The 576,716-nt window shown below is 41.1% G+C and overlaps 2 protein-coding genes across 8 annotated transcripts; one reads left to right on the top strand and one right to left on the bottom strand.

Moving 5' to 3' along the window:
• The first annotated feature begins 256,309 nt into the window (after nt 1–256,309).
• Nucleotides 256,310–505,488, top strand: ahi1 (Abelson helper integration site 1). 3 transcript variants are annotated; one of them, XM_048531564.2, is made up of 27 exons: nt 256,310–256,412; nt 291,478–291,561; nt 295,540–295,661; nt 298,458–298,996; nt 304,490–304,662; nt 311,305–311,527; nt 319,987–320,179; nt 322,163–322,258; nt 327,447–327,632; nt 329,266–329,421; nt 329,876–330,008; nt 332,461–332,584; nt 337,057–337,286; nt 346,894–347,000; nt 348,942–349,060; nt 355,186–355,316; nt 363,259–363,399; nt 397,925–398,130; nt 409,072–409,117; nt 409,977–410,053; nt 432,314–432,431; nt 461,959–462,017; nt 481,496–481,561; nt 487,827–487,989; nt 488,121–488,218; nt 498,440–498,519; nt 503,869–505,488. In XM_048531564.2, the coding sequence occupies exons 2-27, from the start codon at nt 291,552–291,554 to the stop codon at nt 504,068–504,070; spliced, it is 3,798 nt and encodes a 1,265-aa protein (XP_048387521.1). In that variant the 5' UTR covers nt 256,310–256,412; nt 291,478–291,551; the 3' UTR covers nt 504,071–505,488. The 3 variants fall into 3 exon arrangements, with proteins under 3 accessions (XP_048387521.1, XP_048387520.1, XP_048387522.1); XM_048531563.2 differs by having other exon boundaries at nt 256,399–256,510; XM_048531565.2 differs by lacking the exon at nt 363,259–363,399 and having other exon boundaries at nt 256,399–256,510.
• A 33,862-nt stretch (nt 505,489–539,350) lies between these two features.
• Nucleotides 539,351–575,101, bottom strand: myb (v-myb avian myeloblastosis viral oncogene homolog). Of its 5 annotated transcripts, none has more exons than XM_048531926.2 (16): nt 571,947–572,061; nt 568,003–568,120; nt 567,609–567,680; nt 566,559–566,651; nt 563,692–563,912; nt 559,066–559,297; nt 558,567–558,647; nt 558,119–558,223; nt 556,533–556,787; nt 555,364–555,726; nt 554,000–554,139; nt 551,961–552,075; nt 551,741–551,860; nt 548,775–548,882; nt 543,507–543,623; nt 539,351–540,676 (listed from the first exon to the last, which is right to left on the bottom strand). In XM_048531926.2, the coding sequence occupies exons 1-16, from the start codon at nt 571,967–571,969 to the stop codon at nt 540,563–540,565; spliced, it is 2,277 nt and encodes a 758-aa protein (XP_048387883.1). In that variant the 5' UTR covers nt 571,970–572,061; the 3' UTR covers nt 539,351–540,562. The 5 variants fall into 5 exon arrangements, with proteins under 5 accessions (XP_048387883.1, XP_048387880.1, XP_048387879.1 ...); XM_048531924.1 differs by lacking the exon at nt 555,364–555,726 and adding an exon at nt 540,987–541,066 and having other exon boundaries at nt 540,563–540,676; XM_048531923.2 differs by lacking the exons at nt 555,364–555,726; nt 571,947–572,061 and adding an exon at nt 575,010–575,101.
• Nucleotides 575,102–576,716: the final 1,615 nt, after the last annotated feature.

Here is a 576,716-nt window from a genome sequence, read left to right as displayed (position 1 = left end):
CAGTTCCCATTATCAACTGAACAATGAACTTTGTAATGGAGACAAGGTGCTTTTCACTGAGGTTTAAGTGTCTGTAAGGTTGTTGTTGAGGGTAAAAAGGTTAAATTGTTTTCTGATACTTGTAATAAGACAATTTTCAATTGTGCTTGATAGTGTAAAATAGTTCATGTTTATTTTCTTTGGTGTGTAATAAACTTTGAAGTTATTTTGTAAAAAGTGCATTGTCAGCTTCTTGTGAATATGCTCAGGGACTGAACACCACAGTTGCCAAACAGCAAAAATAAAACTTTTGGTCTATCAAGCCAGGTTCCGTTCTGGGCATTTAAACAAAAGGGAATGAAATGTTGTTAATAAAGATAAGATCAAATTTATTTATATTTTCAAATTCTTCTTTATAGATGGTCAAAACACCGCTGTAACGTAACAGCTATTTACATAGTACACTGTATAAATCAAAAAAAATTGTGACAATGTCAGACACTTTCTTTAATCATGCATCAACTTATAACTAATCTGATGTGGAAAACGGTTCTGTAAATTTGGACTTTAGTTTGGTATTTTAGATGTGAATTTTAAGCATGAGTAATACTGAGGTGTCCAAGGTACATCAAACTACAGGTTGCTCATTAAATCTTTGCATTATTAGCAAATCTCGGATATCTCTGGCGACCAGCTAACTGTGTGATTTATCCTCCTCAGCATCAGACTCATCATCAAACTCCTCATTAGAGTATTAGGCGCACTGCATTTTCTCCCTCATCGCAGGGTGTGCCCTCTCTGGAGTAGCAGCTTGTGCAAGGTACAGCATACCATGACCAAGAGTGAGGCTTGAGCAGGAGAGTGGCATTTGTTTTACCAACTCCTTGACTACATGGGTAGGTTTTGGACTGCAGCCTTTAATTTCATGTGTGAGCAACCTATTATCACTTGTACTTTTGAAAGTCCTACAATGTTAGCTAAACTTGTAGCTCTGTCTAACTGACTGGTGTCATCATTGCTAAATGATATGTACTCATGGGCATGTGTGAACCTGGGATCTGTAAAAAAAACCTTGACACAATGACCAGTATCAGGTTGTAATATGCACAAAGGTCCTTAGAGTATTTGTCAATATATTCAATTGGCAGGATAGTACCTTCACCTATCTTTAACTATCTGCTACTGCTGTCTCTTCTGAAGCTTTAGTGTTTATAGGCTTGTGAAAATATTTCTAATGGGCCTCAAAATCATGATTGAGATTGATCATAAACCCTTGTTCTCTTTACTGAAGAAAGATAGTCAGTGAATGGTCGTTGTCTCTTCCCCAGGATTTGAATAGTAGGGGGTGTGTTTTTAAGCTGAGAGGAGAAAGATTTAAAAAAGACAAGGGAAGAATTTTTTTTACACAGAAGGTGGTTTACATGTGGAATTAATTTCCTGAGGAAGTCGTGGAAGTGGGTACAACTACAATGTTTAAAAGGCACTTTGATAGATATACATATAAGAAAGGTTTGAAGGGAGCAGGCAGGTGTGTCTTGTTTAGTTTGGGAGTACATTTGGAATGGGCTGGTTGGACTGAGGTAGGGTTAGGGTTAGCGTTAGTGTCTGTTTCTGCACTGTATGACTCTATGAGATGGTGTATGTCCAAGACAACTATCAGATGGCTGCAGAGAACTTTCCTCAGCATGGCTGATGTGTAATGGTAAGGTTGCCTTAGCCCCACCGTCTCATTAGAGAGAGTTGCTGGATGGTGGTTTAACCTGAAGGTCGTCATTCCTCGGGTTAAAAGGCAGAACCTTAGCTGATGTGGGAATTGAACCCACACTTGTGTTATAACACTGCATTGCAAACCAGCTGGTCAGCCAACAGAGCTGAATGACCCCCACTCTGATGTGCTCACATCTGATTATCTTTTTGGGGCTGTGTATCCTCTTACACACAGGATACAGCATTAACTTGGTCAGTCTGGAGGAACTTCATCAAGGATGAATTAAAGAAGGTTCCTGAGTGTTGTATTGATGGTCTGGATCTCAGCTCACAGACCATGTTACCAATGATGTATTTCAAATAAAGGCAGTACCTCTCCATTATTGAGCCCCTACTGGTTTTGATGAGTGACTGGTAACTCTCTGCTTATTACAGAATGCACTTGTGAAACTGGTTAGCGGTCTCAGATCTCTACAATACATGTGCCACACACAGGAATGAATTGCTGGAATCTCTGGTTTTAACACAGGCCCTGCTGAACTGTGGAGTAGTTTCCACATGGCCGTGTTCATGTATGAGATTAAAAAATCGACATCAACGGCTACTGAAGTAGTAGCGAGAGCCTTCTGAGGGATGACTGCCACCAGTGGTATTCTTAGTGTCGTCATTTCCAACAACAGCCTACTGTTTGTTAATAAGATGTTCGAAGAATTTGCAAAGACACAGGATTTTCAACATTTTGCACGTTCTTCGAGATATCATCAGTTAAGGATGGGCGACAAAACCTCCTCCACAATAATACTCAACATTGGAGCCCCACAAAGCTGCCCATTTGGCCCCCTTGCTATACTCCTTATATATTCATGATTGTGTGGTCAAATTCTGCTCTAACTCCATTTACAACTTAGCTGAAGACACCACCATAGTAGGTGAGATCTTAAGCAATTATAATACAGGTACAGGAAAGTGATAGAGAGGTTAGTGCCTTGGTATAAAGACCGCAATCTCTCCCTCAGGGGTCAGAAAAATGAAGGAGCTGAGCATTGACTTTAGGAAGTGGAATGGAGAGCAGGCGCCCATCAGTATTAATGGTGCTGAGGTGGAGATGGTGAAGAACTTTATGTTTCTGGGTGTAAATATCACCAACAACCGATCCTGGTCCAACTACATTGATGCTATGGTCAATAATGCACACCAATGATTCTACTTCCTCAGGAGTCTAAGGAAATTCAGCATGTCCATAATACAAGTGTGAGGTGATGCACAAGTGTGAGGTGATGCACTTTGGTAGGAGTAATCGGAAGGCAAAGTACTGGGCTAATGGTAAGATTCTTAGTAGTGTAGATGAGCAGAGAGATCTCGGTGCCCATGTACACAGATCCTTGAAAGTTGCCACCCAGGTTGACAGGGCTGTTAAGAAGGCATACAGTGTTTTAGCTTTTATTAATAGAGGGATCGGGTTCCAGAACCAAGAGGTTATGGTGAAGCTGTACAAAACTCTGGTGCGGCCACAGTTGGAGTATTGTGTATAGTTCTGGTCACCGCATTATAAGAAGGATGTGGAAGCTTTGGAAAGGGTGCAGAGGAGATTTACTAGGATGTTGCCTGGTATGGAGGGAAGGTCTTACGAGGAAAGGCTGAGGGACTTGAGGCTGTTTTCATTAGAGAGAAGAAGGTTGAGAGGTGACTTAATTGAAACATATAAAATAATCAGAGGGTTAGATAGGGTGGATAGGGAGAGCCTTTTTCCTAGGATGGTGACGGTGAGCACGAGGGGGCATAGCTTTAAATTGAGGGGTGAAAGATATAGGACAGATGTCAGAGGTAGTTTCTTTACTCAGAGAGTAGTAAGGGAATGGAACGCTTTGCCTGCAACGGTAGTAGATTTGCCAACTTTAAGTACATTTAAGTCGTCATTGGATAAGCATATGGATGTACATGGAATAGTGCAGGTTAGATGGGCTTGAGATCGGTATGACAGGTCGGCACAACATCGAGGGCCGAAGGCCTGTACTGTGCTGTAATGTTCTATGTTCTACGTTCTATGTTCTATGACTCAGACCAATTTTTACAGATACACCATGGAAAGGATCCTATCCGGATGCATCACAGTTTGGTGTAGCAACTGCTCTGCCCAAGGCCACAAGAAATTATAGAGAGTTGTGAACACAGTCCAGTCTATTACACAAACCAGCCATCTTTCCATTGAATCCATCTGTACTTTGTGCTGCCTTAGGAAAGCAGCCAACATAATCAAAGACCTGTCACACCCTGGTTATACTGTTTTCCATCCTCTTCCCCGACAGAAGACACAAAGTTTGAGAAGACATACCAACAGATTCAAGAACTGCTTCTTCCCCACTGTTTTCAGACTTTTCCATGGACCTCTCACATGTTAAAGTTGATCTTTTTCTCTGCCTTCTCTGTAGCTGTAAGACTATATTCTGCATCTGTTCTATTACCCAGACATACTTATGTCTGCTATGCTTTGCTGAAATAGCACACAAAACAATACCTTTGACTATCTAGGCATATCAGAACTGCTGGTGGAACATAGAGTAGAAACTCAACTTCCTACATTACTGAACAACTTAAATCCAAGGGACAATAATAAGGCAATTCAGATTGCTCCCTTGTTGAAGGAACATCAACTCAGGAGTAGGCAAGCACAGAACTGTAACTGTTACTGCACTGAAACATTCCATACATGGACATCTGAACTTGATAAGGAACCTTCATAGAAAAAATACTATCAGAGGGAACTGTCTGAGCAGCAATAATCATATACTTGAGAAACAATTGAATGTTATATCCTTCACATCCATCTCCGTTCCTTAACACAGGAACCATCTGTACAACCGCAACAAAATCTGGATCACAGGGAATGTGCCGCAAAGTAACCCCTTGGTTTGTATTATATGTTTAGGCCATGTGGCCAGGCCTCCTATTGATTAAATCTCTGATCGAAAGGAATCATGCAGAGAAAAAGAAAGCTGACTAACTTTATCTCAAGTTTCTATATCTTATTATAGACTTTACTCACCCACCTGCTGATATATATGCATCGCATCAAGGATTTGACTTGACTACCTCTGAATGTTATATTTCTGTTCCCATCTAGGTGGGCAACATCACATCTAAGTCTAATGGCCTCCAAAAGCTTAGTGGCTTGTTAATTTTTTTTTCAAATGGCAACACCCACCAACTTCCGAATTATTAGAGACTGTTGTGATGATGCCAAGTTAGCAACTCAAACCTAAAATCAGATTTTGCTTAATTACTGAGGTATGGAAGGGGTGGTCTAGGGTGCAATCCCGATTCTTAAATGCAAACTCCCTTTGAGTAAACAAAGCTCTTTCAAATTGTGACCCTCTGTTCTCACCTCCCCAGCTAGGGGAAGCTTCTTCCTGACAGGTGCCAATCTCTTTAGGAGTTTTATATGCTTCAATGTGATGATGGATCTTTCTTCTAACCACTAGAGAATGTAGGGAGGATGATGTCTAATTAAGGTCTTCCAATTTGAAAATTATCTCAATTCAATGATCAATATTGTGAACCATTGTTGCATTCCCTATAGAGCAAGTATGTCCTTCTTTAAGCAAGGAAACCAAAAATACACAGCGTACTCCAGATATGATCTCACCAAAGTCCTTGCTAATTGCAGTAAGTTTTCTTCACTCTAATTCTCCAATCCTTTGTGTAGCAAAAATTACTAAACAGAATTAAAATAGAAATGAAGATCATGATATTCAATTTGTTTAACAGATACGCTAATTATGATGTTTACCTCGGCCTGTGCTTGGCAGAGCCAGCAACTGCACTAGTGCATCACTACAAACTGTTTTTAACTTGTACTTCACAAGGTCAAGCTAATACACTGAGCAAATCTGAGCAAACCAGCTGTGTATCAGAGTCTGGCCACCAGCATGGAGTGAATTTAACACACTTGGTGTGGGCGTTTCTAGGGCGTTTTTTCCCCCAAGAAAACATCCTAATTGGATGGTGTTAAACATATTGTAAAATACCCCACAATGAATGAAATATGACCCTTGTGATTTAATGGATTTTGCTGAGAACACTAAGTTTCTGGCTGGAAATAGGCAAACTCCACTCTGCTGAACATGTTGGATAAAACTAAGGGCCCAATTTTTCCTAGTCAAATTGGATTTGTTAAGATTTTTGGCTGCACTTAAGTTGTTCGTAAACAATGCAACATTAAAGAAATTTTGCTTGTAGGAAACTACAGGCTCGCGAATAACATTCACTCTTTTATGTTTATCTCTTTGATACTATCTCATGAGTTCATTGCACAGCTATAGTGCTTTGTTAATAGCACTTTTTATTTTGCACGCAAAGCATTTAAAATCCAATAGAAACAGAAATAAAAAATGGATGCACTCCAGGACAGCTGCTTTGAATCATGTGCAATCAGTGTGTGAAAAGTAAGAGGTGCAAAAATGACATGATACCATTGAATATGGCTATGAACTTTAAAAAGTAAATTTGGTGTGTGCGAATTAGATTTGTACTTCACAACATTACATAGTGGCACAGTTTCAAAAGAAACTTATTGACTGTAAAAATACAGAAAAAGAGCAACCATGGGCCATTCAGCCCTTCAGGCCTGTTCAGCCATTCAATGAGATCATAGCTACTCTGTTTTTAAACCACAGCGCTGCATTCCTGCATAGCCCCGATCATCTCTTATCCCTTTAATAATTAAGAATCTATCAAACTCTACCTTGAGAATAATAAAAGATTCTACACCCCTTGCCTTTTGGGAAAAGGAATTCCAAAGACTTTAAAACCATGGGAAAGAAAAATGTTTCTTCTGATTTAAATGCATGCCCCCTTATTTTAACACTATTAACCCATTTTCTAGATTCCCCCTCAAGAGGAAACATCTTTTCAACATTCACCCAGTCAAGTCCCCTAAGGATCTTATATATTTCAATTAGGCCACCTCTGACTCTTCTAAACTACATATGATATAAGCCTAGCCTATCCAGTCTTTTCTCATAAGGCAATCTGCTCATTCGAGGTTACAATTAGTTAACCTTCTCTGAACTGCATCCAGTGCAATAACATCCTTCTGTAATTACAATGATCAGTACTGTACACAGTACTCCAGATGCAGTTTCATGAATGCCCTATATAACTGAAACGTAACCTCTTTCCTCTTGCATTTAATTCCCCTCACCATAAACCATAACATTCTATTAGCTTCCCCAAGTACCTGTATACTACCCTTCTGTGATTCATTCACTGGGAATCTCTAGATCTCTCTGCATCTGAACACTACCACCATTCAATATTTAGAAAATATGCTTCTTTTTAAAGCTGCTAAAATGGGCAATTTTGTAAAGCCCTGTAGGATGTCTTGAATTTGTAAAGGCACAATATAAATGCAAGTTTTTTTCTCTCCTTAAAACGTATCAAACAATTGGTGTTTACATATGAGAAGTGAAAAATTTCATTTAATATTACATAGGAATTCTATATTATAAACCTGAATAAGTCTTTTTACAATGCTGATTCAGTTCAAAGGAGTTTTATTACCAATATGAAGAAATTCTTTGTTGTTGCATAACTCTGAAATAATGCTTAAAGTAACAGTAAGAATTCTAATAAAAGCAAAATACCGTAGATGCTGGAAATCTATTTAAGAAAGTGAAAATGTTGGCGAAACTCAGCAGGTCTGGGAGCATCTGAAGAGACAGAAAAGTAGAGTTAATGTTTTGACATCGATATAAATTTTCTCTAGAACTATGAGAATCCTTTCTCAGATACAATTTTATGACAGAGACAGAGAACTTTGTCAAATGCTTTAATAATTATAAAGTAGGATTCCAAAGTGAAATTTCAGTGATTATGGAATGTGCATCAGAGAGCATTTCTTCAATGCTCCCTGGCTTGCACTGTTCAGATGTGTATAAGAATTGCAGCTGATTTTAAATATTAATGAATTTAGGGCCCTTGCTCTGAGAGGAAGTAGTTCTCCTCCAAGCTCTAGTTCCCTTGCTGAACTGACAACAATTTAAATGAGGAATTAATCTAAAATTACTGCTTGAGAAAAAAAAAGGAGTGATATCAACTTCATGCTCAGAAGTATTGGTTATTGAGGAAGTAGCTCAATTTATCTCAGCATTTGTTGCTTTAGAATTCAGGTTTTGGAGCCATCTCCTCCTGCTCTGCAAAGAGAAAAGCCACAGATTTCAAAAACTGCTGCTTATTGTGGTTTAGCCTCAATCCTCTTTGCTTGTGATGTCTAATTGAATACTCCCCTCTCTAACCATTGCTTTTGTTATTCTTAATAATTAGTTTATCCCATGAGATTGCCACGATGTGAAAACTATATATCAGTGCAGGAGTGTCTCTCCAACAGAATGAAAACCCATTTTGCTGTTGATGTCAGTTAAAAAGATTTTCTGAAGAAGGACCTAGGCCTGAAACATCAGCCTTCCTGCTCCTCTGATGCTGCTTGGCCTCCTGTGTTCATCCAGCTCTACACCTTGTTATCTCAGATTCTCCAGCATCTGCAGTTCCTACTATCTCTGCTTGATTTGGCATTTGATTGAAAATATTTGTCTATTATTCAACCTCTGTCCAGTAGATTTCTTACAGTACTGTCACCATTCTAACTGCCCTCTGGGCAATTAGGGATGGGTAATCAATGCTGCCTAGCCAGTGAGGCCCTCATTCTGTTAATGAATAAAGAAAAAAAAATTCTAATCCAGCATTGAGTTCAGAATTGGATGGATTCTCTTGGAATTGAAGATTAATCTACAGGCTTGATTGTGATTAAACTTTGAGTATTCAAAATACTAAGGATTAAATTTGATAGCTCCCCAAAAATGGCATAAAGATTATGAGGCATGATTAATTATACCTGATCAGTACAATACAGACATCATGCCAACCCTAGTGGTATGTGTTCATGTGAATAATTTCAAGGTGCAGATAGATTTAACCTTACTGTTCGTTGGGTGCATGCACCAGCAAAATTGTAACTTGCGGCAATCCCTAAGGTCAATGTGAGTTGTTTAAATACTAGCCTGTCCCTCATAAATGGGAGATCACTGTGGCTGGAGCAAGTGCTAAGAATTGTACAGGTAGTAGATTTGATGTGGTAAATGGCAAAGACCTAGGGCAGGGTGGGAATAACCGGGCTCGAAGGATTTCATACACTCTACAGGAGATCTTGTTGGAGAAGTTGGAAAGGATGGGTAATGTCACATATCCATAAATAGCCAGAAGACCGTCCAGACACAGGATCACAAAAGAGTGGGACCAGATAGCTGTGCAGTTCGATGTCAGGAGGCAAAGTCACAGGATCCGATACAGTGTTGCAAAATTCAACAACTTCATACAAGATTAGTGAATGCATCTTCAAATACCATATCCCATCAATGAAACCACTTGTTTCAGACATTGTTCAGTTCACTACATCCTCATCATTCACCTAACGTCAACTGAAAGTCAGGCCTCAAATCTAACAGTCATATGCTCCCAATGTCCCTTTAACACTGTTTCAAGCCTCAAATGCGTGCACTATTAACCATCACCAAACATGTGTGATACTCACTGACATGCTTCTTCCTCTCTCTCTTGCAGCATACACAATCTCGGAACTGACGTCTGCAGGTGCTAACCTGAGAAGGATAGGTGAACCTTCAGCTTCAAATCCTTTTTGGCCACTTTTGAGGTGACTAACTCAAACCATTGAAACCAGCCAATGAGTGCTTGATGGTTATCACCATATCTAATCGTCCTTCTCACATCCCACATCCCCTGCACTCTCTTCTTAATTACAAACTGCAGTCGGTGTGAGCGTGCAAATGTTATCTTGCAACTTCTTGCACCAGAATATTACCCTTGCACCTGTTTTCCTTCAGACATGCAAGTGATTCAATGGTGCCAGACGGTGAAGGAACATCATGAATTGAGTGATTTAGAAGGATTGTTGTATAATCTCACATTCACAACTATCAGCTCAGATATTGACACCACATGCATCTTAGAAGATGGATTCATGGCAGGGTTTGCCTGTGGCACCAGAATTAGTACTTGGTAGTCAGATCAGATGGAGGGATAGTGCAGCTGTGAGTTCACTTGAGGTCAGGAAATACAGGGAGAAGGGAAGGGAGAGGCACAAGGGGAGTTGCTCATTTGAAGAGCTGGCACAGGCACTCTGGACTAAATGCACTCTTTCTGCCCCACTGAAATTCTGTGATTCTGTAAGGAAAGCCTATGGAACCAGGCTGACGGAAATGCACAACAGTATGTTTGATGCTAGGTAAACCTGTCAAAAGGTCTGCAATCAATGCTAAGCAGCATAAAGGAGTTCAGCACCAACTTAGCACAGGGCTTTATGTAGGGTTTGGGACCTGCCCTTCACAGTGTGGGATGGTGACCAACTTCATTAGTCCTGTGTGTATCTGACTAGGATGTGATCTGGTGTTGCAGCTTCCACTGTGGCAAAAACAGCAGCCACCCACATTCAGAGCGCCAGAGTGGAATTTCAGGCTGAAAATCCTTGCTTGTTGTCATGCAAGTTCAGAGTGCCTTCATCATGCAAGTAGGTTAAATATTTTACCAGTCTGCTTGAGATGGGTGTGAGAAGGTTGAGGTGGGCTGGTCCTGAATGCAAGGTAGATTGTTCCTTGCCGTCCACTGTCATTGTATTTTACCAACAGTGGGTGGGCCAACTGTATGTGGGAAGTCCACCACATGAATCCTGGTGGGCTTCCTGTTGGCCCAGGAAAGGGTCCTTCCTGATCAAGCCAACAGAGAGATACCCCACCTGCCTTTTGTGAGTATTGTGAGGTCAGCCAAGTGGACCACCTAGAAAATGAGTGCTCCGGTTAGGGCTGTTAAGCTGGTCCAATTAGGGAGCCCTGGCTGACAGATAAGGACTGGAGTTTCAGAGATTCTGTTCACTCTGAAAGCTGTCCTAAGGGAGCTGGATCAGTGTCAAGGACTCCCCCCTGTGTAAATAAAGGGTGACTTGATGACCACAGGACATTGCTGCCAGGCAATAACATTGTAAGGTTGGTGTTTTGCTGATGCCAATTTGTGTGGATGAAGAGCCAAGGTGGATGGTGCCCGTGGAGCATGCACGGATATTGTTCTGAAGAAGCTGTTGCACAAAAGCCAGGACAGGCATTTGGTGAGTTGCACCTTCAGCCATCCACTCAGATTTATCCACTGACACTTTGTATTATCGAGTTTGTTGGTCAGTTGAGGCCAGGACAGTTGGAATTGACTTTTGAAGAAGGTGAGTTGGGGCTTAAGTGAGATATAAATACATGGAAACATGATCGTCACTACTTAGTGGCAAGATTCTGAAGTCACCATTTAAGGGTTGAGGGGAAAGTTATGGTTTTATTTCTCCACGTAGAGAACCTGATTTATTCATCTTCACCATATTTTCCCACCTTTCTTGTACCACATGCCCTCTACCCACTCCACCTCCATAATCCTGAAAACCACTGGAGATCAGAAATCTATCAATTTCTACCTTAAAATATTCTCAAAGATTGAGCTTCTACTGCCTCTCCACGTTAGAAAATTCTAAATGTTCACATTTCTCTAGGACTTAAATGGCATTCCTCTATTTGCAAATTTTATCCTTGGTTCTAGACTCCCTAATGAGAGGAAACATCTCATCTACCTCTAACCCATCCATACCTTTAAGTTTTTTTAAAAGTTTCAATGAGATCACTTCTCATTCCTTAAATTTCTAATGAATTTAGGCTCAGTTTGTCTAAACTGTCTTCAGTTGACAGTCTTGCCATTTTGGAACAAGTCTGCTATGCCTTCAAAAGACAATAATATTTTTCTTGAATTAAGGAGACCACATAAGGAGATTTTGTTTCTCTTAGAAACTTGAGAGTACTTAGAATTCTCTTCTCCAGAATGCAATGAAGGCAGAATCATTACACGGTTTAAGACAGATGTAGATAGAATTGTTACTGACATAGGAATCAAAAGATATCTGTTGGCAGACAGAAAAGAGATTTGAGGCCACTTAGATCAACCATAAGCTCACTGAATTGTGAAGTAGACTCAAGGAGCCAAACGGAGTCATCCAGCTTCTAATTTGGATGTTGATTTGTATGTTGGAAAAATGAAACTTCTTTACTGAAAAATTGAATAAAAATGTCTCAAAACCAAATCCATAATAGCTTACAGTGCTGGGCAAATTGGCTGTGTTCTGAAGAAGGGTCACTGGACTTGAAACGTTAACTCTGTTTTTTCTACACAGATACTCCACACCTGCTGAGTTTCTCCAGCAGTATCTGTTTTTGTTTGCAAAGTGATAAGTTAAGCTGGGGGACACTGTTGTGGCTTAACATTCTGTGCCATAATATTCCTATAGTATATTATGTCAGATTTGTTTAAATATTAAGCTGAGTGGGTGGTATGAAGTTCTTTGGAACTCATCATCCAAAATAATACAATATTCTGTGAAATACTAAATCACCAGCCAATATTTTGTGAGCTATATCCAAAACTAATATTCTGCATTAGTTAGAACTACTTTGAGACGTATTCAAAGTGGTTACTAATAACTCTTATAACAATGGAATTGACCATCACTATATATATGCCAAATATATTTTAAAAAAGGAGTTAGAAAGGAATTGGATTTGTGACTGAAGCTCCAGCTCCAAATTTAATTGCAGGACAGGATTCAGTTTGAAAGAGCAGAATTTTCAGGTCATATGATGGACAGCCATGATGTTTTATGCTCGTAGTCAGCAAGTAGCCAGTTTGTTAACACCATTTGCCCAAAGCGTTTTTCTGGAGGCTGGATCTATACCAATCAACACCAAGGCACAGAAGCCAACTATAATTTTACGCAGCAGCTGCACGAGGCAGGTCGCCAATGGCAGACTCAGAAGGCAGGTCCAGCCAGACTTTTGGGCCCTACCTACCAGACTGGTCACAGGAGCAGGTTAAGCATCACCCCCTCCAAAAGCAGTGGCTTTCAAGATGTGGCCATTCTTTAGTGCAACAGCATTAAAAATGGAGTTACCATCTCTCCTCCTTATCTACAATAGCACGTTTCAGCTCCATTACTTCCAGATGGCCTCTGAACTTCATATTCTGTTATGTCAGCTCTAACTGGAGGTGACTGCACACTCTATCCATCAATTGTCCAATCAAAGTAAAGATAATTGTCAGCTGACTGTTCTCGACAGTGCGAGGCTAGAAGTACTATTTGACCTGCTTTCAGGGTTGCGATACAAAGTGCAATACACTGTCCATAATTTAGATTCTATTTCTGAGCCACTTGTTTATGTTTGCCACATATCCAGTATTCCCACTTATCACAGAACTGTTACAGTGGGATTAAGGGCATACAAATCATCCTAGCTATTCAATTAAGCAAACAATTTAAAATATATCTAAAAACTAAATCCACTGATCAAGATTGACCCCATTACAGGGATGAATAGATATCAAAATGACCTGTGGGCATATCTGACTGAGTAATGTTTCGTCTTCAATAAATATGAGCCAGGTCCTACTTTTGAATAAATATTGCATCCTGTGAAACTAGTGTCAATACTTTTCATGGGTAGAATTAGTCGCACATTAAGCTGGTTGAGTATGTTCACTGTATTTTTAGGTAGTGCAGTAAAATGTCCCTAAGAAGATAATATTTACTTACAAGAACAATAAGGTTGTTGATTTGAACCTTGTTGTAATGGCTGTGACCATGGACAGTGCTCTCGTTAGTGAGCAGTGAGATTACTTCGGAAACAGTTTCTCACTTTAACAGTATTTTCATCCAAGCCTAAATAAAGAGCAGACAATTGGTAAGAATTTATACAGTGGAGATTTGGATTCATGGAAAGAGAACATAGAATTTGTAAAATTTATAACCAAAGGATGTCATGATATTGGTTAAGCAATGTTGCTCATGTCACAAACTACATTCTACTGTTTTAAGCAATTCTCTCAAATTCCATCTGTACAAATTTGCACAATCTGTGCAATCTGACACAGAACAAATTTACTCAAAGAATAAATCTAGAGAGGCAAACCTAACAGATGTATCTGGAGACGAGTTGGCTGTCAAAAGCATCAACCCCATACTATTCTATCAACAAATAAGCTAGCACCACATTCACAGGGCTAAGTCACAGCTTAAAATATTTTAAGGGAAGCTGAATTATCAGCTTCGGATTGTTTCCTTGTTGAAATGTGTGGGTTTGATTCTCAGCAAGTTTTAGAGCAATTATGTCACTGATTTCAGTACTTACCAGTTGGTATCTCTTGTGGATATAAAAATAGGTGGTCTTGTGCTATAAATGACATGGGGTTTATAGTTCAGAATCAATAAGACAACAAGTTTCCAAAGGAAGATTAACTTGCACAAGGTGGGGGGCCAGGTTTCATCTGAGCGCAAACAGTTTTGAACTCAGATAAATGATTACACTGTGAAAGCAGTAGACCATTGAGAAGCCTCAACAAGACATATTAATAACAATTACAAAAAAATTATGGGAAATTAATGCGCAGGGCACTTGTCATTTTGACAATGCACAGTTAAGGTCCATTTGATGTGTGGGTAGAAACACAGAGGGTTTCACAATCTCAGCAGAGTATTTTCCTCCTACGTTTATAACTCTCAAAGCTTATTGTGCACTATATTATGGACCAGCAAAATATTTTTCTTCCAAGTAAAATACCATTGTTTTATATTGTATATTAGAGTAAAACAGAAAAAAACCAGTTTGTTCTGAATAGATCTGCCCGTCATGTGTTGAACACTTGATCAGAAATTAAAGGGTGAATTTTCAATGGCCTGTGGAAGTGACAGGTTTGAAAATTTCTACATCCATAGAAAGTTGCAGGAGCTGGGGTAAGCTTGGGAACTGGCTGCAGTGCATAACCAAGAACACCAAGAGAGGAGACAGCAAGTTTAAAAAGAGCACAGAGAGCAGGGAATGGCTTTATTATGAACATAGTTCTGGAAGAGGCTGAGTATGAAAAATAAACACAGCTTTCTGAACAAGACAGATGTAGATTTAAGATGCGAGGGAAGATTTAAAAGGGGCCAGAAGGGTAACTTTCACACAGATGGTGATGTGTATATCGAACGAGCAGCCAGTGGAAGTGATAGAAGCGGTTAAAAAAACAACATTTAAAAGACAATTGAACAGGTACTAGGATAGAAAAGGTTTATAAGGATACGGACCAAACAGACAAATGGGACTAGTTCAGTTTAAGAGATCTCATTGGCATGGATGTGCTGGACTGAAGGGCTTGTTTTCATGCTGACTGTATGGTCAAAAAGATACAATTAGAGCTCAGAGATAGTAAGAACTGCTGATGCTGGAGTCTGAGATGACAAGGTGTGGAGCTGGGGGAACACTGCAGGCCAGGCATCATCAGAGGAGCAGGAAAGCTGACGTTTCGGATCTGGGTCCTTCTTCAGAATTTCTGACCAAATCCCGACCCGAAACTTCAGCTTTCCTGCTCCTCTGATGCTGCCTGGCCTGCTGTGCTCCTCCAGCTCTACACCTTGTTGTACAATTAGAGTTAACTGGTTGACGTACTTGCCCCAACACAAACATGGCTGTATGGTGATCAGGGCCGATAATAGAATATTCAAGGGTTTTCAATGTTCAGGAAAGACAGACAAGAAGGGAAATGAGGTGGAGTTTCGCTGACAAAAAGGATGTAGTCAGTATGTTAGTAAAGGAGGTTCTCAAACAGGAACAACAATGCATGGAATTTGAGCAGAAGTTAGAAACGGTAAGGGGCAGCAAATATTGGTTGGCGATATTTATGGTCTACCAATTAGCAACAGCTGTTTGAGGCATCGTATTCATCAGATGAGAGATGTTTGTACAAGAACAACACAATAATCAGGAGAGATTTCAACCCACACATAGATTGGGTAAACAAATTGAACACTAAAACTGTGAACAATGGATTTCTGAAGTATCTTCAAGATGATTTCATGGAGTATCATGTTGAAAAACTGATTAGATAGCAGGCTTTTTTGGATCTATTATTAAGACATGAAAAAGGATTAATTGTTAAGCTTGTTGTTAAAAAACCTTAAGCAAAGAGTGGCTACAATATGAAAGAGTTTTACATTAAGTTTGAACGTAACATAGTTCAATCTGAAGCAAGGTGTTACATTTTAAGAAGTGAAATATGAAAGCAAGAGGCACAATTTGGCTGAGATCAATTGGAAAAATACATGATAAGGCATGACTGACATATTCCTGGCTGACAAAAGAGGTGAATGATTATATAAGATTAAAAGAAAAGGCTTATAAGGTATCCTGGAATAATAATAAATCTGAGGACAGGGAAGTTTTTAGACTACAGCAAAGGAGGACAAAGACACTGATAAGGAAAGGAAGGATAGAATAATAGAAGTGATAGAGAAATGCAATCTAGCAAAATTGTAGAAATGGACTGTAAATGTTTCTACAGGTACATAAAAAGGAAATGTTTGGCTAAGACAGATGAGGATCCACTGAAAGCAGAGCCAAAAGAGATTATAATGGGGAAATAGAGACATGGCAGATACGTTAAATGATTACTTTGTGTCTGGTCTCACAGCGGAAGATAAGAACTCTTCCACATTTAGAGATCCAAATGATCAGAGCGAATGAGGAGTTGAAGAAAATTAGTATTCGTAAGAAGATTATACTGAAGGCATCATTGGGGATGAAAATTGATAATTCCCCAGATCTCATAACCCATATTGCAGAGTGTTCAGGAAGTGGCTGTAGAAATAGTTGATGCATTCATAATCATTTTCCAAAATGATTATGTTTGAATGATTCCTGTAGATCAGAAGTATGCAAATGGTGTCTCTTCACTATTTCAGAAAGGAACAAGAGAAAAGAATGATCTTTACACCAGTAGAAGGGGAAGTGCAGAATCTATCATAAAGTACATGATAAATGACACTTAGATATAAAAGATCTGATTTGGGCATAGTCAACATGGATTTGTGAATGTAAAATTGTGTATAACAAAATTATTTGAGATTTTTTGAAGATACTATTTACAAAATTGAGGAAGTAAATTTGATGGATGTAGCACGTTTGAACTATCAAAACACTTGTGATGAATTCCCCTACAAGAGGCAGGTTAGAAAATTGAAGCACATGGTATAGGATGTAATGTACAAGCATGGATTAAGAATTAACTAACAGATAATGGGAATAAATTGGTTATTCTTGTGTTAGTAGGCTGTGGCTAGTAGGATATGACAAGGATCAGTACTTGGGGCCCCAGCAATCCATAGCAGGTATGAATGATTTGGACATGTGGACCAAATGTACGATTTACAAATTTATAGACAATACAAAGCTATTTAGGAATATGTGCTGTGAAGAAAATATAAAATATTTTTAAGAGAATTTGAACAGGCTTAATGAGTAGGCAAAAACACTGCAGATATAATATGGAAGAATGTAAGGTTATCCACTTTGAGAGGGAGAATAGATGTGCAGAGTATTTATTAAACAGCGAGGGAGGGGAGAGCATAGATGAGCAAAGGGACTTGGGTGTGCTTGTCAATAAATCACTGAAGGTTAGCGTGAAAGATTAGCAAGCTATTAGGAAGGCTAAGGAATGCTAACCTTTAATTGCAAGGGAATTTGACGATAAAATTAGTGAAATCTTGATTCAGTTATATAGGATAACAAAGTGTGGAGCTGGATGAACACAGCAGGCCAAGCAGCATCTTAGGAACACAAAAGCTGACGTTTCGGGCCGAGACCCTTCATCAGAAAAGGGGGATGGAGAGAAGGTTCTGAAATAAATAGGGAGAGAGGTGGAGGCAGATTGAAGATGGATAGAGAAGAAGATAGGTGGAGAGGAGAGTATAGGTGAGGAGGTAGGGAGGGGATAGGTCAGTCCGTGGAGGGCGGACAGGTAAAGGGAGTGGGATGAGGTTGGTAGGTGGGAAGTGGAGGTGCGGCTTGAGGTGGGAGGAGGAGATAGTTGAGAAGAAGAACAGGGTAGGGAGGCGAGCATGAGCTGGGCTGGTTTTGGGATGCAGTGGGGGAAGGGGAGATTTTGAAGCTTGTGAAGTCCACATTGATACCATTGGGCTGCAGGGTTCCCAAGCGGAATATGAGTTGCGGTTCCTGCAACCTTTGGGTGGCATTATTATGGCACTGCAGGAGGCCCAGGATGGACATGTTGTCTGAAGTGACATCTGAAGTGACCAGCAATCTTCAAAAAGTTGTGATAATCTTTGAAAGACTCATGTGAGATATCACACATGATGCCTATTATTAACTATCTGTATGATTTCATTACTGGAAGATTGCACGATATAAACTTGTGCTGTCTATGGAAGTATAGCAAGTTGGAAAATTAGTAGAATTGATAAGTACAGATTTTGAAATGTTATATCCTTGCACAGTCAGGAGTAATCATTACACTGCAAGGACACAAATTGTGAAATATCTCAAGAATCAATTAAGTTCCAAGTTAAGTGCAATTCTGTATAAAGATCTCTGATACTACTTAGATTGAATGAAGTAATGATGTGCTTTCAATGCCCATTATATGTCTGTACAGTTTACATGATATTGTTACCTGAGACAGCAATTTGAGAACTATTCTTGTAAGTTGCTGCAATTTCTTTATAATATAGTGGAAACAGTCCAAATAATTCAGTGAACTACAATGTGATGTATTGAGGCACAATATAATGAAGTTAAACATGTAAATTACTGTTACAAATGAGCTTTTGATCATTTGATTACTTTCATTGACCCTAGCAGACTGCTCCGGTGATTGTCTTTTAATGCAACTGACAACTAGAGCATGCAATAAGCCTACTCTAGAAAGCCAAAATACTCTAGAAAGCCAAACGTAAGGGAGAAGTTCATGATCTCTAACATAACATTGCTATCCCATGTCATGTAACATAGCCCAACTTTGTTCCAGGCTTGAAAAAGGAAGTTATTTTTTAAATGAACATGTTTAAACATTTACAGTTTGAAAAACAAAATTTGCTGCATTTTGTTGAATAAGTTAATTGTTCAGAAAGTTTAACATTGAAGGCTGTGTCAAGCTTCCCCAGTCTATTGATGTCATGTTGATTTTATGTGGGAATAAAACGAAACAACTTAAGACCTTGTGACATGATAACCTGTAGCCTATATATTCTCATAATCTTTGTATTTTTAATGCAACTATTTCCTGAGTTTCGAAGCAGGAAGAATTTAATACTTAGCCCCAAGTGTTTTTGAGTAAGTGGTAGTCCAGGATGTTGACCCAGTGATGTGGAAGAAATAGTGAAATACTTCAAAGTCAGGATGTTGTATAGCTTGGAATGTGCAAGTGATGCATCTCCCGTCCATGACTTTTAAGTTGGTAGAATCACAGCGTTGGAAAGTATTACCCCAGGAGCTTTGGGAAATTGGTGAAGATGGTACACAGGGCTGCTATTGTTTACCTCTGACAGCAGAAGTGACTATTCAAGATAGTGGAGTGCTGACTAAACTGGTTGGTTGTCCTATTGTTGAACATCTTCAGCTTTCTCGATTCCACACTCATCCAGGCAAATGCAAATAACTCTAACTAACACACAGCTGACTTGTAACAGATGATGGATGGGTTTTGGAGAGTCTGGAGATGAGTTACTCACTGCAAGATTCCCAACCTTGGATCTATTTTTACAGTTACAGGATTTACATGGCCATTTCAGCTTTGTTTCTGGCCCAGAATGTTTATGGTTGAAGAATTCCGTGTTTACAGAGGCGTAGAACATCAATCGGAACTGATTAGGTTTCTCTCTTGTTGAAGATGGTCATTGCCTGGCACATGTATGGTGCAAATGTCACTTGGCATTTCAACCAAAGTCTTGTGGAATGAAGTCATAAGCTCTGTAACTGAGGAGTTGTGAATGGAATCATATTGTGTTGTTTAAAAGAGATGAATTAGGTTGGGGTGGAGCTCGTCAGGCGTGCAATCACAGATCTGTTGGGCTGAATGGGCTGTTTTTTTTGCGCTGTGAACTTAATGCGAGCAGAAACAAAAGTGAATGTAAATTACCTGATTAGAGAAGAGCAGAATGTTGTGTTATAGGGCAAAAGAAGATGGATTTAGCAATATAACTTGGATGGGAAGAAGCAGATTAAGCAAAAGGCTTTATTTCAAGGCTATAAAAAGAATGGTATTATGAAGAGTATTTCAAACCTTATTCTCTTAGTACGTTGAAAGAATGTTTTGTAGATTGAGAATAGAATTGTTCAATATGGAAATTAGAGTAGAACATCAGGCAAGAAACAAGCTTCCATCAAGTAATTGGGCATCCAGAAACGAAGGAATACTAGGATGTGCTGAGGTTAAAAGCTGAAGAAGACCAAATATTTTTAGAGTATGAAGAGGAAACTGAAAAGGGAGCTGCTTGGGGTGTTAAGAGAAGTTGTTAGAGATACAGTAAATTTTTTTTGGAGTTAAGGGGATGATAGTGGATTTAAAACTGTTTAGACTACTAAAAGGTAATCAGAGAGCAGTGGAACAAGTCTAAGAGAAAGATGGAGTGTGCTGTTTCCTTTCATTCTCACACAAATAAATTATAGAAGCATCTGAAATCCCCCAATAGACAAGTAACAAATCTATTTTTGAGAAAGTCGGAATTGAATTATAAATATAAGAAATACTTCAAATTAGGAGTTGCACCTGAAGATTGAAGGGATGTAAATGTCATAAGGACAAAAACTCATGGGACTCTTAATAAATTAGCTAGCAACGTTGAGAATTGCAATGGAGCAGAACATGACGATAAATTAAAAATGCTGTCATTACATGCCTATGTCCCAGGTCCCCTGATGTCTGCACTACTTAGAAATTATATGGAGGAGGGGATTTCTTATATTTAGCTATTTAACTGTAATAAATCATTGGACCTGAGATTTCATTGGTGTCTAAGGAGTGAGGGTAGATTGTTTGAGAGGAACAAAAATTTGGGGTGAAACCTAGACAGGCCTAGTTCTGCTCCATGTAACAACTGTCCAAAATTCTAGATAAGTGGGAGCAGGCAAGTTTCTTGGCTATGCTCCAACATTACAACACAGCTTTGAGAGAATAGTTGGCAATTTGAGCTAGAATTTCCTCTTTAGACCGAGCAGAAGCTGGAATTATTTCTATAATAGGCCATCCAAATTTTCACCAGTTGAGGTAATTGATCCCGAAGAGATTTATTAATCTTGAATGAAGGCTGTCATTTTCCTCCAGGGAATAAAGTAGAGATTGTTGGCCTATATCTTGGCACATAAGGCCTTCTGACCCCACAAATGGAGAAGTAGGATGATGGTATAATTTTTCAACTAACAATTGGTTGTGGGAGGATCCCTTGTCACATCTCTATCATCCATTCATTGCCCTCCACCAATCCATTCATCGTCATTGATTGCTTAATATACACAAACCTTATACTTATTTGGCATGATGACTATGTTGGATTCTGCTAGGTGGCTGGAAGTGAAGCTGGTGGTGGAACAGGGACATCAGAATATCAGGGTCAATATGTCTAGCATGTGTTTCCAGTATGACAGACTTGAAAAAAGTCATTGGAAATATCTTAATTCACACAGGAGTCAGAATGGCCATAATCCTTGGCTGACCTTAACAATCATGTTTCGAAATGGGAAAGCCGAGACTTTGGCTTATAACCTCAAGAATAATTATTCCTTGGCTTCACCTAATGTTTAGTTGTTGCAGTTCAAGAAAGATGCCTTAAAGTAATTGTGCTTAACATTAACAGCAGATTAATATATTATTTAAATACTAAATGTAATAAAGTTGTTACTTTTGTGAAACAGCACTTTGTGGAGGAAAGCCACACAAGATTTTCAAATGTGGGAAATGTTACTTACCCATTTTAACGTGCATCTACCATCCTGTACCTATGTGTGTTGCAAGCTGCAAAAATAAAACACTCACTAACCTGGAGCATACTAGATGTTTAACTTCCCAATAATTTGACAGAATTTAAAATATAAGGCAGGTGGCAACAGTTGCTTTAATTTTAATAATTACCATGCCAGCTCATGGAACTTCAATACAATTGAATAGAAAAGCATGGAATTGATAGCTAGTCTCAGTAATAGTGACCATGGAACAGTCATCAATTGTCACAAAAATCCATGTGCTTCAGTAGTGTCTTTATCATGTTTGGTTTGCTTGTGAATCCAGATTCATAAAATACAGTTGACTCTTAATTGTCTTCTGAAATTGCCATCAAACCACTTGGTTTAAGGTCAACTAAGAATGGGTAATAAATGTTTGCCTTGTCAGTCACACCACTTCCCATGAAAGGATACGAAGACATTGCCTGTTTAGATCTGTAAGCTTGAAGACAGAAGCTACATTAGTTAAATAGGAGAACCACGCTCCAGACCAAAGATCTTCTCCTAATAAACACATTGGAGATTCAAGGTTATACATTTTCTGATTGTAGCTACCCATATGATTACGTGATTAGCATGAAAAAAAGAAACAACATTCAAAAGCACATACACAAGTAACGATGGATTTCTTCAGAAACTGCCTGAATAACACCCGTTATTTTAAGAATTAGACATTCCATTTTAAAGTGATATAGCTCTATACTATCATAGGAATAATACATTGATATAATACTTTTGTCCTATTAATATCAATATCATACAACTCACTAGCAAACTTCAGTATTTTAATGTGGATAAACACAAGGTAGTATGTATTAATTATTGATATTTAAAATATGTGTGCATGATCTATCCAACATCTAAATTAAAAACACAAATGATCTGGATGTGGAACTGTACGGTCTGTGTGAAGCAGTTATTCAGAAAGCATGTCAAAATGTGGAGTGCATTTGATTAACAGTTAAAATATGTTAGTTTTGCCTCTTTTAGTTTGACAGCAAGGCCACTCAGCATGTTATGTGAAATTCTAGTAAGTGATGCACTGAGGACAATTCAAAAGAGAGTCAAAGATGGCATTGGAATTAATTGAATATAAATTATGGTGATAGAATAACCAAAGTGCATTAATCTCCACTGTAGGCAATAGATTAGAAGGTGATATGGTCCAGATCTATATGCTACTATAAGGCATAGATCATTTCATGTAAGATATTCTTCAATTTAAATTATAATCGTTGATCATAAGATATAGAATAGGCAATTAACATGCTGATTCTTCCGATCTCACGCCATAATTTTGGTGATAAATTATAAAACTCATAGAGAAACTTCATAAACTCCTTTTGGAGTTCAATCCGGGCAAATGCGAGGTTTATGGAGTTCAATCCGGGCAAATGCAAGGTGTATGGAGTTCAATCTGGGCAAATGCGAAGTTTATGGAGTTCAATCCAGGCAAATGCGACGTGTATGGAGTTCAATCCGGGCAAATGCGAGGTGATGCATTTTGGACGATCAAATTCAAGGGCGAACTATACAGTAAATGGAAAAGTTCTAGGGAAAATTGATGAACAGAGAGATCTGGGTGTTCAGGTCCATTGTTCCCTGAAGGTGACAACGCAGGTCAATAGGGTGGTCAAGAAGGCATATGGCATGCTTTCCTTCATTGGACAGGGTATTGAGTACAAGAGTTGGCAGGTCATGTTGCAGTTGTATAGGACTTTGGTTCAGCCACATTTGGAGTACTGTGTACAGTTCTGGTCACCACATTACGAAAAGGATGTGGATGCTTTGGAGAGGGTGCAGAGGAGGTTCACCAGGATGTTGCCTGGTATGGAGGGTGCTAGCTATGAAGAAAGGTTGAGTAGATTAGGATTATTTTCATTAGCAAGACGGAGATTGAGGGGGGACCTGATTGAGGTCTACAAAATCATGAGCGGCATAGACAGGGTGGATAGCAAAAAGTTTTTTCCCAGAGTGGGGGGCTCAATTACTAGGGGTCATGTGTTCAAAGTGAGAGGAGGAAAGTTTAGGGGAGATATGCATGGAAACTTCTTTACACAGAGGGTGATGGGTGCCTGGAACGCATTGCCAGTGGAGGTGGTAGACGCAGACACATTAGCGTCTTTTAAGATATATTTGGACAGGTACATGGATGGGCAGGGAGCAAATGGACACAGACCGTTAGAAAATAGATGACAGGCTAGACAGAGGATCTTGATCAGCGCAGGCTTGGAGGGCCGAAGGGCCTGTTCCTGTGCTGTAATTTTCTTTGTTCTTTGTTCTATTTCTGATCGTTCCCTGAAGTGCAGGTATTAGGAAAATCTCAGAAATTCTATCCTGAGCATCAAAACATCACTGCTAAGTGAGTTGACAAGTTAATATATGAACTTAGAATAACTATGTTCCTTAAGCATTGATGAACTCCCAAAATTTTGCTTGTTATTCTTTGACGAGTTTTTGGATGTCTAACACTGTGACAAGTAGCTGCATATCTGAAAGAAGAGAAACAGGTGTTAAGAGAAAGGGTTCTGATGTTTGTGAAAATGTAGAAGTTGATGTGAATGGAAAAGAAATGTAAATGTAAATCCTATTTTAGAATCATAGTGTTAAGGAGTCTGTGTTTTTACAGCATGGGAAGAGACCCTTTGGTCCATCATGTCTGCACTGGTCATCAAGAATCTATTGATTCTAACCTCATTTTCCAGCACTCAGTTTATAACCTTGTATGCTATGGTGATTCATCTAGATACTTCTTAAATGTCTTCGGGATTATTTTCTCTACCACCCTTTTAGGCAGTGAGTTCCAGATATGAAAAAACTTCAGAATGAGATTTTTTTCATCAAAGCCCCTCAAAATCCCCTGCTCTTTACCTTAAAACTGCATCCTCTGATTATTGACCTTTCTACTAAGATGAAGGTTTATCTCTATCTGTCCTGTTTATGCCCCTCAAAGTCCTCAAGCAGATGCGCCCCTCGACCTATTCTGCACCAGTGAGACTGTCTAGTCTCATTGCTGAATCGTTCCCATCCAGGCAACATCCTGGTGTGTCCTAACTAATGCTATGAACAGCTCCATGATAACCTCCATCAATGCCTTGACCAATAACAGCAAGAATCCCATTTGTCTTCTGAGTCATCTTATCTACCTGTCTTCCTGCCTTGAAAGGATCTATGGGCATGTACACCAAGGTCCCTGTGATCCTTTAAATTTCCTAAGGGTCTACCATACAACATGTTGTCTCTTATTTTATCTGTCCTCCCAAAAACCAACACTTCAAATTTTTCAGGGTTAAATTACATTTGCCACTGTTCAGCCCATCTGAGCCCATCTATATCATCCTGTAGTCTAAGGCTTTCCACTTCAGGTTTCTCCCACATATTTTCATGACTGTTAAAGATTAACTTTACAACACAATATTTGGAAGGGATAACATAGAATGGCTAGGAAAGAAGTATGTTTGGAGCGATTTCATGATAAAAACAGAGGTTTTATGGTGTTAGTGAGCCCTAAACAGTAGGTTCAAAGATCAATTGAAACATGCAAAGGAAATGTGCAAAGTCATTTCAGCAGAAGAACCAAGCGATATAAAATAAATTGCTAACAGCACAGCCAGGTATAAGTGAGAAGAACTCAAAACAGGAGGCAGGTATGCCCACAGAATTAAAAAACAATGAATCACAGTTGTGTATGGCAGAATGAGCTAGAAGAGTACATTACCTCCCTCATCTGTACTTATCTTGGCATCTTTCTTAGCTGTATACTACAGGTAAAAGATAAGGTCTTAGGAATACATGGAGTGCTGAGTTTGAAACAAACAAAAACAGACAAGCTGCTGCTGAATTTGCTGTGCAAAATCAATAGCAAGTTAGCAATAGTTGTGACCAGCTAGATCCTAGCTGTGAAACGTAAGTTTCTGCAGATGCAAAGGACAGGCATTGCCCAACAAATATCATATTCCAAGACTATTTCTACGATTATCAACATTGCAATGCTACAATGTCATTGAGATAACTAAATCAAAATGGATTAATAAAGAAGCAGAAAAGAAGCTTTTTTGTTCATTTTGCAAGAATTTTAGAGTTATTTTAGTTACTCCATATTTTTATGGCTACAGATCGGACACGCTTGGTAAATAAAGTAAATATCTCTGCAATATCCCTGACAAAGGGAATGGTAAAATTGGAGGGTGGATTATATTTAGATGTCAATTGTACATCAGAGCTTTTATTAAATCAATTTCTCTTCAATGTACTGTGTTCTTTAATATTAGTGCATCCAGTGAAGATTAACAGCAATTTAATTCACAGAACACTGTAAACACTTATTCAATTAGATACATGCTGAATATGTACTGGCTAAATGAATGGAAAATACAGTGAGAAGTTAAAAATATTTACAGAAGGAACCTTTTGGAATTTTGAAGATGGAGTGTGCATTGATCAATTGTGTACATTTTCACGAACAGGCAATGTGATATCTTCATTGCACTGCAAATCATGTAAGCATGTCACATGTTTACAAACATTTTCCTGATTACTTTGCTTGGGTGATATCACCCTCTAATATGTAGGTAGCTCACTGTCAAGATGCTATTTTACAGTATAGTAATTGTGTATGACAATCCAGTCTCTTCTGCAAATCTCCTCTGCATATCCTGATTCCTGGTACAGAATGCAAGTAAGCCTTCAGGCTGCTTTACTTTGCTAAAGTATCAGAGGCTGCAAAGTTCTTGAAATTGGAGGTTAGGGTTGACACAGGCAGTCCCTGATCCTCCTTATAGGTTTAAAAAATATTGGTCCATATTGTGTATATATCAGGAAGATGTGATTACTAGAATCAAAACAAGAACGTGTGGCCACAAGCATTGGAAAGGCTTACCTTTCCCCCTTTAGAAATATTCCCCATTCAATGCTATTGATATTGTTAGATAGTCAACTTCCTCTAGTCAATTTTGAATACATTGGGTACCCCTAAACCAACGTCAATGAGATGAATGACTGATGTTTTTGAAACAGAAACAATGATATATTCATCTAAAAACATTTAGAATGAGAGCTGCTTGAACTGTCAAACATGGATCCTTCTTTACTATCTTCTTCAGACTCACTCAGTTGGTAGATGGTAGACTGAATTCGAAAAATGTACAACGAAATTTCCATACACCATAATGACCAAAAAATCTGCTTTATTGTGTTTACGGAGTTAGCAGATGTCAGACTCTGTACAGGCAATGCATGCATTAGTCATCCACACAGATTGTTTTACTGGACAAAATATTTACTTAGTAGTATGACAACTAAAATTACAAGCAGTTTACAGACAACAGATTTTATAGTAAAATATCCTCAGCATCAGTGGTGTTTAGCTAGTTTGTGTCTAACACTTTAAGAAACTAAAAGCATCTATCTGAAAATAAATATTATCCTTAAATCATGATTTATTGATAAATACAGTTGCACAGGCATGATCCAAATTGCAGTCCAGATGATTTTCCTCCAAAGTCCTATTTGCCCACTTAAATTTTGTTTGAATAATTACCTTTTTCACAGCTGTGCAGCATTTTGTCCATGACATGAAAGTAATTGCGTAAGAATTGAACTAAAATAAAAAGATCATTCTTAGCCATTAATAAGTAAAGGCAATCATACTAAATGTTGTATAATTTTGAGAGGATTTACATGGTTAGAGTTCTTGTGCAAAGGGAATAGGTGATTATAAGAGCATTTGATCCCAATTCCAAGTAACTAAGTTTAAGAGGCTGAGTGATTTTAGGTAAATCTTGTGCATTCCCACCCATGACATTTAACAATCAGAGGGAAAAGCACTCAATACAAGAAATGAATGTTCATAACATCCTTCAATATTTCTACGTAAATCGTGTCAGTACAGACTTACCGTCAGTCATTACAATAATATCGACATTCTTTGAACTGTTTTGCTGGTAGTGTAATATCTCACAGGCATAATCTACATGATCATGCCATGTTTCAGATACTGAAATGCTAGTAAAAATGTTTTAAAGTTGAGTCATAAGCCACAGCTGCAATATCCTGGCCATTTCTGTGCCAAGCAGCATTTCTAAACTGGGCACCTGTTCTCGGTTATTGCCCCAGATCAGCAATCTATTTGGAATCTTACACTAGGGGGTCCAAAAAATAATGAAATTTACAATGTAAACAAGCAAATGAGTGGCCAAATTGTACATCTGTAAAACATTGCGAGTGAATGTCATGTATATTACCATGTTGTATTCCACTTCCAACATTGCACACTATTCATTGCTTTCAGCAATGAAACAGAAAACATAGTCAGGGATTATATTTAATTGAGACCTGATTCCTTTATAAATTACAAACCAACCAAGTGTAGATTTACAATACTTTGTCACTTGCTGATTCTGGAGGTTTTTCAAAGTAGCCCACAAACAGAGAGGTTCAATGGCCAGTGTGGTTGCTGTTGTGCACACGGACTTTTCAAAGATGTTTCACAAAGTACCACAAAGTAGATTTGTCGGGACAAATAAAACCAAGGAATTAAAGTAGGCATTGCAGCAGGATATAAAATCAGCTCAAGAACAGAAAGCAGAGATTGGTGGCTGAGGGTTCCATTTCAGATGCGATACAGAGAAGTGATATTCTCCAATGATTAATATTAAGACCACTGCTCTTTTTGTTATATATTAATGACCTGGGCTTGAGTATACAGAATGTAATTTTAAAGTCAGTGTATATATAAAGTCAGACAGTGGGCAGTGAACAGTACCATGTAATATAATTTCAAAGATAGAATTTGCATTTCCTTTTACTATCTACGACCAATATTATTGTTTATAAGCCACATGCTTTATTAGCCTCAGCATGGCATTTTCCTCAAACCCAGTTAACCCAAGATGTTAACTCTAATTCTCTCCAAAGATGCTGGAGAACTGCTGAGCTTTTACAGCAATTTCTATCTTAGTCTCTGTATTTACACATTACCCTTACCATAAATAAAGTGTCTGAAAGCTTCAAATGGAAATGTATTCAAACATAAATACACCTGAACCAAATAATGATCTAAGAGACAATGTGACAAAAAAAAAGCCTTGATGAGGTCTTAAAAATGAAAAGAAGGTGATAAGGTCAGTGTGTTTAGACAGAAATTGTTTGAGTGTTGGCCCAACTGCTTAAAAGGCAGTGGTGAAGTGAAAAAAGTGAGCACACACAAAGTCATGACCAAATAAATAGATGGCTCCTGGAAGGGACAACGCAATAGACTTGCTGAACTCTCTCCATATCCGTTGATGATAATAGTGTCCAGAAATCTATCAGTTTCTCTCTTGAACAATATTGTGTTTCCACAACCATTTGGGGTAGACAATTTCAAAGATTCACAACCTTCTTCTGAATGAAGAAATTCCTCTTCCAAGGTTACATGCCCCTGTCTATTGTCATGAACCAGGAGATATAACTTACCTCCATCCACCCTTTCACACCCTGTAAGAATGTTGTCAGTTTCAATGAGATCACAGTTTATTCTTCAAAACTCTAGAGTCCTCTGCCTAGGCACTGCGGACCCACCCACGACCTGAGTGCAATGTACCCACTGATATTTTGCCCTTTATTAAAGGACAACACCACCTCCCGTTCTTTTGTCCTTCTCCAAAATAAATTATAAGAATCCTCAGATAAGCATCACCCAATCCTGGTTATCCTTTAGCCATGACTCTGAAATAGCAAGAATAATTTACTTCATTTAATCCTCAAGCCATGAACCTTATTGTGAAATTCAATGTGATCGAAGAGCTTCAAGAAGGCTTGAAGGGGATTAGAAAAGCCAATAGAGACAAAGATTAATGTTTGAGTAGGGAGCAGGCTTGTGGGAATGGTGAATGCATGGAGCAAAAGGAAGTTTGTGTGTGGGTTTGGTTTACTGAAGCATAGCTGCAGCTGTATTGGTCACTAATCTTTCAGTGAAGGTCCGAAAGAAATATTAGGCCATTTTCCACTGCAGGTAGGGCCCCAACAGCTGTTCATGACATTGGCAACTCAAGGGATTAAATGATCTACTCCTGTTCCTAAGACTTTATCCATTGCCTCCGACACTAACGCTTCATTGCAGGACTGTCTGTCATTCTCAAGATGCACTGCAGAAATTCGCTGAAGATCCATCAACAGAATCTTCCAAGCCCAGCACCATTTCCATCTAGAAGGACAAGGGCAGCAGATACAATGGGAACATCTCCATTTGTAATATCCCCTCCAAGCCTTTCACCATCCTGACTTGGAAATATATCACCATTCCTTGACTTCCACTGGGTCAAAGTCCTGGAATTCCTTCCCCAATAGTATTTTGGGACTATCTATAGCATGCGGATTGCAGCTCATCATCATATGGATTGTAGCTCATCACCAATTTCTCAAGGGTAACCAGGGATGCGCAATAGGAGCTTTCCTTGCCAACAATGCCCACATCTCATGAGTGAATTAAAACAAAATGTATGAGGATGCCTTTCCCTAGTTGCCCTTGAAAAGGTGGTGGACAGCTGTCTTCTCGAAGCATTCTTTAACCCATGTGTATGTAAACCTACCATGTTAGGAAGCTCCAGGATATCAACCTGGCAATGAAGAAGCAGCAGTGTAGTTCTATTTTAAGATATTTTGGAGAGGAACTTGCAAGTGGTGGTGCTTCCTTGATTTTATATCCTTGACTTTTCAGGTGGTATAGGCCAAAGATTTAGAGGCACTGTTACAGGGGCCTTGCTGAGTTGCAGCTATGCATTTTGTGGATGATGCACATTGGGAATCAAACCAAATTTTTTTTGACAGCCACATTTTCATTATTGGCGGCAACATTTCTGTTTGTAGAAACTCTTTTTTTTTAATCCTTACTAATTCCTTTATTAGGAGATGCAGTCACATAGTAAAAACAACTTCTGCACGTGTATTGATATGGGGTGATTTGGACTGGTACAAAAAGAGAATTAGAAGAATTGATCAGTATCCTCAATAATTATCTCTGCTGCATTAAACTTAAGCAGCAACACAAAAGAAAAGCATTAAGTTCTGAGACAGTATTTAAAATGGCACAAGACAACTACATAAGTTAGAAATTTTTAAAAAATTGACACGTATTTCTGTTACACAAAAAGTTATTAATTTTAACAGGCTTTCCATGGGGACCAGTAAGGCCACAGCTGAATGATTGTAATTTTTTCTCTTGCACAGTCATTGCGCCTCCTCCATTTCACAGCACAAGTTGCCCTGAGATGTAATAACACATAAATGCAAATCTTTACAAGACTGGTTCGAATTTAAATTACCCATTGATACTATTCATTACAAAAACATCCACCAATTTTCCTGCATATGGTGGCTGCTGAACTTCTAAATCTTTAAACCATGGTGTCTACATTCACTTGCAGAGAATTAATTACCTCAGTTTTCCTGGTGCTCTCTTAGTTGATGAAGGTAGAGTTACCATAGTTTTACCAGAACTCAGGACTGTTCTCTTCTTAGATGGAGATGACTGGTGGTGGTTTAAGGGGAGAGGTTGAGAAGGCAGGGCCTTCGTGGTAACCCCAGTTGAACCTGTACTGTTGGTATCACTCTGCATCATGAACTAGCTATCCATCCAACAGAGTTAAACTATTCTCCCTCCCTTCTTCTTTTTTCAGGTTCTCATTTTCCTTTGCAGTCCCTCTTCTCTTTTTCAGATGCTCACTGTCCTTTGCAGCGCTTTCTCCCCATTTTGCATCACTTCCTTACTTTTCAGCCTCACTTCCTGCATGGCTCCCAGCCTCACTCCCTGGGGTCCAGTCTCACCAACCTCACTTCTTGCTCCCCCATGACCCACAGCCCCTGGCTTTGCTCTACCCTCGCCAATCTGCCAGCCTCATTCCCCAGGACCTTTCCCATAAGGCTTGCTTGCTAATTCATGCCATCCCAACAGCCCCACATTCTTCAGCTACCTTGTTATTGCAATTATTAATCTTCTGTATACTGCTCCAATCACAGGTTGGTTCTCTGCTGCATTTGCTGCTCAGACACTCAAAGTAACCCTGTTAGGAGTGAGTATGAGGGAGAGCTAGGCTGTGATTAGAGTATCAGCTTCTCACTTATTCCGTTCATTCTACTTACAGCAGTGATTTTCTCTAAATGGTTATGCCACAATGAAATTTTGAGGCATTTTGAGGATTTTGGGGTGGATTACACTCTACACCCCTTCGTCTTTTCATTGTTGGCACAAACAATGATGAGAATTAATTTTTGACGGGGTGGTTGGAGTGCCAGTCAAGCTGGCTATTTTGTAATTGGAGAGTATGCCATCATAAGACTAGTAGATGATGGACAGATTTTGGGATCATAAGTGGTAAGTTAGTTACCACAGAGTTCTAACCTCTGATCTAGTTTTGTAGCCACAATATTTACATGGCTATTCTAGACCCATTGTAACTCCCTGGATATTGATGCTGGGGGAATCAGTGACGGAAGTGCCATCAAAAATCAAGGGGGAATGGTTATATTGTCTCTTGTTGGAGAAGGTCACAGCCTAGCATTTGTGTGGTGCAAATGTTACTTGGTACTTGTCAGCTGAAATCCTTTATCAATATGGTGAGTAATATGTCTCTGGTTCATAATGGAAGTACTTGCATGGCCTCACCACTGCCTATTTCCGGAAGCCTGCACCACTTCTCTTTGGCTCAAATCTTCCAAGAACAGCAATCGTCATTGCATTGTAGAGATTGTGCAAGGTGGATAGAGTGGCAAAGTGGCCATGTGAGTAGGATGGATGAGTAGGTTGGGGGATAACCTCATCAGTTTGTTAGGGGTTTGGAGATGAGGACTGTCAGGAGCTTACAGTTAGCTAGCAGTTTGAGCTGGTTTTGATTTTTCTAATTATTCCTAGCTAACTATTCAGGTAAATGAGTCAGTGAGTCAAATTCACAGCTTAGACACTGTTTGGAGGGCCCCTGATACAAGGTACTTGCCCATTGGAAGTTTCAACTTCCCAGGCAGCTCTGCATAGTCAGTGCATCAGGATTTTCGACAGGCTGCTTTGAGGGCAAGTCCAGTCTTCAACTATCCAGAAGCTAGAAGATCTAAACTGAACTCTCTTTTCTCATTTGAGATGCTATTAACCATCTTTTCTCCTAATATCTTGTTACTCAGCTCAGTGTCAAATGCTGCTAATACATCCCTCCATTGAACTACTTTGGGATGGTTTACTTTATTAAGGACCTTTTATGACATCTCAAAAAAAATCATTCATGGGATGATAGCATCACTGTCCAGGCTGGCATTTATTACCCAGAGGGCAGTTAAGAGTCAACTACATTGTTGGGGGCCTGGAGTCATGTGTAGGCCAGGCCAGGATGGAAAGGATGGCAGAGATAGCAGGAACTGCCGATGCTGGAGAATCTGACATAACACGGTGTGGAGCTGGATGAACACAGCAGGCCAAGCAGCATCAGAGGAGCAAAAAAGCTTGACGTTTCGGGTCAGGACCGCGTTATCTTGGAAAGGATGGCAGTTTCCTTCCCTAAAGAGCATTAGTAAACAAAAGAATTTTTTTTTTGTTTTCCCCAGCAATCCCCAGCAGGTTCGTGGTCATTACTCTCTTAATACCAGATTTTTAAAAATTATTGAATTCAAATCCCATCATCTTCTGAAGTGGGAATCAAACCCCAGTCCCAATACATTATCTGGATCTCTGGATTAATAGTCCAGTGAAATTACCACTAGGTGATGGTCTCCCCTCCAAGCTGCTGTTCTGCCTGTCCTGCTGACAATATTGAAGGCTTCAAAGGCCATTTAGTTCCTGAAAGATTGACACATACGGTTTCATTTGCAAGTGCATTTATCTTCTGAATGCTGTATTTTGGGATGGCAATTTTACTTTTAAGTAATTTTACAACAAGAATTAAAATAAATGGAAGCTCTGCCTTTGAACAATGCCCCATACTCCTAGCAGAGTTCTACAATTGGTGCAGAATCTGACCATAGCATTTAGAAAAGAAATATCAGAGCATGTGAAAATGGTCCCATTTCTCACACTGAGGATAATGAGAGAATATAATATGTGTTTCTTCCCACTCATTTGCATTCACCTGAAGTATTATTTTATTATTCTGAATTTGAATATCGTGATATGGCCATGCATTAATTTAGATTCAAACTGCCTAAGCACACAAGAAGGATACTCCAATGCAAACCACACAACCATTTTTTGTAATAAATATCACTTTCTGTGTTTCTTTTTGGAGAACGGGTTTACTTTCTCATACTGTTATGATCTGCCCTTTGCATGCTGCAGCTCCATTGTGGCCAATTAATTTTGTTGTGCAGATTCTATCACGACGTAAGAAGAGGCGTCATGTCAAAAAGAACAGGGGCAGGATTTTTTGGGGAGTGACAATCATTTGCAGGTTGATATTATGCACCTTTTATTAATGAAAGAGCTGCACATTTATGATAGCAGATTCCAACCAGGGCTCCATCAGAAATGTGGAGCTGTGCTTCCATTCTGACAGGTCACTTGTCAAATAGTTCAATCAGGGGAAAGCAAACTGTGTCGCCTCTTTCACAACAGTCACTTGCTGTATTCTGTATTATAATGGTCTAGTATCACAGGGAGCCACTTTGGCTGCTCCTGTGAAAGGTTACATATGTAAGGTAAATGTGAGATCAGGGTTCTGGGACGGTCTGGTGCCAGGTGAGTAAGGGGGCTTTGGTGCCAGATAAGCAGTGTGCCAGGCAGTTAGGGATTGGATGCCAGATACATAGCTTGCCAAGTACAGAGGGTGCCAAGTGAGTAGAGTTACTAGTGGGTAGGATGTTGAGGGCAGAGGTGGGCAGGCAGCAGTTGAGTAATGTGCCAGGTAGGTAGAATACCAGACAACGAGGTGACAGATGGGACAGGTAAGTAATGGAGCAGGAGCACGTAAGAGATACTGTGTGCTTGAGGAGTAGGGCTGACAGTTCAGCAGTGGAGGCAGAGGTCTGGCCGTGGGGTGGCGAGGGATGATGGGAACAGCAGCCGGGCTGGAGGATTGGTTAGGTCCCAGCAGTGGGTTGGGATGGATTTCAGGTGTAGCAGTGTGGGAGGGGAATGTACTCAGTCTGGGGTAGGCTGTGGAGGGTTTGTTGGGTCCACTGACAGGGCCATGTCGGGTCCCTGGGCCTGCAGGGAAGGGGACGTTTCAGCTTTCAAGTTTGGGGTGTTTGGGATATGTTGGAAATCAGTTGAGTACTTAGTCAGGAGTTAGATAACAAATTTTAAATCTAAGTAAATGAGTAACTATTTGCTTAACTCTGGTGGAACCTTCTGAACCTTCCAATTCAAATGGAGATTTTCAGCAGGTTCTGGGGAAGGCAATAGCCTAACAGTATTATTGTTGGACTATTATTCCATGAGACCCAGGTATTGTTCTGAGGACCTGGGTTTGAGTTTCATCATAGCAGGTAGTGGAATTTATATTCAATAAAAATGACAATCTGGAATTGAGAGTGTAATGATAACCATAAAGCTATTGTCAACTGTTCGGAAAAGCCTATTTGGTTCATTACTGTCATTTAGGAAAGAAAACTCACATCCTTAACTGGGTTTGTCTATACGTGATTCCAGATCAACAGCATGTGGTTCCACACCTACAAAAATGTGGTAGACTCTTAGCTGCCCTCTGGGTACCTTGGAATGAGCGATAAAGTCGATACAGTTTGGAGCTGGAGGAACACAGCAGGGCAGGCAGCATCAGAGGAGCAGGAGAGTCAACATTTCAGGTGTAGACCCTTCATTAAGACTGGAGATAAATGCTGGTCCAGGCAGTGATGCTCTCATTCCATGAGTGAATGGAAAAAAAGGGAAATTGCCCAAAGGAATCTTCAATTTCCCAGCCTGTTCCTTTTGGGGTGTAAATTTGGCGATTTCCGCAGGTTCCCCACGTGCATCTCCCATGTACATCTCAGTAACTGTTATAGAACATGAACATAGAACATAGAACAGTACAGCACAGAACAGGCCCTTCAGCCCACAATGTTGTGCCGACCATTGATCTTCATGTGTACCCTCAAATTTCTGTGACCATATACATGTCCAGCAGTCTCTTAAATGACCCCAATGACCTTGCTTCCACAACTGCTGCTGGCAACGCATTCCATGCTCTCACAACTCTCTGTGTAAAGAACCTGCCTCTGACATCCCCTCTATACTTTCCACAAACCAGCTTAAAACTATGACCCCTCTGGCCATTGGAAAATTCAGGCCATTCCTTTTAGAAAAACAGCCTCCATTCATCACACGATTGACGCTGCACAAGAAAATTTAAAAAGCTGCAGCGTGAAAGGGACAGATAGCAGCAGCATGAGATAGTCAAACAGCTTTTGAAGAAGTAACAGAAGATGCCATTTATTGCTAAAATTAATGGTTGTGTGGTTTACACGGGAGCTCTGTGAATTTAATCTTTTGGCCTCTGAAGTTATTTGATCTTCTCAGTTGTGGTGTTGGCCTTATTACATTTTGCCACTCTTCTCTGTGCTACAAACATCAATTGACAATTGTTTTGATTATAATGTTGTTGTAATTTAAGCAGAAAATTTGAACTAACTTAATTAGCTTTTGCTGACGTAATTCCAAATGCTCTGAGGCTCATCATCAGCAAGCACATTTGCCCTTATCATTATGTTTTAATTAGAGAATTTCCTGTACTAATGTAAACAGACAGTTTCCAGCCAAAATGATTCATCCGGTTCTGCACAAGATATGAAAATGACATTTGTCTGGCACAGCATTAACAGTAAAGAGCAAGTAAGTGCAACTTGACACGTGAATATGATTCTTGGTCGACATGTTTTCTCCAGTACTTCTAATGCAATTCAGTACAGTCAAAGTGATCCAATTTCACTTGTATGATTTCTATAAATTGACATGCAGCTTCTCTGATAATGGGTTTTCTGATGAGCTGGCATACTGTTAAACCTCTTACTGCTAACTACCTGTTAAAATGAATCTTTCACCACACAGATTCAACTTATACTTTACTTTTGGGCAGCTAAATGAAGCAGGATTCTGGTGTATCAAGCTGCAACTTATATTTATTTAATGCTTTTACTGAGATGCCAAGACTCTAATGTTCCAAATTGCTTGCCATTACAATCTGTGCAACAAAAAGGTGTTTTCCTGAGTTGAAACACCAAAAGTGATTAATCTACATGATCTTCAAATTCAGTTTGGAAGAGGGCAAGGGATTTGGAGATTTTTGACTTTTACCTAAAATGGACTTATAGAGTGGCCTCACCACTTGTTTGGCACAAAGGTATGGACCATTTTAATGATCAGAAATGAACAAGAGGTTGAACTGTTGAGCAGATCCTCAGCCCATCTGTACTCTAGAAGGGAAGAAGAGTTAATACCAGAAATAGGCCATTCAGCCCTTTGAATCTGATCTGTTATTCAATAACACCATGCCTGATCTGATAATCCTCAACTCCATTTTCTTTCCTTTTCTTTCCCTTTATTTTCTTAGTAATTAAACATCTGTCTAACTCAGTCTTGGATATACTGAATATCCCAGCTTCAACAGTCCTCTGTGGTAAAAACTCAATACATTCACTACCCATCGAGTGAAGAAATTACTCTTTGCCTCTGTATTAAATGGATGAACCATTATTCTGAGATTATGCCCTCTGATCCTGGACTCTCCTACAGGGGAAGCATCTACTTATGTTTCAATAAGGTTACCTCTTGTTCTTTTAAACTCTAGTAATAGCAGGCCCAACCTGCTCAACCTTTCCTTAGAAAACAGTCACTCTATACCTTAAATTAACATCGTGAATGTTCTCTAGGCTGCCTCCAATGCCAATATATCTTTCCTTAGATATGGACACTAACTGCTTGTTGCCTATTTTTCAGTTAAGAAATGAGTAGGTTAACCCTGCAGCCCAATGATATCAATGTGGACTTCACCAGCTTCAAAATCTCCCCTTCCCCCACTGCATCCCAAAACCAGCCCAGTTCTTCCCCTCCCCCCACTGCATCCCAAAACCAGCCCAGCCTGTCTCCGCTTCCCTAACCTGTTCTTCCTCTCACCCATCCCTTCCTCCCACCTCAAGCTGCACCTCCATTTCCTACCTACTACCTCATCCCACCTCCTTGACCTGTCCGTCTTCCCTGGACTGACCTATCCCCTCCCTACCTCCCCACCTATATTCTCCTCTCCACCTATCTTCTTTTCTCTCCATCTTCGGTCCGCCTCCCCCCCTCTCTCTATTTATTCCAGAACCCTCTCCCCATCCCCCTTTTCTGATGAAGGGTCTAGGCCCGAAATGTCAGCTTTTGTGCTCCTGAGATGCTGCTGGGCCTGCTGTGTTCATCCAGCTTCACACTTTGTTATCTTGGATTCTCCAGCACCTGCAGTTCCCATTATCAAGAGAAATCAGATTTAATGTTTTGGGTAGAGTGACCCTTAGAACGGAAAGGAGCTAGGAAAATGCTGGCTTATATGCAGAACACAGTGTGGGTGGAGGGGTAAGGAGTAAACAACAGGTAGAGTTAGAGCCCAAAGTGAGAGAAAAAAGTTGGACACATAAAAGACTGGATAATGATGTGGCTAAGGGGGTGAATAGCTGTTAATGGGGACAGTTAGAGGAAGAACAGGTTAGGGAAGCGGAGACAGGCTGGGCTGGTTTTGGGATGCAGTGTGTATTGGCCAAGTATGTGTTAACAAGGCCTGATGTATGAGGGTTGGGATAAGGACATGGGAAAGCTCAAGCCCTAAAGACCCCAGAGTCCCCAAGAGCAAAATGACGTGCTGCTCTTCCACCTTATGCTGAGCTTCGCTGCAAGCCTGAAACAGAGATGTTGGCCAGGGAACCGGGTGGTGTGTTCAAGTGGCAAGCAACTGGAAACTCAGGGTCTTTTTTGTGGACAGAACATGGGTCTTCTGTAAAGCAGTCACCCAGTCAGTGCTTCATTTCCTAATGTGGAGGGACACCACATTGTGAGCAGCAAATGCAGTAGACTAGACTATGGGAAGTGCTGCTTCACCTGGAAGGTATGTTGTGCCCTTGGGTAGTGGGAAGGTAAATGGCCAGGTGTTATTCCTTCTATGGTTACCAGGGTGGGTGCTATGGGACTGTGGGGAGTGAAGGAAGTATGGACCAGGGTGCCCAGGACGGAATGGTCTGTGGAAGGCAGACAAGGCAGGGGAGGGGAATATGTGTCTCTTGGTGGCATCTCACTGGAGATGGCAAAAATGGCTTCTGATGATCTTCTGGATGTGCATGCTGATAGAATGGTAGGTAAGGACAAGGGGAGCCCTATCGCTGTTGCAGGAGGGAAGAGAGGGGGTGAGGGCTGAAGTGGCAGAGATGGGTCTGGCCTGGCTGAGATTCCTGTCACCAATGGTGCTGGGGAATCCTTGGTTGAAGAAGAAGGTGGATATTTCAAAGGATCCCTTGTCGAAATTGACATCATCTGAACAGATGTGATGGAGACAGTGGAACTGAAAGAATGGAATAGAGTCTTTCCAGGAGCCAAGGTATGAGGATGTATAGTCCAGGTAATGGTGGGAGTCACTTGGGTCTATAGTGAATATTGGAGGCCAGCTTATCTCCAGAAACAGAAACAGAGATGTCAAGGAGGGGAAGGGAGGAGTCAGAGATGAACAAGATGAAAATAAGGACAGGAAATTGGAAGCAAAATCCGTAAACTTTACCAATTCTGGACGATCAAGGAAAGCAGCACCAATGATATCATCGATATGTCAGAGCAAGAGTTGTGGGTGGAATAGAACTGGAACAAATAATGTTCCATGTACCCACAAAGAGACAGGTATAACTGGGGCCCACGGCTAGCAAAGAAAAATGAAACTCTATCATAGTTCTGGGAAGGAGGGGATGAATGAGAGCAGAAGTTTGTGAAATAGAGTGGACGAGTCTTCCCTTGGGGGACAATCCTCAGTTGAAAATATTCATAGTATGGAAGGTAGTTTCAGATGAACAGATGTGTTGGAGATGGAGAAACTGGGAGAATGGTGTAGATTCCTTACAGGAAAAAGTGAGTGGAGATGTAGTTGAGGAAGCAGTAGAAAGTAGTAGGGTTACATTGGATATTAGTTGATAGCTTATCCCCATAAAAGGAGACAGAGATGTCAAGATGGAAAGGGAAGTGTTGGAGATTGACCATGTGAAGACAAAAAAAGGAAGAAATTGGAAACAAAATCAATGAAATTTTCCAGTTCAGGGAAGAGCAGGAAAAGACATGTTAAAAACAGCTAATCCTCAATATCCAGAAAGAAAAAAGAGAAGGGGATGGAGTCTGAGGAAGATTGGAAGAAAAATTATTCCACATACTTCGCAAAAAGGCAGGTACATCCAGGCCTCATACATCAGAGCATTAGGAACCAAAGGTGATCTCTACTTGCAGATATTTTTCCCCAAGGCAATTGAACCCTCCAACTACTTTCCACAAGGTCACTGCTACCTTTCCACCAATCCTCATTAGCCATAAGATATTTCTAATTCACTTGTTCAGAGATGCTGTTGCTCAGTCATTACCTGCTTTTAAGAGGCTCTTGCAACACAGTGGTAGCATTCGTATCTCAGACCCAGAAGATCAGGGCTTGAACCCCATCTACCTTTGATGTATGTCATTACATGTTCAAACAGATGCTTTTTAAAAAATAGGCTTTTCTTACGTGCGACTATCTTGATTAAGCCCCAGATATTTACTGCTACCCACTATTTCCTCATTAATTCCCTTATGGAGCCATGAGTGTACAATATAGCTTTTCACAAAGCAATCATGGCATTAGCAGCACTGAATGCCAGTGGCCTTATGAAGAACCCTGCAAAGCAATGGTGACTACGTAAATGAACCCAGGAGTTAGTGAGAGGTGAGTTGCCACAAACATTCAATAGCAGCATGCAACACTATCATCAGAGGCCTCTTGTGGTGCAGTGATAAAGCCCCTGCCCCTGGAATAGGAGGCCTGGGTTCAAGTCCTGGAAATGCTGAACTTAAGTTACTAATTATATTACTGGGAAATTCCTAAAACAGAAGAACAAACATACAATCTGGAGATGCTGCAGAGCCACGCACGGTGCATCAAAACTAGCTGATACTGTAAAAAAGAAATGAACGTATATCATGACAAGACTGTCAGAGGTGTTGTGATGTGCAGCAGCTCCAGAAATGAGTCCAACAAGCATTTGGACAAATATTTGCAGCATATCTAACAGCTGGAACATAGGGTGGAGCCCCAGTAGAAATTATAGAATTATTCTGAGATTTGTCCTCACTGCAAATATTTACAGGTGAAAGGTTTACAAACAGGCTCTGAAAGGAACAGGTCTTTGAAATTCATGGCAATGTTATTTTCTCTAACTATGATGCTGCTTTGTACCTGCAGCAAATATCAATAAGTGCCTATGCAGCCAGTCCCCATGTCATTATTGATATATGAACCAGGCTATTTTATCTCTTGGGCCTTATTAACAAAGTAAATGTTTGGCCTTTACTGATAGACTACCAATAGAATTGACAGTCCATCCATGTGACCTGAGTAATTTCAGACGCCTATTCCAAACCTACTTAAATGAATGCTCTATTCTCTGCCTGAACAGCCCTGCAAGACTTGATGGTTTGTGGTATGAGTCAAATGACTGCCACCAACACTCCCACTCCCCTCTGCTCCCCAGCTTTCTTGATGCATCTATCGAAGTCATTGTGGAGGAAATGAGACTCATAAAGGAAGTACTGTTTCTCCAGCACTCACAGCAGCAGTCCTAGAGTCATTGCCAAGTTAACCTGGACAGTGGCCAAGCATTGGTGCCAGCAGAGGCACCCAGGACCTCATGCGAATTGACAAAGAGGTTCAATCATCTCATGCCTCTTCACTTCTTTGAACACCACCTCACAACATACATCTCTGACTCTCAACTATCACAATACCACTATCTAGCTCACCCTTTAATGCTCATTTGGAGCACCACATGAAACTTGTATTTTGTTCATTTTAAACACATGCACTTTCTTTTGCACCACATGCTGGCATGATGCTCTGCTTGCATTTTATTACTCCGATCACTCCCTGATCTTTTCGTGTGAAACACATTTCCCACTCCTTTCACAGAGTAGGGTAACGAATAATCTTACTGATAATAAGGTCCTAATTTTAAGCAGCCAACAGGGCAGGAATGGAATGGCTGAGGGTATAAAATTAGATTTAGAGAATTCCTTGTTTGACAGGGATGGAGTCCTATTTATAGAGGAAAAGGACCAGAGAAAAGGAATAAAGAAGTTCATTTTGTGCAGCAGGAACTATTCCATCAATAGCTTGGGTTTATCTCAGTGTGCAGCAGTGCTGAATGTTTTTCAGTTGTCCTTGTGCACAGAGCTAGGAGTAAATATCTAAACAGCAGCCTGTCTTTGGATTAAAAAAAATGAATGAACCAAACTTACAGTACAAAACTGAGTAGATATTAGGCAGAGATAATGGGAACTTTAGTTTAACACATGTGTAAGGGTAGAAAAACACTAAGTTTTAAGATACCCAATGGCCAGACAAAAATAAGAAGTTATGGGGTGAGAAATTGGACTTGTTAGCATATACTCTTGTGTGGTGAATTGTTCCAGATACAGTTTTGGTACAGATATTAATGCAAACTGTGTGAAAGTTTGAAGGAAATAAGCAGAAAAGACAGAACATGAGGTGAATCAGAGGCTCAGCACTCCACTCAAGGCCCTCTCTCTTAACCTTCCACAATGAAAATGCATTCAGCAGAAGAGAGGAATACACTCTCCCGGACCACCATGTCCTCCCTGCTCCCCATCTCAAACAGAGCTATTTGAAGATGTTATCAACTAATTATTGAGAAGGGAAGACATTTTCATGGTTCAGGAGGTATTCGCCTTCCTGAGCCACAGCAAAAGTTTGAGATGTCTGCTCTGTTCTTCGGTAAAGATAACCTTGCTGAAATCTGCCATCAGCTGCTGCCATAATTCCAACCTCGGGGAATGGTGAGGAGTGGATTGCCACTGGCTATAAAGGTTACTGGCATTAAACTGCCATGCATTAGGCCCCTTCCAGGTAAGAGTTGGTGATAATTGCAACATTTCATGGCTTTGTAGGGGTGGTTACAAAAGGCTGTCGATTCAAAGGGAGTTAATCACATTTCACTCTCTATTAACAGAGAGAAGCACGTAGCTTTAGCAGGAATGCTGGTTTCTCATGGTGCAAAGTCCACACACCACTTTGCAGGTGTCACATGGGAACTCAGCCTTAAACTGTGATGACGGGAATCTTATTCTGTCAATGTCCAGCTGGTGTGTAACCACAAGCAAAAGTCATTTCTTGAAAGTCATGTTGTTCAAGAAAATATGACACAGCAGACCTCTGCTGTGACGACAAAGCATTTCTGGTGCCTGGGCCACTGTGGGGACCCCAGCACACAGTAGGCCAGCCTCAAGATTCAGGATGCTCTGCTAAATGCTGTACAACCTTACCATCATATGGGATAGCCTTTGCCACCAACATTCCAGGTGCACGAGGAGGGAGCGGTAGAATAGGAAGTAACTGAGCCAGACCTTTGATCTGGCTGTTTGTGAAACACTCATCTGAGTGACTAACAGGAACCATAATCTCAACTGTCTGCTCACCAACAATGCTTTTCTCGTTTATTGATCACCACACCATTCTCTTGGTCACAATGCAAAAGCAAAATCCACCATAAAATAAACATTCCAAATCAGATTTGTAAATCAAACCAAGCCAAATTATGTACAAAAGGCAACTACTTATCCTTGTACATATTGTGACTGTCAACTATGTGTCTTCCATTGCCCTACTGCTCCTACCCTAGGGAAGTAGCTGACTTTCAGCTGGGTAGGACTGGAGACGGCCATGGATAATGAACAGGCCTGAGCCTAGAAACCTTGGTTGCATCTCTGCCTTTGACAGCCGCAGTTTGGCCTGACTGGCAAACAAAAAGCAGCATCTCGAATAAAGACAGTAGCTTCTTCCTCCATGGATCCTCCATCTCTCTCCTGAGACAGCATCTCCGTCATCCTGAACAATCTGTTGGATGACAGTTTGTTGGAAGACTTTGAGAATCTGCATGCTCCTTTGCTTCAGAAATCCAGAGCGAAGGTCAAAGTGAGAGGGAATCTCATGTGGGAACTGATGGCTACCAGCAGAGACAATATATCATGCAGTATTTCACTAGTTCTGCTTTGTCCAAAAGCAAACTATTGTGCTCAATGTAGCTCAGGAACTTCCACAAACATTATAGATGTCCGTCTCTGGCAAACTACAAAGCATTATTTCTGGGATGTTGAGAGCAACACTTCTTGAATGGCTTCCTGAGCTGGCAGACAGTGAATCTACTTTTGTTCTAAGAGAAAATATCTTACTCAAACAACTGATAGCTAATGAATCACTCCCATTGATGCAGGGCATCAAAATAAAACACCCATGTACTCATCTGAAATCCCATAGTCCCTACTGGAGCAAACGCTGCACCTGACACACCGGCAACAGCCCACATTTTAATGGTGGATGTCTTGGTTAATTGCAAATAGCACTCACTCACCATGGGGATACATATTGCTCCCTGCAACTGCAAGTGTTCATCCTGAAAACGTGGTGCCTGGTAATCATTTCCTCAGGCTAAAGGGCAATCTAGAGAATTAGGGGAAGGTTCTACTTGCTGAGGTAGACATGGCAACCAACAGCATAGGTAAGATGAGAGAGGAACTTCTGCTGATGAAGTATGTGTAACTAAGAATTAAATTGAAAAGCAGAACCAGGAAGTTAGTAATTTCTAGATTTCTACTTGAATTGTTGGTAAATTGGCATGGACAAATATGTATTGAATATGTGAGAGAAATGATGTGGGAGAAAAGGTACATAGAACATAGAACAGTACAGCACAGAACAGGCCCTTCAGCCCACAATGTTGTGCCGACCATTGATCCTCATGTATGCACCCTCAAATTTCTGTGAACATATACATGTCCAGCAGTCTCTTAAATGACCCCAATGACCTTGCTTCCACAACTGCTGCTGGCAACGCATTCCATGCTCTCACAACTCTCTGCATAAAGAACCTGCCTCTGACATCCCCAGCTTAAAACTATGACCCCTCGTGCTAGCCATTTCTGCCCTGGGAAATAGTCCCTGGCTATCAACTCTATCTATGCCTCTCATTATCTATGCACTGTGGAAAGAGTGTGCTGTACTTTTGGAACAACTTTCATCTGATCTGCAATGGGACCAGGGTAGTGGCAAACAGCACTTCCACGTCCAGAGAGAGAACTTTACAGGGTCATGAAAAGGAAGATTTCAAAAACCGAAAAGAAAGGAAAATTCAATACTATGGGGAAATGGTGTAGATAATTATAACCAGTGGGACAGAGGGCACACAAACATAAGATTGCAGCAGAAAGCAAGATCAGATTTGGAAAAATAATAAAACGGCAAATTAAACCTCTTTATGTGAATGCATATAGCATTTGCAACAAGATTTGTAACAAATGATAGTACAAATGCAATAGAAATGAATAAATATTAGCCAATACAGAGATGCGGTTGCATTGTGACTACTGGTAAGACTTTCATATTCAAACAAATTGGCTGAAGATGGAAACCTGGAAGATGAGTTCACTCAGTATATTCAGGAAAGTTTCTCAGTTTCTGGAGCCAACTAGGGAACCCATTTTTTTAGTTCTGGTTAAAAGGCAAGGTAGTTGAGAAATAGTGGCTTACAAAAACATAGATATTTCATAACTCTCATAAAGATATATTCCAATGAGAAAGACAGAATCATAGAGATATACAGTGCAGAAACAGACCCTTTGGTCCACATTGTCCATGCCAACCAGTTATCCTATACAAATCTAGTCCCATTTGTCAGTATTTGGCCCACGTTCCTCGAAACCCTTGAAATACCCACCCAGATGCCTTTTAAATGTTGTAGTTGTACCAGCCTCCACCACTTCCTCTGGGAGATCATTCTATATACGTACCACCCTCTGCCTGAAAACATTGCCCCTTAGGTCCCTTCTTTATCTTGCCCCACTCATGTTAAATCTATGCCCTCTAGTTTTGGACTCCCCCACCCCAGGTAAAAGACCTTGTTTATTTACCCTACCCTTGCCCCTTATGATTTTATAATCCTCTATAAATTACCCCTCAGCCTCCAATGCTCCTGGGAAAATAGCATCAGCTTATTCAGCCTCTCCCTGTACCTCAAACCCTCCAACCCTGGCAACATCCTTGTAAATCTTTTCTGAAGCCTTTCTAGTTTCACAACATCCTTCCTATAACAGGGAGACCAGAATTGCACACAGTATTCCAAAAGTGGCCCCAACTAATGTCCTGTACAGCGGCAATGTGATCTCCCGACCAATAAAGTCAAGCATACCAAACACCTTCTTCACTATCCCATCTAAATTCGATGAAATGCATGGGGACCATCCATGACAAAATAAGGAATTTAAAGGTTGTATTGGATTGAAATAAAAGACAGATATTTCAGGGGTAGTGGTACTTCTGAAAATTGAGAAAACCTTAGAAACCAATAAAGGTATGGCTAAAAGAACAGGAGAAATTGGAGCATATCAGGAAATGAGCAAGAAGCATTAAAACAGACAGTAAAACATTTACGAGTATAATGGGCCGTTTTCAACTTGGCAAAGGATAATTAGTGAAGTATTACACGATTCTGCGGCCTCAACTATTTACGATCTACATTAATGACTTGGATGAAGGGTTGACTGTATTCTGGCTAAACTTCCTGATAACACAAAGTTACAGAAGAAAGTAAGTCACGAGGTGGATAAAGAGGGTCTACAAAAATATGTAGATCAGTTAAATGCGTGGGTAAAATTTGGCAGATGCAGTATAAGTGCGAAAGTGCCAGGTTATCTTCTTTGACAGGAAGAGTAGAAAAGTTGCATTTTATTGGGACGATGAGACTGCTTAATGCTGCAGTACAGAGCATTCTGAATATCCTTGAAACTGTATCGCAATATATATTGAGTTTAAGAACTAATTAGGAAGGCAAATGGAATGCTGACTTTTATTGCAAAGGATGAAGTATAACAGTAGAGATGTCTTGTTACATCTATACAGGGCAATGGTGAGATCACACCTGTTTACACCTTCTGACTCCTTACTTCATTGGGGATAGATTTACATTGGAAGCAGTTCAGAGAGCGTACAGCAACTTGATTCCTGGAATGAAGGTTTATCTTCTGTGGAATGTTTGAACAATTTAGACCTATCCTCAATGGAGTTTAGAAAATTATCTTTTGAACCACGTAAGGTTTTGAGATGCTTGACAGGGCAGATTCTGGTTGGATGTTGCCTCTCAAAGAAAAACCTAGAAATAGCAGGCACACTTTCAAATACAAGGAACTATTATTTAAACTGGAGATGAAAAGGAATTTCCTTTTCTCAGAGGATTTCTAGTATTTGGAATTTTCTTCCACAAAGAGAAGTAGAGACCTGAGGATGGAACAGGGAAGATGTGGCCATTTTCTCTATCCCATGAAACATGATGGACAGCTCTGATTGTGACTGTGGCCATCCAAGTCAGACCATTGTCGCTTTACTGAGCTACGCCCTTGAGAGGTTGCAACCATTCACATTGCATCAGCTAAAGTCATTGAATGGATCTTTAATCTTGACATTGAACCACAACTGTTTCTTGGCCATACAAATAAATAATCCACAGCTATGATGCAACAAAGCTGATCTTCCATGACAACAGCCACAGCATTCAGATGTTGGATGGCCATTAATTATGGACATGATAATATTACCCATCAGATATTCCACTGGTGTTGGGATTACAAGAGTATGAACATCAATAAATGCTGCCCTAGACAAAGACGCCCATATCCCATGAGCAAATTATTCTTTTTAAAAGGCTGGCACTGTATGCAAGCTGTGTGATGTGAGTATCCCTCTTATAGCAATGTTCTGTATGTGACAGCAAGGATCTGAATATTAGATATGAGGACTGATTGATAGAGATTGTTGATTGGTGAGTGATGGGACTATATAGTTTGAGCTATGGTTCAAAGTGACGTAGTTGAAGATGCATTTACTGACCTTGATCCCTTACATAAGGTCATTGAACTTATCGTAGCACTGCATCCAGTCCGCAGAACTTGACACTTCACACTGACCACATGGTTCCAAAACTTTTATCCCTAGGAGGGATGGCTGGCCCACAACAAACATGTTATCTCTTCCTCCCTCCCACATCCACCATGAAGGTCTCCAGTATAGTATCCAAAAGCCTGAGAGCTCACTCTTTCTCATGTCATGTCATTATTTCTCACTCCTTCCCAGGGCCAAAACTCTCATCAAATGCTCCATCCTCAAACCACCTCACCTTTCAGAGTTGTTGGCTAGCTTTAACTGGTATTAGCCATGATATCGGTCCCCTGCTGATGCAATCAGATGATGAACAATGAACAGTTAGCCCTAGTTGGATGTTGAAATAATTCAAATGAGCAGGCAGCATGAAGTTGGCACGCTGCCTGCAATGTAGTCAACAAACACGGGTTAAGCATGCATTGTGATCCTAGTACCCATTTTCAGGGTCAGTGCAATTTAACCCCATAGTGTTTTCAGCGTTATAACATTTCAGCTTTACATTAGGAACATATTGAACATGGGGAGAGTACACATGCAGCCTTGCTTTCCTCTTTGAACACAGTGATCACCTGGCCTCATTAATTTGGCAGCAAATGTATAAAAAGACCTTTATAACTCAAGGCAGGGTAGCTGTTAGCACAGTTCAGATGCATGCTCATGCAAAGACATGTAAGGCAGTGTAAATTGCCAGCACCACAATAGAGTTCCGCTCTTGGCCGCTATCCCAAATGATTTACGTCACTCCACATTAGACAGCATATTTTGCTCTGTCTCTCTCTCTCTCTCCTTTTCTTAATGCCTGCTTTGACAGGGATCCAAAAACAGGCGTCAGAGACAGCTCACTGAAGTACATAGCTCAAAGATATTTGATCTGATGTTTGTTTTTACTGCAACAGAAGCAAATGCAAGACAATATGATGTAGAGTGCTGGGGGTAGCAGGGTGGTGTTGGTGAGGGTTTTGCGTGTGTGTGTGTGTGTGTGTGTGTGTGTGTGTGTGTGTGTGTGTGTGTGTGTGTGTGTGTGTGTGTGTGTGTGTGTGTAGGGGGGGAGCGGTGTGGTGGGGGTTGGTTGCTGGTTGCTATGGTGGTGGATATATCTTATATAGCATTCGATAAGTCACAGAGCCTGGCCAAATACAAAATGCAGTAACAGAGAATGCGCGAGAAAGAAAGGAATTGTGGTTTGTGGCTGTATGTGCTTGTTCGCATCAAGTAGGATGGGCAAGAGGAAAGAAGTGTTGTGACCAGTACTCTTGGAGTGTCAGACATCGAAGGAAAATTAGACAATATTTAATTGAAGGAAAATGCCCAGATTAATCTTTCTTTGTGTGTTTGGATTGTACAGTCAGTTGATACATGTTTTCAGAAAGAAGCAACATCAGTGATCTTGTGATTAATTGTACTCCTGTTCCAGAAGGGGCTCTGTGGCTGACCATGGATTGTAACTAACAATGGAGAGCAGTCAGCGCTGGTCCTGATAAATAGTTGAAAATAGCTCTTTGTCACTGACGTTGAACATTGAACAAATATCTCATCACTGGAATAAGCGTAACTATTATAAACACAAGATAGACTGAACCTTTCACTGTAATGAACATGTCAGCACACAATTTGCAAAGTTAGATCAATGTCCCCTGCTGTCACAAAGTATAATTGATGATAATATATGCAAAGCTTGTTTTGCTTTTAGTTCATCCAACTAAAGTAATCTTTCTTCCCCTTCTCAAATATGCAGACATATTCCAATAAGAGAAAGAAAACCCCTACCCCCTACTCTGCATTCTCCAAAAAGAAAATACCTGACACTTGTTTTTATTTAAAATCTTGCTGTTCCAGCTGGACTGCTTTTAAACAAATGAATCAAATTGTGTTTTTTTTTCAGAAGTCTGGTTAATATTGAATACAACCTGGCAGGTTGAATGATTTCATGATCAGATTGTATATTTGAACAGTATTTCATAGCATCCTCACAGTGTGGGAACAATCCATTTGGCCCATCGAGTCTACACTGACCCTCCAAAGAGCAACCCAAGCAGACCCATCCTCTGTGAGCCTGCATTTCTACATCCCTGCACACTATGGGCAGTTTAGCATGGTCAATCCGCCTAACCTACATATTTTTGGACTGCGGGAGGAAACCCATGCAGACACAGGACAATGTCTAAACTCCATACACACTGTTGCCTGAGGGTGGAATCAAACCCAGTTTCCCGGGGCTGTGAGGCAGCAGTGCTAACCACTGAGCCACTGAAATGGCACAAACACTAGTTAAGTAGATTATATAGCAACAAAGGTACGTTAGCCCAACATCTGTTTCCTTTTTTGTGCACAGTGTGGAGGTGCCTGTGTTGGACTGGGGTGGACAAGGTTGGAAATCCCACAATGCCAGGTTTATAGTCCAACAGGTTTATTTGAAACTGTAAGTTTTTGGAGCATAGCCCCATCAACTGTCAAAGGGATTATGCTCTGAAAGCTTGGGTTTTCAAATAAACCTGTTGGACTATAACCTGGTGTCCTGTGATTTCTGATCTTTCTTTTGCAAACTTTAATTGTGCATACACATTAAATCTAGTTTATGTGCAGTCTTAACACTGAAGCCCTGTTATGTCAAGGAAGATTGGGTGGAAGGAGGTACTGGTGCGTCATACAGAGTGGGAATAATTGTAAAGTACAGCAAGGCAGACACTTGGATATTGTACAAATAAGATAAATGGACATGTGTGTATTGTGTTGGTGAACTAGTGTGTGGCTCCCCAGTTTAACTATTTAAACCTGCCTGTTTCACGTTGTGAGGCCTTTGACTTCCAATTCATTTCAAGAAATTCCACTCTCTTTACATTTGCAGGCAGACCCAGTTTTACAATAACAAAGCTGTTCAGATTTTAGAGGCGGCATTTTACTGATTTTTATTCAACACAAACGTTATTCCAAAAAAATGTATAAATAATTCCACTCTCTATTTTGGAAATGAAAGCTACATTAAAAAAGAATCAAAGGCTTCAGGCTAAAAGTCAGACAACATCACATATGGTACCAAAACGTATTGTTTCAGGTTGAGTTAAATGTCTGTTATGCTAAATGACCAACTGTGTTGAGATGTCCGAACCCTTTCAGATTGCTAATACTCAGAATGCTCATGTTTTTATCTTGTAAAATTTAACAGTGTAAAATCATTATCAAATAACCCAATATTTACGTCAATTTATTTTAGCCTTATATATGTGGCCATTTGGGAAAAATACTACAAGTAAAGATTTACAAGAGAAAGCATCATGTGCCACCTTCTGCTGGGATATATTGAGTAAAGCAGGAACTTGAGGTTTAAAGGATACGATAAGTTATGGGGCTGATTGAAGAAACTGCATGAATTTACAAGCACTATCCAGAGGCAGACAATCTAGTGACAGCCTTTTCTATTCCGGAGATGGCAGGATGATTGAAGGTGAAAGCAAAGGCCGCCCAACAAAGGATTGTTCCAAAAAAATGTTTTGCCAGGTAAGTTAAAGTAGCATTTCAAAATGAATGAAATGCACACTTAATTATATTTAATGCATGACCTTTGTTCACTGTTGAAAGTCCATGCCATTTCAGTCTGCAGTAACATTCTGGATTCAAGGTTTCCTGATGATCCTTACGCCAAAATGTTTCAGGAGATCTTCAAACAGTACAAGTAGATTGTCAAATAATATGGGCAGAATTCTACAGGGGTCTAAGAGCTGTGGGTTATGGTGAGATGCATGGCGGAGTTGGGTGAAAAGTTCAGTGAGGTCCATGCTTTATGGTTTTCACAAACGTCATTGTGAGATTCTCGCCAGATAACAGTGAGATGTTAATTGACAGGATTAATGCTTGTTCAATGCCTTGTTAATGACACAACTTGCTTTACCAATTTTCAGACTCCCATCTTGCCAAATCCACTAAACAAGCTCACACTGGGAAAACTGAGCAAGGAAACTATAACAGCTACCTGGGAGATTCAACTCACTGCTGCCTTTGAATGGCCTCCATGCTGGAAACTAGGCGCCTACACCTCAAGACATGCTGTGTAGGTACTGGCCACACAAGCCCCATGTCCACAGACACTGGCATCCTACATCTGCCAGTGTCTAAGAACCCACATGGTGCATCTCAAAGTCACTCTAATGGCAGTTGTTCGCCAGGAGCTGCAGCAGAAAATATTGTTGTAATGCTTCATCAAAGACACTCTGCTCAGGGATACACACCCATGGACTAGACTAGGCTGCATCTCTCGTCCCTTTGCTCACTCTCTTAATGATCGCTTGCTCTGATCTTACCTGGATGTTGGCAGCATCCCTGCCTTGTCCACTAATTGCAGACATAGCATCATCGTATTACTGCTGTCTTGCCATACCATTTAGAATAGGCACAAAGTCAGGAAGCTTGTCCTAGTTATCAGCAAGCTTTGGCTAAATCACAGAGGGTTAGCATTCTATCAAAAAGCACACGATAAGTAAAGTCAAGTACAGCCTGCAAAAGCATGGCAGTCAGGATGTTCTCCTCATAATGGATGAGGAACCATTTCATCTGCCCTGACTCTTTCTTCCTAATTGTGGGCTGTTTTGCTTCTGGAATGAGAGACGCAGGTATTATGAAATTTGCATATTTGCTACTTTTTTTAGGGGTGGGGATGTATCCTGAAAAAGAGAATAAGATGTGCAGAGGGCCTGCAGGATGGAGGTGTGTGACGATGAATGAGGAAGATATTGCAGGTGATAGGAGAGTTGTACAGCATATGTCATGTTGGGAGATGTGTACAGGAGCAGCAATAGAGTGAGGGTGAGTTATTGGAGAGAAAACAGTGGCACTTAAGCAGGACATTGACCTTCTCCCTACAGAGCCGGGTATTCCCTCCAGACACTGAGATTGCTTTAACCCAGAAGGCATTCTCTGACTAGGCTGGCACTATCTGGTATCATGGCCTCCACTACTAGTCCTGGAGGCAGAGGAAGTCCTTCAGGAACAGCAAGCTTGGGGGTAGTTTGCTCACATGTTAATGGGCCAGAAAGTGAAATCATGGGTTTGATGCAGAACAGCATTGATTGGGCTCATCTTTAATATTGGACATTATTTCGACCACAAATTGTTGAGCATCAAACAGCAAAAGTCCACGCAAGTTATTGGGAACGCATGAATGATGTGGCTGATGGTCTATCTCCTTCAACAATGAAAGGAAACAGTAAAGAAAGAGAATGAGAAATGGGATATGAAATGGGATGAATGAAATTCGAGTAAAATACATAATGAGGGAACAGAAGAGAGCAAATTAAGAGCAATAGTGATTAAAATGGATTATTGTTTTTTAAATTCAATTATCTAATTTAATACATGCGATTTTTGGACTAAAATGGTGTTAGAAAGGAAAAAAAAACTTAGAATGACTCCAGTAATCAGTTGAACAAACAGGTTAGTCAAGCTTCATGAAACCAATGTGAAAGAAACAACATTGTATGAACTGAAATTGATTTTTTTTATCAAAAGACAAAGTTAGATGTGAAGACAGCCTAAGTCAGAAAAAAAGTGCTGGAGAAACTCAGTAGGACTGACAACATCCAGAGAAAGAGAGAGAGAGAGAGAGAAAGAGAAACGGAGTTGACTCCTGAGATGCTCCTTTGGCCTGCTGTGTTCATCCAGCTTCACGCTTTGTTATCTTGGATTCTCCAGCATCTGCAGTTCCCATTATCAGCTAACATTTCAAGTGCAGTGACCCTTCATTGTTCTGACTGGTCAGGTCACTCGAGGGGCATTGGTAAGTCATGTGACTTGAAGAGTTGAGTCATGGTTGTCCGTGGCCTCTGTTTATAGGAATTTGTGGGACTGGGGAAGGGAAGCTGGAGAAAGGAGGCTGCAGGAAGGGTAAGAGGGTCAGGTATGCAGTTGGAGTCATTTGTACATGATTTGGGTGTTAACTTCTGAAAGTGTGAAGCCTGTGGTACTGACAGAATAGGCACGTAGAAAGGAGAAGGTGACGATGGGGATCTCAATGGTATGTTAACACTGTGAAGCCACACACAGAGAACAACTTGCTGTTGTCCCAATTGTGAAACACATGGATCGGCTCCAAAGTTGAATAGAATAGCTGGGAAAAGGCTTGCAATGGTTGGGTAAGTGATGTAACTTCCAAGGGAGGGGTCTGCATCTGTAGCTACACACCAGGCCTTCACAGGGAAACAACACAGTCCTGAAACAGTCGTAATCTTAGCAACACAGGTATGCAGAGTCCCTGCCCCTTGTCTATCCTGCAGCACTAACCTTCTCTTTATGTTATACCGCCCCGTCATTGTCGCTGCTGGGGTTATATACGGTTATATACACTTGTGTGCGCACACAGCCAGTGAACGGTAAGCAATGATGGGTGTCTGAGGTATTAGAGTGTGCTGTCACATTGCACTCACATTGCTGCCCCTGTTCCCACATGATGTATTCGGAACTTGTTGCATACTCCCAACCACTGTGCGCCATTAATGGTCAAGGGATGATGCCACTAGGCACTACAAACCTACAGGCAAAAGAGATACAGGAACAACCATCTAAACAGTGAAATGCAAAAGTTTATGAAATGTAATAACTATTGAACGATTGAAAATTAAACTTGTAAAATGACAATGTTAGAAAAGTGTATGTATGTGATACTATATGCTAAGTAAAAACTATTTACGCTGTACACCACACAAAGTATATCCGTGTATTTCCCAGCCGCCACCTACATGTGCCATTAGAGGAGCTTTTGCCTCCTGTCCTTCCTGTACCTATGAGCTCCGACACTGCACACATAGAGTAGGGGGAGCTGATTGCAGTTCTGGAGGGACAGAAATTTCCAGCAGCTTGTAATAGATTGGAACTGATGCTGTATTATATTTACCTTGCAAATTACTGGGTATTTTCTAAATTAATGATAGTGTTTGGTGTGGTCATTGATACGTGTAGTGGAGCCTGTTGTTCCTGAAGGTTTTTGTCGGGTAATCCCAAGGGCATTTGTGACTGGATGGGCCAGATATGCCAGGGTTGTCTTGAACTTCCAAAAGTCAGAGTGGAGCAGGACAGGTGGAGGTGGAGGGGCAGGACAGGTGGAGGTGGAGGGGCAGGCTGGATGAAGGTGGAGGTGGAGGCAGGATGGAGGTGGAGGGGCTGGTAGGGTGGAGGCGGAGGGGCAGGCAGGGTGGAGGCGGAGGAGCTGGTAGGGTGGAGATGGAGGAGCATGCAGAATTGAGGAGGAGGTCAGACAGAGTGGAGGTGGAAGGACAGGCAGAGTTGAGGTGGAGGGGCAGGCAGGGTGGAGGCGGAGGAGCTGGTAGGGTGGAGGAGGAGGGGCAGACAAAGTGGAGGAGGAGGGACAGACAGAGTCTGGGGGTGAATTGATGGAGTGCCTGCGCTACTGCAATAACATGCAGCATGTCACTGGATTGGCCCCATAGCTCCATCTTCCCCTGTGCAGGTACCTGCCACTGTTGCTCCTCCCTGTACATCTCACATCACCAATCGCACAACATCATCTCCTGCTGGGTGCTCAGCAGGTGCCTGGTCTCTGTCAGTCCTCCAAGTGCCAATGGCCTGGGGCATTCCTGCCCCACCTGTGAATGGAGCTGAAGCTGAGTGCAATCTTACAGGGCCCAGAGATAATGTGAACTGCAGATGCTGGAGAATCCAAGATAACAAAGTGTGGAGCTAGATGAACACAGCAGGCCAAGCAGCATCTTAGGAGCACAAAAGCTTTTTCTGATGAAGGGTCTAGGCCCGAAACGTCAGCTTTTGTGTTCCTAAGATGCTGCTTGGCCTGCTGTGTTCATCCAGCCCCATAATTTGTTATCTCGCAGGGCCCAGACATGTCCTCACCCACGCTGCTGTGGAGTTGGGTTGGAGTGGGCAGAATGGGGAGTGGTATCCAGGGGCAGTGTAAATATTGGTCCCTTCTATGCTGTCCCACGATGATCTGTGGAGATCCAGGAGCCCTGTGCAGGAGGCAGGCTGGCCCTTGGTGGGGTTAGGTATGGGTGGGTGCACTTGGAAGCCATGAGGCAGTAGGTGTTGCAGTTAGTCATGGTGTTTGACGCCTGGTTAATGTGACCATGGCAGTGGAATGACAAGTGGTACTTACTCTGGAGTCAGGACACAGATGTCTCTGCTTCCCCACAGGAGCAGTCACTGTCTTCACCTGACAGGGCAAGAATCCTCTCATCACAGCTGCTGACGGCATAGATATCTGGCACCTCATTACCTGCATGGCATTGCTGTACCCTCTTCCCCGGTAACGACATAAAGAGGGCAAATGAGTGAGATGTAAGTGGAAGACCTGTGATTAGGTCTGGTGCACGTAGGGGGAAGGTGTTCCAAGGGAGTGAGGAGGTTGCGGGGAGGGGTTTGCAGGGTTGGTGCTGTAGGAGGATTTGGGGTAACCAGCATGAGTGAAGGAAGGTGTCGCATGCAACAGAGAGGGTGGCTGAGGTAAGCTTTGGTGGGAGGTGGGCATAGTACCTCAGATAAGTGTGGGATAGCAGACAACAGAGCATTGCACTTACCCTGGTAAAGCGGAGAATGTCATTGATCTTCTTCCTATAGAGCTACCCAGTCTCCCTCACCCTGGAGAAAACATTGATCTGGGTGGTGATCTCTGACGAGATTGGCATGATATGATGGCATGGTTTCCTCTGCCAGTCCTCTCCTCTCCACCACCCCTTCCACAGGAACTCCAAGTCACATTTTGCCAAAAGAACCACAAGTTCACCCAAAGAATCCGTCTTAAATCCCAAATCCTTACAACTGAACTATTAGCGTCCACACTGCTCCATTCACCATCTTCATTCTCCTCCCAACAAGTTCTACCAAACATGACTCATATCTATCATTCATCACCTTACATCACCTCTCACTTAACATTGCTTCAAGCATTAGAATTAAATAACTCAGTTATTATGCACTGCACCCTAATTAAGTACGACAAGTGCATCAGTCAAGTACAGTGCATAACACTCACTCAAACACTCCCTTCTGTCTTTCAAGACAAACTGGTACATGATGTCAGACAGCAGTGTGCATTAGTGATGGCAAACATTGCTTCTTACATGGGGATGAAGTAACCATGCTGGCTGATATCATGATCTGCCCAACCTGCATACTTCTGACCCACAGTCCTTGTGAACTGGAGCTTCCTAACATGACGTCTGATATAGCCCATACTGCAAATGTGCCTGGGAGGTACAGATGACATGTTGGACTTTGAGCAGTACCAATGCACCAAAACTACCAACACATTAGAAATAAAGTTTACATATTTAAGTGATTAGCAAGGTAGATAGGCGGTGTGTACTTATGCCTTTGACAATGCAGTATGATCACAAATGGCTTAGATTTGGCATGGAGGTAATGTAAATTCTGGAATTTTTCATCCAGATGGTTTGTAATACTGACATGGCAGTGCAGTTGATCTTTGATGAAGTGAATAGTAAATAGCATGGGTTATCACACAGCCTTGCTTGACCCCAGACTGAATTTTGAAGGTTCAGCTCTCCCACTCAAAACAGTTGCAGTCATTTCATCACCAGGATTGTGACAAAGTTTCTTGGATATCCAAGTCTTTGGAGACCCATCCGTAGGGCCTCTGTAGGTGGCCACCATAAAAGTGCTCATTCAGCAGATTGTGGATGAATGCCGTGTTGTTTCCTATTTTTTACCGCTTTGTAAGCCCTTCTCAGTCTCTTCAATTTTGCCTAAAAAGAAACTCAGCTTTTCCTTGAATGTTGCAAAAAAACAAGACTCATTTCAGCATTACCCAGTCAGACAAACCTTCCACCTCCCAAATATGTTGAAGGAGAGATCTGGAGCAGCTTTCTAAACCATGGCAGCTACTTCCTTCAAAAAACCATGGAAAAGGAGATCCAATACTGGATCAGCTGCATTTCGCAACTTCCTATATCTATACCAATGAATATTTGGCACAAAGATCTCACAAATCAGCTGAAGGCTTGGTGTACAGAACAGTTTCCATTTTAACATTCTTATGTTGCAGAAAGACCTGGGTAATGGATTAGAAATGTAGAACAGCGCTTGAAAAATTTCACTAGTACTGACACTGACACATTTTCCAAATTCAATGGAACAAAATGCTCAGCAAAGGTTGGTGCCCTTTTTGAAGCTGGGTCCACAAACATTCAAGCAAGACTGATGCAATTTGATAGATTGGACATTGTGTCCAGAGAAAACTTTCTCCCTGATCAACTCTAAAATGACCAGCATGCCAGGGAGCACAGAGAAAATGCTCTAAAGACAATCCGAAGAAACGTGGAAGCATTGACGATAACAACTCGGAAGCACCTGCTACAAACCATTCAGATAGGTGACATCAAACTGCTTCATTCTTTGAGTCACAATTTCAAAATGATGAAGCAGAAGAGCTGCAAAGGTTTTGGTCAAATGAATGGAACTGTGGAACAAAAATAAAGCAAGAAAGTAAATCCTGTTTTCTGTATCATACTATTTTGTGGCACATTCTGTCTCATATGCTCAAAGGTCTGAGAGTTAAAAACAGGCCTGTTCAGATACATGAAAACTAATGGCAGAAACTCACAACTATGAGCAGACACTGTCTTCAGAGCAAGGGATGGCTGGCAATGACAATGATCAGGAAAAGTGGAATTGTTAATGCGTTTATTTCCACTTTCCTCCAAATTTTGAAAAGGTTTAGTGTTCTGAAATTGATTTTCTTCTGAAACTATTCAAAATGTAGATGGCGAGATTTGACACAAAGGTATTGCTAGGATAGATAAGTGGTATTAGAGGCCTTTATGAGAAGTTTACCTGCAGGAATGGGGTGACACTAGTCCCTTTATGGGTTGCCAAAATTATGTCTCATGAAGACCATAATCATCTGATTACTGAGGTCATCTATCATATTAATTTTCAGCACTAAATGACTATGATGGGAATCATTTACAAGATTGCTGTAAGCCCAGCAATTTCATGATCGCTGTTAAAATCAGTGGGGTGTCGTTTAGCAAGCATAAATGTTTATTAGCTTTGGGGCAGCTAATTTTGGAGTGAACTAAATTTTCGGCAGTTTACAGTAGATTGGAAGTCATGCTACATTGCTGGATTTTATGAATTTATGATGGCTTGCGGTCTGGTCACTGTCATGACATGATTTCTCAGCAACTCATTATTAATTAGAGGCGTGACTGGACAATTAATGCACATATAGATAAGATACAATGGGAAGAACGAGCTTTTCCCATCTCAGGCCTTCCTTAACCTGAAGTAGCATACCTAGCAGCACAATTTCAGTGGGAGACATCTGAGAAAAGATCAGCTTTTGTTCAAGGATTAATAGCTGGAACCTGGAGGAGAAAATTGCTACATTTACTGCTGTACATAAAACCAAATTGTACAGATCCGCTGTACCCGTTGTGGCTTCCTCTACATTGGGGAATCCAAGCGGAGGCTTGGGGACCGCTTTACAGAACACCTAGGCGTGGTTTGCAATAAACAGCTGCACCTCCCAGTCACGAACGACTTTAACTCCCCCTCCCATTCCTTAGACAACATGTCCATCCTGGGCCTCCTGCAGTGCCATAATGATGCCACCTGTAGATTGCAGGAACAGCAACTCATATTCCGCTTGGGAACCCTGCAGCCCAATGGTATCAATGTGGATTTCACCAGCTTCAAAATCTCCCCTCCCCCCACTGCATCCCAAAACCAGCCCAGCTCGTCCCCGCCTCCCTAACCTGTTCTTCCTCTCACCTATCCCCTCCTCCCATCTCAAGCCGCACCTCCATTTCCTACCTACTAACCTCATCCCACCCCCTTGACCTGTCCGTCCTCCCCGGACTGACCTATCCCCTCCCTACCTCCTCACCTATACTCTCCTCTCCACCTATCTTCTCCTCTATCCATCTTCGGTCCGCTTCCCCCTCTCTCCTTATTTATTTCAGAATCCTCTCCCCATCCCCCTAGGGTCTAGGCCAGAAACATCAGCTTTTGTTCTCCTAAGATGCTGCTTGGCCTGCTGTGTTCATCCAACTCCACACTTTGTACGGAGGTCCCTGCTTTAACCCTGGAACTGAGCTGATGTTGGCTGAGATAACTACAAACTTCCCAAAATCAGGTCTGAGGTAGCCTGGGATGAAGAAAGTTAAAAATAGTAATGTCCCCTACTCTTGATTTTGTTCCAGCACCTGTACTGCTTAAAAAAGTCAGATAAAGGAAAGTCTATTTGGTGTTCACCCCACCATCATCATCCATTCAAAAACCATGACAAGGCGTGCTGTCTGGGTCCTATCAAGGCAGAACACACATTAACAAGGTCATGAAGTGCTGCTGACATAGTTAGCTCATCGTGACTCAGTACCTACAAGAACATGGGTGGATAATGTGCAAGAGTTTTAAAGGGTGAACCAAACCACATTGGTCTCTGATTCACTGATGGCCTACATTCATATTTTCCCCTTTTTAAAAGCTTGACTCAGGTTGGACACTGGAGGTGTTGATGTACTGTAGACATTTCTACGCTGCGACCTCTAAAGACTTGCAAAGCTGACTGGAAGGATGACATTGTCAAAATAAGTTTCAGCCAGGTAAGCAGATTAAGGATGTGTGTGTGTTTATGATGCAGATGAGCAGGCTGAGTCACACGTTAATTCTCTGCATTAGTGTTGAATCTCTCATATGGAAGGTCAGGGTGGGGAGTTTTTGGTACTGGAAAAATCATAGTTGCACAAGTAGCTGGACATTTGTCATCATTTTAGGTATGTAACTATCCCACATAGAATGAGACTAATATTACCACTCGCTGTGAGCAAAATACTGTGCAGCGTTTGTTCGTTATGAGAAATCACGCTGAATTATGTATCGGTTCACGAAATCTGTTAGTTTGGTTTGGTTCAAAATGTAAATAAATGTACCCATGTCTTACATTAAATGTCATTTATTAGAATCGTTAGCGGTTTAGCAAAACATTTTTATAATTAATAATTAATAACGTACCAAAAACAAATATTGCTGGTGAAACTCAGCAGATCTGGCAGTATCTTTGGGAAGAAAGCAGGGTTAATGGTGACCCTTCAACAGAACCAAATTTGAAACATTAACTCTGCTTTTTCTCCACAGATGCTGCCAGGCCTGCTGAGTTTTGCCAGCAATTTCTGCTTGAGTTTGAGATCTCCAGCATCACAGTTTTTTGTTTTATTTTAATTAATAATGTATCCGATTTCAGCTCAAACTCACATTACACATGTGAGCTCTAAGTCATGCAGTCATAGAGTTGTACAGCATGGAAACAGATCCTTTGATCCAACTCATCCACACTGACCGTATTCCCAAACGAAACTCATTCAATCTGCCTGGGTTTGGCCACCTGTATATTGCTATTGTTTCTTTGGCACAGATTCTGTTTTCCTTGAACCTTTCACTAAATCCTAAAAACATCTTTGTGAGATAGCCTCAAGTTTGCCCAATTCATATCTATTCAGTGTCAGGAACTATTTTAAAACTCATTATTGGCTTCTATTAAAGAGGTCAACTACTGCAGGCAAATATATTGTTTGTAAGTTAAACTAACAATAATTTCTGACCTCTGTTTCAAAGTTTAGAGCTGTGCTGTGGGGTTTTGGAATAGGCTCCTTTAGTTTCCCATATGTCAAACACACCATCTTGGCTGCAATGTCAAGGGAAAGGCCAAGAACTTCATAAACATGGATTAACAGAAAAGAAGGGAAAATGGCCAGGAGAATCATTCCTGACCTCTCTCATAAACTTGTTGGTTGACTGATTTTCCTGGCTTTCGTGTGAAGCTCATATCAGAGATCACAGGCTGAACTTTCCCAACCTGGGAATGGAATGGATAATGGTAAGATAATTGGGAAAATGCAGTGAGAATGGAAAAAATAGATTCTCGACATTGAGAAAAACAATGCCCAATTCTCTGCATCAGATTTCACAGCAGAGTGAGAATCTTGCTGGTGAGCAGCAAAGGTAGCATTTGTATGCATTAAAATCTAATTTTTCTGCATTTCACCTCAATTGAATGCAAATTGCTGTTTTCCCAGGCAGCGGAGAGATTCTAGACGTCGATATTCCCGACTTGAAAGTCAGTGTGGTCACTTGTCAGCTACAGCTTGGTGGAATCTCCTCCAGGCTTCCACCTTGGCCAACATTCCCCAATAACTCAAGGCATGCTCCACGGACAGCATCTGTCGGCACTCTCTATCCAGTGAGTCTGGCACCAGCACAGCACCAGTCTGATCATCATCGTGAAATATACAGCTCACTGGTACCTTAGATTGCAATGCTGCTGTAGGTCAACTTTTCACACAAGGACAGACACCTATCTCATTCATTGGAACAGTGTGTTCCTCACAGCTATCAGCTTGCTTTCTTAAAACTCAGTGAGTTTACGCCAACATGAATGCTCACAGAATGTTGGCTTGCCTCACCTTGCATTTTAGTGCAGATACATACAAGGCCGGGCAGCTTGCCATGTTTTCCAGAAAACTGTGTCTTTGATTTCCCTAACGTAAAGAAGACCACAACATGAGCAGCAGATGGAGTATCATTTGAAAGATGGGCGATTGTTGTTTCACCTGGAGGAAGTGTATGGAGATAAACATAAAGTGCTGGAACCACTCAACAGATCTGGCAGCAGCTGCACACAGAGAAACAGGGTAAATACTTTAAGTCAATTGTGACCATTCTTCAGAACTTAAAAAGGGCAGAAAAGCGTGACAATGTTTATGGAGTTATGGTGTCATCAGTAACAAAGGGTTCCAGGTATGCAAAAAGATTAAGGACTTTCAATCATTATTTGAGTGTGACGTTTGAAAGTTGACCTAATGGAAGTCTTCAAAATTAATGTGGTTCGTAATGTAATAAATATTTATATATTTTCAGGTGTATTTTCAATTCAATTTAAATTGGAGTAGGGCTGATTCTATAGCGGGCAGCTGATCGATAAAACCAGTAACTGGGCCATAAGTTGAAAATCTAAATGCAATGTATAGTGCATGATGAAGGACTAAAATAAAAGTAGGATGTGCTGTTTAAATGCTGCGGAGGTATTTTGTTGGGGACATAGTGGGAGAAATTGAGAGGGATATTTTAGAAAACACAAACTGGCATTTATTTTTCCACTGAAAAAAATCGAAGGGAAGGACCCACTGTCTGCAATGAACTAAAATAGATAAAGATAGCATCGAGCTTAAGGAAAAGATCATAATTGTAAAGATGGGTGTCAATCAGAGATTGGATAGAAATAAAAAATAGCAGCAAATGATTTACAGATAAATAATAAGAGAAATTATGAGAAAGGAATGAGGGAAAGTGAATTAGATTTTATGGTTAGTTAAAAATGAAACAATTTACAAAATGAGCATTGGACCTATAGAAAGTCTGGGGAATTATTAGTGGAAAATAAGGAGATGAACTGGTAAGGTATTTTGTATCAGTCTTCATTCTAGAGGTTGCAAGTAATATCCCAGAAATAACCGTATATTACAGAAGGGAGGAGCTCAAAAAAATTACAGCACCTAGGAAATGGTACCTAGTAAGTTGTTGGAGGTCTGGAATTTTAATCCTCTTGGCCTTCATCCTATGATGTTAAAAGAAGTGCCTAGTGATGCAATTGATGTATTGGTTTTAATTTTCCATGTTACCCTAGACTTGGTGACAGTTCATTAGGTTCTTTCAAAAGGGAGAGAAACAGAAAGTACAAGACAATAGTTAGTTAACATTTATAATTGGGAAGGTATTAGAAGTTATTGTTAGAACTCAATGTTAAAGATATTGTAGCTGGGCACTTAGAAAAGTGCAAACTAATCACGTTTTTCAAGGTAATTCTGGTTTTATGAAAAGAAATTCATGTTTATCTAATGTGTTGGAGTTCTTTGAGAACATATTGTGCTGTGGATAAAGAGGAAACAGATAGATGCATTATACTTGGAATTTCAGAGGACACTTGATAAGAAAAAATCCTGTGGTGTATTGGCAGTTGTAGAATACTGGATAGGAGGAAGTGGATACAGGTATAAGTGGATAGTTTTCTGATTGGCAGATATAATATGATGAGCCACTGGGATCAGAGATGAGGCTTCAATGTTTTCCAATTTATATAAATGACTTGGACGAATGAATCACAGGTAGGCATGCTTGACTGCTAAATTATCTGGACACAAAGGTGAATCAGAATATAAGTTGTGAAGAGGGCATAAGGAGGCTACAAAAAGATAGGGATAGCTTTAGTGTGTATGCAAAGATCTGGAAAATGAAATAAACTGTGGGAAAATGTGAAATGATCAAGTTTTCCATCAGGCCTGATTTCTCCAGTTGTGGCTCAATTCAGAATGTTCAAAGCTGGGTCTGTATTCATGTGACCATATTGGGTATCTATTCAGCTTAAATTAGTCAGAACGGTATGAATGATCTGACTTTTAAGGGGCTTTTTTTCTGAAGGTTCCAGATTCAGGGGAAATGCCCATTAGAAGTTTGAATTCCCAGGGTCAGCTGTGTCGGGATTCCCGCATGCTGTCAAAACTTAACTCCAGTCTGCGCTATTCCAATGACTTTGGCCGTCTGCCCAATATGCCAAGGAAGCAAAAATCTCATAACTAGGCGCTACCATAGTTGATGGTTTATGACTAGCATTGGCACAGGCCTGGTGAGAATATATCTACCACTTCAAACACTGTGGTAGACAGAGAGAGGGACAGAGAACTAAAAATTTAAAAAAATCACTGGTTTGTTAGAGGTTAATTATTTTTAATTTTTTATTAGTTTATTTACTTTTCAGTTGACATAGTGATATTATTGTTGTGTAGCTTTTTGTCCAAAAGTAAATTTGAAATAGTGGGCTAAGAACAAATAGTCCATATCAGGTGGAAATCATCTTAAAAAATCTTATTTTTGCAGTATACTGTAAAAGCTGTGAATGAAAGGACTATACTCAAGCCATTTTCCTAACAACTGGATCCAACCAAGAATGTTCACATTCTAGTGCTGAAAGCCTGTTTAAACTGAACCTGTAAAAAGAAATCTTTGCTTTGGTCAAAGTCCCATTGTTTGAAAATGACAGCAATTCCTTCTTTCTGATTTCACAGCACAGTGCAAAGTAAATGAAAACTAGTTTTAAGTTTATGAATATTAGAAGGCCTTGCAATCTATTTGTACAGCGATTTTACAAATTTTAGTTTTTTTTCTGTGATTAATTGGAAAGAGCGACTAAACATTGAAGCTGAATGCGTGGCACATCTTGGCAAGAGTGACAAGGAAATGGCAATTAACAGCAATGAGTGTCTCACGTTACCTAAGAGCAAAATGCTACCACATTTACACAGTTTAATCAGATTGAATCAATTCTGATCTCTACTGCAAAGGCACGGAATAAGAAACCGAAATTGATTCTTTGGGAAATTACTTATACATACGATTAGTCACAGAATAGAAAAAGGCTCTTTGGCCCATCATCTTAGTGCCAGTCAAAAAAAAACCTGACTATTTTAATCCTATTTTCCAGCACTTAGAGTCATTGAGTCATACAGCACATAAACAGGCCTTTTGGCCCAACTCGTCCACGCCAACCAGGTTTCCTAAATTGCTTGCATTTGGCCCATATCTCTCAAAACCTTTCCCATTCATGTACCTGTCCAAATGTCTTTTAAATGTTGAATTGTACCTGCCTCTACTACTTGCTCTGACAGCTCATTCCATGTAGACCACCCTCTGTGAGATAAAGATGCCGCTCAGGTCCCTTTTAAATCTTTCCCCTCTCCCCTTAGAACTCTGCCCTCTAGTTTTGTACCCCCCTACCCTGGGGAAAAGACCTTGACAATTTACATCTATAAGTTCACCCCTCTGCTTTCTATGTTCCAGGGGAAGGGAACTATGTATCTGCACCCCTAGGTTTCACTGTACAACAACACTGCCCAGTGCCCTACCATTAACTGTGTAAGACCTGCACTAGCTTGTCTTACCAAAATGTCTTACCTCGCATTTATTGTAATTAAACTCCACCTGCCACTCCTCAGCCTATTGGCCCAGTTGATCAAGAACCCATTGCACTCTTAGATAATCTTCTTTACAATCCACCACACCACTAATTCTGGTATCACCCACAAAATTACTAAGGATGCCTCCCATATTCTTATCCAATTGTTTATATAAATGACAAATAACAGTGGACCCAATACCAATCCTTACAGAACACCACTGGTCACAGGCCTTCTACCGTCACCCTCTGTTTCCTACCACCAAGCCAATTTAGTAATCAATTGGCTAGATCTTCCTGGATCCCATGTGATCTAACCTGGTGATACCTTGGCAAACACCTTGCTAAAGTCCATCTAGACAGTGCTACTGCTCTGCCTTCATCTATCATCTCTTAGCTACCTCTTCAAAAGTGCAGTAAAATTTGTGAGACATAATTTCCCATACACAAAACCATGCTGACAATCCCTAACTAGTTGTTGCCTTTCCAAATACATGTAGATTCTGTATCTCAGAATCCCGTCCGACAACTTACCCACTAAGGTTAGGCTCACCAGTCTGCAGTTCCCTGGCTTTACATGCAAACTTTCCTAAATAAAGGCATCACATTAGCCATGCTCCAGCCTTCTGGCACCTCACCCATGGCTCTCAATGGCACTGGCCCTCTGACAGTGCAGGATTCCTTCAGTACTGACCTTCTGACTGTGTAGCACTCCCTCCGTACTGACCGTCCGAAAGTGCAGTACTCGCTCCGTACTGACCGTCCGACAGTGCATTAGTCCCTCCGTACTGACTGTCCGACAGTGCAGTACTCCCTCCGTACTGACCGTCCGACAGTGCAGTACTCCCTCAGCAGTGAACATGTGACAGTGCAGCATTCCCACAGCCCAGACCCTATGACCTCAGTATTGAAGCTTTGACAGTGCAGCATTGCCTCTGGGCTGGCACTCAGTACTCACGCTCTGAGACTGCAGTTCTTTCTCAGTACTGACCCTCTGACAGTGCAGCACTCTCTCAGTAGTGATGGTGTGGTAGTACAGTACTACCTCAGTACTGACCATGTGATGGTGCAGCACTCTGTCAGTAACAACCCACTGATAGCAGAGCGAACTGTCAATGCTCTGGCAGTGCAGGACTCCTTCAGAATTGACATTCTGGCAGTGGAGCTCTCCCTCAGTATTGACCCTCTGACAGTGCATTGTTTCTTCAGTACAGACCCTCTGACAGAGCAATACTCCGTCAGTACTGAACCTCTGACAGTGAAGCACTTCTTCAGGAGTGAACCTCTGACAGTTATGCATTCCCTCATTATTCATTCTCCGACAGTGCAGCACGCCCTCAGCACTATCTTCCTAACAGTGCAGCACTCCCTCAGTACTAGAGATAACAAGGTGTAGAGCTGGGTGAACACAGCAGGCCTAGCAGCATCAGAGGAGCAGGAAGGCTGACATTTCAGGCCTAGACCCTTCTTCAGAAATCCCTCATTACTCCCTCAGCATTCCCTCATTACTGACCCTCTGACAGTGCAGTACTGCCTCATTACTGACAGCACAACAGTCCCTCAGTACTGACCTGTGGACTGTGCATCAATCTCTCAGTGCTGACTCTGTCACAGAGCAGTAATCCCTCAGTACTGACCCTCTGACAGTGCAGCATCCCCTCAGTACTGACCCTCTGACAGTGTAGCACTCCCTCAGCACTGATGGTCCGACAACGCAACGGTCCCTCAGCACTAACCTGTGGACAGGACATCAATCTCTCAGTGCTGACCTGGTCAGAGAGCAGTAATCCCTCAGTACTGACCCTCTAGCAATGCAGCACTGCCTCAGTACTGACCCTCTGGCAGTGCAGCACTGCCTCAGTACTGACCCTCTGGCAGTGCAGCACCCCCTCAGTACTGACCCTCTGACAGTGCAGCATCCCCTCAGTCCTGACCGTCTGACAGTGCAGCACTCCATCAGTAGTGTCTCTCCGACAGTGCAGCATTCCCTCAGTTGTGGCACTCTGACAGTGCAGCAGTCACTTAAGGCAAACTAGAATTTTGTGCCTTCGGCCCTGGAGTCAGAGTGGAGTACAAAATACTCTAATTCAGATGTGATACCGCCACTAACTGAAACGGCTGTCATGTACACTCACTGCCATGGTACCGATCCATTATGTATGGGAGGTGGCCCAGGTACAATGAAGGATCAATGATATATTTCCACAGCATGTGACTAGGACAGAAACATACCAATGGTGTTTTTATTGGGTCCACGTGTCTTGTTCATTTAGACTGTAAGACATTGCTGTTTCAGAACCTGTGATGGAATAATCTTTAGGAGTGGCTTTAGTGCATCACACTGCAGCGATGGTGAACATGTTGGATGAGCTATGATTGAAGCTGAAGTTTACTGACTTTGCTGCCCCTTTTGAAATACTTTGATACTTTTAAGACCAAATAAATCTATGATGCAAACATTCATTGTTAGGTAGAGAACAGCAGTCACTGGATTGCAACTTGAAAGAAGGGAAATATCACTGTAGAATCAGAATTCAGTGGAAGTATTTTTGTCCCTGAGCCAGAACGTTGTGGGTTCGACTTACACTTCAGAACCTTAAACACGAAGTCAAAGTTGACACTGTAATGCAGTATTGATAGAGTGTTGGTGTGCTAGACCCACACATCTTTCAAATGAAATGTCAAACCGCAGCCCTGTCATCTCAAGTAGATGTAAAACATCTCTTGGCTCTGTTTCCCAGAAGAATAAGTGTATTTTCCCTAGTATCCAATCCAACATTTATCCCACAATAAGTATCACTAAAAACAGGTCAGCTGGTTTCTATTGTATTGTTGTTTGTGGGACCTTGCTGTGTGCAAATTGGCTGACATGCTTTTTACACTGCAAAAGTGACTACACTTCTGTACATCACTCTTCGAAAGCATTTCATTGATGACACTTTGGGACATCTTGTCTTTGCAAAAGAAGGTATATAAAATATATAGAAGTGATAGAGGTGTACAAAATGATCGGAGGTATAGATAGAGTGTACAGCCAGAGACATTTTCCTAGGGTGGAGATAGCCATTATGAGGGGGCATAGTTTTAAAGTGAGTGGAGTTAGATATAGGAAAGACATCAGAGGTAGGTTCTTTACTCAGAGAGTGGTAGGGGCGTGGAATACATTGCCGGAGAGGGTAGTGGAGTCAGCCTCATTAGGGCCATTTAAGTGGCTATTAGATTGGCATATGGATGATATTATAAGGTAGAGGTGGAGGTTAGATAGACCTTAGGTTTAGGTTAAAAGCTCGGCACAACATCGAGGGCCAAAGAACTTGTACTGTGCTGTACTTTTCTATGTTCTTTGTTGTAAAAGCGAGACTTATTCCTTTTCAAGTAGAAATAGCCAAATAGCAAAAAGCAGAAGTTTCTGTTTGAACAGTCCCAAAAGTTAGATCATTAAGCGTACTTATTTGAAATAAAACAGGAAATCTGAAAATATTCAGCACATCTGGCAGAATCAATGGAGACCAAACATAGTTAATATTTCAGATTGATGAGGTATTATAAAAACAGTTTTGGCATCAGTTATTATAAAGAAATCTTCACAATTCTAAGGTTTAGAAACTGTGGATTCTGTTATGATCATCTGGAACATAGAAAATAAAGAGCAAGGAGAAAGTTGTTTTGGTTCATGAAATGTTCTATACCATACTGGAGGGAGGAGTAGAATGTGTGTAGTGAAGGATAAAAGGAGGTGATTATAACAATAGGAACTGAGAGGTCACACAACATGACAAGGAACTTGTGAATAGGATATTCGATTGGATGACAAAGTTAAACGAGAGCAGTTGGCCAGCTAGTAACTAGGAGAGAGGACAATGTTAGCTCAGATGGCCAGATTGAGTGACAAGTGTAACAGCGATTGTTTTGTACCTTTTCCTAGAATGTGAGCTAATCGAGAAATATTTTTATTCAATTCAATTATTTACTGAATGTAAAATAATGGACATAGAAAACAAAATCAAGCTCAAGACAGAGCTGCAGATGAAATAATGATCCAGAGGATAAATTTATAACTGACGTCTGAACACCGAGATGTGACTATATCTTTGAGATCAGTCCAAGAATCCAGAATATTCATGGAGTTTGTGTTATTCTGTTGTAGGTCAATTTGTTGCCAAGAATGTCTGCTGCAGCAGATACTCTAACCAGTGCATATTGAATCACTGAAAAAAATTTCTATTTACAGGACACCGAGATGTGCCGATGCTGGCAGGGACAGATTTTTTTGCCCTTGATAATTCATAATTATCCTCAAGGAGATGATGGTACTGAGTTAACTATTTCAGGGACATTAAGAGTTAACAACATTGATTTGGGTATAAAGTCATATACAGGCCAGATTGGATGAGAACAACAGATTTGTCTTTCCTAAACAACATCAGAACATGGTAGCATTTTCTAACAATTCAATAGCTTTACAATCAGCATTGCCAATACTAACTTCTTATTTTCAGATTTATTTATTAGGCTGAATTTATGATGGTATTTCGAATTTAGAGAAGTGCTTCAGATCTCTAGATTAGTCATCCAATAACACATTATCTAATCTACCCAGTATGACAGTTATGGCTGCAATTCTATCATTGTATTTTTACCAAGTGATAATTAAAGAACTGATGCCAAAAAAAATCTTTTTCTCGTATGTATATATCTTAATCAACAGCTTATTGTTGACTTGAAGCATTTTCCAGCCATTTCAATTCCTGGAATAGTTCATCTCATTGTTTTCAGTGACTGAATGCTAAGAATTGCAAGAGTTGTCAAAGCAATATATTTAGTTTTGTTATAAGCTCTGTAAAGACCAATACATTTTAAGAAGATATTTAAACCTTCAGTATGTAGCTGAAAAAATTGTTAAGATTGTATGCTTTAAAACTTTTATGGTAACAAATAACCAAAAGCTGTTGACAGGACTGTATCTTCGTTTGTAGGCAACTTATAGTTTAAACTAAAGAAATAAATATTTGACTTAGCGTTATTGTATTCTCTAAGGAATTACAGTTCTTATTTTAAAGAGCTCCCAGTTACTCCCAGTTCCCAATGGTTTGCATTCTTCTGCTTTTCAAGCTGATCACCTCTAATTCCAGAAATATGACTCGCTGTGTTATGGACCGGACCAAGCCCCTCAAAACATGTCAAAGAGGTTGCCTAGACGCTCACTTTTTCTTACTTAAAGGCAAGGGACAGGTATTGTATTCTGGATGCCAATTGACTGGCCAAACTAACCAGGCTTGAAGCAAAACATGCTTTATTCATATACTTCAGTTAAAATACAGAGGAAAGAAAGAAAAGAATTAGCTTAATTATAACTCTATCGAAATACTTGACAAAATAACAATATACTCATTAACTGTTCCAATATAATAACATCCCATAAACACACCATTGGCATCGGCAAGTTTACTAAGATAGATTGTCTCTCATGCAAGTCTAGCAGCAGGAAGGGAACCCAAGCTTTTAACTGGAATGAAGAGAGAGAGAGAGATAACAACTTTCACAACCCCAACAGCGACTAAAAGCTAAACTAAAAATCCTGTGGGAGCTTGATCCCACCCATTCAGGCTGCTTCTATATTCTAACTGAAAAAAATACAGCAAGGCCTCACAAACTGATCATGTTACTAGGTCGAAGCAATACACTTGGCATCTGTGACCCAAATTCTCTTCATAAAATAAACAGGATAAAATACACCTCTTAAAGCCATAGCATTGTCACAACTGAAAGGATTATTATGTACATTCCTTCATGAAGCTCCACGCTGGGAAAATCTTTCGGTTTTCTTCTCTCAATCTTTAATCTGAACAGAAGCTCCCACTGGTGAATGAGAGTTAGCATTTCCTCTATTTGAGTTACAAACATGGCTGTTTCTATCTTTTGCTCTCTATTTCTCAGTCGGCAGCAAAAGAAATTCGCTGTTTGGCTGTGATATTCTGCGATTTAAGGGAAAGACTGCAACCTGATCCAAAAATGGATTTCTCTACTCCTTCCCCATAGCAAATGACGTGTATCCGAGGAGTTTGCTATCTGAGGAGAAATGCTCACTACTTTCCTTGATTTCAAATTCCTTTCAGCATAGAAGTAAATAGCACTAAGGAGACACAGATTCTGGAAACTCATGTCGTTGTCACAAAGAATAAATACTTTGTACCAGCTGCTCAATAATAAATCTGAGACTGGGATATTCTCTGTTTTTTTGTACTATCTCCAAAAGCAGGAGAGTTTCCAGGAAGGAAACCATGGCCTATTAAAGTAAGAAAGCCTGCAGGGCTTTCAGTGACCATGTGATGGGCTGTCGGCAGGTTGTCCCCCGATTTGCAATCCAGTGTAAGAACCCCTGCCCATTTGGAGCTGCTGACCAATCAGAAGTTGATAGCTCCACTGTCTTGGCAGTTTCAGGAGAGAGGGTGAGGCTCATGCTTGGGTATCAATTCTAGAACTCTCAGTTGCTGTTTTGGGAGGGTTTTTTGGAATTGAGTCATAGAGAGGAGGAGAAGGCAGGGATTTCAGAAGCAAAGGAAGGGTTCTGGCGTTCAGTCGCCAAGCTCTGCCCTATGTGTAACTCTTTGGTCTTGCACCAACCAGTGCTGATCGAGGGCCCATGCCACCACCAAACCACACTGTTACCTGCCTGGTTTGGTTTAGCAGTCAGCTAGGCCATCTCTTTCTTGTCCTGTCCAGAGCTGAAGTACTTGCAACCCAGGTGGATTGAAGGCCTTAAGTGGTCATTAAACATGTGAAGGCCTCAAATGGTACTGCATCAGGAAATTCAAATTTGGGTTTTCCCACCCTGAACTTAATCCGTGTGGTGGCAGGAAGGCAGTGGGTATCTCCCACCTGGTAACTACCCTTCCCAGAAGCCCTCACATTACTTTTAAGGAGGGGAAACCTGCACTCAGAGTCTGACTCAAACTTCTAGAAATTAAGCACTTTTCTGTCAGACAGACTCCAGCAGTAGTCAAATGGCTACTTTCATTTACCTCCATTTAAAGCTACAGCACACTGAAACATAATAATCTTAAGAAAACTAAAAGGACAACTCCAAAAATCATAATCCTATATATTTCACACTTTTAATAGCTTTTTTCCTGAATTGCTGCAAAACAACATATAGAAATATGATTTATAAGTATATTATCTTGCCTTTCACATCCTCTGCATTCTGATTTTTGCTAAGATACTGTCCTTTGATGGTTTTTAACATATTTGTATGCAATCTGAGCATAATCTCTGAGGTATGAAATCAAATCAACAAAATGCAATAAGCTGTTTCACCAGAGGTGTCACATTTATTTTTGTGAAATCCTTCCCCTTTCAAATTAAGAGCTCAGACATTGCTCCACAAAGGGACCATTTTTCAGGACTTTTCTGACTACTACAGTCCAAAATCGCAAGGAAGAAGTGGGTGCACACTTTCAAACAGAAATCTACTACCTGCAATTGGAGAAGGGTAAAGTGCTTCCCTTTACATATGCACAAAGCAGATTATTGCTGCTTTGCATGTTCAAGGATCGAAACTTTTTATTTTCATTCATTCCTGGGTATCGCTGAGTATTGCTGATTGGTCCAGCATTTATTGCTCATCCTTAATTGCCCTTGAGGAAGTGGTAGTGGGCTACCTTCTTGAACTGCCGTGGGTTGTTTGGTGTAGGTAACCCCAAAATGCTGTTAAAGAGGGATTTCCAGGATTTTGACTCCGCGATACAGAAGGAATGACGTTGTATTTCCAAGTGAAGGTGTTGAGTGGCTTGCAAGTAGTGGTTCTCCCGTGTATCTGCTGCTTTTGCCCTGCAACATGATAGGAGTGTAAGGTTTGGAACAGGCTGCCTAAGCAGACTTGATGAGTTACTGCAGTTTATCTTGCAGCCAGTGACTGCTGCTGCAGTTCCTAAATATCAATGATGAAGGGAGTGGATGTTTGTGGCTGGTGGTGCCAGTCAAATAGGCTGCTTTTTCCTAGATGGTGTCAAGCTTTTTGAGGTTTGTTGGAGCTGCACTTATCAAGGCAAGTGGTTAGTATTCCATTACACTCCTGACTTGTGCCTTGTAGATGATAGAAAGGCTCTGGGAAGTCAGGAAGTGAGTTACTCCGAGCATCTGACCTACTGTCATAGCAGCTGTGTTTATATGGCTTGTCCAATTCAGTTTCTGGACTAGGATAACCCATACAATATTGATAGCGGAGGATGCAACAATGGTAAAGTCACTGAATGTCAAGGGGCGATAGCTAGATTCTCTCTTGTTGGAAATGGTCATTGCCTAGCACTGTGTAGTATGAATGTTAATTGTCATTCATCAGATCAATCCTGGATATTGTCCAGGTCTCGCTGCATTTGGTTGTGGATTACTTTAGTTTCTAAGGGATTGTGAATGGTGGTGGACATTAGATAATTAGCAATGAACATCCCTACTTCTGGCTTTATGCTGGGGGAAAGGTCGTTATGAAACAATCGAAGATGGTTGGGCATGGGGCACTACGCTAAGGAGCTTATGCAGAGAGGTCCTGAAGCTGGACTGACAGACTTCTAACAATCACAACCAACCTCCTTTGTGCCAGACATGACCCCAACCAGCCGAAAATTTCCACCCCTGATTCCTACTGATTCCTGTTTGGCTATGGCTCCTTGATGCAACAGTTGGTTAAATGTGGCCGTGATGACAAGGACTGTCACTATCACCTCGCCCTGGTGTTCTACTCTTTTGTCCATGTGTGAACCAAGGCTGTAACGAGGTCAGGAGCAGTGTAGCCTTGGCGTAACCCAAACTGGGCGTCACTGAGCAGGTTATTACTGAGCTGCTTGATAGCATTGTTGATAAAACCTTCCTTTAGTTTCTTGAGTAGATCAAGATTGAGATCAAGAGTAGACTGACAGGGTGGTAAATGGCTGCGTTGGATTTTCCACATTGTTGGATAAATGTCAGTGTGTAGCTGTACTGGAGCAGCTTACTGAGAGACATCACAAGTTCTAGAGCACAATTTGTCAGTAATATTACCAGAATGTTGTCAGGGCTCATTGCCTTTGTAGTATTCCAGTGCCTTCAGATGTTTCTTGATGTCATATGGAATGAATGGAATTGGCTGAAATCTGCGTCTGTGATGTTGGGGTCCATTGGCAGAGGCCAAGATAGATTTGAAGATGGTGTTCCTGGATTAGTTTTCCCTGGGGCAGCAAATACCATACACTACTTGAGGAAGCAGGTTTGTCGGAATTGGCTGCAATTAAAAAAGTAAGTACTATCTTATTACCTACCTGAAAATGGAAATAAATGGAGCATCCAATCATCTGCTGACCTTCAATTAAAGGATCCAAAATGCTTCTACCAATGACTAAGTTATGCCCCTCCTCCCTCAAAATTGTCACTGTTCCCAATCCCCTCCTATTGCCTTAAGTGGTAGGCGTAGTAAAGAATTCTATTATATATGTGTTGTATGAAGTACTGGTTCTGAAACAGTTAACTTTTGAGTTGTTTTCAGCTCTACCCAGCCTGATAAGTTCACACAGGATACTCAGAGGTGAGTGCAGAATCAGGTAGGATCTGGAATGGTGCCTTGATGTAGTTGCAAGTGTCTTCTTTGCCTCTTGTTGGTAATTGCTAATGTGCCTAAGAGCTAATGTAACCTGCATAATCTGATGCAGCAAACTACTTTTGGTTCCTTAAGACAACAGCCCTTTCTGCTCAGACTTCTTCATGGCCCATCCTCCCCCACATGCAACTGAACTGTCCTTTGAACAAGCAGAGTAATGAAGATTGGTGGAAGTATTATCCCCAACCACAAGTTACCAGTGTTTGGTGCCCAGGCACCTCAACAGAATACCTCATGGTTTCAGCAGTAAACACCATAATATCACAGACCGGAGAGGCAGATGAAGGAGGAATTGCTTGTATATGACATAGATTGCAGGTACTGCTAACAGACAGAGTCTGAATGGACTGAGTGAGGAGGAGGTAAAAAAGTTTTTGTAAGTCAATAGTACTGTTGAATAAATATGCAAAAAGACAGTGTGAGCTCTTTCTTGCACTGAAATACTGTTTCTGTATGGACTTTGTAGACTGAAACATGCTTCAGCATGTAGGCTGAAAGATGGTAAGCTACTGAAACTGTCAATTTTTCTACTGTTCAAATTATGCTAGCAGGGTACCACAAATGGTTTATGGTTTTGCAGTACAGATCCTGAATAACACATGGGTTACAAGATTCTCTTTTATTCATTCATGGTGCATGATTGGTAAGGCTAGCATTTATTGTTCATCCCCAGTTGCTGTTTGGAGACAACTTACATTACTGTGGATCTGGAGCTGTAGATAATGTGGGTAGGTACAGCAGCTTTCCTTCCCTAAAGGACATTGATGAATCTGCTGGATGTTTATAATAATCCAGCAGTTTCATGGCCACCATCACAAATACTAATTTAATTTTAATTTCAGAAACATCTAACAAATCTAAATTCACCAATTACCATGGTGAGACCTGAGGCCATGTTTCCAAAACCTTAGCATAGACCTCAAGATTTCTAGACTAATAACATAACCATTATGCCATTCTATATCAGGTCATATGAGTCAGTCTAATATTGTAAGGGATTTTTAGGAAAGCTGGTGAGCAAGTGTGTACTTTAAAAGGCAAGTTAAGAACAGTAGGATCAGGTCAGATTATGTAATTTTCAAATGTGCAACAACCTATGAAGTGTGGTATATAGATGAGGATGAAGATTACAATGGACAAAGTCACATGTAAAAGAGGGAAGAGGGTATTTAGCACACAACTGAATAAAGAATTGAAGTTAAGGATTTACAGAGAGTTTCATGTGAATTGTGATGCTGTATAAAGTTGAAACATGAACAATAACAAAAGAGATGAAGCTTCTTAGATATGCTTTTGGAGTCATAGGGAGAAATTGACGTAAGAAAAGTTATACAAAATATAATGTGAGTTATATAGAATTGTGACAATATGAGAATGTAGTTTGTTTGGTACCATGAAATACAGGCAAATTAATTATTTGGGCTTGTGCTGAGAGAGGAGGAGATTTTAGAAGTAATTATTTGAAGGGTGGATGGAAAGAAATTGAAGAGAATGTTATACAAACATGGTGCTGACCACTCAAAGAATGGAGGTCATATAAAAACTCAGAGTAGCTGCAGTTGTTTGATCAGAGGAAAATTAGGTATTATGCACAAATTTATGTACAATCATTTGGACGGGTTAGTGGTGCAGAATCATAGAATCCCTATTGCATGGAAAGAGGCCATTCAGCCCATCGGATCCATATTGGCCCACTGATGAGCATCCCATACCACCCATAACCTTGTATTTCCCATGGCTAGTCCACCTGGCCTGCACATCTTTGAACTGTGGGAGGAACTCAATGAAATTTCCATAGGCCCACTATGTGCAATAAAATGAGCTAAATTGAAACAAGCTTAGGAACTAACATTTATGAAGAAAATTGATTTTGTTATTTCGCTAAATTAATATTAATACTTGGACTTTTTCAGTTTTACAAACTGGGATTTCAATGGCAAAATTGATATTTTGGAGAACATTTTCAGAGCTTTAATCATAGAGACAGGCATTTTGAAATATGCTGTTGAAACATTTTTGAAGACATCAGTATAGATTTGTGTAGTTAATGTTGGTTTTGCTGAAAAGGAGCACACAGATCATAAATGTATGGTATTTCTGACAACAGTATCCTTTAAGAATGAACAATATTCTACTTTATATTGAAAAGCACATGGAAAAGAGGAAATGTCTTCTTTGTTACACTTAAGAAGCCAAATAGTGACTGTGGATTTGTTATTTTTCAACTCTCAGAGAGTGATCTTGTAACTTATTTAGCTTTGTTTTAATTGGAGTTAAATGTGAGGTAAAGCCTGCCATAGATGATATGTATGACATAATTGTTTAGTTAGACATCGAGAGCTGTCTGCTGCTTTCACTTTAGAATTGATGGGTGGCCTGAAATGGTTTGAATTTCTGGAGACATTCATTTCATTATTTCACTCCATGTTTTTATTGATCAGCACAGATGAGCACCTGATCTATGGGCTAATGGGGAATTGAGGGTGGGGAGGACCAAGAGGTTTAATGTGGGGTGGGGGAGGGGGGATGTTGTGTAATAGTCACTGAAGTGACAATTTTAAACAAAGCTGTCACTCTAGGTGGTTTCAAAAAAGTAGGTTTGGACTTCTGTTCTTTCAAGGGAAGATGTTACAACCGCAAAAGCTATTTGCCTCATAGGTTGCCTGGCAACTCTAGGAGATCTGGTAATGTCAGACTTCAAGCATGGAGGCTGCTGGGACTGCAAGTAGGCCCAGGATGAAGATAACATGGATCCACCCTAGAGGGGAGCAATGCAGGGGCATTGGAAAGGGAGGAATGAAAGACCCTGGGAGGTGGAGGTGGAGGGGCCAGGGTTGGGGGAAGTGGAAATGTGGGGTGAGGGGATGGGATCCTAGGTTTTCGTAGAATTAATTAAAATGTGCAAGATTTAGAATAGTAAAAGATCAAGTGACATGAGGATAATAAGAATACGATCGGGGACTCATAAGGAAATGATGGAGTAGGCATGATCATGTCTGTGGTGACTTTCAAACAGAAAGAAGGTAGAAAATGTGTTACATTTTAAATGCAGGAGAAACAAGAGGTGGATATTTTAAGGAACACAGGTACAAAGGACAAAATCAAGAAGAATGAGAAAATTTGTGGTGGGAACATTGGAGTCTACAGGTGAGGGCATGATTAAAATGAGTTGGCAAGGTTTAGTCTGAATGCTGTGAACAGGGCTGTGTGAAAGAAGTTGGTAAAGCACCACTAATGCAAGAGAAGTGTTAATAAAGCAAAAATGGGTAATAATAGGATTAAAGTTGGGTGAAAATTAACACAATTTTGGACAAGCATGAATCACAAGAAGTTATTATCTATGTTCAGCAGGTAATAAGGAACGCAAATGGAATTTTGGCCTTTATTTCAAAGGGAATGGAGTATAAAAGTAAGGAGATTTTTCTAAAGCTATAGCAGGCACTAGTCAGACCACAGCTGGAAGACTTCGAACAATTTTGGGCCCCATGTCTAAAGAGAGGTATAATGGAGTTGTATGCAATCCTGAAAAGGCTGATCCCACTTTGGACAGACTGTCTTGTGATGAGACGATATGTAGGTTGGGCCTTTACTCGTCGGAGTTGAGTAGAAACTTTATTCAAACATATAAGATTCTTTGGGAACTTGGCTGAGAAAATATGAAAATGTTGTTTCTCCTTGTGGGAGAGTCTAGATCCAGAGGGCATACCCCATAATAAGAGATCACATATTTAAGACAGAGGTGATGAAGAATTTCTTCTCTCAGAGGGTGGTGAATCTGCCAAATTCTTTACCACAGAGGAATATTGATTCTGGGTCATTAAGTATTTTTAATGCTGAGACATGATGAATCAGTAAGGAAATCAAGGTTTATGGGAAAAGTCAGGAAAGTGAAGCTAACAATGATTAGATTGGACATGATCTCATTGAACAGCAGAGTAGATTCATGGGGCTGAATGTCTACTTCTGCTCCAATGCCAGATGGTCTTATTGATTTAAGCTTTGGGGATATACTTTCAAAAGTTGTAGATCTTGCAAAACTTAGGCATGTTGTGAAGATTGAAGAAAATGGTAAAATATTTCAAGACGAGGTAGGTTTGTTGATGTAACGAAATTTATAGATAAACTTTAATGCTGTAAGGTTTAGGTGATGTATTGGGTAAGAAGAATTAGGAAGGACAAAAAGACCAAATCCCAACAAGCTAGCTGGATAGCGATAATGGGAACTGCAGATGCTGGAGAATCCAAGATAATAAAGTGTGAAGCTGGATGAACACAGCAGGCCAAGTAGCATCTCAGGAGCACAAAAGCTGACGTTTCGGGCCTAGACCCTTCATCAGACAGGGGGATGGGGTGAGGGTTCTGGAATAAATAGGGAGAGAGGGTGAGGCGGACTGAAGATGGAGAGAAAAGAAGATAGGTGGGGAGGAGAGTATAGGTGGGGAGGTAGGGAGGGGATAAGTCAGTCCAGGGAAGACGGACAGGTCAAGGAGGTGGGATGAGGTAGTAGGTAGGAAATGGAGGTGCAGCTTGAGGTGGGACGAAGGGATGGGTGAGAGGAAGAACAGGTTAGGGAGGCAGAGACAGGCTGGGCTGGTTGTGTGATGCAGTGGGGGGAGGGGAAGAGCTGGGCTGGTTGTGTGGTGCAGTGGGGGGAGGGGACGAACTGGACTGGTTTTGGGATGCGGTGGGGGAAGAGGAGATTTTGAAGCTGGTGAAGCCCACATTGATACCATTGGGCTGCAGGGTTCCCAAGCGGAATATGAGTTGCTGTTCCTGCAACCTTCAGCTAGCTGGATATTCATCTTACCTTAAATCACAAGTAGCAAATCATGATATTTGATGGATCATTCAATTCTTGATTCTGATATATGGCATATCTATTAGATAATGAACGAAGGCTTCTGGAACTAATTCTTGAAACAAATCAAAATACAATTAGGGCAAGTCATTTCAATTCATATAAGCACCACTGAATCAGAAGAAACCAAGATATTTGCAGAAATTTCAGTCAGTACAGGTTAAGTCAACACGTTCAAACTTGAGTTAAAAATGGCACTTTGAACGTATAATACAAGCAGCTACCTCCATGAGAAAACATTTTCAAAACTTAATCATTTCTTTTAGTCAGAACAATTTAAACATTTTATATTTTATATGCTGCAAATTTCATTAGGTGTGTTCTCCCAATTGACCTTCACAAATTTGACAGAAGAGAAGCAAAAAGCTTATGGTAATTAATTGATAGACCTCTCTTTTAGTGATCTTCAGCTGTTGTTGTGAACTCAAAATAATTTCAAAGGATGTTGTCTCTTCATTATTGGTATTGAGTGACAGTGAGACATCTGCCTTGGCTTGTTTACATTCAGACATTTATTTCTTTCAACTAATCAGTTATTACTTACTCAGGGAAAATTTTGATCACCTGTTTATGTGTGTTTTGACACAGCTCTGAGACTGAATGAGACTTGAACACAGGCCTCCTGTCTTGGAAGTTGCACCACAAGAGCCCTCTAAATATTACACAGTTATGTTTTAATTAACTTGTTCAGAAGGGTTCAAGCTATTACAACATACCACTGGAGCAGGTGAAACTTGCACTCAGGTCTCCTGGCTCAGAGAAATGGACGTTAGCACTGTGCCGCTAGAGATCTTGGAGCATTTGCCTTTGGATCATTGGACCTGTGATATAATCACTTCAGCACCATCTTTCCAAACAAATATAATTATCTTAATCAGTCATATTATAGTACACCTCCAGGGTAGCTGGGAGTTAAACCTGGGGCATCTGACCCAGAGGGAGCAACACAACTACTGAGCCAGGAGACCATTAAGAAAGGATTTGATTCTGCCAACAGCAAAAGAGAACAATACATCCATTCCCTCTCATTAAGATTTCTTTAAAATGTATGATGCCATAAGTTGGGATACTTTTCAATGGGATGCCTTTGTCAGACTTGCAAGATAGTAAAATATACAGGTGTATATCTGGGTCATTAGCAGTACTATTAGCAATAATGCACAACACATACAAACAAACTGCTCAGCTAAAATCATCTTAAATTGTAACATGAAAAAGAAACAACAGGGTTTAACGAGTGAGAAATTCCAGCAGTCTATAACTTGCATACCTGTATTGTTTACTTGTATTTTCCAAAATATGAACAAAATAGCCTGAATTATCTATTGAAGGATCAGTTCTTTGTCCTGTTGATGATGTGTGCTTCCTGGAATCGAACCGTCTTTTTCACAAGGAGTTTTCATTTAAATGACATGAAGGAAGCAGTTGCATTATGTTATTTGTCAAATATTTGTCAAAATATTTCACATTTCTTTCATAATTTTCTAAACCAATGGGCGTTATTTCACTCTGTTGGGTCAATACCATAATTCATTGTGGGAGACATTCAGCTTCACCTGGTAGGTTTCTTTCACTTTTCAGTTCTATCATTGCTGATCTGTACTTCTGATCTATTTATCTGTGTTTGACCCCTACCCCTTGATGCCATCACCTGATAAAAATCTGTCAATCCCAATTTTGAAATTTTAATTGACCAAGGTACCACTGGACAAGAGAGATTGAGATTTCGATTCCCTTTTCCTTGAAAAACCACTGTTGGATTTTATTCCTAACGAGTAATCAAATTTTAAGAATATTTCCCCTTGCCCCCACCACAAGAAACAGGTTTCTCTGTATCTATGTATCATGGCTGATTTGTATCTCAACCCCAATCTCTTGCCTTCTTCCCATGAAGTTTAAGCACCTTATTAATCAAGAACATATCTATCTTTATCTTAAATACACTCAATGTTTTGGCCTCTTGCAGCAATGAGTTCCAATGATTAAGCATCCTCTGTCTGAAAAAATCCCTCCTGAATTTCAGTTCCAAACGGTTACCATTTCACTCTGAAGCTATTCATTAACATCCTGGTTTCTCTTACTAGGAATAACATTTTCACCACATTCACTCTATTCAGGCTTCTCTGTATTCTGTAAGTTTAAACGAGATCCTTCTCATCCTTCTAAACTCCATCGAGTACAGACCCAGAATCTTCAACAGCTCCTCATATGACAAGCCCTTCATCCCTGGGATCATTTTTATGAACCATCTCTGAACTCTATCAAATGCCAATGCATCTTTCCTTAGATGCAGGGCTCACAATACCCCAAATATGGTTTGACCAGAGCCTTATAAGCCTCAGCAGTACATCTCTGCTCTTGCATCCTAGTCTTCTTGAAATGAATGCTAACATTACTTTTGTCTTCCTAACTACCAACATGCATGTTAATCTGAAGAGAATCCTGAACTAGTACTCCCAAGTGCCTTTGTGCTTCAAATTTCTGAAGACTTACTTTCATTTGGAAAATAATCTACACCTCTATTCTTCCTTCCAAAGCGCATAACCTCACTATTTCCCCTTTGTAGTCCATCTGAAAATTAGTTACCCAATCTCCTGGCCTATCCAAGTCCTTCTGTAGCCTCCCTGCTTCCTCAACACCCTCCACGTCCCTCCACCTATCTTTGTGCCATCTGCAAACTTAGCAACAATGCCCTCATTTTTTGGGTCAGATTGTTAATGTATGACTTGAATAGTTGTGGCCCCAACACTGATCACCGTGGGGTTCACTAGTCAGTGGCTGCCATTCTGAAAGAGACCGGTTTATCTGCACGCTCTGCCTTCTTAGATACTTATCTCAGATCCTGATCAGCTTACAGCCACATCTCTGTGATACCCACAATATTGTGTCTGCCAATTTCAATCTGCACTACTCATTTACCTTGTTTCATGTGCTGCATGCATTTAAAAACAACAGCCTCGATCCTATATTGACTGCCTCCTTCTCACAGTTGTCCCTAATCTGTTGTACCTGAATATAGATTCTTGCCCCTTTCTATACCCCCTCTCCTAATACTTAGTTTGGAATCTTTAATAACCTCTTTAACATTTTCCATAACTTTCCAAACAACTGAAGCCACATATTTTCCTCCTCCCAGTATATATTGATGGACTCTTGTTATAAGTATTGACCATTTGCACTCTGACTGACTCTCTGATGTTCATCTTGATTTTGTAATTCACAGCTCTCATACTTTTACCTTTAATGGGTTTCTCATTAATGGAGGAGTGATTTAGGTGCAGCATGACATTAGTTTTTACACTGGATGACATTCCTACAATGGAGTTTGAGGATTGCCTGGTGTACATCAGTACTGGAATGGCTCGACTCTTTCATAATTCCTTTGGTGATTTTCACTGTTGCCTCAGCCTTTCGATTTGTTTGAGAATATTGTGGAAATCATGTGTTGTGTTGATTGTCCCAGACCTTTATGGAGCTGAATTCTTCACTCAAAAACTGAGTGCCATTGTCACTCATTACAATGTTTGGAACGCTGTAAAGATTGAAATGTGCTTTCAGGTATCCTGCAATCTCACTGGTAATCATTGAGATCAACTGATCCAATTCCCAGTCATAATAGTAGTGTCTAAAACAATCCCATCTCTGATAAAATTATTTTTCAGTTGTCCAAACTCAGCATTCAGCTCAATGTATGAGTGTGTTCACATACTGAGTAACAATCTCCCTCTTCCTTTGGGCTTTGATGTTAAACAAATGCTGTTGACAAGTAACATTAATATTGAATTCAAAGCCATAGAGCCATACAGGTCTACAGCACAGACAAAGGATCTTTGGCCAATCACATCTATGCCAATGAAAAACAACCACCTAACAATTCTAATCCCACTTTCCAGTACTTGGCCCATAGTCTTATATGCCTTGGCATCACAATTGCACACCTAAATACTTCTTAAATGTTACAGGCAGGGAGTTCCAGATTCCCACCACCCTTTGAGTGAAAAAGGTTTCTTCGCATCTCCTCTAAACCTTCTGCCCCTTACCTTAAATCTATGCCCCTGCTCATTGACCCCCTGACAAGGGGTACCATTTCTTCTTGTCTCAGTTATTTATGCCCCTAGTAATTTTATACATCTCAGTCATATCCCTTCTCAATCTCCTCTGCTCCAAGGAAAACAACTGCAGTCTGACCTATCTCTCTTCAGCACTGAAAGCCTCTAGACCAGGCAATATCCTGGTAAATCTCTTCTGCACCCTTTCCACTGCTATTGCATCCCTCCTGTATTATGGATTCCAGAAATGCACATAACACTCTAGCTGACACCTACCTAACATCTTATAAAGTTCCAGAATAACCTACCTATTTTTAAATTCCATGCTTCAACTAATAAAGGTAAGTATATCTCACGACTTCTTAACAACATTTTCCATCTACCTGTCCTGATGGGCTGATTTGTGACTGATGGGCACGTTCACCAAGGTCCCTCTAATCCTCAGTCTTATTGTGCATTGTGTACTCCCCTGCCTTGTTTGCCCTGTCCAAGTGAATCATCTTACACATATCCAAATTGAATTCCATTTGCCACTGACCAGTCTGTCTTTATTCTCTTGTAGTCTATGGCTATCTTGGCTATTTACCTCCCCACCACTTTTAGCATCATCTATGGTCTTACTGACCCTCCCATATTCAAATCTAAATCATTCAGTAAACCACATACAGCAAGGGCTCCAACACTGACCCCTATGGGACTCCACTGGACACAGGGTCCCAGTCAGAAAAACACCTTCTGCTTCTTGCCTCTCAGCCAATTCTGGATTCAATTTGCCCAATTTGGATTCCATGGGCTTTTATCTTTGTTATTAGTCTCCATGTGGGACCTTATCAAAAGACTTGCTAGCACCCAAGTCAACTCCCTCAGAAGCATTGTCTTTTCCTACTCACCTGGTCAGGTCTTCGAAAAATTCAATCAAGCCGGTTAGACATCACCTCCCCTTGACAAACCCATGGTGACTGTTCTTGATTAATCACTGCCTCCCCAAATGCAGATTAATCCTGTCCCTCAGAATTGTTTCCAGTAGTTTCCCAACCACAGATGCTAGATTGACTGGTCTGTAACTTCCTGTTTATCCCTAGCCCCCTGGTTGAATAATGGTAATACACTGGCAGTCCTCCAGTCCTCTGGCACTTCTCCAGTGACCAGAGAGAAATTGAACATTTTTGCAAGTGCCCCTACTACTTCCTTCCTTGCTTCATTCAAAGGCTGGGATGCATTTCATCCAGCCCTGGAGGTTTATCTTCTTTTAAGCCTGTCAGACCACACAGAACCTCCTGTCTGTCTCTGCTAATTTCATTAATTGTAACACTGGCTTTCTCCCAGATTTCTTAAAGGCTATTTTTCCCCTAAACTACCTATTCAGAGATGACATTACACACCTCAGGAACAGGTGGGACTTAAACGAGAGCCTCTTGGCTCAAGGGCACATACACTACCACTGCACCAAGGGCTCTCTATCCATAATCAGCCCTCTCACTACTGAATACCAATCCAAACTACTCATTTAGGAATCCAACTACACCCTCTGGCTCCATACACAAATTACCACTGAGGTCCTATTCATTCTCTCGCTATCCTTTTATCCTATTGTATCTGGAGAGCAATTTCGTAATTTTCTATACATGCCAGCATCCTTTCATATCCCTTTTAGCTCTCATAATCTCCCTTTAAATTTCCCTCTTGCATATTCTATATTCTTGTCAGGTTTCAGCAGTTTTGAGCCCCTGGTATCTGCTATAAGTCTTCCTTTTTCTCTTAATCCAATGCTGAATATCCCTTGATATCCAGGGTTCTCACAATTTCATGGTCCCACCCTTTTTCTTTGTTGATATCTTCAAAGCCTCCAAAATCTCTGTAGATGCACTTTTCTGCAGAGGTTAAGCAGACTCAGACTTTTTAACATAACAAAGTGTGGAGCTGGATGAACACAGCAGGCCAAGCAGCATCTCAGGAGCACAAAAGCTGACGTTTCGGGCCTAGACCCTTCATCAGAGAGGGGGATGGGGAGGGGGTTCTGCAATAAATAGGGAGAGAGGGGGAGGCGGACCGAAGATGGAGAGAAAAGAAGATGGGTGGAGAGGAGAGTATAGGTGGGGAGGTAGGGAGGGGATAGGTCATTCCAGGGAAGACAAACAGGTCAAGGAGGTGGGATGAGGTTAGTAGGTAGGAAATGGAGGTGCGGCTTGAGGTGGGAGGAAGGGATGGGTGAGAGGAAGAACAGGTTAGGGAGGCAGAGACAGGCGGGGCTGGTTTTGGGATGCAGTGGGGGGAGGGGACGAACTGGGTTAGTTTCGGGATGCGGTGGGGGAAGGGGAGATTTTGAAGCTGGTGAAGTCCACATTGATACCATTGGGCTGCAGGGTTCCCAAGCGGAATATGAGTTGCTGTTCCTGCAAACTTTGGGTGGCATTCTTGTGGCACTGCAGGAGGCCCATGATGGACATGTCATCTGAAGAATGGGAGGGGGAGTGGAAATGGTTTGCGACTGGGAGGTGCAGTTGTTCATTGCGAACTGAGTGGAGGTGTTCTGCAAAGCGGTCCCCAAGCCTCCGCTTGCTTTCCCCAATGTAGAGGAAGCCACGCCGGGTACGATGAATACAGTATACCACATTGGCATCCCCTCCCTACCTCCCCACCTATACTCTCTTCTCCACCTATCTTCTTTTCTCTCCATCTTCGGTCCACCTCCCCCTCTCTCCCTATTTATTCCAGTTCCCTCTCCCCATCCCCCTCTCTGATGAAGGATCTAGGCCTAAAACATCAGCTTTTGTGCTCCTGAGATGCTGCTTGGCCTGCTGTGTTCATCCAGCTCCACACTTTGTTATCTTGGATTCTCCAGCATCTGCAGTTCCCATTCTCTCAGACTTTTTAACAGTTGGATGGGAGTCTGTCTGGGAATACCAGGTACAGTAAGGACCTCTTGTGACACTGTGTCTCTACCAGGAGGCCTGGGTTCAAGTTCAAGCCTACTTCAGAGGTGTGTAATAAATGGCTGATTAGAAAAATAAATTCATAATTTTTTTTTGGTTTCCTGTTCCTCAATTTGATTTAGATTGTCATTCAGCTTGTATATTCTTTACCCAGCACAGGTAACAAGGTTGCTACTCTTGTTTGTTTAGGTTCAACTCTGCAGCTATTTTATAGCTTTGTGACTGAGAACAGAAAGTATTGCAATTCTATCTTACAACTATTTTCATTTTCACAGCAGCAGTGAGTGGAAAATGCACAGCCATTTTAATTCTTCGAATAATTCAAAGTTCTCGACTGCTTTTCAAAACAAAAAAATTCGTTAATGTTTCTATAAGCGACTGCCTCCTCATCGTCTGAAATTCCAGACATTTTCATCTGCGCCATCCCTGACACCATGTTCTCATTGATGTGTGTTGACTGCCACAGACTTCATTCTAAGGCACTTGCAACAGAGATAGAGGCCACATGACTACAGTAAACCAGACAAACACAAAAGGTGGAGCTGTATTTCTAAAAATATTCAATCCACAAGGCTGGTCATCTCAATTTTGAAAAAGATTTTGTCAGATCACCTGTCTATTTTAAAGTTTGATTACTCATCCTTCCAAAATGTATAATACAATTGCACAGTTAAAACATAAGCAACAACCTTTTGAAACCTCTTTCTGGCACATTGGTTATTCGTGGAGAAATTCATATTTTAAACGAATCCCTGTGTGTGTAATAACTATTTTTTAACCCTTGCATTTATTTTCATATTTACTACATATTGTTATTTACTGTGAAAAAATCCATTTTCTATTTATATTTTTCATTACCCTTTGTAACCTAAAGACTTTAACCTTCACAGTCCTAGCGTAAATGTTTGAACTCTGTGCTGAAATGGCATGCTGACCTTCACTGCCTAGGGACACAGCCACTGAGATGAGATACCAGTGGCATATGGAATTGTCACCCAGTATCCACCATTTGGGAAGGGGAGGGGGCGGGGAAGAGTGTGAGATGGATGGGTATTTTGGGATTGGGGGAGAAAAATTGTGGGGGAAAAGAAAGAGAAATTAAAGCTAATGTTTCTTCAAAGAAGAAGCTCAAAGAGTTAATTTCTCAAGGATTGAAGTGAGCTGTGGATTCAAAGGCTCTTTCATGTTCTCTGTTTCTTTTTTTGAACTTCATCCAACAACGTCAGACAGATGGGCAGTTCAAGTTCATGTGAATCAAGTTACGTGCAGCACTGCAGTTCCCCCAACAGTTCCAAGAGCTGTTTCAATCCAATAATGGGAGTAGGAGAACGCACATTTGTGTAGTTTCAGTGCTGAGCTCTGCTTGCAGTGGTGCACTGCATTTCAAATCAGGTTGTCATTTTGATGGCATTAGGCCTCCAACTATCAAATATCTCCTCGGAGTGTGTTAAAAAAGATTCCGTTCATAGAGGTATTGAAAGAATTGAAGTTTTGAGTGAACGTATGTTAAAAAAAGTGTTCGGAGAGAGTGAAAGTGCAATGTTTATTTCAGTTGCTGTGGTGGAGTATCCTGTGGAAGCCTTAGCTTAACAGAATTCTTAAAAAAAGGTTTTATCAATCTAGTGCAATAACACCAGCAGAACTTCCACAACTGATAACAACAGTGGTTGAATAGCACTAATTACATTCCAAGGCTAGGATTGCCCCCTCCTTGGGAGTGATAGTAAATATGACAGAAGCGTTGTTTTTGTGCCTACCTCCTTTCCACCAGCTAGAAAATTAAACTCTGGGCTGGAAGGCCTATTGTCAGCTTCCCTGACCTGCCACTAATTATGCTCCCTAACTGGTGGATTCATGGCCATTTGAAGGGCCTGGGTTGCAAGTACTTCAGCTCTGGTAGACTGTCTGTTTTCTTTTGGGCAGGGGCAGGCCTTTCATGTGCCCTAATTTATGCAAAACCAAGGAACTGGGCCTAAGGCGATGAGATGGTCTCAGAGAGTCACCACCCTGTGCTCAATTCTGACCTGCCTCTGACCCATCATGTGCACCTGCCCAAAATCCAGATCCTCTCAAATACTAGTTACTTCTGATGCTGTGGGGGATATGGCTGGCGGTGCCCAGGCAACAGCTACAACCAATCCTAGTGGTACTGCCAGGCTGTGGAGATCCTGGCCTCTCACTGGCCAACAGGCAGGATTTCCTTGTCCATATCTGGGGGAACGCTTACTAACAGCCAATCAGCTGCTTAATTGATGTTTGATCCAGTAGCCTTCCTGAGCAAGGCAATTTATTTCCACTATACTGTCACTCTTTCAATTTGTTAGTTTTTAAGCTATTTTTCTAATCAGTCTTTTCAGGGATGTTATTACACACCTCTGGAACAGGTGGGACTTGAAGCCAGGCTTCATGGTCCAAGGGTGGGGACACTCTACTGCACCAGAAAATGGGGACTTCAAATTCCACCATCTGGCATGGCAGGATTTGAACCCAAATTCACAGAATATGGGTCTCTGGTCTAATAACCTAGTGATAATACCACAAGGCCGTTACTTTCTCAGCACTGTCCCACTTTCAAACTTAGGCTGAAAATGGGAAGCCCCGGCCTTGAATTTTACTGACCCAATAGCCGGTGACTGTCCAAATCAGCCTTAATTACAAGCTCCCACAGTAGTTAAGGCTGAAAGGGAAAGTTCATTGACAGAGATGGGTCGGTAGATTACATCACGTATGGGGGACTTCCAAATAGTTGCTATGTTGCATGCCGAGGTGGCTTTGTTCCAGAAAGATATTCCAAAAAAGAGAATAAAATTAATTTGCGTTACATTGTAAAATCTGTTTGCTAATTCAAACAGGGGTTCTTTAGACACTGGAGAAGGCTGAAGCTAATTATCTGCATTGGAAAGGTGAGAGGCTCCAATTATTTCACTAATCACATTCTTTTTATGCAGAACACACAGCATTTTTGTGATTTCAGTAACTGGGAGCTTCTTTTATCTGCTAGAGAATCACATTCAGCAAAAAATTTCTGCACAAACTCTCGATGCCCAAGTTTATTTCTTCAAACCAGCAGAACATATCTCGCAAATAACTTGCCCGTTGACTTTTACAATTGAGGTAGATTGTCGTTTACACACTGTGGCCTGGAGTTTAACACCCTGTCCCATTGGTACTTCTGAGACTGGACAGCTGCCAGGCCTCTGATCATTTGGATGTTCTTAGAGGTGGGACATCCTGCCTTCAAAGAGGGAAGCCAATTCATTGCCTCACAGCACAAAACTGAGCTACACCTCCCAGGACTGGCAGAGGCTGTTTTGTCCCAATGTTCTGGCTGGTAGGTGCAGCCATTGCCTCTAAGGAAGCTCCTGGCCAGTTTTTTTGACAAGTCAAAGAATCTGGGGAGATGGTGCTGTAGTGGGAATGTCATCGCACTTGGACCCCAGAACACCAGGCCACTATTCTGGAATAATGAGTTCAAGTCTCTACCATGGCATATTTGAATTCAATAGAAAATCTCATGACCTTGTAAATTATCATTACAGTCCATCTGGCTCATTATTATCCTTCTGGGAAGGAAATCTACCATTTTCACTTGGGCCGGCCTGCATGTAACTGTAGACCCACTGCAAGGTAGTTGACTCTTAACTGCCCTTGGGCAACTACAGATGGACAGCAAATACTGACTTAGCCAGCAAATCCTGCACCTCATGAATGAATAAAAGAAAATGCATTTATTCATCCTTTTACTCAAATATTCGCTAAGTTTGAGGTGAATCATTTCTGGTTGTAGGAAATCCTGGAGGCTTGACGACATGACATGCTGACCATACAGCGCCTGTGTCACCTGGTGGCTTGATATTTATTCACATGATTGCTGTGAGAAGTGTTGCATTCACCTCTAGAGTTAGGTCTCTTGCAAATGAGTACTTTTGCTCAGTTTGTTTCAGTAGATATTTTGTGCAAAAAGAGCCAGGATGCCACTAGTGAGGAAGAGAACAGGAGAAAACTGAAGAAAACTTCAACCCCATTCTAGAGTTGCAAACCCCATCCAAATCTCAGTGAACATCAACACCCATGAATTCCTGAGTTGTCCCAATGCCTGATTGTTAGAGATTGTCTGTGGGCCATGACACTGAAGTGGAGATTTTTCAAAGCTGCTTGAGGGGTGGGGCACATTCAGCAGGAATTTTAAAATTGCAGAGTATCCCAACTTCCTGGACAATAGAAATCTCAGTTCTGGAAAAGTTCCAGTCATCCATGAGGATTGGAAACAATATCTGCATTGGAAGCCGTATTACATATTTTCTCTCCTGCTCTATGCTCTCTGAAAGGCCAGAACGAGATTCCGTCCTCTAAATGTACCTCTTACACTCCTCCACCTTCTTATATGATATTATTCACAAATATTGATGGGCTATCCAAGAATACTGCTGTGTAACTGGGGCATCTTTGTGCAATATCTTCTCAAAGTGTCATGTGCACCAGCTGAAGATTTGTAGAAGGAGTTGGTTCATAGCGCAGAACTGGTGTATTGCTCTATAAAGATACAGTGCCCTGTTCAGCCAGACAATTTGTGAGAAATACCATAGTGAAGGGAAAACAGCACTTCTACTGTACCAGAGGAGATTGCTGATGGATCCTGATTCATGGAGAATGTACCAAATTATGATGAATGAAATTAAATTGTGATGCTCTGTTTACGTTTCAAACCAAGATAGTTAGCTCTGATTGGACAAGATGTTGTCCCTGAGAAATGAACCACAGAATGGTTGTCGCTTTAGTTTTTTGAGGTGAAATAGATGCAGTGCCTGGACACGTTGTTTTGAGCGAAAACAGCTGGGTCCTGTGTATGAACTTGTGCAACTTCCTGTGCAAACAATTGTACCATAGTTACAGGCTTGACTGACAACACTACATTGCGGTGCAGGCTGATTGGGTAAAGTTAGTATCTTACTTGTCGAAAACATGCAAAGGATTATGCTGTTTGATATAATCCACTAGTCTTTGGGATGTACAGCCAACATACCGAACAAGACACCAACACTGAAATTGAAAATACCACATTGCTCATTTGTGTGAAAGACAGACATCTTTTTGACTTGATAGCAGTATCCTGTTAGTGGTGAATGCTACTGAAGTAGCAAAATGAAGCAGCTATCTTTTTTGTTGCTCAAACTTTTAAGGGTAACCTAAGGGCACGTTGGCGATTTTTCAGGATTAGAGTGATTGTTTGCCAACCAGATGACACTTGCAAAACTCTCAACATGGTGTTCAACTTTTGATGTGATTCTACAACTTGACAATGTTTATTAAATAATCCTGAGTGTACATAGAAAGCTGACAGAAATTGTCCATGACAACTCCTCTACAAATCAGTGTCCACTTGCTAATTAATCAGCATTCTCCTCTTCTACAATATGAATATTATTTTCTCTTTACAGCTCGTCCCCAAGTTGCAAACAGGGTTTAGTCTGGGTCGATTTGTTTACAAGTCAGAAAACAATGCAGGGCAATATAAAACAGCCATTTGTAAGTATGTGGAAGCATTTATATGTTGGCTCTTTAAAATTATATTTAATACACCCCTTTATGGGATTGCCTTCTTATGTACAAGTGTTCATAAGAACACAAGATAATAAGAACTAGGAGCAGGAGTGGACCATCTGGCCCCTCAAACCTGACCCACCATTTAATAAGGTCATGGCTGATCTATTTGAGACTCAGCTCTACTTACCCGCCCACTCACCATAACCCTTAATTCCTTTACTGTTCAAACATTTATCTAGCCTTGCCTTAAAAACATTCAGCAAGGTAGCTTCAACAGCTTCACTGGGCAGGGAATTCCACAGGTTCACAACACTTTGGGTGAAGAAGTCCCTCCTGACCTCAGTCCTGCATCTGCTTCCCTTTATTTTGAGGCAATGCCCTCTGGTCCTAGTTTCACTTGCGAGCAGAAACAAACTCTCTGCCTCCACCTTATCTATTCCCTTCATAATCTTACATGTTTCTATAAGATCTCCCCTCATTCTTCTGAATTCCAATGAGTTTAATCCCAGTCTACTTAGTCTGTCCTCATAATTCAACCCTCTCAACTCTGGAATCAACTGAGTGAATCTCCCCTGCACTCCCTCCAGTGCTAGTATATCTCTTCTCAAGCAAGGAGACCAAAACTGCACACAGTACTCCAGGTGTGGCCCCACTAAGGACCCTATACAGCTACAACATAGCCTCCCTGTTTTTAAACTCCATCCCTCTAGCAATGGCAGACAAAATTCCATTTGCCTTTTTAATTACCTGCTGCACCCGCAATCCTACTTTCAGCGATTCATGCACAAGGACATCCAAGTTCCTCTGCACAGCAGTGTGCTGCAATTTTTTACCATTTAAAACATTTTGCTGTTATTCCTACCAAAATGGATGACGTCACACTTATCAACCTTGTACTCCATCTGTCAGACCTTTGCCCACTCACTTAGACTATCTATATCCCTCTGCAGGCGTTCGATGTACTCTGCACACTTTGCTCTGCCACTTACCTTAGTGTCATCTGCAAATTTTGACACACCACACTTAGTCCCCAACTCCAAATCATCTATGTAAATTGTAAACAATTGTTGTCCCAACACTGATCCCTGAGGCACACCACTAGCCACTGACTGCCAACCAGGAATACACCCATTTACCACTATTCCTTGCTTCCTACTGGTCAACCTATCCTCTATCCATGCCAATACATTACCTGTAATACTGTGCAACTTTATCTTATGTAGCAGCCTTTGGTGTGGCACCTTGTCAAATGCCTTCTGGAAATCCAGATACACCACATCCACAGGTTCCCCATTGTCCACCATGCAAGTAATGTCCTCAAAGAATTCCACCAAATTAGTTAAACATGACCTACCGTTCATGAACCCATGCTGGGTGTTTCCAATGGGACAATTTATCCCCAGATATCTTGCTATTTCTTCCTTAATGATAGATTCAAACATTTACCCCACTACATTTTGAACTAACTGGCCTATAATTACCGTATCTTGTCTACTTCCTTTTTTAAACAGTGGTGTCACGTTGGCTGTTTTCCAATCAGTGGGAAACACCCCAGAGTCCAGTGAATTTTGGTAAATAATTACTAGGGCATTTGCTGTTTCCCCCATCACCTCTTTTAGTACCTGGGATGCATTTCATCAGGGCCAGGAGACTTGTCTACCTTTAGCCCCATAAGCCTGGCCAGCACTGCCTCCTTAGTGATAATGATAGTTTCTAGGTCCTCGCCTGCTATAACCTTCTTACCATTAGTTTCCGACATGTTATTTGTGTCTTTCACTGTGAAGACTGACACAAAATAACTGTTTAATGTCTTGGCTATTTCCTCATTCCCCGTTATTAAATTGGCCTTCTCATCCTCTAAAGGACCAATGTTTACCTTCACCACCCTTTTATGATTTACATATTTATAGAAACTTTTGTTGCCTTTTTTATATTCTGAGCTAGTTTACTTTCAGAATCTATCTTACTTTTCTTTATAACTTGTTTTGTGGCTTTCTGTTGTCCTTTAAAGATTTCCCAGTCTACTAGTTTCCCACTACTCTTTGCTTTTCTGTATGCGTTTTTTTTCAATCTGATACTTTCCTTTATTTCCTTGGACATCCATGGCTGGCTCTCTCTTTTCCAACAATTCTTCGTTATCACTGGAATATACCTCTGCTGAGCACTGTGAAAAATCGTTTTGAAAGTCCTCCACTGTTCCTCAATTGACCCACCATAAAGTTTTTGCCCCCATTCTACCTTAGCTAACTCCCCCCTCATTCCTTCATAGTCTGCTTTGATTAAGCACAGGACATAGGTACTGGATTTAACCTTCTCACGCTCCATCTGTATTTTAAATTCAATCATACTGTGATTGCTCCTTCCAAGAGGATCCCTAACTGTGAGATCATTAATTATTCCTGACTCATTACACAGCACTCTAGGATCTGGGATAGATCGAGGATAGCTTGCTCCCTCATAGGTTCCATTACATATTGTTCAAGGAAATTATCACAGATGCATTCTATGAATCCCTCCTCAAGGCTGCCATGGCCAACCTGGTTTGACCAATTGATACGAAGATTAAAATTCCCCATGATAACTGGTGTACCATTTTTACATGCATTAGCTATTTCTATGTTTATTGCCAGCCCCACTACTATGTCATTATTTGGTGGCTTGTAAACCACACCTATTAGTGGCTTCTTCTCCCTGCTATTCTTAATTTCCACCCAAATGGATTCAACCTTTTGTTCAGTAGAGCCTATATCATCTCTCACTACCTCCCTGATATCATCCTTAAAAATCAGAGCAACACCATCTCCCTTACCTTCCTGTCTGCCCTTCCGAACAGTTTGATACCGCTGCACATTTAACTCCCAGTCATGACCATCCTGTAACCATGTCTCTGTAATGGCCACTAAAACATACACATTTGCTATGATTTGTACCGTCAACTCATCCACCTTGTTTCGAATGCTCTGAGCATTCAGATAAAGTGCCCTTATGCCAGTTTTTGCACCTCCTATTTGGATCCTATTACCTCCATTACTAACAACTCTTGAGTTCTCCTTCCCTTTCACTTTTTTCCTAATTTTCAATGGAGTTAAAGCTTCCTTGTTGCCTGCTAACCTGATGCTTTGCCTTACAGTTATTGTTATTCTCCCTTCCCCCCCACTTACTAGTTTAAAGTCCTATTAGCCACCCTATTTACCCTTTTCACCAGAACACTGGACCCGGCCCTGTTCAGGTGGAGTCCATCCCAGAGGTATAGATCCCTCCCATCCCAGAACTGATGCCAGTGCCCCATGAAAAGGAAACCCTCTTTCCCACACCACTTTTTTAGCCACATGTTTGCTTCCCTGATCCTTGCCTCCCTATGCCAATTTGCATGTGGCTCAGGCAGCAATCCAGAGATTATGACCCTTGAGGACCTGTTTTTTTTAAAATTTTGTTCCTAGCTTTTCAGAATCCTGAAACAGGTCTTTATCCCTAGTCCTGCCTATGTTGTTGATACGTATGTGGACCACAATAACTGGATCCTCCCCCTCCCTCTCTAGTATCCTCTCAAGCCTGTCAGAGGTGTCTCGCACTGTGGTACCGGGCAGGCAATACACCGTGCGGGATTCTCTATCCTGCTCACAAAGGATACTGTCTATCCCCCTGATGATGGAACCCCCTACAACCACAAGCTGTCCTTTAGCTCCCCCCCTTGAATGGCCTCCTGGACGAAGGTGCCATGGTCAGTTGACTCATCCTTCCTGAAGCCCTGTTCCTCATCCACGCATGGAGTGAGTGCCTCATACCTGTGGGACAATGTCAAGGGCTGTGACTCCTGTGTTTCTGTCTGCAGGGTCCCTCCACCTGCCTCACTCGCAGGCACACACTGCTGTCCCTGCCCACCGATCGAATTAGCATTAGTTAATCTACCAGGTGTGACTATCTCCTGGTACACAGCATCCAGGTATCTCTCCCGGATGTGCCGCAGTGTTTGGAGTTCAGATTCCAGCTCATCAATTTTGAGCCGGAGCTCCTCAAGCAGCCAACGCTTCCTGCAGATGTGATCACTGCTGTTCTCAATGGGATCAGCTAGCTCCCACGTCATACAGCTGCAACACATCACCTGGCCTGCCATCTCTACTAAGTTGATCATTTAAAATTCATTAATTCTTAGTAGTTTTGCAGTATTTGCTGCACCAAGTTTACTCCATTATATACTCAAACAGACTCCAGCTTTGCCTTCTGACCCACTCCCAGAGGATTTGGCATCTAGGTGACCACCCTGAAAGACAATAAACAGATGAGGGAAAAAAAATGCAAAGAGCTTACCTGCTCACCGCACTGAGTCGTTATTATGAGGTTAGGGAAGGTGGAAGGGTGGGAGATACTATGCGTGTAGTGTCTCGGGTATTAGTTAACTCCCAAATTTATTAGGTGGAAGCTTACCTTCCCAGGCTGCCCTCGTGCTTCCTCCCAGACTCCCGCTGCTGAAACAACTGGAAGGACTGTTGTAATTTAGGGACCCTAGTACTCCCTTATTTCTTGTGAATTGTTCTGACTAGTACACGATGAAAAGATTCAATACAATGTTTATTTTCAGCAATAAAACCTATTATTTTAATTTGTATCTTTCAATGGAATGAGATTCCCTTTTACAATCAGTTCTCCTGACATCAGATGCTAGAACAAAACTTGGGCTTTTAAAATTGAACAGCCCATGTCATTTGCAATGCCTGGCTCGCCTTCTTTCAGCCATCACTAATGCAATAGGAATTGTGCTGTGAGATACAGTTTACACCTTTGCATGTGGTCATTCATACATAGATTAGCAATTAATTGCTAGAATTTACAATGTGTGGCAAGTAATGATCTGAAGGTTCTGTGCTGAGGCCTTAACTATTTATCATATTTATAAATGACTTAGATGATGGGGTAGAAAGCCACATGTATAAATTTGCCAATGGCACAATGATAGACAGTAGTGTAAACAATGTAGATGTGGAAGCATAAAATCCCAAAGGGACAAAAATAAATTAATTGAATTGGCAAAACATATGCCAAATGGGTTCATTTTGGGCAAATGTGAGGTCATTCACTCTGGAGTTAGAAGTGATTTTCTAAAGTATAAGCTCGAAAAAGTGATGCTGCAAAGAAACTCTGAGCATTGGGTACATAGATCAATAAAATGAACACATACAGAAGATACATCAAAGGCTCATGGAATTTATTTTTTAAATGGCCAGAAGGCAAGGAAGCAGAAATCATGCCACATAGCTCCTGGTTAGACTACAACTCGAAAACTCTGAGTAGTTCTAGACACCACACTCATCATAACAACAGTTCGTAATCACCTAAAGATGTATTGCACTGATATATTCCAACTTTTCCTTTGTAAGTGAGGGTTAATACAATCAAAATGATTGTGGTTGTAAATCCAGTGGCTACCTGGTGATGAACAAGGTACATCTGTTGGTAACAAAGAAGCTGCAAATGCACTACACTTACTGTTCAAAGTTCAGAGAACAGATGCTGGGTTTAAGTGTGATTCCAACTAAGAGTAATCAGAATAACTGTATGTTTCAGCTGTTATGGTCCTGTCATGGTCTATTAACATTTAAAGAAACATCTGAACACCTTCTTTACAAATAGAACAAAACCCCAATATTACACTTTTTAAAATATTAACATCAACATTACAGCATATAATTCATTGAAACACAACAACTGCCACTAAATTAACTGTCTGGTTTTAAACTATACATGCAGTAAACTCAGATTTACTGCTTACTTCTCCCTAGAATCCTCTTAAAAGACACATCAATCTTAGTCATTTATTTCCGTAGGGATCAGACGTGAGTGTACCACAGCCCTCTGGAAACTACCATCCTCAGTTCCAACTTTTGCAGGAGTTAAAATATTCATTTACCAAGTCTTTTTTCGGTCCGATTTTCTGGTTACTTCTCCAATTCTTCCAAACTAATCTGATTGTTGCTTTCTTTGCCACAATCTTCTGCAGCCATCGGATTCTTAAACTAGTTTAAAATGAAGTAGTTTCCAAGCTTCTGTTCCCTCACAATAATCACACAGAGATCAAGGCCACCCGCATTCCACCTAGTAAATAAGGACATTAGATTTTCACTCTGCTTAAAGTGCAGATGTATTTAACTGTTATGGGCTTTGGCTAACTTTTCTTACTGGTCTGTAACCCACACACACTAATTCCAAGCTGCAGCCACTGCTTTGAAGGTTGTGTGTCTGTCACCTCAAACAGCATCGGTGTGCCCAGATGATTTCATTTTGAAACATTAGGTTCAGTTTGTATTTCCTTATAAATTAGGACGGTCACTTTCTGTGTTTACCTCTTCTGTTTTGATTTCAGTTTCTTTCATTACTTAAGATATGCATAACGTAGGTGTTTAACTGCTGTTTTACACCTTTATCTCATAAGTAAATTTTATTTCATTCCTCTGTCCCCATCTTTTCTGGTTTCTTATATGTAATAAACTCAATTTGTTTAAATTGCACGTATCTGTTTTCCACATTACTTCTCAAAACTACCTGGTATATCCTAAGATATATGAACCGTGAACTGGTTGGCTACAAATCCAGAAGAGTTGGTAGACCAGTATTAATGCCTACTTATGTGAAACATCTAAAGAAGAGATTGTTAGCCTGGGTATCAGGATGACCTGGCAGATTGACAGTCAAAACTGCTCATTACATTCCGCCATTAAAATCTCACTCTTTTTCCACAGTTTATAATTTTAACCTGTTCCTACCGAGCAGTTAAGTAATGTTTTCACCAAAAGTGGGACAGATTTTGTTTTAAATCAGTAAGTCAATTGATATAATTGAGGTCTAATTCTTATCATCAGAGCCCTCTCTCTGATGAAGGGTCTAGGCCCGAAAGGTCAGCTTTTGTGCTCCTGAGATGCTGCTTGGCCTGCTGTGTTCATCCGGCTCCACACTTTGTTATCTTGGATTCTCCTGCATCTGCAGTTCCCATTATCCCCATCAAGGGGAACCTGTTATAGCTTCTAAGTCAGGCAACAGAAGAGTCAGAATCAGAAATAGCATAAAAATTTAAACCATTCCAATATTGTTGACTCTTCTTATGGAATCAGGAGTCTCAGTGGTGCTTTTATGGCGTTTACAAGCAAAGCTCCTCCCTCCTGAGTGCCAACACTACCACCTTTCTGAGTGCCAGGGACCATTAATGTATGGTTTTCCCTGAAAATCAAGGCTTAAGACATGACTGCATCTATATTTTATGGTAGCTTTTAGGAAATTACTGTACTTTGTATTTTACTTTGCTAAGAAAAATGCATTTTATAAACAATTTAAGACCACATCACTTCCGTGAAGAATTCTAATTTACACCAGAAGAGAAATTCAATTCTTTACTCAATTTCTTTGAAAATTGTGTTTGCCCTTATCAAAAATGAACTATAATTGGATTTCATCCGAACAATATTATGCTAGGATTATAAGCAATTTAATATAAATGTCATGACTCATGGTTTATGATTAATGTTCAACTGATAAGGTGAATGCCCATGCTCCAAAAGTCAACTTGCCCCTTCTTGTAGATGCTGACTGGCCTGCTGTGGTTTTCCACATTTTCTTCATACTTAATCTTCATATTTAACATTAGGAGCCTAATTAGCTCAATTTAGCAGTGGCCTAGTGGTGTTATCACTACACTGTTAATTCAGAGACCAGATAACGTACTGGAGACCCGGGTCCAAATCCCACCATGGCAGCCTGTAGAATTTGAATTCAATAAAAATCTGCAAGAGTCTAATAATGACCATGAAACCATTGAAGATTGCCAGGAAAACCATTTGTCTCACTAATCTCCTTTAGCAAAGGAAACTGATGTTGTTATCTGGTTTGATCTGTATGTAACTTCAGACCCATGGCAATGTAGATGACTCTTAAATACCCTTTAGGCAATTAAGGATAAATTCTGGACTAGCCAGTGATGTCCACATCTTGTCAATGAATTAAAAACAAAATTGACTAGTACGTAGGTCAGATTAACACCAGGAGTACAGGTTATGATTTGACATAGCAGAAATGGCTAGCACGAGGGGTCATAGTTTTAAGCTGGTTGGTGGAAAGTATAGAGGGGATGTCAGAGGCATGTTCTTTACGCAGAGAGTTGTGAGAGCATGGAATGCGTTGCCAGCAGCAGTTGTGGAAGCAAGGTCATTGGGGTCATTTAAGAGACTGCTGGACATGTATATGGTCACAGAAATTTGAGGGTGCATACATGAGGATCAATGGTCGGCACAACATTGTGGGCTGAAGGGCCTGTTCTGTGCTGTACTGTTCTATGTTCTATGTTCTATGTGTGCCTGTATGTGTTGTCCATTTCAAACGCTTTGATGTATTTTGGTGGACAATTGACAAAAATGTGCTTCCCATTTAGGCCAAAAACTGAGAGAGGAGAATTAGCATAAGGTACAATTCTTCATCACAAACCTTAAAGCAAAATGTCAGTGCCATTGATAATGCACAAGTGAGACTTTTTGATATGGTAACTGAAAGGGTCCAACATCGATGACCAATGCATCAGTCAGACTGTGGCTCACTTATTTTGTTTTCAGATCTGTTCATGTTTTTAAGGTCAGCTGTGATGGGTTGTAGGTAGGGACATAACAGAATATGAGAATAGGTCCGCTGTAGGTTGATCTTTGTTAGTCCTCTAAAATTCTAAAATAACACAAAAGGACTGAGATCTCTTCTGGGGACTCCTATGACCCCTTCAAGAGTGTACAGAGAATCATAATATAACAGCGGCTGAAATTGGCATAAGCACATTCCATGGAAGTTCCTCTAATGTCTCCTTCAAAGTAATGGCCCAACAATCAATATAGCACAGTGCCAGTTGCAGTATTTTTGCTAAAGACAGACATTGCTCAGAACCTGAGGTGAGTTCAAGAGATCTGAGTTGTATAAAGTTAGAAGCTGCAAAATTCTAGGATTAAGGCCCATGGATGGGAAGTAAAAGCACAGACTTATCTATTATCACAGATAATATATCTTTCCATTTACATTGGGTTGGGAGGAAGCCAGATAACAAATGAGGCTGGTGGCCATGTGGAGAATGGTTGGATGCAGAAGAAAGGTCATTGACCCCAAATATTGGCCCTGACTTTCATGCCTCTGCCTACATTGAACCCGTAGGAAGAATCAATTCACCATAGTCTAAATAGGCCATAGGGCTGCTCCCTCATTAGAGGTAGATGACTGGTGATGATTTAGCCTGAGTGCCACCATGCCTCAGGTTAGGTGAGTGGTTGAGAAGGGGAGTCCTTCATCGTAACCTCAGTTGGTGTGTGGCTTAAAACCACATTGTTGGCAACACACTGCTTTGCAAGCCAACCTTCTAACCAACTGAGCTAACATGACCCCTGCAGGAGGAATATAAAAAGAGCAAGCAAAGTCCAGATTCTGAGATTCCTGCTGTCAGAATGCCCTCAGTCAGCAATCTCACCCTTGCCTACTCCATTGCAGGGATAGCTAGTTTGGACATTGATAGACAGGTCAATTTTAGTAGTGGACCCCAGAGGGAATCAAATCAAAATTGTCAGAAACCCTGGCTTGAACCCTCTCCCTTTTTTCCACAACCTGTAAAAATAGAAATGAAGGTGCATCAAAGTCCTTAAGTGGCAGCTAAGCGGCCACATAAAGACCCCAGCAGGCCTAAGAATGAGTGGATTATCTGATACCTCACGTTACCTTTCTGTAAAATGGAGGACACGTCAGGGGTTGGCAGGAAAGTGGCAGGCTGACCAGCCACTTTATTGAAAAGTCCCCTTCCAGCTTCAAGTACAGCAGCAGTGGTGGGCTGGTAGTAAAATTTAGACCCTTGTCTTTGACATGATGATCAAAATAAAAACCTAGCAATCTAAAAGAATTCTCACTCAAATAAACTGCTGAAAAGAACTAAAAAAAATTAATAAGACCAATTCAAAAAACTGGTAACCCCTTCAAATGGCTAACACATTTTAAAAGCAAACAAACATCCATTTCACTAACCACATGAAAAGTAGATAATCCTTTAATGTCCTCTTAAAACTGCCAATCAGAATGTAAACACACCCCCTCCTGAAACAATTGCTTTTTGAAGCTTCTGAAACTCAGCCAAGCTTTTTAAATAAGCTCAGCTGAAGTAACAATTTAAACAATGTATCCTACTGAAACTGAAAGGAATCTTACGATGCAAGCGATTGGATTATTCCCACTGTGCCCATTATTCTCTTTAGCTGAGTAGTCAGCAACTCTCTGATGGTGTTCCATGCCGACTCAGACCTATGAAGTTTTCTCACAACCTAATCATGCTGTGGGGTAACTGATTTCTGGTTGGTAGGGGCAAACTGCCTTTTGTGTTGAGAGAATGGGTCATCCTTCCCCTCATAAAATCGCCATGGTTCCTGAGGGCTGTTTATGGTGAATATTGCATCAGTGGGTCAGTGACTGTGAGGATAAATGGAGACGTGGGGAATATATTGAAAACAAGAGGAGGCCTATGGGCTGGGCAGCAGGAGACAGAGGAAGGCTTGGGGCTTTGACATTCATCACTAAAAATGGGCTGATGATGTCCTAGTAAACGGAGATAGGTGGTCCAGAAAGTTGGCCTCACTGGCTGCCTGCCTCTATTAGAACCTCAGAATAGCCTCAGAAAGAACTGCGGATGCTGTAAAAACAGAAGTTGCTGGAATCGCTCAGCAGGTCTGGCAGCATCTGTGGAGAGAAGGGATCAATTTTGAGGAAAGGTCACTTGATGCTAAATATTAACTCTGATTTCTCTCCACAGATGTGTCAGACCTGCTGAGCTTCTGTTTTTGCTTCTGGAGAAAGTAAGTTTGACTCCATGATGGCTCTGTAGGAAAATATAGTGGTCAAGTGCTTGTTTAAAGGTGGTAGGTGAGGAAGACAACTGATTGGGTCTTCCTGCCTCCTCCGTAAAACTCTGGCCTATAAATTCCGTTAGTATCCTCAGACACTGCTAGACCTGCCAAGCATTTTCAGCATTTTCTGTTTTCCTTTCGGATTTCCACATCTGCAGTACTTCTTTTTTGGCTCATACCATGTACAGGCTGATTAGCTTTTCCTCATTACTACAGTCTTAATACCATTTTTCAAGGTAAACTTATTGGAATTTTTAGCTGTTTGCAGTTTGTTTTGAGATAATAGCAATTTTGTTTGTAAAAAATTATTGCCTTTATAACTGCAATGCCCAAAGAAATTGATCAAGAAGTAAAGGAATATATTCAGTTTATTGCAGGCAAAATCCTTGATATCGACCACTGCAAGGGAAACATAGTTTTAAAAGGATTTAGCTCCATGATTAGTGTGAAAGATATCGGTTTGTTAAAACTGTTATCATGCCATGAATAAAGATGCCAAAATACCATAACTCAGAAAGAGTGTTGATAAACAAGTATACCTCCACACGTAATGTCATCTTCTTGCTGCAGTGAGCTATAATAGCAATAGCAAGGAATTGACCAGATTATTGCTTTCTGTACAATGGATGTAATATTAGCCAAACCATTACAGTTTTAAACTTTATGCTGTTTTAAAATGTATTCATGAAAATATCAGGAATATGTAGCATTTCACAGCTCAAGAAGTAAATTGAGATGTTTGGAAGATGCTAGTTTAAATGTTCTGAATTAGAATTTGTTATTCAGGAATGTTGTTCAAATGTTTATGTTTCTGTTTTCATGGTTTAGTCAATGGTGTATCTAAATAATAGGTGTATTTATATATGACAGTTAACTCCAACTAAGATCAATCGCCACTTCACAGTATTGGTTGGTTTTATGTTAAACCACTTTGACATTTTACACTGACTGATTTCATGCTAATTTTTTTCTTCCACAGGATGACTCTGATGTCACTCACCAGGGTCAGTAGATCCTGTCATATCTTGAAAAGGTTGCTTTTGCTGGCTGCCCCAGACAGCTGTACCATCTCACAGGGAAGGAAGCACATGGAGCTTCCTGTCCATTCACGAAAAAGGAAATGTTATGTTCTTATTCAGCACTAAAATTATTATCTGAAAACTTCCATGAAGAGGTTCCTTCAATAACAAAGAAGGGTTATACTCAGCTTGCAAACCTGAGCTAAACTTCCAGTCGCTCCCCATTTTAAATCATCACCCTTGCGCCCAAGCTCAGATTTTTGTTGTGAGTCTGCTGCATTGTCGCAGTGAACCTCCTCTCAAGCTTGAAGAGCAAAACCTAACCTCCTGATTATGAACTACACATCCTCTGGATGCTAAAGTAAATGCTCTAATTGACATGCAGATTGCCTGAAAAATATTGCCTCAAAAAGTTGAAGCATCATCAATGTCAAGGAGGACAGGCCAGTGCAGAAGTGACAGGCAGTAAGGACAGAAATGTATGGAAGGGGTAGTGCGGATGAAGTGGAAGTACTAGATAATTCTCACATTGAGCCATTTACTATTCCATTTGCTAACACTGATCTATTAGGGAGTTTGACACCATGCCTGTATCTTAGAAGCAGGGGAAGAAAAATAACAGAGTAATTTACTGACTATGAGGAGCCGACAGGGACAAATTAGAGGGTATAACTTATGCCACACATAATGTGTAAGTTTTAGAATCCTCTCCTATAAAACCGCATTGTATTCATGAAGCCATGGTGTGATAACAGATGAAGGCAGAAATGCAATATTAGAAACCTACCAAAGTGAATCTAGTCAAGAGAACTAGACTTCTGCAGTAGTGTTAAGAGTTAAGTTTAATGATTTAACTCAATTCTACATCTACTCCAGAAAAGTCCACACAATAATAATGGCAGATTTCTACCTATCTCCTCACTGGGGAGAGAGGATTGATAAGGTTGACAGTGTCAGATTCCTTACCAAAGTAGACTAATTAAAAGGGTACTGTCAAGTTTCTTTAACACCAGAGCTAAAGATATATTTATCAAGCATGTTGAGCAATGCTGTTTAGATTAATAAAATATTCCAGGAACTTTCCAAAAGCTGACAAATCAACTGATAGCGGTTGATAGCGGTGACTGTGCGGTTTATCCCAATGATGTACTAGTACACAATAACACTTGGGGAGACCATTTGGGACGATTGGAAGCTGTGTTTAGGAAATATGGTCAGCTGATTTGGTGGTAACCCTTCTCAAAATTAAAGTTGCACTCATGCAAGGAAGCTGCCAAGGCCGTGTAGTATGGTACGGGCAAGTCTGCCATGAACAGCAGAAGTATGACTAAGGGTTCCCTGCCCTTGAATCTTAATAGAAAATAATGAAACCTTTTGGAGATTTGTAGGCCTTAGTGCAAGTTTATACCAAATTTTTGAACTACAGCTTCTCCCCTAATCTGTTTGCTCCAGAAGAATGCTGAAGTGTGTTTAGGGAAGTATTAATTTCATTAATGAATCAGTGATTACTGAATAAAATTTCATTGAACCCTTCAAGGTAGCAATCAATGCTAATGATTTGGAAATGGGTGCATTTCTATTACAGGAAGATGTATTGAGCATAAAGAAGCCTATAGGATACATTTCGAGATAAGTTGACACCAAGCTATGCATAAATATGGTGGAAAAAGAAAGCTTGGGATTGCTACTGACCCTTAAGCATTGGAAATATGTAACTATCATGGCTAGAGTGAGACATTGGTGTATATTTCATACCATTCTTTGTAGAAAATTTTAAACATGAAAAAAAGACAAATGTCAATGGAGTTTACTAATTCAACCTTACTTTTAAGGATTATTCACATTTCAGGAAATAACAATGTAATTTCTAATTCTTCACCAATAAGGTAGCATTATTTGAGTTGCATAAGTACTAAGAAGGTATCAGAGATAATTGCATAGGTTACATGTAAAGAAAATATGGGTGTGTGTCTTATTTCTTTAAATGTTCTTTGTTTTGCCCACACTTTACTTTCAAATACATTGAGAAAGCATTTTGTTACTCTATGGTGAAAGTGTTCTGAAGGTGTTCTATATTTAATATTGTTGAAAGCATCTAAATTTTGAAGGACTATGGAAAACTAATTTATTTCAAGTTCTGCATATATAACTACCTGTGATTTCTTTCAACAAAAGTTATTGAAACATCACTGTGATGATTGCATTTTTTTGACCAGCCTTCCTAGAAATCACATTTCTAGTGTAACTGCTTGCTGCCATCTCTGCTGAGGAAAGATCAAAGGCTTTTTATGGAACCTAGAGAGAGAGCTCCTATTCCCCCAACCCACAGGAAATGCTAAAAATGCCAGTTACCTTCAATACTGAGAAAATCTGTACAGCACCAGATAATTCAAACTGGTATCCTATTTACACTGCACTTGCATCTACATGCATTGTTTTTAAAGCCCAGCAGCACCACTAAGGAAATATTCAGTTTGGCAATTGAAAATACACAATATTTAATGAATCACGCAGGTACACACCCATTGCACAATTTAAACCACTTTCAGCCTGTGCCTTCATTAACATTCGTTCAGTAAATGGATTCCCCAAGCAGTTTGTAATTTTCCCACAGTGCAAGATAGGCTAACTGAAGAAGGCAATCAGTCAGCTGGTGAAGCTGGTGGAAGCAGGAGCTGGGAGGGTAGGTAAGTAGAGCCAATAGGTTGGAGAAAGGAGTGTACAGGATCAAGTTGGCCAGTTATATTGTTCCTGTTAATTGGTATAACATTGGTTAAATGCTGTATCCTTAGGAGTTGATCTATTGTAAACGGATAACAAAGTGTGAAGCTGGATGAACACAGCAGGCCAAGCAGCATCTCTGGAGCACAAAAGCTGACATTTCAGGACTAGGCCCTTCATCAGAGAGCTCGAATTGTCAGCTTTTGTGCTCCTAAGATGCTGCTTGGCCTGCTGTGTCCATCCAGCTTCACACTTTGTTATCTTGGAATCTCCAGCATCTGCAGTTCACATTATCTTTGTGTAAACGGAGCTTAGTTTCCCTTGAATATTGTGAACTAAAATGAAAAGAAAGCCACTAATATTTATGAGGAGACAGCAAGGAGTGGGGAGAAGCCAGAATCAACTGAAGAGCCTGGCAAGGCAATAAACACAGAGGCCCTGCCAATATTAATAGGAGGGCTGAGAGGACCAGATATGGGTAAAGGCCTGGGGTGAGGTGGGGTTCTCGGGAATAAGATGCACAACCTGAAAACCACATGAGTCCAAAGTCTTCTAACATAACTCTACAAAGGCTGGTATCCCATCACCAAGTCACCCTTTATTTACACATGCATAATACATGACATGGGCACAATGAGCTCAGGGCCATCTCCTGGAATAAGCAGAACCTCTGACATTCCTAATTATGCTTGTCAGCCAGGGTCCCCTGATTGGACCATGTTAACAGCCCCAATCAGGGGACTCATATTCTATGAGATCCACATGGCTGACCTCATTACAATCACTACAGCTTCCTTGAGGATCTGTCATTATCATTCCTACGCTTCCTGGCCCATGATTTTGTTAAGTGTTGTCTTTACCATCTATACAATCGGACTATAGTTGCCTCATTCAAATATGTTAATAAACAGCTCATTTTTCCACGCTGGGACACTTGGGCACCCTGATATCTGCTGTCACTTTGCGAGGCGTCTTGGTACTTATGAGGAAAGGATGTAAGAACTTAGTTAGTTTGTCTTATAGACAAAGAAAGCAAAAAAAAAATACAAAGTCTTGATTTTCACAGTCAGTAGGCCTTCAGAACCATTTAGAAATAGCTGGTGACACCCAATTCTGGAAATTCTGCCACCACTCCTGGGAGGCCCCAAATTTCCTCACTGCAGAAAAAGGTTACACTTAATAAAATCAGACCTGAATTCGATGGAATTCCCTTTTTTTTAGTATCTCCTGTTTGTATGCTAGAATGCTGCTGTGTGACAATCTGGCCAAAAAAGTTAAAGTTCAAAATTAGAGTAAGGCCAATTTTGATGGTTTCAGATTCAAACTTTCAAAGGTTGCTTGGGTGAGGCTATTGGCAGATAAAGGGATGGTCAGGAGGCCTTTAAAAATGAGATGATATGTGTTCAGAGACAATATGTTCCTGTTCGTGAAGGGCAACACTGGTGGGTGGAGGGAATGCTGGATGACTGGTGAAATTGAGGCTCTGGTCAAGAAATAGAAGAGGGCTTACATCAGGTATAGACAGCTGGGATTGAGTGAATCCCTCAAGGAGTATAAGGGCAGTAGAAATGAGGATGGCAAAAAGAGGACGTGAGGTAGCTTTAATAGAATTAAAGAGAATCCAAAGACATTCTATATGTATATTAAGGGCAAAAGAATAACTAGGGAGAGAATAGGGCCTTTTAAAGATCAGTGTGGCTGCCCATGTGTGAAGATGAGTGAGAGACTAAACAATATTTTGCGACAGTATTCATTATGGCAAAGGACATGAAAACTAGGGAACTTGGAGAAATAAAAAGTGATGTCTTGAAAAGAGTTCATGTTATGGAAGAGGGGTGCTGGAGGTCTTGAAACGTATCAAGGTAGATAAATCTCCAGGGCCTAATCAGGTTTATTCTAGAATTTGGTGGGAATTTAGAGAAGAGATTTGGACCCCTTGCTGACATACTTGTATCATCAACAGCCATGGGTGAAGTGCTGGAAAACGTGTGGCTGTTTAACATGGAGCCATTATTTAAGAAAGGCTATAAGGAAAAGCCAGGGAACTTAGACATTAGCTTTACATTAGCTTTACGTTGTTTGGAGGGGATTTGAGGAACAGGATTTGCATGCATTTGGAAAGGCAAGGACTGATTAGGGATAGTCAGCATGGTGTTGTGAGTGGGAAATCATGTCTCACTAACTTGATTGAGTTGTTTGAAGAGGTGGCAATAAAAATTGATGAAGACAGAGCAGTAGACATTGTTATATAGACTTCATCAAAGCATTTGACAAGATTCTGAATGGTAGACTGGTTAGTAGCGGTAGATCACATGGGATCCGGGGGAGATAGCCAATTGGATGCAAAATTGGCTTGAAGGTAGGAGACAGAGGGTGATGGTAGAAGGTTGTTTTTCAAGACTGGAGTCCCGGGATCAGCAGGGTACCAGAAGGGTCAGTGCTGGATCCACTGCTTTTAGTCATTTATATAAAAAATTTGGATGTGAATACAGGAAACATGGTTAGTAAGTTTGCAGATGACACCAAAGCAGTCGGCAGTAAAGCAGACTATCTCAGAGTACAACAGGACCTTGACCATATGGGGCAATGGGCCAAAAAGTGGCAGATGGAGTTTAAGTTAGATAAATGTGAGGTATTGCTTTTTAGTATGACAAGCCAGGGCAGGATGTACCCGGTTAATGCTAGGGCCCAGGGAGCATTGCTGAACAAATAGACGTTGGGGCACAGGTGCATAGTATACTTGAAACAGGAGTTGCAGGTAGAGAGGGTGGTGAAGAAGGCATTTGGCACATTTGCCTTCGTTGGCCAGAACATTGAGTGTATGAGTTGGGACATCATCTTGCGGGTGCACGGGACATTGGGTGCCACTTTTAGAGTACTGCAAACAATTCTGGTCACCATTCTATAGAAACAATGTTACTAAACTTGACAGGGTACAGAGAAGATTTGCAAGGATGTTCCAAGGAATGGAAGCTTTGAGTTATAGGGAAAGGCTGAATAAGCTGGGATTGTTTCCCTGTAGCGTTAGAGGGCGAGGGGGTCACCTTATGGAGTTTTATAAAATCGTGAGAGACAAGGGTAAAGTGAATAGCCAAGGTCTTTTTCCTAGGGTGGGAGAGGCCAAAACTAGATGGCATTGTTTAAGATGAGAGGGGAAAGATTTTAAAAGGGATCTGAGGGAAGTAACTTTCCTAAGTAGAGGGTGGTGTGCATGTGGAACGAGCTGCCAGTAGAAGTGGTAGACATTGGTGCAATTGCAACATTTAAAAGGCATCTGGGTGGGTATATGAATAGGAAGGGTTTAGAGGGATGTGGGCCAAATGCTGGCAAATGGGACTAGTTCAGGATGGGATATCTGGTTAGCGTGGGTGATTTGGATTGAAGGGTCTGTTTCTGTGACCGTATGACTCTATAAAAGTAGGGGACCACTTGTGAGCAAGTGAAGAAGTGTACCTGAGGGTGGGACTAAGGAGGAAAGCTGGAACTGTGATCAAGATTCTCAGCAGAAGAACAAAAGTGGCAGCAATTTTGATTCCACCACACTAATGGTGTATCATTGAAACTGCACTGATGACTTACAGGAATGCAGTCCCCAGGATTTAAACCATCGCTGTTTACCTTATATTGGATAAATGGTACAGACCATTATTGTTGATCATTAATGTAGATTTTTAAAAAAATGTTTATTCCATATTCTGAAGCCCAGCACTTTCACTCTTACCTACATCTTTCTTGAAAATCTTCAATGTTTTGGTTTGAACCATTTCCCATGGCTGTGAATTCTACAGGCTCACCACACTCTTGGTAAAGAAATTCCTCCATCTCACCTAAAAGCCTATCCCAATCCTTGGACTGTGACCCTCGGCTCTGGGCTCCAAAAATATTTTTAAATGGTGAGACACTGGGAATTGATGTGAGGAAACTGGCAGTTTTGTACATTTGTGAGAGGTGATGGCCTATTAATCCAGAGACTCCATTAATATTCTGACTTTCAAATCCTGCAATAGCGAATGGTGGAATTTAAATTCAACAAATATCTGGAATTAGACATCTCATGATGTCTATGAAATGTTTGTCAACTGTCTGGAAAAATTCATCAGGTTCATTAATGTCCATTAGCTAAGGAAACTCTTATCCTTACCTGGTCTGACCCATCTGTGACTCCAGACCCATAAGAATGTAGTTGACTCCTAACTATCCTCTGAGCAATTAGGATGGATATTAAATGCTGACCTGGCTAGTGATGTCCACATCTTATAAATGAATTTTTAAAAAATCACAGAAAGTTCAAGTGCAGGCACAGTTAGTAATTAGGATGGCAAATGTTTTGGTAACCTTTCCTATAAAGAGATTGGGGGAATAAGCGATTTCCAAAAGTTGTGTGGGAGTTTGGTGATACCATCTGGAATACTGTTCATAGTTTTGCTGTCTTTTCGTACAAGAGCCCATACTCTTAAATGTATTAACTCTCTGAGAGGCCTGTTTACGCTTCTGAAGAGAATTTTCTTAGCTAACATTGTTATGAAATAACATCGCTATTTTGAGACCTCATTTGTCAATACCTCAATATTTATTTGTGCAAAATTAATAGGTGGAATATTTTGCAAGCTTCTGTTGTCGATATTTTAATGTTCTGCTTGATTAACACTTTTGAAGTGTTGTAGAAATTGCAGTTTTTATTTTGCCAAGAATTATGAACGACTATTTTAAGTAAACAATTTCCAACATGCCATTTTTATTATTGACTTCATTAGTTCCGTACACAGTCCATATTGGGTGAATGGACAGAGAAAATCCATGAGATAGCATGAATTGCCATTGAGGTGCCATGGGAAGAATTTTATTAGCATGGAGGAACATGAAGGCATGGATAAGAGCTTTTAAATTTATTTTTTCTAAAGATTCCTGAATCCAGTTAATATTCCATGATCCTTCTGAATGGCCACACATTATGAATTAGAGAGGCATTAGTCAGATTACACAAAACTTTGAAGCATCTAAGAGATACTTAGCCCTGTATTGGATCTCTTTGTTGGGTAACTGCAATGCCATTTGCAAATGCCACATGATTGGACATTATAATGCATCAAGATCTCATCTCCACAAATGCTTGCTCTTCCAGCATTGCTGTAAGTGCCTCATGACACTTTTCTCGCTGCTGATAGCTATTTAAAATAGTGTGGTCACTCAATTAGATCACCAGGTTATTTATGATATAACCTTTGGCACGTACAGAGTTAAATCGTTGTTATTTTGAAACTGCGTCTTGTGAATTGATTGTAGCTATTTAAAGTGGTTGCAAATTCCTTCAGTTTTACTTCTTGTGGTGCTCGTAATGAGCTCTGTAGGACTGTAAAATCAAGTCATGCTTCCACAAATGGTTGCAATGAAAGAACCAATGACATATGGAATCAATTAGCACCACAAAAATTTCATGCTTGAAATATTTCATATTTAAGATGTCCTGAATTAAGGCACGCTAGATATAAATTACTTAATTACAGCATTTGTTACAATGTAATTACTTAGCTAATTCACTAAATGGCTTTATTTACTAAACTGTCAATTAAGACATGCGTGCATCTCCAACAGAGCTGTGAAGTCTGGAAAATGTTAGGAGAGGCATTTATGATTAGCGATAAATGTCCACACAGAAATACATTTAAATGTACCCAGCTGCCTTTATTTTTAAAAGCAGTATGCATCAAAACAGTCAGTTTCAAATCAAGCAAGTAATTGTCACTGTGACTCATGCCTTACAAACATATATTAATGCTTTTCTGTAGTTCTGGGTCCTGACATTCATACAATGAATAAAGTGTGGAGAAAGTTACATCACACAGAATATAAGAAAGCATGGAATAGGAAAAGGTTATTGAACAATGAAACACATTATTTCCTACATGTCTTAATGCTATATGGCCATGTCTGCGCTAATCAGCTGAGACCAGATAACCTCCACAGGAAAAGTTTTGTGAATCTGTGAAAGTTGTGAATTTTGATTTGTGAATTTGTGGAAGGTTATGTGTTCCCACTTAAGGTTCTATAAGCTTTGTAACTTGACATATCTCCTGATCTCCTAATTCTAGAAAACATTTGATGTGGCGTCACACCAGAAGTTATTTCAGAAAATAAAAGCTCACGGAGTAATGGGTAATTTATTAGTATAGATATAAGATTGGCTGGCTGGTAGAAAGCAAAGTATAATAAACAAGCCTTTGTCTGATTGGCAGAATGTGATGGGTAGAGTCCTGCAGAGGTCTGTGCTGGAGCCTCAATGTTTACAATTTACGTCAATGACTCAGATGAGGGGAGCAAACACATGGCACCGAAGTTTGCAGATGACACCAGGAGAGTTAGGAGAGTATATTGTGAAGGTGACATAATTGCCTATAAAGGTTCATATAGAAATACATGTAACTGTACACAAATGTCTTTATTTTTAAAAGCAGTATGTTTCAAAGGTAATGGGAACTGCAGATGCTGGAGAATCCAAGATAATAAAATGTGAGGCTGGATGAACACAGCAGGCCAAGCAGCATCTCAGGAGCACAAAAGCTGACGTTTCGGGCCTAGACCCTTCATCAGAGAGGGCGATGGGGTGAGGGTTCTGGAATAAATAGGGAGAGAGGGGGAGGCGGACCGAAGATGGAGAGAAAAGAAGATAGGTGGAACACGGAGAGAGTGGTCTCTCTGGAAAGCAGACAGGGGTGGGGATGGAAACATGTCTTGGGTGGTGGGGTCGGATTGTAGATGGCGGAAGTGTCGGAGGATGATGCGTTGTATCCGGAGGTTGGTGGGGTGGTGTGTGAGAACGAGGGGGATCCTCTTTGGGGGTTGTGGCGGGGGCAGGGTGTGAGGGATGTGTTGCGGGAAATACGGGAGACGCGGTCAAGGGCATTCTCGATCACTGTGGGGGGAAAGTTGCGGTCCTGAAAGAACTTGGACATCTGGGATGTGTGGGAGTGGAATGTCTTATCGTGGGAGCAGATGCGGCGGAGGCGGAGGAATTGGGAATAGGGGATGGAATTTTTGCAGGAGGGTGGGTGGGAGGAGGTGTATTCTAGCTTTCAACGGAATGTTTCAAAGGAATCAGTTTCAAATCAAGCAAGTAATTGTCACTGTGACTCATGCCTTATAAACATATATTACTGCTTTTCTGTAGTTCTGGGTCCTGATATTCATACTATGAGTAAAGTGTGGAGACATTTACATCACACATAATATAAGAAAGCATGGAACAAATACAGATAAACTGAGTGAATGGGTAAAAATCTGGCAGATGAAATAAAATGTGAATATGAAGTTGTTCACTTGTGACTGAAGCTGATTGCGAACACTTCAATATCGTTGTTAATGCTCTCTTTCTGGGTTTCATCAACATAGGGATGGCTCATGGATCCTCCCTTTCTCCTATTACTTGCTTAATCATTCAGAAATGACTCATGATATTATAAGCTCTCATGATTGGATATGTAGGTTGTGAGATGTCTTAGCTCTCATGATCGCATCCTGCTTAAATACATGAAGTCCAGTTTTATAACTGCACAAGTTTAGCATCTCAATTTGGCATGCTTTCCCACAATCCTCATTGAACCAATGTTGGTCCATTGATTTTATGACGATAGGAATTGTGAGGATTAAAGTAGGCTGTGAGGTAACAGTACATGCTCAAGTACAATATTGTTCCTGCTGGTGGCTGACAGCACTTCATAGATAATAAAATGTGAGGCTGGATGAACACAGCAGGCCAAGCAGCATCTCAGGAGCACAAAAGCTGACGTTTCGGGCCTAGACCCTTCATCAGAGATGAAGGGTCTAGGCCCGAAACGTCAGCTTTTGTGCTCCTGAGATGCTGCTTGGCCTGCTGTGTTCATCCAGCCTCACATTTTATTATCTTGGAATTCTCCAGCATCTGCAGTTCCCATTATCTCTCAGCACTTCATAGATGCTCAGTTTGGAGCTACAAGGTCTGTTCCATATCTATCCAATATAGCAAAGGTGATCGCGAAATAACACAATGGGAGGTGTCACCTGTGTAGAGATAGGAATTCTATCTAAATTCTCATAGATAGATGAATCTGTAACAGCTAAGTTGATGAGGTTGAGTTTCAGATAGACTTTTCCTTGGTTTTGATTCCTCCATCATCTGAAGCTGAGCTAAACTGCTAGATATGACTTTCAGGACTCAGTCAGCTCAATCAGTTGTGTTACTACCTGTGCAATTTTGGTGATGGATATTAATGTCCCCAAAGACATGACTGTGCCTTGAATGGTATTTAATATTGAGAAGCACCTATGACCATCAACAAAGAAGGTCGGTCAACAGCAAAAATGTTCCTAGTCCGTGTTTATTTAACAGCATGAGATTTCAGTAGGTCCAGCCTCAATGTTAGTGACTCCCAGATCTAATCCCTTCCAATTCTGTACCCTGTGCCAACGCCTCTGGTGCATGTGATCTATTGGTGGGTCAAGATATAATCAGGGATGTGATGGAAGAATCAAGAACATTTGCTGGTAGACTGTGTGCGTGCTATTGCTTGACTAGTCTGTATACAGCTTTTTCAATTCCGGCACAAGTTAAAGTTGTCAGTAAAGTAATTCTGCAGTTAGGACCAAGGCCATAAGCTGTCGGAGCAGAGTTGATTCATTCAGCCCATCAATCTGTTCTACCATTCAATGAGATCATAGCTGATCAGATAATCCTTAAATCCTTTTTCCTGTATTTTCCAGAGAACTCTTGTTACTCTCACTGATTATAAATTTGTCTATCTCAACACTGAATATACTAAATTACTGAGCCGCTACAGCCTTCTGCAGCAAAGCATTCCACAGATTCAGTCCTCTGAGAGACAAACTTCCTCCTTACCTCCATCATAAATGAGAGATCCCTTATTCTGAGAATATGCCCTCTGGACTCTCCCATGAGGAGAAATATCTTTTCTGCAACTGCCCTATCACATTCCCTAAAAATCTTGAATGTTCCAACGAAGGTCTCCTTTAATTCTTCTAAACTCCAATGAATACAGGTCCAATGTACTCAACCTGTCTTCATGAAACAGTCCCTCCATATCTGGCATCAAGCAAGTGAACCTTCTCTGGACTGTTTCCTTTCCTTATATAAAGGGACTAAAGGTGTTTTCAGTATCCCCACTGTGGCCCAACTTTTAGCATATCTTTCCTACCCAACTCCCCTTGCAATAAAGGCCAACATACCACTTGCTTCCTCTATTATCCACTGAACATGAAAGCTAGTTTTTGTGAAATGTGTTCAAGGACCTCCAAATCCCTCTAAGCTGTAACATTCTGCAATCTTTTTTATTTCAATAATATTCAGCTCCTGTATTAATCCTGCCAATGTGCATAACCGCACATTTTCCCACATTATATTCCATTTAGCAAGCTTTTGCCCAATTGCTTAAGCTGCCCATATGCCTTCGCAGACTCTGCCATTCTTATCACTTGCTCTCTCATCCATTGCTATGTCAACCACAAACTTGGCTATAGTAATGATTTTCATCCAAGTCATTAATATGTACTCAAAATATTGTGGGCCCAGCATTGATCCTTGTGGCATTCCACTAGTTACAGGTTGCCAACCCAAAAATGCCTCCCTTATCTCAATTCTGTTTTCTATCAGTTAGCCAGTCCTCTAACTATGCTGACATACTATCTCCAACATTATGGGGTCTCATCTTATAAAGTAGCCTACTAAGTAGTATCCAATGCCGTCTGAATATCCAATAAATTACATTCTCTGCATTCTATTTATCTGTGCTGCTTGTTAGCTCCTCAAAGAATTTTAATACATTTGTCAGACATGATTTCACCTTCTTAAAGACATTATGATTCTGCTTGACCAAATGATGTAATTTTAAACATTCTGGCATTGCATCCTTTATAATAGTCCTTGGATAAGCATATGGATGATGATGGGATAGTGTAGGGGGAGGGGCTTAGATTAGTTCATAGGTCAGCGCAATATTGAGGGCCAAAGGGCCCGTTCCATGCTGTATTGTTCTATGTAATAGCTTCCAACATCTTCCTCATAAAAGACATTAACCTACCTGTTTTTGTCACTTTTCCTTCTTAAATAAAAGGCGTTGTATTGGATGTTCCCAAGACCCCTAGGACTTTTCCAGAACTGAGAGTTCTTGGAAAATTACTGACAGCATCCACTATCCATGTAACTACTTCTTTTAATATCCTAGAATGCATCCCATCAGTTCCAGGGGAGCTATCAGTCTTTAGTCCTATTAGTTTCCCTAACATTATTTCTTAGTGGATAATATTTATTTTTTCTCCTCCTTTTACCACTTAATTATTTAGTAATTTTGGAATGCTCTTAATGTAATCTACTGTGAAGATTACTAGAAAGTATTTATTGAACTCCTCCACCATTTCCTCATTATTATTTCCCAGCCTTGTTTTCTAATGGGCCTAATGTCACTTTTGCCTCTCTCTTCCTTTTTACATATTCAAAGAAAGCTCTTCATATATGGTTTAATACTACTTGCAAATTTATCTTTAATGTTTGTTTTCTCTCCTGTATTATTTTGTTGGCTTTGAAAACATTTGCAATCCTCTGATTTACCAGGAACCTTGGCAACATTATGTGCTTTTTCTTTCAATTTGATGTGATCTTTAATTTTCTTGGTGAACTATGGTTGGCCTATTCTCTTCTTGGATTAACAAGGTGTAGGGCTGGATGAACACAGCAGGCCAAGCAGCATCAAAGGAACAGGAAGGCTGATGTTTCAGGCCTAGACCTTTCTTTGGAAATGGGGGAGGGGAAGGGGGTTCTGAAATAAATGGGAGAGAGGGGGAGGCAGATAGAAGATGGGTAGAGGAGAAGGTAGGTGGAGAGGAGACAGACAGGTCAAAGAGGTGGAGATGGAGCCAGTAAGGGTGAGTGTAGGTGGGGAGGTAGGGAGGAGATAAGTCAGTCTAAGGAGGATGGACAGGTCAAGGGGATGAGGTTAGTAAGTAGGAGATGGGAATGAGACTTGGGGTGGGAGGAGGCGATACGTGAGAGGAAGGACAGGTTAGGGAGGTGGAGACGAGCTAGGCTGGTTTTGGGATGTGGTTGGGGGAGGAGAGATTTTGAAGCTTGTGAAGTCCACATTGATACCATTGGGCTGCAGGGTTCCCAAGTAGGATATCTGAAACAGCATCTGCAGTTCCTACTATCTCTCTTAATGGATTCTTTCTTTATTGTTGGAATGTATCATTGCAAGGAGCCGCAAACTATTTTCTTATCCATCTGCCAATGTTCCATGAATCTTTTCTGCTGCTGAACTCCTTTTCTAATCCACTTCAGCTTGCTCTGTCCTTATTTCCTTTGTATTTCCCCTTTCCTCAGTTTAGCACACTTGTTTCTGCCCTAAGTTTCTCCCTCCGAAGCTAAATCCTAGTTCTACCATTTTATGGTCAAGCTTCCAAGAGCTTTTACCTCATCTGAGATCATTTATTAATTATGCCTCAAGACACATGATCCAGATCCAAAATCCCTGGTTGGATCTATAGTATAGTCTTCTATAAACTTATGTGATTTGATTCCTTTTTATCATGCCTTTGTTATCTGCTGACTTGTTCTCTGCCCCACTGTATAACTATTGTTAGGGGACCAACAGATTATTCATCCCAGTGTCATCCTCCTTTGATTTGTGACTTCCACCCATATGGATTTTACATCTTTCAATTCAAGATTATTTCTTGCTTTCAAACTTACTCCATCCTGCCTGACGTTTTAAAAAGCCACATAACCCAGAATATTTAGCTCCCAGTTTTAATGCATTTAGTTTGTTCAGAATGCCACACGCATTCAGTAAGGAGCTAACAATTTTACCTTTTTGTTCATTTTCTCCCTGTTTGCTTTATTTGCGGCTGCTTTCCTAGGTTTGTCCATTTCTGATCCTTCCAGTTCCACACTCGGTGTTGTTGTCAAACTATAAATTTGTCCAACTATGAAGTGAAGCCCATTGCACTCACACCAACATTTGAGACATACATTTAGCTCCTTGACTTTATAAAACTAAACTGATGATGAGGTTGTCATTTGTATCGGTCAATGCCGGGTGGTGATTTTTTTCTTACTGCCCTTTACAATAGCTTTATTCAGCTAAATGACTTACTCAGAATTGCAGAGAACAGGTAAAGATCAAACACACAGCTTTGAGCCTGGAGTCAGACACAAGCAGATCAGGTAGAGAATTTCTTCCCTAAAATATATCTCTAATCTATTTAATTTTACAAGAACGCAATGGTTTCTTTGTCAGTTTTAGGGATAGCCGTATCCTATATTTAGTTAATTAACTGAATTTGAATTACTCACCTCCCTTGGAATGATTTAAATTCAATTCTGTGGATCAATAATCTAGATTACATGGACTACCAATTCAATATCATAACCACAATTTTCTCACACCAATTTATCAATGATATGCTTGGATCTGAATTCCATTAAATTACAGGATAAAATAAAGAACTTGCAATTTTATAGAACCTTTGAAGATCTCAGGCAATCCCTTAGAACTTTCCAGCAAATTGAATATTTTGAACTGAAGTTACATGTAATCGAATGTAAGGAACACAGCAGACAAAATTCACATAGTTAGTTTTGATAAATAGCAATGAAATACATGACTAATTAACTTCTTTCTGTGGTTCTACTTAAGGTTAAATATTTGCCAGAACATCAGGGACAACTCCAATGTGTCACTTCAAACTGATGCCTTGGTATTGTTTATATTAGTCAAAGAAGGCAGGCAGGGGCTTTGCTTAACATTTTTAAGACTGCAACTTCATAACTGCAGCTTTATCGACAGTACTGCTTCAAGACATCAAGCTTGTTTATTTGCTTAAGTCTCAAGTGCAATTTGGATCCAGAATCTTCTGACTTAGAGGCATGTGTGTGTCACGTAAAATCTGATTGTTAAATTAATTTGTTGAACTATTTTTAATTTTAAAATAGATGGAAGTTTTTTTGCTGCAGAAGTTTGAAATTGAATATAGTTAAAATTCATGCTTATCATTTAATTATGTTGCTTCAAATTGTGACTGAGAAATTTCCTCCTTCATGACTCATACTTCCAGGCTGAGTATTGCAATGTTGATTCGATCAATTAGTTTTATGTCAATGTGATGTTGATGGTGTTGAAATATGTAAATGCAATTGTGTATCCTTTGACTTCAAAGCACTATGGAGATCAATGAAACTAGAATGTGAACATAGATTTTGAAAGAGTGTATGTGGATCAAGATTAACATGAAAATCCTGACGAAAATCAAAATTCTTAACTTTCGAAAATAGGCAGCTCATAACTAAAACTGCATTTATATGATGTCTATATTATGGAAATGATTTCCATAGCTCTTCACAGAAGTATCATCCGATAATGTTTGGCACTGAACCCGAGAGGAAGTTATTAGTACAGTGAGTCAAAGCTTGGTGATAGATGAAGGCTTTGAGGAAGTGAAGAGGTAAAAATGTTTAGGGAGGGAATTCCAGAGCAGTGGGTCTAAATGACTGAAGGTATTGTTGTTAATGGAGGGACAAGGAAATCACGGATGTAGATGTCGCCAAAACTGGAGGAATGCAGTGTCCTTTGGGAGTTCTGGGGTTAAATGATGTTGCAAAGGTAGGAAAGGTTAAGATCATGGATGGTGATAAATGGAAAGTTGAGAATTTTAAGTTTTAAACAATGGTTGACTGGAATACAATGTAGGCCAGTAAGGACAGGGGTTATGAGTGAATGAGACTTGCACAAGCTAGACATTACCAAATATGTTCTGTTTCTTAATTTAAATGCATAAAGCTACATACAGAAATATCAGGAATACATGACATTGTAGGTGATGGATCTTGTCATTAAGCCAGACAATGTACAGTTATGAAATAGCTTCCATGGATAAAATGTCATTGGGTTTCTGTCATTCACAAAACTCACTTATAGATCATCATACGAAGAAATACACTGTGGCCACAACTTGTGCAATTTTTCCATAAAGTTACTAATGCTACCACTTAAAATTCCTTCCTAATTTAAATGCATCATTTAGATCGTATTTGCTGAGCACATTTGGGTTCACTGTGAAAGAGCAGTATGGAAGCACAGAGACAAATAGATTGTTAAAAAAAAAATTTAAGACCAAGAGAGAAAATGAAATTGGGAGAATATCTGTAAGAGATAAAGAAAGCATAAGAGAGAGACGAACTCAGCTGCAGGGTCACCAGAAATCCACTATTAGAATTTAAGTAAATGTTCAAATTGTTACAGGTTGAAATTTATTTATTCAGCACTTAACATCGTAAATTTGAACCCAGTGTGCACAAAAATGCAGAAATGGCCAGGCAAGCCATTGAATCTGCAAGGGGAGAAAATAAAGGGAGGGGGCTTCATCAGAAAACCACATTTTTCTTTTTTTTTCCTTTTTGAAGTAAAAGCAAATATCTTAATGTTTACAAAAAGTCATAAATTCCCCCATAAATCTTTGGCAATGAGCATAGTTCAAACAAACCATGTGTGTGGTTAATATCATTTAAATTTCATTCACTATTAGAATTGTATAACTCTGGTGTATATTAACAGAAAAGACCATATTACATTAGAAATATCATTACTGAAAATCAATAGGAATTGCTTTTAATTGAGATGTTGTCAACTGTGACAAAATGGTGTTTATTGCCCAGACCTCAATTGACCAGAGACGGTGATGGTAGGCTTTCTTGAATTCCTGTGTTGATCTGTTGATTCTGATTTTGTGATGCCATGAGATAAATAATTCTTGCATTTTGTGTTTGGAATTTGAAGGCAGTGCATATTTCCAAGGAAGGATAGTTTAGCTAGGAAGGAATCTTGATGACGATGGCAGTCCTATGATTTTACTGGACTAACCTTCTTGGTGGTGGAACCCATACGGCCTGGAACTGTTGTCAAAGTAAGCTTGATGAGTTGTTTCTGAGCATTTGACTGATAGTACATATTGTAACCACATGTGATCCAGAGGCAGAAAACAACAACAACAAGCTATATTTATACACAGATTTCAATGTATTGAAATGGTTCAAGTCATTTCCAGGAACATTATAAAACAAAGCATGACATTGAGCCACATAAGAAGAATCAGGTCAAACCACCAAAGCTAGGTCAGAGAGGGACTTTTAAAGAGTATCTTAAAAGAGCAAAGTGAGATAGAGAGGAGGACAGGGGTACGGAGGGTATTTCATAGCTTGGGGGGCAGAAGCAACAAAAGACACAGCCAACAAGAGTGGAGAAATAAAAATCAGAAATGGGCAAAAGAACAGAATTAGAAGAGCACAGATAACTCAGAGCATGTGGGGCTGGAGCAGATTAAAGCGATAGGGTGGGGTGAGGCCTTGGAGAGATTTGCAAATAAAGACTGAGAAATTTAAAATTAAGATGTTGCTTGACTGGGATCGCAGGTCGGTGAGCACAGGGATGAAGAGGGAATTCCACTTGCTGTGAGTTAAGGCACAGGCAGCAGAGTTTTTGATGACCTCAGGTTTGCAGAGGATAGAATGTAGAAGTATGTAAACGTTTGGTTCAGAGGCAGGGTTTCTAATCAATTTGACTGTCCTAAATGGTTTTGTGAAAGTTGTTGCAGCTGTAGTGATTCATGTAACCAGTGAGTATTCCATCAAACGTCTGACCTAAACGTTATAGAGATTGTGGTTAGGCACCTATGTCTTGCAAATATAGCCTGCCACATGTGAGCCAGATTCAATAATAGGTTGCTTAATTTCCTGAGGAATTGATAGTAGAACTGAATGCTATAGACATATTAGTGAATAATAGCTATAACATCCAGCTCTTGTGACCTCGTCTACACCAACAATATGATTGGTCTGGAGGTGAGATGTTGAAAGACAGCTGGGAAACTTAGTAAGCTCAGCACTAAACATATCCTAACAGTGTACAATGGTACATGGTAAAGTCAATAAAATTTTGTACTGTATAGCAAAGAAGTTAAATATAAGTCAGGAGAGATCACAATCAACTTCCAGAGTGCAAATAGTTTCATACTCAATTTGAAAAGTTAACTCTATTTCTCTCCGCAGATGCTGCCAAGTATTTCTAGAACTTTCTGCTTTTATTTCAGACTTCCATTATTTGCAGTAATTGATTTCATGTCCATAGTATTGTGCTGTGGTTCAGAGTGTGTTTATTTTATTCTTTTATGGTACAAGATAGTTTACAACAAAACTAACGTTCATCACCCAATTCAAAATGCCCTTAAAATGCCAGTGAACCTCTGTCTTGAACTGCTTGGGTCTATGTAGAGGAGACACATACGTATAGATGTATAGGGAGGCATTTCCAAATTTTTAGTCCAGTGATAGTGCAGACACATTTGAAAATGAAAAGGACCGGTAGTGAATGTAGGTCTGTGAGTACAGGGATGATGGGGAATGTGACTTGCTCCAGTTTAAGGCACAAGCTGCAGAATTCTGGATAATTTTAGGTGTCCTTCTAGGTGGAGGAGGTTATGGATTTGGACGGTGCTGTCAAAGATGCTCTTGAAAATGGCTTATTGAATTGTTATAGTTTATAGATGGTATGCAATGTTGCGACTCTGCATTAGAACTGCAGGGAATAACTGTTGAAGCTGAGGGAGGGACTGCTGATCAGCCGGAATGCTTTCTCCTGGATGGTATGTAATTTTGAATGTTGAGATATCTCAAGGATACTTAAAGGCTAAAGGCAACCCTGAAAAAAAGCATGAGGTTCACCATCAGTGTTTACGATCTGAGTTATGAGGAAAGGCTGGAGAAACCTGGCCCTGAAGTGAGATGTTTGAGATGTGGTTTGATCGTGACATAGAAGATGACTAAACATATGGAAGCTATCCACAATTTCAGGATTGATATATGATGGCTTTTCCTCGTGAAAAGAATAGTTAACATATTTCAGAATTTTATGTAAATATACCTACTAAAGAAGGAGCAAAACGTGACCTTCTCTTGGGGAATAAGGCAGGGCAATTGACTGAAGTGTTAGTAGGGGAACTATTTGGGCTGGTGATCATAATTCTACTAGTTTTCATATAGTTGTAGAAAAATGCAATCTTTCCATAAAAGTTAAAGTTCTTAATTGGTAAGGCAGATTTTAATGGTATGAGCCAGGCAGTTTCCAAACTTGATTGGAGTAGACTGATTGCAGCTAAAGGGACAAATGAAAAGTGGAAGGCTTTCACAAGTGTGGTTATGAGAGTTCAGATGCATAATATATCTGTTAGAGTAATGGGTAAGGCTGATAAGGCTAGGGATTAATAAATGAACAAAGATATTGAGTTTCTAGTCAGGAATAAGAAAGTCATATATGAGATATAGTTAACTGGGATCAAATGAATCTTTTGAAAGGTTTAAGGGGTGTAGGGGCATTTTTAAGAGGGAAATCAAGATGGCAAAAAGGGAATATGTGCTAGCCTTTGCAGATAAAGCTAGGGATAATCCAAAAAGATTCTACAATTAGGTTAAGAGTAAAACATCAACTATGGAGAGAATGGGGCCCCTTAAAGATCAATTAGGTCATTAGGAGATGGAAGAGATACAGAGGGATTGCAGAAGAGGTAGTGCTAGAGGTTTTAGAAAACATAAATGTGGATAAATCTCTGGAATGATCAATTGTGTACAACAAACAGGGGTAAGACTTATACAATGAATTGTGGGGCCCTATGTCATGTTGTCGAATAGATAGACCTAGGGGTTCAGGAACATAGTTTTTTAAAATTTGCATCACATGTAGACAAGGTGTTAAGAAAGTGTTTAGTACACTTGCCTTCATTGCTCAGATCATTGAGTATAGGAGTCAGTATGTCATATAGAGATTGTACAGGACATTGCTGAGGCCTCTTTTGGAGTACTGTGTACAGTTCTGATTGTCCTGCTATAGGAAGGATGTAAGTAAATTGGAGGCGATTCAGAAAAGATTTACTGAGATGTTACCTTGAATGGAAGGTTTCAGTTATAAAGATAGGCTGGGACATTTTTCACTGAAGCAAAGGAAGAAAATCTCTATAAGGTTTATAGAGATTTATAAGATGTTGAGGGTGTGGATAAGGTGAATAGCAAGGGGTTTTTTTCTCTAGGGTGGGGGAGTTCAAAGCAAGGGAGAATTTTTTTAAAAATGAGAGGAGAAAGATTTAAAGAGGAGGAGGGGCAACTTTTTTACACAGAGTGTGTTTCATATGTGAAATGAACTGCCAGAAGCAGTGTTGGATGCAGGTACAGTTACAACATTTGAAAAACATTTTGATAAGTACATGATTGGAAAGGTTTGGAGGGATATGGGCCAAATGCAGGCATGTGGGACTAGTTTAGTTTGGGAACATGGTTGGTGAGGACCGAAGGGTCTGTTTCAGTGCTGTTTGACTCTGTGACTCTGTGATTGTAGAGTGCCTTTGAATAAATAGATAAACTTGGGAAAAACCCAAAATAAACATTGGCAAGCAGGCTATCAGTGGTAGGCATCACTAGATGGCACCATGTAAGTCTACTTTCACCACTTGGCAAATGATAGTTGGGACTGGTAGGGTGTTAGGGGAGAAAAGAAAGAGAGGAACAGCAATGGTGTTAGGGGATTCTTTCTTAAACAGAACAGATAGATATTTCTGCAGCTGCAGGATGGCCTGTGCTTCACTAGTGCCAGGATCCATGCAGCATTCCCTGTAACTTCCTTACCAGCCGTGTGGGCCTCTGAAGTCTGTGTACTTCTGAAACCAGAAGTCAATGCCAACCCTGTGGGTGGAGCATTGGTCTTTCTGAAGGTAGAAGATGAACAGCCAGAGGTCCAGGTCCATGTAAGTACCAATGACAAAGGTGAAAATAGGGTTGTGGTCATGCAAGCAGAATATAGGGAGATAGGAAATAAATTGAAAGGCAGGATCACAAAGGCAGTCATCTCAACATTACTTCCAGTGCCATAAGCTAGTGAGATCAGGAATAGGAGAATAATCCAATTGAATGAGTGGCTGTAGGAATGGTACAGAGGGAAGGATTTAGAATCTTGCAGCATTAGAAATAATCCTGGGGATGTTGGGACCTGTAAAAGCAGTCATGCTTGCACTCAATCAGAACTGAAGCCAATATCCTTGCAAGGACATTCACTGATATTGTAGGTGAGGATTTAAATGAGAGTGGCAGGGGGCCAGAAACTGAACTGGGAGACAAGAGTGAGGGAAACAAGATCATGTACTTAACAAAGTAGAAAGCAAAAGTGAAAGCCAGAAGAAAATTGTCATAAATATGGCAGGAGTACAAAACAAATATGTGAAAATAACAAGAAATCAAGTCTAAAGGTATTATATCTGAATGCATGGAGCATTTGTAATAAGGTAGATGGATTAACAGCACAAATAGTCATAAACTGGCACAATATAATTGCAATTATGGAGATGGTATTGCAGGGAGATAAAGGCTGGCAACTAAACATTCACAATAATTTCATCTTCAGGTAGCACAGACAAAAAGAAAACAAGAAGGGGTGGTGGGGTTAGTGAAAGATTAATTCAGTGAGATACTGAAAAAGGATACTGTCACAGGAAATCTAGATGCGAAATCAGTCTGGGTGAATCTAAGAAGCAACAAGGTTAAAAAAATATTAGTGGGAGTCATCTGTAAGCCTTTAAAGAGTAGTGGTAAAGTAGAAGTTGGCATGCATTTAGAAATGCTTGCAATAAGAGTGCTAGAGTAATCATGTGTGATTTTAATTTATGTATAAATAGGGCAAACCGCATTAGCAACACTGTAGCAAATAAATTCTCGAAGTGTGTACAAGACTTTTTTAGACTAGTATATTGAAGAACCAACTCAGGAACTGGTTTCCCTAGATTCAATTGATTGTAATTAGAAGAGTTAACTAAGAATATTTCTGTGAGAGGTCTTTTAGAAAAAAATGATCAGAACATCATAGAATTCTTCATTGTAATAGACAGTGAAATAGCCCAATCCAAAACTCAGGTCCAAAGTCTAAACAAAAGCTGGAAAGTATAATGGGTGAGTTCACTGATTCACTGAGTAACCATATTACAGGGCATGACAGTGGATACACAATGGTTAACATTTAAAGAAAGTATGCGTGCATTGCAGCACTTATGTATTCCTTTTGAGTGAAAGAACACAAGAAGATCCAAAGTGGAGTCATATATAGTTGCTGGAAAAAGTAGCAAACCTGAGGACTAGGAACAGTTTAGAATATAGCAGTGGAAAAACAAGAGGTTTATTAAGAGAGGAAATATGAAGTATGAGTGAAAGCTTGCAAGGATCATGATAGCAGACTACAAAATCATGTAAAAAGAAAAAGATCAGTGAAGAGAAATTAGGAGAATTCATAAAGGAGAATAAGATACTGGCAGATTAATTAAAGAATTGCTTTAGTTCTGTCTTCACAGAAAAAGACGCAGATACCTTCCCAAAAATGATGGGGAAACAAGAGATTTTTTTAGAAGGAGGGATTGAAGGTATAATAAATAATACTAGAAATGATTTTGGGGCTGGAGACTGATAAATCCCTAGCATGTGATAATTTATATCCCAGAGTGCTAAAGGAGGCAATCATGAAAATAAATGCTTTGGTTGTTATCTTCCAAAATTCTGGAGAATCTGGAACAGTCTCAGAAGATTAGAGGATGGTAAATATAACCCGCTTGTTTAAAACAGGAGGGAGGGAGAAAACCGTGAATTATAAACCAATTAGCTTAACATGTATAGTAGAAAATGTTGGAGTCTGTTATAAAGGATGTGAAAACAGGATAGGAAATTCAAATAAGATTTAAAAAGTCAACATAGATCTACGAAAGGGAAATCATGTTGATAAGCCTACAGGTTTTTTGAGGATGTAACTAATAGAATAGATAGTAGAGAACTACTGAACGTGGTGCATTTGGATTTTGGGGAAGCTTTTGATAAAGTCCACACGACTGGTTATTGTGCAAAACTGAAGCACATGAAATTCATGGATTAAGAATTGTTCAACAGACAGAAGACAGACAGGAAGATACTGCTGGGATCAATGTCTGGGCCACAGTTACTCACAACATCTATCAATGATTTGGGCGACAAATCAAGGACAATATTTCCAAATTTGCTGATGGCGCAAAACCTGAATTGTTATGAAACAGGGATGGCAAGCCAGACTAATCAGATTTGCTGACACTGAATTTGCAAAATAGTGAAATTAAAACAGTTGATGACCCTCAAAGTTGCCCAATTGTTCCTAACCAGACTTTACAAATAACTGAACTTGGACACCAAAGTTTTATTAAAATTAAAATGAACAATTTATTATTAAGAAGATAACTTTGGTAAAACACAAATGAGAAATAAGTCAATCTTATTAATATCTACGATCTAAGCCCAACCTTCTTTGAATATAAATCCCCACTCACACACCAACAGACAGACATTGTTAGGGGATAGATTAGAAAAGATAAAATAATCATATGTTGCCTGCTCGATAGCTATTTCAATGATGAATACCAAGACTTATGGAATCTAATGGGTTATATTACAGGCACATAGGATTGTTTTTTGCTTGAATTTCAAAGTCACTGGTCAGCGCAAACAATATCCACAGACGTCTGGAGACTTGACCTTATTTCTATTAGATTGGGGTTCTTTTTCTGAGGAATTTCAATGTGTTGATAACTGGAGATTAACTAGAGGGAGCAAAACTGTAAACCCAGTCCAGCAGCTTCAAAAGAAACACTGCCTCCTGCCCAAAACCCCAGTCAAAACTAATTCACCCTTTGGTTTCTTATTCTTTTTCACCATTCTCTGTGATTGGCTGGCCAGTACTAATCCTCCCCTGATGACCAATTCAACACCCAACAGCTGCCAGTCCCTGGGCATAACAATAACATAGAGCAGTGAGTAATCTGCATTATCTTTCCAGGCCAATTCCTCCCCTTCCCCCACCACATCCCTAAACCAGCCCAGTTCGTCCCCTCCCGCAACTGTACCACACATTCAGCCCAGCTCTTCCCCTCCCCCCACTGCATCCCAAAACCAGTCCAACCTGTCTCTGTCTCCCTAACCTGTTCTTCCTCTCACCCATCCCTTCTTCCCACCCCAAGCCGCACCCCCATCTACCTACTAACCTCATCCCACCTCCTTGATCTGTCCGTCTTCCCTGGACTGACCTATCCCCTCCCTACCTCCCCACCTATACTCTCTCCACCTATCTTCTTTTCTCTCCATCTTCGGTCCGCCTCCCCCTTTCTCCTTATTTATTCCAGAACCCTCACCCCATCCCCCTCTCTGATGAAGGGTCTAGGCCCGAAACGTCAGCTTTTGTGCTCCTGAGATGCTGCTTGGCCTGCTGGTTCATCCAGCCTCACATTTTATTAGCAAAGATTAGTCTTTTGTTTCCACTTCTTTTACCAAAGAACAAGCTGCAAAGAACAACATCAAAGTTCAATTCTCAACTACAATTCCCAGTGCAAACTAGAAATGAAAAAAAGTAAAAGAAAAGTGATAATGGTTTCAATAGTATGCTGAGGATGATTTAAAAGAGTTCAAGTCAAATTAGACAAGTTGAGTGAGTGGGAAATTACAGTGCAAATGCATATACCATAGCTAAGTGTGAAGTTGTCAACTATATAAGGAAAAAATGACAGAGTATCATTTAAATGACTGTAGATTAGGAAATGCTGATGTATAAAGGGATCTGGGCACCCTTGTATACTATATACTGAAAATAAGCATGCAGATGCATGAAGCAGTTAGGAAGACAATTGGTATGCTGACCTTCATTGCCAAAGGGCTTGAATATAAGGAGCAAGGAAGTCTTATTGCAAAATTGCACAGGAGCTTGGTGAGACCACACCAGGGTACTGTGTGCAGCTTTGGATTTCTTATCTGAGGAAGGATTTTCTAGCGTTGGAGGGAATGCAACAAATGTTTGCCAGACTGATTATTGGGAAGGCAAGCTTGTTGTATGGAGACAGTTTGGTCAACTCTGCATTTTTACCCTGGGGTTGAGAAGAATGAGAGAGAATTTCATTGAAATATGTAATATTCTGACATGGCTAGGCATGTAGGATACAGAAAGATATTTCTCTTGGCTAGAGTGTCTAAACAAGGAGTGCTGATCCCAAACTTTGGGGTTGGCCATTTCAAGGCGAGATGATGAGAAATGGCTTCACTCGCAGAGGTGAACCTGTGGAATTCTCCACCTCAAAAGACCAAGTTACTGAATATATTTAAGAAAGAACCAGAGTGCTACAGGCTAAACATGTTCAGGAATATGGGAGAGAATGGGAATAGGGCATTCAGATAGAGGATCAGCCATAATCATACAGAATGGCAAAGTGGACTTGTTAGGCTGAATGACCCGCTCCTGTTCCTGTTTTCGAAGTTTCTATTAAAATGTGCTCATCATTTCCTGCATTTTGTCCACAACATTTACATGAGCAATTTATCAGATCATTTGTATGCATCAGTCAAAATAGCATTTTAATAGCATGATTAAAACAAGTCGGTTTTTCTAATAGATAATGTCCTCTCTAATTTTATTTTTGTAATGCATGTGTGAATGGATTATGTGCAAAGCTCTTTTAATTTATTCATATAAGGTTGCCCAAATAGGGTAACTTAAAGGGGTTGATTTCTGCACGGCTTGTGCAGGATGTTTCCAAATTCCCACACAGCTGTGGAGCAAACATCGATGGCAGACCTATAGTACTACAGCCAAAATGTTACCAGAAGCCATAAACTTTGCTCAATCACTTCTGAAAATCATTTGGTGCAAATCAAATTGTTTGGGCACTGATATCTTGGATGATGGAGACCACTGGACAAATGCAAGTGACATTTTTAACTCAAGGCACTTTTAAACGCTTTAACCTTGTTTCTTGGACTACTTTATGTACTAGACCATGGCTGAAGATGTAAATGTGTTTCATTGTGTTAGCTGCCTGATTGTTACCCTTTCTGACTGGATCTAATACAAATAGAGCGCTCAGCTTTGGCTCAATATTGGTGGAACATAGCCTATTGTCCGTGGTGTTCAGCATGTAGATGGAGCACTGTTGTAGACTCTCTGCCTTATTCTCAGGTTATCATGATTCTAAATTTCCCTCAGGCTCGCCCTTCAACTCAGGTTGATATCCAAGAGTCAAGTGAATGAGCTGTGAAAGATGTGTCAGGTTATGAGATTACAGATTGTGGTGATATCCAAGTGTCTCCACTGAGGGCACAGAGCATCTCACAGGTACCACAGTTTTGGGGTACTAGATCTAACCCTCATCTTCCCTGCTAAGTATGACAATTGAGATTAAAGATATCACAGCTCAATTTGAACATTCCCATTACATCAAGTATTTTGCTGATATGATGAGCTACTGTGTTTTACGTCAATGCAAGCCTTTTTTAAGTATTGCACAACCCTACTGACTTCAACATATGTAACATTTATTAAGGTAACAGATTGTGCAGTTAGGAACATAGGAACAGGAGTAGGCCATTCAGCTCCTCCAGTCTGTTCTGTCATTCAATTAGATCACGGCTGATCTGTGGCCTAACTCTGTATAGCTAGTGTTGGTCCATATGCCTTAATACATTTGCTTCACAGAAAATATTTATCTCAGGTTTAAAATTAACAGCTGATTCAGCATCAACTGCCATTTGTAGAAGAGAGTTCCCAACCACTTTGGATGGTGTCATATCTGCTAATACTTGGGGTTGTTATCACATGCAATCACACTGAATGATCTGTCCCTAATTCTCAGACTATGCCCTCTAGCTCTACAATTTCTAATCAGTGAAATAGTTTATCTTTATCTAACTTGTCTTTTCCTGTTAATATCTAGAAGATTTCAATCAGATCACCTCTTAACCTTCTTAATTCTAGAGAAATTGGTATCATCTCCGCTCGAAACTTAACCCCGGAAGTCCAGCTATCATTCTTTGCATCCCCTCCAAGGCCAATATATCCATCAATAGGGGGCTGGTTAGCTTGGTTGGCTTGACCACTGGTTTATGATGCAGAGTGATGATAACAGTGTCGGTTCACTTCCTCCACAGGCAGAGGTGACTATGAGGGACTCCACTTCTCAGCCTCTCCTAAAGTGTGGAGACACCACCAGTCATCTCTCTCTGATGAGAATGCAGCCCTATAACTGGTATGCCTATGCAGACATTACCTATTTTGTTGGATAAATTGGCTGTATTCCAGTTCTCTCTTTGCAGCTTTTTCCAATGCTGTTCTTGTTCCTTTTCATTCGAGGCTATAGTCAGTGCCGTTCATTTTCTATTTCAGTATTACTGGAGAAGTTGTTTGGCATTGATCAGTGATAATGCTCTGTAAGCTGTTTTAGAGAAAGAGAAAATAAACAAAACTCTTTGTTTCTGTATGGAAGGTTTATGCTGTTTCCATTTATGGAGCTTTTTATTTTATTTTGAAGTACAGCATTAAAAATAAAGAACAAATTAGGCTTGCAGTTTAAACGTCTTCATATGTTTCAAATTGCCATGTGGAGTGGCAGATGGTAACGCTCAATGAGCCTGTCTATGATTAGATAGCATGCTCAATTTAAAACAATCTTCAATGATGCCTGGTTGCACAAAAGCCAACAATAGACTTTAGAAGTGTCAGTCAGTTTTTCAACACATGAAGTTAAATCCAAGCAGTACTTTTTCACTGACAATGAAGACTGTCAATAGAAAGAAATTGGAACATTTTAAAGATGGGACAGGAGCCTTGATAAATGGGAAAGGTCGGGGGGGGGGGAGGATCAACCAATCAGATAGTATATTTGTATTATTCTGCATAAGGTCAAAAAAGATTATAATCTTCCATTGATTTCCAAGGTTCCTAGTCACGGGTGATTTAATTAAGGCTGAGATTTTCCATTTTAAAATTCCATTTCAGAGTAAGACAGTAATCACTTTGGATGGTGTCATATCTGCCAATACTTGGGGTTGTTATCACATGCAATCACACAACTCTCAACTCATTATCAAGGTAAATAAGATGTTACAAGAGTTACTCAGTGAACCACGTGCCCAGTAAGCTGAAACATTTTACCATTGGTACCTTCTCAGATTAAAGGGTCTTGTATCAAATTGTCAGGCCAACTGGGCAGCGCTTCATTGGCAGCAAATCAGGAATTACCCTTCAGCCTGGTGGTGGCTTTCCTTTGAACCCCAGTGACGCCTCCCAGAGAAGTCAAATCTGGCCACCAGCTTCACTGATGCTACTCTCCTGATGCTGATGGACAGGTTCACGAGGAGAAAGAACATCAACCTGCCAGCGGATCACACCAAAGTGCCATTTCATTAAACATATCCAGCCATATCTGAGATTACGGTGCTACTGGCCTACACCAAAAGACTGGGCAGCACTGCAGGAAACAAAAATCTAAGAATTCCTGTGCTCTGCAAGAGTAGGAAAGACTTTGTTCTCTTTGATACTTCCCACTCACGGGGCAAGACTCAGATTAACTCCACCACTGCAAACACATCTCACAATGCCTCACTAAGCAGGAAGTAGTATCACGTGCATGACGTCCTCTCAAGGACTCACACCAACTTCTTCCTCCCAAACCACTAATACTTTCTTTCCCTCCGTATTTCCAAACTGGTAACTGGGGATGTGTTATCGTCTCATGTGGTTACACACACTCACAAAACTGCTTCTGTGCCATTCCTATCACACCCAACCCTTCCATTTACCACATTGCAGAAAAAAAGGCCACGGCCTGGCTGAGGATCAGCAAAGTGGGTGACCTGGAAATCAGCTGATCTGGCAGTGAACCATGTGCCAACAACTGGGGATTGCAGTCAAGGCACTGAAAGTGAACCTGGGGTCACTGAGGATAAGAATGAGGTCAGAGGAGAAGAGCCAGGTCCAACACAGAGACACACACACACACACACACACACACACACACACACACACACACACACACACACACACACACACACACACACACACAATTCATCAGGGCCATTGAAGAACAGATTGCAGGCCTCCTGAGGTTTCACTACCTGAGCAGTTAGGTGACGTTGGGCAGTATGCCCAGGGTATCCTGCATCATAGTGTTGTCCTGCACTCTCCACAGTTTCAGCCTCCAAAGGGATTGGTTGAGGAGGAGATGCAGCAGCACGAGAAAACTTCTGAGGAACAAAATAAGGATGAAAATCCTGCACTCCTGAGGGCCTGCGCTCTGTTCTTCAATGGCCCTGGTGAAGCCTGGAGCAGAGTTATGCGTCTTCACGGAGTCAGTCTGAAGATTTCTTAGTGCCCTCATAAGCCAGGGATGGAGAAATGTTCCTCATTGCCTAGTGATAGTGGTCCTATCTCTGGGCTGGGAGACAGAATTCAAATCTAACCTGACACAATGGTGTACCATTATGTAGCCCAACAAACTGACTTTCATCAAAAACTTTCAAAAACCTTGATTGAGGAATGGTGACATTCTGTTTAACTAAATTCACTATTACTGGAGGCTTTAAATTCCAACTATGAACTCTGCTTCTTGCTAAGAAACAACTATACATTCCTCTCACTTTCGGACTTGCTTGGTTGATATCAAAGTATTAGCACATGGTTGATTTTTAGATCAACACGGGGAGGTTTTTACTCTATATTCTCCGCAGTGACATTACCGGATAACCTGGACTAACTGCAGGCAATATTCAGGCCGAATTTGCAAGAAAACCCCAAATTAGCAACCGCCAAGGCCCACAGTTACTTTGCTGGTGTGCCAAGGCCAAAGGTAACCCAATCCCTGGACTGCAATAGCAGGCATCTCCAGACTTGCACCTGCATGGCTGACTGTGGCCAATCACCCAAACTAAAAATACCCAGGCTCCTGGACTCACTGTGGCATACCCGCGACTGACTGAAGCCCACCGTCAGCCCATTGACGTTGCCTTCCCTTTCAAATATTGCCATGCCATTGCCAATACACATGTCACATGAGCTGCCTGTGCATGAACCACCACTGTTATTGACATCACACTGTGCCATATAGTGACAGGCACCTCCCCTTTTATATTGATTCTAAAATACAGCTTCTAAAAACTCTGTAAATTGTATTACACAACACGAGAGTGGCAGGTTCCTCTGGACTAGATAAAAATAATACATATTTCAACAGAATGTCATTGTTTAGTCATTTTATTTGATTTTGTCTGATTCCATGCCTGTACTCTGAGCCCCAGTGACATTAGGATCTATTAATTTTGTTGTTGGGAATAAGTACATTCTCAATCAATTGTTTGACAGGTCTGGATGAACTAAAACTTCAAAACTGTTTTAATTTAAATACACTCCTGAGACAACTTGGGCTGCAGTTCACATTCCAGGTTGAGTATTTCCTACATGGGTCAAATACCAGCTCATCTGCAAATTAATCAACATATCCTGGAAGCAACGTCAGCAACTTGAGAAAAGCAGCTTTATTTTGGAGACTGAGTAAGTTGGAAACATTGTTTGAAGTCAATAATGTTCACTTTCATACTCATCAACAAATGGCACAGATATAAAGATACCCGTTAAGTGCCTTAGTTCTTAATCTATTTCATCTTTTAGGATGATGAATTGCTAGAGTTACTGAGAATGGCAAACCTCATGTTGCAATTAAAGCTGAATTGACTCTAGAGATGGTTGTGGGTGAAAAGTGGTTTTGCTCTGCACAATACTGAAATTGTTAATGAAGGCTGCATCCAGAGACAGAGCCCAGTGAAAGAAGAAGAGTCAGAATTCTTCAATGAAGAGATACCACTTCTCTCAACTCCCAGGAATTTGAGACTGACTATCTCAAATGGGAACTCTTGTAGCTGAGCATTAGTTTGAATTTCCACTGGGTTCCACAGAATAATGAGTAGTCTATTTCCAAGACGAGTTTGTGAATCACAGTAAGAATATGCCACACTCACTGAATTCCAAATGTCCTTAAAATATTCTGATTTGTTGGAGTTACAATAGCAAGAAGATTAATAGAGCCCAGTGCTTCCTGGTGGTTCTATTAAATAGGCTCAATTCAAACAGATGTCGCAAATTGATGTTGTTTAACATGTTGTAAGCCTTTAACCTAATCAAGGAGTAGTAAATCATGTAATAGAGTCATAAGGCAATTTAGTAATGACAGTAAGATACTGACATTTCAGCCCTTAGCTGCAGCATTTGTGTCTTTATTTGTAATGGAGCAAAGGGGTGCTTTTCTTCTTTATTTTATTGAATTTTTTTGTTCTCAGCAGTCATTTATAAAAAAAAACTATTAAGATTATAATGCATTCAAAATATCAAATCAAATTGTAGCCTCTAGTGTTATGTTATGCATCTCAGCCTGTGCATCAGCATTCCTTGAACAACCTGCCCATGATATCATTACTTTATCATAATCCTAACATCAAAACTGCAAGCAAGGAAAATGTTAAAAAGGTGCAAATATGAGATTCACAGCCAACCAAGTGAAAGCAAACTTCAAAAGATGACTCAGGTTTGTTTAATCTTAAATACTAAAGCACTGGGATAAGATAATCAGAAGCTTTTACATTGACGAATATTATATGACCAGAAAAGGCAGAATAAAATATGCTAAAAGCTAAAACTTGAATGGGAGCAAGTGATCACAATGGCTATGACTGTGATCACTACATATCCCGAAAGATACACCTCAGTATGTGCTATTCCATTATACAATCTATGAGATACGATCTCATAGTATATAGCAAATTTGCCAGGCCTGTGTATTGGCAGAATTACACTGTAATGCCAGTATACAAGATCATTTTGGCTTCCAGAAATCTTATACATGGTGGATATCACAAGGCCAGAAGTGGCAGATCTAACAAAATGCAAAGATCTTGGTATAATCACTTTTCCAGGTGTTCTTTAAGGCAGCCGTACGGGCAGATAGAGTGGTTCGAAGTAATGTGGGATACTTGCTTTTATTATCCAGGCATTGAATACAAGAGCAGAAGTTATGGTATTGTGTATGATGTTAGTTTGGCCACAACTGGAATGCTGTGTGCAGTTCTGGTCACTGAGGCTATGAGCCAAGTGCTGGGAATATAGATTAAAATAGTTAGATGTTTAATGCTTGTGTGGACGTCTTGGGGCAAAGGGCCTCCTACTGTGTCATAAAAACTCTATGATTTTCTGTAACCATTCCTGAAATTTAGACCATACCAGTTGTGGCAGGCTAAATCAGATGCGCAATTGAATCAGTCACCAATCTCAAACCCATAGACAGTTTTGACAGGTTTGGAAATTTTGCATCTCAACCATTTCTGGATCCTCTAATGAAGTGCAGTGTGCACATGCAGGAGATGTTTGAGTGAGTCTAAAGAATCTGGAAGAAAATGGCTCAATTCTGAACATTAAGACCCACATGGGGAATTTCTTCTCTCAGACGGTAGTGAATGTGTAGAATTCTTTACCACAAGGAACTGTTGAGGGTGGAGTATACGGTATATGCAAGGTTGAGATTGATGGATTTAGATTTAGATATAGAACATTACAGGACAGTACAGGCCCTTCGGCCCTCGATGTTGTGCCGACCTGTCATACCAATCTGAAGCCCATCTAACCTACACTATTCCATGTACGTCCATATGCTTATCCAATGATGATTTGAATGTACCTAAAGTTGGCGAATCTACTACTGTTGCAGGCAAAGCGTTCCATTCCCTTACTACTCTCTGAGTAAAGAAACTACCTCTGATATCTGTCCTATATCTTTCACCCCTCAATTTAAAGCTATGCCCCCTTGTACTCACCATCACCATCCTAGGAAAAAGGCTCTCCCTATCCACCCTATCTAACCCTCTGATTATTTTATATGTTTCAGTTAAGTCACCTCTCAACCTTCTTCTCTCTAACAAAAACAGCCTCAAGTCCCTCAGCCTTTCCTCGTAAGACCTTCCCTCCATACCAGGCAACATCCTAGTAAATCTCCTCTGCACCCTTTCCAAAGCTTCCACATCCAATTTCTAATGTGTGAGGAAATTGTTAATTATTGGGAAAAGGAATGAAAGTGGAGCTGAGGATGAACAGATCAACCATTATCTCTTTGAATGGTGGAACAGACTCGATGGGCTGAATGGCCTAATTCTGCACCCTAATTCTGTCACACAAATTGGTATCTTGCTCTCATGGATGAGGCTGGAAGGATTAAATCCTAAAATGTTTATTTAAAAACCCAGATGTGGTGCCTAGATACTGGAAAGTCCATTCAACAAAATCATCTTAAGAGTTTACGACATTTGGAATGACTTTGGATGGTTACCATTTGGGTTCGCAAATATATTGCAGCCGTACATGGGTAGGACTATTGACAAAGTATCTGATTGTATTTGTAATGTTGATGGCATCACAGTCATGGGTAGACAAAGCCAGAGCATGATCAATCTTCACCTACTGATGCCAGCAGTGTGATGACATAGATTAATATTTAACAGTGCCAAGTGCCAAGTCAGCATCAGACAGATAAACATCTTTGGGTCTCTTTACCCCACTCCTAGTGAAGGCAAATCATACATGATAACCAAATGATGATAGCACACAATAAAGAGGACCTGCACAGTTACCTCAGACTTTTTAAATGTCCTCATTGTATAATCCTAACATTGTATGCAGCAACCCCTTCCCGTGACCACTTTCTACCTCAAGTTGAACAGAGCCTGCGGACACCACACCAGTCTGTATGGCCACCCATCGACTCACCCTGAAAGTGCAAGAGAGTCATTCTCATCTGCGAGGGATCACCATTGATGATGATGATTCCAAATATAGGCACCTCCTCTGTGAGTTTTGCTCAAGAGGCACATTACCTGTGTGTAGCAAGATGGCCGCCAATATGATTTTAATTTGGTAGAGCAGATTCAGGCAACAAAATCTTTTCTACTGTAACGCTAGGACCGCTAGAAAATCAACATTGCAAAAAGGCCTTGACGATAATCTCACCATTCCAAGAGATGGGTTATTTACCTTGAATGGTATAGGAGAATAAAAGTGATACTCAACAATGGAATCAATAGAGAACTCTTCAAATTGTGCTCTGAGAATACAAGTTAGGAATACAAATACAAACTCTTGGTTACCAGCAAAGATTTCTAGAATAGTAACCAGCCATTTAATATAAAATCATAACTGTTCATGGTGCTACATTATGTAGGAACCGAAGCCAACTCGGTCCAATACTGCACCAATAGAATAAGGACGATCTCTCCAACACTATTGATTACACATTGATGTTAAGTAACAGTGACAAACAACAAGAAAACCAAGTTGTCAAATGTCAACAGAGAAAAATATGTACATCTCAAGAGAGGAAATTAACAGATCAGATGAATGTCTTTTCTAAGATGTAAAACCTATTGCCTTTGGCTCAAAAACCTTATCACATGTGTAAGTCAGCTATTTGAATATGCACTGGGTTTGATATTTGACATTGTGCGGTTTCACATTTACTGACTGGGCAAAAAGATCATCCATTAAAAGGTCATAAGCCATTGGAAATGATTTGCCACAAAACCACTAACATGCAGCATCTACCTGTCAAAGTGCAAGGATATGACTTTGAAATGAGATATAAACTGGGATGATTAGGACTAAAACACTTAGCAGGCTACCCAAACCAAACAAGGACTGAGATATTCCTTTTGATCTACTTGTTATTTTGAGCATGGAGTTGAAAACATTCTCAAGGTTGATCAGTTTCGCTTTGGCCAGATCCAGTGTGAACTTGACAACTGCCTGTTACAAGAGTTGTAACAGAACATTATCCACGGATGTCCTGACAGCATTAAAGAAGTACTGAAAAGATTTGTAAATTTTGGCCATATAGTGATGAACTTGATGAATCATGACAAGTGATTTTAAAGTGCAAACAATTTCTAATACCAAAAACATTATGCCCAAATATCAAGACCATGTCACACCAGTGACACATGGATATTGAACACACAACACAGCTAGCTCACAAATCCATGCACTAGTCAGGGATGAATCAGGGTATTCAATGACTCAGTAATGCATGTGAGGCATGCCAAATACAAAAAAAAGCAACAGATGAGGTTCCTACATTGACATAATTTTTCATTCACCCCTGAGTGAAAGTAGCAACAGGCCTGTTCACATTGCACAGGGATGATTACATCCCAATGATGGATTCCTTCTCCAAATTTCCCTGTGTTCAATGATTAAGCAAAAGATTGAGCTCTACTGTCTTTGACACAAAAAGCGTTATTTTTAGTTTTTTGGTATCTTGTGTCAAATTGTGTCTGATCAGGGATCATGGTACACTGGCAAAACATTTCAAGTGGAATAAGTAAGGAATGTGCAAAATTGTGACCCCGTTATTCACACTCAAATGCTTGGTATGCACAACCAAATCAAAGATCATTAATGGCCAAGAGACAAAGGAAAATTTTCACCTTGTACTCATGCATTTTCATGCAACACCCATGGAAAATGGATTTACCGATTCCAGAACAACTTATGATTGGAGGACAAATGCCAACAACCTTGCTTTCAAATAATTATCTAATCATTCCAAGACACAGGATATTTATCTTCAATGACAGAGGAGAATTAAAAATAATACTCAACAATTGAACCAATAGAGAACAACTCAGACTATGCACTGGGCTGGAAACATAAGTTCGCAACACATTATAGCACTTGGATATCAGCAAAGGTTTCTAGAATGTGTAGCCAGCCTTTTCATATAAAACCCATGACTGTTCATAGTGTTATGCTGTGAAGGAACAGAGTAAGGAAGAACTCTCTGACAATAATGATTAGATGGTGATGTTGTGTAATATTGACCAACAACAAGAAAGCCAAGTTGTCAATTCTGCAACAGAGAACAACACGTACATTTCTCAACAAAGAACAATCACCAGATGAGATGAATTCTCAAACTTCCACAGCATTACATTGAAATTTTAAATGTTAATTTCATAAGCCCTGGTTTATCTGTATAATTATCTAATTGATAACACTTGCACATGTACAACCACACATCTCTGTTTTGGATAAGTTTTTATCTTTTGAAAAACAGGTATGTTGTGCTCTGTTTCACAGTCAGTATATCAGCAACCATTTAGCAGACATGGTCATGACATCATCACTGTATCATTGCATTTAACCAGAGGCTATGAAACAGCATAAATTCCCTCTTATCCTGAGATCACTTGAAGCATGATAGGCTACCAAAATCACATTGCTTTGCTGTAGTATAAAGTTTATGTATAACAGTCTTTTATAAGGTAATGAGGGATAACATAAGGATTATTACGTCAGTTAAATTACCTTGCTATAGGCAAAATCGCACCATTAGTGTGTATATATTACTTCTAGTACTGTAGAGTTGTCTTTGACTTGAGTTAAGCAGGACAAATCATGATGCAACCAAGCAGAATACAGTTTTTGTCTCTTGTATAAGTGGCCATCACTCATAACCTCGAAATGTTATGGTTGCTTGAATCTCACAGAATTACTGAATTACACCAACTCAAGCAAAGAACAGCATCAGAGATGATCATATGTTTCCTCAGGTAATAAAAGACATAACAAAATGTGAGCTATGTGCATTGTGTCTGTCAAGCAAACTCCCAAACTCTGGTTTTAGTCTTTCATAATGCAGTGATCAATCTCTATAAAGATGCTGAAATGCTGTAGTTCTCAGAGCGGTGTAAAAACGGGTCAGAATAAAATAGCTTCAATCATTACTTGATTTCGTCTCATGCATCTGTTGGGCACCTGAGCCCACAGTGAAATGAGCACTTGCAATCCCAGTACTCAAACCCTTAGCCATCAGACAGCAGGACAAGGAACATTGGAAGGTATTGTTTTATTAATGGTACATTTTTCACACCAGAGTCTGTAGACAATGACTTCAAGCTAATTGAGTTATATTGCCAATTCTGTGTCACTCATCAGTTAAGAAAGGTAGGTGCTTGCATTTACATAGTGCATATTAATAGATTAGACTCAGCTATCAGGTGCATGAAAAATAAGGTTTCAAATGTTACAAAATTTGGCTGTGTGGAGGAAAGTTTTATACTGCAGAAGGTATGGATTATCCAGTCAGTTGGTTGGGCAGAAAATTGGGGTATGAAATTCAATCTGGAATTGTGTGAGACTAGAATTTTGAAGATGGGTAAAAAGCAAAGGAATATGCAATTAATGGGAGGGTATTAAGTAGTGTGGTGAAACAGAGAAAGTTAGTATGCACAGATCCTTAAAAGTAAAAGAACAGGTTAATAATATGGTTTAGTAGGCATATGACATGCATCCCTTTATTAGCCGATGGATAAAATGTAAAAAGCAGGGGGAATTGTGCAAGATATGTTACACTTTATGCAACATTAGTTAGACTACAGCGAGGGTACTGCAGACTGTTCTGGTCATCACATCACAGGAAAGATGGAGAGATTGTTGTGGAGAGGATAAAGAGAAGATTTACAAGGATGTTGCCAGAACAAGGAGAACATTAACTATGATAAAAGAATGGCTAGGCTGAGGTTGTTTTCTTTGGAACAAATGAAGTTGAGGGGTGACTTAATTGTGGTATTGTATATTATATTACGAAGTGCCTAGATAGAATAGATAGGGATGACCTGTTTATTTTAGTTGGAGATTGAAAAACCAGCAGACATAGTTTACAAGTAATGGTGAAGAATTAGAGAAGAGATGAGGAAGAATTTTTACATTTAAAGGCTAGTAAAGGCCTGGAACACAACTTTTGAAAATATAGAGGCAGGAACTTTTATCACCTTTAAAATATATTTGGATGTCTACTTGAAGAGATGTGTTATGCAGGGTTAAAGGAGGAAGATCAGATGTGGCTTGGTGACTGACGATCAGCACAGGCACAATGGACTGAATGGCTTCCTTCAGTTTGTAAATCTTCAATGATACCTATATCCCAGATGCAGGTGAATAGTATTTAGTGAATGGGTAAAATATGAATGCCAAATTTCTCAAGACTATGTTAATGAATACTGCCTTTTTAAGCGAGAAAGTCAGACTTTTGTGTCTGTGATAATTATGTGAATATTTTGAAACCCTTCCCCTGTTACAGAAGTGAAAGGATTAGAATGACACAGGGGAAGAGCAACCTTGCTCTTTCTAACATAGCTGCAGCCTCTACGTGTTACTTTGAACAAAGAATTCAGCAGAATTAAGCCAAAATAAATGAATTTAGATGTCTAAGCCTCAAAAGAAGTTAGATCATTGGGAGGGAACAGGGTGTGGTGCTGGGAGAGAAAGGTGAATAAGGATTACTAGGGGGTCAGGAATGTGATGACTGTGGGTCAGAGATTAAGGGGGAATAGAGTTAGGGGATTGAAATATGGTGACAGGAATTCAAGGAAGAGTAAGAGATTAAGAGTCAGATGGGGACAAATTCGTTCTGGAGAGGAAGGCAATGGGGTCTAGTGGGCAGAAGCTCAGGTAGAGGTAAGAGGGAGGCTAGAAACAGGGTAAACCTAAGGATCTGAATAGCAAGTTATGACAGTAGATCAACTATGACTGAAGTTTAAAGTTCAGAATTGGCACCTTTAAGTCCAAACTGGAATTCAAGGAGATAAAGAGAGAAACTGGGCCTGTCAAAATTGACATTGACTGGCAAGCCAAACCACACCTGTGCCTTGTGGGGAAATTCTGGATACACTTACAGGGTGAATATTAGTGGTAGTTATTGGGCAATTGTTAAAGGCCAGGATATCATCGTATTCTACCTATTTTTGGCAGTTGCACTTTGGCTTAGTTTTTGCAATAAGATTGGTTATTCCAGGAGTCTATGTGTATCTTTTTTTTTTCAAAATTCATTTTTGAGTTCCAATTATTATAGGTAAGATCAGCATTTATGGTTCACCACTAGCAGCCCTTAACAGTGGCTGTTATTTTGCTTCTTGACCAACTGTAATTTTTCTGTAAAATGGGGAGTTTCAGAATTAGAACGACACAATAGTTACTAGGGAAGATGATATTTTACAGTTACACCATACAAAATGTACTCTGTAAAGAGAAACAGTTCCTTAAAAAGAACTGGCAGGCCTTTACAATTCAACCAATCTACTTTGTATATCATCTGGAGAAATGAGTAGATGATATGAGACTTTGTTGTAGATAATGAGATAGGACAGGTGGAAATGATCTTATTGCTGATTGGTCAAACTGTTGTGTTTGTTTTGGTCTTTACTTGTTAATATTCCTGCTGCTGATTTCTTGATTGTGAAAAACAGATGAAGATGTGTCCTTGGGGGAAGGATAGTTGCTGTTATTGTTGAGAGGATCACTCTGTGGGAGAATGTAGTATTTTATGTTCTTTATCCAGTGTACAATAGATGAGATTGGTCTCATATTGGATGTAATTATTAGTGAATGTACTTAATGACAGCTGATTTGTCCTATTCACCATGTTTGAAGCCTGGTTTGATTTTTAAAAATTCATTGTGTATGCTCCAGCCTCTTCCCTAGTGCAGAAGATTCTTCAACCACATAGCATGTTTTTAATGTATGATTTATTGTCCTAGTGGATATGAAGGATGAATTGGGGCCAATTAGAAGAATTATTTTGAACCCATACATCTACTGACTTGAGTTAAATTCATAGACAGTGCAAGGTTCCTGATATAAAGAAGGTTTATTCATGTCCTAATGAAAGTCACTGTCACAATGGAGGGGGTGTGTTAATCTTGAGGGAAGGCAATCCATTGGCTATACCTTGTCACTGATGACATAGTCACTTCTAGTGAGATTGTTCATCTCAAACCACATGTTGTCCAATACACATCAACTCACATATTCATGTTCACACTCTCATTCTGTGGGAGAATGTAGTATTTTATGTCCTTACCCAGTGTACAATAGATGAGATTGGTCTCATATTGTACTCATATCATCTACTCATTTCTCCAGATGATATACAAAGTAGATTGGTTGAATTGTAAGGCCTGCCAATTCTTTTTAAGGAACTGTTTCTCTTTACAGGAGTCTATGTGTATTCACAAATTATCCTTCACACACGCAGAAACTGATGTACGCACACTCAAATAAACATACACCATCATAAATTCCCTGTTACAAATCTGACAGGAAGAGTGCACTAGAAGTCCAGCCTCACTCTTTAATGAGCTATACTAAAAGTAGCTAAGAGAAACTTGGATTTTTTCAAAATAATGATACTCCCAGCTGAGAAAATGTGGACAACAATTGTCCATCCATGTGAGCCTCACTACATTGAGAACCATACAGGCTGTCTTGAAATGGCTAAGAGATGGGAGAGAAAGAGAGCAAAGAAGGCATCAGGTTTTAAGTGTTAAAATTGTACACACTTCACTATCTGACACTGACTCAAACCTGCACTATCTAAGCTTCTCAGCTCATCATTTACAAGATCAGCTATCAGACAACACCAGGTTATAGTCCAGTAAGCCTTATTTGAAGGCACAATCTTTCAGAATGTAGCCCCTTCAACAGGTGAAGTGAACAAGAAGCATACACACACAGAATTTAAATGCAGAGATCAAACAATCATCGAAATGGTGTGGGTGGAGTGTCAAATAATAAGTATCTGCAGGGGATCAAAACTATCAGTGGTGTGAGTAAAGTATCAACTGCTGAATAACAAGTGATGACCTACAATCCAATTAACTAAGACAGAGAGACAATTACAAAAAGTTAAAAACAAGCTGGTTTTGGAGGCAAACCAAATGACTAGAATAACATCCACTTTGGAGGCACAGTTTTCCACTTTGAGACCATTGGTTTTCAGTTGTTTTTCATATCAATATGGAGATGTTCCAACTTTATGTTCTGGGAAGTGACTTGCAGGGTCTTGGATTACCCCCATTCTTCATGTGTTGCAATCTCTGTTGTCCCCTACAACATCTCACCCTTGTCCCAGTTTGGTTGGGCTCATTTACATTGCCATTAATGTGTCTGCATTAACCACAGAGACTATTGCTTTTGAGATTCCAACATTATTGCTGGCCCTGCATCCTGCCTGTATCAAGGCAAGAACGCTTATTAGTTGCCATGATCAACCCCCTCCCACCTTTTCCATTTTGAGACAATGCAATCTCTTCTGCGATACTGCCAGGTCCCATTTTACTGTTTACAATTGCCCCTTATCGCTGTGACCATTCCATCAGTGACCGAACATCATGAGGTCAATCATATAAAGAGACTGCAGCCTTGCTGATGCAATGACCCTTGAACCCCTCCCCTGGGTTATGTTCATCTCCCCGTCGGTGTGAGCACTACTGCAGATTTGGCTGTAAGGCCTGGATTAGATTTGCTTGACTGCAAAGGCCTGGCTGTAGCCCACCCTCAGGCTGTAACTGCTTGATCGACCCTGACTAAACAATTCATCCCTTTGTCTTTCACACATCACCATACTCTTTAAGCACATGCAGTGTATTTACACAGAAAGTGTATGCACATCCTAAAGCTCTGATACTGATGCAACTATTACATGTGTTCTGCACTGTTTTCTACTGCCACTAGCTGCCTGCTTTTCCCTCTGAATTAATTTTCTACCCCAGAGCCAGACATTGATGTCTGAATCTGCCCGTAGTAGTTGCTTATGATGGAGTAAGTGTCATGCAGTCATAGAATTAATTCAGCATGGAAAGAGACCTTTCAGTTCAAGTGCTACCTAAGCCTGCCAAAGGACAAACACCCTGATGTGCTATGGTTGATGTATAGATGTTGTTCTGTCATGTGGATGCAGCATTCTGAAAGATCTTACGCCCAGTGACTGCATAGGCACCTGCCTCAGTTCCATGTGAAGTGAAACAGAAGGAAGCTGATCAGCACAGCTGTGAATTCGCACAGGCTCAATGCAGAGGATCCGAATCAAAAGTGCATGCTCAGCTTTTACTGCCAAGATATTGAAGCATCAAGTCTGTCGATTGGGAGAAGCTAATCAAGGAGCGGAAGTCAATTCTGTATCAATGAAATACAATTGCATGCAAGTAGGCTTCTCATCAGCTGATTTGTTTTTGAGTTTATTCAAGATTTTGAGAACCTGTTAGAAACCCTGAAGAAGGGTCCTGACCTGAAACATCAACATTCCTGCTCCTCTGACGCTGCCTGGCCTAACTATGTTCCTCCAGACCCTCAAGATAGACGGCTTCCGCATAGACATATCCTTCAGGCCCATACTGAGCTTCTCAATGTCGTCCAAAGGTATGCTGGAAATTTAACTTAATTCAGGAATAGGTGGAAATCAAACAGAACTTATTTTCATTCAGTTTTCCTGTCCATTAAATGCTTATCTGCATGCACAAATGAGGTATAACAGCCATCTAAAATTGACCAAAATGCGTTGAATTTCTTCACATGTGTTAGGAAACGCAGACTAACATATTAGTTTACTTAGCTTCTGGATTGATTCAGCCTGCCCTTTTCAAAAGTGAAGGACGACAACAAGAAAAGGAGTGAAATTGATCCTTAACAGTGATCCAATTTGAATGTTAGTAAATCAACAATCCATTTTATATTGTACAGATATTTACTTGAAATTTGTAATGGAATAGAAATTTGTTTAAAATTTGATAAACTATATGTCTCTTGGTGTTCCTTGTGAGGTGATTACTGTGGTATGAGCCAGTTAGTATCTGAAAGGGTTAATTGACACCCTGAGACAAACTCCACCCATCACACAACTGTTTCTGTGAGTAGATAATCCAAAAAAGTTTCAAAAGTATTTCTAGGGTGTAAGCTCAGTCCTAAGACCTCTGCAAGCAAACAGTAATGTGTACTTAATCTTAAGTCTAGCCTTAGGAATCAGGAGGGAATATCATGGAACTCAGGTGTAGTGTTAAATACTATATAATAAACCTATATTTTTCATTAAGACAGAGCATCTCTTCCACCAAAGACTTGAGGGGACACCCTTCCCCACTTGGTATTAGTAATTTATTTCAATACCAAAAAGAACCAGTGGCAATGAGTCTATCCCAGTCATCCCAGTGGTTCCGGTAGACATGGACCTTACATTGACCAATCACCAGTTCCATTGTTACAGCTTAAAATGTTGCCTTCATCTAAAATACGTCAGTAGACCCTGTGATAGAAATTGCTTCCGTCTGAAGTGCAGCAACAGCAAAATCAATGATCAAGATGATGAATTGTTCACATAAGTTTGCATTCTTTCATTCATGAAAATCTGCTCTTTCTCATTTAGTACTCAACAGTAGGGTTGGCAGTAAAGCCAGAACCATAAGAAATGTTTGCACTGATTAATCAAAGAATTTATTGGGGTTGTGGTTCCAATATAAGCTATAGCTCACAATGGATTATAGCCAGACTGACCGTTTATTCTCATCTGAGGATAGGCTGTAAAACATTCATTGATATTGTACTTTTCACATAATAAAACAGTCTGTGAGAGCAGTAAGAACACAAAGACATTAGATACAGGAGGAGGAGTAGATCATTCAGCTCCTGAAGCCTGCTTCATTATTCAGCGTGATCATCACTGATCTTCTGCCTCAAGTCAATTTTCCGACATGATTCCCATATCCCTTTATTGACTAGAAATCCATCTGTCTCAAAATTCAATATCTTCAATGATGGAGATACAATAACCCTCTGGGGTACTTAAGGCCAACATTTCACAACATTTTAAAGTGAAGAAATCTATCCTGACTTTGGTCCTCAATGATTGTCTCCTTGTTCTAAGCCTATTGCCACATTCTAGATTCCCCAGCTAGGGGAAACAATTTCTCAGTCGCAACTTTACCAAAATCTCTCAGAATATTATATAGGCATAAGAAAAAAAATTCATGACAAATATGTCTCATTCTTTTAAACTTGAGCGAGTATAGGCCAAGTTTACAGGATGATATAGACGGGCTGGCTAGATGGGCTAAACAGTGGCAAATTAATTGGGAAAGTATGAGGGGATGCATTTTGGGATGATTAACAAGATAAGAGAGTACATGTGGAATGATAGGAGCCTAGGAAGTACAGAGGATCAGATGTATGTTACTATGTACATAGATCCATAGATTCTGAAAGGTAGTGGGACAGCCAGTCAGGTGGAATGCCTGCCTTTATTAGACAGGCATTGAATATAAGAGTGAGGAGCTTATGATGGAGCTGTATGTAATGTTAGTTAGACTACAGCTGGATTCCTGTGCACAGTTCTGGTCACCACTTTATAGGAAGGAGGTGATTGCATTAGAGAGGGTGCAGAGGAGATTCATGAGGATTTTGCCTGAGCTGAAGCTGCTTTTCAGACTGGGGTTTTTTTCCTTAGAGCAGACAATGTGATGGGTTGGGACAGGAGTGGTAGGGAGATCTGATTAAGGTGTTTAAAGTTATAAGGGCATAGATAGGGTCAAAATTTACATATAGCTCCATCATAAGATTAAAATGTTTGGTGACCAGTGCAGACACAATGGGCCTGATGACCTTTTCCTAACCTGTAAATCTCCGTGACTCTCTCTACGGTTGTGCACAGCTTCTCGTTATTGGGAAAACCCTTTCACCCAATCACATGAACCTTAACTGGATCTTCTCCAATGCAAGTATCGTATATCCTACTCTTTGCTTCTTATGAGATAATCAATCTTTGATCCATGTTAAATACATTACCTCAAGTTCCAAGAGCCTTTTTTCTTGAGTATTAATCATTGCATGACATCTTGTCAATTGTCTTTTGGAAATCTAAATACGTTTCATCTATGGATTACCCCTTATCTACATTACTAGTTACATCCTCAAAAAAAAATTATTCAATTTATTGAACAAAACTTCCCTTTTGTAAAATCATTCTGACTTGGATCATATTATGAATATCAGAGCATTTTTGCAATATTCTCAAATAGATTTTCACATTCTCTTGATGAATGATATCAGGCCAAATGGCCTGCAGTTCTTCAGTTTCCTTCTCTCTTGAACAACGCTGTTATGTTTCCAAATATTTTGAAAAGACAAAAGTAACATTAAGCTACATTAAGAGATATTTGTATGTGTGTTTGGTCAAAGGCTACTTTTTAAATAACATCTTAAAGGAAGAGAGACAAAAAAGGAACCTAAGGGGCATGGGCCAAAGGCAGGTAAATGAAGATAATAAAATGTGAGGCTGGATGAACACAGCAGGCCAAGCAGCATCTCAGGAGCACAAAAGCTGACGTTTCGGGCCTAGACCCTTCATCAGAGAGGGGGATGGGGGGAGGGAACTGGAATAAATAGGGAGAGAGGGGGAGGCGGACCGAAGATGGAGAGTAAAGAAGATAGGTGGAGAGGGTGTAGGTGGGGAGGTGGGGAGGGGATAGGTCAGTCCAGGGAAGACGGACAGGTCAAGGAGGTGGGATGAGGTTAGTAGGTAGCTGGGGGTGCGGCTTGGGGTGGGAGGAAGGGATGGGTGAGAGGAAGAACCGGTTAGGGAGGCAGAGACAGGTTGGACTGGTTTTGGGATGCAGTGGGTGGGGGGGAAGAGCTGGGCTGGTTGTGTGGTGCAGTGGGGGGAGGGGATTAACTGGGCTGGTTTAGGGATGCAGTGGGGGAAGGGGAGATTTTGAAACTGGTGAAGTCCACATTGATACCATATGGCTGCAGGGTTCCCAGGCGGAATATGAGTTGCTGTTCCTGCAACCTTCGGGTTGCAGGAACAGCAACTCATATTCCGCCTGGGGCCACCCGAAGGTTGCAGGAACAGCAACTCATATTCCGCCTGGGAACCCTGCAGCCATATGGTATCAATGTGGACTTCTCCAGTTTCAAAATCTCCCCTTCCCCCACTGCATCCCTAAACCAGCCCAGTTAATCCCCTCCCCCCACTGCACCACACAACCAGCCCAGCTCTTCCCCCCCACCCACTGCATCCCAAAACCAGTCCAACCTGTCTCTGCCTCCCTAACCGGTTCTTCCTCTCACCCATCCCTTCCTCCCACCCCAAGCCGCACCCCCAGCTACCTACTAACCTCATCCCACCTCCTTGACCTGTCCGTCTTCCCTGGACTGACCTATCCCCTCCCCACCTCCCCACCTACACCCTCTCCACCTATCTTCTTTACTCTCCATCTTCGGTCCGCCTCCCCCTCTCTCCCTATTTATTCCAGTTCCCTCCCCCCATCCCCCTCTCTGATGAAGGGTCTGGGCCCGAAACGTCAGCTTTTGTGCTCCTGAGATGCTGCTTGGCCTGCTGTGTTCATCCAGCCTCACATTTTATTATCTTGGAATCTCCAGCATCTGCAGTTCCCATTATCTCTCGCAGGTATATGAAGTTAGGTTATAGATCAGACATGATGTCATTGAATGGTAGAACAGGCTCAAGGAGCTGAATGACCTAAACCTGCTCCTATATACTGAGAGGTTTAGTGAGGAAATGCATATCTTTGGGCCTGAATAACTGAAGGCACAGCCATCATTGGTGGAGGAAATATCAGCCACAGTACATTCGCAAGTTCACAACTGCTGGAATATATGAACATTCCAGTAACATTGATCTCCAGGGTAACGGTTTGTTTATCAAAGTTACAATGTAGTGCATGAGCATTTGTTGCAAGATGAATGTCGAGGTTTTAGTAATGCATTCAGTGGGGACATCTCACTTACTACTCCAATTGCATATGTTGACAAAAAACTCTAATTAAATGTGATTCAAGCATGACCCAAGATTAAAGCACAATTTTGTTACTTTTTCACTCAGTCACGTGCTTCCTGTTGGACAATAGAGCTGTCAAATTAGGGGTGAACACATTTCATTCAGTTGCTGTTCCATACTCACATTATTCAACTTCCATGAGGACTTTGGCACTCGAGTGCAGTGATCTCACACAAAAAGTGCATTTATGTCTAATCTCAAGAAAATAAATTCCCATGTTCTCTGACAACAGTATTGCCTCATTGTTGCTACAGTGTGTGCTCTGTGGTCCATTAGTATCAGCTTGTTGTATAAGACCAGTCAAATTCTGCCTTTCACAAAGTACCTACAAAGATCTGTTTATTTGGTAACGATGATTCTAGGAAACAGCAAAAGCAGAAGTGCAAGCTGAAGTAGTGAAGGGGGTAGTAGTGGAGCAGAAAAGAATGAAGAAGTCAAGAAAGAAGATCAGGAGATCAAGATAGAGGAGCAGGGGAAGGTTGAGCCAGCACAGGCGCAGAAAATTGAGGCAGTGAGTGGGTGAAAAGTCAAGGCCATTGAAGAACAGGAGATTTAAAGAGCAGTGACATAGAACAATGAGGTGGCAGGAGGAACAGAGGAGGTCAAAGTAGGGACGAAGCAAGAGGACAGACAAGTATATGAATAAGAAGTAAGAGTAGGCCACTTGGCCCTTCAAGCCTACTCAGCCATTCAATAAGGCCATGGCTGATTTGATTTTAACCTGAATTTTACATTTCTGCATTTTCATCCCTTTGGTATTCAAAAATCTATCTACCTGTGCCTTAAACATATTTAAACATTTTGTACCCATTACCTTCTGAGGAAGGGAATTCCAAAGACTCATAACCCTCTGGGAGAAAAATGAAATCTCCATCACTATTTTAAATGGGCAATTCCTTAATTTTAATCTATGACCCCTGGCTCTAGATTCTCCCAGAAGAGGAAACACCCTTACAACATCCAATGGGTCAAGTCCACTCAGGAACTTATGTATTTTAATTAAGTCCCGTTTTACTCTTCTAAATTCAGAGGATACAGTTCTAGCCTGTCTAGACTTTACTCATTAGGGAACAACTGAACTAGAAGCACTACAAGCTCAACTGAACTAGGGGCGACACGGTGGCTCAGTGGTTAGCACTGCTGCCTCACAGCGCCAGGGACCCAGATTTGATTCCAGCCTCAGGCAACTGTCTGTGTGGAGTTTGCACATTCTCCCCGTGTCTGTATGGGTTTCCTCTGGGTGCTCCAATTTTCTCCCACAGTCCAAAGATGTGCAGGCTATGTGGATTGGCCATGCTAAATTGCCTGTAGTGTTCAGACGGATGTAGATTAGGTGGGTTATGGGGGATAGGTCTGGGTGGGATGCTCTGAGTTTCAGTGTGGACTTTTTGGGTCAAAGGGCCTGTTTCCACACTGTAGGAATTCTATGAATAGAATAAATTTGAAAAAGCAGCTTGGAAAAAGTGATGTCTTTGCTGAAAACTGGGGTTGGAGGCAAAGGACAGAACAAATAACTAGAGATAGAGCCCAGAGAGAGATAAAAAAAAGATGATAGGCAGTTAAGAGGATTGTTGAAAGTAGGCCAGGAAAGAAAAGAGGCTAAATGAGTGATAACGGAGACTATGAGCAGTTGAAAATGGGTTGGCTGCTCTCTGATTGGCACCATGACATGTTCATCTAAGAAATCGCCCTGAAAACATTCAATGAATTCCTCGTTTAGACTACTTTTTCCCCATCTGATTGTTCTATCTGATATGTAGGTTTAAATCCACCATGATAATTGCTTTGACAAGCTCCCATTATTCCTTCTTTAATATTTTGTCCTCCCATGTGTTTACTGATGGGGTGCCTGCACACTATTGCCCAAGTGACCTCTTGCCTTTATCATTCTTCCTTTCTATCCAGACTGCTTCCATATCCTGGTGTCCTGAATCAAAGTCACTTCTCTCAATTGTGGTTATATTAATAGACCCATTCGTCCATTCTTTCTTGTCTTTCCTCAATGTCACGCACCCTCCAAAATCTAGATTCCAATCCAGGTCACCCTGCAGCCACGGCTCAGTAACGCCAATACAGCAAACTTTTATCTCCATTTGGGCTATTAGTTCATCAATTTTCTTTGAATGCTACACATATTCAAATACAATATCTCACAGTTAGTCCTCTGATTAATTTTGTAGTCTCTCGTCTTATCTGCTGGCTTGCTCTTAGCTCTGCATTCTCTGTCCCTTCCTGTCATTGTCTGTTTAGCATTTCCCACATTAATTGCTTCTCTTGCATTTTCTGCACTCTTTGATTCACCATAACTTCCCAAATGTGGGCCCTTACTCCCACTATTTTATTTCAAATCTGCTCTTCTTCCCTAGTTATGTGGATTGCAAGTACACCAATCCCAGTACAATTCAGGTGTAGACCATCTCAATGTTAATGATCCCACTTTCCCCAGTATTGGTGCCAGTGCCTACAAACTAGAACCCACTTGTCCCACACCAGTCTGTCAGCAACACTTCCATTTCTCTAACCTTGCTTACCCTGTGGAAGTTTGTATATGGATCAGTACAAATAAATGGTAAAAATCCAGAGATTGATTGATTTTCTGTTTGTTAATTTGACGCCAACTCCTCATACAGGCTGTACAGAACCGCTTTCCTAGTTCTGCCTCTTCCAACGGTCCCAACATGGGCCATAACTGTTGGATCCTTCCCCCTCCCACTGTAAGTTGTTCTCCAGCCCAGAGCAAATATTTAGAACCCTGGTGATGGACAGATAGCCTTCGGGATTTGTGCTCTTTGCTGCAGTGAATCGTGTCAATCTGCCTGACAGCACTATCCCTACTATCATTGTATTCCTTCTGGCTCCCTCCCACTTGGATGGCTTTCTGTACCATGTTGCCATTATCATTTAGCTCATCCATTCCACATGACCAACTCTCATCCTAACAAGAAAATCTGTTGAACAATTGACAGTCCTTCTGTTTTCCTGTGCTGTGTGTCCTCTTATTTGCCTCACTTGCAGGCACATCTTCCTGTCCCCAACCATTGACCCTATTAGAACACATAAGTGGTATGACTGCCTCCTGGTACAAGGAATTCAGGTAACTTTCCACTTCCCTTGTGCATCCCAGTGTTTATGGTTCAGCATCTTACTCACAAACTCTGAGTCAAAGCTGCTCAAACCTCAAACACTTACCGCAGATATGTTCACCCTGGATCACAATGATATCCTTGAGCTCCCACATATTGCAGCTTTAATGTACCATGTGTTGTGCCATTCTTAGTGAGTTGTTAATTATATAGTTATATTATTCATTTATTTATGTTGCTCTTTATATAGTAAATTAACTTTACTAACAATATGTGTACAGTGATATATTAAAACTTGAGAATACAATATGCTTCAAGCAATTCACAGATACTCCAGATAAACAAGCATCTGTGTCAGGTCTAACATTTGATTTGATCTTCCTGTCTTCAAATCCTACCTCTCCAGTACAGACTTTCTGTGATACCATTCTTATGGACCAAGGTGTGACTGCAGACTAGTCTTCCCAGTCTACCTCACTGTGATGCTGACTGCAGGCCATGTTTCCCACTCTGCGCCACTGCAATGCTGACTGCAAGTCACAGGAGGTCAAGGTGATGGTGGAGCAGAAGTTTAAAGCAACAGAGGAGCAGCAGAAAGTCACAACTATGCAGGAACACGAGGAGATCAAGATAGTGAGGTGCAGGAAGAGGCCAAGCAGTTATATTGGCCAGCAGTTACATCGTTCCAGCATTCATTATGCAGCACCAAAAAATGGAGTGGCGGAAATCAGTGAGTCAGAGAAAATGCACCATCAACAGCTGCTGTATGAAAATGAAATAGCTGCTAAGGATCTTGACCAATTAAGGTCAAGTCATAGGGGGCATGCAGCTAATTAAAAAGTGAGCGGCATCTGGGTTGAAATGTGTTTTATAACAATCATCATTTTAAAGTTTAACACTTTTTTATATGGCTTTATAACTTGTTTGCAATAAATGAAAGATTAATACATTCAACTCTTTCTTATTCCATTAAGTATTTTGTTATTCTTGTAAATGTATTTGTTGATTATCAAATGGATATCAGTTTGGTGCCCTTGAAAGCTTCATTTTGATGCCTTTAAGAGTTACATTTTGATCCTTACAGAGCTTTGATTTGATGCCATAATAGGAGATGATGCCTTCTGTCGCTTTCTCAACTTTGAGCACTTCATTTGTTCCACATGAGAAAATTTGATGACAAATGAAAACTATTATTTTGAAGAACAAAAAATGAGGTCAAAGTTTTCTGTAGGGAAGAGTAGGTGTGCTTGACACAATGCTGGGAAGAAGGTACATGTTCTAATATATACCTCAAGTTGATATGCAGTGCAACTGTTAATGGTTCCCTTCTTCGGCAAAAAAATTGTCCTCTGTATTTTTAAAGTTTGACTTATTCTGATAGATAAACTTGGGCAATCAAATTGTCTATCATCAGATGTTTAATGTCAGATTGCTGGCTGAGGAGCTGCAGGCACAAGTTCCAAACTGCTGCTTGAATTCATGAGCTTCAATGAAGGTTTCTCTCCTTTATTCACAGCATGATAGACGCAAAAATGAATAAAAGAACTTTACATGTGCCCATGCACATAAGAAGGAAAAAGTGTATATAGAATATAGAACATAGAACAGTACAGCACAGTACAGGCCCTTTGGCCCACGATGTTGTGCCAACCTATTATCCTACTAAGATCAAACTACCCTGCACATCCTGCATCTTACTATCCTCCACATGCCTATCCAAGAGTCGCTTAAAAGTCTCTGTGGTTGTGTAGTTGGCACAGTGGTTCACTGGTTAGCAGTGTCGGAGTCCTGGCTTTGATTCCAGCCTCAGGTGGCTGTGTGGAGTTTGCACATTTTCCCCGTGTCTGTGTGCGCTTCCCCCCACAGTCCAAAGATGTGCAAGTTAGATGGATTAGCCATGGGAAATGTAAACTTACAAAGATAGGGTAGAGTGTTGGGTCTGGGTGGATAAATCTTGGGACCCGATCAAGTGTATCCACGACACTGTGGGAAGTTAGGGAGGAAATATTTGTACTGTCAATAACTACAGGGGAGGTTCTGGAGGTCAGGACAGTGGCTAATGTTGTGATTTTATTTGAGAATGGCTCGAAGGAGAAGATTGAGAACTACAGACCTGTGAGTCTGGAATTTGTGTTGGATAAGTTATTGGAGGTGATTCTGAAAGATAGGAATTGCAGGCATTTGGAGAGGCAAGGCATCATTCAGGACTGTCAGCATGGTTTTGTGCTAAGGAAATAGTATCCCACAAATGTAATTGCATTTTTTTGATGAAGTAATCAAAAAGATCAATGAGGGCAGATGTTTACATGGACTTGAGTAAAAGCCTTTGAGAAGGTTCTGAAAAGTAGACTAATTACTAAAGTTAAATTATTTGGGATTTACGGCGAGCTTGCCAATTGGATATAAAATTGCCTTTACAGAAGGAGACAGAGGGTGATGGTGGAGGGTTATTTTTCAGACTAGAGGTCTGTGACCAACAGTATTCCATAATGATCAATACTGGGCCCACTTCTGTTTCTCATTTATGTAAATGTGGAATATAGGAGGCCTGATCAGTAAGTTTGCGGAGGACACCAAAATTGGTGATATAGTGGATAGTGGAGAAGATTATCTCTTTGTAATCTTAGATCTTGATCCATTTGGTCAAAGTGCTGAGGAGTAGCAGATAGAGTTTACTTTGGATAAATGTGAGATCTTGCATTTTGCTAAATCAAACAAGAGCAGGATTTTACAAAATCTAAAGCTGCTGGAAAAGCCCAGCAGGTCGGCCAGCAGCTGTGGAGATAAATCAGTTAATGTTTCAGGTCCAGTGACCCTTTCTCAGAAGAGCAAGTCTTATACAATTGATAATAGTGTCCTGGGCACATAAGAACATAAGAGCGTAAGAACTAGGAGTAGGAGTAGGCCATCTGCCCCCTCGAGCCCACCCGCCATTCAATAAGATCATGGCTAATCTTTTTGAGACTCAGCTCCACTTACCCGCCCACTCACCATAACCCTTAATTCCTTTATTGTTCAAACATTTATCTAGTCTTGTCTTAAAAATATTCAGCGAGGTAGCTTCATCGCTTCACTGGGCAGGGAATGCCACGGATTCACAACCCTTTGGGTGAAGAAGTTCCTCCTGACCTCAGCCCTACATCGGCTTCCCTTTATTTTGAGGCGATACCCTGTAGTCCTAGTTTCACCTGCTAGCGGAAACAACCTCCCTGCTGCTACCTTGTCTATTCCCTTCATAATCTTGTGTGTTTCTATAAGATCTCCCTTTATTTTTCTGAATTCCAATGAGTATATTCCCAGCCTACTCAGTCTCTCCTCATAATCCAACTGTCTCAACTCTGGAATCAACCGAGTGAATCTCCTCTGCACCCCCTCCAGTGCTAGTATATCTCTTCTCAGGCAAGGAGACCAAAACTGCACACAGTACTCCAGGTGTGGCCTCTGGAGAACAGAGAGACCTAAAGGCTCAGGCACATAGTCCTATGAAGTTTGCATCAGAAGTAGGCACAGTGGTTAAAAAAGCATTCGGCACACTCACCTTCATTGCTCAGACCTTTGGGTCTAAGAGTTGGGACGTCATATTGAGGTTATACAGGACGTTGGTGAGGCCTATTCTGGAGCCTGTGTGCAGTTCTGGTCGTCCTCTGGTAGGAAGAATTTCATTAAACTAGAGAAGGTTCAGAAAAGACAGACCAATGGATAGGCTGGGACTTTTATTTACGGGACCATAGGAAGTTGTGGGGTGACCCAATTGAGGTTTATAAAACCGTGAGGAACATAGATAAGGTGAATAGCAGAGGTTTTTTTTCCCTAAGGTGGGGGAGTTCAAAACTAGGTGGCATATTTTTAAGATGTGTGGAGTGAACTACCAGAGAAAGTGATGGATACAGGTAGAGTTACTGTGTTTAAAAGATGTTTAGTAAGTAACTGAATAGGAAGGTTTTGGAGGGATATGGGCCAAATGCAGGCAGGTGGAACTAGTTTAGTTTGGAAACTAGTCAGTGTGGATTAGTTGGACCAAAAAGTCTGTTTCCATGCTGCATGACTCCATGACTCTATAACTGTGACTTATTGCGATCTACATTGCACTCCATCATTCTCCTTTTGTAGGAGTCTCTGTGCAACATATGTTTCTCTAAAATGAGGTGAGAATAGTCCAGGCTTCTTTAATTGCTATAGCTTGTGTAGCCATCAAAATATTAGGAGGAGGTAAGACTGCAGGAAAGCCGGACCCTGTCAATCCATTGCTTCTCAGCGGATACCCCTCAACTCTATGTAACACTCCATCTAGTGGCCATGTCAAGATGGAATAAAACTTCGACAGATTCTCAGAATTAGAAGCTGGGGCCTTCCGACTGGAAGTCAAATGCTCAGCCTCTTGAAGGACTGCAGTAATAATTAGAGATTGAATTACCCACAACAGTTACAGGAACAGCTCAAACAAAATAATTGTGAAAGTCCTTGATACAGACGTTAAAGAGCGCTTTACTCGGCTGTATCTGCTGATATTGGTCATTACTACTAGCTGATTTATTTTAAAAAGTGTCATATATTATGGTTGACAAAAGACCAAGAGGATATGGGGGGTCTTTTTTTTTGTATGCAGCAAGTTATTACAATCAGGAATGTATTACTTGAAACAGTCATTACATTAATGAAGAATTCGTAGTAATTTTCAAAAGTTATTTGGATATATGCCAGAAAAGAAGAGATTATGACACTATGGCAAAGTGGCAAGGGAGTGATAGTTGAGCTTCCAAAGGGATTGCATGGACATAATGGGCTGAAATGTCTCCTTATGTAAGGTATCATTTGTTACTTCTTTGTTAATTCATTCATTAACAAGAAACTATCGGAAGCTGAAGATTGATAGGTTTAAACAAGACAGTTTTTGATCCAGTAAACCACAAATGACAGTTGAGAGATTGCATGGCATAGGTTCTTCTCCAGCTCTGCCTGATTTGTGACAATGCTGTAGCCAGTGCAACTTGCGTCATAAAGCTGAAATGCTGTAATGTCCAGGTTCTAATTGTAATAGATAGAAATTTAATAATAAGAATGCACAAAACTAACAAATCAAAGCCTACTAAAAAGACATTCTTATCACAGAATCTCTACAGTATAAAAACAGGCCCTTTGGCCCAACAAGTCAACAGAAACCCTTGGAGCACCCCACCCAGAGCCATAACCCACCTCATCAACACATCCCTGAACACAAGTCAATTTAGCATGACCAATCCACCTAGCCTGCACATCATGGGACTGTGGGAGGAAACCCATGCAGACTCGGGCAGAATGTGCAGACTCCACACAGACAGTCACGAGGGTGGAATCAAACCTGGGTCTCTGGTGCTGTGAGACAGCAATGCCAACCATTCAGCTCCGTGCTCATCTGATGCAATTCTCTCTTTCTATTGTACTTATTGTGTGCAATGAAGCAAGATGCCTAGAATAACACAACATTTTTGGGAACCTTTCTCTGAAAATGTTATAGAACAGGTCAAAGGGTTGCGTTGGATGAGGGGAGGTGTGGGGCGAGGGCAACAGAGGAGATAGGGAAGAAGCACTATATTGGAAATGTTGATTTCTGTAGCATGTTGCATTGACTCAGGGTCACCGGACTCCTGCAAGTTCACGTAATTAAACTTTCCAAGAAATAAGACATTGATAGCATTTTCCAGAAAGCCAGCTGATTCTCCCTGCACTGGTTGACCTTAAAAAGAAAGCTCCCCAGCTGGCTGAGAAATTAATAATAGCACTTGAGAAATATCATAGTGTGCAATGTTCCCTTGATGCTAGGCATCCAGCAGACATGAGGATAGGTGTGATTATGCTTATTCCAATTTGTTTAGCAATGTGTGTTGATCACTGTGGGATGTTGGACCAGACAGGATCTGGCTGCAGCAGCAGGCAATGATCAGAATTTACACAGTGGCATTGGTAGAAATCTCTACTCATACAAGAGGTTGCTTAATAATTAATTTTGCAAAGGATAATCCAATGGTTCTGATGAAAAAGGTTGAGTGTCAATTGAAATATCTCCTCAGGTTCCATAGTGCAACTGGATTTCAGTTGGGAATTACACAAATTATTTTCCAACAACTTGATAGTGCTGACTTAATGTGGTTTATTTTATAAATGGATTATTTACACTGGACATTAATTGTGAAATATACAATACAATAGAGACAGATCTAACGTTCAAAATTTTATAAGTAATCAACATTTATTTAACCTGCTATTGATTGCATTAAGGCTAAATGTTGTTGGATTTAGCTGAAGACTGCAATCCCAATAGTGCTGTGAAAGTTTTCAAACATGATAAAATAACATGAATGTTGTAATTTAGTAATATTTATCATTCTTTAATCTGGTAATAAATGTAAATGTCTCACTGTCTTAAGGTAGAAATGTTAGCACTGATTATCTAATTTTGAACAGTGTCTGTAATTGCTTTTTCCATCCTACATAACCAGATCTGTTTCCTTTAAGGTTTTTTTTCCATCTGAGTTGCCAAGTGAACCTTGGTCAACCTCTCTTCCTGTTATTAGGCTCCACACTGAAACTTCTTTCACTGTCTACACATTTGCATGCGGCCAAACCACAAATATCCTGCTTTTATTCCACCTCCTCACTGTTCCTATCTCAACACCAAAGGATGAATAGGCAGGTGCACCAATCTACCTCTTTGAGGTCATGAACCTTTCTTAGTAAACTAGGAATCAAGATCTTTGTTTCCTAACTGAAGGTGTTAAAACCCAACCACAAATGAACTGAAAACATTCACTGGCTCTCCAATATACTTTCTGGTACTCCCATGCTGGCAAAACAGTTGGCAAGGTGACCACTCTCAACATAACAGAAGCAACATTTGCTTTAGCCTCTTGCACTGCAGTGTTTTGTAGGTATTGAGGCTGTCAGACTGATGTGCTGCACTCGCTTGTCTGTTAGTATAATGGCTGGCATGCTTATTAGTATATATATATGATTTGAAATGGTAGTATCAAAATCAAAGTTAAAGCAATGCTAAAACTCTGATGCTTCTGTAGAAGTGAGAGGGAGCGGTGAACATGATCATGATCCAAAAATGTTCAAGAGAAAAGCTCCTGCCAAAAGGGCACATTCATCTTTTTCCAATGCCTGCCCAGCAGATTTTGGGTCTGTCCTTACGTTGGTAAAGATTGCACTCAGAGGCTGCAACTAGTGGCTACTCGGTACAGAGCAGTGTTGAGAAGAGTAAGAGGGAATGGTGAGTGGGAGACCAATGGGGTTTCACCTTGAACCCTTTCTCCTCAAGTGAGCCTCCCTTGCTGTAATCTTCAGGACATCCTACCCTAATAATTCTTGAGGGAGTGAGGGAGAGAATTATTGGAGGTGGGATGTTATGAAGATTGCTGGGAGGGAGGCTCACAAGAGAGCTGCTCCCCCTAGACAATAGGCAACATAGAAAGGCACTTGAATTTCCCTTTGGATCGGGTAACCACAAACTCCCATCAGTTGCCAGATTTCCTGAGGCCTGTGAAACTTCACTCCACAGTTGCTCAACACATGTAAATATTCTGTTTGTGTTTAAAAATACTTACTACTTTAAAAATTTTAAAAATGCCTCACTTCCATCATCTCCTGAGCCAGAGTTCCAGAATGGCACAACTCTCTGAGAAAAAAGAAATCCTCCTCATCCCTGTCCTAAAAGTATTGTCCCTAATTTTGAAACAGTCATCCCATCTCCCCTGGTCTGTGTTCACCCACAACCTTTCCACTTACAAGAAAATTTCAGGTGTCATGTACTTCAATAAAATCACCCCAAACTCTTCGAAACTGCAATGGATACAAGCTCAGTCTATTTAATATTTCTGCATAAGACAACCCGCTCAGTCCAGGTGCCCATTTGGTAGACCTACTTTAAACCATCGCCCCCCCCCCCAACACATTTACACCCTTCTTTAAATACTGAGACAAAAATAGGATATGGTATTTGAGATGTGATCTCACCAATGCCCTGAAGAACTGGAACTTAGCTTACATATATGTTCAACTCCTCTTGAACTAATAAAAGACATTCCATGACCTTTATTGAGTACTTGATGTCTCTGCATACAAAGATTTGTCACTCATACTAAACAAGCTGAAAAACACCTCAAGCTTGTTGGACCATTGCAAAGGTTGAGGCTCATACCCTCAGTGATAACCTGCTGACTTTAAACAATGGGCAGCAGAGGGTTGAGCAGCAAGTTAAACTGGCAAACATGTGAAATCTGAATGAAACCTACTCAAAATGCGGCAACTTCTAGCTTAATCATGGGAAAAAAGAAACAAAAAATACAGATGTTGGAAGAAACAAAATCAGAAACTGCTGGAAAAGCTCAGCAGGTCTGGCAGCATCTGTGGAGACAAAGCAGAGTCCAGTGGCCTGAAGAACGATTCTAAAGAAGGGCCACCTAACCCAAAATGTTAACACTCCACACATGCTGCCTGGCCTGTTCAGTTTTCCCAGCAATTTACGTTTTTGTTAATCACAGGGGGTCTCAATTACTAGGGGTCACGATTTTAAGGTGAGAGGGGATAAGTTTAAGGGAGATGTGCATGGAAAGTTCTTTACACAGAGGGTAGCGGGTGCCTGGAATGCGTTGCCAGTGGAGGTGGTAGAGGCGGGCACGATAGTGTCATTTAAGATGTATCTAGACAGATACATGAATGGGCAGGGAGCAGAGGGACACAGACCCTTGGAAAATAGGCGACAGGTTTAGATAGAGGATCTGGATCGGCGCAGGCTTGGAGGGCCGAAGGCCCTGTTCCAGTACAGTAATTTTCTTTGTTCTTTGTTTGTTATAGGGCATGTGGGTGAAATTACACTTACAGGGAGGTGGGACAGGCATTAGAATATTTACACAGAAAAAGGCCCTTCAGCCCATTGTGTCCACAATGTTCCAAAACAACCAATCAAATTTCTAGGCTTTTCCTAAAACTGTATCTCCCTGTGAATTCATTAACATGAATGTTATTACTAACAAACCACACTATTCACCTATTTTTGATTAGAAAGGGAATTACCCCCGTACATAGTGCAAACATTTGTTGATTCTTTTCTAGAAGTGAAAAATACAGAAATATAAATAGAAAGAAAGAATGAATTAAAAATGGAAGAAAGACCTCATTTATAGGAGTAATTGCCCTTTAAATCAAAAGTGGTTTGTCATAAGTTTTCAATCTGTTAATGAATTCACAGGAAGATACAGTTTTCAAGCAAAAGATTGGGAATGACTTCTGTTATGTGAAGAAACTAGAGAAGTCAGTTTTGTTCTCAGTGGAGTAAAGAATGTTAAGGGGGTCCTAAAAGAGGTGCTCAAATTTGTGATGAGTTTTAATGGAGCAAGTACGTAGGACTTATTTCTTCTGCCAAGTGGGACAGTAATCAAAGGTTCCATGTGAAGAATAACTGGCAAAAGGACTGGTGAAAAAAATGCAAATTCTTTTCACAAAGAGGATATTTAAGATCTAGAATTCAACTTGAATGAATGGAAGATGAAGATTTTAAAGGACCTTTGAAAAGATAGTTTCATGTACTCGAAAAGGATTAGTTTTCAACGTTGTAGGGAGAAATTTAGGGCGAAATACTCTTTCAAATACCAGGCACAAGACCAATGGGCCAACTGTCTTCCATCTATGACTCTACTGATGATGTGAGTGCAGTTCACCTTACAACAATCCATGACATTTCTTCTCTTGTAAACGTCTACAATTCTCAATACACTTTGTTTATTCCAACTGTATATGCATGCCGTACACTCTTTAGAATGCAATCCTTTAAAAAATTAATATGATTTAAATCCATATATTGTAACTTTACTTTCTATAATGAGTGCAGTAAAGGATTGCATGTCAATACAATGTTTAAAACTGTTTCAGTTTTTGAATATAAAACAAACTGTATTTCTTTAAGATAGTAGGAACTGCCGATGCTGGAGAATCTGAGATAACACGGTGTGAAGCTGGATGAACACAGCAGGCCAAGCGTCAGAGGAACAGGAAAGATTGACGTTTCGGGTCAGGACCCTTCTTCAGAGAAAGGGTCCCAACCCGAAACGTCAAACTCTCTGTATTTCTCTAAAACTGAATTTCATGAGTTGAATTCAATTGATTTGTTGAAAGTATGTCCTTACTGAATATTATTTAAAAGATTTTGAGTTTCAGCCTTCCTGCAGTGTTGAGACTGAAACTACAGGGTGACTGGATCTGGAGTTTTCTGAATAGCCATGGGAGGTGGGGGATGGCCCAGAAAGTCTCCTTGCTGAGAGATATCTCCCCAACAGTCACTACAGCGATGACTCAGATTATCTCTCGATTTGCATATCAGAATCCAGTTGCAAAGCAAATCTTAAAACCCCCAAGCAATCATATTCACATCTGCGTGATTGAGGGTATGGGAGCATTTATGTTTTTAATAACTCTGTTAAATTCAAATATGTAAACTTACTATTTCCCGCTCTAACACGCTATTGTATGTTTTTAAACTGAATATAAAGGGCTAAAAATTGATGTTAAAATAATTATGTGCCTGGCATTACTTATTCATAAACAGTACATCAATTTCAGACTGAGGGATATAAATTAATAGTGAACATCAAAAGCTTGCAAGATAATGAAATGTGAGGCTGGATGAACACAGCAGGCCCAGCAGCATCTCAGGAGCACAAAAGCTGACGTTTCGGGCCTAGACCCTTCATCAGAGAGGGGGATGGGGTGAGGGTTCTGGAATAAATAGGGAGAGAGGGGGAGGCGGACTGAAGATGGAGAGAAAAGAAGATAGGTGGAGAGGAGAGTATAGGTGGGGAGGTAGGGAGGGGATAGGTCAGTCCAGGGAAGACGGACAGGTCAAGGAGGTGGGATGAGGTTAGTAGGCAGGAGATGGAGGTGCGGCTTGGGGTGGGAGGAAGGGATGGGTGAGAGGAAGAACAGGTTAGGGAGGCAGAGACAGGTTGGGCTGGTTTTGGGAAGCAGTGGGTGGAGGGGACGAGCTGGACTGGTTGTGTGGTGCAGTGGGGGGAGGGACGAACTGGGCTGGTTTTGGGATGCGGTGGGGGAAGGGGAGATTTTGAAGCTGGTGAAGTCACCTCCTCCCACCCACCCTCCTGCAAAAATTCCATCCCCTATTCCCAATTCCTCCGCCTCCGCCGCATCTGCTCCCATGATGAGACATTCCACTCCCGCACACCCCAGATGTCCAAGTTCTTCAAGGACCGCAACTTTCCCCCCACAGTGGTCGAGAACGCCCTTGACCGCGTCTCCCGCATTTCCCGCAACACATCCCTCACACCCTGCCCCCACCACAACCGCCCAAAGAGGATCCCCCTCGTTCTCACACACCACCCCACCAACCTCCGGATACAACGCATCATCCTCCGACACTTCCGCCATCTACAATCCGACCCCACCACCATCCCCAACCCTGTCTGCTTTCCGGAGAGACGACTCTCTCCGTGACTCCCTTGTTCGCTCCACACTGCCCTCCAACCCCACCACACCCCATCCACTGTACCCGGTGTGGCCTCCTCTACATTGGGGAAACCAAGCGGAGGCTAGGGGACTGCTTTGCAGAACACCTCCGCTCGGTTCGCAATAAACAACTGCACCTCCCAGTCGCAAACCATTTCCACTCCCCCTCCCATTCTTTAGATGACATGTCTATCATGGACCTCCTGCAGTGCCACAATGATGCCACCCGAAGGTTGCAGGAACAGCAACTCATATTCCGCTTGGGAACCCTGCAGCCCAATGGTATCAATGTGGACTTCACCAGCTTCAAAATCTCCCCTTCCCCCACCGCATCCCAAAACCAGCCCAGTTCGTCCCCTCCCCCCACTGCACCACACAACCAGCCCAGCTCTTCCCCTCCACCCACTGCATCCCAAAACCTGTCTCTGCCTCCCTAACCTGTTCTTCCTCTCACCCATCCCTTCCTCCCACCCCAAGCCGCACCTCCATCTCCTACCTACTAACCTCATCCCACCTCCTTGACCTGTCCGTCTTCCCTGGACTGACCTATCCCCTCCCTACCTCCCCACCTATACTCTCCTCTCCACCTATCTTCTTTTCACTCCATCTTCAGTCCGCCTCCCCCTCTCTCCCTATTTATTCCAGAACCCTCACCCCATCCACCTCTCTGATGAAGGGTCTAGGCCCAAAACATCAGCTTTTGTGCTCCTGAGATGCTGCTGGGCCTGCTGTGTTCATCCAGCCTCACATTTCATTATCTTGGATTCTCCAGCATCTGCAGTTCCCATTATCACATCAAAAGCTTGCTAGCTCAATTGTGTCACTCCACCGTAATCTTCATGAAAATGGGATCTCATTGTCTACCTCATGTTTGACATACATTTAAAGGGCACAACTAAATGTCTAAATGAATCAGAAGATATTGTGAGAGATGGGAGGAGATTAGTCAGAAGCTAGAGATCATGTTGAAACTGATGAGAAAAATGGATAAAGGTTGAAGTCCTACAAACAGCATTTCAGGAGTTAGGAAAGGAGTTAAATTTAGCTCCTCTGGGAGCCAATCCCCTCCCACTACCCTCCTGGGATACAATGTTTCCTCTCCCCTCTCCAGTGCTCAATACTTCCTCCTGAGTCCCACACCCAAAAGAAATTGATTCCTCACCAAATTCAATATGACTCTCCTCCTTCTCCTCTTTTCCAATGCCCCAATCCACCTAGATCTAGCCACTGACCCACCGTGACTACCTCTCACCCTTCATCCACCTACTTGACTTATATCATTCACTCAGACAATCAAATGCTATTTAAATGACCTACAGCTGTACAGTGTGTTAGAAAGGGGAGGCACTGGCCGAGTGGTATTACCGCTGGGCTGTTAATCCAATGACCTGGATAATGTTCTGAGGACCTGGCCTTGGCAGATGGTGGAATTTGCATTCAATAAAATATCTGGAATTAAGAATCTAATGGTGACCGTGAATTAATTGTCGATTGTTAGGGAAAACCCATCTGGTTCACTAATGTCCTTCAGGGAAGGAAACTGCCATCCTTACCTGGTCTGGTCTACATGTGACTCCAGAGCCACAGCAATGTGATTGACTCTGAACTGCTCTCTGGGAAATTAGGGATGGGTAATAACTGCTGCCTGGCCAGTGACACCGTCATCCCGTTAATGAATAAAGGGAATGAAGAAATATACAGGAATTTTGATGTAGAAGCAGGCAGAGCTGTAAGAAGAGCCGTGACTTGGTTTCCCCTGACTGTCTGACACTATGAGGATTCAGCTGGATTAAAGGTACGCCATGCAGCTCTGAGGCCACTCATTTCAGAAGCTGTGCCCAAAAATGCAGGGGATAGATGTAGGATAAAAAATGTAGGCGCAACTGCAACAACCTAACATTCGAACATTGACCATTCACACTTAGTTGTGGTGTGAGTGATAATGGGAACTGCAGATGCTGGAGAATCCAAGATAACAAAGTGTGGAGCTCGATGAACGCAGCAGGCCAAGCAGCATCTCAGGAGCACAAAAGCTGACGTTTCAGGCCTAGACCCTTCATCAGAGAGGGGGATGGGGAGAACCCTCACCCCATCCCCCTCTCTGATGAAGGGTCTAGGCCCGAAACGTCAGCTTTTGTGCTCCTGAGATGCTGCTGGGCCTGCTGTGTTCATCCAGCCTCACATTTCATACACTTGGTTGTAGTGTTTTTTTTCTGGAATTGCACATTCTCGTTGTTGGTCTCTTACCCATTGTCTCTCCCAAGACTTTCATTCTGGTCGTGCTGAAATTCAGTGCCTATTATTGCAGTCTTGAACTTGACCGTCTCTTTGTATTTGCTGTTTTACTCAGTCCTGATAATTCTTTGTAATGTTAGACTTTAATGTGTGTGACATAGGTGGAAGCTGTGTTTTCAGTCTCCTACCCATTAGTAAGTCTGGCTGTGAAACCCCATTCTGTAGTGCTGAAGATCAATAACTCAATACCATTAGATTGAAGTCTTCGCTTTTCTTCCACAAAGCTCTTTAATTGTTTGTGCCCCTTTCTTTGCCTTTCCATTTGCTTGAGGTGAATTGAAAACATGAATGAAGTCACATTCGCATGTGAAATTTTGATATTTCTTGTTTGAAAATTGTAATCTATTGTCTGACTACAGTGTGAAATTCCATCTGTGAAATAAATTATTTTGAGGGATTGGATGGCTGTGTCTGCTGTGATATTATGCAAAACATTAACTTTAATCCCTCTTGAATAAAAATCAATAAGCTTTTCTTCTCCCCTGAACTTGAATAAATCTATTCCCAGGTAGTCCCATGGCCTTGGTGGAAATAAAAGGAGAGTGATAATGGTTTCTGTTGTACTTGACTGCTCTACAGCTCAAGCAACATAGTTGACAGATTTTTTTGCTGAGTGAGTGACACCTAGGCTGAATGTCACAACACTACATTACACCACGTAATCCCAAAATGTCCTTGCAATTTTTGAAAAATACCAAGCTAAAGCGCTCTCGGTATAATCTCTCATTGAAACCTAATAACATATCAGTGACAGTAAGATGTTTGTGCTGTTGAAAACAGTGGTTTTGCATCAGGTTGGATACATAGTCTGACCATCCTCGCAGACTTGAAGACATGTAGGCTTTGATGCAGGAGAATGGCTAACCCTGATCAGATCACTTCTTGCTATATATCACACCAACTTAAGGCAGTCATTCTTGATCCTGGAAAATGTTCAAGCTCAGATTTCCCTGGAACGGTGAAATATCCCAAAGCAACAGGTGAAGTGAGCTATACAATAGCAGCACAAGTGATGTTTGACACTAACAGGAACTGACATCAAGCCAAGTAGTTATTCTGTTTATTGCACAAATGAATAATGTGGCATATGAACTTCAGTATTGGTGTGATGCACAATGAAGTGTCCAAATTAGATGTGACATTATAACAGATAACATTTGCTGGGCAATTCAGATTGTGCAAAAATTGCTCTGAAAACCAATTTAGGATTATCACTTGAGCTCACATGTGGTGCGTTTGTATGTGCTAGAAGCTGTATGTAAGACCCTGTTCTCTGTAGATGGAAAGAACAAGTACATGTACCATTAAAAAGATATAGAGCTGGAAAAGCACAGCAGGCCAGACAGCATCCAAAGAGCAGGAAAGTCAATGTTTCAGGTCAGGGCCTTCTTCAGGACTTCCTGCGCCTTCCTGCTCCTCGGATGTTGTCTGACTTGCTGTGCTTTTCCAGCTCCACATTTTTTGACTCTAGCTTCCAGCATCTCCAGTTCCTTCTGTTTCTTCTGTTGTATGTTTCATCTCAACAAATGAGGTGACAACCAGTTCTGTTTTAGTTCTCACAGCAATGCCTTGACCAATCATAGTCAACCTGACAGTTTTAAAGTTAAATAAAGCTCAGCTGTTAACTCACAGTCATCACTAACTAGTGCATTCTCCATGGAAAAGCTTCTACCAACCAGAATCTACTTCTCAACCAATCAACACTCCCTTCTCAAGCAGTGAAAATCTTCATTTCCCTTTATTTTGTTATGCTTGTGAATTATACTGACGAATATAAATATTTGTCTTTTGTCAGCCATACTCATGTTAGGATTATGTTCTGTGAGACTTTGAGGGCTTTTTTGACCCTTTGGTCATGTTCCTGTTTTGTAAATTTACACGAGTATTTTGTTGATGTGGCATAATGCACTGTCTACAAAGTCTTTTGGCTTACATCTTACTACCATTTTAACATTGAGGATTTCTCCAACTGCTTGTTTCAGTTATTCCTTTGTCCTTTTCTGTTGCAACCTTTTTTTTTAAATTGGGTCATCAAATCTGAGACTTTTTGTCTGTAAAAGGTATGGTGCTTAAGATTATAGTCTCTTTATCCAAGATGTCTTTGATTATAGCTAGATACTTTTGTACATTTCGTTCAAATGGGGTTAGAATGTCTGTCCCCTTCCAGATCTTTCTACCCTCACATGTGGCATCATCGGTAAATCATATATGCTCCATAGATTATCCCATTTCTCCATAAGAAGTTGTTCTTATTTTGTTCATATTTGACTTTTTCTATTGCAGCTTGATATAATCGAGTGGTCTACTAGACCATTTCAGCAGACAGTTACGAGTCAACCACATTGCTGTGTGTCTGGATTTGCATGTAGACCAAGACCAGGAGAGGACAGCAGATAGCTTCTCTGAAACACAGTTGAGAATCAAAGGATTTTTATGACAATCCAATTGTTCCATGGTCATGATTAGAAGAAATCAGTATTTATTCCAGCTTATTCACCCATTAAATTTAAATTAGTATTTGAACTCACGGCCCAGAATGAGCCAAGGCCTTTTGATCCTTAGTCAGCAACAGAACAATTGCCCCCATCATTGATCTCTGACAATAAGGACCAATATCTAACATTCATATGTTTCACCTAACCCTAACACATTTTACACTTTTGCAAGTTTTGTGTGCATATCTCAAATCTTGCACACACTGGTAATTATTCAGCTATGACAACCACATCATCTAAATATATGGTGTGACACTCATTGACATACTTCCCTCTTTCTTGCAGGATAGTTTCCAACATTTACAAGGGGTAATCTGCAATTAATGTCATAAATCACAAAACTGGCAACCTGCAAGTGGGACCAGAGATTGAAAGGATATGTTCTCCAGAGTAGAGTAAGTCAAAAATAATGTTTCAACTCTGCTGCCTATAAGATCTTTTACTTTCACTTGAAAGGGCTTTGGTTTGATGTTTCATCCAAAAGGCAGCACCTTTGATAATGCAGCATTCTTTTAGGAATGTACAGGAGTGTCAGCCTGGATTTTGCACTCAAGTCGTTAGAATGGGACCTAAATTCAGAAGCTTTGGACTCGGTTAAAAGGTGCCACTAACTGAACAATGGCCAATACTTCATAATTTTTGCTGCAAAAATTCATCTTGGAATAGAAGGTTGATTTGGAACTTTGCTGAATTAATTTATCAAAAGGAAGTCCGGGAGAAACCTTGGATGTTTTGTCAATGATTAGTTACTTTCTTTATAAATAAACAGCATATTTTACTTTCTCTGCTAAAGAAATAGAGCTTATAGGCTGAGTGGGTCATTTTTATTGCTTCTCAAATTGTGTGGTTTTCACCTTTATGTAATCTGTCTACAATTTTAAAAGAAGTGTTTATTCATGTAAGGTAAATGCATTATTGCTAAAATTGGAGGCAAATTTTATGAGATTATGTCAAACATTAATATTGCAGTGATTTCATCTCATATGTTTTTGATGTTTACCTTCTGTGTGTGTCACATTTTGTACAGTGATGAGATATATGCAGAATGTACACATCAATAAAACCTTATTTTTGAACAGATGGGAGATGTTTTGTTCCAGAGATTTATCCCAATACCAAATGCTGAAGTGCCATAGCTAAGTCGTGGATTAGTGATACAAATTTCAGTTTAGGTTGGCACATGGAAGCGGTCTTCTTCAGAGAACAGACGATAATCATCAAGATACCTGACATTCAAATCTTGAAAGACTTGCTGCTCCCACTATATTTATTCAAGGGATCCAATCTGTTTTAAACCACCTCTTGTAGCAATATTGGCATAGCTCATGTGAGATGATTTTCTGACGCACATTCCCTCTGTGGAGAATAAAACAGAACAGAACCTCCATGACAACTTTCGATAGACTCTCATAAAATCAGCCAATTTTCATCTCTCGTCAAATTTAAGGTCAAATATTCAATGTCAGATTAGAGGCCTTAACTATTACATGCAATGGATACTTAATTATAAGAAAATAAAAATTTCAGCAGATCTGCTAGGATACACATCAGTACACATTAAAACTGCTGTACATTGGTAAGGAAGTGTACTGCACACAATTGCTTTCTCATGTTATTCAGTTATGTGCTTTCATTCTCATAGAATGAACAGGTGGGAATCAAAAAATAATTTCATATTGACGAAGAATTTGGTCTCATAAAGATCAAAAGACAGCAATTATAAATTTGCACATCTTTGTTCTTTTCATTAAGTTTTCTGTTATTTTTATGAATGCAATTTTTTTTGCTATTTCCATGTTTTGAATGAACAGAAAACAAATGCAATTCGATAAAGTAAAATGTACATTTGAGAGATAACGAAGTGAGCATTAAAATTGAATTAGATATGCTGTTAAAAATAAATCAGGGTTGCAAACTAAAGAAAGTATATTCTGTAAGGACCCAGGGTTCTAATATTACTTGTAAGTTAAATACAGGTTATATACAGAAAATAATTAGAGTACAACACAAATGATTGATGATGGTCTAGTATAGAATTGGACTGGAAAAAGCAAAATTAAAAGCAAACATTTCTTTTTGTGCTTGAACACATAGGACCAGAGTTTTGCTCTTTGGGCAGATAGCTCAAGGAGTGAAATTTCCTGATTTCCCACCGGAAACGGTACCTTGTCAGACTGAATTTGCATTCCTGGGAAGTATGCGTGTGGGATGGAGCAGAGCCCACTGCCCCAGAAGCAGATTGGAAGGAACCAAAGTGCTATTGAGTGTTGAAGCAGCCTGTTTAGAAGGCTCACCTCAGTTCTCTAAGATTGTCCCAGTTCTGTTAAATAGTCGCCTTTCCAGTCCTCAACCTTCACAAATAATATATCCTTTGTCAATGTACTGCACATGCATGCGCATTCTCTCACCCACCCCCACAGTCCTTGCTAATCCCATGTTAAGTTAATGTTGTCATTCCAATTTAGGACCCTTTCCGATACACTTTTCCCTTAATGTTTCATTTTAATTCACCACAGGTGACCTCAGGAGACATAATGAATTGAAATAAAACATGGAGCTAAATATCTATTTAACATAGTTTTAAGGAAGTCCCATTCATGACAACCTATTCAAAACCTTAAAGACCCTTAAATACATAATTGCATTTAAATCAAACAGAATTAAATTCATAACCCCATAGCAAAGACAGTTTAATGATTACCTAACCTCTTTGGGCTGTTAGTCAGACTCTGAAATTACAAACCCCCCATCAGGATAATTGTGGGTTGGGAGGAGCAGCCTGGCATAATGATAACAACAGTCATTTCAACAAACTGCTATAATGGCAAGAATAGATTTATTTCACTTCCTACAGACTGAGTTAGAGAAAGGTAATATTACAGAGGTAAATGTCAATAGTTGTTTTGGTGGACAGGATTTGGAATTCAATTTTGTCGAAAAGACCTGGCCCTGAATTTCTGCTCCTTGATCAGCGTGGCAGAGCATTTGTCACTCACAATTTAAGTATAGGGTGGAAACACTCTGTTGCAGAACTCCTCAGCTTTGTCGAAAATTTTTCCCAACTTACTGTTGGTGCATATTCGAAAATGACTAACATCATCTCTGTATGGTTACATTTATGAGCGAAACAGATAGGCTGAAAAGAGAAAAATAAACAATGTTTGTATGAGTCTGCAAGAGCAAGGTAGTTTGTTAAACTGTCATAAGGAATTATGTTTCAGAATTGGTATCATTTTTCTGTTTTGAAGGTGTGATATAAATGCTAATTGTGTGAGTGGCACTGTCCCATTGTGAGGGAGAGTTTCAGAAACATGCATTTGCTGAGAATAAAACTTTCTATATTGAACTAAGATGCATGCTTGTGAAATCAGCTACTGAAGTGTATATCCTCTGTACCTGGCTTCAACAGAAGTGATGGTTGGCAGCTGAGAAACCCAAGTTTGCCAAACTAACGATAAAATGTGAAGTTATCAATCTGCAACCTTAAAGAACAAGATATAACATGGTGGTAAGCATTTAGTGGGTCATATAAGAATGAGTGCTACTTTTTAGATTATTGCTAACACATGGTATATCAGTTTTATGTTCTTACTGCGTTAGGCATCCCCTGACAGTGAAACATGTTTAATTATCCTTCTTTTACATTGTCTAACAACAATCTGAGAAACCTTCATGTTTGTGTCGATGTGTGAGGAGACTCATTTCAAAGTGTGAGAACCCTTTCTTAGAAGAACAAAATGTCAGGTTATAAATAGCTTCTTAGATTTTGAATTCTGATTTAAACTCCCAAAATAAACAATAACAGCAGACATCTAGAGTTTTCCTGTCGATTTGCTCAGATTATCCACATGAAGGATCCTATTAGTTTTAAGGCCCTCTGACAATTGGGGTTGACCAATTTAATATGCAAGTATAGGAATCCTGCCCCAGTCTCGGGAACTTTGTATCCAACTTGTGAAAAATTGTGCTTTTCCCTCTAATATCCTCTGAAAGGGGCGGCATGGTGGCTCAGTGGTTAGCACTGCAGCCTCAAAATGCCAGGGACCCAGGTTCGATTCCAACCTCGGGCGACTGTCTGTGTGGAGTTTGCACATTCTCCCCGTGTCTGTGTGGGTTTCCTCTGGGTGCTCTGGTTTCCTCCCACAGTCCAAAGATGTGCAGGCTAGGTGGATTGGCCATGCTAAATTGCCTGTAGTGTTCAGGGGTGTGTGGGTTATAGGGGGATGGGTCTGGGTGGGATGCTTCAAGGAGCAGTGTGGACTTGTTGGGCCAAAGGGCCTATTTCCACACTGTAGGGAATCTAATCTAATCTAATCATAACCCAGTAGGCCAGTTAGTTGTTAGTGCCTGAAATTTCACCATAAAAAATACAGGAGTTCAAGGAGAAGACCCACCACCTTTTCTAAGTCAATGAAGACAAAAAATGAAATCATATTAGTGATGTCTGTATCACAATGATAAATTTTTAAAAGGAGGTTGAGATTTTAGTTGTCTCTGAGGACAGACCAGATTTAATGATTTGGGAGTTGGAGGAGCTTTTTGCTAGGTTCCAAATAGAATTAGGTATATTCAGGGTGTCACATACATGCCTAGAAATTAGTTTGTAAAGCATCTAATAATTTTATGTTACTAAGCAATTTTTCTTCTAAACTGCATGATTGTATGGAAACCCAAGCATTCCCATGAGCCTCAAACAAGTCAGGCAATTTAATTTATGTGCAGCCATGCAAATAAAAGTTAAAGGTCCCTTGCCCTTAAAAGTTATTGTGTAAGGGTCTGAAATTGTTATTAACTGAGGTGTGTCTGAAGCACCAATGATGATGTTGTCATGGGAATGTTTTGAGAGAAGAATTTAGGTAATATCAAAGAAGAAAACATCCAGGTCCTTTTCATAATCTCAGTAACAATCTCTGGCACGCAAGTGTAATTTCTACTTCATTGCTAACACGCAGTAAGTTACATCTTGTTTAAGAGAAGAGCATCATCTTGTTAATCTAGAAAGTGGTTTTCCTTTACCATATGAGACTAAAAGAGCCTTGCAGATCCCTACCCTTAAAAGGACATGTGGCAAGAAACCTACCTTATGGTGAACAATGTTGCAGGCAGTCTCATACAACATGATTGTTATGTTAACAATTCTCACAGCAATTGTCAGCATGATCTAGAACAGTTTGGAAGACGTATGTTGCTACTGAGTATTTGACATTTCCACCCTGGAAAAAAGACACTGACTATCCAGCCTCTCATAATTATATACACTTCTATCAGGTTGCCAGTCAGCCTCTGAAGCCCTAGTGAAAATAATGCAAGCTTGTCCAACTTTTCATTATAGTTAATACACTCCAATCCAGGCAACATCTTGGTAAGCTTCTTTAGCACCCTCTCCAATGCCTCCACATCTTTCCTTTAGTGATGTGACCAGAACTGCACACAACCCTCCACATGTGGCCTAACTGAAGTTTTGGAAAGCTGAAACGTGACTTGACAAGTTTTATACTCAAAGCCCAATCGATGAAGGCAAACATGCTATATTCCTTCTTTACCACATTATCTAATTTTGTTGCCATTTTCAGGGAACTACAGACTTGGATCCTCAGATCGCTTGATATATTAATACTCCTAAGAATTTACTGTATACAAATCCCAAAATGCAACACCTCACACTTGTCAGGATTAAACTCTATCTGCCATTTCTCCATGCAACATTCCAACTAGTCTATATCCTGCTGTATCCTTTAATAGTTTTCCTCACTATCTACATCTCCACCAAATTTCATATAGTCTGCAAACTTACTAATCAGGTCACCAATATTTGGATGCCAGTAAATTCATGGATGTTCACCAATCGGTGAGCTGTTCTGAGAATGCAGCATGTTAAGCAGGGCAGAAAACAGATGCAAAAGACACCAAAAGGTTGTAGCTGATCATTAGTGAGGGGCGTTTGATAAGATACAGTGAGAGAATTTGTTAGGTGCCATAGCAACAAGTCACTCAAAACTCTCAATGTAACACAAATTTACACAAAAAAAGTTCCAGCTGAATAACTATCACTAGGCAAAAACTGGGTAGAGATTGGCTAACTAATACAAGACACACAGTTGAGATAAAGGGTCATTTTTGAATTATATTCTTCAACTAGTGGAGAGCCCCGTCAAGTCCTCTAAGAATATTGTATGCCTCACCTAATAATATGCTTCAATATCTCATTGTTCTAAACTCCAAATAGAACAGACCCAACCTACTCTGTCCTTCCTCAAAAGAAAATCCCCCTGCACAGCCCCCAGTGCCAGTATATCTTTCCTTACATAAGGGGACCATAACTGTTCACAGTATTCCAACTGTAGTCTGACCAATACCTCGGATTTGTGCTGTGGTCACAATTATTCACATTGTATATAATGCCTTGGGTGAAGGAAATGAAAGTACAATTGCCAAGTCGCAGATAAATATTGACAAAAAAAATACAGACAAAAATAGGCGAGATATAGACAGGTTGCGAGAGTAGACAAAAACTTGCAAGCAACATATAATGTCGGAAAATGTGATGTCATGAACTTTGACAGGAAAAATAAAGAAGCTAAATATTATTTAAATGGGGAGAGTCTGCAGAACGCTACAGCACAGAGGGATTTGGAGGTCGTCATGCATAAATCACAAAAAGCTACTACCCAAGCTGACAATAGGGCAGGCAAATGCAATGTTGGCCTTTATTGCAAAGAGAATGGGGTATTAAAATAGGGAGGTCGTGCTAAAACTGTACAAGGTATTAGTTAGACTACAGTTGGAATACTGTGAACAGTTCTGGTTCCCTTATCTAAGGAAAGATATGCTGTTACTTAGGGCTGTCCAGAGACATTTTCTTGTGGTTGGATTTGTCCTGGTTTTTGTATACAGGACATACTTGGGCAATTTCTCGTATTGTTAGATAGATGCCAAAAGCATATAAGGCAAATGGCCGAGTGCTGGGAAATGGGAGAGTTTAGTGGTTATTTTTGATTGGTGAGTCCATGATGTGCCTTTTTTATGTTCTGTAGATCACTATGACTATGATCATATGCCAGTGTTGTAACTGAAGAGCTTAGCTAGGGGAGCACCAAGTTTGGAGCACAAGCCTTCAGCTGTTGCCAGATGTTTTCAGGACCCATAGCCTTTGCAGTATCCTGTGCCTCCAACTGTTTCTTGATATCACATCGAGAGAATCGAATTGGCTCAAGACTGGCATCTATGATGCAGGGAACCACTGGAAGAGGCTGAGATGGATCGCCCACTCTACACTTCTGCTGAAGATTGCTGCGAATGCTTCAGCCTATCTTAGCATTGCTGTGCTGGGCTCTTCCATCATTGAGGATGGGGATATCTGTGGAGACTCCTCTTCCAGTGATTTGTTTGATTGTTTCCCACCATTCACACCTGGATTTAAAATGTCTGCAGAGCTTAGATCTGATTTGTTGATTGTGGAGTTGCTTAGCTCTGTCTATCATTTGCTGCTTATGCTGTTTGGCACACAAGTAGCCCTGCTTGGTACCTTCACCAGGTTGACACTTCATTTTTAGCTCTGTCTAGTGCTGCTTCTGGCATGTTGTCCTGCACTCTTTATCGAATCTTAGGCTATTTTGAAACTTCAGTTTGAAAATCTGTTGATTAACAGGACAGCTGACTTTATATTAAAAAAACTGATTAGGAGGCTCATACCAACTTACAATGGCACTTATATCAGAGACCTCAGAAGTGTCTGATTTTCATTTATTCATGAATGTCTTGAACTAGGGTCAATTCAAATTGCAGAGGGCCACCATTATATCAATATATTCCTGTCTTATTACCCAGACATGTCTTTATTTAATGCATTAGAAATCTTTGATAATTTTCAATGTTACTTTCAACATCTAGATTGGCATAGGTTCATTGAGTTCTGTATACCACGGTACTCCTATGGTCGATACTGTTCTAAAAACTGTTTGAAGATAAAATAAAAATAGATAACTTTGCAAGTCTCAAAGCCTAAAGAGATCATGAGGAATAGCAGGTATAACTACAATGAGAACAGTGAGGGAAGAAATACAACAAGAAAAAATGTATAGAGGGAAGAATCAGTAAGTCTTTACCACATGTATCCTTGCCCTGTTGCAATGATTAATGGAAAAGATTAGAAAAAAAGACATTAGATTTATGTCTGTATACACTAGGTCCTAATTACCACTCATTATGAAACAGGACCATAGAGGTTTTAATATGCTTTATGTTAACACCGGATAATTTAGGTTAATTGCAATGTAAGAATAGTTTGACATTGTCATTTTTTTCCCTTGGTGTATTATTCCATAGAATTAATGTTGATTTTCAAACAGCCCATTTTTATATTACGAGCATTTTTATAAATTAGATTTGTTTCTGAGTTGAAAGAAAATCAAAAGAATGCAAAGCTTTAAGAACGATTTTCCTGTTATTTTTGTAATCACTTATCTTATTTTAGCTGCTAAGACTTTGCAATATGTAAACAGGCGTATTATAGTTAGCACAGAGTTTGATTCATACAGATTGCACTACCACGTGATTAAATTATGCATATTGATTTCATCCTTTTTTTAAACTGCCACATGTTTGTAATATTTCTATCACCTGTTTTTTTTTGTAAACCTTGTTGTGTTTAACTTTCCAATAGTGCACTCTAGCTACAAGCCTCCTTAAAAGTTCTACCAGAATCCTCCTGTTACTCTGTGGGAGTCTGACAGATTGTATTGGAGAACGACAAGGATCACCAGATTCCCACAGACCTGGGGTCAGAACCACTTCCCAACCATTCCCTGAGCTGGAGGCAGTGACAGAGACTCCTTGCACTGGAAGTTTCTGATTGCCTGTCTCAAGGTTAGGGCTGAGCATCGTGAGGTTTACCCAAATCCAGAAAAACACAATAGATGGGGAGGAGGGTTGGGTCTGCCTTTGTAAATAGGAGTATGTGGATAGGAGATGCATGTGATCATGGTGGGATGGGGTGTAGACATTTCACTGTTAGCATCCCAGCTTTTTTTGATATATATTTAATAACTATATTTGGGTGTACAGAGTACAATTTCAACATCTGTGCATGATATAAAACATGGAAGTTTTGTAGAGGATCGTGATAAACTTCAAAAGGGCATAGCTATGTGACAGACTGGTGGCGTAGGCAGACAAAGGGCATAATGCAGAGAAGTGTGAAATGATTAATTTTTTTTTCTCAGGCTACTCAAAAGGTTGAACAAGCCTGGTTAGTTCACTCGGAATCACTGCAATATCATTGTAACAGCAACATCACCAACAGGGTGTGGTCTGAAAATGTCCCTGTTAAGATTACTTTTGTCTTTATGTAAGCCTGTCAGTTCCATCTCCAAACTTTCCTCAAATAGGTCTTCAAGCCAAATCCATCCTTCCTCATGAATGAGGAGTCTATTTATTGGAAATTGTTGTGAAAAGTTTTCTTCAACTATCACCATTGAGTTAAGTTTTATCCTATCTGGACATGCAGAACGACACAAAGTGATGAAAATCTTTCCATAGCTAGTCATCTTGGCTAATCTGTTTTACCTCCAAATTTGTTCACTGTTTGAGGAGTGACATGCCAAAACTCATTGGACTCTCATCTACACTCAACAACTTCTCTTTTGACTCCTCCCACTTCCTACAGACTAAGGGGGTGGCCATGGGCACCCGCATGGGCCCCAGCAATGCCTGCCTCTTTGTAGGTTACATGGAACAGTCCCTCTTCCGCACCTACACAGGCCCCAAACCCCACCTCTTCCTCCGGTACATTGATGACTGTATCGGCGCCGCCTCTTGCTCCCCAGAGGAGCTCGAACAGTTCATCCACTTCACCAACACCTTCCACCCCAACCTTCAGTTCACCTGGGCCATCTCCAGCACATCCCTCACCTTCCTGGACCCCTCAGACTCCATCTCAGGCAACCAGCTTGTAACTGATGTCCATTTCAAGCCCACCGACTCCCACAGCTACCTAGAATACACCTCCTCCCACCCACCCTCCTGCAAAAATTCCATCCCCTATTCCCAATTCCTCCGCCTCCGCCGCATCTGCTCCCACGACAAGACATTCCACTCCCGCACATCCCAGATGTCCAAGTTCTTTAAGGACCGCAACTTTCCCCCCACGGTGATCGAGAACGCCCTTGACCGCGTCTCCCGCATTTCCCGCGACACATCCCTCACACCCCGCCCCCGCCACAACCGCCCCAAGAGGATCCCCCTCGTTCTCACACACCACCCTACCAACCTCCGGATACAACGCATTATCCTCCGACACTTCCGCCATTTACAATCCGACTCCACCACCCAAGACATTTTTCCATTCCCTCCCCTGTCTGCTTTCCGGAGAGACCACTCTCTCCATGACTCCCTTGTTCGCTCCACACTGACCTCCAACCCCACCACACCCGGCACCTTCCCCTGCAACCGCAGGAAATGCTACACTTGTCCCCACACCTCCTCCCTCACCCCCATCCCAGGCCCCAAGATGACATTCCACATCAAGCAGAGGTTCACCTGCACATCTGCCAATGTGGTATACTGCATCCACTGTACCCGGTGCGGCTTCCTCTACATTGGGGAAACCAAGCGGAGGCTTGGGGACCGCTTTGCAGAACACCTCCGCTCAGTTCGCAACAAACAACTGCACCTCCCAGTCGCAAACCATTTCCACTCCCCCTCCCATTCTCTTGATGACATATCCATCATGGGCCTCCTGCACTGCCACAATGATGCCACCCGAAGGTTGCAGGAACAGCAACTCATATTCCGCCTGGGAACCCTGCAGCCATATGGTATCAATGTGGACTTCACCAGTTTCAAAATCTCCCCTTCCCCTACTGCATCCCTAAACCAGCCCAGTTCGTCCCCTCCCCCCACTGCACCACACAACCAGCCCAGCTCTTCCCCCCCACCCACTGCATCCCAAAACCAGTCCAACCTGTCTCTGCCTCCCTAACCGGTTCTTCCTCTCACCCATCCCTTCCTCCCATCCCAAGCCGCACCCCCCGCTACCTACTAACCTCATCCCATCTCCTTGACCTGTCCGTCTTCCCTGGACTGACCTATCCCCTCCCTACCTCCCCACCTACACTCTCTCCACCTATCTTCTTTACTCTCCATCTTCGGTCCGCCTCCCCCTCTCTCCCTATTTATTCCAGTTCCCTCCCCCCATCCCCCTCTCTGATGAAGGGTCTAGGCCCGAAACGTCAGCTTTTGTGCTCCTGAGATGCTGCTTGGCCTGCTGTGTTCATCCAGCCTCACATTTTATTATCTTGGACTCTCATCTATGTTCTTAAGATCTGTTCTTTTGTCCATGTTTGATTATAAACTCTGTAATGTGATAAGCTTTCTGCTGGATAACATTGTGAAACCCAAGTTTTGCCACAGTTTAAAATTGTTCTTGTTTCTAACCTCATACAGGACTGGCTTTGAAATCTGTGGTGCCTAATTCTCTTTCTTGTTTCAGTGCAAAGATTTAGAAAATTCCTGGTGTGCGGAGAACCATGTCTCATAAACTTGATTGAGTTTTTTGACGATGTGACCAAGAGGATAGATGAGGTCAGAGTGGAAGACAGTGTCTCCATAAAATTTAGCAATGCCATTGACAAGTTCCACATAGTAGATTGATTAGTAAAAATTAGGTCACATGGGATCCAGGGAGAGCTAGCAAAGTTGGCTTGATGGGAGGAGATAGAGGCAGTAGTAGGGGGTTGTTTTTCAGACTGGAGGCCAGTGACCAGTGGTGTACTGCGAGGGTTAGTACAGGGTCCACCTTTGTTCGTCATTTATATAAATGATTTGGATGAGAACATGAGAGCCATGGTTAGTAAGTTTGTGGATAACACCAAAATTAGTGGCATAGTGGACAGTAAAGAAGGTTATCTGAGACAATCTTGATCAGCTGTGCCAACAGGCTAGGGAGTGGCAAATGGAGTTTAATTAGATAAATGAGAGATGTCGCACTTTGTAAGAAAAAACTAGGACGGACTTACACAGTTAATAGTAGGGGACTGTTGTTGTACAGAGAGATCTAAGGGCTCATCTGCACACTTCCTTGAGGATAGAGTCGCAGGTAGAGAGTGTGGTGAAGAAAACCTTTGCTTCATCAGTCAGATATTAAGTAAACCAGTCCTTATGAAGGGTCTCAGCCTGAAACATTGACTTTCCTGTTCCTCCGATACTGACTTATCTGTTGAGCTTTTCCAGCCTCACTCATATAGACATTGAGTACATGAGTTGGGACGTCTTGTTGCAGCATTACAGGACGTTGGTGAGGCTGCTTTTGGAGTACTGTGTACAGTCCTGGTCACCCTGCTATAGAAAGGATGCTACTAAACTGGAAAGGATGCTTGAAACATTTCTAAGGATGTTACCAGAACTGGAATATTCAAGTTATAACTAGAGGCTGGAAAGGCTTGGACTTTTTTCCTGGAGCGTGGGAGGTTGTAACATGACCTTACAGAGGTTTATAAAGTCACGAGGGACATAGATAAGGTGAATAGCCAAGGTCTTTTCCCCAGGATAGGGGAGTCCAAAACTAGAGAGTGTTGGTTTAAGGTGGGAGGGGAAAGATTTAAAAGGGACCTGAGGGACAATTTTTTCGAACAGAGGGTGGTACGCATATGGAATGAGCGCCAGAGGAGGTGGTAGAGGTGAGTTTAGTTACAACATTTAAAAGGTATTTGGATGTGTACATGAGTAGGAAAGATATGGGCCAAGTGCTGGTAAATGGGGCTAGATCAGTTTAGGATATCTGGTTAATGTGGATGAGTTGGACCAATAGGTCTGTTTCCATGCTGTATAATGCTATGACTCTATGATTCTAACAGTGTTCTTCAATATACGAAATGGGAGCAGGAATAGGCTATTTTGCCCCTTGAATCATCATTGCCATTCAATAAGAGCTCAGCTGACCATTTTGTCATATCAAATCCATATTCCGGCCTAGCCATGACAACCTTTCTCCCTGTTGTTTAGCAAGAACCTAGCCAACTCTGCTTTTAAAATATTCAAGGACTTTGCTTCCACCACCTTTTTCTGGAAGAACCTTCTGAAAATTTGTGACGCTCTGTTTTAAATGTGCGTCCCCAGAATTTTAATCATTTTCTCAATTCTCATAGAAGCAGAAACATCCTACCCTGACAAGACCCTTCGAGTTGTTAACATCTTGAATTCTCTGCTACACAATTGCTTATCTCAATTCTGCAATCTCAATTACTTTAAGATTGAACTTGGCTGGATTGACAGGAATGCAGCACAAATCATTGGGGGGTTGCTCTGACATCACATATTGATGTGCTCAGAGACAAGATGATTTATATAGTGTGTTATTTCATAATTCTATCAAATAGGTTTGCACCAGGTGAATTCGACTTCAGCCGTGTGTAGGTGGTAAGTATGAAGAGTTTAGATTTTTTTTTTAGTTAAGATACAAAAGCTGACTTAAGCATGAAGTATATGAAAAATGAATGATTTTTGGCTAAACATCAAAAGACAACTTGTACACGAGATTGTATACCCACATATACTTAAATAATAGACAATGAGAAAAGGTGACCTTTCAAACCACTGGCTTTAACTAACATCTAATCCCATGCCTTTTCCTTGTATCCCTTGATAGTGATAGCTCATAAGGGAGCCTGACAGTTCGGAACTAGAATTTTAAAATATTTTTCCAAAAAGAGGCTTGTCAACATTAGTCGGGCTGTTTGAACATGTTTGTGAAGATCTGGTGCCTGCTATGCGATGATGTGGTGAAGTGTAGGTGCCTGTGGTGAGAGATACCCTGCCATTTCAGTAGTCTGTAACATCTTGACTTCGCAAACTTGAAACTTCCCTTTTGCTGTACTACTTTCAGAAGAGACCAGTGACACGGCTGAAGGTATTAATATTAGGTTCTGTCCTTCCATCACTCCAGACTGGGTTCCTCTACTAGTCACAGATGCAATAGCCAGAGAGGTTCTGTTTGGCTGGCTGCCCATAACAACATCTCAGCTATGTTGAACCAATTTGAGGGCTACCAAAATCTTTGGTCTCCAAGACCGAAGCATATACTCAGGCAACACTGTTAATGCCACCTCTAGAAACATTCTCACTCCTTGGTGGTATCCTATCATCCTAGGGATGAAATCATTGATGCAGAGATCTGTGTACACAACCAGAAAGAAAGTTCTCCTGACCATTGAATTCCTTCATGATCATGTCCGGAAGCAGAAGACTTAGATCAGACTCTGCAAGATCATTGTCCTGACTACCCTGTTGTATGGCACTTAATCCTGTGTCTGTTAAATTTGCCTCAAAGCTCTGGAAGGTAGCCAAAGACACCTGAACTCTACCTTGAGAATTTGATGGCCAGACTAAATTACAAGCAACAAGGTCTTTCAGCGTGCCTGGCTCAACAAACTCCAGAAAATTCATTCTCCATGTGGAAGCCATGTCCACCGTTAAATGATTACAGAGATACCCCAAGCAGAACTTCCATGGGGAGCTGCTTCATTTCAAACAATATCAAGATAGTCAATACAAATGACATATGGACCCTTTTAAAAAAGGAACTTTTGCATTCCAGACCACCTCTCTTCGGAAAACAGCAAACTGTCCCACATGCAAGCGGACATTGAAATTTGGTTCAGCACATTTTGACAACTCTCTACGTTAAATACATAACATCTCACATGGCCAAAGTGAGACCAGAGATGATACAGCTGTGGAAGGCTTAAAGAATTAAATTACAAAAGGAGGTTTTCCTCTGATGGGAAATTCCAGAACATAGGAACAGTTGATATAGTTTATGTGGATTTCACCGAAGCTGATACGGACACTGATAAAGAAGATAGAAGCCAGCATTGATCCAGGGTAACTTGACAAGTTGGAGCCAAATTTGGCTTAGCAGTAGGAGACAGAGGGTGATGGTAGAAAGCTGTTTATAAGATGGAGACCAGTGACCAGTGTTATACCATAGTGCTGGGTCCTCAATCATTCATGATATGTGAATGATATAAAGATGAGAACGTGGAGGGTTAAGTAAATTTGCAGATGCCATGAAGATAGACCAGGAAGTTAATAATGAGGAATAATGTCTTAGGTTACAGGAAGATTGGCAGAGCGGTGGCTAGTGGAATTTAACCCTAAAAAGTGTAAGGTAATGAATGCACTTTGGACAAAATAACAAGAAGAAGAAGTGAATAGCAGGACACAAAGAAACTCACAGAGGCAGTGGGATCTTGGGGTGCTTATCCACAGATCTCTGAAGGTGGGAGGATAGGTTAATAGAGTAGTTAAGTAGACATACAGGATACGTGCCTTTATCAGTTATGGCATAGATTATAAGAGCAGAGAGGTTATTTTGGGGCTTTGATTAGTCTACAACTGGAGAACTGTGAGGTGCATGGACAGGGTGGATAGAAAACAGCTGTGCCCAGGCTTTAGGGAACCCAATAATGAGAAAATAGGTTGATTTTCTGCAGGTCTTACACAGATGATTTATCAGGAGAGTGGGGTCAGAGACTTCATAGGCGAAAGTAAGGGATGGGGTGACCTTCAGCAGCCATCCCATCATCTCCCAAATTATGTGTCCCTAATCTCCCAAGATTTCAGTAAACGGAAGCTCCCACCCCAAACCCGCCAGGTGGATTCCCTGCTCAGCCTCTTTTCTTGCCTGTTGGGAAGGCCAGAAATCAGTTTGGTGGCAAATTTAGGCCCTAAAGTAGCTGCCAACTGACCACTTAAGGGCATGAATTGGTATTGAGTTGAGATGGTCCGCATGAACCTTCCTACCCAGCACTTAACTGCTGAGATGGCAGAAAGGAGCAAGTATCTTGTCCAATTCTTCACCCTACAAGCCATTTCCTCATCACCTCTAGGGAAGTGACAAGAGCTTCTTTTGATTCTACATGTTTGACAGATTTTTGTTGATGAAAATGAGCGAGCGATATGAATCAAGGATGAGCAAATGGAAATGAAGTTCAGACTGATGATGATCTGATTGAAAGGTGCAATAGTATTGAGGGACTGTGTGACCTACTGCCTGCTTCTTTGTCCCTTGTGTGTTCCATGATGTTGGTCAGTGCTATCCTCAACAATGAATGCTACAGCAGTATATAATACATGACAGCACTTCACACGCACAGAGGCTATGACTGAAACAGAGGTAGTGATACATTCCAAACATAATAGAATGTTCCAACAGTTCTCTACTGAAGGTGCCGAGGCGTAACAACCAGAAAATGTTTGCCAAAATCCATTGATTGCATCTGATTTAGAAGGTACTTCAGCTGCAGCAAACTGTGACAATTTCTTCTTTTGTAACTGATTGGAACCATTACTTCTCAACAGTCTTGTTCAGATCACATGTCTGTCCATTGGAACACTTGGATTAATTCAATCAGTGACCTCAAACAAAACTTTACAATCACACCAAGTGATTTCATATGGTTCATTGATTTTGTCCTTATTTTTCAGCCCAGACAGAACCTTTTCAACAATACTCATCTATTAACTGCAAATTTTCTATCAATCTGACACTGTTATTTGACAAGCAAATGGCAAGATATTTAAGCAAGTATTTGCTATTTTTAGTTAAGTTTTTTCCTGATTCTGTTAGTTATAAACTGTTCAGCTGGTAATCATTTTCCACATTTCTTAAATGCTCATGTTGATCAGTCTCTATTCTAATAATCATAAAAATAGATGATGGATTGATACTTCAGTATAATCTTAGCCTGACTCATCATTAATGTGTGAACAAACCCACAGTGCAGAAAGGTTTATGGGAATGAACAGTCAATTCAACATAATCAGGTCTGTTCACCATTCAATTCGATTGTGGCTGTTCTTTATTTTAACTCTATCTAGCTGGAATATCAGCGTATTTTATATCCTTTCTAAAAAAATCCTATAATATCAGACATAACATTGTTAATTTATTGCAGTTTGTGGGAGAAAGCTTTACACTTTTAACACCCTTTGCATGAAAAAAAAGTATCCTAACTTCTCTGCTGAATGACCTGGCTGTGTTTTGAAGGTTATATTCCCCTGCCTCATTTTCTCTACCCCATCAGTTATTTTTATACTCCCACAAATCCTAAATCAGAACACCCCTTAACTGATACATTTCAGGGGTTCAGGCCTGGTTTTTGTGAGCCCCCCACCTCCGACTAATAATCTATGAGGCCTGTTTGCACTCTGGTGAATCTGCAGTCCTTCCATGGCCAATATAAACCTTTCTAAGATGCAATGCCTTGAATAGGGCTTTGCACATCTGTAGCAAACCAAAAAAAATCACATATTCCAGCACTTGAGCTTTAAGATTATTTTTTGCTTCTGATTGTTATGTTTTATTGATCTTCGCATGTCGACCACAAAATCCCTGGGTCTTCAATTTTTCTACCTTTTCATTATTTAAATAATCCATGAATCGATCATATTTTACCCAAAATAGATGATATCATATTTATTTGCATTGAAATTTATCTATCGTAGTTGCAACCAGTCAATGTTAAGCTCTCATCTGCACTATTTAACACATTATTAATCGCTGCACGATCCATTGGATATGTGCCTCTCTGTTGTGTGATTTAAGTCATTATTAGATGTAGCTGAGGCCTCAGAACAGATCCTTGAGGGACTCCACTAATGATTTTTTTCTCAGTCAGGCACATGAATTAACCTCACACTCTAGCTTTCTGCGACCCAACAAATTTCCTAACCAATTGCTTAAATTGCCTTCAATTACTTTATGAGAACAATGCCTTATGTGGATCCTTAACTGTTGACTTCTGGCAGTCCTTATATAAATCACACCCACAAACACTCTCATGTCTAATAATTTAGTCACTACTTCAAATGAGCAAGCCATCGGTGAACATCCATCAGAGACTGACTTTTAAGATTATGTTTGCCCCAACCAATCATAAGCTGGGGCTACCTGAGGAAGGGGATTACCTCAAGTTGGGGGTTGTTCCACCCTCAGAGCAGCTGACCATTCCAATAGGCTGGCAGCTGGGTGGTCCCAGTAGGGGGTAATGCTGAGCTTCTGGCCAGAATTCCAAAATAAAGGCAATGGGTGACCAGCTTCAGGTGCCAAGGGCTGTTAATGGGATCAGTTACCCCCTAGAGGGAGGGGAAAGAAGAGTGTGGGCACCATTAATGGGGGTCAGTGGGGTTATGATCTTGGACTACACAAATGTAGACATGAGAGATGCCACATTCCTTCTTGTCTTTCCACCTCAGATGGTGAAAATATGGTTTGGCTACTCTCCTCTGAATTCCACTGCCCACCATATTATAACCTGTTTTCTAACCCAGCTGTTCAGAGATGTTATTACATACTGTTGGAGTATGGGGGAATTGAACCTGGATTTCTTAGCTCAAAGGCAGGGATATTGCCACGGCACTGCAAAAGACCCTCTGCTTTATTATGAGGGTCAGAAACAGATTTGTGACTAGTCATTAATTGGCAAATGAGGAACCTCAATAGGCTTGAGGGGCGGTAGCATTGCTCTCCTGCTTTATTATAGGGAACAGCTTACAGATGGTTCACACTGCTGCGGCTGTGTGCCAGTGGTGGTAGGAATATATTTCATCTTGTACTTTCAAAGCAACCACTAAGGTCGCAGTGACTTGCCAAAAGGCAGTTAAATGTGTAACTTATAACAGTGGTGCTACACCTTGAGAGAGAGTCAACGTACTTACTGTAGAAGCCGATTTATGCTGTTGTTTTTCTTTCAAGCTTTTCATCCTCTGAACAATCAGAAAGGTTCATTTGCCATTACTCTGTGACAAAAGCAAAATACTGCAGGTGCTGGAAATCTGTTTTGAATTTTAACTCTGAACATGCCTGGCAGTGTCTCCCAAGGTGGAAACAAGCGTTCAGGATGATGAGAACTAAATAGCCCCTTGCTGGGACTCAAAATAGGCAACAGTGTGGAGCTTGGGAGGCATTTTCCCAATTGTGGCCAATTCAGAGTCTATGCCTGGACTGTTACCCATTGGAAGACAGCAGTCTACTTTCCAGAGCTGTTGGCCAATTGAGATAGAGGTAGCTGCTGCTCGAACTGTCTCCATGTGTTGCCAGCGGTCTTTCTAATATCATGAAATTGGCCATTAATAGCGGGTCAAGTGTCCACCTGGTGGGCTGCCAATGCCAATGGGTTTTCTGCAGCATTAAGTCATTGCGTTCCCCTCCTGATATCCTCTGCCAGTATTATTCCAAGCCTGCCACCTCCTAGCCCTGTCTCCAGAGGACAGAATGTGGAGAGTGGCACAGTGTCTTTGCAGGAGGTAGGGTATGTGAAGGCGTTGTCACTGGTGGGTGAATTGTTATTCTAGAATGGGCCCTTTACCTCCGTAGAGGGTGATGGGTACATCACCTCCTGTGAAGGTCTGCCTCCAACCCCTCCAGCAGATGGTTAAGAAAAACATTTGTGGCTGTTGCTCTTGCTCACTTGGCTGGGGAGCTGGTGTGAGATGCAGAGTAGTGTTGACAGTGCAATTTCACTTCCTTTGCTAGCTGAAGTCACCATGAAGGCTGTAAGGATGAGATATTCCTTGTTTAAATATGGGACAGATTTCTCTAGGCCCTAATGAATGCTGTTTGGGGAAATTTATCAACAGAAAACACAGTTCAGAATGAGCATGCAAAGCAGATATGTATAACATAGACTTTCACCTAACTTATTCATAAGTTCATAAGACTTAGGGACAGAATTAGGCCATTCAGCCCATCGAGTCTGCTCTGCCATTCAATCATAGCTGATACGCTCCTCACCCCATTTTCTTGCCTTCTCTCCATTACTGTTCAACCCATTGCCAATTAAAAATCTAACTTTCCCTTAAATTTACTCACTATTCCAGCATCCACTGCACTTTGGGGTAGCAAATTCCACAGATTTACAACTCTTTGAGAGAAGTAGTTTCTCTTCAATTCTGTTTTAAATTTGCTACCCGTTATCCTAAGACTATACCCTTTGTCCTAAAATGCCTCACAAGAGGAAGCATCTGCTCCACGTCTATTTTATCTATACTTTTACCATTTTGAGTGCGCCAGTTTGATCTCCCCTCATTCTTCCAAATGCCACAGAGTATAGGCCAAAACAATTCAATCTGTCTTCATACAACTAACTCCTCATCTCTGGGATCAATATCATGAGCCTCCTTTGAACTGCCTCCACTGCCACTACACCTTTCCCCAAATAGGGGGATCAAAACTGTGCACAATTCTTGATGACATATTCACTTCTTCTTGTTATAATCCCCAATAAGACTACTATAGACAAAGTTTGAGGTCCCAAGTGCTTATTAGGAGAAAAAAGAAACAAGAGGCCAGGGTTTGAACAAACAAATTAAACATTACTGTAATACATATGTCTAACTTACTCCCCTTCATTCAGGGTGAACGTGTGGTAAATAAGAGTTAACAGACAATCTGTGGTTGACCACCCCCAAACTACACTTGAGCTCTGATGCAGTCAAGACACATCATATTCAGTCATTCATGACAGTGTGGATCACCAAATTTTTTTTAAAACTCTAATAAAAGCAAAATACCATGGAGGCTGCAGATTGGAAATAAAAACAGAAAGTGCAAGAGAAACTCAACAGGTCTGGCAGCATCTGTGGAGAGAGAGAGACACTGTTAATGTACCAAGTTCAAATCAAGTCAGTGACAATGGCGTGCTAAGTTTCTCCAGCACTTTCTGTTTTACCTCATTAACCTTTGCAAGGAATTTCAGTTCCTTGATGTTTGAAAAATCTGCATTTGGAAGTCTCTCAAAAGCCCCTCTGGCTCAGTCTGCATCAAGTCTTGATAATTCCACCTCTTCTCCTGTGACTGCATGGCACTGGAATTGCAAGACCGCACCATATCATCCATTTTATGGCCTACTCCAGCTCTTGCACAGTCAGCTAGCTTTGTTAAACTGAAATAATCCCAGGGTTTTCTATGTGCTGGAATTTTACGTAACTGCCCCAAGATAATATTGCTTATGGGGTTTTTTTGCCACCTCCCGGCTGCACAGAACGATCAACAGCTTCCAAGGTTTTATCCTGCCCTAACTGCTTGAAGTCTGCCAACAGCAGTCTCCCAGCTTCAAACTGCAGCTGTGACTAACTTCACCCTGTGAAGACAATTTGAAATGAATGAATCTATCTCTAGAATGAAGCAAGCTGCTTTCAGTTTTACATAGTTTCAGAGTCTACTGAAAGTTTTAAAGTTGATTTTGCCTTAACACCAAAGGTAAACAATCTTTTCTGTTCCAACTCTCTGAGGTAACCTCCTAAAGAAACATGCCAGCCAACATTTGTTGTTGACTTCAAAGTGCTTTAATACATTCATCCCATTTTCTACTGTTGAATTATAATTCCAAACTGGAAGTTACATACTAAACACATTAACCATTAAATAGATATTTGCAAAATTATGAACACTTATCCACCATTTTTTTCTCTAGAATGTAATTGAAGGACTGTAAAGGGCTGTATTTATCTGTTTTACCTTTATACTGTAAAGTGTAATCAATCCCAAACAAAATGACAAACACATTTTGGTTTGATCCATATGATTCTGTATAACTGCATTCACCAGGTAATGTGGAAGATAGCTTGCCAAGCACATCACACCGCCGTAAGAATGTAATAACAAAATATTGAGGTCGGTTGACTTCTGCCTGTCACAGATCTGGATTTATATCTCAGCCTAATGCTGAGGAAAATACTAAACTTGAAAACTGTATTATCAAACATAACAAAGTCAAGCTCACTGCCAGTGATCTGGAAAGCCCAATAAAGATCATCTTAGATAAAGCTTGCTGAACCTCTGGCTGAGGGGAACAGTCTTGACAAACTGGAATAATGCTTTACTGATTACACATACTGTTATTCTTATTAGGCTCAACTCAGATGAATTGTGCAATACTTGAATTATGATTGTATGATTTAATCCATTTAATGAGTCTCCAGGAAAAGTGGACATTTTGAATTAAGCTTCGAAAATGTTCAGCAGCCAATAATTTCTTGAGAATGTTCTGGGATGATATTTGTGAAAAAGTAAGAAGAACTATTGAATGTATTCCTGGTGGCAAGCCTTTTTAAAAGATGTGTTTATATAAATTGACAAAAAAATTCACGTATTTATATATAGCTAGAGATAATAGAGCATATTTAATGAACTTTCTCTCTCTGTACAGAAGTGGGTGTGAGGGGAATTTTAACCAGCCTGGGTGGGCAAGTGTGGCTGCACGCAAGAGGTTAAAACATCAACAATTACCGGCATGTTTGGAAACTGGCAGGAATGTGTTGACTTCTGCATTTGACGGAGGTGAACTAGCAAATGTGTAGGAAGACCTGTGAGATAGGCAAGTCTGGTGCTATCATACGTCAAAAGCTGGACTACTGCAACTTGGGCATTTGTTTCTCAAGTCTTTTGAACTTGCTAGGTTGAACATAAGAGAAATGAGAGAACCTCGGAGACTGATGAGACTGAGCAATTAATGATTTGGAAAGTCTTCATACATACCTGTCACTTCTGGGCCTCAGGGTAAGGTTTTTGCTCCGCAGACTTGTGCTTTCATTACTTTGGAGGAGATAGCCATGACTTTGGGAGCCATTCTGCTACCCAGTTTTTTTTATTTTTTTGTCTGAACCCTCCAGATGCCAGTCTTCTCAACAGCAAAGAGCCGTCCAACCTGCACCACTGATAACTGAAATTAAACATTGCCATGGTCCCAGAAGACCATAGGCTGCTGCCTTACTAGATAGAGATGACTGGTGGTGACTTTAACTTGACAGCCACGACACGTCAAGAGATGCGCGAAGAGTGAGGGCGAAGTCTTTGTGATCTTCTAACTTCTCTGATAACATATAAGCTTACCCTCTGAAACACTTCAAATATTGATTCTGTAAAGAAGTCTGGAAAGCATGCATGGAATATAATTAAAATCTGGTCCTCTTTTCTCCCCTTATTGATCCAAAATACTTTGTTAAATTTGAAACAGAATTTGTAAAGAAACACTGGATACGACTGGAATATTTGCTAAGGTAGGATCAGTGGATTTGATTTTTATGCTTCTGTACAAAAGCCTTAAGAGAACAATCTTAAAAAAAGAGTAAAATCTCTTTAATTCCTTGAATACATTGGTGAGTCAAATAAAAGTAATACTTCTGGAAGCACGTAGCATTTCCATAGAGTTTACAGTTTGCTAGCTATATTTGCCAAAAAGCAATGAAGGATAAAAAGCTGAACTGCAAACAGAACTCCTTAGAGAATTGCAATTCCTGTCCTTTGCTGAGGTATTTGAATTGAACATCATTAATTTTTAGTATTACAGAATTCTTCTTTATCAGTTGTAGGAATAAAAAGATGAGCATTTCAAGTGATGATTTGTGCACTAACCCAGGAAAGGACAAAGAAATAAATTAAGAACAAATCAAAATACGGTCACCATTCAATATTTCTAATTTATTACTCCGTTATTGTTCCCACGTAAAATGCTCCACAGATCTTTCAAAATTTGATACAATGCGTGAGCTGAATAATATTAACTTCAATGCACCAGCAAATTTTGTCATAGCTCTCAGTATATTTTAATACAAGATTTAAAATCCATGGCAACCAGACATTGATACTCATTCAGGTTTTAGTACAGCTGCCAATTGACCATTGAAATAATTAACAATGACCCATGGAAAAGGATAAAGCTTCCATAACTTTGAGAAGCAAAATTATAATTAACTCCTCAAATGTTGAATTGAGAAATTCTTAGGACCCTTAGATTAAGAATTATCTAGGATGCCCTGCTCAAAAAAGAACATGTCAAGTGAAAAAGAAGCCTCAGTTATAGCCTTGCAATTACCATCCAGTCTTTTCAGAAAGCAGTTTTCTTGTGAAAATGGCCTTCTAACAGCCATGCAGGTGACCAAATTTCTTTGGGTCTTAAATGTATCTTTTATTCTCTGCCTGGATCTAAAAATGGCTTTTGATCGCAGTAAATTGCTTACTTGTATTTATATAGGTCCCACTGTGTCTTCCTATGTCTCCAAATAACAAACTTGAATTTCTGGGTCATTTAATATATTGTTGTCAGACTTCAGGAACACACTATGTCTTTAAGACAGCTGCATAATATTACAACATGCATATATATAGTTAGCGTTATTAATAAATTGCAGGACATCTGTCTCAACTAGAGTCTAATCTTCTTGGAGTGCAATACACGAGCTAGCATGCAGGAAAATGCTCAGACCGTATCATACTGGCATGATATTTTACCATAAGGAAACCACATCATGGTGTCAACAAGTGGATACTAGATGCAGGTGTCAATAAGTTGGCACGAAAGGCTGAAAGGGCGAAAGCAGCAGCAGTAGTAGTCAAAAGTTATTTTCTTTCCCCACCCATCATCTACGTGAGTTCAAAGCTGGAAATCACATCTGACAACCAAAACGCTAGGCAATAATTTGTATTGAAGCACAGCCACTATATGGAAGTATAGTTATGAGTATACTCCCTCTCTTTAAGAAAACAACAGAGGCCACAATGTATAAAATTTAAAAAATGGCAGGTTACATGAGACCCAGTTTAGCTCTAATTTGGCAAAGTAATCCTGGAATGAAGTACGGTCCAAAATCTTAGGCAAGAAACATTTTATAAACAATTAATGGCCTTTTCTGCCCACAGTTATTAGTCTGACATTTTATTTTCTTCATAACTTGGCATGAAAACTGATAAAAGATGGACTTGATGTCAATCCAGCAGATTTTCTTTGGCACAAATATTCCATACAAGAACTGCTCGGCTATTTAAAAAAAAACAAAAAAATTAGTAACTTTTGAAGCATCATCAAGGAGAGAAACAAAAAGAGAAATGCCAATAAAACACAAATAAGAGCAGTATTACATTGCAATACTGATCCTTCATACACAGGCATTTTAGAAGAATACCATAACCACACATTAAGGAAGGAAAGCAAACATCTAAACATAGATTAGCACTCCATTGATGTTCTGTCAGAATTTCAGTTATCTAAAGAAAAAATGATCTGTACATCATAGATCAACAAATAGCTATTAAACTAACACAGGCAGTCAGACTTACTTTTGCTTTAGAAAACAGAAGATTAAGAGTAAAGAGAGAGGGGGAGGCAGATAGAAGATGGATAAAGGAGAAAATAGGTGGAGAGAAGACAGACTGGTCAAAGGGGCGGGGGTGGAGACAGTAAAGGTCAGTGTAGGTGTGGAGTTAGGGAGGGGATAGGTCAGTCAAGGGAGGACGGACAGGTCAAGGGGGCGGGATGAGGGTGGTAGGTAGGAGATGGGGGTAGGGCTTGATGTGGAGGGAGGGTATATGTGGGAGGAAGCCCAGGTTAGGGAGGCAGGGACAAGCTGGGCTGGTTTTGGAATGTGGTGAGGGGAGGGAGATTTTAAAGCTTGTGACGTCCACATTGATACCATTGGGCTGCAGGGCTCCCAAGCGGAATATGAGTTGCTGTTTCTGCAACCTTTGGGTAGCATCATTGTGGCACTGCAAGAGGCCCAGGATGCATATATCGTCTAAGAAGTGGGAGGGAGAGTTGAAATGGTTCGTGACTGGGAGATGCAGTTGTTTGTTGCGAACTGAGCATAGGTATTCCACAAAGCAGTCCCCAAGCCTCTGCTTGGTTTCCCCGATGTAGAGGAGGCCATATTGGGAACAGCGGATACAGTATACCACATTAGCAGTTGTGCAGGTGAAAATCTGTTTGATGTGGAAGGTCTTCTTGGGATATCTCTGGATTGGCATATCCTGCCCTAACTCCCCATCTACACTCACCTTTACTGGCTCCACCCTCGTCTTTTTGACCTGTCTGTCTCCTCACAACTTATCTTCTCCTTTATCCATCTTCTATCTGCCTCCCTCCTCTCCATATTTATTTCAAAATGCCCTTCCCCTCCCCCATTTCTGAAGAAGGGTCCAGACCCGAAACGTCAGCTTTCCTGCTCCTCTAATACTGCTTGGCCTGCTGTGTTCATCCAGCTCTACACCTTGTTGTCTCAGATTCTCCAGCATCTGCAGTTCCTACTATCTCTGGATTAAGAATAAAATACTTTGGTATTTCTAGTAATGACTGCAAAGATTGAGGCAATTTTTTTTGATGTTCTGTTTAAAGTCTGAGTCAGCTTCCAAATACACAAGCTTGTGTTCATGTCATACCACCAACCGCCAGGTGAAATAATCCACCAATTCACAGGGAGATGTCAATGCAAAAGTACAGAATGTGATTTCACCGCAGCTAACAACTGATAAGCTAAATGGACTGGTCATCAGTTCAATGCCTTCTTAAAGGCACATCTAGATAAATCCATACGCCATCTGCACAGTGTTAGAAGACAGACACAAGTTTGAAGCCATTGCAGAGGACTCGCAACATGTAGAGGTTCTTGATTCTACAACAATTATTTCAGCCAAAAACACACTCAGTAAAATATCCAAATCTTGTACAAGATCTGGATTGCTTCAACCACCATATGCAAACTATGTTCTACAAGAGCACATTGGGTTAAAATGTGCAAAAATTCCAAGTGCTCAGAGAAAATCTAAGTGCAACACCATTCTACACAGCAACATGTAAAAAATAGCCAACCAAGGAACAATGTCAAAGACATTTCCAAACTTCCATCTACGGCACACAAGCATGTTAACAAAGTCCTAGAGATACTTACAGTGTTAAAATTTGCAGAGCCCAGTCAGACATTACAAATAGTCAATTTGACATGCTACACAGATGCCATCAGAAGAGCTATAGTTTCTATCTACATCCAAGTGAATACCTCAAAAGGATTGAAGAATATGTGTTATATGCCAAGACTGACACTGGAGTAAGTTCAAATATCAGTCCCATTATAAACCTTAGATAAGATTTGACTCTCAAATATGGCACATTCTGCATCATTTAGGTATGAGGGAGGAATTTTGGAGTCACAGTGGATAATTAGAATGTAGAATACAATACCATTGTGTCTATTGAGGCAGAGATTATAAAGGGACTGAATTTTCAGGTATTATGTGGACACAACGCACCTGCATGGTTAGGTTGACAGTATTTAACAGGTTCCTTAAAGTCTGATCAAAATGATTACAAGAAGGCACTTCAATATATAGCTAGTTGATTAGCATAATCTACTTATTTATGCAAACTAATGAGTGAATCTATTAGCTTAAACTGCTTTATACACATGTAAACCAATGAGTCTTGTCTTCATGCTGGGGATTTTGGTCATATCTAACTTGAAGCTTGATCTCATATTCCATAGCACTGGTCTCATTAACCCCACTCCAATGGTAAATGTCCATTGTCCTGGTCTCACAAACACTGTCCAATGGGGAATGTCCAATGATTGAGACAAAGTCCCTTATATTAATACTGTTCAGTTTACATGCTGTATCACTACTTCATGGTACTTTTTGGTACTTTTCCATACATTCCATTGTGGCTCCATGTTAACTATATAGCAAATGGTTCACATAAACACACAAGGCAGTTACCTTCTAGCCAAAACAGGCTGTTCTTTTGTACGGCAGGCCTATTTTCCTGTATTTTTCAACTTTATTTCAATTGCTCATGTCATGTCCAATTAGCCCTTAACCATTTTCCTTAATGTTCTGGTTTGGAGGCATCAATTTTCAGCACAACACTACAACACATAAAAACTCAGATGTGGAACAATGAATTTGTGGAGGTGAGAGTGTCCCAGTTTGAATCGGCGCCTGAAAAACTGATGGTGAACATTTGCATGGGCATTCAAATGCACTAAGAAACTATTTGCCTTCGTACCCTCATTGAAAGTGGAAGGTAAGTTTACAAATGAAGAAAATAAAAATTTACAAGGAAGGAGCAGACAACAGGATTAACTCCAGTTAAAGAGTTAGCACTGCCCTGAATAGCCCTTTCATTGCTGCATTTCGGTGATTCTTTGTCTCATCCACAATGCCAGTAGGTGTTTATCCAGAGAAGACCTATTGCATAGTCTGCAGGAGGAATGAATAAATTCTATTAACAGTTCCGTATTCCATTAAACAAACATGAGCGTCTGGCATGGTCAAACAAACGTGAAGTCTTTCAGATCATCACTTGTCATGATTAGATAGCTACAGTATTTTGTGCTTTGGATGTATTAGCTTTGTGTGGGTAATAGATGCAGTTTAAGCTAAGAAATAAATGTTAAAAATATGAAATTTACAATGGGAAATGTGTGAGGGTTTTGCATGCAATTGATTTGCTGGAAGATGCTGGCTAGCCCTGTGGAAAAATAAAGCTGACATATCCACTCAGGTGGACAGATAAGCTGTTTCATTTCCAATCCCATAGTAACATAAATTGTGTTAAAACAATGCATTGTTTCCATTATTCATCTCTTCTCCCAGGAGAGGAACACTGTTGGTGTCAGTAAATCAAGAAGTTAGGAAACCATTCTCCTGTATTCACGATCAGTTTGACATTAAAGCTGCAACATTCTCATCCAGTTTCATTTTCTAGATATCAAATAATTAGTTGTGTGAAATGTTAATGATGTTAAACTGGTGCAGTTTTTCAGGCTGTCCAAAGCTTTATGCTTTTGGTCTATGTTGCACTGAATTGTGATTACTCTGCAGAAATTTCAGTCTGGTCTGGTCATGATTTGGGTCAAGGCAAAAGTACCTTGTGCTGACTCATTATGTTCCGCTTATCATGTTTGTGGTAGCAGCCCAAAAAACATTGCTCATCAGCGCTTGATTAAATCAGAGTAAAACACATTATAAGTTATGAAAGAAGCAACAGAGCCCACCAACTGATTTCTGTATGTGTGCAGCTTCCTGCCTCATGGTAGTTAAATTGGCAGGCATGGTTGTAACATTGTGTATACACAAGACATGAGTCCTTAAAGGTGAATTTCCTTAAAGGCAAGATACACATATACCACTGCCTACGTTTTTGTTTTAAGAGAAACAAAGGAAATAGTTTCAACAAATACTTTGGTACAAGTACGGACTGTTAAGCCCTTGAGTAGGCACAAACCCATGTTTCACTTTCTACCAGTCTAGTTCAGTTAGCTGGACTGCTAGTTTGCCACTCAAGATGATGCCAACATTGTGGGTTAATTCTTGTGCCAGCTGAAGTCACCATGGAGGTCCTGTCTTTTCCTTGCGCTTGCCTGAGGCATAATGCCCCTTGGATTAAACTCAGGACCATCATCACTCTCTAATCAGGAAGCAGCACGAAGTTCCTCTGGGACAATGGCAACTATGCTCATGGCACAGCACACGAGAGTTTAAACATGCAACAGACCTTGGATTTCTGTAACAGTAGAAATGTTTATTTTTATAGCAAATGTCTCTATTGGACCCAATTCGAGGCTGCTGTTGAAATCAACAGAATTGCAGGGCCAAGCTGAAGAAAGTTTGCATTAAAATTTAAGCTTGATGATATTTATCAATATTTCTTTCTTCGTACATTTTACTAGTCCCTCTGAGTATTTCCAGCACTATTTGTTCTATTAAAGAAAGAGGCCAATGAGAAATTACAATGCGCCAGTGGCTTGATGCTTTCTGTCCAATCCACAAACACCATCATTCACTGTGAGTCAAGGGTGGGTAATATTTTGCATTAACCATTTTACATGCTGACATCAGGAATAGAAGTAAAAATGGTACCTTGTCATTTTAGACAATGGATTCAAATTCAGAGTCAAATTTGAATCCGTAATCTACTCACTTCAGGACAACTTGCTACCAACTGAGTTAAACTGAGTTATTTTCAGTCTTTCATAAGATGTGGGCCTCAAAGGTAAGTAAGCACTTAGTACTCATCCTTGACATCCCTTGAAAAGCCCCTTGAATACAACTGAGTGGTTTATAATGCAATTCACTATGCAGGTAAGAGTCAAATATTTTGCGATTGGAATGTCATATAAGGAGTCACATGATACCTTAAAATAAATAGAAGAACAGGACCAAATATCCTAGGTGGGGGCTTCATTCATGCTGATGGAAAGGGTTTAAACTAGATTTGCAGGAGATGGCAAGCTGAGAGGGAGCTCAGATTCGAGGCAAGTCAAACCCATGAAAGGAAGGAGAGAAGTAAAAAGTAAAAGTGGAAAACAGAAAAGGCATAGTCAAGCATAAAGTATCATAAATCCACACTTTTCATGGATTCTTTTAGCATTTAACTACAACATTTTTTTTTATTTTGAAGAAAGACATACAGGCTAAAATTTGAGTGACAATCTAAATGCAGTGGCCGTCTAAAATTCCTGTGTGGAATTCACTGCTCCAAGAATGTAAGATGTAATGTCATACCTAATCAGTATCAAGGATAATTTGGACAGCAACACTGAAAATAGAGAAATGTCATTCAAAAATCTGAGCTCACTTAGGACATGCCCCAGTCTGCAGACAGGATGAGTTGAAAGAAAGATAATAAAGTGTGAGGCTGGATGAACACAGCAGGCCAAGCAGCATCTCAGGAGCACAAAAGCTGACGTTTCGGGCCTAGACCCTTCATCAGACAGGGGGATGGGGCGAGGGTTCTAGAATAAATAGGGAGAGAGGGGGAGGCGGACCGAAGATGGAGAGTAAAGAAGACAGGTGGAGAGGAGAGTATAGGTGGGGAGGTGGGGAGGTGATAGATCAGTCCGGGGAGGACAGACAGGTCAAGTCAAGAGAGGCGTAGAAATGGTATTCAAAATTTGGGGCCTAGACAACTGAAGTCACAGCCACCAACAGTGAGACAATTAGATTGCAAGCAACGTTTTACGTGGTGAGGGAGTAATATACACTCCCCACCTCAAAAAAATCCAACCAATGAGAACAACACACATGTAAATTCTCTTCTCAGCTACACACCATCCTAACTTGGCATTGTATCACTAGCTCTTCATTGCCATTTAGTCAAAATCCTGGAATTCACTTCCAAATAGGGTGTACCATCATGGACTGCAGCAGTTCAAGAAGGATGTTCATCACCACTTTGTCAATGGCATTTCAGGATGGGCAACAACCATTGGTGATGTCTGCTTCCGATGAGCAAATGACATAAAAGGTTAAAGTAGATCACAAGGGCAGATTTCCTTCCCGGGAGAGTATTAATGGATCAGATGTTTCTTTTTACAGTAATCAAATCACTCCAAAGATCAATGTCACTGATCTCAGTTTTAAATCCGTTCATCATTGTATTTAATTGCATATGTCTAGATTATTAGTTTAGTAACAATCAGTATCCTACAATTCTAGAATCCTATACAATATCGACTAAAAAGATACAATTCTAAAGGGGTTGCAAGATCAGAGGGACCTGTGCCTAAGACATGACGGCGACAACGCAGATTAAAAAATCTGTTAATAAACCATATAACATCCTAGGCTTTATTAATGAGACCACAGAGTAGACAAGCAAGGAGCTTATTTTGAACTCACATGAGATATTAATTCAAACTTAGCTGAGTATTTTTGTTCAGTTCTGGACACCAGACTTTGGGAAAGATGTAATGCATTGGAGAAACAGCAGAAAAAATTCACAACAGTGGTTTCAGAAATGAGGAACTTCTGATATGAAAACAGACTGGTGACATTAGGACTATTATCCTTGGAGAATTATGAGAAGAGATCTGATATAGATATTCAAGATCACGGGGGCGTCAGAACAGTGTAGAGAGAGAAAACCTGTTACCATTCATGAAAGAATTGACAAAGAGAGAGCAAAAACTTAAAGTAATTGGTGAAGAAAGCAAAATCAACAAGAAAAATATCTTTTACACAGTTATTGACTGAGGTCTGGAATGCATTGCCAAATAGTAGGCAGGGTCAAAAAAGGCATTGAAAGGCAATTAAATTGCTAAAAATGTGAACTTTAAAGGGAGAAGGCAGGAGAATGGCAATAAATTAACTGCTAAGTGGGAGATTCGTGCAGATATAATGGGCCAAGAGGCATCCTTCTGCGCTGTAACATTTCTACAATTCGTGAGTTATCCTAGCAATTCAGTGTACATTTCACTCCCAACATCATCAGACTCTTTTACTGATTATTTAATCTCAGAGGAGCACATATAACAGATCAGAGAACGCAAACTATAGCCACAAGTTAGTAGAAGCTACACTTCTGTAATTTGCATAGTAACATGCTTGCTCAGTTTTAACACATTGCCAAATAAAAAATTCCCAAACATTGCTTTGAAAAAGAAAGAAAGCTTTGTGTACATTTTGAATAGTTCTGTTTTCAATACCTTTTGCCTAATACCTATTGCTCCAGACCTGCAGTGAAACCACAAGCCAAACCTCTCTTACGTACATTCAAACCACAGCAAGACCATATGTGGAACAATGAAAATAAGCAGTATGCAATTATTAACTGTTGTAAATTGACAAAGGTGGGAGGAACAGAGGAAATATGCAAAGACAATGATGACTTACTATGTAATTGAAGTGTGAATTAAGAAATGGTATTTTTTCTCTTGCAACTATGCAAACCCAGAAGATTTACATCCAATTTTGTCAAGAGCTCCCACAAGATTAAAGAGGAATTTTTAACAATGTTAGAGCCATCAGTTTATCCAATCTAATTTAACTTGTTAATAATAATAAAGTTACATTTATACATATTTATATAGGAATGTTTAGTCAAGATACAGTTTAAACTGCAAAATAAATGTTCTCGCCATTGCCTTAAAGCAATGTTATGATTTCAGTACTGATAAAACACAGTGGAGAAATGTATGTGCTAAAGCAATGAATGTAAACTTGAAGAAGAATTGTTGGTCTGAAACTACAATGCATTCCCAGAAGACCATTATTTACATTTATGAATGGTTGACTCCCTAAAAATGAATGTGCCAGCAAAGTAATTCTGAATTTCACAACAACTTACATTTGTCAATTGTATCCAACCTAAATAGTATTCAAGTCAAAGTAATAGTATTAAATAATCACCACCAAATTATTAGGTCATTAGTGAGGATGTTGTGCATATATAAATGTGTTTGATAGTGTGACGTTTGATCAGTGGTGCTATAGAACCTGTATATTGCTGACAAACATCACATTTTGTCAAAAATGGTTTTGTCTTAAAGCCATCAGAACAATTCACAAGTATGCCAACTGAAGGGGAAGATAACGTTTATGCTGCTTGAGAAGAGAAAGCTGGTTGGTTAACATTGAACTCTGACAGGAAGAGACATTGCCATGGAGATGGAACAATTTAATCACAATTGATATTGTGAGAGTAAGTGACTTGAGCTGTAAGGAAGGGGTCTAAAGGACTCAGTAATATGGAACCCTTTAAAGAGAAATAACATTACACACAGAGCTATACACTGTACAGGACAAAGACCTCTGGGGTCCCTCAAACCTATTCCTCCTAACACATCGGCTTTCCATTTGCTGCACACCTCACTGCCTCACACATTGCTGACCAACTTATTCACTGTAGCATCTTTGGACACAGAAACCAGGGAAAGAATAAGAGTTTTGTAGAACAATGGCCAAAGATCTCGGCAGGACCCATTGCCCAGTAATACACCTTGTTCCTCTTGTTTCCAGATACTGCATCAAGCTGTCTCCATAGTCATAGATCCATCATGCATCATGAGTGGCAATGAAGTTATGCCTTGTGCTGGAACAACTGAATCTTGGGCTAAACAGAGAGATAAGCAACAAGAAGTCAGGTGAGAAAAAGTATCAAATCATGAACAATGCATTATCACCCGTACACCAATGACCGTCAATAAGTTTTCTTCTTTCTCTCCCTTCCACTACGTCCTAGTGCACTCCCTGGCTCCCCAGATGGGGTGGAGACAGCCGGCTCGGCACTGTAATCCATTGGCACAGGAGCTTTGGTTGAGCAGCCCCAGGGTGCTTTTGTCTGCATGGCCCAGACGTACTGATGGTCTTCTTGCCAGTTGCAGACATACCCTCCTTGCCTGGAACTTCAACCGGTTGGCATGATGCAGGCAGGTTAAGGGTGGAGGGACCAGTCACCTGTGGACTGTACTGAGAGGAGCTTACTGAGCAAAAAATGTGCGTGGTTCCTCCTCTGTATGGATGTCTCCTACACTGCTAGCTCTTCTTGTTAGACAGGGGGCACTGGGTAACTGCCAGGGTGCCCTCCCACTGTCACCATGACTTTGGTCCTGAGGGCCAATGGCCGGAGCGATGGGATGTTGGTGTGTGTAGACCCTGACGGTGCTGCACCTGGCTCTCGATTGCAGCTGCAATCCTGTCCATGGAGGCAGTCAGATGGGGTACACTCACTGCCCTGTTGAGTATCTGGATAGTGATGGCCACTGTGCCGCTCATCCCTGCCTGTCGCTTCTGTTCCTCCCTGTATCAGAGGACAAAGACTCTGATTACTGATCCCTTAGGATCCTCTCCTGCCTGGGCCTGAGCAAGTGCCTGGGCCATTTTTCCCTCACCGTGGTGTGGAGCTTTCGTAATGAGGTGCTCTTCAAATTGAGCTCCTACACTTTCTAAGGCTCATGTCCTTAACAAGATGCCAGTGTCTGAGCTGGTGGTGAGTGGCCAAAGAGATAGCTTCTGGGAGAGGCAGCCATTTCACTGTGAAGGCAGCTGAGATGCTGGTGACACATGCAAGACACAAGAGAGAGAAGTTGTCATGGCTAATGGATAGAGATGGTGCGTAATAAATGACACTAACTGCGGGGTTACTGTGCGAGTTGCACTGGAATGAAGGGAGTATTTACTGAGTTGGCATGACAGATCTCTCAATATCCTTGCAGGAGCAGTCCCAGTCTTGTCCTGCAAGGGACAGAATTCTCTCCCCATATGAGTTGAGGAGCCTGGTGTCAGGCACCCTAAACCCTCCCCCTCTCTCTGCCTTGTTATTTGTTTTTATTCACTCATGGAATGTGCGTATCGCTGGCAGGCCAGCATTTATGGCCTGTCCCTATTTCCTTTGAGAAGGTGGTAGTGAGCTTCCTTCCTGAACTGCTGCAGTTCATGAAATGGGCCATTTGGTCCTGTAATGAAAGAATCAGAGGAATTGAGTGAGAAGGCAGTGGGCAGCATGGCTGTTAATACTGGTGATGGTGATGGAAAGGTAGTGAGGTGTTCCAGGGCAGTGAGCAGGCAGCGCAGAGGCCATGCAGGACTAGTGGTGTGGGAGGTTGTGGGGAGGGTAGTAGAATAGGTCAGGGAAGATGTCAAAAATTGCTAACAACAGTGAGAGTGGCAGAGCGTGAGCCTTGTTGGGAGGTGAGTGCAACAGCAAAGATAGATTGTGAGTGAGGTAGCAGGTCCCTGTCAGAGAATGATGTTGCCATCGTCCCCTTGGCCAATACTTATGCAAACATCCTCAACTAAGTAGGGCAGCTTTGGGAATTGTGTGTGGCAGATGACAAAGTAGTGGGGTGTAGGTAGTTAATGATCTGATTTTGCTAAGATATGTTGAGAAAGCACCTTAGTCCCTGCAGCAAAATACCCTCCAAAAGCCCAATGCAGTTTGCACTTAGTGGAAAAAAAGATTTAGCCCAATTTTTTTCCCATGGGATACAACCATCGCTGGCAACGCCAACTTCTTTTGCTCATCCCTAAATGCCTCTTGGATATCTGGTATGAGCTGCCTTCTTAAATCACTGGAGTCCATTTCGTAGACTTATAATCCTGTTAGGAAGCGGATTCCAGCATATTAACTGAGTGACATTGAAGGAATGGTAATATAATTCCAAGTTAGGCCTAGATGGGAACTTGCATGTAATGATGTTCCCAAGCATTTTGGAATTACCCTTCAGATGATAGTGTTTGAAAGTTCCACCATTAAATGTCTGCTGTCAAGGAGTGAAGGCTTACAATGTCGAGTGACCTGCCAATCAAGTCTCTCCTGAGCAATATTGAGTTTCTTGGATATGCCCATCTAGGCAAATTGAAAATATTCCATCACACTCCTGACTTGTGACTTATCGATGGTGGGCAGGCTTTAAGGAATCAGGAAGTGAGTCATTAACTTCAGAATTCCAACAGTACAATCCAATCTTGTAGCACCAGTGTTTTTACGGCTGGCCTGTTTAAGGATCTGCTCAACAGTAATCCCAGGATGTTGCTAGTGGGACATTCAGTGATGGTAATGTTGTTGAATGTCAAAAAGGAGATGGTTAGATTCTCTTTTTCTTGAATATGTCATTGCCTGCACTTGTGTGGCATGAATATTAGTTGCCACTAATCAGCCCATGTCTTAATGTTATCCAAAGTTTTCTGGAAATGGACATAAACTGAGACAGTATCTGAAAAGGATTGAATAATTTGCAACCAGGAACAAACATCTTCACTTCTGATCCTATGATGACAGAATATCGTTGATGGAGCGGCTGAAGATGGGTTGGCTTAGGACACTACCCTGAGGGACTCCTTCAGTGTTCTTCTGGAATTGAGTTGACTGGCTTCCAAACATCATAATCAACGTCCTATGTACCAGACATCACATCAACCAACAGACAGCTTTCCCATTGACTCCAGTTTTGCTTGGGGTCCATGATGCTACTTTTGGTCAAATGTTCCCTTCATGTCAAGAGCAGTCACTATCACATCACTTCCTGGAATCAACCTCTTTTGTCCATGATTGTACTAAGGCTGCAATGAGTTGAAGAGCTCAGTGTCTCTGGTAGAACTCAAGCTGAGTGACAGTGAGCAGATTATGACTGACCAGGTGCCATTTGATAGCGCTGTTGAAGATCCCGTCCTTCATTGTCTGGTGATCAAGAGTAGATTAAAGCTAACTGGCTAAGTTCAATTTATCCTGGATTTGTGTACCTGGGCATACCTGGGCAATTTTCCAAATTGTTGAGCAAGTGCTGGTGTTGTAGCTGTACTGGAACAGTTTGGATTGGTGTCTGGCTAATTCTTGAGCACAAATCTTCAGTGCTATTGTCAGAACGTTATCTTGCAGTATCTAGTGCTTTTAGCCATTTCTTGACATCATAAGGAGTGAATTGAATTGGCTGAAGATTGGCACCAGTGATGCTGGGGATCTCAGGACGAACTTACAATGCATCAACCATTCATTACCACTGGCTGAAAGTGGCTGCATCTTTCAGCCTTGTCTTTTAGATTGATTATGTCACTGCTCTTGGCAACTGGCATTTCCATGTCTGATCCAGAATCTTTGCAAAGGCCACACAGGTACCTAATTTTGGCAGCGTCCACCAGCCCACATCCCCCCAAACCCCCAACACCCCACCCCTCAGAGGCCTGTGGGACTGCCATCAGTTCTTGACCTGGACTCGCATCAAACATTAAAATTTGTGCGTGGGTTTTTAGACTAATATTTGCAACGCCGAACTGACTGAACACACTAGTAAATTAATATGAAACAAAACATAAAACATAATATGAGAGAGGAGAAAATGTGAGAAGAGAAAGATTAAAAAAGACATGAGAGGCAATGTTTTTACACAGAGTGTGGTTTGTGTACGGAATGGACTTCCACAGGAAGTAATGGATGCGGGTACAATTACAACCTATAAAAAACATTTAGTAAATGAATAAGAAATGTTTGCAGGGATATGGGCCAAGCGCAGGCAGGTGGGACTAGTTTATTTTGAGATCATGGTCGGCACGGACTGCATGGAACAAAGGGTCTGTTTCCATGCTGTATGACTCTATAGCTCTACAATACATCTTTAAATTATTTTTGCTGCCACTCTATCTGCAATGGAAGACAACAAAATCATTTATTTAACAGTAAATTTAAACCTTATTTAATACTATTAACGTATTTACCATAGATAAATGAAACAGCACAATGTATGTTGACTCATCCAGGCCTAATCCTATCATGTGTACTTGCAATGTTCGTTTCTTAACATTTCTGTGACTGTGAAGTCTTAATATTACAGTGTGTTTTCTAGCTGGTTGGCCCAATCCCTCTAGAGTGGAACAAGCAAGTAGGAGCCAGGATCCTGATTCATGCAGTGAATTATTCTTCTGCCAGTTTAATTTCAGGCTAGAAGTCCTTTGAAACATATGCTAATATAACAGAGCATAGCTTTTTCAGTTTAGGATACAACTGGTGTCTACTCTGATCACCCATCTGGAATAAATAAAATGGCAAGTTCAATGTGTAATGGAGAGTTTGGAGGGGCTGATGCTTTAAGTTCCTCAATGTTGTCTGTACTTTTTAGTGTTCATTTTATTCCAATGTATTTTTAACTTTTTTGCATAAACACTTTTACTGATTTTTATTTCGTTTAATTTGTAAATGTTTACATTATTTTACTAATGTAGTAATCAGACTTCCAATATCTACATATGTGCACCTGAAAAAATGTAAAGTTGTCTGAAAATACAACAAACCACTAGGAATAATGAAAGCCCCTCTGTCAAGTATTTCAGGGTTCCTCCAGAGCAGTCTTGATGGTAGATTCATTGTTTAATGCCAATGGCATATTCTATCATATACTCTTACGCATAGGATGCCATTATGTGTGTGTGTGTGTGTGTGCTAAACACTGGAATCACAAGGCATTTGCTCAATGGATAATCACAAGAGCCATTCTCTGCTCTGGTATGGTGGCTCCAAGGTAGATGGCACAATGAAGGCCTTATGACTGCTGCCAAGTCAATGAGCACTGAGCATATGATGTGCTGTGTATGATCACACATCAGGTATCTTCTCCACTCGTGCTTCTTAGAGTTGGCCCCCAGAAATTAACAAGCCTGCAAATGACTGCATGCAACACCATGGGGATTCTTGGAATAGTCATGCACTCCCTCTGCTTGCTTTTGACTAGCAAGGATTAAATGTATCCAGCCGTCTTGCAATGCAGACCCTCAGTGGTGCTCCTGATACAGCACTAGATAGCAAACTGATTTACTTCAAAGGGATTACACAGCTGCACCCATATCCGGGAGCGAATGATTTGTGCAGAGTTGAAAACAGGACCAAGACTCATGCCAAGGTAACAAAATGTGAAGCTGGATAAACACAGCTGGCCAAGCAGCGTCTCAGGAGCATAAAAGCTGATGTTTCGGGCCTAGACCCTTCAACAGGGATCATCTGATGAAGGGTCTAGGCCCGAAACATCAGCTTTTGTGCTCCTGAGATGCTGCTTGGCCTGCTGTGTTCATCCAGCTTCACACTTTGTTATCTTGGATTCTCCAGCATCTGCAGTTCCCGTTATCTTTGGTATTTTAGAGGTTCTTCTTACAGCTCTAGCAGTATTCAGTTTGAATTGGTGAGCATTCATTTAAGGAGTACTTGAAGTCAACACCACTACTCTTAGGAGGGAGGGGTAGTTGACCACCTGGCCACAAGTATGCCTTGTTTCCTCTTTAATGAGGTGTTAGCAGGCATTTTAAGTGACCATCAAGTGCTTACCAATCCTCTGAGCAGCCAAGGTACTGGGTCCAACTACCTTACAAAAGTAGCATCTTGCACAAAACTTGGGCTAAACTAAAATTCCATCTTAAGGCTGTATCTTGGCCACAACTGTTAATGTGTAAGCGCACTGTTAAATTGCCTGATGCCTTTAAAAATTGCCTTTAAAGGCTACACCCTCTGGCAGTGAAATCCATGTGACGACAGAAACTGGAAATTTCTTTTTGCCAAGAAGAGTTATTGGAGCATGGAATACTTTGCCACAGGGAGTGATTGAGCAAAAACCATTGCACTTTTACAAGAAAAGTGGATAAAAGTGCATACAAGGAAAAACACAAGGCTGTGAGGAGATAGCAAATAGCTGACACCAGCTCATTGAGCCAAACTTCTATGGAAACTTATTCATAATCTGTAAGCTCCAGAAAAGTTTTACATACTTATACATAACATATAAAGCACACATTCATGAGAATAAAGCAGATACTGAAGTTTTACTATTTCTGCCTTGCTCATCCTCTTTATGTGTTAAAGATTTACGCAACAACTAAAAAATGCTATAATGTGAAACTTTTAGTTTGATGCAGGAAACAGTTGCCACTTTCAGATAACTATTTGCGTCATTCGGGTTATTTTGTGGCCACAATTGTGGTTACAAAGGACAGTGTTCTGAATCTGTGTGATAGAAACCTTGCAGCTGGTTTGCAGTTGTGCTCTTTCAGCAAACACATTTTCTACAGTAGGGACCATCTAGAAAATCCTGATGCTCGGCCAAAATGAATAACACCTAATTTGAATATAGCTGGTTCAAATCCCCTTTTATTTGAAGGTTGAATGATATAGTCAGAATAAAAACATTTAATACTGAAGACATCACAAAAATAAATTAATGACCTCAACAAAAAAGTAATAAACTGTCATGAATGTATGCAAATGAATGAAATGTCTGCTTTCTATTTCATTTTGATATACTTTATTAGTTAACTTCCTTTCCCTAATCACTCTCAGATTAGATCTGCCAAATGAGATTTCTCACAGTGACAGCATTACATCAAATTGCTTTTTTTAATTAATCAGATGTGGATATCACTGGCTGAGCCAACATTTATTGCCCATCCCAAATTTCCCTTGAGAAGGTTGTCGTTAACTGCTGCTTTGAGCCATTGTACTCCCTTTGTTGTTGGTGCACCCACACATTAGGGAGGGAATTCCAGGATTTTGATCCAGTGGTACTGAAGGAATGGCGATGTATTTCCAAGTCAGGACGGTGAGTGGCTTGGAGCGGAAATGGAGAGTGGTGGCGTTTCCATGTATTTGCTGTCCTTGTCCTTATAGACAGTCGTAGATGTGGGTTTGGTAGTAGAGGTGTTGTCTAAGGAGCCTTGGTGAATTTTTGCATTGCATCTTATAGGTGGTGCACACTACTGGTATTGAGTGTTGGTCATGAATGAAGAAAATGTTTTTGCGTGTGGTGCCAATCAAACAGGCTGCTTTGTCCTGAACAGTAGCAAGCTTCTTGAGTGTTGTAATATTCCATCATACTCCTGATTTGTGGTTCTACACCTTGTTATCTCAGATTCTCCAGCATCAGCAGTTCCTATTATCTAAAATTAAAATAATTTCTCTTTAAATTTCTGTAAAACTATACCATTTGCAAATGAACTGAAAATGTCAGGTGCCTAAAGCATGCATTTTTAGCTACTTTTGGCCTTTGTCTCTTATGGTACATTGTTTATTGACTTCCATCCACTCTTTGCAGGACAACTGACAGACACATAGCAGTGCAGTGGGTGCAGCCAGCAGGGAGAGCCAGGGACGCTCAGTCTAGACTTAAAATTTGTGTTGTGGGCTATATGCCAAGTTCTGGACTCCATAAGAGTTCATTTGAACCTTGCCAGTGAAGACCAAGCCAGGAAATTGTCTGGACAACTAAATTTCCCATGGATTTTCTTCTCTGAGCTGTAAAATCATCTTCTCTGTTAGGCAAGCACAGGCATAATGTAGGTGGTAGGTCTGGGTCAAGGCTTATGCCCTGCCTCCCCTTCTCCCTCAGCATGAATTAGAGGTGCCAAATTTGGATCCCACTTAGCCCTGCTTTGATCATACAAAAACATATCACCTATATGCATCCACAAATTCTGGAGGCACACCATCCAACACATCAGATTTGGAATTTCAATTCAAAGAATCTTACAATCAGTGTTTTTTGGGTTAAAAGAATTGCTTAAAAATCTATACATGTCTATGTGATCTGCCACTGAATTGTAATTTCTTTGTTAACATTTATTGATCCCAGCTTTTAAAAAACAGAAACAAATAGTGATGCATTAATACTTGATTTGAAGTCCATTTAAACATACTTGAAACATTCTTCATTGAAAGATAAGACTTTAAACTGTCCCTCATTGGCGCAATCCAATATTACTGAGTAACCAAATGTAAAATGTACTTTACACTCTAGTTTACATTGATGTAGGAAAGGTTATCTAACTTAGACTGTATGTTCAAAGCTTTTTTTCTAACATATTTTAGAAGCTTTCTCGACAAGCCCCCCGTGATTTGAACTTACTTAGCAAGAATTAATTAATCTATTGCTGGTTTTGACTTGCTTGTAGCATTCACAGTTTTGTTAGATTGTCACTTGAAATTATCAAGAAGATTTAAATATCAGTTGTGTTGTAAATACTAAAGATGTGTACAAAACAATGTATTATTATAGTTTAAATTTGTCTTTTGAATGCAGCTTTTAAATTGCACTCACATCCCCATTGCAGGAATAAAAGTGTTTCAGCATTAATCCTGTGCTGGATGTCTTGCTAAACTAATTGCCCTGTATAATGCTCCATCCTACAGAAAGTCTACAGTTTTGATTCCTAGTGTGCGCAGAGTTAAGTGATCTCAACTTGTGCAGTGGTATGAATACTACAGCAGACTGAACATTTCGGAGCTAAGAAGAGTTAAGCTCTAACACTTGCAGAATGATTAGTTAGACAACAAACAGGTTTTCATGGAACAATGGTCTAAAATGGCCTTAAAAACAGTGGCCTAGTCCATCTTCATGAGGCAAAGAAAGAGAGAAAATTGCCTTTTGAAGTGTTTTATCACCAGAATCACTCAATTTTTCCAACCAAGAGAGGCAACAATCTTTGCTTAACGTAATTATAATTGGGAGATGATAACGCTTTGCAAATGTGACAGTCATTGTATTGACAATTTATTAATTTCCTAATATATCTTGGGCATTGTTAAAAGTACTTGATCTCTTCCAAATGCAGAGCTCATGCTAGGCAAGGGAAATTTATGTTAAATTTGACAGCAAATGGTGCTAGGAGTCAATGTAGCTCAGAGGTGATCAACAAGCCAGAATGGTGAGGCCTAGATTGTGATTCAGTTAAATCTTTGCCAGGGTGGGGTCTTGCAGGTTCAATAAGTTAGCCAGGCTGAGGCTGACACAGACATGGATAAGTTGAACAAAGGACAGTAACGGATAATTTTACAGAGGAAGAAATAGATAGCTTTTAATGGTACAGAAGATATAGTTTTTTGAACACAGAACAAGGAGGAAGATAGAATTGGTGGTGAAAGTACAGAGTCTGTGCCAGTGAAAAATCAATGGTCTTGGATTTTCTCAATGTTTAGTTGCTGATGGTCAACGCCCACCGAAAGTGGATGTCAGACATTTTTAATAGTCAGGAGGGAGTGAAAGTCAAGAAAGCTAGAGGAGAGTTGGGGCTGTATGTCAAATGCATATGCATGATAGCTGACTTTCCAGAAATAATTATACCTTATGTCTACACAGCGCAATATCAAAGATTACAAATGACAGAAAGCTCAGAAATGTAATAAACAGTCAGAAGGATAGTAACAGGAGGACTTAAGAGTAGTTCTTTATAAGAAGTCCTCAAAAAAAATTTGCTAAGTGTCAATTTGGCAAGTTTCATGGAGACTTCCTCACACTATTTTCTTAAACTCACCACATTAACTAAGCATCATGCCTCTATGGTGGCCTGTTCATTGTGTTTCCCCAAGCACTGCAGATGGAAATGTACAGGACCTCCCAGGATTCCTGGCATGGGTACAAGCCCAGTTATTTGTCCGTCAAAGTGTTGGCGGGTACCATCATGGTTCCTGTCAATTTTCGCAGATACCATGGCAGAGGAAAATTGACATCCCCTTTGCCAACAAGGGCCTAATGTTCTGGTAGCCTGGGGAGTGCATTTGGTCACTTCCCATAGAGTGCGCCTTCAGATGTTGGAGGGCCACAGGAGTGAGCAGTAACCTGGAGTCGTAAAACAACCACTTTGGCTTTCATGTTGGGAATTACTGCCATCTAGTTTCTATCCAGTGGGTTGGAGAATGGGAGGCATCATGTCAATTAAGGGCAATGACATAATAATGAGGTTGTAAATGCATCCTTATCCATGCAAATAGCCTCTTGGTCCTCACTTGTGAGAATCTCACCTCATTATTCAGTAGGTGGCTGGAAATTGGGCATTTTGTTCTTAACATTGAGAAATTCCTTACTGATGATTTCAAACTATTCTCCAACTTTCTCCCTCTTGTTTGCATTGGCCTGGGACTAGGAAGATTCCACCTCTGATGTGGGCAAATGCAGGAAAAGTTAAGTTTAATGCATAGAGGTTTGAAGCGATTCACTTCGGCAATAGCAAAGAAGAGGCAGGATATAAACAAAATGATCATTTGAAAGGGGAATCAGGAACATAGAGATCAGGGATTGTATAATTATGTGTCTTTCAAGGTGGCAGGGTAAGTTCAGAAGGCTGTAAAATGGCAACTAGAATCCTTAGTTTCATAAACACACACCGAGAACAGAAAAGCAAAACAAGTTAGACTAAACCTTGATAAAGCTCTGCAGCTCCAGTTACAGAATTATGACCAATCTGGGCTTTACACCTTAGGAAGGCATGTAAAATATACCACGGCTACTAACTAGCTCGGTACCAGGAATGAAAAATGTCAGCTATGGGGTGAATCCAGAGAGATTAGGAATATTCTCAGATTAAAGGGAGATTTGATAAAGATGTTCAAAATCATGAAGCGTTTGATAGAGTAAGAAAGGAGAAACTATTCCCAGAAACAACTGTAACCTGAACACAAATTTAAAGTAATTGGCAAATGAGGAAAAATAATTATGCAGTGTTTTGTCATAATCTGGACAGCACTGCCTGAAAGCATGATGGAAGCAACTTTAGTCATAATTTTCAAAAGGGAATTGGATAAGTTACATGAAAGGAGCTAACTTTAGGATTTGGGGAAAGAATAGCAGTAGGACTAATGGGTAGGTCTTTCAAAATACCAGCACACAGGCACAATGGCTTGTATGGCCTTCTTCTTTGCTGGATTGTTTGCTGATTCTGTACTTAAATAGTACTAAGAAGCAGTTGGTGGAGGTTCCTTTCAAATTATACCTGCATTAAAGTTGTTCAAGGACAAAAATCCTCAGTTTTACGGTTTAACGTTTCGGGAAGCGGGTGAGGGTGGCTGCTGAGTTTTCAGTACCAAGGTGAACTCAATGTGAGTATCTTCTGCAGACATTTTCTCCTTCCAAGTCAAACACCATGATGTGGGTCCAGACTCAAAACGTCAGCCTTCCTGCTCCTCTAATGCTGCCTAACCTGCTGCATTCATCCAGCTCTACACCTTGTTATCGCATGATACTGAACAATAATGGCATGCTTTCACTGTCAGAGTCAACATCCTGGAACCCCTTCTATTACAGCACTGCACACCATGTGGATTACAGCAGTTCTAGAAAGTGCCTCACCACTACCAGGGCGGAAATGACTACTACGAGGGGACATAATTTTAAGGCGATTGGAGGAATGTATAGGGGAGATAGCAGAGATAGGTTCTTTACACAAACAGTGGTGGGTGTGTGGAATGCACTGTTGGCAGTGTTAGTGGAGTCAGATACTTCGGAGGCTTTTAAGCGTCTCTTGGATAGGCACATGGAGGATAGTAAAATTTAGTGTATGCAGGGTAGTTTGATCTTAGTCGGATAATAGGTTGGCACAACATCGTGGGCTGAAGGGCCTGTACTGTGTTGTACTGTTCTATGTTCGAAGTTCTATGTACCTTTTCGGGGACAATTAAGATGGGCAACAAATTTTAGCCTTGCATGAAGCACCTTCATCTCTTGATTGAGTAGGAAAATCATAAATAACTTGTTACTTTTAAGAAGAGGAAGGGAAATGTAAAGTGACATTGGCAAGGTGTTTGAAGGCAGATGTCACCCAATCCCAAAATTTTTAAAATGCACTGAAACTGAACCATTTCATCGCCATGAATTATACCGTAAGGGTTCTTATTAAGACCCCAGATTGAATTTCCTGCTATATCCCATTTCCAGGACACACACAGTTTTTACTTTGGGTTGCCAGGAAACTGGACTGCAGAGAAAGCAAGACCTTAACTTTTAAACCTTCCCCTTCTCCACAGTTTAATGCTGAATACCAGAAACATTAAGGTGCTAATGACACGAAACAGGTCCAATCACAATTTCTTTACATGAATGCATTTGGTTTTTACAGCTGCCCAGAAATAAACAAAAGTATTCGTCATCTTCCATCATTTCTGACAGAAAATTCAGGATGTGCTGGAGGATCCTCACTTTTCATTTTGACCAGTTCACTGCTACCTGTCATAGAGGAAGAAAGCAGGTAAATCCATTCCTGTGCATTTAAATGTCAAGTGAAGACTGGGTCACATTCTTTTGTTAACCACACTCCTTCTGTGGAATAATCTTGTAGCACTCTGTAATTCCTCAATTATCCGACGTTGAAAAGTTGTAGTTCCAGTAAAGGATGCTGTAGTGTGTAAGTATTTTACACTTGAGTTACATCTGTTCTGAAGTACATGCTCCATTTCAGTAGAACAGGGCAGATTGAGAGGTGCAAAAATATCTCTTCCAGAAATTTGGTCACCTATGCTATAATTTCATTTGACTTAGACTTGCAGAATACAATATTAGATATACTTGCCCAATTTGTCAATCCCGAAAATGCTGAAGTTCATAAAATTTGTGGTGGATGGAGGTGAGGAAGCATTGGGAGCTGAGGTGCATTTTACTTGGGTAATAAAAATCAGCTTCACGTTTCTGCTCAATTTTAGGAAACCAGGTAAGGTTTAAAATAGGCTACCAGTTTGTTTTCATCCGTTTCTTACCGAAAGCAAATTTCTCCCTAACTGTCCATATTTTTTTCCTAGACTGAAGGAATTAGGAAAATATCATCTTAGTTATCCGGAGATAGCAGGAACTGCAGATACTGGAGTCAAAGTCAACACAGTATGGAGCCGGAGGAACACAGCGGGTCAGGCAGCATCAGAGGAGCAGGAAAGTTGACGTTTCAAGTCAGGACCCTTCTTCCAAAACATCAACTTTCCTGCTCCTCTGATGCTGAATGACCTGCTGTGTTCCTCTAGCTCCATACTGTGTTGACAACATTTCTGTTACGCTACTCAAAACTGATTCTATAATCAGTCCTTCAGCTGTTTCAGGTGGGAAGTCTTTCTCTTTGAAGATATTGTGTTGAAGGTTCACTTTAGCAATTAGCATCAAGAAGAGGACATGAGTGAAGCACATGGGATAACGCTATTTCAAAGCAGTTGGCTAACTAAATGGGGCACTTCCACCAGACTAACTATCATGACTTAGAAATAGTAAGAACTGCTGATGCTGGAGTCAGAGATAACACAGTATGAAGCTAGAGGAGCACAGCAGGCAGGCACCATTGGAGGAGTAGCACAGCTGACATTTCGAGTCAGGACCCTTATTCAGAAATGACCCTTCTGAAGGGTGAAGAAGGGTCCCAACACAAGACGCCAACTTACCTACTCTTCTGATGCTGCCTGGCCCGCTGTGTTCCTTCAGCTCTATACTGTGTTATCTCTATTTATAACTGTCATAACTTAACTTGGAAGAATGCCCACCCTTCAAGAGCCATCACAAAATGTATAAATGCATAAAATCCCAAACCAACTACCAGTAGAGACAATTTATCTGACTGACTGTTAAGACAAAAACATTTCATGCTAGTTTTTCATCAGTAACATAAAATAACTATTTATTATAATACAAACCTTTAAACAAAAGAGAAAGGATTTCTAATCTACTTCAATTTAACTTCAACTTTCACCCTTCGAAACCCCCAAACTCACACATACCCATCATAGAATCAAACAATTCAACACATTTATTATAGTTAGAAAAAAGAAAAACGTAAATAAAATTCTGTAGATCAAAGGGCCAGACTGCAAGGTAAAAAACTATTTTCTCATAGTTCTATTGACTTTTGCACTGATAACAGTGTTGTCTACAGGGTGATATTATTCTTTGATTCAATGGTTGCTCAGGTGGGCCGAGGTCTTTTCTTGTTTTTGATATGTATAACAAATTTTTGTGGTTTTTCTGTCTTTTTCCCACACAGAGGAAGAGTGAGAAAAGTAGAAGTTTTCTATTGCAGGCTCTAGATTTTTTTTTGTCTGTTCTGCTGTTATGCACGTCAAAAAAGGCATATTTTTAAAAACTGTACAGCTCAGAAAACCAGGGTGCGGTTATCAGGTAGAAATTCTTTAACACCGAAGTTTCTCAGTGCCGCTTAAATTCTCCCTCTTACTGCTTTAAAATAAACATTGAATTGCACAGCTCAACAATATACGCAGCACTTGATTTTCAAGTTGCAAAACATTCTTGGTATGGTCCGGAAAAGGGAAAATATATGGTCCCTTACAACTGCCTCAAGGTGATATCAGAAGACATCAGAAAGAAATCATTTCTTACGGAGCCATACAAGGAGCTCCAGCCAAAACAAAACTGCATTTGTAAAGGATCTACTTGCTGTGTGTTTGAAGAAAACCTCTGTTTTTTCTTTCTGTTCCCAGTATAGTAGAAATTGCACTTTTGGCTGAAATGAGCATGTGACTACTCCCATAGTGGGGCTTAGTAGGTTAGTTAATGTCTGTGTCCTCATGTCAACTGATATTCAAACATAATAACAGATAAAATGAATGGAAAATTTCAAGTTATCTACTGCAATGCCCAATCACGGTGGGAGTGCTTTTGGCCACTGTTTTATGTACTCATGGAAAGAACTGTTAAGAGATTTGGGTAGAATGTTTTTAAGGTAAGGCTAGATAAATTTTTGAACAGTAAAGGAATTAAGGGTTATGCCGAGTGGACGGGTAAGTGGAGCTGAGTCTCAAAAAGATCAGCAGTGATCTTAATAAATGCTGGGGCAGGTTTGAGGGGCCAGATGGCCTACTCCTGCTCCTAGTTCTTATGTTCTTATAAAGTACTCAGATAAAGACAATATCAAAGAAGTACAACATAGCACTTGCTGCTGGCAAGGGCTTCGGCAGGAATCTCTCCTAGCTTTTCCACCTCTACCTTGTTTTTCTTTTGGCTAATCCATGGTCATGCCTCTTTAGAAACAAAATTTTGTTGTCTGAAAAACTATGATAATCTTGGAAGCTTTGGCAGTACTGTATTATTTGATGCTCCCCAGCTGGTTCAGGGATCTAATGTGTTCCTTTGTATGTCTTACTACATTGTGTTCAATAATAAAAGTTATTTTAACTTTGTTGTACCAGTTCTGGGCGTTGCTCTCTTTTGGCTGTCTTAGTGAAAGGAAGAGCCTATGTTGAAGAGCGCAGCGTGAGCCTCCTACTAACTGTTCACCCACTCTGATTTCTCTGACAAAATATTTTGACATGGTGAATTATGTCAAACAAGGTTCAGTAATTGCTTAGGATTGAGCACTAACTGGTACAATTTTCATTTGATGGTTACAAACAGCTTAGAATCAAAACATTTGCATTTTATGCAATCTGCTGTGTGCAGCTCCTGGGGCCCTATAGACACCAACCTTACATCCCTCTCTAATTTTGTTGGAGGAAGTCTAATCTTGAAAATAGCATTTGTTTATTGTATTGCTGAAACATGAATTGATTAGTAAGGCCAATGTCCCCAGTGGCAGCTTGGAATGAATCATGTGTATAAAGATTCAGAAAAATTATGATTTTCGACGGTGATTGACAATGCTTTGCTGCAGGGTTGGGTGACTGTAAACAGATTCCAAGTTGTGGACTAACTGCCAGTGCCATTCCTGATGAAGCAAAGCATAGGAGAGCTTTTTCTTTCAAACACCTTCGTTTCATTAGTAGAGATTTATATTGTCCTCCTCAATTCTTTTACAGTGTTCCTCCAAAAATACTTGAACTTTTAAATAACAGAAGGTGGGCTCAATGGCCTCTTTCTGTTCCATAAGGCCCAAACATAGGGAGAGCAAATCTCCAGCCAGATGTACTGTCACCCAGTTTTGAAACTAACAAGTGCTGGTTCTGCTCCATTGCCACCACACAATGATGGCCAGAGAACTCCCCCTTTAATTCCCAGTCAGAATTACTGTCATGAACAGGTACAGGAAGCTAAAATAATGTTTCCTTTCCCAGTCAGTGGGATGTCGAGGGCAGCCGTAGCATCCCAACAAATGAACATGCAGTGGAGTGGCAGTGACTTTATCATTGATAATGCAGGATGGAATAAGCATAATAACAAGAAACGATCTTGGATCGGAAGATTTAGTATCCATGTGCATGAAGTTAAGAAATATCAAGGAGAAGACACTGGTATGAGCAGTTTACAGACAATTTAATAGAAGGACTGAAAATAAATTAGCAGATAGTGTAAAAAAAAGGCAATACATTAATCATGGGTGACTTTAATCGTCACACAAATTGGATTGTCAAATTGACGGAGGTAGCTACAAGGAAACATTTTTAGAGGGCACTTGGTATAGTTATCTAGAACAACATGGGGGGAGGCAATGGCTGAGTGGTATTATCGCTGGACTGTTAATCCAGAGACCCAGATAATGTTTCTGGGGACAAGGGTTCGAATCCCACCACGGCAGATGGTGGAATTTGAATTCAATAAATATCTGGAATTAAGAATCTAATGATGACCCTGAATCCATTGTCGATTGTCGGAAAAGCCCATGTGGTTCACTAATGTTCTTTAGGGAAGGAAATTGCATCCTTACTTGGTCTGGCCTATATGTGACTCTAGACACACAGCAATGTGGTTGACTCTTAACTGTCTGCTGGGCAATTAGGGATGGGCAATAAATACTGCTGAGCCAGCGATGCCACCATCCATGAATGAACATTAAAGAAAAATGCTGTGGTTCCAATCGGGGATCAGGCTATTTTGGATATGGTAATGTGTAACAAGGCAGGCTTAATAAATGACGTCAGAGTAGAAGATCCCATAGGAAACAGTGACCATAATGTGGTAGAATTGAGGAGTCAGTTGAGACGGAGAACTTGAATCAGGAACAACTATGCTAAGCTAAAATCAGTAATTACAAAGGAGGGCAGAGCTAGCTAGAGAAGATGGGTAAAGGGATTTAACAGCAAACATGGTTGAGGAGCAACAGCAGACATTTAAGAAAATAGTTTATGACTCACAACAAAGATACATCCTAGTGAGGAATAAGGATTTTAGGATGGGGATAAGCTGACCATGGTTAACAAGCAACAAATTGAAAGAAAAAACCCTACAACGTGGCAAAGATTAGAGGTAAACTAGAGGTTAGGGAAAATTTTAAAAATCAACAAAGGATGGCCAAAAAAATAAAGAGGGAGAAGATAAATATTGAGGGTAAACTTGCCTATAATTTCAATATAAAGAGCAAGAGCTTCTTTAAATAAATAAAGAGAGAGGCCAAAGTGAATGCAGGTCCTTTAGGGAATGGGGCTGGTGAAATTATGGGGAAATGAGGAAATGGCAGAGGATTTGAATAAATACTTTACATCAGTCTTCATAGTAGAAAACACGAAGAGCATTCCAAAGTTGCTAACCAATCAAAGGAAAAAAAGGAGAGGGATTAAATACAGTAGCTATAACTAGAGAAAAAGTACAAGGGACACTAATGAGACTAAAGACTGAAAGGTTCCCTGGGGTGATGAGATGCATTCTAGGATATTAAACGAAGTAACTACAAAATAGTGGATACACAGATAGGTAGCTTCCAAGAGCTCTTTGATTCAGAAAAAGTACCAGAGGATTGGAAAACTATGAATGTAACACTTTTATATAAAAGGGGAAGGTGGCAAAAAAATGTAACCACCGGCCAGTTAGCTTAATGTCTGATATTGGGAAAACGTTAAAATCTATTATAAAGACTGAAATGGCAAAGCATTAAGAAATACATAATTCAATCAAGCAAGTCCCATTCTCCAGCCCCATCTCTGTAGCCTTTTAAATTTATCACTTGTAAATATTTATCCAGCTCTCTTTTGAAACCTCCTATGGATCAGGCAATGCATTCCAAATCCTAGTAACTCTCTGAGTAAAGAAGTTTCTCCTCATTTCACTCCTAGCTCTTTTGCCGACAATCATGAAATTGTGACCCCCTAGCTACTGACGTAACAGTTAATAGAACTCTACGGCTTTACCATAATTTCTTTAAAAAGGGAACAATACTGACCACTATACACCAAAGGTAATCTGACCAAAGATTTGTTGAGGTGCGCTATCGCTTCCTTGTTTTTGTATTTTATGCCTCTGTTTATAAAACCAAGGATTCTTAATAACTGTTTCAACTTGTTTGGCCATCTTCAGAGAATTATGTACTTTAGCCCCAAAAGCTCTCTACTCACCTAAAAGCTGTGCCACTGAGCCTGTATTTTCTTTCCCTGTTTCTTCTTTCAAAATGCATTACCTCACATTTGTCTGTATTGACATTCATCTGCCAACTGTCTGTCTATTTACCAACTTGTCAATGTCCCTCTGAAGTCATTCAGCATCAGCCTCACCATTCACTAGTTCTCCCAGCTTAGTCTGCAAATTTAGATATTTTGCCCTCAATGCCCATGTCCAAATCATTTATATAAATCAGAAAAAGCAGGGGTCTCAACCCTGATCCCTGGGGAACACTACCTCCAACTTATCTCCAGTTTGAGAAAAAAACATCCCCACTATCTCTGCATCTTTTAGTGAACTACTAATCCACGGTACTGAGGACCCATCAATCCCAAACATTTCTAATTTGCTAACTAAACTGTAATTTGGTACCATATCAATTGTTTTCTGAAAGTCCAAATGTATAACATCCATAGCATTACCTTCCACTGCCTGCATCACCTCATCAAAGAACTCAAATAAATTTGTCAGACATGACCTGCTTTGACAAAACCATGATGACTGTCAAAACTAGGGTGAGGAGGAATTTCTTCTCTCATAGGGTAGTGAATCTATGGACTTCTTTACCTTAGATGACTGAGTCATTGAGCACATTCCAAGCTGAGATGGGTAGACTTTTAATCAGAAAGGGAATTGAGGGTTATGGGGAAAAGGCAGGAAAGTGGAGTTGAGGGTTTAGATCAGTCAGTCTGCCCTCTGTCTAACTGAGGGAACTGGCTACTGAAAGCCCAACATCATCCCCATTCCCTCCCCTTGCTCCCTGTGACCCTCACTTCATATATTCCATCCCATTTTCACTCGTCTGTGGCCTGAATTCCCTCCAAAATCATGGTCCTTTGTGTGTAGCAGCACTGATCTCTCTGGTGCAGAGGAGCATGAAGCATCAGCAGCTTCCAGCCTCTGGTTAGCCACTGGTTTTCAGCAGCTGGGCCATCCATGACCAGAGACCTCAATTATGGGGAAACCCTGACAGTGGCAGAAGGCCATGTGATTCCATCAAGGCTCATGTCACAGCGCTGACTGGAGATCACTGATCCATCCCCAACTGGCGTGACACCCTTATCAGTCCAGTAAAATCACAGCCCATGAAGCTCAACATAAGTTGGAGAAACAACACCTCAACTTTTGTCGCTCTCTGGTCTTATTATTAAATTCACAACATCAGGCTTTAGTCACCATTGTCATTATTTTTGACAGTAGCACCTGATGATATGGAATTGGGAGAGGGAGCAGATCAGTACATGGTTAGTTTGTTCTTCTCTTTCACTGAACTCCTGGAGTATACCAGCTTTTTGCGCTTGGCACTAAGCTGCTTTAACTAATCTTACATAATAACAAAGTGTGAAGCTGGATGAACACAGCAGGCCAAGCAGCAGCTTAGGAGCACAAAAACTGATGTTTGGGAAGGGTCTAGGCCCGAAACACCAGCTTTTGTTCTCCTAAGATGCTGCTTGGCCTGCTGTGTTCATCCAGCTTCACACTTTGTCATCTTGGATTCTCCAGCATCTGCAGTTCCCATCATCACTGATCACAATTTAAACCTCACTGCGAAGCCTCTTCCAGGATGCTTAACTAATCTTACATTCCCTAGGTCTTGTGAATAGCTTGTATTTTTCTGATATCTGTCATCATGCCTCTATTTTCCTTATTCTATGCTCACTCTTGTCGTTTAACAATGATACGCTGTCCGCTCAGTGACCTGACAGTTTCTTATATTTCTTTTCTTGTGCAAGTTTCACTTTTACCCTCGAGTTCTCACTCTCTCCTTTAACTGTAACATTAAGTTCTGATGAAAGTGTTAATTTTTAGGTGAAACTCACTTCACCTGATGAAGGGGCTATGCTCCAAACGTTTGTGATTTCAAATAAACCTGTTGGACTCTAACCTGGTGTCGTGTGATCTCTGACCTCATCCAAGCCACTCCAACGCCGGCACATCCACATCAAGAGGGCATATGGAATACTTGTCTTTACTTGCTGAAGCATAGAGTTTAAGAGCAGGGAGGTGATACTGGAACTGAATGAAACTTTGGGCCACAGCTGGAGTATCATGGTAGTCCTGGAGTCAACATTATAGGCTCAATGTGATAGCATTGGAGAGGATGTAGAGGAGATTTACCACAATATTGTGTAGGCTGGAAAGGCTTACCTATGATGAGAGATTGGATAGACTGGGGCAAACAAAAACAGAAATTTCAAGACAAATTCAGTATCTGCAGAGAGAAGACAGGGTTAATGCTTAAAGTCCTGTGATCCTTCTTCAGAAGACTGGGAATAAGCTGGGCTTGTTTCACTTGGACCAGAGGAGTCTGAGGGGATGGCGGTACATGACTGAGATATATAAAATTATGGGGGGCATAGATAGGGTAAACAGGAAAGAATGTTTCCCCTTGATGGAGGGATCAATGAGCAGGGGTCATTAATTTAAGGAAAAGGGCAGGAAGTTTAGAGGGGATGTCAGTAATTGTTTTTGCATCAAGAGGATGTTGGGCATGTGGAACTCAATCCCTGCAGAAGGGTGGTAGAGACAGAGAGGCTCATAACATTCAAAATGTTTTTAGATACGTTCATGTGCTGCCAAGTGCTGGAAAATGCGATTAGAATAGATAACTGGTTGTTTTTGACAGCACACAGGCTCAGTGGGCCAATGGGCCTTTTTCTCTGTTGTGGACTTCGATGATTCTATGTGTTCTCCCATGACGGAATCTCACAGAATCAGGTCCTAGCTTTTTCCAACAAACACACAATTCCAAAGGAGTGGATCAATATTGAGCAGGAGCAAAACTAACAAGCTTGCTGATGATTGTAGCAACTTCACTGATGTCTCAGCTGAAGTCACTAGCTCACTATTCATTGGGAATTAAAATTTCTTACCCAGATGATACATGTGGCATGTTTAATGAGACTTTGGATGAACCCATCCTCAGTTTTCATGCTTTTTCAAATGACTGTCCGGTTAGCTAAGTTGAGATGCAGTATGCCTTTTGACTACTTGTTATGACAGACTGAGAGAGCCTTTTGGGCAAGCGAAAATTCCTATAAAAATGATTCTCAGAGGTTATACTGCCATCATGTGGGTAAGGGAATATAGCATGGGCATGGATGTAACGCAGCATATAGACAGTTGGGGCTGGATTTTCATGTTGAAAATACGAATTAGAAGACTGGACTAATCCCACAGCCCTGCTCTCATGCCCCACCCCCAGCTCCTGTCTCTAAGATTGCCATGGGATAGGATTTTTAGGGGTTTCCGGCCCTAAAAACATGTAAAAGGACATACTGCCTCCACAGTGGCTATTCTAAAGAACACCCCCTTCCTCTGGAAAAATCCCTTGAACCCATACTGGTGCTGAATTATTTAAATAAAATTGAACCTTCTGATCACTTTAAAGTCCCCTCACCATATCCCTGCACCATTACCCCAACTCTCACCCCATCACTGTCATAACCTACCCCCTTTCATTCAGGCTACCCCACAATCCTGACCTCACCTCTGTCCCTCAGCCTTTTATTTATTACGCACTTTAATAAAGGAATTCAGAAGACATATTATAGCATAACAATATGAACACAAAATACTGATCTGAAATGAAAACAGCAAATGCTGGAGAAAGTTGTCTTCGGTTGGCTCACTGAGCTGGTTCGTTGTTCCACAGGCATTTCATTACCCTGCTGGGTAACATCATCAATTCAGCCTCCAATGAAGCGCAGTTGTGTTTTCCCGCCTGTTGTTTAAACTCTGGCCTCTGTTGAGCTGTGTTACCTCACTTCCGGTCTTCTTTCACAGTGGAGTATATATAGGGTCTAGCTCTATGTGTTTGTTGATGGACTTCTTAGTGAAGAACCAGGACTCTAGGAATTCCCATGCTTGTCTCTGCTTGGCCTGTCACAAAATCCTGGTGTTGTCCTAATCAAACTGGTGATTTTCCCTATCCATGTGGATGGAGATGAGTGAGTAATGGTCATGTCTTTTTGTTGCTAGTTGATTTTCTTGTACTATTGTGGCTAATTTTATTCCTGTCTGTCCAATGTAATGTTTGTCATAGTCTTTGCTGGAGAAACTCCAGAAATGAAAAGAGATACAGAGCTAACTTTTTGAGTTAAATATTACCCTTCTTTGGAACTCACCCATTCCAAGTGTTGTAAAGTAGCAAATAAAACTCCATGAATATAGAAACTGACTGTTCAACATTATGTGTAAACAAGGCAAGTGCTTGGATTATAGCCAAGAGCCTATAATACTCCAAGAGAGAAGAAAAAGACTTCAGAGCTGATATCTCATTATATTCCTAGACTGAATACAAAAACCAATGGAGAAAGATTTTAAAATTCCATACTTATTCTTATACAAGGCTATTAAGAGATGTCACTTAGACAAATTTGTTTTTAAAAGGGAACACTGGATTTTTCACTGGATTTTTCAGGACAGAAATCAGGTCTCAACAATTGTAGGTCACAGAAGTAATAATTTAGCAAACACATGGTTCATCTTCCAAACATAGACAGATAGCTGAACAAATAAACCTTTCTACCTCTGTATTCACAACTCAGTGAAATGAAAACCTTCATAAACCCTAAACCATTGGCTCCAGTGACTCATAACCAGACATTTTAAATAAATAATCCCAGGAGCTGTGAATAATGAATTTTAGATACTAGGTCTATAGTTTAAACAAAAGACTTAGCAATTTATTAGCAATTCAGTAGTTTTAGCAGAACAAAATTAAGTAACAACATAATTTAATTGGTGTCTATGGTTTAAACCCAATAGCTTAGTTTTTAGCACAATTCACACATCAGACAGATAGGCAAACAAACACAATTAGTGATAACTGAAGTAAAACAACAAAATTGGCCAGATTACTGAAACAGTATTAATAATGCATTGTTCCAGAGGTGTACATGTTGATTTCTTGTTTGATTTTCTGAAGGTGTCGATCAGGGTAACCTTTTTAGTTCACTCTGAGGAAATCAGCGATGCTCACAAATTAGTTTTTATTTCCTGAAGTTTCAATAGTTGATCATGTGAGGTTAGACAGGAACCTTTCAAATGTTCATGCTGTAGCATCAACAGCCAAACTCTTCCTCACCAAAAACACAGTCCAAAACCCAGTTCAAAGTCTGGTCTCTCTCCATCAAGCTGACTGTCTCACCAAGAGGTCACAGTTACCAATCAATTGCCGCTTGAGCATTAGATCTCTCTCATACTTGCTGGAACCAGTTCCTAGGTATTGACCTCATTAGCGGCCAAACCTCTGTGACCTGGTTAAACATATTATTCTCCCCCGGTATCAGAGTCTGTAGAATCTTTTTCCCCCATCTGCAATCAACTTCCAGGTCTGGCCTCACCTGGGAAGTTGTTTGTTTTGTCTTTTTTTTTAAACACAAACTACTGGCCACAGTCCAAAGATGGCATTCAACTTACAGTTCTCAGTTCATTGCTCCAAACCAAAACTGAAAAAAGAAATCAAATAAAATAATTTAAAAATCAGCAAAGGATCTCACAATAGTCAGACCAGGGTCATTGATTTATGGAAAGGGGTAGGACATTTAGAGGGGAGGTGAGGAATTTAATTTTCATCCAGGGAGGTGTCGGGAATCTGGAACTGTAAGGGTGGTACACACAGAAACCTTCGTAATATTTAGACATGCACTTATGATGCCATAGCATACAAGACTAAGGGTCATAGAACCAAATCCATACAATTTGACAGTAGACCATTCAGCCCATCGAGTCACACCGAACTGAGTAGGGTAGGAAAATGGGTGTGGGTTGCACGCTCCTAAGAGGGTCAATGAGAACTTGATGGGTCAAATGGCCTGCTCAACACTATGGGGATTCTATGCTCCAAAGAGCATTCTACCCAGACCCATTCCACCACACTATCCCTGTAACTCTACATTTCCCATGGCAAATCCACCCAGCCTACACATCCTTGGTTTATGGGATTAAACTGGACAATGTGCAAACTCCACACAGACTATCACTCGAGGATGGAAACAAACCCAGGCTCCTGAAGCTGTGAGGCAGCAGCTCTATTCACTGAGCCACTGTGCCAAGTAGTGGAAGATGGTATTCAAATAGTTGGGTTCTTGTTTTTGACTGGCACAGGCTTGATGGGCTGAAGGGGCTTTTTCTGTACTGTACATCTTTATAACACTATGATTTTAAGCAAGTCCAATCATTATGACAACAGGAAGCTTAGTGAACTAAACAGAAAAGTACATTGAAAACATGCAAATAAATGTTTGACCACATGAAGGTCCAGGGATGGAACTTCATTAGAAGGGATAGCCTGTCAGAAATGGAACTACAGCATTATTGGGTTATGTCTGCAATGCATGCTTCTGTCTAGCATACACAAAAATGGAAGATTTCCAATATAGTCCCAATAAATCCTAAAGCGGGAAGCTACTTTTCCAGCACTATGGCAGTCTTCCATTCTTTTAGTCTCCAAAATAAATATTCAAGCTTCTGTCTTGTCGTATACAAGGAGAATTTACTATTCCAGATGATCCATAAAAACACGACAGCTTGAGTCTGAAAGGCTGAAGAAAAATGTTTAGCTTTTCTTTTGTGCTGTTAAGCAATGCCAGAAATATTAACTCAGACACCTGGTGTAAATTTAGCCATGCTTTTGTAAAATAATGACTTGAAACAAAGACAGCAGCATGTCCTTTGGTTAATACATTTCTTTGAAAAGTAATGTACTTATTGTTCATCCTCCCACTTGATGAATTGCCTGCTTTGGTAAAGAGTAAACTACTAGGAGTTAAGTTTGGTTAAACTAGCTGTTGAGCTGCCAACTGTCCTCTGACGTTCTTGGAGGACGTTCCATGCCTTGACAGGATCGGCTGGTATTGCATCTCAAGGTATCATTTATTTTGTGAATTCATGCAAACATTTACAAAGCTTGGAAGGGAGAGTTTGGAACACACTTTTTCCAAGAATATGCTTTGTTGCAAATCATTTTTATGAAGGGTAAAAGCAAAGACACTAGATTAAGTTCAGGTATTGACAGACAAAACATCCAAAGAAATTGTGACTGAATTCCTGTGAGAGCAGATTTACCAGCAACAGTTAAAATCTATTTTAACCGGTCCTTTTACAAGCCAGTTCTCTGCACGACATAGATAATGGTGAGTCAGTTGGGAAAATATCATGAGACCTGGTAAATGATATTCTCTACATCAAGAAAACAAAAGTCTGATTTTCAGTTCAAACCTTGTGAATTGACCAGTGGGAAGAGATAAGTCTATTTGCATTCATTTACATTCCATTTGGACCTCGTCTCACAATGTTTATATGCAATCTCCTTTTCTCCCAAGCGACAGGAAAAACTAGACAGCAACTATTCTTTTCCCGTGCTGTGTAATGTCTGTTTAAGGCAATTGTTCTTTGAAGTGCTTCACATTTACTCAAAAGAGGACCCTATCCCTCAGAGAGAAAAAAATACATTTTCTCTGGACAATGTGGCATCCACTTTCCAATTTGACTGTACATTTAACATTTGGATGAGGAAGGAAGACAATATAGGGTAGCACTTCACTAAATCAGCCTCTCAGTCTAGGTTATCTCCAGAAGTTCATGTTTCTTTTACCTTGCCTTCCCTGTCAAACTCATTGGTTTTCATTTATTCCATGTTCCTACCTAACTCACTTATTTAACTGCAAAAAAAGTTACCACAGAGCATAAGAAATAGGAACAGGAGTAGAACATTCAGCGCATCATGGTCTGCTCCACCAGTCAGTAGGATCATGGCTGATCTGACATTTCTCACGCCCACTTTCCAGTGCTTCCCCTCTAAACTTTCATTCCCCAACTGATCAAGGATCGATCAATCTCAAACTCCCAGTTCTAAAGAAGGATCACTGGACTCAAGACATTAACCCTGCTTTTTCTCCACAGATGCTGCCAGACCTGTTGAACTTCATGAATAATTTGTTTTTGGTTCAAGTCTTTAGCATCCACATTACCTTGTCTTGTTTTATTATAGTTATGCACTATTCCCCTGTGGAAGCCAGGTTGCTGTGACTGTTGATGATACTATCCCACCACCCTGCCCCCACCCGCAGTAACCCTTGCTATCTCATGCTCTGTTTCCCACCTTTATATGTTGTATTTCCCACCTTCATAATTATTATCCTCTCTGCATCTCAGCTTCCTGCTTCCACTGCCCAAAATTGACTTTCTCAGCAACACCACCATAGCACTGCCTCCTCACAATTTATTTTCAGTAAACAAATCCCCTGGACTGACCATGGTTATGACTGACTTGGAAAGACAGCCCTAACTCATGAGTGGACAGGCCCTGACTGATCTCTGTGCAACTCTTTAATTGACTCGCCACTATCCCTGGTTTGGTTAAGTTGGACCTGCAGCACTGACCATGGTCACTCCCCATATGGAACTGCAGTAGTTTGGGTGGTGATGGTATGTCCACAGAGCTGCTAGATACTGTTCCAATAAAGAAGGATTATTTATATGGCATTTTTCACAGGAGGAAAAGGTTTCAAGTGCATATAACAAATTGGTTACCTTTTAGTTATGATCATTGTTAATATCTACTATCCTATATCTGCCTGTATGACCTGGGAGTGTAACAATAATACCCCACAGTTGGATATTTATCTTCTGCACAAGCAATTTTCTTCAATCTGTTCTGAAGGCAGACCGAACAAACACTTAGTTAACCAATCCTTAAACAAATCATTACTTTACAAAAAAAAAGTTCTAAAGAAGGGTTACTGAATCTGAAATGTTGATTCTACTTTCTATCTACAGATGCTGCCAGACCTGCTGAGTTTCTCCAGCAATTTCTGTTTTTGTTCCTTATTAAGTTACGTTAGTTGAGATCAAGTAGATACAAACAGCAACTGCCAGGATCACATGTCTTAGTCAAAGCCACTTACCTTGATGGAAGCACCATAGTTATACATATCCCTGAATTATCTTAATTGAAAGCCCCTCCTGTAGCACAGTCATAGTTTCCCTTCCCAAGGGCCTGGAGATCAGGGTTCAAGTCCCACCTGTTTCAGAGGTATCTGATAACATCTATGAAGAGGTTGGTTAGAAATATAGGTTATAAAAAATAACAGAATAACTCCTTTGTATTCTATTCTTTGATACTGGAGCAGGATTGAATTTTCTTATCATTTTTTTTCTGCAGCCTGATTCAACTATTAGGTTTTAGGCAAACAGACTACCAAAACCCCAGAGGAGAAAAGACCAGCCTGACTTGGCAGTAAATCACAATGAATTCAAATGAATCCGATTTCCTCTGAAGTATTTGATCCTTTCCACTTCCATTACTGCATTGAAGCAAGTTTCCAAACAATTACAATTTGTGCGTAACATCTCTTGCTCAAAATATTAAATCTGTGTCCCCTGACCCTTATGTCACCTGCTAATGGGAAAAGTCTTTCTCCTTTGCCTTATCTAAGCTTATACACCTCTCTAAAATCTGCCCCCCCCCAAGACTGCTCCAAATTAAAAACCCCTGTGGCTTCTCAGACCTAGCTTTGTAACTAAAATCCCTCGAAAAGAATTATCTCCTCTACACCTTCCAAGGAATCCTCACATCTTTTCTGAAATGTGATAACCATAACTGGAAGTCAGGAAGGCTCTGAGGAGTAACAGAGTTCACAAGCCAGATTTTCGTGGAGGAGGCAGGGAGGTTGAGTTGGGAAACAGACCCATTTAGAAATGTCCCTTTAGCCAAGTTTCTGTTCAAGTGAGGTGAGGGCAGAAAAGAATCATTTAACAATTTCTGCAAAAATGTGAAAAATGCACACAGATCGACAAGATATACTGTTGTAATGAATGAACTTTTTCTTCAGTTCCATCTATCAGAATCTCCTCAAGTATCAGAGCAGTGCCTTGGAATTAATTCATTCTTCCTGTTACGTGACAACATTGAATTGATGTACTGTTTCTCAAAGTGAGAAATGTCTTGCAATAGAATAAGAAATTGCAGATACTGCATTATGAATTCTGCATATCATTTATTGATATTATTGATGACAGCTTTCAGCACATAAAAATGTGATACAGTGTGCACTATAATACATTTTGCGGCCATTCAAATTAGTCACTGGAGAGAATAATGCACTCAAATTTTATCATATGGATTCATCCAGCATTTTATTTACTGACAACTGCAAAATACTTTACTGGTAGGCATCGCAATTGGAAGCAATCTCCTTCCTGCATGTGTTCCACCATTAAGTCACTTCTCCCTGACAGACCAAAACACTATCCATGTCATATAGCACTGAAGCAGACCCTTCAGTCCAACCAGTCCATGCCAAAAATAATCCCAAACTAAACTAGCATGCTTCTGGTCCATATCCCTCCAAACCTTTCGTATGCATGAAGTCATCAAAATGCCTTTTAAACGTGTAATTGCGCCCACATCCACTACTTCCTCAGGAAGTTCATTCCATATGCAAACTACTCTCTGTGTAGAAAATTTGCCCTTCGTGTCTTTTTTAAATCTAGCTTCTCTCACCTTAAAACTGTGTCGCCTAGTCTTGAAATCCTTCATCCTCGGGAAAAGACACCAACCATTAACCCTATCTATACCTGTCATAATCATACCTACAATGATAGAGCATCCACAAACCTTTGCAGTTGAGAATCCAGAGGTGCACAGGCCTTTTACATGAACAGTTTCCTTCTCTTCTCAATTTTTAAAACAAATCAAACCTTTATACTGTGTTGCAGCTTCCACATGCTGTGGAATAGAATCTCAGGCTCTACCTTATCAAAACTACGATCTGTTCCTATAATCATAGTGTAAGTCTAGATCTGTTAGCTTTAGGGTCAACAGCAAGTGCCCGAGGCATTAATGATGGGGGATTCAATGGTGCAGGATATGAAATGGTTAGATTTCCTATTGTTGGAGATAGCCATTGATTGCCATTTGTGTGACTAAACCGTAGATATCTGTCATGAAGCTAAGTCTAAATATTGTCCAGATCTGACTAACAGGTGATGCTGACAGCTCAGCATCCCTTCATTTGGACTCTGCAGTTTTATCCTGTTTTATGTATGGTGACCAATGCCACACACAGTGTCACCAATGCCCAATATTGAAACATAATTTTCTTGTTCTTGTATTCAATACCTCTCACAATAAAGCATAACATTATATGAGTTTTCCTGATTATTTGCTGCAATTGCATAATAACCTTCTATGATTTATGCATTAAGACACCCAGATCTCTCCACATCTCATAGCTCTATCACATGTCAACATTTAGATTAATTGCTTCTTTATTCTTTCTGCCCACTTGGAAAGTTTCACGTTTTCCCACATCATATTCCATTTGTCAGATCTCTGCTACACACTTACCCTATGTATATTCCTTTGTAGGCTCCTTATGTCCTCTTCACAATTCACTTTCCTGCAGATCTCTGTGTCACCTCTTGCAGAGAGCTGGCATGAATTTCTTGGTTTGAATGGCCTCCTTCTGTTCTACAACCATTTTATGATGCTATGGTTTCTCTTTGGTCACTTTGATCATGCAAGGTTCATTTCCAAATATACTTTGGTATTGCGATCTGAGATATGAATATGATAATCTTGGTTCTAAATGTTTGGTTCTAATTATAGTTAATTTGAGAGAGGTCTAATTTCCTATTATTGCTTATTTTATGGAAGGAAGCTTCATTCAAACAGATCACAGAAGAATTCAGTGAGATCCAAATCCAAATCATTTTCCTGAATGTCACTTGCTAAAGAATTACATTTCCCTTAGTTTGGTAGTGAAAAACACACAACCAATGTAGATCGGAGGAACGATTCAAGCTTTCTTGCTGTTGGTGCTGAATTTGTTTTTCTTTCGATAAATGTAATTAAATCTGAATTATTCAGTCTCAGATATAAATGATTCATCCAGAACAAAATACAGAACATGTAGAGGCCTTGACTGCTTAAGATAAGGCTGTTTCTGTGTAAGATTACTCTTTGTACTCTCCAAGAATGTTAGAAATGTTGGTAAAGCAATCAATGTCGTGGGTCACTTGAGGAGTGCCAATGATCTGACCAGGTTTTTGAACTGTTTACAAGGCTCATATGAAATGGTGTATTTAGAGATCTGAAACCAACAACACTTCTCGTACAGCTGTAGAATTATTAAAATATGATCTGTAGTGAAAACAAATGAGAGAAAAACAAAGTTTTACTTCAGTAATTCCAGGTTTGGTACTTTGTTTGGCTGACTGAGCAGACAGACAAAATAACAAAACCTGAAAATAAATCTAAATTTTAGCTATATAGACAAATTTAGCCCTGGAATCTAAAAATAAATCTAAATTTCAGCAATATAGATAGGTCTGGCCCAGCATTATGCTGTAGGTAGGCAATACACAGCATACCCTATCAGCTGATCTTCTCATTGCTGCAAGTATGAACTGAATATACGATCCATCAGTTATCATGCTTTTATGAGGGGTTAATCACGTTTGATAAATTTTATAGAGTTTGCTTAGGATGTAAGAAGCAAACTGGATAATGGGGATTCTGTAGATGTAGTATATCTGGACTTACAGAAGTTTTTAATAAAACGATGAACAAAAGATTTATATGGTTTGATCACAGGGGGTTAGGAACAATTTATTAGCTTGGATAGAGAATTGGCTAACCAACAGAAAACAGAAGGTTGGGATAAATGGCACAATTGCTCAGTCATTAGCAATGCTGCCTCACAGCACCAGGGACCCCGGGTTCAATTCCAGCCTCAAGCAATTGAACACATTCTACCTGTGTCTACATGGGTTTTTTCCAGATGCGCCAGTTTCCTTCCACAGTCCAAAGCTGTGCAGATTAGGTTGATTAGCCATGTTAAATTGCCCATGGTGTCCAGGGATTTGTAGTCTAGATGGATTAGCCATGGGAATGCAGGGTTACAGGGATGGGGTCGGACTTGGTGGGATGATCTTCAGAGAGTCAGTGTGGACTTGTTGGGCAAAATGGCCTGTTTCCACTCTACGGATTCTATAAAATTGTTGAGTATTAGCTCTGGAGTTGATGTGCTGATATCACTGAGAAGGTGATGATGAACTGTTTTCATTTACAGAAGGAAACCTGCATTCTTACCTGGTATGGTGTAATCATATCTTCAATCCAATGTTAATGTGATTGTTAACTTCTCTCCAAAGTAGTCTGAAGACCATCAGTTGCATCACAGGGCAACTAGGGAAGGGCAATTAATGTTACATGTGGCAATTCCCACATCCCAGGAATGAAAGAAAGCACAATTTCATTCAAAATATGCAAGTGTTATTTTTAAAGTTTAACTGGAAAACATGGATGAAACTGGCTTTATTTATTCCCCATGGGCAATATAGCTGAGAAGCTGTTGGATCCTCTCCTTGGCAAACAGCAAATTTGTCCTGAAAGCATCAACATGGCCCAGTATAAAAGCTAAGTACTGCAGATGCTGGAGATCAAAAAATGCTGGAGAAACTCAGCAGGTCTGGCAGCATCTGTGAAGAAAGAAATAGACTTAACAAATACAAATCAAATATGACTCTTTGCTGTTCAGTGTACACCAGTTTACTACAAAGAGTTGCACGGAAAATCTAAGATCATAAGATATTAAGATATAAGAAGTAGGCTTTTCAACCCACTGTATTTGCTCCCTCCCCCAACCTCAACATAACCATGGCTGATCTGATAATCCTTAAATAAAAGCAAAATACTATGGATGCTTGAAATTGGAAACAAACACAGGAAATGCTGGAGAACCTCAGCAGATCTGGCGGCATTAGTGAAGACAGAAACAGAATTAATGTTTCAAGTCCACTAAGACAGTTGGGGTCGAAGACTTTCCCACAAGAGGAAACAACCTCTCTATATGTACCCTGCTAAGCTCCTTAAAAATCTTACATGTTTCAATAAGGTCACCACTCATTGTTTTAAACTCAAATGAATACAAGTCTAATTTACTGAACCTCTCTTCATAAGAAAATCCTTCCATTCCCAGAATCAACATAGTAAAACATCTCTGGACTGCCTCCATTGCCAGAATAACCTTCCTTAGATAAGGGGGCCAAAGCTGTTCACAGTATTCTAGGTATGGTCTGATTAGCACCTCGCACAGTTTTAACCAGACCTTCCCATTGTTACACCCGATTTCCTTTGAAATAAAGGCCAACATTTCATTTGCCTTCCCTATCACCCATTGAACTAGGATGAAAACATGAGAAGGGGACTTATTTTTTGAGGAGGATTCCATTGGAATTTAGAAGAATTAGAGGCGATCTTATTCAAACATACAAGATCCTAAAGGGACTTGAGTGGGTGATGAGGCAATGCGGGAAAGGTCAGAACTAGAGTTCACAGTTTAGAAACAGGACGCTCACGTTTAGGACTAAGATGGTCAGCCCTCAGACTGTGGAGCTGCAGCAGAGGGGAAATGAGTGACCACTAAACAGAGGAAAGGGATGAGGCAGACAGATATGTAAGCGGCTAAAGGCATTCCTCTCAATAACCATTTTTCCATGTTGGAAAACAATGATGTTGTGTATTTGTGCATATATGGTTGACCGCCTCTTTACAGTATGATCGCGTGATGTAATGATGAGGTCATTGGCCACTTTAGTCTCAATAAACATTTCTTCTATCCTTGCTAACAAAGTGTGAAGATAGATGAACACAGCAGGCCAAGCAGCATCTTAGGAGCACAAAAGCTGATGTTTTGGGCCTAGACGCTTCATCAGAGAGGGTCTAGGCCCAAAACGTCAGCTTTTGTACTCCTGAGGTGCTGCTTGGCCTGCTGTGTTCATCCAGCTTCACACTTTGTTATCTTGGATTCTCCAGCATCTGCAGTTCCCATTATCTCTTTCTATCCTTGCTCCATGTCAACTGAACACCTCTGTAATAAAGCTCCTGCTTTTTTAACACTTAAGCCTCTTGGTCTTTCCTGCAACTTAATACTAGAAGAAAATTGGTGATAAGGACAAAAACTGCTTCAGGATCCACTGGTTCATCAATAAAAGGAATCATAGTCCTCGCTGCTGATCTCAAAAGCACTTCAACAAAAAGAAATGAAATCAAAAGATGCTATCACTGCACTAAAGCAGGTACAGTCAGCGAACTGAAACAGATTCAGCCCAGAGAGGAGGTGAGCAGTAAGAATTAGCTCATTATATGCTCCACTTTGAAGGAACACTGTGAAAAAAAGAGTGTGCTACACGAAGGGAAATGTTTCGAGCTAGGACTATAGTCTCAGAATGAAACTAAAGGTCTAGGCCCAAAATGTCAGCTTTTGTGCTCCTGAGATGCTGCTTGGCCTGCTGTGTTCATCTAGCTCCACACTTTGTTATCTTGGATTCTCCAGCATCTGCAGTTCCCATTATCACAGTCTCAGGAATACCATGTTTTAAACGAGAAGTGACGTTACGCCAAAACTTCCATGATACATTGTGCTACACAGGTCCTTCCCATTATAAAAAAATGGGCACGGAGTCCCATGGACCATATGGCAAAATACAGAGAGCTGGAACTCATATGGTGAGAGATTTCATTGTATTGTTCAAGCTAACAAAATTGGAGCAGGTATAGTCATCGTTGCACTCCTGGGTATTATGGGAGCTAGATTTTATAACCTCCTGAGGAGTCTCGTATAGCCATTAAAACTGGGTTCCAAAATTTCTGAAGGAATAATAGAAATCCTACAGAAACATTTTTCACCAAAGTCGTTGTTGAAAGGTTCAAATTCCACAAATAACAACCAGTCTGTAGGTGAATATATCTCCCAGTTTGTAGCAATCTGAAAGAAGTTAGCAGAAATTTGAGAATTTGGAGACAACTTAAATGGTGTTATCAGAGACAGATTGGTGTGTGTTTTAAGATGTGAGGCAATCCAGGAAAGATTACTGACGGAAACGAATCTGGACTTAAAAAGACGTACAAGAACAAGCAAACAAGATAACAAACTGTGGAGCTGGATGAACACAGCAGGCCAAACAGCATCTCAGGAGCACAAAAGCTGACGTTTCGGGCCTAGACCCTTCATCAGAGAGGGGGATGGGGAGAGGGACCTGGAATAAATAGGGAGAGAGGGGGAGGCGGACCGAAGATGGAGAGAAAAGAAGATAGGTGGAGAGGAGAGTATAGGTGAGGAGGTAGGGAGGGGATAGGTCAGTCCAGGGAAGACGGACAGGTCAAGGAGGTGGGATGAGGTGGTAGGTAGGAAATGGAGGTGCGGCTTGAGGTGGGAGGAAGGGATGGCTGAGAGGAAGAACAGGTTAGGGAAATGGAGACAGGCTGGGCTGGTTTTGGGATGCAGTGGGGGGAGGCGAAGAACTAGGCTGGTTTTGGGATGCAGTGGGGGAAGGGGAGATTTTGAAGCTTGATACCATTGGGCTGCAGGGTTCCCAAGCGGAATATGAGTTGCTGTTCCTGCAACCTTCAGGTGGCATCATTGTGACACTGCAGGAGGCCCATGATGGACATGTCATCTAAAGAATGGGAGGGGGAGTGGAAATGGTTTGCGACTGGGAGGTGCAGTTGTTTGTTGCGAACCGAGCGCAGGTGTTCTGCAAAGCGGTCCCCAAGCCTCTGCTTGGTTTCCCCAATGTAGAGGGAGCCACAGCGGGTACAATGGATACAATATACCACATTAGCAGATGTGCAGGTGAACCTCTGCTTAATATGGAAGGTCATCTTGGGGCCTGGGATAGGGGTGAGGGAGGAGGTGTGGAGGAGGTGTAGCACTTCCTGCGGTTGCAGAGGAAGGTGCCAGGTGTGGTGGGGTTGGAGGGGAGTGTGGAGCGGACAAGGGAGTCCCGGAGAGAGTGGTCTCGCCGGAAGGCAGACAAGGGTGGGGATGGAAAAATAGCTTGGGTGGTGTCGTCGGATTGTAGATGGCGGAAGTGCTGGAGGATGATGCGTTGTATCCAGAAGTTGGTCAGCTTTTGGGCTCCTGAGATGCTGCTTGGCCTGCTGTGTTCATCCAGCTCCACACTTTGTTATCTTGGATTCTCCAGCATCTGCAGTTCCCATTATCACTGATACCAGAACAAGCAGCCCAGTTCTTCCCCTGCATCCCAAAACCAACCCAGCCTGTCTCTGCCTCCCTAACCTGTTCTTCCTCTCACCCATCCCTTCCTCCCACCTCAAGCCGCACCTCCATTTCCTACCTACCACCTCATCCTGCCTCCTTGACCTGTCCGTCTTCCCTGGACTGACCTATCCCCTTGCTACCTCCCTACCTATACTCTCCTCTCTACCTATCTTCTTTTCTCTCCATCTTCAGTCCGCCTCCCCCTCTCTCCCTATTTATTCCAGTTCCCTCCCCCCATCCCCCTCTCTGATGAAGGGTCTAGGCCCGAAACGTCAGCTTTTGTGCTCCTGAGATGCTGCTTGGCCTGCTGTGTTCATCCAGCCTCACACTTTATTATCTTGGATTTTCCAGCATCTGCAGTTCCCATTATCACTATCACAAGAACAAGCAGTCTCACTGAAACAAGCAGCCAAGGAAGTTCTAGAGCTAAGCTCAAACATGAGAGTTCATAAAATGGTGGGTTAGATATGAGCACCAATGCATAATCAAAACTGTTATTGGTGGGGCAGGGCAGCAGCAGCAAATTGCTGGTTTCAAGAAACTGTATGCAGAAACTGCAGAATAACAGGGCACACTGAATGAGTATGTTTGAGGTAGACAAAAGTACAACATACAGCAAGAGTACAAAGTGTGGGGGAAAAAATCTGCAAGTTACGGACCTCTCCCACTTCCACTGGTTGCACACATAAATTCCCTCCTTTGTCCTTGAGTGGGCCTAGCCTTTCCCTAGCTACCCTCATGTTCTTTATAATCTGTATAAAATGCTTTGAGATTTTTCTTAATCCTTTTTGCCAAGGACATTTCATAGCTCTTCTAATACTTTCTTTGAGTTCTTTCATGTTACATATGTATTCTTTGAGGATTTTGTCTGAACTTCAGTTTCTTAAACCTTATGTATGCCTCCTTTTTCTTTTTGACTAAGTCGTCAATGTTTCTCATCATCCAAGGTTCCCAAATCTTGCCATCCTTCCCCTTCACTTTCACAGGTACATGCTGGTCCTGATCAACTCAAAGCAACTGGCCTTTAAAAGATTCCCACAGACAGGTGTGGAATTGCGCTCAAATAGCTGTCCCCAGCCTACATTTCCCCAGTTCCTGCCTAATATTGTGGTAGTTAGCTTTTCCTCCCAATTTCCTACTTTATCCAAGATCTACTCTTATCCTTATCTGTAAGTAACATGAAACTTACAGAATTATGGTCACTTTTCCTGAAACTTTGTTTACCTGACTGGCTCATTCCCCAAAACTAGGTTTAGCATGGTCCATTCTCTAGTTGGACTATTTATATTTTGTTTCAAGAAACTGTACAGGACATCCTGAATAAATGCCACCCCATCCACTAAATGAGTTTCAGCCAACAGAGGGGAAAATAAAATCACCCACCACATTTTTCTATAATCTGTCCACATATCTGTTCCTCTCTCATCCACTGACTGTTGGGAGGTTTGTAGTACAATCCAAAAGTGATTGCACCCTTCCTGTTCTTGAAGTTTACCCATGTAGCCTCTCTGGATGACCCCTCCAAGATGTCCTCCCTCAGTACAGCTGTGATATTCTCCTTTTCAGTAATGCAACTCCCCTACCTCTTTTACATTCCTCTCTATCTCACTTGAAACATCTAAATTCCAGAATATTAAGCCACCAGTCTTGTCCCTCTCGCAACCAAATCTCTGTAATAGCTGCCACATCACATTTATACATATTAATCAAAGCTCTAAGTTCATCTGCCTTATCTCTCATACCTCTCACATTAAAACAAATACACCTCAGACTGCCAGTCCTGCCGTCTTCAGTAACTTCTCCCTCTGGCCGAAGTAAATTGTGTATAGATACTTGTTGGAAAATGTACAGAAAATTATTGGGAGTTGTTTAAAAGGAAAGTGAAGCGAATACAGCCCCAACATGCTCCCTTTAAGGTGAAATGGAAGGGCAACGAGTTCAGAAAAGCCTGGATGCCTAGAAACTTTTCAGGACTGGATATGGGAGGATGAGAAAGAAAAGAGAGGCTTTTAGCAGATACAAAGGCAGTAAATCAATAGAAGCCCTAGTAATAGCATATAAGGTGTATGGGGATCTTATGCAAGCAATTAGGATTAGCAAAGAGAAGGTAAGAAGAAACACTGGCAGGTAAATTATGGAGTATATCAAGGGGAAGAGGAAATTCAGAGAAACAGTGGGGCCCAGTAGGGACTGAGGCGGTAATCTGTGTGTGGAGCTGGAGGATGTTGATGTGATGTTAGATGAGTACTTCACATCTGCCTTCACTTTGGAGAAATACAGAATTCAGGAAGAGGGACTGTCAGGTTCTTGAGCAGTTTGACATCAGGAGTGAGGAGGTATTGAAGGTTATGGCAGGCTTCAAGATGAACACATCCCTGGTCTGGATGAGCTGTATCCTAGGCAGCTATGAGGCAAGGGATGAAATTACAGGGGTTCTGACCCAAATTGTTTATTCCAGTTTAACCACAGGGGAGATGCCACAGGACTGAATCACAACTAATGTGTTCTATTTTTCAAGAAGGCTGATAGAGATAAACCAGGTAATTATACACCAGTGAGTCTCACATCAGTGGTAGGGAAACTATTGGAGAAAATTCTGAATGGGAAAATTAATCACTTGGAGAAGCCAGGTTTGATCAGGGACAGTCAGCATGACTTTGTCAGAGAGAGATCGTAAATGAGGATAGTGCAGTTGATGACGTTCATATGGATTTCAGCAGAGCCTTTGACAAGATCCCACTATAACTGACATAGAGAGATACTTAAAAAAAATTAAAAATAAGATGGTGATAATTTTTTGTAATTATCTCTGCCTCAATTATTCAGGTAATAGGTCATGCCTTCAATTGCTATTCAGCTGCTGACACTTTACTCGCACTAACACTTTTGTTCACTTGCAGAGATTTGCTATTCGGCCTGTTGACACTCCACTCACAATGTTTGTTCGATCTTTTGATTTCTCTGTCTATAAATTCTGAGCCCGTGTGATTCACTTCACTTCACCTGGCAAAGGTGCAGTGCTTTGAAAGCTTGTGATTTCAAATAAACCTGTTGGGCTCTCTCCTGGTGTTGTGTGACTTCTGACCATAGATTACAAAAGCAAGGAGGTTATGTTGGAGCTGTACAAAACTTTACTTAGGCGACATTTGGAGTACAGTATGGAGCTCTTGTTGCTACACTATAGGAAAGACGTGGTTGCTTTGGAGAGGGTGTGCAGGATGTTGCCTGGGATTGAGCATTTTAGCTATGAAAGCAGGTTGGATAAGCTTGGAATGTTTTCTTTAGAGCAGAAATGGCCAAGGAAGAACCTGAACGTGTTGTATTAGGTCATGAGGAGCATGGGGAGAGTAAATAGGAAACAGGTGTCTTCCTTAGTCGAAGGGTCACTATGAGGAGACATAATTTTCAAGTGAAGGGCAGGAGGTTTAGAGGGGATTTGGAGGAAAAAAAGTTCTTATCCAGAGAGTGGTGGGAATCTGGAAAACACTGCTGGGAAGGTAGTAGAGGTGGGAAACCTTCACAACCTTTAAAAAGTTCACACATGAGCACTTGAAACATAATAACATTCAGGGCTATGGACCGAGTGCTGTGTGAGTCTATGATTCTATGAGAAATGTTTCACTTAAAAGGTTATGAGCCTAATAAACTCCTTCCCAAAGAGCAGTGAATGCTGGATCATTGACTGTATTAAGGCAGCACTAGTTGGATTTTTGCCTAAGGGCAGCAATGGCTATCAGGTATAGTTGTGAATTTAGAGTTAAGGCCACAATCAGATCAGCCGTGATCTTTATGAATATAGAGCAGGCAATAGGGACCAACAGTCTATATACCAACACCCTCCCCAACTCTGATGATTGTGTGAATGTTGAAAAGTATTTCAAATTTGAACAGTAAAATCTAAACTTCGTTCATCGTGACATAAATATATGCACAGCCAGAAATGAAGCAATAAATCAGATTGAGGGAAAAAGTGATTTGCTGTACAGTAGCACCTTGTGGCAGTTGTGAGGAACTACATGCAGCATCAACAGAGGGATTTGCACAACTGCATGGTGAAATGTTTTATTTTTAGGAGTAGCGTCAATGGACAGTAATGACATGATTTTGGATTATTTTGGTGAAAAGGTCAAAACAGTGCAAACTGTTCCATATTCGGGCTTCAATTTCTTGACTGACTAATGCAGATCTTCAGTTTAAGTGCTGGCTTAAACTCTTAATTTTGGCCTCTTCAAAGGCTCTTTAGCTCCTAAATATAGGGAGAACTGACCCTTTGAAGCTTGAGCTATGAATGACCATTCAGAATTATTAAGCAGTTTATGGCTGCTTAAATTTCCTGATTATGCTTATTAACAAGGCTGCATATTAATTTGGTGGTTAGCATTTAAGTGCTCACTCCTAACAGCAGCTAAGTGGAGGTTTATCGCTCTTGCCATTGTAGGGAAAAGACAATAGCTTTGAACCGAAACTGTGATTACAGTAGATATTTTTGAGCAACCTATTCAGAGATGCTGTAACACACCTCTAGAGCAGAAAGATTTGAACCAAGGCCTCCTGGCTCAGAGGTAGGATCACTCCTACAGTGCCACAAGAACCCGCAATGTAAGTACACAAAGTATGTCAATTGAAGGCAGGAATTAACCCAGTAATTCTGAGTGTAATAAGAAAACGATGGGTTCCGTGCCACAAAATTCACTTAAACTTATAGATCTTATCTCTGATCCAGTGAAAACAGGAATGGATGCTTATCCAGTTAATCACAAATCTAAACATAAGGAATTTGACCTTAAGGCCTAAACTTTCGACTCCTATGTTCATGATGCAAAATAGGCTGCTAATAGGAAAATTAAGTAGAAGTTATCCCTCACCAGAAATTTATCCAAATTATAACATGTACATTTGCTTTTGGCTTTGAGGTAACTATCCTCTATATCCTATTAGAACACAGAACATAGAACATATAACATTACAGCACAGTACAGGCTCTTCGGCCCACGATGTTGTGCTGAACTTTTGCCCAAAACCTAAGGTCTATCTAACCTCCACCGCTATTTTATACTATCATCCATATGCCTATCTAATAGCCGCTTAAATGCCCCTAATGAGGCCGAATCCACTACCCTCTCCGGCAATGCATTCCATGCCCCTACCACTCTTTAAATAAAGAACCTACCTCTGACGTCTCCCCGATATCTACCTCCTTTCACTTTAAAATTATGTCCCCTCGTAAAAGCTACCTCCACCCTAGGAAAAAGTCTCTGGCTGTCAACTCTATCTATACCTCTGATTATTTTGTACACCTCTATCAAGTTATCTCTTATTCTTCATCGTTTTAAAGAGAAAAGCCTTAGCTCTCTCAACCATTCCTCATAAGACCTTCCCTCCATTCAGGCAACATCATGGTAAATCTCCTCTGCACCTTTTCCAACGCTTCCACATCTTTCCTGTAATGAGGAGGCCAGAACAGGACACAATACTCCAGATGAGGCCGAACCAGGCTTTTGTATGGCTGGAGCATAACTTCATGAATTTTGAACTCAGTCCCTCTATTAATGAAAGCTAACACACCATACACTCCTTAATAACTCTATCTACCTGGGTAGTTTCAGGGAACTGTGAACATGAACCCCAAGATCCCTCTGCTCCTCCACACTGCCAAGAATCTTTCCATTAACTCTGTATTCCGCTTTCAAGTTTGTCCTTCCAAAATGAATCACCTCACACTTTTCAGGGTTAAACTCCATCTGCCACTTCTCAGACCAGCTCTGCATTTTATCAATGTCCCTTTGTAACCTAGAACAGCCCTCCACACTATGCACAAAACGACCTACCTTCGTATCGTCCACGAACTTACTAAGACACCCTTCATCCAAATCATTTACAAAAATCACAAATAGAAGAGGACCCAGAACAGATCCTTGTGGTACACCACTCATAATTGAGCACCATGTTGAATATTTTCCATCCATTACCACCCTTTGTCTTCTAAGGGTCAGCCAATTCTGAATCCAATCTGTCACATTTCCCCGATCCCATGCCTCCTTACCTTCTGCATGAGCCTACCATGGGGAACCTTATCAGACGCCTTACTTAAATCTATGTATACCACATCCACTGCTCCACCTTCATCCACATGTTTGGTCACCTCTTCAAAGAATGATTTACTCCTCACAAATCAATGCTGACTATCATGAATCCAACTGTGTCTTTCCATGTGATCATAAATCCTGCCTCTCAGAGCCCTTTCCAATAATTTGCCCACCACTGATGTAAGACTAATAGGTCTGTAATTTACGGGGTTATTCCTGTTCCCTTTTTTGAACTAGGGAATGATGTTTGCCTCTTTCCAATCTTCCGGCACTATACCTGTGGACAGTAAAGATAAAAAGATTATCGCCAAAGGCCCTGCGATCTTGTCCCTCACTTCCCGTGGAATTCTTGGATAAATCCCATCAGGCCCGGGGGACTTATCTATCTTCAACGTCCTCAGAATTCCTAGCACATCTTCTTTACTAACATCAACCTCCTCTAGCCTATCTGCCTGTTTCACAATGTCCTCGCCTATAACTAGTTATCTCTCAGTTGTGAATACTGAAGAAAAGTATTCATTAAGGACCTCTCCTATCTTTTTAGGCTCTGTGCACAAATTCCCTTTACAATCCTTGATTGGCTCTACCCTTTCTCTGGTCATTCTCTTGTTCTGCACATACTTGTAAAACGCCTTGGAGTTTTCCTTGATCCTATCCACCAAGCCTTTCTCATGCCTCCTGACAGCTCTCCCAAGCCCGTTCTTCAGCTCCTTCCTGGCTAACTTGTGTCCCTCTAGAGCCTATCAATGTTTGTTATCAAAGGTGAATCTCATACTGTAAAGTGGACATTGGTAAAGAAACTAGAATTCACAGAAATGACACTGTTAGAGCATTTACGTCTGCTGTTGATACACTTGCCTGCCAATTTATGGGCTTTTATGGATCAGAGGAAGGTGGCTTCAGTGATGTTTTCTCATTCTCGGTCTATGCTCTTACAGTTAAAATGAAGTACTTCTTTTTAGGTTATAAAATCGAACACAACCCATTTTATAGAAATGTCCCACTTAACAGTATTTCGTACTATAAGTTCTTAAGGACTTAATTAATTACTTTAAGACTAGGCTCATATTCTACCTTATAATTTTTAAAGTTTTAATGAGTAACTTCCTACTGTCTGGCTAAGGTTCCGAGAACAAACAGCAACCAGTATTGTTGCGATTTGGCCTTTCTCCAATACACTTCATTGTACAAATAACTTAACAATTTCCATATGCAGGTCAAGTTTCTCTTGATGACATACTTTCTATGTCTTTATTCACATAATTTAACACTGAGTTGAAAAAAATCACTCATCGCTGAATATGTAGGCTGTCCATTTTTTTGTCTGTATTCTTTACTGCCACCTGAAATATAACATTTCAAATTCATAATTGAGGCTAAAGCTCATCATCAGATTTGTTTACAGGTTAAATAATTCAAACAAATTGCAGGAAAAACTATAAATCAGAGCATAAATCTAATATACATAAACAACTTTTTAATAGACATTTTAAAATAGTTGATATGTTCTCTCTAGTTGTTGTGTGAATTCTGGTAACACGAATACTGAGGCTGGCTTCTTGCCAAGAACAACCATCACAAGATTTAGTCATACACAGCTAAATGCATTATAACCCACATTACTACGGTCTTTCTGGGCTCAGGCTGTTTTACCTACTAAATTTCCAGACGGGTCACAAAGAAGGACAGAAGCTGTTCAGAATGGAGCTGTTAACGTGACACAGAAATATCACACGGCATGATATCACAATGATGTCATCACTCAGCTGTCTTAAAGATACTTGCTTGCAAGATCATAGATACATGCAATATCACAACACCCATGTTACGTGTCAGTTGTTAGGTTCTTGTATGTTGTGAAAATGCCCCTGAGCAGTAACAATCGGTTCCTGGCTACATTGACATATAATACAGAATCCAAAATTCCATCTTCATTCCAAACACATTTCTGAAACTGCGAAGGGACTGGGGGTAAGGGGTGATTGGAGGGTAATGAAGGGAGAAAAATCAGGGAGTTAGGTTTTGGACAGAACTCAGTTCTACTAGGATTCTACATCTCAGAGCAGGGCTAAAAACTATAAAGCTGGGGTTGTGAGTGGATCTAATACCAGGCTCACCTTGTTAAGGGCTGGTGACATCCCAGTCTTCCTTAGGAATATCAGCACAGCCAACACATCTCTCAGAAGTTCCAACAGAACCAATGCATGTGAGATCATATGCAGTTTATATATCTTGTAAAGGGTTCAGAATTGTGCAGCATTCAGGTAATCTATCCTAATCAGGATAGACTACATTTCAGGAAATCATGTAACTGCAGAACTGGAGCTACTCTGAGGCCTTTTCAGGAGTATACCTTCTACTTGGAGCCAGTTTCATTTTTTAGGCTGCAGTCCATGTGGCCACAGGCTCTCATCCCAACCCTTGGATTGGACAATGTTCAATATGATTTTAGATGGTGTTAGCAACCTTCACATTGGCCAGCCACAGTGTTGTTGTAGCTCTGTACACTGCTAAAGCGGGTCCATCAAATTTCAACCCTACAGCCTCCTCTTACATTTGGATCTCCATTCAAATTCTTTCCCAAGTAAAGTAAATACTGTGGGACATTGAAAGGTTTTTAGTGTGGTGGGGATTGTTGTGTTGTGTAGTTAAATTATCTGGCAACAATTAATGAAAATATTAGGAGTTTTAATGTCAATAAAGGAAGAATGCCTTTCGATAACTGTATTTCTATCAACAATTTTAACAGGAGTCTAATTATCTAATTATTCACCATAGAAATACTCCGCATGTATCAATATATTAAACATGTTAGACCTCAAATAGTTAGAGAGATAGTAGGAACTGCCAATGCTGGAGAATCTGAGATAACACGGTGTGAAGCTAGATAAACACAGCAGACCAAGCAGCATCAGAGAAGCAGGAAAGTTTGACGTTTCAAGTCGAGACCCTTCTTTAGAAATGGGGGAGGTGAAGGGGATTCTGAAATAAATAGGGATACAGGGGGAGGGGGGGTAGAAGATGGATAAAAGAGAAGATAGGATGAGAGGAGACAGACAGGTCAAAGAGGCAGGGTTAGAGCCAGTGAAGGTGAATGTAGGTGGGGAGTTAGGGAGGGGATAGGAAGGACGGACAGGTCAAGGAGGCAGGATGAGGTTGGTGGGTAGGAGATGGGGGTGGGGCTTGAGGTGGGAGGAATGGTTAGGGTGGTGGGGACTTGCTGGGCTGGTTTTGGGATGCAGTTGGGGGAGGGGAGATTTTGAAGCTTGTGAAGTCCACATTGATACCATTGGGCTGCAGGGTCCACAAGCAAAATATGAGATGTTGTTCCTGCATCTTTCGGGTGACTTTATTGTGGCAATGCAGGAGGCCCAGGATGGACATGTCGTCCGAGGAGCTGGGGGTGGGGAGGGGGATGCGGCAGGGAAGAGTTGAAATGATTTGTGTCAGGGAAGTGTAGTTGTTTAGTGCAAACCGAGCATAGGTGTTCCGCAAAGTGGTCCCCAAGCCTCCGCTTGGTTTCCCAGATGTAGAGGAGGCCACAACAGGAACAGCGGGTACAGTATATCATATTAACAGTTGTGCAGGTGAACATTTGTTTGATGTGAAAAGTCTTCTTAGGGCCTGGGATGGGGATGAGGGGGGAGGTATAGGGTCAGGTGTTGCACTTGCTTCGGTTACAGGGAATATGCCGGGGATGCCGGGGCTGGAGGGGAGTGTGGAGCAGACAAGGGAGCCCCCTGTGTCCCTATTTATTTCAGACTCCCTTTCCCCTCCCCCATTTCTGAAGAAGAGACTTGACCCAAATTGCCAAACTTTTCTGCTCCGCTGATGCCGCTTGGCCTGCTGTGTTCATCCAGCTTCACACCGTGTTACCTCAGCCCTCAAATGGAGTCTTTTTATCAGCTATCTCTTAGACCAATTTACTTTTATTTCCATGTTGCATCCAGTAAAGAGATGGCCCATTCAATTTTTTTGAAGGCTCTATAAATATCAACGCAGAAAACGTCTACTTTTGTCAGACATCCAGTTATTGCTGAATGAGGAATTTTTGGGGAAGCACAACAAGATAATTACAATGGAGCTTTCTAGAAGCCATGAGCTTGTATCTGAAATATCTCCTAGTATGGACAGAGGCATTTTAATCTGTAGTATTAATCAGGATACAGTCAGATTTGTTTGAATGTTTGTTTTAATTTAATAACTCCGAATCATTTATATTTTGGAGGCGCACAGCAAACAGTATGTATGCTAAGCGTTATTCCTTAACACAATTTCCAAAAGTATATCAAACTAATCAATACATTGTGACAGTTCCTACCATACCATATATTTTTTGTTCTATCAAGCATCTATAATTGGAACTATTGCTGATTTTAAAAAAAAGGTAACACAATGTTTTCTGGCTTTTACTTTTTAGGAAAGAGGATGGCTTGCCTGAAGTCCTGGGAAATTAAATAGTGGATCTGGAGCAGGGACTGAATAACATTAAAATAAGTAAAACATTGGTATTGAGGAATTTAATGGAAAGAAAGGCTCACAAAGACCTGACGTTTTCTATCCAAGGGTGATAAAGGAAGTAGGGGAGCATTGTAGACAGCCTAGCTATAATCTTTCAGAATTTCCCTAGATACATGAGTCATCCCTCTGGGTTGGAAATTTTCACATTCAGTCCTTTTTAAAGAAGCGTGTCAAACAAAAACCATGGAATTACAGATCTGTTAGCCAAACATCTGTATAGAGGAAGTAGTTGGCGTCTGTAATCAAGGATGTGGTAACTGAACACATTGAAATGCTTCAGTTAATCAGGGACAGCAGAATGGATTCATGACTGATAAATCACGCTGACAAACCTCATTGAATTTCTTTTTGAAGAAATTATTAAGGTAGTATACAAGGGAATGGCTGTGGATGTTGTTCACATGGTCTTCCAGAAGGTATCTTATGAAGTCCCACATAAGAGATTGTCAACAAAGGCAGAAGCTCATGGAACTGAGGGCAAATTACCAAGATGGCTGGGAAAGTGGTTGGTTGGCAGGTGACAGAAAGTAGGTAAAATGGGTCAGTATTCAAACAAGCAGGATGTGACCAATAGTGACCCACAAGGATCTGTATTGGGTTCTCAATTATTCATGTTATTTATTAATGACTTGGATAATGGAATAGAAAGTCACACATCCAAATTTGCTGACGACACAGTTAAAGGTGGCATTGCAGACAGTATTGATGTTAGCATAAAATTACAAAGGAATATTGATAAACTAAGTGAATGGGCCAAACTGTGGTATGGAGTTCATTATAAGCAAATGTAAGATTATTCATTTTGGACTGAAAAAGTATGGATCAGGGTACGTTCTGGATGGTAAGAAGTTAAGTATAGTTAAAGAGACTTGACGGGTTCAGATGCATTGATTTTTATAATGTCACAAACTGGTGCAAAAATTAATCAAGAAAGCTAAAGGAATGCTGGCCTTTATTGTCTTGAGGGGTACAGTAGAAGGATGTAGAAGTTATGTTGCAGTTATACAAACTCTGCTTAGGCCTCAGTTGGAGAGGTGTGAGTGGACCTGGGCATTACACTTTATGAAGGATATGTTGGCCTTGGAGGTAGTACAATGTAGGTTTACAAGAATGATACCTGGACGTCAGGAGTTTATTTACCAGGAATGATTATACAATTTATACCTGTCTTCTCCAGAATTTAGATGGTTAAGGGTTGATCTGATTGAAGTTTTCAAGCTATTAAACAGGAAAATACAGAGTAGATGTGCTGGATCGCGGCATGTGCCTAAGTGATTCTTTCAGATTCAGGTTAAGAGAAGGCTCAACAACAGCAATTTGCTTAAATACAAATGTTTATTAAATAATAAATTATTATAATAGTAGTAGTAAATGATTATAGCAGTGATAATAAATGGAAGCGAAGAAAAAAAGCAAAAAGTCTCAAGTTCCTCTGCCCTCTGGAGACCCCTCGATCAATGTCTGGTCTACAGGCTTAGGTTCATTCCTGGCACCATTTACGAAGCCGGTCTTATGTTAAGTCCATCAGCCATGGAACAAAACTTTCACACTCTCATACAGTATTACAAAACAATCAGGACAGAAAACAACAGATACAACAGACAAAACAGCTGGCTCATTCAGAAAACAAGTTTTTTTTAATTGTGCTGTCTGTGGCACTCATCCAAGGTCATGCAGCTTGTTGAATATCATCAACAATTTTAGTCTTTCAGCATATCCTATATAATCCACCCCAATGATATATGACAGCATATGTTAGAATTACAGATGCAGACACACATCAGCGACAGCCACACAAGAATGTACAATAAACACCTACACTAGAAGATTAAAGCTACAATGAAAATAACTAGCATCGATACAAAGAATAGAACGATGGGGTGTATCGTCAAATTGATCGCAGTTCCCTTTGGGGACCTACCTTAAAATATATACATGTAGAAACAATACACCAAGGGTTGTGTGCACGCGTACACGCGTACACACACACACACGATGTGCTGTCCAGTGGAAACAAGGGTTATGGGGATAAGGATACTGATTGTGGATGATCAGCCATGATCATAATGAATGGTGGTGCTGGCTCGAAGGGCCGAATGGCTACTCCAGCACCTATTGTCTATTGTCTAAAAGAACAACCAAGTGGTGCCACCTGGTTGAGGTGACCAGAATATCCTCTACATTCTTAGTTAGTTATTCTATTTACATAATTTGCTCTACAGTTCAGTATATTCCAGATTCAGGTTCTTCATTTGTGTTTTTTTTTCAATTTTCTATCCACAGACTCCTGCTTAACGTGTGTCTTCGCTTGTTGTTTTTTCCACATACACTAATTGCCCTAACATATTTCAATTTCCCCTACTGGTTTAGTCACAAGAACATCCCAACCAGACTCATCCACCTACCATTTCCCGGTGACTCTACATTTCCCCATGTCTAATCCACCTAATTTACACACCCCTGAACACTACAGGCAATTTAGCATGGCCAATCCACCTGACCTGCACGTCTTTGGACTGTGGGAGGAAACCCACACAGCTACAGGGAGAATGTCTGTGTGGAGTTGGCACAGTCACCTGAAGGTTGAGTCGAAAGTTAAAAGTTAAAAAGTTAAATTTTTACCAAACTTTACGAATCAAAATTTTGACTCAACATTGTGCAAATTTTGGCTTTACACAACCACTAATGGTTTCTTAAAAGGTCATTACATTAACCGTATATGCTCCACACAAATAAAGGCACCCAATGCACTTTCAAATCACCAGAGACTCCCAAAATGCTGACTCAACGTCAAATTATCTCCGGCTGTAAAGCTCCAGGAATCAAAAAGACACAAATTATGTGAGGCGACATTCAGCAACCAACGAAGGTGCATTCAAACTAGACCACGAAGAGTTAACACTTCTACAATGTTCAGTGCACAGTGCCCCAGTTATAACTGTCTCCCACACATTTGGGGGCCCTAAAAGGGAGCTGCACCGGTGCCAGACTGAATTGCTTCTAATAATGCAGTTCATGCCTCTTCTATATTCATAGTTTAGTTTTTATGGAAAATCTGGAAAAGGAGGAGCACAAGTGTTTGGTACGTAGAAATGGTAGGCAGGTTTGAAGCACATAAATTATGTGAGATGCAATCACCTTATTTCATAGCAGTAACATCAATTTGAAAAGAATCTGAAAGTTGAACTTGGACTGATTGCAAAGGACACAGATGTGTTACTTGACTGATCACATGAAGCAGCCAATCCAGATTGGAGGATTTGGGCTAATAAATATGTTAAGAGAATGGATATTTCTAAGCACATTTTGAACTGTTTCAGAATGGTATTAATGAGGTATGAGACTACTTTCCTTACTCTGTTTTTTTTTAGCACAGATATTTTGGGGGTGAAATGCTCTTCCACAGTAGCATTTAGCAATATTCATCCAGACTATGAGTTTTGCCAGATTTCACATGAGAATTGCTTGGCTTCCCCTAAGGAGAAACTGACAAACTTCACGGAAACCCAGGTTCAACAGACTAATCAGTGGCTGTTAAATAGATGCTGAAACCTTCAAAATGTATTCATCTATGTTGTACGGTCTTAAATCCATCACCTGGTTAACTGCGAAAGTTCCTGAAGAATAAGTAGCAAAGTGACCACTGCATTATTGCGATAGCAAGCATAAGCTGGCTTCTTGGTGTACAGCAGTGATTCCTCTAGGGAGGAGATGTAGACAGTCAATGCATATGATTTTTCAAATGTAAGATTTGTCAAAGCCATCATACCTGTTGGTGTCTGGTTTGAATGAGGAACTCACAGGTTCCTTCATACTTCTTTCCTTTTACCCTTACATCTGATGCAAGAGCTTCATTCTGCTGACCTGCCTGCTCTGTTCCTTCCGTTTTGTCAACTGCAGAGTGTGATTCCACCAGGACAGCAATCGGTAGGGAACCCCCTGGTTTTGCAACAAATGACAACACCTTCTGGTTTCCGATAACAAGGTGTAGAGCTGGATGAACACAGCAGGCCAAGCAGCATCAGAGGAGCAGGAAAACTGACATTTCAGGTCTACATCCTTCAGTCTCCAACCATTTTAACTCCCACTGCCAGGGTGACATGTCCATCCTGGGCCTCCTCCAGTGTCGCAATGACACCACCTGCAAACTGGAGGAGCAGTACCTCGTATTCTGCCTCGAGAGCCTACAGCCCATGGCCTAAATGTGGACTTAATCAATTTTAAAATCTCCCCAGACCTGCCTCATCCCATGACCAATGTTCCCACTCATCCCAGCCTCCATGACTTGACACAACCAGTCCATCTTCTCTCCCACATATCCATTCCTCCCACCTCACTGACCAATCCCTGCCACTGCCTGCTTACACTTACCTGTCACCATCCCCAACGCTCCTCTATTTATTTCTGAGCTCCTTTCACCCTCCCCCATTTCTGAAGAAGGGTCCTGACCCAAAAAGTTAGCTTTCCTGCTCCTCTAATGCTGCCTGGCCTGCTGTGTTCATCCAGCTCCACACTGTTGTCTCTGACTACAGCACGTGCAGTTCTTGCAGTCCTCTCAAAGGAGTCGCAGTGTAATCTATTTGGTGACAAAAGCAAAATAGAACAAGTGCTAGAAATCAGAAATTAAAGCAGAAACTTCTTAAAATACTCTAGTTCTGTGCAGCAAAAACATTCAATGGTTCCAGTGAATGTTTTATTATGAACATGCAATAAAACTTTTATTTACAAATACCATGCAGTTAAATCTACAGTCAGCAACCAACAATAAAACGATTAAAAAGCCAAATGTGGTAAACATTCATCATTCCTTACAACATCTGAAAAACTCATGCAACAAGAAACGGTGATGGAAAATAGAACAGTTCACAAACTGAAAGACACAACTAGAAAGGTTTGTTCCCATCCTCTATTGAAAGCAACATTTCCGGGTAGCAGTAAGACCAGTGAACTATTCAAGGAAAAAGTGCAGGATTTTAAAACTGTCATCAAAGACGCTTTAACAAGAATGTGGCCGCAAACTGAGACCTCCCCGAACTGGGGGGCTTTCCCAAATGAACTGACCCCTCGCTAACTCGGGCTTTACCCTAACCTGAGGTTTATTTCCCAGTTGGTTGAATGTGATTGCCTTTGGCGGCCGGTCCGGGCGCAACTTGAGCACGTGATTAGAGGAGGTGAGGCGAGATGATTGTGACGGAGCTGGTGCCGCGCCCCCTGGCAACAGTGGGAGGAGGAGTAGTGACGCTGGGAACGGACACCGCGGGCCGCTGATGCCGAACCGGTTGTAGCGTCACTTCCTACAGTCAGGTCAGTAACCGGCGATAACCCGCGTCTCCCCCATTGGTGCTTTCCGTCTCGGTGTAAGGCCGTCCTGCCGTTGCTAGGCCACGTCTCAAACAGTGGGGGTGAGTTTAATTTGGGGCCATTACGCCTCGCCTCTACCACCCCACTTCTCCGACCACTCCCGCACCATTTCACCCTCTAACCCCCATCTGCCCCCCTCTCTCCCTCCTATCTATCCCCCTTCCTCTGACACACTTGTTCTCCCTTGGATCACTGTCTGTGATCGTGTTCCCTCCCGGATCACTGCCTGGGATCTTGTTCTCCCTGGGATCATTCTCTGGCACCATGTTCTCTCCAGGATCACCGTTTGAGATTGTGTTCTCCTTGGGGTCACTCTCTAGTATCGTGTTTTCCCTGAGATTGCTATCTGGGATTGTGTTCTATCTGGGATCACTGAATTGTCCTGTTCTCCTTGAGATTGCTGTTTGCAGTCTTGTTCTGTCAGGGAACACTGGCAGGGATTGTGTTCACTCTGAGATTGTGTTCTCCCCAGGATCAATCTTTGGGATTGCGTTGTCCTTGGGATTTGTCTCTGGAATCTGTTTCTGGAATCATGTTCTCTCTGAGATTGTGTTCTTCACTGGGATCCTGTTCTCCCTGGGACCTGTTTCTGGAACGGTGCTCTCCGAGGGATCATTCTCTGAGATCTTGTTTTCCCTGAGACCACACTGTAGGATCTTGTTCTCTATGGGATCATGTTCTCTCCAGAATCGTCTGTCTGGGATCTTGTTCTCCCTGGATCACCTGTTGGATTTGTGTTCTGTCAGTGATTACTGTCTGGGATCATGGTCTTTCCAGGATCACTGTCTTCAGTCTTATTCCTAGACGTAATTCAGAAATTATTGTCTTCTGGAATTTTAAAGCAGTGGTAAAGAGATCTGTCAAAAATTAAGGAAGAACATAACTGGAGATGAACGAGACAAAGTCGACAATAAAAACTGGAACCTTCCCCAAACACCAATCAAGTAAGGGCTTCAGCGGACACATGTATAGTAACACCCAATCTTCAATCATACAAGTAGACCGAATTTGAAATCTATTTGTATGTATATTTCTCATTGTTTACGGGCACCATAGAGGGAATAAGTTCATGCTAATTTTTTTTAAAATTAGATTCCCTACGGTGTGGAAACAGGCCCTTTGGTCCAACAAGTCCACACCGCCCCTTGATATATCCCACCCAGACCCATCCCCCTATAACCCACACGCCCCTGAACACCATCGGCAATTTAGCATGGCCAATCCACCTGGCCTGCACATCTTTGGACTGTGGGAGGAAACCGGAGCACCTGGAGGAAACCCATGCAAACATAGGGAGAGCGTGCAAACTCCACACAGGCAGTTACCCGAGGTTGGAATCGAACTTGGGTCCCCTGGCACTGTGAGGCTGCAGTACTAAGCACTGAGCCACCAAGTCGAATTAGGAAAATCAGAATGGCTATTTTTATGGGATTAACTGAGAAATACCAGGGATATGTGAAAGGCAGGGCCAATACAACAAAGTAGTACAAGTATATAAAAATAGGATAAGGGCAGGAAAATAAATTAAACATCAGGGGAGTAACTTTGAGATGAAATAATTAATTTAGCAAGTAAATCAAAGTAAGTGTGTTTAAGCCATGGCTGCTTCGTTCAGTGAAGTGAAATGTGTCACCTTGGAAGTCCTGAACCCTACTACTGCCTTAGATGACCACGTGTGCAGCAAGTCTCCCAGCTGCAGAAACTCAAACTTAAGATTCAGAGCTTGAGTAATGGCTAGACATTGGTATGTTCTCAAGTGTGAGGGCTACATGGCTCACACATTTAGAGAGGTTGGCAAACTGCAGTTTACATGAATAACAGGAATGGACAACCACCAGACCGTCCAAGAGGAGAAGGCAGACAATCTCCTGGGGTACTGCCCACAAATCGGTTTTCTGTTTTGGAAACTGATGGGTGCTGGTCCTCAAGGAGATGTAGTCAGAGCCAAGCTTCTAGCACTGTATGTGGCTCAACTGTACATGAGTGGAGGAAGAAAACAGGAGTGATAATGAGAGACAATTTGTTATGTGTGGTAATAGATGGGCATTTCTATTGCTGTCAACGTGACTACAGGATGGTAAATTACCTCCTGATGCCAGGGTCAAAGATGTCACACAGCAGCTTCAGGGTATTATTCTGAGGGAGGGCGAACACCCGGAAGTTGTGGTCTGTGGTGCCAGTAACTTGGATAGGAAGGAGGATTGGCCCTTCAAACAAAATTTATGGAGCTGGGTCCTCAACTGCAGTTTTTTCTGGATTACTTTGATTACCCATATACGAGTGAATACAGAAAAAGGAGGATAATGCGTATGTGTAATTAGATAAATGGTGCAGGAAAGATGGCTTTAGATTCCCGGGACACAGGGACTTGCTGTGGAGGACATAGCAACTGTACAAGCTGGACTGATTGCAGCTGAGCAGATCTAGGACTGACTTCCTTGGGGGTGTTTTTCTGGTGCTTTTGGGAGAGCCTTAAACTAACTTGGCAGGGCTGTGAGTACCAAGGGAGCATAGTAGAAGAGAATACCAGGATTCATAGGGTACTAGTAGCACTAATACAGTGCATGCCAAATTAATCATGAATTTGGAATAAGGAAAAATGAAATGAAGTCCTAAACACGGTTAACATGAATATATCCAAGTACACAGGATAGAATACACGTGGTTTGGGTGGAAATATAATGAGGTGATAACTGAGACCTGGCTCAAGGAAGGGTAAGATAGAAAAAGAAAGAAAGGAGGGTAGAAGTATTTGTTAAGCAGGACATTGCAGTGATGGAAAAAGAGGATTTCTGAAAGGTTCAAGGACCCAGTCAATTTGGCTAGAGCTAAGGAGCTCAAGGTGTACAACTAGATTGCTTGGTGCAATCTATAGACCACCAGGTAGTGGAAAGGAGGTAGAGGGACAGATCTGCAGAGAATTGCCAACATTATACAGTAGTGATAATTGGGGACTTCAGTTACCAACAGTTGAGGGGTGTGTTCTTAAATTGTATTCAGGAGAGTTTCCTACGGTGGTGTGTGTCTAATCCATCAAAAAAGGATGTATTTTTGGACTAGGTCCTTGGAAATGTGGTGAGTCAAATAGTCAAGTGTCAGTGGCGAATCATTTTGGATCATTTATGATTATTGTATCATAAGGTTTTTAATGGTGGAGATTGATATGCAACAATCCAGAGTAAGAAAAATTATTTGGCAGAGAGCCGACTTCATTGGGGCAATTGCAGAGCTGGTTAGGATTGATTGAATCAGTGTTTGGTGGGAAAAACAATAACTGAACAATGGGTCATCTTCAGAGAACAGTTGTACTGGTACAGTTCACATACATTCACTCAAGTGGGAAAGGTACAACAAACAAGTCCAGAGTTTCCCTGGATGACAAAGGAGGTAGGAATTAACACTAGAAAGAGTGTGTTGAGGGCAGGTGGAAGGCAGAAAATACAATTGAGAACCAAAAGATTAAAAAGGAAGTGAGATATCAAATAAGAGAAACAAAGATAGACTATGAGAAAAGTTATTTTTGGCATATAACTAGGAGGAGTGGTTAAAGGAGATGTACAGTCAATTAAAGAACAATAATGGGATTTACTAAAAGGGGTCATGGCTAAGCTGTTAAATTAATACTTTGTATCTGTCTTTCCAAAAAGAGGACGATATTGCCGAGGTTCTGGTGGCACAGGAGGAAATAGTTTCACTAGAAGGGTTTTTTAAAATTCATTCATGGGATGTAGGCATTGCTGACTGAACCTGTATTTATTACTTATCCTGAATTAGTCAACTTAAGAGTCAACCACTTTGTTCCGGGTCCAGAGTCAAATGTAGGTCAGACCAGGTGTGGATGGCAATTTCTTTCCCTGAAGGACATTAGTGGACCAGATGGGTTCCTAATTAATAATGAGGATTACTTGGATAGACTGTCAGTACTTAAAAGTTGATAAGACACCAGAACTGGATGAGATGTGTCCAAGGCTTTTGAATTAGGTGAGGGTGGAAATTGTGGATGCCATACTGTAACACTCTTTCAGTCTTCCCTGGACTCAGGAGAGGTACCTGAAGGCTGCAGAATTGCAAACATCATGGCCTTGTTCAGAAAAGTTGTAAGGATTAGCTACCGGAAATACCATCAACAAGGAGGGGACAGAACATCCTTGACCATTGCTACACAACCATCAAAGATGCTTACCGATCCATACCCTATCTGCACTTTGGAAAATCAAATCACGCTGTGTTCCTCCTCCCAACTTATAAGCAGACGTTGAAACGTGAGAACCCAGTACAGAAAGTAGTACAGTGCTTGTCTGAGGCAGCAAAAGAGCTTATGCAGGACTGCTTGGAATTGGTGGGCTGGTACATTTTCAAAAATTCAATGGCCAACATAGACGAATATGCCACCACTGTTGCAGACTTCATTAGCAAGTGTTTATAGTACTATTTGTCAACAAATTCAATTTGTATAGCAGCATCTGTGATGAAAACATCAGATTTAACGTTTCGGGTCTGGTAGCCCTTCCTCCAGTTCTGAGGAAGGGTCACTGGATCCGTAACGTTAGCTGTGATGTTTCTTTCAAGATGCTGTCAGACCAGCAGAGCTTTTCCAGCAACTTCTGTTTTTGTTCCTGTTTTACAGCATCCGCAGTTCTTTCGTTTTTTTAAAATTAAATTTGAATGTTCCTCAGTGGGAAACCATGGATAAAATGGGAAATCCATTGCCTGCCGAAAACCAGGTGTGTGACGTCCCATTCAGATGACCCTGACCTTTACAGGAAACCCAGATACGACCTTTGTAAGGCCGTTAGAGATGCCAAGAGGAAATAACGGGCTAAGTTAGAGACCCAGACTAACTAACCGGACACGTGCCATTTGTGATAATGGGAACAGCAGATGCTAGAGAATCCGACATAACAAAGTGTAGAGCCAGATGAACACAGCAGGCCAAGCGGCATCTTAGGAGCACAAAAGCTATGGTCCTAAGATGCCGCTTGGCCTGCTGCGTTCATCCAGTTCTACACTTAGGCCTTATCACAGGTGGCAGGTAACAATGTGACATACCGGCTACAAAGTGCAGCAGAACAGACTAGCAGACAAAAATACATTCCTCCCTGATGCGCTGAATGCATTTTATGCTTGGTTCACACAGAAGTTCATCTTCCCCAACTGCCTCGGATGCACCTGTCTCCTCAGGCATCGCTGCAGATGTTAGATCAGCCATATTGAGAGTGAACCCATTGAAAGTGACTGCCCCAGATGGAATTCCTGCACTCAGACCCGGTGCAGATCAGCTGATGGGAGTATTTGCTGACCCGTTAACCTCTCCTTGCTACAATCTGAAGTCTCCACCTGCTTCAAGAAGACCACTGTTATCCCGGTATCAAAGAAAGCACATGCAACATGCCACAATGACTACCACCTAGTGGCTCTGACCCTCATAATTATGAAATGCTTTGAGAGGTTACTCATGGCTCAGTCTGCCTTGATCCCCAGCAATTTGTCTACCGGTGCAATGCTGTCTCCCTAGCCTTACCTGGACATTAAGGATACCTATGTCAGACTTTTACTTATTGACTGCAACTCTGCCTTCAATATAATCCCAACAAAACTAAAATTCAAACTCTGAGACCTAGGCCTCTGCAGCTGGATCCTCAACTTCCTGACCCACAGACCACAATCAGTGAGGATAAGCAACAGCACCTCCTCCATGATGATCCTCAATGCTGATGCCCCGCACGGCTGTGTACTCAGCCGCTTACTGTACTACCTGTATACTCAAGACCGTGTGGCCAAATTTTGTCCAGACTCCATCTACAAGTTCCCTGAAGACACCACTGTTGTAGGCCAGATATCAAACAATAATAACACAGAATACAGGAAAGAGATAGGGTGCTTGGTGGTGTGGTGTAAAGTTAACAATCTCTCTCTCATCAACAACAACAACAACAACAAAAACAGAAGTTGCTGGAAAAGCTCAGCAGGTCTGGCAGCATCTGTGAAGTTAAAAACAGAGTTAAAGTTTCCAGTCCAGTGATCCTTCCTTCGACTAGTTCTGAGGAAGGGTACCTGGACCTGAAACGTTAACTCTGTTTTCCAGACCTGCTGAACTTTTCCAGCAACTTTGCTTTTTTTCCCTGTTTTACAGCATCCGCAATTCTTTTAGTTTTTAATCTCTCTGTAAACGTCAGCAAAATCAAAAAGCGGATTATTGACTTCAGGAAGCAAGGAGGAGGAGGGCAGCCCCCTATCTACATCAGTGGATCTGGGGTGGAGAGGGTCGAGAGCATCAAGTTCCTTGGAGTGATGATCACCACCAGTCTGGCCCGGACCATCAATGTTGATGCAACGGTCAAGAAGGCACAACAACACCTTTGGCATGGCCATAAGGACTCTCTGACCAACTTCTACAGATGCACCGTAGAAAGCATTGTATCTGGATGCAGCCATGGCTTGGTATGGTAACTGTTTTGCCCAGCACCATAAGAAACTACAAGAGAGTCATGAACACAGCCCAGCCCATCACGCGAGCTAGCCTTCTGTCTAATCACTCCATCTATACTTGTCACTGCCTCTGAAAGACAGCTAACATCATCAAAGAGCATTCCCACCCTCATTACAATCTCTTCCAACCTCTTCCGCCTGATAGAAGATACAAAAGTTTAAACACATGTACCAGCAGGTTTAAGAACAGCTTCTTCCCTTATGTTTTTAGGTTTCTGAATGGTCCGCTGAAATTTAAAACCTAATGTTGATCTTGCTTTTGTGTACTTTCCTTGCACCTGCACCTTTGTATTCTCCGCTCTGTTCTATCACCCTACAATCTTTGTATGGTTTAATCTGCCTGTACCGAATGCAACCCAACTTTTCACTACATCTAGGTACATATGACAATAATAAATCAAATCAAGTAATCCCAGCAATTACAGACCATCAGTGGGGAAACTTAGTGGGGAAACTTCTAGAAGCACGTTAGATAGAATTAGTAGTCACGTGGAGAAAGATGAGTTGATTTGCAAGAGTCAGCATGGATTTCTAAAATTGTTTAACTAATTTGCTGGTGTATTCTGAAGGTAACAGGCCTTGATTGGGTCAACACTGTTGATGTGGTAAAAGTGGATTTCCAGGATGCAACAGATATTATTCCACACAACAGACCTATGAGGAAAAATATAGATCGTGATATAAAAGGACAGTAGCAATGTGGATACAAAATTAGCTAAATGATAGGAAACAGAGATGGTCATTGGATATTTTTTGAGCTGGTGGAAGGTTTGTAGTGGAGATTCCCAAGGTTCAAAATTGGGACCCTTGCTTTTCCTGATGTGTATTGATTATCTGGATCTTGATGCGCACAGGTGTGGAATCATAGAATCCCGACAGTGCAGAAAGGGACCATTTCATTAATCAAGCTTGCACCAATCCTCCAACCATTGACTCCATCTGCAGTTCTCACTGCCTTGGAAAGGCAACCAACATCATCAAAGTCCCCTCCCGCACCAGTTATAATCTCTACCAACCTCTGCTGTCAGACAGAAGATACAAAAGTTTAAACACACATTGCAGCAGAATCTCCCACTGTGTCCGTGTATTTTACCATGGTCAATCCACCTAATTCACAAATCTTTCAACTGTGTGATGAAACCTGGCAGAAATGGGGATAATGTACAAACTTCACGCAGACAGTCACCCGAAGGTGGAATCGAACACTGGTCCTTGGCACTGTGAGGCAGCAGTGCTAACCACTGAGCTACTGTGCCACTTAGGTCAGTTTGAAAGATTACAGGTGACGCTGAACTGGGACGAATTGTAAACTATGAGGAGTATAGTATGGAACTCCAAAGAGGTGTTGACAGGGTAATGGAGTGGGCAGATAGATGAATGGTGAGGTTCAACACAGAGAAGTGTGAGGTGATGCACTTTTATTGGAAGAACAATGAAAGACAGTACAACAATTGAGATGAAATACAATTTTTAAGGGGAAAAAGCAATAGATTGGGGCTGGGTAATGATCCTTGTTTGATGAGCCTGTGCAAGCACAATGGGCCAAATGGTCACCTTTTACATCGTAACATTTCTGTGAATGACCTGAGACTGTCCTAGTGTAGCAGTTCAGCGCCTTTTCTTTCTATGCCTATGGGAATTTTTAGAATTAGAATTATGTTTCTTGTCACATGTACCCAATTACAGGGATACGAGTACAGCAAAATGAGTACAAAGTCACCACTTCTGGCATCATCTTAGGTTCAACGATAGCTAGGCACAAAATCTCATATAAAGAAGTAAAGGCAAAAGTTCAGCAATACAATCCTTTTAAAGCAGGGAATCCGGCAGGGCCTCACTTTGAGACTGCGAGTCCCTTGAGCCCACGCTGGCTTAACTCTCCACCACTGAAGCCATCTGAGGAATGGAGATAAGTAGAAAAGAAGAAAAGAGACAGGTCAAGTGGAGGAGCTCCGGTTTAGGAGCCTATTCTGCTGCCGTCTTGTGTATCTTTCTTTATTTTTTCTCTCACGTTAGCATAATTGTGCAGCGTGCTACTTTGCCATTCTCCTATCCTAGTGTTGACTTTCTTCCATATGGATGCTAGTTGATGTTCCTTGACTTACAGTGGCCTCTTCTATTTCTATTTTCATGGTTTCTTCATTCAATAAAATAATAAAGTATTTTTTCCAGCTTTTTGGTTTTATGCTCTTTCACGTCAGTTATTTTATCAGCATGCTTTATTTTTAGGTTTATTTCTTATATCTTTTATTAACCTGCCCATTTTCCGCAGGCCCGACCAGGCCCCCTCCACCGACACTCTCATCCGCCTAGCGGAACTCGTCCTCACACTCAACAACTTCTCTTTTGACTCCTCCCACTTCCTACAGACTAAGGGGGTGGCCATGGGCACCCGCATGGGCCCCAGCAATGCCTGCCTCTTTGTAGGTTACGTGGAACAGTCCATCTTCCGCACCTACACAGGCCCCAAACCCCACCTCTTCCTCCGGTACATTGATGACTGTATCGGCGCCGCCTCTTGCTCCCCAGAGGAGCTCGAACAGTTCATCCACTTCACCAACACCTTCCACCCCAACCTTCAGTTCACCTGGGCCATCTCCAGCACATCCCTCACCTTCCTGGACCTCTCAGTCTCCATCTCAGGCAACCAGCTTGTAACTGATGTCCATTTCAAGCCCACCGACTCCCACAGCTACCTAGAATACACCTCCTCCCACCCACCCTCCTGCAAAAATTCCATCCCCTATTCCCAATTCCTCCGCCTCTGCCGCATCTGCTCCCACGATAAGACATTCCACTCCCGCACATCCCAGATGTCCAAGTTCTTTAAGGACCGCAACTTTCCCCCCACGGTGATTGAGAACGCCCTTGACCGCGTCTCCCGCATTTCCCGCGACACATCCCTCACACCCCGCCCCCGCCACAACCGCCCCAAGAGGATCCCCCTCGTTCTCACACACCACCCTACCAACCTCCGGATACAACGCATTATCCTCCGACACTTCCGCCATTTACAATCCGACCCCACCACCCAAGACATTTTTCCATCCCCACCCCTGTCTGCTTTCCGGAGAGACCACTCTCTCCGTGACTCCCTTGTTCGCTCCACACTGCCCTCCAACCCCACCACACCCGGCACCTTCCCCTGCAACCGCAGGAAATGCTACACTTGTCCCCACACCTCCTCCCTCACCCCCATCCCAGGCCCCAAGATGACATTCCACATTAAGCAGAGGTTCACCTGCACATCTGCCAATGTGGTATACTGCATCCACTGTACCCGGTGCGGCTTTCTCTACATTGGGGAAACCGAGCGGAGGCTTGGGGACCGCTTTGCAGAACACCTCCGCTCAGTTCGCAACAAACAACTGCACCTCCCAGTCGCAAACCATTTCCACTCCCCCTCCCATTCTCTTGATGACATGTCCATCATGGGCCTCCTGCACTGCCACAATGATGCCACCCGAAGGTTGCAGGAACAGCAACTCATATTCCGCCTGGGAACCCTGCAGCCATATGGTATCAATGTGGACTTCACCAGTTTCAAAATCTCCCCTTCCCCCACTGCATCCCTAAACCAGCCCAGTTCATCCCCTCCCCCCACTGCACCACACAACCAGCCCAGCTCTTCCCCCCCACCCACTGCATCCCAAAACCAGTCCAACCTGTCTCTGCCTCCCTAACCGGTTCTTCCTCTCACCCATCCCTTCCTCCCACCCCAAGCCGCACCCCCAGCTACCTACTAACCTCATCCCACCTCCTTGACCTGTCCGTCTTCCCTGGACTGACCTATCCCCTCCCTACCTCCCCACCTACACCCTCTCCACCTATCTTCTTTACTCTCCATCTTCGGTCCGCCTCCCCCTCTCTCCCTATTTATTCCAGTTCCCTCCCCCCATCCCCCTCTCTGATGAAGGGTCTAGGCCCGAAACGTCAGCTTTTGTGCTCCTGAGATGCTGCTTGGCCTGCTGTGTTCATCCAGCCTCACATTTTATTATCCATTTTCTGCAGTTGCCATTTTTTGCAACATTTGCAATCAAAACTCTCCAACATTCACAGTCTTTGATAACTGCCAAGATCTTTCTTTTGTTGTTGGTATAGTTTCTGCATTGTCTCCTTATTTTGCTGCTGTCAATGTTATGGTTGTCGCCAGATGTTCGTATTTCTCTCTGCTATGTATATGCCAAGGAATTGTAGTTGCTTGGGATGATCATTCGTAAAAGCAAAAAAATTCTACTTGTGTGCCAAAAAAGAGTAAGAAACAATGTGAGAGTTTCAAAGCCAAAGTTGGATTATGCCAAGGATTGGCATTGTGCCCCATCCTCGTCCTGATTATTATGGATGTTCTCACTGAGCGAATGTGACAGGATGTACTATGGTCAATGATGTCTGTGGATTACATTCAACAATGTGGTTAGATGATAAGAACATGACTGAGTATCTAGAAATGGGAGGAAAAGTTCAGAAGGCAGATATAAGGATCAACGGATCAGTCAAACTGCCAGTTTGAACTGAGAAAAGATGATCAGAGCGAAGGTGTAAAGAATATGGGTGAAGATTTGGAGAATGTGAGTAATTTGAAGCATCTGAGGTCAGTAGTAGCAGAAGATGGATGTGTGGAAATGAAAATTAAGCAATGGTTGGCAGTAAGAAAGGTATTGCTGAAATTGAAAAGAAACATCTGCAAGTTTTGAGTGCAGAAACTTGCAGAACAGCAACTGGATATTAATATTATACGTGAGACAACAAGGTGTAGAGCTGGATGAATATAGCAGGCCGAGCAGGAAAGCTGATGTTTTGGGTCTAGACCCTTCTTCAGAAAAGTAGCTAAGAAACGATTGAAATGGCATGGTTAAATTTTGAAGATCGAGGAAATAAGTGAGGTGAATGATATGACTGTCCGCACAAAGGGGAAGAGAAATGCTAAAGACCAGATTTAGAAATGTGATTGCAAAAGATTTAAACGCAACAGATTGGAAGAGGAGTGGGTTATAGACACGAGATAAAGAAGGGTGATAACCAAAATTGTGGTGACCCCCAAATAAAAATGGCAGAAGCCAAAAACAGGACATGTCTGCAATGTTTTTTATTCATTCATGGGTTGTGGGCGTCACTGGCTGGGAGATTGTTTATTACCCATCCCTTATTGTTTTTGAGATGGTGATGATGAGCTTAAACCATTGCAGTCCATATGCTGTAGGTAGATCCCAAATGCTGTCAGGGACTTCCAAGATTTTGACCCTGCTGAGGCCAGAATGTATACTCACCCAATGGACAGCAGGCAGTGTGGATAAGTGAAATTGAATAGCATGTCAGTAACACCATGCCAGTCACCTAACTACCCGAACCTGCAGGTATTTTACCAGTGGTGAAGGCAGCACTGGGGACACTGCTCACACGTAAAGGTCATTGCGAAGCATGGCTGAGAAGAGTGTTCTATCAAGAATGCTAAGGAGAGTGTCATAGTTTCAGCAGTTTCAGCATCACAGTGAAGCAGTCGAGAAATGGTGTCATATTGGTAAGAGGAAACAGTTGATTAGGTAAGGTCGGGCGAGTTTTTATACTTTATTTTGTTACAGTTAGCAATGTCTTTATTTTGGAAATACAATAGTGCAGAGGTCCGAAGAAGAAGGGCCCTATACTAATTAATATTATTTGACGTTTCAGGTAGCTTAAGGACTTAATTAAAAGGGGTAAGGCATGGAAGGAGAGCTCAAGAATGTGGTATGTGCCTGCTGTGTTTTGTGGAAAATTGGGCACAGTTGTAGTGCCAGAGTGCACGCAGGGGACCAAAGTATGCATAAGAAGTGTTTCTAGCTGCCACTCTTGGAAGCTTGACTTTCAGAGCTTGAGAGCAACTGAGGAGAGTGTGGAGAATCCATGAGACGGAGTTTCATAGAACAGTACAGCACAGTACAGGCCTTTCGGCCCATGATGTTGTGCCGAACTTTTACCCTAAACCTAAGGTCTATCTAACCTCCACCCCTACCTTATACTGTCATCCATATGTCTATCTAGTAGCCGCTGAAATGCCCCTAATGAGGCCGACTCCACTACCCTCTCCGGCAATGCATTTCCATGCCCCTACCACTCTCTGCGTAAAGAGCCTACCTCTGACATCTCCGCTATATCTACCTGCTTTCACTTTAAGACTATGCACCCCCCCATATCCCCTGTAATAGCTGCCTTCAACCCACAAAACATTCTCTGGCTGTCCACTCAATCTATACCTCTGATCATTTTGTACGCCTCTATCAAGTCACCTCTCATCCTTCATCGTTCTAAAGAGAAAAGCCCAAGCACTCTGAACCTTTCCTCGTAAGACCTTCCCTCCATTCCAGGCAACATCCTCGTGAATCTCCTCTGCACCTTTTCCAACATTTCTACATCTTTCCTGTAATTAAGCAACCAGAACGGGACACAATATTCCAGATGTGGCTGAACCAGGCTTTTGTGTGGCTGGAGTGTAACTTCATGGCTCTTGAACTCAATCTCTCTATTAGTGACAGCTAACACATCATACACCTTCCTGACAACTCTATCCACCTGGGTAGAAACTTTCAGGGAACTGTGGACATGAACTTGCACACTGCCAAGAATTTTTCCGTTAAACCAGTGTTCTGGTTTCAAATTTGTCCTTCCAAAATGAATCGCCTCACACTTTTCAGGGTTAAACTCCATCTGCCACGACTCATCCCAGCTCTGTATTCTATCAATGTCCCTTTGTAACCTAGAACAGCCCTCCGCACTATCCACAACTCAACCCACCTTTGCATCATCCACAAACTTACTAAGACACCCTTCTACTCCTTCATCCAAATCATTTACAAAAATCACAAATAGAAGAGGACCCAGAACAGATCCTTGTGGTACACCACTCGTAACTGAGCACCATGTTGAATATTTTTCGTCCACTACCTCCCTTTGTCTTCTAAGGGTCAGCCAATTCTGAATCCTATCTGCCACATTTCCCCAATCCCATGCATCCTTACTTTCTGTATGAACCTACCATGGGCAACCTTATCAAATGCCTTACTTAAATCCATGTATATCACATCCACTGCTCTACCTTCATCCACGTGTTTGGTCACCTCTTCAAAGAATTCAGTAAGGTTTGTGAGGCATGATCTACCCCTCACAAGTCCATGCTATCAAGTATCAAACTGTGCCTATCCAAGTGGCCATAAATCCTGTCTCTCAGAGCCCTTTCCAATAATTTGCTCACTACTGATGTAGGACTAACTGGCCTGCAATTTCCACGATTATCCCTATTCCCTTTTTTGAACAAGAGAATGACATTTGCCAGTCTCCAATCTTCCGGCACTGTACCCATGGACAGTGAGGACAAAAATATCATCGCCAGAGGCCCTGTGATCTCTTCCTTTGCTTCCCATAGAATCCTTGGACAAATGGGGGACTTATCTTTCTTCAAGTTCCTCAATATTTCTGTATATCTTCCTTGCTAACATCAACCTCCTCTAGCCTACCAGCCTGTTTCTACTGTCCTCCCCTACAACTATATCTCTCTCAGTTGTGAATACTGAAGAAAAGTATTCATTAAGGACTTCTTCTATCTCTCTAGCCTCCGTACACAAATTCCCTTTACAATCCTTGATCAGCCCTACCCTTTCTCTGGTCATTCTCTATTTCCTCAGATATGTGCGAAAAGCCTTGGAGTTTTCTTTGATCCTATCTGCTAAGGTATTTGCATGTCCCCTTCTAGGTCTTGTAAGCCCTTTCTTCAGCTCCGTCCTTGTTGACTTGTATCCCTCGAGAGCCGTTTATGATCCTTGTTTCCTAAACCTTATATAAGCATTCTTTTTCCTCTGAACGAGTTGTTCGACCTCTGTTGAGAACCAAGGCTTCCTCACTCGACCGCATCTTCTCTGCCTGTTAGGGACAAACATATTGAACACAGACAGTATGCATACCTTAAACAATTTCTACATATCTATTGTGCTCTTCCCTGACAGCGTCGTTCCTATTTAATGTTACCCAGTTCTTACCTAATAGAATTATAATTACCCTTCCCCCAATTATAAACCTTACCCTGCTGTATGTACCTATCCTTTTCCATGACTATTGTAAAATTAATAGAGTTATGATCGCTACCGCCTAAATGCTCTCCTACGAACAGGTCTGACACTTGGCCCGTTTCATTGCCAAGCACCAAATCTAAAGTGGCCTCTCCTTGTGTTGGTCTATCTACGTACTATGTCAGGAATCCTTCCTGAACACACTGGACAAAATCCGCTCCATTTAAACTACTACAACTAAAAAGTTTCCAATCAATATTTGGAAAGTTGAAGTCACCAATGGCTACAACCCTGTAACTTCTGCATCTTTCCCATATCTGCCTTCCAATCCACTCCTCCACTTCTCTGCGACTATTTGGGGGGTTCTGTAAAAAAAAACCAACAAAGTGACTGCTCCTTTCTTGTTCTTGACATCAACCCAAACTGACTCTGTAGACATATCATTCTCGAACTGCCTTTCAGTAGCTGCTATACTAGCCCTGACTAGCAATGCCACTCCCCCGCTTACCCCTTTTACCACCCTTGCTATTAAGATCTAATCCTAATTGCATTCATTACTGTCTAAGATACTTACTCAAGTACTTCTGTATTATCCACTGAAAGTTCTGTAGTTCCAATCTGACAGTTCGAAGCTCATCTGTCTATGTTCGAGTCTACTTGTTTCGATACTTGTACAATACACACTTCAAGCCATCCCTCTGTTCACAATTGCGCTCCATCAACTGCATTTCTTTAGTAACAACCTCACTCCTGTTGTGTCTATTGGAAAGCTGAATACCTCAGCCTCTGAATTACAAATTCAGTTCCCCACCTCCTGCCAATCTAGTTTAAACCATTCCGTTTAGCTCGAGCAAACCTCCCTCCCGGGATATATGTCCTCCAGTTCAGGTGCAACCTGTCCTTCCTGTACAGGTCCCACCTTCCCCAGAATGTAGTCCAGAATGTAGTCCGATTGAAGGGAAGGAAGTATGGAAATGATAGCAACTTGTTTAGGTGCTCTCTCTCACCAGTGCCATGTGATAACGAGGTAAGAAATAGGGAGAGAGTGCAGCTGAACACATGGTGTAGGAGGGAGGGCTTCCATTATGTGGATAATTGGAGCACACTCTGGGATGTATTGTTGCCTCCAGAGCTAGGGTCAAAGATGTCTGGGAGCATTTACAGGACGTTCTGAAATTGGAATGTGAACAGCCAATGGCCGTGGTACACATTGGTGCTAATGACACAGATTCTAAAACAAAAGGGATAATGGCCTATGAGCATAATATAGGGAGTTAGGAAGCAAGTTTAAAATGCAAGACCTCAAAGGTATTGGTCTCAGGATCACTACCAGTGTCATGTATTAGTTAGGGTAGAAATAGCAGCCTGGAGAGATCATACAAATGTGAGGGTTTCAGATTCCAGACACATTGGTAATGATTCTGAGGAAGCTGGGACCAGTACAAGCTGGACAGGTTGCACCTGGGTGGGACTGAACTGTCCTGTGAGGGTGTGGGATATATTTATTAAGGTTGGGAAGTGTTTAAACCAAAAAAGGCAATGCCATGGGAAATGACACAGGGAGACAGAAGGGAGGGAAACGAGCATAAACAAAGGATGGAATAGGAAAAGTGGTCGGTAGAAAATTAAAGGGCAATATTCAAACAGGGCAACAGCGCAAAGTAATGTGCACAGGACTAGGAGTATTAAGAAGACAAGCTTAAACCCTTGTATCTTGATGTATGGGGCATTTGCAATAAAGTGGATGCATTAGTGACACAAGTAGTTGGGATTACGGAAATGCAGCTTTAGGATGACTGGGAATGTGAAGTAAATATCCAGGTGTATTCAGTTTTTAGGAATGCCAGGCGAAAAGGACAAGGTAGTGGAATAGCATTTCTGCTAAAAGAGAACTTTAACACAATCATGAGGAAGGATATTGGCTCCAGTGAAATGGAATCTGTATGGGTAAAGCTTCAGAACGCCAAGGGTCAGAAAATGATAGCAGGGATTGTACATACAGCTCCAAACTGTGAGGGTAACATTGGGGAAGGTATTAAACAGGAAATTCAAGATGTATACAGTAAAGCTACAGCTGTAATTATGGGTAAATTTAGTTTATGTCTGCATCAGGCAAATCAAATCAGTAATAATAACATAGAGAAGGAATTCCTTCTCTATGTATGAGGCGGATTTTTGGATTAGTACATTGAGGATTGAAACCAAGAGAATGGGCCATCCTAGACTGCGTGTTGTGTAATGAGAAAGAAATAATTGGCAAATCTAACACAGTGAGGCCCTTGGGGAAGAGTGATCATGATATGACAGAATTCTTCATTAAAATGGAGAGTGATGTAGTTGATCCTGAAACTAGGGTCCTGAATCATAAATAACGGAAATTATGATGGTATGAGACTTGAACTGGCTCTGATAGATTGGGGATGTTTGTTGATTGGCCATGATAAACACTTAACACATGGATGAACTTCAGTAGTTGTTCATTTCTGTCTGGCATAAAATACAAATGGGAAATACAATAAAAATACAATGGGAAAAGTAGCCCAAACTTGGCTAACAAAGGAATTGGAGATCATATTAGATCTAAGGAGTAGGCATACAAATTGGCCAAAAAAATGCCTGAATTTTTTAGCAGTTTAGAATTCAACACAGAAGGATTAGGGCTTTAAGAATGGGAAAATAGAGCTGACAGCAAGCTTGTGGGGAGCAAACAAACTGATTGTGAAAGATTTTAAAGGAATGTGAAAATAAAAAGATTAGCGAAGATAGCTGTTGGTTCCTTACAGGCCAAAAGTGGGATGTTCACTGAAGAGTACACATTTATCAGTACTATTCACAACTACTCAGTTACTGAAGCAGTGCACATCCAAATGCAACAAGACTTGGACAATATCCAAAGTTGAGTTGAAAGCCAACAAGTAACATTTGTACCACACAAATGCCAGGCAATAACTGTCTCTAATAACAGAAAGTGTAACCACTGTCTTTTGATATTCAGTACCATTATTAACATTGAATCCATAACTACCAACATCCCAGAGGTCAGAAACTGAACTGGACTTGCCATATAAACATAGTGGCTACAGGAGCAGGTCAGAAGCTAGGAATCCTTAAGTAAGTAACTCATCTCCTGACTCCCCAAAGCCTGTTCACCATCTCCAAGGCACAGATCAGGAGTGCAATGGAATACTGTGCACTTGACTAGATGAGTCAGTTACTTCACCATTGCTCGGTAGCAATAGTATATACCATCCACAAACGCACTGCAGAAATTTGCTAAAGATCCTTTGACAATCCCTCTTCAACCCACAACTACTTCTGCCTGGAAAGCCAAGGGCAGCAAATACGTGGGAACACCATCACCATCTGCAAGTTTCCTCCATGCCACTCCCCATTCTTGAACAAGTGGCCCTATGAATGTTAGGTGCATTGATGATCATTTTCAAGATTCCATGGACTCTGAAAACTGTTCCCATGAGTTGGAAGGCAGCTAATGTTACCCCATTATTTAAAGTGGAGGTAACAAGAAAATAGAAAATTACCGGTCTTTAGCTTAACCTTGGTAGGGGAGAAAATACAAGAGTCAATCAGGGAGATTTAATAGCAGAACAATTGGACAACAGTGACAGGATAAGAGTGAGTCAATATGGACTTATAAAATGGAAATTTTTATGTATGTATTGGAATATTTCAAGGCTGTAACTACTAGGGTTGATCAGGAAGAGCCAATGAATGTGGTTTAATCTCCACCACACCCAACCTTCACTCACCTACCACCAACTCACTTGCTTTCCCCAGCCCCATCCCTCCTCTTTATTTATTTCTGAGCTGCCTTTCTCTTCTCTCTTTCTGAAGAAGGGACCCAACCCAAATGTTACTTGTTGGCTTTCAACTCAACTTTCAACCTTCCTGCTCCTCTGCTGCCTGGCCTGCTGTGTTCTTCCAGCTCCACGCTGTGTTATCTCTAATTTCAGCATCTGCAGTTCTTACTGTATGTACTTGGACTTTCAGAAGGCTTTCATGAAGGCTCCACTTAAGAGTTTATCATGTACAATTAAACACATGGTTGGCAGACAGGAACGAAAGTAGGAATAAACAGCTGCAGGCAGTGAGTAGACGGGTGCTGCAGAGATCAGTGTTTGGATATGAATATACTTAATTTAGAGGAGGGAACTAAATGTAATGTCTCCGAACAAATGACACAAAGCTGGGTGGAAGCATGAACTGAGAAGAATGCCAAAACGTTTCCATGTTACAGTTTAAGGAGTTGGGGGTATGCCATTTAGGACTAAGCTGATGAGTTATTCCTTCATCCAGAGAGTAGTGAACATATGGAATTTTCTGCTCTTCAAACCAGTTGAAGCCAAAACATTGAAGGATTTCAAGAAGGAATAGGATTTAGTTCTTCAAGCTAAAAAGATCAAAGGGCATGGGAAGAAAGCAGAATTGTGTACTGAATTGGGTGATAAACTGTGATCGTATAAAATAGCAAAAGAGGCCTGAAGGGCCAAATAGCCTACTCCTTTGTATGTTTCTTTGTTAGATACACTGAGAACAAGACCCAAAGCTGGTTTAGAGTGATTAGTGCCCCAGTGTTGAACGCATTGGCATGGGGAAAGACGTTGCTGTTGGGCAGTCTTCCTTGAAGGATCTTGTAAAGTGAGCGCTGGTGGTATTTCTCCAGTGGCTGTTGTCAGCAATCCAAATCTTTGAAGCATATGAGAAGACCAGGATTGGTACATTCTGGTAAGTGATGATTTTGAGTTTGAGGTCTTGATCCTTAAATACTCTTCCTGAGATGGTGAATGCTAAACTTACACATTGGAGCTGACGATGATTCTTCTTTCTGTGTCTGCTTTCACCTGAGAGGAAGTTCCCACAATATGGCAAATGGTCCACATTTTCCAGGATCTCACTGTTGATCTCAATCAACATGGTGATATGTTTTGCTTGTGGAAACTGGTTGGTAGACAAATTTAGGTTTTTCAGGGTGTTACGTGAAAGGCTTATTTTCTCATTTACTTCAGAATTGTTAACTACTTGGAGTTCAGTTTCTGAGTGAGCCTATGCATAACAGGCTAAGAAAAATACTGCTGAAGATATGAAATAAAAACAGAATATGCTGGAGAAATTCAGGTATGGCAACATCTATGGAGAAAGAAACAGTTAATGTTTTGACTCAAATGTGACTCTTTTTGGAACTTATCCTTGAGGCATAAATGCCAAAGGAAAAGTATATAAGTTCATTTGGCCAAATCTACTGAGCGGAAGGCAGCCTGGAGGCTTTCAAAGAGCTGGTGAAGTCCTGCACACATTGAAACATGTTAAAAATCATTATATTTGGTCCATTATCAAGGACAGACTTGCATGTATTTTCCTTGTTGTGTGGAGGAGAAGTAAGTTTGATCGGAGATTTTGTAACTCTGTGATTCATTGATATCTGTAAAATTAAAGCAAATTCATTGTTCAATTTGGGCCTCGTCTCTCTAAAGTGTTCTCAGACTGTATTGAAAGATTGAAAGAGGATACAGCAAAAGGCACATTTCCTAGTTTAGATCACCCTTCATTGTTGTTGCAATTTAAATATTCTATTTTAAATATTAGGGCAATAAAGATGAGCCCTTGAAAGTGAGGTGGGTCTGAGACCCATGCCAAGATGCTTATGTGTTGGGCTTTATATATATCAGCTGTACACAGCATGGTGGCATTAAATCTTAGGTGTTATACATGAGCAAAACACTCATTTGGTTTTAAAGAGTAAGAAAGTAGATTAAGTGCCTTGGGATGTTGAATTAGGTTTTACATCCCTGAAATTTGATGGAGAAAGAAATGTCTGAGGCAGTTCTTGTATTTTCAGTTGCTAATTGAGAATAAGCAAAGGGTGCAGTATAACTGAATCTTAAGTGAACTTGTGAGCATGCAGAGAGGAAGTAAAGTGTAATGAGTGGTACATTAGGAGCTTACAAAAGGCTAGGGCACACAAGTATGAGGCAATTAATATAAATCTAGAATAGTCTGGACAGATTCAGCTAATTTTTTTTAATAAAAGTGATCCCAAATAAATTTGTCAGCAAAACTTTTTACACAAAGTATCTAGGACATATTACTAACGTCAGGTTGTCTTTGCTACTCAAAACAGAATTGTGAATCATTTCATTGTGTAAGAGTTGACTGTATTTAAAAAAAGTACTTGGCAAGTAATTACATTGATTTATTCTTCTTCTTTCTACGCAGAGGTTAGGGTATTTATGCTTTTGGACACTGATCTTGGCATGGCAGAACGGTTGAAAGGTTCAGTAAAAAATATAGACTTTGTGTAGTTAGGTTGTGGTTTTGAGACTCAAAAGTTGAAGAACTGTTAGTATTTTTTCTGAGATAATAAAATGTGAGGCTGGATGAACACAGCAGGCCCAGCAGCATCTCAGGAGCACAAAAGCTGACGTTTCGGGCCTAGACCCTTCATCAGAGAGGGGGATGGGGAGAGGGAACTGGAATAAATAGGGAGAGAGGGGGAGGCAGACCGAAGATGGAGAGTAAAGAAGATAGGTGGAGAGAGTGTAGGTGGGGAGGTAGGGAGGGGATAGGTCAGTCCAGGGAAGACGGACAGGTCAAGGAAGTGGGATGAGGTTAGTAGGTAGCTGGGGGTGCGGCTTGGGGTGGGAGGAAGGGATGGGTGAGAGGAAGAACCGATTAGGGAGGCAGAGACAGGTTGGACTGGTTTTGGGATGCAGTGGGTGGGGGGGAAGAGCTGGGCTGGTTGTGTGGTGCAGTGGGGGGAGGGGACAAACTGGGCTGGTTTAGGGATGCAGTAGGGGAAGGGGAGATTTTGAAACTGGTGAAGTCCACATTGATACCATATGGCTGCAGGGTTCCCAGGCGGAATATGAGTTGCTGTTCCTGCAACCTTCGGGTGGCATCATTGTGGCAGTGCAGGAGGCCCATGATGGACATGTCATCTAGAGAATGGGAGGGGGAGTGGAAATGATTTGCGACTGGGAGGTGCAGTTGTTTGTTGCGAACTGAGCGGAGGTGTTCTGCAAAGCGGTCCCCAAGCCTCCGCTTGGTTTCCCCAATGTAGAGGAAGCCGCACCGCGTACAGTGGATGCAGTATACCACATTGGCAGATGTGCAGGTGAACCTCTGCTTAATGTGGAATGTCATCTTGGGGCCTGGGATGGAGGTGAGGGAGGAGGTGTGGGGACAGGTGTAGCATTTCCTGCGGTTGCAGGGGAAGGTGCCGGGTGTGGTGGGGTTGGAGGGCAGTGTGGAGCGAACAAGGGAGTCACGGAGAGAGTGGTCTCTCCGGAAAGCTGACAGGGGAGGGGATGGAAAAATGTCTTGGGTGGTGGGGTCGGATTGTAAATGGCGGAAGTGTCGGAGGATAATGCGTTGTATCCGGAGGTTGGTAGGGTGGTGTGTGAGAACGAGGGGGATCCTCTTGGGGCGGTTGTGGCGGGGGCGGGGTGTGAGGGATGTGTTGCGGGAAATATGGGAGACGCGGTCAAGGGCGTTCTCCATCACAGTGGGGGGAAAGTTGCGGTCCTTAAAGAACTTGGACATCTGGGATGTGCGGGAGTGGAATGTCTTATCGTGGGAGCAGATGCGGCGGAGGCGGAGGAATTGGGAATAGGGGATGGAATTTTTGCAGGAGGGTGGGTGGGAGGAGGTGTATTCTAGGTAGCTGTGGGAGTCGGTGGGCTTGAAATGGACATCAGTTACAAGCTGGTTGCCTGAGATGGAGACTGAGAGGCCCAGGAAGGTGAGGGATGTGCTGGAGATGGCCCAGGTGAACTGAAGGTTGGGGTGGAAGGTGTTGGTGAAGTGGATGAACTGTTCGAGCTCCACTGGGGAGCAAGAGGCGGTGCCGACACAGTCATCAATGTACCGGAGGAAGAGGTGGGGTTTGGGGCCTGTGTAGGTGCGGAAGAGGGACTGTTCCACGTATTTTTTCTGATGCTAATTAACGTCAAGGATGTTAATAGTGACTCATAACACTGGTAAAGTGGCCCCTGATGCCTTGTGATTCCAAAATGCCAAAGTTCAAATGGCATCTCCATTACTAATGTTCTGTTATTTTGTAATTTGGCATTCTCGCATTTGTCCTGATGAGTAAAAGATTAAATTCTTCAGCAACATGTCTCTTTTCAGCCAAAACAGATAACTGCTACTCCACCAATAACTGCAAAGGCCCCCAGTTTTCTTCCCATGTGCTCCACGAAGTTTGTATATCTTTCAAATCTAAAACCACATTTTTTTACTTATTTTCCCATCTTTATTGGGGAGACTAAAACACACTAGTGACTGCTGAATATCTCTGTTCTGCTTGCAGATATGTTGCGAAGTTTCCTTTGGGGCACCAATTCAACCCTCTGTCTCATTTATGCATTTAACATTTTACCGTTGTTTTCCTACCCAGTTCCAGGCAAGCCCAACAGTAACCTTCAGGAACAGAACCAATCCTTATCCTCCATGGTCTACAGCCATTTCGTCTGACTACAAAAAAAACCCAAAAGAACTGCAGGTGCTGGAAATCCGAAGCAAAAACAGAAATTGATGGAAAAGCCCAGCAGGCCTGGCAGTATCTGTGGAGAGAAATCAGAATTAATGTTTTGAGTCAAGTGATCCTTCCTCAGAACTGTTCCAAGGAAGGATCACTCGATCCAAAATGTTAACTTGCCAAGCACTTGAGCTTTGCTAGAAATTTCTGTTTTCGCCTGGCTCTAAGCCTGTCTTTTCTATTCGCTTCCAAGTTTTTTTTTCATCCTCTTTTCAGTTCTTTCCCCAGTGTGTAGATTTGTTTTTACATGTAGGTGCAAACTATTAAAATCTACTAATTGCATTCTTGGCAGAAAGCAGCATACCTGGCTGTTGCATTTTTTTTCTTTCTTATTGAGGTGTTTGGGTATGTTGGAGGCTCTAAATCTAAAATAGTAACTTGGCAAATGCGCTGTTTTCTTTGCTTTGACAAGCTTCAAGAATATTGCTTCCTTCACCTATTTTTCTAATCACCTGTTCAGACATGTTATTACACACCTCTGGAACAGGTGGGACTTAACCCAGGTCTCAGTGTGGGGTAGGGACAGTACCATGTACCATAACAGGGCTTATTATTTCTTTTAAAAGTTCGGACAGAATTCGGCCTGACTGACTTGTAAAATCTGACCTAGGGAGAACAAGAATTTAGCATCCCACTTAGCTCTCTTAATTGGCTTCAGAGTTAGCAGTAGTTTAATTTGAGCTAGCATAATTTCTCCCTATCTGATCTAACCAGATCCCTTGTGAATTAAAGTATTTATGCCAAGTAGTCTATTAAAAATGTTACTTTCTCAAATAGAAACGGGCCCATTTTATCAGTGTAACTCAGGTCTGTCATCCCTGGAATGTCAGTGTCTGGCATAGTGTCTGGATGCAATGCCATATGATTGATGTTGCCATAGAGATGAGCTTTGGAAGGAAGATGCCCACATTGTAGGATTGGGTTGCAGGCTTCCTAAAAGATCCCTGAACCTGTCTGACCTGGTCAGTCTGCAAGAATTTGAAAGCAAGAGAATGATCAGATACATAGCATCAGCAAGTATCTAATTGTCACCATGCACAAAGAGGATGGAGTTATGTGCTGATACTGAGTCCAAGTTCTTATGAGCGTAAACAAAGCTAGAAGCTTTGCCTAATTTTGACTAGAGAGAAGAATCTCATTTTGTCCTTCACTGTGTAAATTAATTCTGAGATTAGGATTACCCAGCAGGGAAAGGAAACAAACTGTTTGGAGCATTTATTATTTGTTAATGGAATGTGAGTGTTGCTGGCTTGGACTGCATTTATTACCCATTCCAAATTGGTGTTCAAAAGGCTACCCTTGTTAACCACTGCAATCTTTGGGGCTCAGGAACACCCACCTTGCTATTAGGACAGAAGTTTCAGAATTTTGACAGTAACTGTAAAGAAATGACAATGTAGTTCCAAATCATAATGGGGCGGTGCTGGTGTTGGACTGGGGTGGACAAAATTAGAAGTTACATGACACCAAGTTATAGTTCAACAGATTTATTTGAAATCACAAGCTTTTGGAGAGCTGCACCTTCGTCAGGTGAAGTGGAGAGAAGCACAGGCACAGAATTTATAGGTGAAGAGAAAATGACAAAATAATTCCAGGTAATTACGAGTGTCAACAGATTAGTAAATATAGTGTGAGTGGAGTGTCAGCAGGCTTAATTAATATAACAGCACTCTGAAAGTTTGTGTTTTCGAACAAACATGTTGGACTATAACCTGGTGTCATGTGACTTATAACTAACTCCAAGTCATAATGGAGTGTGGCATGAACAGGGGCTTGCATATAGTGGCATTCTCATGTATCTGCCATTCTTGTCCTTTTGAAGTGATAGCTCTTTCCAAACTTGTAAAGTCTATCAGTGATACCTAGGTTACTGGAGAGCATCTTGTAGTTGGTACACACAGTGTGACAGTGGTGAAATTACTGAAAGTTATAGAGCCATACAGCATGAAAACAGACCCTTCGGTCCAACTCATCTGTGGTGACCAGATATTCAATATTAATCTAGTCCCATTTACCAGCATTTGACCCATATCCCTCTAAACCCTCCAATTCATATACTCATCCGGATGCCTTTTTAAGTGTTGTAATTGTATCAGCCTTCACCACCACCTCTGGCAGCTCATTCCATACACGCACCATCCTCTACTTGTGAAAGTTGCCTCTTAAGTACCTTTAAAATCTTTCCCCTCTTATCTTAAACCTATGCCCTTTAATTTTGGACTCTCCTAACCTTGGAAGTAGATCTCGGCTATTCGCCCTATCCATGCTTTTCATGATTTTATAAATCTCTATAAGGTACCCCCCCCAGCCTCTGACACTCCAGGGAAAATAGCCCCAGCTTATCCAGCCTCTCACTATAGCTCCAACCTCTAATCTGGCAACATCTTTGTAAATCTTTTCTGAACCCTTCCAAGTTCAACAACGTCTACGTGGCACAATAGCACAGTGGTTAAGATTGCTGCCTCACAGAGCCAGGTCCCTGGATTTGATTCCGCCCTCCATTGAACATCCATGTGGAGTTTGCACATTCTCCCCGCGCATGCATGGGTTTCTTCCCACAACCGAAAGATGTGCAGGCTAGGTGGATTGGCCATTGGAAATGCAGGATTACAGAGATTGGGGGGTGAGGGGCTGTCTGGGTGGGATGCTGGCTTTGGGTTTAATGAGCTGAATGGCTTTCTCCCACACTGCAGGAATTCTATAATCTTTCCTGTAGCAGGAAGTTCAGAATTGTGTATCATATTCCAAACTTGGCCTAACCAATGCCCCGTACAGCTGCAACATGACCTCCCAACTCCTACACTCAGTGCACTGACCAATACTTTCACTTCTGAGGACGGCACCAGACCCAAAACGTTAACTCTGATTTTCTTCTTCATGAATGCTACTGGACCTGCTGAGCTTTTCCAGTAGCTTTGTTTTTGTTCCGTCACTTCACTGCTCTGTCTACCTGCGACTGCACTTTCAGGGAGCTATGAACCTATGCTCAAAGTCTTTTGTTCAGCAACACTCGCCAGGATCTTAACATGAAGTGTATAAGTTTTACCCTGAATTGTCTTACCAAAATGTAGCACCTTACATTTATGTAAATTAGACTCTATCTGCCACGCCTTGGCCCCTTGATCCATCTGATCAAGGTCCTGAGATAACTTCCTTTGCTGTCCATTACAACCAATCTTGGTGCCATCTGCAAACTTACTAATCATACCTTCTGCCTTCACATACAAACCATTTATATAAATGACAAAAAACCGTGGACTCAAAGTTCTGGATGAGGTGCCAAACAAGCAGGCTGTTTTTTTCAATGTGGCGTCCAGCATCTTAAATATTATTGGAGCTGCACCCAATCATGCAAGTGAAAAACATTTCACCAGAATCCTGTCTTCTAAATGATGGACAAGCATTTGAGGAGTCAGGATTTGAATTACTTGCTGCGTAATTCATAGCCTCTGATCTCCCCTAACGGCCACAGTATTAGTTGTAGCTGGTCCGTTTCTGTTTCTGAACAATGATACTCCACAAAATGTTTATGATGGGAATTCACAAGTGTTAATGCCATCAATGTCAAGGAGCGATGGTAAGATTCTCTCTTGTTGGAAATTGCTGAGAGCTAATATGGCATGAATGTTACTGCTCACTTATTTACCCAAGCCTGGATGCCATTCCAAGTGTTGTTGCATCGAGGCATTATCTGTTTCAATATGAGGAGTCACGCATGGTCCTGACCATTGTGTGTTCATCTCTACTTCTGACGTCATGATGGCAGGAAGGTCACTGAAGCTGCTGAAGATGGTTGGGCCTAGGAAACTAATTTGAGGAAATTCTACAATGCCGCACTGCTGAGTTAATTGGCCTGCAATACCCACAGCCGTCTTTGTGCTAACTATGACTGATTCTCACTGGCACCAGTTTTGATGTAATACTCAGTCAAATGTTTCTGTGTTGTCACAGTTAATCACGATCACTTCAGCTATTTTGTCATGTTTGGACTGAGGCTGTAATGAGGTTTGGACCTAAGTGGCTCTGGCAGAATCCAACTGAACATCAGCGAGCAACTTATTCCTTTGTAGCATTTGATAGCGCTCAATGACCCCTCTGTTGTAAGTGATGAAGTGATTGATAAGGCGGTAATTAGCTGAGGTGCCATTTTCCTGTTCTTTGTGCACAGGATATAATTGAGCAATTGTCCATACTGTTGGGTAAATCCCAGTATTTTATCTATACTAGACGGCTTAGCGAGGAGTGTGGCTACTTCTTGAGTGTAAGTACTGTTGTTGAATGTTGCCAGAGCCCATATTCTTTGCAATTTCCAGTGCTTTCAGCCATTTCTTGATATCATATAACAAGTAGAATTGATTGAAGATTGGCATCTGTGTGCTGGTGACCCCAGAAGGAGATTGAGATGGACCGTTACTCAGTACTTACGGGTGAATACAAATATTTCAGTTTGAACTTTTCCACTGATGTGCTGGGCTTCCCCTTCTCTAAGGGTGGCAATATTTGTGGAGCTTCCATTTTCTATTGGTTGTTAATTTGTTCACAACCATTCACGACTGGCTATGGCAGGACTATAGACCTTTGATTGAATCTATCTGTTGTGCATTAGCCTAGCCCAGTCTGTTGTATACACTTTCTGCTGCATAGCTTCTCCAAATTAAAACCTATGTGTTACCTGTGCCTGCTGCTGTTATGGGCATAGCCACTCGTACTTTTCGTTAAACAAAGGTTGATCTCCTAGTTTGATGTTAATAAAATAGGGGATATGCCAGACCGTGAGATTAAACATTGTAGTTGAACATAATTCTGCTTCTGACATCCCACCATGTTCAATTTTCAGTTTGATGGTAGCGCAATGGAGAGTATCTTCAGTGTGAAGAGGGGCCCTGCTGGTCAGAGGGGCAGTAGTGTACTTGTGACAGATAGATTGGTGAGGACAAGGTCAGTTGGATTTTCCTCTGAAGTTGATTCCTTCATCATCTCCTGCAGACCCAGTCGAGCAGCTGTGGCCATAACACACCTCCCTGAGTTGTTTCCCTTCGTAATCAGTGCAATAATTGGATTCCAGTTTATACTCATGTTTTTACTGCGGCATACGGCAGCATGTTAAGGCCTCTAAATCCTTTACTCTGTAGCCAAGTGTCGATCGTTTAGTTGCATTTTATAGGTTACAAAAAATTCTAACACGTGACAACTGGGACATTCTCTGTGGTCGCCTGACTTCTTAGTATCATAATTCTGCCTGTAGGTTAGCTTAAGAGTGTGCATTAAATGCTCATCCTGATAATCAGTAGGGATGAGTTCATGCTCAACAACCTATTTGTTTAAATCAATCCCCATCAATTTGTCTCTGACCTGACCTGCTGTAAAACAATATCATATCACATTTCAAGGTAACACTTCTGCAAATAGACTCAGAAGCAGAGCAATAGAGCTTTATTCTACACAAGTAGACTACACATTTGTGCTTTTGGGATTCAGGTGGGCGTTTTTTCTGGTCCGCACCCCCATCTCACCAACAGCATGTGTATTAAGCCACGGTGGAGCAGTGGAATTGGTACGGGGCTGGGCCTTGCAAAGGTGGCAGCGGACTTTGGGGTATAGTTAAAGATGTCTTCTACTGGTTGTGATTACAACAAAGCTACATGGGTTCCAGGACTAACAAAGGTAGGGATCACAAAGATTCGTGATAGGACAGAGACCCCCTTCCTTCCAGCACGCACACACTTTCACATGCCCCCACACACAGGCTCGCACACACAGCCACTCACCCCTCATTGGGGTGACTGTCATGACTGTAAGCCTTCTAACAGAGTCTAAAGGTACAAGGAAGTATAAGACTTCTAAGTTAGGAGAGTGGTGACTTTCAGTTAAAGTAAGAAGAGGCTCATACAAAGCTTTAGCTGTTTTACAACGGAATGACAGCAGTGACAGCCATGAATCTGCAACCTCTGCATCTTGGGACTGATCACCTGGCATCTAGCCAAGGTCTTTTGAATTTCCCTATACACTGGCAATCCTGTTAATACTGAACAAATATGGTGCTTTTTAAAATTAGGGTTGATAACTGTACAATAGATGCAATGCTTGATCTGCCTGAGTAGACGAATCTGTGGAGCCCGATTTTTCAATTATCATTGACACTCCTGTTACTATTTACAGCATTACGTCAAACTCAAGACAATTTTATTTGCTGAATTTAATTTTCTCTCATACCCACTTAATAAGCTTTTGTGTCTATTGAGCCAATGACTATTCACATTTCCACATATGTACTTTAACATTACAAGCCCCTTTTCTGCCAAAAAGTCTGTGGTCGACAGCATAATTTCATTGTTGTAGTGTCAGTCTGTTTTGTACTTTTGTAATTATTTTTGGTATTGTAATATTGTGCTGTTGTATGCTTTGATTTATTTTAGTTGTGTTGATGTAAGATTATTCCTTCGCATTTATTAGTCAAGTAACAGGTGTAACAGTGTATGGTTAGAATATAGATTTGATTTGACAAATAAATATCATTAATTAGATAGGACACCAAATCCTTAAAAACCAGTAAAGATAAAAGTTCAAGGAGGTGTAAAGCATGTTCGATTTCATTACGCCAGCAAGTAAAGAATAAATAGCATGTCTACATAGAAGGGGACATGTAGATGACACATATGCTATTAAGTTAGCAGTCAGCACAGACAATAAAAAGGAATAAACAATAGTTAAATCACCAAAATGAAAGCCTGGACAGACACATGGCTACATCATACCAAGTGCAAAGGTAAAATGTTAATTAACAGGAGGAAAACTAAATCCTTCCAACTGATATGAAAAGATCCTTATCACATGAATACCATTAAAGACTAAAATAAGACAATACTCACAGAGAAATGCAAAATCCTTACTGATTCATGTAAGATTGAATGAATAAGAGACAAATGCAGTGAATCCAGATTTAAGTGTATAAGTGTATAAGGTCATAAATTGACTATATTGAAGGCCACAAACTTATACAGGAATCTCCACCAAATAATTAAGGAATAATGTTAAATGATACAACATTGCATAAAAGTGGGAGGAACTTATATGCATGGTTAATGCCCACATTTGCAAAGCAGGAGGGGTCCAAAAGTAGAAAAAAATCTCTTTCACTGAAGTCTTAGGCACATTCAGTAAGACCTCTGAAGAGATATTTGAGACTTTAATATAAAATTTTAAATGTTGACAGATATTCTGTTCTTAGATATTATTTGGTATTTTGTTTTAGAATTCTCTCTAATTCCTTTCGAAAACATTAAGTGTTTTGGCCTCAACTGTTTCCTAAGGCAGAGTATTCCAAATGACTCCCCGCTCTGAGGGTGAAGAAATTTCTCCCTATCTCAGTTATAAATGACCTACCGCATGCCCTATCATCAGTAACATCTTTCCAGCATTTATTCTGTCTATTCTGGTTAGAATTTTGTAGCTTTCTATGAGATCACCCTCCTTCTTCTAAACTCCAGTGAATATAATTCTTACTGACCCAGTTTCTTGTCATATGTCAGTTATGCTATTCAGGAATCTGTCTAGTCAACCTTTGTTGTATTTCCTCCATAGCAAGAGCATCCTTACATAGGTCAGAAGCCTAAAACTACACACAGTTGTCCAGGTGTGGTTTCACCTTGTACCATTGTAGCAAGGTATCCCAGATCCTGTGCTTGAACCCTCTTCTTATAAAGCCCAACATTCTACGTTCTCCACCAACTGCACAGTTAAGCATTAGGTTTTCAGTTTAGGTCAGGAATTGTTTTTCTTTTTTGATAAGGAAAAGCACATGTAACTTGGTAAAAACTGGATTCCAGGTGGGATGTGCAAAACTGTTAGCTAAGTCTTGTAAGCTAGTTGCTCTTAATAGAGGAAGGGTGTTTAGATTTGCTAAGAAATCTAGCACAATGGAAGGTAGTTGTGATTGTTGGAGATCACTCGTCTCAGTCCTGAGATATCACAGCAGATGTTCCTCAGGATAAGAATATTCGAATCATGATCATCTTCAATTGTTTCTTCAAAGACTGTACCTCCATCATAAGTTGATGATCTGGTGATCTGCAATCATGAAACAATGTTCAGCACTATTTGTGACTCCTTTGAAACATTCAGTGTCCATATGCAGCATGACCTGATTTAGGCTGATAAGTGGCCAGCAATAATCACACTATATGTAAGTACCAGGCAATGAACATTTCCAACAAGAGAGAATGTAATCATCACCCCTTGAGGTTTAATAACAGTATCATTGCTGAATCGCCAGCCAACATCCTGGAGGTTGCAATGTCATAAAAATACTGTGATTGGAGGAATAAGTCAGAAACCTGGAATTCTACAATGAGTAGCTCATTACCTTCTCTCCCCACTGCCTGTCCACTATCTGCAATTCCTAAGTGCGTTGGAGCACTTACCATGTTCTTGGCTGGGTGCCGCTTCACTAGCAGTCATGATGCTCAACAATCCAGCTACTGTAACTAGCAGCTTCAACATATACTTCACCATTGCACAGGGTGCACTGCACTAACTTACCAAGAGCCCCTCAACAGCATCTTCCAAGCCCATGAATTTTACCATCTATAAGGACAATACCTGTGTGTTCCCCTCCACATTGTATCTTGACTTCAGACTATGTAACTGTTCACTGTCGCTGGGTCAACATCCTAGAACAGTCTTCCCTACAGCACTTGTGATCTTCTCTATGCCCCATGGACTGCAGCAATTCAAAGAGGCAGCTTACTCAACAATTATTGATCAACAATAAATAAATAAATGTTGCCAGCAATGCCCCACATTCAAAGAACAAATTTTAAAAAAGGAGGGAAAATTAGAATATGGGAGAAAACTTGTTAGAAGTATGAAAAGGGATAGCAGGAGTTTCTTAAGATGTTTAAAAAAGGAAATTGTGAACAATTGTGAGCATTGGTCCTATAGAAAGTGCGTCTAGGGAATTAATAACAAAAAATGGGAAATTGCAGATAAATAAATTTTATTTATTGGTCTTCATAATGGAAATTCAATTAACATCCCAGAAGTAACTGTTAATCAGGAAATGGAAAATAGAGAGGAAGCCAGGAAAATTACAATCACCACGGACGTGGCACTGAGTGAATTGTTGGAGATGCAGGTTGATATATCCCTGGATCTTGTTAGAGTGAGATATTTGATGTAATTTTCAAAGACTTAGATTTAGGAAAGGTTCCAATAAATTCTGAAAATAACTAACGCCTTGCCTTTTTCAAAAAGGAGGGAGACAGAAAGCAGAAAACTGTAACCCAGTTAGCTTATGATGGTGAAGATGCTGGAAGGTGTGACTAAAGATGTGATAGTTGGGCATTTGTTAAATTCAAATTCATACTGACACAGAGTCATTTTGGTTTTGTGAAAGTGAAGCCATGCTTAACCAATTTTTTTTAAATACAGCAAACTTTTTATAATCGGCACCAATGGGACCTGGTATATACTGGTTGATTTAATATTCCGGTTAATTACCTGGACCACTTGATCAATGTAAAAACACACGCTAGTAGTGGAAACATAATGGAAGGGGTTTACATATTGCTGTTATTCTTTATTTACAGCATAAAACATTTAAATAATAATGCAGTCGGAGATAGTAAGAACTGTACATGCTGGAGTCAGAGACAACAGTGTGGAGCGGGAGGAATGCAGGAGGCCAGGCAGAATCAGAGGACCAGGGAAGTTGACATTTCTGAAGAAGGACCCCGACCCAAAACGTCATCTTTCCTACTCCTCTGATGCTGTCTGATCTGTGTGTTCCTCTAGCTCCACACAGTATTGTTTCAATAATAATGCAGCTTTGCCTTATAAAAAACATAATGGCAGAGAAGTTTCTGACTTGCATCTCAACTGAATGATTCAGACACTGTGGAGATCCTGATGATACAGTAAACTTTCAGTCTTTCAGTTATTTAGTTTTTGCTGGTTTTTGGAGTTCTGGTTTAAAGGTGCCAATTAAAACAATGTATGCTATAGTCTGTGCCATGCATAAAAAGGAGCTGATGGAAGTACTAGCTTAGGTTTAGACTTGTGTGCCACATTAAAGGTTATTGTGAGTAATAAATTCAGTTTGTGTCAAGGGTGATAAATTGGCATTGATAAAAGATTGGCTAACCCTCAGGAAACAGTAGGTGTAAGTGGGTCATTTTCAAATCGGCATAATATCATGAGTGGTTAAGTTGTGAAGAGGACTTAATGAAGCTGCAAAAGGAAGTAGATTGGTTAAGTGAGTAGCAATGATCTGACAATTGGGGTATAACATGGGAAAATATGAAATTGTCCATTTCAACTTGAGGATTTGTCCATTTCAGCTTGAGGAATAAGAAAGAAACATATCATCCAAATGTGAGAGATTGTACAGCTCTGAGATGCAGAGGGATTTGGGCTTCCTAGTGCATGAATTGTATAAGGTTGGTATGCAGATACAACAAGTATTTAGGAAAGCTAATGGAATGTTACCGTTTATTGGAAGAACAGCTGTACACAAAGATTGGAAGGCTTTGTTCAGTTATTCAGAGCCTTGGTGAGACCATATCTGGAGTACGGTGAAAAGTTTTGGACTCTTTATTTAAGGAAAGTTGTAAATATGTTGGAAACATAGAGAAGGTCGTCCAAACTAATATCTAGAATGAGCAAGTTGTCTTATGAGGATAGGTTAAGCATGCAATGCTTGCATCTGTTGGCGTTTAGAAGAGTGAGAAACATACAAGATCTTGAAGGATCTTGACAAAGTGGATGTGGAAATGATGTTTCTTCCTGTAGGAGAATGTAGAAGTAGAGATCATAATTTAAAAATATGGGGTCTCCCATTTAAGACAAAGATGAGAATATTTTGAAAATCTCCTCAAAAAGGCAGTGGAAACATGAATATTTTAAAGGCAGATGTAGATAGATCCTTGATAAGCAAGCGGCTGTTAACATACTGATCCATTCACTGGAAATGCTTGGGAAGTGGGTTAGAAGCCGCCGTTGCGTCTGTGTGAAAGTTACGTAATTGTGGCTTCATGCAGTTCAGGTTTTGTCTCAAAATTCTTTAATTTTTGGCTGAATAAGTATACAATAGATTGATTCCCAATATCTAATGCAAGTTACACTCCTGTTGAGAGGGTAAGCAAATAGTTTTGTTAAAAGCAGCTCCCTGAAATACAAATGGCTTGTGTATTTCAAAGTCTGAGTTAATTACCAAAAAACCCAGACTTGGTAATTGCGAGTGAAGACAATTTTCATCTTAAATATGTAAAACATCACAGTGAATCAACCAAAGAAAGAAACAAGAACGGGAATAGCTGAAGGAACTTAAACAGTCTGGCAGCATCTGTGGAGAGAAAACAGAGATAACATTTTGGGTCTGGAGACCCTTCTCTATAACTGAAGAAGGCTCTCTAGACCTGAAATGTTGGCTCTGTTTTCTCTCCTGAGATACTGCCAGACATGCTGAGTTTCTCCAGCAGTTTGTTTTTGTTTCAGATTTCCAGCATCTGCAGCTCTTTTATTTTTCTTGTTTTTCTTTTCAAACAAAAATAGATGAGTTGTTTTTCACACCTTACTGGGTAGATTAATTTCAGTGTTTTTGAATAAAAATGTTAATTTCAGTTCGGATAATTTTATGTTCTCAAATACAAAACTTGGCTATTTTTTCTGGTTGCAATTTGCTGTGGCTATTTTAAGTCTGTCTTGGCTATTTTAAGACTGTCTTTGCTATTTAAAACTGTTTAGTCCATAGAATTTGAAAACATTGACTTATCACAGCAACAGTTCGAACGTTTTCCTTATTGCATATCTTTGATGCATAAAATCTAGATTCCTCCTTCTACCCTCCCCTTCCCCTCTGCTGTCTTCTGTACTCACATGCACAGCCATTCATTGTTGTTTCTGAAATTACTCTTCTCTCAATGATTTTTAGGTTGACTCCCTCCTGAAGTTTTTATCTGGGAATGTTGCACATCAGGAGGATATCTAAGTACAGTCTAAAGAAAGATGCCAGCAGGTATGATTTACCTTCATTGATTTTGATAGAAAAGGAGAATGCTAGACATTGGAAATAAAATAAATTCTTTGGAAACACATGGTAGAGTCAGTCAGCCTCTGGGCTTAGATGCACATTCTGGGGTAGGAGGGTGTGGAAACTCAGAAAATGCCGCAAGTTTGTGATCACCTGCAGAAGAATCAGATTTTCAGATATTCAGCATCTGCAGTTTTGTTTTTTGCTTTTTATTTCATAAAAATACTGTTTGATATTGAATTGGTCTCATTCATTGAAAAAGTTATGAGAGTTAAAAACAAAGTGCTGTAGAAACTTAGATCTGACAGCATACAAGGAGAGTTACAGGTAATGTTTTGAGTTGAGCATGATTCTTTTACAGAACTCTTCCATTTGGAACCAGTTCCAAAAGACACAGATTTGACTTGAAACATTTAACTGTTGTTATTTGATGACAAACATTCCTGGGCCTGCTGAGCTTTTCCAGCACTCATTGCCTTACTTCAAATTTCCAATATCTGCAGTATTTTGCTTTTATTCTTTTACTGAGTGCACACATCTAGACAAAGTATATTAGTGCTGAGTGCGACAATTCTCATTTTAGCTCTTAGTATCAGTTTTAATAGGTGCTAAATCAGATAGCTTAGCTACACATTGTGTCCCATCCCTAAAAAGCAACCTTCATCATAATTTGACCTTGTTAATATTTTGTGCATTAACATTGTCTGGCTGTTTTTTCCTTAGTTTTGGTGAACTTTAAGCTTTCAGCCAAACTGGAGTGATGCCTTCCACATTCACTTTTATTACAATCCCTGGAGAAGATCCGTACATCCAAAATGAACAACTTTACTGAATAATACACTAAGAAATTATAAGCACGATTTCTCAAAGTATGTCTTTTATTTGAACATGAATCCAAATAATTGAAAATTAACAGGCAAATTTTAATTATAATAAAAAGGTAGATATCACTTTAAATAATCCATATAATAAAGGTAAGTTTGTCGTACCCACAAGCACCTGCAGTACTCACATGGACAGGTTTAAAAGGCTCTCATATAGAATCTCAGTCTCTAATATAGAATCTTTCACTTTATTATTGTAAGACTATTTGATGTAGGAGCAGTTAGACTGCTTAGCCCATCGAGTCTGCACAGCCATTTAATCACGGCTTATACGTTTCTCAACCCCATTCTTCTGTCTTCTCTCCATAATCCCCAAACCCTTACCAATCAAAAACCTATCTATCTCTGACTTACATACACTCAATTTCTTGGTCTCCACAGCCCTCTACAGCAACGAGTTCCATGGATTTAACCACCTTCTGGCTGAAGAAATGCCCCTCAGTTCTCAAGGGCATCCCTTAACTCTGAGGCTGTGCCCTTGGCCATAGTCTGTCCTGTGGGTCCTGTAATTCAACCTTGCCAAAAGCCTTCTGGAAATCCAAATAGATCATGTTCACTATCTCTCCTTTGTCTAACTTGCTTGTTACCTCCTCAAAGAATTCTAGCAGATTTGTCAGGCATAATCTCCCTCTTGATGAAGTGTGTTGACTCTACTCTATTTTACTGTGTGTTTCAAAATATTCCACAATCTGATCCTCAATAATGGACTGTAACCTTACCAATGACTGGGGTCACACCAACTGGCATTAGGCTTCTTGTCTTCCATCTCCTTCCCTTCATAAATAGGATGTTACATTTGCCATTTTTCAGTTCTCTGGGACCATCTCTGACTCCAGTGATTCTTGAAAGATCATTATCAATGCCTCTACATTCTCTTCAGCGATCTCCTCCTGAACTTGGGTGTGGTCTGCTTGGTCCAAGTGATTTATTCACCTTCAGACCTTTCAGTTTCCCCAGCATTTTCTCCTTAGAGATGGCCACTATACTCAACTCTACCTCTTGACTCTTGTTGAAGTTCTAATATGCTGCTGGTGTCTTGCACTGTGAAAGCTGGTGCAATGTATCTATTCAGTTCCTCCACCATTTGTTTGCTCCCTGTTACGACTTCTCCAGCCTCATTTTCCAGTGATCAATGTTCACTGTTGTCTCTCTCTCTCACCTTTTATATATTTTGAAAACTCTTGCAATCTTCTTTAATATTATTAGCTAGCTTAATCTCATATTTCATCTTCTCCCCTCTTATGCCATTTTAGTTATCCTGGCTGGTTTTTAAAGGCATCCAATCCTCTGGCTGCCCACTAATTTTCACCACATTGTGTACTTTTTCTTTTGCTTTTATGCTGCCCCTGACTTCCCTTGTCAGCCATGATTGCTTCTTCCTTGGGATGAATTTCTGCTGTACCTTCCAAACTGATAGGAAATGCCTACCCCTGCTACTCCACAGTCTTCCCTGCTAGGTTCCCCTTCCAGTCATCTCTGGCCAGCTCCTCCCTCACGTATTTATAGATACCTTCACTCACCCTCATGTATTTATAGATACCTTCACTCAGTTGTAATACCTTTGCAACTGATTCTAGCTTTTACTTCTCAAAGTGCAGGATGAATTCATCATGTAACGGTCATTGCTCCCTAGGGTTCCCTCACCTTAAGCTCCTTAATCAAGTCTGCCTCATTACACATTATCAAATCCAGAACTGCCTGTTCTCTAGTGGGCTGAACCACAAGCTGCTCCAAGAAAACCATCTTGTAGACATTCCATGAATTCCTTTTCTTGAGATCTGCTACCAAACTGATTTTCCCAGTCCATCTGCATACTATAGACCCCCATAATTATTGCAATAGTGCCTTTCTTAACATGCTTTTTCTAGCTTCTGATTTACCCTTGATTTGAGTTAATTGACAGCAATATTCCATCCAAGGTTCTTGGAGCCTGTCATCATCTGAATGGCATAATTCTGTTGAATGTCCTTTCCTAGATTCACAACCAGCTAAATTGCACAGATTCCCAGAGACTGTTTCATTCAACCGTTTTAATAAATCAGAACAGTCTGATCAGCTAATGTAAAAGCAAACTGAAAACTGCGCATCCAGATCGATTTACCTTAACTTCACTCCCGTTGGTACTGTTTCCAAGACAAGGGTAAAGTCAAATGGACTAGTATTTCTTCTTATTGATTGAGTCTTTGCAATTAATGCAAACTCTTTAAAAATCCATAAACACCAAAAAGACATTGCAGATGTCCCTAACATATTGCTTCTGGATCAAAGGTCATTTACATTTTTAGTGAGGCCTAGTCTGCCAGTGAATAAGAGATACTTCTTATCCTATTGGTCTAGTTTTTAAAATATAAAAGATTTGTGATGAGCATACTGTGTATACCATATCAGTGCTACTTCCCATCATTTATCATCCCTAGCCACTTTCACTAATCACAAAACTACTTGGACATTATGAATGATCCCTGCACATGGTTTTGACCAGTTTTCGTGTCATTGTTTACATTTATTTTGTTAATGGAGGTCAACTACCATGTGACTGAAATCAGTAGAAGATAGTTTATTATAGTGGTAAAAGATCAGGCCAAAACAAAACTGATGCAAAAGAGATTCTAAAGATAAATAATTGTTAATAATAATGAAACAAAGCTATTTTAAAAATTTTGATTACTGTGCTAGGGCAAGTTGCAGATTCACAGAGAGCCTGGTTTTAAGACTATAAATGTTTTTATTTATCCATATGAAATGTCTTTAATTTGGCTATTTATTCATTTAACAACTTACTTGAACAACTGCATTTTTGTTTTTCAGTTTCCTCTGTGGACATTGTGATCTTGTTATTTGTTTGCAATAGCACTTTCTTTAAAGCATGTTGACCTTATTATTTTTAAAATGTTTAAAATTTTTGCTAAATATTCAAATACGATTTTAAAATTGTTCATGCTTGCCTCTTGATTGCTTTTGTACTGTAATTAATTGTCATATGAATCACAGCAGATGTAACATGAATACCATTTTATCTCCTAAATTTGCCTCTGGGTGAGTGCTGAATTTACAGTCTTTTAACCATTACGACTTATAGGAGAAAGTGAAGCCAAGGCAAAGACAAAAGCTCAGTTTGAAGAAGTATTAAAAAGCTACTCTGGTTTAACTGTTGGGAAAAAGAAATCAAAAAAGAGCATACCTACCCAAGAAAATATTGTGGTGAGTACAGATTCTGAATGACAGCAAATCATTCTTTTATCTCTGCTTGTATCCTCAGGTTTTTGTTGCTTATTTGGTGCAATGTTTGAATGGCACCTGCAGATCAATTCTATTAGCATAGCAGACATGACTTAATGCTGGGGCTCAATCATTTTGGAAAAGATTAAATGAACGAGGCACTCATCATTGTGAGATAAAAGACTGCCCTTTTAGATTTTATTGTTTAATATGAGATCATTATGGCAAGGCTATTGTTAGTCTTCCCTTAACATATTCATTTGACATGAAATTGCTAGCATTGCATCAAAATTACAGAACTGAGAATTTCTGGCTTTGGCATGAAAGATAATTTTTGATCACCCTTTAATTTATTGAGGGATTGTTATGAAAATGGACATAAAATGAGTTCTGTATCAATAATTCACAACACATTTAAGTCTGTGGTATGCATTCAACTTTAGCTAATTTATTATAATTTATCTTAGTACTTCTAGCTATGTTCAGATACCTGCAGGTTTAGCATTCAAACATTGATTCAGATACAATACTTATTGCAGTTATTTATGTGAGCTCCTTGCACCTACTTTCACTGAAGATAAACATTGAATTGGCTGACACACCTTTTCAGAGGTATTTGGATCAGAAGTTTACATATTGGGCACTGAAGGTTCTGCTGGGGGAAAGATACTCTGTAACCTGCAGGTGATGAGGTCTGTTTTGCCCTCCAGTCCTGTTATTCTGCAGGACCTGGTGCTGCTCTGTCTTGCTCAAATCCTCCTTTCATTCCTCTGCAGAGAAAGGTATACATGGCTAAATGTTCACTTTCTCAAGTTAATTCTTACAGGGTTGAGTAGCAGTGTAGATAAGATCCTCAATACATTTTGGAATGAGATTTGATGGAATGATTGCAGAAAGACTCCCAATTTGGTTTGAAAAGGCACTTTAGACTTCTAGCAGCAAGTGAATCATAAAAGGTACTATCTGTTTAAGCGACACCCAAAATCCTCAGCAATGTGAGGTTGCTCCCAGTCACTGGTTGCCATTTGAGGATCTTGGGTCAAGCACTACTCAGTAAAATGGTACTCAGTTTTGTTATTAAGTGGTAAAAATCAATTTATTGGCAATCGGCTGCTTAATGATCCTCTGGAAAGCCACTCCCATTGATGGCTTAAGCTCTTTTACACAACAGTGACCACAATAAACATGGGCTAAATCACTGTTGCATCTCAGGACCCTACTTTAGCCATCTTGGAAGATTGTTAGCACCTTAAGTATCCTGAGAAAAGCTTGTTTTAATGTTTGTCATCTAATCACCTTTAATCAGTCCTCTATGATACAAAATTCAGGAATAGTTAAAAGGAAAAGGTTAATTCAGCATTGGACAAAGAATGACAAAGTTTCTGACAAGAATGTAATGAAAATTGGATTTCTTTTTCCATAAGATGCGCATTGAAAACTTAGTGTGTTCAATCCTGAACTTGTTACTTTAAAATTTGATTTACATTCGTAGGGTTCTGACACTTAAAACTTCAGTTCAAATGAAGGTTTAAACAAATAACATTTTGTACATGAGAATTAATATGCCAGAATATACAAAAGCAAGGTATCTGGTGGTGTTTGTGACCGTTAATTTTACTATATAAACTTTGTCCTTCAGTTCAAATATTTTTGTACCACGCATTTGTTAAGGAAGAGTTGGTGAATGACAAGACTAACAGTCTGTCTCCTGAAATCACAAAAATTATGACTAGAGTCAAAACAGGAATGACTGAGAATAAAATTACATAAATCAGTTTCAAATGGAGAAAGAAAAAAATCATTGAGAGGAAAGAAAATTCAAGAATAGCGAGACAGCTTTTTAAAAAGTTATATTTTAAATGCTTGAACAATTTACCACATATAAGAATGAGACTGGTTATCAAATCCAACATTCCAGCAAATCAAGTAACTTTTTAACTCATGGGAAGGCTGACTGAGTTATTGGAAGCTTTAGACAGTTGACAAAAGCTTGGTGGAAAAGAAAATTTAAGGAGTGTTTTAAAGAAACAATGCAGAGATATAGACAGGATATCCCAGAGCTTGGGGAAAAAGGCAGCCAAAAGCCATAAAGAGTGCATTAATTAAAATTGGGAATGCTGAGGAGGCAAGAATTAGGAATGCAGCCATCTGAGACTTGTGGTTATTCAGGAGATTACAAAATACAGGGACTGAACTTTAGAACGATTTGAAAACGAGGATGAGAATTTTAAAATCATGGTGTTGCATGACAACAGGTAAGCAGTCATTGACGGTGTAGTGAAAAGTAAAAGCTAGGAGCAAAAGTAGGTGATTCAGCCGATTGAGACTGCTTTGCCATTTGATGAGATCATTGCTGTTCTGATAATCTTCAATTGTACTTTCCTACCTATTACCCAGAATCTTTGGCCCCCTCATTGATTAAAAATCTGTCTATTTCCACCTTGAATATACTTAACATCCTTGCCTCTGCTGCTGTCTATGGTAAAGAATTCCACAGATTCACTACCCTCCGAAGCAATTCCTTCTCGTCTCTTCCTTAAATGGCTGACCAATTATTCTAAGATTAGCCCTCTGGTCCTCCACTCTCCCATGAGGGGGAACTTCTTTTCTGAATCTACCCTGTCAGTTTACCTAAGAATCTTCTTTGTTTCATTGACAGTGCCTCTCATTCTAAACCCATTGAGTATATTTTTAAACTGTGGGGCTACTTGGCTGAATCCGGTGGCGTGTACTACTGCTGTTTATGATCCTGATACATTTTTTTAAAATTTTGTCTAGCTTGAAAAATTGAGGAATAAACTTAGTCTACAGAAGGACAATGAAGATGACAAAACTATTCTGAATAACACTTATAACCCAGAGAAGCAAAGTCCCCGCTTCTCAAAAAACAAATTGAATGACAGGACCTCTGTGGCTGAAAAAATTAATAATGTTGAGTTTTTTGAAGATGAAATCCCGGCCAAAAACAAGAAGAAAAAGAAAAAAGTGGGTGAACATTCATTTATCGAGGAGGTTCCTCGTCCAGACTCTGTATTGATCCAACAAAAATCCAGAGAAAAGAGGTCAAGAAGTGCCTATGGAAAGGAATACCATACCGAAATTGTGAAAAAGAATGATATAGGAGAGGATGTAGATACCCTAATCCAAGCTTATCAGCAGGCTATTGCTGTCAAAGATGCAGGAGGCGTCAAAAAGAAAGCCAAGCAAGTAAAGGCACATTCAATAAAAACATTTTCACGCGTGTCTTCAAAATTAGCCAAGAAACTGGATAAGATGAAAACACTGAAAGAGTCAGCATCAGTGGAGGGAGAAATGAGGTAAGAATAAGAACAAAATTTGTCACAACATACCTTTGTAGAATTACATGTTAATAAAATTTAGTCACAATCTGTGCCATAGAATTCTTGAATTTACATTATGCAGTTACGTAATTTTCATAAATAAACAATATGTGAACATATAGCTTAAATACTAGGTATTTTAGGAGTCTGAAATGTGCTTGTTTTTTTCCATCCAAGAAACTCAAAACCTGAGAATGCAACATTGATGACCTCTTCAGTAATTCTGAGTTTTGTTGCTAGGAGCATGTAATCTAAATGCCTACTATCAGTTTCAGAGCCCATGTTCAAATGGGTTGCAGCAGAAACTCCAATATATATACTTCTGGCACATAAGCTCTTTAGTGGGACTACTAAAAATTAATGGCCAATGAGTCCACGGCATTCAGAAGCCTTGTACTTCCACGAGGACGATTCCCTCTGGGACACCTTGGTCCACTTCTCCTCCATTCCTGGCTCCCCACACTCCTACGGCACCTTCCCATGCAATCAGAGAAGGTGTAACGCCTACCCATTTACTTCGTCCCTCCTCAATATCCATAGCTCCAGACACACTTCCAGGTGAAGCAGTGTATTTCACTCAATCTAGTTCACTGTTTCACTGCTCAGTCTGCACTTTGTCTCCCCAAGGTAGAGGACACCATGTTGTGAGCAGCAAATACAGTAGACTAGATTGAGTACTTAATGCCTTTCTAAAAGTCTAATTAGCTTATATTTTACATATAATATTTAACTGTAACTTGCTATTTGAATTCTAAATTTTATCCATGCTTACGCAAAAGCTTAAGTAAAAGCTTCCTAGTTGAGAATAACAGAAGTTAATTAATTACAGAAACGAGCTTAAATTCTTTTTCTGCACCCAAGCTAACTCTTTAGATTCAGAGCATAATGATGAAAGCATTGCAGTGTGACTTTGAACAGTGCTGAGAGTTGTGTGAAAGGGGGAATTTAGAGGAGGAAGGAACAATGCGCTTCCTTATTCTTTCCAACTCTTCTGTCCTTTAGAATGAGTTCTTAGTTGACTACAAGGGAATAACAGATATTGGTGGATATCTGTTTCAAATCGATAACATTATACTGATTGAAGAGTATACGTTTAATTTCCCAGAAAGGTTAAGCACCAGAATTGTCTAGTGAGAGGGAGAATTGAAGAAAATCAGTGTTAGTTTAAAAAAAATGCTGAAATATTTAATGGCATAAAAGGTGAACAAATCCCAACAGCCTGGTAATAAATACTAAAGGAAGTGGTCCTCAAAATATTTAATGTATTGTTTATCATCTTCCAAACCTCTCTACATTTGGGAGCAGTTCTTCCGGATTGGAGGGTGGCAAATGTAACTCCGCTATTTAACAAAGGACGAAGACTGAAAAAACGAATTATAGACCAGTTAGCCACGCAGCATTGGTGAGGAAAGTGCTGGAGACTATTATAAAAGCTGTGATAGGAGAACACTTGTAAAATACTAACAGTATTTGATGAAGTCATTATGGGTTTATGAAAGGGAAGTCATGCTTAACTAACCTACAGGAGTTTTGTGAAAATGTAACTGGTATAATAGATAAGGCAGAACCTGTGGGTGTGATGCTTTTCAGTTTTAAGAAGGCTTTTGATAAGGCCCCAGATAAGAAGCTAGTGGGCAAAATTAAAAGATACAGGGTTTAAGTAATATGGATTGAGAATTGATTGACAGACTGGAAACAAATTGGAATTAGTGGCTGTTTTTCCTGTAGTCTGTTGGGTCTGTTATAGATGGTGACCAGTGCTGCACTGCAGAAATCAGTTCGCAGCTTCAGCTATTCACAATACATATGTAAATGACTTGACCAGGAAATCAAATGTAGTATTTCAAAGTTTGCTAACGACATGAAACAAGGTGGGTTGTGAGGAGAATACTGGGAGGCTTCAGGACAGTCTGGAAAAGTTTAGTGTGTGGACGTGGCAAATGTAGTATAATGTTGGCAAATGTGAAGTTTTGCAATTAATGTGAAAAATAGAAAGGCAGACTATTATGTAGGTGGTGATACATTAGAAATGTGGATGTTCTGAGGGATCTGGGGTGCTAGTCAATGAAAGTAGACAGGTGCACAAGCAATTAGAAGGGCAAGTTAGCTCCGAGGTAATAATCTGATTATTACTTGAGTTACACGTAAACTGGCACGGGACAAATAAAGTCAAGGGATACATGGCTCAACTGCAGGACAGGCAGGGAGAAAGTGTACCAATACAGAAACTCAGCAGTAAATACTGTCAAAGTGGGAAATTGTGGTAAGGCAAAATTGACGCCTCTTTACTTGAACTTGCTCAGTATTTGAAACAACATAAAAATGAATTGATTGCTGGAAAATGGATATGATTTTATAGCCATTACAGAGACATGATTACAAAGAGATTGAAACTGGGAATGAAATATTCAGGGTATGTGACATTTTTTAAGGACAGGCAGAAAGGAAAGGCAGTGGGATAGCATAGTTAGTAAGGAATGGAATAAGTGCAATAGCAAGAAATGAACTTGGTTCAGAGAATGTAATGAGAAATATCAAGGGGCAGAAGACTCCCTAACAGATATTCGTTCGGACTGAGAATAAATCAGGAGAAATGAGGGCATGTTTTAAATAAAATCATGATTTATTTTGTCTCGGTCTCAACCCTGCTCTCCATAACCCTTCAACATGTTACTAATTACTGTGTTTCTTCCTTCAATTTACTGAATGTCCTGGCATGTCTGTATACTGGGCTGTGAATCCAAGGAATTCACCACCCTTCCAGAGAAGCAATTTCTCCTCATCTCTGTTTGAAAACTACTATTCCTTATCCCAAGTCAATGATCTAGATTGCCCCACATGAGGGAATACCCTTTCTATGTCTACGTTGTCAATCCTTTTCAGCATCTTGTATACTTTAGTTAAATTTCCTGTCATTCTTCTAAACTCCAGAGAGGATACAGTGAGAATTTCTGTAGATGTTTAAAACAGAGTCATTCATGTGAACATTGGTCCTTCAGAAAGTGGTCGTCTGGAGTTAATAATGGAGAATGAGAAGGCACGTTAAATCAACAGGTGCTTTTGCATCCGCATAATAGAGGACACAATTTATCCCAGAAATAGCTTATCTCAGGAAATGAAAGAGATCAAAAGAGCTGTTATGAGCCTAAGCGGAGTATGTTAGACCATAAGACATAGGAGTGGAAGTAAGGCCATTCAGCCCATCAAGTCCACTCTGCCATTTAAATCGTGGCTGATGGGCATTTCAACTCCACTTCCCTGCACTCTCCCCGTAGCCCTTGATTCCTTGTGAGATCAAGAATTTGTCGATCTCTGCCTTGAAGGCATCCAACGTCCTGGCCTCTACTGCACTCCATGGTAATGAATTCCACAAGCCCACCACTCTCTGGCTGAAGAAATGTCGTCTTATTTCAGTTTTAAATTTACCCCCTCTAATTTTAAAGCTGTGCCCAAAGGTCCTAGTTTCCCCACCTAACGGAAACAACTTCCTAGCGTCCACCCCTTCTAAGCCATACATTATCTTGTAAGTTTCTATTAGATCTCCCCTCAACCTTCTAAACTCTAATGAGTTCAATCCCAGGATCCTTAGCTGCTCACCATACGTTAAACCTACCATTCCAGGGATCATCCGTGTGAATCTCTGCTGGACACGCTCCAGGGCAAGTATGTCCTTCCTGAGGTGTGGAGCCCAAAATTGGACACAGTATTCTAAATGGGCCTAACTAGAGCTTTATAAAGCCTCAGAAGCACATCGCTGCTTTTATATTCCAACCCTCTTGAGATAAACGACAATATTACATTTGCTTTCTTAATCACGGACTCTACATTTTGTGTTGAGCGTCACTGCAACACTATAGTATGGGACTAAGATGGTTTACATCCTCTAGGACTAGAGTTCTACAGATTCAGATTTTGATTGCTGTGCTCCAGTTTGTCTTCCATCTTCCACTTTTCCCTGACCAAGTCATATTTGTGTTCCGATCAAATTTTGCCAAAATGCACCTGCTTCTTCATTGTATTGATGAAAGAAAGTTTTCCTTTGCGGTCCAAAGCTATCTGCAAAGGTAGCTTGCCATGTTGATATTCAGTAGATTATGTATGCAGGTTGGCTGACCCCTAAACTGTCTGTTGTTTCAGCCGTGTTGGGTTCACTACATGGGAGTTATCCGAACAATTCTTGGGGATAGTGGTGAGTTGGAGAGGAGAAGCAGTTATTCTCCAGATGCAAGTTTGCATTTTAGCTGGCCTACGATGAAGCAATTCCAGTGGCTAGGTTGAAAGTCATGAAATCCCTTGTAAAATGAGTGTAACATGATATTCCATTATGTCACAGTTTCCCTCTTAGAGTCGATTATCTTTGTAGAAAATTGTATCACATTAATGAGCATTCCAGGCCCGTGAGGAACTTACCCATGAATTGATTGGCTAACATTGAATTCAGAGAGATTTTCTGGAAGATTATTGCAAAGTCCAGTGCTGCTTTTAGCAGGAATCTCTGTGGGTAGTTTACCAAGTTGTAAAAGTGTTAACCATATGTAACCATTTTATAGTTATATGATAGTAATTGGTTGCAACTCCATTCATGACATCTGTTTTAAAAGATTGAGCGTCTTGGCTGAGTGCAGGTTAATTAAGCGAAACTTTCTTGTTCCATCCAAGTGCTTCAACTAATACAAGTCTATTTGCTGACCAATCTGTCTTTTTCGACCATTCTTAACAGTAGTTGCAGATGTCACACACCTTTCAAAGAAATTACAAGTTTTCTTTGCTTTTCATCTTCCAGACAAAAGGTTGTCACACTTTAGTCAACTATACATATAAGCAGCTCGGTGAGCCAACCAACCTCAACACCCACAACCCGAGCTACAAATCTACTCCAAAACCTTAAAGTATCACTTGTGCAGCTACCCAGTGGAAATTGCAAATCATTCTGCATTCCATTGAAGACGGTCTTCAGTCAAGCAGTTTGATGCCACACGCTTAAGTTTGAGTTTAAGACAGACTTGTCAAGGAGAAGGCAAAGTTAAGAATTACTTTCAGGCTTAAACTTAAAAGTAACACTATTTATTGCGCATTAATATTAAATTTTGCTATATTTAGTATAATGGATATTACTGATCAGTCTCTGATCTATTGGAACATTTGGTAAGGATTCATTTAATTTTGTGTATTCATGTTCATGTTGTACCATGGTCAGGCATAGAGTAGTCTAACTCTGCCCACTCTGTGCTACTTATACTGGGTGAGATGTAGCTCTGTGAAATCATTTCAAGGCTGCTGGAGGGCCCTGGAACCCCTTATACAACAAAGGACTCATGTCCAGAAAAAGTACATGAACACACATTTGAGAACTCAATTTGGAAATTTGATTGTACGATCAACTGATTGTATTTGATCGATAAAATGTCCATGTTCAAAAAATGGTCATTAATTAGTTTTAAAATGCCCTTTTGTCTCCTTCTGCCCAAGCAAAATGCACCTTTCAGAGCTGCAGGATGAAACTGATGGTAGAGAAAAGAATGTTCCTCACAGAAAATTGATTTCTGAAGTAGAAGAGATAAAAAATGAAGAAAAAGAGATAAGCAAGCAAGAGAAGAAACAACAAAGACCAAAAAGAAAACGCAATAAGAAAATTAAAAAAGGTACAAAAATTTCAAGTGAATAATTTTAAAAGTGCATTGTAGAACTTAGGTGCAGCAATTTTTTTTGATATAAGCATTTATGTTGAGCTCTCATTAAAGGGTATTTATTATACAAAGCATGGTGAAAAAATTGATAATATTTTCCGTTTGAAAAATAATTGGTGTAATTTCATAAAGTTTAAACTAAATTATTTCTTTGATATGGAAAAGTTTAGCCCTAATTTATTGACTGAGCAGTATCTTCTAGTATTGAATATACTAAAAGTTGGAATAGTGTCATCTCAGTTCCCAATCGTCTTGAGCATCAATATACCTTATCGGTTGATGTGAGACTACTGAATTCAGAACACCTCTTGCAGAGGGTCCAAAATCTGCTTTCTGAAAATCACTTTGACCAGATTAGAAATGGAAAGGTTACAGTAATGGCTAGTATGTTAAAGGGAAGCACTGCAGTACCTGCTGTTGTGTTTGGTATTAAGAGATAATATTCGACATAGAAGAAACTTTGTTATGCAGATACTTAGGTATTGCTAATCTAGGAATATTTGGTGCTAACACTTTTGGGCATGATTTTCCATTCCCACTGGAGTTGGTTGTGGATGTGGTTTCAGAAGGCACCTCTGGATTCCTATGCATCCAGTTCACTACTTGACTTTTATAACAAAAAGCAGGGTACAGAAACAGGAAGCCCTTATTTTCAATTAACAAGCTATTAGAGAGCTTATTAACAAACAAGCGAGATAGACAATAGAAATATCCCATCTTCTCCCTGTTAATGGGACAGACAAGAAGAAGATTGGATGTTTCTATTGTCTGTTTAGTGAACTCAAAACAGTTTTAAATTAGCCATCCATTTTACATCGCAACCAATTTTACTTTCTAGCAATAAAAGCTAAAACTTCACTCAAAAGTAAGAGGTATTTACTCATGTTAGAATCATTTGCATGACATAAAGAGAATTAAACAAAGTGTTTGCCAAAGTCAAAATGAATATGTGTTGTTATTTTAGTTCATGCTCAATTTTCTTTGCTTTTATTGTGAAATCTGATTTGGAAAATAACTTAAGCACTTTAACTATGCTTTGGTCAACTCATACACTAGCTTTTAGCTTTTTGTGTAAAACAGTTTCAGAAGTGATTTCTAGCTTTGAAAATGTACATGGGACAGCTCCAAATTGTCCTATAAAACCTAATATTGAACATTGCAAATTATACAGGAGTCTAATTCTGCTGCTGCTCCTATTGGTTCACAGGGCCTTGTGGATGCTCAGCTTTGAGTTACTACAGCTGTTTGAAATCTGTCCACTTTAGAACAGTGATAGTGCCACACAACGCGTGCACTGTTTTCATATCGCATAAAATAATTCTCACTGATACGGTAGCATAGTGATTATGTTAGTGGACTTGTAATCCAGGAACTCAGAGAACTAATTGGCAGAAAGCTGAGAGTTCAAACACCCACCATGGAGTTCCTGCAGTTTCTGATCATCGCACTGTCCTTGTGTAGACAATGTCGTGTGTGCATATTAAGAATACCTTGTATCGTGTTGTGTGGTGTTATCACCATTCTAAATTGGACAGACTTCAAACAGATATACCATCTCAAGACTGAGCATCATAAGGCCCTGTGAGCCTTCAGCAGAAGAATTTTACTCCAACACAATCTGCCAAAGCGCCTTTGAAATTATCTTCCAAATACACTTCCATCTAGAAGGATAAGGACAGAAGATACATGGGAACAGCCACCACCTGGAAATTCCCTTCAAAGCCACTAATCATCCTGACTGAGAATTATATCATCATTCCTTCAATGTCTTGACTCAAAAATTTGGAACTCCCTCGCTAACAGCATTGTGAGTCTACCAACAATACTTGGACTACTGTGGTGCAAGAAGGCTGCCCACCACTATATTCCTGAGGGCAACCAGGGATGACTAGTGAATGATGATTCAGCCAGTGATGTCCATATCTCATGCATGAATAATAGAAAAAAATCTGAGATGAAAAGCTAGTATCAGTAATGCCTCTCACATTACTGCGTACCTCATCAGATTCACTAATATCTTGTAGGTAGGGATCCCGTTGTCCTTATTTATCTGATCTACACCTGATTCCAGACTGATGTTTATGCAGCTGACATACAATAGTTGTATGAAATAGTTTGGGTAGCTTATCGGTGCCACGTTTTCTATCTAAGTCAGGAATGGGCAATCAGCCAGCATTCTATGAATGAGGAATTATTTTTTAAAAACATTAATGGCCTGTTTGTAATTAACTCAATTAAGATAATTTTAAAATGGATTCAAAAGTTGAAAGCTGAACATTTGACATTTTGAAAATCACTTCAAATATCTAGATACTTGAAGTATGAAACAGGAACGTAATAGGAAATACATTGAACCATCTCCTGCCCACAATAGTTAGAAAGGCCTGCAAGCACGAGTAACATTGTCTCACACCTCTTTCTCCAAATTATATAATGGCAGAGCAGCAAAGGAAGCTATTTGGTCCTTTGTGCCTGTGCTCCTGTTTCACTGTAGCTCTGAAACTTTGCCTCCTTCAAGTATTTCTCCAATTTCCTTTTGAAGGTTATCGTTGAATTTACTTCCAACTTCTGACAACCACCTTAAATCTATGTCCACTGGTTGCCAACCGTTGTGTCACAAGGAACAGTTTCTCCTTATTGACTGTCATAATTCCCTCAACCAAATTGCCTACAAATATTCTTATTACAACAGCCCCAGTTTCTCTAGCTGTTCTATTTAATCTGAAAACTGTAAGTCCCTTCTCCCTAATATGATACGACATCCTTTCTAAAACCTTATTCCTAAATTCCTTTTGAAGTACGAGGCCCAGAATTTGCCACACTGCACCAACTGAGGCTTACTTCACATTTTATAAAGGTTTGTACCCTTTGTTGCATTGATAAAGCCAAAGATCCTCTATGCCTTTTCAATATCACTTTCAAGATGCCAAAAAATTAATTTATTGTTTTATTTGCATGCCTTTTTAAAAGAGGGCTTTTTAAAAAAGATCAACCTTAAGATATTATCTGTCAAATATTTTACCAAATAATTAATATTACATAATTCAGTTTTGCAGGGCATATTTCTGAAATTAATGTAATTGCTTGCTTTGTGTGGCTATCTTCAGCTGGACAAACGTGTAATGCATTTGACAAATTGAAATTTTAATTGCCTAGCTTTTACATGTATAATTGAAAGGAAGTGGATTCACTAAACTAGCACCAGTAGGTGTCACCGTTGTCTTGTATTTGTGAGATTTTCCATACAGGAAATTGGCAATCCTCTATGGAGATGTGAACAATGCATCAAAAAGCTATATCGACACAAATAAGAATTCTCAAGTGTAAAGTTGTTATAAGTTACCAATCGTTGCTGATATCAGTGGATAAGCCATGGAGAGGGCAGGGTTACAGGGTTAATGTGGAGGAGTGGTGGGTCTGGGTAGGACTTTCTTTGGAGGATCGGTGTGGAGTTCAGTCTATGTCTTATGTCCTCAAATGATGTGTTAGGTCATTTATGTGTTAAAGAAGTTACGTTCTATCATTATTTGTGGTGTCTTGTGTTAGCTCCGATTCTGTACTCAGAATGCTGAATTACAGCAACTGGCTACTTAGTGCTGCAGTCGCATATGTATTTGTTTTGTAAGATAATTATAAACAGGAGCACTTCTGCAACTTAATTTTAAATGTTTCAATTTTAATTTGTTTTTTCCTCTTTTTAGGTTTAATCACCCTCTACTGCCATGTTTCTTGCCTTCTAACCAATTCAGCTTTCTTCATCTTGTCACTATTCCCCAGTCCGTTTCTTTCCAGACCTCTTTTCCTCAAAGAACCTTTTCTAAATTGTCATGCACACGTCAGTGATTCTATGTTCTATGGCCTATTCAAAAGTGTTTGGTTATAGCGATTGCTCCTTTCTGAAGCTGAGATTAATCTACTGACATTGCTCTGGCCCACAGTCAAGATAACGTTCAGACATGGAAGAGACAAGTATTGGAGTTCTAGAGAGAATCAGAAAAAAGAAACATTAGGGAAGTTAGAGGTAGGTACATTCTTAGGGATACAGTCAGAAAGAAGGAACATTGGATCAAAGAAAGAAATCAAGATCAGTGAGAGAACAAAAAAAGAGAAGATCTGAAAATAAAGAAAGGTAAGCGATTTTGGGCAAAGGGAATGGGAAAAACATAAGAACGCAGCCTGATGACTTCCAAATCTGACAGGGATTCACCTATATGTGTAGGGAGTGTGTAGATTAGGGAGATAAGTAGAATGCTGTGTGGGTAGGTGTGGACTTGTTGGGCCGAAGGACCTGTTTTCCACACTGTAGGGATTCTATGATTCTAACATGGTCTGTTGCATCCATTGCCTTTGATGTGGCCTCCTCTATATCGGAGAGACCAAGTGCAGACTCTGTGACCAGTTCACGGAGCATCTGCACTCTCTACGCTCCAATCAACAACACCTTCTGGTTGCCAGCCATTTCAACTCCCCCTTCCACCCCCTTGGTGGCATGTCTATCCTGGGCCTTCTCCACTATCAAAATAAAGCCACATGTAAAGTAGAGGAGCAAAACCTTATGTTCCGCCTCAGGACCCTACAGCCCACTGGCCTAATTATTGAGCTCACCAGCTTCAAAATCTCCCTGCCTCTGGCCTCATCCCATGTCCAGCCCTCCCTCTCATACCCACCTCATTGACATGGCAGAATCTGTCCATCTTCCTTCTAACCTATCTGCCCCACCCTTCTCATTGATCTCCACAACCCCCTACCTGCATCCAGCTATCACCATCCCACCTCCTTTGCCCCCAGCCCCGCGCCCCCCATTTATTTCTGAGCTCCACCCCCACCCACCCACCCACCACCCCGATGTAAGGTCCCGACCTGAAACGTCGACTTTTCTGCTCGTCTGGTGCTGCCTGACCTGCTGTATTCCTCCAGCTCCACACTGTATCAACTCTATTATACAGCATCTGCAGTTCTTGCTGTGTCCTAAATGCTGTCTAACACAGTCTGTGCAAATTAAGTTTTAGTTTCTTGTTGACATTTAATTGGATTTATATAAATGGGACTTGTGTTCATTTGAACAGCATTCCAGTTGAATTTAGTTCAGTTAGGGAATAGTTAGTGTTTGGGGAGGAATTGTTCGGTTTGTTAGTAATTCTGTTAAATTGTTATTGTGAGGTCAAATAACTACATTGTTACTTACTACTTATAACATGGAGATTAGGGATTTTCTTTCATCTAATTTTGCTTTTAACAGATTGTAAAGGTGAGGTGAGCTTCTCTGAGTCTTTCAAGTGTAATTTTTCGAAGGGAACTTCTGTTCTCTACCATCAGATTGGGGCTTGTGTTTTGGTTTAATTATCAGAGGGGTTCGACTCCCTGTAACAGTTTAGGGGCTCGTCTGGGATGTTTTTCCATTTAATCTCATCAGTGAGGACTTTGAGCTAAAATGCTGTGGTATCTGTTTTGGATAGATGGTGTTTTCTCAGACAGCTTAGTGATTTCTTGTGGGAGCTCAAGACTTATTTCTCAGATGGCAGGTTTGCTTTTCCCTTGGGTGACAGTTGGGCCCCACACACACACACCCCGATGACCTGTCAATTCTGTACATTCAATTGGTGTGCTGTATCTAGGTGTTTGGTGTACATTGGCTAAATTCAAACTTGCCTCCCAACTGTTAAGGCCTTTTGAAATACTTGTTTCAATTTTGGGGCTCTCTGTACAGTACTTGTAAACTTTCAAGCACAGACAAAGCACAATATCTGTACTGCTTCTCCACGCTATCATTTTTACCAACAAGTCTAACTTCCTGCTTTACAATTCATGAATTCATAATATGAATTCGTAATAGGATCCAGTAATGGAGGGCAAGTAGCAGTAATTGGCAAACTGGATGGTACTTTGAAGTATAGTACTGCCCGACTTGGAGATGTAACTTGGAGGTCTTGAGAGTTATGTACATGGCATTGGCATATTAGGAGGATAAGGTTGGATGATGTAATTAGAGATAAGTGAAATTAATAGGTTATTAATAAGAGAAAATGTGTAAATAGGCATGAGAAGAAAATTGCACAGGAATTAAAGTATTTCTTTACATAGCATGGACACATTATACCGATGTATAATATTTAATACCTTTTTGTTTATCCATAATATTGGAGCATTGCTGGCTGCCCGTAATTGCCTTTGTGTAAGTAGTGGTGATCTTCCCCCGAATTGCTGCAGAATATCCTTTGTAAGTAAACTCTGAGAGCTGGTAGGAATTTTGATCCAATTGCAGCATACCATCGGATACATGGACTATTTTCAGTTGCCAAAATTAAAATAGCCCATTGAGCTTGGCAAAAATGAGTTATGACATAAATTTGTTTATTACAATTTACTTGAATCTTTTATTTTTAATAACAAGTCACTGATCCATTTTGCAGCATTACAGAAAAGGTAAGAGTTCAAGCTTCACAAGTTTCTAGTATCAGCCTTGCTGTTGGGAAGGGAGAGATATGAAAAGAAGGAGCTAAACTAGGGAGACAAAATCATTTTGAGCACTTTAATGCAACTTCTATATATTCTTTAAAAAATTTAAATGCACTAACTATATTTTTCTATTAATGACAGAGGAAATGGAGCCAAAAGAAGAGATAATGCATGAGATAGCTCCAGAGCTAGAGACTGCACCTCAGCAGCAGAAGCCAAAGTATGTGACTGATGATGATCTTGTCCTTGGTGTATATATCCACAGAGCAGACCTATTAAAAACAGATATTCTGACATCCCATCCCTCAGTGAAAGTTCATGTTATTGATGAAGTGTCAGGGCAATATGTAAAGAAAGAACATAGGTAAGTTGCAAAGCTTTAAAGAAAATTTTTCACATCCAATAATGCATTAATTGGCATGGTGATTCAGACTGTGAATAAGTCTTCTATGTAATGTACACTGTTTGTATGTACATATGTTTGTAAAAAGGCACAAAAACGTCAATACAATTTAGTTTTTAGCAGAAGTAAAACATTTTGTTGAGAACCTTTCATGTTATTGGGATGGTCCAAATCATTTTTAAAATAAATATTTATTTTTGAAATGTAGCCACTTAAAGTGGCTCTTAAAATCTGCACAGTAGAGCCTAACAAACAGCAGTGAATTGGATGAACAGTTAATCTGTCTGATAATCGGCAAACCATAAATATTGGCCAGGACATCTGTTGGACTTCCTGATCCTCAAATTGGGCTATGCAAGTTGTTACATATTTGCACATTCACATTTAATGTCTTATTCAAAAGATGGCATTAATGACAATGTGGCACTATCTCAGCACTGTATTAAATTGTGAGATTAGGTCATGTGTAAATGTTTCTGAATTTTGATGCTATAGACCATGGCTGTGATGCGTGCTGCCAGGAAATGTATCAGCTACACTTCCATCTAGAAGGATCATTCTTGCCTTTAATTTGCTGATCGTGCTTTGTTCTATAAATTGAAGTGCCTTGGAATATTTTATTATGTTACAGGTGCGTCAAACAAATTCTTGGAAATTGGTGCGCAGTTGATTAAGTGCAGAACAGTTGGTGACTGTGAATATCAAGTCACATTGAAAAATGAGATGTTAGTTTTGTTTGCATGGTGTTCTTTTGCTTGTTGAAATCAGCAAGATAGTCTCTCATTACAGTCATCCATCTCTTTGAAGTTCTGCATTTAGCACATGCCCAGAGACCATCGTCAAATGTTCATGTATGACGAACGGTTAAAATAAAAAGCTGCTTTTCAATGACTGATTTTACAAAATCGTCAATCAGAAAATGTTAAACATAAGCATTTAATTCCTGAGCTTTATTTTAACAAAACTGGAATGGATGAGGAGGAATAAATAGCCAGCCTTCTGAAAATTGATCATTCCTTGTTTACAGTTCTGTTCCTGGTAAAGAGGGGGGAAGTGTGTTCCAGAAGTCTGTGGTTACAGGAGAAGGAAGGGTGAGTCTGGAGCATTCCAACGCTACCTGACTTCACACAGGAAGATAAGCAGAACTGTTAAATATTTATTCGCATTCTGATCTTCCTCTGAGACTGAAAGGAAAATGTGCTCCGATTGGTCTAAAAGTCACTGACTGCGGCCTTTCCTGAGCCATGGCGCTGATGTGGATAACTGTCTTTGCCCATGTAAGGACTAAATGTCTAGTGAGCAACATCAAATTGAACAATAAATATAACTAGCCCATAGTTGAAGAGAGTCAGGAGATGTACTCATAACAGGATCCTGCAATAATCCTTGTCTTATGAACATTCTCCTGTTCGCAAAAGAAACAGGTAAATCATTCTTAGATCTCAAACATAGTTAAATAACTGTGTAGAGAGATAATGGGAACTGCAGATGCTGGAGAATCCAAGACAACAAAGTGTGGAGCTGGATGAACACAGCAGGCCAAGCAGCATCTCAGGAGCACAAAAGCTGACGTTTTGGGCCTAGACCCTTCATCAGAGAACCTATCTGATGAAGGGTCTAGGCCCAAAACGTCAGCTTTTGTGCTCCTGAGATGCTGCTTGGCCTGCTGTGTTCATCCAGCTCCACACTTTGTTGTCTTAAATAACTGTGTACTCTGGTGCTGTTCTTCCCCCGTGTTCTCCTAAAGACTGGAATTCATTAGTTAGGTAGAACACTGTCATTGCCATGGTATTGCAAAATACTTCTTTCTGGATTCCTCTACCTTAAGATTTATCACGAAGAAGGGATGATGCAGGCTGTCGTCCCATAAGCTGACATGCGACTATAGCTAGAGGGAAGCATGTACACAAACAAAAACAAATGGAAAGTTTAACTTTGGTTCAAGATATTTGCCACCTACTTATGCCCCAACTTATGCGGGGAGGGGGTATGTGGAGGGCTGTGGAGTGGGCAACAATTAGTCTTTGACTTGAATGAAATGCATTTTATCAGGGGGATTTGTATTATTTTGCAATAGGAATTTCTGAAGCCGATGACTTCATGATTCAAGTTCTGTGGAGTTTGGTTTTAACAAATGAAAATGATATTTTATTTCTGATGCCAAACATTTAGATTCTCTTAAAGAGACAATATCTTGTATTTATGTGCATGGTTTAGACTTTGGTGTCCAGGGAACAGCTGTTCAGGATTTCCTGGCATTACCCAAGGGCCCATCAGAATTACAGTTAATTCTCAATTCTATTTTCTGCCTTACACCTGTCATAAGCATACTCTTTCTTTCTACTGTTAACTTCTACTTTGTGATCCAGGGAACTCTGATATGTTTTTCCTACCTTTTCCATCAGAAGGAATATGCCTCAGCTATACCTGAACCTGTGCTAGACTCATCAATGTCAAATCCTCAAATGGAAAATGAGATGCTATTCCTCCAGCATATGCTGAATCTCACTGGAGCACTGCAGCAGACCTGAGATGGAAATGTTGGCAGGAAACATAGAGATGTGTTGAAGTGGCAGGCAGCTGGAAGCTTGGGTCATTTTATGAACAGTAAAAATCTAGTCCATAGACAATGCTGGGCAATGTAATTAAATCATTTTTGTTTCTTAGATCTAGCTAAATTAACTCTGCCCTTGAACCCTCTGAGACATCTTTCTTCTGCAGAATTGCAATGCCCTCCTTAACTAGTACTGCTACCCTTTCTCCTTTCCTTGTTTTCCTGTCTTTTTTGAATAGCTTACACGCAGGAATGCTGAACACCCAATCTTGCCCTTCCTTGAGCAAGATCGCCATTACTGACAAAATGTCATAATTCCACATTCAATCTGCTACTGTAACTCCTCAGCTTTATTTACTATACTCAGTGCATTGACATGCACACCCATTAATTCTCCTTGGCCTTCCTTTCTCTCCCCTCTACTTCGACCTCACCTATTAACTTCATAGTAATTGTTTTTAAGTATGTACGTTGAAGACTGTTCAACAATGAAACAAAATTTAGCAATGTGAAAAGAAAGTAAACCAGAAGCGAGAGAGTACTAAGGACAAAGGAAGCCCAAAGTGGTTAACTTAGTGAAAGTGTACAACAAGCACTCCAATGTTCTTCACGCTTAATACTTAAGTTAAAAATTATGCATTGCTTAGATTAAATAAACTATTGCTTTGGCCTTGATATACACTAGTGGAGAAGTTTGACCATAGGTATACATGTGTTCATTGCATATCGTGAGTGGCTGTCTAGACAGAACCGTTTATTCCCCCCCTCAATTCCAGTAAATCACGTTCAGCACTTTCCTTATCAGAATACATTAGAAACTTGTAGAAGGTGCAGACTGGAGAACTAATTATGGTGCTTGCTCTATATGCTAACTCACTAGGAACATCCTTTAGTTATTGCATTAATAAAACTGATTTTGCAAATTGGTCATCAGCAGTATTACATGATACATTGTAACCAAGTATAGAAAGTTAGTCATATCAATTCTCTGATGCTTGCTTTTTGTGTACCGTACACGCAACATTTTGTGAAACCACAAGCCAATAACGATGCTGTATATTACAGGAATGATTTTCATTTATGTGTGCAACAGTTGTCTGTGGTATTACTATATTTTACACTAATAGGAACCCTATAACTGTGCTTTGGAATACTCCATTTGTTGACTGACTCTGTCTCTGTATAGACACTGATGTGTCCCAGAATTAGTGGGTGAGTAAGTCAGCAAATTTATGTACCCATTACCCTGGCAATTACCATGACTCTTCCAACCTGGAGCACTCTTGTATATTTGGTGGATTTGAGTGTCCAAGTGCATTACAAGGCTAGATATGGGTTGGAGCAAAAAAGTGCAGTATTACAAATGAAAGAAAGACTTGTATTTATTTGTGCTTTTTGATATTTTTGAAATTCTTCAAAAGTCTCTGGATACAATTAATTATTTTTAAATACTGTGTTTAACAAGAATGCTGCTACTAGCAACTGAGGTAGGATTGATGGAGAATATGCAATTTAGTGATTCAGTGCGATCTTTAATAACCACGAGATGGGGTAGACAGGAGTATCATTTGAATGTTTCATCCAATGAAGGAAATGAGAAAATGCAGCATTCCATCATTGTTCTTTTTAACTGAAACGTAAAAATAGTTGAACCCATAGCCTTCCATGATGAGAGTGCAATCAACTAAGTTAACACTGCCAATCAAAGATTATTTGTTACTGAAAATCAGTAGAGTAAGGTACATTTATATTTCCTTTCATTACAATAGGGGTATGTAGTAAGTGTCTGAGGTAATAGTTCTGAAGCGGGTAATGTTCCCAGCAGGTTCAAGGTCAGAGGTGGACGATACAGAACACAAGACTTGACTTTCATGAAGCAACAAGTTTTAATCAGTACATGAGTAGAAGCTCATAGCTCCTAAGTGACTCTCTGTCGTCCCCCATATGAGACAAGAAATTGTTTGATTTGTTGAAATGGTGGAGTTGATATTTTGTCTCATTCCGTAGGTGGTAAATTGTGCATACTTTTAAAACGTACTTTTTGAAAACTACCGTGCTACTCCTTACGGCGTCATTTTTTATTTTAATGAATTCCTTCTTTCTCTGTTTGAAACAAGTTCACCTTAATTTATTCTGTCATTCCTGTTTCTTTGTCTTGTCTTAATTTTCATTACTTTAGTAGACTGTTGGTCATGCTATTCACCAAATTTTCCCTTAACAAGTTTTTAGTACAGAAATACGTGAACTGAGGGGCAGGGTTAAAAAACACTGCTAATGTCTTGTGCCAGTAGGAACATAACGAACAAGGAACAAAATTAGACCTTTGGCCCTTTGAGCCTGCTTCTTTCAACTTCTAAGCAGTTGGTTCATTCCAGGAGCTGATAGTGACCCATGCGCCCAAAAGTACAAGTACAGTGACCAATGCCATCACTGCAGTCTCGCATGTCTTCACTTCCTTGTCCCATAGTGAGGTCAGTGCCAGCCCAGCAGTCAGATTCTGAAGCATTCCAGAGTTTCTCCAGGAGCAGAGTGCCATTAGCTGCACACGTATGACACAGAGTGGGCTGTCTCACAGTGTGGTGGAACTCATCAACAGGAAGGGTCAGTGATCTGTGATTATTGTTACTGCTTCCTGAAGATATGTACCCACTACCCTGGCAGTTACCATGAATCTTCCATCCTGGAGCACTCTTGTATATTTGATGGATTTGAGTGTCCAAGTGCGTTGCAAGGCTAGATATGGGGTCGAGCAAGTGCTCCCACAATGACTATGCCTCATCACACCATTGCACAATCTCCTGAGTGATTCTGACAGTATGAATTTCTGTTAAATAAAAGGGAAAGATGAGGTTAAAGTGAACAACCGCCGCTTAGAAAATGAATCTGGAGAGACCATAATTGGGAACAAGGAAATCTCAGTAGAGTCAAACAGCTATTTTGCTTTAGTGTTCATGGTTGAAGATACTTTGAACATCCCATTAATCTGAAAGAATAAGGAAGAGGAAGTACCATCGCTGAATGATCCCCAGTATGGAGGAATTGTCTCTTGAGCAGAGGCTAAATAGGTTGGGGCTCCACTCATTGGAGTTTATAAGAATGAGAGGAAGTTTCATTGAAACGTATAGCATTCCTAGAATTTTGACAGAGTTGATGCTGAGAAGTTGTTTCTGCTCATGGGTGAGTCGAGGACCAGCGGGCATAGTCTCAGAATTAATTGACACCAATTTGAGACTGAGGTGAGGAGGAATTATGTGAAGGTTGAGTGTCTTTGGAACTCTTTGCCACAGAGAGCTGTGTGTGCAGTGTCCTTGTGTACATTTAAGACTGCGATAGATAAATTTTTGATTAGTAGGGCAATTGAGGGTTACGCGGGGGGGGAAGGGCAAGAAAGTGGATGTGATTTTGTTTTATTTTATTTATTGTTGTCACATGTACCTAAATAGAATGAAAAGTTTTGTTTGTCCAGCAGTACAGTCAGATCATAACAAGCAAGGATGTGCAGAACATAGGGTGCTTAGACAGAGCGAGGCATACAAGGTTATGACTGCACAGGATGTGCACAAAAACAAGGTCAACATTACATTGAAATTAGAGGGGTCGGCTCAGCATCTGTTAACAGCAGGGAAGAAGATTATTCTTGAACCTGTTGGTTCGTGTTTTCAAGCTTCTGTCTCCTCTGTCCGACGGAAAAGGTTGGTAGAGAGTATTACTGGCGTGGGATGGGTCTTTATGATTTTGGCAGCCTTTTTATGACAATGAGAATTGTAGATGGAGTCCATGGATGAGAGGTTGGCTTCCCTAATGGTCTGGGCCATGCACATAACTTTCTGTTGTTCCTCTTATAGTCCTGGGCAGAACAGTTGCTGTACCAAGCCATTATGCACCCAGACAGAATGCTTTCTATGGTGCATCTATACCACGTGGTGGTATGTAGAAGGAGTTTCCCAGCCATTCCAGCTGTTTACCATGGGCATTGTGGCCCTGTGGCGACTGTACTAATATGCTGCCAGTAAGGCGCTGTACCAGATTGCCAATACTTGTCCAGGTACTAGTGTCCAGGTACTTTCAAAGATGGTGCAAGCACAAGATGTGCAAATCTTCCCAAAGACATCAGTTGAGTGGTAGGTTGTTCTGAGAATCGTTTGTGGCATGACTAGGCGGGAATCAGATGTGACAGATGCCATAAGGTAGGTGGTCAATGTGCCAAGTTTGATAAGATACGGTGAAGGAAGTCACTAGGCAATGTTGCAAAAAACCCTCCAGAAACCTCGACACAACTCGGGTTTAACCAAAATAAAACCTATGAAGCTATCATTGTCATAAAAACAAATATTTGTTTCATTATTACCCTCTAGAGAAGGAAATCTGCTTTCCTTAGACCATCTGGCCTAAATGCAACTGCAGATGCATGGCAATGTGGTTGACTCTTAACTGCTCTATGAAATGGCGTAAAATGGTGGTCCCTAATCTTTTCAGCAACAAGGTACACAAAGCCGCATAACTGAGCGGATTTACCTTCTCCTGAGCAGTTGCTGCCCTCAATAATAGACATTGAAGCTATGGAGGATCTCAGAAGCATGGACGCACAAATTTCTCAGCACACAAGCCAATTGAAAACCACTGGCCTAGAGAGCTTCACTGTTCAAGGGCAACAAATGGGTACCCACTGCCCTTCAAAGAAAAGAATGAAAAAGCTTTATTCTTTTTCCATAGTGACAATTCCACTGCACTCTCACTACTGAGTCAAAATGATTTAAACCCCACTCCAAGATCCAGGCTGATACTCTAGTGCAATTCAGAGGGAGTTCCGCAATCTTGGCATTGCTGAACTGTGGCCTTACCCACCCTTACTGGCGAAGAGAAAAGATCACACAAGACTATTTGTGCCTGACAAGCATTTCAAAGCCACCATCCACTTTTAAAAATATCATTATCTGATGATGTGTCACACTTCTGTTTGTTGGAACATTATGGCAATGGCTTCATTTCAGAAGTGCTTAGTTAACTATACAGGGATTTTGGATGTTGTGAAAGGCACAATGTGAATGCAAGTTCTTTTCCTCTTGTCTTTATTCATCTCTTTTTGAAAATGATTTCCTTTGCCCCTATTATACAAATGAACCCATCACCCCTAAATCACATCACTGTTCACATATTGATGTCAATGGTTTTGTTGTCTTAATTAATTCATTTCTTCAAAATGGTTGGTATTTGTAAACTGGTTTCAAAGTGACCTCCCCACCATTGATGAGCTAATTTGTCTGTAGTTATCTGGGGTTTAGCCCTTTGCCCTTTTCTGAACAGGTGGTAACATTTTGATACCCTTCACTCATTTAACACACTTTTGTATCCAAAAGGATGTTTGAAAGTGTGTAGTAAGAGTCTCTGGTACATTCTGAATATGCTTAGCATTCATATCATAACTTTAAATTAACTTCTGTTTTTAATTCTTAGCTCTGATAATGTCAGAATAATACTACTCAATTCAAATTGGTTGTACAGATTGTGTTATTGATAAGGCAAAGATCAGAAGTTGTATATCTTGAAACCAATTGATTGAGACATCTTTTTAAGCTGAAAATGGAGATCTACTGTGCTCTAACTTGAAGCGTTAGTTATTCTTAATGAAAACAATCTCTTGGACCAACAGGTTTTGTCTGGTTTAAGCAAATGTGGTTAGTGTGGACCAAATCAATTTAAAATGTTCCATTGTGCAATGTTTAAGCCTTTGAAGTTTATATGGCCAATTTGTAAAAATACTTGAGTTTATTACCAAAAACGTTGCTGGAATAAAAAACCTCTTGAGATTTTATACTTTATGAATACTTTCTCCTTTATGATCATTCCAATTCTTTCATGTTGATAGCAGCCGACCTGTCACTTCATATTATGAGCAAGAGAACGTGGAACACATCCTTCCCATCATAACACAGCCATACGATTTTCGGAAAAGAAAATCAGCAATTCCAGCCTGGGAGGAGCAAATTATATTCAATGAGCGATTTGGTTACTTTCTTCATGAATTCATGGATTCACCTTCTAGTCTTCTGTTCTTTGAGGTATCAGAGATTTGGGTTTTAATCTGACATACTTATTTAATCTGTGCTGTATCATGTTCAACTTTCTATATGCCAATTAGACCAAGGTGAGTAGTATAGTATATTTTATCATGAGTGAGTTTTTTTTGCTTGTTTTAACATAGTTCAAATGCATACATGCTCATCAGAATGAGACCTAGATCATGAGTGTAGAAATTGCGATTGAAGACATAGCCCTTGTTTTTCATCGTTTTGCTGACTTCGCTGTTCTGCCATTTTTGAAATCCTTAAGCCGCAAAACCCACATTTATGACTTTTGGAAGTGAATTTATCCTAAATCAGTGGCTTAAAAAAAAATTAATCAGTATGATTCTCTGCCATTCGTTTTGAGCTGACAATCTTTCTATTTCATTTTGCCTTCAGATTCAAGAAACGAAACGTAGAAAATAGAACAAGAGTAAGCCATTCAGCCCTTCAAGTCTGCTCCAGCATTCAGTGTGATACGGCTGATCATACAGCTCAGTATCTTGTCGCCACTTTCTACACATACCCTTTGATCCCTTTAACCCCACTCTAACTCCTTCTTGTAAACATTTAATGTTTTGGCCTCAACCACCTTCTGTGGTAGAAAATTCCAAGGCTCACCATTGTATAGGTGAAGAGATTTCTCTTCATCTAAGTCCTGAATGGTCTACTGTGTATCCTTGGACCATGACCCCTGGCTGTGGACTCCCTGGGGACCAGGGACATCCTTCCTGTATTTACCTTGTCTGGTATTTTAGAGATTTATGAATTTCTGGTCTTAACCAATCCAATATCTCCTCATATGTCAGACCCACCATCCCAGGTATCAGTCTGGTAAACCTCCTTTACACTCCCTCAGTAGCCAGAACATCTTTCCTCAGATAAAGAGACAAAAACTGCCAGGTGTGGTCTCTGTACAGCCCTGACGATAGACACCCTTGCTCCTGTACTCTAATACTCTTGCTTTGTAGGCCAACATATCATTTGCCTTCTCCACTGCCTGCTGTATCTGCGTGCTTACTTTCAGTGACTGTGTACAAGGACACCCAGGTTTCGCTCTGCCTTCCCCTTTCCTACTGTATTTCCATTCAGATAAACTGCTTTCCTGTTTTTGCTGCCTGTACAGATAACCACATATTTATCAATATTATACCCCCTTTGCCTTGTATTTCACTACTCACACAGTTTGTCCAAACCACCCTGAAGCAACTCTACAACCTCCTCACTGTTCTACCAAGGGACTCCAGGAATTGGCTGAAGGAAATAAATGGAAACTAATGTGAATAGCACATCTCTTCCAGTGGAATTCAGAAGATCTGTGGGCAGGCTAGTTGGCAGGAGAACAGCTGTGGGCTGCAAAAGTCCGAAGCTGCACTCCTGCCATCTCTTAAACGTGGAATGCAATCTTAGCTATGCAGTACACTCTACACTGCACTTTGTCAGACACCTCTTGAGAATCTAGAGAAAAAACTACCAAGTCATCTTTCTAGGCTTTAAAAATCAACATGAGAATTTTTTTTTAGGTTTTTACAATTCAAATGCTTTAGGGTAAGACTAAGTTAGAAATGTTTCAGCTGAGGTTAGTTTTATCCCATTTTAAATTGGCATTCTGCGTAATGAATATCATTGGCACGAAGAACATTTACTTGATCTTCACAGTGATGTAAAAACCTTCCAATTGGAAAAGTAATCAGTATTTTGCTGCCATGAATAGAATATGTTACTCCACCATGTTTCCTTATCACCTTCAATATTTTTTGTTTCCTTTAAAAGTTGCACTTCACTATACTTATATGATCCTCTGGTTATATTTTTTCTGTTCCCATGTTATTGAGTTGTGAACAGCAGTTTCTGTAATGGCTTGTTAACAATCAGCTACTCAGTATTTAAGCTGCATTTTAGAGCTACTTTGAGCTAGATATTATCTAGTGTTTGTTTTGGGTTCTTTGCAGTTCTTATGAGATATTTTAATATTTACAGATCCTTGAATTTGTAAGCATGGACGAAGCCAAAGCCAACTACGCAACTCAAAGCAGTGAAGGAGGTTGGCGAAAAATAGCTTGGGCATTTCTAAAGGTAAAGTATTATAGACATAGCTATATTCTGAAGCAAAGCAGTCAGTTGCCTGCAATATTTTCAAGATCTTGGCATATTTTTGGCTCTGATTTAGTTTGTTTAAATGCAGCAATTGCTTTTCCAGTGGTATTTTTATAGCTCACAGCTTAATTGTGTTTGGAATGATGCCACCAGTAGGAAAAGGAACTTGTGTATGCTAAATAAAAGGGAGTCACCTATTTGGCTTCTGAATTTGCCACATGAGATGCTTGCTTTCTTTGCCACTCCACAGCACCATCCCAAATGGTTTCACGCAGATGCCTGTAGTCAAGATTGAGGCCATCACTGACTATCCCTGTGTACTTTAAAACTTCACATACCATCTAAGATTCCACTACTCGATATCTGCCCTTCTACTGCTGAGGACCCTGAGGATGCATCTTCATTACCAGGATAGTTTGCTCAGGCCTGTAGAAATTGCTGGTGGTATCTTGGCAGCTGCGGTCAAGACAAGAAGATTAGCTTCAGATTACTCTGAAAATAACCAGTAAAGGATAGCATACTGTGAACTGGATTGCTATTACAGTGCCTCTCAACTTAACAGTTGGACATTCACATCTCTGTAATGACAGCAGGGTTTCATGTACAAATGTTGTTTTTGATTTGACTTGCATTGGGGTGAATCTCTAATGACTCATTTATTCCTGTTGTTTCTCAGTTAATCTCTTCTTCCAAAAAAGTGCACTTTTGAAAATCATGACTGAATGAACCCACCAGTTTCCTGTAATTTTACTGTTTGATTTGATACTGTTTTCCCAATCAGCAGTGTCTTGAAGTTGCAGCTGTTAAAACTAGGACACCCTCTCTCTTCTGTGATGAAGTTGAAGCTGAAATGATGGAACAAAAACAAAGTTGCTGGAAAAGCTCAGCAGGTCTGGCAGCATCTGTGAAGGCAAAAACAGAGTTAACGTTTGGGTCTGGTGACCCTTCCTCAGAACAGAAATGATGGGGCTAGATCTTAGACTTCAGTATATCGTTTTGTTGCCTCCCTCTCTCAGAGCTTACTGAAGTGCATTTTGGGTTCTGCCGAAACAGTTCCTGACCTCATTGCAGCATTTGTCCAAAAGTGGATGAAAGAGCTGAATTCTAGAGGTGAGGTGAGAGTGACTGCATTGGCATCAAGATTATATTTAATCGAGAATGACATTAAGGAGCTCTTTACAAACTGGTGTCAGTGGGACTCAGGGGACATTCTCCACTGTTTGGATTCATGCCTGGTACAAAGAAAGTGGCTGTGGTTGTTGGAGTTCATTCATCTCAGTTCCAATATGTCTCTGCAGGAGTTTCTCAGCGAGTGTCCTGCACCTAACCATCTTCAACTGTTTCATCAATGACTCCTGTATCATAAGGTCAGAAACGTTCACTGGTAATTGCATGAAGCTCAGTAACAATTGCAACTCCTCGTATACTGAAGCAATCCATGCCCAAATGCAGCAAGCCTTGGATAATATCCAGGTTCGGGCTGACAACTGGAAAGTAACATTCACACACACACAAGTGGCAGGTGAAGGTCATCCTGAACACGAGTGAATCTGACCATCTTCAGTTGATGTTCAATGCTGTTACCATCATTGAATCCCCATTGTCAACATCCTTTTGGTTACTATTGACCAGAAACCAAACTGGATTAGTCATATAAATAATGTAGCTACAAGAACAGGTCAGAGCCTAGGTATTGTGCACTGAGTACTTGTCTATTGACTCCTCAACGCCTGTCCACCAACTACAAAGTACGAGTCAGGAGTGTGATAGAATACTTCCCACTTGTCTGGATGAGTCATTTAAGAAACTTGACACCATCCAGGACTAAAAACATGCTTGATTGGCACCAGATCCAGAAATACGCAGTGCCTCCACCATGATGCTCTGGAGCAGCGGTGTATACTACCTATAAGGTGCGTTGCAGAAATTTAACCAGGCTCCTTAGAGAGCACTTAGTAAACCCATGTGCACGACCATTTAGAAAGACAGCAGATAAATGGGAAGATATTAATCTACTAGTTCTCCAAGCCATTCACCATCCTGACTCGGAAGTATATAGCTGTTTCTTCAGTGTCACAGGGTCAAAATCCTAGTACTATCTTCTCAGTGGAATTGTGGGTCTACCTGCATCAAGCGGACTGCAGCTGTTAAAGAAGGCAACTCATCACTACGTTCTCAAGGGCAGCTAAGGATGGGCAATAAATGCTGGCTTAGCAAGCAAAGTTCACATTCCGTGAATGAATAAAATAGAAACCTGAAAATCTGAACAAGTGGATGCAAACAAGGTTTCAACCACATTATCATAACCTGTCTATTCTCTTTTAGAATTTGTTGTCAAAGCTTAGATGCATTTATTGTTGTTTCCTGACTGACCTGGTAAATGATGATCCTATATTGAGATTATACTTGTGTCTTGCTTTGTGATTTTGAGGATTATGTGGTGCATATATAATCAGGGATCTGTACAAGTTATCTTCTCCTATGCCTGAAAGCAATTAGCGGACTACTGGGTTTAGAGCTATAGAGTTTTACAGCAAGGAAAGAGGCCCTTTGGCCCATTCGTGTCAACATTTTCCAGCACTTTTCCTGTAGACTTATATGTTACGATATTTCAAGTGATCAAATAACTATTTTCTAAATATTGTGATGGATCCTGCCTCTACCATCCTTTCAGGCAGAGGGTTTCAGATACTCACCAAATTCTGGGTGAAAATCATTCTTCCTTAAATCTACTCTAAACCTTATACCTTAAGTTTGTGCTTTGCGGTTATTAATCCATCTATGAAGAGAAAGTGTTTCTTACTATGTACCCTGTCAATGCCCCTTATAATTTTGACCACTTCAATCAGATCCTTCTCGGCTCTATGCAAAACAGTCCGAGCCTATCTAGTCTGTCTTCACAGTTGAAATGCTCCAGTTTAGGCAACGTCATGGTGAAACTCCTCTGTACCCTTTCGAGTGCAATCACATCCTTTCTTTTGTGTGACAGGCAGAATTGGGCACGGTTCTCAAGCTGTGGCCTAAATAACAACTTATGCGGCTTCATCACAACCACTCTGTTTTTGTATTCAGTGCTTCGACTAATAAATGCAGATATCCCAGATTCTGCCTTAACCACTTTATCCACCCATATCGTTGCCTTGAAGGATCTATAGATGTGCACATCAAGGTCCCTCTACTCTGCAGTTCCTAAGGCCTCATCATTCATCACCTATTTCTCTGCCTTGTCAACCCGTACAAATTGCATCACCTCGTACTTTTAAGGATTAAATTCCATTTGCTGTTGTTCTTCCACCTGACCCGTTTGTCCATATCCTGTGTAGTCTAAGGCTTTCCTCCTCACTATTTACCATTCTGCCAATTTCTGTGTCATCTGCAAACTTGCTGATCAAATTTTTTGATATTTGTGGTAAGGCCATTAATTTACACGCAACAAGAACTCCAGCACTGAACTTCGTGGTATGCCATTCGACATAGACACGCAAGTCCAAAAATAACCATCGCCCTCTGCCTCCTGCCACTAAACCAATTTAGTATCAGATTTGCCAAATTTCCCTGGATTCCATGGATTTTTACTTTATTGATCATTTTTTTCATGCAGGACCTTGTCAAAATCCTTACTGAAGTCCATGTAGACCACGTCCACACATCTTACCTCTTTGAAACACTCAGTCAAGCCTGTCAGATCCCCTGACTAAGCCATACTGATTACCCTGATTAATCCTTGCCTCTCCTAGTGGAAATTAGTTCTAACCCTCAGAATCCTTGCCAGTAGTTTCCTTCAACTGATATTAGACTCACAGGCCTATATTTCCCAGTTTCACCTTTACCTTGCTTCTTGACTGAAGTTACCAGAGTAACTGTACTCTAGTCCTCTGGCAGCTCTCCTATATCCAAAGAGGATTTAAAAATGAACATCAAGGTTCCTGCAAATTCCGCTTTGCCTCCCATAATGGCCTGGTGACTTATCCAATTTTAAGCACGCTAATACCTGTTCTGTCTCAATTATAACTTATTGAAGTATATTATTGCCCTCTTCCTTGATTTCTGTAACTGTGTCATTCTTCTCTAACATGAGTACAGATGTAAAGTACTCACTTAAAATCTCACCCTCATCTTCTGGCTCCACCTGTGTTTTGCCACCAAACTTTCATTGGTTATGACTTTCTCCTGATATACTGTATGTATAAAATGCCTTTGGGTTTTCCATTATTTTGTCTGCAAGTGTTTCTTTCATGGCCCCTTCTTTACTTTCCTAATTTCTATTTTAAGTAATTCCCTGCACTTCCTATCTGCCCCTAGGGATTTTGATATTCTGAACCTTTGACATCTACCATAAACTTCCTTTTTCTCCCCTTAATTAATTTGTGACGGCCACAATATTCTGGGTTCTCTGGGATTTTTGGTTCCACACTTTACATTTTATAGGAACCTGTTAGCCCTGCATTTTCAAAGTTTTCTTTTTGAAAGACTCTTACTACTTTGATGTAGATTTTCCTATAGGCAGCTGCCCCAAATTCACTTTGGTCAGATTCTGTTTTATCAAATTAAAATTAGTATTCCCCTAATTCAAAAATTTTATTTCTACCACCTGCCCAGCTTCGCTCTCTAACGTCAGCTACTCAGACGTGAACATATACAGATTGGGCTGAAATTCGTAAAGCTGGAAATAAACAGTCTGTGTTTTATCTGGGGGAATTCCACTTCATTGGCTTGACCTTTTAATTCTTAGTATGAGGCCAAAGCTGATCTTATACTCATTCCACTTCTCCTTTCAACCTTTGTTTCCCATATTAAGAGTTCATGTTGCAATTGAAGAATTCCTGACCTTCACTGGGAAATCATGTCGGCTCAGAACTGGTGTTCTATTTGTGATTTTCATAAAAGCTCTAAACCTTGCCCAAATTTCAATAATTCATCCAAGAGACGATTGATTACCTTATCCTGAGGCTAAGTTACAGTTTTATCAAGACAGAAATTAAAGAATGGTATTTTTCTTCTTACCTGCAGTGGATTGTGTCTCTGACCTCAAGGAGGTGGAGTGGGCCCTGAAGAATTTGGGCAGATTGCCTTTGTGTATTCTCATATGTTGGTGATTGTTCCTATTTTATGCTTCAGTTAGTATGTCCCACATACGAACATAGACATCTCTGTTGTTGTTTCATAGCTGGTGGGTGCTAATGGAGTGTTGAATATTGATCGAAAACTGCGCCTGCAGTTATATTATCCACCTGTAAAAGTCAAGAAGCTGTCCAATTCCATCGATGTGTTTGAATGGTGGAAGAAGCGCCCTTGGAATCAATACCCTTCAACCTTATACGTTACAGTGAAAGGTTTAAGGCTACCTCAAAATGTGAGTTTAATTTAAGATCCTTTGAAAGGCTATACACAATCTGTACATTTCCTGGATATATGAATTGCTTTTAACATTGTGATTGGTGGGTATATATTTTTGCATTGCTTTTTTTTTCACTTTCTAAAGCATTTTTAAACATGGTCTGTAAAAACCTTTCATGGCCATTTTTTCCTGTAGCCTGATCTGGAACATTAATTCATTAAGAAGCTTGATGCTACTTTATCAGTAATTCCAGGATGCTGATTGCGTTAACAGCATCTTAATAGCAGTTATAGTATATTTTTGTAAAAATCTCATTATCTTTTCTGTTAGAGACATGGTAAGGTGCCACACAACTGACTTGTTGGGAAAATTACAGGTCATGGAATAAGAGTTGGAACAACATGGTTACAAAATTAGTTGAGTGATAGAAAACAGCGAGTGATGGTCGATGGATATTGATTGGGATGAAGGAAAGTTCTTAGTGGAGTCCCTGAGGGTTTCGTATAATGATACTTGATATATTTTAATATTCGAGATCTTGGTGTGCAGGGCCAGTTTCAAAGTTGTCAGATAACACAAAACTTGCAAGAATTGTAAACTGTGAGCAGGATAGTTTGAAACTCCAGAAGAACATGAACAGGCTGGTGGAGTGGACAGATAGTTGGCAGATGAGTTTCAATGTAGAGAAATATGAGGTGATGCATTTTGGTAGGAAAGACATTGAAAGACAAGGGATACAGTTTGATAAGGGATACAGTTTTAAGAGGGGGTGCAGGAGTAGGCAGACGTGGCTGTAAATGTACATGGATCATTGGACATGGCAGGACAGGCAGAGAGAGCAGTAAGTGAAACATGCAGTATGCTTAGCTCCATTAAAAAGGACAAAGGCCGGTGTGAACTTGTAAAAGAAACTGGTTAGATCTCAGCTGTCGTATTGTGTACAGTCCAAGGTACCACATTTTAGAAAGAAGTGAATGCATTAGAAAGAGTGCAGAAGTCATTTATAAGAATGCTTCCAGAGATATTTTGAGATCATTTATGAGATTATATTGAAGAAGTATGGACTGTTCTCCTTGGAGAAAAGAAGTCTAAGAGGGAACGTGATGGAAGTTTTCAAAATTGTAAGTGGACTAGATAGCGTAGATAAGGAGAAACAATTTTCGCTCATAAAAGGAACAAGAGCAAGAGAGCATAGATTTAAAGTGATCTGCAAAAGAAGCAGGGGTGAAGTGAGGGAAGATGTTTTTACTCAGCGAACAGTTAGTGTGTATACTGCACTGCGCAGACTGTGGTGGAGGCAGGTTCAGTTGAGGCATTCAATGGAACATTGGATGATTGTTTAGATAAAATAATATACCAGGACATGAGGAAAAAGCAGGAGATTGGCATTAGGTAAGGAATCTCATTTGATGAGCTAGTGGAGCATTAATAGCCAAATAAACTCCCTGTCCACTGCGACAATTTTGTGATCTATGCAAAAATGAAACACAAAAGGCAGATGAAAGAACTCCTGTTCAATAGATTTTCTAAGTTTCAACTGCGATTAGACTTTAAAAATACTCTATTGACTAAAGGATGTCCTAAAACAAAGAAAAGCACTCTGTGAAAAATTCAAGTTCTTCTTTGAGTAGTTGTGCCTTTTAAATAGGTAAATCCTTCTGTACGTTCTATGATGGCTATTCAACGAGAACAAGGCACTATTTCATACAGTGATCTTCAGACTGAGTTGGTACAAGGAGCTGTTTCATCAACTCTAGAATACCAGAAGTTGGATCTTTTGAAGTGGACTAGACTACCTGGACAGGTAAAGGAATGCACTTAACTTACATGTGACTGCAACAAAAATTGAAACAATCATGGAAGGTGTAAAATGGTTAATCGCCCATTTTGTATTATCACTGGGAGATCATTTAGCTCAGTTGGCTGGGTGGCCAATTTGCAATGCAGAGTGACACCAACAGTGTGGGTTCAATTCCTGCACTGGCTGAGGCTACTGTGAAGGACTCTCCTCAACATCTCCCATCACCTCACGTGTGCTGACTCTCAGGTTGAACCACCATCAGTTGCCTCTCTCATAAGATTGGTAAGACTACGGCAACTTTACCTTTTTGCAGTCACCCAAAATATAATCTCTACTTTTATAAATTTTATTCATTTTTGTGCTATCTTTCTTTCTAAAGTATCCTTGTGAATGCTGCTTCCATGTTACCTTGCTTCTGAAATGACAATACTGACATGTAAAATTTACAATCCTTTAGGTTTGTCGTATTCCAAACAAACTCTTGCTGTCATTTCGAGGGGGACAGACAGGATGCTACTTCATACAATTTTCTCATGATGGGAGAAGTTTGGCAGCATCATGTGCTGACCGAAGTGGACATTTTATTATGGGTGAGAATTATCAAAAGTGAAGGAAAAAAAGGAGAAATTAGAGTTTTCATTGTAGCTGTTCTGTACAAGATATGGTCATGTACTATAATTCTACATTTAAATGTCAACACCCTTTTGCCAGCGATCCAGGTGTGAATATCAATCAACAATTAGAAAAGATCTACCATTTTTCTTCAATTATATCATCTCTACTACAATTTAATCTCCTAAAGTTTCAAGCATTTAAGAATGGCATTATATAGTCTAAAGTTTTTAAATCTTATTTTGTTTGTTTACATCCACCTTATGATGGCATGAATAATTTTGCTAAGCCTCAGAATTCTCCAGTGTCTTAAGCAATCAAATTGTATATACCATGGTCATGAAACCACCACCTTTGCTGTAGCTGCTGAGAAAAGGAAGTCTCTCCAAGGTAGACACCAGCAGCATTCCTGCTGCAGTCCTCCATTATGCTTTTTGTCTTGCACTTATTTGCAAGACTGACAATGTAACAACTTTATACGATGAGAAGAGAGTGCTGGTTTGTGGATAAGTAGAATGTGATTGGTAGAAGTGTTGCAATAGAGAATGCAACTTGAGAATGACGACTGATAATTTATTGCCAAGCCTCTAAATTTAAATCAGGCAGCTTGACTCTGATTGGGCAAGGTGTTGTGTAATCAAGTAAACCAGAGAATGGCTTTTGCTTGTTTTGTTCCGTTCAAACAGGTGCAGTGTGTGTACAAAAATAGGAGCTGCTGGAAAAGCTCAGCAGGTCTGGCAGCATCTGTGAAAAGACAATCAGAATTAATGTTTCGCGTTCGGTGACCCTTCCTCAGGCATGATTATCTATAAATAAAGGCTGACCAGATTGGTACTCTACTCATTGATGTTTAGAAGAACGAGAATTAATCTCATTGCAACATAAAGGATTCTTAAGGGACTTGACAGGGTAAATAATTACAGGGTGTTTCCCCTCATAGAAGAGTGTAAGATCGGAGGGCGTAGTCTCAGAATAAACGAGCACCAATATAAGGCTGAGACAAGGAGGAAGTTCTTCTCTGTGAGTTGAGAGTTTTTGGATCACCTGTAGTGACAGAGTGTATAATTTAAGCTGATATAGATAGATTCTTGATCAGTAGGGGTATCAAGGGTTTTGGGGAAAGGGCAGGAAAGAGGACATGAGGAATATTGGAACAGCCATGATCCTATTGAATAGCTGAGCAGACTCAATGGGCCGAAAGGCCTACTCCTGTTCCTATTTCTTATATCTGTTCAGTCCCATCAGGATTTTACGTTTCTATGAAATCAATTTATTCTTCTAAATTCCAGTAAGTACAAGCCCATTCAAGGTTTGAACTAGGGCTTCCTTAGCACCAATGGTGTCATTGTGCCATATTGCCACTGCTTTGTACAGATATTTGCACATAAGATTTTCATCAGTTGAATTCAAGGCAAGTGCCTAGATCCCTGAGGAATCTGTAGATTGACCTTCCTGCTCTTGAGGCTAATTGGAGCTGATTCTGGGAAATGTTTGAAGCTGGGCACTTATCCTCTATACACATGGCAGTGCAAGAGTAGGCAGGCACTGGAGTTGAGCCAGATGCAATACTTTTTGGTCGACCTGTGCAAATAATAGTGATCTGAGAAGTTTGAGTGTCTTTATCTTTTATGCTAGAATAAGATATGTGGAAAAGATAAAATATCCTCTGACCTTCTTAATGGAAGTTTCCCAAATCTGTATTCGCTTTGGAATGAAGTTCCTCGTGTTTCTTTCTTATTAATCCATTTAAAGAAAAAGTTTCACTGAGCAACTGTAATTGTGCTATGTATGACCTTTACACTCTGAGGTTAGAATGAGCAAAAGTCAGTCTATTTCCGTTTCTGGATTACTTTTCGGAATTTCTGCTAGTAAATGCCATTGCCGTTAGGTGAAGACAGCATGGGTTCAGTTGTACTGACTGCTCCTCTTCTGTGACCGAAAAGTCTCTGGAAGTGAAGTCTGAAATATTTGGTTAAAGAGTGGCCATTATCTGAGACAGAGTGTAGAGTTTGTCAGTCACAGAATCATACATTTCGTAAATGAAGTAAAGAACTAGGTTTGTGATGCTTTTATAGGCCCAATTTCTTCCTGCTAATACTAGAATATGCAAAAGGTAGTGAGCACATTTGTATTGTCCTGATAAAATTCTGACAATGTCTTCACTTTGACAGTGTCGATGTTGTTTGTTTTGAATGTAAAAGCGAAACTTTCAAAGTGATACAAGTGCCTACCTTGTTATATAAAGTATAAAATGACCAGGTTGCACTAAATAAGAAAGCAAAAATAATCATTTTTTCAAAATTAATTACTGTACAGTAAATTGTAAAATTATTGTGCCAAAAAAAGTCTCTTTCTTGAGAAATTGCAAATGTGATTAAAAATATTTGAAACTGTCCGGACTAATTTGTGCCTTTTCATTTAATGATTTAGTTTATGAAATTCCTTCTGGGCATCTATTAGGAGAATTTAATGGACATTTTAACATTGTATACTCTCTATGCTGGTCAAATGATGATAAAACCATTCTGTCTGCATCATCGGATGGTACAGTAAGGTTAGTGCACATTTTAAATGAATTTCTTCTGATAGAATGGAATAACCTTTATTGAAAATGTACTGATAGTAACTTTTTTATTTGTTCCTTACTAATCTTGTTGCTTTTTCTTTGCTTCAAGCTTTGTCTGCATACCCTACTTAGAATGCCATTGATATTGTCACCCAAAAATAGCTCATCAATGTCACTATAATTTCTCTATAGAACAATAAGGATTTGAGATTGCTGCTGCTTGCTGTTTGTTTGAACTTTTGAATGTGAAACCTGGAAATAGCACCTAATTTTTGTCTCAGATCCTGAGAAATTTTTGCATGCTGAATTTTACTTCGTTCCCAATAACCAACATACAGCATATTTTTAGTAACTACAGATTTAAGTTGACAGACAAAGAGAGAGTTTACTGCATCAGGAGCCAGCTTTGGAAATAAAAATGGTTTTCAGCAAGTAGTTTAACAAGGTTTAATTTGGAAGTTTGCAGTTTAAACTCAAGGCTACAGGATGTTGGCGTGGCAACAGAATTTTGTTTGAATATTGATGAATGGTTTTTGTATGCAAGTACAAACAAGGAGCAAGAATAGGCCACTTAGTTCTTCGAGCAAGCTTTGTCATTCAATACTATTATGACTGATCTGATCTTAACCACAGCTCTTACATTCCTACATGTCCCTGATAATCTTACAACACTTTGATAGTCAACCTTATCTACTTCTGTCTTAACATAATGAACAAGGAACATGAATAGGCCACTTTGCCCTTTGAGCCTGCTCCAGCCTTCAATATGATCATGGCTAATCTGGTCTTAATCTCAACTGTGCATTCCTATATAACCCAATAGCCATCAGCCCCTTAGTAATCAGGAATCTGTCTTAAAAATATTTGAAGATTCTGCATGCACTGCCTTTTGGAAAAGGGAATTCCAAAGATTCTCAAGCATCTGAGAGAAAAAATAATCCTCTCATCTTTGTCTTAAACGGGTGACCCCTCATTTTTAAACTATGCTCTCTAATTCTATATTCTCCTACAAGAGGAAGCAAATTTTCCGCATCCACCTCATCACATCCCCTCAGGATCTTCTAAGCTTCAACTAAGCCACCTCTGACTTTTCTAAACTCCAGAGGACACAGCCCTCGCTTGCATAGCCTTTCCTGATAAAGCAGTCCTCATTTTATACATTAGTTCAGTGAACATTTCTCTGAACTGTTCCAAGACATCAATGTAGGTACAGTGACTAGTTCTGTACATAGTGCTCCAGATGTAGTCGCACCAATACACTGTATAACTGAAGCATAACCACCCTATTCTTGCACTGTATTCTCAATTGCAAAAAAAGCATAAGATTATGTTAACTTTCCTGATTACTTGCTGTACCTACTGTTCATGCAGCAGGGCATCTAGTTCACTCTGTATCTCGAGGTTCTGCAGAATCTTAAATAATATGTCCTTTTTAATTCTTTCTGCCAAAAGAGAGAATCTCAAACCTTTCTGCACGATAGCCCATTTGCCAGATCTTTGCTTAACCTGTCTTTATTCCTTTACAGGCTCCTTATGTCATCTTCACAACTCACATTCCTACCTATCTTTGTATCATCGTCAAATTTAGCTTCCGTACCATCGGTATCTTCATCCAAGTTATTTACAGTTGAAGCCCCACCAGCATTGACTTACGTAGCCCTGCCAGCCTAAAAAAGACCCATCTACTCCTACTCTCTGCTTCCTTTTAACCAGCCAATCTTCTGTCTTGCTAATATGTTATCCCCACCAAATGTATTTTCATTTTGCGCCATAACCTTTGATGTGGTACCTTATCAAATGCTTCTGAAAACCTGAGTGCAGGTAAGTCTACTGGTTCTCCTTTAGCCACAGCACATGTTACTCCTTCAAAGAGTGCCAATTGATTAGCTAAACGTGACTTTTCCTTTGACTTCAGTGATGATTTGTGCCTTTAAGAGGAATTTATTGTGCTGTGTTTCCCTTGAAGAGAATGTTGCAAATCTGGTACCGAAGTGTCTGATCCAAGGAAAGCAAAGTAAATAGCTTTGTTTTTTTTTAAAAGAATACGTACAAAAGAAGCCCGGGTAGGTGGAGTCAGCCTCGCACAGACCCAGGGTTTTGGTTTTGCTTTCAGTTATTGAAGAAGTTAGGGTTTTTAGAGTTGAAGCTGAAAGATGCATCTCTCTCTCTCTCTCTCTCTGCTGCTAGATTAGTTCTGTCAGTGTTTCTGCAGCTGGTCTGGAGGAGATAGCAAGTGAGGGAAATCTGTTTTGCTGCATTTGCTTTTGCCAAGAGTGTATTAACAGGATGCTGCTATAGTGGAACACTTGATGAATTCTAGTTGAAATATATATTAATACATATTATTTTGGTAAGTTTTTCAATAGAATTAAAGTTATGTCAATTTATTTTAATTGTATTTTAACTGTGGTGTGAGAAATAAATGTGTTTTGCTTAAAGCCTTGTAGTTTGACCAATTGAATCACATCTGGAATGCTTCACACTTGCCTTTAATTAAGATAAAAGGTAGGGTCTAGGCTACCTACTTGATATGTTTTGAGGAGTTTGGTCTGGTCCATAACACTCACCCTTTAGGTGAGGCAATGGCCTCATGATATTATTGCTAGACTATTAATCTGGAGACCCAGGTAATTTTCTGGGGACCCAGGTTCAAATCCTGCCATGGAAGTTGAATTCAATAAATATCTGGATTTAATCAGGAAAAACCAACCTGGTTGCTGTTTTCACTTGACCTGGGCTATATATTGACCTGTAGCAATGTTGTTGACTCTTAACTACCCTCTAGCAGTAGATACTGACTTGGCCAGTGGCGCTAACATCCCATGAATATATTTTTTAAAAAAAACTGTTGGCTCTCCCTGATTACTTTACGCCCTGTTGTAATGTCTTTAAAAATAGAATAATTTTCCCCATGACAGATGTTAAGCTTTTTTTTTAATAAAGTAGTTACAGTAACGTGTTTCCCAATCTAAAGGAAAGAAAGCTCCACTGAATCTAATGACCTCCACTAAATCTAATTAGTTTTAAAAAATTAAAACCAAAGCATCAACTCTCTCAGTAACAACTCCTTTTAAGACTGTAGGGATGAAATCCATCCAGTCAGTTAGCAGCTTGAGCAATTTACTCAGTACTACTATACTGGTAATTGTAATTTTCTTGAATTCCTCCTTCCTTTCAATTCCTGAATTTCAAGCTTATAAAAAGTGAAAGTTATCTCAAGTTCAATTCGAGGAAATTAAAGCAAGAAATGGAATTTTATGTAGAAATTACTTGCAACTTCATTTACACAATTTTGACTTTCAGCCAGTTTCAGGTGGGTTTGTCCTCTACTGTTGATATGGAAATGGTGATGTCTGAGGCATTGTAAAGTCTGGTCAGGTGTGTATGACTTTGTCAGGCTGTTGCTTGACTAGTCTTTATAGTAGCTGTCCCAATTTTGGCACAATCCCCACATGTTATTAAGGAGGAGAATGCAGGGTTGTGCTGTTGTTCGAGTACCTAGATCAATGCTGGGTACTTCCATTCTTTACGATAGTCCTGTAGTGGATTGATACTGCTGAATGGCTTGCTAGGCCACTTCAGAAGACATTTAAAAGTCCGCCACATTTCTGTAGGCCAGAGTCACATGTGGGCCAATGCAGGTAAAAACAACAGATTTCCTTTCCTCCAGGACATTAGGTGTGTTTTTATGACAATCGAAAGTCCTTTCTTTCATGGTCACTGTTACTGAGACCAACTACTAATTCCAGATTTAACCATTGGATTCAAATTCCTCCAGTTGCCATTGTGTGAGTCGTAACGAGCAACTTTTTCACACAGAGGATGCTGTGTGTATGGAATGAACTGCCAGAGGAAGTAGTGGAGGCTGGTACAATTACAACATTTAAAAGGCATCTGGAAGGGTATATTAAAGGAAGGATTTAGAGGGATATGGGCCAAATGCTGGAAATGGGACTAGATCTGTTTAAAATATCTGATTGGTGTGAACGAGTTGGACCAAACGCTCTCTTTACATGTTGTGTAACTAACTCTGATTCAAGTGTAACTAACTCTGACTCAAGTGTTTCTTATTTAGCATGGTGTCATTGTTACTTGATGCTTCATCACACCCTTCCCTGAATGAATAATTGAGAACTATTGACCTAATATAGATATCAACTGGAGTTGTGTAACTGCGCCCTTTAAAATTGTAATTTGAAATATAGTGAATATCATTAACTGACATTGTTGATATAATTTGAATTATAAGGAGGTAGTTACTGGAAAAAAAGCTGCACTTTTTGTCTTTCGAACTGTTTGAATGGATTTTGTATATTGTATTATGTATAAAATTTGCTGCACTCCTAAATGTTTTGTTATATAAGCATTTAAAGTATTGGATGCAAAGAAATCTGTTAGGTGAATTGTATTTAAAAAAAAGTATCTGAACCAACATATTGTGATGTGTTTACTGTTTTCAGGGTTTGGAATACAGAAAACTATCAGAGTCCAGCTGAAAAGATCCTTCCACACCCTTCATTTATTTATACTGCAAAATATCATCCATTTGTACAGTGTCTTGTAGTTACAGGAGGTTATGATTCCATCATCCGTGTCTGGAATATAAATGTGAATGAAGTGAATGGTCAGTTGCTTCAGGAATTTGATGGTCACAAGAGCTTCATTAACACACTGTGTTTTGATGCTGAAGGTTAGTTGGTATTTACCATGTTCTAGTTGTACAAAAAATAACCACCTGAATTGTCACGAAGCTTTTTAAAAGTTATGAGTCATTAGACTTATTGTTCTGAAGACATATCATTCTACATCTAATACATCTTAAAGTGAAAAGATTACAAATTACTTCTCGGTGTATGTTGAAAGCTTATATATCAGACATTGTGGAGGAATGTGTCAATATTTAGGTGTGATGATCCCAGTAAGTGGTGGGTGAGTGAAAGCCACAGAGAAATTGGGGGAACTGTGCTTGATTGACATATATTTTGACTTTCCATTAGTCTGTGATGTTGTCCATCATTCAGATAGTAGCACAGGATTGGTTAGGCTAGGGCACATAAGTGCAGGCCTGAACACAACATAAGGCGCTGGGAAAACAAAATGTAACCAAACATCCTCAAATCTAATTGGTTCCTTTGGATTTAAAATGGCTTGTACACTTCTGATACACTGAGAATTCAAGCAGGTATTCTGGAATGTAAGAAGCAATCATATATGATTCACTAATTTTCCTTCTTAAATTCCTCACTTATTTTACTCCTCATACAATTTAAATTCATACAGCATATTCCAAGTGATTTGAATGGGACAAGGCAATAAAATTATATAAACAATAGCCCTTCCTTTTAAAGGAAACAAATAACCAGTGGTGATTGTTTCTGTTATTTTGTACATATGGATATTACAGGAATGCTTTTATAGAACCTAAACAGTGAAACCCATTATTTAATTCATAAAAGTGCATTGTATCCTTCTCTTTAAAACTTTAGTATAGTTCAACAAAATATTCATAACATGTATAATTTATCTAGCAGTAACTGTTTTGTTTTAAATTCTGTGCTGGTTGGCTCTTTTAGTGGTTATTGACTCCAAATCACAAAAGATAAATCTTAGAAATGACAGAGTCATTTTGAATCAAAGGATGTAAATTGAAAAAATTAGCTGTTCAAATGATTTTTGGAAAGACTTTGGGCACAACAGGAAAATGAATATAATACAGAGTGTTTTGCTGAAATTCTAGATCATATAGAATTGTTGAACTTATCTAAATTCAGGAACTTAAAGTTGTTATGAATGTGATTAGTGAATTCAGATATTTCATGATTTCTCTCTCTGGCTCTGTATGTAACATCAGATTTGTATTTTTAGCTGCTTCCCTGTGTACTTTGGACATAGATTGCTCAACAAGTGCCAAAACGCTAATGGTTTTCAAACCTAAATATCAGTAACTTCTAACCCTTTTCTCTAGATCTGTTCCATTACTTTATCCCATTACGCCTGAAGGTGAAGCTTCCTACATGCCTGTTAAATTTAATTTCTTGCTATCCAGTGTTAAACTCTTCAGTGTTGATAAATGCACTGCAAACGGAAGTTCTGAAACTGTGATTCTGGGCCACCTTGCCTCTTACCTCTCACTATACCATCTCACCCTAAACCAACAGTGTCACTGGGCTTCTCCAGACCCATCTTCCTCAATTCTGAGAATCTTCTTTAGAAACTGTTTTCCCTAAAGTACCTCCAGCTGAGAATTATAGAAGCCCTGCAGTCAGTCTTCTATTCCTGGTGTAAGTCTAAAGCCCTTCCATCCCAGGAGCGAATAACCATAGAAACATTGAATAGTACAGCACAGAAGGAAGTTTTTCACCCTATCGAATCTGTGCTCACACTTTCACAAGTTTTAATTTTACCATTGAGCCAAATTTGCAGTATTTCAACAAACGCCTTTTGAAACTCCATATAAACATCAACTGTAGCTTCCTTATCCACCCTCTTTACTCCTTTATCTGAAAGTTCTATTAAGTTAGTCAAGAACAAATTGACCTTAACAAATTATTAATAAAAACCAAAAGAATTGTGGATGCTATAAATCAGGAACAGAAACAAAGTTTCTGGAGAAGCTCAGCAGGTCTAGCAGCATCTGTGGAGGAGAAAACAGAGTTAATGTTTCAGTTCCAGTGAACCTTCCTCAGAACTCCTGAAAAAATTTATACACCTACCCAGTCATGCAAGCCGCTCCGGGTTACCCAGGGGGGACGTACACCAATTAAAGGAAAAAACAAAACAAATTAAAAAAAACAAAGCCAAGAAAATACCCCGGTAGTCGTCTCCCCGCACAGTCCCCGTTGGCCACCTGACAGGTTGGGGAAGGCGCCAGCTGGGCCCAGTTACCAGATAGGGCCCTTGTTTCTATTCTGGATGAGGGATTTCATACGGTGGTCTTTCCCCACCATGCCTTGGTGGCAGCTGCCCCAAGCTTTAGCGCGTCCCTCAGCACATAGTCCTGGACCTTGGAGTGCGCCAGTCTGCAACACTCAGTCGGGGTCAGTTCTTTCAGCTGGCAGACCAGCAAGTTGCGGGCAGACCAAAGAGCATCTTTCACCGCATTGATGGTCCTCCAGGCGCAGTTGATGTTGGTCTCTCGGTGTGCGTCCCGGGAAACAGCCCATAGAGCACGGAGTCCCGCGTCACGGAGCTGCTCGGGACGAACCTCGACAAATACCACTGCATCCCCCTCCAGAAGGAGGTGATAGACACAATCTCGCTCCCCCCCGTAGCCGTCTCGAGGGCAGCATGCGGTGGCACAGAGATTCCGGGCGTGCATAAAGGATCTCACTGGCAGAGCCCCTCTCACCGCCAGCCAAGCAATGTCCTTGTGCTTGTTTGAAAGTTCTGGCGATGGAGCATTCTGCCAAAGGACTTGGACAGTCTGCGTGGGGAACCACACAACAGGATCCACCCTCTCCTTTTCCCGAAGGGTCTCGAGAATACTACGTGCTGACCACTGCCTGACAGCCTCGTGGTCAAAGGTGTTTCCTTTCAAAAATTTCTCCACGAAGGACAGGTGGTACGGGACTGTCCATCTACTCGGAGCATTCCGCAGCAACGAGGCCAGGCCCATCCTTTGCAACACCGGGGACAGGTAGAACCTCAGTAAGTAGTGACACTTGGTGTTTGCGTACTGAGGATCTACACACAGCTTGATGCAGCCGCACACAAAGGTAGCCGTAAGGGCGAGGGTGGCATTCGATACGCCCTTTCCCCCATTTTCCAGGTCTTTGTACATGGTATCCCTGCGGACCCGGTCCATCCTCGACCCCCAAATGGAGTGGAAGATGGCCCGGGTGACCTCAGCAGCGCAGGTCCAGGGAATAGGCCAGGCCTGCGCCACATACAACAGTACCAAAAGTCCCTCGCACCTGACAACCAGGTTCTTACCCGCGATGGAGAGGGACCAGAGCGTCCACCTGCCCAGCTTCTGCTTCAATTTGGTGATACGCTCCTCCCAAGTCTTAGTGCACACCCCAGCTCTACCGAACCAAACACCCAGCACCTTCAGGTAGTCTGTCCTGACGGTGAAGGGGATGAAGGAGCGGTCGTGCCAGTTCCTGAAGAACATGGCCTCGCTCTTACCCCTATTGACTTTGGCACCCAAGGCTAGTTCAAACTGGCTGCAGTTGTCCAACAGCCTACTCACCGACCGATGATCGGTGCAGAAGACGGCGATGTTGTCCATGTACAGGGAGGTCTTGACCTGAAGGCCTCCGCTGCCTGGGATAGTCACGCCCATCAGGCTCACGTCCTTCCTGATGGATGCGGCGAAGGGCTCCACACAGCACACGAACAAGGCAGTAGAGAGCGGGCAGCCCTGCCTGACTCCAGATCTGACGGGGAAACTGTCCGATTCCCACCCGTTGATCGAGACTGCGCTAACGATGTTGGTGTAGAGCAGCCGGATCCAATTGCGGATGCCCTCCCCGAACCCCAATTTGGAGAGGACGTCCCTCATGTAAGCACGAGAGACCCTGTCGAAGGCCTTAATCCTGGTCCAGGCTGACGAGGCAGGTGTCCACCTGCCTGTCCTGCACGTAGGCGATCGTATCCCTGATGAGCTCGAGGCTCTCAGCAATCTTCCTGCCCGGCACAGCACAGGTTTGGTCAGGGTGAATCACCGAGTCCAGGACAGACCTGACGCAGTTGGCTATGACCTTGGCCAGGATTTTGTAGTCCACGTTCAATAGTGAAATGGGACGCCAATTCTGAATTTCTTCCCTCTCCCCCTTCCTCTTGTAAATGAGGCTGATGATGCCCTTCCTCATGGACTTGCAAATTTCCCCTGCCCGAAGCGCACTATCATACACCTCCAGCTGGCCCTGGCCGACCAGGTCCCACAGAGCGGAGTACAGCTCAACCGGGCAAGCCGTGGCTCCCAGGAGTCTTATTCCTCTCAAAGGACTTGAGGGCTCTGGTCAGCTCGTCCAGGGATATCGGCCGGTCCGGCCACTCCCTCGTGCCATCGTCTAAGACCTCCTTGATAGGCGACAGGAACAACTCGGAGGCCGTGCTGTCCGTGGGCTTCACGTCGTACAGTCCGGCATAGAAGGATCTGCTGATCCTCAAAATGTCGGGCCGAGACGACGTCACCGAGCCGTCGTCCTCCTTCAGTCGGCTAAGTACAGAGCTCTCTTTGTGCACCTTCTGAAAGAAGAAACGCGAGCACGTCTCGTCCTGCTCCACGGAGCGGACCCTGGACCAGAAGATTATCCTGGAGGCCTCCACGGCAAAGAGCAAGGTTTGCTGGCCCCTCATCTCGCGGAGGTCCTCCGTGACATCGACCCCCATCAACTGCAGGAGGAGCAGGCTCTGCACCCTTTTCTGGAGTCGCGACAGCTTTCCCTGCCTCTCTCTTGCCTTCCGAACACCCTTGAGGACAAAGAACCTCTTGATGTTCTCCTTCACCGTCTCCCACCAGTCGCCCAGCGACTCAAAGAGGGGTTTCACAGTTCTCCAACCAGCGTACTCCCTCTTAAGCTCCTTGACGTTCTCTGGGGTCAACAGAGTCGTGTTGAGCTTCCACGTCCCCTTGCCGGCCTGCTGGTCGTCCTGGAAGTGACAGTTGGCCGGCAGGAGGCAGTGGTCAAAGAAGAACACCGGCTTGACGCCGGTGGACCTGACCGAGAACACCCGTGACACAAACAGGAAGTCTATCCTTGAGCGGATAGACCCGTTTGGCCGCGACCAGGTGTATCTCCGCTGTGCTCTGTCTGCAGGGGTGCTGAAGACGTCGAGCAGCTTGGCGTCCTTCACCGTGCCCATCAGGAATCTGGACGTGATGTCCAGTTGACTCTCCCCACTCACTGTCCCCACGCCAGATCTTCCATCTGCATCAATGATGCAGTTGATGTCTCTGCCTAGGATGACCGGCCTGGACGTAGCCAGCAGGGGTGGAAGCCACTGCAGGACGGCCAACCGCTCACTCCATACCGCTGGGGCGTACATGTTGTTCAGCCTCAGGGGAGCGTTCCTGTAGGTGACATCAGCCACTAGGAAGCACCCCCCTCCCACCACCTCCTGAACTTGAGAGATGGTGAAGTTGCACCCCCGCAGCAGAATAGCTAGTCCCGAGGAGCGACAGTCGTTACCCCCCGACCAGATCGAAGGCCCACAGGCCCAGGCGCCTGACCATTTCCCATACCTGCTGAGGTGCGGTATCCTGCACTCCTGCAGAAACAGGAGGTCTGCCTTGACGGGTGTCAGGTAGGCCAGCGTGGACACACATCTTGCGGTGGACTTGACGCTGCGCACATTATTGGTCGCAACTCGTACCCCCATTGTGGGCAGTGACCGCAGTACCCTCCCCAAGTCCAAGGCCCAGCCCCTCCATCTGTCCGATCATGCCCATTGCCTGGGCGAACTGCTGGATGCTCTCCGGGCTCAGGAAACCGTCCATCCGGGTGGCATCCCCCCGTCGGGGGTACGGAGGCAGGAGTGTCCGGCTCTGGGTCAGGCTGGGGAAACGGTGTTTCCTCCTTCCCACCTAAAAGTTTCGGGGTGCCCTTCAGGGCCCCAGCGGCGCGTGTCTGGGTGTTGGAGGGAGCCTCACGATGCCTCCTGTCACCTGGAAGCAGGGTGCTGCTTTCCTTGTCCCTTGAGATCTTTAGCTTCTGCTTTGGGCGGGCCTCCTCTGAATCTCCCTCGTCAGAGGAACTCTTATACCCCCCCTGTAGCTGCCTCTTCCCGCCTGATGGTTGCGGTGCCTGGGCCCGCTGGCGCGCCTTCCTCCTCGCTTTCCACACTGTCATCCACACCCCTGAGTCACCTGTTGCCTCCTCCATCGACTCCGGGTTGTCGCCGGGGGAGCGGAGCCTGCAGGGGCGCTTTGCTGGCCTCGGGTCCATCCTGCGGGGCTGGGCCCTCCTGCATGACCTGGCCCTCCTGCACATTACGGGGGGTCCTTGCAGGGCCCTGGTGCCTTCCTCTCCTCCCGGGGGGCTTGCCCCGCATTGCCCCTGTCGGCGACCTGGGCGAAAGTGGTCCCCCGCTGCAGGCATACCCTATAGAGGTGGCCCGCTTCCCTGCAAAGGTTGCAGCTTTTTTCTTTTTGGCAATCCTTTGCAAGCTGTCCCCCCTCCTTGCAGTTCCTGCAGATGGTGGCTTTGCAGTCGGCCGCCACGTGACCTGACCTACCACAGGCATGGCAGACTTTAGGTTGCCCTGCGTAGGTCAGGTAGCCCTTGCTCCCGCTGATCGTGAAGCTGGACGATGGGTGTACAATGTTTCCGTCCGAGCCCGTCCTCAGCCTCACCGTGACCTGCCTCTTACTGGTCCAGATCCCGAAGGGGTCCATGAAGTTGGTTAGGTTCCCTTCCACCTTCATGTACCTTCCGAGGAAGGTCAGAACATCAAGTGCTGGCACATGTGGGTTGTACATGTGTACAGTCACCATATGGCTCCTCTGCGCTGGCATCACGAGCAGCGGGACAGCGGTCAGTACAGAGAGGGAGCCCTCACCTCCTTTCTCCTTGAAAACCTCCAGGAAGCGCTCGCAAAGCTTGGCGCTCCTGAAGGTTACATCGTCAAAACCTCCTCCAGGGAAATCCTGCAGGCAGTAAATGTCCACAGCAGTGAACCCACAACAGTCCAACAGGACCCTCTTCACGAAGAAGGTGTGGGCCACAGGTGCACCTTCATCCACCTTCTTCATGGAAACGCAGATGGTGTTCCGGACCCCCTGACCTGGGGCACGAGCACTCGCCGCAGCCATTGTTGCAGGTTGGCTGCTCCCCTGAACCAGCGTTAGATTGGCTCCTAATCAATCTACCATCCTCCGAGAAAAAGAACAGGAAATGACATCACCAACCCAAGGCAACCTAAACAGATAAATAGAAAGTGGGACATAATACCAGCGGCTCACTGGTGATGTTACCTAGAATGGTGACGAAATGTCTGAAAACTAGCCTTCCAGCTCAGCGAGCAAACTCACATCCATGTTCAGGTTTCTATTTTTATTTTATAAAATATAAACACTGCGCTGTGTTCATCTTTTTGGAATAATTTGTTTTCCTGAATTCAACAGTTCTGCTTGACATTTACAGACCTTATATGTGCATTCTCCAGAATGAATTAAGTAAAGTTTTGTCACCTATGAAATCATAAAGACTGTATATCAGGAGAATCATCACAATAGCAGGTTGTGGATGCTATTTTTACTGGACCTCATTAGGCACATATGGTTGAAGAAGCAGTTAGAAATCAAGAAAAATGTATTGTTTGGAATCCATATGATTCCAAAGTGTTTTACAGCCAATGAAGTGCATTTGAAGTGTCATCATTTACGCAGCAGTTATTTTCCACGTAGCAAACTCACACAAATAGTACTAGAATAATGGCTTAATAACCAGCTTTTTGGGTGCAGATCGAGGTATAATTATTGGGTGGGCAACCTAGGGTAACTTCTGACTGCTCTTATCTACTGTCATCCATCTGAAAGCAGACAGGGCTTCTGACAGTGAAGTATTCCCTCAGTACCCAAGGGCGGAGACAGCTTTCAGTTTGTTTTGTGAACTTGAACTTGAACATACAACTTTCTGACTCGGCTGTGTATACTACAAAATGAAATACAAGTGATGCCAAGGAGACAGGATTAGATCTTATATACGGCAAAGAAGGACCTATCAACTGAAAATGTTAAGCATTCTTCTCATTGTCATCCTGCCAGTTTTTGTGCAGGCATCAGTACACAGCCCTCCATATTGGAAACTTCGTAAACCATTGGAAGATAACTAGTGTGGATTCCAAACCCGGCATTAAGTCTACTGCACAATTTTTTTTGCAGTATCATCGGGATTATTGCAAAAGATCACCAATTCTCATTGAATCCCTGTGCTCAGTGCTGCTCCCATTCTGACCTATTGCATATTTCCAGTTTTAATCACTGTACCGTTGTCAGCTTCACTTGCCTAAACCCAAAGCTCTAGCTGTCTTTTCTAAACCTCTCATCTTTGGCACTCCTTTAAAATACTTATTAAAATTTAGCTATTTGATCAATTTCTTTACTGTCTATCTCCCAATGGTCATAAATTTCTGTTTGCTAATGCTGCTGTGCAGCACCTTGGGATGTTTTACACTATTCAAGGAGCTACTTAATGTAGCTTAGTCTATAATGCTACTGCACCTCGGAAATAATTGTTTATTGAAGGAGTACTGCTGTTTTAAATTGTTATGAGTTTCTCTTGATATTTGTGCGAGTTATAATAAAGCATCATTGTTATTTTATTATAAGATATTTTCATGTTCAAAATAAAAGGCATACTTCCAGTCTGCCTTTAAAACTTCACTTAGAATTAGCTTCAACTTAGCCAATCAACCTGTATCAATGTTGAAGAGTTTCTGAAATTATCTATCTGTAGCTATACAAACATAATATATTTTAGGAGTGGAAGTAGACCATTCAGCCCCTCACAGCTGCTCGGCCATTCACTAACATGGCTTTTTTGAATTAGATTTTTATGGGAGATGGGTATCACTGGCTAGGTCATTGTTATTTGCCCAGAGAACATTTAAAAGTCAACCACGTTGTGAATCAAGAGTTAGAAAAGGCCAGACAAGGTGAGGATGGCACATTTTCTTCCCTAAAGGACATTTGTGAACCATTTGAGTTTTTATGGTAATCAACATACTATTTTGTTATATATTGTTCACCATTGCATTAATATTTTATTCCGGACTTTTGGTATATTAAATTCAACTATTTGCTATGGTGTGATTTGAATCCATATCCTAAGAACATGAGAAGGGAAAAGATGGTTAAGCGTGTAGTGGTGCAGATCTGTACCATGTGTTCAAAGAGGATGCACAGTTTAATGTGGTCTGATCAATCTGTGCAAATGGCTGAGGAGCTGGATTGGATCAGGGCAGGTTTGCTGAGTTAATAAAGGAGACTGAAAGTGATCTGTTCTTCCCAACACTGAGTTGTTTTCGTAGCTTAAAATGGTCTGTTTTAACATGAATGAGCTTGAAAAATCACTGATCCTGACATTCATACTGTTAAACTACAACTATAGCGCAGTGTTCGGATGCCAGATGTAGCCCACCACCTTGATGCTAGTAAACTAAATAGCTGCAAACTACTTTTAATACAGAAAATCAAAAAATATGTAAAAGTCCTTTGAAAATCTAATTTGTATTTTCTATGCATTTTTTTTATCATTTGCACAGTCATAGTCTAAGTTTACCACAATATTGTTAAAAAGAACAATGTGTAGTTTTTGAATCAAATAAGAATTTTATTTTTTCTTACACAGGGCTACGCATGTTCTCAGGTGACAGTACAGGACTGGTTATTGTTTGGAGTACTGTTGTAAGTGAAAGTTCCCCAGAAAACCTAGTTCAGCAGTGGACCATTGCTGAGGTACAATAGCAGAAAATTTAAATATTCTGCAGTTCACACCTAGGAGTTTTGGCTTCTGATGTTAATAAACCAAAGTGTATCAATACTTTGTAATAGAAAAGCAATGATCAATTTGTTGATTGGGTGGTGACTGCTTATTTATTTCATGATGTGGACAGTAGAAATTTCATGAGAATAGTACCTGGCAACCAAGTATTTTCTTTACATGATCATTAATTTTAAGTAGCCAACACATCTCCTGATTGACAATAGTACATCCCGTAAAAGTATTAGATAATCCCTCTGTTGTTTTGCATTTAGTGTCAAGGAATTGCCTACCTGAGGGGTTGTTTGACAACTTTCCTTTGAAATAGGTGTATTCTAAGCTTCATGTTTCAAAACCTTTTAGAATATGTACCAGCAGACAGAGTCTGCAATTGTCATAAACGGTTACTTATTTGATTTCATTCACATAAATTCTTGAGTATTTTGTTAAATCCTTTGCATCTGCAGATAGCTTGCATTTCCACCAAATTCTTCTCAAGCAGTAGCACTTTTGTTTTCACAGAAGCATTAAATCCCTACAGTGCAGAAGCAGACCACTGGGCCCATTGAATCCACATGGACCCTCCATAGAGCATCCCACCCAGACCTACTGCCCATACGCTATCCCTGTAACCCTGCATCTCCCGTCGGCTAATCCACTTAGCCTGGACAGTATGGACAATTTAGCATGGCCAGTCAACCCAACCTCCATATCTTTGGATTGTGGGAGGAAAACAGAGCACTCGGAGGAAGCCCATGCAGGCGTAGGGGAAATGTGCAAACTCCACACAGACAGTTCCCTAGAGGAGCTGAGGTGGAGTTGGGGGCAGAGGTTAGGTTTAGGGTTAGGAGCATGGAAACGAGCCTGGGTGCCTGGAGCTGTGAGGCAGCAGTGCTAGTGACTGAGCCACCCCTTATTTCTTCCATCCTCCCATTTCCAGTTTCCAGTTTGCTCTCCAGTCCTTGATAGAACACACTGAGAATTCTTTGCATGTGAGCTGATTTCCTGTTGTGCTTGCCCTCCAGTAACCTCTGATTTTAGCTTATTGTGAAAACCACTGCTATCTCAACCATTTTACCTTTGGTGATAAAGGCATGACTTTCCCCTCTTTTGGAAATGGCAAGGAAGATGGCAGGAAAGGCAAATAATTTAGCAGGTTTACCCCAGATATATATTCACTTGCTTCCTGCCCCCTCAGAAGTTAAGTCCTTAGTGAGGCCTACATGCAGCCATAGTGAATTGCTACAAATCAAGGCTTTTAAATGGTTAATGAATGGCCAAATACGGGCCTTGATCAGCCATAGCCTGATTATCTGCTGCCTTGGCAGGCAAGAAAAGTGGCTGCTTTACTGTCAGGGAAACCAGGAAAATCTGCATTTGTGTTGGGGGCTGGGGTTTCTTCACTTGCCCCCATTCTGGAGCACTCGGCCATTTATGGAGTGCAGCAGGGTGGCTGCTGAAAAACATCCCTGCTTTTGCCTCGGGTCCCCATCTCCCCTTGAACCCCAACCCATGCTCAGAGACTTTCACTTATTCTTGTGCTACCTGGGCCTTTATCACACTCCTCACCTCCCTGACCCTACAAGCTTCTAATTGGCAAGTAATTTCAGGCAGAGCAAGACTTCAGCAATGAGATTCCTGGCTAGAACTGAAGCTTGACAGATAGCAGTTAATTACCTATCTAGCACTTGGTCTGGTGAATATTTTAGCTGTTGAGGGTGATGATTTAATATGCACTGAAGTTGTCTGAAGTTATTGGACAGAGCACTAAATCTAGTAAACATTAGTGTGATTAGGTGAGGTTATAGTGTGGTGTAAATTTTGTATATTTCTTTGAACTAATCAATTAATGTAAAAATGTTACGAGGGCTTCACGTTTAAAATATGTTGAAAACAATATTCAAAATTCCTTACAGAATATAATGCAGAATGATCTAAAAGGTGTTCCTATAAATCACCTGGAAGTTCATCCAAATGGCAGGCATCTACTCATCCACGCCAGAGACAGCACTCTAAGAATGATGGATCTAAGAGTGTAAGTTAATAAACCTAATTCTTTAGCAAAATATGATTCTTAATTCCATCTATGTTATTGATTCTTACGGGGATCATGAGAACTGGGGTCCTTCTACTCCTATTCCAAAGGATCTCAAAGTATGAGGAGATGACTTTAGTTGTGAAACCAGGAAGACAATAAATCCTTTGGAATTCCTGATCTGATTTTATGTGTCGAAAACATGATCTACCTCCCTAACTATAAACTGTTCCCCTTTACTGTCAGATTCCTTTCCGCTATCTACTGCTGTCCCCTCTCAAACCTGAATGATTCCGTGCACCATAGTGCAGTATTCAGTTTGACCAGCCATGCTGTCATCCTTATTCTCATCAATTATCCAATACTAAAGTTATAAGGAACCGAACTTGCTCCTGGGACAAAGTGTCCAGCTGTTACTCTCCCACTTCAGCTCTGTTACTCCCACTCCAGCTCAGTAGCAATTGAAGCCACAGATTCTTGGTGCAGACATGCTTGTCTGGGGTCACAGTATTCTCCACAAGCTCCTGCAAATGCACATTGCATTTATGGCACACAAGCTACCCACATTCTCATCTAACCACAAGTGTTTCTTGATTAGCTTTAGTAAGTTTGTGTTTGACTAAGTTAGAATATTATCACCAATTACTGGACCAAAAAAAACCCAAAGTACTGTTCATTCTTTCATTATATATCACTTTCTTCTCATGCCTCCATGTTCTCTTGCGCATGTATACATAACATGCCACCCAAGGGCACTGGCCACACTCTGCCCTGTATGTGGCCCATGTTTTTGTGTGTGCACTGCCTGATCACCCATACACAACACTGATCTGCTCACCCATGTGCATTGCCCACGCTCCCCACATGCAGAGCTTGCTTCCCCAGTACACACTATCCCCACCTTTCATACTACCCGCTGCTCTCTCTCACATTCACAACCTGCTCACGTGTCACAAGTTTCTCCCACCTGCTGGGCACAAGTCCTGTCTGTAACACTGGCTCCTGCCCACCAAGTAGCATATGCCTGACTTTTGATCTCGATTTACGAAGCAATCCTTTTACAAAAACTCCACAATCAATTGATGTTTCTCCTTTTATATAGGTGGACAAATGGACACTGGGGTTTTGGGGGGCTGCCGTATATCCATGGGTGATATCAGAGCAAATGGTGTGGGGTGTGGGAGCTAAAGCCATATCCGACATACTGGGTACTTTAGTCCTGCGCAGCTGGTTGGCATTGCTGAGGCATTGGATGGGGATGGCACGAGTCATGCATGTAGTCAGTATCTACCCTTGTTGTCACACTGTGTTCCAGAGGCTCATAATTCTCTGGAATAAAAATAGCATCCAGTCTATTCTGGCCCCTCCATAACTTAGGTTGTGTCAGACATAGCTCATCTGTTAATAGAATTGCTGCTGAGTGGGATGGTTGTGGGTTCAAGATTCAACTGAAGACAGAAACATCTCTTCAGTGAAGACTGACTTAAATTAGCTTCCAGTGAAATAGCATTTTGGCCTTAACATTCTTGTGCTTGTTTTCAAATCCCTCCATGACCTTGCATTTCTCTTTCTTTGTATACTCCTCCACCTGCTCGATCATCTGAGGTAACTAAACTCTAATTCTGAATTCTTCTGTATACACAATTGTAATTGCTTCACAGTTAGTAGCTCTGTCTTCCATTGTCTTGGCCTGTTGACTTTCTTCCCTACATCCCTCCACCTCTCTACTCCTAAAAGGTACTTGACAATGTGTTACACGGAAGTTGCTACACAAGATTACAGCACATGGTGCAGATAGTGCACTTTTGTACGCATAAAGCATTGGTTAGATAATAGGAAATAGAGAGCAGGCACGAATGGGTATCGTTCAGGTTGGCAACCAGTTACTGGTGGAACTCCACAGGATACAGTGCAGGATCCCAAAGCGTTTATAATCTGTATCAACTATTTTTATGATGGGACCAAATAATATAAATGTACCAATGGCACCAAAGTAGGTAGGAAAGTAAATTTTCAAGAGTAAGTAGAGAGTCCGCAAAACAGATGTCTAAGACAGCGATGAAGAGCAGTTTCTACTCTGGGAGCTATGAATCTGTGGAATTCATTATCACAGAGGGCTTTTGAAAATGGGTCATTAAGTTATTCAAGGCTGAGATAAATTTTTAATCTGTAAGGGAATCAAGGGTTATAGGAAAGGGCAAGCAAGCGAAGCTGAGGATTATCAGCCGCGATTACATTGAATGGTGGAGCAGACTTCATGAATGGTCTGCTCTTGTGTCTTATGGTCTTACGAAAAGGGATATTAACAGCTTAAGTGAATGAAAAGAAATTTATGAAATGGTGTATAATGTACGTAAAATAAGCTTGACAGCTTTGACAGGGAGAATAGAAAAGCAGTATGTTAATTAAATAAAGAGAGATTGCAACATTGTGGTACAGAAGAACCTGGGTGTCCTGGTACATGAATCACGTTGTTAAAATGTGGGTACAATAAGTGATTAGAAAGGCAGATGGAATGTTGATCTTCTGTTGTGAGGGGAATGGAGTATTAAAATAGAGGAGCTTTACTGAAGCTGATGAGACACTGCTTGAGTGCCATGTATATTTTAGGTCTCCTTATTTCAAAAACTGCTTTAAAAGCAGTTCAGAGAAGTTTCATTCAACTCATCCTTGGGATGAAGGGCTAATCTAACGAAGAAAACTAAAACAGATTAAGCCTATAACCACTGGCTGTTGCGGTGCAGTGGTAGTCTCTCTACCTTTTGAGTCGGGAAGACCGAGTTCAAGTCCCACCTGTTCCAAAGTGTCTAATTACGCCTCTGAACAGGTTGGATAGAAAATAGTTTTCATTTGTATAGCCAGCGGAGTTTAGAGTAATGAGAGATGATCTTGTTGAAGCATACAAGATCAGAAGGCCACCTCTAATTATGATTTGTCTTCACAGATGCTGCCAGACCTGCTAAGTTTCTCCAGCATTTTATGTTTTTATTTCAGATTTCCAACATCTGCAATATTTTGCTTTGATAAGATCTTAAGGGGCCTGGATAGAGTGGATGACCACAGGATCTTTCCTCTTTCGAGGAACGCTAGTTTAAGAATAATGGGTCTCTCTCTCATAAGGCAGAGATGAATAGTATAGACCCAAAGTCAGCACTAGTGTTAGCTTGGTATTTACTATGACTGTGTCCACTGGAACCATCTGAAATACTGTGGGGTAGATTCATTGCTACCAATCGTTCTTATTGATATTAACCTATGTTATCCATACCATGTGGGGAAAGACATCCATGCAAAGTCTTTGGTCAGAGAGAAGTTGGCCTTATTAAACAGAATGGTGTATTGCATGAGTTATGTGAGTTATCTGGCCAGACTTGACAGTAAGTATATATTACCATGAGCTACATGGACCTGGCCTTGTAACACTGGTACATGAATCAGTGATCTACTCTCAGGAGGAGTATTTTATAATCTGATGGAGCAGAGTTTATCTCATGATGTCATTTAACCTTTTCGGGTACTAACTGCTTGATGTAACATTGAGATTTTGTTCTGCCTCAAAGGGATCATAGAGTTTGGAATTCTCTTACCAAGAAGACAGCGGAGGCAGCGTCTTCAAATTTATTAAAGGCTGGGTTAGATACATGTCCGATAGACAAGAGAGTCAAGAGGTTGGGGGTAAAGACAGGAAAGAGAGCTGAGAACACAACCAGAGATAATAGGAACTGCAGATGCTGGAGAATCCAAGTGTAGAGCTGGATGAACACAGCAGGCCAAGCAGCATCAGAGGAGTAGAAAGGCTGATGTTTCGAGCCTAGACCCTTCTTCAAAAATGGGGGAGGAGAAGGGGGTTCTGAAATAAATAGGGAGAGAGGGGGAGGTGGATAGAAGATGGATAGAGGAGAAGATAGATGGAGAGGAGACAGACAGGTCAAAGAGGCGGCGATGGAACCAGTCAAGGTGAACTCCCCACCTACACTCACCTTTACTGGCTCCATCTCAGCCTCGTTGATCTGTCTGTCTCCTCTCCACCTATCTTCTCTATCCATCTTCTATCTGCCTCCCCCCCCCCTCCCTATTTATTTCAGAACCCCCTTCCCCTCCCCCATTTCTGAAGAAGGGTCTAGGCCTGAAGCATCAGCCATCCTGCTCCTTAAAATGCTACTTGGCCAGCTGTGTTCATCCAGCTCTACACCTTGTTATCTGAGAACACAACCAGGTTGGTTATGATCTTGTTGATGATCAAGCAGCCTCATTGGGCCAAATGGCTTACTCCTGCCTCTACGTCCCTACCATCTATGTACTTTGTTTTCCTTCTTTAAAACACTTCTTCACCATATCTCTCTGACTAAGCTGTTGCTCATCTGAACTAATGGCTTCTTATAGAGCTTGTTCATTTGTTTCTATAAAGCCCCTTGGAATGTTCCTTTGCATCAAATGTGCAATGTAAATAATTCTAGTGCAGTAGTGAGGGAGTGCTGCCAGAGATGCCATCTTTTGAATGAGGTATTGAACCAAACTCCTTAATTGCCCTCTCAGCAAGAATGCGAAAGATCTATGACAATCGTTCAGAGAAGAAGGAGTTATTTCCAGCACAATGGCTGTTTAATAATCCCTCGATGACTGGATAATCTGTTTTATGATGTTGATTATTACATTGCTCTTTTTGGGAGCTTACTTTGTGCAAATTTGTGCAAACTACGTCAGTAACTGCACTTCATAAAGCTTTGAAATTTCCAATGGCCATGAAAAGGGCTATATAAACGTATATCCTTTTTTCTTTTCATGTAAGTCTCATTCAGAACACTTCTAAGTCTGTGATTATAAAGTGTGGAGCTGGATGAACACAGCAAGGGTCTAGGCCTGAAATGTCAGCTTTTGTGCTCCTGAGATGCTGCTTGGCCTGCTGTGTTCATCCAGCTCCACACTTTATTATCTTGCATTCTCCAGCATCTGCAGTTCCCATTGTCACTTCTGCAGATAGACAAAGATATTTGAACTAGCTGCCTAGTTGAGGGTTTTTAAACTGGGAATTATTCATTTAACTGATCCCTAATTTTCCCAAGACCACCACAACTATGTTGGGTTCAAAACTAAGCACAGTATTCAGCGTGCAGTCTGACCAGAAACCTGAAAGTTTCAAAACTTGTAATTGAATATTATAATTGAAACATTTTACTAGCTTTAGCTAAAATCAAGGATTTTTAGGAATCTGTGGCACAATAATCCTTTTTCTCTTCACCTCTGTGTTATTCCCTTGAAATTATGAAGGTAGACTGTATTAGTTCACATTCTTGTTAGTGCACGCGACTACGTTTATCTAAATACCAACTGCCACTATATGACCTGCTGCACTAGCACATCTAAATCTTCATAGATTTGTTTGCACTGCTCTACTTCCTAACGTGTTTTAGTGTCCCCTCTCGGGTTATTAATAAATAGTACAGAGAGTGACACTAACGCAATAACAACATGTCTTCAGAATGAGATGTGTCCTCATATGTAAGATTTTGGCTTTAGGATTGGAGTTAATTCCTAATGTAGTTCTTCAGATTGCTACCAAACATTACCTTTAACAGTTTGAAATATTTAATGAATGACTTCCTGAAAGTTCAGTTAGGCGTATCTTATTGGCCTCCATAATGGCTTCCTCAAAAGTCTTTTTTTTCCAGAAGCTATATTTTAAATTACTAATGTTATCTTTTGTTTATTACTGTTTCCTAGAATTGGTTCTAAAGTCTTCCCAGTAATGGACTGTGGATTAATCAACCTGCTATACCCATGTTCTGATTTGTCTCTAATTTTCGAAATAATTTTCATTCCAAGGGAATGCTGCCTGATAAATAAATAATTGAAGGTGCAGACTGGGAGATCACAGAGCACTCCTTGAACCTTTTTAATTGCCCATGAATAGTAACCTGTCCCTACAAACTCCTCATCAAGATCATTATATGAGCAACTAAAAATGTTTATTTCCTGCAGCAGTGCAGCTGAGGAGAAACAGGCTGATTAAAATGGTATTGTGAAGTTCTGATTAGATATAGTTTCTTACTCTTTAGGAGTCCTTATATTTTAGTTTATTTTCCAGACTCTCTGAATTCCTAGGTTCTGTGCTCTTTAATTTATAGATTGGCTGCAAAGAAGTATACAGGAGCTACAAATTACCGTGAACAGCTGTACAGCACATTTACACCATGTGGGATGTTTCTTTTTTCTGGGAGTGAAGATGGAATATGTTATGTTTGGAATTCAGAGACAGGTATGTTTCAGCTATTACTACAATCATTTTATGTTGGGATTGATTAAGCTTGTCAAACAAAGTGAGAGGGCTGATGAGAGTCACAAATAAGAAGCAAGATCCTTGACTATCAGCTGTGCCTCAGTTGATAGCACTCTCAACTCTGACTTAGAAGGTTGTGGATTTAGTTCTAAACTGGGTCTTGAGTATGAAATCTAGACTGGCATTCCTTTGCTAATAACACAAAATGGTGGATACACTGATTCTCAGTCATTCTCTGGTTAAGAATTTACCCTTTCAATTCCTCAGAAGGTGTTTTTATCCCCTTTTCCTTTCAACAAGAGATTTGCAGAGAGAGCAGCTTACAGGAGAATGGTGAGAGACAGCATGAGATTTTCTGTTACTTCACACAGAGAGAGACTTCGGTCTTTCTGTTTGCAGGCTATAAGCTTCTGTTTATTCACCACTTACGGTCAGTTATCTGGGAACCAATTGAATAGTTATTACTGTTCAGACCATAAGTGGTTTTCTTTACTTTTCTCATTTTTGGTTTGGCACTGTGAGTTGAAGTTGAGAGTTCAATTTTGAACTTTGAGCAGTGACTTGTCTTTCTAAAAAAGGGAAGAACAAGCAAACTTGTATTTGTCTATGGGAACTGGCCTGGAAAGTTAATTGCAGTTTGATTATTGTTCTAAGAATTCTACAAATGTTTCATACTTGAGTTGGATTATGCTCAAGGGTCATTCAAAGGAAGGCCAGTGTCTGCAGGTCAAGCACAGAGAATGCTGAAAAAGAAGAAAGAGTACCAAAGATTGAACTATTTTGGACTAGGTTTTGGGCAGAAAGCAGTGTGGCTGTGAAAGCTGCTGGATGCAGTTTTCTTTGCTGCAAGTTATTCTCCAGTCATCAAATTAGTGGAAGTTCTGAGAAAAGAACCTCATTCTGTAGGACATAAGTAAAAATCTCCAGCAGTCTGCAGAAGCTGCTTGCATTTACCAGTGCTTCAAAATTCAACAGTTCCACTTTTCAGCGAACAGCACATTATCCAAGGATAGCTTGAAGCTTCAGTAACCATCATTCGGAACTGCTGAAGTGATCTGCCTGTCTCATTTTCCTTAATGAATTATCCCTTATCTATCCTTGTCTGTCTGCCTGTCTATGTTTGTGAGGGTATGATTATGAATAAAGAGGATTGGTTTAAATCGTGGATACTAATTATATAATGTAAAAATAAAACAAAGAGCTGTGGATGGTTAAGAGTCATTGGGTTTAAAATGTTAACTCTGCTTTGGTGTCCACACATAACTGCCAGATGTGCTGAGTTTCTATAGCAATTTCTGTTTTTGTTTCAGATTTCCAGCATTTGCAGTCCTGTTTTTCCACTATATCCATATAAGTTTTGAAAATGATTGCATTTCGAAAGCAGTTTCTCTTTTATGGAAACATTTTGAGAATGGAAGGTAACAGAGTGATTAGTTATGGCAAGGGGATCTCTGGCCTTTCATTACCTTGGGGTGAGATCAAGTGATAGTGTATTAAGGTTACATGAATTACAGTGATGAAGCGAGCAGCAAGGGTACATAAAGAATTGAGCAGGTAAATAGGGTAGGGACATTGATGGTAGAGAAGGGCATACGTAGTGGCAGGGAGAAGGACTGAAGGACACATTAGGGAAAATATAAGCATTTCGGAGAGGCATAAAAATTGGCATTATTGTCAAATGTAATTGCACCTGCCTGGACCACTTCTCCTAGGAGTTTGATCCATATCTGCACCACCCTCTGTGTGAAAACGTTTACCCCTCAGGTCCCTTTTAAACCTCTCCCCTCTTACCTTAACCCTAAACCCTCTAGTTTTGGTCTCCCCTCCCTGAGGAATAGACCCTGACTATTGTCCTTATCCAAGCCTCTCATGATTTTATAAACCTCTACTAGGTCACCCCTCGGCCTCCTATGCTGCAGGAGAAAAGAGCCCCAGCATATCCAGCCTCTCCTTATAGCTCAAACCATTCAGTCTCGGTACATCCTTGTAAATCTTTTCTACACCCTTTCTAGTTTAATAACGTCCTTCCAATATCAGAGCAACAGGAACTGTATGCAGGACTCCAAAAGTGGCCTCACCAGCGTCTTGTACAGCTGCAACACGATGTCCTACCTCCTATACTCATTGGACTGACCGGTGAAAGCAAATGTACCAAATATTATCTTTATGACCCTGTGTACCTGTGACACCACTCTCCAGGAGCTATGCACCTGAACCCCTGGGTTTCTCTGTTTGACAGCAGTCCCCATTGTGTAAGTCCTGTATTGGTTTGTCTTGACAAAATGCAACACCTTGAATTTATCTAAATTAACCTCCATCTGCCACTCCTCAGCCCAGCTGATCAAGATCTCTTTGAAAAAAGTTCTGAGGAGCAGGAGTAGACCATTCGGCCTTTTGAGCATGCTCCACATTCAGTAACATTGCGGCTGATCTGGTTGTGACCTTATCCACACTTTCCTGTCTGCATTCCATTCCTTGAATCCTTAGGAAAGTGATTGGCATTCATTTGAGAACTAAACCTTAAGTTTGATTCCAAGGCTGTTATGACAACTCTTATGACACGAAGGGTCATTAATCAGGAAAAAGCAAGTTCTGTTTGCACAGCATAAGGTCTTCTTAAAGTTGATTAAGCCAATAGGTCTGTTGCATGCAACTGCGTTTACATTGGATTCAAGAAGGAGATGGGATTCCTGCAGGTCATTCCTTAAGCACTGAATAAAGATCCTAGAATCTACCGCAATGAAAATAGAATTAGTCACTCTAAAACCATAACTTTTTATAAAGCTGCCAGATTCTGTTGGGTTAACTATTCAATGTGAGTTAATTTTTATGCATTCCTGATTTGATTTATAACATATTTAGTGCATATATGAGAAACAATTTTTCAACTGTTCATTTTGTCTTTATCAAGTTGGAGTTTTTCAACAACATGGATTCTGAGAGAATCTTTCACATAGCTCTCTGGAATGCTTTGGGAGAAGAACTAGTGAGCGCTGTAACTTAGTGATGTCTTTTATTGTATTCATTCATACCGAATCATTGAGTACAATCAGCACTTTTGCATATCCCTAGTTACCCTCAGAATTGGTAAACTGCCATCATGAATTGCTGCACCCTGTGGCGTAAAGGTAAAGATAAAAGCTGAGAAAACAGGAGCAGGAGGAGTAGGCTATATAACCATAGAACATTCTTTGCTATTCAATATGATCATAATTGATCATCCAACTCAGTGCTTTGTTCTCCCTTTCTCCCCATACTCTTTGATCCCTTTAGCGCTAAGAGTAACATCTAATTCTTTTTGAAATTAATCAATGTTTTGGCCTCAACAACTTTCTGTGGCAGAGATTTTCTCAACCTCACCACTCTGGATGAAGTAATTTCTCCTTATCCCAGTCCGAAATGGCCTGCTCCACATCCTTAGAATGCGATCATTATTCTGTACTCCCATGGCATCGGCAACATCCTTCCTGCATTTATCCTGTCAGAATTCCTGTTTTCATTCCTGTTGGAATTTCATAGGTTTCCCAGACAGCATCCTTTATTCTTCTTAACTCCAGTGAATATAGCCCTAACTGTTTTCATATGTCAGTTCTACTGTCCCAGGAATCAGTGAACTTCATTGCATTCTCTCCATAGCAAGAACATCCTTCTCCAGGTAAGGAAGCCAACATGAGCACAATACTCACAATGAACTGCTGAATAGTAAGGCATAGAGACAACACAGTGTGCAGCTGGAGGAACACAGGAGCCAGGCAGCATCAGAGCAGCAGAAAAGCTGACGTTTCAGGCCGGGGACGCTTCTTCAGATTTTTCTAAAGAAACGTCATCTTTCCTCTTCCTCTGATGCTGCCTGGCCTGCTGTATTCTCCCAGCTCCACACTGCGCTATCTCTGACTCCAGCATTGGCAGCTCTTTCTGTCTCTGAATAGTAAGGTGCTTCATTTTCACTCAGTGAGGAAAAAGGAGAAGGAATTCATTTCCAGGTGTAGATGATGCATGACTTAGAGGGGAGGTTATAAACGACGGAGGATTTTCTAAGTACTTTTTTATCTTGATTTTGATAGTGTGAAAAATAGATACAAAAACAGAAACCTTTTCAGAAAACACTGCCCCAGGTATCTGGACAACTTTGACAATAAATAAGGCTGGAATGAAAACCGGAAAATGCTGGAAACATTAGCAGATTAGGCAGCATCTCTGCAGAAACAGCAGTGTATATTTCAGATATTTGACCTTTCATCAGAAATTGATTCTTCTGTTCTAGTTTCAGGTTTCTCACATTTTCAGTGTTATGCTTTGGCTTGTTATGCTGGATTTCTTTAACTTTTTTCAAGCTTTTGGTACCCTATACTTTGGGTTTCATCATGCTTCCTCTAAAATTAAAGTTTTAAAACTGAAGATTTTTGAGTAAACGCATCTTACATAGAGAAAAGCAGCATCTTTAAGTTTCCTCTTTTTAGAAGATAACATATTCTAAGTGATATTCTAAGTATGTAGCAGGTTACTGTCAATCATAAGACAAAAAAAACTCTAATCAAAAATAGGCATTTTCATATCATAAACCGACTGAGTAAATGTTAGAATTTGGGGAACTTGGATCAGGATAAATTCTTGATTCAGAGAAATTGAAACTGAGAATGGAAATTATTAGATGTCTCCTCTGACATTTCTCACAGTGAATCAGAGTTTCAATAGGGATGTTTGTGCTGTATAAGGGATACCATCTGGGACATTGATGTGCAGTGAGTACATAAATTATTCCACTTTTTGTTAAATGTAACAAATTCCTGGAAACATGCAGCAGGTCAAGCATGGTGCAAGGAGACCATAATGAAAGAAATAAAGGGAGAGAGACCAACACGAAAAGGCTGGCAAAGTGAAGTAAGTACAGGTCACTTGGCTGTGCAAGGGAAGGGAAAGATGGGTAGATATCAGAGGGGCAGACTATCCCACTAGCTGTGATGGTAGACACCATATAATCCACTTTGGCCTGCAAGCTCCCTTTCCTAGAAGCCCTGGATCACCCATCCTATTATTACCAGTTGAATGTTTAAGAGGCTATGAAAGTGATGCTCAAGGAATGAATTTGCCAGTCCGGTATTCCCCTGATGGATCTGTTTTATCTCCTTATGGAACAGATGTACCTTTCTGGACTTAAGTTATGTTTGTTACAACTGCACTGATCATCCAAGGCCAAAGCTGAAACATCCTAACTTGGGAAGATCCCACACCTGGACTTCAGTTCCCTTCACAATAGACAGACTGAAATTTATAAACCAATGCAAAAACTTGATGTAATTGGCCGTTCCAGTTTTCAATCTGAGTTCTTTGCATTTTCTATTAGTGTGTGCGTGGGATTTGACAGTGCTATCAGTGGCTTGTAGTGTCAGCTGGCCTGTTCCTATACTAAATTCTGAATAACCTTTTCCATCACTTTGAGAGATGTTTTGTTACCTTGTGTTTGCTTCCTAAAAGTGGTCTTCAACTAGATTAAGGCAAAGGATGATCAGCATTAGATGCCATGCGTACGTTTGACTTGAAACAGTGAAATTTCAATTTGACTGTGTCCAGCCTTCTTTTGCAGTATTGGTTGACTGGTCTGTGAGAAAACTTTCCTAACTTGAACAGGAGGCTCCAGTGATTTACTGGGCTGGGTGTGACCTTGTTGTGCCTTAGTTTGATTCATGTGTTGTGGCTAAGTGGTCCATCCAATTTTTTTATTTTTTTAGTTTTTCAGTAGACCAATTCAACTGAATGGCCTGCAGAGTCACTTCAGAGAGCATTGAGTTCAGCTGTGTTAGTGCGGTAGTGGAGGTCAAACCATATTGAAGCAACATAAGAACAGTAGGTTTCTTTCCTTAAGGGTAGTAGTACTAGTTTTTTTTAAAAAAAAGTTCAATGGCTACTTTAAGAATTTTTCCATGAGATGTGGCAAGATTAGCATTTCTTGCCCATCCCTAGGTATCCTTAAACTGAACAACTTGCTTAACGTTGTTGTGTGCTATAAAACATCAACCACTTTTCTGAGAGTCTGGAGTCATCTAGAGGACTTTAATGAAGCAGGTAGGGTTATTAAACAGTCAGTGGGAATTGACGTGATCACCACCAATGACTCTAGCTTTATATTCCACCAGCTGTTATTGTTGGATTTGAATGCATGTACCCAGGGCATTAGCTTGGGTTGCTGGTTTACTAGTATGTGACATTATCACTGTACCACTGCTTCCCCGCTTTATTGTGATTTTACTGAAAACAACCCTTTATTCCTGATCAGTTTACTTTAACTGAAATTGCATTTTAAACCTGGCTGCATATGCCCTGAAAGGTAAGAAACGTACTGTCCAAACCTGTGTGTTTTGCTCATTCGCAGGATACCAGTGTTGCTGGTAAGGGTTACATTTATTCCAGATACCTTATTCCTCTTGAAAAAAATGGCAATAAGCTGCTTTCTTAATTCTAGCCAAAGGGGCTTGTTCAGCCATTTTCATGGAAAGGATGGCAAATGCCCTCCTGTGACATGAACCAGGTGGGTTTTTCTGACAGTCTGGACAGTAATGGGGGTCTAGGCCCGAAACGTCAGCTTTTGTGCTCCTGAGATACTGCTTGGCCTGCTGTGTTCATCCAGCTTCACACTTTGTTATCTTGGACAGTAATGTCGATGCTTCCATTTCTTCCACATTTTAATTAGTTGAAGTTATATATTTGACAGCTGCTATCAGGGAATTTTACAATCGCCACAGAACCATTAGTCAAATTCACTTGAGTATTAGTTCATTAACATGGCTACAGTACCCTAATGTTGTATTGTCTCCAGAATTGTGCAGCATGGCTGACTCTTAAATTTTAAATCTGGCCACTTTAATACTATTTTTCAGAAACAATATTGCATTTAAAATTTAATTTGCCTCATTTTCCTGTGATGAAGATGCTTCATTTTTTTTGAGGGAGTGTGTTCAAAGGATTATAGACAGCAGTTCATTTTAAGACTGTGGAGATAGCTGGACTTTTTTTAAAGGGGATGCACTGAAGGGATATTTCTTGGAAGTCACACACTTAACTTAATTGCTTGAACTTATGTCTGTTTTTATAGCTGTCAGGAGATAGATTTTGTTTTGGATATTATTCAGAGTTCAGTTGGGGGTATAGCCTGCTAAGCAAGAAAGGCTGCTCAGCTCACCTTTCACTGTTCTGAGGAAACTATTTTGAGCGTCCTGTTCAATAAATGAAACATTAAGTCAGCTCTTCTCCTGAAAAGCCTCAAAGATTTTCTCTCAACATTTCCTGAATGAAATGTGTCCACAGAGGTCCCAGCAACAACTGCTTGTGATTATTGACCCATGTCTACTTGTACTAGGATGCCAAATGAGTCATTTTGAACATTTCTTATTTATTCCTTTTTCCTTCAAGAACAAACAAATATTTTGCCATTTTCTCTTTTAATTATTTTTCATTACCTGATGTGCATGTGTTCTGGATTTTTAGAACAGTAAATATATAACTTTTCATACGTCAAATTGCATGTAATCTGGTTAATATCTTGGCTGATTAAGTCCTGTTTTCATAATAATTTTGATGCTTATTAAAGAAATATGGTTGATCCCTTTTTTAATTCTAAACCACAAATCGATACAATATATAATTGGCTGTACCAGTAACTGGATAAAACATTTAAAATTATGTTGTGACAAGTGGCGTGGACTCGAGCACAACGGTGCACTCTCTCCAACCTTCATTACAACAATGCTCCTCCAGCCCTCTTTGATTAATTTAATCATATTTGGGTCTCAGTTATTATTTGTTTTATAGATTTATAGGTTTTGTAGCTTACCAAAGATCATGGTTGAGAATATGGTTTCTTGCAATCAGTATTAGTAACAATCATGATTCCAGTCTTTTTTTTTCTTTTCCTTCCTTTTGTTAGGAGACCAAGTGGCAATGTATTCTGATCTTAATTATACGTCAGCCGTCCGAGATGTAGCCTTTCATCCCCATGAGCACATGGTGGCTTTTTGTGCCTTTGGACCAAATCAGCCTATACTTGTCTTTATTTATGATCAGAAAGGTAGGTTTCATGTTCAAGTCTTGTCTGGGAGGGCTATAATTAATTAAATCAAATCTCTACTCAGGTCTTCTGTTTTATATGGCACTTAATCATGTACATGTGAGAACTACTTTATAAATATGGTAATCCTAACACAATGGGTAGGGGAGGGCAACGGTGGTGTTAGTTGCATGAACTTAAGGTAGTTTCCTTTCTAACCTGCTTGTTCTTAAGTTTTCTCAGAATTGGTATCGTTTCAATTGTGTAGCTGTTCTGTAGGATTGTTTTTAATCAAACCATATACTTTTGGATTCCAGTGGAACTGCTTGGTGTTTCACGAATAAATTAACCAGAATAAAGTTGGCTACAAGGTTGAGTTAGAGATTTGAAACTGAGCCCTTGGTTAAGATTGACTTGCATTGTTTAACACTAGGACCGATGTAATGTAGGTCACCCATAAATTTCATATTTAGATATGATTCAGCTGTGGAAATGAAATCAGTTTCTGTTGTATATGTCAGTACATCTGTAAGTTGTTGGGGAAAAGTTTCAAATGGGAATGGACAAATTGTACTTGTGTGGGGGCGGAAGACGAATTGGAAACTTTGTTCTCCGAGAAGAAGTCTGACTAAGTGGTGCAATGGCCAGTACTACCCTTTCACTTCTGCAGGTTGAGCTAGAATTTAACCCATACTGATGAGATAAAGGTTTTCACTCAAAAAACTAATTAATGAAATTTGTTTGAGCACATTCAGAAATGTCATTTTCCCATGTTTAAGATCACTGGTTTTGAAATAGGAGTATTAAATTGTGGAGTGGCAGCTGTATCTAAGATTGATTTCACTTCAGAAAAAGGGTCTGAAAAAGGGTCTAGGCCTGAAACGTCAGCCTTCCTCCTCCTCTGATGCTGCTTGGCCTGCTGTGTTCAATCAGCTCTACACCTTGTCATCTCAGATTCTCCAGTATCTGCAGTTCTTGCCATCTCTTGATTTCACTTATTTTTGTTCTAAATTTTTGGCAACACTGGCAATGCATATTGCTCATCCTTGGTTACCTCAACCACTGTAAAGTCATCTTATTATATGGGCAAGAGTAACCCATGATAGCTTCTGTTTGCCAAAGAAAGTGGGTGAGCTAGTTTATACTTTTCACCGATCTTAGAGCACTTCTGACAATTGTCTGATCTTAGTGCACAAATAAGTTTTTTTTTTAAAAAATGTCAGTTTCAAAATTTGTGTGGGATTTCAACTAATAACCTTTGAATTTAGACTTGTACCATCACAACTTCTTCGTCCACTCTCCTCAGAGGACCAGCTAAAGTGGTTCTAGTTTTCAAGAAGGGCAGCAGAGATAAACTAAGGAATTACAGACCAGTAAATCCCACATCAGCGGTAGGGGACTACAATTAATCTTCACTTGGAGAAGCAAGATTTAGTCGGGGGTAATCAGCATGGCTTCATCAGAGGAAGGTCATGACTAACAAATTTGATTACGTTTTTCAAGGAGGTGACCAGATATATTGATGAGTTTAGTGCAGTCAGTATAATGTAAATGGATTTTAGCAAAACCTTTGACAAGGTCACACATTGGAGACTTATAAAGAAAGTTAAAGCACTTGGGGTCTGAGTAAATTGGCAAGCAGGATCCGAAATGACAATCTGCTGCTGAGCTGTCTATCTGACCAATCTATCAGTATCATCCTGTAGTCTAAAACAATCTTCCTTACTATTAAGCACCTGGCCCATCTTCTTGTCATCCAAAAACATATTTATCACTCCTGCTATGTTCTCATCTTTACTGTTTGAGTATATCCTGAACAATAAAGGACCCAGCACTGATTCCTGTTGTATGCTACTGGACTCGTGATGTGGTTCTCTACCACCAACCTCAGTCTCCTACCACAAAGACCATAAACTAATATCCTATTATTTTGCTTTCCTCTTTAACATTGCAGTTGAGGCATTTCCTACATGGATTGAAAGGCTGTGTTTCTTATAGTAGCTTGGGCTTCTGAAATTAGGAATGAACCTTGGGTCACTGTATTACATTGCCTCCAGAACTTTAATAATTCAATTGTTGCTTGGCAGCCAAGAACTGAACAGTAATCAAGGTGTCGTCTGACTGTAACACTGTAGAGTTTGATGATTTATCAAACTTATGTTCTACTGTTTGGTTATGAATTGCGGTATTCTGTTAACAGTGGTCCTGCTGTGGGTAGATATATTGAATGTTCAGTTTCCTCACTCTTAATTTCTTCCTTTGCTATTTCAACATATTCAGTGTATGTTTCATTTTGCTATATAAATGAAATAATACACACTTGTTAACACTAAATAATGTGCTGATCTTTGCCAATAAATATGTTTTGATTAATCTTTTCAATCTTAATCTTATGACTTAATTTCTCTGTTGCAAACTTGAGCACTGCATTCCCTAATCCAAGTAGTAGACACAGGTTAGGAACAGTAGTCATCCCAATGCTCATTCCTGCAACCCTCACTCAGAATTTACTTTTCACCCTCTAATCTCGCTCTCACCTTCACCTCTAGTCCTGACTTGGCTTCTCTTAGAGGCAACTATTTTTGAGTTTGAGTTTGATTTATTGTTGCACGTACTGAGAGACTGTGAAAAGTGTTGTTTTGCACGCTACACAAATCATACCATGCAAAGTGCATCAGGGAAGCAGAACTGAGTGTAAAATACAGTGTTATAGCTGCAGAGAGTGATCAGAATTAACATTTGAGAGGATCTTTCAAAAGTCTGATTAAAGCGGGGATGAAGCTGTTCTTAAATTTTTTTTAATGTGTATTCACACTTTTTTTAATCTTCTGCCCAATGGAAGAGCGTGTAGGAATGTATGACTGGGGTGGGAGGGATCTTTGATTATGTTATTTGCTTTCCTGAGGCATTGGGAAATACAGATGGAATCAATTGATAGAAGACTGGTTTGCATGATGACTGGGCTGTGTTCACGAAACTCTGTAATTTCTTTCAGCCTTGGGAAGAGCAGTTGCCATACCAAACTGATGCATCTTGATAGAATGCTGTCTCTGGTGCATCAATAAAAATTTATAAAAGTTTTTGTGGACGTCCTTTATTTCCTTAGCCTCCTGGGAAAGTATAGCCATTGTTGTGCTTTCTTGTCTGTTGCATCAACGTAGGTGGACCAGAACAGATTGTTGATGATCATCACTTCCATAAACCTGATGCTTTCTACCATCTCCACCTCAGCACCATTGATGCAAACAGGGGCATGCCCTCCACTCAACTTCCTGAAGTAAATGACCAGCCCCTTTGCTTTGCTACATTGATGTAGAGATTATTATATTTACACTGTGCCGTTAAGCCCTCAGTCTCTTTCCTGTATTCTGTCTTGTCATTGTTTGAGATCCGACGTACAACGGTGGTGTTGTCAGCGAACTTGTGAATGGAATTGGGGTGGAATTTGGCCACACACTTGTGATTATATAAGGAGTTAGTAGGGGACTGAGTATGCAGCCTTATGGAGCACCAGGATTCTAGTGGAGGAAAGGTGCTGTCGCCTATTCATAACAGTTGCAGTCTATGGGTTAGGAAGTAGAGGATACAGTTACAGAAGGGGGAGCCAAGACCTAGGGCTCAGAGTTTAGAGATGAGTTTGTTTAGAATTATTACCCTTAAGGCAGTTGTTATCCATTTCCAAGAATTATCATGATAGATCTTGACTGTACAAACTGTGCTCTTTTGTTTCTGATATTTCATTTCCAATAATGAATCTGATGAAGACTTTTTATTCTTGGCATGTGTTGATTGCTTTAATTGCCAGAATGTGTTGCCCATCCCAAACTGTCCATGAAAAGGATGTGGCGTTCTGCCTGTTTGAGTCTATGGTCTAGGTACACCCAACTGCTGTTAGATTGGGATTCCAAAATTTTTACCCAATGAAGAAACAGCAGTATAGTTCCAAGTCAGAATGACATATGACTTGGAGAGGAATTTGTTATGGTAGTATCCTCATTTGTTTATTACTATTGTTCTTCTGGTTGTGGGGGCTTATGGATTTTGAAGTTGCTATTAGAGGTAACCTGGTAAGATGCTGCAGTGCATGTACTGATACTGTTGAAGGAAGTGGATGCTTGAAGTGGTGAATAGCCTGCTGATCCTGGATTGTGTCGAGCTTCTGGATCGTTGTTTGAATTGGATTCATCCTGGCAAAGGGATTATTCATTCTCACTCCTGATTTGTTCTTTTTATAGACAGGCTTTGATGAATCAGGAAGTGAATTATTCCTACAGTATTTATATGACTAGAAGTGTTAAGTTCCTGGTCAATGGTGATTCCCCAGGATGAGATGATGTAAGGTGTGGAGATGAGTAGTTTCTCTTTGTTGAAAAATATTGTTACCTACCAACAGTAAGTCTGTAGTTGGCCTTGTTGATGTTGTCATTCTTTTCGTATGCAGTATCATTTCTCCCATTTCTAATCGTACATCTCGTGTTGAGTGACTACCTGAAATTGACAAATTTCCATGTATTTCTGTTTACTAGTGTGAATTTATCAGTTTCAAATAATTTGAACCTGCTTTGGAAGTAGCGTCATATTTATATCAAAGAATATTGATTTTGCCTTTGTTAAATTTGTTTGTAGAAGGGATATTCCTTATGTCTTCCTTGTTAAAGACTTTGAGATAAGGGATGGCCTGATTTAAACAGGAGTCTATTAACAGGATAGATAGAGAACTCTTCAAGAAGTTATGAAGTAAACCATTTAAAAAGTATTTCAGGAGCTATACACACAGGAATGTTCCATTGCAAATCCAGCAGGAGCTGACCTTTGTAAAACGCAACATGTGAGTGGCAGCACAAGAAGTGTGAAAGTGCTATTAAGCTTAGATGAATATGCTGTGTATTACAGTTTAAAATTAGGATTCATTAGACCACAGAAATCAAATCAACTGAGCTAAATACAAACAGCAAATTAGTAGGTGCAAACAACAGGTATGCATTTGGGAATAAAAAACTGAGAATGTGTTGTGGCTAAACAAATGGTAAGCTTAGTGAACAAAAAGACCCCACTCCTTTTCATAAATTCCCATGTACTGTTAAGATCTTGAGATGGGTTGAGCATGATTATCCAGAGTATTTGCTTTAAATGTTGAGGTTTGAGTTCCTTGTTTACATTGAGTAGCCATTCAAAGAAGAAATGGAAGACTTCCCTAGAAGACCCAGCATGAATTAGAAAGTGATCAACAATAGAGGAACTGATGTGAGATAGGAAACATAATATGTGGTGTTCTTTTACCCATGAGCAGTCTTACAGGATTAATATCAAAATTAATCAAATCTGTTATTTGTGTGGTCCATCACCAGAGGGGATGACCATGTTAACTACTGGGTCCTGGCAAATGGTTCACCATTGTCTTTGAGGAAAGGGAGCCTTTTCTGTCTCTCTTTCCCCCTACCTCCACACCCTCCCCCCTAAAAAAAATCATAGTTTCCCCTGAGTTGGCATTGTAACCCACACATTAGATACATAAACAGTTCATGAAGATGGTTCAACAACTTTTTTGGGGCCAAGATGTGGTTTGAAAGAGTGAAACCAGCTTCATTTTTTCAATTCTCTGAATAATCAAATCTACCCTCTCTAGTACCTCACGTAGTTTTTTTTGTGGATTTCCCTTGATACACAACTTTGAAAGTCGGAGATTGTGCTGACTAGCCAATGACTCAGTGGTTATTTTGCCTACAAAGATGGCAGAATTTGATTCCCGCAGCTGCTGAGAGAGCTCAGGTTTCAGTTCTGCACAGAGACCAACTTTTAGTTCAGTTAGTGAATTGAACAGAACCAGGGAGTGCCACCTTGCAACAACATGAGAGATGTAAGAGTTCTTTGGTGGGTTAGCTAACCCTAGGGCGGTAATTTTAGAATGCTCTTCTAGACTCAGTATATTGTGTTGTATTCTCAAGCTGATGTTGAAATAAGACCTCTAAGCCCAGTAGTTCCCCAAAATTGATTATTGATGTACCTGAAAACTTCTGGAAACCCAGACGAAAAGTTGGTGGTTTGTGCTTTTACAAGAAATTGCTATTTCGTGCATAAATCTACCAAGTTTGTCAGAGGTGATTCCAGTTTTTTTTTTCTCTTTCTCTTCCCTCAACTTGTCACAGAATTTCTGTGCAGAATATACTTCACATCCTGATTTCCTAATGTCTGTCTACAAATCAGGAATGTGATGTAATATTCTCCATTGGCCAGTGAACTCCACTGTGCATTAGAACAACACTTAACTGAACTGTACCCAGGAAAAGGCAGCCTGCTTGATTAACACCTGCATCCACCACCTTAAACTTCACTCCCTCCACAATCAATGCACATGGCTGCAGTATGTACTACCTTCAGTGTGCACGTACTAACTCACTGAGGCCCCTTACAAAAGCAGGATCTCCACAACCTAGTAAAACAAGATCAGCAAGTGCATGGGAACACCACTACCTGCAAGTTCCCCTCCAAGTTGCATGCCATTCTGACTCAGAAATATATTGCTTCACCTTCGAACCTGTTTCTAGGTTAAATTTTTGGCATACATGGATCACAGCAATTCAAGAAGGTGACATGACATAACCTTCTCAAAGGTCAATAGATTGGGATGAGCAATAGATGCTGATTGGCCTTGTCAATGAAACCTGCAACCTGTGAGATAATAAAGAAAAAGTTTCAATGCTTAGAGAACACTTGGATTTTTCTTTCAGCCATAGTAATAATGATATGGTATCCAATGCATGAAGGCATCTTGGAAAATTATTCTCAAGTACATTTGAAACAACATTGAATATTATTGAAAAGGAAATATTCGTAGCGTTACGAGAGTGGAGGAGCATTATTAATTGGAGAGATCTTTATAGATCCAGCAGTCTGTAGGCCAAACGGTCATCTCCTGAATTGTGGCATTCTCAGATATATGTATGTGCGTACATATTTACAGACTAAAGTAAATAGTTGTAAACCAACTTTAGAATTTTGATCCAATCAGGGTGTGTCATACTGTGTCAAATTGTTGCAGTTGTTAGATCTATTTAGGGTAAAAATGATGAGTGAAATAAATCTAATGAAAAGGAAATGCAACATTTCCACACAGTTAATTTGAAAGTATCTTATTTAGTCGCAGGTGACTACAGAGAATGCTACCTTGGACAAATTGTTAGTCGTGCCACTTCAGAACTATTGCTTTCAATGACATGTGCAAAGCTACCACTTGATGGAGTAGTATCCATATATATTGATTCAGCATAGTTGGTTGATCCTTCTTTCAGAGTAGTTTCAAGTCTCATTGCATATAGGACATATAATTTAGACCAAACTTGCCTTTGAAGTAGGATGAATATGTATACTCACCTATGTGAAAGTGGATACATTTGATTATTCAAAAAATACAAGACCCTATATTTTAAAAAAAAGTCAAAAATGCCCACAAACAAAAATATGAGCTGTAAATGCCTGTGACTCCATTCCGTACCTTTACCCTTCTGTCACCCTTCCACATCCTTCACCTCATCTTTCTTTTCTTTTTAGGCTGGTTGTTTGTCTTCCTGTCCTCATTCTTTCATTTTCTGTCTCCCTAATTCCTTTCCATTTCTCCTCTTCTTTTCCCTGTAAACTCATCTTTTTGACCTTATCTATTCTCCTTATGTGGAAATGCCAGTATTGGACTGAGGTGGACAAGGTCAGAAGTTGCATGACACCAGGTTACCGTTTAACGGGTTTGTTTGAAATCACAAGCGTTTGAAGCACTGCTCCTTTGTCAGGGGAAACTAGTCACTTCGTCACCACCTGACAAAGGAGCGGTGCTCCGTAAGCTTATGATTTCACATAAGCCTGTTAGACTATAACCTGGTGCCATGTGGCTCCTGACATATTGACCTTAGACATAGAATCTGTTATTCTCCCATGTCTCTGCGAAGTGCCTTGCACATTAAAGGCATCACATAGGTGACACAAGTTATTGTTGGCATGCAAATATTTTATGGGAAAGTTAGATTACTTAAACCCATGATAGTAACTCTTACTCTTAAGCAAAGTTTTAACCAAACTATTGAACTACTGATCAATTGTATTGAAGAGAGGTACCCTGAAAGGATGGTTTTCTTTCAGGTCCTGCTGAATATAGCAGTGCATCTTAATTAACTTTTTTCTGATTTCAGAGCACCACCGTCCAGATTGAGCACTGGTTGGCAATTGAGTGGTAGGGCTTTGGTACCTGGTCATAACAGAGTGTGGAGAGGAGCGATCAGAACTGATCTTGGAAGCTTGGAAGGATCAGTGTTGGGGGAAGATTAAAGGAAAGTGTTAGTCTGATCAGAAGTGCTCAGGGCAAATCTGGAGAGTCAATGTTGACGAAGTAGTGGGATTGGGGGGCAAATTTGAATGACAGGATTATTGGAGTCTGGAGAGGATCATGTGCTTAAAGGTGAGACAGAGTGAAGGTCTTTGGTTGGGTGGTCATGATATAACAGCTTATTTGAAGGGTTGGGAGAGTATGGGGTTGGGTGAGAGTGAGAGAGATCAAACACGTTGGGGATGAGATTGGAAAGGTGCAAGTACACCGTTATTTAACCTCCTCTAACCAACAGTCCTCACTTCTCTTATTCAGTGGCTTTCCCAGAGCTTGGGAAATATAGTCTGATTGGGTTAATTTTAAAATGGGGAGGTATTATTGCTGGACTGTTAATCCAGAGACCCAGATAATGTTCTGGGGACCTGGTTCGAGTCCCACCAGAGCAGATGGTGGAATTTGAATTCAATAAATATCTGGAATTAAGAGTCTAATGATGACCATAAATCCATTGTAGATTGCTGCAAAAACCCATCTGGTTCACAAATGTCCTTTAGGAAAGCTAACTATCATCCATACCTGATCTAGCCTTCATGCGACTCCAGACCCACAGCAATGTGGTTGACTTTTAACTGCTTGCTGGGCAATTAGGGATGGACAATAAATGCTGCCTACCCAGCAACACCCTCATCCCGTGAATGAATTTAAATAAATAATGGTTAGATGTGAGGTATGCAGCCTCAGTATAATATGTAAATCGCCAGTCAACCACAAGCAAGTAGATTGGTTGCCCAAATCACCATTTAAACAGTAAGTAGGAGGTTGAGGATGGATTTCAGATTTTTTAAACATTTTTACTTGTCATTCAACTGAAGTTCACCTGTTTGTGGTGATTTAAATTTGCCCCATGGCGTTTTATTCAAATTACTATATCTGAGTGGGGATAACAATTGTGAGAAATGTTTGTTCTAATTATTTCTTACTGGCAGCCTGTTCATTTCAATACATGTTACCATTAAAATGTTGCATGACTGCACTCGTGATTTTAAATGGAACAAGTGGCCTCTGAGGTACCTTCTGGGTTGTTGCAGATGGAAACAGTGCTGTGATCATGTTTCTAAGAATATAGCAGTTATGGCCCCTAACAGTTCAAGAGAAATAGAAGAGCAGATCTGTAAGCAAATTTCAGTGAAATATAAAAGTAGTAGTGTAGTCGTAGCAGGGGATTCAAATTCCCCAGCATTAACCAGGGTAGTCATTCAAAAGATTTGGAGGGAGTGGTATTCTTAAAATACATCCAGGAAAGCTTTATAAGCCTGCACGTAGAAGACCCTACAAGAGAAGAGGCAGTCTTGAACATAATTTTAGGTAATGAAGCTGGGCAAGTAGTTGAAATATCAAAGGGCAGCATTTTGCAGACAGCAATTGTAACTTCATTAGATTCAAGATTGTTATGGAATAGAACAAGAATGGACCTGAAATCAAAGTTTTCAACTGGGGGAAGGCTGATTTTCAACAACGTCAGATATGATTTGATCGGAATTAACTAGGAACAGATAGAAAAAGGTATATATAAAGATAATGGCATGTAAAATAAAGGGAAATCTAAAGTTTTACTAGTATATTAAGGGTAAAGGATAATGCAGGAATGAGAAGGGCCCTTTAAGGACCACGGTGATAATTTGTGCATTAAACTATTGGATGTAGTTAAGATTCTAAATGAAAATACTTTGTGTCAGTGTACATTAGATAGGGAGATGATATCAGAATAGAAACCAGGGAGAGGGTCATAGATTCATAAAACATGGAAACAGATCCTTTGGTCAGCATGGTCCAGACCATGCTGAACATAATCCAAAGTGCAATATCTCACATTTATCCAGATTGAACTCCATCTAACATTTTTCAGCCCATTGACCCATTTGATGAAGATCTCCTTGTCATCTTAGAAAACCTTCTTCATTATCTACTATGCCACCAATTCTGGTGTCATCTGCAGACTTACTAACCATGCCTTCAACATTCTCATCCAAATCAGTCCTATAAATGACAAACAAAAGAGGATCAGAACCGATCCCTGTGAAACACCGCTGGTGATGGACACCAGTCCGAAAAACAACCCTCCACTACCCACTGTCTCTCTCCTCCCGTTAAGCCAGTCATGTATCCAATTGGCAAGCTCACCCTGAATCCCATGTGACCTAACTTTTCTAATTAGCCTACCATGCAGAACCTTGTTGAAGGCTTTGCAAAAGTACAACACCTACTCCTCTACCACCATCAATCTTTTTGGTTACTTCCGCAAAAACTCAATCAAGTTTGTGAGACACAATTGTCCTTGCACAGCACTATGCTGACTATCTATAACTCCTGCCTTTAAAATCACCTCCAACAATTTACCCATCACTGAAGTCAGACTCACAAGTCTATAGTTCTCCAGTTTCTCCTTACAACCTTTCTTAAGCAAAGGTACAATATTAGCCACCTTCCAGTCATCAGGCACCTCACCTGTAATTATAGATGATATAAGTATTTCTGCAAGGGGTCTTGCAATTCCCTCGCTTATTTCACACAACATTCTGGGATACATTAGATCAGGTCCCAGAGATTTCACCACCTTTATATTCTCTGAGATGCCTCGAACTTCCTCTGTAATGTGAACTGTTTTTAAAACATCAATATTTATTTCCCCAAGTTCCCTAGCCTCCACTTCTTTCTCCACAGTAAAAACTGACACAAAATATTCATTTAACATTTCTCCCATCTCCTGGGGTTCAACACAAAGACAACCTACTCGATATTTAAGGGGCACTGCACTGTCTCTAGTTACCCTTTAACTTAATGTTTTTCTAGAATCTCTTTGGATTATCCTTAAACTTAACTACCAATGCTGACTTTTATCCCTTCATTGCTTTCCTGATTTCTTTCATAAGAATACCCCTTCATAACTCTTCATATTGATTAACACATTCAATTGAACCAAACAGTCTTGATCTAAATTAAGATTCTCTTTTATTCTTGGCAAGAACCTCAATACCTTATTGTTCTTTAATCTTGGCAGCTTTACCGTTCACTCTAACAGGAACATAATGCCTCTGATCTCTCGCCATCACACTTTTGAAAGTGTCCCACTTGTCAGATGTTCTTTTACCTGCAAACAGTCTACTCCAATCAATTATTGAAAGTTCTTGTTTCATACAAATAAAATGTGACTTATTTCAATGAAAAACTTGATATTTTATGGACGGCTTATCCTTTTTCCATAAACATTTTGAAACTAATAGAATTATGATTGCTGGACTCATAGTGTTCCCCTACTTTTACTTCAGTCACCAGCCCTTCTTTATTGCCCAAAAGAAGGTCAAGTTTTGATCCTTCTCTAGTAGGAGCATTCACATATTTATATAGAAAATTTTTCTCTTGAACATATTTGTCTGTGATGCAATTAAAGCATTTAGCATAGATAAAGAGGAGGTTCTGAGTGGTCTGGCAGCTTAAAAGTAGATAAATTTCCAGGGCTGGATAAAATGTATCCTAGGCTTTTGGATGAGGGAAGGGAGGAAGTAGCAGGGGCACTGGCAAAAAATGTCAATTTCTCCCTGAACGCAGTTGAGGTCCCAGAGGATTATTCAAAAATGGAGCAAAGTTAAACCAGGAGACTACAAGCCAGTCAGTCTAACTTCAGTAGTGGGAAAACGATGAGAAGCAATTCTGAGGGACAGAATTAGTCTGCATATGGACAGGCAGGGATTAATCAAGAACAATCAATGTTGTTTTGTTAAGGGGAGGCAATGTCTAACCAATTTGATGGAAGGTTTTGAAGAGGTGACCAGGTGTGAAAATCAAGGCAGTGCTTTTGATGTAGTCTACGTGACTTCAAAAACAAGGCTTTTGCTAAGGTCCCATATGGAAGACTGATAGCAAAGGTAAATGCCCAACAGATCCAAGGAAATTTGGTAAATTGGACCCACAGTTGGCCGAGTGGATGTGAGCTTTTGCACTTTGACAAGACAAATCAGGGCAGGACTCATACCGTTAATAGTGGGGCCCTGGGGAGTGTTGCGGAACAAAGGGACCTAGGAGTCCAGGTGCATAGTTCCTCGAAAGTGGAGTCACAGATAGCCAGAGTGGTGAAGAAGAATTTGGCATGATTACCTTCATTGGTCAGTACATTTGAGAATAGGGATTGGGATGCCATATTGCAGTTGTATAGGACATTGGTTAGGCCACTTCTGGAATATTGTGCTCACTTCTGGTCTCCCTGCTATAGAAAAACTGTTGTTAAACTTGGAAAGATTCGGGAAAGATTTACAAGGATGTTGCAGAGGTTGGAGGATTTGAGCTATGAGGAGAGACTGAATTGGCTGGGGCTTTTTTCCTGGAGTGTTAGTGGCTGTGGGGTGATCTTATGAAGGTTTATAAAACCATGAGGGGCACGGATAGTTTGAATAGCCAACGTCTCTTTCCCAGGGTAGGGGAGTCCAAATCTAGAAGGCATAGATTTAAGGTGAGAGGAGAAAGATTTGGAACGATCCGGAGAGACAACATTTTCACACAAAGAGCCGTGCTTGTATGAGGATGAGTTTCCAGAGGAAGTGGTGGAGATGAGTACAGTTATAACATTTAAAAGACATTGGGATGGGTTCTTGAATAGGAAGGGTTTAGTGGGATATGGGCCAATTGTTGGCAAATGGGACTGGACGGTTTAGAATATCTGGTCAGCATGGACAGATTGGACCAAAGGGTCAGTTTCTGTTTTGTATAATTCTATGACTGTGAGTGGCCGGCAGGGTAATGGTTCAGGGGTGTTTTCTCTGCCTGGAAGCCTGTGTTCAGTGGGCTTCCACAGGGGTAAGTTTTGGGGCCCTTGCACTTTGTGATTTATGTAAATATTTTAGACTTGAACTGTAAGTTTACAGACAATCCAAAAATGGGTGGGTGTGGAGGAAAGCCTTAATCAACAAGAGGATATTGACGGTCCAGTCAAATGGTCTGATCAGTGGCAAATGGAATTTGATCTGGATAAATGTGATGTGATGCCCTTGAGCAGGACAAACAAAGCAAACTAATACATAATGAATGATAGGATGCTGAGTAGTACCGAGGATAAGAAAGACCTTGATTTCCATGTAAGATAATAAAATGTGAGGCTGGATGAACACAGCAGGCCAAGCAGCATCTCAGGAGCACAAAAGCTGACGTTTCAGGTCTAGGCTTTTGTGCTCCTGAGATGCTGCTTGGCCTGCTGTGTTCATCCAGCCTCACATTTTATTATCTTGGAATCTCCAGCATCTGCAGTTCCCATTATCTTTGATTTACATGTACATTGGTCCCTAAAAGTATCAGGACTAGTGGATAAAATGGTTAAGAAAGCTTATGGCACTTGCCTTTATTTGTTGAGGCATAGAATTTGAGTAGGGACATTATGCTGGAACTGTATAAAACGCTGATCAGTCCACAACTGGAGCATTGTGTGCACTTTTGGACTCTATGTGATAGAAGGGATGTGATAGCATTGGAGAGGGTGCAGAGGAGATTTACCAAGATTTTGCCTGGGCTGGGGAGTTTCAGTTGTGAAGAGAGATTGGACAGACTGGGTTTGTTTTCCTGAGAGCAGATGAGATTGAGAGAGAACATGATTATATGGATTGGGTACCTTAGCTTAAAAAAAATTTAAAAGCAAAATTTAAATTATCTTTACAGAGGAACATTGAAAAGAATGATAAGTAAACATGAGAGTGGTGTTGGGGCTGGTTAGTTTGTACAGTGATAAATACTGACAAAGGCTTGATAGAGCCCCTACCTCTGTGCCAGGAAGCCTGGGTTCAAACCCCACTGCTCCAGAGGTAGGTAATAACTACTCTACACAGGTTGATTTTTAAAAAAACTCCACTCAATCTAAATAATGAATGGTTGAACGCATGCCTGATGCAATTGAATGGGATTTGAGAAATTCCAGAGGCTAAAATGAAAAGAAACCCTGACTCTGCCACAGAAAGTAGTCGAGGCCGAAATAGTGAATGTTTTCAGGAAGGAGTTCGATATTGTTCGTAGGACTAAAGGAATCTGGCATTGGAGGCAGTCCAAAGAAGGTTCACTAAGCTCACATCAGGTATGGAAGAATTGCTTTATGAGGAGAGATTGAGTAGGTTGAGCCTGTACTTGTTGGAATATTGAAGAATGAGAGACAACCTTATTGAACTGTACAAGATTTGAGGGGACTTGACAGAGTAGTTGTGGAAAGGTTTTTTACCTTTGGGAGAGAGTCTAGGACAAGAGGGCATAATCTCTGAATAAGGGATCGCACACTTAAGATAGAGATGAGGAGAAATGTCTTCTCTGAGAAGATAATGAATCTGTGGAATTATTTATCATGGTGACCTATAAAGGCTAGGTCCCTTAAGTATATCCTTGGCTGAAATGGACAGATTTTTAATTAGTAAGGGAATCAAGGGTTATAGGGAAAAAGTAGGAAAATTGAGTTGAGGGTTACCAGATCAGCCATAATTATTGGTGGAGAAGAACCAATGGGCTGAATTGGCTATTTTCGTCGCTACATCTTATGGCCTTATGCATCAAAAGGTATGAGGAGAAAGCAGGAACATGGAATGGAGATCGGTCATTATCATATTGAATGATGGAGCAGGCTGTAAGAATTGAATGGCCTACTCCTGCTCCTATTTTTTATTCTAAAGAGTTTCCCTGGTAGATTAAAGAAAATTCTGTACATTATATAGAGATTGTCTTCAATCAAACAATTTTTCACTGTATTGAAAATTTATTGTCCTGTAATGGACATTGAATTAGTCTCATGCATAACAAAGACACGAGCAGATTTGTTCTTAATACCATACTTCATCATCATAAAGGGGGTTTAAACAGTCTGTTTTTGAGTTACCAATCTATTTACTGGACATGAAGAAACATTGTTAAAATGTTAAATTGTTAAAAATCATACAGTTCTGCCCTTCAATACATAAATAAATGCAGGCGCACTGTGAACTATTCAAAACACCATTGCAGCAGACTTCCTTGTGCATGGCTGCAGCTGTGTGAAATTGAATTGAATTATCGTGTATGTCTTAGAAAATTGGAAAGTCAAACACTTGCTTCGTAGAGAAATATTATCCTCACTTTCCAAATCAACTCTATTTTTCTTTCCTGGATTGTGAGCAGACTGCCAGGCTAGCATACATTGCTTTAATAGCATTTGAGTTGATGGTGTAAAGACACAGTCTTGAATCATTGTAGATGGTATGGTATGGGTACAAAATATTGTTGGAGAACGAGTTCCAGGATTTTGATGCAGCAGCAATGAAGGACCAGTTATAAAGTTCTAAATTGAAATGCCATGTGACTTGGAGAGAAACTTGCAGATGGTGACCTTGTCTGCCTTAATGCAATTGTGGTATCCGAAATTGCATTAAGGTAGGCAAGTTCCCAGGGCCAAATGGGATCCATCCCAGATTACTACAAGAGGCAAGAGAAGAAATAGCTGGGGCACGAGCAGATGTCTGCACATCCTCCTGGACCACGGGTGAGGTTCGGAGAACTGGAGATTAGCCAATGTTGTTCCTTTGTTTAAGAAGGGAAGCAGGGAAAATCCAGGAGGTTATAGGCCAGTGAGTCTGAGATCTTTGGTGGGGAAGCTCTTGGAGAAGAAACTGAGAGGCAGGGTATATGCACATTTGGCAGAAAATGAACAAGTTCACAACAAGCAGCATTGTTTCGTACAGTGAAGGTCATGTCTCGCCAACCTGATCGAAATTCTTGAAGAGGTGACAAATGTAACTGATCAGGGAAGAACTGTGAATGCTGTTTATATGGACTTCAGTAAGGCATTTGATAAAGTCCCACATGGCAGATTGGTGCAAAAACAAAAATCACATGGGATTGGGGGTGGACGAGCTAGATGGATACAAAACTGTATCAGAGATAATAGGAATTGCAGATGCTGGAGAATCCGAGATAACAAGGTGTGAAGCTGAATGAACACAGCAGGCTAAGCAGCATCTTAGGAGAAGGAAAGCTAACGTTTCGGACCTAGACCCTTCAACAGAAATGGGGGAGGGGAAGAGGGTTCTGAAATAAATAGGGAGCGAAGGCGAAGCGGATCGAAGATGGATAGAGCAGAAGACAGGTGGAGAGAAGACAGACAAGTTAAAGAGGCGGGGATGGAACCAGTAAAGGTGAGTGTAGGTGGGGAAGTAGGGAGGAGATATGTCAGTCCAAGGAGGACAGACAAGTCAAGGGGGCAGGATGAGGTTAGTAGGTAGGAAACGGGGGTGCGGCTTGAGGTGGGAGGAGGGGATAGGTGGGAGGAAGAACAGGTTAGGGAGGCAGGGACGAGCCCGGCTGGTTTTGGGATGCAGTATGGGGAGGGGAGAATTTTGAAGCTTACGAAATCCACATTGATACCATTGGGCTGTGGGGTTCCCAAGCGGAATATGAGTTGCTGTTCCTGCAACCTTCAGGTGGCTTCGTTGTGGCACTGCAGGAGGCCCATGATGGACATGTCATCTAGAGAATGGGAGGGGGAGTTGAAATGGTTCGCGACTGGGACCTGCAGTTGTTTATTGCTTTATTGCGAACCGAACAAAAGTGTTCTGCAAAGCGGTCCCCAAGTCTCTGCTTGGGCTCCCCAATGTAGACGAGGCCACAACGGGTACAGTGAATGCAGTATACTACATTAGCAGATGTGCAGGTGAACATCTGCTTGATGTGGCAAGTCTTCTTGGGACCTGGGATGGGGGTGAGGGAGGAGGTGTGGGGGCAGCTGCACAACTTCCTGCGGTTGCAGGGAAAGTGCCGGGTGTGTTGGGGCTGGAGGGGAGTGTGGAGCAGAGAAAGGTGTCACAGAGACGGTGCTTCCTCCGGGAAGCAGACAAGGGTGGGGCGGACAGATGTCTGCGGTGATGGAGTCAGATTGCAGATCGCAGAAGTGTCAGAGGATGATGTGTTGGATCCGGAATTTAGTGGGGTGGTGCATGCGGGGTCGGGTGTGAGGGACGAGGTGTGGGAAATGCGGGAGACATGGTCGAGGGCGATCTCAACCACAGCTGCTGGGGGCGGGGTGGTGAGAAACGTTGTGTTCCTTGAAAAATGAGGGCATCTGAGATGTACGGGAGTAGAATGCCTCATCCTGGGAGCAGATGTGGCGGAGGCGAAGGAATCGGGAATAGGGGATGGCATTTTTGCAGGAAGGTGGGTGGGAGGAGGTGTATTCTAGGTAGCTGTGGTAGTCAGTGGGCTTGAAATGGATATCGGTTTCTAGGTGTTTGCCCGAGATGGAGACAGAAAGGTCCAGGGAAGTGTTCGAGATAGTCCAGGTGAACTTAAGGTTGGGGTGGAAGGTGTTGGTGAAGTGGATGAACTGTTCGAGCTCCTCGTGGGAGCACGAGGCAGTGCCTGTACAGTCATCAATGTAACGGAGGAAGAGGTGGGGTTTAGGGCCAGTGTAGGTACAGAAGAGGGATTGTTCCACGTAACCTACAAAGAGGCAGGCAAAGCTTGGGACCATGCAGGTACCCATGGCCACCCGCTTTGTCTGTAGGAAGTGGGGGGAATCAAAAGAGAAGTTGTTGAGGGTGAGGACAAGTTTGGCTAGGCGGATGAGGGTGTCAGTGGAGGGGGACTGGTCAGGCCTGCGGGACAGGAAGAAGCGGAGGGCCTTTAGACCATCTGCATGGGGAATGCAGGTGTACAGGGACTGGACATCCATAGTCAAAATGAGGTGTTGGGGACCAGGGAATTGGAAGTTCTGGAGGAGGTAGAGAGCGTGGGTGGTGTCACGGACATAGGTAGGGAGTTCTTGGACCAACGGGGAGAAAATGGAGTCCAGATAGGTGGAGATGAGTTCGCTGGGGCAGGAGCATGCACAGACAATGGGTCGACTAGGGTAGGTGGGTTTGTGGATTTTGGGAAGGAGATAGAAACGGGTGGTGCGGGGTTGGGGAACAATGAGGTTGGAGGCTGTGGGTGGGAGGTGACCTGAGGTGATGAGGTTGTGGCTGGTTTGGGAGATGATGGTTTGGTGCTTGGGGGTGGGATCATGATCCAGGGAGTGGTGGGAGGAGCTATCAGAGAGTTGGCACCTGGCCTCAGCGATGTAGAGGTCAGTGCGCCATACACAACTGCATCTTCCTTGTCTGTGGGTTTTATGGCCTGTAGGCCTGACCAGTCCCCCTCCACTGACACCCTCATCAGTTTAGCTGAATTTGTCCTCACCCTCAACAACTTCTCTTTCAATTCCTCCCACTTCCTACAGACAAAGGGGGTGGCCGTGGGTACCCGCATGGGCCCAAGCTATGCCTGCCTCTTTGTAGGTTACGTGGAACAATCCCTCTTCTGTACCTACACTGGCCCTAAACCTCACTTCTTTTTCCGTTTCATTGATGACTGTATTGGCGCCGGCTCATGCTCCCACAAGGAGCTCAAACAGTTCATCCACTTCACCAACACCTTCCACCCCAACCTTAAGTTCACCTGGACTATCTCTAATACCTCCTTCACCTTCCTAGACCTCTCTGCCTCCATCTCAGGCAAACACCTAGAAACTGATATCCATTTCAAGCCCACCGACTCCCATAGCTACCTAGAATACACCTCCTCCCACCCACCTTCCTGCAAAAGTGCCATCTGCTATTCCCAATTCCTTCGCCTCCACCGCATCTGCTCCCAAGATGAGGCATTCCACTCCCGTACATCTCAGGTGTCCTTGTTTTTCAAGGACTACAACATCCCCCCAGCTGCAGGGGTCAAGAACACCCTCGACCATGTCTCCTGCATTTCCCGCAACTCATCTCTCACACCCCGTCCCCACAGTAACAACCAAAAAAGAATCCCCCTTGTCCTCACGTACCACCCCACCAACCTCTGGATTCAACGCATGATCCTCCGACACTTCCGCCATCTGCAATCCGACACAACCACCAAAGACATTTTTCCCCTCCCCACCCTTGTCTGCTTTCCGGAGGGACCACTGTCTCTGTGACTCCCTTCTCCTCTCCACACTCCCCTCCAGCCCCACCACACCCAGCACTTTCCCTGGCAACCACAGGAAGTGTTACACTTGCCCCCACACCTCCTTCCTCACCCCCATCCCAGGCCCCAAGAAGACTTTCCACATCAAACAGTTGTTCACCTGCACATCTGCCAATGTGGTATACTGCATCCGCTGTACTCGTTGTGGCCTCCTCTACATTAGGGAAACCAAACGTAGGCTTGGGACCGCTTTGTATAGAAAACTGGCTTGGTCATAGATGATCAGAGGGTGGCAGTGAAAGAGTGTTTTTCAGAATGGAGACGAGTAACCACTGGTGTTCTTCATGGACCAGTATTCGGTCCTCTGTTGTTTGTAGTATATATAAATGATCTGGAGGTAAATGTGGATGGTCTGATTAATAATTTTGCAGATGATAGGAAGATTGTTGGAGTTACTGATAGTGCTGATGTTTATGAAAGTATACAACAGGATGTGGATAGGCAACTTGGGCACAGAAATGGCAGACGGAGTTTAATCCAGACAATTGCAAGGTGAAACATTTTGGAGGATCAAATTTAGGTGCGAATTTAAGTGTTAATCACAAAACCTGAGAGAACATTAACATACAAATGGATCTGGGTGTGCAGGTCCACAATTCCCTAAAAGTGACAACACAGGTGGCCAAGGTGATTAAGAAGGCATATGGCCTGCTTACCTTCATCGGCCGGGGCATGGGGTATAAAAGTTGGCAAAACATATTGCAGATGTATAAAATCCTGTTAGGCCGCATTTGGAATATTGTGTGCAGCTTTGATTACCACGTTCCCAAAGAATGTGGAAGCTTTGAGAGACCACAGAGAAGGTTCACCAGCATGTTGCCTGGTTTCGATGGCATTTCGAGAGCTACAAAATTATGAGAGGCATAGATAGCGTGGATAGTTAGAGGCTTTTTCCCAGGGTTGAAGTTTCAAATACAGGGGGGCACAGGTTCAAGGTGAGAGGTCAAAAGTGTAAGGGAGATGTGCGATTTAAGTTTTTCACATAGAGCGTGGCAGGAGCCTGGAATGCACTGCCAGAGTAGGTGGTGGAAGTAGGCACGCTGGTGACATTTAAGAGGCATCTTGAATGGTTACATGAATAAGGAGGGAATAGAGGGATATGGATCAAATAAGGGAAAAGGGTTTTTTTTTAGTTTAGAGATAATGGGAACTGCAGATGCTGTGGAATCCAAGATAACAAAGTGTGGGGCTGGATGAACACAGCAGGCCAAACACCCTCTTAGGAGCACAAAAGCTGACGTTTCGGGCCTAGACCCTTCATTGGAAAAACCTTTTTCTGATGAAGGGTCTAGGCCCAAAACGTCAGGTTTTGTGCTCCTAAGATGCTGCTTGGCCTGCTGTGTTCATCCAGCCCCACGCTTTGTTATTTTTTAGTTTAGTCAGGGCATGATGATCGACACAGGGTTGGAGGGCCAAAGGGCCTGTGATGTGCCATAGTTCTTTGTTCTACTTCTCTTTTGTGATGTCCTCATGCTGGAGATTGAGTTTGGAAGGTGCTGTCAAAGAAACTTCACTGAGTTGCTGCAGTGCTTCTTGTACATGGTACATTCTGCTGCCAGAGAGCATGACTGGTAGAGGGAATGAATATTGGTGGTCGTGGACCAAGTGCCAGTGAGGCAAGCTTCTTTGTCCTGGTTGATGTCAATCTTCTCATCCAGGCAAGTGGAATGGGGATTCCATCACATTCCTGACTTGTGCCTAATAAATGGTGGACAGAGTTTGATGAGTCTGGATGTGAGTTACGTGCTACAGAATTACGAGCCTCTGACCTGCTCTTGTAGCCACAGTCTTTACATGGTTGGTCAAGTTCAGTTTTTGATATGTGGCAACCCCAGGATGTTGATGGATAACTTGGATCGGATGTGTAGGACACTGTTACTGGGTTTATAATCTAATAACAGATCTCTCCATGGCAGCTGATAGAATTTAAATTCAGTAAATCAATAAATTTGGGATGAAAAGCCATATGACTATGAAACTGCCGAGATGTCATAAATTTAGTTTCGTTCTCAAATGCCCTTAAGAGGAAGAAATCTACCATACTTAATTAATCTAACCAACACTAAAATAGGTAGGTAAGTAAGTTGCAATAAAGAAATGAGGAATTTACAAATGGATGTGGATGGTTGAGGTGAATGGACCAAAATTTGGCAGGTGCAGTTTAACATGGATCCATATGAGGTTATCCATTTTGGACAGAGGAATAGAAAAGCAACTTATTATCTAAATGAAGCGAAACTTCAGAGGGCTTCAGTGCAGAGGAATCTAGATGTCCTCGTGCATGAATTTCAGAAAGCTGGTGTGCAGGTACAGCAGGTAATAAGGAAGGCAAATGTAATTTTGACGGGATTGCTAAAGGAATATAGTGTAAAACTGGGGAAGTATGCTGCAATTGTACAAGACATTAGTGAGACCACACCTGGAGTATTGCATAGAATTTTGGCCCCCTGACCTGTGGCAGATGTTGTAGTTTTGGAGGCAGTTAAGAGGTGATCATTAGATTGATTCCAGATATGAGGAGTTTGTCCTATGAAGAGAGTTTGAGCAGTTAAGGCCTATACTCTCTGGAGTTTAGAAGAATGAGAGGAGATCTAATTGAGATCTAAGACGCTAAAGGGGATTGATGAAGAAGACTTAAAAGCAGATGTTACTGTTGTGCGGCAAATCTAGAACAAAAGGTTGTAGTTTTCAGATAAATTTTAAAACAAAGATAAAGAGCAATTACCTCTCAAAGGGTCATGAATCTGTGGAATTCACTACTCCAGAGTGCAGACGATACCGGAACATTGAGTAAATTTAAAGATGAGATAGACAGATTTTTAATTAGTAATGGGTTGGAGAATTAAGACAAGTGGACACGAAAGTGAAGTTGAGTTCAAGATGTGATCGGCCATATCATACAACTTAGCAGAGTAAGCTCAAAGTGCTAAAATATCCACTCATGCTCTTTGTTCTTACATTCTATTGCAATTAAATGTGGTTACACAGACCAAAAGCATTGTGTTTGACTCTCAACTGCCTTCTGAAATACCCTAGCAAGCTATTCACTTAGAGATGATGGGAACTGCAGATGCTGGAGATTCCAAGATAATAAAATGTGAGGCTGGATGAACACAGCAGGCCAAGCAGCATCTCAGGAGCACAAAAGCTGACGTTTCGGGCCTAGACGCTTCATCAGAGAGGGGGATGGGGGGAGGGAAATGGAATAAATAGGGAGAGAGGGGGAGGCGGACCGAAGATGGAGAGTAAAGAAGATAGGTGGAGAGAGTGTAGGTGGGGAGGTAGGGAGGGGATAGGTCAGTCCAGGGAAGACGGACAGGTCAAGGAGGTGGGATGAGGTTAGTGGGTAGCTGGGGGTGCGGCTTGGGGTGGGAGGAAGGGATGGGTGAGAGGAAGAACCGGTTAGGGAGGCAGAGACAGGTTGGACTGGTTTTGGGATGCAGTGGGTGGGGGGGAAGAGCTGGGCTGGTTGTGTGGTGCAGTGGGGGGAGGGGATGAACTGGGCTGGTTTAGGGATGCAGTAGGGGAAGGAGAGATTTTGAAACTGGTGAAGTCCACATTGATACCATATGGCTGCAGGGTTCCCAGGCGGAATATGAGTTGCTGTTCCTGCAACCTTCGGGTGGCATCATTGTGGCAGTGCAGGAGGCCCATGATGGACATGTCATCAAGAGAATGGGAGGGGGAGTGGAAATGGTTTGCGACTGGGAGGTGCAGTTGTTTGTTGCGAACTGAGCGGAGGTGTTCTGCAAAGCGGTCCCCAAGCCTCCGCTTGGTTTCCCCAATGTAGAGGAAGCCGCACCGGGTACAGTGGATGCAGTATACCACATTGGCAGATGTGCAGGTGAACCTCTGCTTAATGTGGAATGTCATCTTGGGGCGAGGGATGGGGGTGAGGGAGGAGGTGTGGGGACAAGTGTAGCATTTCCTGCGGTTGCAGGGGAAGGTGCCGGGTGTGGTGGGGTTGGAGGGCAGTGTGGAGCGAACAAGGGAGTCACGGAGAGAGTGGTCTCTCCGGAAAGCAGACAGGGGAGGGGATGGAAAAATGTTTTGGGTCGTGGGGTCGGATTGTAAATGGCGGAAGTGTCGGAGGATAATGCGTTGTATCCGGAGGTTGGTAGGGTGGTGTGTGAGAACGAGGGGGATCCTCTTGGGGCGGTTGTGGCGGGGGCGGGGTGTGAGGGATGTGTCGCGGGAAATGCGGGAGACGCGGTCAAGGGCGTTCTCGATCACCGTGGGGGGAAAGTTGCGGTCCTTCAAGAACTTGGACATCTGGGATGTGCGGGAGTGGAATGTCTTTTCGTGGGAGCAGATGCGGCGGAGGCGGAGGAATTGGGAATAGGGGATGGAATTTTTGCAGGAGGGTGGGTGGGAGGAGGTGTATTCTAGGTAGCTGTGGGAGTCGGTGGGCTTGAAATGGACATCAGTTACAAGCTGTTTGCCTGAGATGGAGACTGAGAGGTCCAGGAAGGTGAGGGATGTGCTGGAGATGGCCCAGGTGAACTGAAGGTTGGGGTGGAAGGTGTTGGTGAAGTGGATGAACTGTTCGAGCTCCTCTGGGGAGCAAGAGGCGGCGCCGATACAGTCAACAATGTACCGGAGGAAGAGGTGGGGTTTGGGTCCTGTGTAGGTGCGGAAGAGGGACTGTTCCACGTAACCTACAAAGAGGCAGGCATAGCTGGGGCCCATGCGGGTGCCCATGGCCACCCCCTTAGTCTGTAGGAAGTGGGAGGAGTCAAAAGAGAAGTTGTTGAGTGTGAGGACGAGTTCAGCTCGGCGGATGAGAGTGTCGGTGGAGGGGGCCTGGTCGGGCCTGCGGGACAGGAAGAAGCGGAGGGCCTTGAGGCCATCTCCATGCGGAATGCAGGTGTACAGGGACTGGACGTCCATGGTGAATATGAGGTGTTGGGGGCCAGGGAATTGGAAGTCCTGGAGGAGGTGGAGGGCGTGGGTGGTGTCACGGACGTAGGTGGGGAGTTCCTGGACCAAAGGGGAGAAAATGGAGTCCAGATAGGTGGAGATGAGTTCGGTGGGGCAGGAGCAGGCTGAGACGATGGGTCGACCATGGCAGGCAGGTTTGTGGATTTTGGGAAGGAGATAGAAACGGGCCGTGCGGGGTTGGGGAACAATGAGGTTGGAGGCTGTGGGTGGGAGGTCCCCTGAGGTGATGAGGTCGTGAATGGTGTTGGAGATGATGGTTTGGTGCTCGGGTGTGGGGTCATGATCGAGGAGGCGGTAGGAGGTGGTGTCGGAGAGTTGGCGTCTGGCCTCGGCGATGTAGAGGTCAGTGCGCCATACTACCACTGCGCCACCCTTGTCTGCGGGTTTGATGGTGAGGTTGGGGTTGGAGCGGAGGGAGCGGAGGGCTGCCCGTTCTGCGGGGGAGAGGTTGGAGTGGGTGAGAGGGGTGGAGAGGTTGAGGCGGTTAATGTCTCGACGGCAGTTGGAGATGAAGAGGTCGAGGGAGGGTATGAGGCCTGGGGGTGGTGTCCAGGAGGAGGACTTGTGTTGGAAGCGGGTGAAGGGGTCAGTGGAAGGAGGGTTGGGTTCCCGGTTGAAGAAGTAGGCATGGAGGCGAAGATGGCGGAAAAACTGCTCTATGCCCATCCCTTCCTCCCACCCCAAGCCGCACCCCCAGCTACCCACTAACCTCATCCCACCTCCTTGACCTGTCCGTCTTCCCTGGACTGACCTATCCCCTCCCTACCTCCCCACCTACACTCTCTCCACCTATCTTCTTTACTCTCCATCTTCGGTCCGCCTCCCCCTCTCTCCCTATTTATTCCATTTCCCTCCCCCCATCCCCCTCTCTGATGAAGGGTCTAGGCCCGAAACGTCAGCTTTTGTGCTCCTGAGATGCTGCTTGGCCTGCTGTGTTCATCCAGCCTCACATTTTATTATCTTGGAATCTCCAGCATCTGCAGTTCCCATCATCTCTGATACTATTTTAACCTCACTGCGAAGCCTTTTCCAGGGATGCCTAACCTGAAGAAGTTACCCTCCTCCCTCCGGACCAACCTCAGGGAATCTCTCTCCCATTGCAACTCTCTTGTAATCTCTTCGGCCTTGAAACTGCTCGACCATGTCCTGAAGCAAACCAGGTACCACAGCCACATCACCCTCCTCAGCACCTGCCTACGGAACCAGATCATCCCCAAGGGACTACAGTCCACATTTCAGCCTTCCCAATTTGGCCCCAACCGTGACCACCTCTACACCCAGAACATTCAGACCCTTCAGAAGCTTTTCTCCCTGCGACTCCTGAAACAGACACTTGCAGCCATGCGCCGGCACCTCCACACACTGCAATCCAGCCTGCCCCAGCTCAGAGTCTCCCTCTCCCAGACCTGCAAAGGACCCCTGCTGTTTTTTATCCTCCGCAGGATCCACAGACTGAACACCCAGTTCCAGCTTTACTGGACACCAAAAATCGTAAGTACAACCAACTCACGGGCCCCTGCCCCCCACAAGAGGATTCCTGCGCCTCCCAAATCCCGACTCTGTCCCTGCCCCTCCCCCACCATGCACCCGCCGCCATTGACCATGAGGACACGGCCGGAGACCCCACCGATGACGTCACATCCGCCTCCGCCGGCCACAGAACTTCCGGAACCGCTGCTGCAGTCACCACCTCCACTTCCAGGTACAACACCCCACACACCACCCTCATCGCAGCTGCTGCCGCCCACCCCGATACTCCAACCGCCGACGGAACCCCGCTCACGGTTGACGACGACGCAACCCCGCCCACGGTCGACGCCGACGGAACCCCGCCCACGGCCGGCGAAACCCCGCCCACGGCCGACAGAACCCCGCCCACGGCCGACGGAACCCCGCCCACGGCCGACGACCCCATCGCTCCGCCCACAACCTCCACAGCCTGCAACCCCAGAGGAAACAGCCACACTGAGCCCTGCCGCATCTTCACCATTCCCCCAGACCTCCCACTGACTGAGGACGAACGGTCAGTCCTTAGCAAGGGGCTCACCTTTGTCCCCCTACAACCACACATCAACGAATACCAGTCACGGTCGGACATAGAGCAGTTTTTCCGCCGTCTTCGCCTCCATGCCTACTTCTTCAACCGGGAACCCAACCCTCCTTCCACTGACTCCTTCACCCGCTTCCAACACAAGTCCTCCTCCTGGACACCACCCCCAGGCCTCATACCCTCCCTCGACCTCTTCATCTCCAACTGCCGTCGAGACATTAACCGCCTCAACCTCTCCACTCCTCTCACCCACTCCAACCTCTCCCCCGCAGAACGGGCAGCCCTCCGCTCCCTCCGCTCCAACCCCAACCTCACCATCAAACCCGCAGACAAGGGTGGCGCAGTGGTAGTATGGCGCACTGACCTCTACATCGCCGAGGCCAGACGCCAACTCTCCGACACCACCTCCTACCGCCTCCTCGATCATGACCCCACACCCGAGCACCAAACCATCATCTCCAACACCATTCACGACCTCATCACCTCAGGGGACCTCCCACCCACAGCCTCCAACCTCATTGTTCCCCAACCCCGCACGGCCCGTTTCTATCTCCTTCCCAAAATCCACAAACCTGCCTGCCATGGTCGACCCATCGTCTCAGCCTGCTCCTGCCCCACCGAACTCATCTCCACCTATCTGGACTCCATTTTCTCCCCAGCCTCACATTTTATTAAGCTATTCACTTATATCTGATTGTAGTCCAACAGGTTTATTTTAAAGGGTATTTAAAATCAAGCTTTCGGAGTGTGGCACTTCATCTGATGAAGGGACACTGCTCCAAAAGTTTCTGATTTCAAATAAACCTGTTGGACTACTATGTGGTTACAAAGTGTGAAGCTGGATGAACACAGCAGGCCAAACAGCATCTCAGGAGCACAAAAGCTGACGTTTCGGGCCTAGACCCTTCATCAGAGAGGAGGATGGGGTGAGGGTTCTGGAATAAATAGGTAGAGAGGCGGAGGCGGACCGAAGATGGAGAGAAAAGAAGATAGGTGGAGAGGAGAGTATAGGTGGGGAGGTAGGGAGAGGATAGGTCAGTCCAGGGAAGACGGACAGGTCAAGGAGGTGGGATTAGGTTAGTAGGTAGGAAATGGAGGTGCGACTTGAGGTGGGAGGAAGGGATGGGTGAGAGGAAGAACAGGTTAGGGAGGCAGAGACAGGCTGGGCTGGTTTTGTGATGCAGTCGGGGGAGGGGATGAGCTGGGCTGGTTTTGTGATGCAGTGGGGGGAGGGGACGAACTGGGCTGGTTTTGGGATGCGGTGGGGCAAGGGGAGATTTTGAAGCTTGTGAAATCCACATTGATACCATTGGGTTGCAGGGTTCCCAAGCGGAATATAAGTTGCTGTTCCTGCAACCTTCGGGTGGCATCATTGTGGCACTGCAGGAGGCCCATGATGAACAAGTCATCTAAGGAATGGGAGGGGGAGTTAAAATGGTTCGCGACTGGGAGGCGCAGTTGTTTATTGTGAACCGAGTGGAAGTGTTCTGCAAAGCGGTCCCCAAGCCTCCGCTTGGTTTCCCCAATGTAGAAGAAGCCACACCGGGTACAATGGATACAATATACCACATTGGCAGATGTGCAAGTGAACATCTGCTTAATGTGCAAAGTCATCTTGGGGCGAGGGATGGAGGTGAGGGAGGAGGTGTGGGGGTAAGTGTAGCACTTCCTGCGGTGCTCCTCAGATGCTGCTTGGCCTGCTGTGTTCATCCACCTTCACACTTTGTTATCTTGGATTCTCCAGCATCTGCAGTTCCCATTATCACAGACTACTACGTGGTGTTGTCTGATTTCTGACTTTTTCCACCCCAGCCCAACACCAGCACCTCCACATCATGTACCTGATTGGCACAGTAATTAAAGTGCTTTAAATAGATACAATTGAAGTAGGAATAACAAGAGATCATGTTGGGGCAATATTTTGCTGCATCAGCAATGTGCACTAAAAAAGCATCTTTAGTGTAATGATCATTGACAGAAGAATTATGGAGCAAAATTTAGCAGAGGTTTAAGGAGTTACAGAGCTAAAGAAGATTACTGAAATAGGGAGGAGCTGGGGTAATGGAGAGGTTTGAAAAAATGGATGGGAATTTTGAAACTGTGTAGGTGTCTGACGGGAAGTCAGTATGGGTCCGTGCATACAAGGGAGATGGTGAGATAGGTCTTGGTCTAAGTAGTACTTAAAAAGGAGAGCTTTAATGGCCTGAATTTTATCAATGGTAGAACCTGGGAAGCTGTCCAGTATTCCTTGGGATAGTTAAGTATAGAGATATAGAAGGTATGGATGGATGTTTGGTGTCAGGTCAGCTGAGGAAAAGTTGAATCCCAGTCATGTATCAATGATGTGATTGCATTGTAGAAGCTCATTCAGGGGTTAGACAGGATGCTGATGTTGGAAATATTATCTTTCAGGATCAAACATTTGTCAGGGAGTGGATTGCAATCTGTGGTGAGGGAACAGTGTTTGTAAGACGAACAAAATGCACTGTGTTTTATCTTCCCAGTATTGGTATTAGAGAAGATCTAGTAGTACCAATACTCACTCACTCCAGTAGATTTGAAGAGCGAGTGCTCATAAAATCCAATGTGTGACCATCCCTTTAATCTATTTAGAGCCTTAAGTGGCCACCTAATATTTTGGTGGAGGCCCACTCCAATCAAGTAGCCCAGCAGCTTCAGCTGCGTGGGCTAATATCAGGCAGGAATTAAGTGTAGCTGGTTCTTTTACAGATCCCGGAACTCATCCAAGGGGCCACACATCTGAGATTACGCTTCCCCCCCCTTATCCACTCCCTGACCTTTCAAACTGCAACCTCACTGGCAAATATGAGCCTGAACCCTAAGAAAATCCCTACCAGGAAAACCTTTTGCATGGACGCTGGAGCAATCTCTGTGAAGGAAAAACTAATTGATTATTTTATCTCTTGATACCCAATAAAGTTCCCGAATTTGTCACATTTCTAGATGGGATATCCAAATGTTTAAGTTATGGAGCATTAGTGGTAAAGGGAATGAATATTGACAATGGTGTATTCAAGACAGAGTTACACAAATTTTCAATCAGTAAGGCAACCAAAGATAGATAGGAGGGTGGAGCTGAGGGTTATTCAAACTTTATTTCCAAAGGATTACAGTTTGCTAGAACTGGTGTTCTGAGGAAGGGTCATCACACCCGAAACATTAACTCTGTTTTCCCCTCCAAAGATGCTGCCAGAACTGCTGAGTTTTTCCAGCAACTTTGTTTTTGTTCCTAATTTACAGCAACCCCAGTTCTGTTGGTTTTTGAAAGAAATGCAAAGCTATTTGTGTACAAGACTTTTTTAAAACAAAAATTGTGGGATGTGGGCGTCACTGGCTGGCCAGCATTTATGGCCTGTCCCTTGTTGCCCTTGAGAAGATGATGGTGAGCTGCCTTCTTGAATCGCTGAAGTCCACTTGCTGTGAGTTGAACCACAATACCTTCAGGGAGGCAATTCCAGGATTTTGACCCAGCAACACTGAAAGAATAGCAATATATTTTCAAGTGAATATGACAAGTGGCTTGGAGGGGGAACTTGAAGGTGCTGGTGTTCCCATGTATCTGCTGCCCTTGCTCTTCTGCTTGGAAGTGGCCGTGCGTTTGAAAGACACTATCTCAGGATCTGTGGTGAATTTTTGCAGTGCATTTTCTAAACAGTACACATTGCTGCTACTGGGTGTCAGTGGTGGAGGGATTAGATGCTAATGGATGTCGGGCCAGTCAAGAGGGCTATTTCCTGGGCGGTGTCAAGGTATACCAATCCAGGCAAGTGGGGAGTAGTCTATCACAATCCTGACATGTGCCTTGTAGATGATGGACAAGATCTGGGGAGTTAGATGGTGAGTTATTCACCACAGTATTCCTAGCCACTGACCTGTTCTTGTGGTTACTGTGTTTATGTGGTGAGTCCATTTGAGTTTCTGGTCAGTGGTAACCCCCAGGATGTTGATAGTGGGCAAGCCAGTGATTGTAACACCATTGAATATCAAGGGGTGGTGTTTAGATTGTCACTTATTGATGATGATCATGGCCTGCCATTTGTGTAGTTTGAATGTTACTTGCCACTTGTCAGCCCAAGCCCAATTTAGAACATTTACAATATAAACAGCAAAAACTTCAACTTTTTTCCTCTAGCAATACCCTTTGAAGATAGCCAATCCTAGTGAAGTATCAATGCTGTTTGAACTTTGAGACTTTTTACTTAGCTGCCCCTCTTCGGTTTTTGGTAGCCTTGACATTGCTTTCCAGTTGTGAAGGCCTAGACTCCTTTACTGTTCCAACATCCAGGAGACACCTTTAAGTTCTTAGAACCTGGAGATTCCACAAGAAAAACTCTCGCAGTATAGAAATTTGTACAAAACTAATAAAAAGCTGGTTTCCTGAACTGGAACCTAATTCTCCTCAAATTGATTGTGGCTGCTGATCATTTGTTTGACATATGTCATAAAATTCAGCATTGCAAACACCTCTCTGAGTCACTCCATTGTGTCCCCTAGGCACTTATCCCAAATCATAAGCTTCCATGGAAGTTGCATTTAGTTCAGTATTCTAAATTATTTTCTAATTTTTTTAAAAAAATAAGTCACCTTCGCCAAACTTAAACCACAAATCTATTTTACCTCTATTTTAAAATCCAAGTTCTCCAATAAGTATATAAACCTTTTTCATGTGAAATCAAGCATACATGCCAACTCATGCGAGTTTCTGTCTCATGACTGACCAAAATCAAGAAGATATTTTGGGAAGGCACCAAAAACATCTCGAGGAACTTCAGCATCAACGTACAGAGATGAAGTTGGGATGTTTGAGGGAAAGCATAAACCCCCAGACAAGTAATCTACTCAAGTTGCAAGTCGATCTAACAATTATGGACTAGACCAAACCCCCTCAAAATATGTTGAAAAGATAGCCTAGACCCTAACCTTTTCTTGTTTTAAAGTACCAGGCATCGTGTTCCGGATGCAATTGGATTGGTCAAACAACCAATCTTGAAGCAAAATACACTTTATTCATACGCTATAGCTAAAATACAACAAAAGAAAGAGGAAATTGGAAAAAATTAACTCTACAGAATAATAGATTATTTAACCACTAACCAGTAACTGTTCCAATATAGTAACATCTCATAAGCAAATGCAAATTCAGTAAAACAAATTGTCTCACATGAAATTCTCCAGCCCAGGAAGAAAAGCATCAAGGGAAAACTCTGAGAGAAACAGTAGCAGGAAGAGATGTACTGCAGCTTCCAAACCCAGCTTCAAGACCCCAGCAACTGCTACTCAACAGCTAAAACTAAAAATCCTGCTTCTGTGGGAGCTTGACCCCATCCATTCAGGCTGTTTTTGTTGTTTCAACTTTTTTAAAAAAACTCGAGGCCATAATTGTTTATGTTATTGGTTCTGAGTATACCTCTATGTCAACCTCAAAGTGCTCTCTTAAAGCCGTAGTGTGGTCACATAACAGAGCTGCAGAAAGCAGCAGGCCTTGTCCTGAACTTGAAATTAAGATACGCCATTTGGACTTAGGAATTGTTAGGCAAAGATACAGGCCCCATTGATTCATCTTCATCCATCCTACCAGTTGCATGATATAGTCATAATTGAGGGTTGATTAGATCAGTTGGCTGAATGGCCGATTAACAATGCAGAGTGGTGCCAATAGTGCTGGTTCAGTTTCCACACTGGCTGAGATCAACATGAAGTTCCACCTTCTCAATCTCGATAAACATGACCTTCCTTTCACAAATCCATGTTCATTATCCCTGCCTAATTCATCTCTCCAGCACAGATATTCTGTCCCTCAGACTTCTTTCTAACAAGTCCCTGTCAAACTGACTGGCGTGATATTTCCTGGTCTATCGCTTACTCTTCTTTTTTTAAATAATGAGACTACTTGAGACTTGCAACCAAAGAGAATGTGAAAATGACTGCTAGGGCTCCGATCATCTCCTGTTTACCTCCCTCAACCACTTGGTTTTGCAGATTTTATGGCTCTTAAACTCTCTAGTTACTTTTCTCTGTGGTAGTCTCTTCTAATATTTCACAATTCTTCACCCTTGTGTCTATACCTGTGTCATAATTTTCCATGTGAAGGTTGACAAGAAGTATTATTTGAGGTCTGTGCCCTCCTGTCCAGATGCACATAAACACATATTATCTCTCCCTCTATGGCCACTAATAGACCCAACGATTTCCCTAGTTATTCTTGTCTACTTGCCAATCCTTTCTAATTGCACTCTCTTAGCTTCCCTGACTACTTCTTTAATTTCCCCCTTGCACAATTCTTCTAAGTGCTCTGCTGTGTTCAGCCATTGGTATTTACCATAAGCTTGTCTTTTCTTTCTTCATCTTCACATTTATGTCCCTTGAGATTCACCAGTCTTGGTCTCATCCTTTTTCATATATGGATATATTTTCCCAGTACTCTTGCTATTTCATCCTTAATGCCTTCCACTGGCCTGACAGTTTTCTCTGCCAGTAGCAGTTCTGAAGCCACTTGGCCTGAATCGTATCTTAGTAAAATTAACCTTTCCCCAATTTAAAACTTTCATTTTAGTTCTGAAGAAAGGCCACTAGCCTGGAATGTTAACTCCGCTTTTTCTCCGGATCTGCTGAGTTTCTCGAGCAATTTTTGTTTGGTTTCAGATTTCCAGTATCCATAGTTGTTTTAATTTAGAAGTTTTATTCTTAGCCATCATTATCCTTTTCCATTAGTATACTAAATGTAACTTGAGTTCTGATCACTATCTCTAAAATCTGCTCCTACTGATGCGCCTTCTATCCAGGCTCATCTTCCAATATTGGGGACCACCAATGATATAGGTAGAATCACAATGCTGGTAGGGAAAGAGGTCCAGGATTTTGATTCAGTGACACAGACGGAACAGTCATATATTTCCCCATGATCACTATCCTAACAGTTGCTACACTCAAAGGTTGACACCATTAACGATAAAGGAGCCTGCATGATTGGCATCACACCCATAAAAATTTACTCCCTCCACTGTAGCACAATGGCAGTGTCTACCTTCGATAAGATGCACCACAGAAATGTAACAAGATTCTTTTGTCGGCACTTTCTAAACCATAAGCAAATAACTGAAAACACCACCACCGGCAAGTTCCCCTCCAAGCCACACACCACCCTGACTTAGAACCAAGATGCTGCTCCTTCATTGTAGCCAAAAGAAAATTCTGGAATTTCTTTCCTAGCAGAATTGTAGGTGTACCTACACCACTGGATACAATTGGTTCCAGAAGGAAGCTCCCCTAAATTCTCCTTGAGGACAATTAGGAATGGGCAATTAATGCAGGCCTAGCTGATGATGTATGTATCCCATGAGCAACTTATTCTAAAAATAAATGATTTGGGAACACTTGTACTCAAAAGTGCAAGATTGCTGTAAAGATGTGCACTTTTGGCCAAGCCACGTTGCTGTTTCATACTGTTTAAAAAATACAAAGTCTTGTGTCTGGTTAATATAAAACAGACTATGTTTTACCAGTGACGTATTTAAAAGGGTACTAATGTTATTGATTGCAGTGTAAAAATAGCATTTACTAATTTAGTTTTTGATTGCATCTCTTTGTTGTTTATTCTTGGGCTTTTCTGTCCAGAATTGTTCTCTTCGTTGCACAATCACTTTCAGTGTTGTTTTGCAACCAGGAGCCGTAATTTAGTGGAGCCTGGTTGTTTGCTGGCTGTGCTCACAAAGTAGGAGCAACCTGGCTTTCTGTAAATAGATACCCAACAATGTGTCAAACTGTTGACTAAATTTACCCTCAAAAACAATTCATAAGGCTCAAATTCACAGTTATTCTGCATCAAATTAAAGGTGTATTGGTTTGGACATCATCAGACTCCGGAAGCCTTATGATGTTAACATCTCTAATGGTATTCTGCTTAAGAAGAGAATACTTGTGAAAATTGTGTCAAAAGCAATTTGTGTTATTAACAGCAGTGAAAGGTTTTAAAATTGTTTCCGTAAGGTAGCTGTTTTCAGTCTCTGTTGTGGTAAAGGGTATTTCCATTCCCTTGCAACTGTGCAATTTCATTACTGTAAATTAGATATAAATGTATTTTTCTACAAATGTAACCACACAAAGCAGTCAATTTTATACTGTAATGTTTAAAGCAGCATAGAATGATGTAAATGACCTTTTTTTGTTGTCCCTTTATATCCTAGTTGCTCAAATGGAGGCCGAGACTATGAAGGAAGTGTGTAAGGCAAGCTTGAAGTCTGGAAACACATCTACACCAAAGGGACCTCGGATTTTAAGTGGCACTTTTGATAGTAGCACTGTATATAATGGCTCATTTTTTTCAATTAGTCATTCATCTAGGATATCAATGAAAATGCAGAAAGTCAAACAGAAACTGGATACAGTCGTGGTATGTACCATTAGTGAAATGCAAAGAAAATACTGTGTTACCTTTAGGACTCTATTTCAATGTTTGTTACAGTACTTTGTACATGAATTATATAAAGGGCTCATTCAAAGTCCTCTTAGTAAGTAAATAAAATATGCTTGATAGGTTGAAGAGAATTAGTTTGATGTTCCCATGCTGATTCTGAAAACATACTATTTGTCAATATTATTTACGAATATTATTTGTTTTAACACAAACACTCATTAACAAGAATATTAGTGTGTGGTTATCACTTGACTAAGGGCTTTCAGAGGATTGTGTCATTTTAATGTTAATGTTAGAGAACCAGAAACTCAAGTTAATGGTCTGTGAACATGGGCTTGAATCCCACTATGGCATTTAGTGAAATTTGGACTTGATTAGAAACATCTGGAACAACTGTCCAGCCATATTTGTCACTGCCTTTTAGGGAAGGAAATCTGCTGTACTTACCTGGTCTGGTGCATATTTGACTCCAGACTCTCAGCAATGACTTCTAACTGCTCTATGGGTAAGAAGGGAAGAAATGCTGACCTAGACAGCAATGCCCACATCCTATGAACAGACAAAAACAAATCCAGAAGAGGAGTAAAGTGAATGATGACGTCTGAGGACTTTATTTTAAATATTGCTGATTAGTGGAATTCCAAATGGATATAGTCACTCAGTATGCCTTAACTATTGCAAATAGCTGCCATTCAGCTACACCATTCTTATTTAGAAATACTTGCACATCAAAATGACACAACATTTTAAAGTAAGTATTATTGTTTATACTTCATTAGCTCCAAAATCAATTTGAGTTTAATTGGCAGCTTTCATAACTACAGAACTTCTCCAACAATTTGTGGCAAATTAAATGCTTTGTGAGTATTATCACTGTTATAATGTAGAAAATTTAAGAATACATATAATAATATACATACATATTTGAATAATACAAGGCAGGAAATTTAAAAATAAACTTAATACTTAGTCCATAAATCAATACTCCACAGAAGTGAGTTTCAGCAACTATTTTGATCCCAATAATCATCGGTCAAACAAGACCACAGAAGTTGATGAGGACAAAAAAGCCACGATGGACCATTGGCAAAGCAAGTTCCATGGGAAAGAATGTGATCAACACAAATTTTGTGGTATCTTGTTTGGAACAGCATGCAGGGGCTTGGCTAGGATCCCTTTTGTTTATAATAAAAGTGAGGAGAATGGGAGTAGGTTGCACAGCCAACTTCAAATTGTAAAACAAAGAGAAAGGAAAACATGAAGAAAGGAATTAATAAAGGTGAAATAGCTATTTCATGATAGAATCCCTACAGGGTGAAAAGATGCATTTGGCTCATCAACTCTGCATTGAGCTGCCAAAGAACATCTCACCTAGACCTTTACCCTATCCCCGTAACCCTACATTTACCATGAGTAAACCACCTTGCCTACAAGCCCCTGGACACTACGGACAATTCATCATGGCCAGTCCACCTAACCTGCAAATCTATGGACTGTCAGAGGAAACTGGGGCACACAATGAGAATCCACACAGACCTGGGTAGAATGTGCAAACTCCACACAGACAGTCAGCCAAGGGTGGTTTGAAACTTGGGTCCCTGGTCCCTGTAAGGCAGCAGTGCTAACCACTGAGCCACCATGCTGACCCATTTGAGTGTATCTCACATTAATGTATAGAGATACAGATTCTGTATCTATTTAGGATGTACAGCTTTGGTCAGAATTCTGTGAGTATATTACCTAATATTTTCAGTCAAATTATGTTAATGATCCATGTGATGAATCCAACGTGAGCACCAAGTTGAATTAGTCCATTAGTGCATTGAAAATCAGTATCTCCATTTTCTGTTATAATACAAAGTTTAATGTTTTGAATACTTCGTGCAAGATAGTAGACGAATATGCATTGATTCTAAAGTGATATTTTCTTGTATAGTATGACTTAATTCACTGGCATGAAATATCAGTATAAATGACTGAAATCAATACTGATGCCAGTCCAGCAAATATGCTGTAATATTTTATAACTTATCAACTAATTCATCACCGTTAAAGGATTTCATCCAAAAGCTAGACAGTATGTTTATGTTGACGACAGTTAATGTCAATGCTTTTAAAAACAAATGAAACAAGTAGGAACCTTTTTTGTAGAACCTTTCTCTGGAAGCTAGGGAGGAGATTGCAGATCCTTTGACTTTGATCTTTTTGTCATCATTGTCTACAGGAATAGTGCCAGAAGACTGGTGGATAGCAAATGTTGTCCGCTTGTTCAAAAAGGGGAGTAGAAACAACTCTATTAATTATAGACCAATGAGCCTTACTTCAGTTGTGGGTAAAGTGTAGGAAAGGATTATAAGAGATGGGATTTATAATTATCTAGAAAAGAATAATTTGATTAGGGACAGTCAACACGGTCTTGTGAAGGGTGGGTCGTGCCTCACAAACCTTATTGAGTTCTTTCAGAAGGTGACCAAACAGGTGGATGACGATAAAGCGGTTGATGTGGTGTATTTGGATTTCAGTAAAGTGTTTGATAAGGTTCCCCACAGTAGGCTATTGCAGAAAATACATAGGCATGGGATTGAGGGTGATTTAGTGGTTTGGATCAGAAATTGGCTAGCTGTAAGAAGACAGAGGGTGGTGGTTAATAGGAAATGTTCATCCTGGAGTTCAGTTACTAGTGGAGTACCGCAAGGATCTGTTTTGGGACCTGTTTTGCTGTTTGCGATTTTTATAAATGACCTGGATGAGGGTGTAGAAGGATGGGTTAGTAAATTTGCAGATGACACTGAAGTCGATGGAGTTGTGGATAGTGTGGAAGGATGTTGCAGGTTACAGAGGGACATAGATAAGCTGCAGAGCTGGGCTGAGAGGTGGCAATTGGAGTTTAATGCCGAAAGGTGTGAGGTGATTCACTTTGGAAGGAGTAACAGGAATACCGAGTACTGGGCTAATGGTAAGAATCTTTGTAGTATGGATGAGCAGAGAGATCTCGGTGTCCATGTGCATAGACCTCTGAAAGTTGCCACCCAGGTTGACAGGGTTGCTAAGAAGGCGTACGGTGTGTTAGGTTTTATTGGTAGAGGGATCGAGTTTCGGAGCCATGAAGTCATGTTGCAGCTGTACGAAACTCTGGTGCGGCCACACATGGAGTATTGCCTACAGTTCTGGTCGCCGCATTATAAGAAGGATGTGGATGCATTGAAAAGGGTGAAGAGGAGATTTACCAGGATGTTGCCCGGTGTGGAGGGAAGGTCTTATGAGGACAGGCTGAGGGACTTGAGACATTTTACGTTAGAGAGAAGAACGTTAAGAGGTGACTTAATAGAGACATGCAAGATGATCAGACAATTAGATAGGTTGGACAGTGCGAGCCTTTTTCCTCGGATGGTTATGGCTAGCATGAGGGGACATAGCTTTAAATTGAGGGGTGATAGATGTACGACAGATGTCAGAGGTAGGTTCTTTACTCAGAGTAGTAAGAGCGTGGAATGCCCTGCCTGCAACAGTAGTAGACTCGCCAAATCTAAGGGCATTTAAATGGTCATTGGATAAACATGTGGATGATAATGGAATAGTGTAAGTTAGGTGGGCTTCAGTTTGGTTTCACAGGTTGGCTCAACATCGAGGGCTGCAGGGCCTGTACCGCGCTGTGGTGTTCTTTGTTCGATGCTCTAGATTATTTTCAAGAGCAAAATGCAAATACAGCTAAAGTAAGGCAGAAAGTTGGACGTAGTTAAAAATGTAATAGTTATAGGAGAATGAGTGTTAATAGAATTTAGTGAAAATAATTGAAATTAAATAATTGAATACATTTTTATGTTTTAAATTTTAATTTATAATGTGCTGGATTGAAGACCTGTGATCTTCAGCTGTTTGCTTAATTATTTCACCAGAAGCACTGTTATGCAGTAAAACAGAATTGTTTAATTATTCAACACTGACTTTAATACTGAAGAGAAGGCCATCCTTATTTTTAATAGAATTTGTTGTTCTGAAGCTGATGAAAGCCAGGTGTTCCTGATTTGTGAAGCCTTTGCCTAGGTGCATTCATCCTGTGGGTGTAATCCAGGGAATCCTGCCAAAATAAGCTACTTTCCATAAAAAATTAGCATTATATTTTCAATGGAGGCAATTGTTAGCGAAGCTACAGGGGCAACAAGATAGAGAATTACCGTGCGCTAGTGCCATTAACAGAAATATCTGTGGATGATGCACCTGTTTGTGTGTGGGGAGGGGACCAGGGTGTCAATTGACAGCGGTCATTAAGATTTGTGCAAGCAGATGTGGGCTTGGAATATTGTCACCTCAAGCACATTGAAACTTAAGATTGTTAGACCTATATATATATTTAGAGAACAGTTGTTTTAATGTGTGAGTGATATTATATTTATTGTGCTAGAAAGCAAGGGATATCATACCAGAGCTTTTTTTTAAAAACTCATTTGTGCATCTAATCCAATATTAAAATATAGTTTTCAGCCTTTTATGCAACCAGTCTGCTGGCTTGACAGTGTAAAAATTAATCTTCACTGTCATTGACCAAACTTCACAATTTCGCATGCTCAACTTCCTTTCTATGAAACTGACCAGTAGATGCCAACTTCTGAAATTGGTCAAGACTGGTATTTAAAGCCTGTTTATTGAATTGTGTCTTTTATCCAGCATCTTCGCTGTCATGAAGGCTACCTACCTACATCTTTGTAAAATGTGCTGCCCCCTCCAGTCCATCTGCCAATGAAAACGTTGTTCACTCATGTCTGTCTCAGTTCCTGGCTCAATAGTGAACTGTATTTTGATGGCAAATGCTTGAAGTTGGAGATGGGCAAAGCTTTGTCGGCATTCATCAAGGTGAACTGGTTTGCAGCCTGCTCCATGAGGAGACAGGCAATTGGTGTACTTAAGGCCCCACTGTGGGCCGTGTTTCATTTCCCCAACTTGTGTGGTGCCCTTCGGTTCAATTGAGGCAGACTTCTGAGGACGGTTAGGCGACCATTAGAGTTACAGAGTGCATCTTTATCAGTTAACATTCATTCAAGGGGTTTCCCTTCTGTCTGGACCCACAGGCTTCGCACCTGTAATTGTTCATTTCTACACAGGCTATCCAAGGTTACCACATGTTGTGGTGTCCTGGCTCATCTTTCTGCTTTAGCAACACTCACCTCATCCAAGGATACTGTGGGCTGAACATTGTTCCTGGCCCTCTGAGTTGCCCAACCTTATCTCATTCATGGGATGTGGGTGCTACTGGCTGGGCCAGCATTAATAGTCCATTCCTATTTGCTGTTGAGTAGTTGGTACTGAGCTGCTGCATTCTATGTGTTGTAGGTAGGCCCAGGATGCTTTTAGAGGCTAGCTCCAGGTATGGTGAGTGGCTTGGAGGGGAACTTACAGATTGTGGTGTTTCCATCTATCTACTGCCTTTGTGCTTCTAGATGGCAGTGGTCATGAGTTTGGAAAGTGCTATCAAAGGAGCATTGGTGAATTTCTGCAGTGCAACTTGTAGGTAGTACACACGGATGCTACTGAGTGACGTTAGTGGAGGGTGTAAATACTTGTGGATCTGGTGCCACTCAGGTGGTTTCTTTGTCCTGAATGATGTCAAGCTCCTTGTATATTGTTGGAGCTGCACCCATCCAGGAATGTTGGGAGTATTTTATAGCACTCCTGACTGTTGTTTGTCGTTGGTGGACAGGCCAAGGGAAGTCAGGAGATGAATTGTTTGCTGCAGGATTCCTAGCCCCTGGCATCCATTCGTAGCTACTGTATTTATATGACTAGTCAAGTTTAATCTCTGGTCAATGGTAATCTTGGGATTTTGATAGTAGGGGATTCAGTGATGGTAATATGAATGAATGTGATGGGACGATGACTAGATTTGCGCTTGTTGTAGAAGATCTTTGCCCAGCATTTACGTGGCACAAATGTTACTTGTTACTTGTCAGCCCTGGATTTTGCCTAGCTCTTGCCACTTTCAGGCATGTACTGCATCAGTATCTGAACAGTCTTGAATGGTGCTCAACTTTGTGTAATTGTCAGCAAATGTCCCCTCTTCTGACCTTATAATGGAGAGAAGATTATTGATGAAGCAGCTGAAGATGTTTGGGCCTAGGCCATTCTCATAGGGAACTCCTGAAGATGTGTCCTAGATTAAGATGACCGATCTCTGACCACTACTACAATCATCTTTTGTGCCAAGTGTGATTCCGACCAGTGGGGTGTTTCCCTTGATTTCCATGGACTGCAGTCTTTCCGGGGCCCCTTGATGCCAAAATTCTAGGAGCAAAACAATTTCAAATGATTTTTGTTTCCTTGTTTATTGATAGCTATTACCTCATTGGTAGCTTTTCTACTTCCTTCTGGTTAAACATAAACTATCTTCCTTCGTATTGAGTAAAATTTCAGGCACTGAATCTGTTTTTAATTCTTTTGTGGAATATGGACATTTATTGATCCCTAATTGGGAAGGTGGTTGGTATAAGTTTTTTTTCAATTGTTTCAATCCATTTCGTTCAGGGTCAACCACTTTGCTGATGGGAAGGGAGTTTCCAGATTTTGAGCTGGCAGCTATGAGAAAAAAACAATATAGTGCCAAGTCAGGATGGTGTGTATCTTTGAGAGGAACTTGCAGGTGCTGATGCTCTGATTCATCTATGTGTAGGCCTAGGCTGCAGAATTGTCTGTCAGCACTCAATAAGCTTGGTTAATAATAATGTTTCCAAAAAAAATCACAATAGTAGACATTGAAGTCCCCCATTAGTGTATCCTCTACCCCTGTGATCCACAGTGCTCATTTGGATTCCAGTGGTTGTCAGAAATCAGTCATCTTAGTCTAGGATACATCTTCAGGAGCTCTCTAGGAGAGTGGCCTAGGCCCAAACATGGACGAATACTGATCAATTGACCTGGTAATCAACAAATTTCCTTATTGATATTTGAGACTTCATGACCTCTAAATTAATGTTCAGAATTCCCTGGGTAACTCAAGTTTTGGCAAAGATCTGTAGCTTGGGTTGTGGATGCAGTTGTTGACTTGCTCACCAAGCTGGCATGTGCTCATTCAGATATTTCGTCACCATGCTAGGTGACGACATCAGTGGAGTCTCCGATGATGCGATGTTATTCTACTCCGCTTGGAATTTATACTTTCTGGTCCATTATGGTGAGTAGTGTCATTTCCTGTTGTGATCTGTATGTGTTTGTATATGCAGTCCAATTCTGTGTGTTTATTGAATGCATTACGGTTGGAGGACCATGCCTTTAGGAATTCCCGTGCATGCCTATGTTTGGCTTGGGCTACTATGAATACCTTGTCCCAGTTAAACTTATGGCCTTCATTATTCGAGCGTACCAATACTAAGGAGAGTTCGTTATCCTGTTTTGCTGCTAGCTGATGTTCATGTATTCTGATGGCTAATTTCCTTCCTGTCCGCCCAAAGTAATGTTCGTGGCAGTCGTTGCATGGTATTTTGTAAACCACATTGGTTCTACATGTTGTGGGAATGGGGTTTTTAATCCTTGTACGTGTTTACCGCAACACCCAAAAGATATGCAGGCTAGGTGGATTGGCCATGCTAAATTGCCCTTAGTGTTCAGGAATGTGCAGATTAGATGGGTTATAGGAGAATGAGTCTGGGTGGAATGCTCTGAGGGTCACTGCGGACTTGTTGGGCTGAAGGGCCTGTTTCCACACTGTAGGGATTCTATGATCTCCGATTGACATTACATCAGACACACAGGAAGGAAATTATCCATTGGAATACATGAACATTAACTAGCAGCAAAATGGCACGATGAACTCTCCTTAATACTCGTACAGTCAGACAATGAAGGCCATCAGTTCACCTGGGACAAGGTAACCATAGTAGCCCAAGCCAAACATAGACATGCACGGGAATTCCTGAGGCATGATTCTCCATCTGTAATGAAATCAACAATCAACAAATAGAATTTGACCCCATATACAAACCCATACAGATCAAAACAGGAAATGACGCTGCTCGTTATAGTGGACTAGACAGTATAAATTCCTGGCGGAGTAGAACAACATCAATTCATCGGAGCCTCCACTGATGAGTCACTTAGCATGGTGATGAAACGTCTGAATGAGAATAAGCCAGCTCGGCAAGCAAGTCAACTTCTCCCAGGGTAACTGTCTCCCGACCGTACTGCTATGCTGTCACCACTGTTAGGTAAGTTCTGAAGGAAAACAAGACTTGTTCAAGTGCAATGATTATTGTGTTTGGGACGTTGGCTGTAGGATAAGATTCTATGAGCACGTCTGCGTAAGGCTGTTGCTTTGACTAGTTTGCCAATTTTGGCAGAAGATAATAAGGAGGACTTTGCAGAGTTGTTAGGTCAGAAACAGCACTTAGTTGTTTCTGGTGCCTAAGTTGATGTCAGGAGATCCAAAAGGTTTTATTCCTTTGTGACTTTTTCTGTAGAGTTTTGGTGCGACTGAATAGCTTGCTGGGCCATTTCAAAGGCAGTTAAGAGATCTGTCAGAATGCTGTGGGTTTGGAGCTGCATTTATGCTAAATTCCTTTGTGATAGTTCCATGGCAGAATTTTCTAGTTTTGTTAAAATTACGCAATTAATTAAATGACGAGTGCTATCAACTGCTACGGTAAGATTTGAGCCCATGCCCCAGACTTTGTTACTTACCCAAAGATGTTACCATTGCATCACCATCTCCTTGTAGTGATTGTGAATATATTCAACCAATCAAGAAAAACTCATACTTTGCCGATGCAATGCATACTTTGATAGTTACAAGGTAAGTTGATGATATAGACATCAATAGAAAATGAATAAGAGACTAAATGGTTTCTATAAGAGCAAAAGATATAGGAGTAAAATTAGACTATTTGGCCTATCAAGTCTGCTGCGTCATTTGATCATGGCTGAAATGTTTTTCAATCCCATTCTCCTCCCTTCTCTCCAAAACCCTTGATTCCCTTACTAATCAAGAGCCTACCTGTCTCTGTCTTAAAAACACCCAGTGGTTTGGCCTCCATAGCCTTCTGCAGCAATGAGTCCTACAGATTATGCACTCTCTGGCTGTAGAAATTCTCCCTTCTCTCAGTTATGAAGGGTCGTCCTGTCAGAATGAGGCAGTGCCCCTGGGTCCTAATCTCTCCGACTAGTGGAAATATCTTCTCCATATCCACTCTAACCAGGCCACTAAGAGATTTGTAAGTTTCAATCAGATTCCCACTCATCTTCTTGAACTCCCTTGATGCATCCCCAACAGCTCAACTGCTTCTCATATGACAAGCCTTTCACACACAGAATCATTCATGTAAACCTCCTCTGAACCACCTCCAAGGCCAGTACATCCTTTCTTTGATACAGGGTGCAAAACTGCTTACAATGTTCCAAATGCATTCTGACCAACCATATACAGCCTCAGCACTACATCTCTGCTCTTGTACTCTAGCCCACTTGAAATGAACGCTAACGTTGCATTTGCCTTTCTAACTGCCACTAAACCTGCATGTTAACCTTAAGCGAATCCTGAACTGTTAAGTCCCTTTGTGCTCAGATATCCAAAGCCTTTCCCCATTTTCCTACCAAAATTGATAATCTCACGGTTTCCTGTATTGTATTCCACCTGCCAGTTCTTTGCTCACTGTCCTAGCCTGTCCAAGTCCTTCTGCAGCCTCTCCACTTTCTCAAAAATACCTGCCCATCTACCTATCTATGTGTCATCTGCAAACCTAGCAACAATTCCCTCAGCTCCTTCTTCCAGATTGTTTGTGTATAACATGAATAATTGTCCCAAAACAGACCCCTGCAGAGTTCCACTAGTCACTATTTGCTATCCTGAAAAAGATCCCAGTAACCTTACTCTCGGCTTTCTGCCAGTCAGCCAGTCCTTTGCCCATGCCAGTACTTTGCTCCTAATGCTGTGAGCTGTCAGGTTGTTTAGCAGCCTCCTGTGGATCACCTTGTCAGAGGCTTTCTGGAAATTGAAATAGATCATGTCCGTTGGCTCTTCTTTGCCTAAATTGCTTGTTACTGCAGAGAATTCTAGCATATTTGTTGGGCATGACCTCCCCTTAGCAAAGCCATGATAACTCAGCCCTATTTTACTAAGCACTTCAAAGTACTTCGCAGTTTCATCCCTAATAATGGACTCTAAAATCTTGCCGGTGACTGAGGTCAGGCTAATAGAACTATAGTTAACTGTCCGCTGCCTCCCTCCCTTCATAAACAGTGATATTGTGTTAGCCATTTTGTCGTCCGCTGGGATCGTTCCTGACTCTAGTGATTCCTGAGAATTCACCACCAATGCCTCTACAATCTCCTCAGCTGTCGCCTTCAGAACTTTAGGGTGTCGTCCATCTGATCTGAGTGATTTATCCACCTTCAGAACTTTCAGCCTCCCCAGTCACTTGGTGATGGGTACTACACTCATCACTGCCCCAACTCTTTTGAAGTTCTGGTATGCTGCTGATGTCTTCTGCTGTGAAAACAGATACAAAGAACATAATCAGTTCCTCCACCATCTCTTTGTTCCCCTTTACTACTTTTCCACCCTCATTTTCCACTGGTACAATGTCCACTCTTGCCTCTCTCATCTTTTATATATCTAAAAAAGATCTCCTGCAATCATCTTTATATTACTAGCTATCTTATCCTCCTATTTCATTTTCTGTCAGCTTATTGCTTTTTTAGTTATCCTCTGCTGGTTTTTAAAGGTTTTCCAATCCTCTGGCCCCCCACTAACCTTCACCACATAATATGGTTTCTCATTTGCTTTTATGCTGTCTCTGACTTCCATTGTCAACCTTTTTTCTTTTATTCAAGAGTGGAAAGCTCACATTAGATGCAGCAATGTTAATGATTATGGAGTAACCTATTTACTTAATTTCAAAATATTTCTTTTTAAAATCTGAATTTTGTTTATTGTAGGCATCAGTACAACAGAGTACTTCAGAAATGGATTTTGCAAACCAAGGTATGTGAAAGGGTACAAATACTATTACCCAGTGCTTTGTGTTTTTGTCCATCCAGGCTACTATTAAAACAGAACTTACTCCACACTGGTGTTGGATGAATTTTTGTTATTGGCTGATGTGGTTTACACCAGAATAAGGCTTCGCTGTTCCATTAGTGAAAGAAACCATTGTTAAGAGCCACTTTATTATGCCAGTCATTGTCCAGTTGTTTAGATTTGCTAAGGTCCAGAAGGTGAAGGGAAAAAAGGCAAGAAAACTACATGTTTTAAGGAAAATAGTGATGGGAAATTTAGAGTATGCAGTTTTGAAAAGCTAAGATAAAAAATAGTAGAGTGAGTGAATTGCTGGAAGACGGCCAAATTGGTGGAGTCAATGATGAACAGAAAGAAGCTGTTGTGACACAATAGTAGTGTACCTATCTCTGGGCGATAATGTGTACGTTTAAATTCCATCTGCCTCAAATGTATGTCCTACATGTCTGAACAGGTTGATTAAATAATCAAATGATGAACAGAAAATTATATTTGAAATTTGTACTTATAATTAATTTGTTTTACAGTGAAGTATAGACAAAAAAAACCCAGCATAAACTGTTGGATTGAGGGGGCTATTTCTCTGTTGTAGCTCCTGTACAACTCTGTGTAATTAGAGTAATAAAACCAACAACTGAGTGACTGTGTTACTTGTAATACGATGTTAAAATGTAGCATCATGTATGATTTTTTTTAAATGTAACTGAGCCAGAGGTTCTCCTTGGCTATGTACTAGTTTAGTTTAAACTTTGATTTTGCAATTATTTCTCGTACTTAGAAAGAAAAAACTTCTTCAACCACATACTTATTCATTTTTGTTCAATAGGAGTGGTTCCAATGATGCCATTGGATATGATTTCAGATTCCTCTTTTAGCTCTGTGGGCAATCACTACTACAATAGTGTAAGTACTGATGATAAGAATCTAGAGCTGTAAAAATGTTGAGCTTTTACTTGAGAATAATGGGATCGCGATTGCACATATCTTCCTTTCAAATTTGTACTAACAGACTGCAATGTGTGCATAGTTTGGGGCTAAACTTTGACAGCTCTAAGCAATTGCTGATTAACTTGCTTTTCATTGAATGCAATGCAGGCAGCCAGACAACTTCATGCTACTTATTCATTTCAAATAGTTCAGACCCAGCCAGTACTAATGTTACTATTCATTCAGCTGGAAGCAGCACCAGAGAGCTAATATCATGAGTATTGAAAGCTGTTAGTGCTTTGTGACTCAGTCAGTAGAACTTTCTTTTTGCTGTCTTAATGTCAAGGCCAGTCATTCTCACCTTTTGATTTATTTACTCCTGGAACATGGGCATCGCTGTTCGCCAGCATTTATTGCCCATCCCAATGTCCTTGAGAAGATGGTGGTGAACTGCCTTCTTGAACCACTACAGTCTGTTCCAGGTCATGCCTCTTTTATCCATATTTGGACCAAGGTTGTAATAATGTCAGAAGTTTTTGGTGCTGATGGAACTCCAACTATGTTGGTGAGCATCTTATTGCTGAACAACTGTTGCTTGATGGCACTGTTGACGACTCTCACCATCACATGGAGCTGGCACAGTGGCTCAGTGGTTAGCACTCCTGCCTCACAGCAACAGGCACTCAGGTTTGATTCCAGCCTTGGATGATTGTTTGTGTGGCGTATGTGTATTCTCCCCATGTTGCATGGATTTCTGCCGGATGCTCCGGTTTCCTACCGCAGTCCAAAGATGTACAAGTTAAGTGAATTTCCCATGCCAAAGTGTCCATAATGTCCGGGGATGTCTAGGCTAGGTGGATTAGCTATTAGTAAATGTGGAGTTGTGGGCATAGTGTATAGGGCTGAATCTGGTGGAGTATTCTTCAGGGGGTTGGTGTAGATTCAATGAGCCTGATGGCCTTTTTCCACAGTGTAGGTATTCTATGATTCTGCCTACCTGATGATTTAGATTGGACTGTTAGGGCACTAATTGTCTAGGTTATATTTATCCTACTGTTTGTGGACAAGATGTACCTGGGCATTTTCTTTTCTACATTAGTGGGTAGATGCCAATGTCTTTTCTCTTTTATCTTTTCTCTCCTATCCCCTCACTTGATAGTAATGACAGAACGAGTGGTATGCTGGTCCACAAGGTTATAAATTGTGGTTGAATACAACTCTGCTGCCTTCAGTGTCAAATGAATGTCCAGTTTTGAGTTGCTAGTCCTGTTTAAAATCTGTCCCATTCAGCATGGTGATAGTGCTACACAACATGACGGACGCTACCTTCAATTCATTTTCATCTTCCCAATGGCTTTGTATGGACAGAGAGATGTGCTACAGATAGACTGGAGAGTGCAAAGTCGAGTCAGTTTTTCCAACTTGATGGTTCCTCACCACTTGTCACAGTCCCATAAGACTGTAAAAGTAGGCCATTTGATCTCTCAAGCCTACTGTGCCATTCAATAGGGCCATTGCTGATCCAACACTCCTCACATCCACTTTTCTACCCTATCCCCATAATCCTGGATTCCCCTACTGATTAAAAATCTTATGTTTTTTGTTTATTCATTTGTGGGATAGGGACATCACTGGCTGGCCAGCAGTTGTTGTCCATCCCTGGTTGCCCTTGAGGTTCCCTGGTGGGTAGTTGCCTTCTAGAACGAATGCAGTCCACCTCCTGTGGGTCGATCCACAATGCCGTTAGGGAGGGAATTCCAGGATTTTAAACCAGTTACAGTGAAGGAATGGCAATATATTTCCAAGTCAGGATGATGAGTGGCTACATAGAATCCCCAGTGTGGAACTTGTAGGTGGTGGTGTTCCTATGTATATGCTGTCCTTGTCCTTCTAGATGGAAGTGGTCGTGGATTTGGAAGGTGTTGTCTGAGGATCTTTGGTGAGTTTCCGCAGTGCGTCTTATTGAAGATGCTGCTGAGCATCAGTAGTGGAGGGAGTGAATGCTTGTGAACTTAATACCAATAAAGCAGGCTGCTTTGCTCTGGATGATGTCAAGCTTCTTGAGTGTGGTTGGAGTTGTATTCATTCAAACAAGTGGGGACTTTTCCATCAAACTCCTAACTTGTGGCTTGTAGATGGTAGACAGGTTTTGGGGAGGAGCGAGTTGAGTTACTCTCGGCCTTAAATAATAGAAGAACTATGTCCTACAGCTCTCTGTGGCACAGAGTTCGAAAGACATTCACCCTTCAGAGAGAAGAAATTCCTCCTCATTTCAGTCTTAAATTGACATTCGTTTATTCGGAGACTATCCTTGGGGACTCAGCTAGCTCAGTCAGCAATGGAGCTACCAAACCACTCTTGATCATGGACATTGAATTTCCCTACAGCAAGACTACAGCAATCACCAAACTGAGATGTTGCAAATATCTTCAGTTCCAGCTTGGAAGAAACAAAATGAATCAAAATTGATTGCCCTGGTCAGCTTCGCAAACACTAGGAATGTAGTTTTCGCCTGCTGCAAATTCATAGTTGTAATTATGTAATTGGAAAACTTTCTGTGACGGCATTCTTACTGAAGCACTGGGCATCTCTCATCCTGTTGTTCGCTGAGATCCATTTAGCAGATTTGCTGTCTGAGGGCTATATGCAGGTGTGGCCTCCTGCTGAGATCCGATCCTCGACATTGGCTTTTGTGGAATATCTTAAATCCACTCAAAGGAACAGAGAATAGCCATGATTTATTCACAATTGAATTCAATCTAGGAATTATGATGGCTGCATGTAGGAATGAGTGAGGGGACAAAATGCCTAAGCGGGTGAAATTAAAGGTGGCAATTACCAAGTTATGGAAAGATGAAGGAAATGTCTAAGAAGGGTTAAAAGCATGCATCAGCCTATCTGGTGGAAAAGCAGAGAAACAATGAGGAGTGGAATTTAATTTAAATCTCGTGGTAGCTTAGGCAACTAATACCAAGGATGAAATGATGGGGAGCCTGTGGATGTAGGGTATATCCATGGGATCAGTGAAATGAGGTAACTAAACCAAAGAATTAATGTAGAGTGGGATCTTGGGCAACATCAAAGGCTAGAGGAGTAAATCAGAATAAAGTGAAAAGTCCCTGAAAGGGACTCATAGAAAGGCTCATAAAAGAAGGCCAAGTGGTGGACAAGAGGTATTCCAGCAGAAAGTGCACGTTTGGCAGAAAACACAAGTGGAAGTTGCAGTAAGGCCTGAATGCAACAAAGAAATGACATTTGGCCCAGGAGGACATGGTTTTAGATCCAGGTCCTAGAAGTGCATCATAGAAAAGATTGGAAATCAAATTGAGAACAGCAGGAGGTGGAGGATTGACATCTCAAGCTGAAGAAGCAGTCCTAAACCAAAACTCTGATTCAGTGCAGGACCATTGCAGCCAAAGCACACATCATATAATTGAGGGCCCTTGCAGCTCACTGGTATGTCTTTGTGCCTGGGCCAGTGGTTCACATTCAAGTCCCACCTGCCCCAGATGTGGGCTGTAACATGTCTGATTAGGTTGGTTAGAAAATACCTAGAAATGTAACGGCAAAAAGTACAGAAAATCCAACGTGAGCAGCATTCATGGATGATCGTGGTGTAAATAATTGAGGAAAATTTAGCAACAATTTGCCCACTGTAAGAATTGGGAATCTTAAGCAATAGATAAAAACAGATGAGGTTGGACAAGACCAGAATGCCACTGAATGGCCATGGATCAAATTATAAATAATAAGTAGAATGCCATAATCTGCCAGTTTTGATGCCACCAAAATATTCCTTCTTGAGGAGGTGGACAAGATGACTTATTGTGCTTAAGTGATTCTTACTGGTGCAGCTATGGTATGTTGAACTCAATTGATATTAGTTGACAGTGTACCAGCCTTGCAATGAATTCTGTAGGTTCAAGGTCAGGGCTTAACCATCAAGGATTTAACCATCATTAGCCACCTCTCAAAGTCAATCAGATATCTCTCACTAAGTCATAGAATCAGTTCTGATGCTTCCTACATGGTATGAATTGCAAGAAAACAATATAGTGTGAGATTCATTTTCTTCATAAAATATGTTTCAGTGTTACTACAAGCATATATTAATGAGATTAATATATGTGGAAATTAAATCTTTTTGGGTGATTAAATTATAATGGATGACATTGGAATTTCAATAGTATGATGAAATTTGATTGATATTGAAGGATCAATATACAGCTTGTTCTTACATATTTCACTAAGTTTTTTTTCCACAATGGACCTACGTGAGTTGTGTGTATAAGTTTATTAAGGATAATTCAAAGGATGATTTGAATGAAACGAGAAGGGTAGTGCCTAGAGGCAATGAATGTCAATTGTAAGAAGACTAATAGTAGAAGACTGTGCTCTGATAACAGGTAAAGAATGACAGAAAATTTGACTTGCAAGTTTATGCAAATCAGTATCTGCTCTTGAAGGTCAAAGGTTTGGGGTTGATCTGATGAGCCATAGGCATGATCTTTTTTTAAAAAGGTAGTAATCTTAATTTTTTCTGCCAAACTTCAAACTTAATTGTTCCAGTATGGAAATTTCACATTTCTTGAAATCCGTGTCATTTACATCATTTGCATTATATAAATAAGAAATGCAAAGCATCCTGTGTAGAAGCTGGCATCTGTTCTTTTTGAACGTTTGTTCCTTTTGCCTAACACAGGCAATTTACATCTATCATATTGCACAAACCAGGACCTGTATTGAAAGTAGTTGTGTTAATTTGCGGCTTATTTTATGACAGTGATATGAACAAACTTTAAAAAATGTCTACATACTAGGTACCTTTATTAAACAGCCAAAGAATTATCTACGAGATCAGTTATGCAATTTTTTTCTCTTGATATATTTTGAAAACGATGATTGCTTCATTTTCTTTAATCTGTGCCAAGAAAAGCTTACATAACATAAACCTGCATGTTTAGTAGAGGATGTTTAATTTATTAACATTTGTAACTTGAAGCAAAGCTTCATTCTGTTAATATCTTTGTGTATTCACTTTTTTGAAATTTGAAATATTTTTACAAGAATCAAAATGAAAATTGTCAAGTGCCTTCTTGACATTTTTATATGATAGATCTATTTTTAATGCAATTGTGATGATGCAATATGGTATTACACCATCTGGAGTGACACAAATCCACAAAATGCACAATATTTGATCTAATTACTTGTGCTTCAGTACTTTTATAGTTACACCTATCAAATAATTGCTTCTTTCTTCTAATCAAGAAATGATCAACAACCTAATGGATAAGATGGTAAAACCTCATCTACGTCTTCTGTCTCCACAAATAGATTGCCACTTTCGACCCTAATGAGCCCCACACTTTCCCTGGTTATTCTCTTTCTGGTGATATAAAATGTCTTTGGACATTTCTTTATTTTTTCATGACACCTTTACGCTCTCCTAATTTTTTTACATAGCCCTCTGCACTTTCAGTATTCCTCCGGGGTTTGTACTGTTTCCAAGCCATCAATATCTACCATAAGCTTCCCTTTTTATACTTATTCGAATCTTGTACATTCTTGACATCCAGATATTGCATAAATATATCTCTCACTTTTAAATACTTTCAGTGATATGGCATCCATAGCTCTCTGCGGTGTAGAATTCCAGACTTTTATTACTCTGTAGTTGAAGAAATTTCCTTGCATCCCAGGTTTAAATTAGTGTCCCTTTATTCTGTAACTATGTCCCTGTAGTTTGAGATTACCCAACATGTGAACTCTTTATCTTAACCTGTCAAGCCTTCTCAGATCCATGTATACATCAACGAGTTCATCTTTCATTCTTCTCAATTTCAATTAATGAAAGCCTAACCTGTTTATCTGCTCTTAATAAATTAACCCCTTCATCCCAGGAATCAGCCTAATGAGTCTCTTCTGAACTGCCTCAAATGCCAGTATATCCTTTCACAGATGCCAAAAGTGCACGCAATATCTTAAGTGCAGCCTCGCATTCACCCTGTAAAGTTGTAACAAGCATCCCTATTTTTAAACTCAAACCTGCCAGCAATGAAAGCCAAAATTCCATTTGCCGCCTTAATTACTTGCTGCACCTGCATGCTAATGTTTAATGTTTCAGATAGAAGGATACATTTTTGTTTACTCATTTATGGGATGCTAACCCAGCATTTATTTCTGAATCCTATCTGCCGTTGAGGTGGTGATGTTTAGCTGCAACCTTCAACTGTTGGTGTCCATTCGGTGTAGGTAGACTACAAGCGCTGTTCAGGAGAGAGTTGCATGTTTTAAACCCAGCGAAGCTGAAGGAACAGCAAAATATTTCAAAGTCAGAATGGTGTGTGATTTGGAGGGGACTTGCATGTGATGGTGTTCCCGTATGTCTGCTGCATTAACCTTCTAGATGGCAGTGATCATGAGTTTAGAAAGGGGTGTCAACGGGGGCATGGTGAATTTCTGCAGTGCATCTTGCAGATGACATATATATTGCTGAGCATCGGTGGTAAAGGGAATAAATATGGAGGTGATGCCAGTTAAGTAGACTGCTTTGCCCTGTATGGTGTCACACTTCCTGAATGTTGTTGGAGCTGCACCCATCCAGGCAAGTGGGCAATATTCCGTCACACATGACTAATGTCTTGTAGATGGTGAACATGCCTTAGAGGGTCAAGCGGTGAGTTACTCACTGCAGGATTCCGAGCTCCTGACCTGCTCTTGTAGCCGCACAGTAGTTATTTATACAGCTGGTCCAGTTCAGTTTCTGTCAGTGGTAACCCCTGAGATGTTGATAATGAGGATTCATCAATGTTAATGTCATTCTCTGTCAGGTGGCAGTGTCATAGTCGTAGTCGTAGAGTCATACAGCATGGAAACAGCCCAACCAGTCCATGCCAAGCATAATTCCAAACTAAACCAGTCTCACCTGCCTGCTCCTGTTGCAGTACCCTACAAACCTTTCCTGTTCAGATATTCATCCAAATGTCTTTTAAACGTTGTAATGTACCTGCATCGACCACTTCATCAGGAAGTTCACTCCACACATAAACCACCCTCTGTGTAAAAGAAAAATGTACCTTATATCTTCTTAAAATCTCTCTCCTCACACCTTAAAAATACGTCTCCTAGTCTTGAAATTCCCCATCTTGGGGAAAAGACAACTACCATCAACTCTGTCTATACCTCTCATTATTTTATACACTTCTATCAGGTCACCTCTCAACCTTCTAAGCTCCAATGAAAAAAGTCCCTGCCAATCCGGCCTTTTCTTATAACCCATTCTCAGAAACATCCTGATAAATCTCTTCTGAATACTTTCCAGCTTGATAATATCTTTCCTATAACTGGGTGACCAGAACTGAACATGGTACTCCAGAAAATACGTCATCAATGCCCCGTAGACCCTCAACATGATTGCTGAATTCCCATGCTCGAAGGACTGAGCCGTGAAGGCAAGCATGCCAAATGCCTTTTTAAACCATCCTGTCTATATGTGAAGCAAACTTTAAAGAATTATGTATTTACACCCCTAGGTCCATCTGTTCTACAACACTACCAAAAGCCCCACTATTAATTGTATAAGCCCTACCCCTGGTTATTGTACCAAAATGCAGTACCTCACATTGTCCAGATTGAACTTCATTTGCCATTTTTCAGCCCATTGACCCATTTGATCAAGATCCCTCTGTAATCTTAGAAAAACTTCTTCAACAATTTTGGTGCATCTGCAAACTTATCAACCATACCTTCTATATTCTCATCCAAATCATTTATATAAATGATAAACAAAAGAGCACACAGAACCACTCCCTGTGGAACATAACTAGTCACAGGCCGCCAGTCCAAAAAGCACTCCTCCACTATTACTCTGTCTCCGGCCGTTAACCCAATTATGTATCTGATTAGCAAGCTCTCCCTGAATCCTATGTGACCTAACTTTAGTAATTGGTCTACCATGTGGAACCTTGTCGAAGACTTTACTAAAATCTAAACAAACAACGTCTATTGCTCTGCCAATATCAATCTTTTTGCTAACTTGCTCAAAAAACTCAATCAAGTTTGTGAGACACCATTTTCCTCACACAAAGTCATGCTGACGATCTCTAGTCAATTTTTGCCTCTCTAAATGTCCATAAGTCGTATCTTTTATAATCACCTCCAACAACTTACCCACAAGCAAAGTCAGACTCTCAGGTCTGTAGTTCCCTGGTTTCTCCTTACAACCTTTCTTAAACAAAGGTACAACATTAGCCACTGTCCAGTCATCAGTCCGTAGTTTTAGCTGATGCAAATACTCCTGCAAGGGGCCTTGTAATTTCCTCCCATACTTCACACAACATGCTGGGTTATGTTAGATCAGGTCCTGGTGAGTTGTTAGATTCTCTTGTACTGGAAGTGCTCATTGCCTGCCAATTGTGTGGTGTAAATATAATTTGGCACATGTTATTCCCAAACCTGGATTTTTTGTCCAGATCTCGCAACAGTCCTGAGCAGTCATGCATTGCGTAATCATCAGCAAACATCCCTATTTTGACCTTATGATGGATGGAAAGTAATTGATGAAGCACCTAAAGGTGGTTTGGACTACCCTGAGAAAGTCCTGCAAAGATTTCCTGGAGCTGATATGACTGACCAACTACTGCATCCATCTTCCTTTGTGCCATGTATGACTCAGAGAATTGTCCTCTTGATTTATAATGATTCAAGTTTTGCTCAGTCTGCATAATGACACATTTGGTCCACTGCAGCCTTGAGAGAGATTAGCTCTGCTGTCCATATTTGAGCCAAGGCTGTAATGAGGTCAGGAGTTGAGTGGCCCTGGTGGTACCCAAACTGAGCATCAGTGAGCGGGGTAATGCTGAGTATATGCCTTTTCATAGTTCTGTGGATGATACCTTTGATGATTGAGAGTTGATCAATTGGGCAGTAATTGGTCAAATTGAATAGGTCCTATTTTTTCTTTATAGAACAAACCTGAGCAAACTTCGAATCCCCTGGTCCCCAACACCTCATTTTTGCTATGGACACCCAGTCCCTATACACCTGCATTCCCCATGCAGATGGCCTGAAGACCCTCCGCTTCTTCCTGTCCTGCAGGCCTGACCAGTCCCCCTCCACTGACACCCTCATCTGCTTATCCGAACTCATCGTCACTTGCAACAACTTCTCTTAGGAGGCTTAGGGACCGTTTTGCGGAACACCTACGCTCAATTCGCAACAAACAACTACACCTCCCAGTCGCGAAACATTTCAACTCTCCTCCCCGCCCCCACCCCCCTAACCTCCAACTCTTCGTGCAACATGTCCATCCTGGGCCTCCTGCATTGCCACGATGACGTCACCCGAAATATGCAGGGTCAGCATCTCATATTTCGCTTGGGAACGCTGTAGCCCACGGGTATCATTGTGGACTTCACAGGCTTCAAAATCTCCCCTCCCCCGACCACATCCCAAAACCAGCCGAGCTAGTCCCTGCCTCCCTATCCCCTCCACCCACCTCAAGCCCCACCCCCATCTCCTACCCACTAACCTCGTCCTGCCTCCTTGACCTGTCCGTCCTCCCTGGACCGACCTATCCCCTCCCTAACTCCCCACCCACATTCACCTTCACTGTCTCTAACCCCGCCTTTACGACCTGCCTGTCTCCTCTCACCTTATCTTCTCCTTTATCCGTCTTCTATCCGCCTCCCCTGTCTCCTTATTTATTCCAGAATCCCCTTCCCCTCCCCCATTTCTGAAGAAGGGTCTTGACCTGAAACATCAAACTGTCCTGCTGCTCTGATGCTGCTTGGCCTGCGGTGTTTATCCAGCTTCACACCGTTATCTCAAATTTCCACATTCTTGGGTAGATGTCAGTGTTGTAACTCTGGAAGCACCCTGACTGAGAAACATCAGGTTCCAGAGCACAAGTACTCCTGCCAAAACGTTATCAGGGTCCATTGCCTTTGCAGTGCTTCCAGTTGTTTCTTGATATCACTTGGAGTGAATTGAATTAGCTGAAAGCTGGCATCTGTTATGCTGCAGCCCTCTAGAGGAAGCCAAGACGGATCATTTACTCAGCACTTTTGGCTAGCTGACTGTTGTTGCAAATACTTCAACCTATTATTGATGATGGGGTTGTTTGTGAGGTGAAACCTTCTCCTCCAGTGACTTGTTTGTATTTTTTTTGTTCTTTAATCAGCCTGTTCGCAGACATTATTACTCGCCTCCGGATCAAGTAGGATTTAAACCCAGACCTGTTTGAATAAAAATAGGGACACACTACCACTGCACCACATGAGCTTTCCAGTGAATTGTTTCACTGGCCGCCTCCATTCATGATGAGATGCAATAGAGTGCAAAGCTTAGATCTGATCATTGGTTGTGGAATTGCTTAACCCTCCCTGTTCCTTGCTGCTGTTGCTGTTCGGCACAGAAGCATTCTTGTTTTGTGACTTCACACTCGGTGGCCTCCTCACTTTTAGGTACACCTGGTGCTGGTCTTGTCTTCTTGTACTTTTCATTGAACGAGGGTTGATCACCAGCTGAATGGTAATAGAATGTTGGGGCATGAGGTTATAGATTGTGTTCGACTTGGGCTGCTGCTGATGACCCACAGCATCTCATGGCTACCCCGAATTGCTAGATCTATTCAAAGTGTATCTCATTTAGCATGGTGATAGTGCCACACAATGGGGGAAATTCACAAATCTGAAGCTGGGACTTTGTCTCCGCAGAACTGTGGGGTCACTCTTACCACTGTCGTCATGGACAAATGCATGCTGGCAGATCAATGAGGATGGGGTCAAGTATATTTTTCAATTTTGTTGGTTCCTTCGCTCCCTTCTGCGACCCAGTTTAACAGTGAGATCCTTTAGGGTCCAACTAACTCGGTTAGCACTGGTGCTGCTGAGACACTTCTGGTGGCAGATTTCTGTACTACTTAAATGGGCTATTCAATATTGTGGAGCACGAATTCTATAACAAAGGGAGAATAGTGTGTGATAAGGCTTCCTTGCCCACGTTTGACTTGATGCATGAGACTCCATGCCATCCAGAGTCAATGCTAAAGACTCCAAGGGAAGTTCCCTCTTGACGATATACCATTGTGCTGTCACATCTGTTGAACCTGTCCTGTTGTTTTTGACAGGCCATACCCAGAGGCAGTAATAGTCAGGCTTTTTTTGACCAGTCTATGAATTAGCTCTCCCAATTTTGGCACTAACCTCTAGATGTTGGGAAGACTGCCTTTGCAGGGACAATATGACTGTCTTTGCCATTGTCATTCCAGTGCCTTACTTGATACCATTTGGCCTGTCTGATTTCATTTTTCTTTCATTCCTTTTCATGGTTTGATGCAACTCACAAATATGCTGGGCCTTGCAGGGAGCAGTTAAGAGTTAACCACTTTGCTGTGGATATGGTGTCACCAAGTAAGATAGGTGGATTTCCTACCCTAAAGGACATCCAGATCCTTGTGTGCAGCTGTTTTTGTTTTTATTTTGGGAGCCTTTCTGTATTTAAAGAATTGCCTCCCCCTGATTCTTGCACAACCAAACATTTAGCTACTTTAAATGCATCTATCAAGTGTTTGGTCACTCTCTCCGTTTTTTAAAATCTCCTTGCAGATTCCTTATTTCCTCATCACAACATGCCTCCATACGTATTCCTCCTATGTTCTATCTATGAACTATATCATGTGCCTATTTGGATACATTACAGTATACCCCTCCTCTAAACCATTGTAATAGATTGTAAATAATTGAAGCCTGTGTGCTGATCATTGTGGCATTTACTAGTTACATCTTTTCAAGTTGAAAAATACACATTCCAGCTTTCTGTCTCTGCTGTGTGTTAGCCAATCTTCAGACAATGCTAAGGCATTAACCCCAATATCCTGAACTGCTATCTTATGCAATAATCTTTTAAATGGCATCCTGTTGAATGCCTTCTGGAAATCCAAATACACTACAACTACCAGTACCCATTTATCGACTCTGTTTGTAATATTCTCAATGAACTCTAGCAAACTTGTCAAGCATGACTTCCCTTTGACAAAGTCATTTGATTCAGAATGTTTGCATTAGGCTTTTGTAAATTGGCCAATTACCCTAAATCTGTTGTTGGAAAAATGCTAGTATCCAGTATTAAGGAAGAAATAACATGAAATTTACAAAAGCCTAATGCAAACAATCTGAATCAAGATGGTTTTGTCTATGCTTTCTCTCTCTTTCTGCCTTCTTGAACAGTGGCTTCACATTAACGGTTTTCAAATCAGCTGGAACCCTACCAGAATCGAATGAATTTTTGGAATATTTCAATTAATGCCTGCACTGGCTCTGCAGCCGCTTCCTTTAAACACTGGGATGCAGGCCAACAGTTCTTAGCAATTTGTCTGTCTTTAGACCAATTAGTTTGTCAAATACTTAGTGCTTTGTGATAGAGACTGTTAGAGTCTTTCCTCCCATTAACACCTTGCTCATCTGATATCTTTGGGATGTTTAGTGTCTTCCACCATGAAGTCTGTTACAAAATATTGGATTATATTATCTGCAATTTCTCTGTTCGCTGTTTTTAATTTCTCAGTTGTATCATCCAAGGCTCCCACACTTACATCAGTTATTCTCTTTCTTTTTATATACCCAAAGAAGCACTCCTACCAATTTGCTTTCAATAATCAATTTTCTCCCTTTTTAATTGGTGTTTTAGTTCTGGATGTGAGTTTGCTTGCTGAGCTGGAAGGTTAGTTTTCAGACGTTTCGTCACTTTCTTTTATTTGAAAAAATATACTTTATTCATAAGATGTACAAAAAATAAAACATATTTATACACCTACCCAGTCATGCAAGCCGCTCCGGGTTACCCAGGGGGTACGTACACCAACTAAAGGAAAAAAAAACAAAAGAAGAAAAAAAAACAAAGCAAAGAAAATACCCCGGCAGTCGTCACCCCGCACAGTCCCAGTTGGCCCCCTGACCAGTTGGGGAAGGCGCCAGCTGGGCCCAGTTACCAGATAGGGCCTTTTTTTCTATTCTGGATGAGGGGTTTCATACGGTGGTCCTTCCCCACCGCACCTTGGTGGCAGCTGCCCCAAGCATTAGCGCGTCCCTCAGCACGTAGTCCTGGACCTTGGAGTGTGCCAGTCTGCAACACTCGGTCGGTGTCAGTTCTTTCAGCTGGCAGACCAGCAAGTTGCGGGCAGACCAAAGAGCATCTTTCACCGCATTGATGGTCCTCCAGGCACAGTTGATGTTGGTCTCAGTGCGCGTCCCGGGAAACAGCCCGTAGAGCACAGAGTCCCGCGTCACAGAGCTGCTCGGGACGAACCTCGACAAATACCACTGCATCCCCCTCCAGACCTCCTGCGCATAGGCACACTCCAGAAGGAGATGATCGACAGTCTCGTCCCCCGCTCAGCCGCCTCGAGGGCAGCGTGCGGTGGCGCAGAGATTCTGACCATGCATAAAGGATCTCACTGGCAGAGCCCCTCTCACCGCCAGCCAAGCAATGTCCTTGTGCTTGTTTGAAAGTTCTGGCGATGAGACATTCTGCCAAACGACTTTGGCAGTCTGCGTGGGGAACCACACGACAGGATCCACCCTCTCCTTTTCCCGAAGGGTCTCGAGGATACTACGTGCTGACCACTGCCTGACGGCCTTGTGGTCAAAGGTGTTTCCCTTCAAAAATTTCTCCACGAAGGACAGGTGGTACGGGACGGTCCAACTACTCGGAGCGTTCTGCGGCAACGAGGCCAGGCCCATCCTTCGCAACACAGGGGACAGGTAGAAACTCGGTAACTAGTGACACTTGGTGTTTGCATACTGAGGATCTACGCACAGCTTGATGCAGCCGCACACAAAGGTAGCCGTCAGGGCGAGGGTGGCGTTCGGTACGCCCTTTCCCCCATTTTCCAAGTCTTTGTACATGGTGTCCCTGCGGACCCGGTCCATCCTCGACCTCCAAATGAAGTGGAAGATGGCCCAGGTGACCTCAGCGGCGCAGGTCCAGGGAATAGGCCAGGCCTGCGCCACATACAACAGTACCGAAAGTCCCTCGCACCTGACAACCAGGTTCTTACCCGCGATGGAGAGGGACAGGAGCATCCACCTGCCCAGCTTCTGCTTCAATTTGGTGATACGCTCCTCCCAAGCCTTAGTGCACATCCCAGCTCCACCGAACCAAACACCCAGCACCTTCAGGTAGTCTGTCCTGACGGTGAAGGGGATGAAGGAGCGGTCGTGCCAGTTCCTGAAGAACATGGCCTCGCTCTTACCCCTATTGACTTTGGCACCCAAGGCCAGTTCAAACTGGCCGCAGATGTCCAACAGCCTACTCACCGACTGACGATCGGTGCAGAAGACGGCGACGTTGTCCATGTACAGGGAGGTCTTGACCTGAAGGCCTCCGCTGCCTGGGATAGTCACGCCCATCAGGCTCACGTCCTTCCTGATGGATGCGGCGAAGGGCTCCACACCGCACACGAACAAGGCAGGAGAGAGCGGGCAGCCCTACCTGACTCCAGATCTGACGGGGAAACTGTCCGATTCTCACTCGTTGATCGAGACTGCGCTAACGATGTTGGTGTAGAGCAGCCGGATCCAATTGCGGATGCCCTCCCCGAACCCCAATTTGGAGAGGACGTCCCTCATGTAAGCACGAGAGACCCTGTCGAAGGCCTTAATCCTGGTCCAGGCTGACGAGGCAGGTGTCCACCTGCCTGTCCTGCACGTAGGCGATCGTATCCCTGATGAGCTCGAGGCTCTCAGCAATCTTCCTGCCCGGCACAGCACAGGTTTGGTCAGGGTGAATCACCGACTCCAGGACAGACCTGACCCGGTTGGCTATGACCTTGGCCAGGATTTTGTAGTCCACGTTCAATAGTGAAATGGGACGCCAATTCTGAATTTCTTCCCTCTCCCCCTTCCTCTTGTGAATGAGGCTGACGATGCCCTTCCTCATGGACTTGCACATTTCCCCTGCCCGAAGCGCACTATCGTACACCTCCAGCAGGTCCTTGCCGACCAGGTTCCACAGAGCGGAATTCAGATCGACTGGTAAGCCGTCGCTCCCAGGAGTCTTATTCCTCTCCAAGGACTTGAGGGCTCTGGTTAGCTCGTCCAGGGATATCGGCCAGTCCAGCCACTCCCTCGTGCCATCGTCTAAGACCTCCATGATAGACGACAGGAACGACTCGGAGGCCGTGCTGTCCATGGGCTTCGCGTCGTACAGTCCAGCATAGAAGGATCTGCTGATCCTCAAAATGTCGGGCCGAGACGATGTCACCGAGCCGTCGTCCTCCTTCAGCCGTCTAAGCACAGAGCTCTCTTTGTGCACCTTCTGAAAGAAAAAAACGCGAGCACATCTTGTCCTGCTCCACGGAGCAGACCCTGGACCGGAAGATTATCCTGGAGGCCTCCGCGGCGAAGAGCGAGGCTTGCTGGCCCCTCACCTCGCGGAGGTCCTCCGTGACATCGACCCCCATCAACTGCAGAAGGAGCAGGTTCTGCACCCTTTTCTGGAGTGCGATGGCTTTCCCTGCCCCTCTCTTGCCTTCCGAACACCCTTGAGGACAAAGGACCTCTTGTTGTTCTTCACCGTCTCCCACCAGTTGCCCGGAAACTCAAAGAGGGGTTTCACGGTTCACCAACCGGCGTACCCCCTCTTAAGCTCCTCGACATTCTCTGTGCTCAACAGAGTCGTGTTGAGCTTCCACGTCCCCTTGCCGGCCTGCTGGTCGTCCTGTAAGTGACAGTCAGCCAGCAGGAGGCAGTGGTCAAAGAAGAACACCGGCTCGACGCCGGTGGACCTGACCGAGAATGTCCATGACACAAACAGGAAGTCTACCCTTGAGCGAATAGATCCGTCTGGCCGCGACCAGGTGTACCTCCGCTGCGCTCCATCTGCAGGGGTGCTGAAGACGTCGAGCAGCTTGGCATCCTTCACCGTGCCCATCAGGAATCTGGACGTGACGTCCAGTTGACTCCCCGCACCCGCTGTCCCCATGCCGGATCTTCCATCTGCATCAATGATGCAGTTGATGTCTCTGCCTAGGATGACCGGCCTGGACGTAGGCAGCAGGGGTGGAAACCGCTGCAGGATGGCCAACCACTCACTCCGTACCGCTGGGGCGTACACGTTGATCAGTCTCAGGGGAGCGTTCCTGTAGGTGACGTCAGCCACTAGGAGGCGCCCCCCCCACCACCTCCTGAACTTGAGAGATGGTGAAGTTGCACCCCCGCAGCAGAATAGCCAGGCCCGAGGAGCGACAGTCGTTACCCCCCAACCAGATTGAAGGCCCACAGGTCCAGGCGCTGGACCATTTCCCGCACCTGCTGAGGTGCGGTATCCCGCACTCCTGCAGAAACAGGAGGTCCGCCTTGAAGGTGGTCAGGTAGACCAACGTGGACACACATCTTGCGGTGGACTTGACGCTGTGCACGTTAATGCTCGCAACTCGTACCCCCATTGTGGGCAGTGACTGCAGTACCCTCCCCAAGTCCAAGGTCCAGCCCCTCCATCTGTCCCTTCATGCCCATTGCCTGGGCTAACTGCTGGACGCTCTCCGGGCTCAGGAAACCGTCCATGCTGCCTTCCGGGTGGCATCCCCCCATCGGGGGTATGGAGGCAGAAGACTCTGGCTCTGGGTCAGGCTGGGGACGCGCTGTTTCCTCCTTCCCGCCTGGAAGTTCCGGGGGTCCCTCCAGGGCCCCAGCGGCACATGACTGGGTGTCGGAGGGAGCCTCATGATGCCTCCTGTCATCTGGAAGCAGGGTGCTGCTTTCCTTGTCCCTTGAGATCTTTAGCTTCTGCTTTGGGTGGGCCCCCTCCGAATCTCCCTCGTCAGAGGAGCTCTTATAGCTCCCCTGTAGCTGCCTCTTCCCGCCTGATGGTTGCGGTGCCTGGGCCCGCCAGCGCGCCTTCCTCCTCACTTTCCGGATCGTAGTCCACTGTCCTAGGTCGCCTGTCGCCGCCTCCATCGACTCTGGGTTGTCGGTGGGGGGAGCGGAGCCTGGAGGTGCGCTTTGCTGGCCTCGGTCCCATCCCATGGGGCTGGGCCCTCCTGCACGACCTGGCCCTCCTGCATATTAGCGGGGTCCTTGCAGGGCCCTGGTGCCTTCCTCTCCTCCGGGGGGGGCTGGCCCTGCATTGCCCCTGCCGGCGACCTGGGCGTAGGTGGTCCTCCGCCGCGGGCATGCCCTATTGAGGTGGCCCGCTTCCCCGCAAAGGTTGCAGCTTTTTTCTTGTGGGCAATCCTTTGCAAGGTGTCCCTCCTCCCTGCAGTTCCTGCAGACGGTGGCTTTGCAGTCGGCTGCCACGTGACCTGACCTACCACGGGCATGGCAGACTTTACGTTGCCCTGCGTAGGTCAGGTAGCCCTTGCTCCCGTCGATCGCGAAGCTGGACGGTGGGTGTACAATGTTTCTGTCCGCGCTCATCCTCAGCATCACCTTGACCTGCCTCTTACTGGTCCAGATGCCAAAGGGGTCCATGATGTCGGTTAGGTCCCCTTCCACCTTCACGTACCTTCCAAGGAAGGTCAGGACATCAACTGCTGGCACGTGTGGGTTGTACATGTGTACAGTCACCATACGACTCCTCTGCGCTGGCATCACGAACAGCGGGACAGCAGTCAATACAGAGAGGGGGCCCTCACCTCCTTTCTCCTTGAAAACATCCAGGAAGCGCTCGCAAAGCTTGGCACTCCTGAAGGTTACATCGTAAAAACCTCCTCCGGGGAAATCCTGCAGGTAGTAAATGTCCGCAGCAGCGATCCCACAACAGTCCAACAGGACCCTCTTCACGAAGAAGGTGCGGTCCACAGGTGCACATTCATCATGGAAACACAGATGGTGTTCCGGACCCCCTGACCTGGGGCACGAGCACTTGCCATAGCCATCATTGCAGGTTGGCTGCTTCCCTGAACCAGCGTTAGGCCGAAGCCAGCATTAAGATCCACCGGTTGCAAGGATGCACAGCCAACCCGACGTCCTCCTTTCACCTCCAACACAGTCACGCTCTCCTCCTCTCGGTCCACTAGAGAGTGGGTCTTTATTTTGTTCTGGATGTAAGCTGGTGCACTGAGCTGGAAGGTTTGTTCCCAGACGTTTCGTCACCATTCTAGGTAACATCATCAGTGAGCCTCCGACGAAGCGCTGGTGTTATGTCCCGCTTTCTATTTATCTGTTTAGGTTTCCTTGGGTTGGTGATGTCATTTCCTGTTCTTTTTCTCAGAGGATGGTAGTTTGGCTCCAAGTCAATGTGTTTGTTGATGAAGTTCCAGTTGGAATGCCATGCTTCTACGAATTCTCGTGCGTGTCTCTGTTTGGCTTGTCCTAGGATGGATGTGTTGTCCCAATCAAAGTGGTGTCCTTCCTCATCTGTACGTAAGGATACGAGTGATAGTGGGTCATGTCGTTTTGTGGCTAGTTGATGTTCATGTATCCTGGTGGCTAGCTTTCTGCCAGTTTGTCCAATGTAGTGTTTGTCACAGTTCTTGCAAAGTATCTGTAGATGACGTTTGTTTTGTTTGTTGTCTATATGGACCCTAACATACCCTATACAGACAACAAACAAAACAAACGTCATCTACAAAATACTTTGCAAGAACTGTGACAAACACTACATTGGACAAACTGGCAGAAAGCTAGCCACCAGGATACATGAACATCAACTAGCCACAAAAAGACATGACCCACTATCACTCGTATCCTTACGTACAGATGAGGAAGGACACCACTTTGATTGGGACAACACATCCATCCTAGGACAAGCCAAACAGAGACACGCACGAGAATTCCTAGAAGCATGGCATTCCAACCAGAACTCCATCAACAAACACAATGGCTCCAAATCAATCTACCATCCCCGGAGAAAAAGAACAGGTAATGACATCACCAACCCAAGGAAACCTAAACAGATAAATAGAAAGCGGGACATAACACCAGTGCTTCATCGGAGGCTCACTGATGATGTTACCTAGAATGGTGACGAAACGTCTGAAAACTAACCTTCCAGCTCAGCGAGCAAACTCACATCCAGAACCTCAACCTGAGCTACAAATCTTTTCAAAACTCGCTGGTGTTTTAGTCGTTGGTTCCTGATTCCTTTAAAAAGGTTTCCGATCCTCTGGTCTAATCCTAATTTTTACCTTTTTTTATGTCTTTTACTCTCCTGGACCACCTTTGGCCATCATTTTTGACTTTTTAATTGATTTTTCCTTTTTGGCTTGAATAAACTTTTACTGAGCATTATGAAATAGCTGCTTAAATGTCTACTACTGCTCATCCAGACTTCCACTTATTCTACGTTCTCAGCCTGATTTAGACAATTCTTTCTTCATACCTGTGTAATTGCCCATATTTAAGTTGACACGGGTTTGAGACCCAGGTTGTTTTCTCCCAAACTAAACTTGAAATTTTACTGTGTTATGATCACTACCTCCTAGATGATCCTTAGCTATGAAATAGCTTATTAATTCCACCTCATTAAACATTATTAGATCTAAAATAACCTGTTTTCTGATAGTTTCTGCAATATACTGCTCTAAGAAAATGCCCTTGTTGCTCTCTACAATGTTTTCCCAATGTCCATTTGATTTGTCCAGTGTATATTTAGATTCAAATCAGCTGTTCTGAAGAAGGGTCACTGGACCTGAAATATTAACTCTGCTTTCTCTCCACAGATGCTGTCAGACCTCTTGTTTTCCCAGCTATCTCTTTTTGTTTCTGATTCTAGCAGGCACAATTCTTGGTTTTTTTTTCAAATCACCTATGACAGTTGTAGCTTGCATCTTACACATCTCCATTATTTCCTGATTTATACCTTTCCTTCAGTGAGGTTGTTTTTCAGGAGTTTATGGAAAACCCCTGCCCCATGATTTCTTTCTCTTAATATTCCTTATTTCCAGAACACTGATTCTACATCATGATTGATTACACCTACCTCATTACTCAGCAGTGCACTGATATCTTCCTTTATTAATGAAGTTACTCAACCACCTTTTTCTTCAATCTTTTGCATTGTCAAATAGCTTTAAATATTGAATTCCCAGTCTTCGTCACACTGCAGCCATATTTCTGTAATAGCTGCCAAGTCATCTTAGTTTCTATTTATGCCATTAATTCATCCATCTTATTGCAAATGCTGCAAGCTTCAATTTATTGACCATTATTACCTACTTTGGTTCTAAATTCTGCTGCACTGTTTGTGTGTATTTTCTACCCCTTCCTGTTACACCTGGATTGGTTTTTGCTTCTTAACTACCCTGAACCTCTATTCTCTTGTTTCTTTTTGAGTTGTTTTAAACTTTCTTTCAATTGAACCCACCCTCACCAATAATTTTAAAGCTTTAGTTATTTGTTTTTCCAGGATACTCTTCCTGGCCTGATTCAAGTGAAACCTTTTCACATAGAACTGTGTTCTCTTTCCTCAGTATTATTTCCACAATTCCAGCGCAGGATGAATCAGAACCAATTTCTCTTTCTCCAATCTTTCAGCTATGCATTTACCTCTTTATTCATATTTGCCCTAAAACTGACTAAATAGCAGACAAAAAAAATGAGACCTTGTCTTTTGGTTTTATGCTTTTTTTTTGATGATGGCATTTTTCCTCCTATACAAATTGATCCATTGCAACTAAGAAGAGGGAACTGTTTATTGTCCCAGTGCCAAGCTCTGTGGTCAGAGTGATAATACATTGTTCAGTCTATAAATTTTTGCCATCAGCTAAGAACTAGGAAGTAACATGCAATCTTGAATGTTGCAAGAGGTCCAAATAATAAAAAATACCCAATCTGGATTGTGAATGAAGGAACAGAAAGTTCTCATCCGGTGTGATAAAAATGATCTTTGACTTGTCACCAATAGGGTAGTCTTTGTAAATACTGTATTTACACCATTGAAAGTATGATATTGTTCAACAAGAACTCTAAATAAACCACTTCAGAGGTAAGCCAAATAAGCCACTAAATGGGTATTGACAAATGATAATGCTGGTAAACTTCACTTTTTTAGCTTTCTGCCATATGAGCAAAATCCGAGACAGTATCTTATTTAGTCCATTTTCAGATCCAAAAATAGTTTTCTTCATTGATTGAAAGTTGATGTTTTGCCTTGAAACACACAGAAAGAAGTATTATTCATAGTGATGGATGATGATCCTAGCAATTTCTGATTGCATTTGAGGTAAAAGAAAATCACAATGAAGAAAATTCCAGCTGCAGTTTTGAATGTAGGCTAGTTTCCAGTGATCCAAAATATATTTATGCACAATCATGGTGCAGAATAAGATATCATCCTGTACAGTTCAATGTTTATTCACTTGTGAAAATAACTGTATTCCAGTGCCTAGTTAATAGACTACTAATGTACCATGCCAGGTATTTTATAGAGCATTTAAAAACAGGATACTCGGCCCACCATGTCTGTGCCAACTTGTGTACAGTTGTATAAATTCCACATTAACAATGTGGCTAGCACCATTGTAAGGCATAATTGACACAATTTGAGTGAATTTACAAAATTGTATTTTTTATGTATTTAAAGCTTTTTTGCTAAAGAATCTGCACTGTCATATTAATTTTCAACTGAAAAGTCAGGAACAAAACGGCAAAGTTCGATATAATCCCTAACTGTTTTGATGTAAGTTTACATGAAATGGACCTTTTATTAATTGGAGTCAAATGCTGTTTGATGAACAGAAGAAGTACCTACAGTGACCTTTATTGTTGTAGCATATGCAAAAATTCTCCATGGATACTGCAACTCTGCAGACTGCATCAACGCTAATATGCAAATAAACATGCATTCAGTAGATTGTCTTTAGACTTCACTATTTTGGGAAAGTGTTTTTTTCTGTATTTGTGTCTGGGAATTTTACCTTTCAGAAGTTTGCCACAAAGATTTTTCAGCGTATAGCCACTCTATATAAGAAGATGATTTTTTTTTTGTATGATTGTATGCAATTTTTGTTCCAGAACTACTTTTCCTTTATCCAGAATAAGTATCCATTATTTTGACATGTAAAATGTTTTCTTTTAATGAATCAGGTCATTATTTGTTCTGCATCTGTACAGGTGTTGATTTCAAAGTGATTCTGAATACATATAACATTTTGAAAAGCAAAATTAAATCTATGGGAAAAATCTGAACTCTTGAAGCGATATTTACTGATTGACAGTGTGTGCCCCAAGACTTACGTCAGTGAGTAACCCAGGAAATTGTGCTTTGGTTTCTGATTTGCCTTTCCTATTACAGACCCGGTCAAATCTCCTTCTTCCTGCCCCATCATTGTTGTCGCCACACTCGAAACTGAGACTTCCAACTACTGTGGGTGCTCATCTGTTATCACAGCAGTCGCTGACCTCACAGGCTGGTGAGTATTATTTCTAATTTGGTTAGTTTCAGATTTTTTGCTTGTTTTTCTCCTGAGGTTGGCCATACCATTGTTGAATGTCTGTTATATATTTTAACATAAATCGTCTACTTCTGTGATTTGGGATATAAAAAATCTAAAATTCTCACTGTTCTTTTACACATAGGACTACTTTTAAAGATGGCAGTACTAGAAAAGCACAAAAGTGGTAGCTGATCTGAATTTCAATCATGTTTCTGCTGATTAAAATTTAGATGCCAACAAAATATGCCTATAGTTGTTTGTACAATGAAGACAGTGTTCTAAAGAGAAATTATAGTACAATACGTTGAGGGAGCATAGAATTGGTTAATTTCAAAGCAATTTTATGTTGCTTTAAACTTGATAAACGTTGACTGCTGAATTAATTGTGTGCAGTGTGTAATAACTGTAACAGATCTACATCTAGTGGTTTAATTCCATTTCATGTAAAGCATTACAGACTGAATAATGAGTGCAGAACTAGCCCACTGAAAGATTTAGCCAGTCACTTCCAAAGGATGTCCTAGTTGTTTAACAGATTTAGCATCAATCATGGATGATTGTAGCAGCTGACTTTGAAGTAATAGCATTCAATATGGTACATTTGTGGTATAACATCTGGCTTCAAAAAATATCAGTGCAATTTATGAAACTACATTTTTTGTTTTAATTCCATGTGGCAGGCATGGCTGGAGAATCTGAAACACAGCTAAAAACTATGTATGAAGTAAGGAACTGGGCATCACAATGTCAACATTTCTGTGAAACTGTTGGCAGTAGGACAGCAAATTGTTTGACTTAAAGTGGTAACTCAACTTCTCTCATATGAAACTAAAAAGTGGCAGAGAAACTCAGCAGACCTGGCAGCATCTTTGGAAGAAGAAACAGAGTTAATGTTTTGAATCCAGTATGACTCTTGCTGCTTTTATTGGAGCTTGTGTTTCTCAAAGTCTGAAAGGAAGAGACAAAGTGCATGTAAGAGTGACAAATGAGATGAAGAATGAAATGGCCCTGGGCACCAAGGATGTTTTGGGATCATATGAGATGGTTCTGATGGAGAGAGAGAGAGAAGTTGAGGGTGTACATGGTACTAAGTGTGGATCTCAGGATGAGTCAGGACAGCTATATGAGGAACATTGTTTGTCTTGGAGATGCACGTAATCTTGGGTAGGTTCGAAAATTGAAGAATGAAACTTTGGGTGTATGATAATCTACGTGGAATAAAGCAGAGCCAGACACGGTCAACTGAGGCAGGAGATGTGGCTATGAAAGCAAGCAAACACTTTATCAAACACTAAGAGGGGATAGAAAATGATGAAGATAAACAAACTGAAAGATGAAAATAGAAATTTTGTTAAAGAGAAGAGATGGCCTTTCACTGAAATATAAGCACGCAAAGCTGTAGATTTGATTCCAACAATAAAATAAATTACACAAAAGAAAAGAAGATAAAAGAAAAGACAAGATAATAAAGTGTGAGGCTGGATGAACACAGCAGGCCAAGCAGCATCTCAGGAGCACAAAAGCTGACGTTTTGGGCCTAGACCCTTCTTCAGAGAGGGGGATGGGGTGAACGTTCTGGAATAAATAGGGAGAGAGGGGGAGGTGGACTGAAGATGGAGAGAAAAGAAGATAGGTGGACAGGAGAGTATAGGTAGGGAGGGGATAGGTCAGCCCAGGGAAGACGGACAGGTCAAGGAGGTGGGATGAGGTTAGTAGGTAGGAAATAGAGGTGCGGCCTAGGGTGGGAGGAAGGGATGGGTGAGAGGAAGAACAGGTTAGGGAGGCAGAGACAGGCTGGGCTGGTTTTGGGATGCGGTGGAGGAAGGGGAGATTTTGAAGCTGGTGAAGTCCACGTTGATACCATTGGGCTGCAGGGTTCCCAAGCGGAATATGAGTTGCTGTTCCTGCAACCTTCGGGTGGCATCATTGTGGCATTGCAGGAGGCCCATGATGGACATGTCATCTAAAGAATGGGAGGGGGAGTTGAAATGGTTCACAACTGGGAGGTGCAGTTGTTTATTGTGAACTGAGCGGAGGTGTTCTGCAAAGCGGTCCCCAAGCCTCCGCTTGGTTTCCCCAATGTAGAGGAAGCCACACCGGGTATGATGGATACAGTATACCACATTGGCAGATGTGCAGGTGAACCTCTGCTTAATATGGAAAGTCATAGCCGAACTCGTCCTCACCCTCAACAACTTCTCTTTCGATCCCTCCGACATCCTACAGACAAAGGGGGTGGCCATGGGCACCCGCATGGGCCCCAGCTATGCCTGCCTCTTTGTAGGTTACATGGAACAGTCCCTCTTCCGCACCTACACAGGCCCCAAACCCCACCTCTTCCTCCGTTACATTGATGACTGTATCGGCGCCGCCTATTGCTCCCAAGAGGAGTTCAAACAGTTCATCCACTTCACCAACACCTTCCACCCCAACCTCAAGTTCACCTGGGCCATCTCCAACACACCCTCACCTTCCTGGACCTCTCAGTCTCCATCTCAGGCAACCAGCTTGTAACTGATATCCATTTCAAGCCCACCGAATCCCACAGCTACCTAGAATACACCTCCTCCCACCCACCCTCCTGCAAAAATTCCATCCCCTATTCCCAATTCCTCTGCCTCCGCCACAACTGCTCCCAGGATGAGGCATTCCACTCACACACATCCCAGATGTCCAAGTTCTTCAAGGACCGCAACCTTCCCCCAACAATGGTCGAGAACGCCCTTGGCTGCGTCTCCCGCATTTCCCGCAACACATCCCTCACACTCCGCCCCCGCCACAACCGCCCAAAGAGGATCCCTCTCATTCTCACACAACACCCCACCAACCTCCGGATACAACACATCATCCTCCGACACTTCCACTATCTACAATCCGACCCCACCACCCAAGACATTTTTCCATCCTCACCCTTGTCTGCTTTCCGGAGAGACCACTCTCTCCGTGACTCCCTTGTTCACTCCACACTGCCCTCCAACCCCACCACACCCAGCACCTTCCCCTGCAACCTCAGGAAGTGCTACACTTGCCCCCACACCTCCTCCCTCACCCCTATCCCAGGCCCCAAGATGACTTTCCATATTAAGCAGATGTTCACCTGCACATCTGCCAATGTGGTATACTGTATCCATCGTACCCGGTGTGGCTTCCTTTACATTGGGGAAACCAAGCGGAGGCTTGGGGACCGCTTTGCAGAACACCTCCGCTCGGTTCGCAGTAAACAACTGCACCTCCCAGTCGTGAACCATTTCAACTCCCCCTCCCATTCTTTAGATGACATGTCCATCATGGGCCTCCTGCAGTGCCACAATGATGCCACCCGAAGGTTGCAGGAACAGCAACTTATATTCCGCTTGGGAACCCTGCAGCCCAATGGTATCAATGTGGACTTCACAAGCTTCAAAATCTCCCCTTCCCCCACTGCATCCCAAAACCAGCCCAGTTCGTCCCCTCCCCCCACTGCACCACACAACCAGCCCAGCTCTTCCCCTCCCCCCACTGCATCCCAAAACCAGCCCAGCCTGTCTCTGCCTCCCTAACCTGTTCTTCCTCTCACTCATCCCTTCCTCCCACCTCAAGCCGCACCTCCATTTCCTACCTACTAACCTCATCCCACCTCCTTGACCTGTCCATCTTCTCTGGACTGACCTGTCCCCTCCCTACCTCCCCACCTATACCCTACTCTCCACGTATCTTCTTTTCTCTCCATCTTCGGTTCGCCTCCCGCTCTCTCCCTATTTATTCCAGAACCTTCACCCATCCCCCTCTCTGATGAGGGGTCTAGGCCCGAAACGTCAGCTTTTGTGCTCCTGAGATGCTGCTTGGCCTGCTATGTTCATCCAGCTTCACACTTTATTATCTTGGATTCTCCAGCATCTGCAGTTCCCATTATCACTAAAAGAAAAGCCAACTTATTTATACATAACAAGGTATAGAGCTGAAGGAACATAGCAGGTCAAGCAGCGTCAGAGGAGCAGGAAAGCTGATGTTTCGGGTCTGGACCCTTCAAGTTATTTACATATAAGCTGAGACTGAAGACTTTGAAACACACAAATTAAATCACGTTAATTTTACACCTGAGAGGAGTGTCTTTTCTGTCATATCTATAAATTTATCGTTACAGATGGATTAATTTCTGGCATTAAGAATCTGATAGTTTCTTCCTTGAATCTTCATACATTTGAGTTCAGACTTCAGCTTGGAATAACCCCTTCAGGGTTATAACCAAAGGCTCCTGGTTCAGAACTTTCAAACTAAACTCTTTATATTGAGGTAATCTATTTTGTGACAGGTCTAAAATATCTTCCTTCTTCAAGAGAAATTGTTTTACATAACCAACTTCATCAAGATGTCTGCAAAACCGAAAAGGCTTTCCAAACTGTATTTCTCCTAAGCCAAAAAGTTTTTAAAAAATCCTGATTCTACTAATGGAAGCCAATTGCACTTTTTATTCTGTTTACTTTTAAAACACACCCAATGTAAAGAAAACAACATTATTCTAGAGGATGTCTGTCTTTCATCCAGTATTTCAAAAAAAATCATTATGTCTACAAAAATGATTATAAGTTAATCATTAAACTCTTTTATTGTCATAAATCTACATGCCTATATTCAAACTCCGAACCCTGATATAAATTATATTAATCAAAATATATAAATTACTTACCTTACATGAGAGTGAAGAGGCAGATGAAGCAAAGCCAACTAAAGCCAAAACCTCACCTATTTCACCTAACCCTCTCACTGAGCAAGCTGCCAGCACACTTGTTCCAAGTCACAGTTGTACACAAGTTCACTATTCCAGGTGACTTCCTAAGGCAACATTTTAGGCAGAGAAGTAGCATAGTAGTAATATTACTGAACTAGTAACCCAAAGGCTAGGTATTGCTTTGGATACATGGTTTTAAACCCCACTACAGCCACTGGTGGAATGTGAATTATTTTAGTAAATCTGGAATATAAAGCTTGTCTCAAAAATAGTGATAATCATAATTGATTGTTATTAAAAGCTGTAGGAAAGTAATTTTTTGTTTTTTTTTCATGAGGTGCTACTAACACAGCCACATTTATTGCTTGCCCCTAATTGTCCTTGAGAAGGTGATGGTGAGCTGTCTTCTTGAATTGCTGCAGTCCACATGCTGTAGGTAGACCCACAATGCCATTGGGGAGGGAATTCCAGGATTTTGTCCCAGTGACAGTGAAAGAATTGTGATAGATTTCCAAGTGGCTTTGAAGGGACTTGAAGTGGTGTTGCACCTAGCATTTTCTGCCTGTCTTTCTCTAGTTGGAAGTGATTGTGGATTTGGAAAAGTGCTGTCTAAAGATCTTTGATGAATGTCTGCAGTGTACTTTAGAGATAAAACAAACCGCTGGTACTGAGTGTTAGTGGTAGAGGGAGTGGATGTGGCACCAGTCATTGTCCTGGATGGTGTAAAGTTTCATGAATCTTTTTGAAGCTGCATGCATCCAGGAAAATGGGGAGTACTCCATCTCACTTCTCACTTCTCATTGGTAAACTCCAGGATGTTTCAGTGATGGTGATGCCATTGAATTTAGGGCAGCACAGTGCCTCAGTGGTTAGCACTGTTGCCACACAGCACCAAGGACCTAGGTTCAATTCCACCCTTAGGCAACTGTCAGTGTGGAGACTGCACGTTCTCCCCCTGTCTGCATGGGTTTCCTCCGGGTGCTCTGGCTTCCTCCCACAGTCCAAAGATATGCAGGCTAAGTGGATTGACCATGCTAAATTGCCTGTAGCCTCCAGGGAGTGTGCAAGTTAGGTGGGTTCGACATGGGAAATGCAGGGGTAGGGTAATGGGTCTGGTGGGATGCTCTTTGGAGGGGCAGTGTCGACTTGTTGAGCCAAATGGCCTGTTTCCACTCTGTAGGCTATCTGTGATCTGTGAATGTCAAGGGGCAGTGGTTACATTGTCTCTTATTAGGGATGGTCATCGCCTGGTCATTTCTGTGGCAGAAATGTTACTATCCACTTTTTAGCACAAGCCCAAATATTGTGTAGGTCTTATTGCATTTGGACATGGACTGTTCAGTACCTGAGGAGTCGCAAATGGTGCTGAACGTTGTGCAATCATCAGCGAACATACCCACTTCTGATCTTATGATGGAGGGAAGGTTATTGATGAAGCAACTGAAGATGGTTGGGCCTAGGACACTACCCTAAGGAACTCCTGCAGAGATGTCCTGGAGCTGGAATGACTGACCTCCAACAAAGACAACCATCTTCCCATGTGCCAGGTATGACGCCAGCCCATTGGAGAGTTTTCCCCTGATTCCCATCGATTCCAGTTTTGTTTGAGCTCCTTGATGCCTCACTTGATTAAATGCAACCTTAATGTCAAGCACTGTCACTTCTGGAATTTAGCTCACTTGCCCACATTTGAACCAAGGCTGTAATAAGGGTAGTAGCTGACTGGCCCTGGCAGAACCTAAACTGGGCATCAGTGAGCAGGTTATTGCTGAGTAGTGCTGTTTGATAGCACTGTTAATGACACCTTCCATCACTTTATTAATGATCAAGAGTAGACTATTCAGGTGGTAACTGTCTAGGTTGGATTTGTCCTGCTTTTTGTGTACAGGATATACCCAGACAATTTTCCACATTGTTGACTAGCTGCCAGTGCTGTAAGTGTACTGCAACAGTTTGGCTAGGGGAGCAGCAGGGGTGAGCCTCCTCCTTCAGTTTGATTGTCCACCACCATTCAAAATGGGATGTGACAGATCTGCAGAGCTTAGATCTAACACATTGTTTGTGGGTTCACTTAGCTCTGACTATGAATTGATGATTTGACTGTTTACCACATAAGTAGTCCTATTTTGTAGCTTCAACAGGTAGAAACCCCATTGTTAGGTATGGCTGGTGCTGCTCCTGGCCTGCGCTCCTGCTCACTTCATTGAAGCTAGGTGACAATGGGAGAGTGCACTTGGAGAAACTCAGATCAATCAGTAGTTATCAGCATGGATTTGTTAGGACACAGCATCTCCACCATCCTTACCTGGTCTAAACAACATTTCATTTCAGACCCACAACAAGATGATTGACTCCTAACTGCCTACATAGTAAGATACTCAGTTGAAGGGCAATTTATCATTGGTAACGATAGCTGGCGCTGCCAGTAAAGCTAGCGTACCATGAATAAAAGGCTGTCAATCCAGTGTTTTGCCTTCTGTTCCTTACCTAATGTCAAAGTAATTTCTGACAACCACCTAGATGAAATTTTTTAGAAGATCTTTATTTATAAATTTGGTTTACTAATTATACTACAGGGAAGCACGGGGTCAATGGTTGGCACTGCTGCATCACTGCACCAGGGACCCAGGTTCAGTTCCAGCCTCAGGTGATTGTGCACATTCCACACAGACATTCTCCCATTGTCTGCAAGGGTTTTGTCTAGATGCTCCAGTTTCCTCCCACAGTCCAAAAATGTATAGGTTAGGTGGATTGGCCATGCTAAATTGCCCATAGTGTCTAGGGATGTGTAAGTCAGGTGGATTAGTCATGGGAAATTCAGGATTATGGGGATAGGGTAGGGAGATGTGTGTGAGTAGGATGCCTTTCAGAGGGTTGATGCGGACTCAATGGGCCAAATGGCCAGCTCCCAGTGTAGAGATTCTATGACCCTGTGATCACCTAGTTCTGCATAATATAATTCTTTAACCACAAGTTTAGCCTGAACTGCCAAACAAAGTTAAGCAATAACCTGATAAGTTTACAGAAACAGTGGGTTGAATTTCTCCAATTTTTGGCTTTGTTATTTTCATGGAGTTTCATAGAGTGTTTGCAGCCAGGGCCTACAGTGCTTTTTCTCAAATAACCTTCTGCTGTTCACCTCATTAACTATGCATCTGGGCTCCACAGAGCCCTTGTTCTTCCATCATGTGATAGGACAGCACCTCATCCTCCCAAAGCATTAACATTTCTGAGGAAGGGCCACCGGACCCGAAACGTTAACTCTGTTTTGTCCTCCACAGATGCTGAGCTTTTCCAGCAACTTTGTCTTTGTTCCTGATTTACAACATCCGCAGTTCTTTTGGTTTTCATTAACACTGCCTGCCCTATATGATTCCTACTGAATTAACGGGATACACCTTACCACCGTTTTCTCTAATTACACCAACTGTGATTGCACTTCCAAAAACTTTCATCTCAATCAGCCTTTCTTTTGTTGCACTGCAACAGAAAATATTGTGCCTTAACATGGCGAGAGTAAAGACAAGTGGTCAACATTTATGTGTTCACCTGTCTAAAGAATTGGAAGATCTTAACCATTCATGGAGAGCTGTGATCTCCATGTTGACTCAGTGAAGTAAACTTCGTTGTGTTGTGCTCCACTGGGCTTCCATTGTCCCCACGGTGAACATATTTGTAACATATTCATGCTTCTCCCCCTATTATGCAATTGATGGCCTCTTCTATCTTTTGGAACAAATGCTTTCCTATCTACTGTATGCCCCTCATAATCGTGAACACTTCTAGCAGGTCCTCCCTGAACTTCTGCTGCTCCAAATAACCCCAGTCTGTTAAATGTTTACTGACATCTCAGAGCCTCCAGCTCAGTCAACCTCCTAGTAAATCACCTCTGCATCCTCCCTAATGTAATCATAGCCTCCATATATTGTAGTGACAAGAACCGCGTGCATTTTCCATTTATGGGGCTAACCAGCAGTTTGGACAATTCTATCATAACCTCTTTCCTCTTGAAAATATCCCATATGGGTTTTTAACCGTGTTGTTATACCTGCCCAGCTACCTTAAAAAGAAGCCTTGCTAAAGTCCATGTAGACAACATCAAATCATTATCTTCATCAGTATTCCAGCTCACCTCCCTTAAAAAAAACAATCAAATTTGTCAAATAGGACCTTGCTAAAACAAATCCATGCTGACTACCTCTGATAAATATGAATCCCTCCAAGTGCAGATATATTCTGCCCCTCAGAATCCTTTCTGAAAACTTCTCCACCACTGATGTAGCCAGAAACTAAGAGGCAGCTACTCATGATGTCCAGATGACTATTGTCCCCCTGCCTGCCTCCATGTGAAAGTTAGTTTCATTCCTTCTAAGAAGCAAAACGTCTCAGTTTCAAAACACTGAATTTAATATTGGGTATTATTGGGTAGTGTAGCACCTTCTAAATAAGGTCTCGTACTACAAAGGTAATACTAAATATGAAATACTAAGCGAACATTGTTTTAAACGGGATCCCAATTTCCAAAAATGCAAACAGAAATAGGGCCTTCTCGTAGGCCACAATGCACAATGGAATGGAACCGTATTCTGTGAATGAAGGGTGGAGGCAGTCGCTGCCCGTGGAGCATGACATGAGTCATTATTGAGTAAAGGTGGCAGCATGTAGAGGCAAGCATTTACCTCCAGGGCCTCCACGTGATTCCAAATCCACAGCTATCTAATTGTTTTTTCCCTTTCTTATTCATTTGCAGGATGTGGGTGTCACTGGCTAGGCCAGCATTTATTGTTTCGCCCTATTGCCTAGAGAAAAGTTAAGAGTCAACTACACTATTGTGGGTCTTTAGTCACATGTATGCCAAACCTGGTAAAGATGGCAAATTTCATTCCTCAAAGAACATACATAAACCTGAGATAGCAGGGTGTAGAGCTGGATGAACACAGCAGGCCAAGTAACATCAGAGGAGCAGGAAAGCTGACATTTCGTGTCCAGACCCTTCAGAATGAAGAAACCGTTCCTGCCCCATTGATGCTGCTTGGCCTGCTGTGTTCGTCCAGCTCTACACCTTGTTATCTCAGATTCTCCAGCATCTGCAGTTCCTACTATCTCTACTTAAACCTGATGAGTTTTTATAACAATTGTCGATGATTAATTGGTCTACATTAGGTTGGCTTTGTATTTGGATCTCATTGAATTCAAATTTCACCATTTGCCTCAGTGGGATTTGAACCCATGTCCCCAGAACATTACCACTACACTAGCTCCTTCCCTGAACTTGTCTTCTGAAATTGCTGACTAAGCCAGTTAATTATGTATTGAACAGCTATAAAATCAGATAGAAGGAGTGCAACTAGACAACCACGCAGTATTGACTAAGGCACCAGAAACAACAGTAACACACAGACTGTTAACCCTACAAGATGGCTGTTGCTAATGTCAGAGGGCTGTAGCCAAAATTGGAAGAATAGTTCCTTAGAGTAGCCAAACAACAGTCTGATGCAGTCATCTTAATGAATCATACCTTACAGACAATTTCCCAGATACCACCCACCATCTCTGTGTATGAGCAGGATTGACCACAAGATGTGTGACTAAAATGGCATACATTCAGGAAGGGTTTACCTGGGAGTGCTTAACTCTGGACCTCATGAAGTCTCATTGCATCAGGTCATATCTTGGTAAAGAAATCCCTTGCTTATTATCAGCAACCACACTGTTTCCCCCTTCACCTCCCCATTCTCTCCCAAGCTAATGAATCCATTGCCCTCAATGTTGAACACTGCTTAGAGAATGCACTGAGGCTGTCAAGGACACAGAAGGGCAAAGCCCACTCGAGGCCTGGAACTTTAATGTTTATCATCAAACGTAGCTCAGTAGCGCGACAATTGATCAAGCTGATCAAATCCCAGAGCTTGTGGCTGCTATGTTAGACTCGTAGAAAGCAATTGCTGAGCGAACCAACAACACGGCAAACACACTTGAGCATATCCTCTTCACAATACCAGCAACACATGAAATGGTCCCCATAGTGGTCACATTGATGACCTTGCTGGGACCTGTTTGGTGTGTAAACATTGGGCTGTTACACAGATTTGTTTAGGACTACTCCTAGTAGTCGTAGAGTCTGCTCAGGATTGCGGTCCAGTTGCCTATGACCGTATCGGTAGGAGTGACCACCGCTCAGTCATTGATGAGATGAAGCCCTGCCTTCATTTTGAAGGTGCCCATAATAGTCTTGTATGACTCTATTATGTGCCAAATGGGTAGATTTCAGATAGATCTTGCAATATATAGCACAATGAGCTAAAAACAACAGCAGACTTGTATTTAACCACAGTCTGTAATCCTATAGCCAGATGTATCCCACACTCTGCTGATTGGAGTCATACCTGTCATAAAAGAAGATGGTTGTTGTTGAAGGAGGTCAGTCACCAAAGCTACAGGACGTCATTGCAGGAATTTCTGGGGCAGTGTCCTAGGTCCAACCATCCGAGTTTCTCCCATTTCTCCTCATCTTTAGGTTAAGCAACAATCAGATTAACTTTGTCCTTAGAGCATTATCCGAAAAAGAGGTCAAATTTTCCTCATTCCCTGTTTGATTCCAGTAAATTACCTCTGCACAGCTGTCTGTAAATGTGGTACCCAGAGATCAGCACAGTACTTGAGCTCAGGCCAAACCTGTAACTTCTGTTAAATTTTGGAAAAATATTATTGATTTTTGGCTTCCAAGCCTGTATTGACAGAGAATCTTATATGCTTTTAAAACAGCTTGTCATCTTGTTGATTAAGAAACCATGTGCTGAGAGGAGCTGTTCTCAAACTTTTTATGGAAATCTAATAAAAACTTTTCCAGCAGGACAAATGACTGATGCTGACACATTTTGTAAAATTACATTTCACTCCAAATGGTCACACCATGCAATACAAATTTCAACTGACTGTCACAAGTCTAGGCAAAAATATACTTTCTAATACCAGGCTATAAAAATGCAAAGAAGGATTCTAAAAAGTACATTTGGCATGATAGTTTGAATTGTTTAGAAAATTTTCTAATTGTTTTTATATCCTCAGACATTAGAAATTTCAATTATTGTAGAAATAGTGGTGGTTAAAAAGAAGTTTAGATATAAGTTTGAGTATTTTGTGGGGAATGTCAAGACCTGGGATCCATATAGTTTTGCAAGAGTTGTTATAAATGTAGGCATGTAGATTTATAATTGGCAAAGATTGACACGAATTGTCACAAAATAGAGGTCACATGCAGAGGATTTTATAAAACAATATCCAAGACATATATTAATTATTCAACGTTGTATAATATTTCAAAGATACACTATAAAAAACTTGTAAATAAATTATTGAGATTGCTGCTTGACTATATTATAAAATGTGTTGTATATCAGAAACCACCTTTTACTGGTGCTGAGAAAAAGACCATTGAATCTAGGATGACATGGTAAATGCAATCTGCTTCAATTAAGTTGATTTGCAGCTGCAAGTATCTAATATTGCATGCATTCCTAAACAACTTTTTTTTGCATTCTAATTTTAATTCTAAAAGAAAGCAGCTTAGGAAGAAGTTGCATAATTAGCAATTAATGCACATGAGTCAGCCTTATTAAAACTAAACTTCTATTATTGTAATTATGAATCATGCTTTGTGATATAATGTCAACACGTGTTTCACAATGACATTAGTTACATTTTTGTGAAATTGTTTATAGCTGTAATGTTAGTATTCACCGTTCAAAATTTTCTCAGATATTTTTGTTATGAAAGATGGGAACAATGGAATACTTCGTATCATTTGTGTTATGGATAAATTCCCAAAAACTCCCTTAAATTTGGCTACTTATTGTGTAACCTCACATGCAATCAAATACTGAAGCAATTATTAAACTTTATTGCATACAGAAACCAAATAAGACCCCTCAAGCAAGCAAGTTCAACACCACAACCTGACTTGGCTAGTACCCAATTAATGGTGAAATTTAGCTACAATTCCAGCCAACAGTGTCTGTCTCTCAATGTCCAGAGTTGAATCCTTTAGCAGCGTTGTTCTCTGGAATTCTGATACTGAAGAATCCTGGAGTTGAATTCTGAAAGTATTTTCTGCCCTTCAAGTTTATTGTATGACATTGTGGGTGATGCTTTAGATTCTTTCACCCACAATATTGCAAGTCTGCAACTTGCCTTCTTATCCTAAGTAGCTTCCCTGTTCCTCGTCAAATTTGGCTTTGACTGTCTGTTTGAAGACACAAGTTTCCTACTACTGACTCTTTAAATTCTTCTGCAGGGCTATCATTTGTCCTTGTGGTATATGGCAGCCAGTTATCAGGCAGTTATTAAAACAGGGATAAAAGGTGCAGAGCAGGATGAACACAGCAGGTCAAGCAGCATCAGAGGAGCAGGAAGGCTGACGTTTCAGGCCTAGAGCCTTCTTCAAAAATATTTAAACTGTTTTTTCACTCCTCCTTTACCCAGACATGGCTAACTGCTTTCAATTTCTGCATAACAATTTGTCTTTGCCCCTTAACAGTTTATTCCGGACAGAGTTATTGCTGATTATTTCAATTCATGAACAGTTATTGGCATCTGTGATGTTCTTGATATCGACAATGTTCAATCTCAAACTTTCCAGTTCAGATTCTTAATCTGGTGCCTTTTGAACAAAGTGGGCACACTTCCAGGAGCGTAGAAGCCTGATTGCTATAATATTGTATAAAAAGCTTTAGAGGCAGTGAAAATGCCAGTTTCCCAGATGTCAGGACACTTTCTTTAAATATGAACAATATTAATTTAGCTAGGTATGAATGTTATGAATTATTTATGTGTTATTTTGTATAAACAATTATTTGCATGGTTTTATGCACCCATTTGTTCTCCTATTTATTGCCAGCTATTGAAGCTAAATGATTTTGGTGAGAAGTTCTAGTTTGTAATTTGTTTGGCTTTTAGAGCAGTGAAGATACAATTATCACATTAAACTTCCAGTCAATTGGGTCGGTGGGATTTGTGACCTGTTGTCAGAATACATTTACTTCTGCTGTGGTTTATCATACAAATAATGAAAAAAGTCTGCACAAGACCATCCTAATTCCTGTAGACAATAATGTCTACTTGAATCATTTTGTTTATAGTTATAAAGGGTATTTGTTACCACTCAACTTCTCCAATAATTAGTAGTTACATGTTTTTGAGGATTTTGAAGACAGGATTTGTTGTTCAAGCAGCACAGAACAACATGTGTAAGTGTAGAAAGTGTTATGACTTAACTGCGAAGATAGCGCAGAAAATTATGTCCCGCTATTCTGTGAGCTTGTATTTACATCTGGATCCTGCAAGCAGAATGCAGTGTTCAGACATGTGTAAATATGGTGAATTGCTGTTTCATGGGGGATGGTATATTGGAGTGACTTTAACGCAGATGGCTAATGCAGGAGAGCAAGTGTATTGCCAGCCTTCGATCTGAGAATAAGAACCTGGGCTATTTCATCACTTGCTAGCAGAAGCTGTTTTTATGCCTTTACATTATTTGCTTCTGGCTTCTCTCTTTGATTTAGCTTTTCCAACTTCCATATTCCAGTCTTTGGAAAGGTCGACAATTTTTTTAAAAACCTTTTTGAACATGATAGATACCCCCATGTGCCACATATCTTTAAATTCTCCATGTGTCTTTGAGGGTTGATTCAATGAATAATCTATCCCTTAGGAGATATTGTGGCACAGTGATAGCATCCCTACCTATGAGCCAGGAAACCCTGGTTCAATTCCCACCTATTCCAGAGATGTATAATAAAATCTCTGAATGGGTTGATTAGAAAATAGCTATTTTCTGTATCCCTTAGGACCGTGTCTTCTGTCTTATGATTATATAGTTTATTACTGGTACTGATTTGCTCTTGAAAGGCTATCATAGTGCTCAGAATAAAAGGAGCCACAATGTGTTTTGTGGCTATGCACATTCCTTATTTAAGAGAGTACCAAAAATATAGTATTGAAATATGTATACTTCATCAATGGTTACAGCTCGCATTTATATAACAACTTAAGCACCATCAAAAGTGTCGATCTGCTTCACAAAACGAATCAGCCACAAATATTAGAGGCATTAGGGGAACTTGCATAAAGCATGTTTGAAAATATAACATGTTTGAGATTTTTAAAAGTAGAGTTTTAAAGTAGATTTTTAAAAGAGAACAATCATTTGAGTTAGTGCCTTGATTAATGGGGTACTCGATGAAATTCAGCAAAATGGAATACTGACATCTGTGGTTTAGACTGGCTCAAACTAAATGTTTCAGCTACCAGGACAAGGAAGGAGCAGTGGAATAAATGATGGGTAGAGCTGAAAATTGACAGTTTTTGGTAATGAACGGAACACAGAACTCTCCTATCTGGTGCAGCTCAAACCAGCAGATGGGTCTGAATGCACTGGGGCAAGAACCTGAGAGTTTTTAATGGGGACTGAACAGACTTTAAGCTAAAAGTAGCTGGAAAAGATTCTGGTGCATTTACTCATTTGCAAAGTGTATTAACATGGTTGTAAAGCTGACTTGGTAGTTCAAAGTTCACCAAGCAAAATCAGAAATCAACAATAGAAATTCAAGGATACTCTGCAGAATCAACTATTTTCTATCTAAAAATCGAAAGAACTGCAGATGCTGCAAAGCAGGAACAGCAACAAAGTTGCTGGAAACGCTCAGCACATCTGGCAACATCAGTTAAGAAAAAATCAGGGATAATGTTTCAGTGACATTCCCTCAGAGCACTATTTCTGAGGAAGGGTCACCAAACCCGAAAAGTTAACTCTGATTTTTTTTCTTCACAGACACTGCCAGACCTGCTGAGCTTTTCCAGCAACTTTGTTGTTGTAACTACTTTCTATCAATGTTATTGGATTTTTGTTGTTTCTAGAGTGTCTGCTTTACAGCAGCATGTCACCATTTGCCTTAAAGTGAACTGTTTGTGGGTTTAAAACTGCTTTGTCCTTAAGGTTTTGTGTTACGTGACATTTGGAAGTGAATCTGAAAAGCCTTTTTTTGTGGGTTTCTGTTTTGTTTTGAGTTGAGACTCCATTTTTGCCAGTTTATTACCTTCTTTATGTTTCAAGCAGATTTCTCTGAATCATATTTGTCCTTGTTGCAAAGAATCTTTATGAAGCAGATCAGTTTTACTCAAAATGAAAGTATACTCAGCAATAAGTATATCCTAACAAGGCAAACAAAATAAATTGTACTGCAAATGCAAATGATGCAGTAACTCTATTATGGTTAGATTTCCAGTGCACCAACTGAATTGGGGACTGGATCAAAATGTTTTCTGTGTTAAGAACATGTGTATTTCAGCAGGAAATTATTTTATAAAAGTATGTGCATTATCTATCATGTTTCCGTGAACTGCAATCACAATGGGAACAGGAAATAAGAACTATTCTATCTATTCATCTCAGTAAACATCCCTACTACATGCACATGAAAGCTTGTTTTCCTCCTATATTTGTTTTGTCATAGTTAAGTAATCTTGTGCTGGGATTCTTAGTTGTTGTTAGTCTATAATTTCCAGGCAGTTTGATCAAAAGATAATTAATCATTTCAGCCTGAAAGTGACAATTCAAGGGAGGCTGAATTGAGCTTTACAGGCAATAGTTGCAGTGAGCTGTACTTTTAGAGTATTAAGATGAGCTACTTTGCCCCCCTCTAGAAACTTGAAAAAAAATTTGAAGTTTTCTGCCAGATAAAGTATGATCAAGTGTCATACGCGTAGTAATTTAAAATAAATGCGTTTTTATGAATATAACAAGGGTTTTTTTTAAACTAAATACTTTTAGTCACAGATAGATGACAGATTTTGAAACTGAAGCACTGCTAAGGTGCAAGCAATGACTGGCCATTTTCTATAGACTGAATTGTTTTGCATTGCAAATTTCTGAATGCACATGAAGAAATGTAAAATGATAGCAATTCAATCATGAGTACAGTTCGTCAGTCTGTGGTTCTGTTTGTTGCGAGACAGTACATGTCAGAACACTGTAGTTATGAAAATCAAACTAAATAATGATGCACAGAAGGTTCGAAGTGTATCATATTGATAAAATATTTGTGAGATTAGTTCAGCCATGTAATGAAGCTATAGCTCGGAATAGATAAGGGATGCTGAAATTCTCAACATCATTTTTATGGATTTGTGGAAACCAAAGTTAGAACCTTTCTTTTCAAATATTTTGCTTGTAAAGTTTATTGCATGAAAACATGGCTGTATAATCTCATGATGGGAGTTTCAGGGCTACCCATTGCTCAAACTCTCCACCCATGATTGAAATAAGTTTTCTTGGGATGTTAATCAATAGGTTGTATACATTTTGACATCCTCATTATTTGAGTTAAAAAGACATGTTTAAGCTTTAATTCTGTGCAGAACTATATTTATGATTCTTGTATATCTACAAGAAATATAGAATATAGTGTGAGAATAAACAGCACTTTTAAGTATTTTTTAGACCAGAATCAAGAGATGAGTTACTAGTACATTGTCCACCATAATTTTGGTAGAAGGACGGTTTTACTATGGATCCTACTGAAGTTAGTGAACAGATGAGAAAATTCTAGTGGAAAGATAAGGTACTTTTGATTATGAGCACGAGTCTACCTCTACCAGTCAAGCCAACTAAATACAGCAGTCCAGAAAAACTATGCAAACTGAACTGCATGGAGTGGCCAAACATTGTTACAGGATTGGTAATCCATCTGACAGCAAATATTGCCACATTTTCTTGAATGTGTCACAGGTTCATAATTTTAAAAGGGGAATAAAAATAAAAATGGTTAAGGCAGACATTCCAATCAAACTGTTTAACGGAATCAATTAGATTAATCCTTATTTAAAATTAGTTTTCTGAAATTTTCTTGTATGTAGCAGCGGCAGCTGTTATGGCATATCAGCAAAGTGATAGAAGGCATTGGTGATATTGCTATCAAGTAGGACTTGTAAAGAAATAACCTTCTCGCTGACACTCAAAAGAGTTAACATCTGGAGGTGAGATGAGAATGGCTGCCCTTTGCATTAGAACTGTATTTCTTTGAGTATGATGTTGAGGAGTCCTCACAAAACTGTAGTCAATAGAATTCAGGAGGGTGGGTTGGAGGGCTCTTCAGTGGCTGGAGTTATACCTGGCACAAAGTAAGATGGTAGATGTTGTTAGGAATCAGTCATCTTGAGCTTCTGATCATCACTGCAGGAGCTCCTTAGGGTAGTGCCCTAGGCTCTGTGACCTTAAGCTGCTTCATCAGTGACCTTTCCTCGTGAATCAAAGTGAGAATGTTAACTGATGATTGCACAATGTTCAGCACCACTCACAATTCCTGAGATTTCAATTGTATCCCTATGCATCAAAACCTAGAAGACATCCAGAATCGGCCTGACAAGTGGCAAGCAATATTGTCACCACACAGGTGCCAGGCAATTACCATCTCCAACAAGGGAGAATCTGATCATCTAACACTTGACATTCAATGATATTACCCTCACTGAATTCCCACTGTAAGATTCATAGAGGTTCCAATTCACCAGAAATTGTACCAGACTGGCTAAATAAATACAAGAGCAGGTGAGAGACATTGTGAAGAAGTGTCACTGGACCTGAAACGTTAACTCTGCTTTCTCTCTACAGACACTGCCAGATCCACTGTGTTTTTCTAGCAACTCCTGTAGTAACATGCCTTGTTTTTTGAGCCACTACAAATTAGTATATGATGCAAGCCAGATTTTAAAATACCAAAATGAATGAATAGGCTTCAAACTCCAAAATAACTCCCATCAACCTGTTTACTTCGATAATTTCAACCACTTAATAATTTCAACAACTCCGTCTCTGTTTACTGGATAATCAACTCAGCATTTGATGCTAAATTAGCAATAAGTGTAAATCATACTTACAATCTGCATAAATCTTCACACTTGTGAGAAAGAGATGCTCTATGATCGTTAATCATAACATGTTGCTGGCTGGTTTGCAGTGCTGTACAATTAACTTAGTGAAAATGTCTGTTCACTTTAAGGAAGAATGATTCTAGGAAAGGGATTAATCAACTTTGGTTAACCAGGGAAGTTAAGGATAGTGTCCAATTAAAAGAAAGATAACATATGATATGGCAAATATTAGTGGGAAGACAAAGGTTTAGGAAAACTTTAAAAACCACCAAAAGTCAACTTTAAAAAAGGAGAAATAAACTTTGAGGATAATTGGCGCCGCTTCTTGCTCCCCAGAGGAGCTTGAACAGTTCATCCACTTCACCAACACCTTCCACCCCAACCTCAAGGTCACCTGGGTCATCTCCAACACATCCCTCACCTTCCTGGACCTCAGTCTCCATCGCAGGTAACCAGCTAGAAACTGATGTCCATTTCAAGCCCACCGACTCCCACAGCTACCTAGAATACACCTCCTCCCACCCACCCTCCTGCAAACATTCCATCCCCTATTCCCAATTCCTCCACCTCCACCGCATCTGCTCCCAGGATGAGGCATTCCACTCCCGCACATCCCAGATGTCAACGTTCTTCAAGGACTGCAACTTTCCCCCCGCAGTGGTCGACAACGCCCTTGACCGCGTCTCCTGCATTTTCTGCAACACATCCCTCACACCCCGCCCCCGCCACAACCGCCCAAAGAGGATCCCCCTCGTTCTCACATATCACCCCACCAACCTCCGGATACAACGCATCATCCTCCGGCACTTCAGCCATCTACAATCCGACCCCACCACCCAAGACATTTTTCCATCCCCACCCTTGTCTGCCTTCCGGAGAGACCACTCTCTCCGTGACTCCCTTGTCCGCTCCACACTCCCCTCCAACCCCACCACACCCGGCACTTTCCCCTGCAACCACAGGAAGTGCTACACTTGCCACCAAACCTCCTCCCTCACCCCCATCCCTCGCCCCAAGATGACTTTCCATATTAAGCAGATGTTCACCTGCACATCTGCCAATGTGGTATACTGTATCCATCGTACCCGGTGTGGCTTTCTCTACATTGGGGAAACCAAGCAGAGGCTTGGGGACTGCTTTGCAGAACACGTCCGCTCGGTTCGCAATATACAACTGCACCTCCCAGTCGTGAACCATTTTAACTCCCCCTCCCATTCCTCAGACGACATGTCCATCATGGGCCTCCTGCAGTGCCACAATGATGCCACCCGAAGGTTGCAAGAACAGCAACTCATATTCCGCTTGGGAACCCTGCAGCCCAATGGTATCAATGTGGACTTCACCAGCTTCAAAATCTCCCCTTTCCCCACTGCATCCCAAAACCAGCCCAGCTCGTCTCCTCCCCCCACTGCATCCCAAAACCAGCCCAGCCTATTCCCGCCTCCCTAACCTGTTCTTCCTCTCTCCCATCCCTTCCTCCCACCTCAAGCCACACCTCCATTTCCTACCTACTAACCTCATCCCACCTCCTTGACCTGTCCGTCTTCCCTGGACTGACCTATCCCCTCCCTACCTCCCCACCTATACCCTCCTCTCCACCTATCTTCTTTTCTCTCCATCTTCGGTCCACATCCCCCTCTCTCCCTATTTATTCCAGAACCCTCTCCCCATCCTCCTCTCTGAAGAGAAGCTGTGCAGTTTCCTTTCAGTAACTTGTGAATTTGTTGTTAAAGGCTTGTAAAACTAACATATTGTCTTTTATCCTTCTTTTGATTCAATTTTTTCTTTTATTTCTCTAATTCTCTTTGCGTACCGAATCAACCTCCATTTCACCATATTTCCTCCACAGCCATCCTGTTTCGTTTTTAATCCTTAATCTTTATGGATGATGTGCTGTTGGTCCCATGTTTCACCAAGGTCCCAGATGCCTATTGGTTTTGTTGTGCTATTATCAGCTTGCACATCCAGCTACGTGACGGGACAAAATATATTCAAGCTGAAGGACACAGCAAAAGCCTAGACAACAGGATATCCTCAAGCCTGATTTACAACTGACTTGATCTTTGGATTTAAGAATGCAGGGCACTATCTCTTTGTAGATAATTGAAATAAAAGTTATTTCAGACACAGACTATTACATTTCCATAAACAGCAAATTCTCAGACTTAGAGTGAAATGAACCATGAAATGCAATCATAGTAAAACAAAATAATACTTCTCATCACTCCCTTAGAATGCAACATCATTTTAAAAATTTGTTTGTGGGATGTGGGTGTCACTGGCTAGGCCAGCATTTTCTGACAATCTCTAACTGACCTGACGAAGAAGTTGGTGAGCTGCTTGGACTTTATATAATATATAAGTATACGGCACCCACAGTGTTCTTAGGGATTGAGTCCCAGATTTTGGCATGGCAACACTTCCAAGTTTGAATGGAGTGTGCTCGGAGGAGAAGTTGTGCTCTTCCATGCATCTGCTGCTGTCGTTCTTATGGGTGGTAGAGGTTTGGAAGATGCTGTTAAAGCAGCTTTGATGACTTAACGGCAATGAATCTTGCGTGTGGTACAGGCTACTGCCACTGTGCATCAGCAGTGAAGGGAATGAATGCTGAACAAGGTGTTTTGTCCTGCACCTTGTCAAGTGATAGTAAGCATGTTTGGCGATGCAGTAGTTCAGGCAAGTGGACAATGTTCCACCACACTCCTGAATATTGCCTTGTAATAGTAGACAAGCTGAGGGAAGACAGGAGACATGAAAGGCCCTTTAGCTAGGCCAGCATTTGTTGCCCATTCTTCATTGCCTCCAAGAAGTTGGTGGTGAGCTGCCTCTTGATCCACTGCAGGCCATCTGATGTCAGGACACCCATAATTCTGTAAGGAAGAAAGTTCCAGGAATTTGATTCAACAACAGTGAAGGAAAAGTGAGAATTTCTACAAATCAGCATAGTGTGCGACTTAGAAGGGTATTTGCAGGTGCGGTGTCCCAAAGTGTTCTATTGCCTTTTATCTAGATAGTAAAAATGATATGTTTGAAAGGTGCTTTCAAATAAACATTGGGAAGTTGTCGCACTATGTTTTATTGATGATACGTCCACCTGCAATGGTATACTGGTGGTGGAGGGAATGAATATTTCAGGGTGTTGGATAGGGTGCTGATCAAACTGATTGCTTTGCTCTTGATGATGCCTAGCTTTTTGACTGTTGATAGAACTGCAGCCAAACAGACAACTGACGATATTTCATCACACTTCTGACTTGCCTCTTTAAAGTTGCTCAGGATTAGGGAGACAGATGGTGATTTATTTACCACAGAATTCTCGGCCTCTTACTAGCTCTTGTAGCTGTAGCACTAACAGCTATTCTGCATATTACCATAGATTGCTTCTAAGATAGTTTTATTGATTTAATTTATTTGCTTTATTTGTTTTCATGTGTAGCTTGTTACAAAAATACAGTGAAAACCTTGTATAGTGTCCCCACTCTCCAGTGCCATCTTAAAGCACAGAAACATAAACCAAAACATAAAATATAAAGGCAGAAAAATAAAGAAACATTTTCCAACAAGTCCTTCTTGGGTCTCCTTTGCCGTGCCACCGCCACTGGGATGAAAGTCACCACTCTTTGGTGCCATCTCATCTCCACTGATGCCCTTACCACTATGAGTCATCGCTGGACCTCACCGATGCAGACCCCACCAATGCCGCCCAGTACCGCACTAGCTCAAACTCAATTCCACTGTTACCATGAGTCTGCTTTGGACCTGCCTCACCAGTGCAAACCCTGCTGATGCTGCTGGGACTTCTACTGGGCCTAAAACTGCCTCCATCACCACCTCCTTGAATCCGTCCTGGATGCATGTGCCATTGGGAACCAAACTCGCCTCTGCTGCAGCAGCCATGAGTCGGCCCTAGGATAGCCTTGACAATGCAGAAGCCACCGGGAGCCCAACTCTGTTTGACATCACTGCCACAAGTCTGCCCTGCTGGGCCTGCTCAAGTCCATGCTGCTGGCCTGTTGGCTGCCGATGCTGTTGCCATTACCAAGCTCTTCATTAAGAGGTAAGTAACACAAAATAAGAACAAAAATAAACCAGAGAAGACAGAATAAAAAGAAAAGAAACACAAAGAAGAGTGGCGAGCCCTGGGCTCAGAAGCTGTACTCCACTGGGATAAACATTTTAGTATGAAGATTTATTTACAGAATAGTTTCTCTTAACGTTGCACTGTATTAGCATTGTGTTCAGTTAAAACTTCTGTTGTATTGTATTTTTGTTTTAGAAATTCAGATAGCTAATTTGAAATGTTACAAAGTTGTAGTGAAATTGAAGTAGCCTGACTATATCATGAATGACACATTTTCAAATGTGACCTCAGCATTGATATTGTGCTGTTACTTTGTGTGCCACTATCAAGCCAGTTGAAGCTTAAAAGAAATATGTTGCTTCTTTTCCATTGGGATTTTTACCCTCCATTATTTTCCCAGCATAATTTTGAAATTCGAGCCTGCACATGGTGAATTAACGCCACATTACAGGAAAAATAGTAGTAATTTTTTTTCCCTTTGTAGAAATGTGTTACTAGGTTAATACCCATCAGACATCAGAAAATTTATATCATTCACTTTTGATGACATTGAGTTGTTTTGATCAGCTAATCAGTATTTGCATGAGTTGAATCAGGTCACATCAATCCTGAAGGTGGGTGAGACTTGAAGATGAAAAGGAAGACAGAAAATTTAGTCATTGGTTTGTATAGACTTCAGTATTGCTGAAAGAAAGACTTATTTTGTTGAAGCTTTTCATCTTGTACTCACCAGGACAATTCACAAGAATATCAATATGAAGAGAAAAAAATATCATACTATGTACGGGCAGTGAGACAATTCGTTGGTAGGTGGAATTGCCATGGAGGATATACCAATTAATAATGACATCCAGATAATGAGCCATCTAAAATTTGATGTGATTCCACAATTGGACAATGTTCATTTTTTAAAAAAAACCCTGAAAGTATGAAGAATTGTGCTGATGATTCGTTTAAGATGGATATTGGGTTTGCAGTGTAACACACTTACATGTACTAGAGGGCGCATACGCCAGTATGTTCTTTACAAAAGAAAAGTACATGCACTGTACCCATTAAAACTCAACAAAATAGGTGCTAGCCATTTGCTGATTCATTTCTCAGGCAATGCCTTCACTATTCAGTCAGCTTTGTAATTTAAACAAAACTTGACAATTAATTGTTAGTCATCACTAACTGGTGCATTATCTTTGCCAACGTCACTGCCAGTTCATTCCACTTACCACCAATCATCAGTCTGCTCTCATGCGGAATGAATGTTGTTTTCCCAGCACATTAGATATTCTTGCAAATTGTCCTAATGAGTACAAGTTGAAAAGCTTGGAATAAAGTGTCTTTTATGCAGCAATACTCAAATTCTGTACTACCAAATGATTGTTTATAATATTTTCCTCTTTCATTCCATCTTCAAATTTCAACCATCTTTAATGACTAATGCTCACTGGATGTGGGTGTTGCTGGCTGGGCCAATACAAATTGCCTACCTTATTTATGGATGGGGTTCCAGGATTTTGATCCAGTCACAATGAAAGATAGCAATATGGTTACAGTTCAGAATGATAAGTGTCTTGGAGTGGAACTTGCAGGTCATGATGCCACCATGTATCTGCAACCTTTAACCTACTAGATGATAGTGGTTTTGGATATAGAAAGTACTATGTAAGGAGATTTGGTCAATTTCTGCAGTACATAATCTAGGTTGCTGCTACTGAATGTATGTGGTGGAAGGAGCGAATATACGTGAATGTGCTGCCAATCAAGCAGGTTGGATGGTGTCAAATTTCTTGAGTATCATTGGAGTTGCACTCATCCAGGCAAGTGGAGAGTATTCCATCACAGTCCTATCTTGGGTTTTGTAGATGTTAGGCTATCGGATGTAAGGAGATGAATTGGTTGCTGCAGGGACCCTAGCTTCTGACCTGTTCTTGTAGTTACGGTGTTTATATGGCTAGCACAGTTTAGTTTCGGGTCATTGGAAACCCCTAGGATATTGTTAATGGCAAATTCAATCATACAAACACATTGAATGCCAAGGAGTGTTGGTTAGATTCTCTCTTGCTATATGGTCATTGCCTGGCACTTCTGTGGTATGAATGTTATTTCCCATTTGTCAACCCGAACTTGGATATTATTTGCTGTATTTGGACATGAGCCATTTTTTTATGTGAAAAGCAACATCGTGCAATCCTTAAGGACCATCCCTACTTCTGACCTGGCAATGGAAGGGTGCTCATTGGTGAAGCAGTTGAAAACAGTTGGGCCTAGGACTGAAAGACCCCTGCAGAGATGTCTTGGAGCAAAAGTGACTAATTGTTGACAACCCCAATCACCTTCATTTGTGCTAGATATGATTCCAACGATCGGAGATGTTTCCCTTAACTCTTATTAACTCTAGTTTTCTGAGAGCGCCTCAACAGAACATTATATCAAATACAGCCATGATGTCAATGGCAGTGACTCTGTCTTCACCTCTAGAATTCAGCTGTTTTATCCATTTTAACCTGGGCTGTCATGAGGTCAGGACCTGAGTGACTTTGGCAGAACCCAAGCTGGACATCAGTGAGCAGGTTATTGTTAAGAGAACACTATTTGATAGTACTGTTGTGACATCTTTAATCACTTCACTGATGACTGAGAGTAGTCTGATGGGATATTAATTAGGTGGGTTGGATACATCCTGCTTTTTGTATACTGGACAAGCCCAGATAATTTTGCACATTGTGAGGTAAATGCCGGTGTTATAGCTATAATGGAACAGCTTGGTTAGGGGCACAGCAGGTTCTGGAGCGTAAGTCAAGAGCACGAGTAATATTGCTGGAATGTTATCAGAGCCTTTAGCTGTTGTTGTAACCAGTCCCTCCATCTGTTGCCTGATATCAAGTGGAATTGAATCAGGTGAAGAATGGCTGCCATGATGTTGGGATTTCTGGAACAGGCTGAGATGGAGCATCCACTTGACACCTCTGACTGAAGAATGCCGTACGTCCTTCAACCTCTTGCACAGATATGCTGATATGCTATTCCCCATTATTGATGATGGGGATTTCTACGGAGCCTCTTCATGAGTTAAAAACAGAGTGCTAGAGAAAGTCAACAAATCTGGCAACATCTATGGAGAGACAGAGTTAACATTTCTAACCCAGTTTGACTCTTCTGAACTGAAGAAGCTGGAAAATTGTCTTTTTGTCTGTTGACAGAGGGGAGGAGCAGCGTGTGGAACAGTTTATGAGGGTGCCCAGAACAAAAGACAAAGGGAGTGATATGGCACTAAAGGAAAGGTAAAGGCATAAAATGGGTATAAATAAAGGTGTGAAAAGGAGAAAATGGGCAAGTGGTTCAACATTGATTTATTCTGTTTTTAGTGGACAGGACAAACCTGAGCAATTTTTCACATTACCAGGTAAATACCACTGTTATATCTGTACTGAAACAGCTCTGCTATAGGCCCTGCCATTTTTTTTGAGCGCAAGCCTTCAATATTGTTCCCAAAAATTGTCAAATCCTTTCACCATTGTAACATCCATGCTTTCACTGGTTTTTTGATATTACTGAATGCTATTTACGATTACTTACATGATTTACTTAGATTCTCAGAAAGCATTTGATAGGAGGCTGGTTAGTAAAGTATATGGGACAAGAATAACATTCCGGCATGGATTAATGATTGACTGACAGAAAACCGAAAATGGGAATAAGTGAGAGATAATGGGAACTGCAGATGCTGGAGAATTCCAAAATAATAAAATGTGAGGCTGGATGAACACAGCAGGCCAAGCAGCATCTCAGAAGCACAAAAGCTGACGTTTCGGGCCTAGACCCTTCATGAGAGAGGGGGATGGGGAGAGGGAACTGGAATAAATAGGGAGAGAGGGGGAGGCGGACCGAAGATGGAGAGTAAAGAAGATAGGTGGAGAGAGTATAGGTGGGGAGGTAGGGAGGGGATAGGTCAGTCCAGGGAAGACGGACAGGTCAAGGAGGTGGGATGAGGTTAGTAGGTAGATGGGGGTGCGGCTTGGGGTGGGAGGAAGGGATGGGTGAGAGGAAGAACAGGTTAGGGAGGCAGAGACAGGTTGGACTGGTTTTGGGATGCAGTGGGTGGAGGGGAGATTTTGAAACTGGTGAAGTCCACATTGATACCATTAGGCTGCAGGGTTCCCAGGCGGAATATGAGTTGCTGTTCCTGCAACCTTCGGGTGGCATCATTGTGGCAGTGCAGGAGGCCCATGATGGACATGTCATCTAGAGAATGGGAGGGGGAGTGGAAATGGTTTGCGACTGGGAGGTGCAGTTGTTTGTTGCGAACTGAGCGGAGGTGTTCTGCAAAGCGGTCTCCAAGCCTCCGCTTGGTTTCGCCAATGTAGAGGAAGCCACACCGGGTACAGTGGATGCAGTATACCACATTGGCAGATGTGCAGGTGAACCTCTGCTTACTGCCACAATGATGCCACCCGAAGGTTGCAGGAACAGCAACTCATATTCCACCTGGGAACCCTGCAGCCTAATGGTATCAATGTGGACTTCACCAGTTTCAAAATCTCCCCTTCCCCGACTGCATCCCTAAACCAGCCCAGTTCGTCCCCTCCCCCCACTGCACCACACAACCAGCCCAGCTCTTCCCCCCCACCCACTGCATCCCAAAACCAGTCCAACCTGTCTCTGCCTCCCTAACCGGTTCTTCCTCTCACCCATCCCTTCCTCCCACCCCAAGCCGCACCCCCATCTACCTACTAATCTCATCCCACCTCCTTGACCTGTCCGTCTTCCCTGGACTGACCTATCCCCTCCCTACCTCCCCACCTATACGCTCTCCACCTATCTTCTTTACTCTCCATCTTCGGTCCGCCTCCCCCTCTCTCCCTATTTATTCCAGTTCCCTCTCCCCATCCCCCTCTCTCATGAAGGGTCTAGGCCCGAAACGCCAGCTTTTGTGCTCCTGAGATGCTGCTTGGCCTGCTGTGTTCATCCAGCCTCACATTTTATTATATGGGAATAAGTGAGGTGTTTTTACATTGGCAGAATGTGACTAGTTGGGTTCACAAGAATGAGTCCTTGGGCCCCGTTGTTCATAATATCGACCAATGGTTTTGGAGGTGGAAATGTGGAGATCAAATGTAATATTTTCAAATTTGCAAATGCAAATGCTAGGAAGTTGTGTGTTTTTTTTTTGAGACAGCTTCAGGAGGATTTGGACAGTCTTAGTGAATGACAGGATGTTCACAGGGAAGAACATGGCAGAAAGAATGTAGTGTGGAAATATGTGAGGTCATCCACTTTGATCGGTGGAACAGATGTGCACAGTATTTCTTGAATGACAAGAGATTGGAATATCAATGGGCAAAGTGACTTTTCAACAAGTCACAGAAGGCTACCATTCAGATGCAGCAACGTATTAACAATAGAAAATTGGCCTTTATTGTAGTGGGACATAAGTACAGGAGTAGTGAAGTCTTGCTTCAATTGTATATGGACTTGGTTAGACAGCACCTGGAGTATGGTGTGTAGGTTTGATTTTCTTGTCTCGGGCATGTTATTATTGCCATAGAGGCAGTGTGCTGAAGTTTATGCAGACTTATTTTCAGAACAGCAGGACTGTCTTCACAAAATAGGTTGGACAAAATGAGTCTGTATTCTTTGGAGTTTTGAAGAATGAGAGGTGATCTCATTGAAACTTACAAAATATCTAGGGAGATAAACAATGCAGATGCTAGAAGCACGTTTCTCCTTGTTAAGGATAATGTCGATATTGCCAATGTTGATCTTGCTTTGTGTACTTTCCGTACTGCCGTAACCTTGTATGCCTCTCTCTGTCTAAGCACCCTATGATCTAAATGTTGTTGTTTGTAATGATCTGACAACACTGCTCGCAAAACAAAACTTTTTACTGTACTTAGGTAAATGTGACTACAATAAATCAAATCAAAATAGAACCATGGACAGAATTTAAAATGAGAGTGATCCCACCTTGGTCCAAGATGAGAAGAAACCTTTCTATTCCAGGTTGTGATTCTTTGGCATTCTCTACAGAAGGCTGTGGAAACAAGTCTTTGAGAATATTTAAGGTGGTGATTGATAAATTTCAGATTCCAATGTCCCACATGTTTATAATAAGAGATGGGGTGAGTGAAAGGCACTGAAGTGTACAATCAGTTACGATTGTATTGAACGACAGGGCAGGCTCAGTGGGCTGAATGGCTTATTCCCATACCTATTATGTGCGGTGAATCTGTGATGCTAGAGACTTCAGGAGTCAACCAATATTTATCTAACCTGAATCAAAAGTGTGCATGCTAATCAATCACTGAACAAGCTAGAGGAAACAAGAGATTCTGCAGTTAAAACTTAGGCTAATCGAAAAAAAAATTTCCAGTAACATTGACCTCCATTGATGAGAAAGTTGTCCTTAATTTGTTCACTTTGCATTCTCTTTTGAGTTCTGGTAAAAAACACTTGTAGCATTCTCAAATGTGTAGTGAAAAATTGCCTAATGCACCGAAATTTTAATGAGTACTGTTACTTTAAACACTAAATCAGGTATTGCTGTGGCACAGAGCAAATGTTACAGACAAATAATATCACCTATCCTCCAGTTGTATGTATTTCACACTGCTGTGGCCTAAAGTGCCACACTGGATTCAAGATTTACATTCAAGTGGTTTTCTGTCAAAATGCTTGAATTTGGAATATGTTTTAATGAAAATCCCTATTTAATGTGGAGAACTTCTAAAACACAGACTTTATTGCCTTCACTAATAGTTATAACTCACTACAGTGTGGTATCTTTTAATTAGGTGGATTCAGTCCTGTCGGACATCGTTTTGGCAGAGCTCCATCAGTCAAACTAGAGAAGGTAGGAACTATATATCAGTTTCCACCTTTGCTGAGAAGTCTTATAATTTTGTATAGTGAAATCATGGAATGATGCTGTCATGAACAAAGGGGGAATAGAAGTGAGTTTAAATTATGACTGCCTTTTCCCTCTCAAGCTCAAGACAGCAATGTATTATTTAATGTAAGATTTTCCCTTTTCTTCCCATCCCTTGTTGATGTAAACTAGGATGTGTTGCACAGACTGTGCTTTTCTGAGTGTCAGGCTTAGAAATAAACCCACAGAAAATTCCTTTATGATAAAATCCAAGATGGGGTTTATTTTTAAACAGAAAGCAATCTTTCCAGCTAGTAACTTGGAGACAGAAATGGAGGGGACAGGCTTAGCCTAAGGCCCTGCATTTCTTTGGAAGGTTGGACAGCAAATGCTCTATAATCCCTAAATTGTATGTTCAAGTAATTCAGGATAACAAAGTGTGGAGCTGGATGAACACAGCAGGCCAAGCAGCATCTTAGGAGCAGAGAAGTTGACATTTTGGGCCCAGACCCTTCATCAGAAAAGGGGGATGGGGAGAGGATTCTGAAATAAATAGGGAGAGAGAGGGAGGCGGACTGAAGAGATTTGGAGGAGAAGATAGGTGCAGAGGAGAGTGTGGGTGAGGAGGTAGGGAGTGGATAGGTCAGCCCAGGGAGGACAGACAGGTCAAGGGGGGCGAGATGAGGTTAGTAGGTCGGAAATGGAGGTGCGGCTTGAGGTGGTAGGAGGGGATAGGTGAGAGGAAGAACAGGTTAGGCAGCCAGGGACAAGCTGGGCTGGTTTTGGGATGCAGTGGGGGGAGGGGAATTTTGAAGCTTGTGAAATCCACATTGATACCATTGGGTTGCAGGGTTCCCAAGCAGAATATGAGTTGCTGTTCCTGCAACCTACGCATGGCATCGTTATGGCACTGCAGGAGGCCCAGGATGAACATGTCGTCTAAGGAATGGGAGGGGGAGTTGAAATGGTTTGTGACTGGGAGGCGCAGTTGTTTACTGCGAACTGAGCGTAGGTGTTCTGCAAAGCGGTCCCCAAGCCTCTGCTTGGTTTCCCAAATGTAGAGGGAGCCACACCGTGTACAGCGGATGCAGTATACCACATTGGCGGATGTGCAGGTGAACATCTGCTTGATGTGGAAAGTCATCTTGGGGCCTGGGATGGGGGTGAGGGAGGAGGTGTGGGGGCAAGTGTAGCACTTCCTGCGGTTGCAGGGGAAAGTGCTGGGTGTGGTGGGGTTGGAGGGGAGTGTGGAGCGAACAAGGGAGTTGCGGACAGAGTGGTCTCTCCGGAAGGCAGACAAGGGTGGGGTGGGAAAAATGTCTTGGGTGGTGGGGTTGGATTGTAGATGGCGGAAGTGTTGGAGGATTATGTGTTATACCCGGAGGTTGGTGGGGTGGTAAGTGAGGACTAGGGGGATTCTCTTGGGGCGGTTATTGCGAGGGCGGGCTATGAGGGATGAAGTGCGGGAAATGCGGGAGTCATGGTCGAGGGCGTTCTCGACCACTACGGGGGGGTGAAGTTGCGGCCCTTGAAGAATGAGGACATCTGGGATGTGTGGGAGTGAAATGCCTCATCCTAGGAGCAGATGCAGCAGAGGCGAAGGAATTGGGAATACGGGATGAAATTTTTGCAGGAAGGTGGGTGGGAGGAGGTGTATTCCAGGCAGCTGCTGGAGTCAGTAGGCTTGAAATGGACATCGGTTTGAAGGTGGTTGCCTGAAATGAAGACAGAAAGGTCCAGGAAGGTAAGGGATGTGTTGGAGATGGCCCAGGTGAACTTGAGGTTGGGTGGAATGGATGAACTGTTCGAGCATCTCTTGGGAGCCTTAGGCGGCGCCAATACAGTCATCAATGTAACGGAGGAAGAGGTGGGGTTTTGGGCCAGTGTAGGTACAGAAGAGGGATTGTTCCACGTAACCTACAAAGAGGCAGGCAAAGCTTGGGACCATGCGGGTACCCATAGCCACCCCTTTTGTCTGTAGGAAGTGGGAGGAATCAAAAGAGAATTTGTTGAGGGTGAGGACGAGTTCGGCTAGGCAGATGAGGAGGTCGATGGAGGGGGACTGGTCGGACCTGCGGGACAGGAAGAAGCGGAAGGCCTTAAGGCCATCTGCATGGGGAATGTAGGTGTATAGGGACTGGACATCCATGGTGAAAATGAGGTGTTGGGGACCGGGGAATTGGAAGTTCTGGAGGAGGTGGAGGGCGTGGGTGGTGTCACAGACATAGGTAGGGAGTTCATGGACCAAGGGAGAGAAAATGGAGTCCAGATAAGTGGAGATGAGTTCAGTGGGGCAGGAACAGGCTGAGACAATGAGTCGACCAGGGCAGGCGGGTTTGTGGATTTTGGGAAGGAGATAGAAGCGGGCTGTGCAGGGTTGGAGAACAATGAGGTTGGAGGCTGTGGGTGGGAGGTCACCTGAGTTGATAAGATCATGGATGGTTTGGGAGATGATGGTTTGGTGCTCGGGTAATTCAAGTAATTCATCCAGTTTCAATTTGTCATGTGACAGGATCAGACACTTCGAATGCCAATGGTCCACCTTGCTGAAATAGTTGGAAGAAAAGCATTAGAGTTTGTTTTAGCATAATTGATCTCTCTTTGTTCAGACTTCACTAGAAACAAGGCAGAGATTGCTGGAAAATTTGAGCAAGTCTGACAGCATCTGTGGAGACAAAGCCATGTTAATGTTTTATGGTATCAGTCTTGTGTACCTCCTCTGGACTGCTTCCAGTGCCAATATACCTTTCCTTAGACAAGAAGCCTAAAACTCTTCATTATCTTCCATCTATAGTCTGACTAGTGCCTTGTAAAGTTTCAACAAAACTTTCCTGCTTTTATACTCCATTCCTTTTGAAATGAAGGCCAACATTCCATTTGCCTTCCCGATTACGTGCTGAACTTGTTTGCCAGGTCTTTTGAAATTCATGGACAAGGACTCCTAAATCCATCATAAAAACTAAAGAACTGTGGATGCTGTAAATCAGGAACAAAAACAGAAGTTGCTGGAAAAACCCAGCAGATCTGGCAGCATCCGTGAAGAAAAAATCAGAGTTAACGTTTCAGGTCTAGTGACCCTTCCTCAGTATTTGCTGCCCTTATCCTTCCAGAATGAAATGGTTGTGGGTTTGGAAGGTGCAGTCTTTAGGATCTTTGGTGAATTTCTGCAGATAAATAGATATCTTATAGATAGTACATACTCTGCTACTGAGCATTGATGATGGATGCAGTGGACACTTGTGGATGTGGCACCAGTCAAGCTAGCTGCTTTGTCTTGGATAATGTCAGGCTTCTTAAATATTGCTTGTGCCTTGTAGATGGTGGACAGGCTTTGGAGTCAGAAGGTGAGTATTCCTATCCTTTATCTTGTTCTTGTAGTCACTGGCGAATCCAATTTGAGTTCCTTGTCAATGGTAACCCCCAGGATGTTGATAATTCAGGCTTCAGTGATGGCGTAACCATTGAATGTCAAGGGACGATGGTTAGATTGTCTCCTATTGGAGCTGCTCATTGCCTGACATATGTGTGGTGCAAACGTTATATCACGCGTTATCCCGAACCTGAATATTGTTGAAACCTTGTTATATTTGAACATTGCTTCCACTTCTGAGGAGTCACAAATGATGCCGAATGTAGTGCAATTATCGGCAAACATTCCCAATTCTGACCTTAAGACAGATGGAAGGACATTTGTAAAGCAGCTGAAGGTGATTGGGCTGAGGACACCATCCTGAGGAACACCTGCAAACGTGCCCTCAAGCTGAGATAACGGACCTTCAATAACCAGAACCATTTTCACTTGTGCCAGGTATGACTCCAACCAGCAGCAATTTCACCTCCCAATTCCTACAGACACCAGTTTTGCTCAGGTACATTCAGTCAACTGTGGCCTCAAAGTCAAGGGTTGTCACTCTCACCTGACTTATAGTATTAAGCAGTTTACTCACTTTTTGAATCAAAGCTGTAACGGGGTTTAAATCCCATCTGGCACTGATCTGCCCAACTTGTCTGTTTCTTCCTTTAACCTAAGACCTTCCTTCTCACTGTCAACTACTCAGCAATCGATGAATCATCTACAGATTTATTTATTATTCTCCCCCACCCCACATTCTCATATCCATCATTTACGAATGTCACAAGCACTCAAGGATCCAGCAGTGATATCTGTAGAATGCGGACATTGGATCAGATAGATTGTTCACTTTGCCTCTTCCCTAACGTAATGTAGTAGATAGATACAGGAGATGGTGAGGAAGTACATAGTAAGTGACAGGTGGGTGCCAAGGAAACTGAAATCGATATGAGGAATGTTGCTTGGCCAAATTGAGTGAAAGAGTGGAGGAATTACACCACAGATGTAGATGAATCAACAATGCATTTACGTTCTCTTAGTTATGTAATTAAACCACTTCCTGCACAGTATTCAAGACCAAAACACAACACTCAGCTCCTCAGTCAGTTCAAACCATGTATTCTTAGTGACAACTGCTGTTTTATTTTTGAAATTGTAAGTTCCTCCTGTTTCTGACTCTATTAAGTATTAAGTCCAGAGGAGTATCCTTGCATCTGAATGCCAACTTGGCTGTCAGTCCGTGTAAAACTCCTCATTTCTTCACCAAATTCAGTTTGCTCTTTAAATTGTGGCCTTCGGTTGACATAATGCAGGTGTGCATTACGCGCATTCCACGGGCTTAGAAACATGAAATAAAGATGTACTTTTTTTTTGCTCAATCAAACAAATCAAAAATTCTGACATTCGGATTGATTGTTTTTTGTGCAGTTTTTGAACTCATTCTTGGGACATGGACATTGATGGCTGGCCAACGTTTATTATCCAATCTCTAATCCACTCCCAGATTTTCATAGCTTTAGCTATCTGATTGCATTTATTGCAATCAATTATTGCAATCCCATCTTCCTGCATTTGTGTTGTGCCTTCTTTCACAAACTTCTACTGGTTACAATCTTGAGATCTCAATCAACTCCAACTCATAGTTAAGACTTTGTGATATCTGCTGCATTGTACCATTGAATGGATGCATTAAAAGCAAAAATACAAATAATTGAGTATGATGTGATACCCCAGGTTGTCAAATCTGAGCCATGGGCCAGAGTTCACTAGTGAGCCTGTCCACTGCAAATGTAAGACATAACCAGTATATGACTGGATGAGCAGCAGCAGTGCAAAGTTAAAGTGTTGGGGGTCCAGGGAACAACATCAGGTTATTGGAGGGAGCAGGGTGTAGAATGACGATTTCCTTGTGCTTTTTTAATACTAGTCAGGTAGATTTCAACCATCAGCTGACAGGAAACTAGTTAATAATGGCAGTGAGAATTACCACCCATTTTGAGGAATGGGCCTAATGCCAAACTGTCAACAGACTTCATCTCACTGTATTTGAAACAGCAGCAACATGAGTTCAGGGACTAAAGGCAATCTTGATGTGGGGCTGGGGTTGGTTTTCCAGGATAATAGGCAACTGCATTACTCTTGCGCTTTATCTTTGTCCAGCAGAAATAATTTTAAATCCTCAAATAAAAGCGAGATACTGTAGATTTTGGAAATCTAAAATAAAAACAAAAAGTACTCCAGAAATTTAGCAAGTCTAGCAGAATCTGCAGAGAAAGAAACAGAATTAATTTTTTGAGTCTGATATGACTCTTCTTTAGAATTTTAAACTCACAATTTTTTTGATTTTTGAAAGCTGACAAACAACATGATAATTGAGCAAGTCCTGGCTGGTAAGATGGACTTAGCCTTCCGTTGAAACAATAGATACCAACATTTGCCCTTATGCTTTACCGTAAGTAGACTCAAACTTTTAAAGTCTGTGATTCTTATGTTTAAGCCAAGCAACTAGCCTGAACTTAGGACTTCAAAAGAAGTTAAAATCATTTCTTTAAGCGTTAATCCCCTCACTGGAAAAATTCACAAATACTTTTCTGTGTGGAGAATATGCAATTTTTTTGGCAAACAGCGTACTGCCCTAACACGGAGCGCTGTACCTTTTACAAGACGGAATACCAGAGCTGAAGACTTCCTTGTGACTTGGAAAATAATGAAATAACAAGCAGTTACTAATTCACATAATTTAAAAATGTAGTCTCTCTTGAGAAATATTTTTAATTTTATAATAAGCCTAAATTAAACTGGCTTTGCAATTAGACTATAAGATGTAAGTGTGGAGGTAGGCCATTCAGCCTTCTCTGCCCTTCAGTAAGATTGTGGCTCGTCTAATAAACATCATTCTTTTCCCCATAACCCCTGATTCCCTTGCTGATTAACCGTCTGTCTGTCTCAGTCTTGAATGTACTTGATATATTGCTTCAATAGCCTTTTATCGTAAAGAATTCCATAGATTCACAACACTCCGAGAGAAGCAATTCCTCCCCATTTTAAATAGGAAACTTCTTTCTCTGAGATTATGCCCTGTGGTCCTTAGGCATTCTCAGAAGGGATCCAACCTTTCCACATCTACTCTGTCAGGCCCCCTATATGCTACCATGTTTCATTAAGGCCACCTCCCAGTCCTTTAAACCAAACTCAACCTACTCAACGTCTCCTCTAAAAAAATCCCCTCCAAACCCAGAATCAACCTACCGAATATTGGACTGTTTCCAATGCCAATATATCTTTCCTTTGATGGGAGGACTAAAACTGTTCACTGTATTTCAATTGTAGTCTAACTAGTGTCTTCAATAGTTTTAGCAAAATTTTCTTACTTGTATAGACCATCCCCTTTGAAATAAAGGCCAACGGTATAACTAAGAAGATCGGAGTGAAGTAGTTCCACAACTAAAATCAGATCTACGCTTTTCAGCCAAAACTGCTGAGTCTAGAGGCCCCCATCATTACAGGTGCCAATCTTGATTTGATTCATTTCATCTAATATCAAGAAACAATTGGAAGCAAAGACTGTGTGGGGCCTTGACAACATTCCAGCAACAGTTCTGAAGATTTATGGTCTCGAACTTGCTGCGCTCCTAGTCAAGCTGCTCCATTGTGATTCCAACACTGGCATCTTCCTGGCAATGTAACAAATTGCTTGGGTATGTTCAATAATCTAAAAGCACAACAAATCCAACCTGACCAATTGCCACCCCATCAGTTTACTCTTGTCTCATCAATAAAATGATGAAAGATGTCACAACATTGCTATCAAGCAGTATTTGATTAGTAATAACCTTCTCACTGAAGCTCAGTTTGAGTTCTATTAGGGCCCACTCAGCTCCACTCATTATTGCCTTGTTTCAAACATGGACAAAAGAGCTGAATTCCACAAGTGAGATGAGAATGCCTGTGACATTAAGTCTGCATTTAACTGATTGGGACATCAAGGAGCCCTAGCAAAACTAAAGTCAATGGAAATCAGGAAGCAAAATTTCTACTGGTTGGAGTCATACCTAGTAGAAGGGAGGATGACCGTATTTATTGGAGGTCAGTCATCTCAGCTTCAGGACATCAGCTTTATCATGGTTCAAGATGGCAGCTCAGTATCGTCTTCTCAAGGACAGCTGATGATGGACAGTAAGGACCAGCCCACCAGCGATGCTGACATCCCTTGAATGAACATTTTTAAAGTGCTGAGGAACCCAGTCAGGAGTAGGCCGTTACACCAGACATTGTGCAATGAGATAAGTCACTAAATAATCCTACAATTAAGTTTCTCCAGAGAAGATTGTTCCTAAAACTGAATTTCTTATTGCATTTGATAGTGATACAGTGAGGTTCAAAATCAGGATCTTCGCACTTTTGTTGAAATAATGGAAAATAAAGTTTTAATTCGGTGAGAACCTAGTAAATGTTGATTGCCAGAGGCATTTTGGGGTCCTCACACACAAGTCACAGGAAATTAACAGGAATCATTTAGGAAGGCTTCTGCTTTGTTAGTTGAAAATGATTGGAGTACAAGGGTAAATCTTGTTGCTCTTGTTTGAGGTTTTGCTGAGAATATATCCAGAATATTGTGTATAGTTTTGGTCGGTTACCAAAGGAAGAACATAATTGCCTGAGAGAGGATGGAATGAAGATACACCGCATCCTCATTGGTTGCTCAGATGAGAATACTGCCTATGAGATTGTGTAGATTGTGCCTGTATCCTCCGAAGCTTAAAAAAATGAAAGTCAATTTCATTGAAATGTTTTGAGAGGACTTGACAGGACAGATGCCAAGAGGCTGTTTCCCCTTTGCAGTGTAGATCTATATTTTACAATTTTTTGGTAAAGGCATAGCCATTTAGGATGAGGAGGACATGAGAAATTTCTTCAGAGAATTGTATATTTTGGAATTCTCAGCTCCAGAAGACACTGTGTCCTCGGTTGCTACATTCAAGATTGAAAGCAATAGATTTTTGGATGTGAAGGGTTGCCAGAGGTTGAGGGGCCATAGTAACATTTTTACCACTTGCCCGGCTTCATCCCCGTAAATTAGGTTCAGCTCCACCCCTTCTCTCGTTGGAGTTTCTACACTCTTACTTAAAATGTACCCAGGAGAGATGTTTAAGATTCCTACCTTTCACACCTTGCCTATCCCAGTTAATATTGGGAAAGTTGAAATCCCTGCTACTATTACTGTTTTACTTATATATTCCCTGAAATTCCAACTGCCTTTCCATCTGTCCTGGACTGTGTGGGGTTACAAGCCACTCTGTGCATAGTAACATCACTGCGGCTACACACGCAGGGAAGCCTTGGAGTTAAAATCTTTGAAGCAAAATACTGCAGATGCTAAATATCTGAGATAAAAACTGAAAATTCTGGAGAAACGCAGCAGGTCTGGCGGAGGAGTCGTATTGGATTCAAACATTAAACTCTGTTTCTGTTTCCATAGATGCTGCCAGACCTGATGAGTTTGTCTGGCATTTTCTGCTTTTATCTTATCCTGTGGAAAGGCAAAGGTCAGGGATGGGGGCAGTGTTGACATTTTATTTGCACTGTGCAATCATTGCATGATGCTTTATGACAAAATCCATTAACAATGTCAGTAGGCTTTGTGGGGCCAGTCATTGGGTTAAATCGTTGCCAGTTACATTGCAGATTGTGAGATTAGGACAATAGAAAAGACGTTACACTTTGTGGGGAGATCAGTGACCATGCTGATCTTTGGTACTGGCTGAAACCCATGGAGCAGGGGCAGAGGATTTAAAAACGTCTTATGAGAAGCTACAAATTCCGAATAAGAAGTTTTGAGTCCTGTGTCTGCAGTTCCAAGGCTTTTTCATGGATACAAGCTGCCATCTGGCTGAATGTTCCTTGTCATTGTGGGTACCCATTCAAAGTGGTAGGATGTGTACAACGTTTGTTTGGCAATCAGGAAACCTTGGCTGACCAAAATAAACAGGGAATTTAGAATCTCAGTTCAGGGGACTGATTCCGAGCTGGCTGGCCACAGCCAGTGTACTCTGCACCAGCAAATAAAGGGTGACTTGGTGACAGGATACTGGCCTCTGTGCAGTTATTTCACGAGACTTGCTGAAGTTGGCATTTGCCTGAATGATCAGCTAAGTTGTCACATCATTCTCAAAAGCACTACGCAGGGTAGCCAGAAAACTGCTTCATGTAATGTTTCTTTTTCCCAACATTTGTTCACATAGATGCAACACTGTAAAAATTCAAATAGTGTATTGCAGATGGTGGAATTTGAATTCAATAAAAACTTGAATTAACAATCTAACATAAGAACTAAGAACTAGGAGCTGGGGTAGGCCATCTGGCCCCTCTAGCCTGCCCTGCCATTTAATAAGATCATGGCTATTTTTTTGAGACTCAGCTCCACTTACCCGCCCACTCACCATAACTCTTAATTCCTTTACTGTTCAAAAATTTATCTAGCCTTGCCTTAAAAACTTTCAGCAAGATAGCTTCAACCACTTCACTGGGCAGGGAATTCCACAGATTCACAACCCTTTGGGTGAATAAGTTCCTCCTGACCTCCATCCTACATCTACTTTCCTTTATTTTGAGGTGATGCCCTCTAGTCCTAGTTTCACCTGCTAGCGGAAACAACCTCCCTGCCTCCACCTTATATATTCCCTTCATAATCTTATATGTTTCTATAAGATCTCCCCTCATTCTGCTGAATTCCAATGAGTATAATCCCAGTCTACTCAGTCTCTCCTCATAATTCAACCCTCTCAACTCTGGAATCAACCAAGTTAATCTCCCCTGCACCCCCTCCAGTGCTAGTATCTCAAGTAAGGAGACCAAAACTGCTCACGGGACTCCAGGTGTGGCCTCACTATACAGCTGCAGCATTGCCTCCCTGTTTTTAAACTCCATCCCTCTAGCAATGGCAGACAAAATTCCATTTCCCTTTTTAATTACCTGCTGCACCTGCAATCCTACTTTTAGCGATTCATGCACAAGGACACCCAGGCCCTTCTATACAGCAGCATGCTATAATTTTTTACCATTTAAAACATAGTCCATCTTGCTGTTATTCCTACCAAAATGGATGACCTCACACTTATTAACATTGTACTCCATCTGCCAGACCTCTGCCCACTCACTTAGACTGTCTGTATCCCTCTGTAGACTTTCATTATCTTCTGCACACTTTGCTCTACCACTCACCTTAGTGTCATCTGTAAATTTTGACACACCACATTTAGTCCCCAACTCCAAATCATTATACATAAATTGTAAACAATAGTGGTCCCAACACTGGTCCCTGAGGCACACCACTAGCCACTGACTGCCAACCAGAAAAACACCCATTTACTCTTACTCTTCGCTTTCTACTGGTCAACCAATCCTCTATCCATGCCAATACAGTACCTGTAATACTGTGCAACTTTATCTTATGTAGCAGCCTTTGGTGTGGCACCTTGTCAAATGCCCTCTGGAAATCCAGATACACCACATCCACAGGTTCCCCATTGTCCACCATGCAAACAATGTCCTCAAAGAATTCCACCAAATTAGTTAAACATGACCTACCCTTCATGAACCCATGCTGGGTGTTCCCAATGGGACAATTTATATCCAGATGTCTTGCTATTTCTTCCTTAATGATAGATTCAAGCATTTTCCCCACTACCGAAGTTAAGCTAACTGGCCTATAGTTACCTGCTTTTTGTCTACTTCCTTTTTTAAACAGTGGTGTCACATTTGCTGTTTTCCAATCTGTGGGGAACACCCCAGAGTCCAGTGAACTTTCATAAATAATTAATAGTGCATTTGCTATTTTCCCCATCACCTCTTTTAGTACCTGAGAAGCATTTCATCAGGGCCAGGAGACTTGTCTGTCTTTAGCCCCCATTAGCTTGCCCAGCACTGCCTTCTTAGTGATATTGATAGTTTCTAGGTCCTCACCTGCTATAACCTTCCTGCGAATAGTTTTCAGCATGTTATTTGTGTGTTCCACTGTGAAGACTGACACGAAATAACTGTTTAATGTCTTGGCTATTTCTTCATTCCCAGTTATTAAGTTGGCCTTCTCATCCTCTAAAGGACCAATGTTTACCTTCACCACTCTTTTATTGCCTTTTTTATATTCTGAGCTAGTTTACTCTCAGAATCTATCTTACTTTTCTTTATAACTTGTTTTGTGGCTTTCTGTTGGCCTTTAAAGATTTCCCAGTCTACTAGTTTCCCACTACTCTTTGCTTTTCTGTATGCGTTTTTTTTCAATCTGATACTTTCCTTTATTTCATTAGACATCCATGGCTGGCTCTCTCTTTTCCAACAATTCTTCGTTATCACTGGAATATACCTCTGCTGAGCACTGTGAAAAATCGTTTTGAAAGTCCTCCACTGTTCCTCAATTGACCCACCATAAAGTTTTTGCCCCCATTCTACCTTAGCTAACTCCCCCCTCATTCCTTCATAGTCTGCTTTGATTAAGCACAGGACATAGGTACTGGATTTAACCTTCTCACGCTCCATCTGTATTTTAAATTCAATCATACTGTGATCGCTCCTTCTGAGAGGATCCCTAACTGTGAGATCATTAATTATTCCTGTCTCATTACACAGCACTCTAGGATCTGGGATAGATCGAGGATAGCTTGCTCCCTCATAGGTTCCATTACATATTGCTCAAGGAAATTATCACGGATGCATTCTATGAACCCCTCCTCAGGGCTGCCATGACTGAACTGGTTTGACCAATCGATATGTAGATTAAAATCCCCCATGATAATTGCTGTACCATTTTTACATGCGTTAGCTATTTCTACATTTATTGCCTGCCCCACTACTATGTCATTATTTTTTGGCCTATAGACATCAGTGACTCCTTCCTGCTGTTCCTAATTTCCACCCAAATGAATTCAACGTTTTGTTCAGTAGAAACTATATCATGTCTCACTACCTCCCTGATAGCATCCTTAAATATCAGAGCAACACCATCTCCCATACCTTCCTGTTTGTCCTTCCGAACAGTTTGATACCGCTGCATATTTAACTCCCAGTCATGACCATCCTGTAACCATGTCTCTGTAATGGCCACTAAATCATACCCATTTGCCATGATTTGCACGTGAACTCATCCACCTTGTTTCGAATTCTCCAAGCATTCAGATAAAGTGCTGTTATGCCAGTTTTTGCATCTTCTTTTTGGATCCTGTTGCCTCCATTACTAACAGCTCTTGAGTTCTCCTTCCCTTTCACTTTTTCCCTAATTTTCAATGGAGTCAAAGCTTCCTCGTTGCCTGCTAACCTGCTGCTTTACATTACAGTTATTGTTGTTCTCCCTCTACACTCACTTCTCCCTTCCCCCTACTTACTAGTTTAAAGCCCTGTTAGTCACCTTATTTACCATTTTCGCCAGAACACTGGACCCGGCCCGGTTCAGGTGGAGTCTATCCCAGCGATATAGATCCCTCCCATCCCAGAACTGATGCCAGTGCCCCATGAAAGGGAAACCCTCTTTCTCACACCACGCTTTTAGCCACAACGATCATGCAACTATTACCAATTGTTGGAAAAACCCATCTGGTTCACTCATGCCCTTTAGGAAGCAATCTGGCACCCTTAACCCAGCCTGGCCTTCATGTGACTCCTGACGAACAGTAATGTGGTTGATTCTTAGCTGCCCTCTGGGCAATTAGAAATGTGCAATAAATGCTGGCCTATCCAGTGACACTTGCACCCCGTGAATGAATAGAGAACCTCAGGGAACTCCTAGATTTTGTATCCAGGAGCTAATATCTGACAATGCTTGTGAATTTCAGTCTTGCCATGCTGCAGCTCAATGCCCAGTCCACCATTTTCTACAGACCTTCCTTTGAGTCTAGAACTTCACAGGACAAAGATCTCTTGACACAAATCCAGAACTGTTGCATGAAAAAGGGATAGCAGGAACTACCGATGCTGGGGTATCTGTGATAACAAGGTGTAGAGCTAGATGAACACAGCAGGCCAAGCAGCATCAGAGGAGCAGGATGGCTGACATTTCGGGTCTGGACCCTTTTTCATTCAAGGGTCCAGAGCCAAAACGTCAGCTTTCCTGCTTGCCTGATGCTGCTTGGCCTGCTGAGTTCATCAGCTCAACACCTTGTTATCTCTATGTTACATGAAGAACTTGGTTTTGTAACTGCAGTGTATCGTGTATCAATTTAAGTACAAAGTACTTGTGTGGAAAATAATAACCACCAAAGATGTTTGTGGCCAATGTTGTATCATCCACTTAGCCGTGTCATTACTTGCAATCTAAAGTGGATGAATATTCTTGGCTGCCACCTCATGATAACTGGTTAATACTAAGATTGTAGAACATCAGTCTGTTTGTTCTTGTGAGTGAGTCATATCACACACACTAATTCAAGCACACACACATTCTCAGCTGAAATGGCTCAATTTAGTTTCAGTGTCAGTACTTACTGTGAGTAAGCACTTCCACTTATGGGGAGATTCCTGGAATAATACCTATGATGAAGATATTTCCCAAGAAATAGCAAGAGTAAAGGAAATGTGGTGTTAGTGAGAGAAAGGAGGTGTTGCAGGTGAAATCTGAGGTTGATGAGTACAGAAAAAAGAACAGGAGAAAAGAACAAAAAAGGAACCAAAGCAAAGCAAAGGGCATTCAAGGAAGGAAGCCCTGCATTATGGTGGCCTAGTAAGAATAAGTAGCCAGGAGTAGACACCAGTCAAGTGCGAAGACTGAAGGGGTTATATTCTACTGATCCAGTCAGCTGTAACTCTTATGAGCAATCGGACACCGAGTGGTTATTTTCTTATTGTAATAGCTTCCTCATGCTCTCGGATCTTTCTCCAAAAATAGTATTTATCTCACATGATTCTCAACAGAAGCTGTCTGACGCATTTCATTTCTTCTTACATTTACTTTAATATTCACTAGTGTCATAGCCTCCTTGTCTATTTCAGCTCACTTGTTCGACCCCAAACATTATTATCCTTCCTACCCTCACATTGGTCAGTTATTCCAGTCCGAGGTAAACATGGCACAGCAGCTCTCAATTCTTCCTTCCTCCAAAGTTCTTTTTCTGCTGTGGAAGTGTCAACAAACAGTCTGGTCCAATTTACCATTATCTTCTGGTACTGATGGGTCCACTCTGCAGCTGCAGTTCTGACTTTTGTGGGATTCAAACCACCTCATTTGTCTTGCACTTTTACTTGTGCTTAACTGCAACATCCCCTAGCTGGAGCTGTTATCTCTGTACATAGAACATAGAACAGTACAGCACGGTACAGGCCCTTCGGCCCACAGTGTTATGCCAACCTATTATCCTACTCTAAGATCAAACTAACCTGCATACCCTACATTTTACTATCATCCATGTGCATATCCAAGAGTTGCTTAAATGTCCCTAATGTATCTGACTCCACTACCACTGCTGGCAGCGCATTCCACGCATCCAGCATTCTCTGTGTAAAGAACCTATCTCTGACATCTTCCCTATATCTTCCTCCAGTCACCTTAAAATTATGCCCCTTTGTGATAGTCATTTCCACCCTGGGAAAAAGTCCCTGGCTATCCACTATATCTATGCCTGTCATTATCTTGTACACCTCTATCAAATATCATCTCTCATCCTTCTTCGCTCCAATGAGAAAAGCCTTGGCTCCCTCAACCTTTCCTCATAAGACCTGTCCTCCTGTCCAGGCAGCATCCTGGTAAATCTCCTCTGCGCCCTCTCTAAAGCTTCCCCATCCTTCCCATAAAGTGGCAAATTTCATATGCTCTCCACATTGCCACTCATGTTTTGATTCCACAGGCTTAAGATTTGCTGGAAAGGCTATTCTATGGCACCAAAATAGGAAATGCTGAAAACGTAAGCAGGTGGTCGGGCAGCATCGATGGAGAAAAAGAGTTAATGGGCTGAATCCTTTTTTTGGCTAAATGTCAGTTTTGTCAAGTTGAATGGAGAGGTTGTCCTCGTGAGACCTAGTCAGTTTTCTCACAGCATCTCACGGAACTTGCATCATTAACTAACTACTATGGTGCCTCTTTCACCTGATGTGAGCCCTAAGTTTTTTATTCTTTTTCATGTGGGAGGTGGGCATCGCTGGCTGACTGGCATTTATTGACTGCCCCTAGTTGCCCATGAGAAGGTGGTGGTGAGCTGCCTTCTTGGATCACTGCAGTGCACCTGCTGTGTGTTGATCCATAATGCCATTAGAGAGGGAATTCCAGGACCCAGAGACGGTGAAGGAATGGTGATATATTTCCATGTCAGGGTGATGAGTGCTTGGAGAGAAACATGAAGGTGGTGGTCTTCCCATATATCTGCTGCCCTTGTCCTTCCAGATGGAAGTGGTTGTGGGTTTGTAAGGTGCTGTCTGAGGACCTTTGGTGAATTTCTACACTGCGTCTTGTAGATAGTGCACACTGCTGCTACTGAGTGTCAGTAGTGGAGTGAGTGGATACTTGTGTCCAGGCAGGAAGGGAATATTCCATCACACTCCTGACTTGTGCCTTGTAGATGGTGGGCAGGTTTTGGCGAGCCAGGAGGTGTGTTACTCACTGCAGTATTGTTTACCTCTGACCTGCTCTTAAAGCTATTGCGTTTATGTGGTGAATCCAGTTGAACCTGTGGTCAATGATAACCACCAGAATGTTGATAGTGGGGCAGTAAGTGATGGTAGCACCATTGAATGTCAAGGGGTGGTGGTTATTGTCTCATATTGGTGATGATCATAGCCTGGCATTTCTGTGGGTGCAAATGTTACTTACCATTTGGCTGCCCAACCTGGATATTGTCCCGAGCTTATTGCATATGAACATGGACTTTTTCAGTATCTGAGGAGTCACCAATGGTGCTTAACATTGTGCAATCATCAGCAAATGTCGATTGTCAGGAAAAAACAAACCATCTGGTGTAATAATGTCCTTCAGGGAAGGAAATCTGCCAACCTTGCCTAGTAAGTCACTAAATTCAAGGGCAGCTAGGGATGGGCAATAAATGCTGGCTAGCCAGTGACACCCACGCCCTACGAGTGAATAAAAACAATTCCTAGCATTTGCCCCAGACATGTCAGAAAAGGGAAAATTAGTGGCCTGCTTTGTGGGCAGGAACCTGGAGGCCCTGGTGGATGGTATGGTGCAAAGGTAGGATGTCCTTATTCCCCAGGAACAGCAGAGGAGGCCACAAAGCTAGATCATGACAAATTGGTCTGAGGTTGTCCCCGGGTGAGTGCGGTCGCAGCTACCTAAAGCAATGTTGACTTTCTCCAATCTGCCAGCATAAGTGAAACCATCTTTTCTGTCGTAGCTTGTATTCTCCCTGTCCCTGCTATTGTACTACCTCTCACCAAAACCCAGGTTTTACCACTTGAACTACTGCCTGCAACATTTCCCTCACTGACTGCCTCATTCCTCAAGGAAACCAGCCCACACAGGGAAGAAAATGTCCTTTCAGATGGTGGACTGCCTGAACTCTAACCGTTAAGAAGAACGGATCCTGACTTTAACCATTCCGAGCAGCTGACTGACTGTGTCCAAGCCCCTAGATTGGCATCAGTAGCCAATGACTTACTGTGTTTGGACTTCCAAGTAAAGACTGACTCCCTTGACTTGACTGAGGACTCTTGACAGCCATGAGAAACTTCCTGGCTTTGTGTCCATGTTAAGCAGCTCAGCAGTATTGAGAGTGTGGAATCGCTTGCTGAGCGAGAAATGCACAAAAGATGAGGCAAAACAGGAATGCTGTGAGCATCCATGTCCAGCTTGTGAATTGGGTGCATGCCCCTGAGCTGCAGCATTATTACAATGATGATTGCCATTGCACCCCAAGGTGCAGTTTGAAGTGCGAATTATGCTGTTTGTGGATCAGCGATATGCTATGAGGATTCTTAAAGCTTGGCACATTTCAAATGTCTGTGAATGTGGGGTATTTTTGGCCAGCGCCTGTGGACCATGCCTGAAATATTGGTGCCTGGTATCCAACATCAGGGTCCTTTGGAGTAGAAAGCTGAAATCACCAGGCACCCGCTCTAATTTCCATGTCTAGAATTCTTGGTGTCTGGCTTGCTCCTAGTGGGTGGTATATTACTAATGGGAGTTCCTTCTAATTTTCTGTCCTGCAGTGAGGGCCTCTGAGGTATGTGCGTGGCAACGACCTCTGTAAACAGATGTCATTGCCACAATCGGTGTGCTACTGCTGCTCACCATGTACGGAAGCTTGAAGCAGCTGTTCAGGCATGCAGCCACACAACTTAAGGGGAACGTTATTAACAAGCAATAATTGCCCTCAATAGACAACACACTGCTGCAGAGTGAGAATCTCCTCTTGTCGACAGAACCTTATTAAAAGGTGTAGCGTATTGTTCCTGTGTGAAGAAAGGCCTCGCCGAACTTTTCACGCAACTCTACCACATTTCTCGCTGTAGCCCACATCATTCAGACCCTGATAAAATTCTACCCCATGTTTCAGATTGTTGACCTTTCACCAGAGTTCAGCCAGCGGTCTGAAGTGCTAACAAATGCTGCCTGACGTGTTCAACGCTTGCAATGGTTCTTATTATGTGCTCTGTATGAAACAAATTTTAGAAATCCATGTCCACATAAACTGCAATACTTTATCATAAAGTCAAATCCATACAGCGTCTAATTTAAAAGACTGCAACCACCCCTCTGAACTGCATAGAAGTGTCAGTCTTAATTTCTGTTTTGCAGTGGGCCTTTTACCCACAACTTTCTGTCTCAGATACAACAGTTCTACTTACAGAACCACAATCAATATAAATATATTAGAGAGGGTGCAGAATAGATTCCAGGGACGAGGAACTTTACTGTAGATTGGAAGAGCTGAGGCTGTTTTCATTGGAGAAGAGAAAGTTGAATTAAGGTTTGATACTTTGCACAGTATCTCAAGGCAGTCTGGATATGGGATGGTCAGGACTAGAGGTAACAGAAATTGAAGATCAAACTCCAGGACATGGCTATATCTAATTCTGTGAGAAAATCATTGCAATGCTAATTTTTTTGCCATTTTTTGAAATTTTCTTTACCAAATGTAAAGATACAGAAAATTAGGGAAATAAACCAGATTGACTAACCGTTGAGCAGTATCCAATTGTGTAAAAAGTGTTTTGGATTCCAGTTTCCACAGGAAGGAAATACATTTCAAAGATGGATACATTGCTGACTAATGGCTACAATATAGGGGCCAGTCATGTGTGTAACCTCCAGGAAAACATTTAATCACAGTTGGCAAATCTATCGGAACAGTGAGAAAGAAATTGTTCCTGTTGGCGAAGGATTTGGAGCCAGAAGCCATTGATTTAAGCTGATTGGCGTAAGGAAAAATGTTTTCACATAGAGAGTTGGCGGAATTAGGAATGCATAGCCCGAGAGAAGACAGTAAGGACTGCAGTTGCTGAAAGGCTGAGTCATTAGATGTGAAGCTTGGAAAACACAATAGGTCAGACAGCATCTGAGGAGCAGGAAAGTCAATGTTTTGGGCCGAAATCCTTTGTCAGGAGTGCTATGCTTTTCCAGCTTCACAGCCGGAGAGTATGGTGGAGGCAGGTTCAGTTGTAGCTTACAAAAATATCATTCACTGAAGAGAAAAAAAAATTGCAGGGGTCCCAGGGTAAGGGCTAGTGAGTGGTGCAAAGTGAATTGGTTTTGGTACTGATATAATGGACTGAATGGGCTCCTTCTGTGCTGTAGTTATCCTAACATTTTGTCACCAATGCATAATGCAATATATATAGTTTTGGATTTGAGGGGTGGAATTTTGGTTTACCATATATTCATGGAAGATCATGATACTGTTTAATCCAGGCTTATGGAAAGATTCTTCTCATTTGGTGATTGAACAAAAAAAAACAAAATGCCCTTTAAACACAAGGTTCAATTTTTTTTGCACTAATATGTACAACATTTGAATAAATTTAAAACATATGTGATACACTTAATTACTAAAGTCTTCAAAAGGAAGAAAATCTTCTTTATTCAATATGAGAATATTGTATTAAGATAGCCTGTAATTAGCTTTGTCATATCCCTTAGAATGTACAGTGTATCTTTTAATGTAGCTTCCCTTTTCTTTAGACTTGTGAGAAAACTATATCTTCAGTCAAAGTAGAAGCAGATTCTGATGCACCTGTGGAAGAAACTGTAAGTAAACATTTGCACTTGTGAGCAGTTATGTTTTTGTATTGTTCCAGCCTTAAACTCTTGCTAAAATTAAGCTTCATCATTTTGTCTATGTAATAATTAACATTTTCAAAAAATGTGACTGATCACCACACATACTTTTCCGCACATGCATTTTAACTCCAGTAGATAAGAATTGTCACACAGATGCTGAAATTTTAGTAACTTATTTAATCTTAAATTGGTCCCACAGTATTATTCTTTGCTCGTAAGTTCAGCATGCTAACTCAGGAAGTTAGCAGAAAATATCCAGTAGCCTCAAAAAGGCCGAGCCAACCCAAAATGCTGTCACCTGAAATGGAAATAGACCTGCAGACTGTGTAACAAGTTGGCATTATAAAAATGGATAGGAACTTCAGGTTGCAAGTTAGACTGTAAATACACCAGACATTCCATGACTTGTAATTGAAAAAACATTCAAGGCAATAAATGTGTGGCTTGCAACTTTGTCCAGAATAGCAATTACAACAGGATTTGTTTTCTAAATTTAAAGACATTTCTCCCTAGTGAAATATGGATGTTTGAAACTATTTGATTTGTTTTCCAATAATTCGACAGTTTTTTAAGTTATTGCAGAAAGAGGTAAAGGCATCATTGCATTGAAACCTTGACCCACAAAACAATGGGACAGGGTTCCATTGAAAGGTAGAAACCTGATCTGTTTTTCACACATTTTTGGGCAGAACTTTCCTGGTCCCACTGTGGAAACCTGAGAGATAGGTGAAGATTGATGCTAGGAACATATAGAAAAACCCTGTATGGCTGGTGAAGGAAGCATTTGGTATGCTTGCCTTTATTGGTCAGTGCATTGAGTAGAAGAGTTGGGAGGTCATGTTGTGGCTGTATAGGATATTAGTTAGACTACTTTTGGAATACTGCATTCAATTCCGATCTCATTGCTACAGTAAGGACATTGTGAAACTTGAAAGAGTTCAAAAAGATTTACAAGGATGTTGCCAAGGTTGCAGGGTTTAAGTTACAGGGAGAGGCTGAATAGGCTGGGCCATTTTCCTTGGAGCATTGGAGGCTGAGGGTGATCTCGTAGCAAAATCATGAGGAGGATAGACAGGGTGAATAACCGATACCTTTTCCTCGGCTTGGGGGAGTCCAAAACTTGTGAGCATAGGTTTAAGATGAGAGGGGAAAGATTTGAAAGGGACCTGAGAGGCAATTTTTTCATACAGAGGGTGGTGCGTGTATGGAATGAGCTGCCACAAGAAATGGTAGGGGTTGGCACAATTACAACATTTAAAAGGCATCTGGATGGGTATATGAATAGGAACAGTTTAGAGGGCTACGGATCAAATGGTGGCAAATGGGACTAGATTAATTTAGGATTTCTGGTCGGCATGGATGAGTTGGACTGAAGAATCTGTTTCCATGCTGTACAGCTCTGTGACTGAGATTGTAGACATGTTCGCCGAGCCTGTGGGTTTGAATGCAAATGTTTCATCACCCTGCTCGGTAACATCATCACTCTGCCTCCGGTGAAGCATCGGTGTTCTGTCCCACTTGCTATTTATGTGCCTTGGTTCGCTGGGATATTTGGTACTACTTCTGGTTCTGTTTCTCAGTAGTTTGTACACGGGGTCTAATTCGTTGTGTTTGTTGATGGAGTTCCGTTTGGAATACCAAACCTCCAGGAATTCCCTGGCATTGTCTCCGTTTGGCTTGTGCGATTATCGATGTGTTGTCCCAGTCAAATTCATGTCCCTTGTTGTCCATGTGTAGTGAGACAAGTGAGAATTGGTCGTGTTTCTTGGTGGTTAGTTGGTGTTTGTGTATCTGTATTGTCAGTTTTCTTCTGGTTTGGCCTGTGTAATGTTTCTCACAGTTCTTGCATGATATTTTGTACATTATTGTACAATATTTGTAATAAGCCAGAGGCGCACTGACAATGTTACCTAGCAAGGTGATGAAACGTCTGCATCTAAACTCACAGGCTGGGTGAGCATGTCTACAACTTCATCCACAACTTCATCCACAACTTCACCCAAGCTACAAATCTTCTCAAAAACTTTAAACCCTTTGACTGTATGGTTCACTGACTCATTCACTCTATGGAATATATCTCCCAGAAGGTTTCCAGGACATAGAAATGTATTTTAAGTCAACCTTTTCAGAACTATTATTACACTCTTCCAGAGCAGGTGTGATTTGAAACAGCATCTCCTGGCTCAGAGGCACCATGAGAACTCTCATGATACAGATCAGCTGCTTGCTAAATGGAGTTAGGTAGCCAATTTAAATGATTAAGGCACCATTTAGGATCAGTTTAGAGAGTTGCCTGTCACAGAGCTGCCTTAGTGACCTCTCTACAAGGCTTGGAGTTTGTTAGGGAACATTATTGAGGCCAGAGGAACTATCCATCAAAGAAAGGGCCACAGGTGCAAATATGCACTTATTCAAACACTCTTTGGTCCTTCTAAATTTTTAATTTAAATTTGTGCCAACAGAGCCACCTTCACTTTGAGGTGTCCTACTTACCTCAGCTTCACCCACTACTGGTGGGGCACTTGAATCTCTAATGGCTGCTAGCCCTCTGAGTGGGCCAGGAGCACAGGGTAAGCTGCTGTTCTTAAATGCATGGCAAACCCAGAGCAGGCCAACTAGCTGGCACCAGACGTGCAAACTCAGGATCCCATGAAGCCTTGAAATCAGGATCCCAAAGCCCAGAGAAATATTGTATCTGCTCTATTATTAAACAACATTTGCTATTAACAGTAGAAAACAAAATCATACTTGCAAATAAAACTTTCCTTTATCTGCTATAACCATCAATAATTTAATTTTGCATTCTTCACTTGATCAGACATATCTGTTGTAATGTAAATGAAAATCATTACACAGTTTATTTTTAAATTAAGTGCTCAAAACCAGGGTTCAGTCACAGGACTGGTACATTTTCAGCTACCAGTTATGTCTGAATGGTCACGACAATCCATTATATTTTACTAAAGTTACCCCTCATATTTTCCAAGTGAAATGTTAACCAATGAATCTTATGCAGTCTGTCCAGTAGCTTCATGGTCACAAAGAAACTTCCATCATCTATACACACATTAACTAACAACTTTCAAAGCCGTAAAACTCACCCATAAATATGACAATAGCCCATATCACCTACTTAATTTTTTTAAATGTAAAAGTCATCACATAAAATGTCAGTTAATGGATTGATGTTATGAGGACATCTTCCTTATCTCAGAAGAGCAGATGTAACCAGCCCTAAGAAAGTAATTCTTCAAGTAAGACAATTAGATATGTTCTAAAAGGTTCCCCTGAGGAAATGGAAAGTTTTTAAAAGCCACGTTCTTGCATTTTAATTGTTATGCATAACACTTTTGGAGGCAAACACTAAGTACATGCTTTGAAGCTGAGAGCCTTAAGAAACAATCACCAAGTCTTGAAACTTTTCTGACTTTGTTTTCTAGCCGCTAATAGAAAAATTGACATCCATTTGGTCTAAAGAACTCAAATCTTTCAATAGACCTAAACAATTGCCACTTCCGTCCTCAGTTGAACCAGGTCCTTTTCCAGTGGAAAGTGAGTGTGTTAGCAAATACATTTACACATATTGTTGGAATGTATAGTAACTCATTGCATCCAAAATTACACAGAACTGTATTGCATTATAATGCTTCAGTAGGAGCACTAAATCATGTTGAGTAAGTTGACAGTGACAGTTGTTCCCTCTGAGATAAGGCATCTGCCTATCACATAGTGATACATTCTTAAACTATCTTGAAATTTTTGGGAACCTCACATTGGAGCTAGCAGTCACCTGCTTTCTTACTAGGGCATCTCCTTGCTTTTGTGTTTGAGCTATTCAGCTAATTCTGTTGCTGTAGAGTAAATTAAAAGAAGAATTATGGAGATAGGTAGAATGTCAATAGAACAAGTAAAGGACTTTCACTCCTGCTGTGAAAGTGTCAATCAGTACTCCAGTGAAATGGCTTTGAAGGGAACAAACAGCAAAAAGATGGAAACAATAGATAATAAAGTGGAAGATAATGTTTTACTACTTTAGCTAGCCCCTGCAGTTTATGTCAGGGATACAGTTTGTGGCCTATGATCATATTTCCTTAAGTACACAACTCATGACTGAAAATATCCTCAGTGTACGAGTTTCAGAAATCAGACTGAGGATTGCTGAAATTCTGTATACTGATAGCACTTGAATGTCAGCCCATTGTTCTTTACACAGATGCTAATGCTCTGTTTATGCTCAGAGATTTAGTAGTTAATTGGGAAATGTACATTGTAATCTTTTTATTTTGTGACTTTTGATTATAATATGTGATAAATACTGCTTCTCACAGTAATAATTTTTTTAGACATTATGTGATTTCATGATATGCCAAGTTTTTTTAACTGATATGATATGTTTGGCCTGTCAGCTCCAAAATGCCAGAAATTTGAAATTGCTTTTTTACAACTTTTGAATTGTTTCACTTTACTGCACAATGGTAATTGATCTCTGCTAAAGTAGTGCAGTCCTTGCTTCCATCCTCATAACTTTGGCTTTTTTTTTGTTCTGTCCTCACATCTGCACTTTATATTTCCCCTGAGTTAGTTCAGCCAATGCACAATGTTCCTGGTTCTAGCAGGAATTCTCTTCTACCTCTTCCATTAGCAGAATGAGCACCACTGCATTTTAGCAAACTTTGTCATAAAGACAGGGTCTCCTAAATGCTATCATCATGAAACAGTGACTTAAGATACTCATGTTACTGAAATTGACATGTCAGTGAACCAAAACAAGAAACACAAAAGTTACTTCTCTAGATTAGGTATTTGTAATGCTTGTAAATAAATGTACCAAAATAAACTTTTCCATTGAACTCCTGTTTAGTTACAAGAAGTATTGTATGTGGTTAAAGTAGCTTCTGTAGGAGGGAGGGGAATTCCAATCAACCATTGTTATTTACATTCAGTGTACTTTGAAAGTTAAAAAACAATGACAGTGCATTATTTATCTTCAAATCTCCTATGCCTCTGAATGACAGTAGTGATCTACACATTGCTCATGTGGTAAATTCATGATTTCAGCATGAAAGCAGCATAGGGTGGAAGTTAGGGCCCCTCCCACAAAGATCGACCTCTTGTCTGCAAAGCTCAAAGCTGCCAGTTTGAGAACCGAGTTGGCAGAGATGTGAGAGATATTGATTAGCAGACTGTCCTTTTGTCCGTGTCTGGTTAGATCCTAATGAAAACTTTTGTGGGTGGAACGGCAGAGCTGAATTGGGAGTTGGGAGAATAGCTGCGTCTAAGAAAACAATGATATTTAAAGAGAATTTTTCTAAAATATTGAAGATGAAATTCAGAAGTGCCCCCTATTTCCAAACGATTGTGCTGAATTTTGAATTACAGATACTTTCAATATGACAGCATTTCCTCACATCAATAATTTAATGTACAGCTGCCACATCACTCATCTTTGCAAGATATTAATAGCAGTTAAAAAAAACTCCCACTCAGACTTTCCAAAATGTATCAGTTTGTGATTGGAAATTAACCTTTTCAGCACTGAATGCATTTGCAGCTTTCAATGTACACTTGTTTTTTTTAGCCTATCACAGCTGCAATAAAATCATACCTATGAGCAAAGTTGGATAAATCTGTAAAGTGACAAAAGTTTATATTATTATGTGACAAAGCTAAAGAAAGATTCTTTTAAATTTTGTAAGACTAATCGTCAAAGAGTTAACTTGTTATATTTTGATTATAGCTATTTGAATAGCAACATTGGAAAATGACGACATCTGTTCCAAGATATTACAACAGCTTTTTCTCTATCATGTTTTTAAATTTGAAAATATGGTTTCTCATTTTAAATGTCTGTGGCATTATGTAAAAATGCTCAGTAGTAAAACTGCAGGTTGGTTTCAGGCTTAAGAGTCTTGGTGTTAAGATTCTCAATATGTGCAGATGAAGTTACAATCATTGTTTGGTAAGAACATTATTACAACAGCAGCTGTTGTAAACTAATCTTAGCAGTGTGGAATGGTTTAACTATCTCTTGAATCCCACAGTGCTTTATCTCATAACTCCTGCTATGTTCCCACCACTTCTGATCCCATCATCAAAACTCTTAGACAGCCTCAAGTCTTACCATACTGCAGCTTTGGTTTCAGCTGCCCTGCTGCAGGAGGAAGTTAGTCTTAGGGGTTTCTCTCTGTGGCATAGTTGTGATAAAACTGTGGCGGCCTTATCTCTCCCGTAGGTCGTAGCTCTTTATGACTACACAGCAAATCGATCAGATGAGCTAACCATCCAACGTTATGACATTATCCAAGTGCTGTACAAAGATAATGCGAGCTGGTGGTTTGGTCGCCTGGCCAATGGAAAACAGGGCTACTTTCCAGCAAATTATGTGGCTAATGAAAGTAAGTTGGCTTTTACCCTTCCTCATTTACTCATATGTCTGTAACAGATAACAGAAGATTCTGTTTTTTTTACTATTCACTTTTTCAAAAGAGGAACTTAATTATCATGTAAGTATGTACCATTTTGACAGGAATACCTGAAGAAACAGAGCAGCATCAACAAATCATCAGTCCTATGGCTGTATATAAAGATGGAGAGACAGAAGTGAAATCTCCAACTCCTACCCAGGTAATAACACCTGAGCAGAGCCAGTGATGGCAATTTCGTCACAGCAAATATTAGAGACGTAAGAGTTTTCAAATCAGGTAAAGGGTGGGGGAGAGGGAGAAGCAGGAAGGATGATCTGTGATCAGGTAAAAATGCAAGCGTTTTAAGTGGCAAAAGGAATGCTGTACAAGGCTGCAGGTGGTGAAATATGGTTAAGAATCAAAAAATGGGACAGGAAGTTGCTAATGGAGACAGCAGACTCATTACCAGTACCAACTGTCTGAAAATAATGAGATCAAGAATTAGGATCTCGGAACTAATTTCCTCCCAGTCCAACTTTGCGCGGTACTTCATTTTTCAATCAGGCACTCGATTTCAGTTAGTCCACTAGCTCATTATTAAGTTCAGCAGTTTTATATCAAGACCAGTAGGGCTGTTGTGGTACAGTGGTAGTGTCCCTATCTCTAAGTCAGAAGTCGGAGTTCAAGTCCCTCCTGCCCCAGGGGCATGCATTGAATGTCAAGAGGCAATATTTAGATTCTGTGTAATTAGAGATAGTCATTGCATTACAGTTATGTGGCACAAATGTTACTTGCTACTAGTCACCCAAATTTCTATCTTCTCCAGGGCTTGCTGCCCTTGAGTATGAACCGCTTCAGTATCTGAGGAGCCATGAATGGTGCTAAACATTATGCAATCATCTTTCAGCTTCTCCACTTCTGACCTTATAACGGAGGGAAGGCCACTAATACGGCTAAATGTGGTTTGGTTTAAGCCACTACCCTGAGAATCTCTGGCAAAGATGACTGACCTCCAGTAAATAGAACCGTTTGCTCTTATGCCAGATATGTCTCCAACAGGTGGAGATTTTGCCCCCTAATTCCCACTGATTTTAGTGTTGTTAGGGCTCCACGGTGCCACACACAGTCAATTGCATTAATGTCAAGGACTGTACTCTCATTTCGCCTCTGGAATTCAGCTCTTTTGTTGATGTTTGAACTAAAGCTGGGATGAGGTCTGGATCTGAATGGCCCAAGTGGAGGCCTGAGTGAGTGTTAGTGAGTAGGTTATTACTAAGCATGTGCTGCTTGATAGCACTATTGCTAACACCTTCCATCACTTTACTGATGATTGCGAGTAGACTGAGGGGGCAGTTGCTTGGGTTGAATTTGTTCTGCTACTTATTTATAAGTCATAACTGAGTAATTTCCGTGTTGTTAGGTTAATACCAATGTTGTAACTATTCTGGAAAAATTTAGCATGGGACATGCAAATTTCTGGAGCACAAGTCTCAAGGACTATTGCCAGAATTTTGTCAGAACCTAAAATTTTTTGCAATACCCTGTACCTCTAACCATTTACTGATATCATGTGGAATTAATCAAATTGACTGACTACAGTCATCTGTGGTGTTGGGGACCCCTGGAGGACACCAAAATGGTCATCCACGTGGCAATTCTGTCTGTAAATGTTTGAAAATGCCTTTCGCACCAAAGTGCTATGCTCCTCCATTATTTAGGATAGAGATGTTTGTGGAATCTTAATTCACGACAAGATATGGTAGGACTACAGAGTTTAGATCAGGTTGTGGAATCACTTTGTTCTCTCTGACACTTGCAGTTTATGCTGATTGGCATGCAAGTAGTCCTGATTGATAACTTCTCCAGGTTGACACTTCATTCTTTCAGGTCTGCCTGATGCTACTCATGATATGCTCTTATGCAGTCCTCATTGAATAGGGTTGATCCCTGTCTTGACGGTAATAGAATCATAGAATCTTGGAATCCCTGTAGTATGGAAAGAGGCCATTTGATCCATCAAGTCTGCACTGACCCTCTGAAAAGCATCCCACCCAGATCCAGACCCCCTCTCCATCACTGTAACCCTGCATCTACCATAGCTAACCCACCTAGCCTGCATATCCCTGGTAACTACAGACAGTTTTGGTAATAGTACAATGAGGAATTCACTGAGCCATGAGTTTGCAGATTGTGTTGTGCTGCTGATGACTCTGAACACCTCAAGGATGCCAATGTTGATTTTCTAGAACTGTTCAAAATCTACCCTATTTAGCACAGTGACAATGCTGCACAACACAATGGAGCATATTCTCAATGTGAAACGCACCAATGACTCCAGTAGAACTGTGTAGTAGTCATTGTCACAGACATGGTCAGGGAGAGATGAATCTGTGACAGGCAAATTGTGAGGCCGAGTTCAAGTATGTTTTTCCCTTTTGTTAGTTCCCTGCCACAAACCCAGTCTAGCAACTGTGTCCTTTAGTGTGTCCTTTAGGACCCAACCAGCACATTCAGTAATGGTGCTGCTAAGACATTCAGGTCTCCCTCCCAGAGTATATTCTACGTACTCGCCAACATCCGTGTTTCTTCCAAGTGCTGTTCCATAAATAGGAGGACTGAGTTATTAGCCAAAGGAGAGGGTTATGTTTTAATAATCAGGGGTTTTCCTCACCCAGGATTGACCTGATGCTTTGAAACATAATAGGGTCCAGAGTCCAATGATTAAGACTCATAGGGTAACTCGCTCCAGACTGTATGCCACTATACTGCCACCTCTGCTTAGTCTGCCCATCTGGTGGGCAAAGACATACCAAGAGATGGTGATGATATTGTCTGGGACATTGTCTGTTGATTACCAAGAGATGGTGATGATATTGTCTGGGACATTGTCTGTTGATTCACTGAGTATGACAATGTCCTGATGAAGGGTATAGGCTCGAAATGTCGACTTTTCTGCTCCTCGATGCTGCTTTACCTGCTGAGTTCCTCCAGCTTCATGCTGTATTGACTCTGACTCCAACATCTGCAATTCTTGCCATGTTCGGATGTCAGACTGTTGCTTGACTAGTCTGTGAGACAGCTTTCCTAATTTTTATACTAGCCCCCAGATGTTAGTGAGCAGGATCTTGCATGGTTCACAGGGCAGTTTGCCATTGCCATTTTTGGTGTCTTAGTAAATTTCAGCTAATCCGTCTGTTTCGTTTCTTTTAGTTGTTGTTACATTTGAGTGGCTTGCTGGCCATTTCAGAGAGCAGTTAAAAGTCAACCATATTTCTATTGGTCTGGAGTTTTATGAAGACCAGACCAGGTTGTTTCCTTCCCTAAAAGTTGTTACTGAACCCAAGTAGGTTTTTACAACGATCATTTCAGTGTGTGTCGACATCACACCTATGTATTGTTTATCGCGTAAGTTGTTGGCACTTGCTGCAGGTGTGACATTGACATAACATGATACTACATAATGACATGTCCTTGCCATTAAGTGTTCAGTGCCTCCCCACAATGAAAAATGTCTCTCCCTCCGTGCTAAAAGCAATGAAAGGCACAAGGGTTAGCAACCGAGCATTGAAGACCCTGTATACAAAGAAAACAGTATGATCCAGCACTAAGGCTGGCAGCCTCCATGTAAGCAGAAAGTGAACGAACACTAAGTAAATCAAGAGCTTAAGATGAATCCTGCATAGATGCAAAATGTGTATGTGCCCCAGTGTGTACAGTGACTTGGCATGCATTTAATAGGTACTCCAGAGTAAAGTGTTGAAAGCCTAAAATAGCATCTGAGCTGATCTAAGAGCAGGTATGATGATGCTTTGAGGCGGCTTGTAGAGGTGAAGAGTTGAAGGTGCTGGTAATGCAGTAGGCAGGGACTTTCTAATCAAGCATGTGCGTAATGACAGGTGCATAACAAGTTGCTACCTCTTAATACCCACTCTGGTTTACTTGTCTGGAATTTGTGCTGTTTCATTTCTCAGGAAATGGCAGTTTTGGGTTTTAATAAGATACAAATTCATAGTAATATGGTTATTGCTGCTCAGTGGAAAAATTCTGAAGAAGCCATTTAAAGCTTGAGAGGAAATTGACAAAAATCTTTCTGATGTCAAGATTCTGATTTCTTTTATTCTCTCTGTATCTTCCCACCTTTCTTGCCACAGCAGGGAGAGGAAATAGCCACCCCAGTTTGGTTTTGTGTCTTGTAGACTTCATAGCACGGACATAAAAGAATAATCAAGAATAAGGATGTTGAGCCTGAGTAAGTTGGCTTGGTCCAACGCTAGCTTCATTTCGGACTGATTGGAGGGAATTTCCTGCTTTTCTATTATCTGTATTGTCTATAATCACCAAATAGAAAGTAAGATATAAGGTTTGATGTATTCAGTAATATAGATAGGTGGCATGATTAAAAACAAACCCTACACTTTATAAATCTGATTCCCATTTGAACAGTATTGTTAGGGAGCAGAGTTTCCAGAGAAATTGTATGTTTGTAGCCTGTCACTTTCCAAACATTAAACTAAATGTGAAATCAATGTTCCTTTATGCACTGCTCCTTACCAGAACTGGTTTTCTATTTGAATGCCACAAAGCACATAAGACCAGGAATAGACGATTTGGCCTTTGAGCCTGTTCCACCTTTCAACATGATCAAGGTTGATCTGTGCATAAGGTCAATGATTTCTATATATATTTTAATATTTGAGTTTAGATTGAGATTTTGAATGAGTTTCATTAGGTTTTGGTCTGTGAGTATGGGAGGTTTAATGATTAACTTGTCAGTATTTCTGGAGCTTTTAGGTTTTAACGGTTTGAGACAGAATTGCTAGAGTGTTAATGGGAATTTGTAAGCGTTAGAAGAGTTTTACATGAATCCAAGAGCATTAGTCTGATTTTTATTTGAAGACACAGAGATTGTTTGATTTTTTTTTTGTTTATTAATGGGAAACATCCATTGCTTAAAAACCTTTCAGTTTCAGTTTGCGGTTTGTGCTGGCTGATGTTGGAAGTTCTCTTGAAGTTAGAATTTAGTTCAGAAAAGTTAGAAATGGGTAACCCCAATGTAAATTTCTTTTTAAGTTTGCAAGTTCCAAACCACACGTACAGTTAGAATCCTGAAGGAATTACTCAACGGTGAGAATATTGAAACTCAGTGTATATATATATTGAAAGAAGAGGCTATCAGACTCTAAAGAGTGGGATTGAAAGCAGCAATTAAAACAAACCTACAGATGTAGTAGAGGAAGGAATTAGCACTACATTTGAATACTGTAAAGGGATGCTATTGGGCTAGATATAATATTGTATTCTTATTGTGTGTTTTAAAATCTTCCAATTGCATCGTATGTAAATAGTTTGGTTTATTAGATTTTATATCCTTTACTTTTATTGTTAGAACTAAATCTGCAGTATATCATGCTTGTATTTCAGTGAAAGACCATCCCATTAAATAAAATCAAAATATGATTTGTCAAGACAGACTTCAATCTGGGATCCGACTTTTTTTAATTATAACATCAGCTAGGATCATAATAGTACCTGGAACAATTTCTTAATGCTAGAATGGTCTTGGGTTCCCATTTGAAGGATTCACTTCATGTTCTCATTGCTTTAAAGTTCTGGAACTCTCTGTTCTACATCATTGAGCCTGTGCTGTGAAGGTAATCAAACAATAAATTACGTTCTGATGAAGAGTCATTCGACTCGGAACGTTAAATCTGCTTTCTCACCACAGGTGCTGCCAAACCTGTTGAGTTTCACCAGCAATCTCTGCTTTTGTTTCAAACCTCCAGCATCTGCAGTTCTTTGTTTTATCATTATAATTTATGTTTTCATTCTCGTGCATGTACAATAAGTAGGTTATTGCTGCTCAATGATGAAATTCTGAAGTATATTTCCAAGTTTATTTTGGCTTTTTATGACATTTTTAATTACTAAATGATTATTATGTGATTGTAAATGACAAGGTTAACGTAAAATAATCAATTATAAGGAGTGGACAATGCTAATCATCTCTGAAGGTGAATACAGTTGCACCGATTACAGTATTAACCATTGGAGTTGTATCATTAGGTTCCTATCCTAAAGCTGATCAACAGCTTTCCTGTTTGTCTGATGCCACCTGGCCTGCTGTGTTCCTGCAGTCCCGTGCTGTGTTATCTCGGACTCCAGCATTGACAGTTCTTACTGTCTCTGCGAAACATCTTTGATGTTCTAACCTTTCAGTGGAGACAGATTTTTGTTTAACTGATTCTCCCATCGCTAAAGCCTTCCTACATGATTTCTGAATCAAGAAGATGAGTGGAAAACAGGAACTGTTTCTTTCAGAGTCATTGTTAAAGTAGCCACTGGAAAATGTACTGGGTAACTTACTTTGAGATTGCTACCCTTCTCCTGTGACAACACATCCGGGGCTGAATTTAATGACAGCAGCAATGTCTCAGTCACTGGTCAGGAGGCTGGTGACAACTTAGCCACACCTATTTAGTGGGCCCCCAAAAGGATAAAATCCAATTTATGTCTTTGACATTGAACTTTCCAGGCTTTTGAAGATGAACACCGTGCCTCCGAGAGCTGTTCACTAATCAGGTAGCCAGCAGCTCTTCAAGCCCAGTAACTTAACCAGGAATGGTGGTATATCAGTGATGGCGAGATGGGATGAGGTTCATATTTGGTCACTTCAGGGCCTCAATGGGCCAATGAGTAAGAAGTTATTGTATAGGAGCAGACATAGATGTTGCTGCTCATCATGTTTCTCCACTCTAGTCAACATATCCGCTCCATACCTTTCAGCCACTACACTTCAATCATGATATCACTATGGGTAGAGAACATACAAAAAAAATGTTGGAATGAGACCAGGGTTGTGGGCCTCAGTTAGATCAACACTATAGAGGGGTTGGCCTGGTCCTTCTTGGAGCAAAACTGTGAGGCATCAGTTTAGTAGAGGTGTTCAAAATATTGAGGGCTTTTCATAGAATCATGAGAAGCTACGTCTAATGGCAAAAGACATAAATTTAAGGCCATTGGAAAAAGAGCCAAAGGTGAAAGAAGGAGAAACGTTTGTACACAGCGTATTGTGATCTGGCAGTTACTGGCTGAAAAGGTGATCACAGCCAAAATAATTGGTAAACTTAAAACAAAATTAACTAAATTAGATTGAAGCTGAAAAATTTACTGAGCTCTCAGAAAAAGGCAGGAGCGGGACAAATTGGTTGAAAGAACAGGTTTAATGGACTGAATAACCCCTTCCTGTGTTGTGCTATTCTATGAAGCTGCGCTGCCACCTTTTCAGATCTTTATGTTTTTTCTGCTTCATTCTGTAATTGATTTCCTTTCCTATATGAAACCCTTCTTTATATTTGATGTCAGTACCAAATGAGCTATCAGTCTGATACTTGTTCCCAGAATTTATGCAATGTCTTTCTTTACCAGGGATATGACTTGAGTGCATTATATGTGCTTTGACTTTTCATTCTGTTCTTCTCAAACGTGTCCTGCCACATTTCCGTACTTTCCTTGATTGCTCAGTGTTACTTATGATAGCCTGTTTAATTAACAGGCATCATTGTGTTTTTCTATGCAGCATATTCACCTTTTTTTTTACAATTTAGTTGTGCTGATATATAATATTTGTGTACTTTTTCCTTATATTGGGAAGTGAGCTGTAATTGACAACATGATCACTTCTTGCTCCTTCCAATTGCTCCTGAGACAGTGGTGGTGAGCTTACATTTTGAATTGTTGTAGTCCCTGTGATGCAGGTACACTCAGTTTAGTTAGAAGAGTAATTTCAACTTTTTGACCCAGCAACACTGAAGGAACAGTGAAACAATTCTAAGCTAATATGGGACATGGGGAAAACATTTTCAAGTAGTATTCCATTCACCTGCCGCACTTGCATTTTTTCTAAATGGTAGATGCTGCTGGTTTGGAAACTGCTGCCAAAGCAACCAAGTATTTTTCCAATGCATTTATTGTTTAGCAACATAAGTTCAACTTATTTGTTACAGTATGGCAAATCAAAAAATGTAAACTATGTACAACAACAAAAGGTGGACAAGATATAATGAGCAATTCTTCATAATGCGTGCATCAATGCTGTTCATCATTACTGTCCAGGCCTCAGCTGTTTACTCCTCAGGCCAAAGGAAATAATTTTCTCCCTGTTTTCTCAATCAAGGCCCACTCATGACTGTAGTACCTCTATTTGATGTACTCTTGCACTTTACGAACCATCTTACCTTCTTCAGTCTCTTCATAAAACTGTACATGCTCATTCTTGATAGGTTCATGGTGAACCTCACAGCTTTGCTATGCGTGATGCCCAGAATTGTAAACAGCACTCCAGCCATTGTCTGACTAGAGATTTGTAAATGTTTTACATTACATCTTTGCTTTTGTATTCAATTTGCCTTTAACAAATCTGCGATCTTCCTTATTCAATCACTGTGATGATATGCTAAACAGTAGACATCCAGACATCTGCAAAATACAATCATAGAATTTTACAGTACACAAGGAGGCTAATCAGCCCATCATGTCTGTACCGAATCCCGAAGGAAATACCCAGCTAGTCCCATTCTCCAGTCCTATCTCTGAAGCCCTCTAAATATAATCACTTACAAACATATTTAACAAAGTCTCTTTTAAAACATTATATGGAATTTCCTCCACCATTCTCCCAGCCAGCACATTCCAAATCCTAACAACTCCGAGTAAAGAATTTCTCCTCATCTCATTCCTCGCTGTCTTGCTGACATCTTGAAATTGCGATTTCCTCCCCCCCTCCACACCAGTTACTGACATACCAACTAGTGATTTCTATTGAATTAGCTTTATTTTCACATGTACTGAAATTAGTACAGTGAACAGTTTACAAGTTGCCACTTACAGCGCCATCTTAGGTACAAAGGTACCCAGGTACAATCATTAGTTACAGAATAGAGAAATGAAGAAAAAAGTTACGTTTCAGCTATGCACAGTATTACTATAGGTCAGAAAAACAAAAAGCAAAGTTAAAAAGACAAACATCACAGTTTCTGTCTGCAGGGACCTCCATCTGGTTTGACCACCGGCTGCTGCCACGCTCCTGCACCAGGTTGCTACCCCCTCTCCACACAGGGCTCCTGGTCACTGGCATCCCCGTTCCAGCTGCTGACATCTCCACCAACCCCATTTCAGAGGCCACGAGTCAAAATCCAGGTGTCCAAGGCCAAGAGGAGGGAGGAAAGACGGAGAAAAGTCAAATATCCTTCTTTACCGTGTCAAATTTATTCTTATGAACAATTTTGAACACCTCCATGAGGTCCCCTCCTAATTTTCTCTGCTGCAGGGAGAATAAACCTAATTTCTCATCTTTCCTTGTATCTAAAATCCCTCATTCCGAGGGCCATTCCAGTAAATCTCCTTTGCCGTCTTTCCACAGCTTTAACATCCATCCTTAAACAAGGTGCCCAGAACTGAATACAATACTCTAGAGTAGAACTGCAGAGATGGAGCATCACTTCCTTGTTTTAGTACTGAATGCCTCTATTAAAAATCCAAGGATCCTAAAAGCCGCCTAAACAATTGTTTCAACTTACCTGTCCATTTCCAGAGAATTTGCCAACTTGCTAATGCTTAATCTGTCGACATCCATTTGCAGTCTCTTTTGCCTGAATTTTCACATCTCCTTTCCTGTTAAAATAGAGGCACAAGAGCTTCAAAATGGCAGGCAAGACCAGATTTTGGAATTCGCACCCTCCATTTTCATATCTGGCATATATTTCCGGCATGTGATAAGCTGCAGGTAGCAAGTCTACACAAAGCGCTCTTGACCTTGCTGGTTCTGTGGTAGGGTGGGCATTTCAGGCTTTCTCCCTCTCTCGTTCCTTGAATAGGGAAATCATATTTGCAACATTCCCAACTGCTGAAACCCTTTAAGATTTTGGGAAATTTTGAAAAGTAGGAAAAAATTAAAACGTATTTGATAATTCATCCTTTGCTGGTTTCTAAAAGTTTCCAGTCTTTCAGCCCTGATCTTTGCTGTATCTCTCTCTCTCTCTCTCTCTCTCTCTCTCACACACACACACACACACACACACACACACACACACACACACACACACACACACACACACACACACAAATATGATCCCAGGTGTATCTAGCAGCTCTCCATACTATTTTGGTTTTGTCTCAGTATGTAAAGTGGTATCTCTGTATCATGGGAATAGTATGAGGCTTGTGTTTTTTTTCCTGTTAGTCTGCAGATTGTAACCACACATGGGTAAATAGATCAGGGCAGACAGGTTAAACATTTTCAAACAAGCTGCATGCATTCCAAGTACAGGAAGCCTGTGGCTTTGCATATACATCGAGACAAAGCACCAGAGCCCCTCCCCATCCCCCCGCCTAACCCCCTACCACTTTATTTCTTAAATCTTCTGCTAATTTTGTTCTCCTACAGATGTCAGCAGTCATCAGCAAGTCTGGGGAACTCAAGTTGATCTCGGAGCATGACACAGATACAGAATCACCTGTGAAACTGTAAGTAACACTAGTTCAATCGACACACATCAAATCTTAAGGGCTTTCAGTTTTACTAAGAAATGCTGACAGTGTTTCCTTGAATTATTTAAAAATTAGAAGAAAGTCATTCGTAGCATGGAAACAATCTGAGCGATATGCTATAGGTCTGATATCAGCCGGACTCAAGCCACCGTCTGAATACAGGCCAAGGTTTGATCGATGAGAACCATATCTTTATTGGCAACACTCAGGGCCCAATCGGTCCAAAGGGAAGCAACATGTTAACATTTCATAGTGTGAAGCTGGAAGATACAGCAGGCCAGTCAGTGTCAGAGGAGCAGGAAAGCTGATGTTTAGGTTCGGGACCCTTCTTCAAAAACATTTCAGATTTTTCCCTTCATCAGTACTTGAATATTTTCACTTGCTATTGACAGGACCCCTTGAGATGCCTACAGTCCGGAACATTCTTATCTCATGGTATGAGGGTGGCTGGATTCTGCAAGTATGGAAAATAATATGGATGAAGAAGATTACTAATCATATTCACAATAAGGAGTGGCACAAAAGACAGCTGTCTTTTAGATGTTCCGTGTAACGTAGCACATTGCCTTGGTCCTCTGCCTTTATTTCTTAAAGCAGGAAAGAGTTTCCCAAGAGCATTCAGTTCCCTTTATGCAAAGATAGGTCCTGGTCAGCTTGGTATCTTCCCTGATGCCTTGGAGATTGCAGAGTTGGCTTTTGAGAGATTATTGGTGGGAACCCTATCAGAAATGGAGTATATTGGATATAGCAATCATTCAGCCATCAAATTTTTTTAATGACCCTTGTTTTTATCATCTAACTTTTTTTACAATGTTTTGCAAGTAATGTTAACAAGAATTACATCACTTGAAACCTGAAGCCACTAACAGTTTTCCACTTTCTGCCGACTGTGATAAAGCTACCCCATAAAAACATATGAACTATTGAGTTAAGTTCACAGCAACTGTACATTACCACAGTTGATGTACTAATGTTATGCAGAGGTATGGGTCTCAGTTATGCCTGCGGGGTGCCTGGAACATTCATTGTTCCAGTCTTAGTTGGGACAACACATACAGTTCTTTCCTGGATACATTGATGATGTCTTTGATGCTACTTCCTACTGTTGTCCTGAATTGAATAAATTCACAAGTTTTGCTTCTAATTTTCATCATTCTGTCACCTTCACCTGGCCCATCTCTGATCCTTCCTTCCCTTCCTTGCTTCACTGTTTCCATTTTGGAGGCTCTCCACCAGTGCCCATTACAAACCTACCCACTTTCACCTCCTTACATTCTACTTCCATTCTCCCCATTTCTCTATCTATTCTAATGACGCTATCTTCCTCCAAGCTAACTCCAACAGGACCACTTTTTCTTCTCAACTAAGGCCCATTACTGCTTTTTTCGTGTATGATTTACTACTTTTGGGTCAATTATATGAGATTTTGAATCTACAGATATGATCTATGTTCTACATACCATTGCCACAATTGGATAAAAGATTGTTCCTTAAATTGTAACAGTTAATACAGTTCCTATTGGATCAATGAAATTAAAAGCATGAAGTTGCACAAATTATTGATGTTCAGTGGCAGTTTCTACTGTAAAGAAAAACATTCGGGAGTGACTAAGTAGGCAATGTTAAATTTACTTTACATTAAGCTTTTGTGTTGTACAGTTCTCAGCATCACTGATTCATAAGAAGAATGGTAGCTGTGAGGATTTTATTTCGAGTCAGCAGTTTTAGGGAGGAGCTGACCAGAGTTATTTGGAAGGGAAGCCTAGCAGAGAAAATGGTGGAGTAGCAATGGCAGGAGTTTCTGGAGGTAGTTTGGGAAACAACAGAAATTCATCCCAAGGAAACACACTAGGAGGGGATTGGAGATTGTGCTGAACATCTAAAAGGGAAGTCAGGGACAGCATAAAAGCAATAGAGAAAGTGCACAATGTAGTGAAGATTAGTGGGAAGCCTTTAAACTCCAGCAGAGAATAACTAAAGAAGCAATAAGAGGGGAGAAGATGAATTATGAGGGTGAGGTAGCTAGTAATATAAAAGAAGATTGTGAGAGTTTTAGGAGATACTTAAAAGGTAAGAGAGAGAGAGGCAGGGGGCATGCCTTTAGACCACTGGAAAATAAGACTGGTGAAGTAGTAATGAGGAACAAAGTAATGGCAGAGGAACTGAATAGGTACTTTGCAACAGTCTTCACTGTGGAAGACACCAGCAGCATACCAGAACTTTGAGAGTCAGGGCAGAGGTGAATGTAGCAGCTATCACTAAGGAGAGGGCGTCAAGGAAGCTGAAAAGTCTGAAGGTGAATGAACCACCCGCATCAGCTCAACTGCACCCCAGGCCTTTGAAGGAGGAAGCTGAGGAAATTGAAAAGCATTGGTTGTCATCGTTCAGGTGTCAGCCATTTTCCAGGCCTCTGGAACTATACCGAATGTAACACACGTGTTTAAGGGAGAGAGATGGAAGGTGGGAAACTATAAGTCACTTAGACCAACCTAAGATTTTAGTTTCCATTATTAAGAATGAGTTTGCAGAGTACTTGGAAGTGCACAGTAAAATACGGTGGAGTCAGTACAGTTTCAACAAGAGGAGGTCATGCCAGACGTAGCTGTTAGAATTCTTTGAGGAGGTAACATGCAAGTTAAATAAAGCAGAGCCACTGGGCATGATCTGTTTGGATTTCCAGAAGGCCTTTGACAAGTTGCTGCACAGAAGGCTAGCTAAGAGCCCATGGTGTTAGTGGCAAGTTACTGGCATGGATAGAGGATTGGCTGACTGGCAGAAGTCAGATAGTGGGGATAAAGGAGTCTGTTACAAGATGGCAGCTGGTGACTAGTGGAGTTCTGCAGGGGTCTGTTTTGGGATCTCAGCCATTCATAATATACATTAACGATCTGGATGAAAGAACTGAAGGCACTGTTGCTAACTTTGCAGATGACATACAGATAGTTGGAGAGACAGGCAGTGTGAAGAGGTGGAATGGCTGAAGAAGTGCTTGGACATATGAGGAAAGTGGGCAAAGAAGTCTGCAAATGGAATACAATGTGGGAAAGTGTGAGGTTGTGCACTTGGCAGGAAGAAAAGAAGCAGACTATTTTCCAAATGTGGAATAGCTTTGGAAATCTGAACCACAAAAGGACTATGGAGTCCTAGTTCAAGATTCTGTGAAGGTTAACGTGCGTGTTCAGTGGCAGTTAGGAAAATAAATGCAATGTTAGCATTCATTTTGAGAGGGATAGAATACAGGTATGTACTGCTGAGGCTGTATAAGGCTCTGATCAGACTGCATTTGGAATATTACGAGCAGCTTCGGGCCCCGTATCAAAGGAAGGATGTGCTGGCATTGGAGGGGGCCCTAAAGGAAGTTTACAAGACTGATCCCTGGGATAAAGGGCTTGTTGTACGCGGAGCGGTTGAGGTTGCTGAATCTGTACTCAGTGGAGTTTAGAAGGATGAGGGGGAATCTCATTGGAACTTACAGAATACCGAGAAGCTTGGATCAAGGGAATGTGGTGAAGATGTTTTCACTGGTATGAGGGACTGAAACCCGAGGGCATATAATCAGAGGATGACCCTTTAGAACTTAGATGAGAGGGAATTTCTTCAGCGCGAGGATGGTGAAACAGTGGAACTCAATGCCACAGAAGGTTATGCAGGCCAAGTCATTTGCGTGTATTAAGGCAAAGATAGATGAGTTACTGATTAGTTAAGGGGATCAATGTCTCTGGGGAGAAGGCAGGGGAATAGGGGTTGAGAAATATATTAGCCATGATATGTTGAGTTTTAAAACAAATAATTTAATGATCACTATATAATTTTGCTGTCACATCTACATGAGAAACTTAAATACAGCTAAAAACATTAAAACTAAAATGAAAAAGAACAATTAATTAACCTGGTTACCCTGATTTTTGGGCAGCCCAGAACCTTCATAAATGTTGTCAAGGCTTATCCCTAGAGAAGACCCTCAGGCAGAAGGAATACAGTGGATGGGTTTAACGCAATTTGTGCCAGTGTGGTGAAATCTATCGTCTTTTCTGAGACAGAAAGCTGCCATTTATTTGTTTTTATATTTTGCCGTCCAAGTGTTCTGTCTCATTCTCCTCTTCTCATGGTTAAAACACTGGCCCTGAATCCACATTTAATCGCCGGTTACAGTTCCTGTGGTGCTTTAATATAAGACTTAACGTTCATTACTAAGGGAAGCCGCCCTCCTTATCAGGTCTGGCCTACATGTGACTCTAGATCCACAACAATGTGATTGACCATTAACTGCCCTCAGTGAAATTGAGAGTGGGCAATAAATGGTGGCTTAGCTAACAATATCCATATCCCGTGAATGTGTATATTAAAAATAACAAGTGGCTATTTTTTTGCAGTGAAACCATGGTTAGAACATAGAACATTACAGCACAGTACAGGCCCTTCGGCCCTCGATGTTGTGCCGACCTGTCATACCGATCTGAAACCCATCTAACCTACGCTATTCCACGTACGCCCATGTGCTTATCCAATGACGACTTAAATGTACCTAAAGTTGGCGAATCTATGACCATTGCAGGCAAAGCGTTCCATTCCCTTACTACTCTCTGAGTAAAGAAACTACCTCTGACATCTGTCCTATATCTTTCACCCCCTCAATTTAAATCTATGCCCCCTCGTGCTCACTGTCACCATCCTAGGAAAAAGGCTCTCCCTATCCACCCTATCTAACCCTCTGATTATTTTATATGTTTCAAATAAGTCACTTCTCAACCTTCTTCTCTCTAATAAAAACAGCCTCAAGTCCCTCAGCTTTTCCTCGTAAGACCTTCCCTCCATACCAGGCAACATCCTAGTAAATCTCCTCTGCACCCTTTCCAAAGCTTCCACATCCTTCTTATAATGCGGTGACCAGAACTGTACACAATACTCCAAGTGCAGCCGCACCAGAGTTTTGTACAGCTGCAGCTTAAGCTTTTCTTCAGTCCACCACGTACTTTTCAACAGGTGTCATTAAAACCTATTTTTTTTTACTTTTGAAAGACAATTTCTCACTTTAGTTTGGAGACACGGGAACCAATTATAAACTCCACAGTGCTACCCCATTTCAAGACAAACATGATCAAAAAGGAAAAAACCATGTAACTTTTCTATCTGCATCATTCAGTACCACACCACCAAGAATACTTTTCCTCCATGACATGAGGGGAGTTGCCTTTTATTGGTTAACAATATGAAGTACCCAAATCTTATGTTATTTTTACTGAGATTAATGTGTTCTCAAACCAAATTGTACCTTATAGCTTAAATCTCCAAGCCTTAGTAAGTAATATGCCCTTACTTTTCTAGGACACCGCAGAAGAAGAAGAAAAAGAAGAAAAAGCAGAAAGCAGCAGCTCAGTTGTTGAGTGAGACAGCTTCTACATCCAATTTAATAGTCACTGAAAGTGAATTTAAAACTGATTCCGGCATCACAAGAAAGAAAACAAAGAAAGCTGTTAAAGACCACTACACAATGGGAGGAATTAATGATGCTTTTGAGCAGGACTAGAACAGCTCCTTAAGAAAGCAAAACACGCTTTGTAAAAATAACAAGGTGAAAGAAGGAAAAGGACTTGTCTATTATGTTTGTAGAATAAGTTGCAATAATTTTCTGTAATCTACGAAAATGTGCACTGATTTGCAATTCCACACCACTTTGATAAAGGTGAACTCTAACAGTACCAAAAGAAGTAAATGTTTTCTCGCAGAACAATTTGAGCGACACTACCAAAAACATTAAGTTAATTCTTGAGTGGGGTTGATTATTTTAATTTAGATAATTGAAGGAAAGTTTGTTTATTATGTATTGTGCTCAAATCAGCTGTGAATTTATTAAATGAGAACAATATGTATTATATTTAGATAAGCCTTTGTTATCAGAATAAAATTATTGCCTATTTTAAATGTATTATTTAAATAAGCATTTTTATCAGACCAAGTTAATGTTTGTTAGAAAAGCAGAAATTGCTGGAGAAACTCAGTTGATCTGGCAGCATCTGTGGAGAGAAAGCAAAGTTCACATTTCAGGTCCAGTGACCCTTCTTCAGAACAGGTCACTGGACCCGCAACATTAAATGTGCTTTCTGGCCACAGGCGCTGCCTAACCTGCTGAATTTCTCTAACAATTTCTGTTTTCGTTTTAGATTTCCAACATTCACTGTTCTTTTGTTTATTTTTAAATTAATGTCTGTGTTATCTCATGTTTATGTTAGTATTTGTGTTTGAAGTTAAAGTAACTTATTGTTTCTGGTGTTTGATGAAGAAGATCTTTGTTTTTAATATTCATGTTCTAATTTACCTAATACACTCAATTCTATGGTGATAGCACAATTTATCTGAACTGTCTTTAAACCAATCAAATTAGAGCTCAAAGTGGTGAAAAGAAAGGTCCATTTATATCAAATCCATCAAGTGCACTTTCTACCTTCATTCATTTAAAGCAATTTTATACATAATATCAATTTGATTTTATTTCAATTAAATGGCAGTTTCAGGTTCTGTTTAGCCAAATCCATCCAAATTTGAAGGAAAAAAATCAACTTTTTAAAATGTGCAACCTAATTAAAATGTACTTTCTCATAATTGAAGATTTACTTTTCAGAAGCTTATAATATGTATAGACAAATGAACGTTTCCAAACATCATATGCTCACGTTTTATTAAGCTATTAGCAATATTATTCTGTTTTAGGTTTAAACGTCAGCTAAAGAAAGCTATTGAAACTCTTACTGCAATTTGGCACAGAATTGATATGTGTACGTTTTGTGTTTTTTGTTAACAATTACCTTTTTCAGTACAAAATGAACATGATTGAAGCAACAAATAGTTTGTTACAAATCTTTACCATTTTTCCTTTGTGTCCAGTGGAAATCTAAAGTTGTCCCACTTTTCCTAGTAAAAACATCAAAAGTGTGGGAAAAGACTTAATATATTATCAGTGAAGATCATTCATTTTCTTAATGAATTAGTAATAAAAAGATTGAAATGAGTTTTGCTGTTCTGTTAACCAACAGCAATGATAAGAAAGGTGGAAAATCACAGAGATCATGAAAAAATCAAAATATCGACATCAAAAAATCTTTCCCTTCAACCTAAATTGCAGCTTCAGAATCTGACCATTAAGCAGCAATTACCTGATTTCCATCCATTTGCAACTCATTAATACTCTCCAATTGACCTATTCATATTCCAATCCTAATTCTTCCCTTCATCGAGAAATTAGACAACAAATCCTCAACATATAAACTGGAGCAGGTACTTGGTGGCTGCAGCTCACCGACTGGCTGCTTGTCTCACCAAAATGTCTTTACATACTCCACAGCCACTAAACTACTCAGCCTTTTATCCACACAAGTCAGCAAACCACCACCAACCTGGCTACCACTCAGTCCTTCAACATTTATGGAGCTCAAGGCCACCTCAGATTTGCAAGATTCTGCCAGCTTGCCTTGTGTGTAGCGAGACATATAAATCACATGCCTCTGCATTCTGTGGCTCCTAGTTTGTTTACTTACTTCCTAGTCACATTGCTATTTAAGATATAGAGTATCCTCCATTACAGGCTGTCACCCTCAGGTTTACAGTACTGTGCACAAGCAGAGGCAGGCAGCCTTGTCATGGTGGGGAGCACTGAACAATCTGGGTGGGGTGGATATGTCACTGTAAAGCGCTGTGCTACAACAATGTCACATCTGCGTCATAGGCCAGCAAGCTTTGCAAGTACTTCAGTCAAGTAGCTGTGTGGTGACAGAGGAATAGGGATTGGCAAACATGCTTCTGTGTGAAGAGGTTGGAAGGATAAATCCAGCAATTACAGAACAATTAATTTAATTTTGGTGGTGGGACAACAATTTGGAGTAGAAATAATAGTACATGGATAAATATGAATGATTTAGAAATAGCCTTCACAAATTATTGAAGGGAAAATCTTATTTAACTAATTTTCTGAAGCTCTTGAAAGAGGAAACAGAGAGAGTTGATGAGGTTAATGATGTGGTTATGGTGGATATAACTTCCAAAATGTGTTCAGTGCAGTGCTGCACAACAGACTTGTGAGGAAATGTGTAGGTCACAGAATAAAGCAACAGCAGCAAAATGGATATAAATTTGACTGAGTGGTAACAGACAAAGAGTAATGGTTAATAGATATTTTATTAAGCTAGAGGTAAGTTTGCAATGCAGTTCCCCAGGGGTTGGTTTCAGGACTGTTGCTTTTCCTGATTTATATTCATGATCTAGATCAGTGGTTTCCAACCTTTTCAGCATGAAGGCACATTTCAACAAGACAAATAATTCCATAATACATCTTTTTCAGCTGCATTGATCATTCTTAAACGTAACATTTAGTTACAGTTACAATGGCATAGTAGGAATGGGGGCACTGAATGATCAGTGAGGGTTCCCTTAACCTCGTCATTCCCCACCCACCATCCATTCAACCATTATTCAACTCCCTCACACAGCTTATGCCCATCTTGTACATGTGTGTTGTGGTCATGGAGAGGTAGCTTAGTTGACAGCAACAGTTGTGCCCCTACTGTGAAGGCTTGGCCAAGGCATTACACTGAAATGCCCACCACTGTTCCCACAGCCATGCCCTGCCCTGCTCCATCAAGGAGCCAGTTCTGTGCTCTTCTCTTACATTGTCCTGATGACCGAGAATAACATTAGAGCCCAGCAAAAGCCAAAGGCACACTAATGCTAAGAGACAGCACTATGCACCAACAGGATTTGCAGCCCATATAAACTTGGAGGTAATGTTGTAGTGCTGTTACAATATGGCATCTAGCTGACAATGTGGAAAATTGCCCAAATATGTCCTGAACACAAAAAGGACAAGTTTAACCTGGCTAATTATGACCTCATCAATCTACTCTCGATCTTCAGCAAAGTGATGGAAAGTGTCATCAAAATTGCTATCAAGCAGCTCCTGCTCAGCAATAATCTGCTCAGTGATGCCTAGTTTAGGTTTCACCAGGGCTACTTGTCTCATTACAGCCTTGGTTCAAGCATGGACAAAAGAACTGAATTCAAGAGGTGAGGTGAGAGTGACAGCCCTTGACATCAAGGCTGCATTGAACCAAATGTGGCGTCAAGAAGCCATGGCAAAAATGGCATCAGTGAATATCGGTGTGGGGGCTTGCGGGTAAGCTCTCTGCTGGTTGGTGTCATACCTTGCCCATAGGAAGATGGTTGTGGTCATTGGAGTTCAATCATCCCAGCTCCAGGGCATCTGCAGGAGTTTCTCAGGAATAGTGTCCTAGGCCTAACCATCTTCAGCTGCTTCATCAATGACCTCCCCTCCATTGTAAAGTCAGAAGTGGTGTGTCCTGGTTACTGCACAATGACAATGTTCAGCAGCATTTGTGTCTGTAGGTACTGAAACAAATGCAACAAGGCCTGGTAATAGCTGGGCTTGGGTGGCAAGTGACATTGGCACCACAAAAATAGCAAACAATGACCATCTTCAACAGGAGAATTTCACCCCTTGAAGATCAATGGCATTACCATCACTGAATCTCTCATTACCAACACGCACTTGCCATTGAACAGAAATTAAATTGGACCAGCTTAATAAAGAGTAGATCAAAGACTAGAAACCTTGCAGTAAGTAACTCACTTCCTAACTCCCTAAGGCCTGAATACCATCTACAAGGCACAAATTGAGAGTGTGATGAAATAAACACCACATGCCTGGATGAGTGCAGAATCATCAACACAAAAGATGCTTGCCACCATCCAGGTCAAAACAGCTGCTTAATTGGGAACATATTTTCCAGTCTTCACTCCTATCAGCACTAACACTCAGGAGTTGCAGCAGTACATACCATGTACAAAGTGTACTGCAGAAGTACACCTGTGATCTTTCCAAGGCAGGACCTTCCAAACCCATGACCACTATCATCTAGAAGAACGTTGCAGCATATACATGGGAACGCCACCACCTGCAAGTTCCTCTCCAAGCTGCTCCTACATTATGACAATGTTGTTTTTCCTTCCGTGCTGCTGGTCAAAATCCTAGAAATCCCTCCCAATCAACCTATGGGTGTACAACAGATGGACTACAATGATTCATGAAGCCAGATCACCAACACCAAGAGTGACTAGAAATGAGCAATAAATGTTGATCCAACCTGTAAGGCCAACTTTCCATGAATGAATAAAAAACTGATTGCTTCCTTGTCACATCAGCTAATCAAATATATTATTAGACAATGGCACTTAAATACCACAACTGAGCTTTGGATTTAAAATCGAGCATTGCAAAGACAACCTTTCACAGCTATAATGTTTGCACCCCAAACTGTCGACATGCAAGAATGGGATTTGGAAGGTAGCCTTTGGTCGGTGGTGAGGAAGCTATTGTGTATTGTGTTCTGACAGAATTCTACTCCATTGTTGCATGAAAACTTTGTGGTGAAACATACCACTGGCTAAGGTCACATACCTCAGACCTCCTTATGGAGACAAGGCAGTGACCTCCTTGAGAAACCTCCATGTCATACCATGTGAGGGCACACATGAGGCTTCATTATGATGGTTCAGAGCTCATTCCGTAAAATTATCTTTATCTTCCTGACTTTCCCCACTGATTACCAGTTTATTTCATCTGATATGGGGGTTGATGTGGCTGAAATTCCCAGTTGCCTTTCTTCAACTCAAAAGACAAAGTAGGAGAGGATAGCACTTAGTTAAAACAAAGTGAACGTGGCAATAATTCCAGAAGACCATAGGTTGTCCCCTTATTAAGGAGAGAGATGCCTGGAACACAGCAACATTGTCAGTGGGAACAGCTACCTCCTGCAACTGCTGCAAAGCTCCAGAGAGAGAGGCAGCAGGGAGGAGAATGATGGGACTCCACATCTACAGATCACCCATCATTCTGTTTGTTTGAAAGACAATGCAAGCACCAAGTGAGGATGTCACACCTCATCTTTTCTGTTGCTGCCTAAATGTTTCATTTCCTTTCTGATTGTACACTTCCTATCTCTGCATGATCACACTTGCAAGTATCTATATATTACGTGTCTTACTGTGCATTAGGGAAAAAGCAGCAGTGAGACCGGGAACTAACATCACATGATGGTAGGACTAAGTAGCTCTTCAGGCTTCAATTAGCATTTGATATCCGAGTGTTGTGTCATGAAATTTGTCAATAGACAATAGATTAGGAGGAGCACTGAGTAATCTTTCAACCCTTCCATCATCAGTAACACTGCAGTGTTTCAGGCTGTGTGTAGACTACTCAGTTGTCCTCAAATGTTTTGAACAATATATTTTTATTCATTCATTGGCTTTGTTGGCTGGAACAGTATTTATTGTCTAGCCTTATTTGCCTCATAAATGCTGGCCCAGCCAATGAATTCCACATTACATGAATGTAAACAAAAAGAAAAATTCTGAAGCATTTCAGTGCAACATCTACACACATTGAACTACCAAGAGGCAGTACTTAGTGCAACTTGTCCTGCCACCCATTGTGCTGTGACAAGAGTGGACATGTTAAGTATGGAAGATGTGTGCCCTGGCATAGTCCCTGCACATTGCACTTGTTTTATTCTCTTGTGAAACGTAGCTGCCACTGGCTGGCCAGCATTTATTGACCATGCTTAGTTCAGAAGGTTGTGATGAGCTGCAGTCCATGTGTTAAAGGTAGACTCACAATGCCTGGTGGAGTTGGGGGGAGTTCCAGGGTTTTGATGCGGGGAATGGCAATATGTTTCCAAGTCAAGATTATGAGTGGATTAGAGGGAACTTGAAGATGGTGGTGTTCCTGTGTATTTGCTGCCCTTGTCCTTCTACATGGTAACGATTGTAGCCTTGGAAGTTTCTGCACTGGTGAATTTTTACAGACAATCTTGTAGACGGTATGCACTACTGCTACTGAATGTCAGTGGTGGATATTTAATGATTTTGTGCCAATCAAATGGGTTGCTTTGTCCTGCGGGTCTAGCTTCTTGAGTGTTATCAGATCTGCACCCACTCACGCAAGTGGGGAGAGTTCTGTCACACCCCTGACTTATGCCTGGTGGATGGTGGAAGGGCTTTGTGGAGTCAGGAGTTGAGTTGCAGGATTCATAGCCCCCTGACCTCCTCATGTAACCACAGCATTTACATGATGAGTCTAGATGAGTTTCTGGTTAATTGTAAAACCAGGATGTCGATAGTGGAGGATTCAATGATGGTGATGCCATTGAATGCCGTGGTACAGCGATTAGATTGTCTCTTATTAGTGACGTTCATTGCCTGGCATTTGTGTAGCATTAATGTTGCTTGCCATTTGGCAGCCCAAGTTTATATGTTGTCCAGGTCTTGTTTCATTTGAACACGAACTTCTGCAGTATCTGAGGAGTTGTGAATGATGCTGAACATTGTGCAATCACCAGCAACTGCCTCCACTTTTGTGATGAAGGGAAGGCCATTGAAGAAGCAGCTGAAGATATCTGGGCCAAGGACACTACCCTGAGGAACTCCTGCAGAGATGTCCTGGAGCTGAGTGACTGACCTCCAGCAACCATAAACATCTTCCTCTGTGTCAGGTGTGACTCCAGCCAATGGAAGGTTTGCCCCCTTATTCTCACTGATTCCCGTTTTGCTAGATGCCACACTCAGTCAAAAGTGGTCTGATGTCAAGGGCTGTCACTATCACCTCACCACTGGAATTCAGCTCTTTTATCCATGTTTGAACCAAATCTGGGATCAGGAGCTGAGTGGCCCTGGCAGAAACTAAACTGGGTGTCACTGAGCGGGTTATTACTGAGCAGGTGCTGCTTGAAAGCACGATTGATGACACTTTCCATCATTTTACTGATGACTGAGAAGAGATTGACTAGGCTGGATTTGTCCTTTTTTAGATATAGGACATACCCAGATGATTTTCCACATTGCCAGTTGGATGCCAGTATTATAATTGTACCTGGCAAGAGAAATAAGTTCTGGAGTACGAGTCTTTAGTATTATTGCCGTAATGTTCTTATGGTCCATAGTCTTTGCAGTATCCAGTTCATATAAACGTCTTCTGATTTCACATGGAGTGAAACAAATTGACTAAGAATGGCAAGTGTGATGCTGGAGGCCACTGGAGGAAGCCAAGATAGATCATCCATTTTGACCTCCCAGCTGAGGATTGCTGCAAATGTTTCAGCTTTATCTTTTGCACTGATTGGCGTTTTTCCATCATTGAGGATGGGGATATTTGTGGAGCCTCCTCCTCCATGGAGTTATTTAGTTGTCCACCGTCATTCTCAACTGGATGTGGCAAGACTGCAGAGCTTAGATCTCATTGGCAGGTTGTGGGATCATTTGGTTTTATCTCATTTGCTGTTTTTGCTGTTTGATGTGTAAGTAGTCTCATTTGGTAGCTTCAGCAGTTAATACCTTGCTGTAAGGTATGCCTGGTGCTGCTCCTGGTATGCCTTCCTGCACTCACCATTCAATCTGGTTTGATCCCCTGGTTTGATGATATTGGTTGAGTTGGGGATATGCCAGGCCATGAGATTGCAGGCTCTATTGATGACCTACAATGGATGCCCAGTCTTGAGTTGCTAGACCTGTCCCATTTAACACAGTGATAGCGCCACACAACACAATGGACAATATTCTCAATGAGAAGGCAGGATTTCGCCTCCACAAGGACTGTGCGGTGGCCACTCTAACCGATACTGTCATGGACAGGTGCATCTGCAGCTGGCAGATTGGTAAGGATAAAGTCAAATATATTTTCCCTTCTTGTTTATTCCATCACCACCTGCCACAGACCCAGTCTAGCAGCACTGTCCTTTAGGACTCCACCAGCTCGATCATTAGTGCTGCTGCCAAGCCACTCTTGATGGTGGACATTAGAATACAAAACCAAGAGTATATTTTGTACCCTTGCAGTGTTTCATCCGAGTATTGTTCAACACGGAGGAGCACCAATTCATCAGCTAAGGGAGGACGGTATGTGGTAATCAGCAGGAGGTGTCCTTGCCCATGTTTAACCTGAAGCCATAAGACTTCATGAGGTCTGGAATCAATGTGGAGGACTCCCATTCTGCACCATCTCTGCTGGATCATATCTGCAGGTGGGATGATGATGGTGGTGTACGGGGCATTATCTGTAAGATATGCTTCTGTGAATATGAATATGTGAGGCTGTTGTTTGACTAGTCTATGAGACAGCTCTCCCAATTTTGGCACTAACCCCCAGATGTTAGTGAGGTCGGTTGACAGGCTATTTTTGCTGTTGTCTAGGTTAATACCAGGTGAGTGGTTTCATTTCTTGTTGAGAGTACATTGTGATTGAGTCAACTGAATGGTTTGCTAGGCCATTTCAGAAGCCAGTTAAGAGTAAGCCACATTGCTACGTCCCACATATAGGCCAGACCAGTGAGGATGGCAGATTTTGTTCCTTGAAGAACATTAGCAAACCAGATAGGTTTTCCTGACAATCAGCAGTGGTTTCATGATCATTATGAGATACATAATTCTAGACATTTTGTTGAATTCAAATTCTATCATGTGCAGTAGTGTAATTCAAATCCAGGTTTCCAGAATATTAGCTGAGTTTCCAGATTAATTGTCTAGTGATTATGTCACGAGGCCGATGCTTCCCCATCATTTAACCCCATTGCAATTCACATTAAGGTGCACTATCTTGGCTGCAGTCCTTAATGTGATATTTGAAGGATGCCTGATATCTGATGTATCTGTAGTCAGGAGTTAGTTGTTTGTGAGAGATAAGCAATGCTTGGCCATTACAACTTTGGGCAGCATGGTGGCTCACTAGTTAGCACTGCTGCCTCACAGCGCCAGGGACTTGGGTTTGATTCAGGCTCAGTTGACCATCTGTTTGAAGTTTGCACATTGTCCCCCTGACTGTGTGGGTTTCCTCCGGGTGCTCCGGTTTCATCCCATAGTCCAAAGATGTGCAGGTCAGGCGCATTGGCCATGCTAAATTACCCCATAGTATGCAGGACCCTGCAGGCTAGGTGGGTTGGACGTGGGTAGTGCATGGTTACAGGGATAGGGTGGGGGTGGGGTGAGAGGCCTAGTTGAAATAGTCGCTGTGGGTCAGTGTGGACTTGATGGGCCAAATGCCCTGCCTCCACACGGTAGAGATTCTATGGTTCTATGAACTTTTTTCATATTTGGGATGTTTGAAGAAGGTGCTCATCTCTTAACTGGACGCAATGTTATGGAGTCACAGTCATAGAATCCCTACAGTGTGGAAACAGGCCCTCCAGCCCAAGTCTACACTGATCCTCTACACAAGAAGAATTGAGTACAGGAGCAAAGAGGTCCTTCTGCAGCTGTACAGGGCCCTGGTGAGACCGCACCTGGAGTATTGTGTGCAGTTTTGGTCTCCAAATTTGAGGAAGGACATTCTTGCTATTGAGGGAGTGCAGCGTAGGTTCACAAGGTCAATTCCCGGAATGGCTGCACTATCATATGTTGAAAGATTGGAGCGACTGGGCTTGTATACACTTGAGCTTAGAAGAATGAGAGGGCACCTGATTGAGACGTATGAGATAATTAAAGGATTGGACGCTCTGGAGGCAGGAAGCATGTTTCCGTTGATGGGGGAGTCCAGAACCAGAGGACACAGTTTAAAAATAAGGGGTAGGCCATTTAGAACAGTGTTGAGGAGAAACTTCTTCACCCAGAGAGTGGTGGATATATGGAATGCTCTGCCCAGAAGGCAGTGGAGGCCAAGTCTCTGGATACTTGAGATAGACAGAGCTCTTAAAGATAGTGGAATCAAGGGTTATGGGGGATAGGGCAGGAGCAGGATACTGATTGTGGATGATCAGCCATGATCATAATGAATGGTGGTGCTGGCTTGAAGGACCAAATGGCCTACTCTTGCACCTAATGTCTATTGATCCTCAGATATCCCACACGGACCCATCCCCCTACAACCCACCTAATCTACACATCCCTGCATCGGGTCAAACAATTGAAGTTACACTAGAGCAGACATTTTAACATTTCAAGTGGCATGTTCATAAAAGTGAAAGGTTATTTATCATGAGTTTTCACCCATGTCATCTATATATCTCAATAATAACTTTTTCATCCTCCATTTCCTACTACAGCTAAGTTTATCCCAACTTCTGCCATTGAGGTGGAGGGACCCTGCTTCCATGGTGGCTCTATTGGCTTTGTACAGCTCCTTAGAAGATCCAGGTCTTCTGAGGGTCTCCTGGCCAGATGCGGAATCAGCTTCGGCAACTTGAACTTTGTGATCCCAGGCAGGAGGAAGGTGAAGGGCTTAGGCACCTCTGGAATGTCCTGACAGAAGATTACAGGGCTCCAATGAATAGCAATCACCTCAATGGGTTCTCGCTGGCATCAGCATCAATTGAGGAGAATTGTTTCCTTGTTCATCCTTTGCCCATCCCCTCACTTGTCATTGATGCTGAGCATTGTTAGAGTGCAGGCCTGAACTTATATCTGGCAGGCAACAGGATGATGGATCTGGCTGATTGCGGCAATTACCATCCTCTCCTTGGAGACTGCCCTGTGCACCTATCCTGCGCTAGTATCTTGCAATCCAGCTTACCAATTGGCTCTGATAAACCTGCCAATTATTCCTGTACCTGGCCATATATTGTGATGAAATCATTCATGGCCAAGACTATGGGATCATCTTCTGCCTGGGACTGAGCAGGGGCTAGTTGTCATTAGACCCTGTTGAAAATCTTCTTCAACCAGTACAAGGGACATGCCAGTGATGTGCTCTCTACATTGTGCTCCTAAGTCTGATCTACTAAGAATTCCACCAAGGTGCAGATCCCTGAGCTGGCGGAGGGCACAAGTAAAGGAGCTGCCGATGCATCCTCTGAGGGGTCAGTGCCTTCTTCCTCAGAGAAGAATGTATAACTGAGGGTCTCTTCTTAGTGAAGATTCACTGGCTGCCACAAGGACCTGCTGAAGAACAGCGATAGATGTATTTGTCTAAGATGAATTAAAGCTCACACAAATTACGGAGATGTTCTGGCTAAATGGGAGAGCAGCACAATGAAACGTACATGGGATGGTTGGCCACTGAGGTCTCCCTGTCCCAATGTCAGCAGTCATGTTCTTCTTTGGCCTGTTGGAGAATCTTGTTCAGCGGGGTGTTGGCCATAAATGAGTCAATGATGGAAGTTGCCGGCAATTAATGATGTTGCAGTCGCTGGGTTGGTGTGGTGAGGAATCCCCAGTGAGTGGGTAAGATGTGATGACGACAGACCTGGTTAGCGGTTTGGGAGTTCAAGGTAGGTGAGAGCCATTGAGTGAAGGTGATACTTGGAGGTGAGAGGTCTGTGCAGCGGCAGAGTTAGAGTGAATGGTTACTGTGTGAGAGTCAGCTAGCAGGGAGGAGCTGGCGACATTTACTCGTGCAGAAGGTCACTGACTTTCCTGCACTATCGGGCATGCCGCTTTGCCCAGGATATAAACTGACACAGGCTGAAGTTCATGTCAAGTCCGGTTGGCTGTGGTGGGAGTCTTCAGGGTGAAAGGATGCCCCTCTGACCCCCTCCAGCACCTTACCCACCAGCAGGTTCAGGTCTTTGCCTACCAAGTGGGATGCCAGGTATCCTCCAGGCCATACTGATTGAACATCACTTTGTGAAAGGTGGTTCCTACCTTGCAACATCTGAAAAGATATGTAGTTGATCTTTAAAGACATGATACTAGTGGTTTGAAAGCTGGAAGGCCACAGCATGGGCAAGCATTTCCCATCACTGGCTCTGCAATTCCCAAGGATGGCATCAAAGATCCCGGTTGCATTGTTAACGAAGTGAAGAACCAGAGACTGCATGAGCAAAGTTATTCCAACTAATTTATACCTTGTATTGCATGCCCAGGCTTTTGAAAATTGTTCCTAAATCTTTGATAGAAACTTTCTATGTAGGTGAAAGAACTTAATTCATCTGGGATGCCAAACAAAAGTAACTAAAATATAATGTCCAAACATTTTCTTCATTGCATGCATACACTCATTAGATGATAGAAATTCTTGAATCCCAGGACAATTATTCCTCCCTTTTGTCTTCAGTTAATACAGTCATACTGCGGGACACTTGATGAAAACCTCAAGTACAGTACATTAGTATGCTTGGGGTTGAATATGTTTGAATTTTACCATTTTGATGATGGCAAAGCTTTTCAAAGTAAGCCAAAGAAAATATCAATGCAGTTGTGCAGCTGTAATCCTTTCACAACTTCAAATTAAACTAGAACAAGTTGACTCTTTGCTAACACGTGGGGAGCCCAATTGACGGCTGCTCACACAGATAAATGTGATCTCATGTAGGATGTAATTTTAACAACCAAACAGATGAACATTTCCTGTACTCACAAACTGTTGCTTTACATTGTCATGCATTCTATTCCAACTTGTGCAAAAGTCAATTTGTGCGTGGAATCCAGAACAGAACCAGGGCACTGGCCATATATTGAGATAACCTTAGATTCCATAAGAACACAAGATTAGAAGATGCAGGAGCAGAAGTAGACCATTTGGCCCATCAGGTCTCTCTGCCATTCAATATCTGCCTATCTTAGCCTTGAATATACTTAATGACCCAATCTCTACAGCCCTCTGTGTTAAAGAATTCCATAGATTCACTACCGTTCGAGAGAATAAATTCCTCATCTCTGTATTAAATGTCACACTTTGATCTGAGATTATGCTCTGTGGACCTAGGCTCTCCCATAAAGGGACACAATGTCTTCACATTAATACTGTCAAGCCCATAAGCATACTATGTGCTTCAAACAAGGTCATACTAGATTTGTTCTGATAACTTTATATTTACTTTATTTTATAAGTCACCTTTGTGGACATGTTTGGGTTCACGTTCCTAGGAAACCATTTGAAACTGTTTTAATGCCATCACTTAAACTGTTTTATCATTTCTGCCTCAAATACCATGTGTTTTGTTTAATATTTCACAGGTGTCATTTAAGTAATCATTTTAGGGATGGGGAGAAATGTGGGAGAATATTTCTGCTTTTTAACTGATTGTTCATTCTGCTATAAACAAAAGAACATTAAACTAAAGTGACTATGATTGAAACAGTATTAAACAAGTACGATTTAAGAATAATAGCACTGGCACTGATAATTTTACAAAGTTTCCTTTTGGCTTATAGTTTTATTTAGTTATATTTTATTTAAAGGATGGTAATGGTGAAATTTGTAAAAATGCATTTGATTACTTTATTGTGGGTCTGCTATTCCTGTATCTATACCTCGATCAGAACCTTACGGTCCATATAGCTTTAGTGAACTACCACACAGAATTATCCAGAGAAATTCTTGAAGTGTTACTGAAACTTTTAGAAGATGGAAGAATGAATATGGGTGGATCACAATCAAGAAGGGGTTGATTAGGAGAGCAGAAGACGGCATGACAGCAGAAAGTCCTTGTTGATAAGTGGCCCAAAGCAGCAGGCCAGCTGTAGTTGTTTCCTGGTTAATTGAATGTCAGGATCACTTAGCGTGAACAATGGTCCAATGTAAGCATGCACAGACAGCAATGAAACATGGCTGAGCTGTTGGCCTATCTGCAGAAACTGGAGATGCAGAGTCACTAATGAGGTACTACATTCATTACTTCCTTCTGCTCTAATTCCTCAGGTGAATGGCAAATACTTTCTCCAAAGCCAGAATGAGGAAAAGCAAATGCACTTCTTAAATAGACACAGGACTATATAGTTGGAAAGAAATTAAAATATATATTTCCAATTATTCCCTCCTTTCCATGATGATGTGATTGTCAACTCTACATTTTTTACAGCAGATGCTAATTCCATTCATCATCCTTTGCTTAATAAGCTCCAGAATGACAGTACAAGAATTGTAAAACTGAGTGAGCATTTTAATAATTTTAAATAATATTTGTTTACTGACTACAGTTTTTGTCCTACATACGATAAATGTTCAATGGATTATATTAATCTTTGGCCTCATTAGCAAAATTTTAATGATTCAGAAACTTTAAAGTTTTAAGGGTATTTATGGTCAGCTGTTTATATACCTGCTGAGGTACACTGTTTGTTTCTTCCATGAACTCTGTAGCCTTTTAAAGAAAGAAATTATATCAATAAAAAGTTGGCATTCCTCACTACATTCATAAATGTTACACCACACAGCATATCATCTTTACTTCAATAAACAACATAATAAACAAATACTGTGACTCTAAGCCTCAGAACATCTTGATTAATTTTTGGCTTACTGCATTTACTGCAGAATTTTCAAGTCAGCACAAAGAAAATCAAACTAAGTATTTCTAACAGTCCAGTTAACCTTTATTTTAAGTGAATCAACATCTCAGGACTAAAAAGGGACTACAAAAATATAATGAGTATTAATCATGCTAAGATTGTTTTGCTTTAATCTTTTGTTGGATATGGGCGTGTCTGGCATGAACAGTACTAGTTGCCCATCTCCAGTCATCCATGAACTGAGTGCAAGACCATTTCAGACAGCAAAGCCATTTCAGGGGCAGTCAAAAGTCAACTGCTGTGGATCTGGACTCAGATGTAGGTCAGAGTGTTTAAAGATGTCATAGGTGCTTCACTAAAAGACATTGTGAACCAGATGGGATTTTTACAACAACTGATAGTAGCTTCACTGTTACAATTACTGAAACTATCTTACATATCCAGATTGTTTTAGTTTTAACTTGAATTTGAACTCTACAAGGTGAAATCATGGAACCATCCCTAAAACATTATCCTAAGCCATTGAATCGTGAATTCAGTGACATTACCACTACATTGCAACCAACTCACCTAAAGAAGCAAGAACAATTTGGTATTTCTCTTCATTGATGTTCTCTGGCCTTTGTGAATCTTTAGCCAGATTTAGATATTTTAATAACGTGTAAGAAAATAAACATAAAACTAATTCATCACTATCTATTTTAATAATGTACACAGTGTAACTTGATTTACAAGATTGGATAATTAATGTGGCCACTTTAAAGAAAATAGCTTCATTGGATTTTGGTGTTTTACCTTCAGTAACAATTAATAACGATGCAAAATGTTTAAACCATGTACAAATGTGAAGTTTTTTTTTTAAAAATGCTTAATAGTCTATGTCATTTACAAAATGCAATTCTATGCATTTTGTAATCACTTGCCAACTTCCTGACAGACACATTCCAAATCAACTTGAACTTGCTTTTCATATCTTGCCTGCAAGCTCTGCAAAGTGCGTCTCACAGAGTAGAGAATAACATAACCCCTGGAGTTTCTGAAGTGAGTCTTGCGTAGCAACAGGCAGATAACATGCTTGGCACATGTCAGCAGTCATCCAAGCACTCTCCATCTGACATTACAATGGAACAGCAAACCATGAAAATTAAACAGCTTGCTTCAGAGACATGACAATTCTTCATAGCATTCCACTGCAGAGAATGGTATTGTATGTCATTACAATACCAACAAATTAGCTACCCCGATCTTTTCTAAAGGTGGAAATTGAAAGTGGATTTTAAATGGAAATGAACACAATTTCTTGGCGAAAATGTGGTATTATGCTTAAGAAAAGTAATTTAAATGCAATATGCCATACCTGAGGGTAATGATAGAATGCATTGTTGCACGGTTGTTAACCATTGGGTGATTTTAATGGTCACAAATTTAGAAATGGGGAAATTAAGCTCAGTAGAATGTGATATGAAATACTTGGAGCCAAGCCATTTTCGCAACATCCTGCAATTAATTTTTATATGACAAGTCAGGCAAACTGAAACATCCAGTTTGGTTTGTTCTGAGTACATAGTTGTATGGTTTCTATAATGCTAGTTTAAGGTTCTTCCTCACTTTATATGGCGATGTGACAAACCCACAAGGAAATACAGTGAAAGTGCTGTTCTCGTTTGAAGCTAAGTAGATAATGGTAATGTGAGTTGAAAATAATGGCACTATTACAGCTCAATTACAGGATTATCTACCATATTTAGCACCAAACAGAGTACTAAAAAGGAAGCATTAAATGCATATTCTGCTTGCTTGGCAGGTTACAGTTTTCATAGATTGGTGCTTTCAGTCTGTTGGGACTGAGTCTAGGTTGGAATATAAACAAGGGGATGCAATGCACCTGTGTGTGTTACTGGTAAGTCGTTTCCTTCACAGATCGAAATGATCTGCTCGAGCAGATTATTCGAATTTCTGGATGCAGATGTTCGAGGAATCAGTGTAGTGCTTTAACATTTACAAATGCAAGACCTGTTTCCGCTTCAACTCCCAAGAGGTCAGCCACACGTTGAGGCACATTGCACTAAACCTAGATTACCGAATACTGTTCACAGTTGAGAACAGTCAACAATTCAAAAGTTTTTTACAAAACTATATTTGACTGTTCCACTCCATTGTCTGAAGTGTGCAAGGCAAATAAGGGCATCAGTTTCTCTTTTAAAGTTTATGAACCAATTCTGATTATTTCACATTTTTGTTAAGTCTGTGGATTACAGGTGGCAGCTGTTTGCTTTATCAATCGATTTCTTCTATTGATCACCTTCATGAACAACTTCAGAATTACAGGAGACACATTAAATTTCGTTTTATGCAAAACCTGGCAACAGCATTGTACCAGGAGGAGTTGTTTGTTTCAGAATGGTTCCTTTTTTCTCAAGGTTGTTCATCACAGCTGTGGCAAGATTTAGTAAGCAACTAGTTAGGGAGAAGGTAAGAAGTATTGTTACAATTAAGATTAAACTGAAAACAAAACTGTAGCTTTTTAATTAACTGTATTTTCTCAGGCAATTGAACATTGATAATCAATTCAGCTGATGCATTCCAAACTATCATTTTTCCTCTATCATTTTTCATTGCCTTTCCTCCCTCATGTTGTTGAGATCCCTTAAGCAATTAATCTTCTATATGTAACATCAAATTTAATGTTAAGATGTCAGGAAAATTCCAGTAGTATTTTTGACACTGCTAACAACTTCACCTTTTCTACTTCTCCTCTCCATTCCTGAAAATGAACATTTGTTTCAACTTTCTTGAGCAAAAGGGCATCTACCTGTAAAGTTGGGCTGGGTTTAGGAACACCTGTTGCAGCGAGACTGTGGAAAACAGACCAGCTTAGCCATGGGGACTTAGCCACAGGCACGGCCCTGCAATGGTCAGCGAAGGGTCTGAGAGGCATCTATTCCATCAGGCCTCTCCCGTGGTACTGCCTGGGGGCTTAGATAGAGGATCAATCCATCTGATCTTTATGGCTTAGTACCACAATTTATTATACCCATTAAACTATCAGGCTTTTGTAATGAGTATTTTCTTTGGGTGAATGAACTAGATTCATGTCATTTTGCAAAAGAGCTCTCAAAAATAAATGAAATATTTGCATTCCCGTGACTGGATTCTGACATCTAGATAGTTATTCATACTGGAATGTCTCCACATGTTTGAAAATCTTTAATTAACCTTTTAAAAACATAAATAAAATGACAGTATTATACTTTAGCTCAATTTTTGAACTACTTAAGCAGTTTGTTTTGCATCAGAAAACTACATTATTAACTTTGTTTCTTTTATTGCTTTCTTTTAATAAGCCAATATTTTCCAGGGCCAAATAGGATCTATACCACTGAATATCCATCATATTTTGACAATATTTCCAGTCCAAGAGCAGCATGTGCGTCTCTGAACGTACCCTTGAAACTGCCTCCTCATCAAATTTTTATGATATGAAGCTTGTTTAGCAAGTTTGGTAAGATGGCTGAATATCAATGAAGTGAATTGGTCTGTTAACAATATTTTAAACAATCAATAAATCATCTTACTCATGATAATATGGATTAAAATAAATCATTCCTTATCAATTATGCCACCTGGCATTAAGCTGACACTGGCACTTTTAAAGTGAACTGTACATTTAGTGCACAACCATTACTGTTGTATCAAAATGTCAATGGTATTTAAAAAGCTATTCGCTCTAACTTACTTCTTCTGCTAGTCAGCCTGAGATGACAACACAAGAGGAGGAAATGGGAGACGATGGAAATAGCAAGAAAGAAATTTGTGAAATAGAAACAGGCACACGCAGGCCAAACTGCATAGAAAACATATTTGGCAGTACAGAAACTGAGTACTGCTTCATAAATAAATATTTTGTTGATGATTTTCACCTTGTACTAATCAGGGCATTCTATGAGAATACTTTCATAACACAAGTGATGTTTGCCAGAAACAAGATGCTGCTGTTTATTCAAGAAAACATTCTTTCTCACACAAATGAGGAATACGGCATATGAATTTGTTCAACAAGTTTGGTAAGGTGGCTGAATATTACTGAGGTGAGTTGGGCTGCTGTCAAGGTTTTTAACGATCAATAATGCCAGTCAATTGGCAGCTTATTTCTGCCGTGTGAGAATATCAGTGCACTGCTTGTGGAAATCAGCAAGATAGGCACAAGTTGCTCCTGATATCTTGCTGGGCCTCATTGAACTTGTCACCCAATTCTGTCACACAACCCTCCTCAGCCCATGCCACTTAGACTCCTGTAGGATCCCACCTTCTACGTTTTAAACTGAAGGAAGTATAAGGTGGAAGAAAAGAATCCTTGAATTAATGATAAAAGTCAGAGCAGGAGAGTTGACAAATATGTGTTGATTGACAGAAATTTAGATGGTCACAAAAATAGCTCATGCAAACCATGTGATAGTAGGATCTGGTCATAAGTCTGTCAAATACTGTGGTGATATTCAAATTAAATGTCCAAAAGCAGCACTCAAAATTTGATAGTTATGGTTTAACATGATTTCTTAAGGCAATGTATATTTTTGGAACTTGAGACTTCCATTGCTTACAGAATCACAAGTATAAAGTTAGTAGGGAAGTTCCTGGCCACATAGGAGCAAGATATGATCAACAAATTTCTAAAAGGGAAAGCTGAAATGAAAATGAAAAATCAAAAGATTGAGGGGAGTAGAAATGTCTTAATTCAAAGGAACATTTCCATGACAATGGGAGGGATAATGTTAGGAACCTTGGGACAGAGAGTTGAAATCTGAAAAATTCTGTACATTAGTCAGAATGAGAATGATAAAATTGAGTTAGGTTCACTTAAAGCAAAGGCCTATTTTCAAAAACATCAGCTATCTTAAATGCTGGTAGTTCTGCCATTTTTAAAGCACATCTTGCCATTACAAACTCATCCTTATTATTTTAGCAAATTTTTTTACAGTCTGATCCATGAGCACAACCATCTATCGTCACTGAAACAAAAATGGAACTTTCCAGGGAAACTCAGCAGGTTTGGTAGCATCTGCAGAGAGAACCACAGCTAACGATTCAGATCCAGTGACCCTTCATCAGAACTGAAAATACCTGGGAAAAGGTGGTATTTAACTGGGAGGATTTATGGTATTTATACCATTTTTACAGATGCTCTTTTCCCTAAACAAAATCAATATATTAATAATTACAAAAAAGAGAAAAATATAATTCTGTATACAGATTTAATGAAAATAGACAAAACAAAGACCTTATTGATTTATGATAGCAGCAGAGATTCAGGAGTATGTAACATTATTGTTATTTGACAATAGACAATAGACAATAGGTGCAGGCGTAGACCATTCAGCCCTTCGAGCCAGCACCACCATTCATTATGATCAATGCTGATCATCCACAATCAGTATCCTGTTCCTGCCTTATCCCCATAACCCTTGATTCCACTATCTTTAAGAGCTCTATCCATCTTGAAAGTATCCAGAGAGTTGGCCTCCACTGCCTTCTGGGGCAGAGCATTCCATATATCCACAACTCTCTGGGTGAAGAAGTTTTTCCTCAACTCTGTTCTAAATGGCCTACCCCTTATTTTTAAACTGTGTCCTACATGACTACAGGAGGAAATACAATTTTAAATTTCTGTAACTGAATTTCACAATCTAGACTTTAGTAACATTCTGATATCTTTATCTCTTGGTTACAAAAGGAATATTTTGAAAACATTGCAATTTTTAAAGTTTTCTACACCCACATTCTAATGGATTATTTTTGTATTAAAACTTTGTTAACTGTACTGGAGTGATTTGTCCATTTGGAACTGTGGCGATTGTAATGAGGTCAGCCAGGTGGACATCCCAAAATATGAATTCCCCGATTCAGGCTGTTAATCTGGTCTAATCAGGGAGCCCTGGCTGACAGGTTTAACCAGAAGTGCCAGAGGTATTGTTCACTCTAAAAGCTGCCCCTACGGCAGCTGGATCAGTGTCAATGGCTCTCCATGTGCAAATAAAGGGTAACTTGGTGGTGGGATACAGGCCTCTGTGGAGTTATTTCAGGAATTTTCCTGTAATGGTGCTTGTTTTCAGAGAATCAATGAATCCTACAGCAAGGAAAGGGCCATTCAACCATCATTGCTTTGCCAACTATTTAAAAGAGCTGTCCAATTTACTCCCACATCCCAGAATTTCTCCATTATGTTAAAAATTAATCCTCGAGTACATGTTCAAATGCCTTTTGAAAATCTCCACCACAATTTCAGTTAGTGCATTCCAGGTCACAACAGACCTGTAAGTGGAAAGATATTCCTATTTACCCTTGAGCGTTTTTTTCCAATTATTTATTTAGTCTGTGCTAACCACCTGTCAGAAGAAACCTTCCTTGTATTGTCAAAACCTTTTCAAATTCCAAATAGCTTTATTAGATCTGATCCCAATTTTCTGTTTATATAAAGAAGCAATCACAGCTTCTCTGATCTCATCACAAAACTGAAGTACCTCACCTCTTTACTTTGTACCCTCTCCCCTGTAAGGAAACACTATCTAATGAGCTAAAATAAAGAGTAAGAAATGGATTGAGCATGATAGAAACAGCTCATCTTGGCCCCTCTCTTTATCCCTTACTGAGAAAGGGTTAGTGGCAGCCTGCCACAGCTGATATATAGGCACAGACATAGGCCTGCTGTCACTTGCCAATAACATCATTCTAAGCACAGACGTTTAGATCCATTGAACCACAGAAAGGTAACAGCGCAGAAAGAGGCCATTCTGCTAATCACGCCTGTGCTGGCTACCCATCTACTCTCACTTGTCAACATTCGATCCTAAGCCTTTCAAGTAGCAACACTTCAGATGCAGATCCAGTTTCCATTTAAGTGAGTTGGGGATTTCCACCCCAACCACTAAACTGGGCAGTGAATTCCAGACATCTGCCACACTCTAGGTGAAAAGGTTTTCCTCAGGTCCTCTCTAATCCTTCAGCAATCTCCTCCAAAGTCCCTCATTATTTTCTACTCTATAATTAAATCTCACTTCAACATCCTCTACCCAAAACAACCCTGGCCTATCTAATTATTCCTCCAGCCTGCAATTTTCAAACCCTGACAAGATGCTTGTAAATCTTCTCTGTATTGCCTGCAGTGTAATTATCCCCTTCCTGTAATTTGGTGACCAGAACTGTCCTTATTACTGCTTCTGTGGCAAATTTGATGTCTTGTGTAGTTCCAATATTAGATCTAGGCATTTATATTAAATATTTTATTCAATAACTGTGAGTATCCATATACTTTCTTTACCAGAGATAATGGGAACTGCAGATGCTGGAGAATCCAAGATAACAAAGTGTGGAGCTGGGTGAACACAGCAGGCCAAGCAGCATCTCAGGAGCACTGTGCCTCACACTTTGTTACCTTACTTTCTTTACCACCTTTACCTACCAATCTTTCTATCTTTAGGGACCTGAGAATATGCACTCTAAGGTCTCTCACATCCTCAATCCCTCTCATTTCCCTCCAGTTTATTGTATATTCTCTTGCTTTGATTGCCTTCCCAGGATGCACAACCTTGCACTTCTTCAGATTGAATTCTACTTGCCGCATTTAGCTCACAAAACCAAACCATTGGTAGCTTCCTGCAGGCAATAGACATCCTTCACATAGGCCACCGCCCAGTCAATTTTTATGTTGTCTGAAAAGTTCGAACCATATCTCCTACACTTGAAACTAAATAATCTACCACAAAGAGCTTGACATCCAACACTGAGTCCTGTGAATGGAAATCACCTTCCATTTGCAAAACCAGTCATCGACTATAATCCTTTGTTTCCTGTCTCTGAAGTAATTCTGGATCCGACTTGCCATGTTCCTGTGTATCCTATGGGCTTTAATTTTTATTAACTGTCTCCCTGTGGGACCTTGTCAAATGCCTTACTAAATTCCCCATAGACAAAATCCACCTTCATCAATCTAAAAATTCAGTTAATTTAAGAAGACGTGATTGTACTTTAAAACAAATTATGCTGACTATTTTGATTAATCTGCACCTCTCAAGTAGCAGTTAAAATTGTCTCTCAATATTTTGTCTAATAATTGGCCCACCGTTGAGGTTAGACTGACTGGCTGTAAACATTTGTTCTATCCCTCACAGCCTTTTTAAATAATGGGACCCAGGCCTCCAATACTCTGGCACCTCACCCCTATCAAGTCAGGTTTGAAAAATGATCCTCAAAACATCTGCTATTTCTTCCCTAGCTTCCTTTAACAGCCTGGGATACAATACATCTGGTCCTAATGATTTATTCACCTTTAAGGAGATCAATCCCTCCAGGATTTTCTTTCTCTTTCAAGCTTATTTTTCTCTAATGTTTCACACTCCTCTCTTTAACTAAAACTGTCTCCATCATTTCTGTCCTTTGTGAAGACAGACACAAGATATTCATGTAGACCCTTTTACATCCACGCACAAGTTACGACGTACATCACTGATAGGCCCAATCTTTTCCTGAGTCATTCTCGTTCTCCAAAGCTTTGGAGAGTCAATAACTTTACCAGCCAATTTTTTTTTAAATTCTGCTTTCTTAATTTCCTTTTTCACTTCTCCCCTGTACTTTCTATACTCTTTTAGGCTTACTGAAATATTAGTTTTTCTTAATATTTTCATAAGCTTGATTTATCTGCGTTACTTGACTCTGGATGCTACTGGATAACCACCCCTTTATCTTTGTGGGAACATGCCTACACTATGCCTGTAGAAGCTCATTTCTAAGATTCCTCTGATTCCTCTGCCTCCAGCGAATTGTCACTGACTTTTGTTCAAGTAGCTGTTGCCTGTCCACTTCTGCCAGATCATCCGTCAGCCCAGATGCAAAACTTTGCAAACTTTGTAAAGTTTGCCTTCCCCACTTTAGAATTTTTGATTCTCTTTTATATAAGACAATCTGAGTTGATAAGGCGGGACTTAACGCCAGATATCTCAACGTGGTCCCAGATTTTCACCATGACGAAGAGCTTCCCTGCCATGCCAACCACACTGAAAGAAATTGAGAATCACATTCCCAAAGATGGTATTTCTTCTGTTTGCAATGCCGGGACTGGAGGGATTCAGCTCTTCATACTTGTGAAGTTCATAGGCCATTCAGCCATTCGAGCCTGCAACGTTATTTGATGTGATTGTGGCTGATCTGACAATCCTCAACTCTACTTTCCTGCCTTTTGGAAAGGCCAGAGTGACCACCCCTTTTCTTTTCTAAGATACTCTTCCAAATCAACCCCTTTTGTCAACTATCTGGTTTCCCATTCCCAATCTCTCTTCATGCGGCTTGCAGTCAAATCTCATTCGTTAGTAGTCCTTCAGGAGTCTTGACAGACAGTGGCTTAACTGCCCAAAAGGGGCTCCACAAGTTAAAGTTGTTGTTGCGTTCTTGTCTATTCCACTTGCCACCAAGAACTGGCAGCTTTTTGTGAAAAATAGACAGGATTGTGCATAAAATGTGCATTGGGACTGTCAAAGTTGTCAGGGAATTATGCAAAGAAGTGTGTGACATTTAATAAAAACATGGTGCTAGGTATTTCTATATTCCTGTTGCATCCATGTTCTTTGGGTAGTGTGGTGACTAGAACTGCATGTAATATTTTAAATGTGACCTAACAAAAGTATTGTACAGCTGTAACATATCTTGCCGACTTTTACATTTGATCCCCTGACCGATGTCCACTGTGTTGCTACCTTCAGGAATGTGTATACCCAGATCCCTCAATATATGGTATAATTTGCATCTGAATTTGATCTTCCAAACCTGTCATATGTCCAGATTAAACTCCATCTGCCATCTCACTGCCTAAATCTGTAATCTATATCCCACTGAATCCTTTGGCAAATCTCCTCACCATTTGCAATTCCCTCAATTTTGGTGTCATCCACAAACTCACAAGTCAAACCATCTACATTTTCTTCCACATCATTTATATATATTACAAACAACAATGGTCCCTGCACTGATCCCTGTGTCACACCACTAGTTATTGATCACCTTTCTGAAAAGCACCCTTGCACCTCTAGTCTTCTATGACCAAGCCAACTTTGTATCCATCTAGCCAGCTCACCCGTGATCACGTGAGACTCTATTTTTTGTATCAGCCTACCATGAGATACCTTATCAAATGACTTAGTAAAGTCCATCATCAATTATTCTTGTCACCTCCTCAAAAAACTCGATCAAGTTGGTGAGACATGCTCTTTCCCACACAAACCCACTCTGTCTATCACTAACAAGTCAACAGCTTCCCCACAACTGACATCAGACTCACCAGCCCGTAATTATCTGGATTAGCTCTGTTTCTTTTCTTAAGCAAATAAACAACTGTGGCCATTCTCCAGTCCTCTGGAATCTTGCCTGAGGTTAAAGGATGGTGCAAAGGTATCTGTTAAAGCCCCAGCTATTTCCTCCTTTGCCTCCTACACCATGCTGGGATATAGCCCATCAGGACCTGCAGACTTGTCTACCTTAATGTATTTCAAGACACCCAACACTTTCTCTTTCATTATGTTGACCTGCTTGAGAGTGTTCACACGCCTTTCCCTCACCTCAACATCCCTCACGTCCCTCTCTTTGGTGAATACCAATATAAAGAATATGTTAAGGACCTCATCCATTTCCTCTGGTCCCACACATAACCACCATTATCCTTGAGTGGGCCTATTCATTCCCTAATTACCCTCTTGTTCCTAATTAATGTGTAAAATGCCTTAACCCTGCTGGTCAAGGACATTTCATAGCCCCTTTTAGCCTTCCTAACTCCTAGTTTGAGTCTTATCTACTTTCTCTACATTCTTCAAGTACTCCATTTGTTTTTAGTTGCCTGGACCTTAGGTATGCTTTTTTTTGGCTAAGCTGATAATTGCCTCTTTCATCCAAGGTTCCCAAATCCTGCCATTCCTGTCCTTCACTTTCACAGGAACATGCCTGTCTTGCATTCTAATAATCTGATCCTTAAAAGAATCCCACATGTCAGATGTGGATTTACTGTCAAACAGTTGCTCCCAATTCACATTCTCTAATTGTTGCTTGATTTGTTGGCCCTTCCCCAACTTAATACCTTCATTCGAGGTCCACTCTTACAGAATTATTCTCAAAATGCTCCCCCACTGAAACTTTGATCATCTGGCTGGGTTCATTTCTCAATACCAGGCCCAGTGTGGTCCACTTATAGGCATTTCTGTCTGCCCAGCATCGGAGCAGTAATAGGCCATTTGTCTGCTTACTGTTGTATTTGAACTGGAAGTCTTTAATAGCCTGCTTTGATGACTCTTCAAGTCTTTTAAACAGTCTCATCATCACTGGGGGATCAGACGTGGGATAGCAGATATAAGTGTCATAGCCATTTGTTGGTTTGTCATTGCTGGAACCACACAGGAAAAAGGGGCATTTTGAATAAGGAAAACCAGAGTAACACTGGCACTGGCATTCAGCAGGGAACTGTTGATAGATGGAGAGACAGATAGATCAGGCATTTTTGACCAAAATACATCTGAGAATTTAATAAGAATACAACGGAGATTACTGCTCCATTCTTAGCCAACTCTTTTTGCTGTGACACAAAACCAGGCAGGTTGTTTCACTGGTCAGCAGTCCTCAAACAAAGGGTCAGACATCTTGCTGTGTAACAGTGTGCTATGCCAGTCTCACACCCACTTCATGTGCCAGCAGCTTACGTGACAAACACACCGTGCATGCAGCAAAGAGGTGCCATGTTTCCAACTGTTAGGGACGTGTTACTCAGGAGGCTCTGGAATGTTAATCCATAGATCAAGGTAATGTTCCGGGGACCTGGGTTTGAACCCTACCAACAGCAGTTGGTGGAATTTCAATTCAATAAAAATCTAGACTGAAGAATCTAATGATGACCATTGCTGTCAGGAAAAGAACCCCATCTGGCTCACTAAAGTCCTTTAGGGCTTACATGTGACTCCAATGTAATTGACTCTTTTATGCCATCTAGAATGGGCAATAAATGCAAGCCGAGCATGAATGAATGAAAAAAAAAGGCGAGGGCAGCATCCATTACCAGCCCAGGGAAATTGCCATGGTCAGATATCCATTCAGGGAGTTGTCAGTCGGGGGATTCCTTGCAGTCTGAGGATTGGGTAATGGCTCCTTAATAACCAGTTTGGGTGCATGGGTGAGGCAGGGATGTCCTATTGTAATGAGGAAACGTACAGGCATTAGTCAAGCTCCAGAGCCTTTTTGTCCAGGGATGGCAATTTAGGTCACTCAAAGAGGTGGGCCATAGTCAGTCAGTGCATCAGGTGTGTCCAGAGAAATAAGGGGAAAGGGGCCAGATGGGGTAAATGGAAGCTGCTGCCATGGAAGGAGAATTGTGAACCTATACCTGTATTTGTAAACAAGGCGTATGGTAAAATGTGGATCGGAATGGGTTAATGCAGGAGAAGGGATCGCCTCATTTACCATGGTCTCAATTGAAGGTGGAGGTGAATGCAGACTCATGTAGATAGGTTGGGTGGGGACCTGAGGAGGTAGAAATCCTATGGGGTTTACAGAAAGGGCAATGATGAAGGGAATTTTGGTGGGCTGAGCCTGACTGACATGTAGAGGTGGAGACTGGAATCTACTGGCCAAAGATCAAAACACTGTTGTCTTCCATTGTGTTAGAAATCGAAAGTACTCAGTGGGAAAGGAAATGACTGTGACCGCAGCCAGAGTGAGCATGTTAAATATCTTGACTTGTTAGAAAGGGGACTGAAAGGACCATCAATGTGAGGCCCTTTCAAGGGTAACAGTGCACACAGATCCATGCACTGAACAAGACGCTGAGCTGCAGGCCTCTGATCCTTGGTGAATCTAGGGCTTTGGCTCCCTGTGTGCTGTACACCTTCCTAAGCCAGACACCACCTACCACTTCATTCGCACAAAGCCCAAGGAAAGCTTGGTATATTTTACCATGAGGAGCACTGGACTCTGTTTGTTCCTCTTGCTTCTGTGCCTTGTTTGGACCTTAAGTAAGGCATCACGCTGCCACAGCTTTATCTGGCGTGACACAGAGATACACAAGGAGTTCCTCAGAATAGCATCCTTCTCTCAACCATCTTCAGCTACTTCATCAATGACCTTCTCTCCATCATAAGAAGTAGAGACGTTCGCTGATGATTTCACAATGTTCAGCACCATTCCCAACTCCTCAGGTACTGAAGAGGCTCAAGTCCAAATACCCAGGTTTTAGCATGTAAGTTGCAAATAATATTCACACCACACAAATACCTATCTCCAACAAAAGAGAACCTAGCTGTGACTCCATGATGTTCAATGGCAGTATTAGTGAATCCCCCACAATCAACATCCTGTCAGTTATCATTGTCCAGGAATTGAACTGGACTGGCTCTATAAGCACTGTGATTATCTTGTGGTGCAATGGCAGTGTTGCTATCTCTGGGCCAGAAAGTCTAGGTTCATTGCCCACTGCTCGGTATAGCTAGGCGGGTTGATTGAAATACCTATAAGCACTATGACTAGAAGAGCAAGTCAAAGGCTAGGAATCCTGCAGCAAGCAACTCACTTCCAAACTCTCCAAACCCTGTCCACATTCTATAAGTCAGGAATGTGATGGAATACTCCCCATGCCTGAATGGATGCAGCTTCAACACTCAAGAAGCTTGACACCATCCAGGACAAAGAAGCCCGCTTGACTGGTATCATATCCACAAAACATTTACCACTACCAATGCCCAGTTACAATAGTGAGTCCTATCTATAAGATGCACTACAGAATTTCACCAAGGGTCCTTAGACAGCACCTTCCAAACTCACAAGCTCCCTACCAAATAGCAGAAAAGAGTAGCAGATGCATGGGAAACAGAATACCACCTGCAAGTTCCCTTCTAAGCCACTCACCATCCTGCCTTGGGAAATATATCACTTATCCTTCAGTATCCTAATGACATTATGGGTGTACCTACACCAAATGGACAGCACCAATTCAAAAAGACAGTTCACTACTGCCTTCTCAACAATATTCGGACACATATCCAGTGACATCCACATCACACAAATATATACAAAAAGAATAAATTTATACAAATGTGATGCTTATCACATGTGCCACCAAAGTGCCCTCAAAAGGACTTTCTATTTCTTTCCTTCCATGGTGTCCTGGTGTTGTCCAAGGATCATAGCTGGGGTGGAGTGAGCCTGCTCAGAAATGGAACCCATTGACCATGTAAGTTTGGTCATGAAACCCTGGGGGCATTTTTGTCTGGATGGCTCAGAGATGCTGTGAGTCTTCTTGCCAGACAAGTGGACACTCCTCAGCTTGAACAGTCAAAGGTTCAAGGGAGGCACAGAGTGTGGAGGGGCACCACTGGAGTGTTAGATTTCTGAGTGGCCTCCTGATATTGCCCTATCTTTGCATGAGGAAGGGGGCACCTGGACAGAGTGCCAGCTTCCCTGTACACCTATCGCATTGTGTTGAGTTCTGAACACCAATGGCTGAGGTGAAGGGTTGCTGGTGTATGTGTCTCTCCAGTAAACTCTGAAGGTGCTCGACAGGCTCTTGATGGAGGCAGCCAGACACTCACAAGGGGAAGAAGGAATAGCAGCCAATGGTTCGAGGTGTTATGTGCCTTATTGTGAGTGTTGCAACGGAATGCAAAATGTACTTTCTCGGTAGGCAGGGCAAGGTAGCCTCAGCATCCTTGCAGGTGCGGCCAAAGTCCTCATTCAACAATGCCGGGAGTTACTGTTTGTTAAGTAGCACTACCTCCCCACTACCCCCTAATGGTTAGCAATCTAAATTCCATGACTGGCCATGCGACCATCCCACACTGGACTGACTCCACAAAACAGACACATTTACCACAGCCCACCTACAACAGATTGATCTCTCACTCTGATTGACTCACATGCTTGCATTTGAGCTCGAAGACAGACTGTGGCTGAATCCCCAGACTGCAAGAACATGGACTAATGTAGGCCTGGGCACCTGACTGATCATAGCTTTTCCCAGATTGCAACTAGACCAGCCTCTTGACTGACTGTGACAGTATCCCCAAATGAATGGAAATCCACTTTCACTTTAGAAAGCACTCATTCCCTTTGACTTTCACACATTGCCCTTTTTCTCATTCACCTCTAGTATTTTTGCTGGAAAAGCAGGCATTACGCAGCATAGTGCTGACGCCGTGTAGTATCAATGTAGTGATTTGTTCTCTTCCTCTCTGACTGATACATTTAGTCGTCAGTGATCCTCATCGCCACAAGCTGTCTGCCTTGCCTGCATAAACAAACAGCCTAAACTATAAAGAAGCCCTGATGTTGTTGCATAACTGTGCTGAGACCAAGCACAATGATATTGTGAGGCTGGTGCTTTATTAATGCTGGGGTCGGGAAATGAAGGATCCAGGAAGTATATGTGCATTCATTATGAAAATATCTCGTCAAGAATTAGCAGTGCCACATAAATAAAAGGTAGATGATTGGCACAACTATTCCACAAGCTGCAATGTATACTGACCAGTCACCAGATATAGTCACCAGTCACCACCTATACACCTGTATTCCTCATGCAGATGGCCTCAAGGCCTTCCACTTCTTCCTGTCCCACAGGCCCGACCAGTCCCCCTTCACCGACACCCTCATCCGCCTAGCCGAACTCGTCCTCACCCTCAACAACTTCTCTTTCGATTCCTCCCACTTCCTACAGACAAAGGGGGTGGCCATGGGTATGCGCATAGGCCCAAGGTATGCCTGTCTCTGTAGGTTATGTGGAACAGTCCGTCTTCCACACCTACACAGGCCCCAAACCCCACCTCTTCCTCTGTTACATTGATGACTGTATCAGCGCTGCCTCGTGCTCCCCAGAGGAGCTCGAACAGTTCATCCACTTTACCAACACCTTCCACCCCAACCTCAAGTTCACCTGGGCCATCTCCAACACATCCCTTACCTTCCTGGACCTCTCAGTCTCCATCTCAGGTAACCAGCTAGAAATTGATATCCATTTCAAGCCCACTGACTCCCACAGCTACCTAGAATACACCTCCTCCCACCCACCCTCCTGCAACATTTCCATCCCCTATTCCCAATTCCTCCACCTCCGCCGCATCTGCTCCCAGGATGAGGCATTCCACTCCCACACATCCCAGATGTCCACGTTCTTCAAGGACCGCAACTTCTCCCCACAGTGATCGAGAACGCCCTTGACCGCATCTCCTGCATTTCCCGCAACACATCCCTCAGACCCCGCACCCGCCACAACCGCCCCCAGAGGATCCCCCTCATTCTCACATACCACCCCACCAACCTCCGGATACAACGTATCATCCTCCAACGCTTTCGCCATCTATAATCCGACCCCACCACCCAAGCTATTTTTCCATCCCCACCCTTGTCTGCCTTCCGGAGAGACCACTCTCTCCGTGACTCCCTTTTCCGCTCCACACTCCCCTCCAAAACCACCACACACGGCAACTTCCCCTGCAACTGCAGGAAGTGCTACACTTGCCCCCACACCTCCTACCTCACCCCCATCCCAGGCCCCAAGATGACCTTCCATATTAAGCAGATGTTCACCTGCACATCTGCCCAAGTGGTATATTGTATCCATTGCACACGGTGTGGCTCCCTCTACATTGGGGAAACCAAGTGGAGGCTTGGGGGCCGCTTTGCAGAACACCTCAGCTCGGTTCGCAACAAACAACTGCACCTCCCAGCCGCGAACCATTTCAACTCCCCCTCCCATTCCTCAGACGACATGTCCATCATGGGCCTCCTGCAGTGTCACAATGATGCCACCCGAAGGTTGCAGGAACAGCAACTCATATTCTGCTTGGGAACCCTGCAGCCCAATGGTATCAATGTGGACTTCACAAGCTTCAAAATCTCCCCTTCCCCCACCGCATCCCAAAACCAGCCCAGTTCGTCCCCTCCCCCCACTGCATCACAAAACCAGCCCAGCTCGTCCCCTCCCCGCACTGCATCCCAAAACCAGCCCAGCCTGTCTCTGCCTCCCTAACCTGTTCTTCCTCTCACCCATCCCTTCCTCCCACCTCAAGCCGCACCTCCATTTCCTACCTACCACCTCATCCCACCTCATTGACCTGTCCATCTTCCCTGAACTGACCTATCCCCTCCCTACCTCCTCACCTATACTCTCCTCTCTACCTATCTTGTTTTCTCTCCATCTTTGGTCCGCCTCCCCCTCTTTCCTTATTTATTCCAGTTCCCTCTCCCCATCCTCCTCTCTGATGAAGGGTCTAGGCCCGAAACATCAGCTTTTGTGCTCCTGAGATGCTGTTTGGCCTGCTGTGGTCATCCAGCTCCACACTTTGTTATCTAGTCACCAGATAGTCACTCAGTTTTCCTGTCAAGCTTTTGTGCCATTGAGTGAGTTTCTTGATTATGAAGTTGAAGAGTGAAAATGTGGCAATAATATGGCAAATTGAATCATTAATAAGATGCAAATGCATGGCAAGATACTGAACTCAGCCACTAAGAACAGGATGCTTCTCTGGCCATGTTCCTTCTTGAAGAAATGTGCAGCTGAATTAATACATTTAAACCATCTTTATAACTGGTATTATTCAGCAGATGTTAAATCAGGTTATTCTGGACAAAACTGTGGCATGAATTTGGCTTTGGAATAGTCTATCACTGGAAAATATGGAAAACCTGACTGAAACCTGCTAATGTACTGGAAAATCGAATTAATGCTGTTACCACCCTGTTCCTACCAATACACAAGAAATCCAGAAAGGACAGATTGCAGTGTAATAAAGGTCTTAGCTCAAATGCATGAGGATTTAAGCAACTTTTTGTTTTCAATGTCAAGAATTTCATCTTTGGACTCTTGCCTTATCAGTTCATCATTTACACTAGACAGGAAGATTCTGCCCTTAATCTCAATTTGTTGTATAGTTAGCCCTTCTAAAACTGTAGATCACAAAGCCCCTGAGATCACAGAAACAGCAGGTAAGGCCACAAGCTCCCCATCTCAGAGCTCACATCCCAAGCTGTTATCAAGGCCAGTGGCATCCAGTCTTTCATGTCTCTTTCAGAATTAGGATGAAGTCATAATGATTTACAACATAGGAAATGGCTCTTCAAACCATTGCATATCCACCAGCGAAAAACAACCATTTTATTATTTAAGATAATTGCTTGGGTGGTGGGGTCGGATTGTAGATGGCGGAAGTGTTGGAGGATGATATGTTGTATCATCACTGATGCCATTTTATTATTTAATCCCATTTTCCAGTATTTGGCCCATAGCCTTGTATGCCTTGCACTGCAAGTGCACATCTAAATGCTTCTTAAATATTACGAGCGTTTCTGCTTTTACTACCCTTACAGTGAGCTTCCATCACTGAGCGAAAAAGTTCCTCACATCTCCTCTAAACCTTTTGCCCTGTAAATATATGTCCCCAGTCATTGATCCCTCTATCAAGAAGAAATTTCTTCTTGTCAATCCTACCTATGCCCCTCGTAATTTTATTCATCTCAAATCCCATCCCCACAATTTCCTCTTCTTTAAGGAAGACCCATCTCTCTTCATAACTGAAACACTCCAATCCAAGCAATGTCCTGGTAAATCTGCACCTGTTCCAGTGCCATCATATCCATTCGTCATCTGTATGGCTGACTTAAGACTCCCCAAGCAGGTGCTCTACCCCCAGCTGTGAAATGGCTGGTGAATCCCAGGTAGACTGAGGAAGTGCTTCAGCGGTACCCCCAAGGCTTCACTGTTAAAGTGCAGCATTCCCACAGACATTTGCGAAACACTGGCCCAAAGCCAACCAAAGTACAGTAGGTACATCCAGGAAGGCATTGAACACCTCAAGACTTGCTGCTGGAAAAAGCGGAAGCCAGGCAAAAACACACATCAATGCCCCATCCACCCATTCCTGTGACCACCTTCTGCCCTGAGTGTAACAGAGGCTGCAATAACCATATCAGTCCAAACAGCCACCTACAGACTCACCAAGTGGGAGATTCATCTTTGTCCACAAGAAACTGCCAATAAATGAATGAATCACACCCTCCTATAATATAGATTCCAGAACAGCACAATATTCAAAATATGGCCTAACCAACATTTTATTCAGTTCCGGCATAATCACCCTGTTCTAAAATTCTATGCTTCAAATATTAGACATAACTATACCACATGCCTTCTTAAACACTTTATTCACCAGTTGTGATAGCTTCAGGGACTGGTGTACATGCACATCAGTGTCCCTCTGATTTTCGATGCTTCCCAGGTTCTTGTTTATTGTGTAATCCCCTGCCTTCTTTGTTCTGCCCAATATCTGATTTATCCAATTGAATTCCATTTGCCACTAATCAGCTCGTCTATATCCTGCTATAATCCCATGCTATCCTATTTACTATCTCACCAGTATCATATCATATATGGACTTATTGATCAACCCTCCTACATTCAAATCCAAATATTTCAATAAACCACAAACACTAAGGGCCCCAACACTAACCTCTACGGAACTCTTCTGAACAAATGTCCAGTCAGAAAAAACACCCTCAACTATCACCCTCTGCATACTGCCAACTGTGGATCCAATTTGCCAAATTTCCTCAGATTCCACAGACTCTTCCCTTTGTTATCAGTCTGCCATACAAGGCCTTATCAAAAGCCTTGCTGAAATCCACACAGACTACATCAAAAGCATTGTCCTCATCCACACCCAACCACCTCTTTGGAAAATGTAATCAAGTTGGTCAGACATGACTTCCTCTTAACAAAACCATGCTTACTGTACTTGATTAGCCCTATTTAGCCAAATATAGATTCTGCCCCTCATAATTACTTCCAATAGGTTTCCCACCACTGAGGTTAGACTGACTGGCCTGTAGTTTCCTGGTTTACCCCTTGCTCCCTTCTTGAATAATTGTCCTCTAGGCCTCTGGCACCTCCTTTTGCCAGAGAGAAATTAAAAGTTTTGGCAAGAGCCCCTGCTATTTCTTCCTTTGCCTTACTCAACAACCTGAAATATATTTCATCCAGCCCTGGGAGATTTATCAGTTTTTAAGCCTGCCAGAGGCGAGTGATAGACCTAGCAGCAGTTTACAAGGCTTTAGATATATTGTGCAGGCCACAAACTGGTTAAGAAGCTTTTGGTACTATGCTTACAGTGTGGTTTCAGTTGCAATCTTTATGAAGAACAGGATGCTTCTATGGCCATGTTCCTTCTTGAAGAAATGTGCAGCTGAATTAATACATTTAAACCATCTTTATAACTGGTATTATTCAGCAGATGTTAAATCAGGTTATTCTGGACAAAACTGTGGCATGAATTTGGCTTTGGAATAGTCTATCACTGGAAAATATGGAAAACCTGACTGAAACCTGCTAATGTACTGGAAAATCGAATTAATGCTGTTACCACCCTGTTCCTACCAATACACAAGAAATCCAGAAAGGACAGATTGCAGTGTAATAAAGGTCTTAGCTCAAATTACAGCACATACAACTTAGAAGCTTCTACAAACTTAAAATAATTATTAAAATAAAATTAAACAAACTTTTTAAGTAGAAAAACACACTTTTATTTTCTGTACATGGCAGTGGCTATACAATGGTAGTCAAAATACTGGTGCAGATAATTTGCACCAAGCTGATATTAAGGTAGTACGTTTTGAAAATCACCTATTTTAGTTTTAAAATCAAGTGTTAGGTGTATATATACCAGAAGAGTTGGACATGGCAATAGAACAAAGGCAAGACTTCTTGCAGAAGTTGTTCAATGCATTGAAAAACATTTGGGCCAGAGTGCCTTGAGTTAAATATGAAATGAATGGGACAAAAGAAATAAAAAAAAATTAGTGAATGTATCAGTGTTCTCCCAAAATACAAAAAGGTGCATCATATCCATTTTGTCACAATAAGACAAAACATTTCACTTCCCAAAAGTTTGTATTTGTAAATGCTAGGTTTAAAAAAATACTAGCTACCAGTGCATTGTTGATCAACTAACACCATTTTCTCTGATAACTCTACTGCCCATTTCATGCAGCATGTCGACATGCTAAAGTCTTTAGCAGCACAACACATTATCCATTTGGCATTTACAAAATTAACTTACTGGATAAAATATACATGTTTCATACATAAAACTTTGTTTTTACATACAGTATCAGTATTATTCAAGCTACACACAAAAACACACATGCACATATATATTATACATGTACGTACATTGTAGTATAATATATATGGCACAAAACAAGGCCCAAAAAAAATCAAACAAAAACAGTACTTCAAACCTATCAATTTTACATCTTCAAAAGCTTGATTTTTTTCATCTAATTTGGTTTGTAGTAATGCTATACCTCTATTTTGTCAACAGTGCATTTCATTTAATTTATTAACTTACATATTTAAATTACATCAAAGTACTTCCAAGAACTAATTGCTTTTCTGCCACCCAATACAAAAGGAATACTGATATGTTACAGTCTGCTGCCTACAACTGAAAATATTTATTTGTTTTATTTTTAAATAGAAGGAATCATTTTTGTAACTTCAAGCATCTTTTACTGTAGATAATTGTGCTACTTGTCTTTTTAGCTGGTGAAACACAACCCTTCTAGTCTGACAAACAACAGAAATGTGCTTAGTGAAGAATGAAATTTGTGCCATTGAATTATTGTCATAAAACATTACTCTACATCCATTGATGGGAAGTTCACAAGAAGAAATGAGGATTGTGACTCAACAATGTGTTTCAATACTTCTTAATGCTTAGTTGGAAAAAAATTACATAACTAATGTTCTAGTAGAAAAGGTGTTCATGTATTTGCGTGCTTGCTCAGTTACAATAAGTTGGTCTTCTGTTTTTCCACATGCCACAGCCTCCCAGGTATTAGAAAACTGCAAGAAAAGAGACATGAAGTTACACCTCTGCTTGAAAGTAAATAATTCAATCCTCTGTTTAAAACCTACAGCCTAACAGCATATACAGGATTTATCCCACTGTAATCGTCTTATTTTTCATTTAAGTGACGAGCCTTACTAATTCTGTAAGAAGGTATATTGTGGCGAGTAATGTCAACCTCAAAGTAGTTACTTCATTTCTTCCACTATAACAATTTATATTTAGCAAAAAGGAAGGAAAACTATAAACACATTTAAATAAGAAGAACAATTAAATATCTAATCATTCCTATTATGAATCTCTTACTGGCTTTATGGAGTGCTGGAACAGAGTTTCAGCTAACCAGGGTTCCAGGTCCAGTGACTTCCCAAATCCAGCTGGGATACCTGAAAATATATTACACGAGTCCAGCTGCCAGTTTTTCACATTCAAGTACAGAATGTACACAATAATTACCCCACCATCAGCCTTCCCAACCCAGAAAACATCAACAATTGGAACTTGATATGACTAATTGCTTTGAATGATGAAATAATTTGTCTGTACATATTTTAACTTTTAAATTCAGTATCATCCACCTGCCCTTAAAGGGGACCAATGTAATATTCATGCGTAAGCTGGATAAGATTGCGTTGTGTGCACTTATAACTCAAATATTAATTTAATTGAGTACTCTGTCAATGCTTTCCTGTTTACATGGTAGGCGAAAGCTTAGTTAATGCACATGGTGAAAAAAACGGACTGACGACAAATTAGTAGCCATTTTATGTCATGCACAAGTTTATTTTCCATTAAAGTTGATGCTGATTTGCTACCAGCCCAATGAGCATTACTGGTGTAGACAATTTCACATCAACAGAAATCTAGACTTTTCAAAACTTCATCTTTAATATAGACACTTTATTAAAGCAATTAGTAGTGTATGGCATCCCAAGAAAATACAAGTAAAAATTCTAATTAGAAAGTGAATAAATAATCTTAAAGACCAAAGGTGTGGAGTTAAAGGTCATTTCTCACTATTTCAGATGAGGTTCCATGATTTAATTAATATTTTGTTTCAGATATACAAATTTTTATCAGTTTTGCAGTAAGTTACAGCAAATTTATGTTTTAAAACACTGAGTAAATTAAAGTAAAAAAGAGAGTTGAACCTATTTTTTAAAATGTGCCAAGCAATGACTGAAGGGAATTCAGAGATATACTCACCATTTGAAACTAAATTACTACCACAGATATTCCCCATGATTTTTCATCCATTAAAATTATGACTTTAGATAATGAGGTGTGAAAAACTACCCAGAAGAAGCATATTTACATAAGATTACCTCTTATGACTACATAAGGCTAGATTTTGATTGAGTTAATAGTATAATGGCTGGGGGCGTTTATGTAAAATCACAAGATTATGGGTTTGAATCCAGTCCAGAAACACAAGATTTTCGTCAAATTTGGTCTCATTTCAGGGTCCAAGAACTACAGTCCCACATTTCAGTATTCTAACAATTGGAAATGATGAAATATTTTAAGCATTCAGATTTGTTATTTCAGCATAAAGGAACTTAATGTATGTAATTCCTTAACTGCAAGGATTTGTTCCTCCATAGTTAAATTGCTTACTTTAATATGTATACCAGCAACACAAAAAAAGCCAAAATGTATATTTAATTCTTGCATTTTTAATTCTAAAAGGTATTCCATTATTTTCCAAAAACATGAAATTAAACAGGTTAAAAAGAAAATATTGCCTCAATGCAGCATATTCGAAGAGGGGCTAACATCCTTCCTGGTGAACTTCAGTGATTTGTAAAATATTACGTTTTTACACTGCAAAAATTAAAAATTTGACCACTTTAATAATAAACTGGAGCCACTACACTGAGCAAAAAATGAATGGCTACCGGTATGTAAGAATAAACACTTTAGATTCTAAACTGATCGTAAATTCAAAATATCTAATGTTGATTCATGGAAATGCTTTAGTGCATGTAAACTTTATAAACTTAGGAAGGATAAATCTTTACTTTGCACTGCTTGTGAAACATTCATACTGCAGACATAATTGTTTATTTCCTTTCACATCAAATGTGAGAAGGGAGCGAATAACATTCAACAACTGAATTAAAAATTATACAGTCATAGAGTCATACAGCATGGGAACAGGCGCTTCAGTTCAACTCGTCTATGCTGATAAAGTTTCCCAAATTAAACTACTACCATTTGCCTGCATTTGGTCTATATCCCTCTAAACCTTTCCCATTCGCAACCGTCCAAGTGTCTCTCAGACGTTGTAACTGTACCTGCATCTACCACTTCTTCTGGATATTTGTTCTACATACGAACCACCCTGTGTGTCAAAAGGTTGCCCTCAGGCCTCTTTTAAATCTTTCTCCTCTCACCTTAAAATTATGCCTTCTAGTTTTAAACTGCTCAGCCATTGGGAAAAGATCTTTGTGATTCACCTTATCTATACCCCTCGTAATTTTATAAATCTCTAAATGGTCACCCCTTAACCTCCTTCGCTCAAATGAAGCAATTCCCAGCTTATCCAGCTCTCCTGAGAACTCACACCCTAAAGTGACATTCAACTTCTGCATATAACAAAATGCAGTGTGTCTGTTGTGTACATGTCCACTAAATTCAAGGTAAGGAAAGCCTGGTAAGGTGTATTATGGGTAGATTATCTATTGAATTCAATTTGTTCCCTCTGCCCAAGTTGAGCTTCACACTCAATATTACCCATTAGACAAGAACTCTAAAAAAAAAGCCATAAATTTGCAAAGCTCAGTTATGTAGCTTAACCACTGATTCATAATATTTTATACATACCTGCAAAGAACTGCCCATTTGCTTGCTCATTTGTGCTGCAAATGCCTTGTTAAGAAGGTCATCAGTCTTCTCTGATACAGGCATCATTAATACAGAACTTGTCAGGATATTTTGCATCTAGGATGAAGTATGTAATCAAAATCAATTTCCATTTATATTTTAACATTCTTTTAAAATGAATATGCTTCCCTTTCCACTAACTTCCTTAGATACGTCCTATCAACTCCTGTGGTTTTTGCTAGCCATCCTGCTCCCAGGTATATGTTTACAACAGGATATTCATGAAAGGTATTTAAGGTAATGCTGACCTTCCTGTCTATGACAAAAAGTCTGCTATTTGATTGGAAACAAAAAGGAAAAGCATATTGAAGATCAATGTACAAAACAATATATTGCCCTCATACCTGTTGGTTATTTCAAATAAAAATCACACCACAACACAGTTCCTTTTTGAAATCTATTTATCCAGCGAGGAGGGCAAAAAGCAAAAATTAAAATTCTTCAACTCAATATCTTCTAATTTGGATTTTAAGTTGCTCTTGGCTGTTGCCAGGGTGAGTACAATATGTGAGTAATAACATGAATTTCCTTCATCGAGACATTACCAATCAAACATTCCTACACAATAAGTTGGGAGATCAGTAAAGTGGAAAAATTAGAATTTGCAATCATCGTTCTACAGTTATGCATAATGTTCTTCCTATAACAAGACCTTTCAAAAGTAAAACCAGCTTTATTAATAGTAATCCATTAGCAAAATGAAATCAATTCAGGAAACTAAAATTATTTAAGAGGCTGAGACACAAACAAGAGGATGATTGAGGGAAGTGTAATATCCAATAGGATGCCTACCCATCTGCCCTAGACATCTGTGAAATATTAACAGAATCTGGTGCTGCATTGAGCAGCTTGCCCACCCTCTGACTTATTGAGACAATTTCAGGGGGTCATATGTCCTTTGCTGTTACGTTACTCACAACAGGGATGCAGACTAAGCTGCTTAGAAATGTGTTGGCAAGGGGAGTGGCAATCATTGCAGTCCCTTGAGAATTCAACAAAATGGGAAAATGGAAGTCTGCATTTCATTACACTACTGGTATTGGTATTCATTCATCTTCCTCAAGGTATCTGCCTAAGAAAATTCCTCATTTTAACTCCCCCAATCATCTGAACCTGGCATTCTACCGCCTCAGAGACCTCTGATCCTGGATTAACCTTGACATTTCAGTGTGGTGGGACTGGCTGCAGCCACAGCAGTGGCCAGTGCTTCCAACTGCAGCTGCTAGACATACAGAGCTCCTAGAAAATTCAATGTCCTGGATAGGCAACTCTCCACGACAGGATTAGGGAGGTGGGACAAATGAAGCCTCATTTTAAATGCCGCTCCCAGTTTTAAATTGCTGGAGGACAACTATCTGGTTTGCCGGCAGGCTCTCATACCCAACAATTTAGCTGGGAAGACACAACTGCAGTGCTCTGTAAAATCCAGTCCAGAAAGACAGGGAAATAGTAGATGTATTAGGGGAGCTTTATACTCAACCAATCAAGTAAGACATTTAGAGGGCAAGATTCAAGGAGAAATCATGATGCATGATTACCTATTCTGGTTGGTAAGGTGCAGGTAGCATGCCAACTTTATGAGGATACTCCTTTAATTGATTCACAGCATCTCAATGCTGAAAATGTTGCATACTCACTAAGGGAAGGTTGTACTGTTGAAGGTACCATATTTCAAATGAGATGTTAAAATAAAGCGTTGTCCATCTCTCAAGTAAAAAAGGTAAACCTCATGGTCCTGTCAATATTTATTCCCCAATTAACATCACAGAAATATACTAACTGGTCATTATCATATTGTTCTGTATAGGAATTTGCGATGTGCAACTTGATTGCTTGTTTTCTACAACACAAGAGTATTTCAAAAATACTTAATTGGTCATAAAGCACTTTGAAGTATCTTGCGGTTGTGAAAAGTGTTAAATAAATGCAAGTCTTTCTTTCTTTTCCATCCAGGAAGTGGAAAATACAGGAGAGATTGTTTTTCTGGAGGAGATCAGGAGGTCTTTCAGGCATACATCAAATGGAATGGGAACAGTTAGGCATGGAAGTCATTTCAGTGGCAGAAAGTTTGATGATCAGTTGGTTGGTTCGCCAAGCCGTCTGTTTTTTTGCGCAAACGTTTTGTCTCCTTCTAGGTGTCATCGTCAATGCTGTGTAGCCTCCACTGAAGCGCTGTTCTGTCCTGCTCTGAACTTATACTGTCTGGACTGTATGGTGGGCAGTGTTTCCAGTTTTGTACTGTAGTGGTATGTAGATGCAGTCTATTTCAATATGTTTGTTAATTGCGTCAGTGGTTCAAAACCAGGCCTCCAGGAATTCTCCGACTTGTCTTTGTCTCGCTTATCCTAGTACTATCCTACATACTGTCCATTGTCCTATGTAGGAGAGATGGGCAGGAAACTTGTCACCAGGATACATGAACACCAACTTGCAGCAAAACAACACGACCAATTCTTCCTCGTTTCAATATACATGACATCAGATGACATCAATTTGACTGGGAAAAGTTACAGAACAACAGCACTTCAATGGAGGCTATGCAGCACTGATGATGTCGCTGAGAAGGGAGCGAACAAAAACCAGTCAGCTTGGTGAACCAACCAACAACTCCAACTGCAACCCGAGCTACAGATCTTTGTTAAAACATTAACATTTAATGATCTCTCAAGGGTGACCATGGTGTGTGAAATCACTCACATTACCATCAGTCTCACACAATACTACACATCTGACAAGGCCCCAATAATATTTGACAATAATAATATTTGCCTAAAATCCATATACTACAATCCACCCTCACATATTTAATATTGCTGCCAAATTCAGACTCGTTTTCCAGATTCCACACACATCCTGATAGTTGAAACAAGCACATCATCTAAACAGCTTGCACATGCTCACCAATTTTCTACGCTCTATCTTCAAGCCAAGGACACAAAACAGGAGTCTGCGAGGAACAGACAGACCCCCATTTTCTGTGTCCTTTGGAGGAGGTGCGCTGCAACGTTTTAGTAGACACTGAGATGACAGCTACCAATATTGCTGAGAACATCAAGGAAGATAGTATATTTCTGCGTCCAGTCACTTTCTGAAATTCCACCTCCCCTCATCCTCTTATCTGGCATTAAGTACAAGTTGGAAATGGTGTGACCACAGGCATCTTGTCTCCAACACACGGTCTATCTCTCACTCTAACCTTCTTTTCCAAACTTGATGCTTTCAGATATCCAATATATGACTGAACGAGTGCAGCTCCACCAACACAAAAAGCTTGACACCATCCACGACAAAAGACCCACCTGACTGGCACTAAGTCCATTACTATGCTTAGTAGCAGTAGTGAGTACCATCTGCAGAATGCATTGCAGAAATTCATCAAGGCTTGGACCACAGTTTTCAAAACCATGACTGTTGCCAGCTAGAAGGGCGAGGGCAGAATATAGATAGAATGCCATCATCGGCAGGTTCCCCTTCAAGCTACCCACCATTCTGATTTGGAAATGTGTGGCCTTTACTTCAGTGAGGTTGGATCAAAATCATGAAACTCCATCTCTATAGCTTTGTGGGTCTACCTTCACTAAATGGACTGCAGCAGTTCAAGGACGCAGCTCACCCCATTTCCCAAGGGTAACACGGGAGAGACAATAAATGCTGGTTCAACCAGCAATGCTCACATCGCATGAATTAATTAAAAAGAAATTCACTTTGACCAACCTCAGGATACAAAATCACTTAATTTGAAATGCTTAATTATCAATTTAGATACTTGTCTTCCATGTACTTCAGAGGATGACACAGAAGTGGCATCAACACATGTTGAGTTACCAGGTATGACTAAGCTGCAAATAGATCAGGAGAAAAGAACAGTGTATATGCTAGCTCAATGGAAGTCACAAACGAGTTCCCGCTACATGTGGAAAATTTACCACTGTCGAAGACGTAGAGATGGAATGGGCAGTGCACGGAAAAATAGGCATGCACCTAAATAGAGCATGAGCAGAACTGACACCAACTCACAATGTCAAGAAGCAGTGGGATTTTGTTCTATTTTGTGACATGCATAGACAAAAGCTGTAGCTTATTGCTTCCAATGTGAAAGTGCTAGTCAATTCCTTATCAGCACTAACAGACCCAGTCCTGATAACAACATCTGGTGGCTGATATCTCAACCTCCATGAAGCACTGAGAGAAGCCAAACAATATTCAAGTATGCAGTACAGGGTCAGATTGAGAACGACCTCCACACTTCCTGCCATGAATGCCCAAACTTTTTGCCAGGCAGACTCAGACTGCTGCAGATACTAGTGTTCAAGGGGAAAGCAGCATCTTTCAGCAGTTCAGCAGGCTTTGCATCAGCAAATTACTAAGATTTCTGAGAGGCTGCCCTAAGGGATGTCCAACAGCTCTGTGATGCAGTAAACACGTATCTTCTTCGAGAAGAACATTTGTGCCACACCACCATACAAGCTAGTGGCTGCGCTGTTAACTGGCCAGACTGTTGCTGCCCATAAGGTATCACAGTACAAAAATTAAGGCCTCGAAGTCCAGGGGTGCCAAGCTATCTGCAGTCTCCCACCAACCATCCTGCAGCCATGGGAATAGCATTGTGTATGAGCACCAGACAAGACAAAGCCACCCACAAAACATTGTAAGAGAACGTACAAAGTCTAAGCTTTATATATATAAGTACTGCTTGATAAGACCAATAATCCTGTTTCAGGTCCCCAACGTAAGATCAGGTAGCCCAGAGGCTGATCCATCCAGCATTTTTAGATCTGAGTGAGAGTTTGTTCAGAATAGGAGATATTCTTGTGCAGGAGGCCACATTCGATTTTGCAGAAGTCAGAACATTTGTTCACCAAGGAGTTACCAGTACTAAAAACAGCCCTATCAAATCTTAAGTTTGATAAAATTCAAATAGTCTATGAGGAAATGAGAGAACATAGGATATTAAAGGCCAGATGAGAACCATTGGTGTTAGTTCTATATAAGCCACTGTCAAATAATTTCCATTCTTCTTCCTGAGGAATCACAGTATGCCGCTTTCACAGTTAATGTGGAGTTTTGGAATTATTTTTAACATCATGAGAAGTTAAAACTGAATATTCGTCCTTTCTTACTTTGCTTTGGCTGACATTGCATTGCATTTCAACCTCAATGGAAATTGTTGAAAAATAGAACAAGTGACACAAGGTTTAGCATACATACAGGTACTTCTTCCAAAGGACCCTGTGAGAAAAGCTGAGTATTTAAGTGTTCCCTTTCCCATGGTGCCAATGTAAGGAACTTTCTCACTTTCTTATCGGGAGACTCCACCTGAAATTAATATGTAAATTATAAGACTTTACTATTAGGAACATAATCTTAATTTACAAAAGAAACATTATGCAATTATCAAGCCACAAAAGTTATACAATGGTGATGCAGGAAATGGTTTATTTATATTTTCACAAGTCTTTCATTAAAGTGACCCATAAGACCACAATAAACAAGGTCAGGGAATATGGAGTGAGCAGACAAGTGACAGAATTGATCGCTAGCTGGCTTCGAGGCAAACAGGGACAAAGAATAGAGTGTGAGAGGCATAAAGTGGGAAGTAGAATTCCACTAGGATCAGTACTGGGATCACTGCTGTTCACAACTCACATTTATGATTTGAAATTTAGAATAAGGAAGTGGCTAGACTTAAGAAGTTGGGAAACACTGCGTGCTCAGTAACGGTACTTCCATGCCCATTCACCTACTCTACAGAACTAATGAACCCTAAAGAGACAATAGGATATGTTTCTTAAAAAAAACTTTAAGAAAAGTCATTCATGCATAAATGTCCACTTTCAAACTGTAAACTCTATTTGCTACAGGCCAACAGATATGTTAAGACATCCAGATCAGTTAAGCTAACTGCAGAAACTTGAAAAGCACTTGAAACCTCTAAATTATTTACATTGCTGAGGCTATTTTTAGATTATTATGTACAATTCTGGTCACGCTTCTATAGGGAAGATATTGTTAAACTTGAGACAGTTCTGAAAAGATTGACAAGGATTTTGCCGGGACTAGAGGGTATTATATGGAAAGGGTGAATAGGCTGGGGCTATTTTCCCTGGAGCGTCAGAGTCTGAGGGCTGACCTTATAGAGGTTTATAAAATCATGGGGAACCCTGATAGAGTTAACAGCTAAGGTCTTTTTCTTAGGGTAGCAGAGTCTAAACTAGAGGGCATAGGTTTAAGCTGAGAGGGAAAAGGTTTAAACTCGACCTGAAGGGCAAATTTTTCACACAGAGGGTAGTGAATGTATAGAACAAGTTGCCAAAGCAAGTGGTGGAGGCAGATACAATAACATTTAAAAAGGCATCTGGATGGATACATGAACAGGAAGAGTTTAGAGGGATATAGGCTAAATGGTGGCAAATGGGACTAGGTCAGATGAGGATGTCTGGTCAGCACGGATGAGTTGGGCTGAATGGTCTGTTTCTGAGCTGTATGACCGTATGACTCAATGTAAATAAACATTGTGTAATTGGTAGACGGGATCAGAGAGCTGTCAATCAAGTAATAACTTGCTTTGAGGTCTGCTGTTTCAACTACCATAGAATGTAGTTACTGTTTCTCCTTTTGATATTTTAAAGGATCTGGAAGACTGACGCTTTTATTGAACTGTATTAAAAGGAGTTTTCTTAAGGAAGTGAAAAATTATGAATGAGTGATTGCTTCTTTAATTTTTTTTAAACCTATGCTATTGCCACTGGCTCTGGACAAACAAGTCAATAAGCATGGAAAGTGCCATAGATTAGTATTGAGGTTTTGAGAAGCTATGAGGATAGTGAAGGACACGGCTTGTCATAGGTACTATGAGGGTTGATGGAGGGAATAACTTCAGCACTGAGGGTGTGAGGGGCCAGAGAAGTGGACAATTGGACATAGAGCATATGAGGAGCCATCGTCATTGAGTGGAGTGATAGAAGACGCAGTGGATGGGCCATGGGGAGTGTATGTGAGGGATGAGGAATGGAGAGCCTTACCGTTCTTACTACAACTGAGACAAAGTCTCGAGCACTGAGGCAGGCCTTTCAAGCAGCCAAGTTCAGCACCTGACAGTCCCCATGACTTTTGATGAATTCTTTCCAAGGTCGGCTGCCTTGACTACAACACGCATCAACCTCCCACAATGGGAATTGGGTCTAAACAAAGAAAATTCCTGAGGCGTGTGTGGGAAGCTGGGAATTTTCCCAATTCCTACCACCTGTTTCAAAGTTGAAAGTTTAACCCAGATGTTTTACATTTGAAGATAACAAAAATATATGGGTGGGATAGTCAATACTGAAGACTACAATAAATTACAGGTGAACATGAATAAATGTTTAGAATGGACAAATAATTCACAACATGAGTAAATACAAGGTATTACATTTTGGCAGGAAGAATCGACAGATCACTTGTTACTCCGAAGGTGCAAGTCCAGGAATCAAAGGGAAGCAAAGAAATGTCAGAGTACAGTGTACCAATCACTAAAAGCTAAGTGGCAGATCAGCAAGATCATAAAAGGTAAATTACGCATTAGACGCTATTTCGAGAGAGAAGCAATTGGAAAATAGAGAATTTACCTTGAACTGAATCTTGGTTAGAACACATCAGAAGTACTACATACAGTTTTAGTTGCCATATTAGAAAAGAACATCAAGACTTTGGGCACAGTGCAGAGAAGACGTGCAAAGATTACACATACCAGCAAAAAATAGAGTCTTTTTAATATTGAACAAATTAAGGCTAAAGGGTAACAAAAAGTCTTAAAACTTATAAAATGTTAGGAGTGATTTGTACAAATACTTAAAATGTTTTAAATTTCTGTCCTTGTCCCACTGCTTTAATAGAGTTCCTAACCCACTTAGAATAAACAGGTTAAGGATTCCATTACAATAACAATAAGAAACTTAACAGAAGCAATGTTAAACAACAGCAATATTCACTGTAATTTCCAGGTTTATATTTTTGGATCCAATGACAGAAGAAAGGTTGGGAAAAGAAAGAAAAAGCAAGTATGTGGTAGACTTTCAAATTTATAGAATCTCTTGCCTCTCAATAAGATATAATCTCCAACTCTCAGATTGCAGATTTCCTACCAGTTCAAGATTTGCTGCAATTGATACATGGCACAGAGAAAGGAAACAACATACTTCTTGCTTAATTTTCTTCAAAAGAGGTTGTCCATTTTCATGAAGACTGCTTATAATTGTAGTTTCATTGGGTTCTTGTTTAATTACATCTTGAGTGTCGTCTGCAAGATGAGATGTTGCCTTAAATTGCAAGGAATTGAGAAATTATCAAAATTTTTCTATTGAACAGTTTCAAATTTATATTAATACAATGACAATCAATCAAGACAAGTACTCTTACCAGCATTTTCAAAGGTCCACATTTAATCTCCTGAGCAACAAGTGCATTTTTAAAGGGTGTGGGTGTTCTAGGTGAGCCTTCTAATATTGAACGTCTGATATTTGGAGTTCTGAAACTAATTAAACAAGCACAGCAAAGATATTAAGTTAAATTGAGCTAGACCATCCCTTTTGAACTCTAGGGCTACGCAATTTCAGAATGAACACTTCACCAACACCTTCCACCCCAACCTTCAGTTCACCTGGGCCATCTCCAGCACATCCCTCACCTTCCTGGACCTCTCAGTCTCCATCTCAGGCAACCAGCTTGTAACTGATGTCCATTTCAAGCCCACCGACTCCCACAGCTACCTGGAATACACCTCCTCCCACCCACCCTCCTGCATCTGCTCCCACGATAAGACATTCCACTCCCGCACATCCCAGATGTCCAAGTTCTTTAAGGACCGCAACTTTCCCCCCCACAGTGATCGAGAACGCCCTTGACCGCGTCTCCCGTATTTCCCGCGACACATCCCTCACACCCCGCCCCCGCCACAACCGCCCCAAGAGGATCCCCCTCGTTCTCACACACCACCCTACCAACCTCCGGATACAACGCATCATCCTCCGACACTTCCGCCATTTACAATCCGACCCCACCACCCAAGACATTTTTCCATCCCCTCCCCTGTCAGCTTTCCGGAGAGACCACTCTCTCCGTGACTCCCTTGTTCGCTCCACACTGCCCTCCAACCCCACCACACCCGGCACCTTCCCCTGCAACCGCAGGAAATGCTACACTTGTCCCCACACCTCCTCCCTCACCCCCATCCCAGGCCCCAAGATGACATTCCACATTAAGCAGAGGTTCACCTGCACATCTGCCAATGTGGTATACTGCATCCACTGTACCCGGTGCGGCTTCCTCTACATTGGGGAAACCAAGCGGAGGCTTGGGGACCGCTTTGCAGAACACCTCCGCTCAGTTCGCAACAAACAACTGCACCTCCCAGTCGCAAACCATTTCCACTCCCCCTCCCATTCTCTAGATGACATGTCCATCATGGACCTCCTGCACTGCCACAATGATGCCACCCGAAGGTTGCAGGAACAGCAACTCATATTCCGCCTGGGAACCCTGCAGCCATATGGTATCAATGTGGACTTCACCAGTTTCAAAATCTCCCCTTCCCCTACTGCATCCCTAAACCAGCCCAGTTCGTCCCCTCCCCCCACTGCACCACACAACCAGCCCAGCTCTTCCCCCCGACCCACTGCATCCCAAAACCAGTCCAACCTGTCTCTGCCTCCCTAACCGGTTCTTGCTCTCACCCATCCCTTCCTCCCACCCCAAGCCGCACCCCCAGCTACCTACTAACCTCATCCCACCTCCTTGACCTGTCCGTCTTCCCTGGACTGACCTATCCCCTCCCTACCTCCCCACCTACGCTCTCTCCACCTATCTTCTTTACTCTCCATCTTCGGTCCGCCTCCCCCTCTCTCCCTATTTATTCCAGTTCCCTCTCCCCATCCCCCTCTCTGATGAAGGGTCTAGGCCCGAAACGTCAGCTTTTGTGCTCCTGAGATGCTGCTTGGCCTGCTGTGTTCATCCAGCCTCACATTGTATTATCTTGGAATTCTCCAGCATCTGCAGTTCCCATTATCTCTGAACACAAAAGATGTTCTGATCCTTGCCCAACACAATACTGACATGCCTTCTGGAAGGCGCATAAAAGCAGGATCAACTGAAACATATTTCACATGCAACTTAGAAGAAATGCCTACTTGTTTCTCTATAGTTTCTGCATATGTGATAATTACAGTAAAGTTGTCTGGTGGGAAGTTACAATTGCAGTGCATAATTACCTCACATACACAACTTTTTGACATTCATCCTTATTCAGGATAACAAAAATACAATTTCCTCAACAAGTGACTATCATACTATTTCAAAAGGTGCTGAAAAGCTATCACAAATGAGACCTTTTTTTTTTAAAATCAATTAGATAATACTGCAAGAAAGGAAACAAAATCTATAAGAAGCAGAATCATACTGACGCATCATTTTCTTTTTGAGGCTTAGGTGTTTGGTCACGATGTAGTGGAGTTGTTACAATGGTCTTTTGATTGCACACTGGAGTGGAAGTTAATGCAGGTGGTTCCATTTCTAGGTGATCATTTGTGGATGTATTTAAAAACTGAAAGGAAAAAGAGCTATTGAGCTAAATGCAACAAAAAACCAAGTGTAAAGCACCATCCACACAGAGGCCAGGGTAAATAAAAGTGAACCTCAAATGGAAAGAAGTTTCATTTTTGCATTTGAACCAATTAAAAATACTGGCAAGTGCAATCACGCAACATAAAATAATATCTAAGGGAAAAAAGTTCTGTTTCCAGTAACATCATAACGTGACTTTCTGGAATTTAATAAAAGCTTGAAACAGGCAGAAACTAGTAGAATGTTTTAAAACTTCAGAATTTAAACCAATAAACATTTGGAACTATTACACTCCTAAATAGGTTATCCACTTATTAAAACACAGAGGTCAAAAGCATAAAAATTTGCAGAACAATAACAGCCAATATATTTTTGCTTACAATGTTTGCTGGAATCTTTTTGGCTTTGAAATTTTCTGGGGTATGATGAAGTTCTTTTAATTTGCAAAAAGACATTAAAAATTAAAAGCAATTGTTTTCAAATCTTCATAGATACAGCCATGATCTAGATTCCCTCCACACATCAGCCTATGGGTCAGTCAATGTGTCTGCTCTCACCAGACATACCTGCATCAAACAATTACTTGGTTCTAATGAAGGTCCAGGGAAGAGGAATACATTATGTTCAATGTAATTAGATCCTTACACCATTGATCGTATCTGGGAAGGGAGAAAATCTGATCCTGCACTCTATCCTGGTAAACTAAGCAATTCAGCCCGCTTTTATCATGTGTTACTTTTTAATAAACTAAATGACAATATTTAAAATTGCAGTCTTTGTGTACTTCAGCCAAAAGAACACAAGTTACATACATCAAGATGCAAAAAATGTTGAGCTGAATTGCAATACATGAATCCTTTGTGTCTGGGTAATCAGAAAAAGAGGCCAAGTCTTGGTTACAGGAAACACAACTTTTTGACTAAACTGAATACAAAATGTAAAAGAAAAGCCAATCATACTCTAAAACACTCAATGAAAAATGTTGGCATTTTAAGTGCACAAAAATGAAAGCATAGCTAATTAGCATTGTGCTGATCTGAGAAGAGTGGTCAGAAGGACAGTAGTGAGTGGGTTAAAAATACATAGTCAAATCAGTGAGTACAAAAGTGATTAGTCATTTGTTCCATAGAATTAGTTTCTAAATTGTTAACCATTTCATGTCTGTTGCAGTATTAGTAATATCTGTTGATTACTGTTCATCTACCTGTGAGGGAGAGAAGGGCAGGCCTTTGACATGGGTACGCTTGGGAGTTGAGCAGCTGAAGTCAGCTAATGTGGAGCAATTACTATCACCATTAGCTGAGTGGTTAGGATGCCCTCTCTTTTTGCAGCGAAGGATAGTTGGTGGATTGCTGGACTTTGAAGGAGAGGGTGAGCTGAGCGAAGCAGGGGAGCCCTGACACACCATGCTTTTGCTTAGGCTTGTGTTAGTAAGTCCTTCACACTGGCAAACGCTGCGTTCTTTGTGCTGAAGCTGTGTGATTTTGGCTGTAACATTTTTCCTAGATGTGTTGTCTTCCCCTTCGAGGAAGTCGAAACTGCTGAGATCACCCCATGTAGATGGATCCTGAAACAATTTGGGAGGTACGAATCTATAAACGGTGAACAGTGCCACCTGTGTAACTAAATGTTATATGCTATAGCTTTGAAAAGCACAGTAATGTTTGGTGGGAATACCCCTTTTTCAACTACTTATACTTAAGCCAGTCTTTAAAATCACATTTAAAATTCTCACTTCCTCCAAGATTTGCAGACAGAAAGATCTATACAAGCTAATCAAACATAATGCTTTATATATAAACTTGTTCTGCTGAAATCATTTTACAGTTTCTGCCAAGGCTTAATTCCCAAATTAAACATATTCTATCAGTTAACAGTCTAAGTTGATCCGGGATAATGAAATAACAAACACATGGGATACATTATTCAACTTCCCTGGAGCTGCAAGAGTTAATGATAACAGTTCGGGTGCATGTCCTACATTCTACCTAATTTTCCTCTCTGTTGAGGTACATAACATGCACCCATCTATTACTGCCTGTTTACAATCCAAAGAAAATTGAAAGCTGTAGCTATAAACTTTATCCACACAGAACATTGTTTCACTGTCATACCTACCTTGAATTTCACATCATACACTGTTAACGTTTAACACTAAAGATTAACAAATAGCAAGTGTCTGCTGCATTATCAAAATATTTAATCACAATGATTTTCAAACTTGTGATGCTGACTAATCTATTACCCACAATTCCAAATCCTAAATTTAAATGACCAACTAAAATGAAACCAATGAAATACAAATCCTACATAAGAATGAGGCATGTGTGTCTAACTTTAAGCGAAGACAGCAAAACTGGTAAAGTTACTTACTGAATCTATCAGTTGAAGTGTTTCTGTGTATTCAGAATTTGGAACACTTCTCATTGGTGAGAGTATTCCATTAGAATGAATCATGCATCTTGCTGGTGATGCACTTTCTTCTGGCAAGCAACCATGTTCCATGTGAGGTGGATGTGCTGGCTGCCGATGTTCTCCCAGGCAACTAATGGCCACACTGCTGTTGTGAACTCCTGTATTATCAATGACTACAGTACCATTCCAACCAGAGTAGTCTGCCGCTTGAGTCTGCAGAAAAGGAAGAGAGAAAGTAAAGGAAGTTAGCAATTCAATTGTAGAATTAGATTAAATATGACGTCAGCTTAAGCATTTTAGTAGTTCCATCATTGTTGTAATTGACATTTGGACACCAAGTAAAGAGCTCTTTTCTGTATTAAAAAAACTATGCCCTACAGTTTAATTCATATTTGTTAGACATACTCTTAACTTTTGTCTTCCCTCAACAAAAAATCTCAGATATTACAGTAGAGTAACCATTGTCACAATAACGAAACATCTTCATTTACAATTAAAACAACTGTTTAATGAGCTTCTGTCTAATCAAGGAAAATTTTAAGACAACATAATAAATTTTATGGAGCCATGTGCTCTATGTGGCTTTTCTCCTTTACTAATTAAAATTCTACTGCAGGCCATTTTAGAATGTTGGGTTAGAGTTGCTTTTGTAGCAGTGAATTACTGCAGCTAAATTTTTTGATGCTGCAGCTCACACCAACGCAACACAGAGGTGCGCAAATCAAAATTATCAGAAAATAGAGAAGAAATTAGAGATAAGCTTAATATGTAGTCAGATGGTGGAAGAAATGATAAACTTTAAAAAATAAAATCAAGTTTATATAGTTTCTAAATTTAAAAACCATTAGTACAGTTACACAAGTTCTCATGCAGGTTATTTTCATGCAGACCCACTGTACCAAAACTTTGCTTCAAAAACCCAGAGTATGCTGGCCATTTATTTTCACTCATGTTTGTCTGGCTTTTACCATGCACAGTAAAACCAAAACCAGCACTGCTGTTTTTACAACTGAAATACTGCTCATACATTGTGGAATTGATTAAAAAAGCCAGCCAAGAGTTTTTATCATGCATCACTATCTGCTAATAATTTAAACAAAATCGGTTAATGTAACCAGCCAAGAAAATAATGCATAGTTTAAAAAGAATATTGGATTAAACAGTCAAACATGCACTTTAAAATTAACGCAGGCAAACAATGAAATGCAATGCAAAGATGAACAAAGCTAGAGAAAGCGACAGTCAGATTTACTGGGCTCTAGATTATTTTTCTCGACAGGTTAAAAATTTTGGGGTATGAGTCTGTGAGATTATTTCAGTAAATCAGTCACAATACATTTAAGATTCCTGGAAATGATGTAGAAGTATTTAAAGAAACTGAATCCACCAACAATTGTCTGGGAGAGATTCTGGTTTTAAAATTTACTGTTGGGCATGACAAAGTTGAAATTAATATAGAGCCTTTAAAAGGTAGAGATGAAAAGAGAAGAGCACTGGGGTGAAGCTGCTAGCCCTTTATCCAAGCCACACAGTGACATTCTTACTGGTAATGCCTGCTGCCCTCTCAGTTCATTTTCAGTCGACATTAGTAGCAACTCTAATTCCTTTATTCTTTTCTCTTTTTCAGGGTCTTCATCATTATAGTGCCTCTGAAATTAAGAGTTGAGGGAAAAGAAAGAAGAGATCAAAGGGTATGATTTTAAATATAATGTTATACTGATTTAAGACTTCCAAAACTTCAGCTACCATAGGTGAGGCCAAGGCAACCATGAAGATCAAAACCATCATTTAATCAAACCTTTCTTTTGTGGATAAACAGTAATGACTAGCAGCTAATATAGAGAGCAGCTAATATTCTTCAAAAAAACAGCCAACATTTGTTGACATAGTGTTTTCTGTAAAGTGCAATCATTGAATTCAAAACTAACCTTAAAGAACAGTGTCTTTGTTGATCATATAAAAGTGACAAGGAAGAAAACAAATAAAACCTACCTGAATAGCTGCAGTGCCTGGTAGGGGAATATTGGCCATGTTCATATGTAGAGCCACTGGGTAAGGCATCTGATTTGAAATCTGAGAGAAGTGGCAAAAACGTTAAAAATCAATACTGCAAGAACTGTCAGTATTTGTCTACTTAAAGTTTATGTGAATTATAATATAAGTTTGACAGCAATCCTCAACTTGAAAAAATAGTTCACAATGATAAATATATAAACAGAAGCATTTTGCACTTATAAGCAGCTAGAAAAATTAATTTTGTATTCAAAGATATTTAGCATTTTTAAAAAGTATCTGAAAATGAAACTTCAGTGAACTGCTATTTGAATACACATTCCAATAAAAGTTACCATTAGTTCCAGATAAAAGTTCCATTAATCTTTCAAAATGGAAAGATGGATATGCATTCTACAGCACAATTTGAATTTGTGTGCAAGAGCCTTCAAATAGAAAGGAATAAAAATCATAACAAAAATAAATTCTAACTCCTTACCTCTTGTGGATCAGGAATGTGAAAATATGCATAGTCACCATTTACTTGGGGCTGGGAAGTTGGTAATTGGGCAGATGGAGGAGTATGGGCAAAACCCATGATATGATTATTTTTTTGAAAACTTGTGGTCACTGTTGGCTGACTAATTTTCGAAGACTCCTGCAGATAGCCCTCTTGCTCTACTTTACGACGCATTGTCGAATTCCAGTGGTTCTTGATAGCGTTATCAGTCCTACAGAGGTAACACAAAAATGTACGTAAATTAACAATTTACAGACAATTGAAAAAAATGGAAAAAATAGTTTGGTTATTATACAGATTTTAGATAATCTGAGGATTTGCAAAAGTTCTTGATACCATTGTCAATCTCACAGAGAAATTAGGCAGAATCGTATGGGATCCTAAATGCTGTGGGGTATAGCAAGAAATCTAGGAGAATCGTAAGAAGTCAAACAAAGTCTTTCTCACCATTGTAAGTGCAACAAGTTGCTCCCAAAGTTTCAGGCACCACATTATGGATTATTACTTTGTGTCAGTCTTAAGGCATTAACATGCTTTCCTACAACCTGTGGCAAGAAAACTGCTCACAAGAGTCAGAGTTAATGTCTAGTTATCAATGGGTACCTGTTAACTTCAGCTCACTGCTTTGTCATCCAGCTGCCATCTTGGAAACAACGTTACAGTGAGATGAAATTCATGGCACATTTGTTAGTGTAATTGTGGAAAGGAAAAGTGACGTGTTGTCCACTGAATGGGTAGGCAACTCAGATGGCATGCAGGATTGGTGGTGACAGTTGTTGGGGGTCAGGGAGAGTGCAAGGGGCAAGATGTTGCATGCAATAGTGAGGAGTGATAGAGCATGAGCTTTTGTGGGTGGTGTATCCAGTAGAAGAGATACAGTGAATGTGAGCCAAGATGGTAGCACTTACGCTGGCAGAATGAAGGCAGTACTTGAGCTTTTTCCTACACTGTAGGGCATTCCTCCAGGCAGCTGAGAACGCACTGGCCCAAGCTATCAGGGTCTGGTGTCATGGCGTGCACTGCCTGGGGGACAAAGGACAACTATGTCTGCATGAGCCCCACCACCAGGACCTTCGTGTTCCTGTCCACAAAACGAGGCCGTAAATTTCCCCTTCTCAGTCCCGTCCAGGGCAAACGTCAGTCACAGTGTTGGCTATTTCCATACCAACTGTGTTTGTCTAGATGGGGTGGCATGGTGCCTCAGTGGTTAGCATCGCAGCCTCGGGTTCAATTCCAGCTTTGGGCAAATGTCTGTGTGGAGTTTGCACGTTCTCCCCATGTTTATGTGGGTTTCCTCCAGGAGCTCCAGTTTTCTCCCACAGTCCAACAAAGTGCAGGGTAGGTGGATTGGGCATGCTAAATTGCCTATAGTGTTCAGGGAGGTGTAGGTTAGGTGGGTTATAGGGGGAATGGGATGCCCTGAGATTTGGTGTGGACTTGTTGGGTCGAAAGGCCTGATTCCACATCGTAGGGATTCTATGAGATGCACAATGAATTTTAAATACAGTGCTGGGTCCAGAGATAATTGTCTGTTCTGGTATTTCCCAGCAGTGGAGAGCTCTTTTGGGTATGGTGAGTGGTGGAATTAGGCTAACATCAGACAAAAGCATCATCATATGATGGAGTAGGTAATAATGAGGTGCGTTTGGGACTATACTGAGAGAAATCTTGCTGGGCCTCAAAGAGAGAACTCTTCCATGAAAGTCAATTACATTGACAATTAGCCAAAATTCAACACAATGTAAAAATGCTTATAAATCAACAGGTTTTGGGCAAATAATAAAGCCAGAGAAATCAAGTTATTATACAAATTTTAGATAAGCAATTTATGAAAAAAATACAGGCAGATCTTGTGGATCAGGCAATGGCAATGGAGATGCATAGAAATGATCCCAGATTTTTAAAAAAGTCATAAAAGACCTGCAAAACCTGAATAAGATAATAAAGTGTGAAGCTGGATGAACACAGCAGGCCAAACATCATCTCAGGAGCACAAAAGCTGACGTTTCGGGCCTAGACCCTTCATCAGAGAGGGGGACGGGGAGAAGGTTCTGGAATAAATAGGGAGAGAGGGGGAGGCGGACCGAAGATGGAGAGAAAAGAAGATGGGTGGAGGAGAGAGTATAGCTGGGGAGGTAGGGAGGGGATAGGTCAGTCCAGGGAAGACGGACAGGTCAAGGAGGTGGGATGAGGTTAGTAGGCAGGAAATGGAGGTGCGGCTTGAGGTGGGAGGAAGGGATGGGTGAGAGGAAGAACAGTTAGGGAAGCGGAGACAGGCTGGGCTGGTTTTGGGATGCAGTGGTGGAAGGGGAGATTTTGAAGCTTGTGAAGTCCACATTGATACCATTGGGCTGCAGGGTTCCTAAGCGGAATATGAGTTGCTGTTCCTGCAACCTTCGGGTGGCATCATTGTGGCACTGCAGGAGGCCCATGATGGACATGTCGTCTGAGGAATGGGAGGGGGGAGTTAAAATGGTTCGCGACTGGGTGGTGCAGTTGTTTATTGCGAACTGAGCGGAGGTGTTCTGCAAAGCGGTCCCCAAGCCTCTGCTTGATTTCCCCAATGTAGAGAAAGTCACACCGGGTACAATGGATACAATATACCACATTGGCAGATGAACATCTGCTTAATATGGAAAGTCATCTTGAGGCCTGGGATGGGGGTGAGGGAGGAGGTGTGGGGGCAAATGTAGCACTTCCTGCGGTTGCAGGGGAAGTGCCAGGTGTGGTGGGGTTGGAGGGGAGGGGAGCAGACCAGGGAGTCACGGAGAGAGTGGTCTCTCCGGAAGGCAGACAAGGTGGGGATGGAAAAATGGCTTGGGTGGTGGGGTTTGATTGTAGATGGCGGAAGTGTCGGAGGATGATGTGTTGTATCCGGAGGTTGGTGGGTGGTATGTGAGAACGAGGGGGATCCTCTTGGGGCGGTTGTGGCAGGGGTGTGGTATGAGGGATGTGTTGCGGGCAAAACCTGAAACATTGGTTAAACAAGAAAAAAATGGGCAAAATGAGTTGTTCATTTAACTCTTTAAATGAGACTATGTGTCTCATGGAGTAGAATAGTTACCACTCCTCATGTTAAAACCAAAAGTGGTTGTGTCAGTTTTGAGATTTATAGTACTAACAGCTATCTGTCTATCTCAGGAGATGAGAAACTGTGGGTGGTATATCGTTTCTGGGATAGCACATCATCTGTTCTGACTGTAGAGGCCAACTTTAGAGACCAATCTCTTCCACAGTTAAATACAGTGTTGACCTGAAGCCAACTAATGTTTTCTCCTTCTCCAGGATTCTCATTCTGTCATTTGGTCATTTATTTTGTCCTGTTTTCATCTCTAACTATTCAGTAACAAGGACTTCCCAGACCTCAACTCCAACCCGTGTCATCTTAATTCATTGCTTGCTGACATTGACACCTGCTGGTCTCTCGCTGACAACAGGCTTGCCATAGAGCATGTCTTTGTGAATGTGACCATTATGTATTTGCTGCACATGACAAAACCAATGTGTTTACTGCTGATTCAAGAAGGCAAGCATGCTGGGGATCCTGCTCACTTTTGTATCTGGCACACAGATTTAACATTTTAGCATCACTCCAACCCAAATCTACCCATTTGAGGGTAGAAACTGTCCCATGTGCTCTAAGTCATTCAGTCCACCTTAGTTAATGCATCCAAAAAGATCCCAAAGTTCCTTCATCACAATTAATGCTCTCTTGCCTTGACTGTTGTCTTTTTGTATCTCAGATATTTAAAATAGTGTTTAGCTTCACAGATCAGCTCTGTTCAGACTTAAGCACTCATCTGTCCTCTTTACACTCCAGTGACTGTAGTATGCAAGGTATGATTTAACCACTGTACTGCATAATTTGATCATGGCATATCCCACAACGTATCTGTTCTTTGTTTTGATAATACAACTTAACATTTCATGTGTTTCACTGAATGCCACTTTGTCTTGTTTGGACATTTTTAGTACTGAAGTTATTAAGATTAAGGCTTCTTAACTTTGTTGTTAGCTATTTCAAAGTCAATGTATTTACATAGTCAAATTTTCTTCAATGGACAATATTACACAGACATTTTTTTCCTGACACGGTCCTGCCGACTTAAATACTTTAACCAACTCCATATAATTTCTGAGTTTCCTCTCTATTTTAATATGCCTTAATTTGGTACCATCTATAAATCTGCATCATGAGTGTAAACAAAACAGAAGTCATCCCAATGTTACAATAAAAGCCAAATATCGGAGGTCTGAAGTGAAAGTGCTAGAGAAACCAAGAAAGGTCAGGCAGGGTCTATGAATAGAGAAACAGTTAAAAGTTTCAAGGCCAGTATGATTCTTATTCAGAATCATACTAGTCTTTTGGATAGCCCACTCCATATTCTGTCCCGTACCCATTGTGACAATTCCTCCATTGGTTGTATGTTGTTGTGACTAAATCATCTCATTAGAGATTGCAATGTGTTCCAAAGAGCCTCAATTATATAGTGAACGATCATGGGTCTAAGTCTGTAATTTATTACAAGACCACTTTGTCACGGATTCAGATTTTAAGCTCCTATTTTCTGAGGCTCCAATATTTACTTCTTTGACGCAGCTTACCTTCCAGGAAGAAGTTTTGCAATTTCTGCCCATCTATTTCCAAGTCTTTTATGTGCTTGATATATAATTCTGTCTTCTTCTTCAGTCCAGGAAGTTTTTTTAACTTCAGGATTCAGATGATTGTGCCATCGCTCCCGGCATTGTTTTCCTATTCTGCCTTTTAAGTGCTTTGCGATAACAGACCAGCGTTTTGGGCCATATTTCTGAACAAGTTCTATTACCTAAAATATAAAAACTTGTGTTGTAGAAGTACCATATACAAATATGAAAACCTTATTATTCTGAATTCTGTCCCTAATGGCATTGTATGTCAACCTACAACACATGGACTGCAGTAGTTCAAGAAGGCAGCTCACCATCACCTTCTAAAGAGCACTAGGTTCTGCCAATAAATGCTGGCCAACCAGCAACTCCCATGTCCCACAAATCAATACAGTTGTACAGCACAGAAACAGGCCCTTTAGCGCAATTTTAAAAATGGAAATTATCTTAAAATGGCTAAGTAATAAATTGAGAATCTTGTAGTAAACAGATATTTATTCCTTAATCATTCTTGTCTTATACTTTATTATTGTTCACTAAAAAAAAGTAGACACCCAAAATTTAAAACGTAAAACATTTTACATATGAATGAAGCACTGAAAAATAAAATAACTACTGGGCACAGTCCCACGAGCAAACTTATTTTAGAGTATGAAAACAAATCAAATATATATCACAATTGCTGTAACGTTCTGCTAACTGAGTGCCCTTGAAATCATTATGGATTGCACCCAATGATATTAGTAATATAAGTTGGAAGAGCTTTTTTGTACAAAGTCCCTGGATAGTTATCATACTTGCCACACATTAAACTACTTTTATCATATTGTATCGTATTTCCATCATAATAACTAAATGTCATTAAGAATTAAGAAATAAGAGCAGGAATAGGCCTTTAGCATTTAAGACTGCCCCAGCATCTTGTGAAATTATGGCTAACTCTCTAATCCATAAATTATCCAGTCCAATTCCATATCTCATGATTCTCTTGGCATTCAGAAGTCCATGGGCCTCAGCCTTCATTACATTCAATGCCTGAGTATCCAGAGCCCCCTGGGGTAGATTATTCAAAAGATTCACAAATGTGTGCAAGAAAATAGTTCCTTGTCTCAGTCCTGAATGGACAACTCTTTATCCTGAGACTATGTGCCTTAGCTCTAAATTCTTCAGCGAGGGAAAACAGCCTGTCAGCATTCTATTCCCTTAACCTTGCTCAAAGCTCTTTACTCTCAAGAGATCACCTCTCATTCTTCTAAACTCCAGACTGTAGGATGCAGCTATATTTCAATATTTAATAATATTGACTTAATTAAGCAAGTGAAGAATTTAATGATATACTGTTTAAGTCCAGTTATAGTTGTAAAACGTTTCCACAAGGGGAAAAAAAATTTCAAATGGGGGCCAGGTCACAATGTAAGGTTATGGGTTTACAGTGCTTTTAAGGTTCAGGCTAAGGTAATGTTAAGCTAACAATTATGAGAATGCCTTGCAGTAAAAGACTCTTACTTAACAACAGAGCTATGTTTCAAAACGGTATCAGAGATAATGGGAACTGCAGATGCTGGAGAATCTGAGATAACAAAGTGTGGAGCTGGATGAACACAGCAGGTCAAGTAGCATCTTAGGAGCACAAAAGCTTTTCTGATGAAGAGTCTAGGCCTGAAACGTCAGCTTTTGTGCTCCTGAGATGCTGCTTGGCCTGCTGTGTTCATCCAGCTCCACACTTTGTTGTTTCAAAATGGCTTTGTTTTGAAACTTAAAGTAAGTAAAAGAAATATGCATATTAGTTTTGCATGATTATTTTTCGTTTCAAACTATGTTATGTAGCTTATTGTGGAACAACACATGGTTCTGTCAATTTAACGATACTGACAGGTTCAGAGAATACTTTGATGTATTAGCTGGGATATCAGGGTATAACATATCACGAGAAGATGACACTAAATACACTGAACAGCCTCATGTAATGCTCTATTGGTGCCATGCGACCTTGACAAAGATTTGTAGAGGGGGTAAGCTAAGAGGAAAGCTATCAGAAAGTGGATGATCCTTCAAAGTGATTAGAGAGAGCAGGTAGTGATGCCAATAAGATGGCCATTGCTTTTAAATAAACCAATCTGGAACTGGGCATTCACTGCATCAATTAGCCAAATAGAGTTGAGGATGTCTCTAACCATACACTAGAGGGAGGCAGCTAGTAAGGAATAATAAATGATGATCCTTAGTGGTTCAGTGCACAAGAATTGAATCTTGAGGTGGACTGACTGAAAATCAGAGAGGATCATTTATTTTGTAGTTGCTATGATGAAGTTAATAAACTCTGTGAAGCATGTGAAAACATATTCTTCTTAGATTGGATCTAGAAACTAATCAGGATTAGTACATTTTGGATCGGTTCTCTCAAACTCAAATTTATAGGAATAGATTAAAATAAATCCCAAGATCTGCTAAAAGCATTGACCCATTCCACTTAAACTCTCTTAATAGATAACATTTCATCCCTGGCATTAGTTTTGTGAAACTTTGTTCCCTTGAGCACTCAGGCAAAGGTATCAACAAAGTAATCAATAAATCAGGTGTGGTTTCACCAAAATTGAAGCAAGACTTCCTTACTCTTATACTCAAAAACCCTTGCAATAAAGGCCAAGTACCATTAGATGAATTGCAAATACACCTTTCGGTTAAAATACCTTTCTTGTTGATCTTCCCTTCATAAACCATTTTCCAAATTGAGTTTCTGATCTCAGTTGTTATTTGGATCAAGAGTAGAGTTTTTTTAAAAAAACATTTCCAACTATGAAACATTTAATGCGAAATGATCCTACCCTTTGATCCTCTTCTTTCGTCCAAGGGCCTTTAATAAGTTCAGGATTTAGAACTTTTTGCCAGCGGTGTTGGCACTGCACATCGGTCCGATTCTAGATTTGTAAAGGAATACAGGAACTAATTCTAATATTTTAAAGAGTTTTCAAGAGAATGCATAACACTTTGTGGCTTTAATTCAATGCAATACTCTGCAGACAAGTTTCATTTCTGCATTTCACTTTTCAAGCACATAATTGTGCAAGATGATAAGACAAATAACTTACCAAATACAACTATTGCATGCATTAATAATTCTTTAGCATAGCAGTTTGTCATAGCAAGGAAATTATTCTCCTAAACAAATTTGGACTTAGGTATTTTTGACAACTTTTAGCATTGCATACTATATAGTTTACTCAGTTAACTTTTCACAGTTCTGGACTATACTACAGACAACCTTAATGAAGCAGCTGTAGCAAGTCATGTGTCAGATAGATTACCAGGTGTGCGGTGGCAAGATTTTTCAATTTGGATTGTTAAAAGTGAAATTAAATAATCCATAAATTAAACAACCCATCTAAAGTCGTTGTTTTTTGTGACACTATGGTAGTGTTCCTACCTCTGGGCCAGAAGATCCAGGTTCTAATCTCACCTCAGGATGCGATGGCCTGGAAGTGTGTCATAGCATACCCAAACAACGTGATTAAAATAAACTTATGTGGCCTATCTTAATGTTCCAAAGGACCTAGCAACTTTTGTATCTCTGCATTATAACTGAAAGCATATTTTAAAAATTTCAACATCCAACTTTTTGGTAGGGCCCTGTAATATAAGAAAGCTTATGCAATCAAGTATTGTAAAATAAATCCTTTAGTCAGGCATCATTTCAGACTTGGCCTTTAGCTTGTGACAGCAGGATGTGAAGCAATGGGCTTATTGTTTTCAAACAATTACTATACTTTGCTTATACTTTTATGCCAGTTTTGAACAGTGAAAACTGTGTATAATATTTACTTTAAATGAGAGTAACACCTTGAAGTATGCATAACTCCAAAGAAAACAGTACTTACTGGAAGGAAATTAGCAATCACTTTCCAGTCTTCGGTTCCATGTTGTTCAACTAATTTCTTCAGCTTTTCATCCTTTAAGAAGAACGCAACTTGCTTGTATTTATTTTGAACACATACACAATAATAAAAAATTACAAATTGAAAGCTGTAAAGATTTTTGATTTGATCAAGATGACCATAGTACAGACTGTATCAATAATCAGAATGAAATGTGAGCATATTTTACACCAACAAAATACTATTTGTGGAGACTTCAATGTTTTACACCAAATCAAAGGAATACAGCAAAATTAAGTGTGTCAAAAAAAGTTTAGTACATTTTAATCTGATTACACTTACAGCTTAGAGGTGCATTACAAAATAACTATTTCTCATTCAGCTAATCTTGACATACCTCCTCACGCGTCCATCGAGTTTTACTTAACTGGCGTTTGCAAGACTTTGGTTGGGGGCCATCATAATCATGATCAAACATTTCAATCTCTTCTTCTTCCTCATCACTACTGTATAAACTACAAACAAAATAACATGAATAATTGCATAGTTCCACAGGTAACAAAAACTATTACTGTGTTTTAGAATAACTGACCTAGTAGAGCAGCATTCACAAAGATATTTCCAAATAACAACTTTTTGGCTACCTCCTTAAAGTATATGGCTCGATGAGTTAGGGTTAGGCATAGGGTTAGCCCTACCTTTAATACTACTCCTCTATTTTATGGTGTTTAATATCATTAAGTAGTTAATAAAAGAATCCAATTACTTCACAAAATTAAAATCTACTGTAGTTTTCTGGTGCATTTAATGACATTTTAATAGTCAGAAAACGTAAGACATGCTCAAATAGCTAGATAAATATGCTTACAACTAACACTTGTAAAGGAGACCTAATGAATCAGTGAAAATATTCACCTGTATAGGCACAAGAAATTTCCATTAAGCACAATATACCATCATACTGAATAACTTGACCATACATACATCTAGAACACAAATGGTTTAATTGCAGGTGACTTGAGATTTTTGTCCACTTTGAAATGTCAGTCCAAATAAAGATTTGTTACAAATTCTTTCTGCAGTAGACATTTGTAAGACATTCAAAAGTTAATTTATTATAGTAAAACTCTGCTTGTGTTCCCCCCACCCCGGCCAAATGGTTTATCTCATGCTCAACTGAAGCATACAAACCAAGCATGTTACCATTCTACTATTTAGCATGTGTTAACTGGCCTTGGCTGATGCAGCAAAAGGATCAAAGTTGAGCCATGGCTTTTTACATGATAACTGGACAAAGATCTCACTCTTGACTGCAAATAATTACTGTAGATGTGTGTATGGGTATCAGATGAGGACACAATTGGGCTTAAAGATGATACTCTATTATTAAATAGTCTGTCAAGTACACTGTAAAGGTTTGTATGAAAAATGGACTTGAGCAACTCTTCCTAATCCCTATCCCAGAAATGGATTAACAACACAAGGAAAAGGAAGTAGACAAACCTAATCTCAGAATTATTCTTGTATTCGTATTGTTAATGAGTCTGATCAGTGGTAACACCCCAAACATCTTAAGCGACTGCTGCAAACTTGCATCCAATGATAGTCTAAATTCTAATTGCAGGACTCAATACTGCCATGAGTGGAAAGCAAAAATTAATAGTCTAGGACATTCTTTCAAAAAGGGATGCAAACTAAAGGAAGCAGTCACTGCTCATTTGTGCACCCAGTGGGCAGATTCAGACCAAAACTGGATGGGAGGTGGATTGGTATAATGCATGCCATGGGAAAACTAAAGAAGAGGCGGCATTAGCTCAGGTGTCCGCTTTGAACAAAAAAATTAAACAAAAGTTTTAAATGCATTATTTTGCTTCAAAACTTAGAGGTTATTGTGTATTAGAACAGTTAAGAAATTTTATGTATCAATCAACCAAACAGGTTGAATTATTATTTACAGACAAAACAATATTTTAGTCAGTTATTCAATTCACTTTAAAAACAAGCGGAGCACATATTTTTCGTAAACTCCATTTCCCATTGTCTCAACTGTTAGTTGGATTTACTTCACTACGCCCATTCGAAATTCAGTCTGCAGGAGGCATTATTCTAGCAGGTGCATAATTCAAACCTGTTTTTTTCCCCCTCTCTTTACACAACACCCCATCTAGTGGTTTTAGCAAGAACTGACAAATTTCCCCAATAAACAGTCGGTGGGATATCATGTCTCAAATATCAATTCATTGATTCTTGTTTGGTATCACCTAAATTTTAACACCAAGAATCTCAGGCCCTGCCATAATTTTCCCTAATCCCTGACAGAGCAGGTCTTTATCGCAATTTAAGTACACAACCTAATATAACTTATTGCTTGCAAAAGTACTTTCTTTACTCTTTCTAGAAATGTATTTGAACAATTTAAACTCAACACAGATGTGCAGCAAATAAAAACAACTTTGACAGAGACTGAAATATTTGCCGCTCCTAATCCAAATTAAAGGAAGGAATTTCTCTTCCTGTTGGCTGTCAGGATAGTTTTAACCCAAACTTAGCAGAAATACATTCACAGCGCAAAACGTTTTTTTTTGAAAATTTAGCAAATATTGGCATTTCACCCCAGGCGAACAAAGGAATTTACATTGTTGTAGTTGAGATGCTCTTATGAAGTCCTATTTTCCTGATCAAGTGCTTGAGGTTACATCATTCATTTGGTCTACAAGCAGACAGTAAACGATCTTCAAAAACTGAAGTGTCATTCGCCTACTAAATTACGTATTTAAAACTCAACACACTAATGGGGAAATCAGCTATAAATTGATGGTTTTATTCAACCATTCCTACTGGGAATCATTACCGAAAAAATACCAAACTAATCCGTTGTGAAAACCGAATAAAGAGACAAACTTTTTAAACGTCGAATGCATATCGCCGAGTTCATAGTATCGCGATCATGACGGCCCAACATTCAGCAGTGAGATTTTATATAGTTTTGTTAGTGACCCATAAATGCGAGCAAACTATTCACCGGCAGGTCATGAGTTAAAGTGTAATAACTTGAGCCCTTGTCTCTCACTCGTCAAATTCATAATCACTCTTGCACATGGACGAAACAAAAATTCCACTAGTTATAATAAATTAAAAAATAAAGTTCCAGTAATGCCATAACTCCGTGGATTGGTTGGTAGTCCTGAAATTTTGAAATGAGCCGAGTAGTTTCTATTAATAAAGTGAATCGGCCAGTATGGAATTTCCACACGTTCATCGTGCAAAAGGACTTGCATGGTTTCTGGTAGTGCATACTCGGGGTAAGTGTCATTGTTCCCCATTTCATTCACATTTTACCGACGATAATGATTCTGATGCAGTCAGTTTCCTCAGACCACAAACATTAGTCACGCATGAATAGCCAAAAAGGAGAAAACGCTCCAAGCAATTTCTGCCACTGTTACTACGTACAATAATTTTGACAACTTGGATCACAGCCTTCGCCAAATTCAGTTTATCATGACACAACCAGAAACCACCTTATTATGTCGAAAAATTAGGATCACGATCTCGTGTCCGGTAGTTTCAGACAGCTTGCAATAATTTTAAAATCCACGTGTCACTCCGCCAGCTCTTGCACTAACAATAAAATTATGATGTAGTTCATTGACTTGTCTTGGATGCACTTATTTTCTTTTCATGCATGAAAGCATTCCGCTACGTCAATAACATACTTAACTAGAACATGCCTCACTCGTGCGGGGTTCAGTGGATGTTGCAACTGAGAAACTACAATGCTAACATATAAACACGTACAGTCAACTATTTCCTATATGAACAACGTGGTGCAAGATGAGAAATATTATTATTGCTGCTGCAATATTTTACGGCGACACATTGAAACATACCGTTTAAAAGGTGCATCTTCAACCTGTGTATCAATTTTGCAAGATTGTATTGTTCTTCTCGATTTAACAGTAAACAAGTGTTGTTGTCATTTGTCACTTAGAACTTGCGCGCATGAATGGAAGTTCTGCACCTTTTAAATTTGCTTATCCTACAACGTGTCCACATAACTTGAAATACTAAACAGACAAGCTATATATAATTTCCATTTTAACAAGTTTTTCAATTACAGTTGGAAAGCTTGCTGCAGAAAGTCAGCATACTGTTCAAAGATTCGAACCATTCACAATTTAGCTGCATTAAGTATTGGAACTGAACACAGCGTCTCACTCTGCTTAACAAGTCATCTCTCAGCGTGCAAACCTCATAAAATTAAAGTGAAAGTTCTTCCTCTTCCTGCAATAATCTATGTTTTGTTCATTAGGCAGCAACCAAAACGTATAATACAGTTACCTATTCCGTGGCCGCCGAGCCATGAGCCTCTCAGAGTGCGGAAGAAGTGTCGCTGCAAGTGATCAGCCAAACTCACACGAGGAGGAAGCAAATTGAGATTAAAGTGTACGATCTGTAAACACAGATTCCTACAAACAAAGCCCTGGACCCTCCCCTCCCGCCAAATCTCCCGCCCAAACCAAAGACAGGGCAATACGCAGGCGCACTGCTGACCTTGGCGGTCCTCCGTGAAACCCGCCTTTTTCCTGCAATCCCCGCTTAGTCCGGTACTACCCCGCCTCCATCTCTTCCAACCAGGAGTTTTGCAAAGTAAACAACTAGAGATAATGTGCTTTTGTTCTTCATCTGTCAGCTCTCTGGGAGAATCCAGTCCCGGGGTTCCCTGTTGCTAAACTACACAATTACCATATTGCTTCTAAAACAATCAGTTTCTCCCGCAGAAAGTCACACGCAAGGTGGTTGCAACCAAGTAAATTTGTTCAACATTTAGATGATTAGTGAAATGCTGCTGGAGTGACAAATTGGGAAAACGAGGGGCAGGTTATATCCTAGTTACCGTTTCTTAGAAGTCAATAGAAAACTTGACTGGAAAAACATCATTTTAAGAACACATACCTACAGAAAGGCAAGTTACTTTTTTCACGCGACTAGATGACTTTTTTTGAACTGAACAAAAAGTTTGAGAGCTTTTTCCATAGATGGCGCAACCTGCAGTTTTGCAATGAAACCTAAATATGGAGAAATGAGGGTCCTTTGTTCGTAAACGTATCAGTATTAAAACAAAACAGCAAAGCAAATGTGCCCGTTCCTCTTTGAATATTCCAAAATTTATGACAAGGTGACTATTTTCGTGCGGTAGATATAAAGTGTATTCAAACTCATAGATTAAAAGTTGTCAACCGAAGCATATTCTAGATTATGTTTCGCTAATCATTACAATTTAAATATCATTTACGTTGAAACAATAAAATTTTTTGGATGTATCGCCAACAGATGTTTAAGTTTAGCAAAAGTAATTTGGAATTTTGGATCACTGTAATATACTTCCTCTTTCCTGCACACTCCTGACACGTGTGTAATACAACGGGACAATAAACCTATAAGGCAGTTGGTGCTGCTTCAGCACAAGGTTTTAGATTCACGTTTATAGACCGACTGCAGAGTGCTCACGAACTTCAGATCAAAGGAAATGCCAAATGAAAACAACAATGCCCTTAAATAAATACAATTCCCAAGTGTTTTCTCCCTATACTTATCTGCATGATTAACGTTCTATTGCTTAATGTTTAAGTAAACAAAATATAGCGAGGTCTGTAATTTGCTTCGTGTTTATAGCCAAATTCATTTGGATTCGCATTAGTTTTAATTATCAGGAATTGTACATTTTTGATTAATTTAGATCCATTCAAGCAAATTATTTCTGCCAAAATTCACACAAGATCCCTTTTTCACCCCTATGATTATGGCAAATATCTTTTCGAGTTCGCATTTTTGTTACTTCCAATGCAGATGCCTCAGCGCTGCCAAACCTGGTCAATTGGAATATCTTCCGCAATCGTTTCCTATTTCCAATTTTATAGCAACCGGTTGCACTCGCTTGTTTTTGCAAAGTGCCTAAACTTGCTACATGTTTTAGTTATTAGCAACAATTGTATCAGAATGAAACAAAAATCCTCACACCAGGTTTTTGCTTGGAAGATCCCCGGAATTTCAACCACCGTTTGCATTTTTAATAATTTGATGGGCACTATGCTCGCCACCACCCTCCCTATGTTGTTTGTTCGTGCTAATTTTTAAACTTGTATTTCATGCCATCAGTTTGTCATCTTTCTTCCTCTTTTTTGTAGATTAGTTTCCTCATTTCCGTTACCACTGCTTTCCCCTTGTGCTTTTCATTACTCTTTTATGCCAAAATACCCCACTACTCTTTTTGATTATTGGTGATATTTACCCTCGACTTTTTTTTTCTTCAGCTTTCGGCATCTTACCTTTACCTGAATAAACAAACAATCTGGTTATTCTGCATTTTCGTCAGTTGATGCACCTTTCTTGTAACCCACCCCCTTAGGTTTCCCGAGCTATGTCTTTTAGGCAAAAGGACTCTTGAAAAAAAAAATTATATCCAAATTTTATAATTTTTAAAATAAATTAGATGTACAGACAATGTAACCACTGTGACCAGTTGCAGTGTCACATTGTTTTTGACTTTTTTTTTCCAGAATGGATTGCAATAACAGGACTTGGTATCAAAAAATGGTGGTGACACACTCGACAAGCAATACTGCAAGAGCGAAGGTCACTAAAATGTTGGAGTTCCTTGTCAAAAATAGCGATGGGTCTAATGGGCAAGTTGGTGTGTATCATCGGCCAAAGTACTGCTGCATCTCTCATTTCCTTGCAGGTCCTGGTAAAAGAAACAAGTGGCGAAGCTGAAGTTAACTCTTGCTCATTTCCCTCTCTCTTGGACAGATGGTGGTGCCTGGCCTGCTGAGTGGTTTCCAACATTTAATTATTGAAAAGGCAATAATTCCTGTTTTGTTTTCGGTTTGAGTGCAGGTGAGTGTCTGCACCTGGCCCATGTTGAGGAGCTGCAGGTAAGTAAAGATCCGCACGGACACTGGGATGCCAACAATTTCCTCATCACACCCACCAGGGGATATCAGAAAAAATAACACAACAACAAACCTCAACCGCTTAATCTGACCGGAATCAATCTCAACATTTTTAGAAAACTTCAAAATCCACCGCCCACCTGACTGCCTCTTGCATTCCCCCCCCCCCCCACCCCAGGTGACTGAAGGCTTCGAAGGTGACACTTTGCCCCAGCACCTGTCACACCCACATCGCGCCCCCCCCCCTTTCCCAGAGATACCGCGGAGTCGCCGGGAAGGGGTGAGGGGAGGAGAAAGAGCATTTGTTTTTAAAACAGCCCCTAACAGCTCCCGTCCCACCTGCCCGTTCGCGATGAACCGGGAAAGGGCGGAACGCCGCCCCTCGCCCTCACCCTGCTCCGTGGCCACGTGATGCCGCTAACGGTCGCGCTCCTGTCGATTTCACACGTACCCGAAGGAGGTGTCCATTGGGCTGGCCGCAGGCAATCCGCTCACCCGCAGTTGGATGGATGGGGTGCTGCTGGGCGAGCAGGGAGGAGAGTTGTCGTTCCTCTGAAAGAGGCTGGTTGGTGGTAGTGTTCGGGTGGGGGGGGGGGTTGGGGATGGAAGAGTTGGTATGAGAATTTATATCAAATAACAAGGAAAAATAATAAAAAGAACACTGTCGTCTCTCTCTGCGCCCTCAAGAATTGGCTGGTTATTATGTTTTGTTGTTCTGACTCTACATACACACAAACCATACACACACACTGGTCCTATTCACAAAATCTTCTCCACGTCTGGAATCCTCTCGATTCAAATTGCGGCGGGTTCTTCCCCGGGAACGCCCTCGCGCCCGCCCACGGCACGTGCCGCTGCTGCGCCCGCCAGCACAGGCTGGGGTGGGGGAGTTAACTGGTGAGAGGGAAACCTGTGCGTGGGAGGCCGTGTCAACAGTTGGCTGGATCTCGGATGCATGCATTGGAGTGCGGACAGCGTGCATGGCCGATGACTGCGGATGACCGTCGCCTTGGCTGTGGTGGCGCGCCCGGGTCCGCTCACCTGTACGGTGCGCCGCGGCTCGCCGGACCACGTGCGCCTCCAGGCTGGCGCCTTTTGCTCGCTTCGACCGTGGTGCCTGTTTTTGCTTTCCATTCAGCCACGCTAAACGTGAGTCCAGACCCTTGACCTGGAAAGCATCTCTCGACTTTCGGCCGTCAGAGGGAAAATAAATAATAAGTTGGATAAAGGATGGTCTGGCAGTTTAGAAATATGGAACATCACCGGTGCTGCCAACTTTGCCATTTTTGTTAAGAGTTTGCTTTGATAAGGAAAGCAGCTGTTGTCCTTGCTGGAAAATTCTCTTCCCCACCCTGTTATATTACAAAAATTAGGAGACCTGCTTTCAAATGTGAACTGCTACTGCTGTTCTTGATGTTTCCTTTATCGTGAAAAATATATGAAGAACTTATCACAATTGTAGTTAGCACCTTTACATACCAATAATATAGATATTTTCCTGGTAGAGCTTTATATAATTTGTTTTCTATACGATACAAAGGTTATTGTTGAAAAATTTTCAGCTAAAAAGATGCACTTTTTTATTCTCGGAGAATTACATTTTATCTTTCCAAGTTCTTTCTTCAAAATAAAACTAGTAGCTGATCAATAAATCTTGCACAAAACATAAATACCATCATGAACTGGTTGTGCCAACTAGTCAGTTTGTGTGTCGTGTTTCTGTGTAATGTTTAAGTGTAATAGCTAAGTGAACACAAGATTGAAACATAAGGAAGGCCACTTAACCCTTAGCTTACCAACTAGTAGATTCTCGTCACAACATTTAAATTTTTTTTCTTCATCATAGTGTTCAACCTGCCCTTTTGTCCAAGTAGGTTAGCAATTATACCTGCTGAATTGATAAGGGTATAAATTTTGATTGACAAAGTTTATTTGACATGTTCATACAGTTTTCATTAGTGGCCTTTATAAACTAGTGTTTTCCTGTTTAAAATGAAGGCTTTTACACCTAATTTAAAATAGTATACACAGGAATAAAATAGTGGCAAATTTGATGTTCATATCTGATTTGTCAAATATGATAAATTGAACAGGATAAATCCTGAGAGTCTGTTTCCCCTCATAAGAGAGTCTACGATCAGAGGACATTGTCTCAGCA

The sequence above is a fragment of the Stegostoma tigrinum genome, chromosome 4 (assembly GCF_030684315.1).
Source record: "Stegostoma tigrinum isolate sSteTig4 chromosome 4, sSteTig4.hap1, whole genome shotgun sequence".
Lineage (NCBI taxonomy): Eukaryota > Metazoa > Chordata > Chondrichthyes > Orectolobiformes > Stegostomatidae > Stegostoma > Stegostoma tigrinum.
The sequence above is the reverse complement of the archived record's forward strand: the minus strand, read 5'-3'. Positions and strand labels throughout refer to the sequence as shown.

Excerpts from the sequence above, each read along its gene's own strand:
- ahi1 (XM_048531564.2), top strand. Across the intron at positions 298,997-304,489 it reads TCAGTGGAGGGAGAAATGAG|CAAAATGCACCTTTCAGAGC; the intron begins GTAAGAATAAGA and ends CTTCTGCCCAAG. Across the intron at positions 322,259-327,446 it reads TAGCTTGGGCATTTCTAAAG|CTGGTGGGTGCTAATGGAGT; the intron begins GTAAAGTATTAT and ends GTTGTTTCATAG.
- myb (XM_048531926.2), bottom strand. The coding sequence starts at position 571,969 with ATGGCTCGGCGGCCACGGAATAG. Across the intron at positions 566,652-567,608 it reads TGATTGCTAATTTCCTTCCA|AATCGGACCGATGTGCAGTG; the intron begins GTAAGTACTGTT and ends TTACAAATCTAG. Across the intron at positions 543,624-548,774 it reads GTCCTTTGGAAGAAGTACCT|ATGCAAAATATCCTGACAAG; the intron begins GTATGTATGCTA and ends ACTTCATCCTAG.